General features: G+C 38.6%; 4 protein-coding genes and 2 non-coding genes across 14 annotated transcripts; 3 read left to right on the forward strand and 3 right to left on the reverse strand.

Annotated features, from left to right (window-relative positions):
* The first annotated feature begins 98,325 nt into the window (after positions 1-98,325).
* On the forward strand, positions 98,326-98,431 carry LOC148841279 (U6 spliceosomal RNA). Its single transcript, XR_016093017.1, has one exon. It is a non-coding gene; the product is annotated as a U6 spliceosomal RNA (small nuclear RNA).
* A 63,331-nt stretch (positions 98,432-161,762) lies between these two features.
* fbxw7 (F-box and WD repeat domain containing 7) lies at positions 161,763-373,592 on the reverse strand. 5 transcript variants are annotated; one of them, XM_088910951.1, is made up of 14 exons: positions 373,201-373,592; positions 352,491-352,582; positions 326,746-326,807; positions 263,954-264,703; positions 183,363-183,445; positions 180,789-180,930; positions 178,230-178,364; positions 177,164-177,287; positions 176,354-176,490; positions 175,570-175,683; positions 168,752-168,933; positions 167,882-168,107; positions 166,664-166,874; positions 161,763-163,833 (listed from the first exon to the last, which is right to left on the reverse strand). In XM_088910951.1, the coding sequence occupies exons 4-14, from the start codon at positions 264,632-264,634 to the stop codon at positions 163,565-163,567; spliced, it is 2,304 nt and encodes a 767-aa protein (XP_088767077.1). In that variant the 5' UTR covers positions 264,635-264,703; positions 326,746-326,807; positions 352,491-352,582; positions 373,201-373,592; the 3' UTR covers positions 161,763-163,564. The 5 variants fall into 5 exon arrangements, with proteins under 5 accessions (XP_088767077.1, XP_088767092.1, XP_088767084.1 ...); XM_088910966.1 differs by lacking the exon at positions 352,491-352,582 and adding an exon at positions 371,654-371,713 and having other exon boundaries at positions 373,201-373,577; XM_088910958.1 differs by lacking the exon at positions 352,491-352,582 and having other exon boundaries at positions 373,201-373,577.
* Positions 373,593-387,258: 13,666 nt separating this feature from the next.
* Positions 387,259-414,783, reverse strand: tmem154 (transmembrane protein 154). 2 transcript variants are annotated; one of them, XM_088923766.1, is made up of 8 exons: positions 414,603-414,783; positions 406,365-406,448; positions 405,026-405,109; positions 403,363-403,530; positions 402,830-402,875; positions 400,486-400,565; positions 397,170-397,219; positions 387,259-389,607 (listed from the first exon to the last, which is right to left on the reverse strand). In XM_088923766.1, exons 1-7 carry the CDS (start codon positions 414,694-414,696, stop codon positions 397,182-397,184), a joined length of 594 nt encoding a protein of 197 aa, XP_088779892.1. In that variant the 5' UTR covers positions 414,697-414,783; the 3' UTR covers positions 387,259-389,607; positions 397,170-397,181. The 2 variants fall into 2 exon arrangements, with proteins under 2 accessions (XP_088779892.1, XP_088779899.1); XM_088923773.1 differs by lacking the exon at positions 405,026-405,109.
* On the reverse strand, positions 408,633-408,736 carry LOC148841282 (U6 spliceosomal RNA). The gene has a single exon (XR_016093020.1). It is a non-coding gene; the product is annotated as a U6 spliceosomal RNA (small nuclear RNA).
* Positions 414,784-421,655: 6,872 nt separating the features above from the next.
* On the forward strand, positions 421,656-474,080 carry arfip1 (ARF interacting protein 1). Of its 4 annotated transcripts, XM_088911074.1 has the most exons (10): positions 421,663-421,869; positions 429,195-429,265; positions 439,800-439,901; positions 450,893-451,001; positions 456,787-456,882; positions 459,199-459,311; positions 461,010-461,231; positions 467,245-467,402; positions 471,451-471,625; positions 472,607-474,080. In XM_088911074.1, the coding sequence occupies exons 2-10, from the start codon at positions 429,197-429,199 to the stop codon at positions 472,760-472,762; spliced, it is 1,200 nt and encodes a 399-aa protein (XP_088767200.1). In that variant the 5' UTR covers positions 421,663-421,869; positions 429,195-429,196; the 3' UTR covers positions 472,763-474,080. The 4 variants fall into 4 exon arrangements, with proteins under 4 accessions (XP_088767216.1, XP_088767200.1, XP_088767209.1 ...); XM_088911090.1 differs by lacking the exon at positions 456,787-456,882 and having other exon boundaries at positions 421,656-421,869; XM_088911083.1 differs by lacking the exon at positions 429,195-429,265 and having other exon boundaries at positions 421,686-421,869.
* A 9,751-nt stretch (positions 474,081-483,831) lies between these two features.
* fhdc1 (FH2 domain containing 1) lies at positions 483,832-532,685 on the forward strand. Its single transcript, XM_088923662.1, has 12 exons — positions 483,832-483,962; positions 505,711-506,376; positions 509,947-510,008; positions 514,459-514,561; positions 517,513-517,598; positions 517,697-517,797; positions 521,249-521,319; positions 521,423-521,530; positions 522,406-522,476; positions 522,989-523,106; positions 523,674-523,838; positions 526,262-532,685. The coding sequence occupies exons 2-12, from the start codon at positions 505,915-505,917 to the stop codon at positions 528,386-528,388; spliced, it is 3,474 nt and encodes a 1,157-aa protein (XP_088779788.1). The 5' UTR covers positions 483,832-483,962; positions 505,711-505,914; the 3' UTR covers positions 528,389-532,685.
* Positions 532,686-556,994: the final 24,309 nt, after the last annotated feature.

Below are 556,994 nucleotides of genomic sequence, written 5' to 3' on the forward strand. Positions count from 1 at the left end.
TAAGAAGTTTAAGGCAAAGTGAAAATAAAAAAAAAACATGAAAACATTTTGAATCTGGCAATAGCTCTTGTCTGATTTTCAGAAAAGGTGTGGTGTCTCTCCTCCCTAGGGACAGACAATAGTTTAGTCCCTGGTTATGTGATGCCATTTGGTCCTAGGAATGTAAAAAAGTCCATTCAGCATCTACGTAAGGAATTCTTAACACATGCTGAATTCTAAAAATATTGATCTTTATAACAAAACAAAGAGATATCCAAACTGCTGGACTGGGCAAAAAGGTTCAGATGTGAGGGATGTTCTGCACAATATTCTCATTGGTGGACTGTGCACATTTGTTTAATGTGACCATGAGAATCAGTAAGAAGCTCTCCATATATCTCCAGGGAGCACACATGCCTATTATCCTGTAGCTGGTGCTTGCTAATCCTGTTATTGGTGCCTGCTATAGCTGCAGGTTCATTGCAGTCTTAACATGTTGTTTCTTATAAAAACTTTTCAAATAAAGAAATGATTCAACTCCTTCACAGTCTGCAAATCCTGAGGGAAAATGTTCAAGATTACATAAAATCTTCAATATCAGATATTTCATCTAATTGTAAGTTTTTTTTTTACAGCTCGTAATATCTTCAATGAAGCTGAAGATAAAATGTTTCTTCCAAAGATGACAAAAATTAGTTATGGTCCTCAAATTCCCTAATAGAAATCATTCCATATAATCAGGAGAATCATTTCATCTGAGTACCGTTTACAGTATAGAAACAACAGCCTTTGCTATTTTTAAAGTAAAATTAATACAACATCTGTGTACTTATGTGGTTTGGTACAAGGTTAAGACCATCACAGGTGGTTTTTAATATTATGTAATATTATTTAATATTAAACATATGTAGATGTTTTCTCATTACCACAAAGCAGTAGGGGATTGGTGCTGACAGTATCAGACATCAGACAGATCAGTATCCGCATTATTATAAGATGCAACATGCACACACTTCCAAAATACTGTATCTGTGAATCTGTTACCCATAATACATAATCATGGCAAATAGTGTTCATGCATTATACACACTATACAAAATACAGTTTGTTATTGAATAGAACTCCACAAATATTGTTTCATTACAAATATATACCTAAAAGCTATTTAAACTACTGTTTACTTATAGTGGAAATGGCTTCCTTCAATACTTCTGGAATACAGGCTAAGTTGGTAATGAAGACAGATACAGCTTTTTATAAAATTGCTGTGGTCTTGAGAATCACAAATTCTATTAACAAAACCACATTTTAGTAAGGAAAATAACTGACACATTTTTAAATCCTGTCTCTGCGTATGCTGCTATTAACAACCAGTTGGGTTCTTTTAAATTTGTTATGATACGTGTTTAATAAATATTCTGTATAAACTGAATTACTGTATCCTTCACATAGAGTCATGACCAGATTTCTCATTGAGTTTACCTTTGCTTAGCTGGAATGAATACAGTTATACTATTCTGGGGTGTATATCTATATATTTATGCACACACAAGCCTAAATAAATAGATCAAACAATTACAGGGGAGTATATTTAGAAAAAAGAACAGAAGATACATTTTTATTTAAAAAACTTATAGGAATCTGGAACAAGCTATCCTGCCAACCTGATACAAAAAGCCTGAATCTTCTGAGTAATTATTTAATGTAAATGAAGACGTTTGCCTCCCCTTGTATATTTAATGTAATTAGAATGACGCTCTTGCTATGCTATTAACCTTTTAACTTTAGTTTTAATTTTTACTGCAGAATTAAAAACATAAAACTTTGGTATATAGGAGAGGACTTGGATAAAGGACTTGATCGTTATTATAGTATGTGTTTTAACAAATATTAAAAACTTAGAAAATTCATGCTGGTAAAGCAATTATATATAATGTTAAAATGTGCATCCATTTGGACAGCATATATTAACTTTTACCTGCAAAAAGCATTTGGAAGTATCTTCATATTTTGTGCTTCAGGTCTTAAATATTTCAAAAAGATTTCTGCCTACTTATTATTTCTCTGCTTAGTCAGTGACAAAGATACCTGCTAGTTAGATGATAAAATTATAGTGTGATTCATCTGCAGCTGTTAAGCATATATTAGACTCAAAAGAAAAAGGGTGAGGCTGCTTAGAGCTTTGTGTACTTACAGAAATGACTCCCTTACACATTTTTGGAACAGAACTGCTGGCTATGTCAGCATTTTTGGAACTGAAATAAAAAGCCATGTTTAAAATACAAAGGTGATGTGAAAACATCACAGACAGCAGCAATGTTAGGTCACTGAAATCTTTTAAAAATTACAGTACATTCACTGAAAAATTATTTTTTGCCAAAACAAAATGCAAACATGATTGATAATTTTTTCTTCTTAAGAGAAATGGATAAATACACCTCTTCCGTGAGCAAATTGGCTGAACAATCCACGTAAAGCACAGTGCAGAGCTCATTAAGGAGAAGCCTCTGTTTTGGATCACTTTCACCTCCGCTGTAGTGGGTTATGATTATGTGCCTCTGAATTCTCAGGCAGATTTAATGAATGCGTGTAGCCTTCAGTTTATGGGACTGGGTTTGTTCTAAGTTCAAAGACTTCTCTTTGACCTACTGTACTGTCTCTTCATGATGGCTTTACTCTTTCTACAACTAACATTGCTACCGGGATACGGCTCACTCAGCGTTTCAACTGAAAGGCAATTAGTGCCAGCGACACCACTGGAATACAGTAGCTGCAGTGGTCGGCACCCTACAGCACACAAGCCATTACTGGGACGCAAAGGGCTTTTTAATGGCACAGAATGAAGGCGGCACATGCAATAGAAGTGCAATAAGCACTAAAAAAATAAGTTAAAAAAGATCAAGACTAGGCTTGACTGTTCAATAATTCTCTACAAGCTAATCCATGAAACCTCTTTGGAAATAAACAATTCATTTCAATTTGTACTGCATTAGTTTTAGTGGGGCTAGCCTGTTATTTTCATAGGGAAGCTTGCATTCTGTGCTCCTAATAAAATTTGTCATACTTAAGTGTAAAGTCAAATGTTTTGGACAAAATGGCAGTTGATGAGAAAGCAGTTAGATATGGCGGATGATAAAAAAAGCAGCATCTTGAGGCTACTGAAAGCAACCAAAGCGTCTCTATCATGACCTGTTCAAGTCCCTGCCTGTGAAAATTGACTGTATGAAGATAGTGATATTGTCACTTCTCTCAGTATTTGGATCAGCCTAAGTCTGTCAACAGGTATTTTTACACATGAAGTAAGTTCTTTGTCCTTCCCATAGCCAGGTAACAACCGAGAACTCAGAGGCTTGCATGTGGCTTGAAGTGACTAGATACAAGCCTGAGACTGGAGAGCTCAGCAAGGGAAAGCAAGGGCAAGGATCACAATCTCACTAAATGGTAAAACGTGCATAAAAATGTAGCTAATCAGCCCCAAATCCGGTTTGATGGAAGACAGCAACCGACTAGACAGGATGCAGGTATGTATGGAGCCTATTGCCCTTTAAGGCACAGGAGTGTGCTATTGACTTGGGTGAGATAAGGAGGAGGAGACTAGAGATAGTGTGAGAAAGGGGGAGTGAGGCCTCCTGTAGCTTATCAGGTGGTCAGAAGAGGAATAAAGGTAGTGGCTCTCCTCTTATATAGGGAGCAGTGGGGGAGGGGAAGCTGAAAGGGAGAAAACAATGGGGCAACTGTACAACATCCTACTGCAGTACAGTGTGATGTGGTGCTGTTGATGACCAGGCCAAGGTCCCAGGGGGAAATGTAAGCAGGGCTATTATTGACATTAAACAAGTAACAGTGTCATGCAAACCTGTAAAGACAAGTGCTTGAGCTAACTCTTGGCACATCACTTTGTACGGCTGTGACCCCTTTGAGTAGCACATGACTGCTTCCAAACAGCGTGTGGATTCTGTTCGGCCACTTACACAATTAACCAGGGACAGCCGGCCTGATATTCTGTAATGCGGACGATGAAAGTTTCATGATGAGTCTTTCTATTCTATTGAGTAGCCTGCTCAGACTCAGTAAGAGACACTTCAAAGACACTGTATCTTGCAATCATCATCAGATTCCTGCATTAGTGTGTATGCTGGAGAGGGGGTGGAGTGCACTGGTAGCTGTGCTGTCACTGTGACCTCATCTTACAAATTATGATGCCTCTGGGCTAATATAATCTAATTTCTTCAAAGAGGAAGCACAGCCTCCAGAGCTACACTGTGTAAATGATTTTCCTCTGCCTAGTGTTCAATGATGCACCATATGTGTTTGTCACAGAGTCGTATAGATCCTGCCAGCTGATTCATTTATTTCTTCATTTGAAAAGCAGACGTGCTGCCAAGTGTGATGTTGTGGGAAATCCGCAAAGCAAATTAAGGAACACAAAAAAGCGAGAGAGAGAAAAAAACAGCTCCAAGGCTGACTCCATGGCAACGGAGATCTGATTTTTTCTCTTTTTTTATAACTTTTTCTACCGTCTGATTTGGTAGAAAACAAAATGTCTTGAGGAATTTAAGAGATTAAAACTGGTGTTGAAAAATAAAACCTAACTAGTGTTGACTTTTTCTAATGCCAATCATTATCCCTTAAATTAGCCTCCAATAAACGGCCTGTGGGTTTCTTCAAAATGTCTTTGAAAATGAAAATCTAAAGATGTGTACTTAAAAACCTAATTTAATCTATCCCCTCATTTTCTAACTGCATTATCCAACTCAGGGTCATGGGGAAGCCATAGCCAATCCCAGCAAGCAACAGGCACAAAGCAGGCTACACACTGGGCAGGACCCCAGTCCAGTCCATCACAGGGAACACAGACACAAGCATAGGCACACTCACCCCAGGGCCAGTTTTCCCAGCAGCCAATTGACCTACCCATTTGTTTTTCAACTGTGGGAGGAAACCAGAGTATCTGGAGGAAAGCCACACATACATGGGAAGAACATACAAGCTCCACACAGTTTGCACTTCAGGTCTGGAATTGAACCCATGGCCCCAGTGCTGCAAGGCAGCTGTGCTGCCCACTGCACCACTCTTCCATCCTAGAGTTTAATTGCAATATCCTAGTGATATTTATTTTCATTTTTTTCTCTCCATATACAATACTGTGATCTACAAAAGTGATTTACAGCCTGTCTTTTTCACATCTTTCTTTAATTTCATTTGCAAAACACACTCTTGGCTTTTAGTCATATGTGCATAATATATCAAAATGTGGCCTAAAGTAATCAGATTAATTCTGTTGTTCTGATGCATTCTCTACAAAATTGGATAAATCCAATTACTTTTTTGTTTTCTCTGATTAACCCAAACGTCACTTTAATGTCACAAGTGTCATTTTAATTTCAGATTCTCCTACATAAACACATGGAACAAGCAGCACAAATACAAAATTCTAATATGTGTTGTTGTAGCCATGCATTTAATCATTTACAACAGCAGTTCATGAAAATACGTAAATCATCCTTTAAAAAAATAAACAACTTGAGGTACTGTACATGAGGTTTCTTAAGAAGTAAGGAAACATTTTCATATCAAAGTGTATGAACAATCTAAGTGGCTTTTCGATTCGAAAACTGTGCTGTTTGGACTAAAATCTTAATGAAAATTGTAAAAGACTTTTTAAGACAAACACAAACTTCTCAGTCTGCTTCCAATTTAAAAGTGAATGGACGGTCATGGGGGTGTAAAGCTGTGTGGTGTTTAATCCTGAATGAAATGTACTCTACTGAATGACTGGTATGTATAGGCTGGCACCCAAAAAGAAAGCCCTTTCTTTTAGCAATGTATGCAAAGTGTCTGCATTTGAACCAGAAAATCACCAAAACAGTCCTCAGTCTGGCCCATTGATAATATTGGCACATCTCCCAGAGAGCTCTGAAGATTGGCACCAGGATTGGAATTTAAATATTGGCACTGACACAGTACAAGCCATCCTGAATACAAAAGCAGAAGAAACAAAATCTCAATAGGAGGTGCCCTCCCCTGGGGATCACTGATAAAACTCTACATACTGAACACTTGTTCACACTGAGGCTGTATACATTTCTTCAGCATGCTGCCTGTAAGCCTTTGTGTGATCCAGTGGAATGTGGGTAGGACTTCATTTTTCCATATACTGCAAGACCTCAAACGAATATTTTTAAGTACATACTGTTGTTGGATGTTAGCATCAGGGCAGGCCTTGGTTATTCAGATAAACTATTTGGATCTTGTGGGGGGGGTTTTCAGTTTGTAAGTTGGACAATTATGCTGCAAACAAAATATCTACAATTATGTTGTAATGGTTACTGGCTCAGAAACTAATAATTCAGTAATCAGTTTTTGTTCAGTCGACTGAGATACATTATACTGGGGGTTTAATACAGTGTCTCAGGAAAGGCTCCAGTCTCCAGCAGAAAGAATGGTATTGTACAGAACATATTAATCAGCCAAAGGATCCTTCTATAGAGTATGCCTTGACTTCCGGGTCAGCAAGGATCAGGGTGTTATAGGTCTTATGTAGAGAAATACTGTATGTGCAGCATGTACACAATACATACCCATACTGTATATGTTACAAAGGAACAAGTAATAGGTTTATTCCATGCTGAAAAAAAGAAGAAAGAGAACACAATGTTTCAGCCGTGGAGCCTTCTTCAGGTGTGAGGATATGTTACATACCCATACTGTATAGATTGTTATGACACAACATCTGATGTGTTTTAATTCTTGTTTTTCACTGCCTTCGACAGGGGGTAGAATATAGTTGTACAAAGTATGCTTACCCTAATGCTTGGCCTCAATCAATCAATAATGAAAAAAATTTGACTGATAGTTTTATCCAAAGCAATGCACATTTGTACCCATTAATATATTGCACTATATACAGTATCACAGAATTTCATTTAGGAACATATTTGAAAGAAACTCCAAGTGCTGTACGATTCCTGTGTCTGTACGGAAAGCATTTAAGTAATACAAATAAGAAGAAAAGGAAAGTAGAGCAAACTGTCCTTGGTAAAATTAAGAAATCTTCACAGAAGTCTAAAGTAAAAACTGCACAAGAAACCAAAAATGAGGTGCAAAATAAGTATAATTTTACTAAAGTGCTCCAGTGCAAGAAAATACAAAAAAATAAAAAGCAAATAAAGCCAACTGTAGCTTTTCCAGAAACTGACCAATAACAGATTTAAAACAAACTTAACAAAACCCAAGCTGTGGAACAGCCCACAGACAAGGTTAAATTATAATTACAACCTGGTGTAAACAAAGACAGACAGCTACACCATAAGAGACAGGATAAACACCCTACGCTCTGCCCCCAGCTTCTCCTGATAAATAAACAAGAATCCATTCGAACCAGAGGTGCATCAGAGTCTGCAATATGGTACACAGGAGTGGGACAGACAGGATACAAAAACAGAAAAACAGCAGTGGAAATCATTCTGGCTCCACAACAACCAAAACTAGTAATACATAAGAAATAATGAATATGAATACTCAATACACAATTAAGAGTGACAATAAATGAGCAAACAAAAAAGTAATTTTCCTTCTAATGTACACACTCTAGGATGGTGAATGACAAATCTGGATGCTGACGAAGTGGAACATATGAGTTAACTATGTGTGTACAGTATATAGTGCGAAAATGTCATAGGAGGTCATGCGACCAAAGGCATGGAACAAGACGAGCTTTCAGGGGCTTGGTAATTGGGTTAGTACTAAATGATCAAAGTCCAGAGAAGCTAGCTGAGGAATAGTGCAGAAACAATGTCTAAGGTACTGTATTTTATCTCCAGACTCAGTCACATAGATAACATCAACAGCAGAAAAACTGAAATGAACTCAAACATACAAAAACAGAACAGAAGCAGTTGTCATGACTGCAGAAAGTGAGGTCAGCCACTTCTGGTATTACATATTTTGCCATCAAAGAAATGCATCATTCAGGAGAAGAAGCAAAAGCAGACTCATAAGCTGATATGAGCCTATTATTAATGACATAGAAAAAGACTGTAGGATTACTGTGACCCTTCTCAATAAAACAAGAACCCAAGGACAATCTGGCTTTTGTAAGGGCATCCCTAGAAGCAGCCTCTTGAACATTCAGACCTGTCTTCAGCCACAAATGCTTAAAATATTGTCCTGATGCCTTCATAGAGTTCAGCTAGTCTGCTGACTGGGAAAAGAACAAAAAACTAGGGGTTTCTGTAGAAACTAGACTAGCAATAATTTGTCAATGTAAATCATGGAATCCTCAAGTAAAACAAGGGTTTGTGATCTCCATTCACCAGTTTGGTCTACATTAATATAATGTGCAATATTAATGTGGTCTCTGCTTCCTGGAAAGTGTTTTTTTTACATATTGTACAATTATGTCCTTGTATAGCGTGCCCACTATTTTTTCAGAATAATCTCACAAAGGCTTTGTGCTCATTGATTTTGGCAAGTTGTCATATATACAGTAAAAAAGAATGCATTAAAGAAGGAAAATCAACCAGACCCTCTCAAAGTCCAGGAAATTTATCTACTTTAATTGTAGAAGACCAAAGGAATGATATTTTGACCTAGTGGTTAGATCATTTCCTTTACTCTATAAAAGCTGAAATAGATTAACTTTCTTGAACTTCAAAAGACTGTGCTTAACTTTCATTCTTTGATTCATACAGAATTACCACCACAGAATCCCTTCTTCATTAAAAATTGATTCCATGCCTACAAACATAGTAAATGAAAATGATGGGTTCACTATATTTGCTACATATTTTTATATGACATTCATTTAGTTTGAACATTTTACATTGGATGGCTTATGCATAAAAGAACACTTATTCCTCAATAGACAAGTGTAGGTTCTTTTACGAAAAGAACTATAAAACTAGAGAACTGCAAATGGTTTACTAGTTTGGAAACCTTCAAAAGTGTCCACCCACTTGCTTTAATAATGACTGTTAACTGCACCCTGACTACGGGGAAACTAGAATGATGCCAAGTTTGGAAAAAAAAAGTGCAGGACTGGGTGTGTTCGGCCAAGCAGATCTATATTATTGTGGGCGTAGAAAGTGTCACAGTAACATGAAAAGTTAACCTCCAAAACAGGTTTCAGGGTAAAAACAAGTTTAAAAACAAAAAGGCAAGACACAGTTTTGGTTAAAACAGTATCCTGATTTTCACACATTAATCATACTGTCACTGGGATCCTATTTGCCAAGCCTGAAATTACCTGGTCAGTAGTTTCTGGAGCAGTTTGCAATATGGGATACATAATCAAAAGAAAAAGGAGATTAACAGTCAGTCCTGCTTTAAGTAGGAACTTAAGTCACCAACATGAGATCTAAGTTTGGATTAGCCAGACAGTCCTCTGACAGGAATAGTTCTTCAAAGTGTTGCTACCTGTGGTGAAGGCTGAACCAGGAACCACAAAGTGTAGCTCCAACTCAGTGAACAATAATTGCATGTTGAGTGTGTTTTGTCACTACGTCTTGAATACATACACCCTCCAGGTTTCTAGATGTACCAGTGGTGCCTTTTGGAGAAGCCTGTACAGTCTACTGTTAAATTACTCATCCTTTAGAGCTTTTAAGTAGCACAGTTACTAATCCCTCCTCCATGCTTCAGATCAGCTCTCCCATCTTCAGCCAATCTCTGGAAGACCAGAACAGGAATATCTCTCTCAACCACTCTACGACTCTCCATTATATGAAACATAGACCTGTTCCTTTTCGTCTAAGACTTGTCTTAACCCTTTACACCCAGTCTTCCAACATTACTTTAATCAGTACTCATCACCTTCCCTAATGAGTCACTGGAGGCTTATAAACTAAATACCATACATGAGAATTCTACTTGAATAAATGAGCTACAAATCAGTCTGCATTTTTCTTTCAGTAATCCTCAGAAGCCCTTAATCTTAAACCCTGCAAATTCTTCAGTCACACTCTCACTATCCTATCTACTGTAGACTCACTACATTAAATTCTGAACTCTCATTCCCTTTTATTCCTGCAGGAGCCTAGACACAGATTAGCCCTTGTCCTCCTGTTTGCATATATAACCAGATTTTTAATCCACAGGAGTGGCCAATTACTCACAGAGCCAATCATATTCACCCTTTTCCACCTGTGGAATTTACTACATATTGGATGCCAATAAATCAATCAAGACAGGTGTGCCTGTTTTTTCTCAAATTGGTGGCCTTTAAAAATGCACTGCACCTATATTCACACAATCACACTGCCCTGTGTGTGGAAAATTATCACAACATTTGCATAGTCAGGTGCAAATCGGAAGATTCTTTAATTATTCATGAAATCTGCCAAGGTTCAATGCAACTAATACAGCAGTTCCTAAGGTAGTTTCAGTTGTGAGAAAACATTTAGGTATTGCCACCTTCTTAGTATACACAGGATCAAAAGTGTGTCAGGTGGTCCCTAGAATGATAATTGCATATTTGGAGCAACAAACCAAACAGTTTTTATTTTTCCAGCAGGTCTTAGTGGTAGGAGCTGCAGATGGTCAATAAAGAAAATGAAATGGCAGTCTGTATTTAAAGAGTGACCTCATTTTCACATATATTCATCATATTGGTACTAGGCTTCAATCAATAAATCTATCCTTCTATCCAGTTTCTAACAGTGTAATCTAATTCAGGGTCATGGGAGAGTCAGAGCCTATCCTGGCAAGAAATGGGCCCAAGGCAGGGTACACCTTGGATGGGATACTAGTCCGTTAAAGGGCAGACATACTTGTACAGATACAGTCACATACACCAGGGTCAATTTTCCCAGAATCCAATTAACTAGCATGCCTTTAGGCCTTGAGGACCTCCAGGGAGAATATACAAAAGACATGCAGATAGCACCCGAAGTCTGGGACTGGCCTCAGTATTGCAAAGCAGTAATGCTAACCATTACACCACCACACCACCCTCACCCACTAAGGTCTATACTGTCAAAACAGTTTCTGATCAAAAGCAGTTTGTTTGATAGACAATATTTCCAAAAACAGTTCATGACCTGTTGTGGGCCTAAAAAATATTCGATCAATGTTTCAGGAACCAGCTTGATAAAGCTTTGGGGGCTGATAAAATCTGAGAAAACAGAGATCATAGGAAGATAGGAACAAGTAATAGGTTTATTCCATGTTGAAAAGAAGAAGAAAGAAAACACAACGTTTCGGCCATGGAGCCTTCTTCAGGTGTGAGGGAAGAAGACACCTGAAGAAGGCTCCACGGCCGAAACGTTGTGTTCTCTTTCTTCTTTTTTTCAGCATGGAATAAACCTATTACTTGTTCCTTTGCAGCCTACGCATGCTGACGCAGCTACCCACCTGAACTACCATAGGAAGATGAATAGGATGGTAAATTTGTCACACAGTGTTTGTCACAAATTTAATTTGGGCTTATCTGTCCCAATATATTTGCCTAGTAAAAAGTTTTTTGGCTTCAAAAATAGGAAGAAAAAAACCTTTGCAATTACTCAGGCTTCCACTACGCAGAAGCCTAATACATTATACTGCTGTATCCTAATAAATATTTCAGTACTTTATGATTCATGTAATTGTTTGGAAACTTACTATGGCTTATGTTAGATTGTTTTATGAGGTTATTGAAAAGTTTTACAATCTGCACCAGGGGAGTACTACAGTATGTGCCCTCAGGATGTAGTATTGGTCTATTGTTCAATATTGTGTGATGTTTTATTTGTATCAATGTATGATCAAACAAATCTGTTTGCTTCAGGAGCATCTGCCCTTTTTGTTCAGATTGTGAAGTTAAGGAAGATCACTGTACTGTACATTTCTATCTTACCTCTGAGAAATTATAAAATGACTTTATATCAAACAACCTGTGGTTTTCATAGTCTTTCACAACATCATTATTTTACTTTTTTCTGGTTCTCTCCAATTACTCCAGTTACTGTATGTTTCATTTTGATGAATAATTATGTATTTTGTGTTCTGCTGTTATGGGTCTCATTTTTCACTATGTCCAGAAATATCATTTTATCAGATATGGACAGTCAACACTTGATCTTTGCACTATTTATTTTTGAATATGTGGTTACACATCTGATCCTTTAATGGTGAATTCCGAATATCTGTGGATATTTTGTGGGATATTCCCTTCTGCTGCATCACCATCTTAACATCTAAAAAAAGCTTTTAGTTATAACACTTATTTCTGAAACTTCATCTGGACACAAATAAATGTTGAAATAACTTAAGCTTTAAAGCTATTCCAGAGAATAACAGCTGATTTTCCGTTTTTGTTTTGAAGTGAGATTTTGTTTTTTAAGTCTTTTCTGTATTTGACCAGTAGGGTATAGCACAATACATTACATTTTAAATGTAGAAAACATACATGAATACAGCATGTATCAAATATTAAAGAGAAATGGTATTTTAATAAAGAAAATCCGCAAGCGTGGATTTAGTTTCCTAAAGTAAATTACAGTATATGGACATGTTTTATGAGGACTCAATTTCCTTCACCAGCTTGCCATACAAATACGTAAAGTTTAGTTTCAGCATGCCTTGGTAGAGACATTTGCAATGACAGAAAAAATGAGTAACACTTTCAAACCCTTAATTAATTTAATGAGCTCTGCATATCCATAATCATCCTGGAAAGCACAATAGGAAAACTCAGAATTGAAGTTAGTCAACAAAAAGCCTTGATTAAAATACAATTTGATGCTAATGATCTCACAATAACTGACATCTGTAAAAATGTAAAGATAATCATTTTAGAGTCTCACAGCCAAGCAAACCTTCAACATTGTAAAATATTTAACGTTGTCATACTGAAAGAGTTTGAATGTGCACTTGCTGCTTGATTAAAGTTTTTGTCAGCCATGTTCTTCATGTGTGTTGAAAGATCTCGATGTATTTTTTCATGTTGGGCTCAACAGAACGGTGATTGATCCATCTTGGGTTCCAACTGAAAACAGTAGTTGTAAGCACTGTCTACTGTTCTTTAATTGACTTAGAAGCAGGAGGATTCAACACTGGTTTAATACATAATCAGCTGTTGATTAAGCATAAAAATATTTTATATTTTAGACCAGAAGCATGAATCTACACATGGCAAACATCTCAATTTAATTTAAAATGCTCTGTTAACAGAGTAACGCATCTCCAGGATTAACAGAAGACATCAGGATCTTGTACAAGATAAATCTTTATTTTAAAATACTGTCATGCCAATGCAGGAATCTAAACCACTTCATTAAAATATTAATCTAAATTAATATTTACTAAACTACTATTTTGCCAATGTAATAGAATAAAACTATTCTAGTAGACTAAGCTAATTAAGAACTGAATTATACTTGGATTATCAATTTAATATGACACAGTACTGAATTTGCATTTTTTAAGGAAATAAGGAATTTGGAAACAGTATTTATTTCAATACACCAAAGAGCTGCTTCAGCTGCCAATAGGTTACACCAACAAGTGTTATGTTTGCTCCTTTTTTTATTTTTAAGAAAGAGGTCAGGCTCTGAAGGAGACTGACATAGTTCACACTATACGGAAGCTCTGTAACCATAGTTCATACTGTATTAAGGCAATGACATAAGAAAAGGAAAGTAAAAGGTGTATAATTTTCAAGGAGGTGAAACAAGCCAAAATCAGAATGGGGCCAAGTAATATTCCTGCATTGCTTTTGGGAAAACACATTAATTGTTTGCAATGCAGACTACACCTTAATCAGATTTTTGAGCATTCTATGGCATTTGTGAATGTATCCCACCTCAAAAGGTATTAATTGAAAGGAAATCAAATTCTTATGTCTTGTGTATTTACTGATTCAAATAGCACTTTTAGTGGTAGTAATAAATTAAGTATTTGGAAAACTATGACTACTCACTATCCAAGTACTCATTAACACACTAAACATACTTAAGCATTCCAAATGATTTGTATACCTCAATTGAACTGTGGTCAGGGTCACTGTTCTGGAAATGATAAATAATATCTCCAAGGCTTAGTTTTAGGTTTTGTTTTCCAATTCGATTTTGGAATCAGTATCTTAATGCATGTCTACCAGCCAGACAACCACAGAGAAGGAAAAATAACGCAAAATTTGAAATGTGCAGCAGAAATGAAACACACCCATTGAGACCACTTTGAACTAATGCACACTTTACTTCTAGATATAATTTTAACACCTACAGTATATTTGCAGCTGGGAAGGTCTCCACTGGCTCTTTGTCAATCATGTTAAGAAGATGATGCTAAGAACATTTCCTTAGGTAATTCATTCTTCTGGAGAGACTGGCCTTTCTGCCTCAACAACTTCTATTAATGTACCAACAAGATCTTTATGCATCCCCTCAGACAGACTCTTGCATTAAATTGGACAAGGATTGACCTTGTGTGCAATCTCTCACAGGGAGCTAAAAGTTTGATTTCTGCTTATTTATAGTCTATATTGAAGAAGAATATTGATATCTTCTGTTTTGGGTGTTTGTTACTGGCTTCTTTCAGTTGGCAGACTTAATGACAATTTGACTAAGACTGCAGCTGGACGTGCTGTGTGTAACTAAGTGGGAACTAATGCTTTTCCTCTGACAAATGCCTGAAGACATATTCAAGAATGTTAACAAACGTAACAATGGTTATAAATAAGAGGATGCTGTTTGGCTCATGTAGCTATTTTGGTAGTAGCCCATTGATCCAGCGATCCTATCCAGTTGGTTTTATTACCTGGTAAACCATACTTCAACAGCATGGCTGGGTAACTTGTTCCATACTCCTTACAACTACATGTATACTTACAATTACCCTCTCCTCCTCTTCTAGTTGGGTGTCACAGTTACTAGTGAGACATCAGGGTTACATCAGCTAAGAGATAAATAGAATTTCTTATTGCACTTCTATCTCAGCCGATCAAAAACACATATAGAATTAATCTACAAGTCTTAGTTGTTCTGTGCAACAGGTGGTCAAGTGAAACAGAGTGATTGAAGTAGGAGTAGGTCAGTAGCGTGCAGGCTGTTGATTTGGCATATGTACAGTACAGAAAGACTAATGTTTTTGCTGTGTATTGTGTTTTTATGCTCTTGCGTGTTTCCCTCTCCATTTTATGCATTACTGCCATCTTAACACAAACATTAAAGTAGAAAGCAACCTTTACAGCACTGAGTGACACACTGTTTGCCTAGACATCTGTCAATTACAACACAGTCAGAGGTTCCAGGTGAGGTGTGTGGAGGTGCTGAGCTTAAACAGAAGGACACAGAGGAAACAAAGGAGAAAGGAGGAGAAGACAAAATACCATGACACCTGGCAATCTGCATACAGAATCTGCTTCCCTCCATAATCACCTGGACACGTCTGCCTCTCTTTCAAGTCCTGGAGCTCTGGCCAGAATGCAAATATAAAAGTTGTAGCCACTGGAGTTGCAGGGTTTATGCCCTCTCCCTCTCTTTTTGTGTTGCTGACAGTAGATAGATAAACTTCTGTAGTCAACTATAAGTGCCACTATATTAATACAATGTTGAAGCATTTAGTCTGGCAGCTGTGGAGAATATCCAACCTTTTCTATACTGTAGCAAAACATATAAAGCGATATAACACTTCAGTTACTTCTCCCTGGGAAGGACTTAAATATACTGTACAGTACTTCTTCATATGAGGGCATAACAGGAACCGTCTGGACCCAGTTACAACATTTTTGATTTTTGCTAAATTATGAAGTCCACACATCAACATACAGTAGACCAGTTTAATGGTACCTTTAAAAAACCCTTTATCGCGACAACACAAGTGCTGGAGCCGAGAACAATGTCAGGGGAGGTTAGCTACAACAAGCACTGGTGTGATATGATGACCCTGGGAAAGAAAAAGCAACTGAAAGAAATGATATCTGTTTTAGAATCACTTTCAGATCCCAGCTGATGCAGCATAGTACAGTATTTGAATTATTAATTTTCAGTTCAGCTAGGAAGAAAGTTCCCAAAGGATTCTTGCAAAGCTGGAGCTGAAATCTGCTAGAATTTTAGAAGGCAGGATATTTTCTTGCTTTTATTGTGTTCTGAAGAGTCAAACCAACTTTTCTATTACTGAACCATAAAAATAATACAGTATGTTAGTTTTCCATGATATTGTATAATTTTTTCAAACATTCTTTTTTATTCCTTAAGTTAAAAAAGAAGATATTCTGCACAACAGCATACATTAGACAGCAGCTCCATCACACACAGAGCTCTTATCGAAAACGTCTGGTTGACAGGACTGAATCATTTCAGGGGTTTGCTGCAAGAATTATCTCATTGAGAGAACGAAAGCTGTCTCAAATTACGAGACTCTGTCATCCGTCAGTACCGGCAGAGCTCTTCTCTTTTGTCTTTGAAAATGGGAAGGTTTTACTCTTTCTGGTTCCTTTTATCAGATACAGAGAAATCACTTCCTCATGACAGATTTGTGGCCCCCATCACAGCAAAGCAAAAGCCTTGGTCATTTATTCTCCAATAAAGATGCACACAAAATGAGACTGAATGGAATACTTCCAATACATTCCCTGATGTTCTGTAGGAACATTGGCGCAACAGCATTGGAACATTTCGATTTGAAACTCAACTAATAGTTTGACCCACAAACATCCATCTTAAAGCTCATAGTCTCTACATGTTGAATTGTTATGTCAGCATATTCCATATGTTGCTCTGCTCTAGTGAAAAGATTCAAGGGATACTTCTTATTATTTTCTGCTGAAGTGCTAAGAGCACATTTCCTACAAGCTCAGTGAAAGATCGTATTAACCAAATTATGATAAAGCTACATGAAAATGTTTCAAATAAATGATACTGTTATAGCTGTTCTCAGTCATGTATCATCATAAGTTTTTACTATATCGGGATAAGCAAAGATACAGTGTTTTATTGAAATGCACTGGAAAAATACATTATAGTTACTGTAAATCTGCTTGGTGATGATTAGTGTGCTAGACTTAGAACAAGTATTCATTCACATTTATCACAGAGTGGTTAAAAAATACAACAACTGACTCATGCCTCACCAAGGTATCAGAGCCTTAGAAAAACACTGATCTGTCTCAGAGACATTAGTGATGGCTGGTTGGCAACGTGCTAGGAGTAACTCGCCAATCTCCTTCCCTTGGCCTGGTTTGTACAAGGATTTTAGAAATTCACCAATGCCCATTCATTAGAACCTGAACATCACAACAGGGGATATTTCCTTACTTATTAATCAAGAGCCCACTGAGCACTGCAGAGACTTCAGACAGGCAGATCCAAGAAAAGGGACAGCTGCAGAATTTAATAATTTTCATTGTCTTGGAACTTGGAAGCACAATGAATGGTGAAGTCAATTCAATTACACTAAGATCTCTGTTTTATTCTTATTAACCAACTATTGAGGCTTATTCTTGGTATATTTGGTATATATTTTCTCTACCATTTCCAAATAAATACAATTACATTTAATTTTTTTTTGTCAATGCAACAAGTACTAAGATTTTTTTTACAGTTTTGTACAGCCTTCCTGAGCTTTGTATTGTAAATAGTTGGCACTATAAAAACATTGATCAGTAGGTATTCATGTGTGCCATTTAAGTATTTACATCACAGATGATACTGTGGTGCAATGTTTTCATATGCAGAGTAAAGAAGTATTAACCTGTTCTTCAAAAACACATTCCAGTCAGATGTGATATACCCTTACAGCATGTGATTGTGCTGGGAATAAAAGTGTTTCACAAAGATCACAGATACATTTTTCACTTAAAATAATTTAATTCAGTTTTTCATTTTAGTATTGGATGGACATAACAGAATTTGAAACCTTCATTCATTCATTTCAATTTTTCTTTGCTTAAAGAGATGAAATTCTCAATTACAATGAAGGCCTGGAGACACCATGATACACCAGGATATGTACTGGGACAATCTGACGGATTGCTCAATGCAAGTCTCCTAACCCTAACCATACTCCACACTGCCATCTAATTTGAATTTGTGTGGTAGTTGTTGTGGGTCAACAACAACGATGATGATGATGATGATAGTAATAATAATAATAATAATAATAATAATAATAAGTTATTGACATTGTTGATTGAATTGCCTGAAACTAATACTACAGTAATTCTTCCCTGGATATTTAAGACTCTCTATTTAGATGATCTTTTTAAATAAATTCAACAATCAAGAAAGGCAATTAACTGTGCCTTCATTCTGATAACTGATGACACACTTTATATTTCAGTACAGATAGATCATTATTCCATCTTGTGAAATTCAATTCAATTTGCGTTGTTATATCTTCTTCTGCCTCCATATTTGTAATGCCAGCATCATGTGTAAAGAAAACTTTTCTTTGAAATGTTAAAATAAAAGACTTGGATCATTAGATATAATTTAGAAATTCAATTTAAGTTTCCTATCAGTCAGCAAGAAGAGTATTTGACATATAGGGGAGTCAAAGATAACACCTTCAATTTTAGTTCAGGTGGATCACCACTAATGAAAAAGTAACCAATCTGGTCAGTGATTGTTTAACATGAATCTGTGTCGTACATCAGTGCATTTTTATTTACAGTGACCAGAGGCTTTATGAGAATGAAAGCCTCCCAGTTTATTTCTGCATGAATAGATTCCTTCACAATGCCATTATTTTACATTTTGAAAGAACCCAACATATTATCCTTTAAAGTATGGCTTGGTGAATTAATTATTCAATTCATTCAGAATTTCTCATGTGAATGAATGTATTTTCTAGTACCTGAGTATGACTTTTAACACTCTTCCATTTATTTCCTTTCATTCTGCTTGCTTTGTTGATTTTGAAACAACAATTGAGGTCTGTCTTAATTCCCTTCAAAATCAGAAAACTTTTTTTATAAAAACAGAAGACATGAGAAAAAATCAGAAAAAAACTGAAAATGTTGATTCTCTGAAGTTTTGCCATCTCCTTATTGTGATGTAGAAAGAAGAATAGAATGCAGTATTGCAGATCTAGTCTATTGAGAGACATGAACACAACTTCTCGATAGTAAGCTGTTTGCCTGTTTATTGCTTCTTTGCATAATATGGATACTGAAATTGTTTAATCTTCTGTAACTATTTTTCAGTAGAACACAATAGCTTTCTACTTCTATGATATGGCCAGCAGCCATATCACCCTACAACTCACAACTGGCAACCCACTGAAGCTAAGCAGGTGTGAGCCTGGTCAGTACCTGGCTGAGAGACCTCCTGGGGAAAAACTTAGGTTGCTGCTGGAAGAGGTGTTAGTGGGGCCAGCAGGGGGCACTCACCCTGCGGTCTGTGTGGGTCCTAATGCCCCAGTATAGTGATGGAGACACTATACTGTAAACAGGTGCTGTCCTTCGGATGAGATGTAAAACCGAGGTCCTGACTCTCTGTGGTCATTAAAAATCCCAGGGTGTTTCTCGAAAAGAGTAGGGGTGTAACCCCGGTGTCCTGGCCAAATTTCCCATTGGACCTTACCAATCATGGCCTCCTAATAAACCCCATCTATGAATTGGCTTAATTACTCTGCTCTCCGCAGCATTCTGGTGCTGCCGTCGCATTATCCAGGTGGGGCTGCACATTGGTGGTGGTGGAGGGGAGTCCCCATTACCTGTAAAGTGCTTTGAGTAGAGTGTCCAGAAAAGCGCTATATAAGTATAAGCAATTATTATTATTATTAATTATTATTACTTCTAATCAAGCTATTGCATTAGCTTCAGGCATACTTCTAATTCACTTTGTCTACATAAAGTCAAGTTACAGTAGTATTCAAGGGCAACTATTTTGCTATTTTAGTGCTAATTCAGCATTGGAACAGGTATAAACAGTCCTTTGCAAAAGTATTCAGACCCTTCCTAGGATGCCCTATCTTGTAAAATTAAAAAATGATGCTCGGAAAATTATTTTATTCAAAAGCTCAATGCTCAAACTTAAGACACCTACGGGCAAGACAAATCACAGTAGAAGTCAGCACAAACTAAATAGGAAAAAAGAAAATATTGCATATTCAGACTTGTGAACGCAATATTTGGTGGTAGCAATTACAGCCTTAAGTCTTTTCTGGTAAATCGACTTTGTACAATGACTTGGTGGATTCAGTCAAGCTCTCTCAAGTTGTTTGTTCACTTATGGAGAGCAGTTTTCAAGTCTTTCCACAGATTCTATATAGGATTCTTGGCCCTCCAGAACATTCACTTTCTTATTGGCCTTATGCTTTGCATCATTGTCCTGCTGAAAGATCATTTTTATCCCAGTTTTAAGTCTGCAGCAGACTGAAACCATTTTCCCTGTACTATTTGCCTGTATGTTACTTAGTCCATTTTTCCTTCAGTCCTAACGAGTTAGCTATCCAGTAAGTGTTGAGAAGTCCACATAGTTCCCCACCACCACACTCCATACAACATTAGCTTCTTTGAGTATTACTGACTGTTACACATTTTCTCCATAGCTCTTTAAAGGATGCATTTGGTATCACAATGACATCCCTCACCATTTTCCTCCTTGCCCATCTTCTTAATCTGCAGGTCTGGTCTAGCTCTGGGCGGTGTGATGCATCTTTCATTATATTGTGATTGAGCAGGCTGTGCTCACAGGGATATTTAAAGATTTAAATAATTTTGTGCCCCTTTCCCAATTTCTGCTAATCAATGACTTTATCCCTGACTCGCTTTGAAAGCTCTTTAATTTTCATGGTTGAGTCATAGCTTGAAATTCACTACCTGACAAAGCAATCTCAAAGAGACAGGTGTTTTTATTCTGCAATTATGAGAACCACTATTACTGCACACAGACAGAGGCCACTCAACTAATTGTTAACCTTGTTAAGTTAATTTTATGCAGCTAAATTAATTTATGATTGGAACAAAGGGTTTGAAATGCTTAAGAAATCATTCATTTTTGTTTCATATTACTGATCCATTTACTTTTTTCTGCTTTATTGCTTTGAATGTGTGAAGTAGGTTGTGTATATAACAAAAATACTGTATGTGTCATGACAACAAGCTTTAAAGCAATAAAATATAAATATTGTAAGTATTATTAAGTGTGAATAGTTTTACAATGGACACTATATTCTGTACTGTTTCAGGGCTGTGACATGACTATTGTAAGGGGCAGATAATGGAGGTATTTTACTGAAATAATGAGCATTATACTGTATTTAGTTTAAATAAAGGGAAACTAAAGTACTAAAACAAAACAATTCCTCCCAATTTTCTTTTATTTACAATTATAGTGATCATTTCTCCAATTAGGTGATGAAGGGCAACAGGTCATTCCCCACACCTTTTTAGAGAATGTAATCTGCCATCATCTAAACCTGCCGTACTCTCACACTACTAAAACTGTAGTGTCTGACTTTATCATAAGACATTTTGTTGCTTTGTGGACCTAAACAGAAAAGGAGGCAATGCTATTGTATACAGTATGAGTGAGTACAGAGATGGAAAGCATAATGACGATTTACTTAATTTTGCTATGGATTTCATGTATTTGAAATAATGTGAAAATGTAATAAAAGTGAATCTGTTTCCACATTCTCCTCAACTCCCATGTTGCGCCACACTCAACATCTGCATCAATAGCTTTAAAGTTCCCATTTCCAATAACAGGAAAATATTAAGAACTTCAGTGCTTGTACTTTGTGAAAGACGATGACCCCTGTCTGGGTACCTTAACACTGAGCTAAGCTACACTCAATAATAATCATCTTTAAAAACATATATAATCAGGTGCAGTAAAATTTGAAACAAAAAAAATACTCTTGCTTTGATGTGTCAAATGTCAAAAAACCTGAAAAGGCAACAGCCTTGCCTTCCAATATGCAGGCCTTACATACAGTAGCTTTCTAATTTGCTATCACAAAGGAAAATGTTTTGTCATGCTGTGTTTTATAATAGAATTTCTGCCTTTATATTATGAATCTGCTATATAGTTTTGAAGAACTTTGTCCAAGTGTTACATAATGTATGATTCACAGCCACATTAACTCCTTGTAGCCTGATCTCAGAAGCTAAGCATGACTGGGCCTGGTATGTACAGTACAGTGATGCGAGACCTCCAAGGAAAAGCAGGCTGCTGTGAAAGGTGTTGGTGGATCTTTCGGGTGAGTTCGACTAGTTCCCGATTACTGGGTCATTAAAGATTACATAGCACTGTTGGTAGGAAAAGTGGTTTTAATCATGATGAATCCTGGTTAGCCTCTGTTTTAGGGTTGCATGATCTCTCCTCCCTAAATTTCCTGTGTGCTGGGGCTGCTGATGAATAATAGCTGCCTCTTGTCATCCTTTTCTAAAAACCAGATGATGAAGTTTTCACTTTACTGACAGTGAAATGTCCCGGAAAGGCCATCATGGAAACAACTGATGGAGAGGAACCATATGCCAGTCCCAATTATGTTTGTTTAAAAAGAAAATCAAATTTCAAACGTATTAACATCAAAGTGTGTTTTTTTGTATTATTTTTTATTGAAGCCTGTGACTTAAGAGTTTATGCTCATCCACTGATGTTCTTTTTCAATCTTCGCTTTGTTGTCATTCATTGATTAATTTAGCTGTTATATCTGGCAGCTGGATTAAATATCTTATTAAAATACTCCAGGGTTTGAAAAAGCAGAAACTTTTAAAAACTGGATATGTATCTCTGGATAATAGCTACTCCATTAATAACATGCAGTTAGACAGACAGAAGCTGCTACATTTTCAAAAGCTTCTTCTGTTGTTTACTTCATTGATAGAGGTAAGATTGTTCAGGGAGCACTCACCAGCAAAAGCGACAATGTCATTTATGTACTGAAAACTCCAAGGTAACAGATGTGAGGTGGGAGAACTCTTTGGTCACTAGTATGGATGTCTAAAAACAATCAAAGAGTCATTTTCAGGTGATGAATCATTTGGTACTGCAGAAGATTTTTTTTGGGACTTGAGCCATAGCAGAGTTTAGGAACAAGTGATAGGTTTATTCCATGCTGAAAAGAGAAAATAGAAAACACAATGTTTCGGCTGTGGAGCCTTCTTTGGGTGTGAGCAGAGTTCACAGTGAGCAGGTATAGCACAGTTTATTTAATTTAAAAAATAAACTTGTTAAAATGCAGTTCAGAAAGTATTTTTTCTTGCATAAGGGTTTACTAGCCATAAGCTTCCCAACTCAGTTCAAAACCTTCAAAGACACAGATAAATACATTCCCATGAATATTCATTCCTATGTCTTCAGAATAAACAGTGCAATACAAACTAGAGAGCACAAGTGAAAGTATATTTAAAACCAAGAATAGGAGACACTTTCTCATACAAAGGGTTAGGGGAATATGGAACAAGCTACCCAGCCATGTTATTGAAGCTGATACTCTGACGTCTTTCATGAAATGACTTGCTACTTGCTACTTGCTGGATGAGATCCTGGCATCCTTTAGTTACTTGCTACCAAACAGGCTAGATGGGCAGAATGGACTCCTCTTGTTTGTATCTTTTTCTGTTCTTAAACTGTTTAGTCTTCCCAGCATGAGGGTATGCCCTCCTAATTGGAACTGAATATTCCACTCACTTGTTTGCTGACTAGGAAGACCTCATTCATGCGCTAAGCTTAAATAATTTCTGTAGGTTCTATATGCTATAGGTCTAGCTACAGTACATAGTGAGGACTTTATAGTCATGTCCCACCGAACTCAAAGGCTAGGAAACAATAAGCCTGAGTCTGTTTATTTTGCCAGAACCAAAACTAAAAAAATGAATGAAATAATTAAAAGAATAATTAAAGAATTCAAACAAGACTAAAAAAGTGAAGAACAGATGGTGTGATTCTTTACTGTACTGTGCAAATAAAAGCAAACTTAATAAAAGCAAATATAAATAACTGAGTTCACAGCAACTGTTGACTGTTACTATAATCAAATTTGTCATTTATTTTTGGCTGATAGAATAGATCAACAGGACAATACAACGACATAAAAAACATTTTCTGCTATATTTCTTCTAGATTTCATTCCTATGTGACAACCGATCCCCGAGACTCCACACATTCCATCACCCCATCACAAGTGGCACCCCCTGCCTCCCCAGCAGCGGAGGAGTAGTCATGTGTGTGAAGCAGCAGTTCTGTGATAGCACTGATCACCAGTGGTTTACATAAGAATCTCAAAGCGTGAGAATAGACAGAAAGACCATCCCCAGTGCCCTGCCCCTTACATTCAATATTTTACAGCATACAAGGAAAGAAACAGCAGAAATAGTTAAATACCTCTTGTTTTGTTACTCACATTTAATTTGTTCAGCACAGTGTTCTTTATAATATTCTTTTTGCTCTCTGTTTCTTTCTAATTAATTTCGCTTGGATGGGTCTTGTCGTTAGCCATGTCATGTAATTCTTTCAAATTCGTTTTACCAAGCTTACAGTGTCTTCATACCAGCATGTGTGATTGCACCCTGAAGGGAATGAATAACACAGTAGTAGGGTTATAATGGAGATGATTGTATGTATGGCCATATGTATTGACTAGGAGACATGCATATTGAATGAAATTTTGAGCAATAACCAGGAAGAAACTCATTGCTAATCACCTCACCAATCAGTAGAGGAATCAGTGCTCTAATGCTGTGATTAAGAAGTCTCAAGCTGATTCTAATATCATCTCCCACCAGGAACACACCTCTCACTTTAAAGAAGCCAGTGATAAGCTGAAATACAAAAAATATCACATGCTCAGAGGTTTCATGTCACTACCATCACTCTGCTTTTCCGAAGCACGGTGTCTTCAGACAAACCTATCAACTCTAATATAACAGCATAACCCTTCAACAGTAAGTGACTTGGCGGATGATTCTATTATTGGTTTGAATAAACAAGTGTCATACCTTAACATTCAACTAAATAAAACACCAGAGGCAAGATACAGTATGCACTCTGCATGGTTCTTGGGCATAGACATAAAAAAGTGTGGCAACTTGGAAGTTTTCATAAAGTACTCAGAGAAGATCCACCCTAAATAATTCACAGTAAGAGAAGCACCTCTAACTCTTGGTAAAATTTCTTATGAAAATTCCTCTTCTGAAAAAGAAGATGACAGCTGTTCCAGTATATGGTTAGATTCCAGATATTGATCCCTAACTTGAAACATAAAAGCTGAACATTAGTAAACAATTTTCTCCAAATGAGGAATACGGACATCAGCAGGCAATGGATCCAGGAAGAAATTCCATAATCTTTCTGAAAGATTATTGTTTAAAACTTCGGGACAGCTGTTGGACAAATCCCAGTCCTCAGGTACATTTCCTGTATATATCCTTATTGCTGTAGATGGCAATTTACTCAATTACTACCATCACATTCTAAGATAACATGAGTATTGATTCTTTCAAATGTGTCAAGCTTTTATAGATACTGTTTTTCTCTCTCAGACATTTTAATCACCCTTTGATCAATCAGGGCCTTAGATATAGAATTATAGACAACGTTAAAGACTTGACACTGAGGTAGCATTTAGTATCCAGTTGTTATTCACCTTTCAGACTGACAGATATTCTCTGCTGTTACTTCTTTGTATTTAACATTCTCAGGGCTAGTGACATGAAAAGAAAGAATCAATTTCAATTTCTGTTTTGGCCACATACATTCAATTACTAGACTACAAAAGTAACATTTAATTCTGACCAGACAGATGGCAAAGGTGGTACTGTGGATGTATTATTTTGGACAGGGAGAGAAATAGGGGTTGATCTGGGTTTCCAAACCATCGTTTTTGTAAACGTAGAAAAAATATACTTTTGAAACAGAAACTTTATTACCTTGTCACATTAACAAGAAGGCACAGATAACACTTCCCATTCTCTGTGTGCTGCTACAATTTTATCGTGACAAGCACATTACAGTAAATAAATATTTTCACCTTTTTGTGTAACCTGGAAAGGATTTGTGTAACATTTTTTTAAAACCTTTTTGTTCTCTGGAGGTATATCAATCTCTTTAAGAGACTGAACTGAAAAAAGATACACAAAGTAATTAAAAGATACACAAAGTGCTAGGATTTGTTGTTAAAAGTGTGCAGCTTAAATCAAATCATAGTGCTCCAATGCACTAGTAAGGCCTCATTCAGAATACTGGTCACCACATTATAGAAAATATAACTGCTTCAGTACAGTCCGGCATCAGTACAGATACATTTCAGGACTTAAAGGATGTCCAACACTGACCTTGAAGGAACTGAACTTTTTTAGTCTTGAACAGAGAAGATTATGAGGGGTCCTGATACAACTATTCAAATATACAATCATCAAAGTTACTAACAAAGTCACACCAGCGGGTTTCTTCAGAATGGACAGTAAACACAAAACAAACCGAGCACCCAGAGGACCAAAGTTGAAACTACATGGAAGTGTATTTAAAACTGATAACAGGAGGCATTTCTTTATCCCAAAGAGTTGTGTGAGTCTGGAACAAGCTACCCAGCCATGTTGTTAAAGCTTATGCTCTTCTGAAAAGAATGTTGCTTCCTCCAAGAAAGGGCTGGATGAGATCCTTAGATGAATGAACTACTAACTACCAAATGGGCTAGATGGGTTGAACAGCTCCTCTTGTTTGTAACCTTTATGTTCTTATTATGCCAAACTGCTAGCTACAGTAGTAACCAATTCAAATTAGTTACATCATTATCATTAACAAAAGCTTAGATAAAGTGGATGTGCAAGATTAATATTTCATTTATTTCTACTCTATTAAACAAGATGGATGTTATTCCTCATTGAATCTACTTAAAAGTATTAAGGTAGCAAAAATCACCCAGCATGTCTCAAAGCATTCAATTAGTTTTCCATTTTCTAAAACCATTCATAAAATTTCACATTGCGCCTGCAGCATTAACTGTGCAGTATATTACAGGCTATTGAGACTGGAGTGCTGACAAAGATATTTTTATATTGTATTTTGCCTTAAACAAAATATAAGGTGTAACAAGAACTGGAAACCATGAAGCTGGAAAATATCTTGGTGGTAAAATTGATCTACATTTTACTTTGTTAAGAGTCAGAGGCACAGTTCCAAAACATAACATTCCTGCATGTTTTACAATCTAAATAGTGTTTTCCAAGTTGTGCCCTTGAAGATAACAGCCACAATGCATCTTCAAAGACATTAATAAAGAAATTGTTGTAACTAATAAGCCCATTTCTTTCTACATGTGTAATGTCTTACTCTTTGTCATTTCTTACACAAAGCACAGAGTTCAGAAACATTTTCTACAGGTATGTCTCTGTGACAGGCCCCAGCACAAAACCAAGCTCACAGGGCTTGAGCATAGTAAAACTCACAATTGTCACGGATGTCGGAAGGGCAAGCCATGGAATGACAAGGAGAGGAATAAAGACCCCTTGCGTAGTGGTAAAAGGGGCAACACAGGGGTTAGCCCAGGCTCAGGGGGTTGGACGATGTTGGTATAGAAACCTATGCTCTCAGGCCACGGACAGGAGCGACCTGGTTCTAGGAGAGGTCTCAAGACATCCGTACCCTCAATGATGAGCCAGGAGCAGGGCAGACACAGGAAGTAAATAGGCTACACAACAAGACACACTGGAAAGACATGAATGATCACAGGGAACTAGGAACAGGACAGAAGAACAGCGCCCTCTAGGTGTACAGGGCATGACAACAAAGAAACATACTACGAAGATTCACTCTTTGACTCAAGACTTGAACTTCATAACATCAACTACCAACTACCCCCGTGAAGCCCTTTATACTGTATACCAAACAGACTTGATTGGTGAAGCAGTTAAATGCCACATTCTAACACTATTCTCAAGGATAATTATCAAATTTGCTTTGAATGCGGCAACCTGCATTTGGTACCTTGTGACCAAAAAAAGCATTAACAATCTATTTCAGTGTAAAATAATAGGTTAGGTGTGAGCTAATTAACAGTGCCAGCATACTACCTTGATGCATAGCATCTAGAACATAAGACATTGGAGTGGGGAGCTGCATCAGCATGCATAGGCTGCAAAAGAACAGGTAAAGGTTTTTCAGGGGTGAAGAAGGCTCCACCTGCAGAAGACTCCACAGCCAAAATGTTGGGTCTCTTTTCTTTACCTTTCAGCATAGAATAAACCTTTATCTGCTCCTATCTAGAACATTAGAATTTAATCAAAATTACAAAGGAAAGGAGGCCACTTGGTCTGTTTGCTCATTTGGTTGCTAATAACTCATCTGAAGGGTGTCACCCAAGTAATTGACTTGGGCAGGGGTTTTTTATCCAGTTCCTCAGAGCCCAGAGGTGCAAAACTGACTGAATGTTGAGTGTTTCATTTTTATTGTTCATCTGACCGGTTTTGGTCTACTGACTAAGATGGGCTGCCAACCCCCCCCCAAAAAAATTATATGCTAAAGCAATGCCTTTAACTACTCTGACTGTTGGTTCTTTTGTAGCCTTGTGTACAGGCTGTTAATGGGAATGTTTCTTTTTTTAACACTTATATTTTCTTCCTCAACGGAACACGTGACAGGACTCTAAAATGCAAAAAATCTAGCTCAATGAATTACAGGACACAGAAAATGAAGATCTGGCCAAGCAGTTAATGGGATGCTAAATGTCAATACTTCACAGACTTATCTTTAATTTAACAGACAGAAAAACTTATTTAACAGTAGAATAAAGTATTTTAGTCTGTAAAGAATGTAATTTTGATAGTCTGTTTATTTTAATTTTCACAAATCTGAATTGTTAGATGGTATCCCAGTATGGTGTGAATCCTGTTGCTGCCTCCCAGCTACTGGTTTCCGTGTTCAAACCCAACCTGAGGTGCCTTCTATGTGGCGTTTGTATGTTCTTCCCATGGCTCATGGATTTTCACTAGGTGCTCTACTTTCCTCTCACAATCCAAAGACATGCTGTTTAAGTTAATTGGCATCTCTAAATTGTTGCCTTTAGTATGACTGGTGTCTCATTGAGGGTATATCCTTCCTTACATCATTATCTGGCTCATCACAGCCATGCATTGAACTAAAGCAATATTGAAAATGAATGAATGATCAGAGAGTGATTATGGTGGACAAGACAATTTTCTGCACTGTAATCATTGCTCTTTTGTAAATCAGCATCTTGAGTGATCAGCACTGAATCTCAATATACAAGAAATGCTTGTACTGTATAATATCTTTGATTGGTGCTACTTCTTTAATAACCAGAGAAACACACTCTAAACTGTAACAGCCAACAAGCATGCTGAAGCCTTAACAAAATATTATACCCATACATTTAAGAGTAGTGTCGGAATGTAGCTTGTGATTGTTTCACACAGTTGATCCATTCATGTTCAATTCTCTGACTCTTTATCCAATACAAGGTGGTGGTGGAGCTGCAGTCTATGGCAGCAAGCAACAGGTGCAAGGTACAACCTGAGCAGGGTGCCAGTCCATCACAGGGCACACACAGACACACACATTGTCACGCCCTCTGCAGCCAGAGGGCGCTCCTACTCTGTCCTGTCCCAAGTTTACTGTGCTTTGCTGTCCTTCTTTGCTGTCTCTCTCTCTGGGGCTATATATTTCCTGGTCACTCACTCACCTTCGCTCAGCATTGAGGTTCGGATGTCCTGAGACCCGCCTAGCACCAGGTCGCCCCACATCCACTGCCTGAGGGCATTGGTTTCTATACGACTCCTGAACTGCTGAGCCAGGGCTAATCCCCCTGTTCCGCCGCTACGCATATGGGTCTTTATCCGCTCTCCTGCCTCTCCACGGTTCGTCCCTTCCAACACCCGTGACACACATGCACAGACTCTCACACCAGGGCCAATTTTCCAGATGCTAATTAACCTACTAATATGTCTATGAAATGTGGGAGGAAACTAGAACATGTGAAGTAAACCCACAGGAACACGTGGAGAGCATACAAACTCCACACAGATAGCACCCCAGGGGCTGAACCCAGGGCCCCAGCGCAATGTTGTCCAGATGGTGTCTCGACATATCCCCCAGGCTTCTCCCTTGAACCATCTAGCCCAACCATCCATGTCTTAACCTAACCCATCTTCCCTCTCAGGTATGACAGCTGCTGACCTACAGTCGGAAACTCTGACTGATGGTACAGGTGATTCCAGTTGGTGTGTATTTCTACCTGTGTGTGATTGTCTGCCTGTGTGTCCACTTAGAGAGACCGCCAGTAATGCGTGCAAATGCATGCTCTTGTGCAAGACATGCTGTTTAAGTTAAATGGCATCTCTAAATTGTTCCCTTTAGTGTGACTGGTGTCTCATTGAGGGAATATCCTTCCTTAACCCATTATCTGGTTCATTACAACCAAGCGTGGAACTAAAAGATTATTGAAAATGAATGGATGAATGATCTGAGAGTGATTATGGTGGGCCAGACAATTATCTTACTCTGATTTCTGCACTGTAATCATTGCTGTTTTGTAAAGTAGCTTCTTGAGTGACCAGTATTGTATCTTAATAGATCACATTTGCACACATATGCACTGATCTCTTTTAACCTTAACACAACAAATATACCTTACTATGGTTCTCCTGACAACCCAGCCAACCAAAAATCCCCCCACAATGACAGCTGCCCTATTGAAAGACATTTTGTTTAAATAATTTGCCTGTGGGGTGCTTCTATGTGTGTTTAAGAGATGTTACAACACAGATGATATCGGTATTAGCTTTAAAAATTTTACAGATGTTTTTCTAAATCTGTCAGTAACAATAGGTCACACTCCAAAGTGCAAGTTAATCAATGGCCTAAATTCAAAGCTGTGCAAGCTTCATTTCATACAAAGCATAGACCTTGTTTGTCATTTGTGTCACTGCACAACATATGGTTTGTTGGCATCAAATTGTTTGCTTGATGAATCAGACTTGATTTGAAAAGTTGGTCCTTATCAAGGTGCAGCAATTCTTGGAAAAAGAACTGGCTACCTAATAACAGTCTGTGAGATTGAGAGCAAACAGCATCTTATGAAAACAAAGGCCCGAAAGAAGAAGAGCTGATTGAAGGGCTTGGGTGAAGAGTGTGCTGACTGAGTCAAAATGAAATGAAATTACACCAGTCTAATAGACTTTTATATACCGTTATAAATCTGGAAGAGCAAAAAAAAAATGTCTTGCTCTATAACCCCACATACTATACAAAAAGCTATTTCCTGAAAATGATCAAATGAACATTAAGAAGCTAGAAATTAATATGTATTTTTAAGGGACTGTTTTTACCATTTGTTTTAATAGGTATTATCATACTGTAGTTTGCACATTTCATTCTGCTGTTTACATGAAATATATATGTTGATCATTTACACTATAATATATTTGATTTTTTTTCCATTCTAAATATATGTGACCATCGCAGTTCCACGCAGGCTCATACCCTAGCCGCTCCACCCCACCAGTTCGTCCCGCAACACCTGGGGCGCGAACCCGGGTCTCTAGCATAACGCAACAGGGAACCAGCCGCATGAGCTAAAGGAGACCTCCCCCAGCCCAGGCGGCTGAGGTCCCTGCTATGCGCAGGGAGGGCGATGACGTCACCGTATCCGAACTAGCTCCGCTACATGTACACTTTGCATTTCACCATAATACACTTACTATTTTTTTCACTTCAAAAACAATCACAGTCTTCTTTAAAGCAATTGTTTCATTCAATCATTATCAGAGATCTTCTCATCTTGCTGGTAAGGGTGGCACCACTGCAGCATCCCTAAGCCTGTCCTAGAAACATGGTATTAGAAGCACACCCCCTGTTCATACTGCCCATCCATCACAGGTCACACACGTGCATGGACAATTTAGAGATAGCAATTACCCTGACCAGCATGTTGCTGAAAATCGGAGGAAGCAGGAGAATCCTGAGGAAAAACCATAAAAACGCAGGAAGAACAAGCAAACCCAACATGCATAGGCACCTGTGTCTGAAAATAGAACCCAGGAGCCAAAAGCTGTAAGACAGCAGTACCACATTCGACACTATAGTGCTGTTTCATTTAACTGTTTCATTTATTAATTTCTAACAAAAATATGCCCCTCAAGATAAAAAAAAATCTTTCTAATCACTATGAGGTAAAGCTAAAGTCCATATGTCACGCCTGACATCCCTCCCTAGAGGGCGCTCCACTACTCCTGTTATTGTCCTTGTGATTAAGCTCCCCAGGTGTACCTTCTTATGTGTATTATTTAAAGACTAGCTCCTCCAGTCCTCGGGGCTCATCATTAGGGTAAGGATTTCGCGAGGCCCGCCTGGCACCAGGAAACACTACGTCCGTCTCCTGAGGGCATAGGCCTCATCCCCGACACCTCCCGCTTCCTGAGCCCGGGGTCTGGAGGATCTCGCCCCGTCACCCTTGGACCTCCATGTTTTGTCTGTCCGTGTGTTCCCCCCTCCCGGGGATTTTAACCTTGTCGCGTCCCAGGATGGATTACTCATTGATGGACTCTCGGACTGTGCCCTGACCTGCCTTTGGACCCGTTTGGATTTGGATGCTGTTCTTTGTCTCCCCCGTTCACTGTCTCACGGACTGTCACTATTATTTTGTGCACTATTAAACCCCTGTGTGTTTCATTTTACCACGCCTCCTGTTTTCTCCAGCTCTTACCGCTTCACATAGGGTCTACTACAAGACCTGACACGGATTTCAGTCTGTGTTCGTGACACCATACCAGAGCCACAGAGGCTCATTGACACCAGCTCTCATCCTGGTGTCCATGGCATTAAGCAGACTAGAGAGCATGTGTCTCCTGGTTGATTGGGGCAGTGTTTTAACCAATATTCATGAGATATTTATTGTTTTATAAATATTCATAAGATGTTTATACATATTCTACATGTTGCTATGCATATACTATGTATATACATGGATTTGCAGTGTTTAAGAAACAGGTTCCTTGATGGTAACTTATGTATTTTTTGATTCCATACAGTACATTGGCCCCTTAAGAAAATTGCATATTTATCCTAATGATAACCTTTTTCAGGACAGCATAATGGCATGGTGGCTAGCATGGTGGCTAGGTGGACCTGGAGTGCTTTCTGTGTGGAGTTTGTATATTTTCCCTGTAGTAGTTCAGGTGGGTATCTGCGTCAGCATGCGTAGGCTGCAAAAGAACAAGTAATAGGTTTATTCCATGCTGAAAAAAAGGAGAAAGAAAACACAACGTTTCGGCCATGGAACCTTCTGCAGGTGTCAGCTTCTTCACACCTGAAGAAGGCTCCACGGCCGAAACGTTGTGTTTTCTTTCTTCTTTTTTTCAGCATGGAATAAACCTATTACTTGTTCCTTATTTTCCCTGTATATGTGTGGGTTTCTTCCCACAGTCCAAAGACATACTAACCCACCAGTATGTTAACCCACCAGTATATTGGTTTCTTCGAATTTGGTGTGAGTGTGTATATCAGTGTCTGTGTGTCTTCCCTGTATCCCTAATGGCATCCCATCCAGGTTGTGCTCTGTCTTGTACCTGTTGCTTGCTGGGATAGGCTCTGACTATCCAGAGGTTACAAAAAGCATGGATGATAATATCTTTCATAGGAATTTTAACTACAGTATTTCATCTTACACAGGATTGTGAGTGTGTGGATTAAGCTACCCAGCCACACTGCTGAAGATGATTAACTGGAATTCTTCCATGAAAGTCTGGACGAGATCCTTGAATCTGGAACTTGCTAGGCAACCAACCAAACAAGATGGGCTGAGTACCCTACTCTCGTCTGTAACTCTTCTAACGTTCTTGTGTTCTCATGTTCTCAACTAGGCTCAGCTGTGAAAAAATGATTGTTAGAATTCCCAGTGAGATATTGTTGATGCTGGAAGGCAATATGTGCATTTAGTACTGTATGTTTGTGCCTGAAAATGTAGAAAGGCATATAAATGGCTTGTTTAGTTTTAATATTAAATGTTTAGGGATTATGTAGAATTTTTCCAATGGGTTACCACAAAGTGACACTGTGTTAGCCCAGAATACATTTTTAGCTGGATTTAAATGGGATTGGTATTAAAGATGAAACTGGGTGGTAACTTTATACAGGGCTTCCTGTTCAGTGGCAGTTCTACTAATGTAATGTATTTTAAACTAGACTTTCAGATTTTCAAACTGATAAATGTCAGATTTATCAGTTAACTCAAACTTCTGTTAACGTTAGGCTTGCTGCTTAACTGTGTATGTTATGGTGTGAATGGGGGTCTGAATTCAGCTTTAATGTGAAATGTGGACTAGACTGGATCTAGGGTCTGGGTTATGATTCATCCTAGTTAGAGAGCTGGGATGGAGGTTACAAGATCAGATCCAGGCTTCTAGGGAGTGCCAGGTGTTGCCTGTGCAGTTCTTTCATGGTTGGGATTCAATCTCCCATCTCTCAGGCAGATGCCAGCACCCTGATGCTGCACAATGCACAAGAAGATAAAGACTGTCATCGTCAATCCAGAGGTAGACCGTATAGAGTAGCAGGTGTGAAAAGCCTTTCAGACTCCATCAACATCATTATACCACCATCGCAGACTCGCACCAAATGAGACATGTTACAGTGATAGCATGAAAGGCTTTGATTAATACTGGTAAACTAATTCTTCAGACCTTTATTTAATCAGAAAAGTCAATTGAGATGCAATTTGCATGTTCAAGGGAGTTCAGACAGCAGGCTAATTTGAGTGAATAAACCTTGCTCAAGGGTACAAGAGTAGCATCCCAGCCAGGATCTGAACCTACAATCCTTTAGGTTGGAGTCCTGACCCCGAACTACTACTTCACACTACCACCCACTGTGGAAGGAGTAGGTTTAGATAATAATGTGTTTTTTTATCTGAGGTATTTTAGTTTTCAGTGGGGGCCAAGACAGGGTTTAAAAGGATGAGACCCAATTCCGTCATTCATGTGTGCCAGTTTTAAAATAATCTCTGAACCTTCGCTAATCCTTTATCCCATTGTTGATTTTTCAGCTGGCAGTTTACTCCCATTCCTTAATATAATCGCTTCATTATTGTTCTTCCATTCTTGAAAATTAAACTTCAGCTCTCAAATGTTTAATGTGGCTGTGAAACGGAGACCAAAAATATTTAATATTGCCAAGGCTGACTTTTCGTACTCCATAAATCTTATGGAAATTTACAGATTAACTCATTTTTGTTTCTTTGTTTAACTGGGTTAATAGACTCAATCCTAACTGAATCACATTTTATTTTTAATACAGTCAGTATGCTTGGATGATATTAAGTAATCAAACTCTTCTGTAGTTTGATTTCACAATATCCAACTGAATTTGGAAATATAATCACTATCATTATTTCTATGATGTCTACTACTGCACATAGCAATTGCTCTGTTTATGCAGTTCTAGAGGAATTTATTCACATCAGAAAGGAATTAAATTATATATTTTTTCCTCATATGCATTATTTACCTTTATTATGCAGATGCAATTAGAAGGTAATTTAATTCTTAGAATGCTAATGCTTTTCTGTCTTGGACTGCTACAAACAAGCATGGCAATACAATATTTTAGGCTCCATTATTCTGAACCACAGCTGCTACATTCAATAAATCTTGCTGCAAATTATGGGAAAAGAAAAACAAGCAAAAATAGACATCTAAATAGTTGATAATGTTTCTTCTTGCAGACACTTTGGTATTAAAAAAATCACTCATGTAGAGAATTATTACCTGCAGGTGAGACATCTCTAGATCAAATATAGAGCCGATTCAGTCATTTTTCTGGTCTGGCCAATGTGTACAATGGTACAAAAATGGTACATCATATCTTATATGTCAGGGAGATCAAAACTGAATTGATTGTTTTTAGAATTGGGTTACTGCAAACCCATTTACAGCTAGAAGGAAAAATCTGATTTGGTTTACAGACTTAAGAAGGGTCTGAATGTGGTTACCTTCACCTGAAAGCCCTATTACAGTTAAAGAGAAAAAAATCTAATCCCTAAATCTGTCAGCTTTCTTAGCTGGATTTCCCAATCTCATTTTTCTGTCAGGTGATTTAGCCACAATTCAAAGTGCCCTACAAACTTACTGCATGTGTGAAAAAATCTTGACAAATGTTTCTTTTTATCAATATACAGTAATAGGAAAGCCTAAAGTGTAGAAAACCAGATCATCTACGCTTTCCTGTGAATGTGTATTCGCTCAAAAACGCTTATCCTTCTCCTTAATAGGATACTAAAAAGTTGATGTCAATCCTTCTATGAATGGATTGGCACAGTCACTGCCATTCCAAAATCTATTTTTCCATTTGCCATCTGTGGTTTTTGTTGTGTTCTGTTCAATTTTGTCCATCTGAAAAAATGAGAACCTGAAAATGGAATTTTCTTTTCTTCAAAATCAAGTGCACATCTGCTTATGAAAATGCTCCTAAATAGCATCAAAAATCTTGCACAGATCAGGAACCTATGAGGGCCCAGGCAAACCCTGAAATCTTTGCCAAGACATCGCCTTTTGCAAGACATTCAAGTTCATACAATTATTTGGATCATTTTACCCTTGGACTTTATATCAAAGGTCTATAGCAGCACATGTGGTAAAGGAGGATTCCTTAATGATTTCACATGAAGATCAGTGGAAGATCAGTCCCATCATGAATTCTGAAGGTGATCACATAGTGCTGTACTCCAGCAGAGCAGGAGGGCTTTGCCTGGTAGTCTTATTCTTGTCAGAAAGTACACACAGCACTGCGTTTGGAAACGGGATTGCTCTAATACATTTTATCATGTTTATCACGTAGGCTTTCCCCAACTTGAAGCCTCTTTGATAGAGAAGGTACCTTCCTTGACATTCTCTGGCCCTTTAACAATGCAATTCAAGACTTTTTCAGAAGGCAAGCTCTGCCGAGAGGATTTCCACAGACCAGAAGCAAAATGTAAAAAAAACCCAGAAGCTCGAAAAGTCTCTAGTGAAATACCACTAGCAACGTTCTTCTGAATGGTGTGGGTGCAGAGTTACGAGGAACGGCACAGCAGATGAAGAGGAATAAAGGCTACTCACCCACACAGACGCCTCCATCCTGGGGGAGGAGAGGAAGGAGAGTGAAAGCACAGTGCCTCTCTCCCACACCTTCCTCCTATTCAGTCCAATATTCTCTGAGCCCAGGCCAGGGCAGCTGCACTGTCTGTCTCTGAACGAATGGTAGAACACTGTGCTGGACGTTGTAATGCGACAGAATGATCCTGGTTACAGTTTAAATCAATATATTGTTTCTTTGAGATATACTGTACTGTATATTCTGTAGGTTGAGATTTTTTATCTTTTTTAAATAATTGATAAAAAAGCTGTGCCTGGCACTAATTCTGGCAGTGACAATGTTTGTTTTTTTCAGGGAATGTTTTTTTTAGATGCACCACAAAGATGTTCTACAATAGTACAGTACGTGTTTATAATTTAGTGTATTATTGTTAAGATAGTGATAGTAATACGGCTGTAGTAATGCCATGGTTTAATAGTTCCGTATTAATAGTTTACATATACTGGGTCACAGTAGTGAAACAACATTCAAAATTACTGTTTGCAACACACACCTTATTCCCTTTTTCCATGTTTTACAACTAAATGAGAATTTGGGGGTACATAAGTATACCTCTAAATAAATATTTCAAAAACAACACATTTTATCCTCAAAGGGGTTTCTCATAAATGTACTGACCAGGTTCTGCCTTGCTTAGCTTCTAAAATCTGTGGAGATCAGGCTAGAGGGTGGCAACACAGCTCTTTTTGTATGTTCATAATTTTGTATACTGTCTTGTTGCTTGTGATACATGCATAATGTACAGTACAGTATGTTACTAAGGTTAAAATTATCTTAAAAGGACTAGCATATTCTCCCTCATATTATGTCTTAGTTCCTTCAGATTTACGTCTTCCTATATAAAATGCTGTTCCCTACGTTTCTTGCATGACACTATAGGGAGTATAACTAATTTTTTGACTAGATGATAATTACTTAAGTAAGGTGCAGACTAATTTCCTACTCAGGCATTGCTGATGTTTATGGATGCCCTTGGGAACATATTACTATAAGGAATACTTGGGAGTGTATAGTTATCTACTGTTCTACTCTTTGTATCAGTCCCTCTAAAAACAATGTATTTTAGAATGTACCTGATGTAAAAATCAATTTTGTACATGTAGCATAAAATCTAGGGATATTATCATGTTATAGACCTGATGTAATACATTTTTTCAAACACCCAAGTGTTCCTTAGAATAGGCACATGGCTCAATGGTGTCTATTTTAGAGAGAGGCATGCACTGTTCACATTCTTCTAGGGCTGGTGCAAGAGTCTAGTCTCCTAACAGGACATTGTGCTTAATTTGAAAAGACCTTCACTTTGCATTATATAACATACATACACTTTGTTGTAGTGATCCATCCCCCCCTCCTGAAACTGAATGTTCCCCTCTGGCTCCCCCTTCCAGCCCCTGCTCCCATGAGCAGACTAAGAGGGACTTCTTGCAGAGCAGCACCCTGTGTTTCTCTCCCCCTTCTCTTCCTCTGCCTCCTTGACCTCTGTGACTATCACACCCCAGTTGATAGGCCAATAAACCTTCCCCATGAGCCAGAGCAACAGCCTCCTCGTCTCTTTATTTCCACTGCCTGCGTCAAAAACACCTATGGTCATACAATAATAAATAAAACTAGTATTGTCTGCCAGATATCTTATGCTGGACAAAGGAGCAGCTGAGGGTTCTTGGAAACAGGGTGACTGTGGGCTAATTGCAGCAACCAGAACTGGAACTTTGGACTAATAAAGTCATGTAAATAGTCAGTCTTAGAACTGTTGCTATTTTCTGTGTTCTGCTGTGTTTCTTACTGTGTCAGCAGTAGCTGTGTGCAACAGCAGTGCTTGTGGCTGGTTTTGTTTGTAGGAGCTGCCAATCTAAGCTGGAGAACAGAAGCCTTTGCACAAGCATTGAAATCTATCCTGGACCTCATTGGTAGGATTCTTTCCAGCACTCAGACACACCACGGCATGAACATATTTGGGAGAGTTTCTTTAGTCAGATGTTCCTCCTTACAAATGTAGGAGCTCCATAAACGTCAAAATGTCAGTCTTTTCATAAGTGAGCCTCACTACAGGTTGGCTTTGTCAGCATGGCTAGACAAACGGAAAAGAGCACTGAAGGCCAGGCTTGGCAGTGTGTCAGCTTTACGCCTCAGGCAAGCATTGTTCCAGACTGAGGCCTTACTTCAAGTGAGCTACCGATGGGAATGACTAGTGCTCTTCTTTATGATTCCTGAAGAAACTCAAATGGAGGTTGTGAAGGTGATAGCTGGGTCCCACCCTTTACTGAATAATTTCGATTCGATTCTTCAAAACGCTTTTAAGGTAAGAAAAAGTAAAAAAAAAAGAGTTACAAATTCAAGACCTAAAGTACAGGTTTTAATGTGTGTTCCATGAATTCAGAACCACCTTTTTCACAAAAATAAAATAAATACTTCTGTTCTGGTCAGCATACATGTGGTATACAATGACTTCATCTATTATATTTGAACCCAGATTAGCTACAAGACTATTGATTGGTAAAGTTATTCATTTTGTTTAAAATTGATTGCTTACATTGTAATAATAGTGCTAAATGAAAAATGTGCATGATGTTTCAGGGAATATCAATGAAAACTAATGAATATTAGTTTTATTAATTGGTTTAATTATAAATAAACTAGTATTGTTTTATTATATTGTGAGCTATTTGGGGTATTTTGAAAGCTTCTGCTAATAAAAACCAATGGGGTGAAGCAGTGGCTCTGTGGCTAAGGATCTGCGCCTGTGGCTGGAAGGCTGCTGGTTTAAATCCCTCGGCCGACAGAGGAATCCTACTCTATTGGGCCCCTGCGCAAGGCCCTTAACCCTAACTGCTCCAGGGGCGCTGTACAATGGCTGACCCTGCGCTCTGACCCCAAGCTTCTCTCCCTGTCCGTGTGTCTGTGTCTTATGGAGAGCAAGTTGGGATATGTGAAAAAGACAAATTCCTAATGCAAGAAATTATATAGGGCTAATAAAGTGATCTATTCTATTCATTTATCTATTCTATTCTAAAAACCAATGAGATCATAACGTTAATGGACAAAGCCTCTTACATACAGTATCCTCTATACTGTAGGTATTGGGACAGTGCAATCAAAAATGCTATTGCTATTGTAAACTCAAGCAATTCAGATTTGAGAAGAAAAGATGAATATAAGGCAAAAGTACAGAATGTAATCTTTTATTTTTGGGCATATTATGCATATACTGTATATTTCTTACCTATTTAGAATTATAGCATGTTTTGTGTTCAATCCCCCCATTTCAGCTGAGTGTATTGGGACAATTGGCTGCCAAGTGTTTCATAGTGATCAGGTATTTCTCTTCGCACTGATTGTGGTCACATAAAAGAGCTGTAAGTGTGTAGTGCTGGATTTAGCCTTTGCTCTTCTCTTTGGTGTCTGCCTTTGGAGTCAGTAGGCCTCATACAACATGAAAACTAGAGAACAGTTTGTGGTAGAAAATAAGCCATTTGAATGCTGAAAGAAAACAATTCACTCAGAAAAATCGATCAAGCTCTGCATGGCACTCATTCTGGCAGAGACAATGTTGGGTTTTTTTCAGAGATTGTTTTTAGATGCATCACAAAGAAAATCTGCAATTGTAAGTTTTTATCATTTAGTATATTGTTACACTAATAATTGTTAGTACTCAACTATTATTGTTAGCAAAAAAACTGGGTATAACAAAATCAACAATTTGCAATATTTTGAAAAAGAAGGAAACCAGAAGGAAAAATATCCATTTTTACTTTACTGTCTCAATACTTAAGGAGGGAATAGTATTTATAAGAATTTATCCTGAAATAGCTTAGTGCAGTAACACGTTCTTCAGGAATACAAGCACTTATTAGTAATTTACAGAGCTGGAGTTTCTGCTTAACCTCAGAATAAAGATAATAGTAAACTCTTTGCTTAGCGTGAGTTTCATTGTTATTTTTATTTAACAAATGAAAGCAGAATAATTACCTTTCTATGTTTTCTCTAACATGATTTGTTCTAACATGATTAAAGTAAGAAGACACTCACAGCAATATATTGGTGCTTCTTAAATCTAATTTCACACTTAACATCAGAAAATCGCTGTGCTCAATTCCTCTTATAGCTGCATAGCACCTTGCCTTGCCTAGACATGTTGGCCAGCTTCATGTTGGCATTTGGCTTTTCTCAGAGAGAGATGAAAGCTTTTAATATGCAAGGGGAGGAATTTTAACATCATGGGCTCATACTGTATGGCACATTTTCACCAGTCAAGAGATGTCTTCCCCTGCAGTGTTTTTTCTCCTGATGGTCAAGGGTTACTACAATTATGACAATGAGTGACTAAGATGTCAAAAGTCACAAAGAAAGTGGTGGTAGGAAAAAGGGTGAGATAAATAACCCATAAGTGAATTAAAAACTTGTTTTCAGCTGAATTGTGAACAACAAGAGATTGACAAAAGACAATAAAACCTGAGGTTTTTCTACTTATTTTTTTTTGTTAATCAAACATTAGTAGGATGCACAGATCTCTAAGTCCAAATATTCCATTCTGTCCCATTTTTAGAAGTCTGCATTTCTTTTTTTACCTCATTAGTTCACTTAAGCCATTTTAGTGCAGTTTGGTTACATGAGAAGCTTAAGTTTTCCAGAAAATAATTGGCAAGCAAACATCTTCTATGAAAGTTCAGGGGAGCTACAGCAGGCGGGAGATGGAAAGCATATGGCTTGTTATAAGACAAAAGTTAAATATTTCTCACTTACTGTAAAAAAATAAGTAGAAGTAAAATTATGTCCCGTGGTTAAATGCTTGATAAAATGCAGCATTTTGTCAATGCTTTTGGTGTGATTAATTTAATTGGTGGGAGACAGCGTGACATGGCACTTAGTACTACTATAGTACCTCTCAGCTCCAGGTTCTGAAAGCTTGATTCTAGCCTTAGGCGTCTGTCTTGGTGAAGCTTGAACGTTCTCCACACATTCACATGCGGCTGCTACCTTGTGCTCCAATTTCTTCCCTCCTCCCAGTGACAAACTGGCTTGGTTTAATTGGCCTCTCTAAATTGTCACTTTCATCATGGGCATAAAAGGGGCTAGCGAGCTGTCCAGGGTGAGAGCGCCCACATGTGCTGAGTCCTGTTATGCACCTTGTACCTCTGGAATAGGCTCAATATACCAATGACCCTCACAGGGATATGAGGCTTACGGATAAGATACTGAGCATCAGAAGAATCATATTACTCTGTTTACCCATGTATTTTTTTTGTTGCATAAACACTAAATCACCTCATTAGTGACAGAGTTGATAGGCTATCAAGAGAACAGTGACCTTGAGATATTAATATATTAGAGACTAGATTATGTCACCTCATGTGAACTCACTAGTGACTTAACAATGGAGCCAAGTCCTCTTCATTGTGAAGCCCTCCGGTCCACTTATTCACGTCATAAGGCAGGCCACACTCACCGCCCATAAGGGTGGTTTGGACAGGAGGTCCAAATGTGCTGGTCTGGACAGGTTCCTGGATGTTTACTCACTAGAAACCTCCACTTCTAATGACTGATCACATGCCACTACATTGAGAGACTGTACTCCCCACCCTAATAAATAGAATGCTGCATGTTGTGCTGCTTATACTGTAATGTATAACAATGGTTTTCCAGTACAATAGGAATGTCACAGTCATACTGTACATGTCCTATGCACCAGGACTTGAACCCCACTGAATATCTGTGGACTGAGCTAGGAGATTCTGTATATGCTTGTCGAGGTAGTAAGAGAATATTGGTATAGAATTCCACAAGACTGCATCCTCAGTCTGGTGCAAAGCATTGTAGATGTACAGCTGCTGTTACTTTCAAAACAGTGTCTACACATACTGCAAGCCTTACACAGGAGACCCCTTTGTTGATCAACCAGTGCACGAGATCCCAATGATAACGTTATGAATCTGTTGCAGTTTTAAGTGAATAGTTTCTTCTGAATCTCAGTATAGGCGGATTGACATAATGGATATAGCAGAAAGAAAATCCAAAGCAGGCAGTTTCAGCAAACAACATGCCCTTGAACATTCCAATGATTCAGTAGCCCAGTTTGGAGCTGAAATGGTAATATGATATAATGCAGATACACTATGCATTATTTACTCTATATACTGCCCTCTAAAAATACTCTGACATACAGTAAGTGTTATTTTTGCTTTACAGTCAAGCATTTTTGTATTTGTGATGATGAGCTTAATATGAATGATAAGTACAATATAATACAGTATCTGTTTTATTTTTGAGTAATTCCATTCAAAAAAATTCACAGTGATTTCATACGTATTAGGGCACATTGAGTTCATCAAGGTCTTTGTGTAATCATGTTAAATGCTTTTTCAACCATTTACAGCAGTCAGTTTGAATTCTTGCCTAGTTTCGTGAACTTTCAGCATGTTAAATAGAGGTTCAAATTGTTTTAAATTTAGAAATTGACTTGAGATTGAGATTTTCACTGTTTCCTCTCAAAAAAGTAATTGCTATTAATCTCATTATCACAAATACAAACTGCTAGACTACAGTAAAAAAACAACAACGAATTAACAGTTTTGACTTTGCAGTTCCAAAAACTTTGGACAGCACTGTACACATCCTTGTTAAAATATTACTATGAATTGTTGTATATTATGCGCTGGGCTTTATTTCATGTAATTGTCATCATCCACAATGAAAGTATTTGAGACTTTTGATTTCATCTTTAAAGTAAATGGCATTTAGGACATCTAAGAACATGCATTCTGGGTACCTGTGTGGACTTAAAAATTTGAATCAGATTTACATGCTTGGAATGGGTTAAGTAGCTTTGTCTTACAATTAGTATATCATTATTTTTTCTGTAACATATAGAATACTTGCTGAAACAGGTCTAATAACAAGATCTATATCACTTATTCTTCTTACTAAGAGGCATTTGGCAGAAATGCAGTATGGCCTCAAGATGCCTCCTGGCACCTCATGCTGTCTAGGCATTCTCCATGAAACTATAATAAAGAAAGCCCCATTCAACACACCTCCAAATCACAAAAATACAATCCTACTCATTAACCTTTGTCAAATTAGCATCCGAGCACTAGAGATGACATTCTTCTGCATTTTAAAACATTGTATGGAGAAAAATATTGATCTAAACCATTAAACTGTGAGTCTAAAAACACTGCATTTTCCTTGTGGGGTGCATGTACCGTATGAATGTCGCATTCTAGTTACACATAGCTTACACCTTTGGTTTTTAGAAAACAATACCTAATAAGACATTAAACTAATATACAAGGAAAATGTATATTGGTATTGTGATTGATTATGGATAAATACTGTAGCTTTTGTTTACAAATGAAACGTTACCTACAGCATTACACTGACATACAGTGTAATACTGACAGAAACGAGTTGCATGACAAGCAATAAGTACAATATCATTGCTTGTCATGGAACTCATCAGAAAGTGCCTGAAGCCCTACAAATGTAAAGTGATACCTTTTGGTGTTTTAAGTATGAGGCGAACATATGACCTCTGCGAAGGAAATCTCACCTCTGACCAAAAGGAAATCAAGGTTTTAGCTAATGAATGCTTCAGCTGTCAGCAAGTTGCAGTTCCAATTTCATTTAATAGTTCAGTCAAATCCTAATGAACGTGACATCAAATCAGAAGTAGTGGAAATCTGTTCAACTGAACTCACCTAGTTGATGGGGGTTGTTGAGGGAACAGCATCCCGGCCACAGGAATGGGGCAGACAGAAGGCCCTTTCTCTGTTGTGAGGAATGAGTCTGCTGGCAGGGTGCTCAGCAGGCAGGATATTTACAGCATGTTTAGGAGAGCAGAAGTGGGAGAGATTAGAATTTGACCTTCTCCAGAATTTTTGTGTAAAAATTTCATATTGATAGAACAAAGATTTCCAAGTAGCTACACAGCTATGGAGACCATTTGGTGTTAATTTAATTCTCTTAAATTAATGCTGACAAGGTCTCTAGTGGATCATAATGTAGCTAATGTAATCTCAGGAATCTAACATCACTTTTGGAGACGCTTTCTTTTTCAACCATTTACAGTTGCTGGCAAAAGTATTCACCCACCTTCCAATGTGGCCCCATTTTGTTGGATTACAAATTACATACGCACGTTTTACAAAGCGAGCATTTTTTGAAAATTTGAATGCCCCAACTGAATATTTTTGGGTGAAAGAAGTTCAATAAAGAAATGTCAGCAAAAACTGCAAAGAAAAATTAAAAACTAAAATCTGTTGCTTAGGAATGTTTCCTTACATGTTAAATGTAATGAAAGATTAACAAAACTGATCATCACAAAATATACTACTTTCCCAAATTAAAAGAAGAGTATTCAGTGATGCAGCAGCTGAAACTGAACTGTTATTGTCATCATACAATAAAGATGAGTCATTTACTACATTGACAGTGAAATAAACTACTACACTTACAGTACATTCACAACGAATAATATCATCATTTATAACTAACGAACTTTAACAGCCTAGCTTAGCACAGCAGCAACAGAAAGAGCCACTGGAGGGAATTTTTGGCTCACATTTGAATATGCCAATTAAAAAAACATTGTGCTGCACATTGAGGGGGCCCCCTTGTGGCCCTAGGCAATCATCTACAGTAGCTCGGCTAAGCTAAGGGAAAGCCCTATCCTTCAGGTGGGGAATTTCAAGCAAAGATCCAACCAGGAAGGCTAAGGAGCTTTCAAATCAACTCAGCAATAAATCCGTAGAAAAGTACAGATCAGGAGAAAGGTATAAAACATGAAAAAAACACTGAATATTCGTTTGAACACAGTGAATATGATTCTGAACAAAGTGGAAGGTGTTTTGTGTCATGGGATTGTCATAGCAATGGGAAGGACCAAGTAATAGGTTTATTCCATGAAAAGAGAAGAAAGGAACGTTTCGGCTGTGGAGCCTTCTTTGGGTATTGCTATAGGTTCCACACGGTCTTCTATTCATCAGTTGCCCTGGAGACAAGATCGGGAAGATTATCAATACCACCAATGTGAAATTAAGCCGATACTTAATAGTGCTCCTTCCTGAGTTATTGAGTTTTTCTCACGTCTTTGCATTCTTTTTGTGTACTCTGGATGTGTTATCCCTTGACTTTGAATCAGTTTTATTACAACCTCAGCCTTTGGATTTTCCCTGTGTTTTGCCTGTTTCTCTGTGTTTTCACCCTGCCTATACAACCTCATCTTGGACCGACCTCCGTGCTTAGAACTCTGCCTGATCGTCAACTCCCTTTCTGATCCTCCCTGATGTTATTCTCCATGTCTCCTGGCTTGACCCCTGCCTGCCTGACCTTGTATCTGGAGTGTGTGTGAAACTAGATGGGAGTGAATACTTTTGCAAGGCGCTGTACATTGTACATTGTAACAGATTAAAAAAAAACTCCCTTACACACAGCGTTGGGTGAAATGTGAAGTTGCTTAAAAATCGGCTACATGCTTATATCATATCATAGCTTATGCTTTACAACACTGCATTGCAACAATTTCATTAAACGAGTAGGCTTTGAGGTGGAGTGGCTGTTCCTGATAGACTGCTTGATCACCAATGATACTGAAGAATGTCAATATAGTCCTGAAGTAGGCAAGACTTCATTTTTACACAAAAAAGATTAATTTATAATTCTGAATTTGCATTATATATTCACATATTCCTTTATGTATGTATTTACAATAATGTATATTTGCTTTGTTTCAAAATTGAACAAATGTTGATATTATACACAGGCTGCAGAGTGGCCTTCATTCATATTGCTACATGATCCTTATAATCTTGGGATGTTCAAGACATCAAGACATATTCCACTAGCTGAATACAGCAATTCTGGCAGACAGGTGAGTGTCCAAAAACAAATGTAATTTCTGGTCCTCAGACTGCTGCTCAACATCAGCTGTCTCCAGTCCAGTTTTAGGTGCCAACAGAGGCTGCCAGCCCCACATTATTTCAGAGGTGTGTTTGTGTTCACTTCCCTTAGGCTTGCATAAGACAATAGTGAGACAAGCTGGGCAGCAGTTCAAAATAAGGAACATGACTGCCCATTTCAAACGCATGCATTAAAATGTTATAAAACTAGCTTACTTAGAATATAGACAGATTGTTAATTTAGTCAGGCTCAGAGGACAGTGAAATTAAATGTTTCACAAATTTTGAAGCATTTTTATGTCAGATTTAAAAAGGATCCATGGGACTCCTACATGCCTCAGCCAGTGCTGTAGCTCATTAGCACAGAGGTTCCCAGCCCTGGTCCTGAAGGAACACTGTGTCTGCTGGTGTTCATTCCAGCTGAGCTGCACATCTCCACTGCTAACTGATGACTTAATTGTTGGTCCAGATAGAAAGCTGAAAGCAATTAGCCTGTAATTAAGAGCTCGTCTGCAGCAAAAACTAGAGGACACATTTTTTCCATCCAGGAACAGGTATGGGAACCACTGCATTACAACAATATCATTAAATGAGTCTGCAAGTACAGCAGACAACAGGTTGGGGGATTACTGAGCCAGCTAGTTACATTCAGCTAACTGTACATCAGGAACTTTCTCGAAAAGAGTAGGGGTGTAACCACAGCGTCCTGGCCAAATTTCCCATTGGCCCTTACCAATCATGGCCTCCTAATAATCCCCATCTATGAACTGGCTTCATTACTCTGCTCTCCTCCCCACTGATAGCTGATGTGTGGTGAGTGGTCTAGAGCATTATGGCTGCCGTCGCATCATCCAGGTGGGGCTGCACACTGGTGGTGGTGGAAGGGAGTCCCCATTACCTGTAAAGCGCTTTGAGTGGAGTGTCCAGAAAAGTGCTATATAAGTGTAAGCAATTATTATCATTATTATTACAGTGCTTGCAGTATAAAACAAATTGCATATTGCAAGGTTTGGCAATACATGGAAGGCTTGAATTCACTCCAGCAGAACATCTGACACAAAGGTCATCCTGGATGGAGTATATGGGGGGAGTATAAAGAGACAAAGAGAACTAGCTATTTTAAACTCTGAAAAAAATAAATGCACGATAACTCTGATAAATCTTTTAATTGGCACTTGTACAATTCAATGATTCAATAATATAATAATATCTTTTATTTCTAAAACACCTCTCAAAATCCAAGGATGCTGTACTGTACAGTACAGTACATAGTGATAAAAAGACAAAAAAGTTCAATAAAAATTAAAACTAAATGAGAGGTGGTACAGAGGTGAATTTTGAGTTTGAATTTGAAGAAAAGAGTCAAAGAATTAGTCTCTCTTCGAGTTTGAGGAAGGGTATTCCTTTACAAAGGAGCAGTGACAGAAAAAGCACAGAAACGTGCAGAAAAGGTGACCGGTCGAGATTTAGTCCTGGGTACAGTGAGCAAAGGACCAACCTCAACTAAACAGAGCCTATGGGAGGGAGTGTAAAGCCTACAGGAGGAGTTCAGAAATGTATGATCAAGATTATTTAGAGCCTTGACCTCATAAACAAATCTTATATTGAATATGCAATTTTGATAGGCTACCAATGTAAAAACCTAAATGTAGGAGTGATATGCTGCCAAGATCTAGTGTGAGTTAGAAGTCTAGCTGCAGGTTTGGACATACTGTCACTTGTTGAGAAGAGTGTTAGGGAGCCCATAGAGTGAAGAGTTGCAGAAAACTAGCCTTGATGTTATAAATGCATGAATCAGGCACTTTGCATCTGAAACTGATAGAAATTGCCTAATGCAGGCAATATTTCTAAGGTGAAAAAATGTCTTAATCAATTTTTTCACATGGGGCTCAAAAGAAACATGAATGTCATGAGACTTAGAAAGTGCAAAATGCAAATCAATTCACAGAAATTACAGTTACTTTGAAAATGTTTCTTTAATTCCAGAACATGATGCAAAGTATTGATACCCTAAACACAAATGGTCTCTGCGGCTATTAGATAATCTAGTTCCCTCATCATTTAGCCAAACACAAAATAGCTATGCATTTTATTTTTATGAAAACATTATTACCATTGTGTACAGTAGGTTTGTGAGTCTTTTGCTGTAGCATTCTTTTCCCCTTATACAGGCTATTCACTATTCATTTTCATTGTTCAGTCTGTTCTACTTCAAAAGAAAGAGATTCTACAGTCATAAAAATGTGCAGAATACTCTAAAATACTCTAGAATTTAAGGAATTATAGAAACTTTCCTTATATCAGCTATTTGAAAAACCCCATTAGCTAATCATATTCACTTTTATATATACAGTTAATAGTATACAGTTTGGAAACTCTCTCTGAGGAAGTCCAGAGCTGTATCTACAGTACAGTAGTAAATACAATTCGCAAGTTTCCGTAACAAAGATTAATTATCTTAATATAATGTTTGACAAAACCATGAAAACCACACTCATCATTTAAACCATACCTCATACCTTTCATGAAAATGTTAATTAACTTTTGTTATTTTTCTATGTATTCCTTATGTCCTGTTTCAGTCCTCTTACAGTTCAACTTCCTGCTTTACTGCATATTTCCAAATAACCAACATCAAAGATGATGAAACCTGACAACCATGGGTTTTTACCTTGAGTGTCTTTCATGCAAAAATGTATTATGAAGAAAACTTCAGAAAGATTTTTTTTGTCTGTTTGCGCATACCACCCCCCACCTTTCTCTTAACATACTTGATTGTATGAGGACAAAATGTGTGCTCCTCACAAAATCAAAGCCTTTACAGAGCAAAGCTCCAAGGCACAATGGGTATAAACTAAAACCCACAAGGAAACAAAACCTTTTTCACTTGTTGGCAAAAGTCCCTGCTCCTCAATATTTCTCTGAAGTGTAGACTAGGGTGCATAAAACATGTTCTTTAATCTTTCTGAGTGATTTACCATCTGAGATGTTTTACATCTCATCTGTAACATCTTTTTGATGTTCTGGGTGCTTCTTCTTGATTTTTGTCAGCACTGACTAGAAAAGAATACAAATTTAAACTCCCCCATCACATTCTCATAAACTACCGTGAAACTGTGAGTTACCTTCCGTTCTCAGTATCTTTAATGTGCCCAGGAGGAAGCCCACAGGACAGGAATATGAAAAAACCCACAAGGCAGGTTTTATCAAATGACAGTCTGGGTTTCTCAATCGGTTAAGGTCTCACACTATTATAAATGTTGAACAAATCAAGCTGGGAGGGTGGTGGACGTCTACTTAACATGGGAAGCCAATGTACATTCAGTGAGGAAAGTTACAAAGCACCTACCCTGGGTCCATCATTGCTTTCGGCTCTCTTTTCCTTTTTCTGGGCAGCCCTGTCCAAGCAGGGCTGATCAAGCACACTGGACATTAAAGGCCTGCTCAAAGCCCAAGGGCACCATAAAGGACTGGACTTGATGCTGCTCATAGCAGCGCTCTTGACTGAACCATACAAGTTACCAAGTAAAATATTATCATGTGATGTTAGGGAAACGTTTAAGCTTCGAATCACTTATTCTACAATAAATTACGTGACAAAATTCTTGAAGATTGCCATTTGCGTTGTGAATTCTCAAGGGATATTTCATATAAAAATTATGTTTTCTTTACTCCTTTTGCAGATTCAAAACAAACAGAAGATTCACAAGATTAATCCCAAAGAGAGGAACATTTTTACTAAAATGTTCGCAGTTGACAAAAAACACTCTTTGAAGCTTCAGCGTTTCATTCTAGAGTGTTTTAAAAAAGAACAGACTTTTGTAAAATAACTTGTTTTTTCTCCATTTGTAAAAGAAAATAACTAGACATCATAAAACGGACAAATAATGTAAAAGTCATATTCACCTTTTTTCTGTTAATTGGAAAGAATAATGTATTGACCTGTATTTTTTATATATTTTGCTTCTGGCAAAGTGACATTAAGGCATACATAATGTGTCCTGGCTGGTGGTACCAAATTGTAGGATTCTTTTATGTTTTACACTTTGTAACTGATTGCTCCACATAGGAATTTTAAAGGTACAAATATACCAACAGTATACCTTAAAATACCACATATAAGAGCGCAAATACTGTACCTTTACTATTGCTGTTTTTTCTTTGTCAAGGGCAGGTTAATGACATAAACTGTATGGACACAGGTAGAATATTTTCATTGAGATGATAAGAAAGTTACTGTATCAGTCTAGTATATTTCACCTTTTTCTGACCCTAAGAGCATCCAGTGTCATTTCATTGTTATACAGTGAGTTGTAACAAACAGAAAGGTAGGAAGGAAGAAAACAATCTTTCAAGGCTTTATATAAAAACAAGACAAAGGACAGCATTTTTCTGTTTCTTTACAGAGTTACATGAACACCTACCTGGGTGAATATGAATGTTCCACTTATGTTACCAGGCAATGCTGTCACTATTCTCCTTTGCTCAAGGCAAACATGCCTTAACAACATCGATCACCTGACTGAAAAAAATGGATGGCAACCATTCAGTCATTGAATGGCCTCCCCTACACAGAATAAGAACATCAAAAGAGTTAGACATGATAAAAAACATCATGATATTGTGACAATTCATTACTATGTGTCAAAGTCAGTGATCTTAATGAAAAATCCCCTGTGCTTAATTACACATACTGCACACCACTGCTAGACTTGTCTGTTTGGGTTGGAGGCACACTTGCTCTCTGTCAGACAAAGCTTGATGAGAGACCACAGATATAAAATCATACCGCCCACTTTGAGCTCTAAATGAGATTTAGACACCAGTCATCTTACCTTAAATGCACAAGCACTACCATTCTACCAGAGTTGCCCAGCTTGGCAGGGCTGGACAACATAGGCTGTAGGCAGCATTCTTCACATTATTTAAACCCTTTCTAAAATCATGCTTTTTTCATTCTGTGAATTAGATGACCAGATGAACAAAACAAATGCATATGTCACAAAGTGAAAACGTAGGTGTAGGGCAACGGGTTTGGGGGACTATATTGACTTATGTTTACATAGAATGGTCAGTGCCTCCATAAGGGCTGAGGTGTTCTTGCCTTTTGTTCTTTGAGCTTCCCCCAAAATCAAAGGTCTTCCTAATGCACACAGCGAGGCTCGTGTCCAGGTGAGGTGTGTGGTGTGGTGCCCGTGCAGACAGGTCCCAAGCCAGAGAAGGACTCAAAGACAAGACAGGATAGGTTTTAGGCATCAAAACAGCATTTCTTTATTAATTTTCTTTAAGAAACATACATATACAGTATGTCAGATACTAGACATTTTACAACTTTCAAAAAATGTTTTAACAAAAAAATAAAAAAATGATTTCCACAAAGATTTCCTTCTGCCATGAAAGGAGAACTAAGTAATTTAATGTATTGTGGGTATTGTGGGTAGCATTAGTATACTATAGCTGTGCTTAATGTTCCAATTCTTGGTACAAATTATTTAAATAATATTAACCATCAGTATAATGCATTACATTATAAAGCTGATGTCACAGAATGACGAAAGTGGTTGCAGGATGGAAAGAAAGGAGAGACAGAGCTCCACGACACCTGGCCATTTGCTTACTGTGAATTCATTAATCAGCCCCGAGCGATTAGTTCTGCCTGCACCTTGGACATCACCAGGAGACTCTCACCACTCACAATGAGCCCTGAGTCCTGAGCCCTGGCTAAGAAGGGTTTTTTTAAGCCCCAGTCAAGTGGACTCATAAAAAGTGAATTCACAGAGAAACACAGATGGGGGAACACAGATTACAGTACTGGGCACAGGACTTGGACACCTGAGTGCACTAGAGGAAGACTCCAGCATTGCCCTCTTCCCCTACAATCCGATTTTGGACCACATAATGGAGCACATTGTTTGGGTTCATTGAAGACGATTCTAACTTGAAACTGACTTTGACACTGTGTGACTCTAACTTACGGAATTCTTTATTAGTCATCTACTTTTATAAATCCTTCTGTATAATGTCTATCTTTAAAGTTTGATTAGTGAAAAAGGCTCAGTTCAAGCGTTTTAGCTGTGCTCGAAACCCTTGTTTTGGAAATGTCCTAAATCTATTAGAATTCAAAATTTACAGAGCCAATGTGAACAGAGTCCACCATCTTCCAGAGAGTCAATTGTGAAACTGAATGTTTTCTAACATGTGACCAAGTTACTATTTGATCGATTTCATGTGAGAGGCATTGTGATAAAAGGAAGATAAAATGTATTCCTTTTATCATCCTTCTGCACCAGCTTTGGAAAATTCATTCATATTCGTTAACATTTTGATTAGGAGTCCAGAGTGCATTCCCATACTCAGAATGTCTCATGTGCAAATACAAGATATCGATGCTACTACTGTACGTTAAACAAGGTAGTTTACCAAAAGTGCTCCAACATATTGTTTTATGAATTGGTAAAACTGTTTTATGAATGGTTTAAACCAAATAAATTCCTGATAATAATAGATAGACTCAATTGCCATTCAAACTAGAACAGATATCAAAGCAAATGAGTGCAAAAGCCAACATCACGCGGTCTGTTTTCCAGCATTTTAAATATAACCAAAATTAAAACACATTTTAAGCTGTACTGCTCTTGTCAATGAAAGCTAAAATGCATAAATTGGCTTGACTTAAATAAAGTTAAGTAATACTACACACATACAGTACATTGGCTGTTTACAGTTATCATGCCATCTGTCCAATCTTACTGAAATACACGGGAATAGGAAGGAATAATCAGAATAAACTACTGTGAGTGGTGTTGACAATCTTAAAAGAAAATACTATACAGAATGCGTTTTGTTGGAATTTTGCTGCAAACATTTCATCATAGTAGCACGCACTCCAGACTATCTGTGACACACGGAGAGTATTGTCATGTGTTTTTTCCCATTTGTCCTAAAACAAATGTACCCATTAGCAAGCACACGCTCCTCTCTTCCCAAAGAATTGGTGCCTTTTCTGACTTATGAAGGAAATTTTGTCTGGATGTGTGTTTAGGGTCATTATCATACTAAAAGACTTGTGTGATACGAAAGATATTTTTCTTTTAAAAACATACCTTCTGTTTCTGCTATTACTTAGCGTCTGTGCACTAGCACAGCACTTTCAACACTTCATGCTATCACCTCTTTCTTTTTGACTTTCGACACCACACACCACAGTGGGTCTCTCCCTTAGTTTTCTTCTTGCCCTTGGTTTCTTCTGAAGGTTGGAAGTTAAGATATCCTTTTAAAAAGATCTCAAAGTGCCATACAGAAAGGATAGGATAAAATGCAACATAGGTACAATAAATTATAATCTAAAACAAAAATGTTATCATCAAAATGCCAGTGAAAACAAGGAACTTTTAATGCAGGATTTAAAAACAACAATCTACAGCCATCCACATCAGTAGGCAAATTCCCCATCTGAGCAGCAGCTGCTCATCAGTCCACCACCTCTCCTGGTTTTAGTGATGTTTAGCAGATGAGAGAGCACATTATGCCATCTGAATGGGACACAGCTGCACGGCACAGATAGCCCCAGCAACACTAGTCCCCCATTTATATAGCAGGGTGGATTGGAGCAACTGAGGTGAAGTAGTTCACTCAAAGTACTGTACAGGTATATCAGGTGTATCAGGTTTGCAGCAGGGACTTGAACCCACAACTCACCAGTTATAAGACATAAAACATACTCACTACTCTATGCTGCCCCCATCAATAGAGCATGGCATATACAGTACGTAGGAACTTAATATAACCAGGCACTATCAGTCACAGTTTGGAATTTGGTAGAATAAGTAAAAGATCAGAGTCAGAGGACTGGAGAGTGCAAGACTGGTTGTGTATATATTACATACGAAGTCAGAGAAATTAGGAGAGATATCTTTAAAGGCCAGTTTAGGTATTTTGGATGGCTTTCCTGTCTCAACAAATGGTTTCAAATTGCAGTTTTCCATTCACTCTGGTCTTTTTCCTGGTGTTTTTTGATATGTGAATTCAAACTGAAATCAGCAGGGGCTTCATCATTGGCTGCAAAATGACTAGCCCTGGACTTTGGAACAGTCATTTTTGTTTATTTTTTTTATTAGGGTTGTTTTCTTCGTTCTACCTTAGACACTGTTGTCTTGGTAGTTGTGTGTTTTTCTGCATCTCTCAGTTGTAGTCTGCCCTCTCTGATGCAAAACAAAACATTTCTTGGAATGGAGGGGATAATTAAACTAGTACAGTATGTTCTGTCACTAACTTGTGTAAACTAAGCTGATTCCCCAGCCTGTCTGACCCTGAATTTCTTAAACCTATCTCTAGCATTTTTACATATTTCCATTGTCTCTCAGCTACCTCTAAAGGCAGCCTTCAGCCCAAAACCTAAGAAGGAGCTTCTGTCTTGATTTTGAGTGGTTATAGTTTCAAGGGAATAGCCAGTAACACACTGGCTGCAATTAATCTGCAATTAACTTTCGTTTCATTTCAATTTTTAAAAATTTACATACTGTACTGGTTTAGTATAGTTTTCCCTTTGTGATAAAATGTTGATTAGAGTTCTTGGTAGCTGCATAATTTTGCCTTTGTAAACATCCCTATTCTTTAATTAATTTGACACTCAGGGAACAGTCTTCTAAGGTCTCACAGACACAATTAATTAATCATATTCTAGACCACAGGTAAAAAGACATTACTCATAATTCCTTTCTGTGTCTTCCTGGGTTTCTCTCACACCTTGGCATACCAAAAGAGAACAATTATGTGTGGGTGGATTGTTTGTGTCTCAGCCTAAATGAATGTGGTGGTGATTTAATATTTATTTAAAACTGATTTCAAAGTTTTAGTTTTGCATATTGTATTTGTTTATGTGGTGGCATACCAGGATTTGCCACATCAGCTTCAATGTGGTCAAGGAGGGAAAGTAGAGACACTAATGTGCATCACAGTCTACATAATCCTACCGGATAAAATACGATGCTTCTGATACCTAACATTATTCAAATATGATTCTGTCTGGGGACCTTCCTGGAAAGGCACACCAAGTGTCTCATCAAAAGAAAAATTACTGTACTTTATTTGTACATGATACAAACTGCAGTGGTAATGCCAATGTTATCACTTATTATGCTAATAAATCTGAAGGAAATTAAACGAGTTTAAAGCAGGGAATTTGTATTCTTTCCATGTAGATATCACTGCTGATTGTAATGACTAAATGGAGCTTTCATACTTCAGTCAAGTAATGACACTCATAATAGCTTTACTATTTTTTTTATAACACTATCATGATCAAGCGTCATTCACGTCATTGTCATTTTTAGAAGCCTGGGACTCAACATTTTGAAGGGCTCCTTTTCAAAAAATTCAATTTCAAAAGCCCAGAATCGATGTACATCTTCGTTGAATGTACTTGTTGTACCTTTCTTAAAGGAGGGCCGCCCCCCTTACCGCTCCCCATCGGTAAACGTGAAATGTTTTTAAAGGCCTCACTTAGACCAATGTGTTGCCCTGGAAACCACTTCCACTTTACCACACAGAATGTGTTATGCACTGCTTTTCAGTCTAATTCACAGACTTGTACAAATTATTCCCCTTTCCCCAAAAAAATGATCATCGGCATGTTTAACATCAATTTAAGGGAATTAAACATTTCATTTTATTCATTGTTTCTTTAAAATAATATTGTGTACTTTTACTATTGGTGAAACATCTTGTAGGCCTCATTTGTGATTTCTGGTAAAGGACAACGAGAGTAAGTAGGGTCTGTGGCAACACAAAATATTTAGTTAAAAATAAAATAGTCACATTGAAAACATTTTTTTTATTTTGAGATGACTTAAAGGCTATGAATAAACATTGTAATTACAAATCAATATCCAACGTACAGCAATTGTTCAAAGTGCATTGCAATACATACAGTATAGAAAACAAAATACTGTATGCAGTTTATTCAAGTAAATAAGGATTTAAATATTCCAGTCTTTGTTACAAATAAGATCCAATTAATGTTTTGGAGTCACAAGGTGAAAATCTCCTTACACAGTTTTGGAATCCCACAGAAATGTGCATCTTAGATCGGAGTACTATTGCACAAAATTAAGTAACATGATTTTGTCTACGAATGGGTAAAAATTAAACTGATGATAAAACAAACACAGGAATCTCAAGGGCAGAAAAAGTTAACACATAAATGCTTCTGAGATAATACATACATATTTAAAGACCTTTATATTGAATTTTGTTTATGAACATTTTTGTTTTCATTATTGATTTGTTTGTTGTAGGATGGCATGTTGCACTACAAGACAAAGAGAAAGAAACACATTCTTAATTAAAAGATATTTCAACTTCTATCACATCTCATATTGAATGGAGTGAATTATATATGGCATCATATTCCATCCATCCATTTTCTAACCACTTCTTCCAATTCAGGGTGGAAGGGGGGTTGAGCCTAGCCCAGCAAGCAACAGGTACAAGGCAGGTAGAATGCCAGTCCTTCGCAGGGCACTCACATACACACACACCAGCCCCAATTTTCCCAGAGACCAATTAACCTACCAGTATACAGTATCTTTGGACTGTGGGAGGAGCACCTGGAAGAAACCCATGCAAACACTGGGAGAACATCCAAACTCCACACAGATGGCAGCCCAGGTCCAGAATCAAACCCAGGGCCCCAGCTCTATGAGGCAGCAGATGCTGCCTGGCATCTTATCCCTTCATTACAATTTCACATTGTGAGCTACTGTACAGATACACAAAAGACTTCAGCATTGTGGAAAAACTCATTTGAACAAAAATTGTTATTCTTTCGCAAGCATTAAGAAAGTGTGAATTACAAGCATTTCTGACATTCATGAGGTTTTTCAATGTATGATTAAAGCAGAAATCAAACCAGTCTGCTGTGTGTATGGTAGTCTTTCTAACATTACATACCAGATGTGCATTGATCTTTGTTCTTCATATCTTACAGCCACAAAGAAAGGTAGTGAAGGTATCTGAATGCATACAGTACAAAATCAAAGAAGTGTGAAAACCAAAAACATTCACATTTGACTGTTTTTGCATCAGCAGCATTCTTTCTGAGATTCAGAAACATCATTTCATCAAAGAATTGGCAACACAGTTACAATAGGAGCCTTGTTTTTCATCCTTTTTTCATATTTGTAATAATTTACAATTTAAATTCATTGCAGAGATGTATTTATTCTCTCTCATAATTAGTTTATATTAAAGGTTTTTTGTTATCATGAAGCTTTTTTAATTAATTTCCAAACACAATTCCTGTACTGGAAAGTATGTGATTTATCTTCATTTTGGATGTTACCAGCACAAATTAATTCAAAAACGATATATATTTATTGTCTTAAAGAAAGCTTGAAATGCTTTCATTACTTGTTTTATAAGTGCTTATGCTCTGAATGGGTCAAATTGGAATTTCGTATTTGCACATTACATTTAACAAAAAGAATGCCCTCAAAAAACTGTCTGTTTCAGTCAATGAAACCAATTTAGAAAATATTGTGAAATGTTAGGTACTATTGCTTGGAGGCATTCCTGTTATATGATGGTTTTCCAATGTTTTAAAAACAAAACCAGTGTCCGTGTTTTTTATTACTATCATACACCATAGATTCATTTTCCCTTTTCTGATTTAGAGTTGAACAGAACTTAAAAGGGCCAAGTATTCTAATTATTTATTTTTTTTTACTTTTAAAATGTGCTTCATTGATTTTCTTTTTTGTTTCTTTTTTTTTATGTTTATATAACTATTGCCTGTACGTTTACTGTACATCTCCAGTTTTAACTTGCTTTCCAATTTAACTTGCTATCAAAGAAAATCTTCACATATTTCATAAATATTCCAAACCAAATTGGAAATTGGGGTGTCACAGATACATTTAATTCATTCACAAAAAAAAGACCTGGTAAAATATACAAGTTAATTAGAATAATTAACACGTCTCTTTTAAATATTTACTTCATCTCTCAATTGCCTAAGTTAACTGAAAGTGTGGTACCAGACATGTGAATCATTAAAATCTAATGATATACACAATACTGTAATGTGTATCGCAGAGTTAGACAAAGATTAATCGACATTTTAACATGAGATTAATACAACCTTTTTTGGTTATGCATATAGCAAAATGTTTTATGGCTATAACATACAGTAAATGATGTTTCATTCAAGTGTTACACCTAAAGAGGTTTTAAAAGCCTACTTTTAGCAAAGATATATGCACTAGCTGACTGAATCTTTCAACAGCTTTGAAATTGCCTCACGCAAAAGTATTTTATAGAGAGAGAAAAAAGTATTCTTATGGACTTGTTGGAGGGAACAAAGATTTTCAGCATTTATAAATAAGATGGATAATACATTGTGGAAAGCAGATAGAAGTATGGGGAAGCCAAACAGTCTTAAATACACAGTACACTCTCATGCATAGAGAATACAAATGTTGTCAGCAGCAGGATACCTTTTACAATATTTATCCCTCCAGTTTATCCCTTAGCTGATCAGAATTCAGCCTCTCTGTCCAGGTTTTATTTCTCTTCCTTTCCTTGTCGTTGTGACTGAATTAATATGATTCTTTAGTTACCGTTAATTCTGTCCTCCTCCCACATTTGAAGGAGAACAACTTCATTTAAAGAACAAGATCGTTTAAGCAACAGATGAGTTTACACTACATTTGTTCATTTATTTTCTTATGGGTTCATATCCCTGAACATTTCATCAAAGGAAGGATGCTGAAATGCGGAGCTGAAAATGGCAGTATGTAGTATGAATGCTGCTTGTCTTAAAATTTGCTTTCATTAGATAATTGGCAACAGCAATCAGCTTTATGTACAGAAATGTATTTGTTATCATGTCAGTTTGTGTTTGTGGTTTTGAAGTTGGGTCAATTGCTTCTTGTCTCTTTATTGTCTGCTTTATTTGTCACATTCCCAAGGAGAACTGTTATTATTGAGAAACAAAATGTACTCCAATGTGCAAGGACCTGTTGTCTAATACCAACATGTAAATGTATATTAAATAGGAAAGATGAATTGTGTTTGTGCATCTCAGCATGCATATTTATTTGGATATTTTGGTGGGGTATAATGGAGCAGCTGTTTCTCTGAGCTGTCTGTGTCTTTTTAAGCTGTGGGAGTGCTTCACAGAGATTAATCAAAGAGATAATAAGTGCAGGTATTTGCATTGTTATTTATGCACCTGGTGATCTGCACCCCAAAACCTTGTTCTGCTGCCTATTGTAGAAATAGCACAAACTCCTCAGACTACTTTCTTGTCAACACTATAACATGGATACAGACGAAACTGTGTATTCAAACAAAATATTCAGCTGTACAATACTAATTACTAATACTAATGATACAAATGGATGATACAGTTTGATTAAGGAAATTGCTGTTTAAAGACATTATGTTACTTTCATGTAGCTTATTAAATACTGCATTTCTCACTGTGCACTAACAGTAGATTTGATGATATTCTAGACCATATCTTTTACTGTATAAACGACTGCTGAGGTCATTGAGAATTTTGGACTTCTGCACTTTAACATTTTTACGTTCTCCAATTTTGAAATTATTTTTGAATTTCACTGAAAGCAGATGGGACCTAAGACTTGCTTTACCACCTTATCATAATTTACCTGGTTTGTGAACTTATTAACTAATAAAGCACTTCAGCCACAGGGTTGCAACAGACAGCTCAGGGAATCTAGTAGCAGCTGAGCCTGGCAGCTCCTTTGCAAGCATCCTGTATTTTGGGATGTTGTGGGCGGTTAGGACAATATACAGGGATGACACAATGATGTAAAAAAATATCTACATTTATTTTTTGTAAGAAATTAATGTGAAAAATAACAATTTCACACTTTTATGACCTACTGTCCCTTCTCACTGGTTTACTCAGACACAAAGCTGTATGCTATAGTGCTCTCATGCCAGTTGGAGTATTTCTAGGTACACTTGTCAGGGATGCCCATTTTCACCTATTCACCTGTTAACTTTCTCTTCAGAACTTCTCGCTCAGGTCTTGCATCAACCTACTACTTTTGCCTCCTTCTTGTTAATAATACTGTGCGTTGTTAAGTGCTCTGAGCTGATGATATTTCCCTACATCTGCTTCCTCGGATAACTATTTCTGATCATTTTGTAGCTCTATCAGGGAGCTGCATTACTGCCTTTAACTTTTGTTGTGGAAAAAGCCTGCCAACCTCCCATCCTTCCACTTGTCAAACTCTTCAGATATCTTGCTATTGAGATGTACTTTACTAACATGCCAGGATGGTAAACAACTTTAACAACATTTTAAAAACGGTAGACAGAGACTTGAACAAGTGCATACATTTTTCCAATTCTCTTCACAATCATGGGGCCATGCTAAAAACAAATATGCTTCCTTGTTTTAGTTATTAAATGGGATATATCTCATTCTAGATTTTTGGAATTTAATAAGTAAAGGAAAGCTTTCAGTGCCTCTCATTTATTTTGAGATTGCGCTGTTTGGCTTAATCTTGATAGTCTTATCTTGGCATCCTTTTGATGAAAGTCTGGTCACTCCATACAGATGGTCACATTTTAGCTGATTTTTAATAAAGATGGTCTCCACCTCATTACAGATCTTGCAATGACAACATGAGCCTCCTGGCTTGTTTGTACTTGTGTCTCAGTTCTGCAATGAGTGCCTGTGGCATCTCCTGGGGGAAATGTTTGCCTCCACAACAGTGCATAATCTTTTTGACCTAAGGGACAAAACAAATGGACTGTCTTCCTCTATTTACATTTTTTTATTACAGGCTTCATCCAAAGCCTAAGCAGTGGTTCCTATTGGAATAGGTACTTGGATGGTGTGGATCAAGTTATTTTCTGGAATAATATCATTTTTGTCTCTTAAAATCTTTGCATGATCCACTCACGCTTTCTTAACAAAGTGTATTTGACCCCTTATAGATGATGTATTAAGATAGAAACCATGGAGTGCGTTGTCTAGTAGGACTTTCTTCTAATGTTCTATGTTGGATGAAATTGATTAATTAAAACAAATAAAAGTTTAATTTCTGAATATGTTCAAGATCAGTGTTTATTAATAACAACTGAATGAGCCAGATGGGTTGAATGGCTTCAAGTTTGGTACCTTTATCATTTTCAATATTTAATAGGTTGCGTATTCCTTATTACATAAGAGGTCTTTCACTTTATTAAATAAATTAAGAATATTTTATAGATGTTTCAGAGAACTTCGCTTACTGTAAAGCTGACCTCGCTTATTCATGAGAAAAGATACTTTTAGTTCTTTTAATGTCTTATAGTAATATTACTGTAAATTTACCTGCTGCAAATTTAGGTGTGAGTATTCACTTCAAATGGTGAAAATTAGTTTTGTAGGTTACCTTAGCTTTAGGTGACAGGAGTACCATTTTCATAGTTTAATCCAGTCTGAATCTGTGCATGTACAGTATTTTTTGTACAGTATGTTCTTTCTGCTGACCCCCAGAAACAGGCTGTACTACAGGGAGTGTGGGGTGATGGTAAACATGTCTTCCTGAGAATGTAAAAGCTGCCTCTTCCAAGGATGGAGAAAAAAGGAGAAAGGTTAATAATGCTTCATTGCCAGGTCATACAGGTACAGTATGTGCTCTCCTGCTACTAGAATAAACAGTATGAAGATGGGTTTGGTTGAATAGAGCATTCCCCTTTGTTCTTTTATCTGATTTTCTCTGCAGACTGATTGCTTTTAGATTAAGCCATCAGTTCTGCCTCCAAACAACAGACAAGCGTGTTTTTCCAAGAGGGGAGGCATTGTAAAAACAAAAGTAACACAGTACTGGTGACAATGCCATAGACAAAAAAAAACAAGGAAGAGTGAGATGGGTGATACAGTACAGCTGGTGTTATCATTTGTTTATGTTTTATTCATGATGTCCTATAACAAATTCATAGCTGTCTTCTGACCTTTGCTCTATTGATGGACGTAGGCTTCTATGGAAGATCCATTCATATTGCCAGGTTGCAAGTTTAAAAATTTGTATTGTTACCAATACAGAGCACTTTCAACAGCACATCATCGGTGCCTGTTTTCCTGCTCACTACTGGTGTGCTTTTTTACAGCAGATCTGTCAGTAAGATACCCTTGCTACTCATGCTGTTTGTAGAGCTGGTCTACTATAATCTTTCTTGTTTAGGCCTAGTTCCGATTATGCAATAATTTAACAAGAGTTCCTACAAACTACTGTATGTGAGTGTTTGTTACCTTTCAGAAATTGAGGCAGGGTTTCTTTCCAGATTAAACCCTGATTCTTACTATTTGGAGTGGGAGTTGCCATTTTCAGTGGGCTACTAAACATTGGCATTAACTAAACATTAGGTCATCGTATGAAACAGGGTTAGACATTGCAGATCAGACTGTAAATTTTTTCCTGATCTCAGAAGCTCAGTGAGAGACAGCAAATTGTTGCTGTGAGAGAGGATATGAAATGCCTAGCATGAAAAAATAACCTCAGTCTCAGCCCAGATAAAAGGGCATGCATTCTAAGTTGCTGAATCTTGTGAAATTTCTCTACAGTAATGGAGGTGCACTGCACCTGTTTTTTATTCAGTACCCTATGGAGGCAGATTTCATTCTGTACTTAAGCTCATGACACTCAACAATAAAAGTTTTCACATTACCCCTCCCCAACTAGCTGAAGTGCCTGTGGATGAGTCAACCCAAGCTTTGCTGGTTTGGAGCAGGTGCTATAGGCTGCAACATGTTCTGCAGATGTTCTATTGTTGATGTTAAACACTGTATTTGCATTTCAGGAAAACATGTTCAAGCTTGCACTTGTAACACTGTAGTGAGAAACTACAGCTTTGCTCATTTTTACTCAATTATTTACTCGAAATTATCATATTTTATTATTATAAAGAATAATAATGCGCAATAAACTATCAATAGTCAGAGCTTTCAACCTCATTGCACATCTAATGCTATTTACATTTAAAATATGGAGTGGATAGGCATGTTAATTGAATGTTATTTTACTTTGGCATAAAGTGCTGAGCTCATGTCACGTGATTTCACAAAATCTTGAAGTACTCTACTTCTCATATTTTATCTGAGCTGAGTTCAAATGGTCAAAATTGATTGCAAATAAACAGCTTTTCAAAAAGCTTTGATTTTTTATTAAATTAAAAAAGTCTAAATCATGCTCAGTGCAATTACACATTTTGAAGAAACTTTTTGAGAAGAGCATTATAGTACTGTTTTAGTGGTTTTAAATCTTAACAGAATACAAACCATTTAAATCCCTTTTATCTTTTTTGTTTCAGTTAAAAAAACACACTAAACAGACGAGTATGTAAACAATAAAGATATAGTGGTCCATCTAGATAAGCTTAACTGAGGCAAATTTAATAAAACTGTCATAAATTGTTTATCAGTGTAGACAAATAGCTCCTATTTTAACGGTACTATCTGCAGTAAATCAATGGAAAAATCAGAAGTTTCAGGAAGGAAGAAATGTACAGTGGCTTGCATAAGTATTCAGGCCCTTCCTATGGTGACCCATTATGTAAAAATAGGGAATACTGCTTAAATACTTTAAATATTAACATTAAGCTTTAAATATTATTTTTTATTCAAAAATCAAACTCACACTGAAGACTTCTAAAGGTAAGTTACAGTAAATGTAAGAAAAAAATAAAGAGAAAAAATGAATTAAGTTGATTGCTTAAGTATTCAAACCTGTGAACTCAATATTTGGTGGAAGCAACTTTGGCAGTCATTTACAGCCCTATATGTTTTTGGGTAAGTATCTACCAAGTCTGTGCACTGGCTTTGTGCAATTTGATGCACATTCTTCTTGGCAGATTTGCTTATCGACAGAACTTTTTCCACAGATTTTCAACCATATTCAGGTTGAGACTGAGGACTTTTAGATTCTTATTCTTTAATCATTCCTGTATAGCTTGTGTTTTGCATCATTGTGCTGCTGAGAGGTGAATTTTCTTCCCAGTTTTAAATCTATAGGATGTTTAAAAAGGTATTCCTCTAGTATTTGTCTGTTCTTTACTCCATTCATTTTCTTATAATCCTTACAAAGTTTCCAGTCCCTGCTAAGGACATCATCCCCATAGTACTTTGATGCCAGCATCATGTTTGACTGTAGGGACGGCAATGACTGGGAGATGTGCTGTGTTTGATCTGCATCAAATGTAACAACTGGCATTTAGTTCAGATTAGACAGAAACAGAAAGTTTCTGTTTGGTCTCATCTGACCACAACAATTTTTGCAACCTTTTTTCATGATCACAGTGGTGCTTTGTTGCACAATTCCCCCCATCAAAGCCCTTGAACTCCCTAGCTCTTTCAAGCTGTCATTGGCCTTTCAGTCGTTTCTTTCTAGCTTAGCTGGAACAGCCTTAATTAGGCAGTGTCTGTGTGGTACGATGTAACTTTGGTTTTTGAGGACTAGTATTTTTTTACCCTTCTCCTGATCTGTATTCTTCTTCAATGACTTTTCCCTAACTTACTGTGAAAGCTCCCTAGTCATCATGATCAAGTCTTTGCTTACTTCTATGTACATCAGGGTAACAAATTCCTGGAAAATATTAAGTTTTCATTCCATGTATTCAATAATAATTGATCTAATAATCTGAAGATTTAATAAACTAGCATTATGTAAAAATTTAATATTACTTTGTAAGTCTCGTGTGACGCCACAAGGGGCGGCACTTACTAGGGTCATTGATCCAGACCGGCCCATGCCGACAGACATGCCTATTACAGCCTGTTTGGAAAACTATTTGCACCTTTTTCCCCATTTCTGCATCAGGAAACCTCTAGGAAATGAGGCAAATTGTGCTCTTCTTAGAGAGCCTCCATATAGTAAGACCCAACTGAGGAAATACGATTCCTTCACTTACAGCATCCTAGGCTCAGAGACTTGTGCACACAGTACACCACCTCTGGTGACACGACTTAATCCCCAGTCATATGCCTCTCATGCCTTTGTCCTATCTTTGATGACCTCCACTAAGGTTAAGCTCATGGACGTCGTGTTCTTCTAGGCCCATTTCTGCCCACATATCTAGCCCCTCACTTGCAGACTCTGGGCAGTATGTCATGAACAGCCACCACACACACTACTCCCTTTGGTACCAGTACCTCAACCTCAGACCCCCAGCCTGTCCACTAGCAGCTGCCGGTGCACCTCCCTTGTGCCTGACCACCACTGCCTTCACACTCACATCATTGGCGACCACAATCACCACTGTCTACTGCCTTCCTCTACTGTGTATTTCACACACACTTTCACTTCTACAGAGACCTTTGACTTCACTCAACTATTTCCACTCCCTTGGACATGACAGACAGCTGAGAGGCCTTGCAGCTCAGGCTTGACAGGACGCTCAGGAGAAGCCTTGCAGCACTTGCAGATTCCCCCTGAGTTCCTAGGTCTTACTTTACCCCCCTTCCAGGAGAAGGTGGAGTCTCCTCAGCCTGCTGACCTCCCAAAAAACAACACAATGTAAACCTACTCATACAAGACAGAGAAAGACGGACTGCATTTTTTCCACACACAACAAGATAACTACCGCAGCTGCCAACCTCCTGCTGTATACGCATCTGCAACACATACAGCCATCTGCTCGCTTACATCACAAACCGGATCACTCATCCTACAGACTCGCACACACTGACAAATACATGTCTACCTACCCCTAGCTACAACCCAGCCAGTCTCACTGCCGTGTTTCCACATGTGTCAGCCTAAAACAGATCATGCACACGTCGGCACCATACTCTCTCCAGTTCGGCCAGATCTGATCTAGGATGCAGCTAATCACCCTGCAACTCACAACTGGCAGCCCACTGAAGCTAAGCAGGTGTGAGCCTGGTCAGTACCTGGATGGGAGACCTCCTGGCAAAAACTAAGGTTGCTGCTGGAAGAGGTGTAAGTGGGACTAGTAGGGGGTGCTCACCCTGCGGTCTATGTGGGTCCTAATGCCCCAGTATAGTGACGGGGACACTATACTGTAAACAGGCGCCGTCCTTCGGATGAGATGTATAACCGAGGTCCCGACTCTCTGTGGTCATTAAAAACCCCAGGGCATTTCTTGAAAAAAATAGTAGGGGTGTAACCTCGGTGTCCTGGCCAAATTTACCAATCATGCCCTCCTATGAATTGGCTTCATTACTCTCTTCTCCTCCCCACTGATAGCTGATGTGTGGTGAGCATTCTGGCACGCTATAGCTGCTGTCACATCATCCAGATGGGGCTGCACATTGGTGGTGGTGGAGGGAAGTCCCCATTACCTGTAAAGCACTTTGAGTGGAGTGTCCAGAAAAGCACAATATACTGTAAGTGTAAGCAATTGTGTGAAAATGTGCTGGGTGAACTACTCACAAACACTAACATATTGTTGGGAAATCCACTCTTGCTTCCTCTTTGTTCTGAGTCTGGATCAAACTGACAGCCCTATCTCACTCTCTCCAGGGAAGTAAGCAGTCTGTATAACACCGTCCACTACTGTACCTCATCAGATCACATACTCATGGCAGCTGCAGTCACTTAAAGATCGTCAATCGACAATCGTCATCCCTCCTCTTAAGGGCGCTCTGACCCTTTCGTAATTAGTTGATTATGTGCACCTGCCCCCTGTTTAGTCTGCCACAATTAAGCTGCTCTCGCTATTCCTGGCTCAGCATTGGGAGATGGACGCCCAGAAGCCCACCTACCAGCGGGTCCAGGAGAGACCTGATGACATAGACTTCATCACGGCATCCTGACCATCTGAGTCTGGGGCTCGGAGCGCCTGGCCTTGTTACCTTGGTTTTATTCCGTGTCACTGTTCCGGATCCCCTTCCGGATTTTAACCTTGTTTGTTTCATCTTGGATGGATCACCCAGTTTTGGACTGCGTCCTGGATTTTCCCCTTGGACTGTCTGAACTTGTTTGCCAGTGCCACGCCCCCCAAGCACCGGATCACCGTCAGCACGCCCCCCTGTCAGTCAACCTGTCCTGATCCTCTTTGTCTCCTCCCTGTTGTCATTCTCCACTTACTTCTGATTATACCGTCTGCATAGGGTCCTGAACTACACTTCACGCTAGGGCTGGGCGATATGGCCAAAAACATTATCACGATAAAAAATTTCATATCAGTCGATATCGATAATTATCACGATAAATGTCAAATCATTATTTCTTTCAAGTTTAAAGGCAGATTTTTTCTCCTGAGTGAAAGTTGAATAAACCAGACAGTTAATTGGTAAATTAAACAACTTTTTATTTTAAGAACACAACAATCACTTGCCAAACAGCAGAAACATTAAACAAATCTGTTAGCTGCCCGGTCTGCAACACGCACGCGCACTCGCGCAAAGCATAAACATATATATCGAACATTTATCGAACTTTTGTTAAAATGATATCGAGGAAAATTATATCGCGATTATTATCGTTATCGAATTATCGCACAGCTCTACTTCACGCTTTACAGATATATGTTTCTCAAGGAGAAGCTCTGTCCTTCGGCATTCCTGCCTCAGGCAGCACTGTACTCATGATTCACATTTATTGTTAAAACACTCATCCATTCATTTATTAACCAATTAATCCAATTCAGGGTCACGGGAGAGCCAGAGCCTATCCCAGAAAGCAACAGGTTTAAGGCAGATACAGCCTAGACAGGACATAACAGGACACACACAGACACAAACTCTCATGAACACTCTAAGAACATAGTAACTCCACATAGACAGTACCCCAGGTCTGAAATTGAATGGATCCTCAACAGTGAGAGGAAGCAATGCTATCTGCTGCTCCACCATGGCGCTTCTGTTAAAACATCAGCAGCACAATACCTTAAATATATTGAAATGAGCAAATGTTTCAAACTGAGAACATAATAGAGTGATATTGTGAGTGAAACCAGAGGACCCATCACCCTTGAGGACATTCTTGGTTGAGCCATTTTATTAATATGAAGTTTTTTTTAAAAGGTAACTAATTTTGCATGGTAATTATGGTTTGAACAGAACCTGGAAAGTAATTTTTATCACCTGCTGTGTTAGATTAATGTTATTTTTAAAGCAAATTATTAAATCCTCAGGCAAGAGGGGAAACATTCACAGTCACAAAAAATAGTTTTGCAGAATCCACTGATCTTACATTTAGTTCTGGATCATTTCTAAATGTCCATGTAATGTTATTCCTGAATAACACGATAAGATGACAGATGACTCCCAGGATAAGATTCAGGGGACTTATAGAAAAAAAAATACATTAACAAAACATATTGTTCATTTGTTTCATCTGATGGATGAAATTTACATATGCAGCACATCTTCAAATATTCTAAAAAGCTTTCTAACAAAGATGCTTGTTAGCTTTTGCCTAACATTATGCATTTTCATGATGAAAAGCTTTCTATATGTCAAAAACAGAGACACAGAAGACTGTATTTGTTTAATTTGTGTTAGAAGTGTACTTTTTTCCTTAGTGGCAAATGAGCTACACCTGAGAGAACAGAAAATTGGATTTGATATGCAATGCTCATTTTGATTTACATTTTCCATTAAAGACAGAATAAATGGCAGCAGAAAAAAACACCTTCAAAATGTATTCCCACTTCAGTATTAAATGTACTGTAGAGTATTGCAGTACATTAAGACAGAATGTCAAGTACAAGAAAGTGTGCCGTTATTGGTTATTTTATTCAGCATGAGCAAGATTAGCAAACAGGTGCACAATATAAAGTGAAATGTTGAGGGGTCTCCAGGTTGATTCAACATTGTATGGTGAAGTATACAAACCTTAGGCGTGTGGGGAGACAAGGAGTGCTAAAGTTCAGGCATGGTTTCTCCCTTTTTTGCTTTTTGTCTTTTTTTAGCTTGAAGGTCGAGGAAACGGGGTCTCCATTTATTCTTAAGTCTGTTTATTCTGTTACTATGAGATACCTCAAGACTCTATTCAAACAAGATATATTCCAGTATACTGTACATGTTCTCCAGCAAATGAAGAACCCTGAATTCTATTTGGAGGTCTCAATTGTATCATTTTTTTTCCTCTTTTGTTTCATTCGGGTAGGTCATTCAGACATGGACCTTTTCAAAAGCTACAAACTTCAATAGTTGGGAGAAAATGTCCAGGGGTCACCAACATCCCAGTCACTCCACAAAGGCAGCTTGTACAGAACTGACAAAAACTCCAATCCCATATGGGGTTTGCAACAAAGTACCAGATACAGAAAACATGTGACAAAATGATTTGTGGCCAGACAAGACAAAATGAATTATTTTAGTTTAAATGTAAAATGTTACTTTGGATGCAAACCCAAAATAGTACACTACTCACTAAGGGAACATCATCCCTGCTCAAGCATGATGCTGATGGCATTATGGTAATAGTTCTGCTTCTATCAGCAGGGACTAGAAAGCTCATCAAGACTGATGAGAGGATAGATAGAGCAAAGTAGTGGCTAATCTTAGACAAAGACCTGCTTCAGACCTAAAACAGGGACCAAAAATCAGAAGGACAGTGACCCAAAGCACAAAGCAAAATATGCTCTGGAGTGGCTTAACAATAAGACGGCGAATTTCCTTGAGTGATACAGCCAAACACCCGAGTTGAACCCTATGGAGAGTCTGTGGGAAGATTTGAAAACTGATGTCTACAAGAGATCTCCAAGCATTTTGAGAGAGCTTGAGCAAATTTGCCAAGCTGAAGGGCAAAACATGACCAAGCCAGTGTGCAAAGTTTATAGAGGCTTACCCAAAAAGATTGGCTGCTGTAATTGCTAGCACAGGTGCTTCCTCCAAATACTGGGTTCTTGGGTCAGAATATTTATGCAATCAACATAAATTTCATTTAATTAGTTTTGGGTCCTAATAATTTGGCACCTGACAGCCTACAACTGATGAATGTACAGAGTAAGGATGTTCCCAAACTGATGCTTCCATATGCAGCAATAGTGGTAGCATTGTCAGGTTAATGCAAACCTGTAGCTCCAAGAATAGCAAGGAAATACTTAACCAACTGGGCTAAATGGATACAAACTGGGGGGCTCAGAGATACAAATACAAGCAAAAAGAAAATTTCATATACTGTATAAAGACCCAAAGCCACACTACCTTAAAAACTCACATCTGCAAACAAGCACAATCCTGCCTGATTTTATCTGAGTCTTTGCTGACATTTATTGTAATGTATCTTACCCTTAGAAGTCTTCAGTTTCAACATTGAGGTTTTGAATAACATATGTTCAAAAAACTGTGTGTGTGCATCATTTCTGAATTCCACAAAATGGGATACTAAAGGAAGGGTCTGGATAGTTTGGCCGGGCACTGTATTTTATCATTTATATTTGAAGAAAATATCTGAAGGTACTGTACAGTATGTGAATTTGATTTCATCCAAATATGGGGGGAAAGTAAGGGTGAAATGATCCTAAAAGAAAGGGAAATGAATGAGGAGTGGGGCAGGGCAAGGAATAGGTGTGGATAGAATTTGGGCTCAAATATATCTTATTTCTGGGTTTAGCTGACATTCAAAATGCTTTTATCTTTTGAAGCATCATACTGTGCTTTTTAGTTTTCCAAACTACCATAAAGGTTAGATGAACTGAACGGCTTCTTCCCATTTGTAGCCATTCTTCATTTCTTATGTTCATAAAATCATGATGTCAGAAGGGACGAAAGTTCTCAATCACCATATAGTTATTGGCCATATAGTGTTACCAGAGGATTGGCTTCAACAACATGGCTGTGTAGCTTGTTCCAAACAACCACAACCCTTTGTTCACTAGGAATAACAACAAATAAGAATTAAGCATACTGAAAGGTTAATGGAGTGTTTCCATAAACCAAAAAAAAAGTTGGTTTAACCTGCTTGGCTGAGGGCTAAGCTCCTGGGCATAGGACAAGGAGGCTGAGACCCCCATGCAGAGCGAGGAGTGACCAGGGGACAGCAGCAAAGGTGACGGAGGGGTGCAAAATGACATAGGAGAGGGAGAGAAGGTGATTATGTGTAGTATTTCTATTGTTTTAGGTGACAAATGACATCAAGAGTGATTACAAATTACTGAGCCGAAACTGATTGAACCTGCCTATTGCCATCCCTCCTGAATATGTGTTACAAACTTCATTTTAAAAAATGCCTGAGTTTAAAATGCATTTCCATATAGTTTTATGTTGGTTCATGTTCCTCTGCTGACGTATATTCTATATTATACAAAAATGGAGAATGCAAAAATAAAGAAATGCCACCTGGTGCACTAGACAACAGTTCCCACAGCCACATTAACAGCTGCCTTAAGCAATGGCACAGAAACGCCTTGGCAGAATGCGATAAGGAAAATAACACACATGGAATGCTGGCAAGTAAACATTTCTTCTAGGGTAGGGAAGGAACAGTGCTCAATCTTGTTATTTTATGAGAAGATAAATAACATGACCTAGACCGCAAGAAAGGGAAGGAGTGAGAAAGAGTAACTTGCAGCAGTATGGAAGAACCACCTGAGAGTCTCACAACTGAGGAATGTACAGTACGAATGTGCCCAAACTGACACTTCTGAATGCAGCAACCTTGTCAAGTATTGACAGGTTAATGCAAACCTATAGCTCCAAGAAAAGCAAGAAAATGCTTGACCAACTGGGCTAGAAGGTAGTTCTTATAATGGGGTTTCACTGGGAATAACAACACCCAAGAATAAACTGTCTTGAAAGAATTATGGAGTGTAGTGAAATTTTTGGCTTTACACATTTTGCTGGAGACTAACCTCCTGGCCATACAACAAGGTAGTTGCAAAGGTAGAGATGGAGTGGAGGTCGGATGCAAAAGACACATGTGCGGGAGAGAAAGGGATCACATACTGTACAGTTCTTATAGTGTTTTAGTAGAGGAAATGACATCTGGAGTGGTTGCTAATTACTGACAGACAGCCAAGCCTGATGTCACGAAGCATTTTCAGGACCCTGTGCAGACAGCAGGATCTGGAAGGGAGTGAACCAACACGGGGAGGAGGAACTGGGCTGGTAGACGAAGTAGACGAACAGGGAGGCGTGACGAGTGTGCACTGGTGCCCGGGGGGCGTGGTCCAGCCGAACAAATCCGAGGGAGTCCAGGGGAAAAACCAGGGCGAAGTCCAAAAGTCCAAACACCAGGAAATCCAAGAGGAGACGAAACAAAACACAGTTAAAAAGTCGGAACGAGATCCGGTGCAAGGACGGGGAATAAAGACGATTAACAGGACCAGGCGCTCCAAGTCCAGGACTCGGCTGGTTCGGGACACCGATAGGAGGCCTTTGCCCTCAAGCTGCGGACGTAGGGCGACTCGATGGTAGACGGACCTCCAAGCGTCCATGTTCCAATGCAGAACCCGGAACAGAGTGAGCTTCTGGCTTTTAAGTTGGGCTGGAACAGGGAGCAGGGGCACAAAATTAACTAAAATGTAAAAGAGGCGGAGCGCCCTTAAGGGGGAGGGATTACAATCGTGACACCTGATTGAAGTTGGTTGTAGTTATCCTTCGCGAACTTTCGTTACAAACTCCATTTAGGGATAAAAAAACAGTACAGTCCCCGGAGAGGCATAAAGCAAAGGCAAAAAGAAAATTTCATATAAAAAAGCCTAAAGTCACGCTACGTTAAAAACTCATGTCTTTTACACCACAGTAGGAAAGCATGCACATTCCTGCCTGATTCTGACTTCAGTTCAGCAAATGAGAACATATCCAGGTAAATCTCATGAAATTAAATTTAGGCCATCATGAAATCCTGTAGCCCAATGTCATGTTGTAGTCTGAGCATTACTGAGCCAATTTGACCCAAGACTAAGATATGAACTCTCAAAAGCCCTCATATACATAGACAGAACAGGACCCTAAATAAATTAAGACTGGCAACAAGGTCTCTTCGGTTTATAAGGCAGGGTTATATGTGTCCTCCACGTTTCCATTAAGATACAGATATGAACTACAGTTTCATTAATTAATAGTTTCCATTTAAATTCTGAAATCAGATTAAATGACATAAAGACAGATTCATTTTTTAAATCAGTATCAGTATCTAGCTCATAGCATTGGCACAGCATTTGGACACTGTTCAAAATTTGAAATAAATGGGGTTAATTTGGATTAACCTTTCATTCTTAATTAAGGCCAAATTCCACCAATGCAGTTTTTATAATCAGATTAGTGCTTCCTTATCCACAGTTCGGCTAGCATGCATAATTAATTTGATCTTTGATTTTATAATAATGGAATATGTTCCATCTTATTTCTTTGTTGCTCAAACATGTTCAGTGGAGGAGTTTGCTGGGTGTATGCTTGCAGCTTTAAAGAAAAAGAATGTGTGTTGTATTTCTTCAGAAGTCAAATATCATTTTATGATGACAATAGCTTCCCCATTTATTGCAATATAATATGTGATCCAATAGACCAAATCATTTATCCTTAGAATACTGCTGTTCGGACAAAGAACACAGACATTATTGCCTCATAACTAAGCAGTTAAGATTTCATATTTGCAGTTATTATTCAGTAGCAACAAGGGTGTTAAATTGAACCACACCATTCAAGTTTAACTGTCTAAACTAAATCCCTGTAAGACAGAAATGCATTTTAACAGCTATTGAAAAAACACTTGGATCTGGTGTTTCAGAACGCCTAGTAATTGCAAGATAAATGTTGTTCCAAAGTGCACCAATCTGCAATCCTGCTTACTGTATTGTTAAAAGTCAGTTACCTATAAGAAGTAAACTGTGCTATGATTTATTTTTGTAATTCTGCTTGGATTTGATTCTCAGGAAATACAAACTTGTAAAGTCTAGGATTTCACTGGATGATTGGGGGAAAAAACTGCAAACAAAAAATCTTTCCTTTCTAAGCAGTATAGAAGTTTCTTCCATTAATCATTATTCAATTCTCCAGAATATGCATCTCTGTCCCTCATCAATACTCACACATGAGTTTGGCTTCAGTTCCCACAAGAAGAAACCCTTCCTGTTTTCCACCATCCCCAGGAAGGCCTGAAAACAGGAGGAAGCCCTGCGTGGGCTTGGTGTGGGAGTCTTGTGATGCATGTCTTCCAGTCTGTACACTTGGCTTTCTAGCACTGAAATGAGGCTGAACAACAGGTCCACACAGTTATTGATCTAACACTATGTGTCATTAAAACTAGATTGTATTCCAGTTTCTTACAGTTTGAACTGCTTTTGTCAAAGTCCTCACACGGTGCAAAAAAAAGGAAAAAGAACAAGCTGATAGATTACTCACCATGAAGTGACTAATTTAGAAGACTTCGATTTCTATCTGGAACATTTTATTACCGGTGTAATTTTCTGTTTCTATCCTTACCTTTGATTTTATACAAACACAAAAGATTAGTTTGACAATCCTTAATGCACATTGTCTGCCAAACATGACTTTGTATAATCTATTGGGGGAAAATCTGTCTTAAATTCATTATTTTTAGTTAAACTTGCTGTTAAAAAATCCATTATTCTCATACAAGTTCAATGGGCCTGTGCAAGAAAAAGAGAATTGCTGTTTATTTTCTAAGAGCTTTGTTACTGTTTGTTTACTTCTCTCAGGCAGATGGGTGAGAATACTACAAAGAGGTGTACACATTCTTCCAGCTATTAAAAGAAAAGTTGTAGTGATCAGAACCAATCTGTGAAAAAAAAAATTCCAAGCTTGCAAGAAGAAACCTAAAACAAGCTTTTATGTTTATGTAAATGTGTGTGACATTTACAGTATAAACACTATTTAAGTAGGAAATGCATATACTGTACTGTAATAAGGTGCAGTTTGCTTGGAATGGAAGATTACATAATTCAAAAGTTGTTGTTATTTACACAATCAGCAACAGTTCCTCTAACACAAAGTTCTGTTAAACTACACAGTGGCCTTAATTGAGTTAGGATTTAAAAACTGTTGCAACCCCAAGGAATGGGGGAGGACACAGAGGTGTTGCGGACCCAAGAGCAAGGGCATCACAGTCCAGGGGAGTGGCAGGCTCACTGCACCTCTAGCGTAGAGCAGGCTGGCGTACAGCAGGGCCAGCCTGAGACAAGACTATCTGAGGGGATCAGCAGCCGAGCTCCAAGAGCAGGGTCCACCTGAGGTCCCAGACTCTCCACAGGAACTGTCCTAGCGGCTGGGTTCCAGAAGCAAGGGCCACTCGGAATATCAAACATCCTGGGATCCAGGCAGGAAAGGCAAGTGCAGGAAAGAGAGAGCCGCCAACGGCCGGAGTAGCACAGGGTGGAGGAGTCGCGTGCTGTCAGGGCGGACAGGGGAGTTGCACCAAAGACCAGGCCAAGAGAGTTATCCGTTGAGGTCCGGTTCCAAAGCAAGGTCCCACCTCAGGTCCACACTTACTGTAGCACCCTGAATCCTCTGGATTGCACTGCCGCAGACAGTGCTCCCAGGCAGAGCCCAGGCAAACCTCGGGAACTGGGACCCAGGAACAGAAGGGCTCTGCTGGGAGGCTGTAAGGTGGCTCAGAAGTGAGATGAAGTTCACGTCACCGCTGGATCTCTGAGGAGAGGCAAAACAGGGTGAAAACACCTCAGAGCACTAAGTAGTGTGTGACGTTTCACTGAAGCCAGGTGCTCTGCATATCCTGCTTTCTCAGCAATCACTGCAGAGCAGAGGCATGGCCTCAATACTCCCCACTGTGACTGTGAGTCCTGCTATGATGCAGCTGGGAGACCAGAACAAAAACTAAATCAAATCCAAAGCACTGTGCAGAAATCTGCAAAGAAAAGCCTCTCATATGAATATTTAACTCAGGCACAAGGACAGTAATTTACTTCCAGTAATTTACTTAAGTAATTTACTCTACTTATTACTTTCAGTAATTTACATATAGAAAACATTCCCTTTCTATTTATAGTGTTAACTATTATTTCATGTAGAGTGAAGTGTAAGTACACAAATAAAGGCCACAGACAACCGAATAGATGGATGAAAAGATGGATGGATGAACACGGTACTCCATCGTTTTTTCCTTGGCTGTTTGCCTGTTGTTTCTCCTGGAAACGTGGTTATTCAAAACACTCATATGCCTTGATAAAAAATATTTTTGTCTATCTAATGTTCAAGTCTCGTATTTCAATAGCTTGTTTCCTCTGGTGAAGCGGTTACGTCACAAATGCCATTCAAACAGCAACCTCATCTTTCAATAAAACCAGCCTTTGACAGTTTGCTTTGATGAGCTCTCTCTACCTACGGCCCCTTACAGTGCTCATCAGTAACAGTCATTATGGATTCAATATTTGCCTGCATTTCAAACCTTTCAATACTTTACGCCTTATCTTCCACACACTGCCACTTTGTGGTGATTGTCATGCTCAGCCGTTAGAAACCATTTGGCTTCAATTCAATTTAACTTCTGTTACTTGAATCCTGCCGCTGCAATCGACTCAAATCAGTCAAACTGTACTTCAAAGGATTAAAAGGCTTTCAAATACAAATAACATTGGTGAGGAAGCCTTTAATTATTGACGTAATTCAGAGACGGATATAAGACCAGGATGCTTCCCCACCCCAGTGAATATTTCTTATTTGAAACTTTAATCCTTACTACCGTCTTTGATTTCTACAGCACAGGGAAGTCGCAGCTAAGCCATTAGCTCCAGTCTATCACAAACCCTCTTGCCAGCAGACAAACAACAAGGTCATTCATTCCATTCACAGAACCAATTAACTTCACACATTATTTAGTTTTCAGGGTGATAATCTTCCTCTTCCATTCAATACATACAGTATGTAACACTCACACTTATGGTATTCTTAATTTGGAGAAGAGCTAGAGCAGAAGTCTGGGGTAATATATATTGTAGGTGCAACATGTTCTTCCTGCACCATGCATAGTGTGATCCATGTTAACCAAAACATGTGAGCAAATTGCTAACAAACCAGAGGACACAAGCAGGATAGAGTACTGTATGTAAAACTGAAAACACGAGGTAAATTGTACACAAAGGGTTGTGGAGCTCTATAACAAATCTGTGCAGCCTGTTTTGTAACTCATACCCTGGTTTCTTTCAAGAACAGCTGGGTGAGATCTTCAGATCTAAATAATTAGAACTAGCTTGATAACAAATCTATACTAACAGATGCTTAAGAAATGGTTATAACTATGAACTGGAAAATTGGAAATGTAACATCAATTCGTGAAAAGGATGAAAAGGGCAAACTGAATAATTACAGACCAGTAAGTTCAATTGTATACAGGTTTATGGAATAAATAACTACTGGTATAACTAAACTAGAGGACCACCTGTATGTCATTTAGATTCTAGAGGATAACATGGATTTAGAAACTGTAGGAGTTGCTAACATGTTAGCACTCTTTGAATAAGGACTAGCAGTACTGAATACAAACAGAGCAAAATTTTTTGTTATGTTTAGCTTTCCAGGAGAGTTTTGATAAAGTTCCTCATAAAACATTAATTTTGAAATAGTGGACTGCAGCCATTCAAGATAATGCATGTGCTTGGTTAAAGAAGTGGATATTGCATAGGAAAGAGGGAGTACAGATAAGGAATGAATGCTCAGATTGGGGTGATTAATTAGCAGACATGAGGATCTGCGTTTGCACCTCTGCTCTTCCTAATTTCATGAGGATTAATGGCATCCAAGAATCAGAAGCTTTGTGAATTATAATGAATTTTAAGTATCATATGTTTTGGCTTATCCTGCTTAGTTAAAGAAGTGGCCTCCTGGCCATAGGACAAGGAAGCTTAACCTCCCCTTCAATGCACAAAATGCAAGAAGAGGTGTGTGCACAGAAGTGAGAGTTATATACAGTATACAGTATAGTGAGAGTCGGTAATGACTTGGATTTAAAACAGCTGGGTGAGATTGTCGTTATCCCTCCTGAACCTCAGTTCAGAACTTCCATTTAAAGCAATAATACAAGTGTATTGTGGTAAGTGATTGTAATTCCCATTATGATATCGGGGGTTAAAAAACTTCTTAGAACTGTCAAAGTCATTTTGGAACTAAATCAACTGTATCCTAACCCAACAGTATCAGAATCAAGAGTAAAACACATATCAGAGGACCAACCTGGAAGATAAGTGGAAGTGCATTAAAACTGAGAAAAAGAGACATCTTTTTACATAAAGGGCTGGGGGAGTATGAAACAAACTGCTCAGTCATGGTGTTGGAGGCAATAGTCTGGCTTTTTTCGAGAAACAGCTGGATGAGCTGTTTGGATCAATTAATTACTCAGAAATACACTAGAGGGCCAGAATGGCCTTCGCTTGTTTGTTACTGTTTTGATGTCTTAAAGTTCAATACCTCTTCTTTGCACTGTAAACCAAAACCTGAATTCACCAGTTTCTAGTCATTTGCCAGATGTTGTGAATACCCTTCTATCACTCCCACATGAACTGCAGTCTAAAATATGTACTTGTATAGAGCAAATATGATAATTCTCCTTCAGAGTCTTTTAATCTCTATTAAATATGTTTCTAGGGGGAAAAGAATTGCCGTTCATTAACATGCTGTCTGATGTTGCATTCTCAATGGTGTTTAAGTACCAACATCACAATGCCTGATGTAATGAAAGTCAACTGTTTCAACAAAAATGCAAAAATTAATTTAGATTAAACAATGGGGATTGTCTTTGAGTATACTACAATGAAGGTTTTCTAAAGCAAAATATATTCTATGGATTTTAATATACTGCATTGTTTTCTTGCTGAGTAAGACAGCAAAACTTTTAATGCTACAGCAAGTTCTCTCTTTATGTTACTCTTCCATGTTGGCCATCTTCTTATCTGTTCTTATCTTTTTTTTTCTTAGAAAGCAAAGAAACAAAAGGTGTCTTTTTAGAAAGAGGAGGAAGTACAGTACAATCCCGTGAAGTATAATTGCAATATGGCTCATTCAATAGTCATTCCACAAAAGTTTCACAGTTATTTTAAATTTAAGGGAGATACATTTTTTTTAAAAAATTATTCCTGTTCACAAATTTAATTTCCTTAGTGCATGTTAGCACAATTATGCAAATGGAATCATTATACTCTTTCATTAATACAATTATATTATTCTATTTAAAAAGCAAATACAGTACAATACAGAATAGAGTTGATAACTCCACTGTACAAATCAATGTACAGTGATTACAAATACAGTAATCCAAGTATAGTGTACACTAGACAAAAGATAGACAAAACCGTCTCTCCAAAAGACCTAGAAATCTTAAATACAATCAGAATTTACAATACTGTATTTGCGTAATACAAGATAAAACAATTACAATGTTTGTGAAGTTTAGTTATTTTATTTACTATATTTAATGTTTTTAAAGTCTTTTTAGCTATTTACCTAAAGGTATCTACTGTTTTAACAAATTTGGTGACAAAGCTTAATGTTAAAAACAAGACATTAAGATTGTCATTTAGCAATCTTTAATTCACATTGAGCTGTTGTGATCAAGTTTTTGTTTCTGAATTAAACAAACAAAAAACATATTTAGTATACATACAATGCTTATAGAAAGTCTACACACCCTTTCTAAAGTAACAGACTAACAGCCTGAAATCAAGACACATTAAATCAGAATTTATTTTACTTTTCTTTACACATTGTAGCACACAACTACCAAGTGAAAAACAAGACCTCAAACATTCTGAAAATTACTTACAAATTTAAAGCTTACAAGTAAAGAATTAGCTTGCTTTAAGTATCATGGGATCCAGATGCCATTTTAATAACCTTAGAAGTTCCTGAAATATTTTTGCATGAACAGTTGGCCGCATGTAATACATTATCTGTGCTGTTAATTGTTGAAAGTGTCACTGTGTCACCAGTTGCATTTCCTGCTTGATTGATTTGGCCTTCTCTTCTCTTCAGTTTCATGTTGTACTTTGAGGTATATTAATTATATTATTATTATATATTAATTAATTATACCTAGGATAATTTTAAAAGCATGACTGTTTTCTCCTGTGTCTATGTGTTGTCGTCTTTATAAGACAAATTTATATCTGATTTGTCTCACAGAAGTGTATCAGGCATGGGAATATATGGAGGTAGTTGAAGAAGAGAACAAAAGAGAAGATCTTTACCAACAGTGCACATTTGTAAGGTTTTGCATTGCTGGTCATCTTTTATATTATATAGAATATATTTTCTGACAGAAAAATATTTGGCAATGCCGCAACAAGAACAATTAAAAAATTGGGTTATGCTATGATGTCAGTCAGTCATTGATTGCTAATTTGCAGGTGTATCCTGATTTTCAAATTGTATGTGCTGTATTGGTATTGATTTAGTCCGTTTTGTCATCCATAGTATTATTAGAGTTGCAGTTTTGTTTCTCATCTGTCATTCAAGTGCAGTATCGAGCTACAAGTAACAAAAGATTAGAATCACAATTCCTTCAGCCTGCTTTTACATCACACCAGTTCATTTCTTGACTGCGAGTTTCATATTCATATTTCTTATATCAATCCCTTCTTACCAGAGTTTGGATTCACAATCACCTAGCTACGCCATGCCCAACATACTACCCTTTTCTAAAAGCTATTGCTTTATTGTATAAACTACTGCTTTGAAAATCAAATCCCTTTCACACAGAAGGGAAATTGCAATTCTGCATTGAAATGCTGAAAAGCCTAAATTTAATAACCTAGATCCAGGGATTATCAAAATACAAGCCACATTGTATACAGAATACATGTATATACCATTTGTACATATACAGTACTGTAGAATGTGCAGCAATGTCTCCTGATAGAAATAATTATCTCTTATACTGTACATCAATAATTCTCAACAAATGTATTAATTTCCCAAATTGTTGTAATAGTATTGCACAATTGTTGTTTTATACGTGTTTTTGTAATACTACAAAAAAAACTTTACAGGAAATATTTTCATAATAGCTCATTTCCATTTTATAACTGCTCGGATACTTTTATATTTCAATAGTTTGGTGAAACTGTTGGTTTAGAAAATTACACACCTCACAGATAGTTATGAATTTACCATCAATTAAGTTATACGGGCATTGGGTTTGAAATTAAAGTGCTTGAAATCACTACTGTACTCAGAAGGACCTTCGATGTGCTAGTAATGAAACAAGGGAGGCACAGATCAAGGAGCAAGACCATTAAAAAAAAAGAAAGTACGAGAAACTTGCATTTACTCTTAGGTTTTTGCTTTCTTTTAATGCATTTAGGGTACATTAGAACCACCCACCAAAGAGCAGGCTTTAATAATCACCTTACTGCCTACTCAAAATCCATTTCGGCACAGAATATTAAAAATGCCATAAGCGCACAGTATGAATACTAGCAAATGGAGTGCTGCTGGGAGAAGAGATCCGGTTCAAAGCAATTCTCCTGTCAAACAGTGAAGACAGTTTTTTTCTCCTCTTCTTCAATAGGTAAAAAATTCAGGAGGGGGATAGCCTATGTTTCCTCTGTGACAAAGTACATATAGAATATGACAGGTGGGCTCCAGTCTTTTGCGTGAGCTGAAGTCTTTACGTAACACAGCGGACGCAGTCAATTACGTTGGCTCAAAATGCAGAGGATTCTATTTATAAAGCACGTTAGGGCCATTGAGTAGCGCATTACTGCCAGATGAGTCTTTCTCAGCTGTTACACCTTCTTCCAGTACTGCTTATTTTCTTCATGGCTTAGGGAAATGGCATGGAACATGAAAATTCACACCTGCAAATTATGCAGAGCATCTCTTCCTAGCAGAGACTTATCACTCCCACTTAGTAGCACCCATACCACTCCAGTATTTGTCAGTTTCTTATGCTCCAGCATTTCACTGCTTGGTATGAAATTTCCACCTCTACATTTAGAGGGATGGCATGTGCACTTCTCTTATACCTGACACACTTGATCTGATCGTGTTGTAATTATACTTGATCACGGCACCCAACTTAGCAATGCATCTTGGATTGTTTGAAATTAAATGTAAAAAAGTATCAATTCAATACATACACCGTGAAACATAAATAATGAAATATAAAAGCGTGCAAGATTAAAATTACTTACAGTTCATATACCTCCTAGTTTCTATTACCTAACATCTCTCTTGCCTTTTTCTCCCTGCAAATTACTGATTTGGTTCACCATCTTGAATGGTTGATTCCGTCTAAAATACAAAGTTCAGAATGAAATTGTTAATTACTTAAAAATGAAAGTACAGAGGAGCGATGAATCTGTATAAAAATACATTGATTGTTTTCCACAGAGTTGTAAAAGAAGACTGCTTTATAATGAATGAAAAATTATTGTGATGCCTTAGGGATTGGCCGCTGCATCTGAGAAACCAAATATGTATTTGTTTCATCCACAAAGTTCGTGGAATTACAGGTTTTTATTAGAGTATAAATATTCATTTTTATGTTTTAAATTTGTAAACTCAAAGGCAAAATCTTTTCAGTCATAGATTAAATATGAGAGAAACCACATGACTATCGAAAATAGCCGTGAAAATTACTTCTGTCACACTGTTCACCTTAATTATGTATGTTTTTCACGGGTGAGTTACTGGAAAATGTTATACAGTGCATATCAACATAGACATTCAGATCTTCAATCCAGTATATTGCCCATCCTCAACTGTTGCTCGTAACTCTTTGCCAGTGGAGGGGCAATGGTGTGTCTTTGTAAAGCCCCGATAATGCAACATGACTGGAATTCAAAAGCACACTGTTTATACGCCTTTTATACAGAGGACACAATTCAATTAACTTTCCAGCTGGAAAAGGGCATTTTGGGCAATAGTATGAGTAGTAATATATGATATTTGGTGCGAAGTTATACATTAGTAATGACGTGCTACACCTTACATGATTTGAATTGAATTCTTTGAATTTTTCCATGTTAACTTCTATCATTGCATGATTGTTCAGGTCAATTTCCCAAGCTAACAGGCAGGTGGGATGGCTTCTTTATTTTTTAATAATACCACTTCCTCTTTTACTCTGCTGTGAGAAAAACACTGATGTAAGGGACTTCACAAGAGATATGACTATTGGTGCACATGTCTCATGTCTCACCTGTCTGTTGTGTCATTTCAGATAGATTCATGGGTTTACAAACAGTGATTGGCAGACAAAAAACTAAAAAGCAATCGGAAGTGTAATTCTGGCAGGAATAAGTTAGTTAATCAAACATACAGTTTTCCTGTAATACACGAAATAGGCAGTTCAATCTGATCATACTGGCAGGGACATAACTGTGCCCCTGACAACTCTATGCTGAGAGCTCTGGGAAATACAATGGCATTCAAAGTAGAGTAGCAATCTGCAAAACACTTGAGTCTGAGAAAAAAATGCATAGTCCACTTAGAGGAATGAGTGAATGGAAATGTTAGAGTATTGACCATTGTAAGTGTATTCTGTGGTTGGATGAATCATGTTCAAATCTGTTTATCACTGATGATGAGGATAATCATTACTTGCATATAAATAGCGCTTTTCATCCAGTGAAAAAGTATTTTTCATAAGCATGATCTTCAAGCATAGTGTTTCCTGTTTTGTATATAGTCTAGTTTTTAATACTTGCATGTCATACTCTTCACTTACCTACTGTACCTACTTACTCTACTGACCTATGGCCAGCAGCCATATCACCCAGCAACTCACAACTGGCAGTCAACTGAAGCTTTGAGCCTGGTCAGTACCTGGATGGGAGAGCTCCTGGGAAAAACTATGGTTGCTGCTGGAAGAGGTGTTAGTGGGGCCATCAGGAGGCGCTCACCCTGCGGTCTGTGTGGGTCCTAATGCCCCAGTATAGTGACGGGGACACTATACTGTAAAAAGGTGCTGTCTCATATTTCAGATGAGATATAAAACCAAGGTCCCGACTCTCTGTGGTCATCAAAAATCCCAGGGCATTTCTCGAAAACAGTAGGGGTGTAACCCCAGTGTCCTGGCTTAATTTCCCATTGGACCTTACTAATCATGGCCTCCTAATAATCCCCATCTATGAATTGGCTTCATCACTCTATTCTCCTCCCCACTAATAGCTGATGTGTGGTGAGCGTTCTGGTGCACTATGGCTGCCGTCGCATCATCCAGGTGGGGCTGCACAGTGGTGGTGGTGGGGAGTCCCCATTACCTGTCCAGAAGAGTGCCATATAAGTGTAAGGAATTATTATTATTGTTATTGGTTCAGTATTGTTTCATTTCACCATTTTTGTATGAAGGAGAATACATTTTCCAGTCCATGTTTAGTACCCATGTCTTGAGCAGAAGACGTGTAATACCACCAGACCCTGCAAATTTCTTTTTACTTAAATGTTATTAGTATCTAAAATACTTCTGCTTCTTGTTTGCAATACTGTATATTCTACTGTATATCCTATATTCTACATATAGAAAATGTATATAGAATATACACTATACAGATATACTACACATTCCATATTTAATATACAGTAGAACTTGATCTTCAGCATCCTGAAGTATATGAATGTTTTTTCATTGGTTAAAACCTGATTGGAATACAGATTTTACGCATCAGCCATCTTTAATTGACTAGAAGGCTCCCATTATTATCCTAACTACATTTCATTCTGTACTGTTCTTTATTGTTGGAATGATAAAAGAACCTTTTATTACTTATTTGTGACCTTCATTGCGATATTCAGTTCCATCTCTGCCTTACCAATATCCACTTTCACATGTGTTTCACAACTTTTAAAATAATTTTCTATATATTCATGTTAGGTTTTTTCTAATTTGTTTGTTAAATTATTTGGGTCATAAATCTAGATGCTTCGAGTAGAATCTCTTCAAACTTTTTTACATCCATTCTTTACTGATTCTATATACTGTATATTCTGTACCATTCTTTGTGTCTTAAGATCAGTATCATTCCTTCAAAGTGTGCTTTCCTAAAAGTATAAACTTTTTAGGGTATACGTCAAAGCACAACCTATCAAGATCATTAGTTCTCTAATGCTTCTCTCACCTCAGTTTTCCTTACTGTGACTGTTTGAAAAGAATGAATAAATACAAATATTCTCTGTAAGCAACTAAAAAAAAAACAAGCAGTCATTAACCATTTCAGTTTCTGCTGCTAACACTCCTGTAGTTGTAGTTTTTCCCAATGCAGGGAAAGTTGAAGTATCCAAAGGAAGGTTGAAGTCTTATTGATGACTGCTATTAGCTGAGTGTTCCCAAATGGTACCTCCAAGAAAGCCAGTGTACACATAGTTAAGCTACTGTCATTGAATGTTGCAGCAAAAATCACTACTGGAGGCAGGCTGATGTTTCTTGTTAATGATATATACAGTATTTACACACATGTAGATAAAGTAAAATAGTCATTTACAAAAGACATACAATAAAAATAATGCCATGACATTGTGCTAATTCTAGGCTGTAGATGTAATATCTTTTTACAAGAGGTGGTCAACACATAACTCATTTCCGATACAGTACGACAAGGTAGAATTGTACAGAATTTGTGTTTTAACATGATAATGCAACACAAGAATTATTCAAATGAACTTAACTTAAATCATTCCTTCAGGAATATTGCACAATTCTAATGGTGGTAGAATAGGACTGCAATTTTCTGTTTTTTCTTTTCCAAAAACTGAAATGGTTTTATCACTGTTATGTGGGTGTTTCTAGCAGCTCAGTGTATCTTGTATACTCGAGGCTTCCTTTTATTGTAGAACACAATACATTTCAATGCAGTTTGTTGTAGGATTTCAATATACTGTATAAAAGGAACTATTTTATGTAACTGTTTTTTACAAATACAGCCTACAGTATGTCTTTTATTACTGCATGCACAATTTTTTTTCTTAGCTGTAATCATCGTTCAGACATCCAAACATTTTGAAAATCATGTTTTGCCCTTTAAATAACACTTTTCTGTTGTATTTTCTCTACATTTAAAGGCACTCAAGTGGTTTTAAACTATAATCACGGAATAATGAATTTTATTATACTAGTGCACGTTTATCTAGAACAAAGTGTTGTAACACCCCTTTATAGTGGCATATAGTGCTCTAACACAAGGACAATCCAGGGACACGAGTATCCATTTCCTGCTGCCATTGGGTGTGGCTGTGTAAAGTAGATTGCCATTTCCTTTGACTGCAAAATGAGCAATTGACGAGAGTTATCTGCATTGCTGAGAGATAAAAGAGTGGTCACATTCAGACTCTATTGCTCTGGAGAGTGGCGAGTCCCAGAAATTGAGTTTGAAGGGACCACATATTGGTACTTAAGATCATAAAAACAGAACAAAGTTTCTCATTAATTCTTAACACTAGTGCAAATAATGAAAAATGACATACATTACTCCTTTCAAAAGAATTCAGATTAGTTTAACAGAATGTATTATTAGGGGCATTTGGCTTAATTCAGCATAGCAGAAATGCAAGTGAACAATAATGTACAGTACATCACAAATGACTGGAATAAAACAACTGTTTATTGCTTTTCAAATTGCCTGTTGAACTTTGCTCCTTTGTCTCAAAAAGGCACTAAATTACTTTGTCTGAAACTGCCAACAAATTGAAGAGCTACAGTTTCAGAATTGCTTTCAGAAAAAAAAAACATACAACACCAGACTTAGGAATTTAGAGAACATGAGCCCGAGAGAAGATTCAGTGTTGGGTAACTTCTCTTATCCTTGAGCAAAAGAGGGTGAGTTAAAATGACAAACTAAAAAGACAATATAGTGCTAGAGATATAATCAAAAGTTGAGTACTACAGTAGCCTTCATGTACTACTCTTCCTATGTTTATATTTATGTCAAAATCATTCTTGCATGTCAGGGTCCATAGGACTGGCACAATAGTGCCAGGTCATGTCCAAACTCCATAACAGCTGCTACAAGTGATGACATGTCACTGACCTGGTAAATGCCATAGGTGTGATACAAGACTAAGCAATCCGAACGAGAGGTCCAGGTGAAGGCAAGCAAACAGGTTAAAGCTGGAGATGTGCTGGGCAGACTGTCAGAACAAGGAATGAGCTGGGGAGGCTGGCAGAGCAGGGGATGTGCTGCGCAGAAAAGCAAGTGTGCTGTACACACCATCATTGGCAGTGCAGCATGTTGAATACAGGAGGGGTTCCAGTTCCTGGTCAGGTTTAGGTGTCAAGTTTGAATAATTAAATATAAGGTGATGAATTCATAACTATACTTGCCTGGTGTTTATTCATAACAACAGTACAGAAAGTTTATTGTAGTAATAAATGCAATAAATTTAGTGCCAAACTTTGTATAATCTTGTATGCCTTTACGAAGAAAAAAGATCACTAACTCAAATTCCTTCTCTACATTTTTCGAAAATAGTTCATGTAAATAATGTATAGGAAAAAGTAGAGGTTAATTCCATACTGAAAAGTAGAAAGAAGAAAAAATATATTATTTCAGATAAGATCCCATCTTCAGGTGTGTGAACTTTCTGCGTTTCAAAATGGAACTCAATAATCATACATTTCAATTTCTTCAATAATAAGAATGTAGAAGATCTTAAAAAAAATTGTATATAAACCAAAACCATGAACCTTACCATCCTCGGTGGTTCCATCTCTTTGACATCAGCTCTGAGGGGTTGGGTGAACTGTCCAAGCACAGCCCAGACTCTGTTAATGAATTAATGGTTCTCCAGAGGCTTGTTTGTGACCTGCCCACATCTGACCCCTTCTTGCAGGAAAAGTGAGATGCAAATGATCCACTGGTAAAAAATTATTTGGGTCTTAACTTCACGTCTGACAGCACGAAAGTGGTGGTGTCACCAGCTGATGGTTGCCATTTCAATTATGCTTATGTCTGGACCTCTGCAAGTCCACAACCCTTTGAAACCCACTTGACTTTCCATCTATACCCTATCCTGTTTTATATTTCAAGAGGTGTAGCTGTCAATCGAACCACTTCCTCTTAAGGAGAAATGAGAGCCAGACTCTGTATTAAAGAAAGCCCGCAGGTGAGAAAGTAGAGAAAGGGGAGGTCAGCACTCAATCACTAAATCTCTCGGAGTTCAGCAGCCTGTGTCTCAGCCTTTCTGAAATCCATTAAAGGTGAACATTCTCAATATATGCTACGTGACAGTAGATTTTTTATTTTTTTAGTCTGTCATTGCTCCATCTAATTGCTGCTTATCTTGAGAATTATTCTATTTGTCACTTATTAGTTAAGGTGTTGACAGTTGATAGCTTTTTTTCCCTAACATCAATCAGTACTATTTTTATCTATATCTTCTCCAAGTCTGTGTTGGTATTATCACTAATTTACATTTTGCACCGCATGGCAATTACTTTTATTAATTTTCCAATCATTTTTTTTTCCATTTATGGTAACCAACAGCTTAGCAAAAAAATAAGAACATTAAATATATAATATCTGTTTAAAGGATTATATAGGATTTGGTGCAGCTAAAGACAAGATTAGTTATTTTGAATACAAAACATTTGCTGGGAAACATAGACTATGTCTAAAAAACATGTGCCACTTTTTAAACATTAAATGTTAGTAAATATCTTGGTGCAATGTGTCACTGAGAAATCAATTTAATAGTGAGTAGGTGTTTGTTAACCTCAAGCAGATTCGTAATTGTTGTAAATCTTATAAAGTGTTTTTTTTACAGTATTGCTATTAATCCCGACCACTGGTGAGTATAAAAGAGGTGATAGGTAAGGAGTTAAAGGAAGCATTTGACCCCCCAAAAAGTTATTTTTTAGATAGTTTTTTGTTAACCTCCTGATTTGGAATAGCCAATCTTGTGTTTTTCACACCTTGGCACATGGCTCTGAATCTTGCAACAACACACGATGAAGAATTTGGAAGGGTAAGCAGAAACCTCCAAATTAATTTTAAACACAGCACGGGGCACCACAGCCTGCTTTGACAGCCACACAAAACCAGCCATAGCTTGAGTGCTTTCCCCAAAGGTCACACAAGGCAAAACACATGCAAATAGGCAATGTTGATGTACAGCTGGAGGCTGTGACTTTTGGTGTTCACTATATTCAGCATGTACTGTATGTATAAAGTGTTTTTTACAGTACTGTCACACCATTTTAGATTGACAACCACAAGAGAGACAATGGCAGACATGCACCTATTATTCTTTCTTCTCTTCTGTTGGTTCAAGGAGAAAAACACATTTCTGTAGTACTTGTTGTAGATGGCTGCTTGAGTCCCATTCGTATGTGAATGCAAGCTGTAGAAGTTGTAGATGTTGTAGATTTGTGTTTCCCTTTCATATTTCCATACTGTACCTAAATGTTTTCAGAAGCTGGTGTGTAGGAGTAGTCCGTGTCTACAAAAAACATGATTTACACCTTTTGTTCCCATTTGTTATCTTTTACTTTTTATGGTTCAAGAAATTTGTTAAAGTAACAAAATAAGTATAGGTCTCCAACATTGGAGATTCCTCAAACATTTTTAACTTGTTATCCATGATGAATTACTGGTATCTGTTTTATGGGTACAGACTTTTACTAGAGGTTTCAAGAGCACTAGTTTTGAAAAATCAATAATTAATTTAAAATAATATATACACGGTAAAAGCAGGCAGTTTAAAGCAGAATAATGGAGTGTAAGCACACATTCATCAGCTATTACATTTGAAACATCCTCCAGAAGACAGCTAATTAGTCCAAGATTTACAGTGATTATCATTGTGAAAAATACTGCCCATATTTTACAAAGCAGAATGCTGAGAATATGATAGCAAAATATATGTACGCTTTATTTTGGGGCAAAAGTTTATCACCAATACATGTACCACATTGAATAAATCAGGGGAAATACAGGGAAAATGCATTTCTTAATATAGTTAACTATATAGATTACATATATACTTTATGTTGATGGCAATATATTTTATTTATAGCTGAGAATATTATCTTATACAGTACCCTCCAGGTGAAACAACAGTACCCAGATGAAATACAACATAATATGGCAGAAGGAAATTCTAAAGTTCTAGTTAAACATTCTAGTCATCTTATACTATAATCATAATAACTTTATACACACCTTTATACACATAAACAAGAGTGTCAGATTTATTCACATCTCTAAGTATTACTTCAAATAAAATTCTACAAAAACATGTCCACTGTAATATTCTGCTCTTTGGAAATGCATTGGAATTATATATGCGCCTCCAAAGTTTTCCTGTTTCCCGGGGATATTAAAAGAAAACATTTAGTAGTGGCAAACATCATCATAGTTAAGATTACAGCGCTCTTCAAAGACTACAGGCAAATCGTCTTTCACCTCAGCAAGCTGGGGGATGGCTGTAAAAGAATCAACAAAAAGTTGAATCTCCCACTTTCCAATTGAATATTTGTGATTCTAACTCGAGACGGCAGTTGACTAATGGAAATCAAAGGATCTGAAGAGCTTAGAGGAATTCTACAGTACACGGAGGAATATTCCAAAATTTTCCTTCTGAAGGGACAGAAATTCATAGCTCACTAGAGAAGATGTCTAATTCGTGTAATCCCTGCCATAGGAGAATTTACAAAATACAAGTAATCTAGTAGTTCGGTCAAAGTCTAATTACTGCAACAAGACAAGGGAATATATAGGGAATGCATATTCATTTGTGTAATCCATGCCAAAAGTAACTAGCCTGGCTGAGGAGCTGACAGCCTGATGGATGGTAGGGTTGAGGCTATCAAGACCCCCAAAACGGAACAAAGTATCCTCCTGACAGCAATGCAGAGCTGTTCACTAGCAGAGGTTTTGATGTAGATTTAATTGTGATTTGCAAACTTTTGGCTAATCAGGACAGTTACAGTTTATGCAATACTTTGGAGGAATACCAATCTAAGGTCCGACTGGTAGACACTGGGATTCCATGATGGAAGATGCTAAACCAACCCAGAAGGAGTAACTCGAAGCTATTAGTGTCGCAGTCACCTTCAGTTAGCATGACATGAAAGTGGCGTAGGAGCTGATAATCTCTTGTTCGCGCTTGTGTGCGAGCGAATGGAATAGCAGACTGGGAAAAGCAAAGGGGGTAATAAGAATATAGAGCCTCATAGGGCTAATGGCAGAATCAAGCTTGAAGCACTGAATGTAAGCAACAGCTTAAAGGTCAGATCTGTTTGGTATGAGTGAGTGAATGTGGACGTATTCCAGGCAAAACCCCCAAAACATCGGCTAAAGCAATGGTGCTTGAAGGCAAGTAGGAGTTGAGGTGGTCGGGGACCAACACCAATTGGATGCTAGTATGCCAGTGGTGGGGAGAGGGGGTGGCAGAGGTAACCTGTTTCTACTGCTGCTTGGGCTGCAGATGAGGTGAACAAGGAGTCTGAACTCAGCGCAGAGTGAGCAGCAGCAGCCAGGAGACTCCTATAGGGACAGTAGGAAAGAAGGGAAAAGGACGAACACTGGAGATAAGCTGGGACTGTGAGGATGGGCTGGACATACGATGATGAAATGGGACAGGAAGGGGAGAGAGATGAAGCAAGGATTGCAGAGAGGGAGCAGAGTTGGTCTGGAGATCCAGGAAGGGGTGGATACATCAGAAGGAGCTGGAACAGAAGAACAGACATCATGGTGACTGCTGGGGAGTAGTCGAGTGAGAAGTGAATTGAGAAGACCATTCCCCTGCCTCAGCCTGAAGGAGGCAAACAGTAGTCAGGTCACTGGGTCTGAGATGAAATGCTGGGAGTAAAACGACTGTGCGAAATGTTTGGGAACTAGCAGGAACAATGGAGGATTCGGTGATGGAGAATTGGAAGGTAACATCTGTCTCTGAAGAGCAAAGGCCAAGCATAAGGAAAGATGTGCACAAAGGGTGCTGATGTGGCAAGATATTCATGAGTAAGAGTGCAAAATTGGGTGAGATTAAAAATTTGACCTCCTCCCACAATTCTGTTTACAAACTATATTTACAGGGATTTGAATATGATACTTCTTGGCTGCACTTAAATGATCTATGACAAGTATTAATTGGATCAGTAAACTGTAGATTACTGTATAACATTGTAAATTAGTTAATGCTTACTGTTCCTTTTTCATCAGAGGTACAAAATTGGATGGTAGAGTAAATACTGAACATACTGTAGATCTAAAATGCAAGTTTTACATACACAAATTATTTTACTAATAAAAACAATTTGAGAAGTTATTACAGTAGGTTGTTAAACACTTGAAAGAAAACAGGATAAAAATAAGACACAAATTCAAATGTAACTCTTCAAAATACTTTTAAAATTATGTTTAATGTACAGTATGTTTAATGTAATGTATGATTAATGGATGTAAACTCCTTATATTACTTCAGACTTTATTAAAACTAATGCTACACAGAAAATATGCAGTCTAGTTTAGTCTAGTCTAGTTTGGCGATATTCTCGCCTCCCAATGCTTTCCCTTACCGAAGGCACAGACAGTTTTATTATAATTATTAATAATAATTAATAATTGCTTACACTTATATAGCACTTTTCTGGACACTCCACTCAAAGCACTTTACAGGTAATGGGGACTCCCCTTCACCACCACCAATGTGCAGCCCCACCTGGATGATGCGACGGCTCACCACATATCAGCTATCAGTGGAGAGGAGAGCAGAGTAATGAAGCCAATTCATAGATGGGATTATTAGGAGGCCATGATTGGTAAGGGCCAATGGGAAATTTGGCCAGGATGCCGGGGTTACACCCCTACTCTTTTCGAGAAACACCCTGGGATTTTTAATGACCACAGAGAGTCAGGACCTCGGTTTTACGTCTCATCCGAATGACGGATGAATGTCCCCATCACTATACTGAGGCATTAGGAACCACACAGACCGCAGGGTGAGCGCCCCCTGCTGGCCCCACTAACAGCTCTTCCAGCAGCAACCTTAGCTTTCCCAGGAGGTCTCCCATCCAGGTACTGACCATTATTAGCCCCAGATGATGTGATCCGAGTCCACCAATCAAAGCCTGGGAGCAGGGCCATGATGTATTTGGCATATGTGGTTTTCAGCACATTATTAGGTGTTGAATGCTCAAACAATGGATTAGAAAGCATGAGCAACAATATGATTGGATAAATAGATAAAAAAAAACTAAACACAGTACATGTGAAAAAATCAGTAACTTAAAAAGATTAAAAGTATAAAAATACAAAGAACTGTAGAGAAAATATAATACAAGCATGAAATTAATTATATTTAAGTAAGAAAGATAAATAGAAAGATATTAGAAAATGAAAAAGAAATATTTGTGTTATTAGTATAATTATGTATTAGTAATTCCAAATATTGATTATTGGGATTCAGCAAAAATTCTTACAAAAGATTTGAATTTTTTTTAATTCATTGTCAAAAACTACAGGGGTTCCATTATTCCATTACATTTTTTGCTTGAAGCACAGAACAGATTTATCCCAAGTGTAAGTAGATTAAAGGCTAGAAAGCAGTGGCCCAAATGGTAAGAAAATAAAAAGCATTAAAAAGAAAGGGAAAAGAATGAATTTTTGAATGAATTTCAAACACATGAATTAAAGTTAAGTGAACTAAAAAGTAATACTGAAATGGAGCATAAAACTAACAAAGGATAAAGCAAAATGCGCCAATGATAATGATAACAATGGGAAACCTCTATACGATTAAAGGGAAATGGATGATTTATTAAATTAATGCTTTACTCAGCTTTTCACCAAGAAAGGAATATACTACATGTCTCAGGTTGAGGAAATACACATTTCACAACTGAAGTGCAGTTATGCTACAGGTACTAGAAGGTTTTAATATAAACTAATTACCAGGCGCGAATGGTATATAATTATTTATTCAAAGGCCAGTGACATAACTCTGCTAGGTAAAGAGTACCTGTTTCATTCCACATCCCTCCTCTAGAAAGGTGCTCCTACCCGTTTCTGTTATGATGAGTTTTTATTATTTCCTGGTGCGTGTCGTCTGGTTTTTGGTTAAAAGCCTAGCGTCTCTGCAGTTGCAGGCTCAGTAGTGGAAGATGGATGCCACAAGGCTTGCCTATTTTCCGGGTAACCCGAAGGCAAGCCTTATTCCCAAGCGTCCTGACCTCCTGGGTCCGGGATTCAGAGCGCCTGGTCCTGTTATGTTTTTAGTTCCTGTTCCTGTGCCGGTTCCGACCCGGTTCCCGTTTTTAACTGTTTGTCTTGGATGGATCACCTGGTCCTTGGATTACGGACTGCACCCCGACTTCCCTTTTGGATTTCCTTGGACTTGGTTGCTTCCACATTTCCCCCGTGCACCTGCTCACTACAGTCACCGCCCCCTGTCTTGTCAACCCATCCTAACCCCATTGTACCTTCCTCTGTCGTCTTTTACGGATTCTACTGTCCGCATAGGGTCTTTAATGACTCACTCCATGGGAGTCAGAACGTCTCTAGAGACGAGGGTTTTACCCACTGATTGGAAGATGGCTGATGCCTGTACATAAAAAGAATGATAAAACTGAACCAAATAATGACCAAAAAGTATTTAGCTAGTGACCAATAAGTTTTTGTTACAGTATATGTATATTACATGCAATGTTATGGATACTATAATTAGAAATAAACTACAGGACCAGCTGTTTGTTAGTAGGATTCCAGGTGGTGGCTAACATTGATTCAGAAAAAAAGAAATATTTGAAAAGGAACAGGAATAATGGATCCTCATAAAGTTCCTCATTAAATATTTGATTTAACATTGTAGAATACATGGAGATTAAGAAGTGGATAATGTGAAGGAAACCAGGAGTGCTTAAACTGGGGTGATGTAATAAGGTGAGTGCCACACGTGTCTGTATTAGGACTACTGGTATAGTTAGTAAACTAGATATACTGGCAGATGGCACCAAAATAGGAGGTAGCAAACACTGCAGATGTTGTTAAATACAGTACATTCAAAAAGATTGAGACAGAATTCAAAACTAGGGACAAATCTGGCAGATGACATTTTATACAAGTGGCAAAATATAAACTGTTATTACTGAATAGGAAATGAAACACCAATCTTGAGCAAACAACATTTTAAAAACACTCAAATGATGTGTCCACATAAACTAACATCTTCTAGACAATGTCGGGAAGCAAAGAAAAATGCAAAAAGAATATTAGGATATCTTCCTTAAAAGATTAGAATTTAAATGACGGAATACTATGTGAAAACTTATAAATGCACTACTAAGAACTCAGTTTAGAATACTGTGCACATGTTTTTGTCATCATTCTATAAGATATTACTGCTCTTGAATCACTCTATAGAAGAGGACCCAAATACATTCCTATGTATGAACAAATGTCCTATATCGGCAGACTAAAATAATTAAAAGCTTCATAGTCTTGATCGGTGAAGAAAATGAGGGCATCTGATTTAAGTACTCAATATCCTCAAAGGCACCGACTTTTCCCATTTATCATGAAAGCTTGGTTCTCCTGCATAGTAAACACCTTGTACCATATTTAGCAAATTCTGTATTTGTTTCATGAGTTTTAAATTCATGCTTTCAGCAACCGAAGGTAGTGATTAAAATCTTTAATCTTCTCTACATGCATTCCTTTTTCTGTTTTATGGCAGGGCCTTCCATCTTATTGTAAAATAAATGAATTTTGATCAAGCTCTACTGATGAGAACAAAGGCTATAACCCTTTGGCTAGAACTTTGCTGCAATTTCTGTATTTGCTTCCTTGTGTATTATGAAAATTAATTCAAACCTTCTACAATACTAAACTGCTCCTAATACATTTCTGTGTTCAATTGATACTCACTGTTTCTCTAGCTTTCCTTTGTTGCCTGTTCATTTTTCACAGCACCCTTCTTTTTCTTGGCACATTGTATTCATGCAAAGACTCCTAAATCTGTGTAATTTAAAACAACCTACCTTAAAGGTTAATCTAAGTTTAATGATTTACAGAATAATTTAGCATTCTGCTACCTGCAGTGCTGGACTGTCCCACTTCCCCTTCAAGCTTGACCCTGACTGCGTCTTGTTCCTCCAGCATTACCCTGTTCAACGGGGTTCCCCCATGTTCCCCTTTCTCTTTCAAAACGTCTTGCTACTGCAGACTGTGGCTCCCCCACTCTCAATATTCCCCTTTCTCTCTTCCTCCTAGTGGCCCACTTCTAAACTACAGGGCAATAAACCCCCTGTTGTTGGAACTGAGACTCCTGGCTTCAAACTGCTCACTATGGCCATCCAGTTGTTGAACCTAGGGTGTAGGACCGTTCTCGGCAGTATAATCTAAGTATTTCTTTCCTGGGTTCCTTATAATGATAGTAACACTTCTCTCTCAAAGGTGTTAGAACGCATTAAATTGTTAGATCAATAATGTCATAAGTGAAGTTTCTAGTTTCCTTTAAGTCTTTCAATAGCTTTGCAAATTGTGAAATTCAGTCAAGCTGTCAATCGCCCGACACTAGAAGTCACATACTTCCTGTCCAGTTCTTTGTGATGTGTCAAAGAATCAATGCAGCAGTTTGATTGGGTGAGAGCAAGAACACTGCACATCAGAGCAAGTGATTCAGGTAAAACCTTTGATTTACAAATGAGAGAGGGGAATTTGGACCATTTGGTTATCTTCTTGGTCGTTGATTATTGTTCTGAATATTTCTTATAGCCATTTCTTGATGAATCCCAGGCAATATACTCCAACAGTACGGCTGAGCAGCTTATTCCAGACAGCCGCAACCATTTGTGTAAACAAATAGCTGCCGTTGTCAATTATATATACAGTACACATCTTCTTTAATTTCTGTTTGTGTTCTCCACTCCTTATTTTCATAAATGGCCCTGAAGTGTTCATCGAGCTTTATTTTTGTTAACACTTTTCAATACTCCTCTTGAAATATGTAAATTAGCCAGGCACAGGCTCAGTAAGAAATGAATCATGAAAAAGGAATGGATTTGTATTATACATCTTGCTCCTCATTAAACCAGATGTGCAGAAGATTGCACTGAAAACAAGAAGCATGCAAAAATCGTACAAGCCTTGCACCAAATCTCATAAAGGAAAACAAAATCTCATAAAAAACAAACTGTGATTAATCAGATGACACTTGGACTAAATTCCAGCATATATGGTTGTCATTAGAATACATGCTACATATCTGGCTGTAAAATCCTTGTTTCTGTCATGGTTTCTGAGTACAAAAGAAATCACAAACTCATTTTTTTAGAGATTTACCAACTGTCAAAATGGGACTGCTCATTTACAATTGTAATGAGAAATATGGAGATGAATAAAATCTAATTCCATCTAAATATCCACATAGTTGGACGAGCACAAAAAGTGCAAGGGCCTCTTGACAGTCTAATTTTTGAAGATGACACAGTGCCATCTAATAACACTACCTGATAACTATTGAGATTTGAGCTTATTAAGATCCCACAATTCATTCAAAGATCTTTTGCTAAACAGTTTGACAAAAAAGAAAAAGAATATGAAATCTGGTGAAAATGTAACAGTTCTTGACACAGAGAATCTAAGATTTTCAAGTCACTCTCATGGCAGCACATATACTAAAACTGCAAAGATATAGAGAAGATTAGCATGACCCTGATCAAGGGTGACATGCACATTTGTGAAGCGTTACATATTTGGGGGGTTACAGGTGTCTGGATCACACTACCTAGCAATATTTATGACACTAATACCCTGAGATCCTTCAATCATTTAGCTACTATCTCAAACAGGTTAGATGGGTCGAATGACCTCTCATTGTAACTTTTCTTATGTTGAACTCACACAGCTGACTTCTGACAATTAACATTTTTTTTCAGACTTCAGAAATCAAAGCCTACATGATTGCAGTCTAGATTATTATACCAACCATTATCTGGATTCCTATACCAAAGCCCTTTTCAACAATGCTTGCAGTTATCAGTTACCCAGCTTGTGAGTTACCATTTCTGCTTGTACTGTACTTGTCAGTGAGCCTCTGCAAAGTAGAAGAAAATCCAGTCTCAGTTTTATCTTAGTCTGCATGAATAAAGTATTCATTCTTAGCTTTTATATTTGCCATCTGAATTTTTGACAAATACTTTCAAGGTATTTTTACAATGCAGTTTTATCCTATACATACAGAATAATTTCACATAGACTTTAATACCTACTGTATACTGTACCTTAAAAGTAAGTATATACAGTAATATGTCGTCATTTGGTTATCTTGTATATATGATGCATGCCAAGCTATAGTAATTGATACTATGTTGCAGTTTATATTTGTAGTTCAGATGGTGTAGTTGAGGGTAGCCAATCTCTGAGACTTCAAGTCAGCAAGGTCTCAACCTGAACGGAGCTGTCATTTAAATTCCTCCTGAACATGCCTCACTTACAAGTGAAAAAGCCAAAAATCAGAGTTTGCTTTTTGCACTGGGTAGGGCTGCAGCTTCATGTATATAGTAATTTGAAAAAAAAAGCCCCAACTAATGTCTAGACAGACATTTTCATCAGTGCAGCTATAATCAGGCCAGTTTTCAAACCACGTGATTCCTCTGCATGGCCATGGTTGTTTAAGCATAGAAAACAAAACTGAGGCATCATGGAACTGTAATAATTCCACACATATTTAAGTAACAGGGTCTGTCTTGTAAGCCTTATATTAAAAGGCTGATTTACACGCTAGTGAAAATCAAAGGGGCAGTTTAATGGCAGTGTGTTGCAGCCTAGGCATGTAAATTTAAAGCCTACAATGCCTGTACCTTTTGAAGGATAACAATTTAAGTCTTAATGTTATTTATATTACTGTACAGTATCTTAAAATGCTTTTTTTGCGGAACACTGAATTTTAATCCAGTAACTATTTTTTTAAAAGCTGGATGGAAAAAAAAAGCTGGATGCCCAGGTCTGACGTGGGCAGTGATTACATATTGTACTCCCAGTGTTACAGTATTAAAGGAAGACATTCAAATTAAAATTAACTAACAGTTATTCAAAACCAAACAAGGTGGGCCGAAACCTGTTTCTTACCTACTGTATTACCAATTACCAATCTTCAGCACTGGTTTCAAACAAGTTATTAAATTAATCTTTTAATTAGATACCATCCATCCATCTTCGAACCGCTTTGTCCAATTCAGGGGCGCGGGGGAGCTGAAGCCTACCCCCACCAGCAATGGGCCCAAGGCAGGATACTAATTAGATCCCTCTATATAAAATGTTGTGGTCTTTGGCATTGCTTGTTTCTTTTATCTTCATGTATTTCTTCCATATGGATATGATTCTGATCATATTTTAAATATCTTTATCTTTCAGAGAATCACCCCTTCAACCTCCCTAAGGTTCTCTCCTCAGGAGGCCCTTGCCTCTGTCTGTGTCTCAACAGCAGATGAAATGTTGGCCTTGTGATAGCTCACTGCATCTCAGTCTCCAGGGAAATTAACCCCAAATTGATAGAGCTCAGGCTTCTTTACAGCTTTCATCATGGACTCTTGGGACCACTGTTATCTTGAAGGTGTGGGATTATTTTATATACATGTATTTTATTTAAGATCAGCAATAAACTGTTAATTCCTTGGAGTAATCTAGCACAAAGGATCAATAAAGGTCCTTGAGTCCAGTTTAGCCGTTTCACCCGTGAGGTGTGATCTGCCGTTGAGATCCTTCTGAAACAGTAGGGACACTTGGAACAAAGAGCCTGGATGTAATGCTTAATGGTCCATGCTTGGAATATTTTAAAAAGACTACACACATTCCACCCTTCCAAATATTTCACATCTATTATTCAAACATTCTGTCTTTTACTATATTCAGTAAGAGATTGGGCTCCTGAGTAATTAGCAGCAGGATAGAAAAATGAATAATGAACAAGTGTAAAACACGATCAACATGCAGCAAAAATGTTTGTAATGTGGTAAAAGATCTTTTTTGGAGTGTGTATTTAATGAAAAAATATCAAATGATGTGACTCTAGACAAACAATAAATAATAACTTGAAACAGATGGTTTAATTCTATTTAATTTTCTTTAAAAAACCCAGAATAGTCAATTATACCTCCCAGTTTGGAACAAATAATTCTGAATCACTTCAGCTCACCGCTACAGCCTCTGAACCAGCATGGAGGAAACGAAGACTGTGTGCACAAGCCTCTGATATGGATTTCGGCATTTAGGATTTTATTAGGACTTATAATTCCACCTCCACTGCAGCTCTAAATTCTTCTTTTTAGACTCCATGATCAAAACTAAAAAACACACTGCAAAGTTCTTAATTAACATCCTGTTATTTTCTTCAGAATTTCAAAATCTAATTAAACAGATCACTGATTTTTAATCAGTATGATATTTTTGTTTTGTTAACACAAAGTTATTCAACAGCCCCATCCCAGTATAATCTATTATTATTTCTAATTCTGAGGGATGAACACAAATGATAGTGACAGGCAAAACAAAATCCATATTTTTTAAACTAATTATGGCATATAAACCACATCTTTCACTTTTCCAACATTTGTTCAAATAATAATTTACTTCTGCTATTCAGAATTAATTTTATTATCTGATATTTCTGCTATTGCTATGGAAATGAAAGAAGCCCTAATTATGAGGTCAGAGGTAACCTACTGTAATTGTTCAGGCAATAGTGTTACTCAAGTGGTATCTTTCTTTTATAATGCAGTGGGAGTTTAGTGCTGGAGATCTAGAGTTTGTATAATGTCACAAGAGAACTCAGTCACTATTACCTTATATTTCCATGTATACTTTAAAAAAAACTCTCCAAACAAAGTTTTAAGAAGAAATTGATCAAATCCATATTATACATTTGCTAGATCCTGTAAAAAATCATTAGTAAAGTATGACCAGAGAAAGAAAAAACATTTTTGAATTAATAAAATATAGATTCTCTCTGCCTGTTTTTAAGAAATGATTCTTGAGTGCCTTTTAAAATTCTGTCTTTCATCAGTTCTCTCAGGGCTGGAAATTGAATTGCAAGCCCTCTTGTTTTTCTGCTTGTGACAATGTGAGCTAAATCTCTGGCTTTAAAGTACACAGCACAGGTACTGTCAAAAGGAACAACTGAATATCACCTTGACTTTTCAGGAGGTAGTTAGCAAAAAAAAATCCCATCTTAATATTCATGCAACAGTTGAGGGGGATAAATGGAGAGATTAATTCTGAAAGGCCACCTGCTTTAAGATAGAGATACTTCTCGTCAGACAGGAACACTGTTATGAAGAGGTGATCATAGACAGATAAGATCAAAGGCACTACATTTGGTAATGTTGGCCCAGAGAAACAGACAGCAGAACCTTAATAAATCACATTTTAAATACACAAATACACAAAGCTCTCTCTGTAATGAAAATTGAGACACATATTCAAGAGACACAGTGGTCTTTAAAGGTTATTATAAGTGCACTTAGGGGGAGTGACTCCGGACTTCGTCCAAACCTTTCATTCCAAAAGGAAATGATAATGTTCTCTCATTAAGTAATATTACATTATAATTAGTGACATTTACTATAAATTGCTTCCTCTTAATGCCTTGCTTTTTAATTTAGTATTTGGATATTGGAGAAAGTGTTTTTTCTGTTCCTAGCATGATACTTACTGATATACAGTACAAGTCCTGGGTCTTTGATGCTTGTAAACACTGTCTGCTGGTATTACAGCAATGTAGAAAAATGTCACCATTGATGTCATCAAATCTTAATTTGCTTGAATCTGTTAGGGATGTCGGAAGAGCAAGCCGTGGAATGGCAGGAGAGCAAAAAGACCCTATGCGTAGTGGCAAAACGGGGATTAACCCTGGCTCAGGAGGTCAGACGATGTCGGGTAGAAACCTATGCCCTCAGGCCGCGGAGGAGATGACCTGGTGCTAGGCAGGTCTCGAGACATCCGAGCCCTCAAAGCTGAGCAAGGAGCAGAGCAGACACAGGAAGTAAACAGGCTACACAACAAGACACACCGGAAAGACATGAATGATCACAGGGAACTACTGTAGGAACAGGACAGAAGAGCAGCGCCCTCTAGGTGTACAGGGCACGACAGAATCGAGATGATCCTTCATCATTTCTGCTGCATAAAACTAAATAAAAATAAACAATGCATGTGAAGAACCAGACACGATCAGAAACCTTCCAATCCAAGATAACTGGTTTCATCCACAAGTCTGACATCATTAAGTAAAACTTAGATCCATAGTACATACGCACTATTAGATCTTGTTCCAGCAACACAGAGATTAAATTACAAAAATAAGAGTTTGTATTGTATTGTATTCACGAATTATTTACTCATGAAATTAGAATGTATTAAATTAAGTGAAAGTTGAATTTAACTATGCCTGTAGTGACTTTACACAAAGCTCACTAGCAAATGTTTATTCTTATCAAACCCCAAACACTAACTCTCTTCAGAATTAGGAATCTGAAGTTACTGTGCAGGTGACACATAAGCAAAACTACATTATTTCAGCAATAAACTGAAATGTGATTCATTCAGGCCTTGAAAAAAATGTTCACTGCATACATCAGACTGTATACGTCAGCATAGAATGTGGGAAATAAACATATATACATACTGTACTGTATAGTATATGTATTTAGATCTATTGGGCAGCTATTAAAATACATATATACAGTACATCCACTGAACATCAAATGTCTTAAATCAAAACAAGAAACAAAATTGGTTTGAGTGTTTTTGAAGGATCACGAGTAATTCTAAAGGAAAAACAGCTTTTGTGCCTTAACTGTCTTTGACAAATGTATGCTGTCGGTATTGTTCTCACAAATGGATGCAAAACATGTAGCCTGAATGCATACATATAGTACTGCAGGCAACTCAAAGAAATACAGAACAATGTACTGTATGCCTGGAATATCAAAGAGTAATATCAAAAGAGTGTGTAACATCATTACAACAGTGAAGAGAATAAGATAACAATGGGAGAGACAGACAGTACAGCAGGTCTCAAAGTGTATGATGAGACCGTTTGAGTGTTGTCACTCCCCAGGGCTCTTAAGAGTGTTCAGATGACCCCACAGTGAGGGCAATCTTTTATCACAGCTGGGCTGATGCTTTTCTTGGCTGTGTGTGTCAAGCACTCAAGGACATGTGAAACGGTGTTTAGAATGTAGGTTATGACTGAGCATATTGCCATTGGAAGACAAGCACATCATGGTTGAACCAAGGAAATACTTACTGGGTGCCAATACATGTATATTAGTATAACACAGATAAATACTAGATAGAGAGTCTAGATTTTATTTCAAGAGTCTAGTAGAAACTGACAATAGTGTGAAAAGCCTGGAGAAATCTGTTCTGTTCCAAGGATCACAGACTATGACTTGCATATCAAAAATTCCTTCTTCATTACCAAGTTGAACGCTGTCTGACTTTAATTTGAGTATTTAATTGTTATAACATGATCACATCTCCAGCAAAAGGAATGAAAAGATTAAGAGACGAATTCACTGAAATGTTCAATTTAGATGTATGCAGAGCTGAAACAAAGAACTGTGCCCGATGTCTGTTGAGTTCAATGCCTTTTGTTTATTTGTAAAGGCTTCTTCTAATAATTAAGCTGAAGCAACAGAGGCTCTCCAGTCTCTTTCCCAGCAAGATTAGCAAGGAAATTTACAGCACAATAACCTTCCACAATTGTGTCATGATTTATTTAACAGTTACATCTATATACAGATCATGTACAAATAACAAGCCTTATGTCTGAATGCAGATGGTGTTTCAAAGCCCTCAATAAGATTTGCAATGTACAGAAATCATACTCTACATGCATTTTTGTTTTTTTATAGATGTCTTAAATGCTTCCTTTCGATTGTGTCAGATGCTTATTTTGGATTAAATCCAAATATCTCTTAGAAAGGTTCAGTATTACACAGTGAATGCAGCACCTGAACAAAAGCACTCCAGCTTTTTAAAGTATAGGAAAAACATAAGAAGGGACGGTCAACACAATTAGAAAATCCAATAAGCATTTGCTTAACTCTTTGACTGCTTAATTTAGCTGAGGTGGATCATTTTTAGCGAGAAAATATTAATTTCTTATTTTCTTAGTCTTTGCTCAGTGACGTGTCAGCTGAAAGAGGGTGCAGCTTGCTTTTCTGTCCACATTCTATTTCCCAGACTGACAGTTACAGGGTTAAAAGCATGCAAACAGATACTTCAGATGCTTCTCAGATTCTGTAGACTATCAAGTGTGATAGGGCAGACTTAAGGTTTTAGTTTGCTTATGCATGTTAAATGTGCACATGAGAAAATTAGCCACAGGTTTATGGATCTTTCATGTGCATAAGAGCTGTCTTTTTGGCAAATTTGACTTAAGTCTTCACAAGGTGCTGACTGGTAACTACTGTATGACTGTTCTAGCCAAGGGTTTTCAAGGCCGAAAAAAAATCTTTAAGGGAAGAAGTGTCGGTCACTATCAAAAACACCTCACAATGTGAATAAAGAAAACACCTCACAGTGTCAATAATTCTTTAGATTCAGGATTGCAAAGGGCTTTAAAGCTTGTCATTAAATGCCTCGATTTAAACTGTTGCTGTGGTTTCCCATACCAGTTTTCATGACGTGTAGAATTCACACATACTTACTGTAGGAAAGGAACTTTTATTTCCATTAAGTTTCCTGGAAAATGCTGATGAGCAGCAGTTATCACACTCCAAATGGAACATTCAGGTCACGTTTAGAAAATGCTGATACCCACAGTTCAAAATTAGTGAAACAAGTGAGTTTGGGAACAAACTATAACTAGCCCTTGAGAGGTACAGCTCACATTCCAAGGACATTGTTCTTGAAGTCATGGAGCTGGTACAGCTGGAATGGATAACTTTTATGTTTAATATATTCAGTCCCCTATAGATCAGTGACGCTGTTATGATCTGTCATGCCAAAGCACATTTTGATTCATCACCCTGCCTCGTTCAATATGTTTATAAACACACTCTCTATATTGTATATGTGCACAAGAGCCCCTGATAAAGATCGATATTGCACTCATCTGCTGTGCTGTCTTTTTCCCAAGGCCCTTGATGGAAGTCTGACTTGATGACTTCACCTGAAAGTCAATAACAGGGAATAAAGAACTCTTACACCATTCCTTAATGCATTTTTCATAGGACCCAATATAGACCAAACAATACAATTCCCTTTCACTAAGACACTCAGAAGGTTCAGTGAATCTTGCTTATAATTTTTAAATATATAGCTGCATAAAAAATTGAAAATATAATATCTTAAATTGTTTTGTGTGTCTGCCATGCATCCAGCAAAGCAAAAGGTTAGACATTAACTCTGAGTATACAGCTGTTTGAGCTCTATAGTCTAGAGCAGTGGTTCTCAAACATTATGGACCAAGTACCAACCCTGATCAACCAAAGCATTCAAGTACTGTACCACCTACAGTACAAGTCATCTTCTCATAGGAACCACAGGAAATCTCAAGGACCAACATGAGCACGCATGCCCACAGACCCATATAATAAAAATAGCACTGAGCACTTACCATTTCAGTGAGAGGGGTGAGCCTGTTTAGTTGATAAAAGCCTTGCAATGTCAGTAAATCCCAAACTTAGATGATTTGGTCCTCAACAGGTGTGAGTGATGTATCGGAGCTGGCGTCAGTACTCTTGGCTTCTATTCCTTTCAGCCATGACATAATACTTGATTTTTGAGAGGTATTAATTTTCAATTAATTGTTCTGTTGGTGAATGTGGCACTATTGGAGAAATTGTTTCCTCATTTCCACTTAAAAGGAGTCCATCTCAGAAATTAAAAGAAGTTTTTATTTCATGCGCACGGGTGTATTTTTCTCAAAGTAATTAACCTAGAACAGTACTTAAATATTTTTCTGTTATCTATCATGCTTTCCTGTGCTTACAAGATTGGCATTGTTCCAAAATCACGCACATTCTCCTACCTCCCTATTTGCTAAAGATAACTTCTTTCAATATAATTGGTCACTTAGGTTCGTAGCACACATTCCTATACAATGGTACTGTATATACTGTACATAGTAGCCCTTGTGTCCACGCAAGTATTAGCACGCGCTGTAACAACGTAGCTAAGTACATAGGCTGCGTATTTGACACAAACTAATTTTATTAAAATAGAAAATATGAAAACCCATCTCAAGCTTTCTGAAACCGATCAAATAAATTACAGATGAAAAATTTACATAATTTTAAATTATTTAATTTTTAATTCCCAATTTTTCAGTGCACACAACAAATTTCCAGGATCATCTGGTGTACCACCTGGGGGCACTACTGTGACCGTCACAGTTCCGCGCGGGCTCGTGCCCTCCGCCGCTCCACCCCACCCGTTTCGTCCTGCAACACCTGGGGTGTGAACCTGGGTCTCCGGCATAACGCAACAGGGAGCCAGCCGCATGAGCTAAAGGAGACCTCCCCCAACCTAGGCAGCTGAGGTCCCTGCTACGTGCAGAGAGGGCGATGACATCACTGTGTCCAAACTAGCTCCGCTACACTACCACAGTTTGAGAACCACTGGTCTAGAGTTATGCATTCAATACTGGGTCATGTCGCTAGCAAGCTGTGACCAGGATTCCCGAAGATGCAATGCAAGTACAATATCAGAGAAGTTTCAGGATTAATCAGACAGGGTTCTGTCCGCTTGCGACGATCAAGGACTCCTGTGAGCTACTGGGTCTCTACAGGCTTGCAGTGACTGTGAGGAAACTGCTTCTCTTCCAATCAGTTTTAACTCTCCTGCAATCCACTATGGAGCATGCAGCCTGTCGAAAGATGAATGGCTGTCATAGATTGGTGTGAGAGGAGCATGTATGCTCATTCTCTTTGTTCTATGCAAGACTCGTTACTATGAGCCCAGACAGAAACAACTGGTGTTATCAAACATGATGGGTATAAAATGAGAAAATACACAAAATTTTAAAAATAATGTGCACTGCAGCATTTCTTTGACTAGAAGAAGTGTCATTTTCTACTGTATATGTGCAGTACTGAAGTACTGAATATCTTTGCAAGGGAAAACTACACTATACTATAAAATGTATTGTATTATGAACTGTTAGCAAACACAACTTCTGTTGGTCAATATGTTTGACCAAAATGTAGTGGTCTAGCAGTTGTGGTGTGAAACAATATTGTGTCTAGGAGGGAACTTGAAATCCAGCAAAATATGCCATGCATACAGCAAAAAACAATAATTTTGAACTGTAATTTGTTTATGAAACCTTAGACATTGAAACACTGATTGTACACATTTACAAGTCCTTTTGGCTGCAGGAAAACACAAGAAATTCAGTATCCGATTAACTTTTTATCACTTTCACTTTTATGTTAGTTAATAGAGATACAAAGCCTCATTTTCCCTGTTACCGATTAAATACACTAATAAATACACTTTAATGCCTTTTAAAGATGAAGAGCCATAAAAAGACAATACCATTTTACACAGTAAACAAATCATAGATTGTAAATGCAAAATAATACTTTAAATCACTGTCGTAAACGACTCCAAACATACGTTGCCTATTCATTGTGTTTCATGCACCATACATAGCTTTTTCAATAAACTAATATCCATACACCCCTAAATATGGTACCTTTTTAGAGGACAATTGGGTCTTATAAGCAGTGAGTGGAGTGCTCCTTGCTTCTCAGCTGTCAGTGTGTTCTTCGCTTATCTCTAGAGGCCTCCCATCAGTGTCCGGCCCATACTAAACTTTAGAAGCTAAGATATTGAAAAGGGAAGATTCAGTTAGGGCTTGTGTGTGGGGAGGGCAGTTAATGCTTGTCTGTATTTAAAACACCCTCGGGATAGCTACACTTCCACTTTATTACAAAGCCTAGGTGGTGGGGGAACGCCTTTATAGCTTCATGAACGGATGCAGCTGGAATTTAACTGGATGATCCTCTATGAAGGGTATAATTAGTTGTGTTGTCTTGGTTCCCCTTAGGGTCTTAAAAACAGGCTCCTCATTGTGAGAGAGAGACAACCAGCAGCGTGTGGAAGTCAGGTCTGTTTTCCCTGGAGTGCTGAACTTTAAGAAAGAAAAATGTTTCAACAAGTCTCATCCTGTATCATCCTCAGTCCTAACCCAATTAGTAGCCATTATTGACCTAATTCCAAGATGTCTGGTGCCAGGAAGTGCACTGTTAGACATTTACTGGAAGTGTGCTGTAGAAAAGAGATAATGAGAAGAAAAACTGCATTATGAAGTAGAGGTCTTTTGTTAATTGTCATTAGTCTGTGAACAGTAACCTTGTAGCCTTCCTTCTCCTTTGAAGAGATGTTTCTGGACTTTAAATGCACTGTAGTTTATTTTAATCTGAGACATTAAGTTATATTTGTGGAGCCAGATGCAATATCCATGTAGCACATAAACCATAAAAAAGAAGTCAAGTAAATGACTTGAATCTTCTGCCTTTAAATTTTAGTGATTTCTATACAGAAAATTTAGAATAAACTGCATAATCCTTTCAGAAAACAGATATTGATATAGAAACTGAAAAACAGTGTTCATTATTATTATAGTTTCTGAACTGATCAAATACTATGTTATCAACACAATGTCATTTACCAATGCCTTTGCCTTAGTTTTTCTGCGTTTTGTACAGGTATGTTTGAAATAGTTTCAAACCTGAAGGAACATTGTAAAAGGTTGCAAAAAAGAGTCCAACAAAAATTCGGTCCAACTGGCCCCTTTGGTAATTAGTACGTTGTTCATCGAAACCATTTCTTAAACGAAGCCAACCACATCACTGAGTGGCTTGCTTCATACTACCACAACCCTCTGGGTAAAGGGAAGTCTTGGTTTTAAGTCCATATAGTTTCCACTTCTGTCTTTCACAACATGTTTCACATTAATTTTGTCAATGCATTAGAGGATTTTGGATATTTTCATCATGTCTCCTCATAGTTTTATCTCTTCAGGGCTGAAAACGTTCAGTTCTTTCAGTCTTTCATTTTTCATTTTAGAACATTCCTGTAATGACCACCAGCAGTATCTTTTTTTGTGTGCAAATGGCACACAATGTTCTAAATGAAGCCTAACTAGAGCATTGTACAATTTAAACATTGCATCCATTAATTTGACTTCTATACTTTTGTCTATGTACTGTAGTTGAACATTTTGCTATATTGCTTCCCTACATTTATCTGGAATGTAGCTTTAGTATTTCTCAATTAGTATCTATAGTTTATGTTTTTACTACCTGCATGCAAACCTGCACTTGTCTACATTAAATTTCACCCGCATTTCAAAATCTAAATCAAAATCTTTATCTAAATACATTTGAATTTCATTTTCTACTTATACAGTGTTTGATAATCCTCCTTATGTTGCATCACCTGCAAACTTGACTAGTTTACTAACCATACTAGAATCCAAATTATTGATATTATAATAATAATAATAAACTTTAAAGGTGGCTTCTCAAAGCGCTTTACAGGATGACTGTGTGCATACAGTCTGAATGCACACATTGCCCTGAATACCAAGAACCTATAATTTGAGAATTAATCTTTTCTTGGGAACTTTATAAAAAACCTTCTGGAAATTTAAATATACCGTATCATGAGCTCTGTGTGTGTCATTACATTACAAAATTACAGGTGTTGTTTTGGTCCAAGACCTCTAACAAGATACATAGGCAAGACATGTTTTTTTCCAAATCCATGCTGAGTATTCCCTAGGATGTTTTTTTTTATATATATAGGTGATCCTCTACTTTAGTTCTAATAAATGGTTCCATAACCTTATGTGTAACAGTAGTCAAGACTCATTGCTCTATAATTACTTGGGTCAGTTTTGTCATTCTTCTTACGGATGGGAACTACATTAGTTATTCTCCAGTCTATAAGGAATTCACTGCTACAAATATTTTTAAACTCAAGAGATTCCCATCGAAAAGCAAAGACAATGCTGACTTTTACTGGCACTTCTCTTTATTCTCCTCCCATAGAAAAGAGGTGGGTGGGTTAATTAGTCTCTCTAATTGAGAGTGTCCAACCTGCAATGGACTGTTCTCCTTCATTTCTGTTCGTGGCTCCAGGTTGCCAAGACCCAGGAGTAGGAAGATTTCTGAGAATGGACGGATAAATACTGCTAGCTGGCTCACAATGGGATTAAACTAGTTCTGACAGCTCAAAACATCCTTTGCTAGTATTACCATGGGAAAATAAAAAACCTGTTTATATCAAACTGGAATCCCTAGCTGTGTACCCACGTAGTCTCTACATGGTTCTTTTCAGAATCAAGGTGTACAGTATACAAGAGCCTGGCCAGCTCTTCACTAACAGGATGAAGCAGCTCGCAGGGAGCTGTCTGAAGACCATCTGCACTGCAATTTAATTAGTCAATACCAAGCTAATATGAGGACTGAGATCAAAAGCTTTGCCAAGTTTAGTCAATAAATATGGAGGAAGCACAATGCACCTGCTAAAATGAATTCTAAAGGAACCGAGGTTATTATGGCACACTTTGTGCGAGTTACTTCTGTGGCTGAAGCTGAAGTGTTGTTCAGTGTGAAAAAGAAAGAAGCACATTTCTCAGGCAGGTCATGTACAGTATGCCTGTCTCATGAGAGAGGGGTTGGCCTCAGAGCTGTTAAATTCTACATTTTCAAACTTTCCCAGAATCCTAAGTGGTAGGGATCAAAACAGCATCTGATTGGCATTCCTTTGTCATGCTAGTTCTCATTTCTGTTTACCGTCTCTCCGCCAAATGTGAGTGTCCGTGCAACAACTGTACTGTCTACTTAGGGGAAGGACATTTATAATTATTATCACTCAGATATGTTCAAAGTGACAACTGAATGTAAGGTTTCTTCTCTGAATTATGAAAAAGCAAGAAAAATCACTGACATGTACAATAATAAAAAAGAAAAGCTAATAAAATAGTGCAATCCATATTTTTTCTTGTGCACATTAATTTAGAGTATATTAAATACAGTATCTGAAAAAAGTAAGAAATCCCCCTCTGATGCCGTTATCAACAGAAGACATCTTGATAATCTGCACAAATATAGCTGAAAGGGGTTCAAAGGGTTGAGAAAGCTGATAATTCCAATAAAGGAAAATGAGTGGTGTTATCCCTTAACCTAAGTACTCTTTTCAACTTGTATTAATCGATGATAAAACAAATATTTAATAAACATAAATTAAATATATAAGCAGTAATTTAATAGGGGGGAAATAATATACACTCTGAGCGTCATGCAAAAAATAATTCTTGGTTAAAACCGGATTATAATAAAAGTGACTATGTCTTAATCAAACTTTCTAGGAGTCTCTCTACAGTCACAATAATTTTACCTTAACAGAACAAAACATATTTCACCAGTGGAGGACCTGACAAAGGTTCTTTCCATTTCTAGAAATAAATGGTATTTTCCTCCAGGGCTTTCTTCTTTGGTATCTGCTTTATATCATTACTGCACATTTTGTATCTCTGGTCTTGTCAAGTATGTGCTTATACGTAAAATAACTGTGATGTGTTTGAAAACAATTCTACTAGTTAATGGTCTCTAAAGCACCTTATCAACAGTAACCCAATCAGGTGATATTAAAGTCAGTGAGCTCAATTCATGTGGATACTGCAACCTTTGAAAAAAATCAATTTTACAACAGCCCATACTGAACTGAAGAGACTACAGGCAGCGTGGCAACAGCGTGGTTGTTGTTATTACACAGCAAATCACTGGGGAAATTACAGACTTGTAAGAAGGAAGGGCTGCAGTCTGGGGTGAGTCTGTCACAGACCGTGGATGAAAGAGAGGGGATGAACTGCATCAGGAGAGGCGCAAAAAACTGGCAACTGTGCAGAAAACAAACAGGAAAACAAAGATGGAGAAAAAGAACATTACAGAGACGTGTGATGAGGGTTAACAGCCTGCCTCCTGTCCATCTCCTAATGGGGCTTCATTGATTTGTACCAGCTCAGTGTTACGATTGATCTCAGCCTAGATTCTCTCCCTCCAGAACTTTCTGATTAAGAGGGTTTTTGGCAGTCTCCCCAAAAGAAAACCGCCGAGCACTGCAACTCTGGCTGGCATTGAGTGACCTGTGCCATCCTCTGAGGAGTCTTCTAATACACTGTAGCTCCTCTGCATGTCATGTCATGTCAGTTACACGAACGGGCAAAGGCACTGTGTTTGCTAATCATTAGCTTCATCTTTATTGCTGCTGTTAATTGGACTTCACTGTGTATTCCTGTGACCTCCGCTGGGCACATCTTTGATGGGTTTAAAACAAGCAGGGCATATTGTTTTACGTATTTGTTCTGCATGTCTATATGGATTACATTTTTACAGTCTAAACCTAGATATTTCAATGGAGGGAGAGAGCTATTTTCAGCTTAATCTGTTTTGGGTGTACAGTAGGTGTTTTTTTTTAATTTGGAGATTTATGAACGGCCCGTGTTGCTCTCAGTCACTTTTTACAAAGGGTTGTGGGAGTCCAGAGCAAGCTACCAAGATATGTTGTCAAAGCTGATACCCTGGCTTGTCTCAAGAAAAAACTGTATGGGATCCTCAGATCAATTAGCAACTAACAAACAAAAGGCTTTCTCTTATTTGTAACCTTTCTTAAATACTGACAAAAATGTAGGATTTTTTTAATGAAGGCTTCAAATTCTATACTTCATCAAGAAATGTTAAATATAATGCTATCATTGTTTAAAAAATACGACAAGTATATTAAAAATATTTTACTACAAAATAATCAAACTAATATATTGTTTATCGAGTATGAGGAATAACCCCAAGGGGAAAGCAGCACAACGATGGCAACATGTCTCATGCACCTTTAACTAAAGGAATAATTATAAAACCTAATATTGATGTAACCTAACATGTATTTATCAGCTATAAAATACCTGCAATACCAATTTTAATCCAAAGAACATTGCAGATTAATAGAATACAGGCTGCCCAGAAGCACAGTGTGCTTTTCATGGAAAATTAAACCCACAAAGCCCACATTTGCATTACAATGAAACCCCTTGCATGGCAGGCTACATCCTTGATGCACTTTTATGTTCTTGTAAAAACAGGAGGAAATAAACCTCTGCTTTGCACAAAGCAATTATCATCAGTTTTGACATTGTCAATGCAGAGGTCAGATCTCAATTAATAAAACGGTCTTCTTTTCCTTTCTGTCTCAAACCTGCCACTGAAGTTACCCTTGACTTCATCCAGCTTTGTTTATATCTTGGACACAACATTAAGCTTCACTGCAGCTTTGTTAAAGGGTTGTAATTGTATCTGAAGTCTTTTGTTATATTTTTAAACCAATTTGAATGGAGAGCTTTGTCAATATACTGTACAGCCACACACAGGTGAAGACAACAACAGAAGAATCCTCCACCGTAAAAAAAATCCTATTTTACTTTTCAGCATTAAGTTAGCCTGTAGTGTTTATTGGTAAACCAAAGTACTGAACTCCAGCATGATGTATTGATCAAAGGCAGATATGGTATATTATGATGGGTAACTCGTGATACGAAATAGACATCTGCCTAACTTTTTAACATATTAATTATAATATATTCTGTTTTTGTTTGCCATTGCTAAGTACATACTGGATGCCCACGTCATCAGTCTCATAAAGGTTTGCTGGATTAATACAAACGCTTAGAGTACTGCATTTGAACTCTGGAAAAACATCAAGTGGTCTAGACCAAAGAACTCCCCATCAATACCTTTTTGCAAGCCACAAAACAGATCACAAAAATGATTGATTCACCAAATATCTATTAGATTTACTATGCCTATAGCAACAATGTTTTCTCATAAATAAAAGCTTGCCATCTATGAAATATTTATGCACTGCAGGGTAACACAGATCCGTGTTATGCTTTTAAAAAGAAATTGAAACCCTGAACTGAGGTTTAATTTCCATGACAATGACAGACATCGATTTAGTGGTTAACATCAATGTAAATCTGGGTACTTTAATTTAAAAACAATCGTCTAGCATGAAGATTATTCTTCAGTTTCATCCCCAAAGGTTTACACGGCAGATTGTTTTGTTAACAACACAATCTCTGGTATTTTTGTTTACCCTCACTATTGATTAGTTGACACTGTGTTTTCCTAATTATTACTGGGCACTTGCTGTTTTGGGGGTCGCTAGCACACGACTCAGCCATGTTGAAAAAGCTGACAACCTACTGTAGCTACCTTTGAGAGAAGACTGGCTGAGACCCATGTATCAACTGGCTACTTTGGGAATGGGAATATCATCTGCAAACTTTCTTATGTTGTCATGTTCTAACTGTTTACCCTATCCATTGGAGAAGAGGACACCTACGGGACATTGGCTGAAACGCCTACCTGAAGGTACATGGTGGAAGTGAAACAGGAATGGATTTTATTTAAGTCGTCTATAGCAGCATCTGAGCCAAAGATAAAATTATTCAGGTGTGTTTTGTTTTATTTCTGTCTTTGTTTTTTAAATGTTGGCATTTGAAATAGCAAGCAAAAAACATTCCATCTGGGCTAGTTGAAAAACTGTAAAATAATATTCAAAACTACAAACAATAGTATACTGTATGACTCCCAATATAGCTAAGCTTTACTATATTCAGTCCAAATACTGTTAATATAATATTATTTTAATGCATCATTAAACTGTGTGTTGATAGTTTATTATCATTAAGTATTAAACAATTAACATCAGAGCCTGGTTTGCAATCTTGCTAACCTTTCAAATTCTAAAAGAGTTAAATTTCAGAAGGATTTTATTTTCAAATGTTCAGAATTGTATTTTTTTTCTTTTTGTAATTTAACATGATTTAGCTTTTCCAATAATGACTTTTCCAAACTTGTTCTTTTTACACAGTTTTGTCATGATTACATCATGACTGAGTTATAGCAATTAATTATGTCGTAATATTATGTAACCACAGCATCACATTTAATTATAATTAAATTTTCATTTCAAAATGTGTATTCTATTTATTAGAGCAATCGATAATTAGAGCACTATATTCACTCTTTTTTCTTTACATAATCGGTTGGCAAAAAGGTTTGTTTCAGTAGAATGTATTTATTTCTTATTAAATCAATGTAATTAATTATTACATTTACATTGAAAACTATGAATTAAAGATCATCATCTCATAATCATTCTCAAATCAATTAATATATTAAGAAAATAAAATAACAAAATGTATGTATGAAAACTGAGGAGTTGGCACATAATCTTGCCACCTCTTACTTACTGTATGTAACTATACACTTATGTATGTGTAAACTAAATATTAGTGTTTTGGTTTACTGGTTTTTGTTTTTAAAGTCATCCTGAAACAAAGTTAAATGAAATCAAAATTTATAAAACAGTCAAATGTCCACTTACCCTTGAATTCAAGTTCTTTGAACAAGCATGACAGAACATAATATATTATCTGATTTAAAGATAAGCTGTGCAAATTATGATATAGCAAGGTGTATTTACAGTGCAAAACTGAGAGAAGAGAAAAACATTTACAGACTGAAAAAATGCTTTTGTTTGCTCCTGGGAATGTTTCTGTTTGTAAGTGTATGTGACATGTCTGCCCTATGAAGACATGCTAGTGTGCTGATGAACAAAAACAGCAACAACAAACAATTTATGATCACAGGAAAGTCTGTGAGATTGGTTTGCTCAACCTAAAATACATATTTGAAAAGTTAATATAACAGATACTGAGTAACATTCCCTCCCAAACTGTGACCAGCAAATTAGTGCAATTGTGAAAAGTGTAAATTTGGAACGTGCAACTTTTTCAATTTTACAGCTTTCATCATGTAGAATAATTATTTAATTCTTCTCTGTGATAACAGTATTAGTTGAGATTTAGTATCACACTTTAATTTAATTATTTTTTCTGCAGTGACATTTTTGTATTTAAAGCCAACAATATTAATTGGCCAACATTGTAATTGTGTCCCTATGGCAAATTGTATTCTGGGGGCCAGCTTAGTGAACTGAACAGCAATAAGGCAGAATATTAGCTCTACAGTCGCAGCATGGCTGCTGAAGTAAAACAGATCTTAGCAAGGTTCAAGACTCTAATAGAGCTGAGGTAAAGGAGTTGAGGAATGAAGTGACTCGCTGACAAAGAGACACCATCTTCCACTTGCATCACCTCAGTTAGTCTAAGGGTGTCTAAGAGAAGATCCTGCTGAAAGGAACATTACCAGCATGTCCGAAAGGGCTCCCAGAAGGAATTGTCAGTGAGACAGAGTACAGTCCTGCCAAATGATGTTATAATCTCACCACTCTAGCAAAATGAAGGCATCCCATATTGCATTATGTCAGCATTAAAACAAATCACACCTCTGCTTCAGGAAACCTCTAATGGGTTTCATGAATCTGGTGTTGGTGGGTGTTGTTTTTCTTTCTGTCTACAGGAACAGCTAATGAATCCCTAGAGTTGAGCAGCCTGACATTCTTCAATGTACAGCTGTACAGTACTATTATTAATTAATGGGCTAGAGTACTTGACAAAAGGTGACACACAGCAGACAGGTGATAACAAGCAGCCACTAATTTCAAGAATGGAAATACATACCAAGTCGGATGTTCCAGGTGGCATATATAAAGATTTCTAATTAAAAAGTTTTTTTCCCTTTGTGCCTACTTTGTAATTGCCCAGACGTTCTAGGTATATTATTAATATTACAGCATGCGGCTTTTTAAAAACTTTGAGCACACTGTCATGCAGAGAATAGAACTTTTAATGCCCTTAGCTATTTACATGAAGGGCCAGGGCTAGGATTAGAGAAACTTTTACCTTCTCTTTTCTATATCATTCCATATCTTCAAGAGCTTTCTGCGCAAACCCTCCTCTCTTCATTACTTAAAGTACTTTAGCACTCTGCTGTATCACTTTTCCTGTTAGCACTTGCAGTGAAAACATTCACTTCCTCCCCGGGTTGCCCTCATCTCCCATCTGGTATGAACAGTCACGTCAGACAAGGGTGTCTTCCTGCCAAATGTCCAATGGTGAAATGGCAACCACTACAGTTCAATTAAAAATGCAATTCTTGTATACAATTTCGAGGCTGTTGAAAATCTGCTACTTGTGCATTTTGCTCACTTCCACAGTTTTGCTCATGAGGATATGCTGCACTAGTTGACTTGTTCATATGCTACAGTACCTTCCCCATCTAACATTTGGAATACTTCCTCTTCTATCTTTTTACTGAAAAACGTTGTATTTTTTCAGCACAGTCGTCAAACAGAACTTCCAATCCAACAGGTCTCAATGAACATCTCACTCAGTCATAGAGAAGAATGATGAGCATGAAAGTTTGACTTGACTTACTGCACAGAACTGCTACTTAATGGCAATGTTCTATTTACCCAATTGACGGGTAGAGTAGGGTTTGATTTGAAGCACAAATCAAATTTGTTGGGGATGGCACAGTGGTGATGTGGTTAGCTGGTTCTCTGGGCTGCTATTTGCGTGGAGTTTGTATGGTCTCTATGTGTTCCCGTGGGTTTTTGCTGGGTGCTCCTGTTTCCTCCCATAATCAAAAGACATACTGGTAGGTTAACTGGCTTCTGGGAAAATTGGCCTGGGTGTGAGTGTGTGTGTGTTTGTGCCTGTGTTTGACCTGCAATGGATTAGAATCCCATCCAGGTTGTACTGTATCCTGCCTTGCTCCCTTTTGTCAGGATAAACTCCAGATCCCCCGTGATCCTGTATTGGATAAAGCTGTTAGAAAATAGATGACATTTGTTTTCTGATCATCAGACTCCTACACATTTAATGTACTGTAACGGTCCAAACGTTCCCTGAAGCTATCTGGGCCTACAGTATGTAGAAGGAGGAAGGATTTATTGCAGGTATATTGACAAGCGTTTCAGGTGCTAGTGGCTCAGAGTGGTGGACAGAGCACAGCATCTGCTCGCACCCCATGAGGTAGCGAGAGACAGGTACTGTATACTCCTCCTTTTTTCTGGGGAGAAACGGAAAGAAAGTGAGCCTGCAAAGAGGGGGAAAAGGGGGAAAGGGCAAAGAGCACACCTGGCAATCCACTGTGCACTTTTTAAAATCCCTTGTTTACTGTAAGTAAAATAAAGGAAATGGGGTGAGTAAATAACGTAGACTCTACATACCAGAAAAATACAAGAAGATACACCCACTCCCTGATGAACGAAAAGTTCATCTGTATGTCTGTATTTATCCCAATATGGTGGAGGCTGATGGTGACTGTATTATGCTTACTCTGCATGACTCATCTGTGGACGGACCTGGCTGCACTCCTTACTCTATGCATTTTTTATTGTAAATGTTATATAATGTTACTGAAAGCAAAAAGAGCTCTGCCGACTAATCCCAGATTTCAATCAGCAGCGCTCAGCCAACTGGAGGCATCCCGGTCACAGCCATCTCGGGACACGATCCAGGCTCAAACCATGATTGCAGAGCTCGGCCTTTACTCCTCAAGCACTCGGGAGACCCCTTCAACCCCTTGCCGTTGGCTGAAAGAGAATTCATTTTAGTTGTCAGTCCAAGGAATAAAGTCCATATTTAGAAGACTAATTTAAGTTGAGCACAGAGCCGTGTGTGTTTAAGCTGTCAGTGGAACGCGTGGTGTGTACTGCTTCACTTGGATAAACAAGATAACTTACTTCATGTGTAACATGGCTCATTTGTTGTGAACCTGTTATGATGACATAATCCTCTGGTGTGTCGAAGATAGTAAGTCATTATTACTTGCATTTAGACATCCCTTGTCATCCCAAAGGATAAATAAGGTTTGTATAATAAGGGTACCTACTTTAATTATATATATCCATTATTATCAGTAAATAGTCAGTGTAGTGAAAATTTAATTTGTCATACTTGGAATGGTGACATCCCCAAACATTTGTACAAGGCTTTATTATCCTATATTTGGTCGGCTCTACTTCATTTCATCTTAATTCTCCCCATTATACGTTTTTGTGGTATGTATAATAGGCATCAGTCTCCTGAAAAACTCCAATTTAATCATATCCGAAGTGAATTAGTTACTTCAGCGTTACACATTCTATTCTGATTGCTTGAGAACCCAAAGTCTACAAGAGCTTTTCCTCATTTGTGAACTAATAAACCGTGGTATTTTTTTTTATTATATCCAGCTATTCTTGTGCTATTAATTGAACTGTCTCAGTTCATTTGAATGTTTAAAGTCCCCCCATCATCACAGCAGTCCCATCTGGACAGGCACCTCCAGTGCCCTCGTACTCTATGTGTTCTGTTACAGGTATTGTCAGGGCTATAGCACGTGTACTAACTTCTCTCATGGTTTTCAGTTAAATGAAACCTCCAGAAGGTTTGTGTTTGCTCTAAGTATGTTATCACATAAATTGCATCCACTTAAGAATATGATTTTGGCTTTTTTCCTATGTTCCCTCTTTTTCCTTCTTACAGTATGCAGTCCTCTGTATGACTGTCCTCCTTCTCTCAGATGTAGTCGGGTTACTCTAATGCCAACAATGCTTTTATTCTCTTTGCTTGTAAAGGTCTACAATTCTGACATCTCACTCTTATTGCTTCAGCTCTTTAAATATTTACACCTTGATATTTTTCATAGATTTGGTAACTATGGTAGTCTTGGTGCCTATTAAGTAAAAAATACTTGATAAGTGAAATTCCATTGTTTCTTATGATCATAATTCATCTATGATTTAATGTTTCAAACTGACCTCCAGTGCCACAGCTGCCCAAACCCCCAGTAAAACATTGTATTACACTGATGTCAGTGTATCGAGTATCAGTCCCCCATGTGCTTAACTCTTCCAAATTGGAACTCTATAATCTGAAACATCTCTTGTCTTCATCAGGAAATTCAGCACATATTAAATTTTCTGCACTCTTCTAGGTGGAGGTTTATGATGACATGTGTTGGCCAATAGTATTTCAATGATTCTTCTCCTGATCTTCAACCCTTAAACCTGTCTTGCAGATCCACAAAATATATGTGTGTTTTTTTCAACCTGAAAAGTGTCATGCAGATACAGTGCATCTAAAAAAATGTTTCTTCATACATTCAGGTACCCGAAGGTTTAATTTCTGAAAGGATATTGCAGATGGAGTTACACTTTAGATGTGAAAATGACTCCAATTATGGATCTCTACAGAACTCAGTCATTCTGAAGGTTAGACATTCTGCTGGCAAATATTGCTATTTATAAGCTTCACATTTGCCCTTTGGCGTGGTAATTTGTTTGTTTAGTGTTATGAGAAATAAGATATCAGGATCTACAGTCTTTCCTAAAAATCAATAATGTGGCCCAATGCTAATGCACTGTAATGCAAACATAAAGTCCCTGATGGGACTGAGATCTCTGTTGTTAGAGAAACAAGAATATGGACAAATGCACCTACTGTAAGAAAAGACAACGGAGGACACCTTCAGAGGTAGTGTTCATCAGGGAACTTATAGAAATGAGACGCATAAGTACTGTGTTCTTTGTATTCATAAATGTCTTATGTGGGCACAAATTAATTAACATGCTGTAATTCCAATATGCCATAAGTATATACACCTTAAGATCACTTCCAGTTAAACCTCTCCTAAAACTCTAGCATCCAATGTGTTCTGTTTATCTTTTAATTAAAAGATGACAGATAAGAAGGTAATATTATTCGCACAAATACAGTAGCTGTGCTTCAGAGCTGTCTCAGTTTAATAAAAGCACACTTGTGAAGAACGTTTCAGCTCAAAACCGTGTGATACCCTTGCATCTCTATCTTGGATGTATTTGTGACCAGTGTGACTGTGCAGAAGTAATCTTGTATGAGTATTTGAATATGAGTGCATAAAAGAATATTGAAAGCCTGTTGGAGTATTTCTGCATACTTTTGTGGTAAGCAAGTGCTTATTAGGGTTTTACCGTTTCATGACACATGAGTTTCTATTTTTTTCTGGTGGAAAACAGACATGAATTATTAAGACTTTAACTTTTACATTACCAAGAGCCTTTTAACCCAACTTTAGCCCTGTTTTTCAAAAAACGTATTTTCCTAATAGAGATAACATGGAACAATGCAGATCTATGGCCTCATGCAAATGTAGTTGCATTTATGATTTGTTTGCTTACTCTTTATTCAAACACTGTCCAAATAATATTCTACAAAGTAAGAATGCAATTATATATTTTTCTCTCTTTTCAAAGTGTACTTAAGAATAGTCATTGAAGTTGAAGAGTACCAAGGAGAATGATCCATACCCTAAAAGCAGCATTCAATTGGTTTTCTCAACTGCTTTGAGAAATGGAAGAGATGTACTGCAGAGACCACTGACACAAACAAACACTAGTACATTGTGGAATGTATGCTAATTAATTGGTAGATATAGAGAGACTATAGATGTGCTGAAGAAAGCAAGGTCATCACTGCTTGAATTCAAGATACAAAATGGAAAGGAAGAACTATCAGGACGTTAGGTTAAAAGTTTAAGATACAGTACAAAGGAGATCAATAATTGAGTTGAAAAAACAGAAGATGGAATGATTCTCAATCAGACATTGAATAACAAAGTATAGGAAATCAACATATTTAGTGGTAGATTAATTGCAACAAATGTGCTGATCACTGATGTTATTACTCTGCTATCAGGTTATGTGGCATAAGATGGCAGCAGTAATGAGAGGGAAGAATTTACAGAGAAAATGAATGGCTTGATTACAAGAACTCTGCACAATAAAAGAATATCCACAGGAGCAAATAGAAAGGACCCTCTAAGAGAAAAGAGAAAGTCTGACAAGACCATGCTTCAGGGTTTTAGCATGGATATAAAGAAGCATTTACAGGCATGCCAAGAACCTGAAATGTCTCAGAGCATCCGAAGATTGCCAGCAAGTAATGATGATAGTGTTAACAGGTTTCTCCAGAGTGGACATTAACATTCAATTACAGCCAATATACATTTCAATAGTTTTGTACGGCTCATGTACAGTACAAAATGTATCCCAAGCAGCGATTTTGCAAAGAGAATATATCAGGCGTTTAACCAGAAAAACTGAGAAGTTGTGCATTAACTTCAGCCAGAGCCTGTTACTGGGAGATTAAAGTAAAACAAAACTTCAAAGTGTTACATTTCTCCATGCAATATAAAATATCAACTTTGCCTCTGAAAAGAAAAGCGTATTTTTGAGGTAAACCTGTCCACAATACTATTGAATCTCTTTGTTCTTGGACTTTGTACAGTGAGGTCCATCAAGTGAGCACGATTTGAGGTGAATCAGCTGTGCGAGGGACACCAGAGCTGATTTGCATCCTCATATAAATAGATAATTACTTTGAAACACAAGGCATCAAATCATTCTGAAACTGAAGTTTCACACTGAGATCTGACATGCTTTGCTGAGGTCTGGAGGACAAGCCTCTGCTGCTGTGGGTCAGAGTGTTATGCTGTGTGCAGTTGTTGCACAGCTCTGTGTGACCATGACTGATGTGTGTTGAAAGGGTGTTCTTACAGTACAACATCTGCTCTATCTGATGACATATCTGTGTGAAATCAGTCTCAGATGGGAATGCAATAGTAAGAACAAAACACAATGCTGGTACTGTATGGTGTTTTTGTTGGAGAAATATGTTTCCCTATTTTATGTAATATATGTCAGAAATATTGATAAATGTAGTAAAGTTACATTAATACATTTTAAATATTGATTTGAAATCATATGCAAGACTTTTAGTATCTTGTAAAAGTACTCATCCCCTCCTCTACATAATGTCCAATTTTATTGAATTGCAAATTATTCATACACTGTTTTTTAATCAAAACTTGAATACTCAAACTGAACACTTTTTCTGGGTGAAAGAAGTTAAATGTCAGCAAAAACTGCAGAGTGTAATCTGAAACTAAGTTAGCAAATATTGGTTAACATGGAAAAAATGTATGTCTCCATTAAGACCTGACTTCACTTTCTGAAGTAAAATGAAGTAATATTTCTATGTAGACCTTTTTTTGTTGTTTTTCTGTTCTGACCAATAAAATATAGACTTGAATATGTAAGCATATTTCTGTATTTAAACTCCCATCTCTGCTGGCACAATGTCATTTGTTCTAAAAAAGTGCAACTGTCAACTAAAAAAAACGATGCAAGAAAAAAGCTAAAGATTATATACATATTTTATACGAAAACAATTTCTTCACTACATAAAAAGTTAAAACAAAGCATTGCTGCCTCACAGTGCTGTGGCCCTGGGTTCAATTCTGTACCAGTCTGCTATGTGTGTGGAGTTTCCAAGTGCATAGGGGTTTCCTCCCACAGTCAAAAACCATACTGGTTAAGTGGCTCCTGAGAAAACTGGCCGTGAGTGTGTCTGTGTGTCTGTGTGTCTGCCCTGCAATGGGCTGGAGTCCCAACAAGGGTGCCCACTGCTTGCTCAGGCTCTGGCTCCCCTGTAACTCTGAACTGGAAGAAGCTGTTAAAAATGTATGGATGGTGATTGCCCAATTTTTCACACACTTGAGTCCATAATTGGTGAAAGCAACGTTGGCAAGGACATCTCTGGGTCATTGTCCTACTGAAAGGTGAAGTGCAAGAGCCATTGATAACCCTTCTTACAGTCATTAAGGAAACAAGTAGCCATAGATTGGAAAATTGACAAGAATGGTGACAAAACTGACAAATTATAGACCAATAAGCCTGACTTCCATTACATGTAAGATTATGGAAATAATTATGTTGGAATAAAATATATAGTCAATGTGTATTTAGAAAAGGTACAGTAGGTTTTGCCAAACTAACTTCCTGGAGTTCTTTGAACAAGCAAGAACAACAATGGTATACACAGTGTACGTGATATTTAGATGGTGTGTTTAGATTGTCAGAAGGCTTTTGATATAGATCCTTTTAAAAGATTAGTTTTAAAATTACAGGCAGTATGGATTCAGGTAACACCTGGAGTGAGAACTGCTTAATAGAACACAGACTAGAGATAAGGGGTGAATGATCTAATAGAGGTGATGCAATTAGTGCAGTACCACAAGAATCTATACTAGCACCACTGCACTTTTTAGTTTAGATCAATGATTTAGATTCTGGTAGTTAGTAAACCAATCACATTTGTAATTTATTCCAGAATTGAAGGATCAAGAAATGCTATTAAACATTTTTTGTTGATAAATTAAGATTGGGCTATTGCATGTCGCAAGACATTTAATGTAGACAACTGTCAATAAAACAAACAAGAGTATAGAATTTAAATCAAGGACTGTTATGCTGATATTTTATAATGTATTAGAAACACCTAAAATGGCTGAAAGAACATTAGTCTTTAATAAAGGAAACTACAAGGGGACATGGTACCAACTTTTCAAACTCTCAAAAGCATTTACAAAGTCAACACAGTGGATTTCTTCAAAGAAACAGTGGAAACTATGTGTAAGTGAATTTAAAACTAAAAATACATTGTACATTCAGTTACTTTTCTTTACTATTATTCATCTCTTATTCTTCCACATTCTCTTCTCTAAGTCTGCAGGCTGATCCTGTCTGGACAGGGAGACTTCACTATACGCAACCTTGGAGCCTCTGACACAGCAGCAGCTGTGTTTGCTATTTCCTTCCCTCTATCTCAGATATTGTCCATCCATCTGAAGGTGCTGAACCTGTTGTATCTAAACTCAACTCTTATGTGCAGAAAAAGATACACTGCTACCTTGCCAAGTGATACCCCACTCCTCTAGGTGTTAATACAGTCAGCCTTTGTCCAGTAATGCTAACTCTGTTCCTTGCCAGTGTACTTCTACACCATTGGGCCAGGCAAACAAGCTACAATACAACACAGCCTTGTCTGTATCATCAAGCCTTCCTAGCTTACTGGGTCTCACAGGCATATTAGCCAAACCAATCCAACTCTAGAAAGAACTCCAATCTGAAGAGCTCTCTGTCTCCTCCCTGTCTGACACCTAGACACAAACTGTATTCCTTTCTTCGCAACCCTAATTTTCAAGCCTCCTTAATTATCCTTAGAGGAGTGGTTAATTACATAGAGAGTCTATCCTAACAGCTCCTCTACATCTTTCGGAATTCCATTCATATTAAGTGCTAAGGCCTCAATCAGGCCAGCTGTGTCTTATTCTGCTACAGTGCTCAATTATCGGGTGGCCAACTTAGCTCAAGGCCAGACCATTGCGGCTGCATTTTTAGTCAAGATAGTGGATTCCTCCCAGAGCCACCATTCACTGTATCACAGGGTACAAAAATTATACTGAATTATACTTTTCAGAACAATCCAGCAATTATTGCATTGAGTTAAAGAATTTCACTGTGTTGAGGAGAAATTATTGCATGCAAACCAAGGGTGAACAGCACAGAAAGCCTTTTTTTACCCCAAAGCACTGATTTTTCACTCCGTTTCAAACTTCCTTCAATCAGATTCAAACTCAATCAAGCAAAATGTGACATTAAAATGCAACTGAAATTATGTAGACGTGTTTTCAGCAAAGTAAAAAGCGCAGACTACAAGTTTTCTTTGTAACACATTCCTGCTGCTAGATTACAATTAAGCAGAGCAATACAGGTTTAATTAACACAGGTCATTAAAAGAAAACCAATAACATGTGTTCAAGGACAGTTCAAAAAGAACACAGAGCTTGTAAAGTACCTCATAATGGAAAAGTATAGGTACTGTTAAGCACAAAAGATTAATTATTGAAAGCAAATTTATAGAAACCCATATTTTATTGTGTCATATATAAAGTGTTAATCATATTTTCACTTTATATATAACATAGCCAAAGACAAAACAAATGTAGAGTTATAAATCAAGTGTTAGAGATCTGAACTTTAATAGAACTTCAGCACTGTAATATCTATACTTTCTAAGTAAGGGAGAATCTAAAGGTGTCAACTGAACAGGTAGGCTTTAAAGATGTGTTGCAAGGTGGTCAGAAACGGAACAGTCCTTATCTCTGTTGTATTAAATTGATTTATTTCTGATCATTGTTCAAAGGGGAAATTTCCGCCCCCAAACCACTCTCTTTCTAGAGAACAATAATTTTTCAAAACAAAGAGAACAGGCACCTTCAAGTGAGTGAGAATAGGTGCTATACTGATCTCAGCTTTTCCAGAATTAATGTTTGTTGCAGAACCTCAACATAACAATAATTAAAAGTAAGGGTGAAAAGAATTGGATTTAGAATTTTCAAGCAATAAATCTTGAAAGTCATTCTTTGGCCTGGATTCTTGGATATTATCCAGTTATGAAAGGGATTGCTATTGAAGTGGAAAAGAAAGAGAGAGCAGACGATCATATTTATTCTTTAATAGTATGGCTTTAGGAGAGAACTGGCTCAATTTTTCTGTAGAGATGGCAGGACAACCTTTCCATACCCATGTGGTAGAATTTACCTTTCAAAGAAAGATTTACTACAGGCCATCTGGTCTTGCACTGATAACCTTACGCTCATTAAGTGTCATGCCTGCAGCCACCCGGTTTTATTACTTGAATATGCTTAATGAAATTAAAGTTTAATGAATACATAGCTGCCTCAGTAGTATTAAGGCTGCTTTAGTTAACATTTCTGGTGGCCAGATGGCAGCAATATTCATTACAAGAACACATAAAAAGTCCCCATGTAGAACTGTTCAGGAGTGGACACTGAATGAAGGACACCATGTGAAATAAGCTGGAAACTTTTGCAACACTCAAAATAAAAAAAATTACAAAGCTGTTACAATATGCTGTAGGTGCAACAATGTACTATATTCACATAATTAATTAGTGCCATTTATGCATTATGTGCTGGATAAATGAGTTTTAATTAAGCTGTTGTTTTATTGCTTTGTTGATCGTGCTGCCTGATGCACATTCCTAGTGTAGTTTATGTAAACTGACAGATCGCATTTCATCTGGTATAATGTTTAAAAACCAGAGCTTACATGTACAGTACCTCATGCTGTAGGGATGATTGTGTTGTATATACTTGTAATTGTAAGAATGTTGTGATGTATATACTAAGAATATTATTACACATAGGGGGGAAAAGAAAATCGTGAAATAGTCATTTTTCACTTAAGAATGGGATAATCAATAAGTAAATTAAATAATCATAACCCCCAAAATGTAAAGATATGCCAAGAATATCCTTGAGAGGGTTGTATAATTAAAGGCAATCTAGATCTTTGTTCTCCGGCACAGCTTCGGAGAAAAAAGTAACAAGTTATTATTAAGGATGACAATGACACATTAAACAGCACACAACATAAATATTCAACATACAAGTTACTCTATTTACAAATAAGGCACCACAAAGGCCTACTTCCTAACCAACCAGAAAATTCCCAGACTGCTACCAAGTATTCAAATCCTATATAACACCTACAAAGGTCCAAAAGTTAGATTAACCTGTCTTCAAAACTAAACAGAATATGACCTACATTAAATCTCTATTTCAATAAATCAGGTTGCTACAAATTGAATGGGAAACCTATTTCCCTATTCTAAATGTGCATCCACTAACCAGGAGAGATTCTTTATACAGGAAATCAGTGTTTCCTAAAAATAACAGAATGGCAAGCTCTCTTAACAATGCTTAAATACCAAACAAATACCTCTTGCCTGGCACCCATCACAACCCCCATTCCACCTTAAAATGTTAACTTTCTTTGTATGCAACTACCTTTTATATATCAGGATTTAAATACCTACATATTTTTATTTAATTTTATGCAATACATTCTTTACTTTTATGCAATACTTTAGTACTCTTCTTCTCTCTACTTGTGTCATTCTGTCTATTTGACAGCATTCTTTTTGATTCTCTGTTCCTTGAATTTTGATCATTCTTAAATGTTTTACCAAGAAATAAATCCACAAAGCTAAACCAAACAATTCTTTCCATCAATGTTTCTCAGACCCCCATCGTTCAGCAAACACCTCGTTCATTTTTTGCTTTTAAACTCCCTAGAATTGCAAATGTCGACAATAACTAGGCATTTAACTATTGTCTCTAAATCCTGAGACACCTCAACCATAGCAGTATCCTCAAGGATACATCACTTACACATTATAGTCCCACACAGTTCTGATGCTACCTAAAGTGTTAACTTGTGTTATTTTAATTTTGAGCTAATTCAATTTATTTAAACAAAAGTTTGAAAGTTTTACCCTTTGTTTATATAAATCTAAAAAATGAATATGCCACCACCTGACTTGTGAGTCCCATTGTTTCACTGAATTCCTTTCCACAAAATGAACCGAAAAAGAGTCCAATCTTTACGTGAAGTCTCAATTCTTTGCACAGCAGTACAACAATCCTAACCTTTTGTCACAGAAGAAAGTTACCAGAGAGTCTCAGGATCTTTGGAATCAATCTGATCTTAAATCAGTATTGAGGGAGGTAAAAAAAATCTGTGGTTTATTACAAGCAGCTGTGAAATATGATATTGTCCCTAAACAAACTATTCAAGTTTATAATGATTTATGACTCTTTGACTCTTTGTCTCTTACATAGTACATACTGTAGACCTTATCTTATGTCTCAGCTTGTACGTCCATTGGTCTACTTTTAGAAGCACACAGGATAGGCTAATTAACTAGAGAAATATAGACATAGAAAGAGCAAAATATAAATACAGGTTTAATTTTGTTATACAGCTATATGATATTCATACATCATCCAACACAGATGGCCAGAAAACTAATATAGCATTTCTCCAGCCGATTTGCATGTTTTCCTAAATGCTGATATGCTGTTGCATGTTTTGAAAGTTACTCATGACAATTCTCAGTTAAGGTCACCATGAAGTAATCTGTGAAAAGAGAGCAATCAAATGAGACTGAAGTTTTTGCCACCTAGGTTTTATTTTAAAAAACGTATTAAGTCTATATTAAATGCAAAGAAGAAATAGAAAATGCCAGTCACGATTAACAGAAAGAAGCATCATAAATGATTAATTGAATGTCCAAGCATGATAACATCATACCAAAAGCAAATTCAGTCTTTAAACGGGATACACACAATCTGTACTCTTCTGTGAAAAATGTCCTTTTCTGCAAAGGAGTCTTATGTAAAAATGTGCAGAAATGTTTATTGATTTTTCATTTGAAATGATCACCAGGCTCGTCTGACATGGGATTCAAATCCAAATTCCAGCTAGCTGTATATTGTGTAACATTTGTACAAAGACAATGAATAGAATTTATGACTGAATAAAGTACTGTATATGTGGAGTATAGAACAGCAAAATGTGCTCATCACAATATTAATTTATTCAAATGTAGTGAGTCCTATAGCCTGGAAAGTAAGGCAATATTCCATTCATTAAATTTGACTGGGAAAATGAGCATGGGAATACAAATGGTTGACCACAGTTTGAGGTGGGTGCGAGAAAAGTTGCTCTGGGCATCATTTTCCAAGCATCATTTTTGTCACTAAACAGCGTCGCTGGGTTTGAGCCTGTCATAGCTAAGTATAGTTTCCATCCTTCCATGTATGTGTTCTAGGACATGAATTTAAAAACATGCGCTGGTGACAGACATCTCTGGAGATGCATTCATCTTGTCTTCACCTTGGCTTTGATATTGGTGTCTAAATCAAAATTAACAAAAGATCTGAGAATTGAAAGTTCTGTTGTGGGATTTCAGTAAGACACTGTGCATTATACAGTACATCACGTATACGTACACGTCAGTCAACCAGTGAGTCAGAGGATTTGACAGAGTGATGAAGCTGTACATGTCAAAGGCAAAGGCCAAACAGCTGGCAGTCTTTATTCAGTCCTGTCTTCTTACATAATTTAGCTGTCCATCATAGTTTCTACACTGAAAATGAAAAGGTTTGGAGGAATCATGTCCCGTAATATTTTGTTTGTACTTGTAGAAATGTTGCAAATTGTTTTGAATAGTTTTCTTGTGTTGTTTTCGATATTTCAGAATCTGCCTAGAAGTACAGCATATACATTAGTCGGAAAGTTTCTACACAAAATAAACATAATGTAGAATTCATATAGAATATATCATAAACAGTTGTAATAGATTTTTGATGGGTTTTACTGATTCATGGTTATATGGATGCGTACTTCTATCAGGAGAACTGGATTACCACTGATGTATATTATTCACTTCTTTGAGATGAATATACTGTACAGTGGGTATAGAAAGTCACCACCCCTTTTCAAAATGTTCCCCACAACAAAAGGTACACATTTTGAAAGGGGGTGGTGATTTTCTATACCCACTGTATACATAATATATATTGTAACAACGATGGAGCCCAAAGCTTTTAAAGGACCTGTTCATAAGGATTCACCCTTTGCTGTTGGTGTTGTGTTTTTGGCTTTCCCTGTCTTGTACCTGTTACCCCTGTCCCGAGGCCCAGATTAACCCATGTGCACTCGTCAACTATGCTAAGAACCCCGAAAAAAGCCAGTCCTGTTCCAAGTTCATGTAAATGCCTTCCTGTGGGAGTGCGGGTGAGAAGGAAGTGGCCAACGCCAGGTTCTTGCATGGACTCAGGACTGGTCTGGGCTGTAACTGTCCAACATTCAAACGGGAAAGAGGTAGAACAGAGTGACCCCTCGAGGGCTGAAGGAGCCTCTGCTGTTGGGGGAGATACAGTAAATAGAGGTGGACTCCCCAACTTCAGAGAGACCATGAAAGGAACTAGAGCTGAATGTGTGCACCTGTTTAAGCAATCCTGTTTCACACTTGCTATTTCAACTCTACCCTTTGTTATTACATGCTGTTTAAAACTTAATGCTGGTCATGGACACAAGCTCCTCTGTTCTAAGAAAAACTTGACACAAAAGGAGCATCTCACTTCATCGTTTTACATCACCAAAACTACAAAACCTTTGCAGGAAACATTTTATCAATCGAAAAAGGTTCAACTAGAGCTTCACAAAACCGTTTTCAGAACCGAAAGAAAAAACGTTCATAGAATCTAACGCGTCCCATGCTTGGCGTAGTCGCAAGCGTCCACGGTGTAAATCAATACCTACTTTTGATTCCTGCATCATATTTAATCATTTTTTACCAACAAAACCACAAAAACGAGTTATCAATCGAAAAAGGACAACCGGAGCTTTAAAAAAACGTTTTTTTTAAAAAAACCAAGACGATCGATCACAAAGTCACTTTTTATCTGATGATACAATTCCAAACTTCCAAAATACATCGATAAATGAATCAATAAACCAGCAAAACAAGACGACAAAAGCAAAAACCAGCAATATATATATATCCTATGTTTTTACCTTATTCTGAAGCTCTGAAGCACGATATATATCCACAGAGCCTAGACTAAACCTCCTCCAGACCTGGAGGCTACTGATAGGTTATTGCAAGACCTCCAGAAATAAGGCGATCTGATTAGTAAGAAACGCTGTCATTCATTGTACTTTCAGCCATTCAGAGACCTCAGGGGGTAATACTTCCTCTAGAAGCCTCAGGCAGCATGCCGCTTGCTTTCTAGCTGTCAATCATTGACTCAGAAGGGGTAATCAATCAGTTTCTTATCAGTGCACCTTTTTTTCACACCAGAAGGCAACTCTGAGGTTTTTTTTCAATGCCTAACAGCAGAAAAAGGCTCTCTAGCAGTGTCTAAAGGTTTTTATAGCAATTGCAATTGTTTTTATTGTTATTGCTTTCAATATTTTCAGGATTTATTATATGTGAGAAATTTCATTCCAGGTCCAATCGTCACAAAACATTATGTAGAATTTTTTCAAATTGATCAATTTGTCCCAGATTTTTATCCAAGCTAGTAGACACCTAGGACAATGTCTACCAAGCCTTTCCAGCTACCTGACAGGCCTAGAATTGAACATTCTGACCTCTGAAGACCAAAACAAAATTTCCGCCTGCTGTTTTTTGGGGGTTTTGTTCATATGTTTGTCTGCTGAGTGGACACATTAAGAAATACAAGAAATTTGACTTTCACACTCAAAGCCAAGGGTGGCTTCAATGTAAGACCTGAACCAGACTCCTGCTATGTTCCGCTGCAGAGATATAACAAAATGTTTAAGGGGAGGAAATTCCAGGTGGACATTGGCTAAAAGGGTCTTCGCCACTAACAGATAGTGCTTGCATTTTTTGGTTCATTTACAAAACACTAGTTTCATCACACTGGTGTAGAAGCAGAAAGGATGTGAAAACACTATAATCTGGATACCACATTGGGCACATGAGAGGGCTGGAGTCAAGTACAATCAGAGTCAGGAGTCAGGTACAGAAGGAAGACCATGGAGACGCTGAGAATGGCCTCAAGTAACTGAAGAAAAAACAGCCATGACACTGAGAGAGAGTCTCTTACCAGCAGAACAGCACCTGAAGGGCATGGAGCAGGAGCTTGAGAAGCCTGGTATTGGTGGAAAGGAAAGCCAGCTTGACTGGGAAGTGGAGACAGAACTTGTGCTGCAGAAAATAAAGAATTGAGCAATTCACATCCAAACTGTGGCAGGCCTGATTTATGAAGTGGAATAATTTGTGCAGGAATGCCTGTAGGGCAGGTGGGCTTGAGACATGGACAACCTTTATGACTAAAGATTATCTTTTGTGGTGGCAGGTATTCTAGGCACCGATAGAGATCCTGGACTCAGAAAGCCTTTAGACAGCGCCAAGAATACAGCCAGTGTGGCCAGAGATGATGGAGCAGCCAACACAGCCATTGTTGAGTGAGCATCCAGGACAGAATGTGTCAACAGAGCAGCCAGTGCAGCCACAGGTCACGGACCCAGCATTGCCTGTGAGGAAGAACTCTATGTCACCCAAGGAGTCACCAGCACCACCATTGAGATGCAGCCTAAGGTCCCAGACAAGAAGCAGCAGTACTATAGAAGAGGACTATATACGTATGTCCCCAAAAACAATAGCTGTGGGGTGATACAGTATATATAACAGGGACTGGAGAGACCAGTTAAAACTGAGTGCTCAGCTCCAGTTGATAGCCGGGTTCTATATTCTTGGATCAAGCAGTACCCCAGAAGTGTCATGGGCCTGAGGACTACCTCCTCAAAAAATATAACAGCCTTACCAGTGTGTGAGAATGATTAAACATGTCTGAGTTTTACTTTGTGAGCTTATGACCTCTCAGGATTGAATATCAGAAACAAAAATCACAACTATGCTATGAGAAGTATAAATACATTCCTATTACTCTCTAACATGTTCAAAACTTATTATGATTTAGTAAACACAAATATAAAAAAAATATAGACGCCTGAAAAAATAAAATCTCAGAACTGTAAAATATACTTCTGCTTTTCAGTTTTTTCATGCCTGTAAACTCCTTCCAGTCAAAACGTGTGCATCACTGTTCCTTAAGTTTCGGTAACTATGGTCACAGATGGTGCCTGGTAATTGTCAAGCCCATTACTTTTGTACCTGAGCTTCTTTTATGTCATGTTGTTGTTCATTTTTTAGGGAAAAAAAATTTCATGAGTAACCATTGTATGTTTGATATTCCTTGGTATTTTGTTTTCAGTGCCAGTATGATATGTTACTGTGACATTCTAAAAATTGTACTGAAATGTACTGAACCATATGAATTCTGAGCTGAACAGAAATGGATTTCCTAAGAGCCTAGAAATACTGTTTTCATCCAGTGTTTTTCTAGAACAGCATAGACTGACAAGGACTATGTAATCCTGAACACTCAATTACTTTTTATCCAAAAAACAACTGTATAAGTATTTAAAAAAGAGACAAAGTCTGGATAAAAAAGTCTACTTAATGAGACGAAGTGAGATAGTCCACTTAAAAAGACCGTTTCTGTCTGAAAATCTGTATTGGTACATGAAGGCATCCTTTCCCCCTTTCAGTCTTCATTAAGGTGTATACAATATCCCAGTATTAAAGCACAATTCCTGAAGGTTTGTCTTCCTCTGTTGATGTAACCAGACAACTAGGGCAGTCAAATCCTTCAACAGCTTCAGTCACAGATGAACTCCTGTAAATAACTAAGACTAAGTTGACTACTGCTCCAGAAACTCAATTTTCCTTTCACTTTTCCTTAAAGCTAATAACAGTCATCTGTATTGTGCCTCATATGAACAATCTTCTGTCTATTCTCATGAGAGCTGGTGCATTTGTTTGGCCTGAGAAATTAAGGATTTACCTTGTGGAATGGGAACCCAAATAGAAATTCATAGGAGTAAGCGGATGGAGTGATTTAAGGAACAGGGAATTAGAATAAAACTTCCCACTTAAGCAGAGCACAAAGCAATAAACAAGGTTTGCATAATTGGCCCCAGTGATCTTTTAGCTCTAAAGTGGGGCTGCCTCACCCCTGCTCCAATTATCTGCGTCTCAGTGTCCCAAGGGACAACAGCCAAAACTGAGAATGTAGCAGAAGCAGCAGGTGAGAGAGAAAGGGCTTTTCTGACATAATGAGAGCTCTGAAATTAGGACAGCTGTCAAGGCAGGAAACAAACCTCAGCCAACAGTACGCAAATAGCCTCCCTTCCACCGTTAATGGCTTCATTTTTATTCTCCATCTGTGCTTTTAAGAGGAAATCCTTTATGCTCTTCTTACAAAATATACTGTATCTATTGTGGGAAGTCATCAGAAATCCCATGTACTCTTTGGATTGGTAAATTGGGCAGAACAACAAAGATGACAAGTATGAACATGTCAACAAGACAAATACTCACAGAATACTTGGCTTAAATGTTAATTTCTTTAATTTTATATCAATGAGTCTACTGTTTCTCAGTCATCATCAAAAAGTAATATATCTACATATAATACTTCTGCTTCTACTGTATAGCCTGAAATAGAGACGTGTCTTCTGCTTCTGCTGAGTCACTGAGCATCTATCTTATTCAAGATGACTTGTAAAAATCCTATTAGTGAGAGGTACTGGCATTCTCAGTGTCCTTATATTCTATATTAGAAGTAAGTGATAATGATCATATGCAATCAAACAGGAAGTGATTGCTTAGAAAACCATTAATGATGTATTTATGAACATTCTTTTTGCTGTTCCTGATTTTACACAGATTAAACCATATGGACTGGCATCCCAGCTAGGGCTCGGCTCCTGCTGGGTTGGGCTCTGGTTCACTACAAGCCTCAAAAGATAGAGCAGTTACAGAAACGGATGGATAGGTAAACTGAGTATTAATACAATCTGCCAAACTCAATACATAGCACCCCATGAAAATCCTCTTAGGCAAAGTTAAAGCAGTTTTAGCAAAATCTAAGCAGTTAGATAATATTAGTGTACCCATTCATATTCTACCAAAGGGGGTAAAACGCATGCATGCTGTATTTGTAAGACATTTTTTGCAGTAAACTAAATTATATGCTGAAATAAAGTATCCTTTTTTTACTGCATATACTGAGTACATGCACGTATTGTACTGTATATACAAACCTACAGGTAGTGGACACGGAAGTGAAAACACCAATGTAAGATTACTTAACAGTGTGTTAGGACACCACCTGCGGCCAGTAGAGCCTGTTTGTGCTGTAGCTTTGAGTTTACTAGCAAAATCATTGATATACCACTCTGCCACATGAAAATCAATCATCTCAATGCCTGGTTAATGGAAGTGCAAAAGGCTGATTGAGGAGTCATTTCAGAATATCCCTTAAATCCTTGTTTGGGTCCAGAATATGTGACTGAGAAGGTCATGACATGTGGATCACATCAATGTCAGGCTTATCAAATCGTGATCACATGTGCTCATAGGATGGGGGCACCATCATCCTGGAAGATTCCTCCTCCTGGCAGGGAAGATCTGCTGCAACATGTGTGAAGGTGATCACTCAGGACCATTAAGTAGTGATTAGCATTGATCTTGCCTTCTAACGGAATGAGAGAACCTAAACCTTGCCAGGAAAATGTACCCCTTGCATTACAGAACATTACAAAACCACAGGAACCCATCACTGCTGAACCAGCACTAAGGGCTGTAGAAGTCTTTAGGTTGGTGCTAAACCTGAAAAGGGCTCCAAAAACCGAGTGTGCCAGCTTCATGGTGCAGAGCTTCTACGATTCCAACGTGCTACGTGCATCTACGTGCTAGCTAGAAGGATTAATAGGCTACTTGAAGTACATTGATATTACTGTTGACAAAAAAGTATTATGCTTATTTACCAAAATTGCAAAACCTTTTGCGCTCGTGTTATTAATATAATATATAATTATACAATAATATGTTATATTAATATGGCATTTAAAATGTAATTTAATAATTAAATATACCATGTATAACATAGCTTAAGAACTTGTCAGACCCTGGATTGTTACATTGCTTGAATGCAGATGCACAAAATTGCTTTCAGACACCTTTATATTCATTATAAAATTACTCTATATTCAAGTGTTCACCAATTATATTTCTATTATATATATTTCAATATGGATGCAAAGACTGATATGGAGAGACTTTGGGAAGGTCTCCTTCCAGCAATGAACTTAAAAGCGGTTGACGATGATGATGATTGTAATATACATGTGTCTGCATAGATCTTTAACTTTTCAGTAGGCATAACTAATTAATTGTACTATTTTGAAAGAGTAGCACAACGAATCATTTCGTTGTGTCATAACTGAACTAAAGCAATGTGCTCTGATCCATGATTGAAAATCTCATTATTGAATCTGTTCACATCCACCCCAATGACTCACCACATATTTGACATTTTTTTCTGTGTCCTTGCAGCTTTCATGAAGCAATTACCTGTGGTCAAAAGACACCTAACAAGAGTTTTTCTAAACTCATATTTCTTTGCTGGAGAGCAATTTGGATCCTGTTGAACGACAGCCACATTGCCTTTCTAACAATTTGCTGCATGAAAGCACAGTATAAGCTGTGCATAGTGTAGCAAAGCACAGCAAAACCAGGGTAAAAAGCGTGATAAAGAATACAAAGATTCAGTAAACCCAGTTGCAAACTGGAAAGCTTGGTTAAAGCAAAACACACAGAAAATATAAGCTTGGTAAAAAGACAAAATACTATGCAAATGTGCTGTGTTAGAATATTTCACACAATGCATGTTTTTGGAATGGGTCAAGGATCTGGGATGCAAAGCAACCAAAGACATTGATTACAACAGCATAGTATTGTGTTGTGGGGTGGGAAAATCAGTCTAGTGTGGAGACCCCTATTTCTTTGAGCCTATTCAGTCCTTTCCAAAAAGATTTTATACTCCAGTATACAGAACCTTCTTAATGGATGTCACCTAAATCCTCGTGGTTTCTCAGACGCTTGCCATCTGAAATAACCTCATCTCGACATCACATTATCCCACTGGAAGAAGGATTGCTGTCAGCACAAAAAGGAGCCTGACCTGTGACCTGTTAGCTTAAAGATACAAACACTTCCCAGCAAGTTGACAGGTTTGGATGTTTTTCTAGAACAACTTCCTGTTTATACCCTTTGTCATGAAAAGCACACCGTGGCTGTGACCTGCTGCACTGACAACAAACACAAACAACTCGATAAGACTTGAAAGGAAGGTTTGCCAGTATCGGATTTGCAGGGGGTGAGCTCTGACTCATGATTTTTAAAAGCAGGACACCCAGGGAAGACATTATGCCTTTGATTTTTACTAAACATTCTTATCTTTAATAATATTGCAGTTCGGTCAATTATAAATTATATCAATCGGAATATATCGTGCTTTAAAATGTTGCATATTTTAGAGATTAAAAGGAAAGGGTTTGTACCACGCGGCTATTTGGAGTCGACTTTTTCTGCATAATTATTACGGATTAACGCTAACCTATTTATCGTTACGGAAAGTTGTATTACAAAATACATTGCACCGCCTTTCATTCATGTAAAGTAAAAATAACAAATCAGTTCACGCTCTAGAGATCTGAGTTTCGGTTAATTTAATTGGCTTTGGTAGCCATGACTGCATTTGTGAGTTTAAACAGATGAAATCACGTGGCATAATTTAATTGTATAAAAACAATATACTGTATTTGAGGGCTAAGAAAGTGCGTGATCCTAGCACAAGGCTGGGTCACACTGCTAAGCGACGGCCATGGCTGTACTTAAAAAGTACTTTTTTACACGCCTCGAGAAGTGTGACAGTCTCACCCTGGGAATGGTGTTAACGGATAAAAAGGATTGGATCACGCCACCTTTCATTTTCTTTTTATATTTTTCTGTCATTATAGTTGGTAGTTTTCTCTTTTTCTCGACTGGTACATTAGCAGATCAGAACGTCAGATTGTTAAATAATATTTGCAAATGTAAACGATTAAGATGTGTATTAATTGCTGATAACTGCTTTAAAAGGACTCATCGTTTTTCAGTATTTATATATATTTCCTCAATTTATATTGTGGATTTAAACAGAAGATAAACTTCTTAAATCCCTCCAGAAATAAAAAATTAATAGTTGTGCGGTGTATAAATAAACCCTGCCAATTTGCTCTTCCTCTGGCTTTATATTGTTTCGATTAATCGGTTTTCGCTAAAAAATTAACTATCTGGGTTTAATTTAATCAAAAGCTTATGATTCAGGTAAACGTACGGTAACCCCGTTAAGATGTCACGTTTCTTAAAATTCTTAAAATTACCGAAAAGGGTACTGAATGTCACTTTTACCTCTCCATAAAAGACATCTGAGTTTGTTTTATTTTTAATGCATTACAGTGAAATCAGTTATTTTACCATTTACCGTCACTTCGACTGTGGTAATTTGCGAGGTTTAGATATTTTTCGGACTGTTCACTGAGGCTCTGGGTGTCTCACGACTGCGGTAGGGATTATTTGAACAGACAAGGCTTTCTCAAATCCTCGGAGAAACTGCGTTCTCTGACTGAGATTGGCGATTCCATAATCGTGTGGACATGTAATAAAAGTTGTAAAAATATTTAGTGAAAATCGTGATATGTATGGAACTTTTTTTTTCCATTTCTGACAACAGTGGAAAGGTCAAGTTATTTTTGCTAGGTGTTTCAGAATGTCATCGACAAGTTGAAATGACAATAACTCCTTTTCGAGGGAGGTTTTGCAGTCAGGTGTATTATGTCAGCCTGTCCAAACCATTATTTTAGAACTATCAGTTCAGACAGCATGTTGACTTTGTGGGGTCTGATAGACAAGCTGGTGTTTGTATGAATTAAGCCATGTGTGGAAATTATGTACCTTTGGGCTGCAGACATATAACATTGGAATGTTATTCAAGAGCAGGGATGGTATTTATTAACAAGTTTCAACCTGTGTGGCTGACATCATGAATCAGAGTGGAGCATCAGATCACAGCTGTGTTTGTTTTCAGTTTTAATGTCCACTTGATGTTAAATATGAGTTTGGAAGAATGGTGGGCAATAAATCAATACTTAATTCAAATAAATGCAGAAAGCAACAATAACTGTGTCGTGTATAAATGAAATGAGTAAAAGTCACTAGTACATTTTGTATTCTTTAAAGCATAATAATGTAATACATTGCTTTTAATTAAGTTTGTTTCATAGTTACAGTGTGACATCAGCTGTGGCAAGGAAACCCACTAGTCTGCAAATGATCAGACAGTGTGCTTAACCCCAAACAGTGATAAACATGACTAGAGTCATGGACCATGGGCCAACTGTCAAATATAGTGTTTTTAAAAGAGGCATGAGTGCTGTCTTGGAGAAGACATTTGCCACTTTCCTACAATAAATCATGATGATCAACATGGGGTGTCATCACTAATGAGTGCAGTAGCCGAATGGATCTGTGCCTGGTTTCTGCCATGGCCACAGTATGACTGAGACACAGTGTCTTTTTGCTCATTGCTAGGATGTGTGAGAGTGCAGCCTTGTAAGGACCACATTCCCCAGATTCCTCTGGGGGAACGAGTGGCTGCTCTGTCCAATTGCAGAAAGCCAAATGATCAGATGACTGTAAAAAACAGGAATGGAAGTCAGTGAGTAGAATTATGTCTGTCTTCTGGAGGACAGAAAGGCTGACCAGGAACTGGAGAAACTTTCTGGAATTTCTGGAAAAGACACTAATTTTTGTTTTTTGGAAATTTTGTGAAGAGTCTTGGAGAGAGACCGTGTTTGAGAATTGTTTGTTTTGTTTCCGGTATGCATTTTAGCTCTTCGGCCTGTGTTAGACTGGACCTTCTTGAAGAAGTTTAGGCAGGAGCTCGACGTGGAGCTTAAGCTGGCGTTACACTACACGATTTTTCCTAGGATTTTCAATCGTAGCCTTCATTTACATAATTGTAAGAAAATCACAGTGAGTTGGGGAGAGTCTCAGCGGGCACCCGTTACCGTCAGTTGTGTAGTGTGACACACCCAGCGACTCAGTTATAGCCATTTTAATTGCCCCTACGACTCTCCGCGACTCGCTACGATGATATCAAACAGGTTTGATTTTCTCATAGCGAGTTGCAAGTCATACGGGTGGGCTCTTCTGTCTGCAACAGTCACAGCCAATGAGCGCTTAACCGGAAATATAATGATAACAATGTGGCTGCAAGTAAAGAAGGGAAGCGAGTGTTTTGGACTGTGCAAAGGGGGGAGAAGCTCGTTGAACTCTGGAGCCAGCACAGATGTTTGTTCGATGTTTCGTGTTTGTAGTTTTGTGTTGTTTGTTTACTTGTGTGCGGTGCTCCTCCTCTTATTCCGGTGTGCTCCGTGTTGATTGGCTGCCAAAATGAGGCGACCTTGCGGTACTTTCGCGACGCAATACGAGATTTGGAACTATGATGAAAAGTCGTGAGGGAATCATATAGTCACCCCCTGCCATTCCTAGTCATATAATTTTACACCCCCTAGGACAGAAAAGGCAGCGAGATTCAGCAACTGCAGTCGTTAAATGTGACATGCTCTCCCACTAGAAGTCGTGTCGTTTTGTTGTTTGATTTTGGTGTTTCGAGTTTCCCTTTACTGTAAATAATAACCACGCCATTCTAGGCCAACAATATCCTTGGACCTTTTTGCACTAAAATGTTGGAGAAGTTATCCCAGCTTGTTCCAAACATGTTAGCTGCACCCATTGATATCTCATGTTGTTAAATGAGTTGGGGAGAAGTTCTCAAATTATTACTCGAGTAATAAGTAAAAGAGCGCATTGCTGACAAATGAAAGCAATGCGCATGATTCCATTAAATTCACAGCAGAAGGTTTTAAGCACTATTGCCTTTGCATTTTAAACCTGATCTACATAAATATTGTAAGCTGGGTAATTGCCTGCCATTCTGAGCACTTTCTTTTCTTCATATTTTTGAATTACAAATGTCACCTCCCCCTCTGCACAATGAAAGAATTCAGTCTCTTAATTCTGATCAATACATTTGGTGATGGACTTCTACCCACTGTAATTAAATCTAGGCTGGCCTGTGAAGCACAAAAATAGTCTGGAATATTTGTCCTTCCCCCAGAATATCACACAAGTGATCTGTTGCCACAACTGTTGTCATATAAATTGTGTTTCCAAGTGCAGAGCTTCAGTATGTACCCAGATTGCAACCTTGAATTGTGTTTCTGTGTTTTCATAAAACTTGAGTTGGTGGACAGTTCTGCAGTGAGGACCAGTATTTCAGACACTTGTTTGCATTACAGGCTGGCCCTGATTGATTTGGGCAGAAATACACTCAACATGCCAATGGGATGTCACTGCCAATTGTGCCTTACTAATAGTGTTACAGTTAGTAATGCAATCCATTACTTATGTCATGAGAGAAATGAATTGTCACCCATATGAACACTTTGAAGCTGGAAATGATACTGATGTCTTTGCCAGATATTTTAATGTTTTGAAATGATGCCTGTAATACCTTTTCATAAGTAAATGAAAGTAAGTTACAAAGTTGCTGTGGTTTGATGGATTTTGCTTTATTAGTTGAATATGCTGTAGTTGTAAATGTATTCCTTTTAGTTTATTATAACGTTAAACTGGATGTATTACAAAAAGTCTTAAATGGTTCTTATTATCTGACATCAATTTAAGCTTACATAAATTAATGCAGACCCATAACATCTTACTTAGTACTAAAATTTGCAGAATATTAAAAGAGAAGTGAAATATGTTTCTAAATCAAAAAACTTTCAAAATGAACCGATAAACTTTTTTCATATTTTTGTCAGATGAAGGATATTTCAGTGGCATTTGCCTGATATTTCCATTCATTTTTAACCACTTAATCCAATTCACGGGGGCACAGGGGAGCAATCTTCCCAGAAGCCAATTAACCTACCAACATGTCTTTGGACTGTGGCAGGAAACCAAAGGACCCAGAAGAAACCAGTGCAAACAAGAGAAGATCATAATGTACAAACTCCATGCAGATAGCACTCCTGGAATTGAACCCAGGGCCCCAGCTCTACAATGCAGCAATGCTAATCACTGTGCCACCATGCCACACCTTGCCGAACATTTAGGACTCCAAAATACTTTCAAGTCTGCTTGTGTTTAATATCTATAAAACAACCCATTGAATGCTGTTCTACAACTCAATGTATGCATACAGTAACAATGCAAAGTAGCAGCTATAGCTCTAAATCCTACTCAAAGTTGGCATAGAGCATTGGTTCCTGGTGGCCCACACACCTGTGGGTTTTTCTTCCGGCCAAGCGGAGCAGAGACCATGTCAAATTCAGATAATTTAAAGAATTGAATTTTTATCTGAAATGGTACACCACGCTTTTAAATCTATAAGAGGCATCATCATGGAACAACAGCAGGCTGAATACCGGATATACTCTGAGTCAGAATGGTCAAGCCCCTTGCAGTTCAAACATTAAACTTGTCTTAGAAAAATGCGCTCTTGTGCTTGCTTTGCAATCATTGTTGTGACCTAAAGTCACTTTCCTTCTAAAACCCCGTTAAAATCTAAAATGAAAGCCACTTCAGTCATATTTCCATTTGGAACTAAAACACTCCAAACAAGCAGAAGGCAGAATCCAGTATGGATTTCAGATTTTTACATAATGTTTTGAATCCGATACATAATGAAAGTGATACTACTGCATGCCATTGTAAGTGTGAGATCTGCACCAAATGGTAATGCAGCACATCAAGGCTATAGCATTCACAAGGCCAGATAAATAAGAAAGTTATAGCTGTATCTCTTTTACAGGTAGCTGTTGAGTTTTGATGGATGAATTGCCTATGGCACCTTTAAGAATGTGCCTCATTGTTTCTCATTTCATTTCTAAATTACATTTTAAAAAATGAATAAAATTTGCTCAAGAAATTTACATTATTGTTCCTTTTTTTTCTAAAGTCACTTCAGCCACAAATATGAGGTTGCTGGGCTGAAGAAAGCAAAGGGAACATTTCTTCATTTTCAAAAAGCATATGCTAACTGGCTCTTTATTGTCATTACTTAAAATGAGAAAATCTTTCAGGTAGAATAGAGAAAAAAAACATCTCAAGTTGTCTTATGGCTCCAAGGAATGAAGCAAGAAAGATAATGATATAGCAATCTTTAGAAGCAATCTCAATAACAGATACTAGCTCTTAAGGATATTCTGAATCTATTTTTGTGTTCATATGCCATTGCTTTCATATGCTCCTCTGAGCGCTTTAGATTAAATGTACTGTAAATGGCTGACTGTTGCTCATCCCATCTATTGTGGTACTCTATTTCATAGGTTCTAATAACTGTGTTCAGAACGTTCAACACTGAACTACTGTATCTCTTTGAATTTACTGTGACAAATACTTTTGTTTTCAATTGTCATTTGGAGTGACACAGGGCAATGTTTAGGTACCTCATATTGGAACTTTGATTCTCTGAGATTTATGCTACAGGTTTTGGGGAATGTTTTGCACTACTGGAGCTGATGGATTTATAGAATATACTGTATATATACAGTGTTTATACAACAGATGTGTTCAATGGCAGTTTACTACATAATATGATTTGTTTGATATAAAGCAAGACAAAGTCAGAGGCATGTTACTTACAGTGAAATAAGTGAAGTGTCCTCCTAAACAATGCATAAATATGAACATGTTTTGAAATTATGGTCAAAAACACAAAAACAGGGCATCAGTATCTTAATTGTATATACATTCTCATATAATAGTATATTAGAAGATATAATTCTAAGAATGCTAAAAATGCTAAGAAAATGTCCAGATATATTCTTAGTATTAAATGTATTAACCACAAAATAGATTATAAAAAGTACTAGTTCATAAAACCACATAAAAAACAATATTGTACATGGTCAGAAGTATTCACACATACATTCACAGATGCACGACTCACCACAACAACAGTTACGAAATGGAAAGTTTGTGTTAAAATAAAACTTGTCTGAACAAATGTTTATATGAATGAGATATTTTTAGTTATTGAGTACTTTTTTGGTTTTGCATTATAGGTTTTGTACTGACTCAGTAGTTAGTAAACATGCACTAATGAAACCGTTTCAGGCCTTTGTGTCACAACATGCTGAAGTACACGGCCAAGTCAACAACAGGATTTGTATAACACTGTAAAATCACAACCACCTGACCTGAATCTTATTGAAATCTAAAGCAGTTTCCATTTCATACAAATCCGTTATATATTGTTATAGACCTCAATGCTGCTGGTAACAAAACCAAATAAAAAAGTGTAAAATACTTTTGTTTATGTATAATTCTAGCTTTTGCAAAGTAAGTTGTTATATATTGCTACATTGTCCTATTTTTATAATGAAAAAATGTTTCTCTTTTACTGCATATTCCTGCTTTTATTGTTTATGCAGGAGAATGTTCATTGTTGTCTGCATTCTAAGAGTAAAATTCACTTTTTATTAGGGCCACAAATACAGTATATTCCTTCTCTCAGAGAGCTGAAGAGAGGGAAAACTGCTGGAGTTACTGGAGTCGTATTCATCATATTGCATTCAAGATCTCAAATATAGCCTCTCCACAGCCATTATCTACTGAGGTAAAAAAAGATTAATTTTTCACAATTTTTTTCAAGAATCAAGTGAACATCCTTAAATTTAAAAAAAAATCACAAAAATACTGTATGTCAGTCGTGGTTAACCAAAGATCTGTCTGTAACTCTGAAGAGGAACAGCACACAATAATTCTAGTTTTTCCTTTATGAGCATCAAGTAGGGCTTTAACTCAATTAGGCATGGAATCAGCTGGCACAGTGCAGTGGTTTGTATCGAGGGATGCCTTAATTCGAGAAGACATATTTCTAGTCTTTAGAATAATCTCTCACTATTGTTTCACATTAGTCAATTTGGAACACATAAACAGCAAGAACATACTTCCATATGCCATACATTTCACAGACTGGAAATGACAGAATAGCATTCAACTTTCACTATAGCTGGTCCAAACGTACAGTAGAAATCTGCAGACTTAAATCAGCTGCTGTGACTAACACATCCCTGTCTTGCTGATCTGCACACATTGAAGGATAGATAGACATTTCATGTTATCTGTCAAAAAATAAGAAACCACTTTATTCAAAATAAATACTGCTAATAGTTACAGAACCAAACCAAGTGTCTTTTGGTCTAAAGCATATTTTGTGGTAAATTATTTCACATGAGAGTATTAGAAAGGTTACAAGTGAGAGGAGGCCATTTGGCCCATCTAGCCCATTTGTTTACCAAAACTCTTAAATTGGTAGCCTGCCACTCATCCATTCACCTGTCACTCAGTGCCAGTTACCATGGAAACATGCTCCAACAGGAAACCTGCATCACCTGCTGGCAATTAACCAGCATCGGGGGTGCAAAACATTTAAGGTCTATGCGGACTATACTCGGGGCTGTGGTATGTACTGCAGTTTGAGTCTGCTTGGAGCCTCCTTGTATTCCTAGTATCAAGGTTCTTAGTTTCCTAGTTTTCTTGCTCCCTTCCTTGTGCTCAGTCTTGAATGTTCGACTCCCACTTTGCTCTCTTACTCATCTCTCAGATTAACCCATGTGCTGGTTACTCTCTATGGTGTTTATCTCAGTTTTCAGCATTGCTTCTTTTGACCTCGAACTCTGGACTCACTGGACCATGCTTTGCTGATTTCCCCAGTCTGCTTCAGCACGATGCCACTGCCCTCTGTGTGCACACTGCATTCTCTGCTTCCCTGAGTGCATGCTGTTTCCCTGGTTCTCTCTGCTGTCTGGCCCAGTCTGTGTGCTCACTTTATGTAGGCAGTGGGAGCTGACATGGGGTTATTCAGTTCAATGGCTGGATAGGGATTTTAGGCTTGTTGTTGAGGGTTATGGTTACCATAAGCACTGACAAAATTAAAAGTTTGTTGTAACAAAGCAGTGAATTGGAGCATTGAAATTATTTGCAACCTCATAACATTAGAGTAATCATTTAAACATCCATAGGTCTAGTGCTTACCCTATTCCAGCCAATATGAAAACATTTCTGATTAGAGAAATGCTCTAACAGAATGATTGAAAGCTTTGAAAATACTACTAACAAAAAACGCACCAAGTTCAAATTCATTTTTTAAAAGATCAAAGCCTTCCTCCAGTATGAAGTGTGACAAATTCAGAATAATACTTCCCTGTACTCAGTCTTTCATTGTGAATGTATTACAGTGATGTTTCATAAACTAGATCACTAAAGAATTTGTCAGTTTTATCCATACAACTAGAAATATGCTAAAACATGTTGTACCCCATGTTTCACACATAGAAATAATCTACAGTAATACCAGGAAGGGAAAAAAGTTAATAAATTCCCATGAACATTTTCCATTTTAAATATTTGTATTAAATAGTTACACTTACCTTCCTTACCATACATTAATTATAAACTAGTCAATTATAAACTAGGCATTTCCATACTTCAGTGTACAGTATTTGAGTGCATCTGTAATTGTATTCTAATTTGTGATTTCTAGATTCTACATAATTTTGTTTTAGTATGGAAAATCACCAGGCTTTTCTTTTCAAAAGCAATGTCAGGCCAACCTGGGCTTAAAAGCTGAATGGGTTTAAGTTAGCTTAGCATATAAAACATGTTATATATTCTATAACCTGAAATTATCCTCTTTTCCACTTTCCCTTCTGGATTAGAGTCTGGTAAGTTCCTTTAAGAAGCAGAGGAAGAATTCAATTAAATTCTTTATCACCCACGCTATAATCGCTCAGATCTGTCAGACTACTTACTGCTGGCGTTGTGAGCCCAGCTTTGAGTGCCTCTCAAAGCTGGGGCTCTTGCATGGTCCTGCTGCAGGAAGCACAGTGTTTTACAATTGACAGAAAATGCTGCTGAGACATGGAGTGACTGCGTGGCCCAGTCTGAGGAGCTGAAGACAGAAGGTCTGTTGCACCCTCTGATTTCTTGCACCCGGCTGCTTTTAATAAGCGCTGGTTGTTCTCTTTTTTTACTGTATGGAAAAAGACTTAAAAAACAATTGTAAATACCCTTGCGCTTTTGTCCTTCCATACAAAAAGGTAACTGCTGGTTTATTACTGTACTGTTTTGATAACAGACTTTTAACTTATATTGTCATGCTTATGAGGGAAAGACACATCTCCATGAATCAGGGTTTCGGCAGTTGTTCATGCCTCATTCTCAAAATCTCTTAAAATCTGACATGACAGCAGAATTGCCTCATTAACCTGGTTTTATCAGTTTTCAGGAGCTCTTCAAAGCTGGACTTTATCAATGGTAGGTTGCAAGACCTCTGCGGATAATCAGATTGCTATTGTTATTGATGTTGGTGGACCCGGAGGAGGTTTCTAAAGAAAGTTTAAACCAAAGTCCCAACAATGTTGTTATTGAAGTCTTAAGGCACTTAGCATTTGAATAGGGTTGTTAACCCTGAGGTTTCACTTTTGGCATCAAAACAATTTTCCTTACTTAATTTCCCCACCTTAATTCGACTGGTGAATGCAATCTGTATGGAACAAGCTACGCAGTCATGTTATTGAAGTCAGTGCCCTGGCTTCCTTCAAGAAATGGTTGGACGAGGTTAGCATTAGCATTTTACCAGAAAACCATTAGCAATTACCAGAGAGGTTAGATGTGCTGAACGGCCTCCTCTTGTCTGTACTGTTCCTAATGTTCTCAAATAAAATCCCATAAGAATATGTGATAAAGCAGTACAGCCCCTGAAAAATGATGCAGAACAAAGATGATTTTGATAATGAAAGATTCTGGCATTCTTGGTACTGTAAGTCACAAACATCATTATGTTCAATGCCAGTGTGACAGCTTTAAAAACTCAATTTCCATATTTTGCAAAATTTCAACAGCTATCATGCCCTGTACCTCAATTGCAGAGGCAAATGGTAGACCTGTCAAAGAATGCAATTTGGTGACGGCGATGTTTTCATTAGTTTGAGCATCATTATCTGGGCTAGGGTCTAACTGGCTCAAGCCATCCAGTTGCACAACAAGCTCTTTAAATTAACTGACATTAACACAGTTGCACTTTGATAACTCAGGTAAGGCAATCATTGGGCTGCTGAAGAGAAAATCAATTTACATTTTTAGATGGTTAAAGTAGAGTGCAAGACTTTTCAAATCAGAGCTGAAAAAACTAAATGAAATCATTCTGATTAGAACAAAACGAAAAAAAACTATTACAATATTATGACAAAAATACATTTATCTTACTACAGAAGCTAAGTTGTATTGCACATTTCTGGCTGCATGCAAAAAACAGTTCGCTCATTGTCATGGTCTGTAAGGGTTTTACAATCCTCTACCAATAATTAAAGAACAAAATAACCTTATTTTCTTGCTAAGTTTATAGCAAGTGTATTTGTTGTCTAAAATAATTATTCACAGTATATATAATATATATTAAATTGTTTAAATTATCTATTATCCATCCATTTTCTAGCTGCTTCATCCAATTTAGGGGCACAGGGGAGCTGTAGCCTATCCCAGCAAGTGGGGGTACACCCTGGACTCAATACAGACACAGACACAGACACAAACTCACACACAGTCATACCAGGGTCAGTTTTCACAGAGGCCAATTCAACAACTAGTATGTTTTTGGTCCGTGCAAACCCATGCGAAAGGAGGGGCAATATTAAAAACTCTGCACAGATTCCACCCCAGGTCCAGAAATGTACCCAGGGACCCCAGTATGGTGAGGCAGCAATGCTAACCATCATGCCACCATGGCACCCAAAGTAGACGTGGGATTTAAACTTGTGCTCCTGGAAGCCTTTCAAGACAAGACAGCAGTTTAACCCATGGAGTTATCTGTGCTTCATATACATATATGTTGTATTAAATACCAAAGTAATTATGCGAGTTTGTGCATGTCTGTGTGTTTCAGCCTGCCCTGCAATTGACTGGCACCCCAAACAGAGTGTACCCTGCCTTAAACCCCTTGCTTGCCGAGATATGCTCAGGCTCTCCCATGACCCTGAATCGGTAGAAGTGGTTAGAAAACTGATGGAGGGATAAAGTGACTACTTTATTTATGAAACACAAATACAAAAAATGTATAGTGTATGCTAACATCTTAATATTTAACAGAGCACAAAGTATGTCTCAAGGATTGGTGCAGTTTTCACAATGGCGCTAAATCTGACAGATAAATTGAAACAAAGCCTACCATTCACTCCCTCAGAAAATGTCTATTCAGGTTCAGCACCGTCCATAGCCCCTCTTTTGTCAGAATCACAAAGAAGACATCGGGACAAGATGGACACTTGGCCTCTTTTGATTGTTTGGTTTCTGGGAACCATATCCTGTTGTAAATGAGCAGTTTTGTTCCAGTCCATTCCCTTCTGTAGAGGTGTTTTGCGGGATTATTCTAAACTAGGTCACTGTGACCTAAACCTTAGTGTTCTGGCTGGGACCGGCCATCACATAATTTAGGCATTGTTGATGCAGACAAACAGAAATGCCCCCTTTCCCTGTGTGCCAACAAACCTGCAGTAGATATTGTAGGTTCTTTTTATTCTCTGATAAAATTCTGAGGCTCTGAGGATTGTTAACTTCTGTGATTAGCCATGCTTGGCATTTAAACTTTTGGAATAAGCAGGAGGGGAAACTTGGGATGAATATTAATGAATTCAAGCCGTTTAACACAATTGTTGCCTTAAAACCTGATAACAGGCTCATTCCAAACTAATCCAGAGAAACGAATGGTGAATCCTGTTTTGCAGATAAGATCAAGGTTACCTCCAAGAACAATAAAAACACAGGATTACTCAGAATTCCTGTTATACACCCGGGCATGTGTTTTAGATGTTGTCTCACAATATATATTTTGTTGAAAAGCCAGTAGAAATAATTACGGAGGCCGGCTGGCTGGGTGAGGGGAACCACCCTGGCCGTAATGGCAGGCTAGTCAGACCTCCTCACATGACGTGAGTCAAGGGCAGCTGCGAAGGTTCTGACACAAGAGCAGCAGGGTTGAGAAGGAAGGGCTTCCTGTCTGTATTTAGAAGAGAAAAGAAAATTCCAGACGGTCTATGACACTCTACACTTCTAGGCTGTTTTTACCAATGACTGACAGGTGTTGGATATTTTATGTTGACCAACATAAATCTCCCAAACCCCTTTTGTTTGTACTGTAAGCTGGACAAGGTGGAATCCTTGTCCGTTAACTGCATTATTGATGTAGTATGTAAGCGCTCCCTTTTGTGTGTGTATCTGTACCTGGAACAGTGAACCTCGCTGCTCTGCAGACAATGGTTCCCGAGATGTTTACATGATGCCAGTCCCTTCAGCAATCGCTGTCTGCTTACTTCAGGAGCTTTGTTGCCCTGGTTAACAAATACCATACATAATTTACTGTGTCACCAGCTATTCAGCAGAAGAGCTGGGCACCAGAAAAGCCCCTCAGGACTACTCTGAGCCTGATTTTCAATTAGAATTCAGATACTTTGGATAAGGCAGAGGATTATTTATGATGACCAGCTTGCAGCCCCTTGCATATCCTCTGGCCATGTACCAGCAGAGGAGCACTGCTCCTGGGTAGGATTATAGAACAAAGGAGGAGCATATTGGGATTTCGGCCCAGAGTCTGTGAAATTAACCCTTAAGTGTCTCCCTGTGATAATGACTAGCTGCTTAAGATAACATGTCCATCATTCATATCAGTCCATCACCAGTACTTTCTTATTATTTATTGTAACAGTAATATTAATTTTATTATTTTCTTATATTGTTTTCCAGTGAAACAGTAGTATTACTGTGAACAATGTACATCAATTAACGAAAGCCACAGAAACAAGACGCAAACTGATTTAATAACTCTTAAAATATCTTAGGACAAGGAGAGTGGATGGATTAAACAATTTAGCAGCTTAGTGTAAAGTAATCTAAAGGAACGAGCTGAATAATTCATCAGCAGTAACTCCCAATGGTATTCAAGAATTTTTAACAACACCTGCATCTCTTTCAAAAAAGGAAATTCACATTAAAAAGCAGGACATTACTTTTTTTTTTACTGAAGAGTAGTACACTGAGCCAGCTCTATGTTTCTGTGTTTACACTTTTTTCTGTGTTAACACTTCAGTAGTACAGTAGAACCTTTATCATGTTGTCTGAACCCAGTTATCCAAGTCCTTGTTTTATTCCAGCTGATCCAACGACAATGTTGAAAATCCAGAATTGCTGTATGTTGGCCATTAACACTGCTTTACATGGTCATGTCATGATGGTGTTTCTGCCAGTGCAGAGAAGCAGACATAGCCTGGTTTGTGTGGTCTGCTTCTACAGCAAATAGAAGCAATTGTGTTACCTAAAACTCCATAGGCATCTGATTATATATTTATCTGCTGGAAAGCTGATGTCATATTGTTCCAACACTGACACATCAAACACAAATGGAGAATTTATTGTGTTCCTATGCGGGCTTTTATATCATTTTGGCAGAGCACCTACAAGAGGGAATGACTTTTTCAAATAATCAAGATAGAGTGAAGAAAACAAAGGTGAGAGAAGTTAGGCGACTGTGATCAGAATATAGCAAATATTTCAAATGTATCTGTAAAGTGTCCACAACAAAGCTCTACAATTCCTGGAACCCAACGGACAAAAAGGACAAAAAAGTACAGTTAATAGTAAAAGAAAAAATAAACAAAAACATACAGTACAGGATACAAAGTAGGGCAATCAGACATAGGCCCTAGAGAAAAAGTGAACCTTTTAGTTTAGATTTAAAAAGAGTCAAAGAATTTGTCCCTTAATGAGTTGGAGGAAGGGCATTCTATAGCAAACGAGCTGCGACAGAAAAAACTCAAAACAAATCTTCAAAAGTCTGAGTTTAAGTCATACAGTAGGTATGGTAAGCAAAGGACTGGCCTCAACAAAACTGAGCCTATGGGAGGGAGCATAAAAATGAAGGAGTTCAGAGATATATGATGGAGCCAGATTAGAGCCTTAAAAGTCAGTCAACAAGATCTTATATTGAATATGTGAATTTATAGGAAACCAATGTGGAGACTTACAGTGTAACACTGGTGTGAGTTAGAAGTCTGGTTGCAGAGTTTTGGACATATTGCAACTTACTATAAGAAGGGTGTTATGGAGTCCATAGAGTAAAGAGTTGTATAAATCAAGCTTTGATGTTGTAAATACATACATCAGACACTCAGCATCGGACATTGACAGAAATTCCCAAATGCAGGCAATATTTGTAAGGTGAAAAAATGTTTTAATCAAATTTTCCACCAAGGGTTCAACAGACAGGAGATGATCAAGTGTGAATGAGGAAGCCATTCACCATTACTGTGAAGCTCTCCAGCTTTTCCAGCTGATGTGCTGCCCATCAGCAAAATTTCTGATTTGTTGCAATTTACAGTACCTTCAGGCAATTTGATGTCAAGAAGATCTTGATGTCACGCAAACAAGAAATAAGTGACAGAGGCAGGAGATCAGAGGGAGATGAGGTTTTAACGTAAATCTGAGTATCATCTGCATAACAATGAAATTGAAGACCATGTTTGAGTATAATCTGACTGAGAGGAAGCACACGAATAATAGAAAGTAATAGGTCCAGGACTGAACCCTGAGGCACACCATGATTGACTGGGGACATGGAAGATTTATGAGGACCAAGGGAAACAAAATACTGCCTGCCAGTCAGATAAGAGCAGAAACAGTTCACGACAGTACCACTCATAGAAATAATGTTTGGATTATTGAAGACAATAATGAGAAAATGTATACAATGAAAGGGAAATGGCTTAAATATAACAGGAACAAGTAAAGGTTTATTCCATGCTGAAAAGAGAAGAAAAGAAACAATGTTTCGGCTGTGGAGCCTTCTTCGTGTGTCGAAGATAACATATTTCATCTAGGAAGATATCAGTTCTATATTATCTAGCAAAGATGAGACTGAAATTTTACATGTATAAGAAGTACAATAAGATCCACAAATATCCATGTTCTGATGGTCTTCTACCAATTCTCTTTAAGGAATCAAGAAACATTATTAATAGACCATTAACAAAACTCTTCTAACAGCTTATACGAGGGCTGGGCAATATGACCTCAAAACGATATCATGATAATTTCACACATTTACCTTGATGATGATAAATTAACGTTTTTTTTAAAACATTGAAATTATATGATTACATGATATGCTGAAAGATCATGTTTTAAATATGTGAAACTAATACTACTATTAAAGCTTTGTAAATGTCAGGCACCGCAATTTGAGAAAAATATATCTCTTGTCAAGGGTTTGAACAAGTCTTTTGAAACCACTGTGTTCCAATGTAGCAATGGGGACCATGTCCTTCGCTATGTAGTATGTAATGGCGTTGGTTATTTCGTTACATCTGCGTGAATCTTTTGCGTATTGAGTGGCATTAGTGACGTGTTGGAGACAACTGTTTGGGGGAATCACTTCGGCCACGAGTGCGCTTGTCAGTCTCTCTCTTTTTTTGGCCACGCACTCTTCGTATTCCACGACATGGTTGTGTTTCAAGTGATAATACAAGTTGCTCGTGTTAAATTTGGGCGCAGAAACGGTTTTCAGACAGTTTACATCTGACTTATCTTTGTTCAGTATCCTGTTTGCTGAAGCCAAAATATGACCAAACGATCGACACTGCATTCTTTTAGATACCCCAGCTCATCTTCATTTGTACTTGAGTCATCCCTGCCTGACTGGGGTTCAGCATAAGCGCTCATGTTGTCTCATGCCCAGCACGCTTCTTGGTGTTTTGAATGAAGAACAAAGGTTGGACGAGGTAGAAGCATGTGACTGGATATGATGACTGGGTGTTGTAGTTTTTTAAGGGGGCCGCTCATGAAAGCGCACAGTGGGGAAAGCTTTTACCGAACATACCGTACCGACATAAGCAAAATTAGGTCGGTGAGAGATTCGTAAAGTCGGTATCGATAAAGTTTCGATATATCGCGCAAGGCTAGTTAATACCCAATTGACTGGAAAATTGGTAATACATCACTCACCATAAAAAGGGTGAGAAAATAACCAATGATTCTTATTTGTAATACCTGTAAGAATATGGAAATGAAAAAACTACTGTCACCTGCATGGAAATGTAATTTTATGGGCTAGTCAGAAAAGGCAGGTCTAGCTTGACTAACATGTTACACTTCGAACAGCAACAACACTCATGAATATGAACAGAGCAGTAATAATGGAACTGTATATGTACAGTTGTGAGAAAAAGTTTATGAACCCCTTGGAATTATCTGGATTTCTGCATGCATGGCTCCTAAAATGTGATCTGATCTTCATGTAAGTCATAATAATAAATAAAGACAGTCTTATTTAACAACCAACACACACATTTACATTGTCATATCTTTATTGAACAAATGGTTTAAACAATCAAGGTCATTGATGGAAAAAGTATGTGAACCTCTAGGATAGTGACATCTTGAAAAGAGGGTAACTGGAGTCAGGTGTTCCAATCAATTGGGGTGTGGGTTTGACCTGCCCTGCCATGTAAAAAAATCACAATTTTGGTTACCTGCTTTTCACAACAGAATTCTGTTGAAGTTAAATATGGTCCAATCAAAAGAGATTTCAGAGGACCTCAGAAGACTGGAAAGGGTCACAAAGAATTTCTAAAGGCCTCCATCAGTCCACAGTCAGGCAGATATTTTACAAATGGAAGAAATTCAGCACTGTTGCTACTCTTCCTAGGAATGGGCGTCCTACAAAGATCTGTGCAAGGGTGCACCGTACAATCTTCAAACAGGTGACAAAGAAGGCTCGGCAGGCATCTCTTGCTCTTGATAATGTCTGTGTTCATGAGTCTACCATAAGAAAAACACTGAACAAGAGTGGTGTTCGGGGGAGGTTACCACAGAGGAAAGCAGGCTGTTCAACCGAGACATCTCAAACATATACATGAACTGAAACAGTTTTGTACAGAGGCATGGGCCAAAATACCTCCTAACTGCTGAGCAGCTCTGATCAGCAGATACAGAAAGCATTTGGTTGAGGTTATTGCCAATATAGGAAGTTCCACTAGTTACTAAATATAAGGGTTCACATATTTTTTCCATCAATGACCTTGATTGTTTAAACCAGTCGTTCAATAAAGATAAAGCAATGTGAAATGTTGTGTGTGCTGTTTGTTAAATAAGACTGTCTATTTATTATTACAATTTAGATGAAGATCAGATCACATTTTAGGAGCCATTCATGTAGAAATCCATATAATTCCTAAGGGTCCCCAGCCTTTTTTCACAACTGTACATTTTCAGAAGGCTGTTTGTGTTGGGGATTTTGAGTATCGCATAAAGCCATATTCGAATATATTCAAATGTTATGCTATAAACCTCATTTAAAAAAAGTATTAATCTCTTACAGTAATTCAAAATATCAAATATAAGTATAAAACAACAAATAAAAGTAAGTAAGACAACTGTATAGGCTTGCTTTATATATTTGTTTTGTTTTGTGGAACCAATCCCAAAAAGCTGAGACCGTGTAGGTTGCAAATCATCTGTATAGGCTCAGATTTCGAAGACAATTCTTTTGAAATTAAGAATTAAATGTAAATGTACAACTGCAGTGCAATCAACTCTGAGGAGGAGAGCTCTAATGACTCACCTGATTTACATGAAATTCACAGTCAGATTAAGAAATTGTGAAACAGGAAGGCTACAATGATATATTTCTTAGAGAATAAGGTTTCACGGCATCGTATGTTCAGTACACGAGTCATATCTCATTAATTGTAACCGCCGTAACAGTCAAAAAAGTAAAAAATAAAATAAAATCAAGAAGCGCACAGTTATTTATTAAGTACAGCACTTGCCATTTCAGTAAAGCTGTACTGATGTAATGTAACTCGCTGTTGAGGCTCATGGGGTAAGCAGATGCAACTAAAAAAAATCAATTATACGTTGGGGAATGTAGCACACATGGATTTTAAAATGGAAACCAATCCTACTCATGACTTTTTCCAATTTGTATTTAGAAATGATTATGGAAGACACTAACTGTGAAAGTCTATTGAAAAGAAAAGCTAATGTATGCTAATGTTTTTTTCTGGAGTAATAGTTGTTCTTGTTGGTTTTAGGCATGTAGCACAATCATTTTATTGTTATAATACTTTAAAAAGAACTGCAACATTTAGATTTGACTGATGTTTGTTTCCAGATTCTGACATGTTTGTCTGAAACAATGTAAACTGCTTTGAACTTGCACCAACATAACAGGCCGTACAGTCAGTGACTACATTAATATATTTTTTAGCAAACGAGGAGAGACAGAAAATAGACATTTAAAGTGTCAGGACGCAGCTATGTCCCCTGTCAGCAGGATTTCCAAACAGGATAGCTATTTATCTGTTGTATGACATCTCATTAAGTGGCTGTGGCCTGCTAGTGTGAAACGAACAAGTGTTTCTGAGCAATAGTACTGCACATTGGTAAAGGAGAGAAATCAAAAGGCTTGTTACCCACCTAAGAACCAAATTCAAACTAAATTACCTTACCAACGGTGAATAATGTGCATTAAAAAATAAAAACACAACAAATGACTGTAATAAACATATTAATGTAATTTTTGTACAATTTGACATTGACTTTAAAAAATATATATTTGGGCACATGATGTTTCAAGGCTACAATCTTTAAAGTGGATGGGCAGCAGCTATCTCACTAATTCACTCCCCAGGGGCAGCCATTTCTAGAGCGTTGTTCACTCTGTCAAGCACTGTTCACATTACTTACAATCCTTATGGCAGTACTGAGTAGGCAAGGTAAGCTCTGGCTTTTAAAATTGGTCAACTGTACCATGATTATTGCAGGTCTGGTTGTTTTTTCTGAAGCCCGGCAGCCAAATCTCCAGTTAACAGGCCTGACTCCTATATGTCCTCCTATTTCCTTCTCCTTTCAAACTCTGCTCGTCAAGGTGGAATGTTTCGAAACACGCAGCACTAGAGGAAAGATTCAGAGGAGTCTTCTGCTATCCAGTCTACCCAACAAGTACAATACTGTTACTAATAAAAAACCCACTACTCGTTTAAGATAATTTTTACAATCCCTAATGTAAATGTGGTAAAATGCTTTGCAAACAGATTTAAAAAATGATAAAAACCTATAAATATATAAATATAACCTGCTTTGTCATTCTAAGGATTTTTAGAAAGCCTTCACAATGGAATGTGGCAAATATGAACACACAGTAATGCACTTTGGATGCTATACAAGTTGAACATGGATTTTTAAAGCTCAGTGGATTGGGATAGCATGTTATTTACAAAGCAGTAAGTGACTTCAAAGCTCAAAGTGGATGTACAACATTGTGTTACTGCAAATGGCACAACATCACTCAAAAGACAGTTTTTGAAGGCACAGAACACAGTAAAGGGACAGATGTACTATTTTGTCTTGTTCTAGAGCCAAAAAACCTAGAGACTGGATACAAATGGAATTCATTCTAAATCAAATCAGAACACAAAACCAAATGCAAGTTACCTTACACAAATGTACCTCCTATTTACATTTCTTAACATCTAACACCAAAAACACTAAACCCACGGTACACTCCTACCAAATACTCCCATCTTGTTTCTCATTCTATTCTTTAGTTTCATATCGATACGTAAAACCATATTAAAATATCAATGCTATCTTCTATGGGTCTGGAGCTTTTGGAGCTCTACTTTAAATGTCTTGCGGAAGTCTGTGAACAGCAGCGAGGAGATATACTTTGTTGTGTCAGTGCTTCTTAGAGTGGAATGTAGAATTATATTGTTGAAGCTCTTCAGCAATGCAAAATGTAATGCTCCAGGATATACTCTTAGAAAGCTCAAGAATCTGTTTATATAGCATATTGTAGAATGTTTTAAAAAATGGACATTTAGTTAGGAAAAATTACTGTTTTGAAAGCAGTGGACACATTCCAACAACAGAACAGTTGGATATATTTTATCAGGGGGAAAAAAACACTTTCAATGCTGACACTGTAAACACTGAAGAGATAACCTAATACCTGTTGAGGATTTGGATTTTGTGAAAAAAATTCCTGCTTGTTTCGTTAATGGGTCACTTGTTTACTATACATAGTAAACATCACTAAGCAACGGTTTGATCTTCAACAGCCTTTTCCCACTGCTAGCATGAAATATACAGTAGATTTTAAAATGGCCTTCCTTCAATTTTGTATCAAAGATTAAAACATTATCATTGTTTATATAAGGAATGCTGATACCACAGGTAGGATAAATATAGTGGCTATCAAAAGTATTCACCCCCTTTTTCACATTTAAACTGTTACAATACAGAATCAAAATGCATTTATTTGGGATTTTATGCAATTGATTGAAACAAAACACTATAATGTCAAAGTAAGAACAAAATTCTATAGATCTTCCTAAATTAATTAGAAATATAAAACAAGTGATTGCATACTGTACATATTCACCCCCTTTAATAAGACACACCTAATAGGCCCTGGTGCAACCAAATATTTTTAAAAGTCACAATCTGTTGAATGGAGTCCACCTGTGTGCATTTAGTGTTTCAGATGAGGTCAAGACACTGTACAGTAAATAGTCTGATCTCTGGGAGGTTTCAAAGTTGATTAGTACAGCTCCCAACAAAAACTGCATCATGAAGACAAAGAAACTTTCAAAGCACATCTGGGATAGGGTTATTAAAAAACACCAATCAAGGGAAGGGTATAAGAAAATTCCCAAGGCATTACAAAGCACAAAACGCAGTAAGGTTCATTACAAAGAAATGTAAAAAATATGGCACAACTGTGAAAGTGTGAAGAACAGGTTGTCCTCAAAAACGTTTCAGGTGAGGAAAAAAAAGTATTCAGATGAGAAGAGCACTAGTCAGGGATGCCACCGAGAAGCCTGTGACAACCCTAAAGGAATTAGTGTTCATGAATGAGATGGAAGAAACTGTGTATATGACAATTGTCTGGGTGCTTCACAAATTTGGCCTTCATGGAAGAGTGACACAAAAATCAAATCTCAACTACATTTTGCCAGAAGGTCTGTGGGAGACTCTGAGACCAAGTGGAAGAAGACTATTGTCTGACAAGTCCAAAATTGACCTTTTTGGCTTCAATGGTAAGCATTATGTTATGCTTTCCCCCAACATCACCCTGAGAACACCATCCCTACCTTGAATATGGCATGACAGTATCATGCTGTGGTTCACTGCATCAGGGCCTGGAAGACTCGCAAAGAAAGAAAAACTGATTCAGCATACAGAGTACAGAGAAATCCTAGAGGAAAACCTGCTGGAGTCAGCAAGAGACCTGGGACTTGGGAGAAGATTCATCTTCCAGTTGGACAATAACCCAAAACATACAGCCAAAGCCACACTGGAGTGATTTAAAAAGGAAAACAAGTCAATGTTCTATAGTGTCCAAGTCAAAGCCCATGCCTCAATCCAATCAAGAATCTGTGGCAGGAGTTGAAAATCGTTGTTCACCAATTTTTCCCATCCAACCTGAGGAAATTTGCAAACAGCAACTGAGCACGTTTGCAAAGAATGGGCAAAAATTTCAGTGTCCAAATGTGAAAAGCTGGTAGAACCCTATCATGATCCGTAATTTCTGCAAAACTTGCCTCCACCAAATTTTGACTCAGGGGGTGAATACTTATGCAATCAGTTATTTTCTGTTTTATATTTGTTATTAATTTATGAGGATCTGTAGAATTTTGTTTTGACTTTGACATTATAGAGTGTTTTCTATCAGTCAATGGCAAAAACTCCCAGTTAATACATTGATTCCATATTGTAACACAAAACATAAGAAGTCCATGGCGGGTGAATACTTTTGATAGCCACTGTATGTTAAGAAATTAATGTTTCACATTTATTTATATTTCCTATCACAATACTACCATAAATAACCTTTTAGAAGTCACAACGCTGCAAATGAAGGGTGGAAGCTTTTAATTGTCTATACATTTGTCTTGTCTAGCTACTGTTGCTAAAAATAGGACATACTGTGGACACAGACTGTACACACAACTGCACATGAAGGAGAATGAGGAGTAGGGAAGTGTAGGGTGATTCCTCTGACCCACCTGAAAGCCGGTCGTCTTTCATAATGCGAGTGAAATTTCACAGGGTGTGCAACGCCCTGCAGGACGTTCAGCAGACTGAATGAAAAGTCCAACGCAAATTCGCTGACTGCACCACACCATGGTGTAACTGCAAGTGCCCTGGAACCTGAATGGGGTCACTTGTTATCTGAATTCAGGGAGAGCCAACTATTCCCATCCTACCCTCAGGGGGCACCACCACCTGGAGAATCCTGGTCCCTGTTGGCTAGTGACATGGCCAAGGCATGAACTGGTCATCACACGACCCAGCCTGCTTTTGTGACCATCGCGGTTCCGCGCGGTCTCGTGCCCTCTGCCACTCCACCTGCCGATTCATCCTGCAACACCTGGGCGCGAACCCGGGTCTCCAGTGTAACGCACCCAATCTAGCCCCGCTACACCTTGCTCATTGAGCCATCCAAGGGCCAATATACACACCCAAAACAAACTGAGTGAAGAAGTGTTTCGAGGTGTACCCTAGAGACTAGGATAGTACAGCAGCAATACATAAACAGAGAAGACCTCTATTTCAGAATAGTTAGGACAATGTGCAAGTCAGGGTTAAGATACTGAAGAAGACAAGCTTGCTACAAATCGCTAAGGACTCGTGCAGATGTTTTACTGCAACATTTTGCAGCTAGACCCACTCTGACAAACGCAAGGACAACAGAAATGCTTGAAATGAAAAAAACCCACATTTTATTGCACTTAAGTTATAAGAAAATAAAAATTCTAAGTGAATCAAACGATAGACACAATCCCTTTAAGGTTTTTCAGTCTGTTACGTCAGGCAGTTACATGAACTGAAAAATAAAAACACCTGCAACATCTGATTTCTCAAACCAGACTATAAATTAACAGGAAAAAATAAGAGAGAGAAGAGAAAGAACAAGATTGTTTAATATACAGTGTTATACCACTTTCACAGTTCAGCTTGAGTTGTGTGGCTCTTGGAGAATGAGGCAAATCATTTGGCTACTTTACTTATTTTTGCCTGTGGTGCTTTTCCATTCACAAACTGCAACTGTTTAGCCAAGTCAGTTCACGGCAAAAAACTAATGTTAAAGTCTCAACACTAAGACTGACTCGCACTTATATGCAATTTTCGTCTTCCTATTTTTTGTCAGTTTATAATTTGTAATATATGTATATATACACACATATATACATATATATTCAAATGTGTATATTCTATATGTTCATTCCATTTCACCACAGTCCTCAAAACATATACGTTCCCCACAGAACAGGCTGAAAAGAGCTTTGTCCTAAGGAATGTGTTTACAATTTGCCCAGAAACACACGCACACGAAAAATCTGCTCAACCATTTTTGTTTCTTCCTCGCAGGCAAACCCGTCTTTGTCTGTCCAACACTTTCCTACACTCAGCCTCTCAGAGGCACATTTGGCTCAAGTTTCAGTGGCAAAAAAAAATTAGGTTGTTTTTCATGTTTCTCTTTTAAAAAGTCCAAACTAGAGTAAATTTGGAATTTAGTCTGGGACTAAAACGTCGCAGCAATAAAAGTTCCACCTTTCTTTTCTTTTAGCAGCATAAATATAGTTTGGCCACTGGGAATACAGTACAGGGATGGGACGCTATTCCCATTAGCTCACAGAGACCCCTCCCCCCACATAGCACCAGCATTGAGGAACTAAACCAGCCGGACTTCTTGAAAACTCAGGACAGCTTGCCTTTCCAGAGCAATAAACCCAGATTCAGCTTTAAAAAAGAACACAACAAAAAGTGGAGAGACAAAGAGAGCAAAAGAGAGAGAAACGGAGGTTAATACTGTGACTGATTGTTGTTGGCAACATTAGGCAAAAGTCTTGTTGAATTGATCACATGTACAAAATAACTAAAATTCACAGTACGTTTGCTTTTTTTGTAGTATTCAAACCAGGAAACAACAGACGGAAAAACAACAGCAACAGAAATGGTACAGAACTGAGGCAAGTGCCTCCTGGTTTGAAAGTCGATCAGTTCTTGGCTTAAACTTTTTCCCCCGATAAGAAGCTCTTTTTTTTAGATTTTATGCTTTTTCTTTACACTATTTAACATTTCTTACAAGACAACTTCTCTTTCCTTTTGACTTATGTACACAGCGGTGACTCCATAAATCGGTTGGCTGTTTATGTGGAAAAAAAAGAAACTATACATATATATTTATACATGTTAACGGTTGCATCAGGCTTGAGTGACCAAGTCTGTCTGTGCCGAGCTGCCCCGAGCCGAAAAGGGAGGTCACTCATGCGCTTAGATAGCATGTTTGCCTTCTGTCAGTTAGCGTTCTTCTCCCCTTCCCAGCAGTCTACACCGGTGCTTCTCACTGCCCCGAACCAGGCTTGGTTTCCACCAGCAGCTCAAGGGTGGGGGTGTCTAAGGTCAGAACTGGAGTGGCGGTGATGGTGGAGGGAGGGGTGAAGTGTTTTGACGTAACATGTTCAGACGCGTTGAAACCTTGTCTTGCTCTTCCTCCTTCATTTCATATCCACGTCGAAGTCCAGAACCAGCAGCTTGGTCTCCTCTGTGCCGTTCCGGCTGCCCACGGCACACACCAGCTTGGTGTTGGAGGCCCGGATCCGCCACACAACACCGCCGCTGCCTCCGCTCTCCAGTGTCACCAGGTTGCGGATGAATTCGCCCGTCTTCAGGTCCCACAGTTTCACAGTCCCATCGTCTGAGCTGGTTATTACAAAGTTCTTGTTAAACTGTAGGCAAGTCACGGCGCTCTGGTGTTTATGAGGACCTGGGAAGAGAGAGAGGGGAAAAATGATCAAAACCACGTTGGCAATACATTTGAAAGGCAATGAAATGTATGAGGCGGCCGTGAAGAGAAGATGTAAAGCTCTTCATTCATTTTATTTGATACAGAACCTTTTTTTTCTTTCTCCCATTTAAACTATTCTCCAACAAATTGACCCCTTCTTGCCCTAGCTGTATTCAAAATCATTACAGCTTGAGGGAATGCAAAATGGATTAAACTCAGTGGGTTGAACAGGTTTGTCATTGCATGGTTATCATGCAAGGTATTTCACCTGTGACTAATCTTCTGTGATAGAAGCAGCACTTGGTCCCAGAACATGCATGACAATGCTGTCAGTAAGACCGTTCAGTGCCTGGCAGCCTCATGCTCCTCCTGTGAGTGGAGTGGCTGCCCAGAGCTGGCTGTGCTCTCCAAAGCCTCGCTCATGGGCTGTCCCAGGTTACATTTCACATGGCCACCCTTTATTTCTTCACTTTGCATACCCATAGGAATTCAAGCCTAAGCTTCTAAAAAAAAGGCTTCTTAAAAAATAATTTTGACAATATCAAATGGTTTTCAGTGGGGAAAAAAGGGTATACAGGACACACTTTGATGATATTAAACAGCCTTACCAGAAAGTACCACATCAAAACTGTTTTAGAATTTGAAATAAAATGTATAAAAAGTGAACACTGGTATTCTTACCTAAATATACATAGATATTTACAAGGCAAGAATATGTTCTATGCTGCATTTTTTCCATTACCTCTTATCTAAACGTATTGAGGCTGGAATACTGCACTATGCAAGAAGTAATGCTTCATTAAGATTTCACATTCCTTAAATGACGACTATTTAGAAAAATGAGCTAATGGATCTTAAACCAAGGACACTAAAAGCAGGGGCCAAACAAATGACGTATGGCTTTTTGCTCACAAAGAAGAGAACAGACATGGTTTTAAATAGTTTTCAAATTAAATATGCCAGAAAGGCAGTTCTTTAAGTATAATTAAGTCTTCAACATGACAGAAGACTTGCAAATTAATAACCTTTTAAACAGGTCGAGCAATGTTCCTCAGCATGAAATCGCAGGCACTACCACTGAAGTGACACGCAGGTTAGGTCTTTGTTATTCTTCAAGTGGTCTTTCTAAAGACCATTTCTTTTTTATTAATTAGCACACTACGCTATTCATTATGCTTTAAACACTCGCTTCACAGAGACACAAAACTACTTTGCATACATGTAAGCAAGTTAATCCAAAACAAAGCACAATTTCCACTTCAAAGTGAAAAATCACTTATTGTGGATTAAACATTTAAGCATTGTATATTTCTGCATTTGAAGATGATGTTATTTAAATACTCTTCTAACCCACTGTGCTCCTCTGCTGTTTATTTTCATCATTTTTAATTCAAATGAAGAGGACTGCTTAACGTTCTCAGCTGTAGTCCCCCAATCTCATAGCAGGCATCTCTGGCCTTTTGTTTGTTCTCAGTATGACTAGCATGACTAGCTCTAGTCAGTTCTTCTTCCATTTCCCCATTTATAACGCACCCGAGTGTCTGTCACCATGTTTCCTTGATTTCTGTTAATGAACAGCTGTGATTGCCTACTGACCCAATTAGTTAGCTGACCTCGGGGGAGTCTCCTTACCCCCTTCACCCACTTACAATCCTGTTCCACAGACCTGCTCTCCGAAATGTGCACTGAGACACATCTTTGCTCCACAGATGACAAAGTGCAGTATTAATAGTATGAGCCCATTAAAAAAAGCCTTAATGTTAGTCATGTTTATTGTTTACATCCCTGAAATGTGCACAGTGTAACTGCTTTCAGATATTAGCACCCTTTTGCATAATATTAGTCCCTCCAGGTTTCAGCCATTCCATTATCGCTGTATTTAATGTGATGCATTCTCTTGCAAATGATCATTTTTGTATTTCCATCATGCTGTTAGAGCAGCACATGAACAGTATTAGTCCCATTAAAACTTGGAAGGAGGTTTTAAATGTATTCTTCAGCTTTTCAGATATTCTCAAAACCACTGGTATTCTTATGGTAGCTTGCCTCCTTTACTTCAAGTTCCTTATTTCTTCCATTGCTGTTCAAAGCATACCAACAAAAGCTGTCCTGTCTCAGGGCATTAAAAACTGTTTCAATTCATGGTCTTGGGAAAATAACTTTTTGGCTTTTGCAGTCATTATTACCTCTGTAACTGCAAACATTATAAAATACTTTCTTTCAATTAGTGAACAAACAGAAGCACCTACTGCTCAAGGTAATGCCAACAGTGCAATGCAGGGGATGTAATTAATAGACTTTCAAGACAATTCCACACCCATTTCATTACAGAAAAGAACAGTGCTGAATAAATAATTACACCTGCTCAGTGCAAGTACTGTAGGTCATGTGGCTTTGCAAAAATGATAATTTCTCTAAATAAAAACAATAGTAAAATAATATGGGGAACACTGTATTAGTTTTATTTTCTAAAGTCCAGGATATAAACATTCATTCTCAGTAAAAATCCTTACCTACCATATAAAGCATCTAAAAGCATATATATAAAAAATTCTAGCATTTTTTTGTTTCCAAATGAGGTTTTGAACAGTGAAACTACAAAGCTATGATTTCATTCAGAAAAAGCAACATGTTTTAAAATAAATTTTGTTTTGCTTTGACATTTTATTTCTGTAAAACATGCATGCAGTCAATGAAAAATACTATAAAAAGCATTCCTTTGGTGTGGTACTGTGTAGTAACGTTTTTATCTTACATAGGAAGCTCACAGCGGATGCTTAGTGAAGTGCAGTAAACCTGTAAAGCTCACCTTGCAATGTCTGCAAACACTGTCCTGTTTTGATGTCCCAGATTTTGACAGTCGAGTCAGCATTGCCGGAGACCAGTATGTTGTCTTTGAGTTCCATCCCACTCGTTAATGACTGATGTCCCGTTAACGTATGGATGCAGTTCCCTGTCTCCACATCCCAAACACGAATTGAGGTGTCGAGAGAACCACTGACTACATGGATACCATCAAACTGAAAGGGATACAAGAGTATAGAAACAAACAAAAACGCTTAACAGCTCTGCAAATGTCTCTGTGCCAATGATTTATTACATTTTAAAAGAAATATTTTGTACTTAAGTTAGAATAGTACTGAGATATACCTCCAGGATACCCTGAAAGAAAACCTACTGCTTACAGCCCATAAAAGACACTTTTCTGTTTTTATGCTGGTTTGTGTACTATACTGCACTATTGCAATAGTTTATCACCTTTGTATTACAGTAAAAAAGGAATCAAGACTTTACTCCAATAATGATGCTAGTTCTGCTAGGAGAGGTTTCTTCAGTTGGTTTTACAAAATATGACTGTGAATCTGCATGAGAAAAGTAGGCTGTTATTCTGGGAGTTTATCTCTATTCAGACATTTTGAAGATGTACAGATCTTTACCATTTATAGATCAAATTGTTATTATTCTTGCTTCCTCCTGCAGAGTCACGAACATTGGCAGTTAGAAGTGCAAAAACATTGATGGGTTTGCAAGACAGAGCATGTCTGCGGCATTAGAAGCATTACAAATGTTTTAAAATGGAAATGTAGATTTTAACAACAGCAGGGGCCTAATTCAAAAACGAATCTTCTTACTATAGAAATAATGCCAATTTTGTTAAAAAGTCTTGATTTGTTAGCAGATACACTGTTTAGCTACATTCACTGCAGCTCAATGGCAGATCAGAAATTTGTACTTCATGTTTAAGAAGCTCTAGCAGTTCCGGTCAATGTTACTGTGTGTAGGCAGAGAAGGGGATCAGTGAAGTGCTTCTGCTTCATGTAAAATCCTGGCCGGGGAGTGCCGCTCTAGGGTGTATAGGTGTATACTATATGGGGTATAGAGGCATACCATATAGGGGTACACCGTATAGGGGTACACTGTACAGGGGTATAGGTGTATACAGGTGTACTGTATAGGTATGTATAGGGGTGTACTGTATAGGTGTATTCAGCCGGGAGGACAGAGGGAGACAATCTGCGCTGCCTACCTGTAAAGAGTAGACCCTGTTGGTGTGTCCCTGAAGTGTGTGCAGGCAGGTTTCCGTCTCGGGGTCCCACACTTTCACCATGAAATCGTAGGCTCCGCTCACCACTCTCCTGCCATCGTACTGAACACAGCGCACTGCCGCCACGTGGCCCATGAGGACGTGTAAACACTGGCCTGTCTCAATGTCCCACACGCGCAGCGTGGCGTCCCGAGAGCCGCTCACCACCCTGCCCAGACAGAGACGCGGTCAGGGACTGCTGCTTAGAGCCCAGGCATCCCACAATAGAATCAGTGCAGCTTCATTAACAAAAGGTGTTTATTTGCAAAAAAGAAATTAATCAAAGTATAAAAAAAAAACATTTACTGCTTTCCATTTTCCATCAAGAGTAATTAGTGTTAGCTGCTCTCTTACCTGAACATACTGGATAACCTTTTTACAAATGATACTCTCCCACCTGCCTTCTGGCTAAATGTTTAAATACTATATGTATAATGAAGTCCTCTCTTAATTTGCAGAATGCCTTCCAGCAAAACAAGAATGGATATTACATTGTTATGGAGCGAGGATGTGTTCGCCTCCTTGTCCTCTTTCTGTGTCATTAAATATTAGAACAAAAGTGAAATGTCTGGGGGCAGAAGCAGCACTGCTGCTGTATGCACATGAACAATAGCTTTTCTTTAGACTGGTATTCCAGAGCAGAATGCATTCTCTATTGAGCTAAGAAAACATTCCGGGAAAGAATTTTGTTCTATAATACTAGAAGAGTTTTTTAGCTATTAACATTGCCCCTCTTAACATAAACATTTAAAAAAAATCTTTACCCATTAAATAACACAATAATAGGGAGGAATATATAACTGAAGGGTGTACCTTTTTTCATGAAGGTGCATGCAGCGGACAGTAGACGTATGGCCATACAGCGTGTGAATACATTCCCCGGTCTCTGCATTCCATACTTTGAGAGTCCGGTCTGTTGAACCACTAATGATAATGTTGTCCCTCATTTGAGATGACCAGACACCACCCGTATGCCCGACTAACGTTCTTAAACACTGGGGGAAAAAAAAAGAGGAAAAAGAAGAATTGTAGTGTGCATTCAGTTTTTAAACAGCACTGTAAAGAAAGAGGTCTTTCTAAAGAATTTAAACATTAAGGGGGAGAATGTTAAAACTTGAAAACTAAAAACATTAATAAAAACGTAACACTACAAATCCTTAGTGTTTATTTGCCAATATATAAATATCACTTGCTTTATAAACATGGATTTCGTTCGTGATGCAGAATTTCAGCTGTAGTGCATTTTGGTGATCACCAATTACTTTTTCATTTTTTAATCTTCGTGAACATTACATATTTTGTGACACCCATGAATGAACTATGTTGCCAGATAATTCACCAGTGATTTTTATAGAGGGTAAAATTTATGATCTCACAACTAAAGAAAAACAAGCATAGAACAACACAAAGCCTCATAAAAAGAGAAAAATATGAACCAAGGCTTCAGTAATGGACACTGCTTGTATCTCTCTATTAATACAAGTCTTTCTTTCGTCAACATTTTAAACTAAAATCAAATGACTTTTGGTTCTTTAACTATCCAGAAAATTACTATTTTGTCTGGCCTCGTCTTGACTCTCTCCCTATACAGTATGTTAAACCTGTTCCTTGGCTCACTTGAAAAGGGAGGACTCCTCTGAGACCAGTACCAGGAGCGTGGAGATCCTGCCTCGCCTAGGCGCACGAGCTGAACGTGGAAACCCATGAGCTGCTGAAAGATCCTCCTCACTCCTTCCTCCAGCGGATTTCGCTCAATCATTAAAAACGCTCCGTTATCGTTAGTACAGTGTGCTAATGGCACGACAACCTGCTTCAGGCAAGTGAGACTAACAGCAAAGTACAGCCTCTTCAGCAGCCTGGGAGATTAGAGCTTATTCTGTAGCAAACAATCTTCGTCCCTCACACTGCTATTAATCATCTCATCTCGCTAACTGCACTGATCACATCAATCCACAGGTAGTGCCTTCCAGAATTGCCTTCCCTGAGTATTCTCCTGTATACTACTGATTAAAGCTTATTTACATACTGCCTTGGAAAAGATCGCAGATACACCTTGCAAACAGAGGGGCTTAGGTGTCTGTTTATCTGGTGTTGGAACAGATACAAAAGCTGAACTCCTGGCAGGGATTTCTGTTTTGAAGGATGAAGGGTGTGGACAAATCCCACATTCCCCCTTCATTAAATGCAAATTATTTAAACGTACTCGGATACAAACAGTGAACAGTGATACCGGTAACGATTTCTGAAGAATGTCAATTGCATTCACTATTAAAGATTTTAATTAAACAGGTAGTGTATTTCTTCATTCCTCTACTTCTATACATGTCAGCTACAGCAACATTGCAGCCATCCAAAGTTGGGTTTCTAAAGTCTGTCTTCTAGTTTGCTTAAGAGGTTTAGTGGCACTTGTTATAAATCTTGTATTTGTTTCTATTTTTAAATTAAATTTAGTACTCTCTCCTCCCTTCTCATTTCACAATGTGATGCCTTTGCTTAAAAAAAGAACCCCTCTTATGGTCACCTCAGTGTGTCGCTAGTAACATTGCTCTTGACAGAAGATGTAATACTGCAGTAAATGTAAGTAAAGGCTGCCGGTTCCACAGAAAATAATGGCTCCATTATTTCCTATGAAGGCAGAATACAATTACATGAACCTACTTCAATTTCATCACTGTGAACACTGCCCAGACCACAGCCTCCTCAATAGGTTTTTATCACTGGTCCTGGTCCAGAAAAACATTCGATGTTTAGTTATGAAGAATGCTTTAACCACTTTTGCTGAAGCCTGCGTTTTAAAAGCACCAGTTGCTGCCAAGTTTATTTTAAATGGTAGCAGGAAAAAACAGTCATTACAAGACTGCTGCTGAATCAGTAACCACTTTAAGAGATTATGTCTAAGCTATAGTTACCTGGTAAAGGGTGTACTGTATGTATATTAAGGGGAGTTTACTGTTACGACACACTCCAGTTTCAGGTTTAAAGAGCAGTATTTGACCAGTGTTTTCCATTACAATGAAAAGAAAAATAAATGTTAAATGCAGGTCTGTACAGCAAAGGAAATGGCTCAATTCTAGGGAGTGGTCTTTAAATTCAGTCATATTTCATACCTGAGTAATGGTTCAATCTTGCCAAACTGACAATCTCTAAATTGGATATTAACGTGTAGCATTACAGTTTCTGCTTTCCCCCATAAACATTTTCATAATATTTTTGATAAATACACAATTCACTAGTATCCCTTGCTTAAAAGGCTTTAGTTTCAACTAATCATCAGAAGATCCAAAAAAACAGATTGTCTGACAGGAAATTGGGAACAAAATGGTTTAACCCTTCAAACAATGTACTTGCAGTTAAACACTATCAAAGATCTTAAAGATTTGCAAGCTACAGTACAAATAAACCTTGCCATTACAATCTTATTTTTATGTAATACTGTTAAAACTGCCAAATGTTGAGATTTGGACGTGTACCATATGGACTACTAATTTTGTGATTTAAACATGCTAATAATTAGAACTACTGGCTTTACATTAATTCATCTATCATCCATTTTCCATGAACATTCCTTTGAAAACCAGAGGCTTTCCTTTGAGGTTCTGTCTTATCTTTTCCGCCCTCTTCCCCCCACAGAGAATGTGAAAGAGGGTCAGGGTGTGGCTGCTCTCTGTATATTGCCAATCCAATTCCAAATACTGCCTTTCGTCACAGAAACTCTGGGACATGTCCAGACAAACACAGGTGACTAAACACTGAAACTAGTGTAGTGGTTTCAAATTTTTTTGAGGATTCTTTTAATGATAAAGGAACATAACCTCTTGAGGGAAACAAAACACAGAACATCATGATGGAAGAAAGAACAGACCAAAATCCCAACTCAGGGCTCAATCTATATATAGCAAAAAGAAAATTAAAGGCATCTTCACAGAAACCATCCCCCACCCTGGTCTTAATTCCCAGAATTAGGATGGCATTCTTTTATATCGCAGAATGATTATACATAAGCCGAGTCCTATAATCTTCTTAAACACTCACATCAACAAAATTGCATCCCAATTCAAAGTAGAACAGTGAGTTTCAGAATAAATCTTTTTTGTCATTTCTTCATTACGTAGAGGATGTTTTTTATTCATTAGGCACTGGAAGGATGTCCACGTATCAGATGGGTCTTTAAATATGCAAATAAAAACATTTTAATCTACTTGGGCTGCTTAAAGTGAGGAATACTAATAAAAATCCCATCTATAACAGGTCTCATGGAGAGTGAGTCACTTCAACAGAGAAGCTATAAACACGGGCCACAACAAAACATCGCCTACAAAAGTAAATCTGTAGGTTGTCTGCTGCTTGCTCAAAAGTTCAAGTCTGAACAATCATATAAGTAATATTCTGAAAAGACAAAGAAGCTGCATTTAAAAAAAGAATCCTATTTACTGCATAAAACAAACCGCCTCACTTGTGTCAGTCTCTCCAACTGAACACCATGCTAATATGAACACATGAAGAAATTATAATTTCTAGCCTATACTACAAGGACAAATGCACTGCATGTCTAAATTATGACTATCACCTGCAATCTCAGATTAACCCAAAAAGCTATGGGTTTTAAGGGTGAAATTTTTTTGTGCTCCCATTGTGTGCCCCTAGGTTGAACACCCTGAAAAGTTGTTCAAACTACAGTAAGTGAACTAGTTAAAAGTTTACTGTAGTTAAAATTACAATAACAGTCCTATGCACTGGCAAAACATACAATTCAGACTGTTTCTGTCATTATAGACATCTGTACAGATACAGATGTATGCAGAGAACATCCCCAAACAACCACGTGCCAGATAACTACAGGTTCTAGAGTGGCTCTCTGTCATGATCACAGGGGCTCTAAACTATAGACCCTGGGGTCCAGAATCAGGCAGGTTTCAGCTTCTGTCAAAAAATGAGCCGACCGTTCAATGATTTAAAGAAACAAAAAAACCTGATGGGGTCTGGACTGTTGAGGACAGAAGGTGGGATCTCTGTTATATACATATAGCAACCAGTAGTTCTACGATTCCAATGTGCTTGTAGGGTAAGCCATAATAAAAGTGAAAACATTTAATAAGAGTAACGTAGTATGTTGCTTTTTTGTAAATAAAAAAAATCTCAACATAAAACAACTTCTTAAAAATAGAGAACAGCAAAACAATTTGAAGCACTTATTTACACAACACATCACTTAAAACCAAAAACAATTTCTAAGCAAAATCTAAACCAGCAGAGTGATTATATTACAGAGCGCATCCATCTGCAATCAATTTGTCAAAATTTATTTCAATTTAAAACAACACACATGAACAGATCGTGTCTGGACGTTACCAATTAGCCACATTTTCAAAACCACACAGCTGTCAGTCCCAATTAACATGGTTGCTCAAAGTTAGGCTGCATATTTTTTTTCGATAATCTTTGTTGGATAAACATAAAACCTGGGGGGCACATGGGGGTCACACAGTGGAAAAACGTCTATGATGGGAAGCACCATTTGCCATGCAGGGAGATGTTCAACAAAGTCCATATTTAAACAAAGGCACACAAAAAAAGAAATTCCTGGTAAAATATCTTATTTTCAGTAAAACCCCCATGGTTTTTGTCAAGAGCATTTAGCAAGTCATTGATACCAACGCACCGGAAACTTCTGCAATATATTACCTTTGGTCAGGCCAATCACATTGCTAACTGAGAGCTTTACCTCTCAGTAAAGCTCGAAAAGCTTTAGAGATTTAAAGCATGTTACTACAGAGGCCACAGAAACAGGTTCTTGACTACCACTTGTCCATTGTTGTTTAACAACAGCCCAACCGGAAATCCACCCAGAAGCACACAGAATGTCACTAGTGATGGAAGGATGATTAATGGGACAAGCATGCAGCTACCTGCATTCAGTGGAAAAAATTAGGTCGTTATAAAGCTGGGAGCTTTCCTACACTTTACTGGCCTGTTTCTGTTCTTCACGAATGGTGTTCAGAACAAACAGGTCATGACGATATGCAATAAACTAACATTTTTCTTTTTGACTTTCTTCACAAAATTGCTTTTAGCACTCAAGGAACACTGTTAACATTGCTCACAAGTTGAGGGCTAGGACCAGCTGCATATGCTATGTTTGCTGGATGCTACAGTTTCAGAAGTGCAAACGCTAGAATGTAGGTTGTGATTATTCAAGGTGTTTGATTTGAAAAAAGAACTGTTAAAGAGTCCATGGAAGAGAATGCAGGGACCTCTTGGAGCATTATGTCACATCCGAAATTTGTCACAAAACAGTAAAGAGAAAAACTGCTCGACTTTTAACCTCTCTAGTGTTTACAACACTGACAACATTGCATGCATTTCCTCTGCACAAATTTCTGTATTATTTACATTTACAGTATGTATTAGTGAGGAAAAAATATCTTCCCCTTTGTTACTTTCTTTGGAAACGCTCTACCGAGGACTCAATGGTGCCTATTTATGCTTATAAAGCCTCATCAACACAAATACCATGGCAAGAGGAAGGGACAGTAATTGAATAAATAGGTATACAAACTCATGTGTTAACATCTTGCAAGACAGATTTGAGAGTTCCTGCATTTCTTTGGTGTAGAAAAACTCAGCAACGTCAACTTTCATTAGAGACTACGGGTAAATGGACTTACAGGATTCTTAGAGAAACAGTATTGATTTACAACAGAATCTGCAATCTCATTCAAAAACCAGGGATCAAAAGCCACTTTTAAGAGCTGCCATAAAACATACACACAAGGCTCTTGTCACAGAATTAGCTCAAGACACTAATCCTTAAAAAGCTTAGAAAATATAGGACGGGATGCCAAGATGAAGGTAATGATTTGCTGAATTATTACAACGTTTATATAAAGCCATTAATTTCTGAAAACCACACAATGTATCATTATAGTCACAATTAAGACAAAATTAAAAAGAAAATTAAATTGAAAGATTTTTTTAACTCTGGCACAACAGTGGTATAGCAGTGAGCTCTGCTGCCTCACAACTCTTGGCCCTGGGGTCAGCTCCACTGCTTGGAAGGCTTAGGGTGCCTCCTGTGTGGGTTTCCCATCACCACCAAAACACAAGCTGTCTAGTTTAAATGGTGTCTCCAAATCGTCTTTTCTTTATGATAATAGATGAAGGGATTTTCAAAAGCTTCACTTGCTACTCAAGGTGCACGTTTTTGCATAGGCCAAAAGTTATAACCGTCTCTGCAACAACATACAAAATTCCTGCAAACACGCTGAACTGACAGATCAAACACATTAATTACAGCCAGAACATTTTACAGTCTTGGGTGTGAAGTCCACCACCAACTCTTCAAAACTAAACTGACAAAATATTATTCTTTTTGTGGAGGTGTGCTCATTTAGCAGCATCAATTGCTATTTTCATACTGAAATTAAATCAAGAAGAGTTAAATTTGAGAAGGTAAAACAGACTGAAATGCAGGAATGGAGCAAATACATGTAGCTTTCCCCTACTCACAGCAGAGCATCTCAGAGTCGATCTGGTGGTTACATGTTAAGAAAAATAGTGGTAAATCCTTTGCCTTGACAGGGAAAAGGGGATTTACAAAAGGAAACAAATCTGTAGCTCCTATAATAACCCACCTTTCCTGTGACTGCCGACCAGACCTTAAGCGTGTTGTCATCTGAACCACTAACAATTCGATTGCCACAGAACTGAAGGCAAGTGATCACATGATCATCATGACCTTTAAGCACCTGAGAAGGAACAGAAAAAGTGGTATAAGAACGGGTGTCAACTATTAGCGACTTTAAAACAAGGCCCCTACATACACATTTGCAATCCTAAACAGAAATGTTATGGAACAACCTTATGCTGGCAAACATTAACCTAATAGTCATAGACGTTTGCTTCCAAAATATTTGATCATGAAAGCTGTGATCCATTAAATGACAAACTATTTTTAAACACTGTGTGACTAAATGGTGTTAAGAATATAGAGACTTGTTACACAACTGACAGTCTATAAGAGCTTGCAGGCATTTTTTGAATAACCCGAACCAGCTAATAGGCTTAGAGAATTAAGTTGCTGGTCCTGCGCAGTTCATTTATCAAGAAAAGAAAATAACAAGAGGCGACATAGCATAAGTTTAGGCATCTTCAAAAGTGGGTACAAAAAAAACTGAACAGCAGGACCCCACAAATTAGAAGGCACATTTTAATCACTGTCCTTGATTGATCAGGATCCAGAATTCAGTGAACACTGGAACAGCTTGGCTCTTTCAATCAACTTGACGGTGAAAGGGATAATTTACTCTGAGGGGGTTTTCTATCTCCAAGATGCGTGATGCTCTAATCCAAGCTGCCAGGGATCCGCCTGCACGTAAAACATATTAGGGGATTTCAGCTAGAAAGGAAGATGCATGCCTTGGGTGACTTCAGTTCCCCTCTTCTCCAGTTCGTGTCTATTCTGTGCTGCCTGATGTATGCGCTTTTCCAGGGACTGTGTGTGAAGCCCGGTTTGATCACTTTCCTCCTCTTGACATGCAGGGGTTCATCAATACCTATGAACCAAAATACATTTTTAAATGGTCTGGCAAACAACAAAATTAGCCATATGTCTTCACATTTAAATCCGTTGTTATGTTTTCATTTATTTTCCTGTTGACACGCTTTGAGCCTGCTTTTATCTAGTTTCATTAATTTGTATACAAAGTTTGCATTTCAGTATACGCAAAATGAACAATGTTTTTTAGGGATCACTGCTTTCTTAATGCTGCGCTATCACTCATTAACACTTTGACCTAAAACGTTCTTGTCTATATATAGGTTTGTAAACCTTTAAAAAACCCAACAGAAAACACAGAACCTGAAGTAGTTATTTTTAATTCTTTTTAATGTACTACGAAAAACAGGGTGAACAAAAATGGCCTATTTAAAAAATACTACTCTACTCTTTACTCTAGGAGTAAAGCCATAACTGGATGGTTATTTAATGTCACTCACAAATGGCATTATGGAGGAAAATAAACTGGGCAGCACAAGAGCTTGCTCTCAAAGTATCATGAGCCAACATTATTGAGAAATCAACGCCTACACGTTGATCACAGCTGCAGAGGCACCAGTTGTAAACCCACGGTTAATTGGCGTTTGATTAGTGCAAATCCTTTCCTCATTCCCTTAAACCTCTCTTGGCATTCATGGCACAGGGCTGTGTATCTGGCTTGCAGCCCTCACCTTCCTCCCTGCACTTCTCCCTCCACAGCAGGTTGTCCTCGGCCAGGATTCGCCAGTAGCGGCAGGTCTGCGCCGCCTGCAGCAGGTCCTTGGGTTCCAGGAACGAGAGCACGTAGAGGGCCAGCTGAAAGACACAGAGGGAGACATGGGAGCTGTTAGTTTCTACACACGAAGACAGGTCCAGACATTGTATAGAAGACTATTAATACTGCAGTATTCTATCAGCCTTTCATTGGCTCTTTACTGCTTAGGTAACAGTGTATGTCTGTGAAGATGAAGGGACATTATAGCAGTCAGGAACAGTAGTTCAGGTGGGTAGCTGCGTCAGATCTCCCTTTAGCTCAACTGGCTGGTTCCCTGGTAAGTGACGCCGGAGGCCCGGGTTCGATCCCCCAGCGGTGTTGGGCGCATACCCACGTGAGCCCTAAAGCGCTAGATTATTAATAATATCTTCCGTGTCGCATTAACATTGTCAGGTACAGTATATATGAAAGAAAGAACTGGATTAGCTATTCAGTCATATGGAAAATGTCACCATAGAAGTGTTTGTAAAATGTTTTTATCTTTATGCTAAATAACTACACCACTGTTATAACAGTCAAGAGAAAGAAATCAACTATGCAAAAATAATGCATACATGCTATTACTGAAATACCAATCCATATTTTAACACCTCTTAAAGATTGTGCTTGTATGTTGTGGTGAAGAGAGACATCAATAGCCCAGAAGACAGCTGTGTGATAAGCACATCTCAACACTCCCAAAAGACAAGTCAGGTACAAACCGCCTTCAGTTTATACACAAATACATTCAAAATGTAAAGTTATTTAACAAAAACAAATCTATGAATATTTTGTTTAACTGGGACTTTTTATTCCATCCCAACAGCACACTTTTTTCCCCCACTCAAGGTGCACTGATACTGTTTTGCAATGGCTAACTGTACATTCATCTCTGATGAGGACACTCAAAGCAGAGCTAAGAGGAGGGGGTAAAATAAACAAGAAAATGTGCTAAGGGTTTCCAACAGCAGACACTTCTGCAGCAATGACAGCATAGCCCTCACCTCTTTGGGCAGAAGGGAGATGAAATCTCGCTGGAACTGCGGCTCGATCACTTGCATCATGTGCTTGACCTGCGTCGGCTCGCAGCTGTCTATGAGCTCGTCCAATGCGAGCAGCTTCTCTGGTCCACTCCAGCTCTGCGAGACAAAGAAGGGAATGCCTTTAACACAGCAGGAGGCGGCAGACTAACGTCTAGCCATGCTTATGCATTCAGTGTGTTTGTGACAAGGGACATGCAAAACACTTGTCTGACATACGATAGCAAACTTTTAATAAAGATCAGAAAGGGTCACCCAATTATCTATTTTGTGGGCAGAAAGACTTTCTTAGAAGTTCTTTACAATCTACAAAGCATCCACAGCTTCCAATCTCCTTGGCTTAAGTCTAAAGCTTTTTACAGCCAATGTTTGTTCCGTTATATTCCAAAATTTTAAGAATGTGAGTCAAAACAGGTTATGTATTTTGTAAGACAACACCTCCAATTTGCTGTGCTGTTCTTTAGCTTTAGCGGACTAGAAAATCAGCAGAAGAGTTCGAAGCAACTGCAGCTCTAAACATGCAGCCTAGATTTTTCAGATACTGCACTTTGGATTGCGTTCAAGTTAATTGCCCATGAACATAAAGAGTCTTTAAAACTCTCATCAGAAAGCCCCAGAGAGTCCCCTGGAATGTACAGCCATCTTCTTGGAATAGCGATCAACCTTTGCATTTAAATAAAGAGAATAAAATAATGCTTTCATCTTTTCCCTTGTGTGTTTTTTTTACTTTTAGGGATTTGGACCTTCCCCTCCTACTTCAAATCTCAGTGTTCAATGCAATGCTTAGAAGGAGAGATGCATGGGCTTGGACTAGAAGATTTAAATTAATCTTAAATTCTGAAAGGATGCCTCATTCCCTGTGGATGGGCTGATAAAATGGAGAGAGGTGGAAGTTATTACTCTTACACCATGACTTGGCAATGATACACAAAGGTATTTCTTTATGCTGTATAATAAATAAAAAAAGGCTGTGAATGTGGCGAGAACACACTGTGGACCAAAAATAAAAAAAACAACAGTTTTCAATGTTGTAATTTGTCATGCAGTTGCCTTCATGTTTTACTTTATTGACATCAAATAATGCCATTTCTCCTTTTACACACCAGGCAGCAGGCATGGCTCCGGGAAGCTGATGTCATTAGCGAGAAACCAGTGCCAAAAAGCAAACATGTAAACAATTCTACCTCAGCTAGCAATGCCCAGCAATTGTTAATGGCCAGCTAAAATAGATTCCTGGGCTTTGTCATTAAAGAAATGGATTCAATCCATTCTCCCTAAAAGAGGATATGCAAGGAGAAGACACTATTACTTTGAGGCCAGGGGTGAGCATGGATAGGCATAACTACTGCTTTAAGAGCTGCCTGTTAAAGAATGGCACAGAATTGAAGCAAGTGCACAATAAAAGCCCCTGTTCACAAAACAATGTGCAATGATCTACAGCACCAGGATGAAACTCATTCACTGAACCTTAAATGACTTTGACAAGTTATGGACGACAACAGATCTGGTCATGACAATAAAAGACACCACAATCCACAATAGACTTCCACTTTCACTTGTCTGAGACTGACAGTCTTCACCTGAATCCAATTGTTTTGTAAGAAAAAAAAAATGAAAAGACTTGAAGAATTAATTCCACCCCTTGTTCCTTTTGTGTTCTAACAATAACCCTGACAAATACAGTTTTCAATATAAATATTGGCAACCCCTCTTTATATTACAAATGAATGAAACTGATGAAAAAGAAGTGGCAAATATCAAACTGTTTAAGAAATCAATCCAATACGCAAAACTGGAAACGGACCTTAAAACGCTCTGAGCTGAAGCAAAACACCCCAGGTAATACTAATGTTGGTTAAACAAGACAAAACCTGCTACTACTAGTGTCTAGCTAGAGCCTTTGGGCCTGCTAATAGTAAGGTAACAAAACTACAATGGGTGTGGATTACACAGAGCTGTCATTAACTCTTCCAGACTAGCAAGCACTTAGGACACACCATATACAAACATCCTGCAGCAACCTGTACTTCCTGAAATACCGGAGGCTTCAGCAGATTATGAAACAGAAATCAATAACACTCTTGTGGACAGACATTACAACTCCTCCTGCAAAGCATGATAGGAAATCAACCTGGATACAAACTGTATTCCCGAATCACCTAATTTTACACCCACCGTCAGAGCAGTTCCTTCCATGCATAAACATAATAATTAGGAAGGGCTTGTAACAAACCCACAATTATCACCAGTCTAAGGGAACACTGATTAAATAGAAAATCTAGACTGTGAAGTGTTGATAAACTTTGGGTTCTCACAAAGAGGGAAAAAAGACACGCTGTGGTGTGCAGTTTGAATCTACATGCACCTACAAAACATCCTGAATTAATAAAAAAAACAAAAACAAAAGCTCCCCTGACGTGGGTGAAGAGGCCTGAATGGAGGTGCAAAGAAGCTAGCTCCAGGATGTTGGGAGCCTCTTCCCAAGCTGAACTGAGTGATTTTCCAGGCGGCTGGCTGGCTCACCTGAAACGTCCTGAGCCATTCCTGCAGGCCGGTGGGGGGCTGGATGGATGTAATCCGGCGCCGCTGCTGCCCCTGTCCGTTGGCGGCCCTCAAGTCCCCGAACGTGGTGGGTGTGGCTGGGTATGGAACAAGCCCTGTAGGGCTACAGGAAAACACAGACAAGGCTTTCAGCTGTGACCTTCTTCCTCTTTTCCCCCCCAAAAACTCACTTCCCAAACAAAGACACAGGTTAGCTTCTCATCCTAGAGACTTCAGGCACGGCGAGAAAGAAAAAAAAAGATACGGTAATATTCAAAGGTTATGTTTATCTTCCTACACACTCGGATTGCTCTGCTGATTATTATTAGTGCTTAACAACAAAAGAAAGAAGACATTTAAAAGGAATTTTCTCTGGCGATATTAAAACAAAATGTTCCTGTGAGGCTGATGGGAGGTGCTTCTGCTACATCAGTTTCCCCAGAAATGTCTGCACAGATTACGAGAGAACCATAAGATAGCTTTTCTAGCACATGGGGAGCCATGCAATATTATTAATGAAGTAAACATTGTTTCTGGATCTTCCAGAGACAATGTGACTTTTAAAGCCTATTTTAAAAGATAGAGTGACTTTTAAAGCCTATTTTAAAAGATAGAAGTTCTGTAAAAACCTAAAAGACAAAAAAGTTTTAATGCAGAAAGATCAGGACAGGTCTTGGGCAAGGACTTTTCAAAGAGCAAAAAGATCACGTTAAACCGAATGTCAAGTCTCCTTCCCTGGAGTCAGACCAATGGCTACACAGGAGCTCATCTAACACTCAACCCTAATGCAAAAATGTCCAAAAGACAATTCAGCACCCCTGCAAAGTGAAAGCATCCCCGAGAGTCAAACATTTTCGTGAGCTAAGAGTGAAGACCGCTTCATAATAATAGATGAATTTTTAATAGGATTTAAAGTAGTGCTGAGCCAAGGTACAGCAATTACAATAAAGCGTTGCCAATAAGGCAGCTGTCTTGAAGACTGAGGTATTATTGGTATAAAACACTCAGCACTGCCAAGAACAGCGAAGTGGAAAAAAAGCAAGAATTAAATAACCATATAAATCATGTACCTCAGATATAATTCTATAAATAGTATTTCCTCTGCAACATTAAGATCTTACAATTCGAAGAATGAATTGGTGCTGATTTTAAAATGGGCTATCTGTAGTGGAAAAACTGTAGAGACTGTCTTACAAAAATTAGCACCGAGAAAAGCCGCAAGGAGAGAAAAGAATGGTTTGCGGAGGGCCATTTGTACATTCACTGTGAAGTCCTGTTTTTAACACTGCTCCATATTACACAAAAGCAGACCGGCATATACAGTATCACACACAACTTGGAAACCCATCTAATGGAAAACACACACAGCAACAAATTAGGAGTGGCTCACAATGTACTGTAAGTGGATTCATTTCCAAAAAAGCATACCAGACTGGCTTTATCCATGAGCGCAATTTTCACTTTTATTACAGTAAAACCTGACCCGCCCCTTCCCTGTCTGTGCTGTAATTTTGTTGAAGACATGCTTGGCGAGTGGAATATCACTGCAACAGTATGACTTTTTAAAAATCAGGCTGGAAGGCGATAACCATGGAATACCTTCGAGATACTCGGAAAGTCTGCTGACAGACTTGGCCACGTCACTGGTGGCGCCTCACTCAACCCTCTGGCCTGTGCTGATGAATAACAATTTGGAAAAATTTGTCCAATTTCTATGCCACAGATTCTCTCAGTGCAGAGCTCGCTGCAAAGTGCCTCCGCTGCGAACACCCACGCGAGCGCCAAAACCTGAAACAGAAGGCCCTTTCTCCTTCACATACCAAACAACCACTAAGCTTGCTAGCACAGTGAGAACCTGTCTGCCTCGTGATGGTTATTCCATTGTTTTTAAATATAACCTTTGGTGCCTATGCACAGTTCAGAGATAAAGATATTCAGCTGCACTGCTAACAGATGTGAGATGAATGCAAGATGCAGATACACCCTCCCTTTCAACTGGGAATCATTCACAGCACCTTGTTAGCCATGTATTCTTTAATGTATACAGGATAACCACTGCTGCCCATAATGAATAAATCAGAGCAGCTTATTAAAACTAAAACATCATGACTATGAGGTGATGCTAAATATACGTTTACTGATTTTATTTGTCCTAATATGCTCTTTGTACACAAAAAGTAAAAAATACAGAGGTATGCATTTTTTGAAAGACCATATGGGTGCCATATATTTTGTTCATTATAGAATACACAGAGGATGACTGGTTTTCACACAGTTCTCTTGTACTCTCCTGTGCCCAGAGGGGAAACAGGTCATATCAGCAGTCCAGTAAGCTTAGGTATTGGGGACAAAGATATTATCTCCAAATATCCTGACCAACTCCTACATCACCTGCAGGACCCTTTTAAGAAAAGACAGGTAGCCATAAACACCTTAAGGGTTGGATGGAAAAGCCTATAAAACAGCTCCAGCGTTCAGATTGAAAACAGCTGCTCTCTTGGCACGCGGGCCTGCCGTTCTGAGATCGCGGCCCCAGGGCCAGGGCTCGGTCTTTACCTTGGGTACTCGGAGCCCTTGCAGGGCTTTTTTCCTGAAGGGAAAGATCGGACCTCGGGGCCGTGGTCCAACTTCCTCTTCATCTGCCAGACAAAGGAGAGAAGAAAAAGAGGGCAGGGGTTAGACAAAAATGAACTGAACGTGCCACCACAGAAACTGTCGGGAGATTAACAATCAACCACAGAAGCACAAAAATAACAAGGAGCTCAGCCTGCAAACATTCCACCTCTTCATTAAGCAAATAATGACAAGGCCCGAAACCTGCTTTATACTGTACCACTTAAGGTGAATGACAAGGTCCTGGGAGTTTCAGCTGCAGGTTGCCTTGTACTTAGTAGCGGGATTTTGCAAACGGTGAACAAACCCTAAATATATGCACTAAAGCAGATGTTACAAGTTTATAGTTGCAGAAACCAGAGACATCTTGAGATTCCCCCACAAAAAAGCAATTTGTAAACAAACAAAACATAGCAAAAAGGGGGTCACAAAATACAGAACCTTAACTTTAACCCTTTTATTTTCTGAAGTCTACTTTTGAGATCCTTGTATTATTTCCTTCAGGAAGAAGAAGGATTTTGACTTTTTACCTAAAGCTATATGTTGGACAAGCAGAATAAATACTAAACATAATGAACCTTGAAAACAGGTTATTCTAAGGGTTATTTGAGATTATTTTTCAAAGATCTCAAACAGGGATGAGTAACTAGTTGAACTGGTTCATATTCTTTTTTAAATTAAACCACTGTCTGACCCAGAGTGGACAGGGTGCTTTTCGATTTGAAGTTACGGTTGTCCTCCACTACTCCAATGCTCCTAAATCAGTTGCATTTCTGAGAGAGAAGGTCAAAACAGAAACCTTGTTTTCTTTAGGGGTGCTGTATAAAATGGATGTGTTTTACACTGGCGGTTTGTGGTGGAAAGACTCACAAAGGGCGCGTGAAACACACTAGCTTCGATCTGCTGGTTCCCATCGGGCTGTGAACTGCTTCCCTATCATGACACATTGTCTTGATTTATAATGCCGCCTGAGATGGAAAACAAAACAACCCCATTCCCTTTTTATCATCTCCTCTTTCTTCTCTCTTGCATTCAACTAAACACTCCTGCTTCTGCACACAGTGTGGCCTTGAAACAACACAAATGAGAAAAAAAGAAACAAAAGGCATGCTGTCCAACTTTACAACAGTGCAAACTAAACTCCTGAGATATATTCTCAGTAAGAGGATGGATTGCATATACTTGTACTACAGAGATGAAAAACCATTTCATTTCATTGATTGGATCATAGAAAGTGGGTGGACTAATCTATTTATCCCATCTCCACAGGACACTAGAAACTGGTTTAGAATGAAATAATATACACTACAACCTCAGAAATGTGTTAAGCAAACAACTAATGACAAAAGATGGAACCAAATTCCGGGACCTAAAAATACAAGATTTTCCCATTCCTTTGTTAAGAATCACTGATTTCTTATATTTATTAGGGATTTATATTTTTAATATTGATTGCCGATGGACCACGAATGGCATATACAAAATTACCAATATTTAGAAGTTTCCAACTAAATAAGAGTTTGTGGATATTTTATAATGAAAACCACATTCACATAACACTTTTTTGCTCAACATCAGGGAGCACGGGGCTGAATGCGTGACAAAAAAAAAGGATAAATCAATGAGAAACACGACTGTTTTCAATATTTCAAAAGCTTTTTTTCTTGTTTTTCTTCAAAATGTCTTCTCCAATTAAGGAAGTGGTTTCTGTTTCAAACAGCGGTTTTATTGGTCAGGATCCATCCTCACAAACCCATCCCTGTTCCCAAAGCAATGATCTCACTGCAATGGCAGTTCAAGCTGCAGGGAGAGGGAGAGACCAGAAGACAGACCTTGACTTTAGCCACTGGGAACCTTGGGTTTACCCAGTTTCTCACATTTCGGCCTGGGAAAAGGTAACCTAAGACAAGGGGAAATGGCAATGTTTGTAAACCTTTCCTAATCTGTCACCGTATACTTGCGGGGCCCCCTGCAACTTCCCTCTCAGATGGGAGGGAGCGGGCTGGAATGCAGAGGGGCCGAACCAGGATTCGTCAGGGAATTTCAAAGGCAGGGAGAGGCACTGAGGCAGGGAGCACATCAGGAGAGTGCCACAAGTGAAAGAAGCACTATCAGAACCAATCTGGTCTGTTTGTCATTGGGGTCACAAATCAGTCAGCCCTCTTTCTTCATTTACTGAACAAAGACCAGCTATGTGCTGGATATGTACTAGGAAAAATATATATACACACACAACTTCTGTTTGTGTCAGATAATGGAAGCTAAAGATCCTGATCTACAGAGAGGAAAGCAACTATTACTGGAGATCTCAAAATAAATGGGAAAAACAGTAAAAACAAAAACTAAATGTATGCAGTATACAAATGTATATTCAGTAAAATATTTCCTATTCTTTTACCAGACATAAGCAACATTATCCACTGCAATAAGTTTAAAACGGCAAATACATAGGCTTAAACGTGGTCTAAGAAAGTACCTTAATCAAGGTCTTCTAGCAAGCATAGTACCACCAGCTTAAGCAATAGTATAAAAACAAGCAAAAATAAATGTTAGTTTTTTTAACATGTGTAAAACCTCAATGTGATGCAGGCGCTGTAATGACACAAACAAGACCTTCAGACATCAGGGAAAGGGTTAAGCCTATTCATCTGAGAAAAATATGCCAAGAATGAAAAGAAAAGCAGCCTTTAATCTATGTGTTAATGATGACTTGTGTTTAAGCCTCTTATCAATTCTAAAACAAAGAGGTTTACATTTTTCCTTCAGGTTATCATTTAGTCTGTGCGCTACAGTACAGAAAATAGCAGTTAACTAATGCCTTCAGAGCATGCTTGGTCAGACGCAGTTAAAGGTTTAATCATACTCTGACAATGAAAGGTTCTCTGCTGCCTTCTGAAGTACAGAAGTAAAAACAGAGGGCACATATATGTGTAATTAAACCTGTGTGTACATTTAACATGAATGGCATCAAGGTCACCTGGGTTTTACAAGGTGGGGCTGGACTGCCTGAATCAAAAGATTTTTTTACTGAAGCCTTAAACTACAGGCTTTTAAGAGCCATGTTCTCTCAACGGTGCTACTTTCGTCTGAAAAGGATACCTGTTTCAACTGCTCAGTTTTGTTTCTTGAATATGGGGCTCTGCTAATGAATTGTAAGTGATCATCCAATTTGTTTACATAATAAGATAAACATAATTACTAACAGCTGCAGTCTCGGAAAGGTATTTTGGTCATGGACGTGCAAAAACTACATGAGCACTGAGAAGTAGAGAAGGGCGGGGAGCCCAGTGCTGTTAACTACCTCTCGTTCCTGGTTCCTGCATTCACAGAAGATGGCTGAGCAGTTTTATAGGTTTCACTTCTTTAGAACCAAATGATTAACCTGAATGTGTGGAGCATTTGTCAGTGTCACAGCTGCATTAAAATTTTACAGTGTGCTCACGCTAGATGCAGCAAAAGCCTTTAATCTTTTTACTTGGATATTAAGTCCATTAAATTCTTCCTCAGATTCCATCAATGAGACAGTCTTGAAGAGGTCCGTTTAATTTGTTGTTGCTTAAAAGTCCCTACAAACTTTTAAATGATATAGGAACTATTAAGAGGGCAGATGCCATATCTTCACAGGATTCACACATGGTTGTTCTTGTGCATTTAGGAATAAGACATTTGCAAGACTGTTCATTTGGCAGATCTTTATGGGGCGGCGAAGGGGACGAGTCTCTAAATGGGTTTGCTTAGGCGGTGGACCTGAGCAGTTTCATACTTTAAAAAAACCATTGAAGCAATATAATCAGTTTTTCCAAATGTAGCAGGTGCGGCAGTCTTCTTTAAGGTAAACATATAGAATGAAAAGGACTGGAATTAAAGTACTTCTCGATACCGGCACACACACAATATACACTCTACCTAACATTATTAAACTGATGCCTACAGATAAACACGGACAAACATCAGCGGCAAAACCACAATCAATCAAATCCAGGAAGAAAGCATTGTACCTAATGAATACATAAATATCACAATCGCATCTACACAGCAGGCTTGAAGCTGCCAGGTAGCTTTGATTGACTGGTACTGTACACATCATATAACCATGGAATACAAATGTGCAGCGGCTCCCGGTCGTTTTCCCACTTTGTAAAGGTGTGTTAAATTCACGTTAAACATATAAATTGTTAGAAATCTTCCAAAAGGTCGGAGTCCAGGCATTAAAGCTTACAAGACTACGGTGAAGAATGGGACGCTGCGCACTTTAGTTCATATGCCTTGCAGGTGCAGTTGCATTCAGTACGTTTAACTAGGGATTTGGACTAAAAGCCTTTTATCGTTGCTCTCACGAAGTGCTGAGAAAATTACAGATCTCAATAAAGCTGTAGGAAAATGCACTACAGGTTTACAGCTTAAGTATCTGATGGGAAAAAAAAATGTTTTTTGTGAAGGTGTTTTAGCATCAATCAATACCTTTGATTTACAGGATTCAATTACCTAGAGCCTAGCAGCGTTCTTTACAATACCGGGTACAATAAACGAATCCTAAGCAAAGCAAACTTGTGAATATACGCATATAAAGAAAGCATTTTACGATACGATTCAAATTTAAACGGTATATTTTATTTTGTTTCTCCTGCGGTAAGAGTATAAGGTAGCGCGTCATGTCTGCCATTAAAATTAATACTTGCCGTCATTCATTTCTCGGGCAGTGAAGTAAACACGTCAAAAACGGTTTAAAGTAGAGGAATAATATACAGTACGAGTGGCTGCAAATTGCCAACTACCGATATCCAGCACGAAGAAACCGAAAAAAGAAGAGCAAGCAGGTTACACTAAAAAACGACAAGACACAGAAACACTACTCACTTTATAAAAAATCATCTTTAAAGTGCCGTAGAACCCCATCGTTATAATCCTGTGGTGTTTCTTCACTGCCAGTTGATGAAGCCCCAGTATCCCTGCCTGGTGGGTATTCTCTGACAACGCGCTGGCAGCTCACTCTCAGGTAGATCCGACACTATCTCTGATGTGGACATGCTCAGGCACGTCAGAGAAGGAGCGTGCATGTAGCAGAACCGGCAACGAAACCCTCGCCGTGTCACACCAAACGAGGCTCGCTAACAATTCGGCTCGGCGGTGCTCTCACAACTGCCGGCCCCAGAGGACTGCGAGAGGATAATGAGGGGGAAGAGACGCCGAGAAGAAAAGTGGAGGTGGCTGTAGTGTTTGCGGTGGGAGGAGGGAGGGCTGAGGAGAGAGGGGAGGACCGTGCCCCCTTTTTCCAGCCTGTGCTACACTGGCTCCTGCTCAGGGATCGGATTACATCTTCCCCGGTGGTGAGGAGGCGAATGGTGCAGTCCGGGCTTCAACAGTATGCGCTGCACATCAATTAGATGAGCCGGGCGCCGGGGAGCGATGTACAGGAGAGGGGAAACGGGACAGGGGGGAGGAAGTAAGAATTCTGCAGTCTGATCTTAACCAAACACAGTCTCTCTCTCTCTCACTTGTTGCTTTCCGCCCTCCCCCAACTGATGCACACCCAAGCTACCCCCCCTCGGTTCTCTTTCCTTTCCTCATCACTGGGCAGGTGGAATTTTCACAAGACGGTCTGTCTCCTGTATCCGCTGCGTTATCTAAAGCTTATTCAGTCGTGGCCGGGAAAGACATTTTTAATAATTGTAATAATCCTGAAGTGCAGCTGGGATACGGGGTTAAATGTTTCACATAATAAATTCGTTTCGAGAGGCATCTTTTACGACTCAACTAAGGCAGTTCTCGGTGTGCTTTTAAAAGTCCAATAGCAGCCACCCGCATCCGGCTTCCATAAATGTATTCCATTATCAATAGCTCACGTCAATTAAAATTACCCATTTATTTATTTTACAACACTAACGCGGCGGGAATACAAAATCCAATGCTTTGAAAACAATGCAGCCTACGGATGGATGCTTGTTATCACAGTCATGTATCAATACAAAGGCAGCAGTGTGGCACTTTCTACTCGAAGCTTTCCGCACACTGTCACGGTACAGTATTCAGTTAATCAGCGAGACTGTACAGACTGCATTAGAAATTCGTCTCCGTGAACTTATTTTACAGGTTTTACTTAACTGTCATGAGAGCTGTGGCTGAAAGTCTGTTTAATGCAAATGAGGGTCGAAAAGAGAAAAACAACTCTTAATGGCTGCTGCGCTTTTGCTAGGGGGAACAAAGTTAAAAAAAATCATCTGAAACCTTGCTTAATGGGCAGCGCCTGCAACTCGCTTATTAGTCGTCTCATATTTTTTCAAAGAAATACGGAAAAGACCTGACTTGGATTATTTACTGAAAAACAAACCGGCTGTATCGGGTGACTGTTCATTTACGAAAGCCCAGAAAAAAAAGCTTACCAGACTCTTTCATCTCTATACCAAAACAATGGATCCTGAATTTGGAGAACAGCAGCCCTGCAATAAACAATGATTGCCTCCAGTCAAGCCATTTGCTTGACATGTACAAACTTGTCATTAAGGTTTCGCTTCCAGGCACGCATTGTGATTTTTAACTGATCTAACTGCCAGAGCAGTTGAACTATTGCACATTCATTGTGAAAATGACCAAATGCCATGAACGCTATGCTACCTTTCACAGAGATGAGCCAGATGGTAGGGAAACACTGAGGACAGACCCAAGTCCAGAGTGACACGTACTGTAATAACAGATCACTTCTAGCCCCGATGGCTCTGTCCTTAACTTCATCTCAGATCCAAGGATCCTTAGTACGCAAGCCCTTCCCTTCATTCAGCACATATCATCAAGAATTTCCATTAGTGTTTGTGTTGAGAGAGTATCTGCATGACAAAGAACAACTGATGGAGCAGAGCCAACAACAAAAGCATGAAAGAATCTGGTGGGACAAAACTCTTCTTCAGGTGACATCCTCGGGACATTCATTTCAGAGGGCTTTGTGCCACACTCCAACACTAGCTCTAATTACTCTATTTTGCAATTACCAGTAGATAGCCGAGGTAAACGAACCATGCTGACCGTGAAGCAGTGGGATAAGTGTCCAGATGGACCCTGAGTTGTTTCAGTAATGTTACTCTTACTACATAATGGTTTGCTTTAAAATAAAAGAGTAACTTTATTCAGGCAGCCTTGTGTTATCAGTCTTCATAATTAATGTTTTTTTTTAATTCTAGTGAAGCGTCAACAGACAACACTTCACAGATTCGGTCTCCTATCTATTCTATATACAGCCTTACAAGAAGAAACCAACATTATTTTAATCATTCATTAAAAAAGGAAGGTGATCTTACGTAGTGATGAAAATCTTTAAAATCTGTTGCATCCTTTTGAGCACAAATGCCAAATTGTAAAATTAGTCTATTTTCTACACCATTTTGACCTTTCACATAATACACATGTAAATACTCTCAGCACTTTTTATAAATGTTCAGGCCTGCAGAGCTCAGTAGTGGCATCTTTGTATAATTTCAGACTGTAATTAGTTTGACTAGTGAAGTATCTACAGAACTGCACACAAACATTTTATTAAAATTTGCATGGGTATTCATTAAACTAAATGGCTCCACATATCAACATAGCTATCAGCGATTTTAAATTCCCACAAATCCAACTGCATAAAAACAGCTAGTAGCATCCAGTACTTATTTATTATTATTATTATTATTATTACATTATTATTACTTGGGGAAGGCTGATGGCTGAGGTACTGAAGCCTGAATTGTGAAAATTAGCTGCCAAAATTTTATAAATGTTATATTAACTGCAAATATAATGTCTTTCTCTAAATAACAGCCTCTTAAAATCTATATGCAGAATCTATGGATGGTATCTATTGAAATGGGTGGCTGGATTTCTGCTAATGCAGAAAACAAAAGTACAATCAGTAAATACAAGTAAAGGTTCGGGTCAACTTTCATGAGAGTTTCAGTAGACAGTAAGCCACGATCACACATGGGGTAACAAAGTATTCTTTATAGTGTGGTGGGAGTACACTATAGATTCTATCCAGCCTGTATCCTGGTCTCTTTCAGGAAACAGATGGATGAGACCCTTGGATCAATCAGATGCTATCAAATGTGCTAAACAGGCTGAACAGCATCCTCTTGTTTGTAACCTTTTTTATGTTCTTATCTTAAATAACTGTGCAGCAGCATTTTTACTATACATTTTTAAGTTCCATGCTCATCAAATTTTTTAGATTTACAATAAAATGAATTGAAGAGTTTAAGAATAAATTGAACTTTTCCCCGTTCACACAGAATTGAATAATTCATTGTTTATATTTGAATAGTGCTTTCATCCTAGAGGATTTTAAAGACCTTCACATACAGTAGGGAGCCCACTTCAAACACCGTGGAAGTACAGCCCCAATTTGGTTGACTGGTGGCAGTGATCACATGCTACACAGATCATGTACAAAAGTGAGTAATTACTACACCGACTAGTCTTTGGGGAGGCCAGATTGTGTAAGGCCAAATTTAATTTTGTCAATACACCGGGGTTAACACTCCTACTCTGATAAGCAGTGTCATGGGACCTTGAATGATCAAGTAGTCAGGACCTCCATTTAAAATCTCAATCTCAAAGCACGGCACAGGATCCCTGGTCACCACACTTGGACAATGTTTTGTTTTGGAAACTCTAGTACGGTGGAAAGAGTGCCAACTACAAGTCCATTAACAACACCTTCAGGAGCAACCTGGTTATCCTTAGAGGTCTGGAATCCCAGTCCACTCCAAGCCTACCCTTGCTAAACTTCTGAAATCTGACAAGATCAGGCCACAAGGTGGTAAAGCTTTTGGAAAACTCGCATGAGGGAAACTCAGTTGATACTGTAGCTGTACACAGCTGGCCTCAGGGAATGCACTGCAATGCAACACAGCGAAATACAGCAGCAGTGAGAAGTCCGAAAAAGCAGTTACCAAACATCCCTTCACACAGTCTAAGAATACGTAATGAGTTGCCTTTTCAGGGTGAGCCGGGGATTCCCTGGACAGCTCTCCTCCGCCCAATCCTGACAAACTTCGGGATCATCACCGGTGACTTCCCGATCTTCACAGGTACAAGCTCCATTGCTATGTTTTAAAAATTTTGTTTCAAACCTCTTGCTGATTAAAGTGAAATGTCCTTTCATATCTTTATTTTAATGTTACCCTGGGTTTTGGTTTCCATGGTAATTTTCTGACTTTAAAATGAGCTGAGGTTACTGTAGCATGTTCCGTTTTATGATTTCACTGCCAAATCTTACTACTCCACAAAATCAGAACTCATATCTAGGCTGAGAGGCGTGATCCCAATGGTATAAGTTCAAGCCCAGGTCATGACTGTGACTGGGATTCCCTAAGGTGGCAGCGCATGATAACTGGTTCAGTGCCATTGAGGGTCAGCCAGGGTTGTTTGCGGTTAGCGTTATGGTGACCTGTGTAACTCCCCAGATGATCGTGCGGCGACATCAGCCAGGAGCACACCTCTCTTCTCACGGGCATCGAACCTCCTACGTCACAGCAGATCTCGTGGTGGAGAAAGGCCATCAACGACGGGCATGTCAGGGAGTCTGTTCGCACCTCCTGCTTCTCATGTAGGAACAGGGGTCAGTGCATTGAGCCGAGACACAACTTGCATTTCCATATTGGGTACAGAAAAATCATCTAAAAATGATTTCTGAAACGTGTGGTTTGCTTACCATGGAAAGTGTTCGGTACTTCTTAGAAACACGACGCAGGCACTTCATTAATGAACATACATGGATCCAAGTTTCATTTATTTTTTTTTGTCAATGACATACTTCTGAAGGTCTGGAAGACGGCCACAGCCCTCATAGTAAAGTGAAGTATATATGTAAATCACACACCAGAGCAAACTAGCATGCTCACACGCATGCATAGCCAAGTCAAGATACACTCCAGATTAGTGCTGTATTAATGCTGCTGAATCAATGGTAAGAGGTATGCCTGGTATTTCATAATCTTATCTAAACAGCACAGCCTCGGTGGTAAACAATGTGAGATTAAACTGTCAGTACAGTGTCAAGAAACAACCTGAAAGTAATGGAAATGTAGTCCTACAGTTAAATACAGCTACAACTGCTGGATTGTTAAGTAACAGAAAAAATGCTAAATAAATTTTTCAGAGAATTGTGAACATTTATCAGAAGAATATGGGGAAGTTATATGACAATCTTACAAGGCAACTTAGCACTACAGGATTTACAGATTTTACCGAGATGAAATACTCATTAAGAAAACTCTCAGAGGTCTTGTGGTAGTGCACTGGCAGTTATTGGATTTCTCAAGTAGTTAAAAGCATCTGGATGTTATCAGCTAGGCTGGCTGCTCTGTGTCTCTTTTGACAAGTAAATATTTGTATGGAAAAGAAAAAAAAACACTGGATGCTGTTGGTGTGTCACAAAATCTTGCCCTCCCCCCTTAACGAACACAACAAAAGAGTATGGTGGCAGGTGCTGTTGTATGTAGATGATCTCTAGCTTCTCCATATGCCAGTGATCTTTTCTCTCCTCCATTGCCATGGCAACCAAACTCGGCACAGACACACTGGAGCAGAGCAGAACGGGCCGGCCATCTCCACCAGGACGGGGAGTTCTTTTTTTTTCGGGAGCACTCACGCTGCGCCCCTCCAGAGACGACTCCCAACCTTTACACAGAAGATTGGAATTCTCGGCATGCAGAGGGGTCAAGCTAGACGCTTTGAAGAATCCGTAACCCATTGTCGTTAACCTTCTGTTGCGCACAGTTCCTTATTAACTGAGGCCAAGCCCAGAGCTGGCAGGCTACTAAACCCCGTGAGCCAGACAGGGGCTTTTACAAAACAGGTGTCTGTAGGACCAAATCAATTTCACTCTACGTTTTTTTTACATATAAAAAATATAGGCCAGGAGGTAGTTAAAGACATAAAAAGAGAGTAGAGATGTTAAGTCCTTGATGTGTTACAGTTTTGTGCTGAGGGGTTAAAGATTTTAAATCCAGAAAGGTACAGCTGTCATAAATGGTACTGGGACAATTACAGCCTCTTGAGTACAGGTTACAGTCTTGCACACAAACCATCATTAGGATGCACTCCCAACCCAATGATTTTGAGAGAAACAAAATATCCTGCCAAACCTATAAACCTATGAATAGTTACACTGTGAGAGAAACAGCCTGGGGCCTGAAGGTACAAACTAAAAAGAAAGAGAGACATCTATTACACTGTCAGATGTAATTCTGAAAAAAAAAGATAAAACAAAAGATCTCTCTTCCATTGTGCATTTTTAAATGCAAGAAACACTATTTATTTAAATAAAAGGACATGCCACTTTTACAAAAAGTGCATTTTCCTTTGCATCTGATAACGAGAACAGAACACTGTTAAAAAAGGCAAAAAGTAAGCTAATTTCTTTGTCTAAGCACTCTATACAGTACATATCGTGATTGACACTGGCTGAACTTGGAAAGAAAATGATACAGTTCTCTTATGAGATTAAACTAGCCTTTTGCATCCAACATGATGAGACTGTTTTGTCTGAGGCAAGTGAATGAGGGTGTTCTTAAAAAGTAATTCAGATGTTTTAAAAGGAAACTGTTCAAAGTAGGTTCTGTTATCAGAGGTCTGATCTGCAGTCACAATAGCTGTGGTCAATCTCTAGGCCTGGAGATCCACCATAACTCCTGAGCTCTGTGGGCAGCGACTGCGATGCTGCACTTGGCTGATAAAAACGTGATACAACTAGGCTGAAAAGGGACTTGTAATAATATTGCTATAAATTACTGCTACTATGACAAGAACTAATACTGTTCTGCGTTTGTTGTTTATCTTCCAGTGGAATCAAGATGGTCTCTTTTTTTTCCCCACAATATGAAATTCTGTGAAGGTCAGGGTTTTAAAGATTCATTTTTAGTTTCCTCTTCCCAGAGGATAAACAGAAGGTCCACGAAGTATATAGAAACAGTAGTAAATGTGGCAAGCAAAACTGCTAGTAAACTGGTTGTTTAACAGGGCCTTCAACAGGAATACAATTCTGTACAAAGTTTAGGGAAATTTTTAATGAAGTAAATGGTGAGATCAGTGTGACCTATTTTAATAACTTGGAAATTCTAATAGAAAGGAACGAAGGCAAGAAATTCCACTTACAAGGCTGTAGGATAAGAGCTGGCCACTTTTTATAATCAAACAGATAAACCTGAAGAATTGTAGCAACTGCTTCTTTTCTGCCCCTGTGGGAAAATTCTTGTGTGCTGTTTGCATAGCTGTCAGTGTCCAGCAGTGCAGAAAGGGGTCCAGTGACAGACACTCTGGGACACGGAATGCTCTCTCCCCAGGGGCTTTTTGAGGACAGATACTGGAGCCTGGAAGACCAGGCTGGACAGTGGGTATCTCTCAGAAACCAAAGCCTTCTCAGGATTCTCTTGTGGTGGACAGCCAGAACCCAGCCATTTAATCAGCAAATGACAATTTTCTCTCATAAATAACTAATGACGGCAGTAAAAACCCTCCCCTCACTTGCCGTCTTTCTTTCTTCAATAAGTATTCCTTGGCTTCAAAAGGGACACGGCATAAAGGCTTAATTTTGTATACATTTTAGGGCATAAACCCAGAGGAAAACAATTTAAAAAGAAACCTCGAAAATCGACAAACTTGTCCATGAAGGCTGTTATTATTGGGCACTGCAAATTAACTCATTTTCCTCTTTATTTACATCCAGGCCTAGAGAACTGGTCATGGACGTGGCAGACATTAAAATCCAGCAAGCTGGTTTTCCCTTGACCTTCCCCAGGCAATGAAAGGCTAGATTCTTCAAAGCTGATGACCTTTAGTATAACAAATTCACAGTGAAATCTTTCCTGGTCAATTTCACCAGAGGTTTTTCTGAAAAGTCAATGTGTGTTTACAACAGTTCAATAAACAGGTTTCCTTTCCTGCTCCTTAGTGCAGGAAAAATAAACATCACAGAAGCTGTCAGTTTTACACACATATAAGCCAAACCTGGGCCATGAACAATGTTGGACTGCAGGATGTTGTTTGTATTAAGAGTAATAAAATATGGATATTTGATTATTTATATAAACAATACTATTATATAATGTACAATATATAATTATATAGTCAATAATATTAACTTTTATTAAGGATAGTAATGCTTATACTTTATTATGATAATACTGAACAAATGAAACAGTGATTCTGTTGTGCCCAGTGATTTTAGAGTGCACGCCACTCTGTATAATTGAGCTGGAAACCAAGCTATTTTTTTTTTCAAATTTTGTGTAGAGCTAATGTAAATGTAAAACATAATACTACTGGGAAAAACAGTGAAACCTACTGCCTGAACTTTTTTAACCATTGGAATTACTGGATTCTGTATATGCATAATGCATACAAATGCTAGGAGTGCGCTCAAAATCTTTCTGTAGTAAATTCAGTATTAATGCTCAACTTGGGATGAGTGGATGACCATATCAACTGTAATAACTTTATGATTTCAATCTATACAACATATTGTACTGTACATACTTGCCCAAAACCCAATGTTCAGCGCATACTGTATGTGCAACTTCAAAAGATGAAAAGCACAAAATGCTAATTGTAATATTCTATAACTTACTAAATTCCTCAACCATAATACCAGTTAAATGGGACATCCGTAAATATAAATATTTGGCAAAACATAAAGGAAACTATAGTGATATCCAGATTCTGCACACATCCTTAAGAAATATTCATAGAAAAACCCAAACAGCTGAGTAGCGAATACTGCTGTTTTCAATCAAAGTATTGCAAACAGCGTTAACCTATGATCACTGAAGCTGTGGGAAGTGAATAATGCCAAGCATTACATATATCCCAGAAATGCTCTTTGAAGATGTGCAAAAAAATGAAAATGTGCCAATTATAAGCCGAAAAGGCTCAAGAGCTAAACCCAGCCTTTGCTTGAAGGCTTGTTTTTGTAAAAGGACTGTCAAGGGCCATTTGCTCTGTGCTGAGCTGAAACGGCCCCAGGTCAGCTCAGGAGATGATCGTAAGAATGCTTCACCAAGAAATGACCTCCTATATCAGGGTCACAACTTCTTTCACAAGGGTCTAATGGACTGCTCTGAGGAGCCTTAAGATTGGCAGCTTTGAAAGACCTTCACTTGACAATTCTTGCACTGATTGCAGTCCAACAAACCAACGCTTGTCAAGTCTGGTGTATCAATTTGAGTCCATGGCTTGTGTGTGAATGCTGTCACCCTGCTGTTTCTTGCTGAATAATGTCAAGGCAAACAAGATGCTTCATCTCTGTGGGCTTTACTCTATACATAATTTAAAGAGGGTTTTTAATCCTTATTGGATCAGAAAGCTAGGGTTTCTTGGTTCTCTGCATGAATCAGAATCCTTTTAGCCCTCTGGTTAAAAGCCTTAAGATTGGATAAGCTTGAAAATGCCGAACAACCTGTTTTAGCCCACTGAATTTCGTCAACCTTCAAAGTTAGTTGATATTTCTTTATTATCCTGTTTTAACTTTATACAAAACTCTTGTAATCACCATAACAATCTACACTGTTTTCTTGTATCTCTAATCTGTTTAGGCCCTAATTTTATCTGGGTAATCCATCAATCTAAAAATCGCTTTAACCCATTAACCTTACAGATCATTTGAATTTTGAAAAATGAATAACTTCTAAATACTAAAACTCAGAGAGAAAGTACTTTGGTTTTTTTTTTTAATGCCAACAGACTAAGTAACGTAGCTCATTATAATGTGACATTTTATCCTGTCTGGTATGCACCTTATTAAAATGAGTCACTTTAATTGAGTTTCAACACAAATATGTATATCTTCAGTACATACAGAACACAGTATGTATTTACACACTCCCACACACTTGCACTTGGAGAAGATGAGCTCCAGTTTTCCTTAAAAATAGCACATAATTATAGCTTTTAAATTCTCCACTAGGAAAGCGGTTCTGTAGATTCTCATGGTTTTATGTGCTCCGTGGGATGGAGGGAAGGAGGCATGAAGGATAAACCTAAAAACATGGATCAATAATCTCATCCACTTGGTTTTCAATGCAGTTTTCCTAAAATGTCACTCAGGTTGATCTCTCTGCCCCCTAACTTAAGACTGAGAATGAACAAAGAACCTATTTTAGCCATAGAAGAAAAGCCAGTTTAAAATAAACATTAATAAAAGACATAGAAAGTAACATACATTTTGTAATTTCCACTCATTCGGGACAACACTAAATGCATGAGGTGCCTATTCATCAGGCTGAGATGTTCCGGTCACTGAGAGAGTAACTGTAAGTGGTTTAGGCATAGATGAAGAAGAAGAGTGCCTCATATTTAACTGGACAAACATCAGAAATGCAGTGGTTAGACAATCATTCATTTCAAAATGCAGGGCATGAGGCCGGGGCCAAATTTCTAGCCGAAAAGTGGAAATGTGAACAGGTGGGTTTGAATCATGTCTTGACTTGGACGGAGCAAAGAATGCAGGTGAAAGAACATCTTTTAGCATATTTTGGGATCAAAACCGCTATTGTGCAGCACACCTGCCTTCAAACATCACAATGAAGCCCTCATTCTCTGTTGCTGCACCCCATAACTTTGTTGTAAGCAGAGACTAATAAAGGATGTAGCACAAAAACTGCTTTCACTCTACTGTGGCCGGCATGAGGACCTTGGCTGACCTGGACACAAAGAGGAATGTCTAGAAATGCATGAAAGCTTTGGCCCCATCTCTTTAACAAACAGTGCACATGTCCATTTGTTAAAGCGAAGAGGGTACAGTACGCATTGGTTTTGGTGACTGCTCCAACAGAGGTTTGTTATCTTTGGTTGTCGGAGGTTGAATGGGACAGACTGGGCAGAAACTGCTTTCATGAACAAAGTGTCCACTGGGGTAATAAAAAAGAGCCTCTGCAGAAAAAGTCAGAGCTGAGAATCAAACACCAAAATGCATATCTGGGTGTAGGCCTGCTTCCAGAAATATGAAACATTCACTGATAGCAAAATCCTGCTGAGAGACAGCCTGAATATTGTTAGGAAAAATATAATAAATGTCACAAATGAGGGGAGGCCATTTGGTCAATCAAGACTGGCTATTTGGCTGTAATAGCTAATTGATCTCTAAAGGATGTCACCCACCATTTTCTTGAAATGAGTCTTGGTATCAGCTTCAACAACATGGCTGGTAGCTTGTTCTATATGGAACATACTACCTAGATGCTGGCATGTGTCTTTCTAATGTAGAATATACTGTTCCAAGGTATGTTCCTTTTTGTGAAGGAATTCATTTTAATTTCATGGAGGACACAATTATTGTGCACCCATCAAATACTGTAAGTGTGATGACCGTTTTTCATTCAGTGTTTATTCTACCCCATCAAAAGGTTTGGTGGTAAAACCAGGAAAACCTGATTTGCTCAAGTATTAATTACATGTGCCTCTTCCAGACAGACAGGAAGAACACTGGGCTTATATACTTTGTGTAACAGTTCACAAGTGAGAAAATCAGCCCCCAGGTCTAGAAAAAAAGTCTGCCATCACACTTCTAAAACAACTGAGTCTGCTTGTGCGCAGACAAACTGACAACCCAGCCTTAGGCAATACAGCTTTGAAACTCAGGGAAGATTTAGCAAACAGATTTAAACACCACCACAGATGCAAATAACAATAACAGATGGCATTTTAGTCCAAATATTTCAGAATCCAAAGACCTGAGAGCAAGAAACGAGAATAGCTCTCGATATATTAATGTTAAAATGAATGGATGCAATCAGAGAGGCTTGAGGAGTATCTCAAGAGGGTAGGAGGGGTTGCTCACTGACATCGGAGTGGATTGAACAAACAGGCTCAGGAAATCACATGAGAGCTACAGTGTACAGTACATTCAGTGTCACCTGAATACCATCTCACCAAAATAAGGAAGGTCACTAGACAGTCGTACAATTCACAAAACAGTCTTTACACTATTTAATTGTTGCACTGTGTAATTTTACATTGTTGAGTTGAACACCACACAGTTCCCCTTCTATTTTTCTACCCAGGATATGTTTTTACCCATCTTTTACTTGCAGATAAAGGACAAAGATGGCGTTGCCAAATTACAGTAGAATTCAGTGGTAGATCACAGAGATGTACTGATTGTCAGGATCTACTCTGCTATCCACGGCTATACCTGGCTATATCAATGAAGTGCGTGTCTGAACCAGATTTAAAGCAGAGAATAGCTAGGAAAAACCCTGTTATTTGTTATTTTGCTAGAGAATGTATGATCCTAAAATGCTTACACTAGACAGAATTCAGTCAGCTGAGAATTACAACTTAGAACCAATGGCTCTTTTATGCAAATATGCATAAATGGCATGAAAAAAGATCTTTTCCATTTACTCCAAATACAGCAAACCTCCCCTCTTTATACGCACACTTGAACTGCTCCTAGTTACCAATGTATGCAGCACAGACCACCAAGGAGTTTGTATTTCTTTTGGAGCTGTCAATGGAGCCCTAGAAAGCTGGACAGATCCATTTTTCCTCTGCCATGCAAGACATGCACTTATTGCACTCACAGGAGATGCCAGTCCTAGCACCACAATTAAACACAGAAGGCAATCAGGGAGGCACTTTGCATAAGGACTGGGCTCCTACACTACATCAGCAGCCAGTGCCAAGAGGAAACAGATACACTGAAATGGGAGGGCAGGCTGCACAAGCTTCTTTTAGAGACTAAAGAGCTTGTGAAAGGCTCCACAGTGGCTCCTATTCCCAGATTCACCTGCATAACACATCTTTGAACTCCGTTGGCCTGCACTAGGGGAAAAAGGACAACAGGTGCAGAGCCCTCTTGCATGTGGAGATCAAGATCATGGTGTGTGGTCTGTCTTCGGTAAATTAAAAACCCTCCTCTAACTTCTTCAAAACTCCTTTAAGAAAAGTTTTCAGTGGAAGGCATCTATCTTTGTCAAGTCTGCTGAAAAATAAAAATGTGTTACTCTTACTTCCCCATTATAAAGCAGCTTTTGATATTTCACTAACAAGCAATACATGATGATAATCTTTGATTTATAACAGCTAAATAAATCATATGAATGCTGTCTTATGGTATATAAGGGGGTACTATTTTTGCATCCTCTTTATCTACAGCAACCTTACTGTTAATGGCTTCACTCTCTTTCAGGGAATTACCCAATACTGGTACCTTTCCCTTCATTTTCTCATAACTAGAAATATGGCTATGTAAGTTATGACATGAAAGATAAGGAATTTCTTGCGCATAATTCTCAAGTTATTTGTTAATGTGCTATCAAAGTTCTCCTTGCAATGAAGCCCTAAGGCAAAATTTTCAGCCTGTGTCATGCCAGAAAACCTCTTCTGTCAGCATCTCGTCTTAAAACGTTTGACTTCCACGCTGGGGCTGACTGCACAGCGCCACGCTGCCTTGAGGACAGACCCACAGGGCAACTGGGAACAGGAAACGCTTTGTAATATTTAAAGGGGAAATCTGCTGGGCATCAATAATACATGGGGGCAACAGATTCAGGAAGTTAAGTGCTCATGTATACTTAAAGGAAACGCGGTAAACTACATCGCGCTCTAAACGGGCCTCCTCTGGGACTTGCAGTTGTATGTCCACGTTATCTCGCATGATTTACGCACACTGCAGATGCAACCCATCATCATCTGCTGACGGCAAATCGCCCTTCAAGTCCTCTCTAGACCCATGTGCACTGGGGACAGCTCTGGTGTGGCGTCACGGTGGCCCACACTGGCCCAAGTTTCACCAAAAATAAAAACAACTATTCAAGGCCCTGCGAGATTCCAGCTCTTTCCTCTCCGCTCCATTTTCCTGCTCTGTGTTCTCCTCTCAGCTCTGACAGCTCTCTTAAGCCCCATTGTCCAGAGGACATTTTATTATCTGAAGGGCTGTTGCCATGAACGCCGGTGTCACGAGAAGTGCACCCATGGCAGAGGCACCCCGGTCTCCAGAAGCAGCAGCAAGAAAAAGAAAAACAAAAACAAACAGCAGCCTGAAATGTCCGCATAGAGATTTAATAAAGCTCTTTCAGTTAATTAACTCGTTTCACGATCATAGGACTGTCACCCCCCCAAAATCGTGACTGAAATACAAATGTACAGCCCCCTCTCCTCCTTTCCCCACACTAAAACCACGCTGCTGAGTCCTCTTCACTTCCTGTTTTATTACACATTTAGGCTGGAGCCGCTGCGTTTTTATCACAAGCACCAGAAAGGAGCCACATTCACCAAGCGACAGTTGCCTGGCAAACTTTTAATAACCACTGACAGTCGGCTGTTAAATCTGCTCTAGGTCCGATTGCCCTTTCCCTTCAGATGCAGTGAATGATGCCTCCGAAATGAATCTGCGCCGGTTCTTAATGATCATGACTAATCATGCCCGTACGTGGTGCTTCCTTTGATCGTTCCTGGGATTGGTTTTCATTAACAAAAATGCCCTTTTAAAACAAGACCTAAATATTAAGGTTTGAAGTCAAATTATTTTGCACACTATAAATATGCACTATTGTATTTAATAGGTATACAGACACATTAGGTGGAATAATTGAATAAAATAGAGCTGCTAGTTACTTTGACACTTCCAAGCTCCAATATGAGATTGCAACTCAATCAGACTGGCTACATTCTCTTAAACCCTGTGGACTTTGGAATGACTAAAGGCCTTTTACTTGTATTCTCCAAGTAAAACATGCAGTCATCCCTTGGCACTTAAGAACATAAGACTTACCATTCAGCCTATCTAGCCCATTGGGTGCTTAGTGGTCACTGACTCAAGGATCTCATCCTGCTGTTGTTTGAAAGAAGCTAGGATATTGGATGCTTTCAAGCTTCTGAAAGCTCCAGTCTGGAAGCTCTGTGCAATGCTCATTTTAAATACCTAGCTTTTCTGTACAGTTTTAATTCTAAATGTAAGTTTTGTTGTATTGAAACTAATAATCTAATGATCAATAAGTTTCTCACAATCCCTGTTACAATCTCCCACAAAGACGTTACAGGTAAAAAGTGATAGAACCATGCTCCACAAACCGACAAAATTACATTTGCTGATTGAAATTTAGTGTTTAATGACACTGCCACTTTAACATCTCACAGAGTATGCAGAAAGAAAACTTCCCTAAAAGAGGAAAAAGTAAAGAACAATCTATTCTGTCCCTCCATTAGAATTCATCCAATGACATAGTTGGAATGTTATAGCATAACATTAGCAGCTGAAACATAAACTCCTCTCAAACCCTTCTCATTAATTTATGATAATATGGAGGATAAAATGATGGCACAGGGACAAATAAATAATCTAATACCAATCAATTTACTATTAAGTTTATGACTAACACAGTAGTTGTTATATTCTTGAGTCCTCAGTTCAAAGAAGAGGTTAATAATGTCATTCTTGACAAAACCTCTTGAAAGAGCCTATAGGGGTAAATAAGGTAAATAAAATATGGACAATGTACAAAGTGGCATGCAGCAGGGTAAAAAAAACATCTTTGGACATGCAGCCAAGCAAATTGCTGGAATCTCCCTTGTCTCAGCTCTTACAAAGGGAAGGATTGTCCCTAATGAGCTCTGGAGATACTGTACTGGAAAAAAAGGTACACTTAACAGGAGATAATGAGGAGAGACGCACCTTTCAACTGAACACAAAAAGAGACCTTTTCAGGAAAACAAAAGATGCACTTTGTCTTCTGACAGGAACTTCACAGGGCTGGGAATAAGTGTCGCTCCAGCGCAGTTTGTTAAACTAATCTCTTCTGATTTGCTATCCTAATTGCCATTGAAACAGCAAGTCGTCGTGCTACACCATGTGTGCCAGCTGGCCACAATTCTCCACACAAAACAACTTCCAAAAAAATAAAATAAGGATAGCTAGGATAATCCTGTTGCTGGACTCCAAAACGGACATTCCAAAATGGACATAATTCAAAGAAACACCTAAATATTTTTTTCTCCTTATTGTGTGATTTCTCTTCTGTGAATGCAATCTTTTAACTGCAAAATGGCACTAATTCTTAGTCATTTTTAATTAAAAAAACCTACAGCTTTGTTGACAACACGGGGCCCATCTAAAATCTGTTCCTAAATTCTGTATTTGGAAGTTACACAGAACCTTCCAGAATGTTCTTAGTAAGAGTTTGTGGGGCCCGTTTCATTTTCATTCTGTTTACTGTCGAGTTTACAGATAGTACATATTGACTACAGCTTGGAAAGTACAATGCAAATGGATTCACAGACTGAAATGAAAACGAGTGCAACATCTGCTACACCATGAGGTGTTCAACTTCAGGGTATCTTGTGTACAGATTTTTTGTTCATAAGTTGGCCATGTCTGCGTTGTCATTCTTCTGCTGGTTCACATATGAAGCAAGGAACTGCAGAGACTCTTACCATGTGCTCCAACCTGTGGGCTAGTTTTCTCCTTATTGTATTATTTAACAGAAGAAAAGAAAATCTGCACAGTTCAACAGGTCCAATAAGAACAATAAGAATGTAAAGGCCTGTGGGTGTTTTTTTGTTGTTGATTTTCATGAGTCAACCACCATTCTTGGCTGAGCATTCCTGGGGCTGACCTCTAATTTCTCAAAGGCTGATTTTTAATGCAGTCTGCTATCGGTCTAATCACTTTCAACCACAGAGCCCATCTGCCACTGTCCCAGTATGCATAAAAAAAGCTCCTTATCCAAGGACAGCAAATGCAGCTCCTGCTTGAAACTCATCTCTCTTGCTCCCCCTCTTTCTGTGTCTCTTTGCTCTAGGGGCCAGCTGTATGGAAATGAGCGCCAGCAGCTGAAACAAACTCCACTGTAACAAGCCAGGCCTGCAGTGGCAAGAACAAGGCCTCCACTCAGCGAAGCAGTTGTAGCATGAACTTCGCAGATTAGCCATTCAGGAAGCAAATAAGGGCTCCATACAGGCAGGCCCAAAAGAACAAAACAACAAAATGACCAAGATGAGGGACGAGAAACTGCCACGAAAAGCTGGGCTTTCTAAAGCTCATTGTTTAAATGTGTGAACCCACTGCCTGCCATTCTGTTGTCCGTCTCCTTTTCCATGAAGACCAGACACAGAGATGCATTCTGTGTCCTGCACCAAGTCTGGCAGCTCCTTCTGCGGAAAACCATACCCTCTGTTCATCAGACATTCCGCTCCGCCTGCCAGGAACATCTTCATTTACCCCATCTGGGATATATCTTCATTGATTCCAGCACTGCGTCCCATCCTTTCGCTCTCAATCTGCTTTGGGAGAGGGCTACAGTATGTTCCAATGCAATGCATATGCTGATAAACCCAACACCCCTTTCCAGTGATCCCAAATGGAAACAGTGACAATCTCTTTATGGCATTTCAAAACAAGACTTTTACACTTATATTGTGATTTCATGTGGTGTGAACACATCCTCACTATGCCTTATTACACTGGAGCATGGCACTGCATTCTATTCTTTGCCTATATCTAATCGCACAAGACATTTGGAGCTTGAATGATTCATATTATCTACTTGTGAGCTTTTCCTTTCTCAATGGGGAAAATGTGACACTGACTGCATTCAAAAATGCCCCCAATCAGCTGTTTGCATCTGTCGGTCGCTAGCGGTGTGTAGCATTTTCATCCGTGCTAGCCCAGTACCTTAATTGCTGTAGATGCAAGAATTCAGGCAATAGCAATATTCACTTGGACAACACAAAAAAATGCTGAACATAAAGCATCACACAGAAGTGTTTGTTCTGGCAATGTGAAATACCAAAAGAAGAGGCTTGAGAGGCATCAAAGGCTTGAAGAGCAGGAGATCCATGCTGAACCAGCCTGGCTGAGCCTCTGAGGAGCGGAGGCGGCAACAAAGACATCCCCCCTCCAGCTGTTAATAGTTGCATAGCAACAAAGGAGAGGACAGAAGCTGGCTGGTCTGTGGGCTGCTTTGTAAAGCCACTGGACACAGTGATTATAAGATAACTCTATAGGTTTTTTTTTGTTATTTAACGGTGCCATTGAGTTCTGGCAAGGCTGCAGGTCTTGGCTTATAGTGACGAACTCCACTGTGCAGCTAATGAACGCTTATCCTCAATTTATCACTTTGTTCCCCAAGGTCAATATACCTACTCATTCAAGTAAACACAGATCCGGAAAACTCTTGTTTAAAACGCTCAGTTCTGCAGATCATTGTATTGTGACCAGTTAAACAAAAGTCCTTTTCCTTGATTTGAAATCCGCCTTGCAGTGGCTCTGTCACGTTTTTGTGCGACTCCTTTTCAAGTTAAAGTACAGTTATTAAAGCCCCTCGAACAGCTAGCACTGCTGTCTTCCAAGCACAGGAAGGACTCATTCAGCCATGCTGTGATGGAAAGGCATTTTTCCTTTTACTGAAGCAGAAGCCAAGCTAAAATATTTTTTTTGGGGACTGCCATCTGTCTCTGAGTCAGTCCAGAATATGTTGATTACCAATCAGAACCCTCAGGCCCTGAGCCATTGTGCAGCAAACATAATACCAAATTGATGCTTATTAAATCATATAACCCAGCCTACAAAGCCATCGTGATTTTCTTTTGTGAAGATTGAAAATGCCCCCCCAAAAAAACACCAGCAAACGAAAGCACAGCAGAATGGAGAAAAGCTACAAGAGGCCGAGGCAGAACAACAGGAGGGGGGCCGTTGTGGCTGACAGGAGAATAGATGGTGAACGAGGAGCTGGCTGAGTGCTGGGCCACATAATTGCAGGCCTTGTACTGAAGGGCTGTCACTGCCACATTGCCCTGGAAAAGAGGAGGGAAACTCCCTCACATCAGGATCCGACTGGAACACGGCCCTGTGAGCTCATCCCGACAAGGAAAGTGGGATGCTGCTGCTAAAAATTCCATTACAACAACAGTGCGTCTGTGGAGGCTGCATTCCTGCTGAGCGGGCTCATCGTCTGCATTCCATTCAATCAGCTTTTAGACACCTGGCTGCCCAAAATGGAGAAAACTTTTAGAAGTATAAAGAATAGATGCTTGGCACAATTATTTATATAGTATAATCACATCAAATGTCTGCCTTAGCTTTATTTATTTTTCTTTGCAGAATGGAGGAATGCTGGTGTGCTCTGTTAGTGGGTTCGGCAGTAATCCTTGTTGTTATTCTCAGAATAAGATGGGCAAGCAATAGGCAATGAGTGAAACATTACATTGTGCTGCATGTAAGTGGTATCTTCTAGTTACATGGTCTTTGATTAGTGGTGACGTTTTTTTTTGCCAGGACACTCTTGAAACTTATTATAATTCAGCAGCGTTTTGCTGAAACAGGAGAGTCTCTAGAGGACAAACTGAACCCCCTTTTTAATTAAAACGTATCCTAATCTTCACAGCTCTTAGCTCCAGCTTCAATGCTCTGAACTCTGAAGTTCCAAACATATTAATTGTGCTTTAAGTCACTGCAATGAGCCACTTTATTTAATCCCTTAGTTGTGCACCATCCTACATTAATTAAAAGAAATGTACCACGTACAGTACCACCACTACAACTAATTCACAAAGTTATCGGGAAAAGAACCTATTTAGTAGCAGGTACACTGACATTTTATTTAACAGACTTGAGGTATGTAAATACATTATGCTGGTTAACACATTTGTCATTTACAAGGGGTTTAGTGTCAAACTCACAGGCTCATAGTATGTGTGGCAACTGCTGGAAGGAAACAAGCTGCAAATCTGCAACACAGGCTTTGCACCGGCTTGCAGATGAGGTTTTGTGGGGTTCTGCCCATTAATTCTCATGTAGCCTTTTCATAGGTCCCTGAATTCAAGCAGCCATGTTGTCACAACTCATCACACAAATCACAATCCTCCCAACACTATCATATTTGGACCTTCTTGTGAATTGGTATCTTATACGCAATAACCAATGTACTGTATAGTTCTGCACATCAGTGCCACAGTCAACTCACTGCTACACTTGGCTTTGCCCTACTGCTGGCAAGGTTGCTCACACCATCGCCTTCTGTTGTGATGAACACTGATCTAGTGACATAGCCTAGTTTCGCCTGCTCTCAGCTGAACTGCTCTGCTCAGGCCATTGTGACCTGGTGTCTCTGATGAGGTGGAACTGGCAGTGTACAAATTATCAAAAAGATGGAGCATGTTGATCTTGGCAAAGTGTTATGACCCACTCCCAGTTCGTGGCCTGTAGTGGTTCATGTTTGGCCGGAAGGTCTTGCCAGAAATTGCTGGCTGTGAGAAAAGGCCATATTGTTTTTCTGTATTTTTCTCTTTTATTTTTCACTAGGCTAGGAAATTCAACAGGTTAAAATCAACACATCACCTGTACCCAATGAACTCTCACTGATGTGGTGATTTAGTACATAATAATTTGAGTATATCACAATCATGAATGATCAATGCATCAAAATGATACTGAAAACACAACAAATCTCCAAAACCTGAGTACTTAATTTCTTTGGAAAAAAAAAGTTTAGAACTTTGCATTGAGAGCAAAGTTTCTTTTGACCCTTCTTATATACTGCCTTTATTACAATGTCACTGCCAGGGTACATTATGAGTACAATAAAATTTATTTTTAATATTAATTTAATTTATTTATATTTTAATCAAATGTATAGATGTAGGCACATATTAGCCGATCATACCCAGGATAATCTGAATGCAACTAGCACAAAACTAGTTTTATTACGTATATCTACACTTACAAATCAATAAAACTTCTTAAATTTCTAACTTTAGATTTAAATAAGACAGTTCTCTGTCTTATTTAGTAAAATGTCAGATTAAGGTGCTAAAATCTTTTACCTCCATTCTCAAATCACTCCAACCTCAATGCTGTCATCACCCCAAAGGGCAAGGAATGGCATTGTCCTTTTTGTCCTTTTGAGTGGAACTTTCAGATTACCTTTTTAATAAAAATGGCCACAAAGGCGCAACCTACAGAGGGGTTAAACACACTGAGGTAAAGCAACATTTGGTGCTCATACTGACAATTCTCACTTGGCATTCCTTAATGCACATGAGGTTAGTGCACTAAGCTTGCTTCCACCAGCACACTGGGATCCAGGGTCTGCTTAATTAACAAATATCTCTGTTAGTTTTCTGTGCGTCTTTATCCTTGAGCCGCAGATAGAAAAGGGGGAAAGAATGGCACTCAATAATTCTCCAGCGAAGATCTGGATTTATCAATTTATTTCGGTACCTAGAGCAGCCTAAAACCTGTGCTCGGCAGAATTCAACTTTCCAGAATACTGACTATGGGGAATACACAAAAGAGATTCTGCTGACTCCTGTACGAAAATAAGAAATAAAAATCAAACAAGGACAATGCTCAGGACATTGCATATATGGTGTCTGTTCTATTCCTGTGTCTCTCTTTGTTTGAAGCAACGGGCCTCGGAACAGACTGAAAGCCTACGTGTTCTCAGGGAAAAGTCAGCCTCCAAAGCATAAACATATGAAAATTAAAAGAGCAAAGCTAAGTATAGCTTCCACCCACCTAATTACCCTGGTGCCATGGCAGGTCTGAGGAGAACTACTCTAATTAGCAGAATGGAAATGAATTTCCTCTTTGTGGGTGAAAGCCACGCTACTAGGAAGACTCGTGCAACACTGGGGGGTTTTCTCTGGTGCTTCTGTGGGCAGTCTGAACTGCCCATCAGAGCAACAAACACAATTACCACCAACTGCATCTTTATTTTCCTTCAACCTTTAATGGGTTCATTTATTTCCAATGCCCTGATTCTCGGTTCAAGCAAAAAAGGTTAAAAGGTGCCTGAGAAGTTCTCCATGGTTGCTTTTTGGGACATTCTTTTTCTGTATTAGGGCCAAGAAGGGATAGTCAGAGGCATCCTGCGGTTCACCCTTAAGAACCTTCAAACAAACTCGGACTGCACTAAAGGTCTGCTGCAAAACCGAGGCTCTTAAGTGTGAGTAATCCAACAAGCTGCCCTGTTTTTAATTAGCCTTTTCTGCAGCGGTTGTCCCTGCACGTCTGCTGAGCTGAGCGCGCAGCGGATGCGACGCAGCTGGAGAGGGGATGCAGGGAGCGGGGCCTGAGTGGCTGTGTAAGAGCAGTTGACTCACCGTGTGCATGCCAGAGAGCTGCTTTTAGCTCCTGCCATGACGCGGGGGCACAGACCATAGCTACTGTAGCTACCTCCATTGCCAGAGCAGTATTTCAGAACGCCCCTGCTCATCGTTAATTAAAAAAGGCAATTCTCTGCCATTTATCTCATACCGGCAATTTCTCGGTCTTGCCCCTGCCTACACTTTGTAAAGTTATTGCGGTGCTAAAGGGAGGCGGTACACACAGATGGCTGAGAGTAAGGAGAGAGACACTCTTTGAGGCCAAAGTTCATCATCTGTCAGTCCCAGGCACTTTCACACCCTCTGTCCAGCCTGAAGACTTTTGCAGCGACAAGGCAACCTGGCAACGCATAATATTTACAGCTCCATTCTGCTCTTTTCTCTGTTTGATTTAATTTCTTCTTTCATTACATTCATTGTCAGAGAACAAGCGAGGCTCTGCAGACCTCTTTAAACCACCTGATTGAAACAAAATAAGTGTAGCGCTAAAAAAAAACATGAAATCTCATTATGGAATAATGATAATTAATGCTCAGGCAGTCACAGCACGAAAGAAACTCGGGTATCACCGGATGTCAGGTAGCATTGGGCTTGCCAGCAGGAAAAATGTCAACTTTTCCTCTTAGTGCTGCTGTGTTAGTGTCTCAAAGCCAACTTGTACACAACCTGCTAAAAAAAACCGCAGGTATCCCAAGACAAAACCCAGGTAAATAAAAAGGACCTGAACAATACAGTCATGAAGAAATATTTTGCACCATAGAAAAGCCTAATATTATTATTAACGGGAAACATTAATGTCAAGGTTAAGAAAAAGAAAGGGGACATTAATATGAAACTATAGCACCATGCTTATATTATTTTCTGTGTTTTCTGATAAGGAGAAACGTTTAGAAACTGGGGAAGGATGAGTAAAAGTTTGTCAATAACTTGGTGGTTTAGCTGAGCTTTCTACATTTTTAATCTCAAATTGTAACACCTAAAACACCGTTATAACATTATAGCAAAAAGAGACAATACATTAGATGCTTCAGCTTGGTGTTCAACTGCAAAGGTTTTGAAATACAGTAGCCTTTTTTTTAACTCTAAACCAAAGAATAAATAAGACCATGTGCAGTAATGAGGAGAGTAATGAAGCCCTGATAATCACACTACACCCGAGACTGATGGAGACAGGAAATGAAAGCGTATCTAAACATTGCTCATTTTCCAGCTTGCAGTATCTCCTGTGCCTCAGCTGTGATGGTGGGAGTAAAATTCAGTGTAGTCTTGATTTCCCTCAAATCTTTCTCCATCAAATTAAACCAATACTGCACTTTGTCTCCATATTACCATATTCTCAGGTGGGTGTTAACGATAGTTATTAGCATTATAACCTTAAAAGGAACAATCAGGAATCTTCAACTGTCTGACCTGGTTTTATCTGTGGCGTTTAAGAACAATCCCTCTTCTACCTTCATAAACTCACCCTTCGTAGAATCACATTTCTAAACACTTACGCAGCGATGGATCTATTTATATATCTTCTAAATAAAATCACTGGTACACAATGCTAAAAAAACAGGACTATGATTAGGTATCTGCACCCACAGAGTAAATAGCCAGCATTTGAAATTGCAAGGAAATAGGGCTGCTAAGGCAAAACTGAAGAGCATGTTTACAGCTACTGCAAAATGTACTTAACTTTGTGTCCTCTATTTTAAAGGAATGGTTTCGCCTTTTATCTGAAATCTGTGGTAGAGTATGTGTACAAACACAAATGGAGGAGAAACTCTAGGGAATGACCTATAACTTTTCCTTCTTGCTTGTAAAACCCAGTCTAACACACAGCGCCTACCACTGGATCAGAAGATTTTGGCCACAATTTCCATTTAATTAGTTTGATGTTGCTCAGCACCTCTCTATTGCCCACTCTCTTTTAAATCACCGTTTGAACAAAATAACAAAAAAAGCTCATTAGGAAATCCAAATCTCTTAACGACTGGCAGCCGATCTGAAAACAAAGACCGAACCCACTCATAAAGCGCGTCAAAGAACCATTATTTTTCTTTTTCTCTGTTTAATGATCAGAAAAGGGAATAGCAGTCAGGGCTTTACTGAAGCCTCTGATAGTCCTTTCGAATTCAGCTAAGGTAGGTTAAAGCACCGAGGGAGATTCATCTGCTTTAATGGGTATTGGCAACAAAGAAAAAGAAAGAAAGAGTACCCAGGTCAATCTTCAGAGACAGAGAAGGGGGGTACAGCAGAACACTGTTCATACAAAACAGGAACTAATAAATTTTTCTCTCCTTTTCTGATTAATACTGGACCCCTGACAACTCAAACTGAGATGTCTTTCATCAGCCTTTCACCAAATCTGAAAGAGGCAGTGAGCTGCAGTGGTCTCTCTCTCTCTCCATGCCCCGCAGGCCCTAATTCTGAGCAATAATACTGAGGTGATGAGAATCTGGCAGCACTGTTGTGTTTTTCCTTCCATAAAAGAGTTCCTCTCACAGGAAGTCTCAGATTCAGGTCTTGCTGCTCTTCCCGAGAGCTAAAAGCACAGACTAGAGGTCTAAACGGAAGTAGACAACATACAGATGTGTTGCTCTGGCTCCTGATAAGAGCAAGCGTGGTGCAGGCTTCACCTTTTTATCCCACGGCAAAGCTCTAAATGATGTAGGACATCCCCCTCCTCCCCTCCTCCTCCTTTCCACAGGAGCTGATGACAGTGACAGAACAGCTGAGTCATTGAAGCCTACAGCACAGACTCTGCAGGTCTGCTAGTTGCCGACATTACAGGGATAAATCCCAGGCTGATGTAACTAGAACTGCCTTTTGCCTCCTAACCTAATCGCAACAGGGCGAAACACAGAAAGTGTGATGACAGCTTTTTGCCCAATTTCAAGAAGAAAGTGACAATTGCCATTTTGATTTGTTTCTAAAGCTCTCCCTCTCCTCACACAAAACATCTTGTAATTAAGCAAAGAACTGTGAATTATTTTGACTTTCATAGGTTTTAAATGGATTTGAAACCTCGTGCATGTTTGCAGGTATGTATAAGCTTAATCGCTGCCTTCTTCACTCTGTCCCCATGTTCCTCTTTCGACCCCATCCTGTCCTCTCCACTTCTCTCCTGCCGCTTGCTGGCTTTGTCTTCTCTCCCCTCTCCCACCTCGCGCACTGCTGGACCTCCCTCTCTGTGCCTCGGGAGTGGAACCAGCTCTGGTGACTCACCTGTTCAGACTCTTTACCTTGTGAGATTCATCACTGGGATTTCTGGGCCTTTTCATGTGGTTCTTACACTTTTAAGATTTAGCATTTGTTTTTTTGTCTTCCTGGATTGAGTGTTATTTGAAAATTGTGCTTTCCCTCTTTGCCCCATTCTGCATTATACATTCTGCATTGTACATTTTGCACTGCTAGTATTGCTATATACTCGTTGCTTATAAAGGATTAATAACTTGTGTGATTGCATGTTTACACTGATGCCATTAAAGAATTAATTCTAATTACCTCCTAATTATTATACTGTATTAGGCAAATGCTTTTATCCAAAGTGACTTACATTTGCACCCATTTATACAGCTGGGTATTTTACTGGGAAAGTCTAGACTGACTACCTTGCTCAAGGGTACAACAGCAGTGTCTCCTCTGGGATTCGAACTTACTGCCTTCTCATAGGAGTCCAGAAGCCTAACCAAACTATAATCTGCTTTTTTATGATGCCTTTAATGTCTACGTGTCAGTTTGTGTATTTCAGTTGCTCAAACAATCCCTTGCAATATTTTCAAATGGCACTAATGTAATTGGAAACAGATGTGAATTCTTTTAAGACAGTAAGTGTTCTATAATCTCTATGCATAGCAAGAGAACACTAGTAACTTACTTGGTAAATCAAGTCTGGAACCTTCAAAGAGAGTTTACTTATCAGCATTTTACAACAAACAGTAATGATCAACCACTGTTTTGCTTTCTTCTTTTAAAGCATCTGGCATCACTAGTGGGAGCCTCAGACCAGGATTAACCTCTAGGAACTACGACCTTTTCATGTTTTTTATAGGCACCTGTTTCTCATTGATATTCTTTCCCTCTCTCATTTATTTTAGAAGTTATTTCCTTCATATTCAAAGTAAATGCACTGTAAAGAAGGCTGAAGAACACTATCAAAAGCCAGCAGCACTTAAGTCTGGTAACTTGCAGCTCTTTGACAAGAGGTGTCATTTGAGCCCTGAGCAATTACTTCAGGGCAAGCCAACTGGAGAGTGGAGGTTAAACTTATTATCAGTGAGAAGTTGTGTTGAGCTACATGCCTGGTTTTGCAGTGGTATGAGTACAGGTTTGATATTTAGACATAGGTCAGAGAAGATCGTCTGCTTATTTACAGGGCAGGGGAAAATTCCGTCAGATTTAAACATGCGCTGCTGTAGGGAATGGTTCTCCTCTTTTTATGAGTAAAGTTAAAGCAAGTTATATCAGCAATGCTAAGTCCATCCAGGCCTGTATATATATAGAGTGTACAGTGCTGACAAATATCTGTGAAACCCCTAGGTCCACATCCCTGTATATTTTAGAGCTAAAATGTAATTAGTGTAGATATTCATGAACATCTTAATAAAAGATAATGATACCCTGATTACATGTATAAGAGAAAGACATAAGATCTAGTTGGATTTCTTAATTAACAATCCAACAGTAAATATCCTTGTATGAAAATGAACCTTCAGATTCAGTAACTGATGGCACCTTCTTGAGCAGTAATGACTTCAATTTCTATAACTATGTATCAGTCTCTCAACAGTTTTTAAGAATTCTGTCCCATTCTTCCATACAGAACTGCTTCAGGTTGTGGCGTTTGAGGGTTTCTTTGACTGAACAGCTGGCTTCAGGTCCTGCCATGATATTTTATTTGCTTGGTTTAGGTCCAGACTTTGACTTGGCCAAATTAAAAATGCAAAATCTTTTTTTCAGCCATTCATACGATGCTGAATTCATGGTTTTGTAGATGATGGGAAACCGTCTGGGTTCTGAGGTAGCAAAGCAACCCAAACCATCATAACCCCACCACAATTACTGATGGTCACAATGAGATTCTTCTGACGGAAGACAGTTTGGTTTTTGCCATACAAATCATTTCTCATTGTGGCCAAAAATGATTCTTAGAGCCAAAAGCATTGTACAATTTGTCAAACTCTCAAAAAACCCTTAAAGAAAATTTGCACAAGTGGAAACAATAATACCATGGCAAGAACAGCAGTTCTAATCAAGGTAATCTGCTGATGACTTTAGGAAGAAAAAAATATATACCTGCCCTGAAAACACCTAACGGAGCTTGAAAGATGGCATCGACATTTTCTTACCAGTACAGTACATCCCCCAGAGCAGTCTCCTGCTTTTAATAGATGACTTCTATAAATAACCAGCTCATCATCCATCGCTACAGTGCAATTTTCTTGCCTGGACGTCTGCACTTACATCCTCACACGCATCCACACATTTGACTGTCTAAAATTATTAGGCATGGTGCCCTGACAAAAAGTTTAATTCTGCTTGAGCTATAAAGAGCTTGCAGATGTAACTCAGTTCAAGTAACGGAACTATAAGTCTTTTGCTACAGATGCTGCTGTGTTAAGACAATTAAAATCAGTCTTCTGACGCCCACTTAACATTTGAAACTGTACAGACTTCTAATGTACACTTAGTTAAACAATGTGATTAAAGAAGAACTTCCATCCTGACTACTAATTTAAAGGATATCCCCCAAAATGTAATCTACATTGTATCTTTTTTGAAAATATAATGTACGTGCTTACATAAAATAATCCATATTATTTACAATATCACCAGAGGCATTCTCACAAGAATAATACAAATAAAAACTATATTCTTCAAAACATGCTTTTCTTAGTACCACCCTGTAGACGGTAGTCTCACAAGACTTGAAACACATTCATATTAATTAATTTTAAAGGTTTAGGACAGAGCGACAGGTGGCACAGCGGTATAGAGTTTGTGTTTGCGTGGGTTTCCTCCTGGTGCTCCAGTGTCCTCCCACAATCCAAACACACACTGGTAGTTGAACCTCTGGGTAAACTGTGCCTAGGTGTGAGTATGTGCCCTGCGATGGACTGGCTGGACCCTGCCTCGCGCCCATTTCTTGCTGGATGGGCTCTGGCTCCCCTGCGACACTGAATCGGAAGAAGCGGTTTGAAAATGGATGGGTGGACGTTCAGGACAACCAAAGTGAATGCCAACAACTTAAAACCACAGGTGAGGAATACTTAAATTAAACCAGAACTACTTAGCTGATGTTTTGGCTGAAGAGCTGCTGAACTGAAACTAACACAACGAAAAAGATTTTAGATAATTTACTTCCTCTAAACACTTTGATGTCAGTATAGTAAAGCACTGAACTGATATTTTGAAGGGGATATATGCACCAGAGATCACATGGTGAATGTCAGACAGAAGGCACTCAGTGCCGATACCAGAGCACTCAGGTTAAACACACGCCACTGATTTGGCAACTCGCGTGCAGTTGTACAGTAACAATTTAATATCAGAGTATGACTGAAAACCTTTAACAACCTGGTCCTACTACATTGTGAGAATGAGCAGTTTCTAAAGACTATCCGTGACTCCAGGAAAAACACACTTAAGTGTTCTATGCTGCTCTAATACCTGACATTTTCAAAAGAAAAAAGTACACAGAATCCATTTGTCTGTCTGCAGATGGGATCTTTCAAAAGGCCGGTTACGCGTGCAGCAAAACGCGCCAGTCTGTTACTGCTGTAGCTACAGCAGTGAAGCGTCCAGTCCAATGTCAGCCAGAGTGCTCTGCAGGGGCTGTTTGAACCCAGGCTCACCGCGAAGAGGGCGAGTTAAAGCAGGTCTGTTAAAAAACAGTCTCAGGTTACACGGATCCCTAACAACTGAGCCGATCAGTGCAAACAATGCTCAGCTCAGAGAACTGCTGCTGCAACACACCCCTTCACGGTCTCCCAGAGGAGAGGAGCACGTGGCGTCGCTTGACAGCGAGAAAGGAAGCAGGGGTCTGATCTGGGACTGGCTGCTCCTGCTGCAATGTGCTGGTAGATTTTTTGCAGGGCTGCTGGTCCATTTAAAACTTATTATTCCATCCTGATTGTATCTGTCGGACTCCACACAGGCTGCTCTCAAGTCCTGGCCCATCACAGAAACTCCTAATTTTGGTCTAAACTGTTTTTTTTTTGCTTTCTTTATATCCAAGAACGGGCATTGTTCTGTACTTCTGCCCTAATAAGTTCTTTACAATTACCACCGTCTGCATAACAGAAGAATTCAGTGCAAGCAAGAACCAGCGTTTACCTCTGTGTAGCCACACACCGTGGTTTAGAACTTGAGAAGTGATCCGATCACTATCACACCTATCTCAACACCGTCTCCTGAGGCACAGCCTGTTAAGAGCACAGGATCCATAACGCCATGTCCTTCTGAACAACAGGTACCTTGGTAACTGCTAAGGAAGGTTTCATGTGGCCTCAGAACAACATGGGATTTCTAATTGCTCTCAAAGTCTAAACCCCTCAAATGAAGACAAGAAATTCATACAGACTACACAAGCCAATGATGAAAGACAGCTTTTTGAAGCCATCAGCTCTTATCTTTTCCAGATAGCACAAGGCTTTGTTGAGCAATTTAGACTCGCTGCATGTTACTAAGCCCATTTTTCTGCCCTTCCTCATACGTCTCCCAAAACTTAACAATATGGTAAATACAAAAGTTTGACACAAAAACCAGAACTGAGAAGCAGGTTCTTCTGTGATAATTTGTGATAGTCACTCTGCGAATGGCATGAATGGAATTGTTTTTAAAACAAATTTCCTAGAGCTTGTACTGTAATCTAGGAGAAACTTGAAGAAGCACTGTACAGTACATAGCAGAAAGGGTAACTTCAATGAGAGCTTATCTTAAACAAAAATGAAGGTATTATAATAGGTTACAGGATGACTAACTTTTTAGCATTTTTCATGCAATAAAAAACATCTACTGTCAAAATCACTGAACTTAAGCTTTAAAACAGGGGAAATGCAGCTAAAATGCAGCTTTGTTTTAAGTTTCTTAAAAAGCAGTTGTAAGGAATGCAGCAAATTAATAAGCATTTCTGTATATAATTCACCTTATAATATCAATAGCCATACTTCACAGCTTCTTCATTAAATTGCTTTAATACGTGCAACACCAAATGAGTACTCATGAAAGATTTGTTTAAAATCACTCCACAGCAAAGAAAAAGTATGCACTTCAAAGTCCTCATCAAGGCGCACAGTGTAGAATTAAGCACATGGAGAAAATATTGCTAGATTCTGCCATTTGCTGGAGTGTTCTGCAAACATCTTTAATAAATAAATATTACGCTAGGTTAAATAAAGATTTGAGGAGCAAACGTGTCAGTGTGAGTAATGTTCTCTTCATACTGTTGAAGCGTAAGGATTAATGGCATTAAACTGTACATTTATATTATTAAAACTAACAATAACTCAGAAAAATTAAGCTCAGCCCAGTCAGCTTTGTAATTTTCTATGTAATTAATTACAATTAATCACCATAAATTTCCACTACACTGCAACATACATTGCACATGGAAGCTTCCCAAACTGTGCCTTGATGCAGGATTAATTGCTGCACTTATAGTTGTCATAACAACCATAACATTTTCGAGGCTGTGAGCACCATTCTGCATGAGTGTGTGTTCACTCGCCTGATGGCAAAGCAGCAACCAAATTCTTTTAACAGTATAGTTGAAAAATAAGAAAAACAAGAAAAAACAAATGCAGAAAGGATCCATTCAGTAAGATCACAGCCAGACTTAAGCGAATTGTCTACTGTTATTTTATTTACAGTTATTCAGTTGACCACATTTAAAAGTCAAGCGAATATAGACAACAGCTGCCATTACAGTGATTTATTATGAATAAAAGGCAATCACACACAGGCTTCTGTGGGGTGAGAGGTCCACAGCTGCTCTGTGCCAATGTTGACAGGAGAGACATGCAACTACTTGCTGGCTGCTGCACACATTGCGCATGAGGAGGCACTGCCCCCTGGTGTTGAAACAGGGACACCACCACACTGGAACCCCAAAAGCAGGAACCGCAACTGAACTCACTGCAGAAAGATTTTATCTCCCTGCCTTGTCTGGAACAAATTCACAATAATGTCATAGCCACACTTTGTGATATTTGCTGTAAAATAATCATCATATCATACCGAGAAGAAAAGCATTTCACACAAGCGTGCTCTGTGATAATCAGTGATGTGTCAACAGAATGGCTAGCATCTTGCAATGATGGCACAAAGGCAGCCATTCTATGAATAAAAACATGTCATTCTAGTTTGTTTTGTACTCTAGATAGGCCATTTGCACTGCAGCTAGACTGGATGTCCTAGTTGTAGTGGGGGTGACCGGAACAAGGGACATCAATGAGCCCCAACGTGGGAGTTTTCTGTGTTTTGCATTGGTAAGAGGAAATTGTTTTTAATGCATAACAAAAGGGAGGTGCTGTAATACATTTCCCAAGTGTTTTTTCTGGTGGTTTTCCCAGTGCACCGAAACCCAATTAAACCCACAGGCCCTCAATATAAAAAAGAATGAATAACCTGCACCCCCGGTCTGCTTACTGTTATTACAACGTGGGATAAAAGATTACTCTAATCCCTCTCTTGCTCTCTCTGGAAAGGTGCTGCGTGCATTTTTTCAATGATTTGCAGCTGTTTACATTTATTCTACAGTAGCAATTTAGTTTTTTTTCCCCCTTCGATTTATTATTCATTTGGATTACGCTCCTGGGGTTATAAATCGGATTTTGGGCACAATTGGGATAGGGCTGCTATGTGGGATATTACTCACATGACATGCATGTGCAAATGATTTCAGATGAAAATCGGCACGCAGCAATGAGAAGACTGAGCAGAGAGACGCGAGCGACATCCTGGGATGCCTCAGGGGTCTAATACTGGCTTTATCTCTGACCCATATCTAAAGGGATAACACACCTGGCAGCGGAAATCCGCAATGCTGTAACAGAAGGATTTCCTTTTGCTATGCTGTCATCATCTTGAATGAGAGGAGGGCATGGCAGAAATCAAGACAGCGGAGTTAAAAATACAGCTTCACACACGGATGTTAAACCTCAGAGATAACAGGAAAAACTGTGGGAGCATGACTATGTTGAGAGCATAGTCTGAAAGCAAACTAAACTGAACGTTAAAAACCTGAGTTCTGAAAGTCCTATATTTCTCACACATTTTTTTTACATTGGCATATTAAAAAAGCAATCTTGCTTATTTAACTCAGTTTAACTGGGAACATAATGGAGGATGTGTAGTGGATGCATTTTTCATGGGGAAAGCTGAAGAATAAAACTTAGAGTAGCAATATAGTAGCTGTGTACAGTCAAAGAACACAAACGTCCAAGTTGTTTTCTTCAGCATACTGAGGCCCTGACTGCAAGATGTCCAGCACCTTGAGACGGAGTGAAAGAGGATGGGGTGTGCTGTGGCAGAAAGGCCAGTGTGAGGTCAGGAGTGTGACCCTACAGCTCTCGAGGGATACCTGTCGGTTCAGCCTGCCACTGCTGCTGACTCTACTGGCCAACACCTGCCTGTGGCTGAAGACTGAATGATCCTGATGTCTTTCCAAAAAGCAGGACAGCCAAAACAGAGTTCTTCAGTGCCACTGCTCTCATACTGCATGCATCATTACAGTCTGAATTCCCTCATTGACCTTCTAATGTCTTTAAGAAAACGGATCGGTGAGGATTTCTGATCAGTCTGATTTAGCCACTATATCATTGCCTCTACGTGTATAAATGGCAATATTCAGGCAGTATTTTCACACAAAAATGTATTACGGACATACATCATTTGAAATATATTTATGTTTTCTTACTGTAAAGGAAAACTGTTTGACACTTCACAAAACAGGGAGAAGAATTCTCAGCAGAGACAGACTGAGAATAACGCTTGGCATAGTTTTCTCTTGGAAGAACCACAATGTCTACTAGATTAAATGCATCAACAGTGACCCTTTCCATACAGACTAGATTCACAGACCTCTTTTCTATCAACTTTGACTCACTGTAATAAACTGTTTATTCGCTCTGTGTGAACTTATCTGAAGGAAACCCAGAGGGCACAGAAAAGCCAACACAGTAGCGTCTTTTTATTCATAAGATAAAAGTGCACATAGCTAGGCTCTTCTCCCACTGTTTCAATGTGCCAACTGCCAACTGTTTTCGAATACAAATTGCAAAAAGCTTATTTATGATAATAACTCTTCATTACATCAAATGACAGCATTGGCTTGGTTAATGCGAACCAATTTTTTCATTATCCCATCAGCTCTTCATCTCTTACAAATTCATTTGTTCACTGCATAACCCATTCAGAGGTTGCCTTTCAAACATCCCATTAATAACGATATTCCTTCAGTCTCCCTCTCTGAGCCTCTCTATATAATGCCGCTCTCCCACAGAGCGTGGCTTGCACACTTACTATGTCCTGTTAAGTTTGTTTGATAGGAATCTGTATTTCACTGGTAATGAAGAGGGAAGGTCAGAGGAAGTATTCAATTGACAGACACACACTTCCTGTAAGTTATACTTCATTTTTACAAAAGAAAAATGTTTTTGTTTTATTTTCGAGGTAGTCCATTTAGAAGGCAGAGCATTAAGAAAGCCTTTTAAAAGCAAATGCAGGTGGATGTGATGATTAAAGACTTATGTAACCATTAATATACTCCTAAAAGCTCTCAGAGCGTGTTTGTAAAAGAAAGAAAGGGGTTTTTATATCTTCATTTTCCAGTGCAGACCTGAAAATGGAGGAACGTTGCTAGCAAAAATGATTGGAACAAGCAGTATTAAATAAAAAGCTCAAGCAGAAAAACTACTTAGCCTGCTTTCCCGTCTAACTTTTCTCAGGGGCAAACTGTGGCATTCAGCGCAGAAGTCCTCAATCAAAGGAGCATCCACACTGTCTAAAACTGGTGTGACACGTCCAGATTTACATCACATAACTGTACAGTACCTTTGAGGTGGGACAGGTCACTCTGGATTAGACAAGAGTTTGTGTAATTCTGTCTGACCTTTTCCAACTCCTCTGCACCAAAATCAATCTAACCTTAAAGGTCGAAAAACAGGTTCAACACATTTGGAGACAGCGGGAGCTGAAAGGAGTGAATAAATACAGATATTATGGATAACAGATGCTATGATTAACTGCTCTACTGAGTTTACAGGGAACCTTCACATGTCAAGTATTAATTAATCTCATTTATTAATTGCAACAAACATTGAAAATCTATTTTTTAAAGCTGCTGTTAACTTCTAACACAGACTTCTTAACTGTGTGAAATGGGCCACCTGCGGTTTCAGTATTACAAGGCATGGAGGTAATTGTTAGGACCTGGGCTGAGGATTGCTGAATTTCTGTGAATATCATTGCCTTTCCCAAACAACTGAAGGTCACAATATAAAATCTAAAGGTTTCTTTTTAATATTGTGCAACAGACTCTGCCGTTCAATGCAGCCTATGGAGTCTGAAAGAAAATGGTAGTTTATAAGAGTTTAGTGTAAGGGGAGTGTAGCAGCTGCTGTCACCATTTTACCACATGAACACAAGTACAGTAACTTATCTTGTGGCACCGTAGTTACTCACAGATAACATCCGAAGATCAAAAGACCACAGGTTTTGATCATACGTTGCCAATTTATTTTGTTGCTTTGAAGTTTGCCGTTAAAATTAAAAGCCAAAAAAAGTACATACAGACATTTAAGCATAAAATATGTACAGTGGCATTTAACAGGTCTTGCGTGGCATCATTTCATGTTGGTCAATTAATGTAACAGTACGTTTTCAAGTCCATCATTTCATGTTTAGTTATGCAAAAACCTAAAATACAACTATAAATAATATAAAGCAAATGTGTTCAGTGATTTTAGCTAAACCCACACTGTTGACTGTATTTTCTTTGTATTACTATATGTAGAATTATTGGAGATTTGCATTTGGTGGGTTTAGTTTTGCAATCCAAAAAAAAGTTTTGCAATCAAAGAAAACACTGAACCATTCTTTAGTGTCTCTTTGAGATACACACACTTTGAAATTCGATCGGTTTTACCTAGCCTATAACAGGCTATGTATTGTAAAACTACATAGCCAATTATAGTAAAAAAATTCAAAACATTTGACAGATTCAGACTCAAAGCATGTTGCAAAATGTGTCATTATAGATTCTGGAATATACACAAAACTATCAAAGTGAAAAGCTTTTTTGTTTTCCAAGTCATACAGTATAACCTAAACTGACATTTTCTTAGCGTTTATTTAATTTTTCATAGAATCAGCTGCCTCTAAATCATGCCAAAAGAAAATAACCAAAACTGTTTTATGTGTTGAAGTTTCCTTGTGTTCTAAGACTGCTTTAATAGACAGATAAATATGTCTTGACAGCCAAAAGTGGCTTTTCCCATTGACTTCTTCACACAGTCGCACAATTCTGTCACTATGTATTATGCTACAAGCAGGAAAGACTCAACCCATTTCATAATTAAAATGTTTCTGAGCTTTAATTAAGAATTATTGTTAGACTTAAAGCAATCAGATATGACTTAATGGAGAGGGAAATAATATACACATTTGTTAATGACTACATCAGAAGAAACACCATAGAAAAAGCCTTGTAAGATAACTATACTGTAACAAATGCCATATGATGTATAAGTATTAATGGATACAGTACATATATTTTCTATGTGATCTGCACTCACCCTCCCGAGACCAACAAAGTAAAACAGAAAAGAATACAAATGTATAGATAAAATAATTCACATTTTAATAAGTCTGTTCCATTAAACTTATTGTTCTTTGTAGTTAAGGAGACATACAATTTTTAAACATATATTCCAGGAGAATCCCTTCACAGCATAGCAGATTTTAGAGGTGTGCTCCTAGCTCTATCATTCTGGCAGAGCAGACAGCCTAGGCTGTACAAACGAAGTCACAGGGCTTACAGTACACTTTACACAGCCCAGCTTTACCGACATTCCCTGCAAAATTCAAAGAGAACGAGAAAGTGAATGCATTGTGATGTCAGCTCTATTTTCAACTATACACCTCTTACTGCGACACCCATTGTGTTTCCAACAAACAGAAAAGCACCAAGAGACAGGCCACATGAACACTGAACTTGCAAGATTAAGTCAAAAGAATGAACTGCACTTCATGACCCAGTTTAGTGATAAGTCCAGCTTCTCACTTGGGTGTGTTGCTGGCAGGAAAAAGACAGTTACAGCAGTGTCCAGACTCTGAGATGGACAGCAGAGCACAGCATGGTAAGGATGCAAAAGTATGTGGAGAGGTTTATGAAAAAGCAAATAAACTAAAAACAGTATAATCTTTCTACACACTTTTCTCTGCAATAATGAACATTTTCTCTTAAGACTTTATTAAACGTTTGGAGAACAGGAGAGGCATTTGCGACTGTGGAAATGTGGTAATGCAGTGAAGATTCGTTGAATGCAGTTAGGGCCAGGAAACTGTGTATGGGCCTGGTGTATGAGGATTTTATCACCAATTTTAGCTCAGTGTACTAGATGAACTTGAACAGGAGCATGATCACTTTAACACTTAAGTAACTCTAAATGGTTTTATACACATGACAAATACATACTATAGTCTGTAATATGTGAAAATCTTAAGCCACACCAAAGACTTAAAATCATTGGAAACATGCTACGGGATACAGCTGTGGAATAAGCATTTATGCGATATAAACTGGGCAAACAATTGTAGAATTACTGCAAAGATAGTGAAAATTAATCGTCTTAAGATGACCCCTGATGCTTTTCTCCATCACAGAAAAATCTGAAGTCCTTAAAGGATCCTAAGAAACTTTGAGGATATCATTTAGAAAGACAACTAGATTATAAAGCCCATCATTTTTTAATGAAATCCCCAGAAGAAGAAAAAAAATCAAGAAAAAAAATTCACTTTTGTTGCTGAGGTTTTTCCATTTAACACGCTGGTTAAGCGGAGTTCCCTTCAGGAAAGACCCCAGTGGAAGTGAAGGGAAGATAGCTGGAGCTGACAGCAATGGCTGGGATTACATTTGGAGGCATTATAGTCTGATTACAGAGAGTTATGCTGCCTACTCCCTGATTTATTCATCACCCTGCTGTTGAGAGATGCAAGGCTAAAGCCATTTCCTAACAAATGACACAGAACACAGGAGAAAAAGCACCATGAGAACGATTCTTCGCGATCACTCAATCCGATATGGTTTTCTGAGCCTGCAATCTTTTAGCGAGGCCAGATAAACACACAACACACCCTGGGATTCTGCCTCTTCAAGAGATGTGTGCATCCTGTCCAGAGTTCCTTAATGCATAAGCTCATGTTATGTTGAGATGCATACAATGGGGTTTTGATAATTTATGACTTAATTCATTAAATGTTTTTTTTTTGCTTCAAAACTATATCAAGTGATAGTAATGAACATTTTAGAAAAAAACCCCATAAAAATCGTTTGTACAAGGTGAAATACCTAGGTTTCTCTTCAGATCACACAGGAGTACTCAATCACTGTTCTGAAGTATGAAATGACACAGGAAACTCTCTCCTTCAGTTCTAGCCTCAGTAGATTCTTCATTTAAAAAGGTGTTTTAATGTTGACTAATCTGGGTTGGCTAAAACACAAAACGATCCCTCTACCATGGCAGCTGGAGACATTCTGATTGCTTCCTGTTAAACTGTGGTAGGGAACAGATGTTTAGAATAAATGTCACAAGGAAAAGTAAGAGTAGGAAAGGCAATTCTTATTCCTATACTTGTGCTGCTGTACTACATTAAAAATTATTTCAGCATTACTAATCTGCATTGTAGTTGTTACTGTAAGTAACTGGCACAAAGGTATCCAAAGTTGTTAAAGATTGTTAAAGCCATTCCTTTAATAGAGAAACCACAGAGCTCAGCAGCAGGGCCTACTTCACTAGAACAATTTTACAGAATTGAGTATGCTACGGTTATAGCTCTGTTTGTGCTTTTTACTTCTGTTTATGCTTTGTTTTAGAATACTTATGCATCAATTCTACCTGTATAGTACATGAGCCCATACAATAACAGAGACAGAACAATCACAGCTCAGGAGGAAAAAGATCAATTCTTGTAGAAGTGATGGATCTGTGACATAACAGTTTGTCATAATATTTTCGACTGAGGAGAAAATACTAGCATTCAAAAGATGCACAGCTAATTGCAATGGAAGGGAAAGGAAATGTGCTAAGGATGCACACCATGCTTTGTGAATTCTCAGACCTAGGGACATTTATCAACCTTTTCACCCATCACTCATGTGAAAGGTATAGTTCTGTACACAACTGGCAGTAAGGATGATCTTTACAGGCATCACCATGAGCCATAGAATCAGTTTAATACACGATGCAGGTTGTGGCAGGGGATCAGCTTGTTACCCTCACGACACTTATGCACCATTTAAGTGCACAAAACTGACGGACTGAAAAAGTGACAGGACACTATTAATAGCCAGCTGAGTCACTAAGCTACATTAGCGTACTCTGTTTTACATAAAAAAATGCATCCATCTTTCAACAGCTCAGGGCCTCAACGCCATGTATAATTAAACATGCAATGTAACGGAGTGAAAAGAGCCACAATCGGAGAAAGCCCTCGGCTAACAAGTGCACCCTGGTCCTGAAAGTTCTGAAAAGAAACCGAGTATTTAAGAATTCTTTCAGGACGCCAAAGGGAGGAAAAAGGGTCCACCGGTGCCCATTATTCATAGTGAATGCATTTGATTTCCCCAGCAGGAGAGAAAGTTAACATTCATGTGTTATTTTTCGAGCAGAGAGAAACCGAACAGCAAAACGACTATTTTTGTATGCTGTCGGACCGAATGAGGTTCCTGCTGGTTTATAAATAGGTATGCGCAGGCCTGAAAAGCCTGCATGCCATCTCCACATGACAGCCTTCCAGTCAATCTGAGAACGAAAGAACCAATCAGCTTAGATGCTTTGTAGGGCTTACTCTTAACTCATAAACTGCAAAAAGGAACATGAACCAAAATTTTCTTACTTGCCAATAAGCTAGGAACATTACATTCATTTTTCCTCTTAAACCACAATTAAATAATGTCTGAAAGGTGTATCGGGAGATGTAACAGACAGAAAGGAAAAAAAAGAGAAAATCCATTGGCCTAGAAATGACTTCTCATCATGCATTTTAAGATCTTTATCCATTTTCAGCAAGCACTTTATCCTGAAAGATTCATGGTGACTTGGAGCCAAATGCAGCAGGCACAGGGCACAAGGCAGGTCTATTTTCTGCAGTCCGTCACCGGGCATCCTATTATTTTTAAGTAAACGCCTAATGATCACCTGAATCTGGTCTCTGATGAAACATTACAGCTAACATAAATAGGACATTGTTGCTTTGGAAACTGATGGGAATTTAACTTCAAATAGATCAGTATAAAAAGTTTCCCTAGAAAGGTTCAATAAGTAGATAAGTAGATTTGCATATTGGACTAAAAACTTAAAATCAAAAGCTTAAATTCTTAATGTACAACAAATTAGACTTGTAAATATATAATTGTCTGCTAGATTGGGTTTAATATAATCACCAGAGACAAATTCAGCCAGATAAAGGATGTGTTCCTACCATTTCTGCTTGCTCTGCTAAGCTGGGTGGCCTGTCAGCCACATTGTGCATTTTCCATTTTAGCTAATTTGACAAACATCAAGCCAATTTCTACAAATTGTTTAGGAAAAAATAACCCACAAGAACCAAGAAAAGTAATTTGATTTCTCTGTTCAACTCCATTTCTATTGATCCTCTCCTGTGGGGAAATGGAACTCTCCAGGACAAGGCCGGATGCAGGAAGCAGACTCAAGCAAGCACTGGAGCACCGTGCATGATTAGAAACATCATGACTGAAGCATACAGTATAGATTAACATTAGAACTTTATTCCTTATTAAGGCACACACCGCACTGATGAAGAAAAGGTACCGAATAAACTGAGAGTGTTGGAGTAGACCCAAAGAAATATCTTTCGAAACCAAAGAGCATCTGCTGCTCTTGCCTCTATCATTAATAAGATACAGAGTGAAATGAGTAATAAGAAACTTCAATGTCAGGTCGAGTTAAACTCAGGCATCAGATCATAAGACATGTTAGGAACAAGAAAAAAAAATATTTTGCTTAGGATTTTTTAATGTCCCATGATGAGGTTAAATTGGTACAGCTCCAAAAAGAACCAGTGTTGAGATTATGGAAAGAGAAAAGTTCCTAAAGGCCACATTATCACCACTTCTATACCTATAATAGCAAATTTAGTGAAAACCTCCCTTTGCATAAACACTGCATGTATTTAAACTCTACATAACAGCAAGCACTGCTCCGTGATCTTTTCCAGTTAGCGCACACTGGAGTCAGCGCTTGCTGCTAGCTCCCTGGATCTTATGACCATTATAATACTGCAAAGCATTCCTTGCATCTGAAGCATTTGGCTAAGAAATATCTGTCTCCTTCGAGCAACCTCTGAGCAGTGCCAACAGGACCACACACGTAGCGGCTTCAGGTTTTATCCACAGATTAAACAAACCATGCAGACAGCCGCATCAATTACAGCTATCTATTCAAGGGCTGCCTTGGACTGTGATGACCCAATTAGAAACTGTTGTGAAGAGTGTCTGGGAAAGGACGGAGCACTGATTGGGTTGGAAGGGAAATCAGGCAGTGTGGCAAAGAGTGCAAGCTCAAGACTGGATCCCAGACTAGGGAAAGGAGAAAATAATTATATAAATACATCAATAAAAAAGGGATAATTTAGAGAAGCTCACTCACACAGAGCCATCAAAGTCAACCAAAGGCGCTGGAAATCAATAAACAGGATTGATTCTATTCAGCCTCCCAGTTTAATACTTTAAACTGTGACTGATGGTGTTTAAGGTGCTGTGACGTGCTGAATTAGTTACTGAAGAACCGTCGATTGATAAATAAAAGCTGCTTTTTAGTGGTAATGGAGCAGAAGTGATCTTGGAATTTGAGAATTGGGGAACCTGGAGCCAGCTGGAGAGCACCAGATTGAAATTCAAATGCTGTGTCAAGCAACATAAAATTATTTGTGCACTACCTGCTAGAAAACAGAGCAAAATTTAAGAACAGAAACAGATTTAAAATAAAATATGATGACTTTTAATTGTGATCTCACTTCAAAGAAATGAAAGAGAATATATTTGACCAACACTGAATATGTTTGGTATAAATAAAACCTTCTTTATTTTTGGTCGGGTATGCTTAAACAAATTTAAGAAGAAGATCATCTTAAAATAATTGACATCAGTCTGGCACATATCAAAAAGCGTTCCTGTGAAAAAGTTACTACTTTGAGCCATAGCCTTAACAGAAGAACAGCAAAAACCTGGTTTCTGTCCGATATCTGGCCTGAAGGGCTCAAGCTTGTTTGTGTCTTACAGTATACCACGTCATACTACATTGTCATTCGATGGGAATCTTTGAAATGATAATCCAGGCTTGGCATTCAGGCTACAGGTCATGTTTTTACATCCTCTAGCAACACAATAAGGCATAATTTAAGGCACAACATGTCAGCTGATGGCCAGAAACTGATATACAAGCTGAAAGACACTGATTGTTGATGAGTAAGGCAGAAAGCAGCAGCTTGGCCTGGTAAACTGAAATGACGTTTCTTGGGTCACTCACATGTCGGCTTACAAATTGACAGACTCAGAGATGACAGTAGCTGTGTTTCAGTGTCATTTGCTATTTGAAACATTTTATCCATTCGCTATATATTTAATAAACGATTCCATTTTACTAGTGACTTGTGTCACCATAACTCTTATGCTGTGGAATTATCCTGAAATTCTTCATGCTTTTCCATTAATAACTTTAAATAATGGAACTTGCAAGATGGAGCTAGGGAAAACTTGTGAAATACCTATATCAATATAAAGAGAGAATCCGGTGTAAGCATGTTCTGTGTTTTCTAATTAAACTTAGAAACTGCATATCTCCAAAACCTAAAATAAAGTTGAACATGAGCTGCCACCAGAAACAGAAGGATGAGAGGTTCACCATTGAGGATTAGTGCTCATCTGTGGTTTCCATTGCAATGAATGCTGTAACATTCCAAGCCTATCCCACATTCTTCTAAAAAGAGAAAGTGTTCTTACAAGTCCTGCCAGACTAACAGGCCAGTGAATGTCAATTCTTAACACAGTCATCTTAAAGCAGGTGTGGGCACCTAGTGAGAGTGCCAAACAGCTTTTTATCCAGCTTTAAGGACTGGCTCCTGAGAAACCTTTCCCAGGTTTCTCATATTAGATATGAATACAGGTCTGTTGGGTTTGGCCCGTCAAGGTCTAGAGTCCTAGATTTTATACTTTAATAGACATTTTAATGCAGTAGTGAGGACAAAACATTAAAAAATGCAGGTAACAAAACATTGTTACCAGTACCATGTGACCAATACCAATTTCCAAGGGAAAAACAAAACTACACTGCACCGAAAATTTGTATTACGCCTGAATAAAACAATTTGGTTATTACGATTACATTTTGCAGGTGTTTGGAATAACACTGACAGTTCAGCAGAATGATCCACACTAAAAGCTGAAGCACAGCTATGAGAAACTATATTGACGAATCAGCATGGCGAAAAGAAACAAAAAGAAATATACAAACTGCAATAAAGGAAATACATTTTGCAAAAGACACTCTTTAGGCTTTAAGGCTTTTTTAGGTAAATTAGCACTTTTCGCTTGACAGCATTACTGGAAGAATGAAGAAACCCAATGTATAAACTCTACCCCGATCAAATATTTTTAACCCAATTCAGGCTTTGTTTCTGCAGTATAACACAAGACTGAAATTCAGAATAACCCCAATTCTTACTTTCCTACTGGTTTTTCCATTCACAAAAGTAAATATGGCTTCACCGAGTTATCTGAACTCCTATAGTATCTCTCAAATCTGATTCCTTGACATTTAGGCCCTAGCTTTAAGTGAACCATCTGCTGGAAGGCCTTTCACCCCTATTTATGGAAGATTATTTGTTTGAAATGAAAGGAAATAACGGTTCCTTCAAACATAGAAAACCCATTAACTTCAGGTCCGCTATCAACCTCGGACTCCGCCTCTTCGTTCAAAGAGAAAAACAGATCAACTGCGACTCTCATGGAGCGCGCCTGGGAACGAGATTCGCTCAGAATAGCTCTCGGCAGATGCCTTTCTGTTTATTTGGAGACCAAGGGCAATTGAGTCCTGCCCATCCTAGGAGCAGTGCTGCCCTCATACGGGTAGAGAGGAAAAAAAGTGATCAGCTGTTTGTTCACTCAAATCAGAAGCTGTTCATGCACAGGAAATTAAAAAGTCAAATTAACTGGCTGGGAATTTCCCTGCACCACCAGTCACCAGTACAAGGAGTACAACAAGTGATTTCTAGAGGCAATATACCACAATGAAACAAAACCAGAGCCTTTTTCCCCAGGTTTTGCAATGTTTTGCTTAGCTATGAACATCCAGGCCGGACCGGCAGACTAGCCAGCAGCAAATATTTAAAAATTGTAAGGATTTCTCTCAGCTGCTCAGCTGTATCGTGGGAGATCAGTAATCTCCTAATGTGGTTTATTAATAGAAAGGGCGTATAAGAACAAGAGTGCAGATGGCTTTCGAAATCCACCAGTGTTACACACACAACAGCTTTCCTCATACCACATTACAGCCTACTGTGCAATATTCACATACTCCGCTGCTGCCTGTCCTGCGACATGCCACTCACATTCTGCTGGTGGGCTTCTTCTAACACTGGCTGGGAAGAGAGCAACATATTATAACTGTCAGGTGTACAGCAAAGCTGGCTTTCAGGCAAATCTATTTTTTCGCTGTATTTTTTAGGGCTTTCCACTTCATACTGACAGGAATGTATAGGTTGAATAAATCAAGTATAGTACCTGGATTTGCTCTAAGCCTGCCCAAGCCTTGTGTGGATAACAAAACCACAACAACAGCTCCTTCAAACAGATTTTTTAAAGAAGCCAATTTCGGCCAAGTTAACCAAGGTTTTTTTTTTGTAATCAATTATCTAGTAATATCTCGTCTTCATAATGTTGCTTTTAAATATCCAGAAAGAATAGAAACACACACTAATTACAGGCTTACGAAATGAGTGGGAAAAGAATCTAACGGCGCACACAAGACCATTACAGCCATGAGACATTCCTCCTTTGAGGGCCCTTGATTAGAGAAAGAGGGAGACAGCATCATAAACTGATAAATAACTTCAGTGTTACCTTCAGTACCCAGCCTGTGCCCCTCCGCTGACTGGCCTTATTTACATATTGTCCAGAAATAAACCGCAGGGACAGCATGAGACCAAATAATTGTGACTGACGAACACGGCACGCTGCCGTGAGAACGCATAAAGTCCATCTGCTTTTTATTTTGGTATCAGAAATATCTGGTTCATTTTGGCCTGTTGATAAATATTGTATGAAAGACATATAAATATTCTATGGAGGACACAGGAGCTCATGTTCTCAGCTACAGAAAAACAGTTGCAGAAATCTGGTTTTGAAAATTGATACTGCTTTTATGGGAAGGGAGAAAGCACTCTGAAACTTTTGGGGCGGTGATGGGTGGCAGATGTTTCAGCAGGCTGGCACTGAATGTCCCCCATTAGTGGGTCAGAAACTGATTTTCATTTCTCTTTACTTGAAACCTGTGATGATTTTGTCCAAAAGCACAATGCTGCATGTCGATGAACTTGATATAGTAACAATGTATGTATCTCTGGGGCTTCATACAGCTTGTACGTGAATGGGAAACAGAAGAGCTGCAGTGTCACATATCAAGATGCAGACTTTTCATTTCCGATAATGAGAACCATAGCGGTTCATAACTAATGCTATAGTAGGAGAAATGCCGGTGTGCATTACAAGCTTTCTAGTAGGAGACATGCTGGTGTGCATTGCAGGCTTTACAGTACAGAAGGAGAACTGCTGTTGTGCATTTTGGGTTTTATAGCAGGAGTCATGAAGAAATACAGCATGATTAGGAATCAAAGACAAGCAAAATGAAAAATAGCTGAGAAACAGAGTCTAATAATTTAGAATGGTAACACAATCTAGTTGGAGACCAGTATAGGAATCATCAGGAGCCCACGAGCTGTAGGAACCCTAAAAAAAATAACAATTTTATAATAAACCCAGTTCGATGGCTCTCATCCTCTCGGAAATCAGGATGAAGTGTAAGAAGAGAAGTTGTTTTTGAAATGTGATCGAAGGAGACGCATGACTGTGTACTGCACTCACCTCTTGATCCCTTATAGACCGACTGCTTGTCCAGCAAAACTGCTGACACACATTCAAGAACAAGAGCATTCTGCTTGGAAGCCCAACAACATTACATTTCGACCCCACACTGTGATCTCTAAATAAAATTCACTGACTGCAGCACTGTATGCTACAAGCTTCAGTCTAAATGTGAGCTATGGGTGTACACACACGGCAAAGGTTCATGTAGGACAAGACAACACATTATAAAAAGAGAGACATAAAATAACTGAAATTTTCAGTTTGGGGTTTTCACAATATTGTGAACACGAGTTAGAAATACAGCGAGATCACATTCCAAACAGAACTGAACCCAGAAGGACAGATGCACACTTTCAGACTTTTCTGGTACCTAAATACTAAGCTTATAGAAATTATGATAATCTATATGTTAGTTTTATGAAAAAAGTGGAATTCAAGTTCATATAAATGTGCTGTGCATTGCATTCTGAATTGAGTGTTTTACTAGCAGAAGACCTCACATTGATGGTGTGGGCAAGCCCGCGTTACTTTGCCTAACAGTGAAGAGATGCATCGAGGGAAACCAATATGATCTCTGAAATGCTCTGCTATGAAATGTACACTTTTCTGATAAGTATCTAGAGAACAGCTGGAATGCTATTTGGGCTTGGGAAAGCATGGCTGAAATTATAAGGTTTCTCTATGACAGGTTTTAATTGGAAACCCAACCCAGGTCCTTGCTATTTATATCAAGGCACTGAATGCGCTGCCAAACAAGTGGCACTTTTGCTTGGGTTTGAATTTGTGGAATTTTGAAAATTACAGAGGATTCCTTTCTGGGACGGGCAAAGACAGAGTGTCTTAATGCTCGCTCATTCACAAACGTACAACCAATCACAAAGTAACATATCCAAATGGGGCTACTCTATAATAACAGTAATTTTTAATACCCGCATACTATTCCAGATAATGCTATATAGTTTTTTCTCTGCTTTTTATTTTTTTAGGAAAGAGTGTGTTTCTCCAGCTTTTCCTTCACGTCCAAGAGAAGAACAGTATCAATAACTCATGGAGCAAGAAAGGATTTTGACAAATAACCCACAGAAACTACATTGGCAGTCCTTCTCTTTGAACAATCCTAGCTAGGTTAATAGGAATAATTTACTTAATCCTCCCATCATCTTCGTATGGCATTGGTTTGATTTGCAACAATCAGGTTATGAGTTGGGCAGCACAGTGACGCAGTGGTTAGCATTACTGTTTCGCAACACTGGGGACCTGGATTCAATTCTGGTTTGTTTCTTGGGGGGAATTTGTATGTTCTTCCTACATTCACAAAGGTTTTTCCCAGGTACTCTGGTTTCATCCCACATTCCAAAGTCTCTGTAATACTGTTAGTTCCTTCCCAGAACCCACTTCTGGGAAAGCCCGCCCTGGTGTGAGTTTGTGTGTGTTTGTATCTGTGTGTGCCTTGTGAGGTCCTGGCTTCCTGTCCAGGGTATATCCTGCCTTGTACCTGTTGCTTGCTAGGTGCTTTGGCTCTCATTGACCACAAACTGGACAGTTTATGAGTCAATATCCAGGTCTGAAAGCCAGTTAATTACACTAGGGGGTGTGTTAGACAGCTCAAGGCACCTGCCCACAATAACAATCACTGCTACTCATTTCTCATTGAAAGAGGGTCTGGGCACCTATTCCATGCAATGTTCCTCTGTGGTTAAGTATGTTCCATTCTTTCTGTCATAGGTCAAAGCCTGGCAGCTCTTCAAAAGGGTTGCATTAGGGCTGCTGTTTGGGACCAATAAGATAGGTGTATCAACCTAATCAGGGGGATTCTGGACATTTGGTAGACGATGAAGAGGAAATAAGGTTTGGGAGTTCTTCTATAGTTCTGGCAGGTGAAAAGGGACAGGACAGGGAGTCAGCATATATTTGGAGCTGGAGTTCACAATATTCCTGATATTCTGGATCATAGCGGTGCATTTCACTTGTACTAGTCAGCTATAACCATGAACACAAGCATGAATTAAAAGAACACAACTCCTGAAACGAGGGATTTTCTGTCAGAATTAAGTTTTAAGTATATTTATTTGGAAAGTGATAGTGTGAGGTGGAGTTTATGCCACTTATCAGAAAAAAACCATGAGAATACATGATAAAAGTCAATGCCGCTAAGATGCAAATTTTGGTGGTAATATGTTTGAGAATACTGTTTGGTTTTGCATAAAGCAAAATCCAGAAAAGGGCTTTAACACATCTACCTCAGAGTATTTTACATTTTTAAGAAATACAATTTTACAAGAAATACATTTTTAAGAAAGTAAAGAGCAATTCTAAAGTTTGTTGGAAGATTTTTATTGTGCTGCCTTCTTAGAAGAAGAAAATGCTGAAGGACCTTATGGCAAAGCAATTACATTTGGTGAAAAATATATATGGAAAAAAATGAAGACCCATGTTTCACTCAGCAGAGATGAAGAAAATTTTAACACCACTGAAAGTAAGGATTTAAACTAAAGTGTCCACTCGAATGTAATCCTAAATGCAATTCCTGAGCAAGGTCAAGCCCATTACATCTTGTGGTTTCTAGGAGCAGAAATAATCCCATCCTGAACATTTTGCTGCTTTCTTCAGCCTTCAGCCCCGTGTCACGCCCCACTAACGCCAGCACTGCTCAGCTCAGCAATCCCATACTCGTGTCTGACAAGTAAACAGAAGCAGCGATTTAAAAAGCCCCGACACGACTCCAGGATGTTGTAGCTCTGCTCCTGGTCAGAGGATTTCACCGCTTCCTCTCTGCTGATATGAACTAATACTGCAGTTTCAAGGTGGGCAGAGTGATGAGTCTAAAAACGAGTTTATGCCACCACGCTCTCTGACCCCAATAAAAATCCATCATGCTGGCTCCCAGGAAATACAATCCAGTGCTTAATAACAGCGGAAAGCACAAGGCCATGGCATGGATCTAAATCAGAGAAGGGTCTTGGCTATGCCAAGTCGAAAGCTGTAACAACACTCGTCTTAGAAAAAAACACGAAGCAAGAGAAATTCTACTGCTTTTACTTCAATGCAACCATTTATAATCTTAGGAACTTCTTATGTTTTCTTTAAATGGTTACAATTGACAGTCAACACATGCAGTACAGCTTATTGTATATCACCCCATCCACTTATGATTTTTCAAATTCACGTGCACACATAACAGGACAAAGTATTGGTTAATATAAAAAATACTGTACCTGTTTTCTGTCATATAGCCTAATTTGAAAAAACCAACATGGGGTTTAGACGGAAGCAAAACATTAATCCTTCACTGTACACAGCACTAGTCCCGGTATTTGCTACTTTCCAGCAAGCTAAGCCATGAAACGCTCCACACCCTTAACCCACAACACAACCAGCTCCTTGTCGAGATGAAGGAACAAGCCCTGTGGGCACAGCTCCTTGGTTACATATTTAAATGCTATACATCGTTTAGAAGACTACAGTTTGACGTTCACGGGGCACTGAACATGAAATGTTGGAAGGAGTTTGGTACTTATCAAAAAGACACAAAAAGCCTGTATTTTAGGGACAGTTTTTTTTCTTCCATAACAATTCTGTGATGTGGCCTGAACAACAAACTGTCAATAAAACACACTTAACAAAAATTTACTAACATGTAATAACTGATCAACAATACAAATAGCAACAGATAAGTTAACAGTATTCTGGTTACAAAAACAAAGAAAAACCCAAAGCACTTACAATTACCAAACTATTATAAAATACATTTGGAATTCAGGAACTGCATATTGAATTGTATTACTATAAATGAAGAAAATGATTAGACTAATTAATAACCCAACTACTTTACTGATCACAATAAAAAAGCCAGCAAAATAATTTCACACTCATTAAGAATTGTAAGGACAGGCATGGATTTTAATTCATGGAATCAGGATACAATCCTTCTCAACACTTTTGATTCCTCTCACAATAGTCGCTACCACAGCACTGACCACTTATCAAATCCTCAAGAGTGCGTTGCAAAACCATTTCTGTGCACACCCTCTTGTCTCAGCGTTCTTACACGAGAAACACACCCTGAGCTTCATGAATTACATTCCATTAGTACTTCTACTGCATACTTCTATGAACTTGAAGTGATTTATTTGATGAAAACACTTACTAGAAATAATTATAATAACTCAATTAGCGGGAGGAATACTAATAATTCTGACCTTCATACTGTATGACACTACTAATTATACATCTTCATATGGATATGCACACAGGGTGGGAATCGTGTACTTGAACAACTGGCGTTTTGTGTGACAGATGCAGACGAAGGCAAGTAGACTGAATGGATGGAAAAGGAGGCTCCTGATCAAAGAGGGAGCTGGGGAAATTACAGAGACTCCCTGCAGCTGCTACAACTAGCTCTGAATTTAGGGCCTGCAGTGAAGAATTCCAATCTGCATGACTCTCTCACCCAAATGCATACATTTCCTCCCCTTCCAACACTGAGCATTAGGAATAAGAAGCAAAAACAACAGTGATGAGAAGACTACGCCCTCTGCAACACAATGGCTCTCTGTGAAAGGTAGTTTCCTTTCGTAGACTCCTGCAGTATTTTAGAAGGAACCCTAAAACACACAGAGTGGAGACACTGGCAGGCTCTGATTGTCAATTTTCACTGTTGTGGGCTCTAGACATCACAAGAGGACAGGTAGGTAGGTAGATCCCTTTTCAGGACATAAAGGCCCATGGGGGAATGGGGGGCAAGGGCCACCATTTTTCTTGACCATCCAACACTGGAAGTAGAGGTCATGTGGTCAGCATCACACTCCAGCCGGCCTATTACCCCCGGAAGGATTAACCCCCAGTACTCATGTGGGAGGCAGGCTGAGTGGACCTGGAAGCCGTCTGGAAGGAACCTGGGATTGAACCCAGGACCTTCCGGTCAGAAAGCCAGAGGCCCTTGCCGTCTGAGCTACCACGGCTCCTACATGACTCCTACATAGGCAGCTCCACAATACTGAACACCAGTGCATTAACATTCTGATCTTTTGGCGGTCTTCAGTTTTATCACCCATGCTCTTTTGATCATAAGATTCAGCAAGAGTTTGTGATGCAATTGCTAAGGTCACTTCATTAAGATCTCTCTCCAGCACCCTCCTTTCTCCTGCATTTCTGGTAAACAACCTGATCAATGGCACTTAAAGAGAAGCAGGTGAAAGATGTGGGATCACTTTAAAAACAACCTTGAAAGTAAAAGCAGAGAACTTACCAAGTTATGCAAGTGCCGAAAAAAAAATCTCGTTTCTCTCATACCCTGAAACGATCCTTTTGTCAATAGTTTAAAATAAAGTTGAACTTGTATTCAATCCAAAATGGCATTACCTGTTAAGTTGAGCTAGATATTTCTGCTATTAAAGAATATGTGGGGGAAAAATGGTATCCATTAACAAGTCAGTCTTCAAATTTAGCTAAGTACATTTGTCTCAAGGAACCTTGTATACTTCAGGATCAGTATAGAAGTAAATTACAGTATCAAATAAAAATGACACAGGAAGTATTGTAAAAAGTAAGGTAACTTAGCAGTGAGTCATACAATTTTCACTTCTATTCTGATAAATGGAAATTAGTGTAGAACACTGAAAATGCCTTCACCTTTGTTTTTCAGTTAGTTTTCAAGAACCTTACAAATGACAAGACAAAACAAAAATAAAGCAGGCATTAAGTTTTAAAACTTGCTTAAAGGATTTCTGCAATGTAGTGTAGTGGTTGAAAGACAAAAAAAATATTCCTTGCTGCAATAAGGGAGGATACAAAGACTGCCTTCAGCTCCTTAAAGGGGAATGGCACTGAAAAAGAAACTAAGTACCTAATTTAATCCGGATCAATCTCAGCTCAGGACGGTAAAAGAACATGATTAATCTCCGCCAGAAGTTTCATGAGTGTGCAACTTTTAAACTTGTTGCCGCACTGCACCACAGACTAGACTAAATATAAAGCTTAGCATGCTTGCGATGAGATATTTATACAACCTTATGAACATCCACCATTTTGGATCTAATGCACCACTAGATTCCTCGCTCCAATAGAAAACGTCAATACGAATACACTAGCAATTTGTTATTTTCTCATATCTTGTTAAACGGAGCGTTAAAAAGCCTGATTTAGGTACTGGCTCAATCAAGCCTCAAGCCAGTTGTCGTGGTGTAAAATCACAATGTCCAACACGTACCTCGATGCATATGAATATCGAGATAGCTTAAATACCACTTTAGAAACCTCCACGAACGTTATACTGTATGAGGCAGTATATCTGGGCAAGATATCTCTATGGACTGTAAGTCTCCCAGGAATTGTCCACTCGGACTGATAAATTCTGCCTGGTACCCCTATATGTGCGTTAAAAATAGGCTCGGCAGAGTGAGCCTTTTTAAGGTCAGCTCCGGGGTCCCAGACTGCAGTCTGGGAGGGGCCCTGCACATGCCTTCCTGTGAGCAAACGGAAATCCTTGCCATGGCAATAGCGTTTCACTGGTGGGACCACATGCGCCACATTATAAAAAGTCAGACTGCTACCAGTTCTTTGTGAGGGGTGATATTCACTTTCTACAGTGACAGAATGTACCTCAGGAAGGCAGTAGCAGTTAATGTTACTTTAGAAAAGAGCAGCACATTTTCAGGTATTAAAACAATGTTGCTTACCTATTTTTAGGTATGGAATCATTAAAATGATAAATACATGTAGGGAGAAATCTTCTGAGTCATTTCTTTGACTCTGGACAAAAGGCCATGAGTGGAATTGGTATCAGCGCAGTGTTTTATCAGTTTTGATGAAAACTAGAAATATACTTAATCTCTGCTTGAGTTATCAGTTCAGCACAAGCAATGTTAATTTCAGAGGACTTTATTTCCTACAGAAATAACGATTCAGTGATTTAATTACACAAATAGCCATGTGTAATGAAGAACATATCACAAATAGTGCTAAACAAACAAAGTCTACTAAAGCTGTTGGTCTTCGATTCCCACCTTCCTAGAGAAGCTCTTTTCTTCTGTTTGGAGAATTGAAAAACATTATTTATGGTTACCAAAAGAAATCAACCAACACAAGCACTTCAGAAGCTTTATAAAAGAAGATTTAAGAATGTTCTTAAGCGTTCCTAATTCATTAGAAGCATTTCAGTAACGCAAGACTAAGTAGTCTATTTTAGTCTGATGCACTTGGAAAAATCTAAATACTGAAAAATAGATGAAACTTGATTATTTAACATTGCTAATGCTCTTGAAGAAAAGCATACCTATGGTTGTATTTGGGTACAGCCCATTCAAAATTGACATTTACCTTGAACCATGAAACTGCATGCTAAAAGAACTAATGGAAAAAGACAGACATTCCAAGCATGGTGAAGGACTTACACACTTTAACTTTTTTGTTCTCTTGATCTTTAAGACAGGCCAGATAAAATAGGAAATATTAGCCAAATAATAGCCATATATTAGGATTGGAAAGCACTATCATACACTATATGTCAGCCTACTAGAACGAGCTCTTAAAGTCTAGAGTTTATTAATCCTTATATGCTCTCTTTCTTGCTTGGCTGTTGAGTCAAACAGACTTTTGTTTGCCATAAAATGTCTTCATTTTTTACCTAAACTAAAACAACTTTAAATCCTGAAAAGTAGTACGCTACTATAGACACCGTCAATATTGTTCTTTCAAAGCCAGGACCTGCAGACGAGGACACACACACACTCAGAGCGGCAGTGCCGCAGACCCCGCGGGGGAAAGGCCGGGGGTGACCCTTGACATTTCCAACAGGGCAGGGCGGCTGGAAGAAGCCCCACGGACACTCACCCGCCTGCGGCAGAACGGCAAGCTCTGGGCGATGATGTTGATGCTGAAAATCTTGAGCACGTTCTGGTGCGGCAGGGGCTCCTTGCCCGCCACCTTGGGGTCAGCTAGTACCAAGCCCTGGCCTGCGGGCGCCGTCTCGACTGGCTTGGACATCTTTCTCCGGTAGCCGGCTGTCACAAAGCCAGGGATGGGGCAATGCCGAAGCATCGCCGAGCCGGTCTAGTAGGTCATCTCCCGCACGGAAAACTAGGGGCTGGGCGAGGGCGAGGACGAAGAAGGCAAGTGCACCCAAGGCCTGCTGCGGTTTATTTTCGTCTCCCTCGGCCTCAAACCAACTGCGCTGCTTCTGCTGCTCTGCGCTCTCTGTCCACTCCGAGTTCGGGTTCCAGCTAAATACTTCCCCTCTCTGAACTATCCCTGTCACACGCAGCGCCTGCCAATCTGCACAGCTGGTGCCATGCCTTCCGATGGACCTCCCTCGCCGTGTAATTTTGGAATCCACAAAAGAATGTGTCCCACGTGCCACCCCTTCTAATAGGAGAGATCGCAAAGATAAGCCACAGGCTTCTACACAGTCGCAAAAATGTGCATTTCTTCTCCGCGTCTTGAAAGAATCCACTTGGAATCTTTTAAGAACACCTGTTTAGAATAAACAACTGCCCCAGTAAAATTGGAAGATATCACTGTCAAGTCTAAAAACTGTTGACTGAAGGTCTACATAGAGTACATATAAATTAAAAGCAAACATGACATGTAAAACATAAAAACGTATGGACACTTTAAAATGTCTAGGTTTTAAAAGCATTGTTAAACTGGATTCAAACCGACATCAGGGGTGGGGTTATCCTACAGGATCCTCTAACACAAATATGTCTTTTAATTAATATCAGATAAAATAACCCACACATGACCAATCATTCTCTTATTAGTTATCTAAACCCATAAACAAGGTAACAGCTACACCAAGGACAGCCATGCAGGTATCACTAAGCAGACAGATACATCTGCTCTTAAAAGAGGGTAATGTGGCTGTGAGCATCACTGCTTTGCAGCTCCACAGTCCTGGTTCAATTTCGATTTGAGGAGCCGGTCTGTGGGTTTTTGTCAGCTTGGTCCTGCTCCATCCCACCTCCCATAGGCAATTAGGGCAGGTCTGATTGCTAATTCTGAATTGTCTCATTCCAGGGGCTGCATGGGAGTCTCATTCTACAGGGGTTCACTCTCAGTCCAACCAGAACTGGCAATGTGAGTGTATAGAGAAAGAGCCAAATAGGCACAAAGAGCCAACTCCTGTGACATCATCATACAACACCCAGCAGTAAGGAGAGGTACAGTGTACCTTTATAATAGATGGGTATTTCCAGACAGACGGTCCATAACTTGGGCTTGTCTTGCTAATACACTGTTTACCAGCCTTCATCAAAGGAACCTGTGGTTACAGCAGCACTGTCTCATTACTGCACAGTGAATACATTTTTATAAAAGATGTTTTAAAATTGGTGCCTTACCAAAACAATGTACATCCACAATCTAAAATGTACTTTTTGAGTAAGTCCTTGATCAATCCCAATGAACAGTACTGTGAAATAAAGACTCAAGGAAAACCGTGTCCTATGAGGGTGTTACAGGATACCTAGGGAAAGCACTTATAATGCAGATGCTGTATTGACTTTGTTAGTGCTGTGGATGCTTACTATAGCAGCTTAACCTCACGTCAGCACTCTATTTTATTTGCAAACCCAAGCACTTTGACAGAAGTTACCCCTCACATTAAACTTACACACAGCTTTAAACTGCAATAATTAAGTAATTCATCCCGTCTCCTGCACTACAAACTTTGAAGATTTGGCCAATGTCTTCAAATGCACAGTTTGAAACTCCATGATGAAGATCACTGTCCTGGTTCAATCCATTGAACTACAGTATTGAACAGGGACTCAGATTAGACTATGCTGTGGATAGTAATTTTGTCCTGCAGTCCAGGTATAAGGTAAAAAAACAATTCTGCTTATGAAGTCAAGCTATTCTCTACACTTGTAACAATAAATACTGTAGATAAGTACTGTGCTGGTGTTCAGTTAATAAATTTATCATCCTTTTGCATTTTCCTAAACACTCAGCTGTGTCACCTGAGTCTTTTCCTTGACTCTTAACATCTTAGGTCCATATTTCAGCACAGAGATTTATTGCAGCGCTGTTCAATGTTCAATGTAACATACTATACCTACAAGCACTTCAGTGTCACCTGTTTCATTTCCTTGCTTCGCAGTGCTAAACAGCTGTACATTCAGCACAGTGAACCTGAATGCTCTTTATCATTGTGAGGAATTCTTACCAGAAACATCAGACAGTGTGGAGAGCACTTCGACTCAGTAGCACTTCTAACAGGGCAACTGAGGAAAATTCTTAAAAGCTTACAACGTTTTAAAGAAGGGATAGATTTACAATCCTGACTTACAAACATCTCCCATCACTCTGTTCCTTTTCTTTAGTAACACGAATCTACTTATTAAGTTCTGTAATAAGTACATTTTCCACATATACAGTAAGTAAAGAGAGATTACTGACCTCTCAGGTGCAGACACCCCTGCACAATGGCTTGAATTTTGTTACGACACACAAAAAGAAAAGAAACTTTCAGTCGAAGCACAAGCGTATACACGTCACAAATGATTGCTTGAAGTTGTCCCACCCGATTAGCAAAATTGTTGAAGTTCTGCTGGCTCATTGCTTCATGTTGAAATGAATCTTTTGAAATAACTGTTAAGTTTCATACCAATTTCTCCCACAGAAACTAATAAAAAAAAATTAAATATGGTGCTGAATATTGTGTTCCAATGCTCTGAACAGTATAAAATTTACAAAAAATATTCAATCAAAATACCTTGTTCATATTAGCACATATATGAACAAAATCAAATTCAACTTGAATGACAATTTAAACTTTTGCAGCTAAATACACACCCTTATCTAGGCTGAAAAAGGAACAGCATAGTTAAAAAGTCTCAAAATACAGTATATCACAGCTCAGAAAAGGACAGTTTTTATTGGGAGGGACTTGAAATAAAAAACAAAACACATAAGTCTCCTTCTTATTTTACTATGTTTCTATCAAGTTCTTACTAATCTAAGACTATGAAACAATGTGCCACAGATGCACTAATGAACTCCATATCGCAAACTTGATCTGGCCAAGGTAATTGGTAGGAATGCCAGCAATCTCTGGGATTTAACCTTGTGTCCTGCAGAATTTGATCCAAAGCCTTATGTTTAAAGGAATCTCCTTTTCCAAATACCAAGCGGTTCCAGCCCTCAAATCTTTCTCCAGCCACTCTTTGCACATACAACTACTAACCCAATAGTCTAATCTGGTCATTTTAAATGATATGGAAGTTGCAGGCTTTAATGGTTTTCTTTAAGGAGGACACTGAATATGGACAAAATTCGGTGGGATTCCCAATACATAAATTCTAAATAAAATGAAGCTGAACGCCGGAATAAATAGAAGGACAGGCACCACAACACTACAGTACTGGGTTTTAAAGGACACAAAAGAGCTACAGGGAAGTAACTGCATACAGACATCAACTTAGGAGTAATTCTGAAATTTTAACAGCTGCACACTTGTCTATAATTAGTATGGAGTCTTGGCAGCCATGCTGCAACTGAGGACCCCTTCTTCTGATGAGGTTTGACAGAGAAGCAGCTTTAAATGATCAATAATCATGTGTGCACTTCACCACTATCGGCGTTTGAGAAACTGCTCAAGCAAGATGCGCTTGGCATTCTCTGTCTTCAGGCAATATCAGACATCACTCCAATTCATTACCCAAGTTTCTGGCACACAATATGCTTAAACTGTAAAAACAAACTGTCTTAATTGTACATTATTTTTGTGCGCATACACCAGATGGTGTTATCAAATGAGATAGAGCTCTGCCTTCACTATTACCGAGACAAATCTGCTTTTAACCCCAAGACCAAGATTCAAAGCTGTGCTGATCCAGTAAAAACAGCATGAAGGTTGGTACTGAATCCCTTTTCACTCCCATTCTGCAATTACGTGAATTATGATAAACCTTACAGAGGTTTAAAAATCCCTCACAGAGGCTCCAAAAAGTTCTGATCCTGCACATCCAGATGAACTACCTACCCTCCTGTAGAAAGGGGCAAGCCACTGAAAAACAGATCAGTTTTAGCACACGGGTGAGCCGTCTTTGCTATGTGACATTCCACTCGTACACAGCACAAAGTACCAATGCTTCGGCTCCGATTAATGCCTATCTTTGGAAGTGCATATAAAATAGCAGCTTAGTAACTGGCACCCTCTGCCATATTGGTAGAATAACACCAAGCGCAGCAAAGACACAAATGTAGGGTGTACACAAATACTCCAGGGAAGGAGGTTTATTAGAGCTGGTTTCTGTCCCCTCGTGTTCTGCTGACGGACCTGCTCGGAGCAATCCTTTACCCCAGAAGAAGAATGTATAATTAAAACGCTGTTCCAGAGTTCTGGGAGGCTACTCTCCGACAGAAATAGCTGTAAAGAGAGCAGAACGAAATGCTCCTTGAGGTCATAAAGTTTACTGAGGAGATAAGGTCGGTTTGGCAATTAGCAGCTTATTGATCATAGGATCTCTTCCAGCTGTTTCGTGAAATAAGCCTTGGTGTAAACTATAGGGCTGGGGTCCTCACTCCCACAACCCTTTGCATAAAGATGCACCTGGTTCTCAGTTTTAAATGGCTCTTCCAGCTAGTTTCCTCTTGTGTCCTCTGGCCCGCGTTTCACCGTTCGTTCTGAAGAAGTCCACTGTGCTGACTTTGTCAATGCCTTTGAGAACCTTGAATACTTGGACCGGGTCTCAGTGCATCTTCCTTGTTCAGGACTAAAAAGGCTCAGCTCTTTCAGCCTGTCAGCGTAGGACATTCCTTGAAGCCAAGGAATGTATCTGGTTGCTCTTCTCTGGATTGATTCCAGAGCAGCAGTATCTATTTTTTAATGTGGTGACTAAAATTGTACACAATATTCTAAATTAGGTCTTACTAGTGTATTGTATAATTTTAACATAACATCACTTGATTTTAATTCTATGCTTTTAACTGCAGATCATAACAATGTTTTATTATTGCTTCTCCTCATTGCCTTGATTGCAGTTACATATAGAAAACAAAAATGGAACTGGGAGTGATTAAAAAACAAATAAGCGACATTCTCTGAGTGGCAGAGCTAGTCAATGAAACAGTGGGTAAACCTTCTGCATTCAACTAGAAATGCAGACACAAGGAACAAATCTCTGTTACCATTCACTTAGGCCAATTGAAAAGGTGACAATGACTTGACACAAGGTGTGCAGGATGAAACAGCTACTTCAAAATAAATTCAGAATCACATTTAATCTTTCACTGTACACAATCTCACATTCTACCTTTCATTTTTCTCCTTTGGATAAATGTGTGCAACTCCAAATTCCTGTTTTGTAAAGAAATTCCTTATTTCTGTGAAGACACAAGGCACATACTTGACAGATGAACAGTTAACACTATTAACAATAACAAAATAAAAGAACATAATTAAAGAAATAGATAAACCTCAGAAAGCACAACATCTTCAGACTGCTTGAAAAAAGCCCACAATCTAACCAGCCAGTTGCCTCAGTAGCCTGCTTGTCTTTGTGGGGGACTAGCTGGCCTCTGCAGCACAGCACACCTACAGTACATCACAATGATCTGACACTAGGATTCGGGTACGAGAACTCTACATTCCCCGTGATTGCCTCAGCTTCTAGAAGGACAAGGCTGTTTGAGAGAGTGGACTAGAAGTCCCCAGGTACTTTACCTTCCTGGTCTTAGAAAAGGCCCTGCAGCAAAAACATCAAGCACCCACATCACAGAGCTCTCAACTGCTGCCCACAGACTGCCAAACACTCTCCAGTGCAAAATGAGGGGAGAGTCTCAATGAGCAAAATTGTACAACAAAACTAATCATTCTTTCTCTTTCTGCTGGCACGTTTTAGATCAATGAGGCAGGCAAAGCTGAAACTAACTTACAAGAATAATACCATGGCCTGCTGACAGCTATGAAAAATTCAAGCAGCTATGAATCTTTTATTTTTCTGTATTCAACATAGCTTACTGTAAAGAGGAGGTTTAAAACGCATTTTAAAAGAGACATTTAAAACTTAAAAGTTTAAAAATGCAGATAATGCAACACAAAGTGTGTTCACACAACCACCCTACATAATGCACTACATTACAAGTATAGACTAAATATACCCTATTTGCTCAGCGCTGCTACACCAAAATAACACAGACCTCAAGATCATTTACATAACTCTGAAGCTCAATAATTTTCCTTATACACAGACAAGGCCGACTCCCCAGACAGGGACTCGAGAATACTATGCCAGCTTAATCCCCGGCTGAACATTTGAAAGCTGCAATGTTTGTCTAGGTGATTAAATGAGTCTGCCATGAGGGCAAGAAATACTTAGTCGGAATGGAATCGGCAAAAATCCCAGAGTAAATTTGCTTTGGTTTTGAAAATGGGGAAACAAAACTACATCGAGCCAATTTTACCTCTCCATTACTCTGCCTACTGAGCTGAAACAGAGCAGCTTTATTTTCTCCCTTCCAAACTACTGCATTTGCTGAGATGATAGTAGTGTTTGAAAGATGACAGAAGACGGGGGGGAGAAACAGTCATATCTGCGATGAAGGCAGAGGTTTCTGTATGTGTAGTATGGAGTGTGTAGGCTGTAAGTAGGTAAAACACTGTCACAAGTGATTGCAAAATCCAAACTTTCCTTTGCCTTGGAATACAGCAGCTTTTAGCTTAAACTTTTCTGTTTTATTTCAGTAGCGTATGCACAACACCCTGAACAGTGTTCTATACACTACTGTGCAAAAAAAGAGACAGAGATGGGGTCTTGGGAAAGCCAGACCATCTGGTCTCCAAAACAGCTCTCTGCACTGCTACACACCAGACAGGTTTTCACATACAGCTAATCTGTACAGCTAATCTGTACAAAAGATCGATCAAAAATCAAAAAGGTGCATATTTCAATCACAGAGATACAACCCCTCCTGTACTGTTTTGCTGGTTGCTTTATAGGTAAACAATAAAGCACCATATTCCCATTTCTGGGATACAGTTTCTGGTTTACATTTTTCAAGTTGTCTCACTAAGTGTTACCTTTAAAGGATAGTTCTGGCAAGGCTGATAATTGCAATGGAATGCAGACTGCCAAATTAAAAGAATCCTACCTGCTCCCCTGTGTGATTCTCCATCATCAAGAACCATGTGATCTATTAACCTGATTAGCTCCCAGTGCTTTCTACATCAACCCAGAGGCATGTCCCTTAAGGACATTCACTGCAATAACTTCTAACACTCTTTGCTTTTGAAGGCCTTTTGAGCAGATAACATATTCATTTGATTAAGCTGGCCCAGGCACAGGACAGAAGGGAAATGGGGCGATTAATTAATAATCCTGGGACTCAGGTAGTTTTAAAGAACTGCAGCAGCTGCTGTATGTTTTGACTCAGGGATGGAGGTCACTCAGCTGATGAGATGGTTCCCCCTTGTGGTTGCTTTGGGCTATTACAGGAGAGATCCTGCCATGAGTGCCTGCCATGGTAACCAAGAGAAACCCGCCACACATTCATCTTCCTGCAGAGTAAAAGCAGCAGAAGACACTGGCCACTGACCTCTGGAGAATTGTAATCAGACATTACATTTCTTATGAACTGCCTTTTTAGTCCAGCAGGTGCTGAAAGTCACTGAAACCAGCGTGGAAAGGACAGATATGCACAGAAGGCAGAGAGCACTGCAGCCATCACCATGGAAGATATTTATTTTCCCTGCAATCCTCCCGGCTGCCGATCTGCATAACAAGATCTCCATAAAGGTGATTCATGCAGCCTGCCCCTCCAACCATTCAAGCCTCTGCAACACTCATTTAGGAAGAAAGTCATCAATCAATCAGTTCTGCCGAGTGTCACTGCTGCATTTCTCATTTTAGCTGAAGTGACTGTTAAGAAGTTTATTCACATTGAATTAGCTATTAAACGCATGGCAGGTGATCAAGCATCTTATGTCAAATCTAAATTATGTTTTTAATTAATGAAAAGAAAACAGTGCACATTAATAAGGGTGCCGATGTCTATTATGGCACCTTCCTTTTTAACCCAGAACATGCAACTCTCATTGTATATACGCTGCCATTTAAAAGCCAAGTAAACTTAGATCTGGCCAAAACCCCTCTTGCTAAAGTATCAGCTTGAGTGAGGAACTCGTGGACTAGTCAAGCAGTCACGTGGCCATGCGTAAACCCAGTTTATTTACTGTAAACTGGGCTGAAGTCATTCCAGTAAACTGGACACAGTGAATTCAATGATAAGGGAATGACATCAGGAAGCAGTTTTTTGAAAAGTAAAATTAAACATTGCTTTTCTCAGTCTCCTAAAAATTAATCAGTGCATATTTCACTATTAAATAATAATGGCAGGTTATAGATCTTATAACTGAGGTCTGACTTTTCATTTTAATGCTACAGCTACATTTCTAGCAGGATCAAATACCTAATTTGGATGCATTTTGGACTTACAGTACAGTACTTTCATATTTGAAATTATGTTGGGTATACAGTTTGCATTGTGATTTCCATAGGCATAGAACCAGGATCTAATTAAAACAAAACTTTCCAGCTACACCATCTCTCACTCTCTTATTAACAGAAGGCAACACATATGTAAAAGCAGATGAGATGTAGCACAGAGCTGCTGGGAGGGAGAGGAATACAGACGGCCCATTTAGAGGCTGTACTCAACTGCCCAGTTCAAGGGAAGAGAAGCTGAGCCAACACAAGCAAAGAAACAGACACATAATGTTGCATTGACAAAGGAACCAGCTCCTGTGCTGCACACCAGGACACAGGTGTGAATTTGTGAACAAGGGAAGAGATTGCTTTCGAAGGTCAGACAGGCTCTTAAACAAGCCTCACCAGAAAACAGAGGAAACCCGTCTCCAATTTTCCACCTCATGCTTTTCCATGCAGAGAGTGAAGCAATTTCATCAGTCTCTCGAAATAAAGTGCTTCGCATTGAAGAGGATCCACAGGGACAGGTGATTCAGAGGCAAGCAGAAGTGCATTCTAACACAGGCATCTCAGCCACTGTGTAGCAAAACCTTCAGGGTGTATTGCTATCAATGCAAAACTGTCACTGTGCAGTTTCCAAGTACCATGGAGCCACTGAGCCAACTAATGGAATAACAAGAAAGTACCATGGGATACCCCAACAAATGCTCTGTTTTAGATTAGAGAGAACGGCTGAATTTCTCTGTCGAGATTTAATTTATGTAGCTCCTTCCAGACTGCTGCGATGCAGTGCAAATGATACAGAATTAAAAGGAGAAATTAAACAATGCAATTTAAAAAAACAGATTACTTAAATAGGCATCAAGACATGACATGCCTGAGCATCACAGCTGAAGTGAAGCCTTAATGTTTTAGTACAGGCTTTTTAAAAACAAAATAACACGTTTCACAGTCCTGTGCACTGAGCTCCAATCCCCTCAAGAGGTTTGTGGGGATTAGGGAGAAATACCTGCACAAAGACAAGCTTCAGTAACAGAGTCTCCCTCCAAGCCTACTGGGTGTGATAAGGTGCAGCTGCTGCTGGCTCCCTCGCCTACCCCAGATGCTGGGGGAGCAGTGGAGAGTAGCAGTTCATGTGTTCATGTGGGAAATACAGGCAAGCTGCAGCATGAATGAGTTAATATGAAGAAAGGGTAGAGAAATACAAGTGAACTGTTCATATTTAATTCAACAGTAAGGGAAAGTCATTGGAAAGCAGTTTTCTGAAAGGTAAAGGAGGATTAAAGTAAACATCGCCACCACAGCCTCCTAAAAATTAATCAGTGCATAAGATTTAATTATTAAACAATAATAGCAGATTACAAGGGTATGAAGAGATCCTATATTGGGTGTCTGACTTTTCACTTCAGCTTCAATTACCACTTGAAATGTAGCTCTTGCGTAATCAAATACCTCATTTGGCTTCAGTGACAAACCCTTCATGATAGGGGTTTTGCCACATTAACTGATACATAGGCATCAGAAGGGGGAAGGCCAGTCCAGTGACACCACTGCTATGTTCCATCTGGAATCAGGAGGACTTTTCTCAAAACGAGCAAGAGAAGCACAGTGAATTCACATCGGGCAGAAAAGAAAATCCAAACCCTTACACATTAGGATTAATTTTCACGTAGCAATTACAGCCATCTGCCTGCCTACTGAATCCCATCTTTCACTCCCATCTGCTGTGTGAGTGTAGCTGCTTCTGCTCTGACCGCATCGTACCTCGCTCCTGAGTCGCCTCTCCTGTATCTTTAAAGTCACGCACTCACACGGGAAACAAGCGACAAACCACAGGTCTGGGGAGAGTCGGGCGACAAGTAACATGTTAGAAATTTGAATTCTCAATTTTACTCGACTGGCAGCAACATTTACTGGCATTTTGCTAAGTGTAGAGTCATGACTAAGCAATTAAGTATGAACAGGCCCCAGGCACTAGGACTACAAACCTGGTTCATTACAACAGAGACAGAAGCTAATCATGAGGTTGTTTTCATTCACCCTAATGAGGTGCCTGTTCAACTTTAAATTAATTTGCAAGACAGCAAAACTTTTTATTTCTCCCAGACCTATTACAATACATCGAGCTTCACAATATTAATAATAAATTAGATTAAAACAAAAATTAATATTTCATATGAAAGCCCATCAGGAACCTAAAGGACAGCCTTCAATTAAATATTGCTGCCTAGGATGACAGCACTCCCATTACCAAAACAGGAAACTAAAAAAGCTATTACATTCTTACCAAACAACAGATCAATCACAATGGTATCCACACAAATGAAAAAAAGGGAAACCTATCTAATAGCTTTGATCCTACACACGAATTCCACCCTATAGTTTGACCAATAAAATCAAAACACCACAATCCTACAAAAACAGGGCTTCTTTGGGAAGTTCTTTTTTAACCCAAATCAAGTTAAGAAGCCGTTAGAATTTGGTCAAGATAAAAGGATTTGAAATTCCAGCATTGGAGACCAAACAAAATGCCTGGGACTGGAAATGTGCGAAGTGTAGAAAGAGCTTTGTGAATTGTCTCGTTCAAGAGAGGCCACCAAGTATGTAGGGGCTAGAGAAAATAAACTCCACCCTTAAGATGGGACGATAAGAAATAGGCCATTCTACTCTAGTCACCAAGAACTCGGAAGGACAATGCACTCATCACCAGGAGGAGAAATAAGAAAAACACATGACACACATTTCAGCAATATTGGAAAAAAAGCCACCCATCTACATCGAAGGAGTACAGACACTGCGCTTTTTTGGCGTTCTGTAAAAGAAGGAGCAAACTGGCCGAAGGTCTTGCAATTTGTCGTGCTTTGATGGGACTTGACTGATTCTGAATTCCAGCAGCCCTCGGAAGCTCACTTCTTCAGGTAAGACTCTATAGGCAGGTCAAGGAAATGGCCCTCTCACCCATTTTTATGAAGTATTTCAGCTATGTGCCAAGCAATCTTGAGGCAGGCTGCTGACATTCCTGGGATGTTCAAGTGACCCTTGGCACTCTAAAGAGCAGCAGTGCCTGCCCCATCCCTCCCCCACCTTATAACACCCAGGCCTGGCGCAGCTGTCTCACAGGACGGGCACAAGGCTGGGCTGGGAAGACTGGCCTGCACCCCGCACAAAGACATCTTCTAACTCAGGCAGACATTGCAGCAAATGGGTGTATGTCTAACGAAACACATTAAATCATAAGGCAGGAAAAAACATCAATAACCTAGTTATGAAGATATAAGGAGAACGGCAGGGAGAAGGAACTTCGTGAATTGGTTTGCAGTGTTATTTTGGTTGTGAGATTTACTAGTCTATGGTACTGTTGCCTTTTCATAAATACGATGCCTGAGTCTATACCATTCCGATGAGTCCATCTAATGTCTGATGCTAATTTAAGAATACAGAACACTGACAGACTGAGAAAGATAATGTGCGGTGACGGTTCAACCATTTAAATGTCATGTGTCGTTCAGGGGAAGACAGCCATAGGCTATGATCTTGCACTGTTGTGCCATTTTTACTTCGGACTATGCATTTCATACAGTATATCTTTTAAACACGGGTAATAAGAAACAGACAACAAACACATATTGGAAACCACCTATCTAAAAGAGAAAACCACGTGGCAGAGAGAATTTGCATTTCAAAAGCTACCTAGGCTCACGTCGCCGGTGAAAGGATGCAGCTCTGCCTGCAGTCTTGGCGTTGTCAGGAATGATCAGGACCAGCGGCTGTCACTGCAGTGTACTGTGGGATTGGGATGTGGATTCTCTGAGGATCTTTGCAGTGGCAATAATGTTCAATCAATCAAACACTCAATTATCATCAAAACGAGACCCTTCCTGGCATGAAGCAAAATCAAACGCAACCCAGGCCCTAGAAGTGCTTCTAAGAACTGGTCAACATCTGTATTTCATTTCCCATTTTGTAAAGCAAGCTAAATAAGATGGTATGGAGTAACCATTTCTTACTATAGCGTTTGATCTGCTTGAGCAGTGATATGGCATTTTCACTAGAATAAAACAGAATGTCACAAGATTAATTTAGCAGCAGGGGGCAGGTTTAGATTTTTTTATTTGCTCTCTTCTGTTTCGTAACAAGAGCCAAGAAGCTTTTCAACATGTCACATATACTTCACTTAATCTCAGAAATGCATTAAAGATATTAGGTTTGGCATATTTTAATAGCTGCAAGCCAAAATAGTTTTTTCCATTGTCTTAAACCTACCAGTGTGTTACTATATCATTAAAAGCATGATGGCTAACAAAGAACTGTGGGTAAAACATGCTGCCAACTTTTGATAAAGACCCTTCAAGATCTTTGATAAAAAAAGATACTCGTGAATGCTGCTATATAATAGCAAAAACAGACTGCCTTTTATCTTAACTTCTGAAATTCCAAATTCTGCTGTCAAAAGAAAATAGTTTCATAGAGGGCAGTCACAAACTGTAGAGAATGATGGATTATCTTGCATATTGGATGCTATATTTACAAAATGTGATTAACATGACAATAAGGCTTATTTTTTATATGTATTTCTAACCCTTGGACAGCAGGACCATTTCCAGCACTTTCCAAACAATGATATTAGATAATGGAGAATTCCCACAATAAAATAAGTTTAAACACGGCTTCAGAATCTCCTTTTTCAAATCGAGCTTTTTAAATTGTGGTCTGTTGTAAACTTGATTTTTGTTTTGTTTTCCTTGTGTGTTTTCACATAATAGCACATAAGCACCTCAGCTGTTCTACCTCAATATGAAGTGGATTTTTTATCAATATTTTTGGCTACCTGTTGACTGGTATTCACTGGAGCAGGCAGACAGTGCTGCCATGATTTATAGTGGGATTAGCAATAAATACAACTGAAACGAACTGCCTGACATAGTGTAGGGGGCTACAGCCTAACAGCAATCAACGCAAATGGAGAGCAGCTACTGTTGCTATGCAGTATATCCCTGTAATAGTGCTGGCCCCCGCACAATTGTCATACAGATCACTTCCCTCGCATTCCCTCACATCGGTCAACTTTTACAGAACTGTACCTCCTCACTCTAGCACCACTAACTGTCAAAATAATGCTCAGTTTTTTAAAACAGCAGCACACCGTTTCCTTTTTTCTGCATGAAACACCTACTCCTCAGTCTTCACCAGTATTCCTCTGTACTATTACATATCTATATGCAGGGCTGCTGAATTGCTGCATCAGTGCAGAAAACACACCTTTGCATTTCAATACTTGCACTCTCGACTGGTTTGAGCGGCATCTTTACAATCGACCAAGACTTATTTAGGTCAATAACTCAAATCCATTTCTTCTCGAGAAAGATTTGCCTGCTTTAATGACAACAAACATTAATTCATTATTATTTATCAACCAATTTAAAACCTCAGATATTTAAAACTATATATAATAGGAAGAATAAAAAAGGCCAATTAACCTACAGAAGACATTATGTAACAAATTCCATGAGGGTATGGGCTATACCGTAGTTCATACAGTATTCACTAAAACATACTTCAGAGATATAACGAAAGCCTCTTTAAATTGAGCACACCTGTATCATTCTTTCCTAATGAAGCAAGTGTTTATATAAAGATGTTTGTGAAACGGCATTCTTATACTGTGATTAAATACTGTGATTAAACTGTCAGCGTGTTCACACTCGCACAACACCCAGAATGTATGTGCCTCTGCCTGAAACGTTTACAGGTTCTTTTCAAAACCTTTCCCAGCATGAGAAAAGATGGTTACGCTGCCACACTAGTCTGAAGCACAAGGCCCTAAGGAGCTCTAAAAACAAGCTACTTTTGGAAACACCAGCTCCCAGAAGATGGTACCTTTTTATTTTTATTCTGCATTCCTAAACTCTTGTGTAATATACGTTACCTACTTACACTACATACTATAACAAGAGTTCTTGAAAGGTCACAACTGAAAGCAGGCTGCTCACACCAGTCTGGTGGGTCACCGCTTGGGGAAATAAAGGCTGCTGTAACAGGGCCCAGCAGGCCAGATCCTGCAATCCCAAAATACTACTATAACCCAGCACACACAGTGCAGCCGCAAATCAGAGCGCACACCAACACAACTCACAAAGCTTAATTAAGACAGAGAGAAAATGACAATGGATGCTTCTTGTACTGAGGATTCATAAAAGCAATGGAAAGCCTTGATTTTTCATCTACTTCAAGTGGATCTACGATGGCAGATGGGTACGGATGTGGAAATAACACAGTAATTATGGTAAAAAGCTAAAGCTGTAAGCAGTAACCAGTGTCAAAGCAGGCATTTCTTTTTTTTAATAGTTCTGTGTTTGACCTTTAAAAGCTTGCAAATAAGGACATTTTTTGAAAGAGCACGTATGGTTTGCTAAGTGTGATCTATTCGAGACACGACCCAATTTGCACTCCTTAAGGAGTTGTAGGACTTTGCATATAACCTTTAGGAAAGTTCAGAGGTTTTGCAAGGGTAAATACATGAGCTCTTTTCGGGGGCACATAAGGGTCCTATCTGTGTTTGCTAGTAAACGTATCCCTACCCACACTCACTAGGTACTGTATATAACTATATTTTTGACTGTTATAAAGCAAATATGGGTTGTATTTTATTACTTAATATTTAAAAATGAAATAATCTATTTCAGGTAGTCCAAGAAAATAGTGCAACTTTAGAACCAGCTTATTAAGTTATCCGGTAAGTGGGAAAACAACAGAAATCACCATGTGTGATACACGCTTCTGTAAAACAGACGAAAATGTTATTTGGAATTATATACAATATTTGAAAGGATTCAGAATAATGTTTTGTAATTTTCAGAAAGGTGGTCTAGAGGAAATAGAATCTAAAACTGAGCCCTCAATGATTACGTTGTCAAAAGAGGGCAATGTTCTGTTTCTTCAGGGTCCTTTCGAGGATTCATGTCACACTGAAACGCTGGCATTCTAGCCCGGTGCTAAAGGAAAAGGGCTTGTTCCCTGTACTTTCTACCCCTCGTGAAGGAGATGGGAATTCTTTTGCAAAGAATGGAACACATAAGCTTCCAAGAGAGATACTTTCCCAAAAACACTGGCAGGCTTCAGTGTATGAAGATGAAGACTTGGGTTTCCAGTCTGGCCAAGACAGATACATTAATATCAGTGCAAGGTAATTGCATTGAAAGCACACAATTTTGTTTTGTGGGTTTCCTATCTGCTTTCCTATGGCTTTTCAATTTTGGCGAAGAAAACTGTAAATACTATTTTGCAATTGGGAACCATTTTCCGGTGTGAATCTATACACTGACTAGACGTACAGCAAGAGATTCTGTATTCCCATTAACATGGTTATCTTTTTTTATTCACTTTGGTTTTCTATATTCTTTAACAAAAATCGACACTGTTCCTGAGCAGGCAAATCTGCCATTGTTTTGTACTCAAAAACAGTTTAAGGACCTAGACAAAGTGTACTCTGATATATATATATATCGTGGGCCAAACACTTCACAGTACAAAATGACATAAGTAAATAACTGAGAAACAAGACAACACTAAAACAATCATGTCAGTGTATACCTAAAATACCTACGGGTATTAAAAATGCAACAAATGAGTTTTGAGACCAAATATATTTACTAATAAACGTGTCCATTTACAAATCAAAACATAGGCTTTGTCTGCAGGACAAGGCCTGACCTGGAAAAACAAAACAAAAGGATGGAATTTAAAGCCGGGATCCCACTAGTCTGTAATATTAGTGACTTCCGTAGGCCCATTTGTGCGCAGACTTGTATCAGCCTGCTGGAGCTCTCTCTTCGTATCCAGATGCCCTTTTCTGGGACTAAAAAAAGCCCCACCTCACCTCACCCATGAAGTATCCTGGTGCCAGAAGGACCTTGGCATTCACGGGACTGTAAGCATTGTCTGGAGGGTCTCCAGTTCCAAAATGGAACTCTGACCAACGTGCCTGGCATGAGAGATGACACACAAGGCACTGCTTGGATCTTGCCAGTTTTTACACAATCAGAAAAAAACCCCGCAAAGGATTGTCTGAATCCAAGAGCGTTTATATTTGTGCACATACGCATCACAGAGGCTCAGGGCACTTGCCTGTTGCACCCACAAGGCGATTCCAAGGATTAGAGAAATTAAGACAGACCGACAGCGGACAAGTGAGAGATATCGGGGTCAGCATCAATGAGACGGCCTCAGTAAGCTGCTTAATCCTTCCCAGCTGGTTTATTTGAATTCTTTAGGAGGGCGTGAGGAGACGGATACGAGAGACAATGCGAGGAGAAAATGCATTCCCCACAGGAATAAAAATACACACAAAACAATAAAACAGTTTTTGCTTTGCTTTGAGGACCATATGGTGACTAACAGTGGAAGTCACGTCTGAAGAGCACGAGGGAAGGCGAACTGTGTTGAGTGCTATTTCACGGTCTGTCTCTGGAGACGGACACGTGTCTTTTTGTAAATTGTTCAACAGAGTCGCTGAGGGTGAAAAGTGTAATTGCAACATGAGGCATCAAAAAGCAAAGCTGGAGAAGAGAAACCGAATACTGACTGATTTTTTCAGCTGTCTGATTAACATAAAAATACATCAGCGATACCTTTACTAATCTTTCTTAGCTCTTTTACATGTCCTTAACCTTTCTTTTCCTTTAATGCTATTTGAAAAAGCAAAAGGGAATCTTTCTATTCTTTCCAGCCCTCCTTTTCAAATTTTTTTAAATTGGAAAAACTGGAAACATAAAAACCATTCAACAAGCAGAATTTCACAACTTAACACTAAAGAAGACCTTCTAATTTTTACTGGACATGATCCTGCTGGAAATGTGTAAAAAAGTAGCAGTAGCAGCTCTAAAGGCATCAGAATAACAGTCTTGCATTAGAATGCCCAAAGGTGCAGAATATTTCCCCACAAATTCTTTAATAAGTGAGATTTCAAATCAATGGAAAAACTGACGCTGACTGAAGAAAAGTGATGAAAAGGGGCTGAAGTGATGAAAAGGCAGTGTCCTCAGCTCGGCTGTTGATGATGAATGTCAATGACTGACACAGCTCAGGAAGGACCTGACAGCTGACAACACTGACGCCTCTATTACCAGCACTGCAAGCAATACTGCTAGAATACCTACTGCTACTCTTCTGGGAATCATACATGGATCTTAAGATCTAAGATCACTTTATTAGACATATACAATTTCTTGCATTAAGAATGCCTTGCTCAGGGGCCGAACGGAGTAGGATTCCTCTGCCCACCGCAGGATTTGAACCGGCAACCTTCCAGCCACAGGAGCAGATCCTTAGCCACAGTGCCACCGCTCCACCCCTTACTAAGCGATGGTACTTATATATTTATATATAATATATATATTTGCATTCTTTTCATGAAAAACAAAAATCAGGAAATCAGTGCATCTAGCTTTGCCTGCCATTGTCTAGGATTTATGTTTTCACTATGCGAGTGAAACAGTTTTCAGTTTATAGTCTGAAATGGTCTTTGAAAGGATCCAGTGATGTGTTCAGAAACACAATGCCAGGTAATCTTTTTCACAGCTTGAAGAACAAAACAAGACAAAGCATGTGCATACAAAATGCCTATATTTCTCTGTCTATATGTGTGCCTGTGTATTTTGCTCTTATAAGTAATATTAGGACGTGGCAAAGGTTTTTAAAGAAATGTCAGCATTCATTAGAGTCCATGAAACAAGAACAAGCAGTACTGTAAAAGGGGTAAAATTTTCCCACAGAAATCCAGAGGGAGGCTGCGTGACTGAAGCCGATGGCTGGAGTGTAATGCTGACGGCAGGGAGGAAGTGTCTAATTCAGGCCCTCACCCTGACCCTCCGCCTTCTGCACCTGTAGCTGTGTCTGACAAAGGGGCTCAGGACTCTGGAATTATCTGCCATCTGCCCCAGAGGAATGCACCGGGCCCACCTCCCTTCCTCCCAAAGTATGTTTCACGGCCATCCATCACCCTCTTAACTAGTCGCATTTTCACATTCCTGCCCTGCCTCCACTTCAAAGCTGTGTCTCACAATGGGGTTTAAAATAAAACTCAGTTTGCCTTTTAACACAAACATACACAGGTTTAAAATCACAGTACATGAACACGCACACACAGGTCTATGACTGAAGTAAAAAATTCTTAGCAGAAAACAGTCTATAAAATGGACGTTGGCGATGGACAGAAATCGATACAGAGAACTACAGCTTCAGACAACAGCCTCTTATAGCACACTACCCTCCTCATACAGTCTAACTCCAATAACAGGGCTAATTCATTCGCCACCCTACACAAAGCCATGTGAGAACTCCGGCTGGATTCTGTAATGGGAAGCTCTTTTACAGTCACTCCCCTGAAGGTGAGGTGTGAGAAAAAGCATCAGTGGGAAAGTGGCTTGACCTCAAGGGTCACGCAGTGAGAGTTAAGGGTCAAAGTTGGATGCCAGACAAGAGTTTTGAAGCACTCGCGCCACTTTTAGACAATACCACATTTTCAAAAAATCCGACTATGTATGATGATATCACAACTTTAAAAAAAGACATGGCTTTTGAGACCTGAGTATTAACCAGTCTTGCATGAGATTACATGTTACATGAAAAGCAGAAATCAAGAGGCACTATATTTGTTAAGTTACATTAATTAAGCCAAAAACTAAGTGAAGCACATTACTGGATAATACTCAAGAATGAGAATGTAGTCACTATAAAACCAAGTAGTTTCAAATATTCTGACTTGTCTTTCAGGAACATTTACAGTACATTGAAGTATTTACTTTCTATTAAGTATTTATTATAATACCATCTAGGGTACACAAGAATTTCAACATTTACAAAGTATCCAAATGTTTTCATAAAGAAATAATTTATCGTTCACTTTAAAGATTTACAGGAACGAAAAATATGCCAACTTATGTTTAAATTATTCTACAATCACGGTCCATATCATTATGAAATGTATTATGTCTCGCACATTGTCTACTCTTTCCCCCAGAAGTTTTGAAACAGCTCAGTCCTCTCTGTTTAACTGAACATCTTGGACAGCCTTTTATGAGTCCATCATGAGACATGCATAATCTTCTTTCTCCTGAGTTTCTATGGGGACTGACTACATTTTATACAGGACAGCTAAAAACATCTGTAACAGTCAATTCTGAGCACTGGAATAGCACTTAGGAAAAGGTGAAGTCAAGATCTATACATGAACATTTTGATTTTGTAAATAATTTCACGATTTTCATTTTTTAAAGATAAGAAGAGCCATAATTCAAGATTAGCACATTTGGAAATTCTTCCTTCTGGATTTTTTTAAAGACCAGAACAAACACAGTTCACGCTCTCAAACACATGATATGCCCATCAGCCTAACAGTCCCAATGGGGAGACAGTAACAGCTCCAGCAGCACAGTCACTCAGTGCCACCAAGCAACTGTTAGAATGTCAGACAGAACGGACGTTAACCAGTATTTCAACAGAGGCATTTAAATACTTTCACAGCAGGTTAGAAACCAATTTGTAACACAATGAGGGTATAAAATAACTTTGCTGCCCATCAAAGAGGCAATTTTCATTTTTTAAAATTTGAATAGCACTTAATGGTTGTATTTTAATGCTTTGGAAGTTACATGTAAGAGACAAGTCTAGTGAGAAAATGTTTTCATCGAAATAAACAAAAATCCAGCTGGAAGAAGAAAAGCTTCCAATGTAATAGAAAACATCTGCCTCAGCACACGTTTCTCTGGTGTTACCTATCACAAAAGACCAAAAACACTGTGATCACAATAAAGCCTACCACCTAAAGAAAAACTGGTATATAACAGAGTAAGAATATGAAAAACTGATATACATAGGAGTGCAACTAAATAAAACATCAGCCTGACGAGCTAGCCAAAAATCAGGTATAGCTACAACATAGACTCACCAGTAAGAATGCTACCTTTTTCATTGTTCGATTCCCCATCTTTCTGAGGGGGAGCTGTCCTCCAATACCCAGGATCCACAGAATTACAAAACTTAGACTGCCAGCTGGAGCTCTGAGGACACCCAGCACACTCGCCTTCTTGAACAATGATAATGAAGGAGTCGGGCAGCGGAAGTTCGCTGATCTGAAAGGTATCTGCACTGCCTCGAATGCATCTGCCACTCCAACATGCAGAACAAAAACAAATGGCATATTTCGCATTGGTCACAACTTCCATGTGTTCAGAACACATGCATGCTAAAGTGGGCTGAGGACAGGAGAGACATTACTCAGCACTAAAACCACATTCCAGACTCCCTTCTCCCTGACCAGCAGAGGTCAGTCCAAAGTAAAAACTATTTGCCTGCTCTTTCAAAGTCAGAGCATAGGACATGCTCACACCTACGCCCTGAACTTCAACATACATTTGCTTCACCAGCGAAGACAAAGCCATTAATTTAGGCCACGACACAAGATCCACAACTAACAGCCATCACCCTACATGGCATCTTTCATGAGGCCATCGTGACTTGAAAGCGATGGAACAGAAAATGTTTAGCACCTTCAGACCTGAAATATGTCAAATGTGATCTGAAAACATCAATTCCACTCATTCCTGCCTTTCAGTGATTGGGACCAGAACTCCATACACCAACTGCTAGAAGCTGGCACTGGCTGTCACTGCGTAGAGGCACAGAAGAGAGACGGGTGGAAGACATGCCCTTGACAAAGCACCGACTGCACTCGCCCCTCACCCCCTTTTCAGACTTTTCCCCATAACCGTCACACAGTTATTCTGGACCACTTCCCTTCAAAAAGGGAATGTTCTGTTCTCACGTAATCTGCAAATAGTAACCCACAGTGCACAATAATATATCAGCTCAACTACATGGACACTCCAGCTACTGAGTGTAACTGCTGACAAGGCAGGACACTGTGGAATAAATATACTCTTCTTAAAATGTCAAACACAAGACACAGGACACAGGAAGAGGCTCATGCCAACCCCTCACGTTACTCTCTCTCACAAATTATTTTCCAACTTCATTTCATAGCTTTCTTGTAATGTTCCATGGAGAACCTATAGTGGAAAGACAGCCCCTCGTGCTTAAAATGTATCAAGGCCACACAGAATCCTTTATCAATAGTTGTGGCAAACTTTTGTTTTCCTGTTCGGGTCATTACGTTAAAAAGAATGTTTTATCAAATGACTGCATTGTTGGTAAGTTATATAACCCTAGAACAGAAATGGTATTTTGTACCCTGGGTCAGGGAACATAGTAAGACTGTTGCAGATTTGAAGTGTAATGTCAGAGGAGCTCCAGAAGAGGGTACCAGTTCTCCAGTTTACAGTAAAATTGGTATCCAAGAACAACACTGTGCTTAAAAATAAAACACAAGAACTTTTCACACCCTGTTCATCCTTCTTTAAGCAAGTTTCCATTACTTTTAAAGGCACCAAAATGCCACAACTTCTGCTGGCTCCCAAATGAATTGCGCATTTGCCTCAATGCAAAAGCTGTAAATCCTTAAGTTCTGTGTTGAACAGACATGGCCTGACACTTCACAGATGAGCAAGGTGTCTTTCTAGCCATCAGTGAGCAACTTGGACACTGATACCTTTCAAACAGCAGATAAAAAGCATCCCAGCCATCCTATGGCTTGAAAAGCACGAGCTTACCTGCGTCTTGATGAGAGAGGGCGGCGTTTGGTGCTGCTGCTCTGAGGAGATGTCCATGTTGTCATTGGGGTCTGTAACACTGTTCCTTTGCGCCGGTGAGTGGAGGTGACCCCCCTCCTCCTCCCGCCCGCTGTCCTCTGAGCGCTCAAAGTCATCGCTGTCCTGGTCCATCTCCTCCTCCTCCTCCTCTTCCTCCAGCCCCTCCTCTTCCTCCTCCTCCTCAGCCTCCTCTCCCGCTTCCTCTCTGACCCCGCGGTTTTCCTGTCGCTCCTCGGGATTGGCCGCCTCCTCCTCGCCGGCGTGCTGGCCGCTGTTGTTGTTCTCCTCCTCCTCGTTCTCCTCATTCTCCTCGTTCTCCTCCTCTTCCGGCAGCTCCTGCCGGCCCTCTGCGTTCCACATCCACGCAGGGCGTTTTCCCTCCCCGTTCACCTCGTTCCCCACCGCCGCCTCTTCCTCATCGCGGGCCCCCGACTCCCTGGAAGACCACTGCCCCTCGGCCCCTGCTGGCGCTGGCTGCGGCTGCTGCTGCTGCTGCTCTTCCTCCACCACGCGGTCCATGTGCTCCTCCTCCTCCCCCTCTCCGCCCCCTTCGTGGGGCGCCCTGGCCGAGGAGGCGTTACCTCGCACAGAGCCACCCGGCCGCCGCCTCCTGCTGCCCCCAGACAGCAGATCCTGGTTCATTTCCAAAAGCCAGCTTGCTACCTCCTGGACCTTTGCTAGACTGTCTGAGGAGGAGAAGGGCTTGGCATTCTGAAAAGACAAGAGGGAAAAGAGAGCGAGACCATGAATACTTGGAAACTTCTTTCAAAGTAACCTCCAGCTCGTCCTCCACCGTGCCCCCTGTTCAGACATTGTTCGACGGAAGAGGAATTATGAGCCCTTTTTAATTGGTAATTATGACGCATCTTTTATTCATGTATCTGTAATGTTTTTGAAAAAGGCGTCATTAGCATTTGTGCGAGAAGAGACGCATGATTTAATTATCTCTGAAACAAAAGGGCGTTTTGATGGCGTAGCTGTGGTAACCAGCCACAGCCCATCCTTTGCAAGTGCTCTCATGAAGCAAGGCAAAGGTTCAATATGGAGAATAAGCAACCTGAAACCCATGCAGACGCTCGGATCAGGTTCCTGCTGCCCATCAGGAGGCACTCAGCAAATGTTGAGGGAAAAGTTAAGAAAAGAACAAACTCATCTAATCAGAAGACTCAATTTCTTTCAAGACACCTAGGCCTGTTTAGAAGGATTCAGCTGAAGAAAGATAAAAAAAAAACATTAATATAAAACCACACCCATGAGAGTAGAGAATCGGTAGAATAAAATATTCAACAGAAGATTCCTTTTACCGTCGGTTCCTGAAATTTTGGCAATTACAAAATTACAGGCTTTTTAGATTGTAAATGAAACACTCGGCAGTGATGCATCCGCAGGCTCTTTTTAAATTGATTTTAACCTCCTCTTCTGGCTGTAGGGAACTCTTGAGAATTCTTATGCAGCAACAAAAGTCTTCTGTTTTCCACAATTAAGTGTGCACAGAAAACAAAAGTAAAAAGGTTCTGCTTCTGAATCTATTCCTGTTTGCATTTCATTGTAATGAGATACTGAAAAATCAGTTTCTACCATTGTCTTTTAGTTTCCAAGAGCTTTCACGATCATCTTGTTGACAGTCAATTCGTTACTTTATACGACTCTATATATTTATACCAACATTCTCAAGATCTTAAAGTAGCACCAAACTCACTTTTACATGCTGACTTTACTATGTATTGTATAGACTGTACAAAGACATTCCAGTTACATAATATTCATGACTGCTCCTAACAACAGACACATACTGTACAACTGACAGTGTGGGAATCGAGACCGTGCCTCACATGTTTTATGATGCAAAACCACAGCCACCTCACCTTCTCAGGTGGGGAAATGCATAAACATGATCTCTATGTAACAGTCTGTGAACTCTTAACTAAATTAAATGAAAGGTGATGATTTAAAGATTAAAACCTCATAATAGTGAGCACTATTATATTACTTGCTAGGGAATACCAGGTCAACGTTCCAAATAAGCTCAACACTTTTATGGTAAGGCTTTACACATAGTGTCATCATATTTATTACATAAAGTTCATCTGTACTCATGACAAGTAATTTTCTGCAATAATTCTGGGACTTTTTCATTTATCAACAGCCTCTGTACTGGGCAGAGGTGTCTGAGGATCATACAGGCTGAAAACAGTGGGGGGTGTGTGGAGGGAGGGTGTCAGTATCTTGTGATGGATTTTGTGAAAATTCAAGGTGACAGACAGCAATGTGAATGTCTTCAAGAAGTAGCTCAGCTCAAGCAGTCAGAGAGGAAATGTCTTCGAGATTTGAGGAATACTGTGGGGATCCTAGACTCAGCCTTCCAGAGTATTCTACTCTCCTTCCACGGCCGCACACAAATCTGAGCAGGGCTGAGTGAGGAAACCCCCATCTAGAAGACTGTGTGGAAGATGTCTCTGCTGCCATTATTCTTTATCTACTCTGTCAGGGATCACCTGAAACTTCTAAACTTCAGCCCCAGCTAAATCAATTCAGATTCTTCTCTCTGGGGCACTCTCTTGAGAATTCTGTTCTCTTAGCCTGACTCCTCTGACCCTGCCAGATCAGTTTACCCCTCCCCTTTTATCTCCACTAATCCCCAGCGTTGGGAATCACAAACTGTGTTTCGTCTGCTTTCTGTTCTTTCACATGCTTTACTTGTAAAACAGGTGGCTGAGCCACTGAGCACCTTCGACCTGAATCACACAGACCAGCTCTGCCTTTTTAAAGAGCTGAGTGGTAAAGGAAGATTGCCTGCAGGAGGCAGAGGCAAAACAATGCATTCGGAACTACAGGTGGTTACTCAGGACTGGGCTCTCTTTAGCCAGCCAGTCTGTTTAGGATAGTAAATACTGAAAACAGTTGTTGTGACGTCGATGTTCCAAGAGTTTATTGTACATGTGTAATGAAATGCCTGAAACCCTTTCACAGAACATGTATTTTCCAAATAAATGCAAAAGGACGATTCTCCACTTCCAACATAATTTAGAATTTTTCTCCCCAAGCAGTGTTAAAGTCAAGGAAGCATGGCTCTTACGCCAGCTTTTCATTTCTGGGCCCATGGCAGTATGTCTGCCACGCCACCTCAGTTACAGCAACACAGCTGCCTGGAGCTCTTTACCACAGCTGATTTAGACTTAAAAAAACAACCACACACCTCAGGAACGTATGGCCTTTTATCATACTTTAGTCTTCTTCACACAGGACGATGAGCAACGAACATGCTGAGGCAGATCAAGCTTTTCACTCAGTTTCAAAAATATAAATGATTGCGCAGCTTTCTGCAGAATAATGAAGTCTCAGTTTGTCCAGAAAAATCCATAAATACATTAACCGTATTAAATTAAATAAAACATCCATTTTAACCATCAATACCTACTAAAAACATCATAATTGAGGCGTGTGGTTAAAACTGTCTTTGTGACATTGGACAAAGTGAAGTTTAGATCTTATGTTTTAGATTTTTTTTCCCCCCAAAATGTCTTAGACTACAACACATCCTTAACCCTTGCCTTTTTGTTTGTACTACTTTTGTGGCCAGTGACAGTTTCTTGGTGAGAAACACCTGAAGGATCAGCATTTTCTCTGATTACAAGTAAAAGTAGTAGGGTGTGATATTAAGGAAGCCAAAGAATTCTCAAAGTCAGACATATACTAGATTGTTTTCAAGGCTCAACTTAAGGGAAATATTGATATGTGTTTATTCTTCTAAGTATTTGATTTCAGGTGAATAAGGCCTTTAAAGAGACAGGAGGTTACAAATCTCAAGATCCAGTTCCACACAACAAAAATCAAGAGATACTGTGGATCATACAAAGATTTAGCTTAATGCACCCACTTTAACAAGTTGCCTAATGAAGAATGGCCTTAAACCTCAAGCATAAAAATCCCTATCTTTATAATCTGTGCCGATCAACCACTTCCAAGGGCTCCTGCAAAGCACGAAAAATGCCCCTACAGCCATATGCATAGCCAACCTTACACCACATAGCTAAGATTCACTCCACACGAAGAGATTAACAGACTTCTGTTATCAGTTAAGTGTTGTGAAGCAACTATTACCGTGATCTAATGATTTAAAACACATTACACAGTACAGTCACTGTGATACCCATTGATTCACGTGTAGATGTGAAAATGCACACTGGCTTCTCCAAGGTGTACGGTCTTGACCTTTGCTTATTTAAGGGTGTAACATCAAAAAGCACATTCACCTTAATTTAACTGAACCTTATTTAAGATGCTAGCCAAAAATCTAGTGCACATTAAAATATAAAGTTAAATATGATGGAAAAATATCACATTTTCATTAGCATATAATGGTACACATTGATACACATTTTATGCAAATGTATGCAGATAATGTGGAAAGATAACATTAAGTATGCAAATAACACTGGCATGCTATTTATTAAGCAGAGCAAAGTGTAACTATGGTAGTATGAGCTCACCAGCACTGTGGGAAAGGAGGCATTATAAACTCACATGCCTGCGATATCAAGTGACAGCACGGGCCACAGTATAAACGGGCAGCTTAAGCAAAAATGACAGATGAGAAAAGGTAAAAAAAAATATCAGATCTGGGGAGCAGGCCAAGTGTTTTCAATGCCACACAAGCACTCCTGGGTCTGACAGAGAAAGATATATTAGGTACAGGCTGAGCACAAACACCAGGTTCTTCTGGCAACACTAATTCATTGGTCATGCCAATAAAATTCTTCGAATCTGAATTGGAATCAAAGCAATAATAATGAGTAAAAATATATTAAAATATTAACATTAACTAATTTCTTGAGGGGATGAAACTGTCCTCTCTCTGTAGCCTTTTCTTACAAAGCTAAGAGTAAAGCAAGAAACCAAGATGTTTATCAGCTGACATCAACAACTGAAGGCAGAAAACTACATCACTATGCATGCACCACTTATAAAATACAGAAGCAGATATACAGTATAGTGGATATCAAGAAGTATTCATTCCCCTGGACTTTATCACTTTTTATTGTGTAACAATATGGAATCATAATGTATTTAATTGTGATTTTTGCCACTGAACGACACAAAACACTCGAAGTATTGAAGTGAAAACAAAATTCTACAGATCCTTCTAAATCATGAATATAAAACAGAAAATAACTGACTGCATACTTAAATTAAAGACGAGCATAAAGAAGCTCATAATGTCATCCTCACAGCCAAAGTACCATAAAAATGAAAAACATTCCAGATCTTTAAAAAAAAAGATTTAGAGAAATGATTTAAACACCAGCATTTGAAAAAGAAAAGTTTCTGTCAATGTTAGTATGCTGTGGTCCATTAGTTGCCTCGAGTTAATTGCTTGCAAATGCCCGTGCGTGACTTCAGCTGACGTAAACGTTTATGTATGCGTCACCTGTGACCAGGCAAGCTGGCACCGCGCAGGATTACACACCAGATCTCTCAGCTGCTCAGGCAGAGGACAAGGATGTTGCTCATTGCTGAAACCTTGCCATCGATAAGTGATTCATGGCTCATCCTTAGGGAATCACGATTGTCAGCATCCCGCCGGTGAACGTAAAATGTGAAATAATTATCCGTCTCTCACGGTGCACTAATTGAGCTGCACGAGCCCCTTCCTCCACATGTCCCCCTGCTGTCTGACACACACTACAGGGCAACGGATGGAAATGGCAGAGAGCTGTGCAGCCTGGGAGTGTGGGGGGGGGAGGGATTACACACACAGACACTTTCCACCAGGGCTTTCTCAGCTCGTGCCTGTGACGAGGGCTAGCCGGTGATCCTCAATGAAGACTGAGCTGTCTTGATGGCCCTGGCACATGAGGGAGTTAATTAGAGCTTACTGAGATTATCTGCATCAGTAGATCAGTACAAGTCAGTGGAAATAGAGCCATGTCCCCCCTCACCGAGGTACAGCTCTCATCACAGAGCACACAGAATCCCCCCAGGCTTGTCTTTCACACGTGAAAAGACATATTCTACCTATAGGCAGCGAGGCAGGGTGTTCTGACTTTCCTCCGGCTTCAGAGTTTAATTCTGTCCACCACAAGCACAGGGGCAGATATAGAAGGCAAACCTGGAGCAGACCTCCCAAGGCACTCCACTTCAGGCCACTGCAGTAACCAGCTCCAAAGGTCTTGATTAGTGACGGATTATATGAGTTGGTTGATGGGTGTTTGTGCTGTAATGGAACAGACCGAGGGAAGAGACTACTCCTACAACTGGGGTAAACCAATCATTTCTGTCATTTGTAGCTGTACAATTCTGAAGAAAGTATTTAATACCAACACTACCACATCTTACAAACCCTAACAAGCTTCAACATCTCTAACACAATCATTTACAGATTCAGATCTCTTTTCTACTGTGAGTAGCAAAGCACTGTCCTGCGAACGGAGCACTGTGCCACATATGGTGACTTCATCATGATATATTCTCACTTTTATGGTGTTCCAACTTTTTTTTTTTTACAGTTTTAACATGCACGGTTTACCATACTGGCCCAAAGTAATCCATGGCATATGAAAACAAAATATCCTTGGAAATCTCTGCTATGCCACATCGCAGCACTTCTATGGTGCAGTAAAGCCCACAGTAGGCATTGCAGAAACTTGATATCAGTGCAAACAAAACACAAATCCATGGAAAAGAAGGAAAAATCTCCTAACAAAAAACCACAGAAATCCTTCACATGGGGTACATTGGGTTTTTTGAGCCCAGTGATGAATTTGAAATATGATAAAGGCCCTGAAATGACCACATTAATGCTAAAGAGTGTTCCTTTTCTACTTTCCTCGTCACCAACGAGGTGAACACAAGCAGCAGGAACTGGGTTTATTAGAATGTTAGAAAGCTGCTTTTTTCTTTTGTCCTTTCTAATTAGACGGGTTGGATTATAAGTCTTATTTCTATCAGGGACCCATACTGTGCGCAACAGTTATTCACAGCTAGAAAGACTGAAAAAAAGCAGGCTTTACTCTCTGGGTCCTCATTAACACAAGCACTAAAATTCAGTTTGCAATAAACATAACTGCATAATCTCCAATGGTTATGTAAGGAAAAACTAGGTCCAAAACCTACCCCCAACCCCACTGCCTTTACAGTACATCCTGCTTTTTACCACTTCACAAGAGGCAGGACACATATCATAAAACAAAAACAAAGCAATGAGTTCAAAACCTGGCAAGAGCAAGATATCCTTACATGTCTATTTAACTGTTATGGCAGAGGAATGTGACTTTGTCAGACCTGACTGGCAACCATAGGCAAAAATGCCAATTAACTGATTCAGTTTAATTAAATTTTCTCCTAATCTGGGTCTGCAGGAAGGGAAGACATTCTAGATTATGAGTTCCAGATAGCACTTTTCCGACAGACCCTGATCAAGTCTAGCCTTGTGTGTGTTCAGATGCTTGTGGCATACCTCAGCTTACGAAGAATAATAAAAAAACGTGATAAATATTATTATGGGGTACATTAGTTAAAACTCGATGCTGTTTGATTATCATCAGTGAACTGTAACTCCCTGTACAGCAAAAACAGAAAATAACTATTAGGCATTCATCAACTCAAAACTCCCTTCATCCTGCGGGCAGCAGACATGACCGAAATGACAGGCTTGGCGAGGGTGTTTAAAGAGCACCACCGCTCAACGGTTCTTCATGATGAGGGTCAAAGGCACTCATTCAGCGAACAGACAGAGCTCTGTGGGTCAGACTCTGCTGCTTCGAGACCGGACTGTCAAACGATTAGCTGAATGCTGCCTGGGAACCCTAAGCAGCAGCACACAACTGGCCATGGACCGCCATGAACGTACGACTGTCACATATAGCCCCCTGCCCCCACCACAGCACTCGGCAGCACGGCGGACCTGCTGTAGCCCTGAGTTAGTGTGCCAGGGCATCCTTGGCAGAACAACAGTGCCCGCAAGCCTGCAGCAATGTCAATTCCAGCCACATCACACTCTGTCTATGCTAACTGATCCACAGACAGGGGGGTTCAGTGAGAAATAAGGCAAAAGTCCCTGACAAGCGCACAATTCCTTGTTCAGGCGGGCAGGAGATCACAGCACCCCCGTCAGGCCAAGGAGAATAACGGGTGGGTGGGCCTGGGAGAGCAGATCAGGACACTGCTGATCTACCCATTCATTCACAAGTCCCTCTCTTCAGAGCATTCCTTTCACAGAAAGCTGACCCAGCTTTTAATCTGACCCAGGGACGGGCTCTGGTCCTCCGTGAGCACAAGGTCCTCCAGATTGCATTTGCCTCTGTTAATTAATTCTTTTGGTTTATAAGGCCGAGAACTCACATCCCTTTTTATAGCTCTTCATCAGCTGCTAATTAAAAAGTGCGTGCAAAAGCTGCTCAAAACCCTCGGGTAGTGAAAGTGTTCGGCCCTGATCAGGTCAGGGATGAAGGATATAGCCCAGCGTCCCCAACGTGCAATCCTGATCATCCTCATCATGACAGGTGTGGAATGCCTCTTGGGTTGATACAGAGCACAAGAAGCTGAGTAGGAACTAACTTTACACAGATATTGTGCAGTATTTTGACTAACCAGAACACATATTAAACGAGAAAGGACAACATATTGCCAGAGGAATTCTGCACACCAAAAAACGTGCTTCATTTTAATTTAGCTTGCTGAGCTGAACCACAATTTGAGAGAGTCCACCTGGGAACACTTGAAAATAATAAGAATTTGTTTCTTATTACTAGAAAAACACTGCAGCCTATTAAGTCTGGTTTTAATTTTCTGACTGGTAAAAGAAATGTAGTAGCCTCTTTCACAGCTATAGCTTGTTAAAAGCTTAACTATCAGAAGAATCCTGTTTCAATTCTTTTGTCCAGAAAAGGGGAGACACTAAGCAAAATAATTTTTGTAACTACAAAGGTTATGTGGTAACTTAACTAGTAACAACCCCCCCAGCACTGCTGCTCAGTTAAATTCAGTTCTGAACAATACTTTCAACTAGTCAAGCCAAAGATGTGCTTAAAAAGGTAAAAAGCTGCTTTTCTTTTGTCAGTGACTGTTCAGCACTGTTAAAAAAATCTACATAATGTTAAGTGGCTAAATCAGTAACTGCAAATAATCTGCAGAATCCAAACAAAATCATTTTTATCTTCTCTATATTTTCAAATCAGCAGACATCTTTGCACAATATTTAAACTTCAATAAGAACAGTGTCAATTTCTCTGTTATAAATTTCTATTCCACAATCAACATAAAGCAGAAAGCTTAAGACAAATTGGAAGTTTGTGACCAATATGAGGATGTAAGGAACATCTTTTAATTTCTATACACATATACATACAACGTCTTAGATGTTCATCCTATATTACTGTTGGACTGCTACTATATTAATCATGAGGATGCTCAAATCAGGAAACCTATCTATCTGGATGATTTAAGTCTTACATTAAAGCAGACTGGCATACATACTTCATGACTGTACCCAAAAAGGGAGAAAGGTTTCATCTACAGTAAATAAAGTTGCAAAATATATAGCTTGTTTAGTTTTTACTCACATCTTCATCAGTCTAGGAGTACAGCAAAGTAACAATCAGGAATGGAGAAGCCATCTCCCTCCAAATTCGAGCTTGCAATTTGGGAACACCACCACAAGAGGGCAGCACAGGCACACAAAAAAAACATAACTGCCATCAAAACGGCAAACCACATGGGCTTTAGAACAGATCATCCTTAAAGATAAATTTAAAACCCTTTAAAAAAAGGTTTGGGCAGCTCTGGCAAAATTAGTATAATTTATATGATACTAAAAGTAAAGTCCAAGGCACTTTTCTCAAACCTTTTCCTCCTTTCCTTGTGTAGTTGATATCCATTTTTCTTTTTCAAAAAGTGTTTTTTAAATTTCTGTCTACGTTTGGGGACTACATTTTTCTTCCTTCAGCTGGATAAATACGGGTTTAATTCATATTCTATTAACGGTTACTGTCAATTGATGTCCTGCAGAATGTCAATACGTCATTACGTTTAAGAACCTGAGAAAGGTGTCCAAGAGGAGTCCGTCCGCCCACTGAGCTAGAATCTAACTGACTCAAGGGTGTCAGCTTCAGAGTAGAATGTTTCAGACCGCTTCAGCTGTTACTGTCAAAAAGTGCCTCTTGTTCTCCGTAGAAAAATCACTTCCAGATAGTTTTTACTTGTGTCTCCCTTGGTTTATGTTCCACTGTTTATCCACTGGCTTGATTTTGTCAACAGCTTGGTGGATTCTAAATACTTGGATCAAGTCTCCTGGATAGCTCATAGCCTCAAGACTAAAACGGTGCAGCTTCCTTTAAGCCTGGGAGTGTACCAACAGGTCCACTAACAGCACTTACAGCAGAATCTGGTTTTCCTCAGAGGTCTCCCACCCCAGTGCTGACCAGACCCAGGCCTGCTGAGATCTGAGATCAGGCCACAAGGTGGGAAAGCTGTGGCCTGAGGATGCTCAAATTATAGTAAACAAAAATCCTTACACTTAGTAACAATACAATATGTATTAAATTTCCATTTACCCACCTGAATTTCTAGCACAGTCTTTTTCTTTTACCTGCCATTACTTTCCCACATCAATGCCCGTCAGTGAAGAAGATACACAACATAATGCAGGATGGGTAACACTGAGCTGACAGAAGCTACCTATGAAAAAGGCGTTTGTGTTGATAGTTTCTCCTTCTGGATACAATGGACAGAAGCCAAAAAAGGACCAAAAGGACATTAGAATAAAGGTAAAAAACTTAAGTTATATTAGAATTAGACAATACAATAGGAAGATCTCATTTTGAACATCGAACACTTTCTGAAAGATACTGCTGCTCTGGTATGAACTCAGTGCTCATGGGTGTCAAGGAATGTTCCAAAGCCTGTGAGAGGACCGATTCAAAAATTCAAAGGCACTGAAAAAGTCAAATTTCCCATTTCAATAGTGAAACACCAGAGGACTCAAGTGGAAACTGGGGCACATAAAACTGAAAACAGGAAACATACTCTTTTATACACAAAGGTTATTGGAATCTGGAACAGGCTACCTAGCCATGTGTTCAAAACCAATACCCCTGCTTCTTTCAAGAAACATGACTCCCTCTGATCAATCAGCTACTAGGAACTATACTGGCTCAACAATCTGATTGGCCTCCTCTCAGTCTTATGCTATTAACACTGACTGATAATGTAAAGTCCTGCAAACAAATTTAAAATAAAGAGAAGACATTCTGCAGTCATAAGGGAGGGGTGGGGACGTGAAAAAAAATGCTTTATTTTAATATTAGGACTATATTTATTTCTTGCTATATACACCCAAAAGTTTAAAATAAATTACAAACGCGGGATGAAATTTAATGATCAGTCATAATCAAAGAAAAGGTCAAAGAGGTAAATGGCTCCTTGGAATGAGAGATTCTGGCTCCACAGAAATCAACATTTCGCTGGTGCTCTTCTAAAAGTCCCGTACAGCATCTTGGTCAAGGAAGAGCCAGCTGATGCCCACGTACCAGCCACCGAGAACAGCCTGCAGGCCACTCCTTCCGGTAACACTGGGGTGGCCCCGTGAGGAACAGCGCGCCGCTGAAAACGGACTTTGACAACGGGAAGGATACAGGACGTTTCCGTGATTCTTAATTACTGACCAGGGGAAAAGGCGCAGTTTGTGTCTGAGGAGGAATACTTTTGTTTCCTCAACTTCAAAGCACTGCAGGCAAGCTACAGCTACTGATGGATTTGCTTTCCTAGTGTAACTGAATAACAGTAGTTGAGCTTTGAACTTCCCAAACCCTATTCAATTTAAAACATTTTATTACAAAAACACTCAGATGATCCCAAAATAAAATGTTTCTTCATATGTACTGTATTTGGAACTAGAAATCCATTTTCACTAGTTTTACACCACAAGAGTTGTTACAAATAGTTATTTCCAGGACCTCAAGAGCTTGTTACTAGCAGGTGCTAGTTCCTTATTTATAACAGACCACAGAGAATTAATTCAAAACACAAAAGGTTTATCTAATGACTCCATTCACTTCATTTAAAATGTACATGATGCCTTAAAATCGAAGGAAATGAAGTCCACAAATTGTACGGTAATTTTACAAGTGCTGTTTTCTCATCTAAAGTGCATCTAAATCTACTGTAAATGAGTTACAGGAGGTATAAACATGTCGAGGTTCTCTTCACAGCTTCTAACAAAATACATACCGTACTTTCAACTAAATAAAGGCATATCAGGCCCCACCTTCTGTGAGAGTGCTTTTGAAAACTGCAGTTTCTGAACTGACTGAATTCACTACAATCTCTCTAAATTGATCACTAGTTTAACAATGCTTACAAAACTTGAACACTAACCACTAATTGTGCAGGGATGCCCTCATTTTACAGAGAACTGTTAACCAAAAATTTTTTTAAACGTTTTAATCTTCTCAATACTGCAGTAAAAGGGTTTTTGTTTCTTCAATGCCAGTTTTGGCATTTACCAAAAATGCCAAAACCAATAATATCAAAATAAATTAAAAAATGATTAACATTAGTTTGGATTTCTACCATTTGTACTATTAACTGAGAAGGTAACTGAGAGGTCCATGGAGATACAGTGATATGATGTAATGATGTATGCACATCCATCACTGTTCTGGACTGTGTAACTTATTCCTTCCGTCAGCTTGATCCATTTACCAATCCATATTTGTTCTTGGGATTACCTTTGTACTCAATGTACATTATGCTCCTCCACAGAAATCACTGAAAGTTGTTTTAGTTTTGGCTAGTTATAAAAGCAGGCGTGCATGTGTTATTATAAAATAACCCAAGTCTGGGATTTTTGATTTTCTGTGAAAAATACACAGGCAAAAAAAGTGGTATCAAATGTTTAGTGTTATAGACCCCCCATCTATTACTAATTTAAACTTGCAACAGCAATTACTTACAGAACTTCCTAGAATTTTTCATTTTTTTAATTTTAAAATATTCAAATAAGTAAAATAATAACAGGCTTAACACAGAAAATAACGACAAAATAAAGGCTATTTTACCATCTAAAAATCAATACACACACCTCTCAACTAGGCTTTATACCGTCTGGGTCTATTGTCGGTTTTTGAGCTTATCCAGAACTAAAACTTGAAATGTCTGGAAGTATTTTAATGCTGTAGGGGGGATGATATAAAACGCAAAATTTCAAAAGTATTGGGTAATTAAAATGGTGCTAGGTTTAGTCAAAGGATATCCATGCACTGTGGCATGTGTTAAGACACTTTCCATCTTTAAAGTGCACTGTGTGTGGAAGTACTGTGCTTAAACCTCCCAACACCAGCACGACTGTTGCACCACGGGCAGCATTAAAATAGTGTCGAGCTCTCCCCTGCGAATGCAGCATGCAGCTGCTTTGTGTGCAATTAATTTTTCAGTATGTATCAGGATATGAAGGAGTCACCTCCACGGCTCATTTTTCTCAGCTGTGAATGACCACTGAATTGAAATTGCAGGGCTTTGCAGCTTGAGCCTGCAGTTCCCTCTGTGGCTGAGAAGTAGGACCTAAACCAGATAAATAGACAGCCCCAGCACCGAGGGGATAGGTGTGGACAACATGCTTCTGTTTTCAGGAAGTTCTGATCAGGCTTGAAGAAAGCGTAGACTCTAACAGCCACGCAGAGCACCACTGACAGAGACCCGCACAGAGTCAAAACCTCAGGACCTAGCTCCTGAAACACACGCTCAACACACATTCATCAAGTTCTCTTCCAGTTGCAATTAATCAAGACTAATCTGCCGAAATCAAACAAGTTTGCATGTTAACAATTATTAAAAAAAAGTGCACTTATGTCTCTTGTACAATAAGAGGAACTAGGCAACCACTGGAACAGGGGTTTCCAAAAAAGTAAGAGAAGATCCAAAAAGGTCTTTAAGATTTCTTAGGAAAATCCAGGTAAAATCATTTCTTCATATGTATTCCAACTGATTAAAAAAATACATACCCAATTTTGCCATTCTGATGACAGCAATAAAACATTACTTTAATCTGCGGGGCTTTTCCCCTGCTTAAATACCTAACATCTGCAGATCAGATTGCTGGGAATTAAACCGATTTCGATGTTGAGTCTATTGGGAGCCTGGGCTATATGATTTCACATCCTGTTTCCTACTCAATTTCTTCCATGTGGCTTTCAGCCAGATTCTGTGAAGCCACATGCAGCCCCACTCAACCCCACCAGTCCTTTATAAAGGCATCTTCTCATTAGGGCAGCAGGTCTAATTCCTTTGAACCTAAGTCATAGTTTATGGTAAAGAGTCTTGGTATGTTGTGTCTCACTCAGCTTGTTTTTGTATAACTTTTCACAGATGTCAAAACATCACTGGCCAAGTTCACTTTTACCCAAATTCACAAGCTTACAGCACAAATTTTATTTTTATCTTCAAAAAGACTTTTGAAGCCTACAGAGATCTCAGTACCTCTTCCACTACGTATAAAAGCTCTAACAGCTTGAACCTTTTAAACTCCAGTCTGAACACATTTCGGCCTATGTATTACAAATCTTTTCAAATTCTTCTCGGAAGGCAGCTTGTATCGCAGGAAAGAGAGAAAAAACGGACAGCCGCAAGCAGAGACATGATTGTAGCTAACATCATGCCCGGTAAAAGCTCTAGTGATTTCTTTTTCTCGCAGCAAATGCCAAACTCCTCTTACTTTGCACTTCTGGCCCAGTCAGGTACGACTCAAAGAAAGTGGAACAGAAGGCTAGAAAGTAGACTAAGATTTAAAAAGGACAAGCAATACTATTTGCACAACACGGTTTCTTTGCAACACACTGCAGACATTTCACCCAGATTGTATGCGAGATTAATGGCATATCCACAGATCTCTACAAATGTGACCATGCATTCACAGACATCAATCTGCTAACCAGCTGCTCCCATACTGTGACTGTGTGATGTGCGGTTTATACTGTGGCTGACGATCACCTATGGGGGTTTACAGTCCACTGTGGATTGAAGGGCTGAAGGGAAACAAGACTATCGTGGCTGCTGTTTTGATCATCCGAATCAGGGAAGCCGAAAAAAAAATGAATCAATGGACCAATTAATTTTTTTTTGCTCTCAACTGCTTTTTTAAGAGTCCATGCTGAGCGATTAACACGTCGCTGCGTTAATCAGGACCGCAAAAAAAAATTAGCTCCCAGGGACTAATGTTTTTTTTTTTTGCTTTTAATGTGACTCAACCTGCTAACAGCACTGTGCCCTATGGGACGCTGCACTGCCCAGCTCATTGAACTGGAACAGCTGCTCTCTCTTAGAATACAGACAGGTTGGAAGTAAAAGCTGTGGACGGCCTGTATTTAGAAGCTGACCCCATGTAGGGGACTGTGATGCTTTTTTAAACAGGGAGGGAGGGGTAGTACACACTGATTTCACAGATGGCATTTAACACCAGTGCTGGAATAAATATTTTGGGTTTTTGGATGTTCGACAATTTACATTCGACAGACACTGTACATAGTACTTCATGCTGTCAGAGCAATTTGTTCGCAGAAAACAACATGCGAGATGCACAACTGTATAAACTCCCACCTCTTGCTAGACATGGCTGTCAGCACTGGAGACGTATTACAACTGCATGCATTACATATTGCATCCAAACACCTGAAAATAAAAATGAATGACTGTCTTGCTATGTAATGTACCTCCACTTTATCTACCCCTCCTGGGGTGACCACTCCAAATCCTGGAGGGCCAATGCATTTGCAGTTTTCATTGCAAGTCAGTTCTTAACCTAAATCATAGGACCACTAAAACCATTTTTGTGTCTCTCAGGTGATGGTGATTTAAAGAGATTTAGAAAACTTGCAGACTCACTATCCCTGCTGATTGAAAACCGGACAAGCTAGCATTCACAATGCTTTTATTGTCTGCTCATTTTACCCTCATCTAAAAGAAAACAGTACAACTGAGATCATTTACAGAAGAATTGGGGGAAGTACTGTACATGGAGAGGAGCAGGAACTATATTTCCACACTCATATCTCATGTCTCTTGTCTGTGGGAAGCACAGCTTCTGGGGTCTACAGACTAAAAGCAAAACTCAAAAATTATTTTCTAATGGAAGCATTGCAGCTATTTTAATAAGATAAAAGACTGATAAAGACAGCACAAAACACAGTCTGCACAATTTTCTTTATTCCCTCCATTTGCTGAACACTATTTCTGAACTTTAAAAAAAAGCGTTCATATTTTCTGAAGCAATGATACAACATTAATTTTAAGAATTTTATCTTTTCATTGAACAGAAATGTCTTCCCTGGATAATGGCTTACATCAGCAATTAGATGCTGTTGCTTTTAATAGAAAAGCAACTAAATAAATTCTTGATAACGGAATGATCCAGTGGGACAAATGTAGCCAAACTCAGCTGCCTTCACATGTAGATATTCAAGTATTGTTGTTTTATCTTTCAACAGAAGATCTGTATTGAAAACTGACAACCTTTCATGTACAGTACTAGCAACACTGTGTTTACTTATTCATAAAACCTCACTGCAAAAAAACACAAATTAGCAGTGAAAATTACCAAAGTTTCCCAGTAATCTGAAGGTGACAACAATATGGCTGAATCATCAAAAGAGAAAACACATTTTTTCTCTGTGTGGGTGCCTTGCTTACTTCAGCTGTGAATACAGACATCGTAAGCAGTGTCAGCTCTTGTCAGGAGGTGTGAATGCGTCACCACTCACGGTTCCTCAGTTACCTGGATTTATGTGGGATTTAGATGATCCGTGACTCTGTTACAGTCTCCCAGAGCACATTCTGACCCACTATCCCTAGATCTCAAGAGCCACAATATTTGACACACTTTGCATCCGTTGCAGCACTTCACACTTGGCAACGTCCAGCTTTAGCTGACACCTCTGAAGTGCCTTAAGAACATAAAGGTCACAAACAAGGGGAGGACATTTAGGCCATCTAGCCCCTTTGGTAATTAGTAGTTCACTGATCCAAGTATCTCATCCAACTGTTTCCTAAAAGAAGCCAGTGTATAAGGTATAATTCCATACTCCTCCAACCCTTTGAGTGAAGAAGTGCCTCTTGTTCTCAGTTGTAAATACATGTCCATATACTTTCTGTACGTGTCTTGCAGTGGTGTTGCACTGTTTGTTCTGAAGAAATCTGCTGGGTTGACTATCAGTGCCTTTGAGGATTCTGAATACTTGCATCAGTTCCTCTCAATCGTCTCTGTTCACAACTAAAAAGGTGCAGATCTTTCAGCTTCTCAGTGTAGGACCTTTTTCTTAAATCCCAGAATATATTTGTTAGTTCTTAATCATTTTGACTGATTCCAGAGCAGCAATATCTTTTCAAAAATGTAGTGACCACGATTGTACACAATATTCTAAATGAGGTCTTACTTGTGCATTGCACAATTTCAACATAACATTACTTGATTAACATCCTATGTTTTTACCGTCTATATCTTAGCATTTTGTCTTTTTAATTGTTTCACCACATTATGAAGATAAATAAATGTCATCATAATCATCCAAATATTTTTCTTAAGTAGCAGTGGTCCTAATATAAGTCCCTGTAGCACTCAGCTAATTACATCACTGCTTCAATGACATCAATTTCAACATTCACCACTTATCTGTACCACATTTTCTATTAATAACCGGTTCTCAATCCAAACACAAGTTTCCCAAAAATAACACTGTCTTGTGTGGGTTGATTTCTTCTCAAATTACCCCCAGTATTATAGATCTCTGTAGTTCCAAGTGCCACTTTATGCAGTTCATATACCAGTGCCTCAACAGCAGTGCTTAGGCCTCTGGCCAGACTATATTAGCTACCCTCTTAATGGCGGCCTCCCTCTCCGTCGCTCTTAATTTAGCCCACCATTAAGAGCTGTCTCCATCCCACTGGGTCTTACAATTCAAGCTTTCAGAAACTCCTTTTATTTGATAGACCTGTCTCTAGGTTTTAATTTGCCCTGATAACCTAGATACCAATCTCCTCTGGGATTATTGCCTTCATTCCGACACGCCCACTTTAGGAGGTAAGGAAGCCTCTTCCTCTTCTCCTCCAAATCAATCTGTGAGCCAGGGTTAGGCAAAGCAGACTGGCTTTACCTAACTACATCTTCAGGTAGACTCCTATCTGCTCCTGGGACTCCTTTCCTCTCCTCATAGCACCAGTCTTCCCTCAAAGGCACTGATGAGGAACCAGACACTCCTTCCTACATTCTAAGGTTCATTCTAAGCAGAGGCTTGGAGCTGACAATCAGTCTCTGTTTCATTCACCTCCCCAAGTGGTTATGCTCCTTTGCTCCTTTGCACTGTTTCCAGTGACTATTCTTCCTCCACATAATCACCTCCACATTCTCATATTACATACCACGGTGCTGCTTAAATGACCTGCTCCTCAGGGAGCTGTCACCCCTTGTGGTTCCTCCTGGGACCACTATCTCTCCCCTATGGACCAGCCTGCTACAGTGCATATAAACGTATATAAGAGGGGATCTGCCAGCTGTGTCAGATGAAAAAGCCATGTGCTGTGGAACATTCTCGGAGCCTTCTTGGTCTTCAAGTGTTCTTTCTTCTTCCAGGTTTTCAGCAAGACATTAATTCTCTACTTGCACACATGTAGTTTATAAAAATCAACAAAGCCAAATGTGCAATTTTTGGCACATTCCAACAATAATAGCAGTATTTGGAATTTAACAGCACTTAGATACATTAACATTATCTGATCAATTCCCCCCAGAGTTAGTCTCTGTTGCAGTATCAATGAAGACTTCTCAGCCCTTTCTTTACAAGAAAAACTCTGTCTTGATGACAATCGCTATTCCCAAATCACAGTCAAACATCAAACATCTTTTGTTTAGGGATTTAACTGCAGCCACCAATCTTGGTGGAGATCGCATTTAAATTGCACATGGTTGCATATTACTGCGCCATGTCCTCCTGTGTAAAGATGTATGGCTAGATAACATTTTGCCAGTGTCAACTATGACACAAACAGATGATTTTTGTCATCATTGAGTCTTGCTTAATTCCCTTTCCCCAGGCTCTCGAGCTCAATCTTTGCATTTTTTTGGTAACTACAATTCATCCATTTGAAAATGGCATTAAACTCACATTCATACATTGTGGATTAACCGATTTAACACCAAAGGTACTCTGAAAGGCTGGAGCTGCCAATATTTTAGTTATTGTGACTGCAAGGCTGGCATCCTTAGGCTGCTAAACTGGGCGACTGACCAGCATAAGAATGTAGGTGCCTACTTCGTTTCTCACTGCTTGAGCAGGCAGGCAGGCAGTCTATTTGCTAGTTGCTCAGGGGTTTTAAAGGCCTCAGAAAGTGACGAATGGAGCGTGAGCTGTGGTGATATGTAATTCTGAGATTAAGGAAAAGGCTATTCTTTGTGAAATTTCTGCCTCTTCCCCATTGCATTTCTACTTTCCTGTATTTTTGCTTCTGGACATAAAAACAATCATTTCAAGGACACGTTTGTGCTGACAATATCTAGGGGAAGTGAGATTGAGGGTCAGCCACCAGCTCCATGGAAGAATGATGTCTCCTGGATAATACAGAGCACAAGAGGGAAAAAATATTAAAATTGCACACTTTTATTGTGCACTAACTGGACTGGCCACTTCAACAGATGGTATGTAACTAAATCTTCAAAAAACATACAAAACATCCATAAATGGAACACAACAATGATAGACTACACAATTTGGTAGTGATCCAAAACCTAAAAACATTAAGCAAAAAAGAAACATTGAGTCTGGGCTTAACCCTTTTTCATAGAAAACAATGATCATTTTAATTCAGATAAGGCAACAAATGCTCCTTATGCTTAAACCTAAGCTCAAATCTTCAAGGTGATTAGAGAGTTACTCTGACACAGTTGTACCTTTCTAAAAATGTAGGTCCTCCTAATACACCAAATATAAGGACTTAAATCCCCTAATCCCTCGTGTGGACGATACCTACGTATCCAACACGGAGGAGCTATGGATCCATTCTTGTAACATTCTTTTATTCCCTAATATTTGCATTTGCTGAGAACAGAATACTTTGTTCACACACCAAAAAACAAAGCATTACATATAGAAGTACACTTTAGAGCTGAGAGCTCTGATGTCAAACATAAATGACCCAGGTCATCACTAAAACCCTTTACCTTACGGTATGGCTCAGGCAGTAGCCTCAAAAAAAGCCACATCCATACATGCACAGCTTTTATAAAAAAATATCATGGTGGCCTCATTGCAGAGCATACACGATCACACCACAAGGTAAGAACACAAAATATTTCATGAACTTCAAAAAAAACATATGAAGGAAGCCTTGTCTGGTAGGAGTAAACAATCAGATCCTCAAGAACTATTTTTACCGTCTTGTACACTCCAGCCTAGCCTAGGTTTCTTCAAGGTTTATTGAGTGAAGGTGTAACTCATGTACTCTATTTAACAACATGAGAGAGAACAGGGGTCTTGGCTAAGTAGTCTTGGTTAACTGCCAGCAGCCATATCACCCTGCAATTCACAACTGGCAACCCACTGAAGCTAAGCAGGTGTGAGCCTGGTCAGTACCTGGATGAGAGACCTCCTGGGAAAACCTAAAGTTGCTACTGGAAGAGGTGTTAGTGGGGCCAGCAGGGGGCGCTCACCCTGCGGTCTGTGTAGGTCCTAATGCCCCATTATAGTGACGGGGAGACTATACTGTAAACAGGTGCCGTCCTTCGGATGAGACGTAAAAAACCAAGGTCCTGACTTGGGCGTTCCCAGGGCGTTTCTCAAAAAGAATAGGGGTGTAACCCCAGCATCCTGGCCAAATTTCCCATTGGCCCTTACCAATCATGGCCTCCTAATAATCCCCATCTATGAACTGGCTTCATTACTCTGCTATCCTCCCCACTAATAGCTGATGTGTGGTGAGTGTTCTGGCGCACTATGGCTGCCATCGCATTATCCAGGTGGATGCTGCACATTGGTGGTGGTGGAGGGGAGTCCCCATTACCTGTAAAGCGCTTTCAGTGGAGTGTCCAGAAAAGTGCTATATAAGTGTAAGCAATTATTATTAATACAATCGCCAAAGGGTGACCTAACTGCCTAACTGACCTTGTTTACACCTTATATGGTATGAAACTGCTACTGATCAATCAAAAATGTAAATTTTTGTATGAAAATTGCAGTCATCTTCAAGAATAAAAGCCTGTTGCTGTTCTTAGAACGTGCCCAGCAAAATTCAAATCCCTATTTCAAATATTTTTGCTGTAAAGGGCTCACATGTAACACAGTAAAGACAAACAGAAGTGCCCAATCCCTTTGTTTTACACCCAATATCAAACAGAATATATACTAGGTTTACAGAATACCACAGTCCCTAGGGGACACCACAGGCATTCAATCAGACTTTAGACGTAAGTACAAAAAGAAAAAAGAGCCCAGAAGTTATGAATATTTAAGAAGTTAAGAATATTACAATTGCACACGCTAGAATGAGCAAAGGGCATTCTAATTAAAAATATCTGTAAGAATGGAGATTCCTTTGTCCTTCTAATGTGGAATAGAGAAAGGAGAATTAACCTTTCTCTAGACAAATAAGAAGTTTATGATTGTGAAAAATAGATGAAAGATCATGCCATGATTTCAGTGATTTCAGGAGTCTCTGTTAATTTGAACTTACTAAGAGGTACCCCAATGTACATAAAGATCCAAAACAACAGAACTGAAAAAAGTTTTCAGATTTGGTAAAGCCAGATCCCATGCAGACCTTTTTGCCCCCCAAGAGCGGAAAATTACAAACATTGAACTTCCTGTTCCATTTAAGTGAGATAGCACACCCATGCATACAAAAATAGTGGGAAAAAATATAAGCCAAGGAAACACTAAACACTTTATGAAAAAAATATCTGAAATGCTAAAGGTTTTCTATATAAACATTCTCATAAGCATTTTTTAGATTCACTGTCTAGTCTTTTCTCAAACTATCTACTAGGGATAATAAAAATAATAATCCTAGGGATAACCACGCCCTCCATTTCCCCAGTTTCTGTACAATTTCATCTCGCTGCCTTGGGACTGGCACAGTACACTCCTCTCTGCTCTGGCTATGTCACGGTGCCACATTTCAAAGTGCCATTTGTAAAATGACCAGTTTAACATGATGTCACAGGCCCCTTTCACATTTCCATTTTAAGATTAGCCTAGGGCCATACTTCTCACCTCCTCTTAAACACTTGCTTCTGAAATAAAAGCTCCATGGGCACGCCCATCATATATGTGAATGCCTCAGCCCTCTTTTCTATCATATTACCAGAAATCATATGTAAAGAACAAGCCCCTCTCAAAACACACCAGCAAATAAAACATAAATCGCCTGTGCACTCGGAAGGTAAACAGTGCATTTCTAATAAGAACTAATACTACTACTAGCACTTACGATATATGATGATGGTGAAACCTCTGTAAGTTTGAAAGTAGTCTTGATGTTTTCAATAGTTATGGAAAATAGGCTTTTAGCCCCAAATCTCCAAAAACAACACGTAGCACATACTTGTCAAATTTAGTGGAGAAACAGGTTTTTCTTCTGCCTACTGAGAAGAATATTTCTTAAAGATAACATGAAAAGGAAAGGTCAGAAACAAAGTGACAGGTTCAGGTCCCGGTCTCCCACAACATGACTCCAAACCACTGAGGCCAAAACAGACCGATACATGAAACCTATCTTTCTCAGCATGTTCACCGAATCTCTTTCTTAAACATGTGGACAAACATTTTTGATTTGCTTTCCAGAACTGCCGTCTGACTTTGCAGTGCAAAACAGTCATGACATGCAATCTGGTTAGATTACTGCCGGTTAAACACAATTTGAAAACAACCTCTCCATGAAATAACACCAAAATTGATTTAGGAGAATCAAAGCTCTGAATAATGCTAGTTTTAACTGTAAACAAAATCACAGGAATGAAACACTTTGATCATATAAATAAAACCGTGAATTTGAAGTAAATTTTACAGTTTGCTAATCTTGATTTCCAGCCTTTCAGGTGGTTTCAGAATCATTAGCCTCAGAGAACAAAAACGGAGCTCTTCATGAGCTATAATACAGCATGCAGCAAGAGCTGCGTGACATCCTAGTGATCACGGGCCTTGTGCAGTGAAGCTGCCGTTGTGGTACCAGCAGTGGAACGCGCAGGTTGTCACTCTGTTATTACTGTGGAGAAGGGCTCGATGATTGCCTGAATTATGCATGACCCTGGGACAGCTCTCTCCAGGGCTGCCTACGGATGCTGATTGCAAGCCGCAGTCCTGGCTGGCTTCAGACATGTCACTCTTCTCATCCCCATCATTATACTCCATCGAGCAGCAGCCCCACACCCACCACTGCCACACAGCATACCTTGGTCAATAATGAGGCAGACAACTGGGCCCCTGCAGTGTGTCAGGCTCTGTGCTTTTCCATAAAGCTCAAATGTGCAACACCTATCCAGTGAGGGACGTCTTTTTTCATGGAAGGCATTTGCATTACATGATCGAACTCATTTATAAACATTTGTTAAAAAAGTAATCCTCTAAAATGCAGTGCAAAACAAATATCACACCAATATGTTTGCGATGTTGTATTAGCAATGTCATTCAAGCTAAACACTTCCATGTCTTTTGTCTATTTCTTGCCAAATACCAAAGAAAATAAGCACTGTCTGTGCTGACTAGACTAATGCTTTTCCTCGAGTTTCTTCATGCCTCTCACGCCCTTCTCAACATGATTAATTGATCATGCAGGTTAATGGATATGACCTTTAAACTACTATCCTCAGCAGTTCACCATAGGGCAGCTTCCCCCAGCCATCAAACAGACTTCAAATATGATATCAGTTGTCCTGCTACACAGTGGAATAACTGCTCCTTGATAAGCAGCGATATTCTTAATAGACTGTCTATTACGTGAAACCTATTAAGCTAAAGCAGATATTCCCCACGGACAAGCCCTGAATATCTGACTTTAAAAAGAGAAAGGAGAAGGAAGACAAACTCACCATATGAAGTGGCTGAACTTGACCCATATCTGTGAGCTAACACAGAACAGAGACTCCTGCTGTGCAGAATGCTGTGTTCCTGACCTGAGCCACACCGATCAGCAGCCTCTTGGAGAACATTCAGGGAATTTCAATTAAGCGTTCGCCCATTACTCCGCTCCATGAACTGCACATTCAACAACCATACACATGTACCTCCTCATGAGCTGTGCCACTCAACTCCAGCTGCTTCCAGCATGCACTGACTCCAGACGAAATAACTCCCAGGAGCTCATACAATAGTGAAAATACGATAATTCAAGCTTATCTTTAGAGTCACTTCAAAAGAAAATAGAGAATAGTGAAAATCACTTTCTTTCACTTCTTTGTGTGCAACAGTGCAACCTTTTGGTGAGGCGGTCACTGAAAATTGAATACCTTTCTCAATTTAATATAATTCCAAATGTGGAAAAAAATAGATTAATGTGGAAACGTTCTATGGCAAAATGAGTAGTTTAACAAGTACACCCATCCTTAAATTTAAGAACGAAATTTGTTCCTGTTAAGGTTGAAAGCTCCTAAACCGAAAACAAAAGTCCCATGACTTTTTACGTGTAAGACTTTAAAATTTGGTCCCATGGTCTTGAAAAAAACCTTTTACTTCTTTCTACCCTAACAGAGCACTGAACTGTTAAAGTAAGAGCACTACTGCTTATTTATGATAATTACCCTATTTACCCTAGTACAGTAGTTAACAACATAGACATGATAATTCTGTAAACAATTCTACAAACTCAGACACACTGAGGAACTGTATCGTCAGTGGTCATGCTATGAGAATGGCGTTCTGTGTTCCGTTATAGAGCACGCACCTTTATTGTAGCAAATTGTATTTTACTATTATTGTATCTCTCCTCAACTGCAAACAACAGGTATGAAAATGTTTCTTTACTGTGAAATTGTGCAAATGAGATGGGAGGTGGGTGAAATCCTGAGATTAATGGGCTGCTAACTAAAAAACAGAGAGATGTACTGAATAGCCTCCTCTCATTTGTAATGTTGCCAAAGACCTTATCTGCTGAGCTTATCTCCAGTGATATAAACAAACAAACACTTTTCACTGCAGCTTGTGAACTGTATTGATAAAATAAACTGTAACTACATTTTCAATGTATTTGAGAGGCCATTATCTCCTAAAAATGGTACACAATGACAGATATGAATTAAAAACAAACAGTAAAAAATAACCCTTTTAAATGTCTCTTAGATTATCTTTTTTCTCAATAAACTCTGGTTCAAAAGCAGTCTTCTCTGTGAAACGTATTGGTATTCAATATGAAAGTTACTCAGCTGGAAGACCGTATGGAGACTGTAGCTGGAGGATAAAACTGGAATCAATTCTCAGTACCCAACAAAAACGTCTCTGCTTACTCATAAATATTAGCTAAATCTGCAAGCAGTGCAACAGGCCACGGTTTTCTGAAACCCAACACAGAAATGCTGTAACCTTTGCAATGTCCTATCACAGACTAGCAAAGGGGAAAAATGGCCAACTCCACACAGACAGGCTCTCCAGTTCAAAACTGTTCACCAAACCACCATACGACCCAAGACCCTGTTTTTGTATCTTTTCTTTTTTTATAAAAGAAAGTTACAAATTATTTCAGAATGGGGCTAGTATATTTAAACTTTATTTGTTAATGAAAACAGAAGTTTGACACTTGCCTCTAAAAGCAAGGTTTTTTTTTCTTCATTTCTTTCTCCCTGCTAGACAAATCAGGCCTTTATAAGAAACAGCCACTACCTTGTTAATCATGTGTTTTCAGGCAAGCTCTTTGAAATGTTTGCTGAAGAGCTGAGAGTGTTTTTGCCATCAGTAGGAATTGATCTTGACTGTCTTAAAATAAAGGTTTGGAATGATTTGCTGGTGATGGGAAATACAACTCAGCAGGTCTGCTGGGAAATCCTGCAATGCCATGCGGACAGGAGCAGTCACTGCAACAGTCTGTCTTCTCCTGGGAGTCTCACTGCACGTGACAGAATGTCACAGGTCCAGATCAAGATCACTGCACCTCCACACTGCCACTACTGCATGGGATGTCCTGTCAGTGCTGTTGTCCTCAAGGAAACAGAGGTGCATCAGTGCCTAACTGCCAGGGCTGGATTTGCAAACATTTATGCAGAAAGGCAGCAATTCAGAAAGCTAACTTAACTGCAACACACTACAGAGATTCCCATAACTCAAAAAACCCAGACATTTAAAAAAGGACAATATTCAAAATTTGATAGTGTACTGAATTTAAATAATGCACTAACAAGATTAAAAAACTACTTCAACTACCTGAAAATTCATGAAGTTTTATATTCTATAGGGATTCTGAAATAATTAATTCCTTGAACATTACGATATTCCTTATTTTTAATAGACTTTGCATTGATTATAAAAAACAGACTGCCTTCTCACAAGTAAACCAAGCATGAATTCAACTGAGGATTTATCTGCCCACTGGAAAAATATTCCTTCACAACTTCACAGTCAAGTGTGCTTAAAAATGAATGAATATTAACACAGTCTGACTTAATAAAACAAATAAATAGCGATGTTATTAAAAGTAGAGCTGGGACAAACAGAGTTCCAAAATAATTACTGCAAAAGATTAGAAAATTATGAGAGAAGGGAAATTTTACTTTAAATCAATAGAGGTATTAAACATTTTAAGTGTTAATATAACAGGATTGCAAGTATATGCAGATTGTTAAATGTTCAGTTTAGTGATGATCTTAAACGGACAGTCCAAACTGATCAATGCATTTCATTTTCTTTCCATGGCAGACATTGTATTGATCAGAGCAATGCACTCTACTATTAATGTTGTAATAGGTTGGAACTGCTGATCATGACTTTTAAAAGACCCTCCATCAAAATGGGATGTTTATATGCTGGGACAGGTTACTTTGAGTACGTCTACAGCTGAAATCAGAAGTGACACGCTTATTACACATACGGCCCTTTTACTTTATCAGATAGTGAAAGGATCCTATCCACAGACTGCAGCTTCTAAACAGTGTCCTATCTACAGGCAGATTTATTGGAAAGAAAATCAGGGCTTTTTTCATTAGCTGAATCCAGCACAATCAGCTTTTCTAGGTGCTGAGTGGAGCAGAGCTGTGAAGTGGGGCTTAACGTTATTGGCATGGTTGAATCATGAAAGAGGGGGGTCTGGCCCAGCAGCCTTCACATACTGTACCTCTCCATGTCCATGTTTGCGAGGACCTCTCATCAACCACAAAGCTATTTTTATTATTCTAGACTCCACCAGAACTGGGTGAAAGCAAACAATACAAATAGCTCTGGAACGTTTTGCCATTTTCACATTGTACACAAACAAAAACGTGCTTAAAAATGAACACAGTCTGACTTAATAAAACAAATAGCAATGTTATAAAATGTGGCTGCTGCACTTCAGTGGTGGGTGAAGTGAGTCCCCTTCTATATGTAAAACACTTTTGGACCCTTTGGGATAAAAAGCACTACATAAATGTAATTAAAGATACAGTTTGGTCTCTAAAAAAAGATATCTGTCTTGTGGGGATTTCCTCACAACACCTGTTTCTTTGAAGATATCTTTATGAGGACATTTTTTCAGATTTGGTCTTCACTTATACTGTACAGCACATACACTCAGCCTACTGCAGCTGTCAAACTACAATGTGAACTACTGTAAATGACAGACAAGAGCCTTCACAACACATCTGCCTAAGAAACAAGCACTAAGTTCACTATTAGCACATAAAGATGTGGACTGAATAAATTACCGCTTTATCTGGTACAGGGACATCTGGGACACCAAAGCCAAACCCAGCAAGCAACAGGCGCAAGGCAGGGTGGGAAGGCAACCCATTGCAGGGCACACAGGCACAGACACACACACCAGGGCCAGTTTTCCCAGAATCCAGTTAACATACCAGTACGTCTTTGGTCTGTGGGAGGAAACTGGAGTGCCAGGAGGAAAACCACACATACATGGAGAGAACATACCAACTCCATACAGATAGCACCCCAGGAACTGAACCCAGGACCCCAGCGTTGCGAGACAGCATTAGCTGCACCACCCTGCCACCCTAAAATAAACAGTTTTTCAAAAATAAATTAGGTTTATATGCAGTAAAAAGACTTCACTAAGTGCTCTACATGTGGTCTATCCCCTTTAATGGAAATCCATGTGTGATTACATGTCTACATCTGTTTTTTTCAGGACTCAAAGAATTGCTTTAGAAGAGACTGGTATTTTGTATGGATGTTTAAGTCAAATTTTCTTTACATCCATTTTTCCCCACATATAGGATAACTTTTAATGGTACTGTAGCACTTCCTCTAAATGCTGCACATCTAAAACAATATGGTTACACACTATAATGCATATTACCAACTAGTCTGCCGCATATTAAGAAAGCTATATGACTATTCTATATCCACTATGCAGTGCAATACACATGCTCTTATACAAAACATCAAGAAGTGTAGTATTCTTTAAAAGTATACGGTCTTTAATTAGTCATAAATAACCATCAACTGTATGAAAAACAGGACAGGAGAATAGTGCAGAAGCATTATAATTATATTTTGGTACACGATCTGAAAGGGGTTAGAACGCACAGAGAAATTAACCTTTTTTAAAAACTTCTCCAGTACAGCTCTGAAAGCATTTCCTTAATGCACACAAAAGTTATTGATAAACTACTGGGTTGATAGCATGGAGGCACGCTTTAGAATATAACTTCTAAATCTCCACAGTTTGTCATGTTAGACATAAGAGTGTGTCCTGTAAAAAGAAGTACCTGTAAACGTTTGCTCTTCTTAAATTTCTAAGTAACACTGCAACAGTGACACTTCCTTCATTTTTTTGGACTGAAGCACACAATTCTTAATAATGAAGTACGGGACAAATTATTTCACATCCGGGGCTATGGGTCTTTCAGGGGCACTTGACTCGCATTCCTCAGGGTACACATCCTTCTATTTAAACAGGTCTCCAGGAAATACTGTAGTGTTAGGTTCTTATTCAACATGCTTTGGCTCAGTACAATACATAATATAAGCAGAAATAAGTATTCATGTAGAACATTAAAAACACAGACTGAAATTAAATAAACATATGAACTACTCCCATTAGGGTGTTTTGATATCTAGGGGTTGCATTTTCAAAACAGCATACAAGACTGAAATGTAAAAATAAGTGTTCACAGAGTTCACACAGGACTACGAATACAAAACACATGACAGACCTGAGTTTCCATTAAGACTTGCAACACGTTTTCCAACATCAAAGTCTTCAAATATTCATGAATATCAAGTGCCTATTTCAAGGATTCATTTTAGTACAGACAATTCCACGTAAATCAACACACAATTTATCCCTGCAGAGTATGTGAAAGCTGAGCACATCAGGGCAGACAGATACCTCTATGATACCGTATATATAATTTATCTACTTATCAGGACAGTACAGTTTTGTAGCACCATTTTTTTGTCTACTGCAATGGGGATTGTGAAGCTATATTATGGTTTGTAGATTCACATTCAAGATTCTGTAATAGATTACTGGCAGAGCAGAGTATTCTAAAGGTTCCTCTAAATCAAGTATGTCAAATTCTGGTCTTGGGGGGCTGATGCGTCTGCTGGTTTTCTTACAGATACAGCTGCTTACTGGTTTCACTGGGCCAATTTAATAACATTCCTCCAGTTCTTCACGTGCTGTGGCTTTAACAAGACCTGGAAAACATGGAGACACACTAGCCCTCCAGGACCAGGACTGGACACCCTTGCTGTAATTATTCCCAACATATTTGACAATTTATTTTATCAATCAGTTCCTCAGTTTGGGGCTTTGGTATAAATATCTCCTTTTTAATGGCTTGTAGAACATGGCTGTCTTCATCAGACCTTAGCTCAGTCACATGTTCAGCGATTTCCCATAAATCTCCATTAAGCAGAAAGTATAGCATACCATCCCAAAGCAGAGTTGAAACGAAAATAAATGCAAGTTCACAGTCTTCACAATTCCAGAGAGATCAGGTAAACACAATCTGCGAGCATCCACCACTGTAGTTAATATTCAGCCCACACTGTCACTGCACTCCTTACTGTCACAATCTCGTCTCCTCAAGACCTGGGCTTACAATGCACAGTTGAGAAGAATGGACTGTGCTGCAGCCATCTCGTCAAGCAAATACTAGAAATCTCTCCAAGTGTGTAAGCGGAACAGACTATGTCAAACAATTTCTCTTACATCTTTCAGTATCAGGATGGTCAGCATTACAACTGACCAGACTCCACAGTGTATTCTACAAGTCCAAATTCACACAACACCCAGGAATGCTAAAGCATGAACACACCTGTAACACCCAAAAATTGCATGACGTCATTCACAGGATCATGTTCCTACACAAAAGTGAAAAAACATACTGGTTTGTAAATGCAGTGTGAGGCAGGGAGAAAGGCTTTTGAAACAGACAATGAGAAAGCTTCAAGTCCAGCTGAAAGACTAGCAAAATATTTAGAGGTACATACAGTACACTGTACATTCATGGTAAAACCTCCAATGAAGAACGTTAATACTTTCATAAACTTAGTAGCCTGCTACATTATGATCATTTTAATAAACCAACAAGCTCTGTGCGGTTTTATTTTCCTCTTTTGTGTTTAGCTGACAGAATGCAGGAAAGGAAATGTTAAAAACTTTTGTTTCTGCAAATAATCATAACCTTTCCTCAGAAAGGGAATTAGAATCTATCGCTACATCCGCAATGTAAAAATCCAAGGCTTTAAAACAGGTCTTAATTAATTTTAGTGTAAGGTGTAGATGAATGGATCACACAGTGAAAACAAAAGCAAATGTAACTGATTATACAGCTCTTCTAGGAGTAAGGAACGATGACACAACCTCTTCATTTACTTCAAGAAACTGGCAAACAACACCAGTTTGAGGCCTTGAGGAAATGTACCTTAATAATGCATAAATTACTTCTATTCATATAGAATCAATATCTCACATAAGCATTACAACATATTTCTAATTGCAAGTCTCCTGGAAGGAAACCAGTGTTTCTGGTTAAAAAGCAGCAAACTGCAATAGTTAACTAAGGAGTTAACACACTTTAAACCTAAAAAAACTATGCAAGTTAATACCATCCAGAGTCTAATACACAATCTGACTTCTTTTTGTTTAAACACCAAGAAACACACAGTATATTTGAAGATAAATTTTCAGCATTAAAAACTTTAACACAGGCAGGAGTTTGGCCATAAAACAGACTCCGAAGCCATCTCCTGATAACATAAGAAAACACTGTCCCTCGGGTTCACACTATACACGTCTGATTGGCAGTCCAGCCGATGGGTTTAACCAAGAACAGCACATCACATTTCATTCCATGGAGAATGCTGCACTAGCCATTCTACTGTTTTGTTAAAGATCCCAGGTCTGTTTCAGAGAAGGGAGCTGCAAAAATGCTGCAGCCCTTGTACTGGCCAAAAAAAAAAAAGGATTAGCAGTGTTCGTGTTTTGAATTTGAAGGTGTGAAAGGACAACAACAAAATAGCTGCAGGATGTGAACTGGGCAGGTGTGAGCTAGGGTTTCCTGTAAAATAATGACTCTGCGCCTCAAGGGTATAGTGGTATTCCATTCAGAAGAGTGATGTCATGAAATCATAGAATGGGAAATTTGTTTCAGAAGCTTCCCGAACTGTCAGGGCAAATTGCAGCAAGGTGTGGTTCTGCTAATGGAACAAAAAGATAATTCCACAAGGGAATACACACTACAAGTTCTAGGACAAAAAATACAAAATCTGAGTTTTAAGTTCTATTTTGCACATTTGTATTTTGAATCAATTTTAAGTAGTTTTTCTCTTTGAGGACAGAAAAGTGACAGCTATTCCCCAAGTTAGCCTTTTGAGTCTTTTGTGCTTTTTTTCACCTTTTTTTTGCTCTGTTTTTTTAATACAGAGCCATGTTAGTTTTCTTTTGGAAGACAATCCAAACTGCAGGCACTGCAGTGGCTGATAAGAGGGTTTTGGGGGTTTAGCAGCTGCAGTGCCAGCTCCACACTCCAAACACCGAAAGAGCTCTGCACAGTGAGCAGGCTGAACCTCAGGCCACGCTTAAACCCACAGTAGCGAAGCCAAGGTGTTTCCGACTCCCACAGAGCTCGACAGCAACAGAAACAAACACGATAGGCAGGCAGCCAAATTCCTTCAGCACTGCGTCCCTGCTCTCCTGCTGCAAGGCTCGCTGTTCTTCCTGCAAAACAGTCTTTCAATCTCCTTGCTTCTGATAGAGGCCAATGACAGCTATTTCGTTATTAGTGTGACTGCAACAAAGCCCACGCCTTCAATAGCGCCACTGTTTCTTATCCATTTTGTGTCACACCCTCTGCTGATTTCCTACATAACTGAATAAACAGTGCTATGTTCCTGTTTGTTCTTTCCAAGTTAGGTTGTCATAAAATGCCATTGAGGCTGTTTGTCCTGGCCTCTGTGGTTAAACTATTGGCCACTTTTAATAAGGTCACAACAGTAAATAATATTGGGATAACAGGCATTTGATACACATATTAAGCTTAGAGAGGAAGAAAAAGAACAAACACTTTCACTTGCTGTCTTTATAGGTCAGAGCTGCCAGCTCTGCATACTGTTCGTGGACCTACAGTTCAGGGGGAAAAGTCAGCTCAAGAAAGGTGGCACACTTTTAAACAAAGTGCCATAGAAGCATGGAACAAGCCACTCGCCCATACTTGAAGTTGAAGCCAATATCCTGGCGTCTTCCAAGAAACAGCTGGATAAGAGCTTTGGATCCTATTAAATCCCATCAGTTAGTTACTACCTAACCAAAGAGGATATGGTACTACTTGAATGGCCTCCTCAAGATCATATAGTAACTGTTCTTAACCCCGCTGTAATAAAGCCAGACGTAAATAAAAACAACAACCCCCAAAGCACCTGCTGTCCTTCCTGACACTGTTTCACTGCAATACAGCCAAGTAACAATTATCAGTGGAATGAATCCAGCTACCATGTTAAATTATTTGGCTTCAGTCTCAAAATAAACATGTGATAAGAAACTGACTGATGCAACATCAGATATGAGAAAGTACCCCAAAACTACAAAAGACTAATAGAATTTAAAAGGCAAAAAAATAATTTTGGAGTAGGACTTAACATTTTTTTTGTTCAATTACACCAATGCAAGTAGGTAATTGTGAGCTCTTAAGGACATCTTTCCAACCACCAGCCTCAATAAATCAGAAGGCTGTGGCCTTAATAAAGGAAGGAAGGAGAGAAGCGATGAAGCCATTCCAGTCCTCCCCAGAGAAACAGACTTTCATTTTCAGTGGACGGGAAGGAAAGTACTCAAAAGTAACAAAGGCAGGGCAAAAATAAAATATGAGGTACGCTTAACAAGAGCTTACCATAATAAAACAGCTCCACATCAGCATGCAATGCAAAATAAATGCCAAGTATATTATGGTTACTTTCTTCTAAAAAAATCCTAGAGATTTTAAATCTTCAACTCCTAATTCACTGTGAAATTCCATTATACGTTATATCTAAAGTTCATTTAATAACTGCCTGTAGCCGTTACGCCCGTGTTTCACAGGGAATTGGAGTAAGAAGAGAATAAAGGAGGATCACTGGGTCTGTGTGATTTAAAAAATTAAATACAGATGCCTCCTAAGCCATAAACAAAGAAGCGGATGGGAGTGCAAGCTTTATTCGTAGACCAGCAGATTTGACTCCAATTTACAGAGAGCCATACATGATACAAACTGAAATTCTGGTTCTTTTACTTTATTATTAACATGGTCTCAGTACTGAATCAGCTGCCAGGTTTAATCACTACTGTATGATTTACATTGCTGTGTCACAACAGCCCAGTAACTGGCATTAAAGTGCCATTTGTGTTTACTTCATAAATCTGTACTTGATAAAAGAAATGTGATTTCCTAAGGACAAAGGACACCTGCAAAAAATTATGGTAATCACAAAAATAATTTCAGCTGGTCAGAGCCCCATTCCACACACATCCTAAACACTCAATGGCATGTTACGAGCTCATAATCACAATCCAACAGCAATGTGTGGTAAACTCCTAGCATCTTTTCTGTCAAAAGCCAATATGATCATTATAAATTAGATTAAAGCTATCTCGCAAATGATGGTGTGTCCGAAAAGTAGAAAAAAGTATTTTTTCTCAGATAAATTTAGGAATAATAGTTTAAAAACGTGCACAAGTTTTAAGTGAGGAATGAGCAAAAACCAACTGTAACCGCCACTGACTGGGAGGCGGGCGCGTCTCACTTTCTTTAGGTCTGCTACTGGCTAGCAAACTGCGACCAACAGCAAGGTGGCAGCCTCACAGAAACATCCCGGATTGAAAGAATCCACACAAACATTTGCACTGAACTGTGCAGCATTACTAGAGGCTCAAAAAGCGGCGGCTACAGGAGACTTTTTATCTTCCGGAATAAACATGCGCAGATATGTATCCGTTTTTAGTTCTCTTACAGCGGGATCATTTAATGAAAAAAAGTATAGTTTTAGAAGGGTCTAGATAAATTAGCCAAAATTTGGGTAAGTAGTTTTTAACTTTTTAAAAAGAAATTCTAGAGTGGAATTTGATTTCCTACTTATTTTTTCTACTTCGACAAAGTACTGTAATATGTTTAAAACTTATTCTTGTATTTTTTTCCCCCTCACATAACAGAGTTTGGCGACTATGAACCCGTCACAGAATATGACGTCGCCAACAGAAAACAAGACGCAGTGTTTGTGCGAGGCGGAGCGCTTTGCTGTGGTTGTCGACAGTGATCCAGTCTAGGCAGGGGCACAGCTACACCCGTCACACCAGCACACTGTAATCATTATTCTAGATGCACAAACCCACTTGCAATAGTGACGTAAAAGTAATTTCTCCAACACTTAATATGATTTGTGCATTGTGCGCAGCACTTTCATACCGTATGAAAATAAATACAAAGAAAAGCATTAATAACGCAACCAATGAGCGTTGGAACCAATGCAAGAGCTGCTAACAGTAACATTTTTAATTAAATGATAACATCCTTACACTTAATCCACTACCATTGGTAGCACTGAGCTGTGTTCACCAACGGCAGTGGTGGATCGGACCAACTGTCCAGCCTGGGGAAGTAGAGGGCTTCGGGTTCAAATGGGATACATTTGTACAGTACGCATCAACAAAAACAAAACTAGCATCCAAGACTACAGAATCAGAGAAACAAGTAAGCAGTTCAAAATGTAATTTGTTAATACATTCAGCTTCTTTCTTTCTTTGCTTATTCCAGCAGTCAGGTGAGATTCCTCCCTAACTGCACTGACAGACTCGGGAGTTGATTGGCTGGAGTGACACCACAATGGTAATGTGAATGGACAGACTAACTTTGAAATAATATATTTAATATGTATCACAAAGTGATGTAATCTGATGCACAGTTTTAATACTTAGATGAGTAAACATGACGGGTTCTGTCAAAAAGCCTTTCATAAGAATCAGCTTGTCGTTTTTCATTATTTAAATATTTCTTTCTTCATTCTCTCTGGATGAAGACCTTTTGTCCCATAAAATGTAAGTTTTGTAACACTAAACCCGATTTTCTAAAGGGGCAAAAACAAATTAGTCTACACTTTCTAATTAGAGCTTGCATCATTGAATTATTGGGTATCAATCATTTTCAAACATTGGTCATCCATCTTTAGGACATTTTATAATATAAAAAATAATAAAAATCAGACATAAAATCCACATTTTATTTGAGCCCTTTTGGCTTCATGTTTATGAATAATAAAGAATAAAAAAGAGAGTAGTTTACATTGCCCATTGGATGTATAGTCTTTAACTTTGTGAAATACTATATGCTGAGCTAGAACATCACCAGGAGAATGACTTGAGGCAATGATACATGACTGAACAGACATGACATGAGTACTGTAAATTCATTATGGAAGTTTACGTTTGCCCTCAACAGGGTTGATCAACAGAGGAGTTACAGTCACATGCAAATAGCATGTTGCCACCACACGAAGCAGTACAAAACTGCAACATTTTTAGAGCCAGGTTACAGATGCTGTTTTGTGAAATTGTGTCCCACTCTCACAGAGATTCGACAAGTTCACTGATCGCTTGTTCACTGTTCTCTGAACCCTAGATGCCATGTCACCCCACAAACGTTCAGTGGGGCTACTATATGGCGAGTCGGGTATCCACAATGCAGCAGGCTGCAGATGCTGTTTTCTGTGATTGTGTCCCATTTCTCTTATACCACCTGGACAAGCACGTGCCCCTTCTCTTGTTTCTGAGCCCTAGTTACCACTCACTCTCCCAATTCATCTGAAAAAACATTCAATGGGACTCAAGTCCATCAGGTAGGGCATCCATGCCATCACTGTCACGTTCTTATTTGCACACTAGAAGCATGAGAAGGTGCTTCATCTGGTTACAGTCTTGTCATGTCAGGATGAGCCCACAAGCAGGGCAGCAAGTAAGGAACTTGATCACCACAGCACCGTGCATACACACTGCCAACAATCACTACAAGTGGAGCTCTGTAGTGAACAGTCCTGCTCAGACCATGATCCATCTTGTGTCTTGTGGCCTCGAAGATTAAGGCCTACTGTTGACAGACTGTGCTTGTCTGTGGCATTTTGCCAGGTTATAAATGGCTGGTAGCAAACACCTCAGACGCTAAGGAATAAGCAAAAACTATGTCACAGTCAATTGTGAATAATCAAAGTAACACCAAAACATTTAGGAAATATCAAACACCCATATGCTTTATGTTTCTAAAAAAAAACATAAGTTAATTTCTTTTGGTGCTCAGTATTAATTTTTCGGATGGTAGGGTGAGAGGATTGATTCACTGCCAAAGACCCATGTGCCAAATTTTCAAGATTAACACAATTCACATTTTTAAACTTGAAAAAAAATGAATTCATCTCTTCTGAATTCAGACAGCTAAAGGAAAACTTACAAGTTAAAACACAGTTCTTATGAACCAAGAAATTCAGAATTTCAATCTTGCACTCATTCTAGAACACAAATCCTGGCCACACCCAGGAAGGGGGCAAAAAGTCAATATTCCATATGATAAAACATTTAGAAGTCCTAAACAGAGACTATAAAACCTGATTAGCTTATATGTTACATGTTCACTCCCATATTGCTCTGGTAAGCCCAGAGCTCTCACTGAATCATGAATGGCAAAGTCAAATCTCTGAATATTTACAATAACAATTCAGAAAGATCAACATACATATGCACAAAGACATAAATATATCATTCATGAAGCACAAGGAGCTGAGTATGCAAACCCCAACACTAACAAGAAGAGCAGTTTCCTAGACATCATGGCTGGCTGATAATTGCCCTTTTTCAGGCTGGTGACCCAAAAAGCAGCAGACAATTATCAAACAACCCCGCTACAAATGGACAGCTTGTTTCATTTCGTCTCTCCCTCTGACAAAAGACTCACTCCTTTCTCTCAATGAGTAGCAGCAGAGAGGCGGCAGACCACTAGAAATCTCAAAGCATCCATTAAGAGCGCTCCCCGGTTCAAAGCAAACCTACAGTTGCCAGGACAGCCAGTAAATCACCTGATCCCATTACAAAATCAATTACTGCAGTGCATTTCCATTGCTACGCTGCCTGATGATGGCAAAATGATATTGGATAGTTACTGCAAGGTCAGGCATTAACCGATCATGTATATGTCGTCCCCAATTGCGACCTTATTTTCATATTAGCAGCACAAGGGCGGAATGAACAAATTCATGTCCGAAAACAGCACAACCCCAAAGTTTTTTTTTTAGCGTTACTCGCACGACAAGAGCCCTAAGCAACAGTGGCGGACGCTGGCTTGCTGCGGCTTTACCTTGGGCTGTTTGGGACATCCGGTGGCCAGCCGCTGCAGGTGCTCTGAGGTGTGGCTGCAGGAGAGCAGGTCAGAGCAGCACGTGGAGCGGCCCAGCCTCTTCATCAAGGACGAGATAATGCTGCAGCCACAGCCGCACATTGACTTGCTCATAGGGGCTGTGCTGGTCCAAGGAAAATAGTCAAAGGGATGCTTGCTGCCGAGGCTCCTGCTTCTATTTTTAGTTCTTTTCCTAATTTTTTTTTCTTTCTCCTTTAGCTGCCGATGCCCAGTTCCAAAGCTCGCTTCTCTGCCTCAGCTGCCCCACTTCTGGGAACGGCTCACATCCCCTGCTCCAATCCTCTGGCCCCCAGCCAGCATGCCACACAGCAAGCAAAACACCTGATGCTTCCCAGTGAGAACCTCTCCTTGCCGAGCAGCAGAATTATCCCCTGGGTGAAACTTGGAAGTTCTGAGATCCAGGGTAAGAGGCAGATTTTTTTATTTCATAGGCAGGTACAGCTCTGTGGGTTCCCTGTGAGGCCCAGCACATCTCACCCTACTCCTGGCAATCTTCACTCAGCTGCTACTGTACTCCATCCATTCAACCTGTTTCATCCCCACACCACCCCCCTCCCCACACACTCCGACTTCCCTTCTTCCTTTCCCAGCACCCAGCCACACCCCTTCTCCTTCTACTCCTCCTCCAGGCTACAGATCCCTCTAAGCCCAGCCAGAGGAGCTGCTGATGCTGCTGCTGCTGCCGCCGTTTCCTCTCCTTCCTAGCTGCTGCTGTTTCTGCTGCTACTACATTCTTCTGATGCTGAAAAGCAATAAGGAGCCCCGGATAAATCCTCCGGCTCGCCAATCAAGCCTGCTGCCCTTTTCATGACACTAATGCTCCCACGGACCTGTCAATCACCCAGCAGCCATAATGACATGCGAGGAAACCAAGCCACTTGACTCCCTCCTGGGGCTTCGAAGTGGCAAGCATCAGATGGCTAAAAGCAAGCAGCAAATGAAGAGTTAAATCAAGGCTCTTCTCTGCCGCGGTTTGTCATTATTGCTCGCCACTCTGGCCAAGCGACTCGGCTTGCAGGTGACAAGACAGCAAATGCTACCCCCAATACCGAACTGCCTGTATAGCATCACATGTTCCTTTTCACAGCAAAAGGATTATGCAGCTCAATTTGTAGCCAAAGAAACAATGTCTGCTACTTACAGTAATAACAAGCGCATAACCTCACATCCCAAAGAAAAAGGAAACGGAGTGAACAAGAGCCAGGCTACCCGCAGATCTTAAGCAGAAGCAGATTACTTTAACCACTAAAGTGCTCCGAGCTGCTCCTCCTGCTCCCCATCCTGCTAATTCACCTCAGCAGCCTTGAAAGGCACGGGGCTCACCTTATCAGAGGTCTAACTTGACACTCCAGAGAAAGTCATTTCTTCCAAACAGTGATCTCATGCCCATTTCCATATATTCACACTGAGATCAAGGTCACAAAAACAAATAAAGTGATAAAAAGACTTAAAGCGCCGAAAATAATGACTGGAAATACAGAGAAAATGAGCATCAGCAGGCACAGTAGCTGAAAAATAAGATCGTGGTTCAAGTTGTGGCACTTTGCCAGTGGTCTATAAATAGCTATGTACTCATTCAGCAAGGAGCCTGTTTAAAATAGTTTCATGATAAAAGGACAGATCTAGATGCTGAAGCTAAAAAACACGAGGGCAGCTTTTCACAGGACAGGAGGGCTCACAAGTCTTTCTTTTATCTTTGAATTGAACAGTTGTTCCAACCAGGTAAGCAGTGTTACTACAGACTCCTACAAAGAGGACGTTCTCTCCACACTTGAGGCGTCTGTCTGTCTTTTCCAATTTCAATCTGTCGGAGTTCTTGGTGAAGTCCCAAGAGATTTGCACAGCAGCCTACGCCTCTCGTAGTAAACAGCAGCCGCAGATTGGGATTTGGACTGTAAACAAGTACACAGCTCAGAAAGTCTCCAGCACCCTTTCCCGTTTAAATCCAAGATGCTGTCTCGCAGGCTGCACCGAGTCTGACAGGATCGCGTGGAGACTTGAAGGGAGGTGACTTGCGCCAAGAACGATCACCTCTCTCCGTCTCAATTCCTGCTGTCTTAATTTTCCTCTCCTTAGTCTTAGTAAAGCCAGCACACGTTTGGCTTTACTGCTAAAAGAGGCAACACTATCGCTGAAAGCAAGAACTCTCAGAGTGATTTATTACCATAAAACACAGTGTACAAAAGAAGCTGACGACAGCCTTGTTCAGACATTTAATGAAAAAAGGAAGCCGTATATTAACCATTTGAGCGGACTGACAGAGAAATAAAGGTGCTTTAAAGAGATGCTATAGTCCTTTTTTAAGAAATGCATTGAAATTCCCATCAAAAAATGTAAAACAGGGACTTGAGATGGGGATGCTGCCTTATGTTCCATCCAGTACTGACACAGGTTACTGAAATTAAAGGTACTGTAGCAATACCTCGGACAGCTTCTAAAGGCCTGCCCATCTTATTTAAATTAAGTACTTTGATATAAAATAATGAGGTTTTTCATGCACACAGTATGAATTTTCTCTTCAAGATAATAAGGAATTGTAAGGGTTCCACTTAATCTTTTTTTCAAATCCTAAAGCATGAAGATCAGAATCTTTCCAATTTTTAAGCTACTGTATAGTGCCAGTATGAGTGTGGTTTAGACAATAATTACACGACACACACCACACTCATGCATTTGTGCCCAGTGATGAAATGCATATGTCCATATTACATAAATATGCTTGTACAGATCCCTACCAAACAACCATTTAAACCAAATACAGTAAATAGGTTATGCCAGACCACACTGAGAACAAAACTGATCATACTTGAATATGGCTGTATCCAGTAATCACACACGTCACACATGTTCTTATGAAAGGACTTAGAGACCATTTGTATTGAAGCATTATAATAAAAGTGAATAAATATGCTATGTTGCTGGGTGCATTTAAAACGACAGGGGTCTACACCAAGCAAAAAATGGTAACCAGTTTTTAAGGAATACCTCACAGACACCTTATCCATGATCAATTGGGCATGGGAAATAAAAATCGCTTTAACTGAAAAATCCTTTTAAAAAAATGCCTAATTTTAATTTCAAAATATAGAATGAAAAAGGAATAATTAAAGATAACTGGAAAATGACTGAGACTCTACTGTTACCCTTTTTCACAAAAACATTTGATCACAGATCTGTGAACATGTCACATTATTTCAAATCCTAATTCCCATCCATCTAAGAAGTAGCTGATTGAACAGCATTTCCTATTACTAATGTCTCCAAAGCACAAGAAAAAGCAAGCGGTCACTATTTTAATACACAACGACCCTGAAAAAGTTACCAGTTTCAACCATAGCAGCCTTAAGAAACTGCTGTGTGAAACAGCAATAAATTCTGAATATACAGTTGTGTTCCCACACAGGTCCAAAGAAAGTACAACTTCTCATGCTGTCAACATATTCTGTTTAAACTAGAACACCACTCCAAATTAATCGGAGCACATCACCCATCCTTTAGCAGCTCAATTTTCCCCCCAACTTGTCTATTCCACAGCCTCGAATGAGAAACAAGGTCAAATGGTCCCTTATTCATTATTTAGAAATATTGTTTTTCATGGTGTCAGCTCTCCAATACATTATCGATCAGCACAGGATGTGTGCACAGAGCCCGCTGCCATCGCAGGATTTTAATAGCAGGCTGTCCTGAAAGAGTGAGGAATGCATTTCAGGTCTGTGGCGCGGAGAAGGCCAGGAAGACGGTATTAATATCGCCGCACAACAAAGCTACGAGCTCATCAATCACAGGCAGAGCGCGGCAACTGGATGCCAACCAAGGTGAGGAGAGGCACGGACAGAAGGGCGACCTGCCCCCCGGTCACTCCTGCTTCTTCACAAACGGCTTGATTGATCCAAAACTCCACTGCAGCCGCATCAAATCAGTCTCCAAGGTTAGTCTGTGTTTTATCGAGACCACCGCTAGAAGAGAGGAGATCCGTGCAATAGGCTTACACACAGAAAGGCACCTCTCAAGCTCGCTGACTCATCAGCAGGGTGCAATATTGCACCGGATCACCCCACGTGGCCAGTGACGTTAGGGTCATCATCTCCTAGACCGCTGTTAACAAGCGTGCCTCTGGTATGAAGGTGCTCTTTACATAAGTGTTGAGGTCATGTTACATTACTCAGTTTAGAGATAGCTGCCCAAAAAACATTAACCAAGGTTCATAAATACTGAAATATTTATAGCATGTTGTAATGCAGAAAATAAGAGGATGCAGTGGTGGAAGGTTATAGCAAGAACCCGAGTTTCTCAACCTCAGCAAAATGAGCACAATATTCAGTAAGAATTTATTGCCAGTTCATCTTTCCGGTTTTTGGTCAGCATTCCTCCATCTGTAACGGTTATTTTTAATTTGAAATATTTATCAGTAATCGAACCCGAGAACGTTTCAGCTGAGCCTAACAGAGTCCAAAGCTGAGGCTGAACCTTTTTCGTTTGCCTCCTTGCTATGGACTGTTATGCTGACGAGGTTTTGTCTGCACACACAAACAAATAACTGCTTTATGGATAGTGTTACACTGTGTTCTTATAAGTACATGAAAATGTGTGGGCAGAAAGAAAAGCAACAGGCACAAATTAGTACCAACTGATTAGGATGAGAAGGAAAAGCTTAATGCAGTCAATTTTCAAGAAAGACAGGCCTGGTTATTACTTAGTGATGCTTTGTGCCTCAGCTCATTTAAATGTGAACTTTTGTATATTCTTGCATACTGCACTTAACCAAAATTCAAGAAAATGTGCAAGTCTTTAATTACCATAGAAAATAATAAAACATTTTAACTATGAATACACACATTCTGGATATTCACAGGACAGCCTTGAAACACGAGTGTGACAGTAAAACTTGTAGTTTTACCAACCAACACCAAAGTTTCCAAAGATTTTTTTACAATTTGGAAAAGAGCCCACTACATGTCCAACTGATTCCTCCAAAGACTGTCTACAGGTAAATGAGAAGACAGAAGCAATCTACTATGAACCTTACTCATGTCTTTAGGATGAGAATATTGAAACTTTAAAACACATTAAATGTCTTTTACACATGAGATTATAAAATACATTCCAAAACAAGAAAAATAAGTAAAATATGGACTGGTGAGATGTAAAAAATTAGTAATAAAGGCATTTCAATAACTATGTATTCTCTGATATGAATATGCTTGGTCTGAGTGTTAACCTCTTTGTGCAGCTCATTAACATTGTGTTTGTTAACTTCCTTACCATAACAAAAAATATTAAAAAGGGACTTTTTTAAATGAAAGACTACTCCTTTCAACCTGCTATAATTCCTTAAACTAAAAGAAACCTTATAACAATGAACTTACAAAAGGATTCACTGTCAAACGACAGCACTATAAAAAATGGAGTTGCTTGTAGCTTGAAACACAAATACCATCAATGTGTATTACTGTTTGGCGTGTCTTATTTGCAAATCTCTCTTTATGTAACCATTTCAACCATTCAAAAATGCTTTCATAGTAAACTGTACATGCAGTACTAACACACAGGCTATACAATCCATGTATATGTAACCTTGTGCTCCTTCTGGCTCCAAAAGGTTCCACACTCCACTATGCTACATCTCTGAGTGCACCCATGACTGTCCTATTAATTATGTCATGGCATTGATGAAACACAACAGCCATCTATAACTAGCATTATAGCGTTCATTGTTATACAAGCTTACTAGCCCACCCCATGTGCACTAACCCCACCAGTATGCTACTGTACAATGTTGAATTTTATTTCACACAAGAAAATAGCTACATGCATGGGTGATGTTTATATGCATTGAAATTAAATTCCTCAAGAGGCAATCTGTAGTAACACTACTGAATACTGCAGAGTCATTTCAAGGATCACAGGCTTACTACTATAAACGTTAGGTGTGTCCGTTCACTTTGACGAACAGAAGCATCTCACTTCACTATCCACCATTAAGGAACTGGACTAAAAGAATCACTTCATCTTTCTACAAACCTCATTTAAAATACCAGCAAAAGAGAACTTTATAACCATGAAGGATTAGAATTCTTCAGCCTACAATAAGCTTTAGACTGCCTGTCATATGAAGATGCCAACAGTGTTTATCGTATACGCTTAGCCAGAGTTCTTGCAGCATGCTTGACATTGTTTCCTTTTCAAAAGGCCCACCTGCTTGTTACTTGTCTCTTATTTCCAGCTCATAGCACTGTCTTCGACTATTCCAGAAATTCCGCAATGAACAAAAGAGCATTTTCCAATCAGTATGCCCACAGATCATTATCTTAGGAGTACTAGAAGGGCTTCCCGAAAGCATTCATTTTGTCTTTTATTTGATTTAGATAAAATATCTATTAAAATGCAACTCACTCCAAAATGTTCTTATTTTTATGAAACACATAAATCAAGATATTTAGAACTACAGAAAATACTACTGAATGCTTACCAGTATTAGTTATGTAACTGTCTGAAACTTTAAAACATATCTAATTTTAATGTACAATGTTACTTTATTTAATCAGCATGTGACTGAAGCGGAAGAAGAATTTTCTGATTTTGAAAACACTGACTCCATTCATTAATTCATCTTTGTCAGACCAAACTAATTTAAAACAATGTTTGGAGCACAAAGAAACCGTTTAACTGCTCTGTTAAACAAACCTCCAACACCAAGACAGCCCCCAGCTTACTGTGCAACAGCAGCCACTGGTTTAACAGACACCTGTGAGTTGGCAAAGTCCCAAATGTGAGCTGTGATCCTTTCTACAGTAAATGTCCTTTTGATTCACGGCGTGAAAAAGAAGGCCTGACAGAGCATGTTTCAAGGGAATATGTGCAAGTTGTGTTCATCCCCATCATGCTACGAGAGCCACAATGCTCTGCTAGGCTGAGGGACAACAGACAGTTACAAATTTGTACGTGTATAAAAAAAAAGACTTTAAATGTGAGTTCCAGTACTAAAACTTTTTTTTAGAAAAACCTAGAGATATCCCAATGTGAAATAGGCTAATGGTTTAAAAAATAGCAAGTAATAAAATATCTTGGAAAAAAACTGTCCTGTTAAAATGTCAACTTGAAAAGCAGTGATCATTGGCTCTTGATGCTTTTGTAATAACTTACAGAAGATGAAAGAAGAAACATGTAGAGACAGTCTCCCTCTAAACAACAAAAAGGTCCATTCCAGGGCTCATTCACCTGCCAGGGAGAATAAAGACTGACTCCTTCATCACGGGGACTTGTTTTGTTCAGGACAGGGAAGCAGACATCTTCCATACATCCTGCCTGGCCAGGAGAAAAGCCATCGTTCTCTGGGACAGGACAGATAATCCCATAATGGAGTGGCAAAATAAACAGTCTACATTAAGCACTTTCTGCAAGTTAAACACGTTTTCACCAGAGACCTTTTCCTACTATATATCTCCACAATCGTAAGGAGAATACATTCACAATTTCAGCTTAAGTAGAAAAACATTCTTTTCATAAACTGTTAACCGGTTTCTTGTGAACAACAGAATTTCAGTACATCTGTTCGGTTTATTTTTCGTCTCTGTTGTCTTCCAGATGGAACATAATCTCACAATAGCACAGTAAATATCACATGACCCAGTAAACTCAGAACTCACCAGATATCTTTGAATTCCCTTTGCCTTCCCTCAGGCTAGTTTTTACCCACATACATTTAACAGCAAGTGTTAAAAGAAAAAAGCCCACGTTTTCCTGTTCAAAGACAATAAAACAGTCTTATTATAGACAAAATTTTAGATTTCCCATCTCAGTGTACCTAGAAAGATCACTTAATGCTAGTAAAATACATCCCCATTTAATAAAAAGGCATAATAAAACAAACTTCTAATAAATTGTACTGCCACACAATCAACATCCGGAGCATTAATAACACCAGAAACTTCAATGTCCTGATAATTGCACAATTGGTTTCCTAATGACAACAGGGAACCACAGAAGAGCACTATACTGCTACTAAAGACTTCCAAATAAATATTATTTAAAGACTTCTTTTCTTACTGGAGAGAATAAAAACAGATTAGGATCCTATCAAAGCTTGTGAAACATCTCAGAATTACATTTTAGCCTTGAGCTAAAATAAAATCAAGTTGTCATTAATTTACATCAAGCAGCAGCTACAGACGTGCAGGTGTCAACCTAATGCCCATTTCCCAGTTCACAAAGCCTGCCAGTTAAAATAGTGAAGTACAGCATAATCCTTTCAAGATCACTGCCTACTTCAGCTCAAAGACAGAGGCTGCATGCAGCTAAATATAGACCTTATAGCTTGAAACTAAACTCAATAGGACGTCTTTAGCTATGCTGGAAATCCAATTTTGTACAAGTGCTCATCAAGATTTAATTCTGCATAGAGAAAATTAAATGGCAATTTTTATCAAAAAGAAAAGCAGCAAAAGGAACACGTTCCTGAGCACGCTGTATTGAGCACAGCAGTAGTTAGGCTGAAGCCCGCAGCACGCGGTAGACCCAGTTCAATTACTGGACGACGGCAGACAGACACCTCACCTGGGTAAAAAATGGAGGGTCCACAAGCCTTATTGCCATTGCCAACATCTAATCATCCCTTAAATGCCAAGTTTCAATTTCATCTCCTGTCTTCACTGGCTTCAAGCACAGAGGCACATCTGTGGGGCTGCGCATTGCTGCCAAGCCTAAAGTGAGAAGCATCTACAGCAGCCATATGGTGCCTAAAGCTTTCTGGGTTCATTAGCTCTCATTTACTGGGGAGCCAGTGCACTACTGAACAGAATGATTCGCACACTACCTGGGAAAAAGGATTACCAGTTTTGGAAATGAAAACATTAGCTGAGAGATCGTACGTTCTTCAGTATGAATCAAAAGGTGGTAAGCATTCTTACAGGTGGATGCTGCACATTGGTGGTGGTGGAGAGAAGTCCCTGTTACCTGTAAAGCGCTTTGAGTGGAGTGTGCAGAAAAGCGATATATAAGTGTAAGCAATTATTATTATTCATTCTTACTCCTTATGGTGGTTCAATCCACCACAGAGGGGTGACAGTGAGGAATGAACAGTCTCTGGAAGTGGGAGAAAGGAGAGGAGGTACAGAAAACCCGATGGAAAAGGAGCAGAGAGGCCAAAGGGAGAGATAAACTGAAGACAGGTAGGGGTAGAGTGGTTGGGACAACAGCAGGCGAGAGCTAGGGCTTACAACTGGATGATTGCAGCAATAAGGAGCCAGCAGACAATGGAGACTGAGAAGTGTGGGGAAGAGAAAACCTCCAGGGAATACATACCAGAGTCTGTGTAGAAAACTAAGGGAAAGGGTGGATTCTGCAAGGTCTGCTCAAGAAAAGTGCCAGGAAAGCCAGAGAATAAATGTATTGGGAGGGGAGTGAAGAGGGATCAACTGTGACACCAAGATTCTTGGCACAAAGGAGTGAGAGAGTGGTGGTGAAGTCAACAGGAAAAGAGAGGGAGAGGTCTGCAGAAGGGGAAGAAGGCCAGACTCTGACAGGTGGAGGTTACATTGATGGGACCATATGCAGGAAGGGATGAGAGTGAAAAAGAGAAGACATGAGTATCACAGCAGAAGGACAACAGGCAAAGATTTGAGGGGACCCAGGACAGAACCATGGGGGATACCTGTAGAGAAAACAAAAGGAACTGAGAGCAGGTCTTCACAGAAGTCATGAATCATGCACTGTCATGACAACATCGTAACATGTCATCAGTTATCAACCAAGAGGTAAAGAAAAATAGAGAATTTAGGTAATTTCAAGATTTACATCTAAAATGAAAGTAAAAAAGAAACAGGAAAATTATGCATTTAATTTTTAAGAGTCAGTGCTCACTAACTCTGAAATAAGCAACTGGAAACACTGTGGTACAACAAATGAAAGTGAGCTTTGATGGGAGCAATCTGTTCTTCAGATAATTTAAGTCCAAAAAGAGGGAAAAGGTCAACTTGGCTGAATTAGTTGTGAAAACTTCAAACACTAGCTTTGTTACAGACAAGTCATTTCAACAAGAGAAACGGAAAACAGCAGGGATGATTTCATTTTGGGCGATATTCACAGTGCTAAAATTCACATTAATTTGGTTTAACCATGAAATGAAAATGTTTTACAAAAGGTTTCACCACCTGACTCTGAATACATGCTCCACAGAGAAAATAAAATCTGCCAAGAACTAAAGAACCCAACACCTGTCAGATCAGACATCTTCTATTACACAGCACAGCTGAGTGAAACATGTCAGAGCCAGTGGGTTTATCTGGCTCACTACCTGGGAGTGTTTGTACAAAATGAATGATCCCATTATGGTTGTCAGCTCCCTTGTTTCTCCCTCCTCATTTGAGAATGCCGCAAAGATAAAAAAAAATACACAACGAACTTCAAAGAGGGTCTATTGGAGAATACTTCACTTTAGCATTCCTAACAAATTTCAGGCTGTATTTTTGTAGAGAAGGCCTTTGTTCTACCAATGGTTTGCCATGTCTTTAGGAATATACTGTAGAATGTTTTAACTGGCAACCTATCCATGGTCATTGCACTGTCAAGAAGTGTCTCACGTGTATAACAATCAATAACAATGGATAGTTATAATAAAAATGGTAACTGGCAACAATTATTCCATGAGCACATTATTCCATTTTTATTTTTTGTTTTTGATTTTAAGGGAGCATCTTGTTTCAAACAATCTTGAAAGGGAAACTATCCAATTCTAAGCATACAGAATGTCATTGCAATAAGACAAGCACATTGATACAAAACATTTGAAAGTTTTTGTGGCACACTGTACTGCCATGATGCAATGCAATACAGTACTCCCCAACTTGCATACATCCATCTTTACATAAAAGTTGTGTGTGGCCTCCATCTTGTTCTGCATTGCCTCTTGCATATCTTACATGTGTGCTGTCTGATATAATTTCCTCTGTGTGTTTGCAGTCTTAGGGTTTTAGTCATGGCTGAGCTGAAAAGCAATCTAGTAATGTGAAAGGTGCTAGTGATACCAAAATTACTGTAGAGTACTGTAGAGAAAACTGCAATATTTGAATAGTGTGATTTTGTATTGTGAATTGTAATTAATATTTTTTAAATACAAAACAGTAGCAAAAGAATGCACCCGAAGAAGGTTCCACAGTCAAAACACTGTGCTTCTTTTCCTCTCGTTTCAGCATGGAATAACCCTTTACTCGTTCCTTAAGTACAAGCGTATATGGCATGAGAAGATGTGGGGAAATGTCGGCTTACACAAGATTGTGCAAAATGAAACCCTTATGAAGTCAGGGAGTGTCTTTATATGACGATTATCCAGACATTCATCAGGGCTTGTGGCAGTCATGATTTTGTAAGCACCTTAACAAACACATTACACGTTTTTCTTCGTTGGGCCACAGGGTTTCAGAAAAGTAGTTTGCAGTTTTCGCCTAATCCAAGATGGTGTGACCAATCACCTCGTCCTGAACACAGCATAACATGACCCTTTAAGATTCAGGCCTATATTATGTTAAGAACACAAGAAGGTTACAAGAGGAGGTTATTTGGCCCATTTAACTTCTTTGGTCATTACTAGTTAATTTATCAAATAATCTCATCAAGTTCCTTGTTGCGGGGCCCCCAATGTGCAGCAAAATGGAAAGGTGCCTTTTTGAATGCCTCTCTTTTCACATAAAGCAGAGGATACAAAAGTTGCTCAGGCTATCCTCAGTATCAGATGCTTTTCTGCAGCTTAACATCCATGCAATCCATGCATCTTTGTAATCAAGGTAATCAACACAAAAAGCGACGACAAACGTTTTCTGACTTTTAACTGTTCTGCCCGTCTGCCAGTTACAGCTCCCTGCGATCTTCTATGTATTAAATAAGATCTCACCAGAACCCAGGAAAACGGCAAAACACAAGCTCAATTTCTTTTCATTAGGCAAGTATATCCGAGACATTCAGAAACCAGCATCTGAACATCACAAGCATCTGTCTCCAATTCACCCTCGCATTTTCTATACACCACCTGTAGAGATGTCTTGTAAAGTTAGTCATAAAAGCTTTTCTTTTATTAAAATCTTAGCCACAAAAATGTGGTTAAAACCCAAGAGGCTTTTAGCTGGCTTTTAGATTTGATCTGATTTGAAGTCACTTATTTTCCACATTTTCACTGTGGGCACATGGAAACATATTTTTTTAAACTGGTTTCTAATTCTAAGTTAGGGACCAACTACTGCACTACATAAGGACAATAACTAACTATATAGGTAGTCTGTTTTCGATTGCAGGATTCAAAACAAAGAGTATTTCATGTTATTAAACTACCTTCATTTCAGATGGCCATATGTAGAAACCCCAGCACAAGATGGAGTTTTAAATCACACCAGAGCTTTTCAATTAAAATACTGATTTGTTAGCATATTGTTCAATTACCCTTCCTTCTTTCCACAAGAACAACGTTAGGCAGGCTTTTAATTAAAATGTCTGCAGCCTGGCAAACGTTAATCTCTTGCAACTAATTAATGAAAATAAAACGTCACAGGGTTTTCAGATCGTTACATTTACATTGACAAGTAACCCCTCGCTTTCTCCAATTCTGCGGAGTAAAAAAAATCAACATGGTGGATTTTACACAAGATGTAAAGAAAAAGAAGTGTTATATGAAAAAGAAAAAGCTCTTGCTCATTTGGATACATCTTTCTGTTGATACAAATCTGGTGCATAACTTTGTAAAGTATCTGTAAAGGTACTGGAAGCAAGACTACTGATGTCATTACTGTCTTTAGTCCTTTTCAAAGGTTTTTGCTCACATTTGCTGAAATCAAGAAAACAAAATGTTTATAAAACACATGAATAACTTGTTTCACAACTACTGAAATATCAGAATTGAACACAATTCCCCAAAGAATTTTCATATTTTTCGAAACACTTCAGAAAAGGAATTATGCTTATTCATGTTCACGTTGACAACTCTGTACGTAGGTTAAGTGTTCCGTCAATTGATATATGTATGATATCGAACCACATTTGGCTGTTTGGTTCCCATGAAATACACTGCCCTGTGGTGGCAGTTCTTCTTCTGTCTTTCACTACACTCGATAATGCTCTTAATTCATGGGAAACACTCTGCCTGAATTGGTTATTCCCACTTATAATGCTAAGGATGGGACGGATAAATGGGAATGAAATCAGAAAACAAAGTATAGTTCCAGAGCATTCTACTGGCCACTGTACATTTGCAATTGCATAACTGCCATTAACTCTTAAGGAAATGCTTCCTAACTTTTAAGATTTACAAAGTTGTAGCACACTTTATACAGTGAGTCTCATAATCTCATTGTGATTTACACAATGAGAAATGGCACAATTGTGGTACAAACTACCTGACTACATGTCAGTGTGGTGCAGCTTAACCAATAGAAAGTTATTTTTCCAAGATGTACTGTACAACATATATGTACATAGAAGTCATATGTATGAGAAACACAGGTCTGCATGTGTCAGTCCTTTCAATATTTTGCTCAGAAGTTTAACCTCCCTCTGTAGATAAATGGAAAAAGACAGGGTATGACATGTAAGAGAAAGACAGTAAAAACTAGAACTGCATTAAAAAAAAACTTTCGAAAATTCTCTAACTCACAAAACCTTCTCTGAAAATAAAAATCCCAGCAGCTAACATTCCTACTTTAGGAGCTTTTAGTTCTGATTTATGCCAAGATTCAATACCACAAAAGCATCACAATTAAATTAATGCTTTCAAAATCCTAAATGAGCCAAAATGTTTGGCGGAAACTAAGTTTTAACCATCTACAAAAACAAAGCAATGTTACCAAATTAGATTCAGATGTCATACAGCAGGCTTCAGAGGTACAGTGAACAGAGAAATATTTTGGTTAGCTGTCTTCAAGCCATGCACCTGCTGGGCCTAGACATTATTATATCAAACATGCTGTATTACCAGGAGGTTCTACGAGGTCAGCATATTACTTTTCTTGGAGAGGAAAACAAAATAATCCTCTCAAGAAATTGTTCAAACTGACTAAGCAGAGCTATTGATTCCTTATTAAAACAAAAGTTGAGACAAAAAATCCACAACTACATTAGCAAAGCAATGTGGCTAAAAACCAGAAAGTAGCCAACCGACTTTCCAGCAGTGCTGGAACATAAGGAGATTCATGCTCTAGGAAGATTGGCAGAGTCAGTAATATGGCTTTTTCCAGGAACGTGGTGGTCTATGTAGACCTCGGATATAAAAGCGCGGAATTCTGCTCTGTCTGCCTGGCTAGTTCCAAAAGGACTCGTGCTAATGAAAGAGGAGGCTGCAGCAGGAGAAAGTGAGAAGGCCTCTTCCTCCTTCACCTGCCAATTAGAGAAACCATCTGGTGGAAGCCAGAGGAGCTCCTTTCCCTGGAAGGGGAGAAGTCAGAACAGAGCTGCAGATGGCCTCAGCTGTGACTGGGATTTGGAAAGAGGCCCTGGGTCCTGCATGTTTGCAGCATATTCTTGGAGCAGTATTGCGAAAAATCTTCAACAAAATAACTTTGTTTCATAACCCTTTAATGAGCCAACAACAGACAATTTCCTTAGAAAGCTTATGTTCCCTTTGCATCCCCGTGTCCAACAGCAGCGTTTCCCCTTTCAATCACTGAAGAAGGAAGATGATGCTCTTTGGCTCCCTGAGCCTAATGTTGCACAAGATGGCCTTAAGATTGAATTGTGCAGTTGTTGGGTTTTTATTTGCGTTATGTCTGATAACAGGAAAATCTAAAAGAAATATAAAAAAATAAGACAAATGTGTTTTTATTAAGCAAATCTCACTGTCTGCAGTGACTTTTCTAAACTTTATAAATAAGTCTTACTGCACATTTAATGTTTGCATGTACAATTTAAAGCAAAGTACAAACATTTCAAAATACTGGATAAAACCAAACAATGAAATTGGCAAAATGCAGTAATTGGCCACTATACTATATTGTGTAAAAAAAACTATAGTACACTTGCAAAGAACCGAGAAGGAAAACTGAACGCTGCCGTTGAGGCTGGCCTTTAACAATTCCTCTTCGTTTTTTTCACCCTGGCTACAACGCCCTCTAGTGCACACAGAGGGAAAGAACAAGCTGCTCGGTACAGCAATCTCTTTTCTTCTATAACACTGGACGTTTGCTAAACTAGTTTTAGATTCAATGCAGTACCAGAATCCGTTTTAAACAGTAGAACTGCACATTTTTATAAAGCTCAGCATTCATCCTTGTCAAGTTTGTCACCTTAGTTGAATCTGAATCCTGCTATTTGACTCACATTTAATTTGTGTTCTCTCCTGAACAAACTGCTGAGCAATGAATTTCTGTGGTTCAGGTTCTTTCCCAACAACGCAATTTAGCCCAACAACACTTACAATAGGCATAGGCATAGCTGTAATAAAGTAATACCGTATACACAAATGTACACACACATTTGTGTTGATTAAGCATGCCATTAAGGACGCACATTAATGATTAAATCAGTTCAAGTCTAACCACTCTATCCAATACGGGGTCGACGGGGAGCCAGAGACTGTCCCAGCAAGCAACTGGCAGAAGGCAGGATACACACTGGACAGGCTGCCAATCCACACACGCTAGGGCCAATTTGGATGCCAGGATGTCTTTGGACTGTGGGAGAAAACTGGAGCACCGAGAGGAAGCCCAAGCAAACATGGGGCGAACATACAAACTCCATGCAGATAGCACCCCAGGTTCAGAATTCTACCCAGGGCCCCAGAGCTGTGAGGCAGCAGCGCTCACCACTTTGTCACCCTATTAATTAGAAACTGCAATATTACATTAACTTTTTATTGTGGTAACATTTCTGTAATGTCTGATGACAGACTTATCATACATTTATTGGATCTAACATTTTACAGACTTTTTGTTTTCATGTTGCTGGAATAGGGATGTAGCAGTTCCTTTCTGCAAAGCATTTCATTTCCCCATAACGCAGCCACTACAGTAAAGAGCAACAATAGTTGACAGCCGGAATGTACAGTGGAAACAAATGTTTTGGCAGACAGAAACGTGTGTGGTCACGCTGATGGCGTCACTGCTTCCTGCAACCCAAACAGTACAGGGTGGGTTACAACTTCCTGTTTTGGAGGTGGAGGAGCATGAATGGCTTGCACATTCCACCCAGGCTTTCAATGACCAAATAAAAAAGCACCACATGACCCATCAGCCTTTCAAAGCACAATGATGGCAATAACGAGAAAGAAATTACAACAGCGTTTCAAAATGTAGCCACCCATGTAAATGGGCATTTTCATTAAAAATGCTATTGTGTGTTCTAAAAATATGGGGAAAGGGGTATTAGATTGTATGCTAGCAGGTGAACAATGCATTTTTTCCCCCCAAAATAAACAGGGTGGTATTTTCGATTGGGGATGTACTTAAGTAGCTCTGATGCCAGACTTTCATCACTGGTATTCAAACCACAATCTTAAAAAGCACAGCATAGTTCATCAATTAAATAGTGCAGAGTTGTCTTTACTACCCAAACCGAAACCATTGCACTTCTTAAAGCAGACAGGATGACAGTGTAGCAAACCTGATTTCCATGCTGGGTCCATCTTTCATCTCTTTTCCGAAAAAAACATCTAAAACATCTCAAGAGACAAGCATGCTGGTAATGCAAGACTAATAGAAATTGTATTAACCAATTTCACTTAAAAACTCCATTTAAAGATGGCCTGCACATGGACCAATTTAGTTCAAAATAAGGGTTCTTTGTCAAGAACTGAGAATTTTTTTGTGACGACAGCGAAATCACAGAAATACTATCTATATTCTCTATAACAATATATAAAAGACTGAGCAGAAAAAAAATTGCTTAGCAGTCTCAAAAAGGGTTCAAGTTTGGCTTTATCTGTATCCTGTATCTCGCTTTCAGATTTTTTTTTCTTCCAACATATTTAATGAACAATTCTCCAGAATGACCTCAAATGATCACCCATGACAATGTCAGCAAAATATTCTAACCAAACCAGTATTTTTACACTCAGTAATGTTGAGCATTCCAGTTTACAAACCAAAACTTTAGGCAGGGTTCTTATTACTCAAACAAATGAAGCTCTAAAAACAAAGTGTAAAGTACTGCATCTGTTACATTTTTATTTAAGCATTTTTCCCCAAGCCTATTAACACAATTGCTGCAATTGGTTTAAAATTGATTCTTCATTTTTAAGAGGGGAGATAAATACTTAACCTGGATGGGTCCAGGGGGTCTTCAGCATTTTGTCTCTGTAGTAATCAATATTTTTCTCCAGTATACAGTACAAAAACATTTGGAATTCCATTCCTCTGACTCTTTTTGCCAACAGGAACGAGATGATGCAGGCTCCACTGAAGACGAGAATAAAGTAGAGGTACACACGATAAGAAAGGATAATATTGGGAAGCTGCTCGGCTCATCAACCCTGTTTGGTTTTGAGGATCAGTTCCGGGGATCTCATCCAGCCGTTTCCGAAAGAAGCTAGGGCGTCTGCTTTGATAGCATGGCTAGGTAGCTTATTTCAGATTCCCACAACCCTTTGCCGAGACCTTCTCACACTCAATTAATTGCTTTTAAATCACTAAAAGTGCTACAGTTGGCAACTACATTAATAATTTGCAAATCTCACTCAAGACTCCCTCAGCAAGTAGCCATGGGTTTTAAAGGCAGACCTAAAGAAGATCGAAACAGTGTGGACTCTGTAATACCAATGCACTTTGTCACCTTATTTTCCAAAACTAAACTCCAACTAAAGTCTTTGTCTGTTTAGAGTGTGATCATTATAAAGAGCCGTAACAAGTGCCTGCTGGAGAGCTCAGTACATTGCAAACAGCACTTTTTACAATGTTTAGGCTTAAAAAGCTACGAATGAGTGCAGGAGTTTACAGAGCCAGTATGGAGTAGGCGGTGAGAGTTAGGAAGTCATCAGAAACGCAGGTATACCATTCACCTGTAGTCTACTTATGTGTAAAGTCAACATACTGCAAATGCCGTGGATCTGGTGACCCCCAGTGCTGCATGCAATATTTTACAGTAGCACTGAAAACTTCAGTTGGATTTTACGTGTAATCTGGTGATGCTAACCATGATGATTTCTTCATAAAAGTCCCCCCACCAACAAAATGGCCTACAGAAGTATGAAAGCAAGGTACTCATTAAAAGCACTGAAACCATCCAAGTTGAACTTTCTCGTTCTCATTCCATGCATGTGTACCTAGTAACTCATGATTCCCAGAAATAAATCCACAGGCACAATGCCAATTGTTAAAGTTGGTTACATATTTGTAGGGCTGTAATAAAAAAAAAACATACAAAAGTATGGTGAGATAATTTCTTACATTACAACAAGTAATGTAAGCAATCTATTTATACTCTCCAGATGCATGAAGCCCAAATTGATATGACAGCATGATTTATTAGAGGTCCTTTCCTTTGTGTTCAGGACCACTAGTGTCTCTCCTGTCCTTTCCTCACACAGGAAATCCCCAACCTTATGCACCACTTACCCCAGGAAGATGAAAGCAAAATGCGGCCCTGCCTTGTATGAATATTAACTAATCAGAACATCAAATAACTGCAGAATAACAAATGATCCTGCTCTTTTAAACTACCTACCTGCACATTGTAATTAACATGAAATTCTCATTGGTAATACCCTCTTTCAACCGGATCTCAAAGCTGCCGGGAACATTAAAAATTTACACACCAAACACGCAACCTTTGTGAGGCAAGACTAGATTCATTTGTTGGTATTCTGAGCTGCCCACACACACTTTTCATTTATTTAAAGCAAATTGGCACAAAGCTAAAGTGATTAACTGCCTCTCCATCTTGCAGAAAGCCAGTCACACACAGATCTCTAGCTCTTCCAGATGTGCGGTCCCTAGAAAACGCTCCTGTGAAAGTGAATTACTCTGAATCAATACTTGAAGTGATGTTTTAATGTCAAATAGTGCCGAGATGCTACAATTTGAAATTATAATGTCCATATGAACATATTTAATATTTGCAATATTTAAATGCACAAAGGAAAGGCGTATTACAGATGTACTACTACATGGTCGCCATTATTCAAGTTAAAACTCATGCTTTTTCCAAGTAATTGAACGCAGGATTCACTTCTTATAACAGATCTTTTGTTTTGACACCCTGCATTGCTGCTAACAGGAGATTCAAAGCACCATTTCATCCACATCCACTGATAATGATGAACAGCAGCAGATCAGTTATCAGGCAGCACCAAAGCAGTTTGTTTCCCTATGGGAATTAGACAGGCAGATTTTCTAAGTTGCTCTAGTGCACTAAATTCTGAAATTCCTTTGTAGGGATGTTACAATCACGACTGCGCACATAAACACACCAAAATGTCCTTAACAATTAACAAAATGACAAGGCAAAACATTTTATCCACTGAAGTGTCAGATCTTTAAGAATCCTCGGAGTTCACGAAAGGGCCAAACTGATACAGTATCGCATTACATTTAATTCATAAAAAAAACACTCGCAGGGAGATGAATTTTTCATTAGGCGTATCATCAGATTGAGCAGGAAAGAGGAGGGGAGGACTTCCAGAGACGTGTGCTGGGCCACTGGGAGGGAACTGTAGTCTCCATCAGAGTCTCTGCTGCTGTCTACACACATGAATAATACAAGACAGCAGGCAGGGAGAGCATCACTAACGAAGCGCCGGGTGCTTCAAGGTGAAATGACAAGGACTAGCTCTCAGGGCACTGCCTTACCCCAGGAATCTACTACAGCGGAGGATCACTATGGAAACTCAGGCAGAACGGCGGCACAGAAATGCACATGAAAAGAAGTGCACATCCGTAGTACAGCATTTAGAGTTCAATAAATCAGTACGGAAAATTAGGCAGAATGACTGAAGAGGTGTGCGAGCACGGCGCTGGACTGCATTCTCCCCCAGCCGGCCGCTACACTCCAAGCACCGCTGCACGCATCGACAGCGCTCGGCTCAATGAAAGCACTTTCCCAGTTGCCTGTTCAACACAACAACGACACCTGTCCAGACCCCAGGGCCAGGGAAGAGGAGCAAGCATCGATTTCAGGGCCAAGACGCCAGAAAGGCACAGGGAGGTCTGGAGCCGCAGGACATTTGTCTCCAATCAATAGAAAAAGTGTTATGCAAAATCTAAATATTATTTCTGGCCTTATAAAACAGAACAAATGGTATAATTAAGTTCCATTCAGAATTATGCAAAGTTCATCACAACATTGGCAAAAAGTGTTTGGTTTTAGATATTTCAAAGACCTACAAATGCCATACACCTTTCAAAACATTTTATCTGGGCGATAGTTGTCAGAATGGCACACGTCTACCTACAGTAGCTTGCTAACCACAGACAGCAAAAGATCAGTAGCTGAATAGTAGGAAGGGTGGACAGCAGAACATTGTTTTCTGGGTGCAGTTTGCACAATTCCAACCTGCCCCAAAGCTACTGTATCTTCGCAGCACATACGTGCAACTTGTTTGTGCTGTGAATGACAGTCCACCGTCAGTCAGACTTTGAAAAACACGTGCTGCGTGCAAACCTAAACACACACCCAGTCCTTACCACAAGCACAAGGCCTCCAGCTTCAGAGTAAGCCCGGCTCAAGACTCTGGTGGGCCAGCAAGCATATAAAATTTCACTATAAAACAATCTCCCTTTAAAAATGCTTCAGTGTTTAAACTTCAGATGCCACAAGGGACAGTTTTGGGCTCGTTAAAGAGAAGGCATTAATTAGAATGATCTTTTCTATCCTCTCATCTGGTGTTGCAATTCCCTCTCCTTTTGTCAGAGAAAAACACTAAGCAACTCCGACATTTAGGCTTCAGGATTAATCAACCTTTTTTTAATTAAGCCAAATATTAATCCCATGACACACAGAAATACAAAAAGCATGCAAGACTTTTATAAATACTTATATAGGAATATAATAAGACAACCTTCATGCTTTTTCTACATAAATTGCAGACATTCTTGAGAATTTGGGCAAAACATGTCCTACCAATAAAGTCTACTAAAATGGCTGAAAAATGAATAAATACATGTTATAAACGGTTTTAAATATTAATTAATTTATCCTACTTTATGGGGGTGATTTATTTTTCTGTATTTCAAAATCAAGGAGAACCTGAAATGGCCCTGTCCTATACCAGGGTACACAATTTCAAAATTTGAAACAATGAAAAACCTACACAGACTGATAGAAAGGACATAGGAGTGTTTATATTTAGCCATATTTGATAGAAATGTTTTTTTTCTGTAAATGCTGTCTCTCAAAAGCTCTGTCCCAACTTTAGTGTCAAGACCGTCAGATTTTTACAAAAGTGTTATAAAATCTGGAATAAAAATGGGCCGCTATATCCAAAGGGCCCCTTTTCAACTTCCTGGTTTCGTTGTGTGTGACACATCTCCTCATGGTCTTTAGATTTTATAAATTTAATAAATATTTTTTCAAAAGGTAATGTCACAACCATAAGACATCAACTCCATTGTCTTTTAGATAAAAAAATTAATATGTCATGCATTAAAAATGTTTGTATTTCATTAGTTCGAAGAGACCTTTTCATAAATAGGCTAAAACAAAATGGCTACTCTGTAGATAACATCTGTGAGAAAAACAAACGTAATTTTGTCAACTCCGTACAATGTCAACTCCTTCAGATATTTCGTCTTACGATGTTGACACTTTAATCAACTATAATTGTAATATGTTATTCAAATCAGCTAAGGATCTTAGCTAAAATTGTTTAGGTTTTTTTTACAACATGTATTTGTTGTGGATGAATAAAAACAGCAAATAAGACTAGTCCTACTTTTAATGTACTACACAATGAATGTACTACACAAGCCAAGAGAAGACGGCATTCTGCAGTGTAACTGAATTGAAGTGACAAGATGCTCCAGCAGTTCAGGCCTACATGAAACCAGTGCCGAGAGAGATCTGTGACAAGTATCCGTTAGGTCATACGGTGCACTTTTGGTCCGATGGTCCAAGCAAACAATATAAAAACAAGAAGAACTTTTATCTCCTGTCTGACGTGTCTTTTAAACTGGGATTCAAAAGAACATCATGGAACTTCTTCCCCACTTCAAATGGTAAGGGGGCACCAGATGGGATTGGTGCAGCAGTGAAGAGGGCAGCACATACTCTAGTGCTTAGAGGCCATGATGTCCCAGAGTGTTCCACAACGAAGTGTCTGCAAGCTTGCACAATGTCAAACTACATCTCATTGTAGGAAAAGAGATTGAGACATTTGAGAGGCTACTCTCACCAAGTCTAAAATTTGGTGCTTTCAAGGTTTTTGCAGTGAGCCAAGGCTACGTGAGTGCTTTAGCCCAAGCCCATTTTCTTTGAACTCTGAGGCACGCCACTTAGATGCACAGGGACATCCCTCTAACACAGTGGAAACCACCATGAGCCCTATGTCACAATTAATACAAGAAATGGAAGAAGAACCTATGTCTGGTCTTGAAGGCACATCAACAGAAACTGCTGATAACCTTGGATGTGGAGACTGGATAGCAGTGGTCTATGATGACCACTGGTGGCTGTGCAAAGTCCTTGCTGTGGATTCTGAACACCATGATGTGGAAGTAAAATGTTTACACCCAAATGGGTCCAAATGCCCATTATCAAAAAAGATATGGCAAAGAAGATGTATTTTTCTGGCCGTTTGGTGACATCTTGGTAAAAATGACAGGAAACACCCCTATAAGCAGAACAAGAGAAATGTACACAATTTCTCCAGATGTTATGGACTTTATTGAGGGGGAACATGCCAGTCACCTACTACCCAGTAACTAAAAAAGAAACCACATACTACATGACAATGAAGAAAATTTATGTATTCTGAAACTAAAATCTAGTTCTTGTTAAATCAAGTTCTGTTTGTGATGGTTTCTGTTTTGCTGGAAATTTGGGGGGGGGGGGGGGGACATGTCAGTCACCTACAGTATGACCCAGTAAATAAAAGATAAACCTCATACTACCTGGTAATGAAGAAATTCAGATGTATTCTGAAACTTAAATGGTTTCTGTTTTAGTTGGAAATTTTGCTAGTTTTAGCAAATTAGTCTAGTTTTTGATGTTCTAAGAAGTAAATCAAAATTTTTTAAATCTATTTTTTTAAACTCTGTGACTTACTGGTCAACTCTGTCATTAAACAATCACCTACATCAGAGGTCTTTTTTCCCCAACATTTTCTAGAAAATGAAATTTACTGCAATATAATTTTTATTTTGATGAAAAACTTGCCTTTCACTACTGAAATGTAATCAAAGTCTGTAAAGAAAATAATTGCCACAATATGATTTCTTGCTGATTATTTTTCCTGAAATAAACCTTTACAAATATTATGACAGAATATTTGATAAAAGACGTTTACATTGTGTTACATTTAAGGGCTTCATTCTCTTTAGAAGAAACTATTTTAAAATACTATGCTTTTTATTGCATCTGGTGGAGTTGACAAAAAAGTCAGTGGTCAACTGCAAAAAAGGGATTTTAAGAAAAAATATTTCAAAGAGGAGGTTGTTCCTTTATAAAGTCTGACAGCCAAGACTCTAGTATGTCAAAACAACTTGAACTTGAACTTTGTTGCCATATGTAACCGGTACTGGTACAATGGAATTCTTACTTACAGAAAGTCTCTCGATTTTAAAACAAGTGTAAAAAACAAAACAAAGTGCAAACAGTGCATCAAGACAATATACAAACAGTAGACAATGTGCAAGTAAACATGTAGAAAGTTTGAATGTAACATGTAATAACATTTAGCTTAAACCAAAAAAATCTAAATTAAGAAAAAAACCTTGTTTTGTCCCACATCTCAAGAATGCCTGAGTGGTGACCTGGTCATTTTGTTTTACTCCTAATAAAGACACCAGTTTCCTGTCATATTGTTAAACTCTTCAATTCTAAAGTTTTTTGTAAGATGCTAGAAGACAGACGCTGTGAAAGTCAGTTTGTCCTGTTCTGGCGCTTTTGTGTGTTAGGATACAATACAGTCCATCACTGAATTCTTCACTTTACCTGTGCAATGTTTTACATTCCTTAAATGATTGAGTGGCAGTGGAACTCAGGGTGACTGCAAATCAAAACCTGATTACTTCAAGATACTTCGAACATTCAAGTCTGACGTACCCTAATTAAATCACAAAAAGACCTTAGACCTTTAATTCCCTGCAGATCACAAATGTACACTGCAAGCACATTAAACAGTACTCATCTAGATGTATGAAAATACTATGATGATTCTACAGCTACAACAGTATCTGGAAGAACAGATCTAACAAAGTAAAAAAAAACACTTTTCCACATACCAAACATCTTTCAATAGAATCTATTAAAATAATATCCATTTTATTAGTGCTATTCAATGCCATTCCCAGAATACCACTGTAAATAAAAACTAACACAAACAACTAACCTCTAAATTAAAACTGACTCTTAAATCAACTTGCTAGCTCATTTGCCATTTTGGAACAACTTCAGCAAAAAGGCCAACAGTTGGGTGACTGTGACAAATTCCCAGACTTTGTGCCATTAATCAAATCCAAAACAGGAAAGCTTAATTGAGCATTAACTAACCACAATGAAATTAATGATGGAGAAAGACAGCCTAATTGGACAGCCATTAAATATTTGTTCCCTCCCCCCCCCGCCAGTAAAGAAAACAGATACTCACTACTTTCCCGCTCCCTCTTTCCACAGATAGATGTCCCTCTTGTGCTCCTACTGTAGTGCAATCTGAAAGGAGAAAAAGACGGCATCACATGTGTTCAGAAACCTGGAAGGTCATCGTCATGTAAACATGCAAACAGGGGCAGATGAGAGCCAGACACAGGCAGTGTTAGGAGGCATTTCCACTAAAAGTCTCCTGGGTAAAGTCTACAGGTTGTTTTTTTTATTGCTTCGGCAAAGAAAAGAATTAAAAATACTATTTTCTCGAAGTTTGGACATTGGAAAGAGCTGAGAGCAAAGTCAAATCTTCCTATCCCATCCACTTCATTGGATACACTATTACAACTGTCATGACACACTTCTCTCTCGCTGCTCTCAAGAGTGCAGGGGGAGCTGGGGTAATCAGGCAGATATAGAAACAATATTTTAATAGGCCAGCGTGGAAGAAGGCCACATTAATTAATAACTAAGAATAGCAAATACCACTGGAAATATCGTGCATGCAAGGTACGCCAACAGCTACAATAAAGACAGGCACCTTATCTGTGAATGTGTCACACTATTTTGGGCAAGGAAAACAAGCAAGGATATGTTTGCCTGTCACGGTGTCCTAAGTCACTCTCTTTTTTGTATCATCTCAATATAAAAAAGGTTACAAACAGGGCTGTGAATAGGCCGAATTTGATAGTAGCTAATTGGATTCAAGGATCTCATCTAGCCATTTCTTGAAAGAAGCCAGGGTATCAGTTTGTCCAACATAGCTGGGGAGCTTGTTCCATAAAGAAGTGCCTCCTGTTCTCAAAGTTAAATGCACTTCCACATACTTTCCGTTTGTGCCCTTTGATTTTGTTGCCTCTTGATACTGAAGAAGTCCGCTGGGTTGACTTTGTCAAAGCCTTTGAGGATTTTGAATGCTTGGATCAGGTCCCATCACAGTAAAATAAAAAGGTTCAGTTCCTTTATGCTGTCCTGTGAGTGTAGGGCATTCTATTAAACTCCAGATTGTAACCGGTGGCTCTTCTCCGGATCAAATTCCAGAGTGTAATCTTTTCTGCAATGTAGTCATTAACACTATACATAAGATCTTAGGTTAATATAACAGCACCTTACTTAAATGAAAAAGCTTTTAATTGTATATCCTAACATTTGGCCTTTTTTGCAATCCCATGCTGTATAGAAGATGTAAGTGATGTGACAGCATAAACACCTAAGCTTTCAGAAGAACCCTCTTGTAACAGAGCTTTTCCCATTTAGTGTTTATAGTTCATTTTTTGCTACCAACATGAAAACCTCTGATGGAGGTCAGCAGGCTATGTGCTGTTATTTTGTTCTTTTGTAGAAAAATATCAGATAACAGGAGATCCCCACCATCAGAAAAACAGGCTTCTGAGTCCGTTTTTCCCGGAAAGGCATTTTTATTTTAACTGCAAGACAACCTGGGGTTTCCAGTAATAGGCCTGTGTGGTCTCTACTTGTTCAAGACAAAAGACCATGTCAAGTTAATAATAAGCATTTAATTAAGCTTTTAAGGACACCTACATATAGCACAAGAAACATTTAAGAACCTTTTCTTACTAAAACATATAAAAGCTGCTGGTTAGATATCCCACACGACAGCCTTTCCTCCTTTGTTGTGTGTGAACTGTCAACGTTCATTCCAACAGTACATAGTCATCCCTTGCTGCTTAATTCTGTAACCTGATAATGACCAGTGTTTACTTTTACTGGTAAACATCAGAGAGACTGTCCAAATAATCATGAAACCTTTTTCGCATAAGAAGAGACGCATAACTACATCCAAATTCAAGCTTAAACATAATGACAATCACGTGAATTATAGCCTTTCCCCATTCTTCTTGAACTGATATGACCACACAAGCAATGACGCAGTGAAACTCGAGCTGCAGCAGCAAATACCTAAGCACAAGAAGCCAGGGGCTTCACAACAAAGCATGCCCACCTATATCAAATACTCAAGCAGCACATGCTTTGTAGTAGGAAAGCTCTCTGCTTTGCACTCATTTCCCTGGAATTAACCATTACTATTTTCTTACAGGACATCATATTTATAGCCAAATGCACATTTCTACCCTAGCGTGAAGCCCTTGAGCACATATGCCTGTAGGCTAAAACTTCTTTAGATGAGAAAAGACCGGCTTTCTCACAAGAACTCCACTTTACTTTATTCCCCCCATCTTAATTACCTTTCAAGTCTTACAGAGGGACCTTTGCTCTCTGCCTCACAGGTGTTCTGAGATAGAGCACATAAAAAGCAGCTCACACAAGACTCCCTTGTGGCTTCGTACAGCCACTTGCTAAGCCTGCTAAAGGCTGAACCTGTAATCTTTGGCATTAGCAGCCTGTAGCCAGGTATCACTCAAGCAGCAGCACACGACCGGCCAAGGGGCACCAGAGTTAGACACACTTAACAGAGCCACTGTGATGTCCTGAGCCTTGAGATATGGCAGGGCTGGTTTCCACTCCTCCAGCTCCTGCTTCCTAATGGATGGTGGAACTAGCAGTGTGAAAAATAGCCAACGGCTCAACACCATACGTGTGACGAGAAAACATGCTGCCCTCATCCTCATCCATGTGCCGGTTTGAGGGCTGTTGCAGTAAACTAAATTGACGTGCTAAAAAAATTCCAAATAAGAACATTAAAGGATTTAAAAAAAAAAACGTAGGCCTTCTGAACTTGAGAATGATGGAATATTCATTTAATGTATTTTGCTAAAATAAAAGTTCATGCCACTTTGAAAAAGTCTAAATTGATTAATAAAATGACAGAAAATACCAGCTGGAAGACTGCGCACGATAATAAATTCCCCACTTTTGGAGCAGTTAAAAGGTACATTAACAAAGGTGCTTTTGTAGCACACCAATTTTTCTGGCCTTTAACACATTCTCACAGAGAAGCTGTCGGGAAAGTAGGATTGTTCTTATAAATATGTCAGATCAAGACCTCCCTGAGATTTTGCTTTTTACAGATTTGCACAGAATCAGCATCAGAGAAAGTCTAAATGGAACACCCGTGGCAGCACTTCATGAACTATTCAGGGCCGATTCAAAAGAAACGACTGCACAAGAACTCCCACACAGAGTCAGAAAATTAGCACAATTGAGTCTCCTTTTTCCCTCAATTGCAAATGAACTAAGAATGTACCTGATTACTGAGAAGTCCCCAATACTGCACTCCAAAACAGACAGAATTCCTCTTTGAGGGAAGTAAAAGATGCCCAAAGGAAGCAGAGGTGTCACCAACAGCACCAATAAAAATGGCAAACACAAATTCACGAGCAGGGTTGAAAAATCTAAAGACAAAAGGGCAGGAAGACTAGACTGGCCAGGCGTGTGAAAAATCTCATCCAGATGGATGGGCAGCACAAAGCTTTTCACTCCACTCCACCCAAAGATCACATACCAAAAAACAAGAAAAAAAAACTTTTGAAACAATGTTGCTTAGTTGTTAAAATGATCTATTACTCTTTTACAAATAGCAGAATCACAATATCTTTTTCAACAGGATTGACAGGGGATTTCAGTGGTAGGCAATACAACTTGATCTGATACATTTGTTTCAGAAGCTATTTTTGAATGGAGAATGAATTAATCATGGGGGTGGAAATAATGAAAAATAATACAAACCATACAGCATATCCAAACAACCAAGTAAAACAGCAAGAGAGGAAGAGAAACTGCAGAATAATGATAGATAATACCTACATTATGATTTTCATCACAGGTCAAAACTCAGAAGTGGAAGGAATAAGTCAGTGTACCAACAAGAAGCATATCATTTTGCCTAATATAGAAATTCTTATATGCTGTATGTCGCACATTTTCCTTTTTAGAGCAATGAATGATAATTTACTTGCCAGATCCATGCTCCTACAACATGCTCTCCTTGCAAGACAATTTGCTGACGTTACTTGAACGTTCACATTCCCGTAAACAGGTAGCACATTGAATGTTAAGATCTACAGTTCACGTCAAGCATGCCAGCTTTCCATATACTTCTACTAAGATATAATTTTCTCCTCTTCTCTTGAGCCACACAGCATTCTTTTCTTGATAACTGCAAAGGCTGTTATTACTGTCAAAATATGGAGGAGTTTTGAGAAGGGGTGTTTATTTTACAGGTTTTGCAGTCTCAACTTCTCTTCTTGCTGCTTTCATGCCAACACGCCCCTCTCAGACGAGATCTGTGACAGCACACAGCAGCACCGTGGCTGGATAGTGGGAGAGAACCACAAGGTGGACTGCGTATACAAGACTGTCATGGTAACGTCATGACAGTGTACCTGTTGTGTCATTCAGGCTCAAGCAAGACATTAATTGAATTCCAAGCAACGACTCCGGCCGCAACTGCTACACAGGCCAGACAAAAGGGCTTGGCAGCCATTATGTTTGACTCCAGTGTTTAAAGGCACAATTGAGAAATAATACCCCAAAAAAGTTTTAAAGGAAAATTAAAGAGCAAACTACAGATAACTATGAGATACTTCAAACTAAGAAAGATTCATTTTAAGTACTAGTATTACTACATAGATTATACAGTAGGTGCAACAACACTTGCAAGAAATGAAATAGTCACTTCAGTTCAGGTGCTCTCACCTGTTCCTAACATATCCTTTTACCATTCAATATTTCTACGTTGACATCACACCTGCGATTCCCAAAATGAAATTTGTCAAAACTTAAGACAGCTTTTTAAGCATTAGTGTCAGCACACTATTATTCTTAAAAACTCAAGTGCGAATGGGTCAGGCCTGACAAAGGCTAAAGATCTTAATTTGGGCGGTCAAGGGCCAGCGTAAAGAGCATGAACTGGGCCAAGGCCTCAGTGAGACTTACAACCAGCAGGCTGAACACAGCGAGCATGAGTCTGCAGACAGAAGATCTCAACAGACAGACACGTCACAGAGAGATTTTAAAATTCCTAAATAGCACGATAATTTAAGATAAGCTTTTCTGTTCCTCTCAACAAAATTGGAAGAGGTAATCATAATTGGCTAGGACTGCTGGGAGCATAATATAGTTGTATAAAAAAAACAGTGACACTTTAGCAATCTACCTAAATTGATGAAAAAGTCTTCAAAACGTAATTGGAAAATAAAAGCGTGTTTTGATTTTCAGCCACATCGGGCAAGCAGCAGTAAGGGCATGCATGCTGAAAATGTCTGGCACTGCAGCTGTCTTAAATCTTTTCACACGTGCCCAACATGATAAGCCTCCACCGCAGGGACACTAACTTGGTAATGCGAGTCAACCTGGCGATTACAATTGATGAGCAATGCCCCTAATTGGAGAGGCAAACAGCTCCTACTAATCCAGGTCTTTCTGTGAGCTAGATCCCCCGCTCTCATAATACACTTCCAGATGGCCAGTGCCGGCACAGCAAGGACTGGCAGCCACACAAGCAGCTTCTCACCCAGGGCCACTGGGCGGTTTACCGTTCACAGCAGCCACGGTGCAAGAGTGCAGGCAAGGGGGAGCAGATGGAGAAGAGCGCGGGCAGTCCCGATGACAGCAATGTCTCCTTGATGCATGTCCTTGCAAGATTAACTGTGACTACATGCTCAAAGGCAGGTCCTCTCGGTCTCCCTTCTCATATCTAATCATTACTCACCCAAACCAACTTGTTCACGCATTCAAGCCAGCAGGCCTCCTTCCTTCTCCAGAGCTATTCGGTCGTGAGAACACGCGGAAGAGCATGTCTGCCATGCTTTGGTTGTTTTTTTTTTTTTATAGTTCCACTTCAATCGAGTATTTTTTCCCCAGCTCTTCATTTCTTCATCCTACCACCCGCTGGCTCTTGAGGCTTTACAATCTCTCTTCCTTCTCAGATTCCCAGATTTCCTCACTATCTGCTACAGGCCTGTGTTTCAGAGGGAACAGCCCTGACTTGCTGGGGTTGTCATCTATCTCTGCCCTGCATGCTGCTGGATCCTGATACGGTTTCTGCTGGCTCCGTTCACTGTCTGCCACACCCTTTTTGAGCTGCCTACGGTCCTATGGTCCCCTGTTTGCTTCCACGGTGTACTGCAGCCATCTTCTGGACCTTGGAAACTGGGACCACCATTATTAGGTTGTACTGAAAGATACCGCTGCAGTTTGCTGGATCGGTTCAACCACTGCTTCTCCAGTTTTGCCCTAGGTGCTACAGCTGGCCATGAGCTGGCTGTGGCCACAGTTGTTCAATCCGGATCTGGAGCTGCTGGCTACAAGCCATTCTGCCAGATCAACTTGCAATTGCTTTGGACTGACTGCGCAACTTAACATCATTAGCAATACTTAGAATGTAATCAGTGACAGCTTCAATATTCATGATCTCTTATTCTGTTTTTAGTTCAAAACCAAGACCTCTCACCTCCTTTGTGCCTAAACAGAGCAGGATGCTTAATCCCTGTCGCTATCTGGCAATGTCAGTATCAGGTGGGTTAAGTGCTGCTCAGATCACACAGTATTATTGTTATCCATATCATCCATATTCACCTGAAAGCCATCCTATTGATCATGTCTTTTCTAAATTACAAAATGTGTCTTTTCCAAATCAAAGCTCTCTTTTGTAAGGAGCTCTGCTAGATCCAATCTCTTTAATGCTGTTATTACGTAACATTGCCCTGGTTGTCAATGATTTTATTTGACCTGTAGATTTCTATTGTCTAACTGAACCACAGAAACTACTAAATGATTATTTGCTGTTGAATGAAGTTACTCCCACTGGATACAGCTATATGGAAAAGTTTCAGGGTGGTTATTTAGCAGTCATTCATCCTTTAGAACCTGGTCTAAAAATAATTCCTGTGCTGAATGTTGAATCCCTTGAATACTTGTTTTCTTTTTAAACACAAAATGACTTCAGGCACTGCTGATAGTTCTGATTTACCATCCCCTAATTAGGATTCTACACAGGTTTTCAGAAATACTAACTCTGCTTTGTCCTATGCAAGGGTTTTACTTCTTGGTAATTTGTATATCCATGTGTATTTTATTTTCTGCTTGGCTACTATCAACGTCTAAGCTATTTTACATTGTTTCAGCTTTATTCAGCACGTCAACTTCCCAGCATATTAACATGGATATATATTAGATTAAGCCAATTCTTTTGTGGATATTTTCAACCTACAAGCATTTGAACTTGGCCCCTCTGGTCATAAGGCTATCTTACTGGACCCTGCAGTACCCCAGCCTTGCGTTAATAGTACACAGACAATGACCTGGAAGGAGCTTCATGTAGCTTGGTGAAAGAGATCACAATACTCTTAGTGTAGATCACGCTGTTTTGCTAGAGGATTCTGATGCTCTTACTCTAACACAAGTTATTTAAGGTCTGGCTCGTAAAAACTCCCATCTGGTTTCTTTTGTTCATCTTCCCTGCTACACAAATTAATCACACTCTATGAAAGCAGTAGGATGATGTCTTGAGCATCTGAGGAGGACATTGGGGCTGACTAGTTATAGGTTCATGAACAACATCAGCAAGACTGAAAGGATATCTGATCCTTCTTCTATTCCAGTCGAGAGATCGTAGTAATCCTACAGTTCTTTTCTCTATCTCCACCATCAGTAGAACAGTTGGAGCAACTAATAAGTCTGCTTTGCCTTTATCTACTGAACAAAGTATTCCATTCATGCAAGTCTTTCACAACAAAATACATAATACAAACCAGATGCTGACCTCACCTCCTGCAACCTCTCCTGCTATTATAGGTTTAGTTTTATCATTTTACTGCTGCTGTGACTGAGCTGGTAGCTAAACGCTAAACATGAGATGTTAAAGTGAAGTACTGACTGCGTCATCATTAAACATCCCATGGCACTTTTCAAAACGTTCGTGATGTTAAACCCAGCGTCCAGGCTAAATTCTACTTCGAAATTGTATAGTATGACCTCCTTGAAGTCCCCCCTTAATTAAATTCAGTGCAGCAATTTCTCAGGGATTTAGGAGTATGGAACACTACCTAAGACACGTAGAAGCCCTGGCTTCTTTCAAGAAACTGCTAGATGAGATCCTCAATTAAATTCAATGTAGCAATTTCTCAGTTCCGTAACTCATCTGCTGTGTCGAGCTTGCTAGCACAAAATGCCTGCCATGCATTTGACAGGAGGGTGCTGCACTTTTGAAGTGGATAAACTTCCCTTCTAATAGAAGCACTTCAGGCTCCTTTGAGATAAAAGGCATAATAAAGAAATATATAAAGACACAAAGAACAATTAAAATTAGACCTGGGACTGGGACCCTATTCCTCTGCCCCTACTAAAAGCTAGAGTTGTTGCTCTTTATCGGTTTGTTACTAAACTGATCAATGAGTCCCTGAAATCTGGTGTTGGTCATGTAGGATTAAGCTATAATGCTATCACATCTGTGTTAAGAAAAGCTGGACCTCCATGGCTTGTACTGTCATTTTTTTGCTGAAATTCTGGAATGGACAACTGAAGCTCTGTAATCCTCTTGAGTCAAGGTCTGGGCAGTAGTGAAACCACTATTTTTGCTCACAAGTTAACAATGACTATGCTAAAATCTTTGACAAACAAACTTTTGTGATTTTATTGACCCTGTGTTGTTATTTAAAGTACTTCCGAGGCATTTGCAAACTAAAACTAATCTCTAGCAGCACATAACTCCCCTCTGCCACAGACTGTACCATCTCCTTTGAATCATGAGGTTCTCCTGCTCATAGATAAGGCATAGAACGGTCTAGCTCGAGGTGATCTTAAGGAATCATTGCACATCCGCAAAACAACAATCATTTTAGTCTTGAACAGAGAAGATAAATGAAAACTAGTATTTAAGATCCTCAAAGGCATTGACAAAGTCAATAGTGAAACACAAACCGGAGGACAAAAATGGAATTTATGGGTAAAATTAAAGTTGACAACAGGAAACATCTTTACACAAGGGGTTTGGGGGAGTATGGAATGCTACCTAAGCCAAGTTGTTGGATTCAATACCCTGGCTTCTTTCAAGAAATGGTTAGATGAGATCCTCAGGATCAATGAGCTCCTCTCGTTTGTAGCCTTTCTTACAGTCTTATGATCAAAAGCCAGCAGTTTCTCCATCATCCCCAGTGGATACAGGAAAACATCACAGCACTACATGTTTAGAGTCTAGACACTGTACAAGGGCCAGGTGAGAAAATGTGAAGAACAGTCGCAGTGCGCAAGCAGCCACTATGTGCTTTATATTTTCCAAAACAAAAACCAAAATAGACATATGCACATAAAACACTGTACCAATTCTCAGACATGAGCAAGGAACGCTATCAACTTGGTTTGATCAACATTCATAATGCATTTCATATCCTTTGGCAGTTATGAAACTAAATCACTGTTTTGTCTTCCCTTCTTCCAAAATATAAACATTCTTCAAATTGCACTAATTTTCTGTTAAGCTACATCACTTTCATGGCATTAGATCACGGGTAGCATCTTACTGCAAGGCCAAAAACTAAAAAAAAAACAAACACGGCACCCAGGAGCAACATTATTTCATGTAATAGGGCTCATAAACTAATAGAGTGCCCATGAAAGAAACCCAACACTTACAAATTGGCACACTGTGAAACACAGCTTTGTTTTTATGGGGGGGGTACGATAATACTAGATAAATCTAGAGAGGAATCTAGATGATAATTTACCATAACAGCCTTAGTCACTTTCTTCAAAGGACTTGCACCTTTCCTTATCTAACACAAACCACACTGCACTAAAGGACAACTCACCCAGTCTAACTATTTACTTCTAATTTATACCCAAAGCTTCCATTTATACAGTTGGGTATTTTACTGGAACAATTCCAGTGAAGTGCCTAACTCAAGGGTACAACAGCAGTGTATGACCTGGGATTTGAACCCACAACCTTCCAGATCTACAGCAGTAGTACCACTGCTGAAATACAAGCTACAAGAAGGGGGAGGTGAAACTATATTTTTCTGATTTACTATGTTTTATAATGCAAAAGATCACTGCATTTACTCTAAACTAAGACTCAAATATTTAAAAGGAATACTGTGGTGCAAGGGCAAAGGAACACACTCTCTTGCTTTCTGCAATACTAAGTATGGGCTCTGGAGGTAAGGCAGATCTTCACAAGTAACATTAAGAATTACTTTACAGTGTTCTCTGCCAAGCGAAAACCAATGGTTTGCATTCCAACAATCTGTGGCTTATTGGCAGAGATATTTAAAACATTGAAACACTGGGACAGATTTAATAATTTTTTACTCAAGTGTAAAGTTTACACCATTAAAATAAAACCTGTTAATGTTTCCAGATGTGGAAGAAATAAGACAGGGAATTAAATTCCAGATCTGCTGCTTCATAAAATCAGAAATGAGTATAATTCTGGCCCAACAGTACTTAACATGGACTGGAGAAGACATTTTCTTTACCCATATTGTTCTTTAGAAAGTATCTGATTTTAGTCATAAATCTCAGTCAGTTATTATCCTTTACACAAATGTTCGAGGCATAATCTTTTATTTTCAGACTTTTGTATTTTCAGATTTTGTATTGTTTTCTTTCCACTAAAGAAGTTTTTTCTTTCTACCTGAAAAAATGTCCATTTTAAAATGACTTTCTGCAGGAATAATGTATTGTTGTTATATGTACTATATCTGACATACTGTAATCCTCTGAGAAAAGACTTATAGCCACTCCACATATCTCTAGCACAGAAAGTGATGGTGGATTTTAGAGATCTCAGATAATTCGCTGAAGAGTTCTTCCTGTTTCTTAAAGAGATGTATGCTTGTGAATCAAAGGAAATATATAGAGGTTTGTGCCAAACAAGGTCTGTATTATAGATGAGAAAAAATACATTTTCTCTTAGTCTTTGCCAAGCAACAAAGGATGGTTTATTTTGTTGTGTGAGAATAGCATGTTTTTATTTACCAAAAGCAACTGATTATGAAAAAGAAAGCAGCATATTACCACGCATGCCAAAAACTGCACTGTCGCCTAACACATAAGTCATTTTATAATTGGCTCTAAAAAGTCCTGAACTGTTTTTTTTTTTAAGAAAAATTATATGACCAAGCAACCCTGAGTTCTTGCCAGGTACACAGTTATTATATTCACCAGTGCCTTAGACCTTGGGGAAAAACATGATGGGTGATGCATATCACTTGGTTTTAATTAAGGTCTATATCTAAACTATTCAGCCAGCAAAAAGCCTTTGCTCAGTCCCCAGAGTTTGGAGATGAACCACAGTGAACAACTACATGTTCCAGGGATCTGAACAACACCAGGTAAAAACAAAAAAAAGAGATAGGAAGGCAAAGCAAACGCCATAATTCATTAAAATCCAACATTCCTTTCAACTAATTAACTCATGACGACTAAGTTATTGCAAATAAGACTGGTCTTGCCACTTTAGTCTTAAAGACAATAACAGACCCAAGTCTCCAGACCCGATTCCATGTGGAGACATACCCAGGCTCACCCTCTCCAAGCTCTGAGTCAACAAGGCAGGGGGCTTGCGAAAGGCTTTCGAAAGATTGTCTTCCAACAAACAGCCTGAGCCACTGAGGATTTGCTGTTTGTTTTCTGTTGTTTGTTCGGCTCCATTTGTTTCAGGAAGGTAAGGCAGCCCTGTCCCCTAGGTGTGCTGAGACTGAGCGGCAGGTGTGCCAATGCTGGTTAAACAGAGCAGTCCTGCTGCAGGAGTGCAGCGAGGGGAGAGGCAGAGAGAGAGCACGAGAGACAGTCGCAATAAATCACTGCAGGAATGCGCTTTCATTTCCTCACACACTCAATGGGTTTTCACGCAAAGTGGCAAACCTGATGAGCTCTGTAATAACGCGTTCTCCAGGAAGGGGTGAGAGCTGAAAGCCGAGAGCCAGGGCTCGCGTTTCTCTGAAGGAGGGAAATGAGAATGAATGGGTTGAGTCATCTAAAGTTACAAGGAAAACATACAGCCACAGCCATAAAGAGGATTTTAAAATGGGATGTCATGTGTTTGAGAGGGAAAACCAGGAACCTTACATAAGTACAGCATATTAACCAATTTATTTTACTACAGTAAGAAACAGGAAATGTCCACACAGACCTCAGCTGGTCCACATGTGGGTAGTTAAAGTTTTTTTTTATTGGCTATAAAAAACACTGTCAAATCCCATTAGCTCCAAAAATTAAGGATCAAAAGAAGGTTTGTTCAGTGTGGACGTCTTAGAGACACTGCAGATGCATTTTAATCACGACTGGGGTTCAGTCTGCCATCTCTTAGGCATCCTCCCAATCCCCCAAAGCGACAGCACACAGACAGGCAAACAAATCTGGCAAGGCAAAAGACAGGTCGGGTCCCATTGGGCCTGCAACTCCTTTCAAGCTTCAGAGGGTCACAGCACCATGACCGACTCTTGCTGAATGTGTCCTGTTACAGAGGTACAGTAAAGATTTACGCAGACAGAAGGTATTTCACAACAAGGACTGCTTTAGAAGTCTAATACATCTGGCTTAAACATGACAGAAAACGTACATTTTAGTCTTCTACAGTGTAAAGTATTACTTTGGTTTTGTTTTTATTTTTAAAAATAGAATTCTAGGCCAAACATTCATCTGTTCCAACGGCACACCGTCAGGGTGGTACACAGACTTGCCACCCCTGCTTTGCCTAACTGGGACAACGTCTAACTAAGCTATTCAATTAATAAAAAATAAACCGTGAGGTGGCAATTGGTGGACTTATATAATCTGCCTCGATAGTGTCAGCATCTTACAGGCTTCCCAGCTCCAGAAAGAGGTTTACATGCTTATTCAGATGGTTTTTATACAGCCACTAACAGTTCCTTTTAATCAGAGCTAGCTTCTGCAAAACACATGGCACTGTAACATTTGCTCCCAGTTTCTGTTTAAACTTCACATTCACATGCCAACAATGTACAGCTCTCTCATAAAAAAACAATCACTTCACACATTCTATTCCGAACTTTCCATACAGCAATATGAAGCAGGCCATTATCTGGATTATACTAAATCACTATTTTAGTTTTTACTTGTATACATTTCATATTTGTATATTCTTTTCATTGATGTAGTCCTGCGGTCTTAGTGTAGTTTTCTTCTTCTTTTTAGGAGTGGGTTGCTGTGTGTGTTGTTTTGCACTCGACTCATTTTTAGAGCTGCTGGTTTATCATCATTTATAAAAATAAAGTAAAAACAGAACCAAAATAAAATAAAATGATATGATCTCAGCTATAAAGTTAGCTGGTAAGAGAAAAGGGAGATATTCTCATGTATCCCTGGACAAAAAGTGCCAAAAATGTTCAGCTTTGACAGTGATTAAACCTTCCTTATGCTCAGCCAGTATTAGTTTCTTTGCCACTGCACGCAGCTGACTAAGCTGTGCTAAAGAATCTCTGTTCACACCCCTGAGCTATGCCTGCAGAATTCTTGTACTATAATAAATAAGTCAGTAATTCAATGTTATAATTAGGTGCTTCAATTTATTCACCCAGAAACATAAAATCCATCCATGAACAAACATGTTGCTTAACCACAGTTTAGTTAAATTCCCTAATGCACCTTTGTCAAGCCCTGCAATTGTTACCTGTAACATGCAATTTAGTCTCCCGAAACCACATGAGCTTAGAGATCTATTTAACAGTTCTATATTTTTGTTACAAAACTGCATCAATGTGGTCCGATTAAAGCTTAATGATTACTTAACTGAAGAAAAGGGTAAATGTAGAGTTTCAGATGCTTTGAAAAGTTGTCTTCTAGTTACAACCAATCATCGATGTGTCAAAATAAATTCAGCCCACCTTAACCTGAAAGCAGTGAGTAGAGTTTAACCAATGTGGAAACAACTAGAAGTCAGTTCTGAAGGAGAAGGCACAGTGACTTGTCGTAGCATGTCACAATCATAGGTTGGAAAATAAAACCTTCTGATTCTCAGACCTTCAAAACTAGTCACTGAGTATCTTAGCAACTCAGTTACCAATGATGAACTAGACTGTGTTTTCACAGTCTGTAACAAATAAGGACTAGCTGAGAGAATGTCTCAGGGTGTCCTTTTCAGCTTTAGGGGTGTAATTCCTCTTTATGCTACCCCTGTAAAAATTATTCAGAAGCCACTTAAGAGACCAATAAATAAACACACTGGGTATCTTTGCATGAAAAAGTGCAACTGCTTCTAAAATGTTAACACTTCACAGAATTTGTAGACAAACAGGATACGTGCTTTCAAGATACTCCCGAAAAAAACATCTGTGCAGGCACAAAAGGCTGAATGAGGGCTAACATTTGAGGAGACAGATTCACAAGTGAGGGACAAGCAATCTGAAGGGTCAAGAGAAGAAAAGCAGTGAATGACGGGCAGACACAGGCCTCTTCACTTCAACAGCAGCTGCTCTCAGGAAGGTGGCAAACCTCTCACTCAAAAAGCACTCACTCCAGGGCTCAGTCCCGATACACGACATGAAAACAGCCTGTCAAAACTGGCACCCACCGCATGTCTGCCATTCAAGCATTCGTTTCCTTGGATATATTATATACTTCCGAAATTAATGTTGTGCTCATCATTCTAAGATGACTCCCTCAACTAAAACTACTAGGTCTTCATTTCTATTAAATGATTTTTTACTAATAACTTATATAGCACATTTCATTACAGTGAATCTCAATATACTTCACATATAAGAAAAAGCTATAAGAGAATTCAAGGAACTCAACAATAACTAAGAAGGAAAAAGACAGGAAATTAGTCAATCGTACTGGAAGTTGATAGGCTTACTTGTAGAGAAGGGCTTTAATATCTCTTTTAAAAGTCAGCTGAAACTGCTTGTCTGAGATGACCCAGGAGGCTATTCTATGGGAGCAAGGAGCATAAACAGAGAAACATACCTACAGTATAACCACAGTACTCAGTTTGGCTCTGGTAACCTGCGGCAGATTAAACTAACCTGCGCACTCAGTGAGGTAGGATGGACCTTTGCAATACTTTAAAATCCATTCTGGTGGACGCGAGCCAATGGAGTTTTGCTCAAATAGGAGTGATATGGCCTTACTTCCTTGCTCTGGTGTACCCTGGTAGCATTGATCTGGAGATGCTGTAATTCAATTAATGAGCTTGAGGGCAGATCACAGAGAAGAGTGTTACAATAGTCCAGGCAAGATTAAATGAAGGCATGAATTAACTTTTCAGTGTCTGCAAAATTAAGAGAAGACCTTAGCTGGGAGATATTTTTCAAATGGAAATATGATGACTTACAGATGTTTTTATATGATCTGAAAAACTGAAAGCAGCATCAAACTTTACACCCAAATTTCTGACCACTGAGAGCAGAGGGAATAACATTTTTTCCCCACTCACGGCCAATCGTTCAGAAACTAGTTTGATAGTCACACCAAAAAGTTTTTTTTCTACCAAAACTAATACACATAACTGAGAGAACAAACAAGGCCACACCTAACACTGCACACCCCCAGTTTCACTTGACATTATCTACCGCTTGATGTAGCGGGAAACTCACCATTATCCATTTTTGACCAGATTACAGTACCTACAGAAATACCAGACTTTTATTTATCTGTTATTTATGTAGCTTGTCCCTCCTATTTAAAAACTCCAAGAGTAGCTATACAAGTAGATTTACACTCTTTATGGGCACACCAAGCTCCCCTGTGTGGATGGATACAAGCTACAGATTCAGCACGTTCGTAGAGATCTGAAGGCAGGCTGTTGTTGTGTAGTATGGGTGAGAGAAGTCTGAGATTCCATTCAAATGTCTAGAAGTAACAGTTGTTGCTGAATAGAGACTCTTGTTGTCTGGTAGCACAATGCCCACATTAATGAGGACTAAGCATTGTGATCTCACCAAATTAAGGGAACAACAAAAGCTGGATCACCATACAGAAAACCAACCTGCACAGGATAAAATAAAACAGATCCAGCATGTTTTCATTCTGAGCCCTTTAAGTCTTAATTGTTATAAGGGACATTTAAAACAAAAACACAGCACATTCCTAGGAACTACAATAACCCTGTACAACAATAGAAATATACTTAATAAACATTTTTTAAAAGGGCAACAATGTTGACAGCACAGTACATCTGGGACAGGCTCTTTGAAGGCTCCGTACCTTGACAGAGCACCAGTTGTGCCACTCAGAACATGGCCTCCCAGGCAGCCAGGGAGAAGAAGACCCCCATACACGGTATTCACAGGCAAAGAGATCAGATAGGAACCTCTCCGGAGAACAGCCACTTTCATTCAAGGGAAACACAGAAACACTGGATCAGATCCAGCAACAACAGCCCTCAGTTCACCAAGCCTTCCTTAGACCGGCACACCGTCAGCCAGATGGGCTGCTGGTTTCAAAAGGGCATTTGTCTTCATTAGTCCAGACACAATTAATAAGCAGGCTGCATGGACTCTGCCAGCATTGAGACTTCTGCAGGCCCTTCGGTAGGCACTTAAGTCACTGAAACCTAATTGAGTGCCTCATTCATTTAAGGACTTTAGAAAATCTTCACAAATTCTGAGTCTCAGAAACTTGGTTAATCCTCATTCGAAAATATGCCCAGTATGCTCTGTTATACTTTCTGTGTTGAGGCGTACAATGGGATCATTAGAAACTTAGGCTTATACTTAATTACTTCTGTCACTTGTTTAATTTAATGAGCTAAATATAAATAGTACAGTTACAACAGCAACAGAGAGACAGTGAATTTGGGTTAAAGTACTTTAATACTTATTAAAAGTATTTACAACCTTTCATTTAGTGGCTATCACTCATGGTCCAAAATGACTATCTTCCACGAACAAGAAGTTGACTGATAAGGCCAATATGTGATCAACACACTCTATTGACAGGCTCAACAGGTAACAGAATACACCTTTAGAGACAAAGCTCACCTGGGTTTCCTAAAAAGTGGAGAAAACACTTAGACCTACAACAACCATATCAGACTGGAAAGGAGCTAACTTGTAAATCTTCCCTCAACTTTCCCCAAACAGAAAACTGGGAAAAACAGAAGAAAATGTAGCTGCTATATATTTGTATTTTCAACTGCTGACAAACAGAAAAAGAATGAGACTCAATTCAATCTAAAAACTGTTTTAGCGATTCAATGTTTTTAATAGCAAGTTCCGTACAGCTACATTTCCAACAAGCATTTGGTCAAGTCTTTGGTAAAGAACTGAGCACTGCAGAAGACAGCGCTCCATCCAGCAGGAGAGGATGCTCACCAGACATCAGTTGGACAACCACCTGTGGCGAAATCTGAGCCGCAGACAAATACGTGACCTCAAAATGGTAACCTGTATTCAACACGAGAACACAACGGCCAGTCCCTAACCAGCTCTACCCGGACACACCTGAACATTGCGTCAATTACAGTGGACCACAGTGACTAATGACTAGATCAGAAGAACTCCTTTTTAGCTCCTCTAAAGAGCAGATAAATTTGCTTTTTGTGGACATTCCTTTTCTCCACGTCGGCTGCATCAGCTCACCATCAGACAGGCTGACAGTTAGTCCGTGAAACAATGAGCTTTGGTGTGAAAATGAAGACAAATTGAAAAGCCGACTTCATTTAGCATCTGCTCCTTTTGCCACCCCACGAAATAGGTGAAGACATCAGGGTTCAATCACTCAACCCTCAGTTCCTGCTTTTCAAAATGTTACCGTTTCCATTTAATTGGTTTTCTATTAAACTAGTCTCATACCTTTCGACAGGAAAAAAAACAGTCGATTCTTAAGAGTCCCTCAGTGAAAAATGAAAGAAGGTTAAGTGCAGCGCAGATCTTTGCGGGAAACACATTCAGTCAGCAGGGGTTTAGGAGGATAGCACAGCTGGAGCTTGCTCTTCTGGCATCAGTACTACACATTTCTACAACACCGCAGGCATCTAGAGAAGAAAGAATTCACATAAATCACTTAATTCACTAGAAACCATAGCGACCACGTGGTAGTACTAATTGTCTGCTGCAGAAGATAACCATCATTAATGTATAGAAGCAGCTCGGAAATTAATAAGAATAAGAATCCCCCCACCCCTCGCAGAACAGCAAAGGGACACGGGATGTCACCTCTCGTGGGCCAAGTGCTGAGAGCCACCGTGAACAGCAATTACTGTTGCCCGGTGGGCACCCTGAGAGTCACCGCTGCACTTACTAGATCACGCCGCATGCTGTCAGAAAGGCTGAAACAGGTTCTCTGTAAGACACTGTAAGAGGATGGGTTGCTAAGAGGATGGCTCCTAATTGCTGGTAGCTGAAAGATGCCGTTCTCTTTCCCCTGCTTGCAAATCCTGCTTGTGTTTTGACAGGAATCAATCTGAACGTCGGATAACCCCCCAACACAAGTACACCTCCCCTCTACCTCTTTGCCACCACTCGTTATTTAACAGTCAGCCCTGCTGCACACAGAACGTAACCTTGACTTCAGAAATCCCAGGATATTCGACAAAAAGGGGGACAACAAGAAGCTGGTTTAATTACACGCTGCTTTTGAAAGCAATTCTTGTGGTGAATGAGGTCAGCAATTTCATGTTGGGATTACTATTAATACCTGAGAAGGATGTTGCCTGTCTTTTGGCAGTGAGGAGGTTCTTACAGCACAATACTGCGAACGAGAAGCTAGGGATCTGGGGATTGAGCCTGCTCTTTCACAATGTCTAATCTTCGCAGTGTTCACACACGCTGAAGCCCACTGGGCATGAATATTTTCAAACTACACTGCTCTTCCGCAGTGCACCTTCAAAGAATATTTAGAGGACTAGGGAATTCTTTCAAAATGAACTCAACAGTACTAGGATGGAAGGCAAATGTAAGGTAAATAGCTTTTAAAACCTCAGGGATCCACAGGCAAACAACACTTCACTGTCAAGACAGACACTACACAGAAGTGAGAACTGTGGGATTGAACACAGATGGAGCTCAAATGGACCAGGTCTGTGGGTTAACTCTTCTAGCGATGCCTGAGTTTATTTTAACCCTTGGTACAGATGTCAGGTTTGAATGGATTACAACTTAACACTCACCTGAAACCGCACGATAATAAAGTAATTATCCAACGATCTGTCGTGATCAGAAAACACTTTTATCCTAGAGCTGGCCTCATTATTTTTTGTCACGTTTGTTATAAGCTAATTACAATACAATCGTCAAACATGAAGACATGCCAGACCCTAACCCAATTTTATTCATTAAAATATCAACATTCATTCTGATAAGGCTTTTGTGAAAGAGTTCTTGCTCCTGGTTGTCTGCTGTACCAACTACTGTATTTTGCCAACACTCCTAATTTTACAGACAACGGTTACAATGATTTATACCTAGCTTCATAACGCACAGTAGGTGTTGCCTGTACATGAAGGATATCAGGGCTTTCTTCTCTTAAAGTCACAGCACACGTCACCTGTAAAAAATATTATGTAAGGGGTCCACAAGAGACTTGCACATAATTTCACTTTTGTTTAATCTGTAGAAGGGTCTTATTTCTCCAGAAATAAGATCCATAAGAAAGCAAACAGTCAAAAGATGAGCTGTAGCAATGTACCTAGGAGAGCAATATTTCTTGAGAACCCATTGAGCAGAATAAAAATAAGGCATAACCACTGCATTGTATTCAGAGCTCTCAACTTCCTTTCACTTTCATCTACACTCAGTATAACTGACATAACAACCAGGATCACTTTGTTACTATACCAACAACATGAACACAATTATATTCATTAGCTTAATGTGAAAGAGAGACATCCAAGTTACAGTTCGACTGATTCTTTTAAAACCAGAAACTTACACGTTCTCCATAAATAACAGCTAAAAACGTTCCTAAAAACAGTTCCTAAAAATGTGAAAAGCAACCCTGCCTGATTTCTCTTCCTCCAGCACGTCGCGCTGCAGTAGCGCCTCGATCCAGGGAGCGGGTCAGCCTGCTTGGACCGCGGCCGAAGACCTGGCCGACACCGCCAGCTTTCAGGGCCCGTGCCAGGCCCGAGTCGTCCCCGACAGCGGGCGGCTCGACCAGGTTTAGGCACAGCCACGGCCAAGACATCTCCGTCTGCTGGGAGGAATTTTTCATCCTCATAAGGATCCGCACCACAGTTTCAGGAGCAAACTTCAATAACAGTCATCTCGAGCCATACGAAATACCTCGGGTGAGCCTTTGATCACTGATCAGTGTTAAAATGTAAATACATCTATGAAATTCCTTGCAAAGCGAGACACCTGCTTTTCTATTATGTAAGAGTCAATGATGATTTTAATAAAAACTGCACATACATAACATCTCAATTTTATATTCAATATATCAAAAAACATTTTAGACCTTTTGGTAGTCTTTTTAACTCAGTACAGATTAAATTTGCCTCATACATTTAAAGCATTTAATTCAGTTTTGCATTTTACAATATGTGAAGGCTTGTAAAATCGAGCTTGACAGCCTAGATGCTTATTTAAAATAACCGGCTGCCACTGGTCATTTTTTTTTCAAAACGCATAACTATACACCACATAAAATAGGTTGGCAATGTAGCAGTTTATGCTTTTCTTGCAACACAACATCCTACAGTGGGTTACAGGAGAAAGTACGAATGCATGAGCAAGCCAGCTGCCTTGTCCACCGAGTTCACGCACTAGTGCGCACAATTTCCAGCCCACTTGCTGTAAGTGAAACGAATGAACAGCACTGAAAATAAGCTACAGCTGTAGCAAAAAAGCTACTCAGCATTATTTAAGCTTTGCACCATTCCAGGCACTCTGGGAGACAGAAGACGGGAAAAGTCAGACACGTACAGCGGGCTGAAATGCCCCATCACTCTGATATGCTCAAGCCGGAGAGACCTTCAGTGTGCTGGCATGGCAGGCTTCATTGTTAAGGTCTCCGCTACTTAATCTCTTCAGGTTCAGAGTCAAGACTTTTTTTTTTGTGTTTTACAGAAGTTCCTTTTATTACTGAAATCCCCCAGAAATGTACAATATAACCATGTTCATCTGCTTGATGTGTGGGGTTAAGAGTCTACAGCTACCTGATATTCACAGAAAAACAAAGCGTACAATGCATCACAAATACCACAACAATCAGTTAAGCTAAAGAGCATGTACCGAGCATGCCAGAGAGCGCACAAACCCAGAAGAAAAACTCACTGAAAGCTAAGGTCTCTCCTATTATAAATTTCAAAGCAATCATTTTCTAGATTCATTTTTCAATCTCTTCACTATTTGTATTTTCTGCTCAAAACTATCCATTTTCATTTTGAGCCTGCCATTTCCGCCGATGTTCTGTCCACAATGGCACAATGCATGCCCAGCTATATTTTTAAGATGACTAATTTTAAAATTTTTGCTTGAGTGTGCACAGATAATGGAAGTGTGCAGATAAGGAGGTCCCTGCTGTAAGTCGATAACAGAAAAGCATCCTTAATATTGTAGTGAGAAACAGTAACACACCTTCTATCCATTTTCTAACTGCTTCCAATTCAGGCTCTGCCTCCCCAACGCCCCTATCTCAGCAAGCAGCGGGCACAAAGCAGGATACGCCCAGGACAGGACGCCAGTCCATCATAGCTCAGACACACATGAACGTCCACCTTCTCAGAAGCCAATTAACCTACCAGCAAGTCTTTGGAATGTAAAAGAAAACCAAACACCTGGAGGAAACCCATGCGAACACAGGGAGAACATACAAACTGCATTCAGATAGCACCTCAGGTCTGGAATTGAACCCAGGGCCCCAGTGCTGCAAAGGAAGCCATATTAATCACAGCGCCCCCATGCTGGTGTAACACCATGAGTGACCAAATTAGAAATAGAATTGCCAGTCTCTGTCGAGCCTGGTAACACACTGCTGCATCCCCGACTACAGCTTTTTCTACAAAGAAACCCAATTGGTAAGATACACAAAAAACCCCAACATTTTCTGCCTCTTCTGAGCTATGTACTATGTAAAGGATCATCGGTCCACAGTTTAAGGTTTCTAAATGTTTAACGTTTCATGGTTGTTTTGTTTTTCCATGAAATGCAAGGAAAATTTGAAAAAAAAAACAGTGTTGCAGAGTTTCTGACCCAGACCGACTCAAACTCATTTACTGACAGACAAAACCTACCTGTCAGACTGAATGTGTGACTGACAGAAACACATCAAGGGGAGAAAGCAACAGAAAGTGTAACTGGGTTAGAAAGGCACAGCGCAATGCGAGTTCAATGTGAGCCAGCTTTAAATAGAGGTACCATTGACTGTGTTTATGTTTCACTTAATACTGTTATTCTCTACCTGGGCGACATAAAACATATTCAATACATAAGGACAAAAACAAAATTAACACATAGAAAAGGTGAAAATACAAATGACAAGAATAACAAATCAGCGAGGAAGGCACATTGTAAGTGTGGTATCAGCTGCCAGAGAGAGATCACAGGTGCTGTCTGAACTGATGAGTATCAAGACGAGGAAGGCAGTCAGCTACTTAGCACTTCTTGAGATTTCAATGGGTAGTTCACTCCACACGGGGGAGTCGGAGGTGAGAATCAATGGGCCCTGGAGGTGAGGGATCAGATGGGTCCGGGGGGGTGTAATAGTGAGAGATGTAGATAACTACTCTACCGCAGTGCAAGACAGGTGTAGACAAGAGTATTTGGAAAGGGATGAATGTAGTTACAGGGAGCTAAAGGAGGAGCCGGAGTAACAGGGTGACATGAAAGAAACGAGGTACAAAAACAGGTGAGTAGCAGAATTTTTTCTGGAATGGGGACCTGGGTCAGCACGTGTTGGCCGCAAAGGAATAAGTAAAAGTCAGCTCCATGCTAAAAGGAGAAAGAACAACCAACTTTCTGGCTTTTGAAAAATCTTCACACATCATTTCTAGGAATTCTGAATGAGTCGGAGAGGATTAACAGCGCTAGCTGTGTTAGCCTGTCCAGGAGCAAGCTGCAATGGTCCGGGTCAGAGGACACCAGCGCCTGAAATAGAAGCCAAGCTAACGAGGAAGGGGCAGATCCTGCAGGTGTTGCTCAGGAAGCTGCAGGAGCGGAAATCTGACGGGAATAAGAGAGAGAGCTCACAAATGACACCAAGGTTCTTGGTACAGAAGGGGGAGAGGGTGCGGGCGTCAAGAGGAAAAGAGATGGCGAGGTCTAGAGAAGGGTGTAAATGAAGGTCATTGCCAACAGGGAAGAGTGGTTTCAGAAGAGTGTTGGCGGAAAGCCAGCCTGGAGGGAGTCGTGCAGCGAGTGGCGAAAAAACTTAGGGGATATCAGGCAGTGTGCCCGGCTGCCCAAGAGATAGAGAAGCAGAGAGGCAGGGCAATAGTTCCAGAAAGAAGAGTGATGAGCTGTGGGTTTTTGAAGAGCAGTGTAACGTACGGTTGTTCAAAATTACAGAAAACAGACAAGAAGAAGAGAAGTGCTGTGTAGCAAAGGAGATTGTGGGCAGGAGCCAGGAAGAGGCAGATGAGGGAGAAAAGCAGGTGACTTGCAGGTACATAGGCAACAGGAGAGAAAAGCTCATGTATTTAATTAAGGTCTGAGCAGTAACTTTAAAACCTGTTTAGATATACCATTAACATTATATTAATGAAGCCTTGAAAAGAAAAAGAGGGAGCCAATTGGTAAAACTTGTGTCGATGTTAAGAAATGGATTTAACAAACATTTTGACATCTATAAAATGTGAAAAGATCAATTTCAGGTTTCAAGCAAACAGAAATTTGGGTGTCATCAACTCAGAAATCAAAACGGGTGCCATACTTAAAAAGAATCTGACACAATGATAACGTAGATTCTGAAAAGAATGGGGCCAAAAACGGAACCATGTGGGTCACAGTTGTGACTTTGTTGAGGAGGAAAGTTTGAACAAATTTCTACCAGTTAAATAAGATCTAAACCACAGCAAAATAGTTTCAGCAATTCCGATAAGCATCCTTTCCAATCTATTCAGCAAGATGGTAAGATCAAGAATATAAAAGGCAGCACTGAAGTTCAACAGGACTCAGACAGGTAACATTTCTATACTAAGCACTGATCCCAGGCTGACATAGCACAATTTCTGCAAAGAAGTGAGCTTGTATCTGAACAGCAACAGTGCATTTGAGAAACCTCTGCTATACTTAACCAGTTATTTATGGATGGAGGATGGAGTCCAAGCTCAATTTAAAAAATGTATGTTCAATTAAAATAACACCAAAATACACCGTTTGTATGGTTATTTTCTTTATAAACACACATGAATCAGTTTATGAAAAATTACATTCATTTTGTGTTGGGACAGGTAAAATATATACTATCTAGTCACTTTGACAATACTCGGCCACAGTTTTTCACCCCAAATATGAGATTGGACTGCTGTTTCATTGAAGAAACCCCTTTTCTTCAAAACTGTTAGAATTTTGTTTATAAAAGTAATGAAAACTGTTAGAAGGAAATAAACTTCTGGAGGCCAAAATGAGCAGAGTATGGCAAGTTTCCAAACCTTAAATCAGTCATTTCCAGTTTCATTAGTTTATTGAATGTTCAATCCATTGAAGGAGCAGGTGAAGAGCCCACAAAATTTAAGAGGGGGAAAGTAATGGTTTTGAGAGCTTCGTTTTGTGCGGTGTGCTGCAGGAATCTCACACAACATTACAAGTTTTACTAGGAAATATCCTAGCAGTTGTGACTACATTTTGTATGTTCCTCGCATAGTCCCACACATTTGGAACCAAAGCCATCTCACACGCATGCTTCCACGTTCTTATTCCTGCAACATTCTGACTCCAAACTCAGGGCCCTAAAGGCACTGACGAGACCAAATGTGATAATTACCTCATGACCTTGCAGTGGCTGTACTGTTCGTATTTGAGCTGCATGGACAACAGAGGCGATTTATGTAAGTTAGAAGAAGGGAAATAAAAGAGCAGCTCTCAGTAACAAATCAATGAGTTGCGACTCTATGGGTTCCAGTGAGGCATCATCATAATCATAAACTCTGTGAAAGAGAAGCATTCAGAATTTATTCTGGCCTGGAATATCTGGTCTCTGGGGCAAGATAATAGCTTTATTTAACAGATAAGGTAAAACTTTTAAAGTATTTGGGCGAGCAAAGCCACAGGCAACAAACTGGCTTCTGTGTAGCACACATACTCCTTGGTCTTCACATGAAACAGCTTTTTATTGTCCTAATAGCATGTCAATGGCTATCGATCCCCTCCACAAGAACAATGGTGAATTGAAATGAAAAGTCATACCAGTGTGGTCCACAAAGCTACCAGTATGTCAAAGCCAATAATCCTATTTGTTCATTTAATCTACTGATAAAGGAACTTTTGTGTCTGCAAAATTTAACAAATGTACTCTACATACTGTCCAAAAACTCTAACAGTACAAGTCTTTTTTTCTTCTTCTTTGCTCTGAAGATGCAAAGCAAGAACCCTTGTATGCACCAACCTTTTCAAGCTCTCCAGCTTCATAATGACTTGCAGAAAGAAGAGCCTCTAAGGTAACAGCAAAGCAGCAGCTCAAATCTTTACAGAACCGTTTGGTAATGATTTTATTCCATCTTTCTTGCAATTTATACAGCACATTCCTAAAACAACTCACAACAGACAAACAGATGGTAGTTTTAGGCTGCAGTGAAAAAAACTCAAAGGGCAGAAATGCTTGAGGAATAGGTACTAATCACTCATCCACCATGGCTAACTGACGGAGGAGAATATTTAAAAAGTCAGGAAAAATAGCATAACAGACTACTTATGACTTTGTACAGCTGTGGCTAGGGGGTGTCCTACTGTATGTATCAGAAGAAGCAAACACAGAAGAAATTCTTACCTGTTACATAAGTTGCATATGACTTTCTCCAATTAGAATCTTAACAGATTTAAGATTGTTGCTCCCCATGCAGTCAAACCAAGAATCATGACCTGTGAGACAGACAAGAGGGAAATAGTCCACTCAGCTACGCGAATGGGAGCACAGGCTTCAAGGATTCAATCAAGATATAAATGCAAAAAGGGGAGGAAACGTACCATTTCTTCTCACACTGAAGCTCTAAACACTTTCACAATACCTTTGGGCACTTATTATGAGGAACACTTGTACATCCAGTAAGTATTTTGTCAAACTTTATAATCATATGGCAAAGAAAATCCTAAAATAACATTACTGCTGTCAAAATTTATTTTAAAAATCTGAATTATCAAAAATATGGCTCCCAAGTAAATAGAGCATTTTACTTAAAAACAACCTAAACTTTAAAAAAAGCCCTTATATCTGTGCAACATTTGAAAGCTATCAATATGCACTGTTCATTGTTAAAGATTGAAAGCTTAAACTAATATAGCCTCCTGCTACTTTTATCTTTCCAATATAATAACACAATGTGCTTGCTTACAATTTGTAACTACAATAAAAGGGTGAAATCCTTTAAAGTAACACAAAAAACAGTTGTATGTCTATATGGTGTTCAAGCACAGACAATGCAGTTAGTTAAATCTGCATCTGCCTTCTTTAAGGAGAATTCAAAAGACAAAATAAAATCCAACGTAAAAAACAAACTTTGAAAAAAGAGAAAACTAATCCCTCCTGAAAGGTGAATTAGCAGATTTTGCTAATTACATACAACTGCACACTTAAAATGAATGTAATGATAGTGAAGTAGTACTGCAGATTAATTTGATTGGCATGATTCCCAGTGTTTAGCCAGCAAGTCTGCAAATGTGCTCTGTTCTGTGCACCATGCTTTCCACACAAGATCCACGCTGTTTTTGTTCCACTATCAGATGCATAGCAATGTACTGCACAGTTTGTGTCTGCAACACAGTACTACAGCAGCTCCTATTAACCGATCAGGATGCGTTGGCAGGCTGCACTACACCTGCAATGGCATTTTCTAGGCAATTTCTTTAATTGCCAGAGACTGGAAGCGGCGCTTTGTGCAGCACGTGCTTGTCATAGCTGGACACCCCGATACACCCCGATGATCAGGGACATCCAGTGTTACAACATAAAAAATTGAATTAAGAGGGGACAGCCAAATGCAGTAGCAATAACAGGAACGGCTACTGTTCAACAACAACATATTGGCTCATTTAATTGAGAAAAAAGGGCTCACAATATTGTGCCACGTCTCGGTGTAAAAGGAAATCGTGAGGAAAATGTTCTCCTAGGCTGAGGCTCTGTTACCAAGGCAACTGTGGTAACACTACAGGTTTCACCCATGAAACTCTGCAGGCTGTTCCTCTGGGTGAGACAGGGAAGCAGGCCGACAGGACGCCTGCTAACTAACAGAGATCTCGGAGCTCACTGGAAACGTGAAGCAGATCAAAGAGAATGAGAAGGGGCTGACTTTGAAGAGACAAGCCTGTGGGAAGCAAAGAACACCTATTTTTGAACCACAACCAAAGAATTAGATACAAAACCAAAGAGCTCTAGTCAATATGTGGATACTTTACATAAAGAGGGCAGCACTACAAAATTGTTTCAGTTTAATTACCCTATTCTTTTTCACAAGATGTGTTAAAGAGAGGAAAAATTGTTCAAGATTGAAATTATACCTTCAGGAATACAGGAACAAGAGTCAAGTGCTTTTATAGAACATACATAATAATCAACCATGTATAAGCATAGAAGACAATCACAACGTTGCTAATAAAGCAAAAACTACAGACTGACTGAAATGCAACAGACTCAACAAATAGCACCAGAGGTGGCTGGACACGTTACTGGGACTGTGAAACAGCCCAACATCAGCTGCACAACATATATAATATCTTCTACAGATCGATGCAGCCATCTAATCTTTTTCAGGTATTAATGATATACAGAATAGAAAGAAGACCTAATCAAAATTCTTTTGCCTGCTATACCACGGATTTCTCATTTGAGGTTCGGCTAAAAGAAAAGGCAAAATAAAAAAAGCTCACTGATTTGGAGGACACCACCTCCACCAAAAGTCAAACTGCTTTTCTGCAACTACAAGCAGATGGCCAGCCTGTTCTTTTTAAGCAAGTTAAACAAATTGGGGGAGCAAAACACAAAATGCCAAAAAAACTGGCTCTTTTCCAATAACCATTTTATCCACTCACATCATTTTCCACATCACTTCAGCTGAAAGAGAGTAGGAAGCCCCAGCAGATCAAACGATAACAGGACTGGTTTAACTACAGCTCTGCTCGCCAACAGGCCACAGCCCCTATAGAGATCATCCTTGCTAATAAACTTGAAGGCACTTTCACTGGGGATGCCAGCTGCCAATCCCTTTGCACTTTCTGTGACACTGAAACACTGTAACAAACTAATGTCACCTGCATCTCGCTTACTGCTCACTTCATGCATTCTTCTCTTAATCCTAAACAGGGCCGCACTGTCAAAACTGCTTTCAGAGCAAGAAAGCAATGTCATGGTAGGACATCGAATGGCTTAAGAAGCAACAGGCTAATCAAAAACAGAAAACCCCAGTACCAAGTATGAGATCTCCTAGACAGTAAATAAAAGCTGGTGTGGAAACATGGTCTACTCACCTCTTCCAGTTAAAGAAAGGAACTTCCAGACAAAAAATCAGGAAAGCCATTCAGGATATAAGACTTACCATGTAGCTTGAAGCCAGATAAATCCAGCCTAGGAAAATAGGTTTCCTGTGGCACCTAAAACAACTAACCTTTAGCTGAAGCACACCTCATATACATACAAAACACTAACTACTAGCAGCAAGTACTGTATATGAAGCCAGCAGTAGATGTTAGCAAGACAACACAGTGCAAGGCTTCAGCGTTTCTGGCTTCCCCAGACATAAGCACAACATTCCTCACTGCAGCAGCAGAGAGTGGCAGGAACAGCCCTGTGTGCAGGGAAGTGTCATTCAGAAGGACAGGGCCTCCATGTGAATTACCCGCTGCTGGGGGCCCTCCTTCATCTAGCTGCTGCTCTGTTCGACAGCAGACTCAGGAGTGCTTTGTGTTTGAGCAGGAGGTGGAAAAGAGGGAGGCGAGACAGTGAAAGGCAGAGAAGCTGCACAGAGACAGATCTTTTTTTAATCCTTATCCCAGAAATCGGTGGGAACTTCCCATAAAAACACAGGAGTTCCCAGCGATCTGCAAGGAAAAGAGGGAGCTGGAAGTGCTGATAAGGCAAAAGTACATTTCCTATCCTGATGTGCTCATAATGGCAAGAGGCAGAGCCTGCTCATCTCTGTTAACACTGCTGGACTGGCTTCTCCACAGCCTGCACAAGCAGCACTGCTCAGCAAAGGAAAGAACAAGCCAGAGACAATAAGAAGGCAGGCAGTCCATTCAACTGGTCTCCATTTCTCCCAATTGAATCGACTGGATCAACTGCTGGGCATTCCTGAGGGGCAATCCTTCTGGATAATGTCTAGAAAGAGATTAAAATGTCCCACAGACTCTACAATTCCAAGCCTCAGACACCTCTAGTCTTTCAATAACCACCACAAAAGCAGTTTTCATACATGGAGGAGGTGTATGGATGACAAAAAAGTACATCATTTACCCTTATTTTAGTTCTGACCCTACCTGGAATATTTCACAGTCCTGAGGTTTGGAACATGCAACTATACTGAATTTAAAAAGTAGACAATTACCAAAACAACACTATGTTAAGCCTATATGTTAAATAAAACCATTTCAGGTGCTGAAGTACACCACTAAGTCAGACTTTAAACTGCATAAGTGGAAAAACATACGGCCTATATGTCACATCTACCGAAATACGGTGTGATTTTCATCTCTCTTGCAGGAGTGCTTTTCATCAAGAATGTACGTTTCCCCAGAGAGAAGAAACTCCAGCCAGAGCAGAAAACATCCAAGGTACTTGTCTTTTATTTTTTATATTTTTGGCACTGGGTTCAATTTGTGAATCCAGCTTGTTGCTGGCATTTAGGGTTCATTTCGGAGACTTTCACCTCCCAGATTAATAATAGCTAAGCCTATGCAGAAACCTTACAAGAATCCAGCAGATTTATATACAAAAGAAGGAAAAATACTAGGGGTGATAATCTCATCCATTGCCAATAACCTTTCACAGCACAAAATACCCAGTTTTATATTTCAGGTTCTTTATTCATTCAATGTGAGGAGCCCAAGTTAGAGGGTCTTGGTTATACGGCAAACACGTCTGATTCCTGCAATGGCACATAACACCCAGTGATGTCTTCTCAGGAAAATCCTATATCGCATGCTGTGCCGACTTGAATCAAATCCCTGCTCCCCAGGCCCAGAATCCCACTCGGACAGACAATGCCATTCGCTAGCAATCCATATCGCAGCCAACTGTTTCCCCATCTCCCGCAAATGCTGTGAATTCAGGACTCTGGAACAGCACTGAATTATTTAAGCCCCTTGCTCTCTCTCATTCTCTCCGTTATATCGCAGGAGACGCACGAGTCGGCTTACAATGGGATCTGAAGAGGCTGCAGGCAATGCATGTAGACACAGTTTTATGCAAACAGGGCAAGAAAATAAAACAGCACTGAAGAGCCATATTAGCACGGATTGATGTTCAACACTTATAACACAAGCTGTTCAAGTTCTTTAAGAGAGTAAGTGCTTCGATCATGTCTGCCGCACAATCGTGTTCTTCTCTCCGAAAGGTGCTCCCATCTGCCGGGAAATCTCATTAGACACACACCTGTTCTGCCCACTCCCTCTTTACTCCTGGGACACCTGCAGGTAGTCTCGCTGTGCAGAGCTAACAAGCCACTTCCCAACCAGCAGTGAGAACCTGGAGCTTAGGCTGTCACACGACTAAAGGTTAATGGGACCAGGGCAGGTAGATCTTCTCCCCCTTTTATCTCAAACTCCCCCGGTTCTGTCAACCTAGTCTTCAAAGAGCAGAGGAAAAGCCATCAATAGCTATGCAATGCTCTAACGTTTGGGAAATACAGAACAAACATTGCAACAGCAGTACATGTTAATACGCAGATGACAGGTGGAAATACCTCAGAATTTCTGATCCTCTTCTACTGTGCGAAACAAGACTTTCAGCAGCTTCAGTTTTAGTACTGAAAATGCTCAACAATTCTTTCATATCTCTGCTTAATTGCATTTCTATACCACTTCGTATCCCAAAGGATCCCAAAGTGCTACACATACAGGAGAGGACAGTTCATCCATCCCTGCCCCATTTTAATGGCCCATCAGCCACCCTCAGACACTGCAGAGCAGGTGGAGAAGTGAGGAATGACTTCACCCATACAGTATACAGACGAAAGCCCAGGGCACTAAGGTTAGTGCCAAGGCAGTCTAAATATTTTAAAAATCTGTTTACAGAGCGGAATGTAAAAATCGACAGTTCATATATAAATGCATCTTAAAGTGCATGGAAACCATGCGCGCCCATCAGGTGCATTATCGAAAAAATGGAAACCAGAAGGCTCAATCTAATGCCACAGAGTTTTACAGCTAGACGAGGAATTTAAAACTTGAAGCTCCCAGTGTAGCATTTCGGTGTCCGAAACGAACGAGCTGAATTCCGTCAGCTGCGAACAGTCTGAAGAGACGGAGAGATTCTGTATTACACAGAGAATTCCAGCAAGGTCTCAGATTCATCCACCACCAACCACGTGCTCATCCCTGCGTCCTTTCAACAGCTGTATGTGAAGACAATTTCACAACGTGGCATGTACAGAAACCCATCCAGTCACGGTTTACATCGGATCTGTTACACTCCTGCAACAAAACAACTCCCCTTTCAAGGGAACATGTGTCCACTGGACTTTAACATACTTTACGTCAACCATGTCTCTGTTGTTTTACTTTTTTTTTTGCTACTCATTTCTAGACTATATTATGAAGAATATTTACCAAAAAAACTATGGCTGACTTTTTTTTCCTGTGGTGGTTTACTTATTCATTGAAGAATAAAAGAGTCTGCCATTGTGCAATATCCATCGTCAAACACATCTGCTCCAGGCGGATTTACAATACCATGTAGGATTCCTGCAGGTGTAAGAAAAGTGTACCGTGAAAAAAAAAAGCCAGGAGCCTTTATTTTGAATACTATGTTTGATTTTGGAATACATTAGTATATACACTTATTGAGTTTTGTTGGTTTAAGAAACAGCTGTGTGGCTAGTGGCTAAGGCTCTTTTCTCATAAGGAAAGGGAAGTTGTAGGTTCATATAACACAGTGAGCCACTGTACTATGCTCCTGAGCTAGACACTTCGCTTAGTAAAATCCACAGCTGTATAAATGGTCACAAATTTCAACCCTTTTGGAAAAACACATCAGATAATTAAACAATAATGTATAAAAACACAGTGGTCAATGTATTACTTGTTTTTTTTACATATCAGCTGATCTAGGTTAAGGGGTTTTGTACCACAAATCAAACTGTTAAGACTGAAATGCATGGTCACTTAGGACATTCAAATATGAAACAGGATTACTACAGCCAAGATCTTATACATTTCTATTGGAAATAAAAATCCTAAATCACGCATATTACCAATCATTTTAAAACTAGCATCTCATATTGTAAGGCAAAACAAAAAACTTAAATGGGAACCACAAAGCTATTAGCTATTATTCTGGGTTACAAGGAATCAACATTAATGAGTGCATTTCAAGCTACAACAAAAGCTAAATATCCTATCTAAATATCGCCAGCAGCCATATCACCCTGCAACTCACAACTGGCAACCCACTGAAGCTAAGCAGGTGTGAGCCTGGTCAGTACCTGGATGGGAGACCTCCTGGGAAAAACTAAGGTTGCTGCTGGAAGAGGTGTTAGTGGGGCCAGCAGGGGGCACTCACCCTGCGGTCCATGTGAGTCCTAATGCCCCAGTATAGTGACGGGGACACTGTACTGTAAACAGGCGCCGTCCTTCGGATGAGACGTAAAACCGAGGTCCTGGCTCTCTGTGGTCATTAAAAATCCCAGGGCGTTTCTCGAAAAGAGTAGGGGTGTAGCCCTGGCGTCCTGGTCAAATTTCCCATTGGCTCTTACCAATCATGGCCTCCTAATAATCCCCATCTATGAGATGGCTTCATTACTCTGCTCTCCTCCCCACTGAGAGCTGATGTGTGGTGAGCGTTCTGGCGCACTATGGCTGCCGTCGCATCATCCAGGTGGATGCTGGTGGAGAGGAGTCCCCATTACCTGTAAAGCGCTTTGAGTGGAGTGTCCAGAAAAGCGCTATATAAGTGTAAGCAATTATTATTTATTATTATTATTATTATTAAATATACACAGAAACGTGTAAAACCAGTTTACATCACAAAATAGACTAAAGTTCCAGGTATGTGCAGTGCCATATTCTCCGATTCAGAACGAGGCAACAAAACATCCGGTGACATGAAGAGACCCTATTACATTGTAAAGAAGCATCTTCTTTAATCCAATAGAAATACTGCTCTCGATTTCGAGACAGTTTTGCAGATAAATGGAACCCTGCACGCAGATTACGTTGGAAACTTTCTGCAGTGAAATATCTGCTGCAAAACCTGTACTTCATTCACTCTAACACTGCATTACATTAGTTATTATAGTGACTAGCAAGCAGGAAGGGCCGCATCACGTCGCAATTCGTGGGAACTCTCGCTCATGGCAAGACCAGGGGTTTGCAGTTACATAGCAACTTACAGTACTTTCACAAAGTTCACGGTTTTTGCTTAATTCAGGATTTGCCGTTTTTTTCTAAACGGTCAATGAATTTACTTTGTTATCGAGATTTAATAACCGGTATGAGAAATTGGGACTGCAGTTCCCCTTTAAGGGTGTCGCTCAATTTATGCTGTATGACAGAATAGCCACATGAGGAAGATGACACTAAATGAGTGAGGAACTTCTGACTGGCTGTCCTGACCTGCCTGGCACAAAACTGAGAGCAAAAAATTACAGGGTTTTATGTTAAGGGTGGAGTAAAACTTAAAAGAAAAAGCCAGCCATTATTTTAGGGGAAAAAAAACACATTTCTAGTCTTTAATAGAATCCTGGTGATGAGATAAAGAATAAAAGTGACAAAAGAACAACACATGACCCATAACAAAGAAGGCAAAGGTGCCTAAAACCATGGGAAGGCTAAAGGGAAGTTTAGAGATAAGAGGATTCAGTGTTGGCTTGTGATCAAGCCAATGTTTTTAACAGTGAAATTTGACATCGAAAAGGTCAGCATCATTTGACAATAACCACTCCACACCCTGTCAGTAACCGTCAGCTGGGATGAGCTCTTGAGACTCAGTGTGGCCAGAGTTAACCCTGTCTCATCCTAGAAAACAAAACGAAGTTGTTCTTGATGTTCCACAGAGCAATAAAAGCACTTTCACTCTCCTCAACTGTGTTTATGACAACAAAGATGATACACTTATGTGTGCTGCACAGCTTTAAATGTGCAGTTGTCCTTTACAAGGGCTATTCAAGATACAACCAAGTAAGATCTGTCAACGTAATCCAAATCTGCAACAAATTCAAATACAAAGAGTGTTTTTACATTAATCATGTTAAAGATATAGACAAATGCCTTTTCTCTATTAATCCTGCACTTTTCTCTGGTAGAAACTCGCATTTTCCAATGCCCACATGCAAACAGGCAAACAAAATTAGCTGCAGGGAAACAATAAAACATTTTTTAATTTCCGTATCCACAACCCAGTCTGAATAAAACTCAAACCGACAGCAGGAGCTCACATATTTCCAGTCATTTACAAGGGAAACTTTTATTCGTAGCCTATAGTATCAGGTAGCAGTCTTTAAAGCATGCACAGATCATTAGAAAATTTACTTTAATCCTGGACTGTGTAAACCTGTCTTTTCTTACTAAGCAGAAATTCACCATGTTGCTAGTTTTAAATGGATGACAAAAACAATAACTAAAGAAATAAAAACAGGGAAAATTGTATTACACATCAAAAGTGACTAATTTAAATGGGTTTACCTAAAAGGACTATGATAAAACTTTCAGAGGTATTAACCTCTCTCATTCATGAAAAACGTCTAAAAAAAATAATGCAAGGTCTGAAGGACGGCTTATAATGCCATAAAAAATATTCTCAGCATAAGGAAATCTAGGAGGAATTTTAGGAGTTTATTACAGCTTTCGCTGCAAACCTTAGATTAGTTGAAAGTGTAAAAGAAAAAGGCATTTTGCCTGGGATTCTTTCTGATGCAGCTTTCTTTAAAGATTTGCAGTGCAAACGTCTTGCATGTGACAAATTCAAGACCAGAAAAAAGCCCCATAAATAATATTCTGGCTTTGCAGTGCCGTACGCAGGCTTTCAATATCGCCGTTATATATCCTAGAGTAAGCTGCTTCTGGCGTTACGTTAATACAGCACTATAACTTCCTTATCATATATAGGTCTGCAACTTCATGCAGGTTTTTTAAACATATTGAAGCAACTCTTACTATTTCTAGAAAATAAAAACATTCAGAACATACTCTTCTGTATTTATTCTTCAAATCCTTTTCATGTTTGCGCATGTTTTTTTAAACAAATGTATCACCAAAGTCAACTCAGCTTAAAAGATTCTATGAAATAAGCCTCCCTGCTCCAGCTGAACTCCATTCTCCCAGACTCCCTGAGTGCAGCTGGTACAAGTTAATGCTGCCTGGCGCAGGAAGGAGACTGCAAGCCTATGACATTTCAAGAAAAGCTGCTGACAGTTCGAAGACAAGAGTGTGAAGTTTTCAGCGCTTCATTAAAAATAATTAAAGGACAGCAAACACAGTCACTTTCAAAGGGACCAGGACAGTGATTTAAAAACTTCAAAAGCTTTGGTCTACTTCCAACCTTCTCAGTATGTACTGTATACACATACATATGAGATTTGGAACAAAACATCCAGACAACTATCTTACATCCTGTTATTGCCTGGCACAAGAGTTCAGTGCCCCGACTGACGCAGTTTGAAGCAGAGGATGAAAGCAGCATGCCCAGACTTCTTGTTTTCCTGAGAAGCCGATATAATTAGCATTCCATGTCTACTATACATTTTGAGGACTGTCACTTGACCATGTAATTAAAAGATGACACATATGATGGGCAAGAAAGTCACCTGGCATTTATGGACCAAGCAATATTTCTTAATTGTTCACATTGCACTAAAGCATGGAAAATATATGTACAAAATCCTTTAGCCTACTCTCAAAGTGAAGCCCTTTAACCTTAAATTTAGTGTCTCTAGGGGTCATAAGCAAAAGACTGTTGTCTCTTTAGCTCAGGAGTTCAGACAGAATAAGTCAGGAAGCCAAGAAATGTTCAATATTTTTCTCCACCACAGTTCCAAGGGGCCAGGACTTAGAATGTTTCAACATGCTTGGCTAACAATGACAAATTCAAGAAATTGATTGATTTATTAACAGATGAATCTATTTTTCATTCATCAAAGTGCACTTTACAGTATGATATGTCAAATAAATCCGACTTTGTTTGAAAACTGCTATGTAGCATGCAGATACATTTTTACATCAGGAGATAAAGTGGCCAAGTTAAAATGAGACACCAGTTTCCAAAATACTGCTACACTTTTTTGACCAATTTCGTTTTACACATGATTCATTCATGAGGAAGACATTGATCTAAATACACAGAACACAAAAAATAACTGGTCTCTCCATGGACTTTTGTATATAAGAAGAACTAAGAATAAGGATTTTGAATATTGATTGAATGCTTTTGGCATCAGTTTGATTCACTGGTTATTCATGACTGACAAGCAACACTCGACTGACTTTGACCTTTGCAAAAGCACTAAATCACCTCATTAAAGATAGAGCTGATTGAGCACAAGTGATGAAGTGATTTAAACTGTTGAATGTCAATCCTGGATAAAATCAAGAACAAAAAAAAACTGGAGAGGAGCCAAGCAGGAAATGTTATAAAGAGAAATCCTTTGTGCGATGAGTATGGCAGAGGCTGAATTAAGTCAATGTTCTGTTGCTCTCCGCTTGGGAACAACCTAGAGACAAACATGGTCCATGAATTACGGACCATAATCTGGACCATGAGTTAAAACACCTTTTCCAGGATCAATGAGGAGTTCAAAGTGTAATGATCTGGGTAGGTGTGTCTAGTCTCCACAGAACTCCATTTGTAGTTCTTGTACAGCAACTCGATAGTACGCCGCTACAATGATCATGTCCTGGGATCTTACAGTCCTGTTGATCATGTTGCCATTCCTGAGCTCATCCCGATATTACAACATTCCAGTGGGACAAAGCACATCCTCATCCTACTCATGTAACAATGGCTTTCTTGCAAGATGAGAATGTGACAGTCACACCATGTCACCACCCCCTTTGTGGTCCTAAAGCCCAAAAAGAAGATAAATAAAATCAGACTTTTTCCAGTTTTATTTACAAATTGTACCTTGCAACATCCAAGTGAAAAAAAAAAGAAAAAAGTAGAACAACTGGGTTGGATAAGAGAACACCCCCCTGAGTTAATACTTGGGTGGAAGCACCTTTTTCAATTATCTCTACCTAGTTTGCACACCTAGAGGGAAGAATATTTGCCCATTCCTCCTTACAGAATTGTTCAAGCTCAAACTGCCTGGTGACCGTTGATGGACTACCCTCTTCAAGTCATTCCAAAGATTTTCAATGGGATTTAGGTTGGGGCTCTGACTAGGCCACTCAAGGACATTCACCTTCCTGTCCTCCAGTCACTGTACAGTTGCTTTGGTGGTGTGCTTTGGGTCATTGATATGTTGAAAGGTGAACCATCTCCCCATTTTCAACTTCCTGGCTAAGGGCTGCAGGTTTTCTTCAAGAATGTGCCTGTATTTTGCACCATCCATCTTCCCTTCTATCCTGACAAGTGTCCCAGTCCCAGCTAAAGAGAAACACCCCCACAACAGGATGATGCCACCACCGTGCTTTACTGTAAGAAGGGTGTTCTTTGGATGGTAAGATGTATTGGGCTGTTGCTAGACGTACCATTTTGCATTCCGGCCACAAAGTTCGATTTTGGTCTCATCTGACAACAGTATCTTTAAGGTGCTTTTTAGGAAAACAAACTAGACATGATGTGGCCTTTTTTAAGGAGTGGCTTTTTTCTTGTCACCCTCCCATACAGGCCAGATTTGTGGAGCGCTTGTGATATTGTTGTCACATGCACACAATGACCAGTCTTTGCCATAAAGGCCTGTAGCTCCCTCAAAGTTGCCTTCTTGCTTGGTCATCCAGTTTGGGCAAGGTCTGGGTGGTGCCATACACCTTCCACTTCTTAATGATGGTCTTGACTGTGCTCCACAGGATACTTAAAGCCTTTGAAATCTTTTTATACCCATCTCCTGACTTGTGCCTTTCCACAACTTTATCTCGAAGTTCTTTTGAAATAATCTCACCCATAGTGGACTCTTTGCTTTGAAATGCACTTCCAAGCAGTGGAATCCTCTAGAAATGGCTGGTTTTATTCTGAACTAGTCAAAATCACCACAATTGATCACAGGTGGGAGCCAATTCGTTTGTTGTGTGATCTGTAAGGTAATTGGTTATACCTGAGCACGTTTACAAATACAATTGTAAAGGGGGTATTCACTTACCCAAATAAGGTATTTTACGGTTGTAATAGTAATTTTCAGAATTTTTTTTAAATTTTATTTTCACTTGGCTAATGTGGGTTACTGTGTGTAAATAAAAATGGAACAAGCCTAATTTAATTTGTTTTTATGTTAAGAGTGTCATACAACAAAAGGTACAGATTTTGAAAGGGCATGGTGACTTTTTATACCCACTATATATGTGGGATAAATTAGGATGATTTGTAACATATAGAGCTCAGAGACCATAACTTGTTCAAGTTCAAGAATGAGACAGAATTCCACAAAACAGCATCTGCAACCTGGTGAATAACAAGCATCACAGATCTACAGAAGGTATTCTATCCAAAATGCTACTAGCCTGTGACTTTCACAGTAGATCCCCCATTGAGGATAATGTTAATCTACATAATGAATTTACCTGTGTCATGTCTGCTCAATAACATATCAGTGCACCTACAAAAGGTTGCCATTTTTTGTTAATCTGTTGCAGTTATGAGTGCTGAATTTCTTTTGATGTTCAGTATATTACACTTAACACTCACAAGGCATCTACATTTCCTAAACGTTAACAAAAGCTTCATGCTAACCATCAGTGGACAAAAGCACTTGGCAAATCTCAAAAATAAAACCAAACTATCATCCAAATCTATAGGAAACAACCACGACCGTCAACAGATACGACCTATGGCGTCACACCACCTGCCAGACTCAGTGTAAACAGGTGCTGCCGCATGACAGGAGCATAAAGGCATCATTGCTCTGGTGGGACTTCACAGAATTCATGCTTTTATACGAGCGCAACAGTGCAGTTTCCTACATGTCCTCAGGCAAGGAGCAAACCTATACTGGTGACTTTCTTCTTTAAAGCAACCTTCTACATTCTCCTTCAGTCAGCTTGGCAGGGAGCACATGGTCTGGTCTACACCTGAACATTCATCCAAGAACTTCACAAACAGAACTTAAGATCATTTGGCAGTAAGAAAAATAAACATTAATAAGTACTAAACACCTAATAACATGGACCATGTTTCAAATTTAGGTTTAGACCTGCCTGCAACTGGAGAATGATACCATATTTCATCTCCTTCCTGACATTGAAGAAACAAGATCAATTCTGCGCAAAATGTTTTAAAAAAACTAACACCATTTGGCATTAAGCGTTTTTGTTTCCTTTACAATATGATAGGGTAAAATGTTATTCCACAGTGTTTTCTAATTTTGTTCTTATCTCTTACCCATGACACACATGGGTCTGAAGACCTGTGTAACTACAGGATGTTCTCTTCCAAAGGTTAAATGCCAGGTGAATTTTAATCTACATGGAGAGCCCCCTCCACATTACCTCAAATGAAAAAGGATGTACTGCCATTACCCAAAGCCCAATCATCCTCAAAAATCAGAGCCATGTTTATCACAGGGGAAAAGAACTAAGAGAGAAGGCAGATTTGCAACTTCCAACTTAATTAGGCATCAGTTGTGATGATGGTAAGAATTAACAACTGGGGAGATGTGAGAGAAGAGTTTTAGAACAGCATTTATTTATTCAATTTACAGTGTGTCTACAGTGAAAGAGACAGGAGGCATGTCTGAAGACAGAATGCTGGCATCAAAGATATGCAAAGACAACAGTACAACACAGTACCAAACTTCAAGAAACTCAAAACAATTCTCCTCATCCTGGGCCATAATTAAAATCAAAACTTCCACCCACCTGGAAAACAACAACGACAACTACAATTAAATACCTGATGGTGGATTTCTACCAGTAGAAGAAAAAGTCCACCTTCAAGTCCAGAGTTCAGAAATTTACAATGGGAAGATGAGCAACACTTCTGATTTAATCGAAAGCTGTAAAATCTTCAGCACAGTTTCTCTTTTAACTGAATAAGGTTATATTGTATCAAAACTCTCAACATTTCCAATGCTCAAAACACCATATACTTTAGCTATTTTATATATAGTTGTCATTGTCCCTCTGTATTATATATAACCTCTTCCAGATCTTTTGTCACTTAAATGTTGGAGCAACATTAGGAGGATGTTTTAAACTAATTATCTAGAAACTAAGAACTACGAAACCCACAACATGTTTCTTTTTAACAAGAAGTACCTCTTTTTCATCATTTTCGCTTTTCCAAGCCTGACTTCCAAAAAAAATACTCCCTCAATCTGTAATGAGCCTGACTTCCAAAAGCAATATACAGAGTCTGTTCATTGTAGACGAAGACAGATACTTAACAGAACAGTGTTTAACAAGGAAGCGAGAGATCCCCAAAAGCAGATCCTCGTGTTCAAGGTCAAAGTGAAACAGGTCGTCAAGAGGCAGCCACTGATCGACAACGCCTCCCTGTTCATCAGCAGATCCTGTCTCTCTCCACTGGGACAACCCAGCCTGCTCTGACTCAGTGTGCTTTGCTGTCAGCAGGATTCCTTAAGAAGCTGAAGCTACCATTTCTTACTCCGTTTTCCTCGTTCCACCCCCCTTTCCTCCTCTTTAATTTATCACCAGTTTCCTATGACAGTTGCATCCCAGCCTGTCTTCCCAGGAGGATGGAAACAATGGCAATTTAGCTGAATTTGGAAACCAACGTGCGAGTGGCTATTGGTGATAAATTATAAAAGATGCAAGCTGCTTTGTGATGCAAGTGCCATGAGATTCCCTGACTGGAGGAGCTAAAACAACAAAAACACACACACACAGGATTGGCATGTCAAACATTTAACTACTTGTTGGCCAGAAGAATGGATTGTAGGGCCTGTTCAGATACAGTTTCAATTAGAAAGGACACTTGCTGTTTGCCCAGCTGTGGCTCTGCTGTAGATAAGGACCTGGTATGGGCTCTTCTAAACACTCCACATCATTCACGGGAGATCAGAGCACCAGAACTGGCAGGCCCATTCAAAGTCTTACCTCTTGAAAGCAACCGATAAAGAAGAAAGATTTACAACAGACAATCTTGGTAATAAATTCAAGCACAGAGAACTAGTAACACTTCTCACTTGCTGTGAAATATCCTTTCATATGCATCATGTAGGTCCTAATAAAATCATTTAGTAGGCAAATCCCATTTTTATCTGCCTTAATTTCCATAATTATTATTTTGGAAGGAGTTTACAAGACATTATACAAGGGCATTTATTATAAAGGAAATCATGTAATATTTTGAGGTATATAGTTACTTTGTTGTGTATACTTGTGTTCGCTTTTACTCAGAGTTCGTCTTACCATAATAGCAGTTTTTGCCAATATTTTTGCTGGAAAAGTTTCTGCAAAGACTTCCCTCAGCAGACCACTTGGCAACTTGCAAGGAAAGTGTTGATTAAGATCCACTGGTGCAACATGTTCAACAGTACTCCCTTATTATCATCAACTCATCATTTAAATGTTCAGAAATCTCACTGAACATATTTATGACAGAAAAATACTTTCAACTAAAAGATCGAACGAAGTTATAAACTTGCAATAGGACGTGGCAAAAAACAGAAACAAACAATAGCAGGCAGCACATATATAGGATAGTCTTGACGCATAACAAAATAGCCGGATTAGAGGCCCCATCCAGGTTTTGATCCACAAATGTCCAGAAATGAACTGACCTTCCCATTCAGATGATAACTGATACGCATACCTTTCCTTCTCTTTCCTAGAAGAGCAATTACAAACAAGAGGAGGACACTTGGCCCATTAGTTAGCTAATAAGTAATTGATCCCAGGACCTCATGCAGACATTTCTCAAAACAAGCAAGAGTATCAGCTTTAAAAATATAACTGGGTAGCTTGTTCACACTCCCACAAATCTCTGTGTAAGTGCCTCCTGTTCTCGGTTTTATCTTCAATTCCCCATAGCTACTGCTCGTGCTTTCTGGTTCATGTTTACAAGTTTACAAATACAAGTTTGGAAAATGGCATACTTTGCCCTTCTTCAACAATTCGGAAATGGGTAAATCTGCACACTTTTACCCAATATTTTCTGAAACTGTGTTCACTCTTGAAATATAATGCAAGATGTTCATATGTGTTGTTTAATTTACTAAGAACTTTAAAAGGATCAACTAATTCTATAAATTGCAACATAAAACGTATTTTAAAAACATTTCATATACCAACAGTATGTAGTAGAAGTCCCTTTCATTTTTAATCAGACCCATCCAGTTTCAAAAGCTGGAAATGACCTGTATCGGTTTCCATTAAAAATGAATAATAATGCAAAAACCTGTGGATAGTACTGAAATTCAAATCTTAACTTTGCTACCAGCACACAAAGTAATGTGAAATGTCACCTTTCCAGTGACGGTTATGAGATGCAAAAAAGTGTAGGAAGTAATTATTGTTCAAAATTTAACTTATACACTCAAACAGAAGAGTTGGTATGTATCATAACAAATAAAAAAAGAAGACAGAGGCCTTCTGCTGACTTGACGAAGGCTGTGGAGGCAATAGTATTTTGAACCATAATTACTGAAAGGTCACTTAGTGCCTTGCCTTTTATTACACTGTCACTGTCTGCAACAGCAGTGCGTAATGGAATAGGATTACAAACTACTGAATGCTCTTACCTTTCCAACAGGAATTTATGATACAGCCTATGAGAGTACAGAATTGTGTATGAGAAGGCAGCAGCATATTTGAACATCATGCATCTGTGTTTTAACTGCTTTGTCCAGTTCAGGGTCGGGGGGGGGGGGGGGGGGGGGGGGGGGCTGAAGGCAAGTAACAAGCGCAAGGCGGATATAACCTGGACAGCACCACAGTCTATCACAGTGTGTCTGTGTGTGCCCTAATACCTGGGCCAGTTTTTCCAAAAGCCATGTAGCCTTCCAGTATACATTTGGACTGTGGGAGAAAACCCATGCAAACATGGGGAGAACATACAAACTCCACACAGACAGCACCCCAGGAACTAAACTCCAGGGCCTCAGCTCGGCAAGACAGAAATGCTATCTACTGCGCCACTGTGCAGCCCACTATTAGAACATCAACTTTTCCAAATGAGTATAAATAAGCATGTCTGTTGTGAAACTGGCAATTCAAGAATTACTCTAAGACTGCGGGGCCAACACCACTACACCGCAGAACAGCAATGATCAACTGCTGCATATGACACACCTCATATGCGGAAAGAGAATGTATTTCAACTGATTGAGTTGTTTTTTTACCGGCTCTGGCAGAACACAGGGGTATAAAACCCCACATAAGTCTCATTTCCAAGCAGATAATGATAGTCAGGTGACTGTCAGAACCATAAGCATAGTAAAGGAATGTTTCTCTGTTCAAAAAAGTGAGACACAAGTGCATAAAACAGTGTTATGCAAGTTTTCGTGGCATTTGCAGAAGATGTATATATACACACCAAACCATATTCCAGTCTTTTTAAAACAGAACCTGCCTTTTCTAGAGAAAAAGAAGTGGTGTGTGAGTTGTTACAAAGAAAGCTAGAAAGGACACAAACAGCTTGATGTCAGCGCCTTTTTTTAACTTTCTATCATCTATAAACATCCCTACCTGGATCGTTTTTGTATACAAATTTGGAAGTGATGTACATTACCATCAGTGTAAATATGGGAGACATGTCTAACTAAACACCTGCAACTACTCCTTCAGCGTGAAAGACTCAATTCAAAAGAAATCCAGAAAAATAGGAGCAACATTGTTGGTCAAAGCAAGTAAAGAAGAACAGTTAATTGTGTGCCAATCATGAATGGATTTTTTGCAGCAAAGCATTAACAAACACTTGACTTACAAATATATACGGATTTGAGAGCCTATTTCTATAATTTAATGTAAGCATTCTTGACAAATCCTTCATTATTTCATGACTAACTGGGTTAAATGCAGACAGGTACCTAAAAACCTAAGCATTTCTTAAAAGTGGAAGTTTTTTTTCCTCTCTTCTCACAAGCCTGCTAAAACATCTTAGTTATGAAACAGTTCAACAAATTAAGCGAAGTCAGTGCTTACACAAGGTGCAGAAGCCAGACAGAGACACAGCAGGTCATGAGAACTGCACACACTCAGCGCGACAAAAACATCCCATTCCTGAAGTCGAAGACTCATCCCCGGATATTTGTATGCATTTTGCTTAAGGGCACACCACTGTGACGCTGCTCCTGAAAGTTTATCTTTCACCCTCTCAAGGCGAAAGAAGACTACACCATGAGATATTCTGCTCCAAAAGCCAGACTTTTAAGTCCTGGTGTGTTGAGAAAATTCACCCCAGACACCAAAAACACATCCGCACAATCGTGACGGCGACTGAAGGCGCACAGCAGCATGCACAAAACACACTTACTGTACGTGCCAACGCAAGCGAGGTATAAAGCGGGAGAGAGCTGGTCCAAAAGTTCACACTGCCGAGGAGCGATTCGTTCCGTTTCAAAATAAAGCCGTTACCATGTAACTCGCCTTTAGATTTCGCAAGTGCATTTTCGGTGTCTGTAAATGCTGAAAAAATGCGTTTAACATGTTCAAGCTGTATACATGTCATTTAAATACCTCGTAAATGAACGGTCCGGTAGTGCAGCTCACTCCTAGATTACTTTCCAGAGGGGACACCTAATACAAAACAGACCAACCAGAAAGCTTTGATTTCCAAATTATTGTGCAAGCCGAGGGATCACAAATGCACTGTTTATGGAAAAAGAATCTTTCTGTTTGTTGAGAGCTGATTACAATTGCATACTTCGAGTGAATAATATAAATCCTAAGTCAAAACCATTTCTGGGGTAAAGACAATATAGATATTAACGCTTTTTTAAGATGTACAGCATGCACCCACTGCAGCCAAACTGTTACAATCGTTTACCAATGGCTTCAAATATCTGTGCAGTTAGGGGAAATAAAATTCTGCCTGACGATGGTCATTTTGAAGTGCTTTCAAGATGTTAAAATATTTTGCAGACTCGAACGTTCTTGGAGAACAAACGGGATTCCAATGCAGAATCTTTTTCTGGAAGGTGGATATACACCCCCCAAATAGCGACTGTCTATACTGTAGGTAACGTGAGACAGGGCTATATAATTTATTCATTATTCTCAGGTCACGGTTCTAAACTCCCAGTGACGCTTTAAGAAGGCTACAGAAGTGACTCGTAGTAGCTAATGCTAAAGCTAAATTAGACTCATGAAAAAATATCATTAAGGATTTTCCAGCTAGAAAAAAAGAATCGACGCTTTGTTGACAGAATGCATTAATAATTCGGACTTGAACTGCAAACGGAGCACCGAAATCAGCGTGAACTTTTTTTTTTGTTAGCGTGTAAAACTAAAGAGCGTGTCGTGGGACTCACAACTGCTCCCATTGTGCAGGAGAGTAACTTACTACCGCATGTGCTCCTGTCTGTGCTGGAGCTGCCGCTCCGCATCACTAACGACTCCGCTCTCAGCCCGGCAGTGCCTACAGAGATCCGCGCCGGTTCAATTAGCAATACTGCAAAACCACTCTGTGACAAGGGGGGGGAAGAGTCAAACCTTCCTGGTTCTACTCTGTTACAAAGCCCAACGCAAGCCCACATCCAAACGCTGCAGAACTTGTAAAGGTAATTAGTTGCTGGCGTTGAAATGCCAAAAAGATCACTTTCCAAAGAGCGATTAAATACACGAGTTATTTTTAATCGTAGAGGGATGTAGAAACCACCAAAATGAGAAGTTCTGTCGTGACCACACCGAGGAAAACGTATACCAAAAGCACTTCCAACGTGAATTGAATACTAAATGAGGACTTTTGTACGGGGCGACATGCACACTATTCACTTTTTTTTCGGTAGGTTCCCCACAGGTTAGCACAGAGAAATAGCATGCACCTCCTATAAATGCACACTTCTAGAGCTCTGCTTGTCCTACCTTGACCTTTTCAGGACCCGGACCCGTTTAAATAAGCGGTTTCCCTCCGTCCTTGCTCGTATGGAACTCGGTGGATTAGAACAAGAAGCTCCCAACTGTCCTTTTCCAGAGAGCCCTGGCCCTTTCCTGCTAGCACTGACTTGCGCTAAGGTATTTGCCTTAGATCACCACTTTCATTTTAGAAGAGCATGTTTATTTACCTCCACAGACGGACACGGTCGACCAAGTGGGGCCTCTTCGATTTCTTTAATATCCGAGCCCCGAGGAGGCTCCCCCTGCTTTGGGTGAAACACCGATGATGGCCGGTGAGGCTGCTGGTCTCTCTCCGCTCCTTTTTTCCAGCGGGTTACCCTCCCTTAGTTGTAATACACACTCTCCGTGCTTTTCAACTCTTTCTCTCTTCGAAGAAAGCTTTCTGTGAGTCCTCCGCCTGCCTTGTTCCCCGCGATAGGCGAGACCTACTGTTGCTCTCTACTCCCGGACCGCTGTGACTGTCCGAGTCCGCTGAGAAGTGACGGGGAGTCGGAAGGAAATAAGACACAGAGCTCGCTACTCTCCTCCTCAGCGCTTCTTTTTACACCGACACACTCCAGAGATGTTGAAGGCGCAAAGAGATGATGTCAGCTACACAGCTCGATAGCAACCGCTTCTACCCTCCCTTTTTCTCTCTCTCCTGCTTTCTCCTGGCGCTTGAATGTGACCTCACACTTGTACGACTTCCAGGGCTCCCTTTTTAACCTTAATCAGGGAATCTTGAGTCAGTCAAGAAACATGTCCAGCATATTCAGACGTGTGAGTAGTGTTATTGTTTATCCTGTCAGTTTCGTCGGCTAAACATTGTTTTGATGATGTTCTTTTTGGGTCGAAGATTTTGTTTCCTTAATGTAAGTAATTCTACAATAATTAGCTATATAACTTACGTTGTGAACATTTAATAATTTAGTCTTAGACAATAAATAAATTTAAATTATTTATTTAGACAATAAATAAATCTAACGCATTTCATCTGCCTTTCGTCAGATAGAAAACACACGTTATATTGGTTTTATCTGCTATAACTTTTTTGCATATTATTTTATTCCACTTTTAGAATGGAGTTATTCAGTGTAATATCCTAAACACTACTTAAGCACAAACCGTGATAAAATATACGACAATATGCAGTTTCATCTAACTTTATAAGTTTTAAATTTGTATTTTTAAAATATCTGCATTATTTTTTAGATGATAACAATTAAGTGCTAACAACGCTGTGAATATTATGGTAAATGTCCTGCAGAAAAGAACAACACAAAGAGGCCATTTGTCCCATCTAGTTCATTTGGTTACTAAAGACAAGTGAATTAAATGTGTAGACATTTCCTAAAAGAAGCCAGGTATCAGTGCTGGCAACATGGTTGAGAGTTTGTTCCACAACCCAACAGCCCTGTGGATAAAGAAGTGCCCCTTATTCTCGTTTTTAACACCCTTCCTTTCCCTAGAGCTTCCACTGATGTCCTGTGATTTGTGCATCACTGTTGATTCTGAAGATGTGTGTCGCGTTGGCTTTGTCAGTGCCTGTGAGTATTTTGCATACTTGACCAGATCCCCTCAAAACCGTCTCTGCTGAAGACTTAAAAGATTCAGTTCTTTTAGCCTGTCAGAGTAGGACGTTCCTTTAAGCCCTGCAAGGTAACTGATCGCTATTCTCTGGACTGATTCCAGGCAACATTATTTTTTGTCACAAGGTGAACAAGTTTGTTCAACATTATTGTAAAGGAGGATTTATTAGTGCATTTTTTTAACACAACATTTTTGAACTTTGATTTAAGTTCTACAATTTTGACTATATATCCTAAAATTAAATTAGCCTTTTATTGCTTCTCCAAATTGTCTAGATGTATAATTGACGTGTCAACATAAACACCTACTGTAAGTCTTTCTCCTGGGTAGATTCTTCAAGCTCAGCGTCTCCTGTCTTGTGTTTATAGTTTCTGTTTCTGCTACTTGCTTGTAAAGTAACACTATGTATTAGGCAGACAAGAGAGTCCCCTATAGCAGAGGTGCCCAAAATCTGCTGGTTTTTGTTCCAGCTGAGCTCTCTAATGACTTGAATCCTCAATTGTACTAACAAGGTTGTTTTTTTTTTTTTAAGTTGGAGATTTTGAGGTACATTTGAAATACAGTATTTAAAAATGAATCCTCCAAAATGTTTAAAGAGCTTAAATCAATTAAAACATTCAAAGTAATCCTATGATTAGGTTAATTCATGGTTCTACTGTGTAACTGGGAGCCAAGCTAGAATAAAAACTAACAAGTGGATCTCCATAGGCAAGTCCGGAACCCCTGTCTTACCCCTTGTCGTGATGGCTATATAGTAATTCAATATTCATAATGTACAGCATCTGCATATGATGCCTAGAAATCTCAAGAAGAAAATCAGAATTAGTCTTATTTTTTATTTTATTAATCTTATATTAACAAAACAGAAGAGGAGAATTGTTCTAAAAGCACAGTGTGCCCATTTGGTTTGAGATATTTCATTTCCCTACGTAAATCAGGAACAGTTTACATTTGTATAGTTCTTTGAATGCTTGGCCAATTTTAACTGCTCTGCAGGGGGATCCTTGCACATAACTTCAGAACCAAAAACATTTTTCCATCATTTCCAAATTCTAATGCACGTTTCAGATCTCGTCATCTTTTCTTACTTTTACAGCAGGAATAGCTTTGAAACTAGCCATGCATTTTTTTACTTTGCTAAATATTGCATATTGTTTCTTGCATAGTCTACTCAAGGGCTAAATTACCTTACAAAATCTTTAACTTACTTGCTTATAACTCATTCCCATCGTGTCCCGGAAATGTATGTACATGACATCCTGTCAAATTAGTTTGGTAGAATTCTCAAAGTGAAATTATTTTTTTAATTATGTGCTTTTCACGGTTTAGACAAGATCTTGAATTAAGTTAACATACAGGAGGTAGTCTCTGAACCTGTATAAGGAGACATCTTCCCAGAGACGTGCTATTTTTTGTCTTGTGCCATAACACTACTAACTGTGTTTTTGTCTCTAACAGACACAGCATTTTTTACTCATAGAAGATTTTGATGATAAAATCCTTTTTTTAAAATAGTTCGGGTGGCTAGCTGTGTCAGCATGCGTAGTCTGCAAAGGAACAAGTAATAGGTTTATTCCATGCTGAAAAGAGAAGAGAGAAAACATGTTTCGGCTGTGAGGAAGGCTTCACACACCTGAAGAAGGCTTCACAGCCGAAACGTTCTGTTTTCTCTCTTCTCTTTTCAGCATGGAAGAAACCTATTACTTGTTCCTTTTTTTTTAAATACCAAACAAAGAATAAAGGAAAATTGAGCAACACCTTCAAAGCTGTGCTCAGCAGATTTCTTGGTCCCATTCACTGTGGTGTTATGCAAAAAACTCCTGATATGGTCTGCACTGTTGACCTGCGTATAAGTTATTTTAATGGTACATCTTACTTCCTTTGTAAAGCATTGTTTTGTAACATATGTGAGTATATTTGTACCTTTCAATTTAATTCAGAGCTCGTTTTTGATGAAGTACTCAAAGCATGCCTCAAATTTCAAGGGTCATTCGTATGCATGAGACAGTAAATGTTTGCAGCAAAAAGAGTCTTAGCACTCTCCAGTCTCTGGAAATAAACTGGCTTGTCTGAGAAAAGATGCTCATTTAAAAACAGCTCATGAATTGTCATAGAAAAGTTCTGGCTAAACAAAATGCAAAGTAACATCTTTTTGGGCTTGTGATTTTGTACACTGAGCATCAAAAGACTCTTATCACTTATAGGTGTGGCATATTCCCAAACTTGTTGTTTTTTTTAAGAAGATGAGCAATGAAAAAGCATGTGCATGTTCATGGTTGCTGAGTCCCACAGATTGGCACAGTTCATCTCACAGATGTTAAATTAGGCTCAAGTCAGTCAAGTGGGGCATCCAACCTTGACATATTTTCATCTTGCGAGTACGCAGTTGTTATACTGTATGAGCACCGTGAAGGTGCACATCTGTTACAGGGCTCAGTGTTCAGGAGCCTCTTACACAATGTGATGTCACCTTCTTGAAACGCCAGCACTGTAGAATTCTCCCACAGCACAATACCTGGTCTTATGATGTAGCAGAGTTTGCTGCTGTCTCAGGACTGGTGCTGTATATGTTCTAAACTCACAAGTGTCCATGATCATACCCTGGCAGGGGTAGAGGTGCATCCTTCACACTTGTTCTGCTGGAGCGTGGTCCAGTCAGAAAGAATCTTCAGGATGGGTAACAGCTGAGGTGCCAGCACTCGATCATTATTGTACTGTTCAGCCACATTGTCATCAATTACTGCAAGTGGAGCTCTGTTGCATCTAGACATGGTGATCTTGTGCCAGATCCTGTTTGGTCTGTTGTACAACACAGTTAGCATATCATTCTGCACAACTGTGCCAAACTCACTGACATCTATCAGGGTGGTCAAAACCTTGGTTCATCAATGCAGAGGATGTGGCTCCTGCCTGAGCTGAGTTAGTCTGGCCTTCACCATACCAACATCACTGTGACGTTCTCTTGATAAATATGTTGGTTCCTTCCTTTGTTTTTCTTACTGGATTTTCACCAGACTTGACATTCCGCAGAAACAATCACCTCATCACCTGGGCCCAGTCAATACTGACTAATGTGGTGATTAATGGTTATGCAACATGAGAGCAAACACTTGAGTGTTTCATAGTCAGTCTTGAATAATCAAAACTTACATTAAAAACATTTAATCAATATCCACAAATTTTTTTCAGATTTTCAGAATCTGTATACTTTAACTTTATAAAAACATACATGCATCTTTTTATGCTCAGTATATATATATGGTATTTTAATGTAGTTTCATAATCTGTCAGAGTTTTCCAAGCATGCCATGAGAAAATATGCAAGTTACTGAAAATGGGCCTTGTCACTCACAAACTGTGAATACATTACTTGGAATGTCATTATTTTTTCAATGAGAGAACTAAAAATGACATATTTACAGTAGGCAGCAGCATAAGGTAATACCCTACATCAATAAAATGCAAAATAAAGCAAAGACAAAATACACAGAGAAATATAAAATACAGATTGAACTGTATTTAATAACATCTTCCCTGTTAGGCTTTGTTATTTGGTAATGGAAGAAAATCTGCAATTTGATGTTTTAAATGCTTTTTTGGCTTTTTCGTGTTCTGTGTCTTTGTTAGCCTGCATTTTGGAAGAGAGAGAGTATCAAGCACTCTGCTATCACTAAGCACCGAAGAATGTGATTCTGAGCAGCATTGAATTGACGTTGGCTTGTGGCCAATAAAAGCTGAAAAATATGCCTTACAGTGAAATAGAACCTTTCCAGAAAGACACAAATGGATTGAAAATTTATGGAGACTATAAACCCCAAGAGCCAGGGACTCCCTGCGTGAAAATGATTGTGCAGGCCTCATTTGATTTGCAATTTGAGTTTTTCCTTGTGTCTCGTTATTTATTTTTTTTTCAGATACAATTTCCACAGAAGCTGCATAAAATGTGGGCTTTAGACAATATTCCGATGAAATCACAAACTATATATTTTGCTATCTTCAAGCTGGGTAAAAAAATGTCATCTAACTACAGCAATCATAATAATTAAGGATTTGACCTTCAGATGCTACTAATTTCTAAATGATTTAAGCCATACTTTTCAGAGATTTTAATTGTCAGTTCTCTCAGTGAAGCGTTATTAATATTGTTGTTCATGTAATTGTAGGCATTGTATTTGGACTCATGTCATGTAACCTGTGCAGATTAAGTTCTTCGGGGCTAATTTTGCTTTGGTTTGTAGCTCTGCCCTGGCACAGGTGTTGTGGGCACTCTTTTCCTTTCAGCTATTGCCTCCTGCCAGGAACGCCTTTCACATAATTTCACCAGCAGCTAAAACAGTCAGTCCTGCTGGCAAACAGCAATGACACCTGGCAGAAGACAATATGATGTCAAGTAAGTTTCATTCTCTCTAGGGCGTTACAATTAATTTGAAACTCTAATGATGCATGAAAAGCAAAACAGTCTTTAGCCTGATGCCGAGAGTTCTCTGTTTTCTAAGATTTAGAACAGTGAAAAAACAACTGTTTTGCTCTTCTGCTACATCCACTTGGTTATGTATTACAGGCTTTGTGGTCAAACCTTGTGTGCTCAGGTATTGTAGACTCTGTATAACAACCAGTTCTTTGTTAACATGACTTTACAAAGAGGTGTTCTATTGATCCCTCCTTCTCACTTGTTGTATACAAATCGTTCAAGATTATGCAAAGTACAGAAAAAGCAGGAAGGTTACATCAAGTCAGTTTTAGTTTTCTTTAATTTTCGACTGAAACATGCGTGAGAAAATGAAATGAGGAATAGTAAGTGCACACACGACAGTCTGGTAAACTGCTCGGCTTTCTCCATTTCTTTTTTTCTCACATACTCGCATTGCTATGATTTGCAGAACGTTTCTCTTTCATAGGAAGCCAGACAGACCAGACCATGGCTGGGAAAAAACCAAAATGATTTCCATCTGTTGGTCTGTTTTACAACTATAAGCCAATGCTGCAATTATTTAGCAGAGGTTGGCTGTGAAGATGTTAGCAGATAATTAGCCTGTTTATATTAACTGCAACCTTAGCAGAAATCCTGGACTGTTTTAGCACCACACAGTGTAACACTGAGTTCATTCCAGAATAAATCTGCAAAGGAAATCACTTCTACAAGGTATGGCTGTCATGTCTTTCCTTTATAGAGTTTAATGATATACTGTAATGTTCATCCCCAAAGCAAACTTTTATGCCATCCAAAAAGAAGCCAGCGAAACTACATGGCTGCATAGCTTGTTCGATACTCCCGCAATGCATTGTGTAAAGAAGTGCCTTCTTTTCTCACATTTAAGTACCCATCCCTGTAGTTTCCACTTGTGACCCCTGCTTCATGTTTCACGGTGAAAATGTTCATTGAGTTCAGTTTGTAAAAGCCTTAAAGAATTCTGAAGACTTGTGTCAGGTCCCCTCCCAGTCTTCTCTGTTTCAGACCAAAAAGGTTGAACTCTTTTAGCCTGTCAGAGTAGGACATTTCTTTAAGCCCTGCAAGATATCTGCTTGCTCTTCTGTGGACTGATTCCAGATTAAAAATATCAAAATAAGTAGGCAGAATAAGACACATGTAATTTCAGTTCCATGCTTTTAATGATATACATTTATTTTTCTCATTTTTCTGTTGCTTCTCCACATTGTCTTTCGAAAAATATAATAAAGTTTCAACACAAGTACCTACATCTTCTTCATAAGTAGTCCATTGAAGCTCATCTTTTTCCATTTTATCTTTATTGTTGATGTTACTCTTATCAGCATGTGTATTCTTCACTTGTCTACAATAAAAAACATCTGCCAGGTGTTTGCATAGTCTTGAAGGCGATCTTAATCCATTTTAAAAGTATTTGCTTCTTCTAAAGTTTTTGCTAATCCTGTTTAGGTATTGTCTGTTGCTTGACTTCTTTAATAACTATACTAGAATCTAGATAATTAGCATCGATTTTGGAAATGCTGGGTCCTAATACTGATCCCTGTGGTACTCCACTAATTACATCACCCCAATATGTGCATTCTCTTTTTATCTCTACTCTCTGTACTCCTTATCCATTATCTAATTTTTAATCCAAACACACACCATGTGTTTATGTGTAAAGTCAATTTTTTATACATACTATCTTTTTTCTAGATATAAAAATGTATAAATACATATGCAATTTAAAAATCTTTTGTGATTGTTCATTTGAAATTTACTATCTACCTGTTGATGACCTTAATAAATATTGATAAATCAGTCCAAACTGTTTTTTCATCAGGTAGCTGTAAAATCCAATCACATCTTGTGAGGTTGATGGTTTTCACCGATTGTGTCACTGAAGATGAAGTGTCTCTGAATGTTCCAGCATTGTGTGGAGCCATCTGTAGACTCCCCTTGTTCAGACAATTTGTTTAGTAAATAATTAAAGGAAATATCGGATTTCAGCCAGAAAGTTACAGAGTTAAAATAGAGAGACTCAACCCTTCCTGTGGCCTCAGCTACACCCTGCTTCTGGTAAGAGTTTGAAGTCACACCTCAGATCCCAGTAGAGGCAGGGTTAGGGAGGGTCTTTACACCAGATCTCAGATAAAGAGAAATATCTCTCAAACGTAAAAACTTTAAGAAGGGATTAGTATGCTAAGGCTTTCAGTTCTGCACTCATCCATTATCAGAAAGCTGCTTATTTTTGCTAAGGGGTGTGGCAACCCAAAGCCTGACTTTGAAGGACAGGGTGCAAAGTTAAGCTACTTCCTGAAGACACCAGCAGTCCATCACAGGGTAAACACATACAGAGAGAATTTGGCAACACCAGTTAACCTTACCTCAGGGAAGTGAGTGGAAACCAGAGTACCCTGAGAAACCCAGGCAGTCACAGGGAGAACATGCAAAATTGCAAACACAGGGTGCCCCATTCTTGATCTGGAACCCCAGAACTGTGAGGCAGCAATGCTGACTGTAAAGTCTCTCCTCTGTTTCCTTAAAATTAACAACAGCATTTGTTCATTGATCTTCAGATACTGCTCCCCAGTCTAACCTCATAGATTCTTGTTTGCAAAGCCCATACTCTGCCTGTTCCACAGTCCTGTCAATAAAGACTTTCAACTTCTTTAACTTAGCTTAATTAAAAAAATGTAATATGACAACTGCAGAATTCAAAGGTGTTAATTACAATCTAGATAATATACCCTGTTTTTTATTATGACAATATGTTTAGCGATTTATAATCTATATAAAATATAATCTGTCTTCCCTTCTGTATCCTATGTATGTCTCCTTTTCATGTAGGTAATAGATTTGGCTTTTAACCATGGAATTAAACCTCTACATGTTTCCTAACCTGAAAAGCCAGGAACAGCTTTTTTCCAAACTTTGCATTCCCATGTATATTTTAGAAAAAATAGAATAATCTTTATTTGTATAAGTGGGCCCTTTATAATGAAATAAACATGTTATGCATTAAAAAATGCAAACAAAGTATTCAGTATATAACAGGCAGTATACCACACATATGAGTATAGGAATGGCATTGAGCCTTTGAATTTGGAAACAAACATAGACATAGATGGTAGTAGTTCAGGTGGGGAGCTGCGTCAGCATGCGTAGGCTGCAAAGGAACAAGTAATAGGTTTATTCCATGCTGAAAAAAAGAAGAAAGAGAACACAACGTTTCGGCCGTGGAGCCAAGAAGGCTCCACGGCCGAAACGTTGTGTTCTCTTTCTTCTTTTTTTCAGCATGGAATAAACCTATTACTTGTTCCATAGACATAGATGGTTTCTTCATTAGATCGGTAACATTTTGAATTATCATACATTAGGGTTCAAATTGCGGTTATTCTGTGATATCACTCCTTTGTGTTTTTAAGACTATTATGATTCATCTCCTGTGTCAAACATGCACTTCTACGCCCAAGACTGGTCCCGAGATGCAACAGAGATTTTACGAGGGAGATATCAAAGGAAATAGTGGCACATTTATAGGCTTTTTATATTCTATGAAACAAATAATGCGCACACAAAAAAAATGAGCATATTACTGAAATTAACCCTTTAAAAAAAGAATTTGAAACTGAAACCAGCAGTTTATCACTTCATGTCTTAACTGAAGTACTGTATGTTTGTGGTAAACATCATCTTAGTATGTACGTACTTAAGCTAATCAATGACTCTGTCTGTTCTCAGCAGATGACAACACATTTCAAGTAACTTCCTTATATTTCCTCATTGTAGGCCAAATCTTCTGTTGCTCTTATTTTAGATTGTTTGCATTTGTAACAGATTTTCAGGTTTGACTTCGTACACTTCATAAATCAGGAAAACAGGAGATCAGTTTTGCAGTATGTACAGTATAGAGACTTTAGTGTGATATTGAATTTAGTTAAAGTTTAGTTTTTTTTGTAGTGTCTACAACTATATTTTTCATATAATAAATAAATTATATATTGTTTTTTATATGTAAAACATGTTTTAATATAAATGTATTGTGTCTTTGTTAGTGTATATCAATGTGGTAATAAACATAATAAATCTTTGTTATAATCTTCATCTTTGTTAGAGTGCCTTTTTTAACACAAACGAGTTCCACAGAACCACAGAAAGTTAGGAATAGGCCATATAATGCATAAACATAAAATTAACAATGCTTCTTACAGTATTAAACTAATGGTCAGCTAAATATCAGTGATTAAAAAGAGAATATATATACTCACAATAGGTCTATGAAACAAGACAGTACTACTGAGAGTTGCCTATACCATTAGCTACTTCAATTAGTTTTGCCTTGGAAAAGTTTTTGGAAAATAATCAGTAGATATGGATGACATATTCCCTCATCTTTTCTGGAAGGTATGCAGTGCAATTCCTTCACAAAGCTGAGGGAGTATCTCTCCACCTTTTAAACAGTAGCCTCGACGTCTGGAAGCACAGGGTGACTATACATCTTACAGACAGCCCAGGACCTCATGAAACAGTTATACAATGTGATATCTTGTTTGGTAGCATAGTAGCTTTGAAACTAGTGTCATTATTTATGTTTAAGACCACCATTATGATAGTCAGGCTTGTGCATTTATGTTTCTTATTAAGTAGGTATGTTTCCATTATTATCACTGTTCAGTGTTTTTGTGCGTGTTTTCCAGTCTGTTTTACCATTTGCACTCCTGTATTGACTGGGGGGAAAAGCAGGTCCATCCAAAATATGAGAAAATAAGAATAAAGGAGAATCGGCCATCTGGCCCATCTAACGCATTTGGATTTTTTATTAACTAATTCACCCAGCTGTTTCTTTAAATAGGCCTATGTATGGGCTTCAAAAATACAGCTGGGAGCTTGTCTCATACTCCCAACACCTTTCATGTAAAAAACTGCATCCTGTTCACAGTTTTAAATGCTCCTTCACATGCTTTCTATTAGTGTTCTTGGGTTCGTGTTCCACTATTTGTTCTTGAGAAGCCCATTAGTTTGACTTTGTCAATACGTTTGAAGATTTTGAATAACTGAAATGCTCTTGTACGTTTAAGACTCTATTCAAGTATCTTAGTGCTGTCAGCAGTGCTTTTTCGTTTGGTTTTTGGTAGATTGGAACAAGGAAAATTAGAGCTGCTCTGTGCCAAGTGTGCCCGAGTGAGTTTAAAAAAATCCCGGTTGTGGATCTTGCTTGATGCCCCATATTTGATAGGCTTATGAAAGAAGGTTCTAAAAGTTTAAAGCAAATACCTGAATAGTAATAGTTTGGTGTCTCCCAAGTGTTCAGATGGTAGCAGAGCTTAAATGTACCAATGTTGTTCTTATTTTTATTCTAGTTTCCCACTGCTGCTGTATCCTACCGCTGTACATTATGTACAACATTCATTTGGGATTTGAGATAATACACTGATACTCTTCAGCATGTATTTCTAGTGCTTCTTTTACATCTTTTCTGTGTCACCTGTGCTGAATGACAAACACAGTACATGAACACTCTTCACGGTCTTGGCGAAGAGTAACCCACTGTCAAAATCAACCCACCCTAGAGTCTTTTAGAGTCCTGATTTACATCAGCCATGACTTTAGCTGTGAAATGGTTATAAGAGGCAGTGATCAAACATTGCATAACAGCAAAGAACGGCGCTGTAACTGTCAGATACAATGAGGCATCTAGGTTGAGGAACAAGGTTTTCTTGGGTTACCTCTTTACTTGTCAAAATTCATCAGGCAGAGCACAGTACAAAGGCAGCCCCTGAATTTGCTATGCAGTCTCCGATCGTGCACACAGTGGCTGGTTTTAAATTGTAAAAGATAAAAACAAACATTAACTGAGTTAAAAATGTTGTGAATCCATCCTAGATATAGATATCATGGCTGTTTCTTTTACAAGAGATGACCATTCCTGTATTTTGGCAGACAAAAACTGCCTCAGAGTAGGAATGATCAAATGTAGAAGAGCATTAATTTATCATATGAGTGTGCATCTTTACTTATATATTCACTCCATCATACTTATGTACTTTACTGATATACACCATGCTTATAGGAAGTTTAAACACTCTTTCCAGGGTAACACATTTGGTGGCCCAACAGCTTAAAATCAAGACAGATTAAATCAGAATTTATTTTTCCTTTATTTACACAATGTAACATGCAACCTTCAAGTGAAAAACAAATGCCCAGACATTCCGAAAAGTAATTACAAATGAAAACCTAAAATAATGGATCGAACTGTAAATATTTTCCAGTATTATATCTGGTTGCATTGAAAGCAGTAAGGTTTTATACTTAAATGCTCACAGACGTACAAGTGATAAAGATTATCTTCATTGCGTGCCAATCAAGTTTGAAACATCCGCTATTTGCATGGCAGTGAAATAAATGGTTTTGGATCTTTCAGACTCAGAAAACCTTGACTAAGACCTCCAGAAACATAATTTATATTCAATATAGCAACCTGAGGACAGCTGCAGTAGCTAGGTATTGTTTATCTAAAGTATCAGCTAGAAAAGTGGTTGTGAATGTTTCCATTTAAGAACACACTTAAGACAGCTCCTCTTCTTAACAAAATTCCACGTTGTATTGGGAAATGATCACTTTTCCCAATACGTTAGTATGTTTTCCCAATACAATGTGTACTGTATATTTACTGTTGTGAAAGACGGCAGGCTATTGCTTCACAGGTGAGTGATACCATTTCTTAACATTTCACATGATAAGAAAATATCTTCATCATAACCGTTCAGCACTGGAGAGGCAGCTGATACAAGTGAACTCAGCAGACTAAACAAGAGAACAGTGAACAAACAGAATGGAGGAGCTGTGTCAAAGGTTCACTTAAGTGCTCTGACCTCACGCAACCTATTGAGCATTTTCCTGGTGTGAGTCAATGTCCGGGCAAGAGATTGTATTTTTTCTTTAACATCACCTTCTACTTGTCAACAGAAACCTTTTGTGTAAAATCTCTGAAGAGAAAGAATCTGTCAGCTATTATCATATAAGGAACATATCCTATTTTACAGTCCTTGGTAAGACATTTGGATCATTTTGACACCTCAGATTATTATTATTACTACATCGATCCTTTTACTAACTGCTTTATCCAGGACAGGGTTACGGGGAATCTGGGAATCACCCTGGAAGAGATGCCAGCAAAACAGATACACAGACACACTCATACCAGGGCCCACTTTCCCAGAAGCCAAGTTATATACCAGTATGTCTTTGGACTGCGGGAGGAAACTGGAACACGTAGAGAAAACCCACAAAACACAGGGAGAACATACAGGTACAAGCTCCACGTAAATAAAACACCAGGAATTGAACCCAGGGCCCCAGTGGTGCGAACCTCCACACCACCATCACCACTTCGAAGACTCTGCATTTTAACCTTCGATGGATGTGCACAGAAACCTGTTCTACCTGAATGGCATGCTCACAATGGTAACAACAAGAAGCTTCATACCTAGGGCCTAGCTTTGTACACACAGTGCACTGTTGCTTTGCATAGTGGAAACTCATGCCAGGGTCATTTCATGCACATGCTAAGATGTTTAAAGTCATATCAGACAGGCAGGCGTTGTCCAATGAGATAGTTTGCTTAGTGAATAATGAGCCTTGCTGATGAATGTTGATGCAATTTCACCTATGTTGCCAAACACTGTGTTTTGTATGAAGGAATGCAGTGGTAATATGAAAGTCAACTGGCTTTGTCGAACTGTGCAAGCTAATTAGATTACTTGGGCAGCTCAAATGCATATAAAACATTTTTGCTGATGTCATTACAACTTCCGCATGTAGTTGGATTTTAATGTTTTATTTCGTTTTTTTAAATCTTTACATAATACCTACAAGTATCACATATTCAACTCACCTGTCATAGACATACAGTATTTGCAGTATATTACATGTGATTTGTGGATTTGCAAACAAAGACACCATTAAAATATCTGAAAAATATAGTTCTACTTGAATAAGTCAAATCATTACATGGAAACATGGAAGAGTGAAGTAGAGGAGCTGATGGAAAATCTGCTGTAAAGGGAAAATGTATCCCTGCAGTGCTTGGAAAACAAAGCTACTCATTTCTCCAATACCTGTAATATAGACGATATAGAGTGCTTAAATGTGAATTAACACAATGAAAAAAAATCTAGAATGCAGATGTAAACATTGCAAGACAAAATAGGGTCTGACATTTGTGAAAAAAATGAACCATTTATTTTTTATAAGCAACATTTTACATACAGTAAACTCAAGAGACTTGTTAAATCAGACAACAGGCGAACACTATTCGCAACAGGGACTTAAGGATATAGCATGATACAACACTGTGCATCAGATGTGCAGAAATAATACTTGGGTAGAGCGCTCTTGGAGAAAACAGTTTATGCTTTGCAAATTAAATGAGAAAAAAAGCACGAGTTGTAAGGCCATTTTTCAAAGTAATCCCCATGCTAGCCCCTGGATTGGCAGCATACATGCTTAAAGAGTATTGAGCCTATTTATGCTGTCATATAGTCCTTATCTGTATGCATTGCTTTTCAGACAAACTGATCTTGTTCCTATTCCCCTGCATATGAATTCTATTAATATCCAATGATTCACAGCTCTACAGAGCATGCATTGGAAATTTGGAGCACAGATCTCTAGGTTTATTGTTCAAAGCAGCCAGAAGGCTGCAGGTCTATGGGTATTTCATACATATTGAATGAGACCAGTTGACAACAAGTAGCAGTCATTAAAAACTGCATTATTCTCCAGGAGTGTTCTACAAATAGTAATACAAAGGATATTTTTTGCAAATGCGTAACTTCAATATTTAACATGTCACAACCTTATCACCATCACCTTTGACAAAGGTATCTCAAAAATCCACTAAGACAGGATATTTCTAACATTAACAAGCTCTTTTTTTTCTGTTGATCAGTTAAGAGCACTATAAGTGTATCGTGCAAGCTTCACCTAGTTTTGAAATATAATTTGTCTGACAGTTTCATGCTGTTTTTTCTACAACTCAAATTACACAATATAAAAGTCTTTTAATTCAGCTCACACACAGGGTCCTGTGACAGAATGGTAATATAAGAACACGTAACACAATAAAAATTATTTTATATGTACCGCCTAAAACAACTGAAATATTTCCTATCAATTTGTACATTTTAGTGAAAACATAAAGAAGGATTTCTTATAAGGAAGCTTTAAGTATGAAAGGGTCTGAAGAGTATGGGCTGGTTTAGAGATGTATAAACAGAGTATCAGTTATATGTCCAAGTCTGAGGATGTACTACTAGCAATGTGGAGACAATATTTGAGAAAATATCCCCATAAAGATAGTCAGTCATGAACAATGGAAATGATTTTTCATTAGCCAAATGGCACCTTTTACCTGAAAACAATATATGTTTCAGGTCTTTTAGCCTATTTCAATAAATTCTAGAATAGTAACTTAAAAAAGAATGAAATTCGAGGAGACGTTCCCTGAAAGACCTGAGCAAAAATGTGCGTTTACAAAAAATATGTAGGACTTTTGAAATAATTAAGATGTAGCAACATTGAGATTTCAGGATACAGCATCAAACCTTTTATTTCTTAAGAAATATGCCTCCAGCTGTACCATATAGAAACAAGGAAAAGACAGCTGAAATACAGAAGACTTGGGGTTTTTTAACAGTTCGATGGTGATTTTCTTTATTTTAGTTTAGTTTCTAAGTTAGATTTAGTTGTGCTCAAATGCATTTTTCATGCAATGTTTGTCTCAAATCTGCCTCTTTCTGTTTAACCCAGGCCAGCATCAGCCATGTGTTCCAGTAAAGAAAACATCTCTCTTCATGGAGTTGAATCTACAAATGTCTTCAAACCCAGATTGCTACATTGGTATTTGGAATTTCCAAAACATTTAGAAGCATGATTATTGATGTTGATCCATAAATTAGATCCTGATTCTTTTGTTTAATTAAATCCTGCTACTGTAATTCAAAAACAGTTTCATTACACTATATTTCCCTTAAATCAAACTGGTAATGGAAATAATCTAATGAGGAGTTTCTAACCATTTTTAACAAAAAAACAAAAAGTAGCATTGTGGTATTCTGTTCTATTCTACAAACCACAAATCTCATATTATCCGTGTGAGAGAATGTTCACTGTGTAAACCTTTCCAGTTAAATCATGTTAAATCAATCAAAAACATAATTTTGTAAAACACGCGTAAGCAATGCTATAGTATCTTACAATATTCTTATAATATAAATAACATTCATTTTTAACTAAATTCAATGAACAGAATGACGAATTAAGGACTTGAGAAACAATCTTACATTTTCGTCACCTTTCTACTCCCTCTGATATAGACTGGAGCTCACTGTTTTCAAAAATGTTTGAAAGGGATGAAGTACTCTTTTCTTTTGTACAATCTGTAGTCATCAACAGCACCCAGATCCTAAGGAGTGATGATATATTTTCCAGATGAACTGAGCTGTTGATTGTATGAGAGTTACAGGAAATGGTGAGGGAAACAAAGACAGCTGCCACACCTCTTCATCAATGACTGGAAAACAGACATAAAAAATATTTAGGATTCCACAGGAAAAGCTTTTCATACGTGTTCTATAGCTGGTTACACTCATCTCTGTAATGAAGGGCACAAAGCAGCTGACAATCAAAACATTTGTGCTCAATAAGCAGGTCAGGTAGGTCAGTAGTTTATAAAGTACCTGTCTTGAGAAAATACAAAACAAGGGAATATAGAAATACCACAGTATTAGAACAATGACAATGATTTGTCTTTGATTAATTCCATTCCAAGGTTTGAAGCAGGGAAAAAAAATGAACCTGGACAAGGTGGTTTTCTGTTGCAAGCGTATTGGTAGTCACAGAGAGTCACTGGTGCATGTAAAAAAATAATTATCTGAGTGCCACTAATATTGGTTGTGAAGTCAGCAGAGGGACTAATTCCTGATCACTGAACAGCGCCATCTGCTGTACACAGCAACCAACTTGGAAGACTTGACAGTATCTGTGGCCAGGTTTTCTTATAGACATATCAGAGTTTAATTGCACAGTAACTGAGGAAGCATACAGTATGCATATTTGGGAGACGCAGCTATTTTCTGTAGTCAAAATATACCACCCAAAGCGCTGCATACAAGTGTTAAGCTCAAAACCTCAAAATGTGAAACTGTTCGTTAAGCTGTGCTATTTCCTTGTAAAAGTATATGAGCACTACAAAAGTTGCAAAGCAATACGTAAGCAACTGTCTGTTCTAACTGTGTATTAATATGGGATGGCTCAACACAGGCATGTGTTAAAGGAGGACTTTTGAAAGTTTAATTTCTTAAACACTTAACACTCACTGTTTCTAATCCAACCAGGTCAGCATGTAGGGAAAGAGTACAAATCAATATGTTGTGTCACTGCAGCTATTGTAATCCAAATCAGTTTCTGTATATACCAATGATTTTTCATGTCTTGCAATGAATACATCCTAATATTACTAATTATAATAAAAGCATCCATCCAACAATGACCTTTGGAAATTCAAATAGTTTAAATAGTATTTGAAGTTTAAATAGTAAACAACTAGGCTTCAGACTAACTGTTTTTATGGCTCTTATCAAGTACTATACAACCTGACAATTGTGCTTCTTTGACAGAGTCTGTGGTTTCCTTTCTTTTGCTCAAGAAAACCACACTCACAGGGACTCCTCTGTAACAACAGCAAGTTAATTTGTGACCCTGTTTGTGGGTGAGGTATCTCCTGTATAAAGCTTTCCATTCAATTGCATAATGTTGTGAGAACAGCGCTGGATTCGTGGGGAAAAAGCCTTTTCAGTACAATATAACACAGCAGCGAGTTTAATTTGACCTCACTTAGACATCTGAAGTGAAAATAAAATTTAAATTGAATATAAGACAATCACAGCTGTGCCCACCTCCATTTTAATAGTAATCACTGCTGTTTCTGTGCTGGACCCAAACTACCAAAACCTCTATTCGTTGTTAAATCAGAGCAATGCATCTTTATTAGATGTATTATTAAGAAAATAATGACTTAACTGGAAGCCTCCATTTTTAAATTAATATAATCTCCAGCTTGGTGTCTTCACCATCTGCCTCCTGTTTTAAAAGCCTGTCTAGGGTTCATGTCTGCATCTCAGACTTACTGGCATACAGAAACCTGGGAAAGATGACTGAAGAAGACATGAGCTCATACCCTGGCTAATGGACCTTGACCTCAAAACACAAATTAAAGGCCGACCCATGCTGAGCAGGGCCACACTTCCACGCATGCTTGCATAATGGCTAACAGATGCTACAGTTGTTCTACTGTTCAAACACCATGGCTGAAGAAGAGAGCTGTGGGTCATAGTTCAAAACTCACACAGCCATTCTGTCCTCTGTGAGAGCAATGACAAACAATCAGTGCAACCAGGAGACATTAGCTGGAAAGGCCTGTGAAGGAATTCATACTGCAGTCCATTAAATCTATGATACTTTAACATAATAAGAACTGCCAGAACTCCTATATTGTTGATGATATACCCTTTAAGATTACTTTATTTTGACTAACCTATATAGAACACTGTTAAAATTTTCCCTTGACTTAAGTGGGAAATGATTACAAACGCTTGCTGTGTTCCATCATTAGAAAAACGTTTGTTCCTGGTTTGGAACCCAGAGCCTATCCTGGAAACACAGGGCACAAGGTGGGACTACAGCCTGGTGGGAGGATGGAGAATACTCATGTGAATATGGAGACAACATCCAAACTTCACAATCAATCCCAAAAACTGCAAGGAAGCAGCTTTATCACAACTTTCCCTTGCAGCTCTTTACAAACAAAACTTTGTAAAACAGATACTCCCAATTACGTTTAGTTTTAGTTAATGAATGCATTCAAAATGCTATTTTAACTGCTCCTAGTTGATTTTTGAAAATACAATGTAGTTCAGAGAAATCTACTAAAAATGTGCCTAAATGATATATAACAAATGACTTATGAATCATTGGCCTACAACATTTTTCTATTTTGCCAAACAGGTATATTTAAGTAGTATGTTAACATGAAGGGAATGTATAGTGTGTCCTCAAGAGTCAACTTACAAAGCTCTTGAAAGCACCATTATACTAAGTAACCACAATAACCGGTAATTCATGTACTGTAGAGTTTAGTAGCAGTAAAACAGAGAAGAACCTTTAAACTTTTAATACCTTTCATAACTGCCAGAGAGCACTGTTTCCATTTTTTAACAAATACAGTAATACAAATGCACAGTGTGTTTGAAAGTTACATTGAGCAGCTGTGATTGTTCTCTATGTGATTGTATCTCTGTGATTGGGGCCTTTTCATACATACACAGTGTACCAACAACTGCTTGTGGCCTGCTGTTCTGCCCTTAAAACAAGTACCTGTATTATTGCAAACATCAACATTGTATAGTTTGTGACGTACATGCCCCCATCTATAATTTGTGCTACTGGAAGGAGTATGACAGCTATATATTGCAGTGACATCACTTTTCTTCTTTGAAATCCAGGTCCAAAGTGCTCTAAGGCAACAGGGCCCACTGCTAATACTTGAACGTGTGAATGTATTTTACTGAAAAGGTCTGAAACTGCTGTTCCAATAAAATAAAGCAAATTCTGAGCATGTCATAGCCCCGCATAAAGACAAAGGTTTGTGAAACACAGGTGGCATTTTAATATATAAACATCTCGTTAGTATCATTTCAACCCAGTGTGTCACAGAACCTAGGGTTTCAACACTTCAAAAAATTTAAAAAGAGGACGGTCCTTTGGGGGGGGGGGGGGCAATGATATTTGTATGCAGTAAGTATCTATTGAATCTCGGTCTCCTGTATAGGTTTATAGCAGGGGAGCTGGTGATTTGTTTACCAGTATCAAATCTAAGATTACCATATTTGAAAATTCACTCAGGAGGACACTCTGGCGATGGGGAAGGGGGGCTGCTGATGATATGTGTACCAGCAGATGATTGTACAAGAGTTGTTAGGAATCGCAAAGCCTTTGGGGAAAAAGAATAAGGGAAGAATTGTAGACATTTTAAGATATTTGAAAATTCCTCCCAGAAGGAGATATAAGGAGCAAAAAGGAGGATATGTCTGAGAAAATCCAGTCGTATGATAACCCTACCTGAACCTGTATCCTCTTTATCCCTGGCTTTTTCCCTTCCATATAGGAAATCTTAACACTAGGGGCAGGACAGGTAGCATGTTAAAATGATCTTGGTAGAGATTTATCAAGCCTGGCCTTAATACACCAAAAAGGCAGAGCTGTGAAAACTGTGAAAATGCTGTGAAAATCCCCCTGTGCTTGTTTGCATACCTAAAACGCAACGGGATCTTCAAGAAAGTCTTAATAAAAGATGAAGGTAGCCTAATTAAACATATAATACAAAGGTACAAGATTATTGAAATAACAGAATGATCCAACAGTAAATATTCCCTTATGAATATGGTTGTGAGTTTCCCTTACAGGTAGCACCTCTTTCAGTACCAATGCCCTTAACTAGACATTTCCAGTAACAGTTTTTCTGTCTCTCTTCACTAGCTTTTGGGAATTCAAGCTAATTATTTATAATTATATAATTTATAATAATGATCCAGTTATTTAACCAGCTGATTCTAATTACCCCCTCAATGGTGCTAAGTAAACTAGGGGTTCCCATATTATTTCACATATACCAATTCTTATTCATTTTTTTCTATTTTATACACCATGGAGTCTCAAAACTATTTAGTTGGTAACCAGAAATCCTTTTGGTTATTTAAGGAAATCCAAGTTTTGATTGTTATAGGGGTGTTATGGTAAGGGTTAGAAATGTCCTTAATTGTAGTGGAGTTTTTTTTCTTGGCCCTATGTTGAAGTTTTCAGGCTGTTTTTGTATGTATATTTTTTGTGCTCTGAATAGTTCCATATCAGTGAGTTCCAGAAAACTATGAACTTAAGATCAAATGAATCACCATTGTTTTAATTCACTTCATTTCTTTACACTCCTATACTGTTGCCAATATGATCATGACGATTAATACTAATTACTATATCTAGCAGTATAACTAACTGTAGAATTAGCGCTGATATAATGCTGTAAAATCTACAACATAAGATGCAATTAATAGCATCTGAGGACATTCAGATTAATTATGAACAATTTATTGTGTGGGGCTTACAGTCAGGTTCACTCACTGAACTCAGGAGCATTTTGGAGGAGTTTATCAGTAAAACACAAAATAAGCAAACACAAACTCTTCTAAAAATTTAATCAAAGTTTGTTCCACATACAGTAATCTCTTGGGATTCAGGAGTGAACGTCTCCGCTTGCAGTAATCAGCACACGCGCTAGGTGGCCCTGCTGAATTCCCTATTCCCTCCGGATGTGATGTCGGGCCTCTGTGAGCAGCAGGAGCAGCTTGGATATGGCAGGTATTCCGCAAGCTTCTGAGCCCGTGCAACCCAGTCCCATCCCCTGCATCGAGCCGGATAACCTTGACTTGAGCTTGTGATGAGGGTAATGGTGTGTGGGATTGGACTGCACGTTTCACTGCGCCCATCATTTTTCAGCAGGATTGAGATCTGGGGATTGCTCTGGACAGGGAAGGTGATGGAAGTCTGTCTCATCTCTGCAGCTTGCCCGCCACTGAAACTGTCCATCCATTTGATTCAATCGATCCTCGTATGTCAGCTAGTGTGTGTACTTCAGATATTCAAGGGAAAATATGAGCTTTAATTCCTAAGCCACCATGTATTAAATTCTTAATTCTATAGTGCGAGAACTCGGCAGGCAGCCTAGCGGTGCCAAACTTTAAATTTCATTTCTACTGCTTTGTGCTGCAATCACTGTTGGGTTTAATCCTGACACTCCTGTTTCTTGAAGAAAGCTTGTCCTCCCCATACGCGCTTCAAAGATTTAATTTAATCTAGTGAACACCTTTGACATCAAACACTACAAAAGCGTTAGCACAGCAAAATCAAAACTTATACTGGCTTTACAGTCAGGGAATTTGTAATTACAACGATTCATTAATATGAATATTAATATAAGTATGAAAATACATTTTATTTTCTGGGTCATTTCATGCTCACATAACCATATAAGAACAAAAACATCAGCCAGGGATTTAAAGAGACCTTTAGTACTGGGACACACTCACTTTGATGTGCTTTTCAGGGTGTAAAAGTCAGTATTTTGGGCCATCTTGTCTCACTGAAAGTCAACAACTGCATCAAGTCTTTGTGTAATTATTTGAGATGCTTTGTTGCAGCAGTTTGGGTTTCTTACCTATTATTGGTGTGTTTAGACTTCAGTTTCTTCTTCAGCATGTAAAATGGATCCTCAGCAGGATTCAAATCTTGAGATTGATTATGCTTTATGTCATTATCATGTTACACAATAAAGTCCAATTGGTTTGGAAGCCTTTTCTTTTTACAGTAAGCAGCTAAATTATTTCTTTAAATTTCAGAATTAATTCCTGATGGTAGGTAGGTAGATCCCTTTTCAGGACATAAAGGCCCATGGGGGAATGGGGGGCAAGGGCCACCATTTTTCTTGACCATCCAACACTGGAAGTAGAGGTCATGTGGTCAGCATCACACTCCAGCCGGCCTATTACCCCCGGAAGGATTAACCCCCAGTACACATGTGGGAGGCAGGCTGAGTGGACCTGGGAGCCATCTGGAAGGAATGAGAGCAAGCTACATCGCTTGCCCCTATCTGGGATCGATCCCTTGCCCTTCTGGTCAGATGTCAGAGCTACCCTTGCCGTCTGAGCTACCATGGCTCCAATTCCTGATGCTGCCACAATTATTTAAATGACCAATAAAAATGAGTTAATCATATCCAGAGGCAGCCACTCATACCCAGTCTATGACATTTCCTCCACCATGTTCACAGATGAGGGAGTGTTCTTTGGGGCATCTGCAGTTCCTTTCTTTCTCAACTCTTTAACCTTCCTATTGCTACATTTCAAAAGAATAATCTGGACTTTCTGCTTTAGGGGCTAATGAGAGTTTATATCTTGTTTTGTAGCCTTTAAAATTCTACTGCCTGTGCTGATGATGTTTCCATCATCATCTGCAGATGTCTTTCTTGGTTGATCCAGTCTGAGTTTAGATTTTACTGGTTCAGTTCTTTTGGAAGGCGCTGCAGATTGTGTTTCGGACCCTTAATTACACAATTTATCATATAAGATTCGCAATGCCACAGAAAACATGACATACCCTTTCTCCTATGTTCTCTAATCATGTGCTCCTTAAACGAAATCCTCCTTTCTCTTTTCCACATTGACAAAGCGAGGGGATACACATCCTAGCAGATATTTTATGATAAAGATGGTCTTTGCAATCGGAATGCATAAATACTTCATGGCTCTGCTTTATTTCTACTTACAGTATGTCTCCTATAGTGTGTTTATGGCGCCCCCTGGAGGGCGAACCTGTCTACGCACCCAATACATGTCCTGCTGCATAACACAGGGACAAAACGAAGGGATTGATTTTCTTTTGCTTATAATTTTCTATTAAAGACTTTACAATAGCTGCTTTTACTATTCGGAACAGGGACACGCAGATGAAGCGATTTCCTGTGGCAACACCTGAGATGACATAAATTCTGCTTTTTAAAATCCTAATAATCAAATGACCCACCTAGGTTTCCTTCACAGAGAACACCTGACTCCTTGTAGACGATATTGTATGAAGCTAGTTCTCAGTCCCTTGAGAACACTCTGTTCAGCAGAAGTTGTGGGCACCCTTTTCACCTGCTTTCTGAGTGTCTAGATATGGTTAAGTTTTGGATATGTACATCTTATTCTTTGACCATTATTCTAAATAGTAACAGTGTTCTCACTTGGCACTATACAATTAACTGCAATTCTGGCCTCTAAGTGCAAAGAAATAAATCTGGTTGGTTGGTCTCATCACACCTAAAAAGATGTTGGCGCTGCGTTGGAATCAAATTTGATCAGTTAAAATGAGTTAACCCTTGTTCCCAAAAGAGAGCTTTCACCAGAACCACCTTTATTTGTTCCTAAAAGCCTTATTTCACTTTTCTGCATTAAAGACATTATGAGAGAGTCAGTGATGTATTCCCACCTGAAAGCCAGGTTACGTCTCCTTTCCCGACTCTAACACTTCACCTCCAGCTGTAACGAGAAGATTGAAACGTTTGGTTCATCACTTGAGGGGGGAATGTGCAGTTAAGGGTGAGATTACACGGATATTGAAAAAGATACACAACATTTTTGCTTCAAATAACTCTACTACATACTGCATATACCGTACCTGAGGGCATTTCCAAGTGTGCAGTTTAACCATTTCTACCTAATAATTGCACTTGTTTACCATGTCCGGTTACATTCAGTCTGATTATATTGTATATATCACATTGTATTGAGAGGATAGTTTTCTCAATGCTTGGTTTTCCCTGCTACAATATGCCTGATGGAGAGGCATTAGGGATAAGGTAGTGGTTAGGTCTCTAGACTCCTGACAGGAGTCTCAGGTGACTGTACTGCTTGAGCCTTGAGCCAGGTACAATATCCAGACTGCTCAAGTAAACCCAGCAACATAAATGGTTCTGGTTGAGGGTTTAAATCCCAGGTGCAGCACTAATGATGCCCACTTGAGGGAGGTATTTCAGCCCGATTGCTCCAGTAAAAATGTCTTGCTGTATAAATGGTTACTCCTCGCCACATCAAAGTAAATGAGAATTTTTTAACAACTGACAAATCTAGTTAAATAAAGGAACCTATGAAACAAAAACCTTAAGGAATCATTCTTGGTATTGCTGATTATACAGAGAGGGAGGCCATGCATCAGTAATAACATGAAAGAAAGCGACAAATTAGGCAACGGAGCCCTCTGCTGATACAAAAATGTACTGCAGAGACCCCGAGCTTGGTTTACAATATATATTAGAATTCTATTCCTTTTAAATCCAGTACATAGCAAAAACATGGCAGATGTGTTTGATAACTAAAATGCACTTTAGAAAGAGTCCAAAGAGCAACGAGAATGATCCCTGATCTAAGATGATTGTCTCATACGGACCTAAATTTCTAGAACAGAGGAGATTGAGAGGAGATTTGATCAAGGTACATAAAATTATACAGGGTTAAAGATAAATTAATCCCTGGGGGTTGTTTTACACAACAGAAAGAAGGATATGGGGTCACAACTGGAAATCTTGAGGAACTGACTTCCTAGCGAAGTGGTTGGGTTGCCTAAACTCTGGTCACCTTTAAGAAGGAGCTGGACAAAATTTTAGATTCACTCGCCTACCAAACTACCAGACGAGGAAAAAGGCTCCCTGTCATTTGCAAACCTTTCTTGTTCTTATGTTCTTATATTATCCAAGAGCAACATTCAAATTGCTGTATTAAATATAGCTCTACGTATCTGTAAATAAGATACATCTGAAGCATATAAAAGTTAGAACATTTTGAAGTAGGAAAACGATCATATTACAAGAGGGGAGCTGCTTCAGCGTTCGTGCACAATGGACTCATGACTAGCAGAATGTGGGTTTAAATCCCAGGTGTGGCTCAAGTTAGGTATTTCAAACTGTTTGCTCCGGGGAAAATATTTTGCTTTTCACATGGGTACTCCCCAGCGTGACACCCGAAGAAGGCTCAACAGCCGAAACGTTGTTTCTTCTATTTTTCCGTGTGGATTTAACCTTTGCAGTATCATATTATTCCAGTCAGCTATCAGACGACAGTGATGTAAATAACAGTTACAGAAAATGAGGTATGACGCATTTTCTGCCTGGCACAAACCTACACCAAAATCATAAATGCCTCTGTCTGTGCTTATATGATCTGAATACTTTTACAACAGCAGGTCTGACAAACTTGCTAGTTAACAAATTGGCTTCTTTAGCAATTGGGAGCTTAAACTGATCCAATTTCCACAGTCATCTGTTCTGAAATATCTTAATTTAGTTACTGTAATTATTAGTAGTTAATATAGTTATTTTTATTCTCGTTTGAAACCTTTCTTATGGTTGCACACGATACCTCCTCCAGACATTAGCTGCCTCCAATCGATTAAAGCAATGATGGAACAGATCTTACACAGTAACCTCTGGTACATGTCTATTTTTATACAAGCTTGTTTCTGACGATTGCAGCTCTTCCTGCTCCAGGAAGGATTCGAGCATAGTAGTTATCGTCTTTGGTTTTCTTTTCGTGTCCTAAGACCGAGTTAAATCGCGCATAGCTCCGCCAGGCTAAAAACCTCACACTTTGCTAAATAGGGTTTTGTACAATCTAGATTTCAGAGTGAGTTGTTGAGCGACGTCTGTAACTGGCCAAACGCACAAAGCCCTGTTATATTAGCAGTACAATATTCAGTAATCCTCGCTTTTGTTGCAGTCTTTAACCAGTTTGTCATTTGCCTCCCAGTGAATTTTGTAAACACACCGTCTTTGCAAAATTTGGGGTCCAACAGAAACACCTGAGGTGACCACTGCGTCGCTCATATTTGTCTCAACGTAGTCGACGCAGCCAGCTTGAACTGTACAGAGCTAGAGTCGGTGCTAGCAAGCTCAACAGGATCAAATATCTGCAGCAGCTACTGCTACTGTTTAGAAGTTACAAAACAATAAAATGCCCTGATTTTCCTCATGTTACAAAGAAAGTCACTTCGATGACCTATTAGTTTTAAGTAGACTATACTGAATAAGTGAAACATTTATGTAATTTTTAAAATAACTTCTTGTTAAAATACTTGATTTATTATGGGATACTATGAGCAAATAGTATCTCCTCTCACGTAACTCAAAACGAGACCGCAGAGGGTCGCTATTTCTGTCTGACAGCGAGAGTGATGGCCAGATACCGAAGATGCTCAGCTAGCGGTTTATCGCAGACTACCGATAGCACGTTGAAACTACGGAAGTTTATTAGCGCCACAGGGGGAAAAAAATACCTTGTTTATACGAGAAAATGATTGCGTTTAAACACATTAGTTAATTTGTGACAAAAATTGGCTACTATATTAATACTGTATACTGTATTGCGTTGTACTGTACTGTATATGCAATAATATGTCCCGTGCAAAGTAGTACAAACACAATAATTTTCTCGTATAAACAAGATATTATACTGTCTCGTATAAACAAGTTTTTGTTTCTCAGTGGCGATAATAAGCTTCCGTATGAAACACTAAACACTAAGGATCCCCCGAGATTAATATTCATATTCATATTAAATTATGTTCTACATACATTCAGTCTGAAAACTAAATTAAGTTCCAGCCTGAGTGTAGAGTCGTAAAACAACTGGAGATTTTACATTGGTTGGTATATCATACAATAATACTTGACTAATCCATTTATTTATAAGAAGCACTAGATGAAAATGCCCCCTTAATAGACAAATGTACAGAAGGGTTAAAATAAACTTACAGTCTTTCTTTATCATCCATTTTTCCAGGTCCTCCATTTCTAATTCCAGCACAGAGGGAACATCATCCTCAAACATGGGGCTTAAAAACAAAGGAGAGTTGAAAGTTAATAACACTTTCCTTCTGGGGCTTTCTGACAATTCTGCAATTTCCCTCACGGGATCAATAAAGTATCTATCTATCAATGCCAGTCAGACATTCCAGACTGCTTCAGCATAAACACATCAACTCAAACTCTTTCAAATTCTTCAGAAAAAAGAGTGAATCACGAACCAGAGGTCACAAGTGGAAACTGTGTGGATGTGTATTTACTGTATAACTGAGAACTGGAGACACTTCTGTAGACAAAGTGTTACCTACAGTACATTAATATAAATCATAATTTAAACTACTCAGTCATGCTGTTTAGGCTGATACCCACCCTGGCATCTTTCAAAAAATGGCAGGATCAGATCCTGATTGCAAGTACTAACTACCAAACTGGCTACATACTGTAGGCCGAATGCCTTCTTCTCATTTGTAGCTGCTGAAAATCTGTGTTTTACAGAACATATTCTTTGTGTCACCTGTGTTTTGAACTGCACTTGCTCCTCAAAAGAAATTATGTACAACATTAAAGTCTGAAAAAGGCCACTTTTTGTGCTTTAGTGTATTTCTGCCTTGGCACATTTACAAGCTCACCTCTTGTGAGAGCTTCTGTTTTATTTTTTATTATTAAACATAATCAGACAATGCAACTGGCATGTTTACCCTGAGAAACTGTGTCAGAGTCTGTACTCACTGATGTGATGGAGAAGATTAAAGCAATGCTTTTCTGCAGTTCTACTAAGATGGCTTGCCTCTCTAACTTCCTCCCAGTGAAGCCTGACTGTTTTGAAGTTTAGCCCAGAAGTGAAGAAAGGTTGAGATGTGGATCAGTTTTACACAGTTCTTTAATCTTTTGATACAATGAGGCAATTTCCTTTGACACATTTACTGTAGTATATACTTAGAATTGATGCAATGATTGCACTGAAAATAATTTAATTCAAACTAATTTCTCTTTGTCAGTCTACGAGCAATGGGGTATAGTAAACTAAATTAAACTTTTGAATGTGTTTGCTGTGTAAGTATATTCATAGTAGTATTTAGTAGTATTTTGCCAGTAGCCATACAGTATCTCCCTGCAGCTCACAGCCGGCAGCCCACTGAAGTTCAGCAGGTGTGAGCCTGGTCAGTACCTGGATGGGAGACCTCCTGGGAAAAACTAAGGCTGCTGCTGAAAGAGGTGTAAGTGGTGCCAGTAGGGGGTGTGGGTCCTAATATCCCAGTATAGTAATGGGGTCAGTATATATATATATTTCTTCAGATGAGATGACTCTCTGTGTTCATTAAAAATCCCAGAGTGTTTCTCAGAAAGAGAAGGGGTGTTACCCTGGCATCCTGGCCTAATTTCCCATTGGTCTTTACCTATCATGACCTCCTAATAATCCCCCTCTATGAATTGGCTTCATTACTCTGCTTTCCTCCCCACTGATAGCTGGTGTGTGGTGAGTGTTCTGGTGCACTACGGCTGCCGTCATCATCCAGGTGGGGCTGCACATTGGTGGTGGTGGAGGGGAGTCCCCAAGACCTGTAAAGCGCTTTGAGTGGAGTGTCCAGAAAAGGCTGTATAAGTGTAAGGAATTATTAATTATTAGTAGTATTTAGGTAGTGTTGAAGCAGTTCAAGTAGGTGGCTGTCTCAACGTGCATTGGCTGCAAAGGAACAGGTAAAAGTTTAGTCTGTGCCTTTAAGCAGTTTTACCAGGCAGTGTTTTTGTTTCCTTTTTCTGGGGCAGGACACTCACAGCCCCTCTGCTGTTTGCCCCAGCCACACAGAGGATGTCACCCCAGAGCTGAATTAGAATCTTTCGTGTGGTTCAAGATGAACTTGTTTGACAGACATACTGTACAGACAGGGCCAGTTTGATACATACTGTGTGGTAATTCATCCTACCATGTGACTCATTTTGTATGACCTAAATTACTTTAATTCACTCTACTTCTTCCACCATTTAAAATTCATTCAGAAAAGTCTCATTTTAAAACCTTCACTCAAATAAGAATTTTGCACCTCAGTTTGTAAAATGGAAACCAATTCTAGTAGAATGTAGGTTAAACTGCCTATTTTAATTATCCAGACAAACTCTAGAACTGCAAAGCTTTACTATGACGTACAGTGGTGATGTGGCTGACAAAGGAGAATTAACTGTTTAAGAAACTGATAGGACTTTGTCCTTTTGTTTTGGAGAATGAGAGAGAGTGTATGTTAACATTCATGTTAGGAGGTCTTGTATTGCAGTCACATGACATGTTTCTTCTTACCTAGGTATCTCCCCACCAGTTAAATGTCCATCTTCTTTCTCATAACCTAACGGAGAAAACAATTTGATTAAGAGAACATATAACTCTTAAAATGTCAATAGAAAATCCTCTTTCATGCTGTGTGCTGTTACTTTCTGGGCATTACATTATAAGTGAGCTGGCATCCTCCACTGCGAATTCTGATTTGAGTTTTGTTTTGTGCACCGGAGTCTGTGAGATTTGTTTTAAAAAACCCTATCAAAAAAATACTTTCTTAGCATCTACCAAGAATAACACGGCGTTATCTAAAAATCTATATTCTACCATTGTATGCTGGAATGTCAGTTTGATGATCTCACATATTATACAGTAGATAAAGATTACAATTTAGATATAATACTGAGACAATGTTGAAGGTTTTATAAAAACAATTTGCTCTGTAGAGAGAATTTCATTTCTACATGTTTTCTTTTTCTGTAGCACCTGAGAATGCTGCTTTAATTTAGTTGTGTAATTCAGAAAGAACTAACAAATTGGAAATTTACAGGACTTACCCACATTTTTGTTTTTTTTCCTCTTGCAATAAATCGCTACCAGAACTATTATAACAATTATTGTTAATAGTAGCAGAAGTGTGGCAGTAACAATAATTGGGTACGGTGGGCTTGCGTCATCCGCTGGTTCTTCGTTTTCTTTTCTGCTGCTGGAATTTTTACCACCATCTTCAAAAACATTAGAAATACTATCAATATGTGCATTATATCTTGCGTTTGTGAAAATAATTCATTCTGAACAGTGACATTAATGATCTTTTGTTTAGTTTAGAATCTGCCTTTTTCATAGTTTGCACATAATATGTGGGAACACAGTTGGTTCAAAATCTAACATAGAAAACAAATGAATTAGGCTTCATTCAGGGATTAATTTGTAATAAGGAAAAGGATCCCTTGTTTTTGGTTGTGCTGTGTCTTTTTTTTCAGCATAACGTTACATTTTTGCTGTTTAGCACATACAGTAGAATGAGTCAGAGAGAAACTAAAGCTATTTGTCTGATTAAGAGATTGGCCATTGGCGTTCTCAGTAGCTCAGTGTGCAGGTTGATCTCCAAGGTCCAAGCCAAATGTCTGTTCGAGCCTGGGTCATGTCACCAGCCAGCTGTGACCCTTGTAGGCTAAAGGTTAGTCAGCCAGGATTCTCTTGGCTATCTGGCAAACAGATAGTCAAGCCTGTGTCTTGCGTGGTGGCTGCAGCCTTTCAGTGTCAAGGGAGAGAGGTGTGCTTTTCCTTCAGTTGGCACTAACTTTATTTCAGGCACTGTGGAACTTGCAGCATGTCACAAATGGGCAGTGAGGTGGCTCTGTGGCTAAGGATCTGCGCCTGTGGCAGGAAGGTTGCCAGTTTGTATCCCGCGGCCGGCAGAGGAATCCTACACCGTTGGGCCCCTGAGCAAGGCCCTTAACCCCATCTGCTCCAGGGGTGCCGTATAAATGGCTGACCCTGCGCTCTGACCCCAGGCTTCTCTCTCTGTTTGTGTGTCTCATGGAGTTGGGGTATGCAGAAAGACAAATTTCTAATACAAGAAATTGTATATGTCCAATAAACTGATCTTATAAATGGTTTGGCTAGTTGGAGATATCAGAGAAGCATCTCATTCTCTCCTGAGTCATTGTCAGAGATCTTAAAAAATGATTGGCCATTTACTGTGACACTGTGTAATAAAAATTGTAATAAAAACTCAAACATTTTTGGAAGACATTTTTCAGAGCTACAATTTCTCAGAAACAACAAGGCTTATTTCTGATGGAACACAATTAGTATTAATATTTAAATGGAGCCATCTGACTCAGATCCTGGATGGCTAAATTTACTGTCAGATGGGAGTTCTACCTTCTACCTTCTACCTTATCTCCTAACAACCTACAGTAGTTGGGCAAAATATTTGTTTTAAGGGAACAATTTAACAGTTTTCATAGGTCTTCAGCCTGGTATCGATGATTTAATGAGACTTAAAAAATCTGCTGGACATTTAGTTTGAAGGCCCAAAGCTGTGCAATTTTGATCTCAACAAAAAGATGGAAAAAACAGTAGAAAAGAAAAGTTAGAGAACCTAAAAGTTGCAGAATTTGTGTCACGTTACTAAATGACTATAAATTGAATTCCTTAGGAAAACATTAAAGGAAAAGCTTGTGAGAAGCTATGGATAAGAATTTAACTAACCTTCAACCACTGCACTTGTAGATTGTAGAATGTTTGCTCTCCCAGAGTCTCTGGTGATGGTCGTGCCATTACTTTCAGATGCAACTGGGAAGAAGTACCATAGAAATCATGCCTTCGTATGTTTTACAATACATTCCTCATAGTTGTTTTTAATTAGAATCTTCTATTGTTAGGTATGTTCCTAACTGACAACCCCATGTCAGCAGTAGCTGTGAAAGCCTACTCAACTAATCCTGAACAAATTAATGCCTGAATGAAGCCTAATTCATTTGTTTTCAGTACTAGGCTCAGATATTTTTGTGTCACTGCTCGGAGAATCCTGGTTATAGTTGGGTACGGTTCATTGGTGAGATTATCCAGGCTGTATCACGTAAAACTTGGATCATAGAGCTCAGTCAGTGCTCTGTTGGTCAAATTTACTGGTTGAACTATTCAGGTGCCCATCAAAATTGGTTTATTTACTATTCCTCCTTAAAACGCCTAGCCCCACAAACAATTAATTATCTGAATTTAACTTTGAATGGAAAAGGTTTAATTTCACAATGCAGAGGTATTGTCTTGGCTCAATATGAAGCATAGTGTTATCACTGTAATGCATGAAGTTTAAGATCTCTTAAGGAAATAATCACTTCATAGGACAATCATCTAATGCAGGTATAAAGTAGGAAGTATTCATGCTTACTGTATGTATATATAGGTAACATTGTTTAATAATGTTAATTCCTTACACTTTTACCGACCTTTTCTGGACATTACATTCAAAGCACTTTACAGGTAACGGGATCTCCCCTCCACCACCAATGTGCAGCATCCACCTCAATGAGGCAACAGCATCTATAGTGCACCAGAACGCTCACCACACATCAGCTAGCAATGAGGAGGAGAATAGAGTGATGAAGCCAATTCATAGATGTGGATTATTAGGAGGCCATGATAGGTAAAGACCAGGGGGAAATTTAGCCAGGTCAACACCCATACTCTTTTTGAGAAATGGCTTGGGATTTTTAATGAGTATGGAGAGTCAGGACCTTGGACCTTGCTGGTTCTACTAGCACCTCTTCCAGCAGCAACCTTAGCTTTCCCAAGAGGTCTCCCATCCAGGTACTAGCCAGGCTCACACCTGCTTAGCATCAGGGTTGCTAGTCATGAGTTGCAGGGTGGTATACAGTAGCTGCTGGCATATAGTGGCTGTCTGGTTGTTAGACATTGTTTATCATTTGAAGCATCAGCAAATCTTCAGCTCTATATTGATTGGTTGTTAACCATTTGGATCTATGTAAATATAAAGGATATCCACAAGAAATCAGAATTGTATGAAGCCACATGCTACTTTACTGACTTTCATCATCTAGGGAATCATCTGGAGAATCTTCATTTTCAGGAATGGGCTCACTGGCACTGGAATCACCATCTTCAAAACGTCCTGAGATACAACTTCAGATTAGATTCAGTTCAGATTAGATACTGAGGCAGTTACAAAATCTAACAAAAAGGACCCAATTAAGTTTACTCAATTTAAACTGGTTCACGGGGCTATGAGAACTGTGCATGAGTTCATGAGTTCTGAACTTTCAGATCTATCCAAGATGTCATAAAACAAACTTTGACCCATGAGACACTGTAGGTTCCTACCTAAAGCGCTCAAATGCTTATTAATAAGATTAATAAATTATTAATAGTTTGGTCTTAAAGACTGCTGGTTGTATGCTGCAACAGGGCAAAAATCACAAGGAAGTCTGAGCACTTGGCCTGTTAACCACACGCTCTTGGTAAATTACTCTTTCAGGATGAAGACGTAGTGCACAGAAAGGCTATGCTTTACCACATCTGAGCAGAGAAGAACATAATAAGAGCAAGGGCATGGAGATCTTTTCAATTTGCAAAGGGGATTGAAATTGAATGGCATTTGCTTTTCCAAATGAAAAAAATCCCCAATCAATTGTTTTCTCATCAAAGTGATTTTAATATCTATAAATCACCATTAAACCCTTCAAACAGTGAAATGGAATAGCCGCTTTTCGTGTCTGCTCACATCACTCACATTGTATTAGGGACTTTGACAAGGATGTCTGTAATACTGACCAATACTGAATCTCTCTGAGTGCTAACTGTACATAAACTGGCTAACTGCACTTTGCCTGTTGTACTCTTTATTTCATTAAGAACCACCACTCTCAGACATTTCATATGGATACCAATCTTGTAAAAGAGTGTGCAGAATTAAATAAGGTTTGTAAACATGGCTGTCTTTCAAGAAATTATTTTATTCTCTTTGGAAACACAAACATTTGTTCGCAAAAATAAACAGCATTCCTTAGACAATACGTACAGCTGGATGTGAGCTTGTTAAGTTTGTCAAACTAAACCTGACAAGTCATGTTTAAGATCATGACAGTACTTGTACCAAACAGGGGTAAAATGCTGTGTAGTTTAATTAGAAATGCAATATGAAAAGGGAAAATGTTAGTTTTATATACAGTATATACTGTATATAAATAGATACTGTACTTTACATGATAGACTCTGGCTCCCCCATGACCCTGTATTGGACAAAGTAGTTAGAAAATTGACAGATGGATATCTACATGAATTGAGCTGGTGCTTAACTGATTATGTATCAATAGAAAGTAAACATACAAAATATTGATAACATGGGAAAATACTCATTCCTGCAATGAGCATGTAAACCATAGAGATGATCATTTGTTTTACACACAAGCTATTCCATGCAGTCAAAGCGAAAAACACAAAGAAAGAAGTAAATAGATCATTAATTTGAAATACAATTTTAAAAGTTATGACTACATAAGTATTCAAACCCTTTGCTGTGGAAAACCTACAGTAAATTAATTTAAGGTCATACATTTTTTTTAAGGAGCTGGACAATTAGCTGAGTGGCCTCTGTGACTAATATGACCAGTTCTCATGATTTCAGAATAAATAAACCTCTCTTTGTAAGGCCCCTCAGTCAACTAGTGAATTTCAAGCAAAAATTCAACCATGAATCTATTCTATTTAGAATATCTATTTGAGTATGGTGAGGTTGGGTCTTTAAGAACTGGAAGGTACCCAGACACTACCATCATGCTGTCACTCTAAACTGAGTCAGGAATGTCACCATGAGATCAGTGGCAATTTTCAAAGAATTATAGAGTTCAGTGGCTGAGACGGGGGGAAATGGATCAATACTATCCCAGTCACCCCACAAAAAAGGCCACATAAAATCTCGCATGGATTTTGCAGCAGAGCACTAAAGTGATACTACAGAGGCGTGCCTTTGTGGTCAAATGTTTTGTGCTTAGAAAAGACAAAACTTTTGTCTTTGTAAAGTGTTACATCTGACACAAACCCACCATAGTACATCAGTCAGTCAGCACCATCCCTACTGTTGAGCATGGTGGTGGCAGTGGTACGTTGCAGTACTGTTTGTCATTAACAGAGGCTGGGAAGCTTGTCAGGGCTGAAGGGATCAGAAATGGAGGAAAGTCCTGGCAAATCCTAGGGTAAACTTTGCTTCAAATCTAAAACTGGCTACACTGGAGTGGCTTAAGAAAATGAAAATTAACATCTCAGGCCAGTGTCCTGAGCTGATTCCTGGATGTAGACTAAGAAACCATAGTGCATTTAATGCTTGTGTGTCATGCTTGCACATAGGCTGTGCTAATCTTTTTGTTGTTGTAATTTTAGCATCTGTGTTGCCAAAGCAAACAATTCTATATTTAGCAAGTACTGGTTTTGCCTTTTGATTTCAAGAAACCTTTATGTGCAAGAGGTAATTTTATCTTTTAAGATGACTCTAAAGCTCAGTCATTCCTGAACACGAAGTGATTTTAATATTAGAAAATGTTGGTGGTTTCACACAGTCTGCATAAAATGTGGCTGTTCACCTTCCTACATTAGATATCTCTGAATGATATTTCAGGCATATTTCATCACAAGTCTATAGAACTTCTTCAAAGTGAATTTGGCTCTTGATGTTCAGAGAAAGCATGTAACACATAATAAAGCAGAAATATTATTCTAGCAGAGATACATCTGATCTGTTAGCCATTCGTGTTCAAGGTTTCATTACTGGATGCAAATTCCCACTGTTCAGTGAGGTCAAGCATTGAGTTGGCTATGTGAAAAACAGCCAGCTCACATACTGAAAACAGCACATTTTCTGAAGCCATCAATGTACTAAACTGAATGAATTATGTGTATACTGTATGTGCAATGCACTGTCACTGACATGCTCAGGATTAGTGTGATGATAAATTAAAAACTGTACAAAACAAAGCAAAAACAAAATCTCAAAACCAGTAAATGTTTCCATGACCAAGAGTTGAAAATGCAACTATTATTGTTGTGTCTATTTTTGGAACTATGGGAATTAATCTAAAAAATAACAAAATAATTGATGCAGTTGCCTACATGGAAGGTTATTGATTACTAATTTTCTTATTACTTCATTAATAGGATTCAGCCATAGAAATCCCTGTAAACACTTCTACTGACATATGGTGCTGAAAGTACAGTGATTCTGTGAACAGTTTATTAATGTGTCAGTTAACTTCCCAAATTAGATACTTTCCATCAAAAAAAAGAATCTAATTCTGGATAATTCATTTTCATATATTTAACAATATACAGTAAGATAATAATTTCAGCTTGCTCTTTAAAACACCCTAATTCAAAAAGGTATTTCTTACTATAACTATATTAAAACTCTTCTGACATTTCTGCTTTCTAACCTTGTAATGTCATTGCTACTTAATATATTTATATCCAATAACAGATAAATGGTTAGAATAGCTACCAATAAACAGTTCCCAACTGCAGATTGTCCACATTCAAAGTTTTTGATATTACAAATACATGTTTTTGATGTATTTAAGAACATTAATAAATTCATCTTGAAAGATGTCAGAGAAAGTTCAAAGAAGAGAAAAATAAAATTAGGTTGAATTCAGTAGTTAAATTGTTTTGAAAAATGAAAGACACATTAATTGAATTGACAGACAGGACAACAAACATTTTCAGCACAAAATCAGCCTTGAAAAGAGACCTGAAAAAGTCCCAGTTGTTTTCAAGACAATTAGCAAACACATACAAGAAGATGGCACAATCTCAATATCTTTAACAGAGAACGAGTTTGCGCAATGTTAATTTAAAAGGAAGGAAATAGATGAGGAAACCAAATAGGTCCATAAACATCAAGAACCTCTGAAAGCATCAAATGATGCATCAACCAAAAGTGATAAAAAAGAATCTAGATGCATCAGAAATGTGCAACAGAATCACATCATGGAAATGACAAGAACTCAGAGGAGCTGTGCATTCAGGACAAGAAGAAGCACAGCCTTCCCAGAAGAGCTACTAGAAGACATAGTGTATGCAAGGAAGATGATGACAAATGGAAAACATCTGGTTTTGATGGTTTTAAAGTGGATTTTCTGAAAGAACCTACAGTATATAAGAAATTTTCAATTTTCTAAAAAAAACTCCACCAGGAGATTAACAGATCACCTACCAAAAACCAATAGAATGTGCAAGATTCAGGTGCATGTTCAAATTGTCTTGAACATATTCAGAGAATATAAATCTGTGCCTCCTGCATAGGATTAATCAACCATGAGAAAGAATTTACAGTAAATTAGTGCAGAAATCATCAGTACTCTAAGGACTCAAAACATTGAGATACACATGCATTAAATATATCTACAGTAGATGTACAATATCACCAACAAGACTCCATCAAAACAGACAAGATGAAGATGACTCCTCACTCCCCTGCTGTTGGTGGTACAGTACCTAACTCCACATTCCCTAACAAACAACCCACAAGCAAGAAACAGAAAGCCACAACAGAAGCACTGTGCCATGACAGTTTGACCAAGTAGTCTTCCAAGCCTCCATTGTCCACAACCCCACCTCCTCACCTCACACCACCGAGAGCAGCTCGGTGAACCATATAAACAAAGCACACAGGCCAAGATCCAATTATCCTGGGTGCGGGAATGTGGAGGTTCCCACTTCAGTGTGAGGCTGTTGAGGTCAGCCAACCTTACAGCGGGTTTTTGCTGCTGAAAGAGGCTGAGATCGCTGGTTTCATTTAGTAAGACTGCTAGGGGAGAGCAAATAATATTCTAGTTTAAAATAGAGGACAAAGAATAAAGAAATGTGTATCCATTATGTGAATAGGTACCCATAACACACACCTCTGGACAAGACAAACACAAGGCACTAGGAATTATTTCATATGAAAGGGGGAATTTACAGAAGTCAGACTGTACGAGTTTTGTCAGGACACTGGGGTTAACAACTGTACTCTAACAAACAGTACCACAGGATCTTCAATCATAAAATAATTGTAGAACCTACAATCTATCTGAGAAACCAGTCTTAGCTTCAGAGATCTGGAAAAAAAATGAAGCCATTTCCTTTGCTTAGAACCACATCTTGGGAGCCTCCCCAAACCACAAATTAGAGCATGTTAAATAGGGTGCATTACTCATTTTCCCAGTAACACCGTGTTTAGATTATTCACTGGAGATGGACAGTCTCTCAGCCAGTTGAACTACTTGACTGGTAATAGCAAATTAATATTTTTGCAGTGATAGTGTCAGCTGTTGATAGTGTTAACAGATAAATTTTCAATGTTTACCACTGACCAAGACATGCAGATGACTCACATCCTGTCTTTTCAAACAGATCTTCTTTCATACCATATTGTAGGCATGATTCATAAGGCCTTATAACTGTGCACCTTCCTCCCAGCTTCTTTTCTCATGCTGAAGAGCATCCAGCTTAAACTGTATTAGGAAACATTCTTGTTGAATATTCAGTGCTTTAGCATGTTTAACTTAGTCCCTTATCACCCAATTCTATTTTTCAGTGAGAGTTTATCAAGGGATTACCATATACTGTACCTGATTACCACTCTGATATGTTTCTCTGTCGTTTACTAAAAACAATATTTTCAGACTTCACTTTCATCTGAAAATATTAACACTAATTTGTTAATAGCGGTGGCACTGTGGCTAAGGATCTGTGTCGGTTGCTGGTTCAAATCCCATGGCTGACAGAGAAATCCTAGCCTGTTGGGTCCCTGAGCAAGGTCTGTAATGCCAACAGCTTCAGGGGTGCTGTATAAATGGCTGACCCTGCACTCTGACCCCAAGCTTCTTTGTGTGTCTCCTGGAGAGCAAGCTGGGGTAGGTGAAAAGACAAATTCCTAATGCAAGAAATTGTATATGGCAAATAAAGTGATCTTATCTTATGTCCTTCACTATAATATTGTATGTCTTGAATATTTCACATGGTCCCCTGATCTAAGCGCTTAACCTAATTCTTGTTCTGTACATTTTCCCTTCTCAGCGTACATCACAGTGCATACAAGAACAATATCATTCCATTCAGTTTTGAAGTCAATCTTCACTATAGGGTTTCAGCAAATAGCAGGGTGCAAGGGAGACAATGCCTGTAGCAGCATGCGTATTTTGGAGGGGGGTAAGCAAATTGCGTCAGAGGCACAATACACTTCAGAACACCACTATCATACAGCCTTTATTATTGTGCATACAGGCCTCCAGGCAGCCTGACAGCACCTTAACATAGAGATTGGCATCCCAGCCAATCAAAGAGATGGAATGACAGCTCACAGAATGTGTAGATAGAGTAATCTGTGTTCAGGAGTTAATCTGAACACTAGTACCGGTTTATGGATGTGAAAACTAATCATAAAACATGTAAACTTAACAGTTTACTAACTATTGCAGAATCTGGATCTTTAATTTAAATTAGGAAGAGAAGTGGTCATAAGGCAGATTTTTATGGTACTCTAAATTACAACACCCCCAGTTTAGGCATACACTATCTTCAACAAAGCTGGAATCTTTTTGCTCTGACCTCTAAGGTACAAAAAGCATACCAACACAATGAAGTCTTTTAACCTTTGTGCAGGGTACATTTATTTACACAGAAAAAATATGAAACACAAAAACCCCACAAAAGATACCTCTACATAATTCACTGAGTACCAGACTAAACATAAGACCAGGTAGTTAAGCTGATTACTGGAACCCTCATAAAATACTCTAGTTTTCTCAAAATAAAAAATCAGCTTCCAAATAAAGTCCAACTCCTTATTCCTATAATGTACTTTATCCTTCACCAACTGATCTGCCCCCTTTCTCCAGATCAACACGAGCCTCTGTTTCCTGGGTTTAAAGTTTTTACTTGACTGGGGTTTCTGGGGTTCCAGCTAGGCCCCATTGGATACCAACAAATGTCCTCCTTACCAAATACAGTATATTCAGTCTTCTTTAACCTAAATTCATGCTGTAAATGAAGACAATTCAGATATGTAATTTCTTGACTGTATAACTTCTTCTGTTCTCCATATGAAGGTTTTTAATGGAGGACTCAAGAACATAGAGATTATGTTTAAGTACCCTTTCACACCATTACGATTACAACAAATTAATTAAGTAATTATGAATTAAACTTTTTAAAAGACTTCTTCAAATCAAGTTAAATATAAGAATATGAAGTGTATTGGAAAACAAAAGCCCAAACAGTTCAACACCATTACATTTAAACTATGACAGAGAATTCAGTGCTACATTTAGAATGTTCTCTTTTGATGTGACTCCTACTGAAAACCAAGACTAACTGAACTAGTGACAAAGCAACGTGACAAAGTTTTTCATTGCCCTGTTAGCCCTGACTTGTTTGACTATCTACAGTAAGTGCAAAGAAGAAAAATACTCAAAAGGATGAGTACATTTATTATGATGAACGTACAAGTTTAGTGTTTTCTTTTCATAAAAATACTTTTTACAAACTGGAGTCTAAACAGCACCTCTCTAAGATATTTTCTTTTCTACCTGGCTACTGCCAATGGTTCTGTTCAATAATATTCCTAAAATACTTAATGACTTCACAGGCCATTACCCATGTAAAATATTGTTATGAATTAAAGAACCTCCTGCAACAATATACCTCATTCTCATATTTCAGGAGAAACTTACTTTCTTTTTGTTTTAACTTCCATATTTTACTAAACACAATTAGCATATTATATTATGGCCTGTTTATTTTTCCATCTGAACAATGTAAGGAGAACCATGGTTAATGTCAGACCGTGCATTCAATGTGCAATATGTGGGGCCACTGTTATCACTGGGCTCCACATATTGCACAAAACAAATTAAATGAACTATAACTGTAGGCATTCTAATTTAGTGAATAAAGTGAAGATTTGTAAAGAACTGCTTGTTGGAAATAAAGCCAACATAAAAAATAATTCTACACACCTAGAAGGTGAAGAAATCAGTCATATTTAATAGAAGACACTTTGTGAGGTACAAAACAAACACAGGTTAAACATCTCATGGTCTGTCATTTTCTCAGAAGAAATTTCAAACTCTTTAACCAAGCCCAGGGTAAGACCAAGAATTCTGTTCAAACAGCCTTTAAAAAACAACGGAAGATTCCTACCTGGTTATAAATGAAAAGGTTTTTGTAAAAAGAGGAACCATCAGCTCTGCTATACAGGAAAATGTTCATTGAAATGAATTGTTCTAGTACATACCAGTTCCAGCTAGCCCTGCAATTAGCAACAACAGCAGAAGTAAGGCCATTTCCCAGTCTTTTCGTTGCTTTTTGCCTTGATCATAAGAAGACATAATGCCATTGTGCCCTGATTTCTTCACTTGAGATCATGACATTCTTTATTTCCTGTTTCCTGACTGAGTTTTCTTACCTAGGGTTCTGACTAAAACAGGGTAATTTCTGTCGGATGTGATGCAATCAGCTAAGAGCTTGTAGCCACAAGCCTGGTTGCTGTTTTGCTTGCTGAAAAGTAAATTCCTCCACCTAAGGTATGCAGACTTGCCAGAAGCCCTCACTTCCCAGGAAATAGGGAACGGTGAGGTTTTTGCATTTTCTTTACATCGTTTTATGAGGGATTCAATATTTTCCACTGTTAGATACCTTGTTAACTGGAAAATTCTTCATAACACATGCAGTCTGTGCTTAACTGCTGCTTTAACAGGACATACTTTTGATCTTATCAATAACACGAAGAAACCACCACGGTTCAGTTTTGAAAACAATACAATACAAATGCACTACATTAAAATGGATATTGAACAATAGCTAGGTAGGTCAATCATTTCAGCAGGAAAGGTAAAGCCTACGATAATAATTTTACGACAGGGCAATCAGATGTAGAAAACCATGTCTGGCTGACAGGCTGAGGAATCCAAACCCTTGATCCCAGTCAAACCTTGGGGAATGACTAAAGCTGAAGGAGACAGACGAACCAGATCAGAGTATGAAGGCAGGTAGAGATAGCTGAACAGCAGTGGCACACAGGTTAATCTGAGACCGAGAGCTACTGCAGCTATAGGGGTTTAGCAGGGCCCAGTGGCTGTGCCGACACTCAGGGCTGTCTGGCAGGATCTACAGTTCTTTGTCACTGGTCCGGTGCTCGGCTGGCCGACAGACGGAGCGGGTTTGAGACGGACAAATACTCGGGCTGAAGTCGGGCTTGTTGTCCTTCTTGGAAGCAGGCTTGTTGTGCAGCAGGCACTACCCTATCCAGATGGCAGCTCAATGACAGAGCACTGGACTACAGGCAGGTCAAGGTTGTCTTGGACTGATGGAATAATCACCCTTTAATTGAGGGCGGGTGGTTATGACAAGCGGCCCGAGTGAGACCTCACAGCCCTGGGAGTCTCCTGGGAATGCGGCTGGTTTCCGTGGAGACTGAGAACGATGAGCTGTGGCTCGCCCGGACGTAACAAATAACGTCTTTCCCTATAATATATTTTAATCGGTTATTAAGTCCTGAGAAAATTGTTTTAATGATACTGTAGCAGATTAGCTCTCACCTTTTATAAGACTTTTAACTGTTAAATTGGTAGCGTGCCCAGAGATTAATATGGAAAAATACAATATCAGGACTGGTTCTTGGGATTTATTTTTCTTTGCTTCATTTTTAATTTTGAGACCTAATATTATGGTACCATTATATTATTTTTAGAACTTCTTTTGCTGTCATATTTCTGAGCTCAGGATTAGTCTAGAATAGTCATGTCCTTCATCTTGGAAAATAAGTCTGTTAAACCTGAAACTGGGGAAAAGACAACTGACTGAATTATGATACAATAATGACTCACCGAACACTAATTCTGACTGTTGCAGGTTGTTAGCACAGGACATGCTTTTCCTTCTTTAGAAATCTATTCTGCTACACTACCTTCGTTCTTTTTACTGGTATTTTGAGTTTCTTTGTTTTTCAAGTTGCATTGTTGAGTTAGTGAGTGTTGAGTGCTGGGACTGCATTCATTATTCAGGAAAACTGTGGTTAGTTTTATGGATGGATGATCTCTTTCACAAGAAATATTGGTTTACTATAGTATTTAGTTTAAAGAGGGCTATAATATAATGCAGGTTGGTGAGAGGGTGGGGTAATAAGGGGATCAGAGAGCAGTATCTTTAAAATAGAAGCAAGAGGACTGAACAGAGTAAACAGAAACTTTGAAGAGATAGTGCACTGTAACTACTATATCAGACATCTTGCCTTGTCCATGTAAGATGTCTAGGTGTAAGATGAGACTGTGATGGGAATGTTGTTCCCCAAGAGCATACAGGCTCTCCACAGCAAGCAACTAGCCTAAGAGAATTCAGGGTGTAGCCATAAAATGCATTAACTTATGCTGAGTTTCATCTTGGTTGTTTGTCATAAACCTTACCCAGAAACAAAAGCTTTTGAAGATTAAGTCTAGATGTATCAAGCTTTTTCTTGGATTTAGGGTTCTGTCAAAACATAAGGGGCAGGTATTAAAACATGCCTTCACTTGATTAATTACAAAATCTATACTACATAAGAATAATACATAGTGTTGTAAGGATTCTTCCAAATATAACACACAGAACATTCTGAACCAACACACGAACTCTTTTCTGAAGTCTGTCTCATTGCCTCCATCTTGTGGCACAAATGTGTTCTACAAGCACTGTTATGTTTCCTCCTATTTTACTGTAGTTGTAGCTGTAGCTGTGACGTGTTCGATCACGGCTATTGCCAGTGTAGAGCTAAAGGTACAGCAATCCAGGAAATTAAGCTCAAGGAGGAAATAAGTTAAATTAATACTTGTTTTACTTTCATGTGTAAATTTCTTTGGTACCTTAGTTTTTAAGGTCATCAGTGGATTTAAGTAGAAATAAAAATAATTGGTTACACTTATATAACGCTTTTCTGGACACTCCACTCAAAGTGCTTTACAGGTACTGGGGACTCCCCTCCACCACCACCAATGTGCAGCATCCACCTGGATGATGCGACGGCAGCCATAGTGCGCCAGAACGCTCACCACACATCAGCTATCAGTGGGGAGGAGAGCAGAGTAATGAAGCCAATTCAAGATGGGGATTATTAAGAGGCCATGATTGGTAAGGGCCAATTTGAAATTTGGCCAGGACGCCGGGGTTACACCCCTACTCTTTTCGAGAAAGCCCTGGGATTGTTAATGACCACAGAGAGTCAGGACCTCGGTTTTACGTCTCATCCGAAGGACGGCATCTGTTTACAGTATAGTGTCCCTGTCACTATACTGGGGCATTAGGACCCACATGGACTGCAGGGTGAGCGCCCCCAGCTGGCCCCACTAACACTTCTTCCAGCAGCAACCTTAATAATAATACCTCAAGCAAAAAGAAGCTAATTCACTTCTTGCTGTTACATAAAAACTGGTTTAATTGAAGATTATTCTAAGCATTGGCTGACAGGTAGCACACTAATCAACATACCTGTCCTTCTTTGTAAAAGCGGCATCCAATTTCCTGTCTCGATCATGTACCAATGCATTCAATTCAAGCACTTTGTTCACCATTCTCTTATAGATCATCTGATTGACTACAAGGTTTCAAATAAGCAGACAACTGAGACTTGAGTGTGAATTTAAAGGGATTTTTTTACATTTACAGCAACTTTAAAAAAGAAAACTTTACAAAAGTAAACAAGTCATTATTAGGTGACAGTGAGTGAATTTGAAACACAGCAGGTTTACTGATACAATGCTGAGCTGTAAAAAAAGAAATGACATGTATAGTTTAGATCCTGAAACATACTGAGATGCATGGCTCGCTTAATAATGGTCTGCTTAACAAAATCTTGCAGCAACTGTTTGGAGACAGGGGTGACACCCATTGGCAGGAATACAGCCCCCATCAATGCAGATGGCGTCAAAATGGAATTAGTTTCTATTAATTATTTAAGGCTATGGAAACAATAATTAGAACTTAACTAGAGGATAATCTGTATGGCAAGTGACATAGGTTTTCCCATACACCCAGTGGCTTATTTTTTCAAGTTATGTTTAAGTGCTTCATCTAAAATGGAGCGTTTGTTTTCATGTATTCTTTCTTATGATGTAAAATAAACTCCACATAGAGCATGCTAAGTAATTACCAGTTTTCTTCCTTTTGAAAACAGGAAGCAAATTATTTCACAGTATTTGTCAATGGCAGTGAGAACACATACTGTAAAAGTCACTTGCTGTACATTAGTTGTGCAGCTTACTGTACAACTTAAGGTACATGTCCTGTTTGTATAAGCCTTCATATAATCTGTCATTCTGAGTGAAGTTTAATTTATATTCAGTTGCCTTTTATTACACTTGCCTTCCAGCCGACATATAAAGTGTAATCCATTGACAACACTGTAGGGATTACTAGAGATTACTACATGTCCTGTACAGCTTTTTGTCAACTGAAAAAGGTCAGCTGATTTGTTCATTTTTTGTCATTTTGACAAATATTAAACATTGGAAACTATTTTAAAACTTGAATATTTCAGATGATATGAGACTTCTGAATTCCTCTGCTTTCTTGATTGTGTACAATGTCAGTTAATGTCATTTTTTAGCAGTTAGATTAAACTACCTTATATGGAGATCCATGTGTTTCAAATAATTCGTTATGTGTTTCCCACACACTAGATAATTGTAAAGAAGACTTTGAAGTAATTTTGCTAAACCTCTTGCAAACTCTGCAAGATGCATTTTCAGGGCAATTAACCCCTGAAATACTGTATGAGTATCTCAAGTGATTTCTGTACACTGCACCAGTTCACATTATTGTAAATCCACCGGACAAAACAAAATAATTAAGCCTAACTTTATTCCTTATTGGATTAGACACATTTACTTCTTTACATAAAGAAGTAAATTGAAAATGGGATCGGCATTATTGTCATTAATGGTATGCAACTAAAATTCTGCAGATGTTACATCAAGAATGTACATATTCGCTGTTGTTGTCTTTGGCTATTGTTTCCACACCTGCTGTTTCATTTTGTGGCTTGAATTTGGCCTTTTTTATAACGAGATGAAAATGTTTGCTCAGTCACACTTCTCCAGCTCAGGTGTAACATATCTGCTACCTCCAACGGTGATAAAGTGAACTCCTTGTTTTTCTCCACACACTCAATAAACCACTTGATCAGCAGCTGGAGTCTGTAGTTTATTGTAAAGCTTTTAATGGTTCCATGCTTCATTGGGTGCTCATTAGCTGTCATAGTTAAAAAGCAAAGGCGATAGCTCAATGAACTAGAGATATGGGGGGTACACAGGGCATTGGCTAACAAAGCTATCTGTTGCTTTTGAGCGTTAAATCTTCTATCCAATTTACAAAGACATTTTTCACACTTCTTGGGTCAGGCATCCTGTGCTGGTTGACCTGTAATCCACTGGTAGTGACCTGATGTTTTTTAGGTCTTTATTTGTACCAACTAATAACAAAGGAAGCTTTTCCAACTCATCCATATCATGGCTAAGGATCTGCGCCTGTGGCTGGAAGGTTGCTGGTTCAAATCCCACAATCCTACTCTGTTGGGCCCCTGAGTAAGGCCCTTAACCCCAGCTGCTCCACGGGTGCTGTACAATGGCTGACCCTGCACTCTGACCCCAGGCTTCTCTCTCCCTATGTGTGTGTATGCAAGAAATTGTATAGGGCTAATAAAGTGATCTTATCTTATTTTAAAAAATCCATATTGACTGCTACCATCAGCATCATTATTAAAGGCAGCAGTACTAGAAATTTAACATCCGATACAGCAACTTTGTCTCGCTTGATATTCATTCAAATAATAGGGCAGCACAGTCTGCTACCAAACTGTTGAAGTGCCTGCAGATGCTAAAAGACATTCCACAGATTGAGAGTGAAAAGACCATATTGTGACATCAAATAATCTAGCCAGCCAATACTGCACCCTGAAATCATCCTAGGTTCTAAGTAAAATCATTTAGTCTGACCCAAAGCATGGGTCCCTTAACTGGTACATACACCTTGATTTCTGGAATGATTGACAAGCATTCAAGATCTTTTATTTTTGTACATGGATGAGTGTTTTTTTTTTAATTTCATAACTGGTACCATCTTGTTTGCTTTCTTTTACAAGCTACAGCACTTAAGTTTACTTTCACCTCAATAAAGAGGCTCTTCTTTTTCCATGTTGCAGTTATTGGGGACTGACAGTCCTGAATTTCTGCTATAATATGGGGTGAAGTGGTGGCTCTGTGGGTAAGGATCTGTGCCTATGGCTGCGAGGTTGCTGGCTCAAATCCTGCAGCTGGCAGAGGAACCCTACTCCATTGGGCCCCTGAGCAAGGCCCTTTTCCAACTTTTCCATATCATGGCTAAGGATCTGCGCCTGTGGCTGGAAGGTTGCTGGTTCAAATCCCACAATCCTACTCTGTTGGGCCCCTGAGTAAGGCCCTTAACCCCAGCTGCTCCAGGGGTGCTGTACAATGGCTGACTCTGTGCTCTGACCTCAGGCTCTCTCCCTGTGTGTCTCATGGAGAGCAAGCTGGGGGTATGCAAAAAGACAAATTCCTAATGCAAGAAATTGTATAGGGCTAATAAAGTGATTTATTATATATTCAGAGATGGATACTGGTTTTATTTGGTTCTGTATTATCAAGTTTCAAAAAGTCAAAAATTAGTTGATTTGTCTCTGTTCCAATACAATTTCCTTCACAGAAGATAGTTTCTATATTGTTTAGCTTGAAACAGGCAACAATTGATAGCCGTGTTATTTTTATATATACAAAATACATAAAGACCGACCAAACAGTAACACTATCTTGATGCTCTCTCGAATTGATCATGGGAGGGTTACTGTGTTCAGAGCTTAAAAAAATTACTTGTCTCCTGTCTCTTAAGGTGACCCATCTTTTATAACAACGAATTCAAAGCTGAAACGTCCACTTTTATTTTGCATTTACATTTACATAATAACCCGCAACCGTGCTTTCCTTATCCAACAACAAAGGGGAGTATTTAGGAAGACGTTTGTCCGGTTGTTTTAAACGCTCCTTCAAGCGTGCAGAAAATAAATTAAATAAAATATTTCCACAATGAACAGAAATACATCGATACTGATAAAATAATTTTCAACGTTGGCTATTTTACAGTTACTTTTGCAATGACGGCAAAAAAAAAACAAACTACAGTAGTACGTTCGCGAAAGGACGTTCTAGTAAATACACGCGACCGCAAAGCCTGCCCGCAATACAATTAAGGGATACCCAAGCTGCGCCCCTTCAGCTCGAGAAAGAGCCCGGATGTTGTTGTCCTTTCTTGTTCTTCTCGCCTGGAAACCGTCTCCTTCCGGGTCTCTGCGACTCCACTGTGTGAGTGTGTGCGCACGGGGGGGTGATCCAATGGGTGCTGCAAACCGCTGCTAGTGCTAACACTGTAATTCAACACAACAGGACAACGGCATCGCCAAGACGAAAACCCGCCACCACCCCATTAGCAAGAACAGTAGAGGCCCCGGAAGACATTAGCAGGTAAGAGAGTTTCTTTGCTTTTTCTAGTAGGAGGGCGAAACGGGTTTTTTTTTGTTGTTGTTGAAGATACGGTTTATTTTCCCTACATCGGTCAGCTAGTCGCGACCATAGCTGTTGGTGTCGCAGGGGGGTGTGTGGGAAGTAGTGCCAGTGGCGGAGGCACAGAAAGTTGAGAGAACGGCTCAGTTTGGTTGCAAGTGTAGACGAAGGAACAAGTGGAGCCCTGTTTTTGTGATCGACTTCACGAGGGACTTGTTGCAAGTTTGCTTCTGTGGTTGTGGATCAAGTTGCGTGCTGTGGGCGACGTCGAGGATTAGGCTGACGTCTTGTACGATTCAAGACCCCGAGCGGTGGAGTCATTGACAGAGCCCTCTATAAACATTAGCCTTGCTTGTGTAATTCTGAACAAATCTTCACTTCCCCTTTCTAAAGACGTTACCCTTAAAAATCAAAGTGTAGTGTTACTTGCTTTGTGAAGCCTTAAATGAGTTCGAGTAGAATTTCTCAGGAAGTATTGGATTTCGGTATTAGACCCAGGGCTCAAAAGAAAAAACCATTAGAGTAGCCTGGCATTATTAGAAATCACTTGAAACTAAAGGAGCATACTGTACATATAAACCTAACGTACGTTTTAAAGTTGATGCTGTATTATGAAGGAGTTGTTGGGAGTTTTAAGAGTTGTAGTTGGCTTGTGTAACTACCGTTTACGTGTCTCTAACATCCAGATGGAGCCGTTGATGCGCTTCCTTCTGCATTCTTAAAGGAGCCGTGTTGCATCAGTACTGTGTAGTAAACTGTAATTCTGATGCCTTCGATTCTTAGTTACAATTTATTTTCTTGTATGACCAACATCATTTTTATTTGCTCTTCAGATTACAATTGTCAGAGGTAAACTTGGTATCGTCTAACACCTTCGCTTCCTGATTTTCTGTCTTCCTCATTTGTTCACCGTTTGCCTAGTTTTCTTATAACATTTTAGTATCTGGTAGAAGCGTGAACATAAAGACCTAAGCTATTATAGACATGACAGGCACTGTACTGTGTATTTAAAATTAGCCAGTTTTTTTCCATGATGAAGTATCCTATCATCAGTGTTCTCATTTATTGTGCTGATTCCTTTATCACATCATTTACAGATAAAACATTATTTAAAGCAACACATCTGTACAAGTAAACTATTTAAATCACACTGTGTACGAGTAACATTGATGTATGCATTTTACATGGATTAACAAATACAGCAAGGAATAACAAGAAGTACAGTGTAAAAAAGTATCATGTACTGCATGACCATAGGTGTGCAGTAAAACAATATTACTATTATAGAGTAAGAACCTAGGAAAAGTTAAAATTGGCTCGTCTTTGGTCGATAGTGTAATATTCCTGAGTCTTCACCATTCCAGTTTCTTGAAATATCTTAATCTGCGTTAACAACATGGTTGGGAAGTTCAAGTCACTGTTAACCCTTTTTTGTGAAAAGATCCCCCCCTCTTTGCAGTTCAAATGCACACCCTCTTAGTTTTACTGGTGTCTTCAAGTTCTTAACTTGTCCTGTTTACTTTGCCAGTCAGTACCTTTTAAATATCGAAAGACTTGTATCATGCCAGAACAAGAGGTAATAGTTGTGAAGCTGGAAAAGACTGTAAAATTTAGAATTTCAAGTGAACAGGCGAGGTCTGATGGTGCACCACAAGGTGATTGAGCATTGAGCTTCTATCACGAGTCAGAATTTCAACCACAGTAAGGTAAGGGAGGAGGGAAATACGGAACTAAAGAGCAAACAGGACCAGAGTGTTGGCAGAGATAGGAACAAACAGAGTAAGAGTATGATGGGATATGAGAAGAGACAAGACTATCCAAACCTAGGTTGCTAAAAACAAAATGGACCCTTTTTGAGACCTTACTCCTGGAAGGTCATTAAATACAGACTTCCATGTAATTGTTCTTTTCACTGTTTCCTATTTAAATGTAAGATAAAACTTAGAACTGTGGCTGGATTTCCAGCCGGGATGTTTGTATTTCATCAGAAAAAGAACAAATCTTATTTATGTAGTTCAGGTGGGTAGCTGCATCAGCATGCGTAGGCTGCAAAGGAACAACTTATAGGTTTATTCTGTGCTGAAAAGAGAAGAGAGAAAACACGTTTTGGCCGTGGAGCCTTCTTTGGGTGTGAATCTTCTTCAGCTCACACCTGAAGAAGGCTCCACGGCCGAAATCTTATTTATGCTGCAAGTAGGAATAACGGTGTTCTCAAATGTTGATTTCAGTTTTAAATGCAGGTGCATTCGGAGGAAAATAGGAACAAAACAATCTGGTCAGTAAGCAGTTACCAACAAACTGGAATTTTGTAAAGACAGTGGTCTCCAGCTTAGTCTTAGAAAGCTCTGGCAATATGGTAGCATTGAAGACATAGACCTGTTGAATTTTGATCAGTTAGGCAAGTGATTAATTAAATTAATTAATTTAGAGTTCACTCAGAGCAAATAGCTGTCAGCCAGAGTTCCCTTCATTGAGCAGATTATAAAAAGTCTGTAATTGTTTTGTTTGGTTTTGTCATGCCTTGTATGTTGTGTGTTACTTGGGCAGTTTTCCAATTTTCTAGTCAGTGGGTACTCCTGTGTTGAGTTTTCTTAACGGTCTAGAAGTGCCATCTTCTTTACTGATAGTTAGTAGAAGTGTCATTTACTTAACATGTAAATGAAGTCCTCTGAAAATAGACATTTTCCTTTCAAATTTTAAAAGGCTCCTATTGTCTCTTGAGACAGCTTACTTCATCCTTTACTGGTCTTTTGCTGTTGTAGAACAAAACAACTTTTCATTAAAAAAAAATCCATTGCAATATTTGTTTTAATCATGCAAAGCTTGCAATTTGTTGTTCTGTATTTCATTAAATGAAGAACAGATTTCCATCCATCTGTTTTTGAACAGCTTTTCCAGTTCAGGGTTGTGGGGGAACTGGAGCCGATCTCAGCAAGCAACAGACTCAAGGCATAGCACATCCTGGACAGGACGCTAGTCAATCACAGGGCACACACTCACATCTAGCGACAGTTTTCTCACAAGCCACTTAACCTACCAGTATGACTTTGGACTGTAGGTGAAAACTGGAGCACCCAGGGGAAACCAACACGAACGCAGGGAGAGCATACAAACCCCACACAGATAGCACCCCAAGACCAGAATTGATCCCAGAGCCCCAGCAAGGCAGCGATGCTACCCACTGCGCCACTGTGCTGCCAAGAACAGATTTCTTTCTCCCTAAAGTTTTGTTAATGATTTATTAAACAGCTTGGACTACTGCTTTGTAGCCTTTGATGTAGTTAATTGTGGGCTGAAGATAAGATGAACTTGTATTGTCCCCTAAGGGAAAATGTTATGGACACTTAGCTCTTCTGTACATCTAAATGCATCACAAAACATTACACATTACATTTATTACACATCTAGAACCTGTGACAGTGTGGTTGTGAGATATTACACATAGTTTATTACAACTTAATTGGCTTATACTGACACAATTGCAATTACCCTTGCCGTTTATTTGTATTAATTGCTTTAATAGGTAAGGGAACAAATGAATATTTGTATCTATTTGATCCACAAGATGTTCGCTCTGTGCTTCAAGCAGTATATCTTTAAAGTGTTGCCAACTTTTCTCTACCAATTCTATATCACCACGTTTTTCACGGTACACAATTTGCCCTATTATGATCATAGTTGCTTGATTATTTTCTGACCCTGTTTTCTTGACCCTATTGTCTTTATTTGAAAAGACTAAATGTTTGTATTGATTTAATCTGATAGTTTTTTTTAAACCTAATGATTTTGATATCTTGTTAAAGTGAAATAGAGCTTTGTTTTGTTGAGCATAGCATTGTGGTGTAACCAGTCTTTATTTTTATCCAAACATATCTTACACAGATTAGTGCCCAGAGCAGTGGAGAACAGTTGTGAGTATTCTACAGCCAGGGTGGTACGCTCTTCTGTTCTGATCAGCAGTTATGCATGTGGTTGGATATGAGAATCCATAGTCAGCTTTTTTCCCCAAGGGAAAGTTTGTCAGTGTAGTGTGAAACATTGGCCTTGTGGCACATCATTAGGATGTAAACGTTGATAACATTTGTGTATGTTATCAGCGGCATCATTATTTAATTATTTTCAGTAGGTACCCTTTCTTAGATGGTAGTACTATTTTACAGGTGTTGTCAGTAGAGCCTTTTACTGAATTATTTTATTCATCTTCTACTTCATTGGGCACTTTTTTAGTATTTTTTCTGTATTTCTCTGTACCTGCTGTGCGTTTCCTACTGACTGATGACTAGGCTAATGTTCTGTTTCATCAGGTAGATTGGAAGCAGTGGTCTTTGTTGCAACATGGCTTAATGACTTCCTCCAACATTTTTTATTCCCTATTTTAAGAATAAAATTCCCCTTCTTTGTCAGGTAAGAGGTCTGTAAGTCATCAAAATAATGTTAAACACCTGTGTACCGCAAAAAAGCTATATAAAACGAGCTCTACCTGCTTGACAAGTGAGGTCTAAAACAAAAACCAGCATTCTTTTAACACACAAATACCTTTTTTGTTTTCAATCACAATACCACGTACACCCCCCTCGCTTCTACCTACTAGGCCTCAACGTTATTGAGCAGATAGTGATTGATTTATAACGTCAGGTGTTTCACATTATTTTCATGGCTGATAGACTGCTTTCTCGACAACTATTTTGAAACAATTGTCAGCAGTCTTGCTTAGGTTGTGTTCATATCAAGCACCTGTAACATGTGATGGGGGAAATATCTCCCTTCCAAAACCCGGCCCCTGGTGATCGTACATACCATAAATGTAAAATAAGCACAAAGCAGCTTATCCAATCTGATTAGCTTTACACAGTTTCATGGTGAAAGAGAAGTTCATGTCCTAAATAGCAACATACATATCTAAGGCTTTTTAAAATTTTCATTGATTCAAATCAGTATATTTCAATGGAAAGCAGAGTTTGTAATATGTATTATGTTAGTTAGAGCTCAGTGGTTTTTCTTTTCCCTTCCCGCAAAGTTTGCTGACTGTTAAATTAATTTACCTCTAATTATCTTCAATGTTTTGGATGTTTTCTAGGAATGGCTTTTATTTCTTGATATTTGAACTGTAGAGGTTTAGTGTACCTTTAGTCTTCCTTCCAAAGTCCATTTTGTTGTAGAATATAAAACGCTTGATCCAAGAGTCAGTTCTTTACTGTTAGGCCTTTATTGCCTTTAGACTTAGATTTGTTGTGATTCTACAACAAGCCATTGGAGGTTTCTACAAACCTAAAAATATAAATAAAAATAGCTCACTGAAAATGCATTGTGGATACTAATTTTATTGTAATTACTTTGATTAGAAGGATTATGGGCTAGCTGTGACATCAGCAACAGAGCCATTCAACCTGTTTGGTTGTGGTATGTGTTGTGAGTTTTTTCTGCTCTTTTGTCAGATCTTTGCACTTCCCTTTGTTATTGGGTTGGCATCCTCCTTAGGGTGGGTCTGTACGAAATCACTGAGAATGTGCCTTTTCACTGCACTGCTTGTGAATAGCATACAGAGCCAAGCAGACTTGCCCTGGAGAAAAACAATAGAAAGAACCATCTAATATGGCAATATGAAATATGCGATTGGTATGACTCTAACTGACACTAATTGACACTGTCATAATGTAGGCGTATTTCTTTGTTTTTATATGATCATCTTGCATCTTTTTTGAGTAATTAAAATAGTCTCATTACCATGCAAAAACATTTAGAAAAATGTCATTTGAGATTCAGAACATATTCTTTGTGGTTTTTGGATCCAGGTTTTTATATGTATTATTTGCTTTGTTAACACAGTGAACAACAGTACACATTTCTCTTAAAGCTGTCTAGTGAGAAATGTTATGCTTTTAATTTCTGTCATGAATTGCTAGTATCCTAGTAATAAGAGGGCTTACAATACTAAAATCTTGTTTACTTTTCATTTTTCACTCCTAAAGTGTATATTGTCTATGTTTTTATATACATATATCTTAAGTTCATTTGAAAAACGAATGTGCTGAAGGTACTACAAAACGTTCATTGAATTAGATTTTTGTACTGAGTGGTGTTTTATAGCTGAACAAGGACGTCTACATATTTAATGCCAGACAAAGAAAATTCCGTCTTCAACTTCTTTCTTCTGCTACTGCTGCTTTAAAACAAATAGCCTGCTTGCTCAGACTTGATGTGTCTTGACTTATGTTTTATCTCATAACTCAAGTATCCTCCACATTCCAGGTCTAAGCCTGTGGTGCTTTCACTGACAGGTGAAGACCCTATTACTGCTTCTTCTGCTTATACTCTGTGTTGTAGTTTCTGAGCATGCTTACTGTCTGGACATTGTGAGCATTGTCAGTGGTTAATCACAGTGTTCCATGCTTTTACGCTGCCAGTATTGAGAGGTAAAAAGAGCACAAAACTGCTGACTGTCACAACCAACCATATATTTCCTTCTTATTCCAATATGTAAAAGTAGTTTCCAGTTGTTTCTTTGAAAATGATTGAAATGTAATTAACTTTGCTTTTTGCTCTTAAGTTTAAGTATGCAATTGTGTTTTTTCTTTTCCAAGTGGGTACATAACTTAAAATTATTGAAGGTCCAGCACTTGAAACTAGTCTGTGATGACTTTGTATACTGACAGTATCCAAGTCGTTTTGAGTCCAGTGGTAAGAGTAACAGATAACAATCAAATCTAACTTGAACTTGGCACCTAATGAAGAAAGTTCTAGTACTGCAAAAAAGTTTGTTCCGCTAGGGGAATATGAGCATCAAAATTCACATTACAGGTTGGACAGATTCAGAGAGAGCAGAATAATGCACTATTTCTTGGACATCAGTGCTGTACTGTATGTGGAAAAAGTCCAGCGAGTCTTCAATTAATGTCATTTTGGAAAAATTTAAGACTTTAAAAGTAGCATTGTATTTTGAGTATGCAGGTGAGGAAAAATACAAGTCAATACATGTAGTGTGGTCATTAGACATGGAAATATTTTGACATCTGATATGTATTATTTGTGTGTAAGCTATTCTGTAACTGGTTTACAGATATGCATTTAGAAATAGGGCATTGAAGGAGGATGAAAGCTGTCTCACAATGGTGTAGGTTTGTACTCTAAATTACAGGTACGGTATTTGGTTTTAGAATTAAAGAAAGTACATTTTGGTAGAAAGGATAAAAAAGGGTATGTGTTACTTTAATACATTAGAATTTTGTGTTTTAGGTGGAGAGTGTTCTTGGGGAAACTGTTTTCATGGTTCCATGTCTGTTTTTCAGGAATGTCTGAAGTAAGTATTGAGACTGAAGGTGGAAAGGTTCAAGCTGAGGATCCTCAGAAGGCAAATGAGGTGATGAGAATATTAATTAAGCTTATTCATTTAGATGAAGATAAAAATAAATAGCTGTCATGCTAAGAATGTTTTTCCCAAATAACTCCTGAGAGTTTGATTGAGTTTTATATTGCCACTGTTTTAAATATGCGAAGTGGTTTAATGTGATTTGGGAGTGCATAAAGAAACCTTCCTGGGTTAATATTGTTGTAGCATATGTATAATAAACAACAAATTACTGAAATTAGCAGCATTAAACTGGTATTAAATGATTCCTTATTTCCAAAATGTTTTAATTGCATTGTATTGATTAAAAATAAATATTAACAGGCTCAGTGTATCTGAACATCAAAACAGTACAGGAAGGAGGTAGTTTGGCCCATCAGTGTTACTGTAGTTCCTTGAAGCTGTGACTATTTTAATGTTTTTCTGGTTGTACCTAAAGGTGGAGCAGTAGCTACTCTGTGTCCTCAAAACATTGTTAGGACATGCAGTAGGCCTAAGCCAAAATGTTCCAGGTTTTGTTTTGCTTTAGAACTAAATATTATTGTTGATTCCTTTTCTAAAATCAGTTTTATAAACCAAATATATTATTGTCTGTAACAAATTTCTATCTATATTTACATTCTTAGGAACACATACTTAGGAACATTAATTGTCCACAATGTATTAGGCCTATGTAAGGATGCAATAGCGTTTTATTTCCATTTTTTGTACATTTATAACACAACCCCTGTTTGTTGATAGTGACTCAGAATTCAAGGGGGTAATGTGCATACTACACAGCTCTTGCCTGTTTTACCCCTAAAGTGACTTTACCTTGCTGTCATGTTGATGGAATCAGACTAAAATAAATCCAGGACCCAAGATTTGCTTATGGACCCAAGTAGCTTCTAGATGAAGATGATGTGTTCAGCCTGCCATGTTTGTCACAAAGTGTTCAGTCAGTTGTGTGACAGATGACAAGGATGGCCAAGGAATCACTTACATAAAGTATTGTAAGCAGACCCCAGCTACAAAAGTTGCTGACATTTGCCCTGACAAGAACCCTAGTAAAAGCAGGATGGATTTAGTTCAGTGCCACATAAGTCAAGCTAAAGCATGGAAATAGTTTTGATGAAGGAGGCATGCATCCCAGAACATGAGTGACAACCTATCCCTGGTCTTTTCTGCTTTAACTGTCTAGCAACTATTATGCAGTTGCTGTGTAGTATTTTGACTTTTCACAAGTTTTTGATCTGTCACTCACCATTCCTCGGTGATACTTCATGTCAGCTTTGGCACCCTGTAACTGGATTGCTTACCGACAGAATTGAAATGCAAACAAATGTGTCCTAGTGTGACATCTGATAAAATAATGCTCCCGTGGAATGATCTGTATAAGCACAAAACAGATAAAATTGTATATTGAGTGTGGTAAAGTTATCAGTTGTCTCTATACAGTATATGCTACCATCTACATAAAAAGCCTGGACACTTTTTTTTTTGAACAATGTAATATAGCAGTGTGCAGTATTCTGCAGTATGTACAGTAAATGAATCTGATCATGTTGTACCAATTATAGATTTTGCGTGTTTCTATGTTACAAACGTAGACTTCCCACACAATTTTCTAGTGATTTATACTTCACTGTAGGTTCACATTACTTATGAGTTTATAAGCAGGAAGGCAAATGCTGAACAGTACCAGTTTATGTCCTTCCTATATCTTGACAGTGTAAGCATTCAGTAAATAGCGTACTTACAACAGATGTCCCAGCTGAGTGACAATACAGTATCATTTGATTTGATATTATTCAATATTAAACATCTCCCCTTTTTACTACTATTGCTGTTCAATTGTAGTAATATTTAAATTACAAATACCAGCTACTGTAAAATTAAAATATATGGTAACCTGCTTTGCTGTTCCGAATGTTCATTGTATAATTTTTTTTTTGTCTGTATACACCTGTATAAAGGCAGGCACACTGATGAATAAGCGTCAGCAGTGTGGCCCTTGAAAACTGTCTATTAGTGGACCTCAGAATGATTGAATTGTAAACTTGCAGACTGACTCTTGCCAGCTTGGTCCTGTCATTGTCCTGACTTGAGCCCTATTTAGAGTCTGTGGAAAGACTTGGAAACTGCTGTCCATAAGCGATCCTCAAGCAACCTGAGAGAGTTTGAGCAAATCTGCTAAGAAGAATGAGCAAACATTGCACAGAGTGCAAAACTGTTACTTTACCAAGACGATTTGTGGCTGTAATACGTATCAAAAGTGCTTTTGCCAAATATTGAGTTAATAAATGCAAAAGTATTTGAGAATACTTATGCAATCATCTTTCTTTAGGTTTTGCTGACATTTACTGCAACTTTTTTTTTTACAGTTAGCAGTCTTCAGTTAGAGCATACACAGAGATGTGTATTTCAGTTTCAGTGGCTCAGCAGCATACACACAAGACAGAATTCTCTTTGTATTAAATTTGAGAAAGTTTAATGTTTATTCATTTTAAAATTTTTAAATGTCAATAGTAAATTAGATTTTAATATATTATGGTTATTACATTTAACATAGTTTAATTGGTGTGGATTAAATTAAAGTTTCTATAATAATTCATATAATGTAAATGTTTAGTCTTTTATGTCTGTATAATAATGTTGCACTTTAATTGCATACAATAGACTTTTGTCCCCATGTTCTCTTTTTTTTTGCTGACAGACAAAGTTAAGCCACAATTTGTGCATAATATAAATGTTTCCTTGATCTGATAATAGCAACAACCAGCTGAAATATAATATTGTTGAGCATCATTTAATTGTGAAGACATTTGGTCATGCTTAATAATATTTAATACCAACCAATGACAGAAAATAGCGTGTTGCCGGAACTAGCAATTTACCCCGTAATGTAGACTTAAGCTTTTGAGATTTTTGTTCTGATACAAGGTACAGTAACTGCAACAAAAGTAATATTTTTCTTTCCTGTGTTCTTATTCTGTAATACATTCTAAAGGTCATCATTCATGATTATAAAATGAATGAAATACAATTTTATTAAATTCTATGTGTAGGAAAGCATAAGAAGCTTTTTCTGGTGTTATTACACTTTGAGAGTATGGTTGTTGCCATTGCATGTGTTTTAAATTAAAATAACTGAAATGATTGTCCTTATTATACATGATGATTTTACAAAGTGATTTTTGCTTCAAGTTTAAATGGATTCTTTACAATGAAACATTAGTACTACCTGTAAATAAATACCTTTCCTGTCCGGTACCTGTGCATGTTTGGTCAATGGTGAATAAAAAATTAAATAGCATCTATCTCTTAGTTTATATGCCCCTGAAGTACTCCTGCAATTCTATTAAGATATCTAGAGTGGAATTACTGTACATTACTTTGATGAAGATTTTTCAAACCAAATTATATTTTTCTGTATGATATTCTATGAATATTGTGAGCTACAGAATCACAAAATAGTAGGTTAATAAGCCTTTTTTACGATTTTGTTCAGTAATCATGAATGTTTTTTTGAACAAACTTACATACATACTACACAGTTTTCTGTGTAGTATATGACAAATAGATCATAACTAAATAGTTCTCAAAATAAAGAAAATAAAATAAGAAACGAAAAACAAATTTGAATAAACTTCAGAACTTAAAAAAGCCTCTGTAATTTATGTGCACTCCTCTTAATAAAGTATAATGTATAAAGGAATGCAAGCATTTAAGATTAAGAGGGATCTTGGTCTCCACCCAGCCACACAACATATTTTTTGACTTCAATAAAACCTGTCAGCAAAAGATGTTGTACCCCAAAAATAACCAGATGAAAGCTTGTTGACCAAAACATTTAACAATTGCCAACAAAATGATTTTAGATGATATGTACCCCACTTACTCCATTGTTTTCATTGGAAAGAACCTCTAATTTCAGTGTATGTTAGTTTTTTTGTTTTTCATGAAGCAGCAGTCTGGGGCAATCTGCTCTAATGTTGTATGCTTACATATACATGTATAGCACTTTGTCACAGGGTATTCCTAAAGCATGTGTAAATAGATGTTAGGCATACCCTGAGTACATCTGTGACAGAGGCTCACTGCGGACTTTTCCATCTGGAATCATCCGTGTGGTGTAGCGTTAAGAGCTAATCAATTTCAGACTTATTAAAATACGTCTTGGAAGAAAAAATATTTTCCAGAATTGTGTTTTACCCAAAACCTCAAAGACTGTGATAAGTTAGAGGTTTAGAACCAGTTAAATAAGAGAGATTTTGTGTAAATTGTTGAGATTTGGAAATTTTAGTGTAGTTCCAAGAATAGGTTGACTTCCAGATGTTCAGTTAATTTGCTATAATGGGACCTATTCCAGGAATAAAAGTTTTGCTCTTAAACTCCTGAATTCTAATTTATTTAACTGCTGCCTCAAAAAAGTCTCAGCTGTGAGACTAATGCGCTGAGATCCAATCAGGTCCTATAGACACTTAGTTGAAAAAAAATGTTCTACAATTATTATTTACAGCCAAGCCACTATAATTGTTGGGGTGCTATAATGTTAACTGTTTTAACTTGATTTGTGTACCCCTTTGTATGTACTTAAGTACAGTTTTGGTATTTAAATTACAGATACACTATGTACAATTTGTTCAATAAATAATTTTTCATTTTTTCAAAAAATTGAATTTTATAGAGCAAATGTAAATAGGATTGTGATTGTACTGCACTTAAGCAAAGCAATAAAATGTGTGACCTTCAACTTAAGTCATTTCCACAATTCTAGTTGACTCTTAATGGGTTGAGCCAGTCCCCTGCTGCTAGCTTACAACACAAAGATATCTGCTATCAGGAGCTGTAAAAGAATGAGTGTCATGCTGCTGTGGAGGTCATTGAGCCTCAGCTGGGAAATACAGTACCTAACTTGTCATTCTGAGAGAACTAAGGAATAGCTATAGCAGTTTTGTTATTACAGCAGGAAGTCCACACATGCTATAATGTAAATATATATGAAAAAAATCATTACATTTCTGGTATGGGGGGTTGGATAGTCCAGTTACAACTTTATAACATAAATAGTAAATTATTTATTTATACTTTTTACAAAGGAGGGGTGACTTGCTCCTTATACTTTATGTGGATAAAGTCCAGCACTTGGCTTATTTCTTTCTGTTACCTTATGTATATTGCCCTTCAAAGTTTTTTGGGACAGCAAAGTCAAAAGCTAGAGTTGAGTTTGCTCAGATTTAAATTTTTTCAAATCTATTGGCGAATGATCATTTTGCTACAAGTCTCACATGGTGTAAACAGAACATTTTTATCAGGTTTTTTGTGAGTAGCCATGTGCCTGGTGGTGAAAGAGGATTTGGGAGATATCATTTTGTGGCTTAATAAATGGCTCTGCTTTATTGGTATAGTTATCTTAAGCTGGGATTGTCACATTGTGAGAAAGATATAATAAAAACAGTATACAGTGTGTTACTTAGAAATATAGTTTGGTTTTACACCTTTTTGTTCAACTGGACTAAGACAAAAGTCTTGATTGTGTTGGATGAAATGTGTATTTTTTGTTAAATAACATACCCTGAACAGAGACTGTTTTCATATTGATCTCATATTTCATATTTTAAAAATCTCTTCAGCCTATTTTGCTCCTTTTTATTTATATCTTTGATTTAAATTGTAGAGAATAGAGAACTATAGAACTGAGTTCTTTATCATTGCATGCTATAATGATCTTTTTATGTCTTTCTTATGTTTGTCTATTGTTTTGTCCAGAAGGTAAAATTATTTATTTTCTATCACATGACACTGTTTTACAGATTCTATTAAACAATTTGATTTGCTAATTAAAAATACAAAACTCTGTAATATTGAATTTAACTGCCGATTATCTATCCTTTTTTTGTAACTGTAAAATGGCTGACAGGTGACAGTCATCACTTTTTCCCAAATACATCTCACTTTTCATTCTTCCTACAACTTCTAATTTATAAGCTTATTTCAGAGGTCTCCAGTGGGCCTTTATTCTTTTGGTCATTTTTGTCGTGTGTTGTATTATAAGTCTTCTGACATATTATTTATCATATTATGAAAAATCCTTTTACTTCTCCACTGTGTGAAACACAATTGCAGTGTTTACTTTTTAACGATTTGTGAAAGTATATAAAACAAAGGTCTTCCATGCTCTTCTCTTATTGAGGAGACACAAAACCCTTCAAAAGTAATTACAGTTTAAACGAAGCTGGATTCCTTGAATAATCTTAAATAAATACTGAAGACTTCATATTCTATGTATGTTAATACAGAATGTTTTACAATTCAAGTCACCTGAATTGCTTTGTAGTGACTGGTCTTTGTAGTTGTATATGACCTCACTGACAAGTCACATTCCATGGTGGGTGAATTCGTTTTTAGTCTAGGTATGCTGTCTGTTTCTCCTTCCAACTCTCCCAAACATACAGTAAATAAAATGCTATTTAAAAAAAAAAAGCGATCTCATGTTTAATATGTTTTTGTACTTTAACCAGCACAGGTTACCTCAGGAGCAAAGCTTACATCCTCCTGTTTTAAATAGTGTTTTCCTGACCAGATATTTTAGTGATATGTTATAAATCATGAATATTAGATCAGATTTCAGTAAATTACTTTTTTTGAATGATCATTATTTTTGGTAATATTCAGCATATTCAGATATTGGTTTATTCAACAATGAATAAAAAGATATGCAACCTGTAGTGCAGGCTACATCCAAGATGGCAGCCAGCCACTATCCTGTCATTGGCATTTCTTAAATGAGTATGAACAAACACTGAGAAACTAAGGTACTTTAGGGTAGTCAGTGAGTATGAGCTCATAGACACATGGTAGAAGGGAAATTCTCAGGTGTGGCTGATTCACACAGGATTAAGTTTTGATCTACATTACTATAAACAAAAATGTATTCTTAGCTCAAATTGCTTAAAATGCTATCAGAAATTCCAAATTTCTTATCACAGGACATTGCAATTTTTGAGAACAATTATTATCACTCATTTATAATAAGCATAAAAAATATATATAATTTAAAAAATATAAGTATAATTTAAAGATTTTAATTGACTGTAGCTCTGGACACATTCGATTATTCACTGTTTACACTGTCATATTTTTGAAAATCTGTTACAAAATTAAAGTAAAATCTTAGTCTTAACACATATAATTTTCACTAAGATGAAAGTTGTTTTGCTGTGATACAGACTGCTGGGTGAGTGGAGGGGAGGTATGATTGAGAACAAAGTCAGCTCACTGTACTTTTCTAGTGATCCTCCAGTTGAAGAAAAGTTAAAGAAAATGGTTAGTTTCTTTAGTTTGTTTTTTAACTTTGTTTCATATATTTATTTTGCCTTTAACATTACCAGCTTCTTTCAAGTGAACCCAGCTGTACAATTTCCAGTTCAGTTACTTGAAGGATGTTTTTTGTCTTGTAAAGTATACAGTAGCACTGTTTTGTTATTCAGTATCATTCTAGTATTTGAAAGTTTATGTAGTGGACCATTAAATTATTGTCCTAACATTGTAATTTTTTTAGTTTAATAAACTGGCATGCATTTCTTCACCTAGAAGGAATCTAGTACCCAAGTTTCAAAAAGCTATCATGGCAGATAGTCATAAATATGGTTCTCTTTAGGCCTACTGAATTTTTAATTTTAGTTTCTGACTGTCCATTAGATGGCAGCATGTAACTTAGAAGAGAGCTTATTGATAATTCTTAGTATTACTGTTTTGTAATACAGTAGATACATTTTATTTTTCTGGATCTCCTGGCATTGTAAGCAGTGTGATAAAATGGGTAATACTTGAAAACTACTCCAGAAAAAGAAAGGCACTCCAGAAACACACCTTTCCCTTCTGCACAACATCACCTGTACATTGAGGGGTATAGTCTTGGTGTTCTAAATGAAATTCTTGTAAATTCACATTTGTTAAATAGGTGTTATTGCTTATTAGTATTTTTATTTTAAAAACATGCATGTACCATTTTTAGTTGGTGGGAAAAGAGGCAAGCTAAGGATTTTCACATTTCTGATTGGGTGTTTTGGCAAATTAAAGATTTTTGTCATTATAATTTATACTGTTCTTCTGTAATAACATAGGATTTTCTTTAATTCAATTTCCCTCATTTCTTTCCTTCATTTGCTTTACTTGTGACACTCGTACCCCAGTGGTGTGAGCATGAGTCAGAAGAAGAGAGGAAGCCATTTGACCTGACAAGCCTGTTCGGTAGTTAGTAGCTGATTGATCCATTGGATCTCATCCAGCCATTTCTTGAAAGAAGCCAGGGTATCAGCTTCAACAACTGGGTGACTTGTAGTCTTTTAACTCATTCATACCTGACCTCATTACACAGGAGGAAAACTATCAGCTTTCAATTCAATGGCTTATTACTCTTGATTCATCTAATTAGAATTTGTGGAGCAGAGCTTCCAGCAGGTGATGTCTTCCTTATCTATTTACCGGTGGAAAAGGGTGGACATCTCCTTTTTCATAAGGGTTTTCTTTGGTTTTTCTTCCTGCTGCTTCCAGACTACTTATACGCTATGGCGTGCACTCCTGTGGTTTGAATTCCCAGCATGTGGTTGCCCATAGTAATGGCACATGCATGGTGTGTGTGTGCTTCTGAAAGGGTACTTGGCAGGGAAAGAGGCCACTAATAGTTTTGAACCGGCAGAAGAAGAGACTGTGGGAGGGGTGGTCATGTTGTCTTTGCAAACCCCCCTGCCCTGTTTGCCGAGATCGAAAGGCTACATTCAGGAACAAAGATTAATTTCTTCCAAATCTGCTCATCTCACTTTCCTATCATCAGATGGACTGTTTTCTTTTCATTTTTATGTGGCTTGTTTGCTTAAATGGGAACATGGGGGATATTTTAGTCAAATGAGTATTTAATAGTGGCAACACTTTATTTGAATATTGCTCGGTTATGGCTTCATAATCCCTTAATTAGTGCTACACAAGACATTCAAATCAACTGCATTATGCTTTATAAGTGCAAGTGACATAACATGCATAGGAGGTCATGGCATTTGTTTTAGGATCAAAAGCAATAAACCATGCTAAAACAAAGGTCATGACCTCTTACTCACGTTAAGTCATTTGCATATGTCCCTAATGAAGTATGTAGCTTGTGCTTGTGTAGCAGTTATGAAGGGATGATGAAGAATTTATGCAGCAACAATCAAATAAACCGTTTTCTAAATGTTTTTTACACAGGCACATCTTTATATTATTTGATTCTAAAATGAATTTAAAGTGCATTCATTTCCAGTATCAGTATTTTTATAGCTGGTAGGTTTCCAACTTTTGTACTGTTCGAAAAGGAAGGCAAAAGTGAGTAAGCAACATTTTTATTCATGTATTTAAATGGCGATTACATAACTGAACACAGAATGTAGAGCTGTTGTGCTCCACCTCTACCTCAAACAAGGGGAGGTTAATTCTTGTGCTGTGAATGTATAATTAACGCCTTTAGGCAACACAGTTATTACACAAACTAAAGCTTTTATTGAGAAAGGTTTCCAAGTCCTTACTGGGCAAATATATAGAGTAAATGTATGCTGTATTTTATTTTGTAATCTTTATTTATGCATTTTTTTGTGAAAAAGTGTGCATTTGCAGTGAAACAAAAGGTTTTTTTGTCATATATTTTAAAACTAACACTCTCACATACAATGTGTATCCCAAGAATGGTCCCAGACAAGTAAATACATTGATGTTTAGCATATTTGTCCAAAATGACGAGGTAAGCACCGCAAGATATGATTAGAATATGGTAACATTACTAATGTGTACAAATAATTTGACACTTATTCTAAATACTGCATCTCTAAAACATTTTTCAATAAAATGGTAAAGGGTGTCATGTCATCATATAATAGTCATTTTACATTTCTTTTATTTCAGTTATTTTAAACTACATTTAAATGGAATAAAGATTATTTAAGGAAATTAAAGACAGGATATTAAGTAATGTATTGAAATGGTAAATTTGCATTTCTCCTTTTAATGTCGTGAAAGGAGAACAACCTGTTAATTTCCAGCTTCCCCAGTGTGTGAAATCTGTGTTTTCAAAATGCAAACAATTATTAGTCTTAGTAGTCAGTTATAAGTTCAAACCGCAGTTTCATTGTGTTGAAGCATCTTAAGGTTTTAGGAACAAGCAGAGGTTTCAGGTCTTGTGCTGTTATTATTAAAGTAAATAATAGTTGAGTATTATAATGTGTATTTTACTCATATTTTGGCTGTCTTCAGTTATTGTAATTAAAAGATCATTTTCAAACGTCAGAATCATTGTGCATTTTCCTTTCTTTTCCCCCCCCAGAGTGGAATGAACCTCTGCTGGTTCCTTGTGCAGTTGGACACTGCGCAGCTCCTCTTTAGAACCTTCTTAAGATTTCATGTCAGAAAAGCTGCGATCATTTTCGAGTCATTCACAGTACCATAGAAAGTACCTTTGCGTGTTGCTAGTGTGAGTTTCTCTTTAAAAAAATAGGCAGATGGCTTTCAACTTTGTTATTGTTGTGTGTTATTGTAGGAGATTGCAATGGCTGAGGAATCCCCAAGAAATACTGCAGCTGAAATTTCAGTGACCAGTAATGGTGACGCTGACGAAATGCATGAAGATATTTTCCAAAGGGTAAGACCATCTGTGTGTGCAGACAATTCAGTTTCATTCCTCGTCATTCCTTTCTGTTCCTCCATGGTAAGGCCTCACAGCTCTGATGATGCTCTGAAGCCTTGTCCTTCCAGTGCATTTATAAGTGTTGGCATTAATGACCTTTTCCACCAGATATAGCAGAGCTTCAGTAGCTCATCTAGAACATCCTTTACTGAATGCACTACTTTACATGCCTGCACCTTGATATAATGAAGAATATTTCCAACTCTATAATATTGATGAGCAAAGTAAATGTTCTGGTCAGTGTGTTTTATTAATTTCCTTACAGAAGATGTGAGATCTTAAATTCCAGCGTAATTCTGTTGAGTCTTGCAGAGATGTGTATATGTGAAATGTCAGGATTCTGAAATGCATTCCTTTTTGTCAAAAAATGCTTTTTATCAAAGTATTTTTGGCAAAAGCAATTATTTTGTTGATAAACACTTCCAGCATCATTAAAAGATGAAAACTCACCACTACAGATTATTTTGTTTTATTCCTGTCATTATTTTGGTAATGATTTTATAGGTCTTTTACATTGCAGTTTTATACACTGTACTAGAAGTATTTCATACTGTGAGAAGATTTAGAATTTCTGAAAACCATCGGGGAGAATTGCTTTTCTGACTTTTGTTAAATTCTTATCATATTTGTTGTTTCAAATTATATGCTTATGTGAGTTTTCTTCAGAGTAAGGAAAATTGAAGTGCCATTTTGCATTTTGGAACATGACTGAATATGCTCTGCTCTACAAGAGGTGTTCAAACTAATTTTCAAAACTGTGAAGGATGGGAAAAGCATTTTTTTTTCCCATCCTTCACAGAATGAACTTTTAAATTATGATGTATTGTTAATCGCTTCTTTCAGTTTCTTTAACAAGTATTGTATCACAGATAAGTTTTATTATTAGCAAGGATTCAGCTTTACTTATAGTGCCACAATGATGCCTCTTATAATTCTTTTCCTTCAATGAAAAAACTCTGCAGGGTAAGACAAGGAATCAGCTGGAAAACTCTAAAAACAGAACTTTTAAGGCATTTCCAATTCCTTTAATGAAAGTCCGAATTGCTTTCCCCAGCAGTGGAGGAGTATGGTTTAAAAAATAAAATAAATATTGACTTCTGATATTTTTTCACCTGTCCCTAATTATCTGCTATAGAAAGAGGACTGAAATTATATTTCTACCCACAGAACTACTTGTGCAGAAGCCTGTCATTATTTTCTTTGATTAATGAACTGTGAACAATTGGCAGGAGTGAAACAGAATGAATGAAAATGCTTATGCCAGCAATTTAAATGACAGAAGATTAGTTTATCTTGGAATGCAGTACAAGTTGTACTTGTTGTAAATTTGACACTTTCACAGAAGCAGAATAGTGAAATGTTTACCCAGAATATTTCTTGAGCTTAAAAGGTATTTCTGTTAGAACATAAAACTCCAAGCACATAAATGGTGTTGAGTACAATTTAAAAAGGTAGTGGAATATGTAAAAGGCCTCCAAACCTAACCCCCCCAACAAAATAGTAATGACAGAACATGCATTGCCTTAGTATCACAATAAGTGATGATTCTGCTTCCTATGTTAAATCAGGAGTGTAGTTAATATGTATTATAGTCAGCGAACAGGTTTAGTGCTACCTTGCATCCCATTAACAGTTCCTTTTTGGCATGAGAAAATCTGTTAATGGGTGTGATGCAGCTAATGTGTAACTGTATCAGGCAGTAGGTATCGGAATACTAAATATAGAGAAATCTCTGTATAAGTTCAGGCTTAAATCAACTCACATCTGGCAACCCACTGAAGCTAAGCAGGTGTGAGCCTGGTCAGTACCTGGATGGAAGACCTCCTGGGGACAACTAAGGTTGCTGGTGGAAGAGGTGTTAGTAGGACCAGCAGGGGGCGCTCATCCTGCAGTCTATGTGGGTCCTAATGCCCTGGTATAGTGATGGGGACACTAAAAAGGCGCCGTCCTTCGGATGAGATGTAAAACCGAAGTCCTATCTCCCTGTGGTCATTCAAAATCCCAGGATATTTCTCAAAAAAGAGTAGGGGTGTAACCCCGGCATCCTGGCCAAATTTCCCATTGGCCCTTACCAATCATGGCTCCCCACTAATAGCTGATGTATGGTGAGCATTCTGGCGCACTATGGCTACCGTTGCATCATCCAGATGGATGTTGCACATTGGTGGTGGTGGAGGGGAGTCCCTATTACCTGTAAACAGCTTTGAATGGAGTGTCCAGAAAAGTGCTATATTAATGTAAGGAAATATTATTATTAAATATTTTAGAAAAAGGCAATAGCCTTGCCTTAGAAAGATCAAGATGCATCATCGTGTAATAACATTGTGTTTAAAATCTGCTTTGCACTCTGTAATGACCTGTTTAAGACCATGAGAATGATAAAAACAAGAGGCTACCATTCAGCCCATCTAGTCTGTTCGGTAGTTAGTACATTGATCAAAGAATCTCATTCCACCATTTCTTGAAAGCCAAGGTAGCCTTTAAAGCAACATGGCTGGGTAGCTTGTCCCAGACTCCCACAACCCTTTGAGGTCAAGAAGCGCCTCCTGCTCTTACTTTTAAATACACTGCCACATAGTTTCCACTTCTGTCCTCTGGCTGGTGTTTCTCTGTTTATTCTGAAGAAATCCTCATGATGAACCTTTTCAGTGCTTTGGAGGATTTTGAATGATTGTATCAGGTCCTTGACTTGCAGTCTTTCTTATTTACTTAGTCTTTCTCCTTTAAAAGGAAATGGTCCACACCTAAAAGGTAAAGGTCTAAGTTTTCAATCCCAGGGTAAATCTCTGCCTCCTTTATAGTGTACACAGTGACTGATTTTTAATTGAATGTGTGGTTTCCTCCTTTTTATTATTTAGGGGTTATTTGCCATTTCTTGATGTTTTGGAAATGGATATGGATATTGATAGGGATAATATGAAAGTCATGTCTAGAATGTAGAACAGACTGATTCAAAGCTGCATAACTGTGTATCAGAGTTTATCATGAAGGAAAAATACAGTTTATAAAATAAGTGAATGCTGGAGTAGATAAAGATTTTCTAAAAGTATACCTTTTGTTGCTTTTTACATTTGGTCTTAAGACCAAATCTTTGTAGAGCAAAATCTCACAATCAAGCCATTATCATGGTGAAAAATATCATGTATAGTTTAACGCTATGTTTTGAAATCTAAAATTCTTGAGTATACAGCTATCAGAATTACTTTTAAATGCGACATTTTCTATTACCATAAGAAAGCACATGAGTAGGCTGACCTTGCAACTTATAATCCTTTTACTTTCAGTTTTATTTAAAAAAAATTGGTCTACTCCATCAATTGCATGTGGCAGAGTTGGCCAGACCTAGTCTTAGAGAACAGTATTTATAGATCAAGACTTAAAGCAAATCTCAGCGTCTGATCATATAAGTAAGTAAAATTGGTTCCAGTGGTTTACAAGGTGTTCAAAATGTTATTCTAAATGGTGTCTTAATTACCACATTAAGCAAGTTCCAGGTCTTTACAGAGTGTTTTTGGTGATTTAGCTGTTGCCTATAATACCTGCAGAATTGAATCCCTCCAGGACCATGATGTTACCCTTAACATTTGCTATGTTAGCTAAAGAAACGGTTCTGGAATATCATCTTCAGTATTCATATGTGGTCAAGATGTTTCCATTTCAATTTCACATCCATTTCAGGTTAAACAGGACGTTTTTCACTTTGGCTTGAAAAGTGCCTTTACACATCCGATGCATAAAAGTCCATGCAAACAGTCTGATTCTCACAATTTGAAATTAATAACCAATCCAGAGGACTAGTCCAATGCCAGAACACATGCCAGGTGGTTTTAACTCGGCAGTGAAGCACTAATCTGAACATGATTTGCATAAGAAATCATGTCTTAAAAGATCACTTGTGGTTTCTTTCATGACTATGAAATCTGATCACATGAGAAATTAATTAAATGAGAACAAAATCTTGTATTATTCTTTAAAAAAATGCTCACATTTAAAGCATGTATTAAAGAAGAGAATTATATTCAGTTAAGTTATAAAATGCAGTTGTGTGTGATGACAAAAACTCTTGTGGTATGAGAGGGCACACCTTAAAGGCATTATTTCTTTGTACGTTAATGCAGGGCCCTTACAGTTGTGCGCATATAAAAGATATGGTTCTTTTTGGCTATTTTGTGGGATCTTTTTTATAACAATTTCAAAGGCTGTTTTACAAGGTACAGAAATAACACTATAACTTTCTTGCAATGACATCTGATTTGAGAATAAGACCACAGCTGAAATATGGTAGAAATAAGAGAGTTGTCTACTATGTCTCTCTCTTGAACCTTTTTTAATACCGTTTCCAACACAGTTCAGCCATTAAGTGGTGTTTTAATATACCCTGTACTTTTTTAAATTGAGACATGGTGATGAAAAGCTGTTTCTGATTAAGCTGTACCCACACATTTAGAATAGTATCTTATTCTCTACATTCACGGTGTCTGCTGGAATAATCAAATGAAAATAATATTGTTTTTTGGAGTGGAAATTAATAAGATATGATCAGAATGTTTTGAACAGTTGCTTAGAAAATGATGTATGTATTTACACATGTACTGTTGCAAGCTCATGATCCAGACTTTGTCTGACAATAATGATGTAGGGTTTTCTGTTTGAACAGTACAGTTGGTAATCAGTGCCTTTAAAGGTACATGGAAGAAACGAAATTAGCACATGAGCTAGTCTGAAAAACATTTTGTTTTGAGTTTATACTCCATATAAAATCATATTTCAGTAACCATGAGACAGGTGACGGCTTAAGCACCTTAGCAATGTCAGAATCTAGACAGGTTGATAAGATTTTCACAGCTCGGTTATGAGCCTACATTTCTAACAAAAACCTGACCAACTTCAGAATAAAGAAGAATAATCAATTTAATTGACCAACAAGGTGAATTTTAGTTTATTAAAGTACTTTAGATTAGTACTCATTAGTCAAGCTTTTTTCCTGAGAAATGTTTATTAAAAAAACAAAATGAAGTTTATTGGGACTTCACTGTCCCAATACTTGCGGGGGTAGTTCTAGGTTTGAGTGTTCAGCTGACTGTCAGCATATTTAAGGTATTGTATTCTGGCCAGACATTGCCAGATAAATCCATGTGCGTTGGAGAAAGAAAAGAAAAACATACTCCATTATTAGTATTGATTCATTTGTCTGATGCCTTCATATGGGGTGACTTACAGGTCTTACGGTTTTTATATAGTATGTGAAAGTGTTTCCTGAAGGAGATGTAAACAACGTGTATTTTTCCCTATAACAGTGACGCAGTACAGCAGCGGTTTAGTGTGCTTCCTCTTTCAGCTGAAGTTTATCCAGTCAAACAGTTGAAGATTTACAATGTTTTTAGGTAGATATTCACTCAGAAGGTTGCGGATGCAGATCATGAATCTCCAAAGGTGCCTGTGAAGTGCCTGGGGTAGCGATCAATGGAAGTCTATCTGATAACAGATATCTGATAGCTGTTATTGAGCAACTGCAAAACATGACCATTTCTTGGTTTGCAGCACAAGAATAGATTAACTTATTATGCACAAGTATATATTTAGCTATGTATTTCAATTTAACAAGTAAAAATGTCAACTGAAACATTTTGGATTCAGAGATGCACATTCTCAGGGAAACATTTCTTAGAAAAAGAGAAGATTAAAAAAGGAAATATATACCTGGTTTAATGTAAGAACCCAAAAGAAAAGCATACATTTGATGCTCACAGACTTATGATGAAGATTATGAAAGGTATACATCATTTACAGTATTATAGGTTGCTGTGACTTTAAACAACTGTACTGTTGGAACGGTCTTTCGTCCAATATGAAGAGATGTGGAACAGAACCAACTGCAACTGACAAGGCTTGCAAACATGAGCCTTCATAAGCCACATAAAGTAGGAGCCTCTGTGACACTTGAAACGTGTGGATGAAACCATGATGTTCAGCTAGAACAGATGCTGCAGAGGGATGCCATACATAACAAATATTAGAAGGAAAAGATAGGAAGCATCTTGAATGCTTCATGGATTCTGTCATTGATTTTAGAAAACAGGAAATGGCATTTAGCAAAAACAATGAAGACACATGTTTCTTAAGTAGAAGTAATTATTATAAGCCTCAGGCTCTGGATGATGTTTTAAAATGATCAGTACACTAAGCCATGTGCATAGCTGTAATGGCTGATGAAACATAGTAGACTTTCCAACATCTGTTTATTTTTAACAGGTAACATCAGATATGTTGCTTTTTCAGTTATATGACAGACAGCTATGCAAAAGAACGGTTCCTGAATTTTGTATACGTGACAGAAAACAGTCATCTTACAGCTTGGATACAGAGCTTTGTTTACTGGAACATTCTGACATGTTAGTTCGAACTAATTCCAATGTGGAATCACCATACTTTTCATTCAATGATATGTTTATCCAATGAATGCAGGGTTGTCACAAAGCTATGCAAGAAAAGGCTGAATGAAACTTTTGGATCTATCAGTAATCACATGAAAGAGATGGGTTGAATGGCATCTTCTGGTTTAAAAAATTCAAAAGTTAGAGAATGCATGAAAGTTTTTCTTAGTCTTGGAGAACTGGTATTATGGTGTATTTAGATTTTCAGAAAGCTATGTAGAAAGCTACATAGGGCCCAGTAGAACCAGCCAGATGTGTATATATATACACAAGGCTGTTATTCATGCTGAGGTGGTCTGAGAAAACTGTCCAGCTCCACTAATTCAGGAGATCTCATGTTGCAGTTGTTTTCTCTGATTTGGTCATTTTGTGCAGTTGTTTAAACAAAAAATCGTATTTCACTCTCACTTTCTCTATTTATTACCACATGTAGGACATTTTAGCTGAACAATGAACCTGAAATTCCTTTGCATGATGTTAAACTGTGGTGAAAATGTTAGTCAAAGGAGGAGGATTTTTAAAATAATACGTCGTGGTCATAATACATACTGAGTGTTGGGCAATAACATTGATACAAATTGCTTTAATTAATTCATTTTGCTAGGTAGTTAAATGTTCTCTGACTTTTAATGGAGGTTAAGCTGGCTGGGTATTCAGCAGATACTTTGAAATTGAAAAGCTGACTGTATTAAGTGCTACAAGGGTAATAGATTTTGTCAGTGAAATGATGAAGGTGTAGCTTAATGACTGGAAATTACTTCAAAGCACTTTCATATTGCAGAGAGCAGGGAAAAGGGGCTTGACTGTTTCTCATGCACTGCTCACACAGCCTTTACTTCATCTGGTATTTACAGACCTGGCACTTAATTTTTTGTATCTAGACCAAAAAGAATTTACAATGCTTGTCAAATTATTCTGAGGGCAATGTTTTTTTATATATTGGTCAACTTCAAGAAAAATATTTTTCAGTTATATGGCTTTTGGTAAAACGTTTTGGAGTTTCCTCCAAGTATGGCAAGAGAGCACTGTTTATCGAATTAAGGAAACTATTGTAAAGGGTAGAAGGTCTTGTTCAGCGTGAACAAAATGGTGTTGCTGTTAAATATTGCGTGACAATATGCACATCTATGGGTTTCTGAGTTTTGCCTAGGCTGTATGACTATGCAATACTTAGCACTGATTGCAACAGTCTGTGCAAAGGATTATTTTCTAATCTGAAGGTAATATTGTAGATTTCCAGTACTTCAGTATAAGGAAAAGGTGAGTGTGCTTTTGAAATTTCATTCTGATGTTATCAGAAGGAAATCTGAATAAAATATTTATGAACAATTGTGCTTGTGCAATTCCACATCTTCCCAAGCTTTAAAACAGGGAAATATGAAACCGTGGCTTGCATATCTTGAAACCATACAGGAAACTGAATGTGCTCATATCTTAGGTGTTAATATTGCTGTGTTTGCAGCCTGTCACCTTTTCTTATTGTCAGGTTCTGGCAGAAGTGCCAGACACCCAGGCAAGGCAACCAGCCAGCTAAAGACTGTGAGGGTGAAAAAAAGGAATGCAAACTGCAGATAGCCTGACTTCATTCAAGTTGAAATTTATGTTAAATACATTTGATTTTTATACAATACATATTTTTTCATAATTAATAAAATGGTTTGAGATGTATTTCCCTGTAGTTTTTCGTTAATCAATCAGATTTAAGTAACTGCCTATTTTCTGTGCTTACCTATATCCTTAGCTTTCTGAAAAATGACTCAGTTGTTGTGTTAAGTGAAGTATTTCCTGGTTGCTGTTACTATAGTCAATGGTTTTAGTAATGGGATCCATTTCTCTTGATATGTTAATGGTGCTGTAACTTCTGTGGCTGTCTTAATGTCTGGTTTTCTGATTCCGTGCTCATTTAATTTTTATCATTTAACTTTGTCTTTCCATGCTGCTGATGCCCTGGTTTCTTTCAAGAAAGACCGGATAAGATCCTCAGATCAATAGGCTCCTACCAACCAAACAAGCTAGATAGGCAGAATGGCCTCCTATTAGTAACCTTTTCATGTTTGTGTTATTAAATATTACATTTTGGCCTCATTTCTTGTTAAGTTGCTTAACTGCTATTTTGTACATTTTAAGCTTTATATGAAGCATAAATATGATTTAGTATTATTTCTGGATTATTTGAATCATGAATAATAATAACAATTATATGGCAGAAAGGGTATAATTTCTTGCTAGAAATATTATATTCTCTGAGAGCAATTTTTTGCCTTTTCTGTTTCATTAATGCAGTTTGAAAACTATAGTTACAGAATTTAGTTACAGTGTCTGCTTTCTGTGAAGGTTTGTGATGAATAATTCAGCTGTGTCTGTATTTATTACACCCGAAGAGTGGTGTAATTCCTTAACTTTTCTGAATTGTGAGGTTAATTGACTGATGAAAATGGAAGAATATACTGTATGTGCTGTACACTACAACAGCAACAGATCAGTGGTTTTGTTGATCTTGTTTCCATAAAAAGTTCCCTTTTTAAAAAGATAATCTACAGTAAATCCTTGGTTTCATCGGGGCGAAGGGGTGTCCATTACTGTGGTATGTTCGTTAAGTCATGCATGCCTTTTTTTCATGCCAAAAACACACTTATTATATGAGGAATATATATGCTGGACTGTATATATACTTTTTTGATCTTTCGACTTATTGTTTTAACAATTACATTCATCATTGTGAAAATTGTTCCTGTGCCTTTTTATCATAAGCTCTTTATTTCATGTGTCGTACATACATGCTTTAGCGAAGTTCATATAGTATGAAAGACAAGCAACATCTCTTCTAAGCAATTGACCTACCCCTCTAGGGTACCATTGATATTCCTGATTTTTAAACCTACGTAGTATTTATTTCCTTATTTTATTATTTGTGAATTGCAGTGTTATTGTGAGAAAAGTATGATATTTCTGATTTTACAGACAATATTACCACTTCGGTCTTCACCAAGGCAGAAATCAACAGCATGGGAGGATAAAGTTCTATATTAAATTGAACAGAAGAAACAGAAGTGTTATGGATACTAGAAGTACTTAATATCATCATATTACCAGGGCCTTGTGGTGTTTTACCAGTTTACTTAAGGAAACAAGCAACCCTATTCATAGGTCATTAATATAACACTTCCAACAGTTGCTCAGTTGCTCAAGACAGGGATAGAACCCATCCATTCATTTTCTTACCACTTTATCCAGTACAGAATTGTGGGAGGGATAATACCCAAGGACTAGAAAAATGCTGATGTAGTGTCCTTACATAAAAGGAGAGATAAGCTGAGCCATGTAATTTTAGACATCTATTATTTGGTTATGAAAACAATAATTAGAACTAAACCTGTCGGTCATCTATGGAAATATGATCCTAGTTAATACAAGCAAGCTTCTAAAATATGTAGGTCTTGCTTAACTTGATATCAGTCTTGGAACATGCTGGTATTCACAGTTAGAATGAATGAACAAGAGAGTACTGTTGTAATGTTCTAATTGGGGTGATGTAGTGAATTATTAGAGGTATTTACATTTGGATCATAGCTTTTCCTAATTTACATTGATGATCAAATTCTGTAATTAGTAAACTAGTCATGTAAGCCACCAATAACAAAATAGGAGGATTAGTGCAGCACATTAGTGCAGAATTAGCAGCCAAGGTAACTTGAAATGTTTAAATTCGGAACTGGGCAAACACCTTGTAATGACATAATTTAGACAAGTGTATTATATTTATTATGAGGTACTATATGCAGTATGTACTCCCTGGACAGGACACCAGTCCATTGCAGGACACACACACACACCAGAGCTAATTTTCCCAGAAGCCAATTAACCTACCAGTATGTTTTTAGACTGTGGGAATAAACTGGTGCATCTGGAGGAAACATAAACTCCATGCAGATAGCAACCTAGATCTAGAATTGAACCCTGGGGCCTATCGCTATGAGGAAGCAATGCTAACCACTGCACCACCATGCTGCCCTACAGCAGATGTTTAATTTATAAAACTCTTCTCCTTTTGACATTTAACCACTGTGAGTCCGTGACTAACATTTCTGTTTGGCTAACTGCAATTCAGATCAGATCCTAACTGTAGGCTCAGTCAAGTGTGTACCTTGCTTAAATTTCATGTTTAACATCACTGTCTTCTAAAATGGGAAGATAAAAGACAAATAAAAATACTATTCTTTGATATTTACATCAAATCTCAGTGGTATCTGTAGATTAAACTGATATCCACAGTAAAGGTTGGTGAGTGGAAAGCAACATGTAGCAGTTTAGTTATACTTATATTTATTTGTAAAATATAATTGCAAAATCTGGCCTCAAAATCAGATGAGATTAATGAGATTAAAGAAAGTCATATGTAGTTTTCATGATGCTTGATACAATGCCAAGAACATGCTAGCATTTTACAATATAGGGTTTTGTAATAGTAGTTCTTTATACAATATATCTAACATATTTGATTTTTTTTTGTAGGATTTGACTCACAGCGTGCCCGGAGGCTTGAATTTGTCAGAAACGCACATCACTTCCAGTAACTATGGAGCGACAACAGAGGGAATCATAGAATCAGGACCATATAAAGGTATTTTGTTTTACAGGCCTTAACAATTAGTGTATTGCATAGCAGTTTGGTGATACTTTATCCATTGTACAGAAATGACATTTCAGTTGCAGTAAGTCTATCATTGTAATCTATACCTCCATAGTAAGTCCTGTATATTTTGCTGTTATAGTTGTATGTGTGAGATTACGTATAAATGCAGCCTGTAGTGTCGGTCTTATTCCTTGGCAGCTGGATTACTACCTTTTTAACCACGTCTCATAATCTAAGCAAGGCTGGGCCTGGTCAATGTTGGAATAAATGGAAGACTTCCAAGGAAAACAAAGAGCTGCCACTACAAGAGGTGTTGGTGGACCACTAGGTTGTACTCTTCCCTTTTGTCTGACCAGAATTTCAAAACTAGCGCATCAGTAAGTTTTAAAGGACCAGTAAGTCCTTCAAAAAAGTCCTGACTGGTCATTAAAGTTGGTGGTTGTCCTGGGTAAATTATACATACCAGGCTTTCTGAAATTCCCCCTTAATTCACTTGGTAAAGCAGTTCCTGACTGCTTCCTCTGTGTAGTGGGGCTGCTGGTGATCAATGGCTGCCTAAAAGAAAAGATAAGAATGCACACCCCCAAACTGCAGTGGTGATGATAAGAAAAGAAAACAATATACAAGTAGAGTCGGCTCTACGTCTTAAAGGAAAATACCATTGGTTAAAAATTGGTTACAATAGGTTAGTGGTTTAGTATAAATAACAAGTTTCATATGTGAAAAGCCAATTAACTACATATTTAAACATATAATAGCTGCCACATGTCACCCAGGTGTGTGCTGCATTTCTTTGGTGGATGAAATGGGTCCCCTCCTGTTTGTGGTGCTGTTGTGTCCTTTGGGATGAAAGTGGCTGTACTGTATATGTAGTGATATTTCTTATTAGCTTACTACTTTTTATGGTGAAACATAATATTGAGAGACCTACAGTATAGATCAGAGGAATCTGGTTTTGGGGTTTTCCCTTCATTTGTAATTGATATCTTAATTCAGTGGTATGCAAATTCCACAGAATCATATGTTCCACACACTACAATGCTTCTGTAATGTGCAGGCACTTCTGAAAGCAAAGCCATTGGTTTTCGTATATTCTCTAAAGAGCTGTCCTTTACTAGAGGCATCAAGAGGTGATGTTTGAATTTGAAAAGGAGGCACACAAATGACTGCTAATTTTCATTTATTGCTTATTCCTTTCATTAACACTTGCTCATCTCACATGAATAAATTGGCTCAGTCTACTCTTGGTAACAGCTGCATAAGCACTCTTTAAAGCACATAAGCACACCAGGTGCAGCCTGTCTACAAATAGCATACAGTTTATGTTTCTCTTTTAGTTGGTCCCGTGAAAAGCAACATATGTTATAATCATTCTGGGGATTTGTTGGAGAGGTACTCTGTCTTTGTAGTAAAATTACAAATGGAGTTTTGTTTAAAATTACTATAACATAAGCGTTAATGACACTGATTGAAATAAGCAGAAGTAGTTTTGGCAATTATACTCCAGTTTTTTAAACAAATCTTCAGGGAAATCTCAGCCATTTCTGCAGATGTTATACTCCAAATAAAGGGTCACGGTGTCATGGATAAAAAGAAATGGAATATCTTTTATAAAAGTTATTTGAACTGTATTTGTAATTCTGACATCTTTAAGATTAAAAGCATCTCAAGTTGTTGTTTTAGTGTGGCTCTATACAACTTTATAGTTGGTTGGTTAGACATGATAGTATCTTGAAAATTACTGACTTATCGTAATGGAAGAACAATTATATACAGTTCCCATTTGTAAAAATTATCGTAGGTTACAGTATGTTGGCCTTTGAAGACATCTATAAATAATTTTTTGAAAGGTCACATATAAATGTTCAATTAGAGGTGTTAGTGGGGCCAGCAGGGGGCGCTCACCCTGAGGTCCATGTGGGTCCTAATGCCCCAGTGTAGTGATGGGGACACTATACTGTAAATAGGCGCCGTCCTTCGGATGAGACGTAAAACTGAGGTCCTGACTCTCTGTGGTCGTTAAAAATCCCATGGCGTTTCTCGAAAAGAGCAGGGGTGTAACCCTGGTGTCCAGGCCACATTTCCCATTGGCCCTTACCAATCATGGCCTCCTAATAATCACCCTCTATGAGTTGGCTTCATTACTCTGCTCTCCTCCCCACTGATAGCTGATGTGTGGTGAGCGTTCTGGCGCACTATGGCTGCCGTCGCATCATCCAGGTGGGGCTGCACATTGGTGGTGGTGGAGGGGAGTCCCCATGACCTGTAAAGCGCTTTGAGTGGAGTGTCCAGAAAAAGCGCTATATAAGTGTAAGCAATTAATTAATTAAATAAAATTAGCCATCAGCAGGATTCTTGTTGTTTAAATAATCAGATCTTAAAACATTCCAAAGCTCTCCGGTCAGGCACGATTTTAGTTTGCGAGATGTCGGTTTATCATGGCTGGGACAATGTTTCCTGTGGTACTGAAAGGTTTCTTGATAGCCACTTGTCCTTGCTCTCAAGATCTGTGCCATTATTCAACTCAAATTTACCCCCCATATGTCTGCAATATGTCAAGCCTAAGCATGTGGCAATATTGCTAACTGCAATCTGGTGGAGTCTTTGCAGAGCCTGGAAAAGGGCACATTGGTATGTGCAATGGGCAATTTCAACCTCTTAGACACTGATTCATGCTTAGTGAGAATGGGTACGTTTGCATTTAAGGGAAGATAATGATGGCACAAGTAAAAATCCTTTTATTTCCTTGTGCCAATAGAGTCAAGTTGTGAAGCAACACTAGCATGTTATTACGAAGAGAGCCCGTAAGTGAAGAATAAAAAGATAACCACTCGCTAAGATTGATTTGCTGTTATTTGGCATATTTTCTGTTTCAGCACAGGTCAGGTCCCAAGGGTACCTGACTAGAGATGTTCATCTCGTACTAATTCATAGAATTCAGTGTAATTGCGTTTATTGCAGGAGTATGTCCGTTTCCCAGAACAATACCTTCCCAGATACTTGCCATGGTGGAATTTGGGTGCCATAGTAAAATGGTATTAAAACCATGAAATGCTTTGTAAATGCAGAGCAGTTATGAAAAGGACGATCTAGCTTGTTTTGTTGCTTGTATTCATCGATCTGGGGACCACATTCAGCCATTTCCTTGTAATAAATGCAGGCTCTTAGTTTTGACGATTGCTTCAGTTCAGAGTTGCACGGTTGTGCAGCGGTTTGCATTGCTGCATTCCTTGCAGTGCTGTGGCCCTAGGTTCAGTTCTTGGAGTTTGTATGTTCTCCACATGTTTGGCCCATGCTTGCTTGGTTTGGCTTCGGTGTCCTCAGTGACCCTGTATTGGATAAAGCGGTTAGAAAATGGAAGGATGGCTCAGTTAAGCCAGTAACTGGCTGCTTTATGTCATTATGCTGTGAGCTGGATTGAAAATCGACAGAAACACTGGCCTTCCACAGCCAGCACTGGCAGCCCTGTTTTAACCTGTCAGAGCAAGACATTCCTTTAAATCCAGGAATGTATCTGTTGTTCTTCTCTGGACAATATTCTAAATAAGACCTTACTACTGCATTATGTAATTTCAGCATAGCAGTGTTTTATTGGAAGTCTACATTTTTTATTATATAGGTTGCACTCACACTTTGGGTTTTTTGTTGCTTTCCCGCATTGTCTCGAAGGTCTAAATGGTCTTAGTCTTTTTTTATCAATGGCCTTTTATCTGCACGCAAAAACCCGATTCCAACATTTTATTGTTCGGTGTTGCCCAAAAGTGCTCATATTCTAAATTAGATTTTGCTAGTTCACTGTACAATTCTACCATGTCATACTTTATATAGATCCTACACTTTTACTAGATTTCTTACCGTTCTGTTTGCTTTTTCTGTTGCGTTGCATTGTCTAGATGCAATGAGTTTCAACATAAACACCTGGGATTTTTCAATATAGTACCACAGTACTGTATGTATATGGTACTTATTCATAGTACCATCTTAGCTCAGTGTATTTAGTTTGTATTTAGTTTTTCATTCTATTTCATGTTACATCTGTTTCATTCTATCCTTTTCATTGTTATTTTCCAGATGTTTTTGATTTAACTATTTTAGAATTTTTCTTTTTAGCTTCTACTATTTTCAGTAATTCTCCTATTTGGTTTCTCATAAAAAAAACTTGACTTGTTATTAACGATACCAGAATCCATATCATTGATTTAAAATAAGAAGAGCAGACATGCTCATATAGATTGTTACTCTGTGTCCTGGCTCTTGTATAACTATATAAAAAGATTATTCAGAACCATTTAAGACATGAAAACATTTAACTCCATTATGTTATGTCTATAGACTAAAGGAGGATGAAATTAATCTGACACTGAGCGGATGAGTATCATTATATTAAATATGTAAGTCAATGCCAGTGCAGAAGGGATTGCATTTCCTTGATTAGGAGAGGATGTATCCAATGATTATTGGTTTGAAGAACTGAGTCACTGTCATGGTTTGGTTGCAAGACAGTAATACTATAGAAATAAAAAGGATAAAGACAATTGTAGATTGTTTTTATAAGGTTTTGAAATTGTCTTCAATCCAAATCCTATGGATCTATTTAGTAGTATTGATCATCTTTAAATACATGTAGCAAAACCACCTGTATGTTTTACCTCCAGCACCACAGGCCTGAAAACATCAGATTTTTAGATAGAAAAAAAGCAAAAGCCTAACAACCTGTATTTCAAATTTTTTGTTTACCATTAAGAAACGTGTCACTTTACTGGAACAAAAATATCAAATGCCAGTAAACCGATTCCTAAAGAGTTCTATTAAGTGAAATTGGAGCGTCCATTCTACACAACTCTTTGGATCTGTGCCAGGACCTCAGCCTGGGTATCGGTTTCTGCACTACACCTTTAAAGAGCCATGTTTTCTAACTACCTACCTTATTTTTCCTGAGGAGCTGACCTGAATTGTCTTCTTTCTCCACACTGTACATCAACGGCTCCCCTGTGGAGACAGTTAGAAGCACCAGGTTTCTTGGTGCACACATTACAGATGACCCCACTGGTCCCTCAATACCACCTCCCTAGCCAAGAAAGCACAGCAGCGTCTCTATTTCCCGCGGCAACTGAGGAGGCCAAACCTTCCCCTGTCCATTCTTACCACTTTCTACAGAAGCACCATTGAGAGCACCTTGACCAGCTGGATCACTGTTGGGTTTGGGAATTGCAACGCTTCTGACCGCAAGACCCTGTAACGATTGTGGAAACAGCTGAAAAGATCATTGGAGCCTCCCTCCCTTCCATTCCTGTCACCTATCACAAACGCTGCTTACACAGGGCCTCCAGTAGAGTAGATAACCCCTCCCACCCCTCCCATAAACTCTTTGCCCTCCTACCATCTGGAAAAAGATATCACAGTGTACGGGCTAGCTCCACCAGACTCTGGAACAGCTTCTTCCCGCAGGCTGTCAGGCCCACTCCAATTCCAGAAACAGGGTTTAAACCCCCCCAGTTTGTTGTGTATATTGTATTATGTATTGTCTTGTAATCTGCACTTTGCACTACGTGTATCCTGTCTACACTATGTCAGTGTCCTGTCTGTCCTGTCTTTATTTGCTCCGTGGACCAGGAGGAACGATATTTTGTTCCACTGTATACTTGTATATGGCTGGAATGACAAATAAACATGAACTTGAAGTAGCAGCAGCCATGCAGATTGCGTTTTTGGGGCATTCATTTTTGCAGGGCTAACCAGTGCTTTCTAATTATCCAATATTCACTGTTTCCAGGATCTACAAGTCAGCCCCAGTCACCTGTTGTCTCTCCCAGCAGTATTGTGGCTAGCAGACTGGCCAGATCAGCCTCCGATATTCCTAGTGAGAAAGGTACACCATGCACTAGCTGGGTGATCCAAGAACTTTCTCTTGCTATATCTGTACTAAAATATTCCTTTAAAAAATTGGCTTCCTTTGTGGGACTGTGCATTCTGCTAAAGCGATCACCTACTACCAGTTTGTTCCAGATTTCCAATAATACCACTTTTTTCTTCCATCTCATCATCTTTCTGACTGGCCCTGCAAGTAAATCCTTGAAAATCGGACAAATAGATGGCTACTGTATGTTTACAATACTGTGAGATGCTTTTTTTTCCTTAACCCAAGGTTAAAAGGAAGTTTCATTTCAGCTTTCTCCATAATTCTTTCTAAACCCCCCTGTCCTGTTATAGCTTTATACTTACAGGTCATGCAAAAGCAGACACTGCTGTAGCTTTCACACATGAGATTTATGTGCGAATGTTTTGCTTACCTTCTGCTCTTTGGGTGTTTTTCCCTGCTGCTAATAGGTGTTTCATAGTGTTTCAGGGGATTTTCCTTTATTTCATGCTCTGGTATGATTAAAGCTTTTCTTTTTTGCTAAATGGTGATTTTGGTCCTTTTGCATAGGATTTGGCTTGGGTTTTGGACTATTGTTCTGTTCTTTTTTGTTTTCATTTGGTTTTGGTTCATAACTTTTTTTTTAAATATTCGACAGCTTGTTTTTCAAGGCATAAAAAAACAAAACGTATTAGGAAATGCTAATATGTAGAGAGGGCTGGAGCACAAGAAAATATTGTTAAATTCTCCTCACCATGATGCTTGGCTTGCTCATATGTTTGTGCCCCTGAAGAAATACTTGTATGTATGCAGTATTTATTGTATTAACAAGGTTTAAAACGGGGGACATTTTAAAGGGGTATTGAAGGTGAGGTGAAGGTGTATTGCCTGATAAATGAGCTTAGAGTACTTATACAAATTCATTTTTTTAAACCTTTACCTTTAAACATTAAATACCTAATATTGTTTATAATTTATTTAAATAAAATATAGACATTTACGCAAACTTGAGCAGGACATTGATCCTTATTTTCACTTTGAAGAGCTGTTTCCTGCCAGAAATATGCTGCAAGAAGGGCTGGAAAACTGACTGTTCTTTTTCCTATGTCGGTACTTGTCAAGCATCGACAGTAATTGTTTGCATATAATGGGTTTTGGCATGTTTTTACATTCAGAGAACAGCATTCCCAGTATAAAGACAATACATAAGATTGTACTGTAATACCTGTTCCATGATTAGGTGAAAAGCACAATATCATAAAACATTATCATATACGTTGTGCAAGTATTGCCTATTTCATTATCGGGGGGGCACCCTCCTCAGCATTCCTAGTAAAAGGAGAACAAAACTAGCAGCTATCAGACTGCTCCGACTTCAAAGTTTAGAATACAGCTGCCTGAAACTATTGTGCCATTATTCTTATTCATTTAATACAAGGAATGTATAGTGATTTACTGTGAATTTTGTTCATTTGTTAGTTTTCTAGTAATTCAACTTATATAACCATGTCAATATTATTTTAATTAAAAAGCAGTATAGAAATAGGCCAAATGCAAACGTGGTTTTGTTTTAAATCTTTCTCACAGAGAGTTCATTCTTGTATCTGTTCTTCAGTTTTTAGTTTTTATCTACAGTGTATCACTAACAGGAGCTGAATCAGGTTAGTCATGCTAACCTGCTCCCAGAAAAACCCTGAAATAACTGAATAATTGTCATCATGCAGTTCTAGTCTAGTCTCTGTGCTTAAATCTGTTCAGGGATGCAGGTATTAAAGCTCATAGGTGTTAAAGGCCTTGTGTGGAATCCTGTGTGCCTGGATTCTTTATCTGGGAAGAATCTCCAATCTAAAGAGAGAGCAGTGAATCCTCCATCCCAAAGAGCGGATACAAGGCCTGGCCATGTCACTCACTCTGGCTTAGTGTCTCCTTTGCTTACATTGCTATGATTGTGTTTGTTAAATCTTGTTTTTTTAGGAATTCCAGCAACCACCCCTATTGATGCTTTAAATTACTCTGTGATTGTTGTAAACATTCTGTGGAAAAGAAGCAATTTAATGTGACAGCACTGCCTCATCAATCATGGGAAAGATGGGAGGAGTACCAATTAAAAGTTTTTATGTTACCTGTATTTATTAAATGGCCAAGGAAGTTAGTACACATTAAACACATAATTTAGAACCACAAGCCAATGTAATGTGGCCCATGGGTTTGTTGGGAATTTCCAGTTTGCAGTAATTTGATTAATAATGGTTGAGTTTATATAAAGGAAGGCCGAGCCAATTTTGTATCATTCCTTTAGTAATGAATGAGTTCAACTGTCCTCTCCAGGCATGATGAAAGTGCAGCCTAAAAGTGGACCCATGGTTGTCTCAGATGAGATCAAGAATCCTGCCATTGAGAAGCTGGATCTGGTGCGAAAATGGAGCATCAACACTTACAAAGTAGGTAGACCCTTCATCTGTGAAAATGTTCTAGTGCCAAGCCTGCTGTTGTTTGTGGCACGTTGCATTAGGAGCACTTACAGAAATTAAATAGGATGGCTAGAAAATAGAATTGCTTGTGCCTGAGCGGTGTATGTTTGTATTTGCAGAGTGCAAATTTATCAGCTACAGCACCCTGGGACTAAAGGGTAAAGAGCAAAGCTGTGTCAGGCATTGCAAGCTCACTTCGTGTACTAGAAAACAACTGAATTATTATAAATGTTCTGTTCATTCCCGATTCTCTGTGTATATTAAAATATAAAATCAATGGTGACAACATCATCTGGAATTTGCATTGTTTCAAACTCTTGTTTATGCCAGCTTTTCTTAGTAGTCCTTTGCAATCACCTCACACCGCCTTGAGCACAGCGATGTTCACCGGGAGAGCAGGCCTGGATTAGGGCTCGGTTCAGTAGCGTGTCCTCACTTTCCCATCTCTCCTTGGTCAGGCTGATGGCTGTAACAGTCTAAATCTCTGGGGTAGTATGTAGGTAAATTACAGCTAATCACGAACTACATAACTAGATTTGTTTATTATTCCCTCCCATTACCTTCTAAAGTATTGTCAGTGATGTATATTTTAGTGTTTTTAAAGCTGACTATTACAGTAGAAAGTCTGCTAATTTGATAGCTTCAGTGAAAAGAACTGTTTACGGTTCTTGTGTGCTTTGTTCTTTTGTTATTAAGGTTGCTTTTACAGATTTGATAAAAATAAATGCTTTTTGGTATCTTTAACACAAGTATGGTTTGTGTGTCTTGTAAAATCGTTTAATTGTGTTGATCAACTAAATGATTGCTTGGCAAAAAACATGCACATCACACAATTGAGAAAACTAAGGAAACCGCAGTCAATTGTGGTAAGTGCTGACCCTCTGCTGTGTTTCAAAAAAACATAATACAATTAATAAAAATGACAATTTAAATATGTGATGTTTTTATAAGCATTATATTCTTTAATAGTAAATTAACATTTTCTGTTGCACAGTAGTCATTCATCAGTTTGCCATAGACAAGGTCAAAGATATATAATTATTCTCTCTTTATACTGGCAAAGCTTAAAGATGAATTAATTGTTAATTTGCTATTAATATTGTTGTTCTCTTATCCATTATCTTTCCTTGCCCTGAGACCACAGATTTTGAATTGTTGTCTTGTCTTCCTGTGGGTATTGTGACACAGTGACTGAAACCTGTGCAGTTACGTTTAAGAGTCTGTAATGATTGTTTTAAAATAAATATATTTAGGCAAAACATATTACCAGTTTATTACTAATAAGTAATATAATACTTATTATTTTTAATGAGGTAAAATTAGTTTTTGTTATAGAAAATGTTGACTTCAACAACAATGTTCAATTTTGTGGTCCTCTGAGAATGTCAGCGGCCTATCTAATGATACTGCCTCTGTTATAGGAATGGTTGGTTCCAGTCTTCCAGAGACAGAATATTCCAGGATTTACCAGTATTTTTCAATTATCACAACCAATTACAGACCTGAAAAACATGTGATTTGTGCTTTTAAATTAATTAATTAATTTAATTTAACATTTAAGAGCTGCAATGAAAATCAGATGACTCTCTGATGCCCTCAAGCACTGGAGTTGTTCTTTCCTGTCCTAGTAGGTCATCGATTATCTTTTCACCTTTGTGCTTGTTGCAGTGTACGAGGCAGATCCTGTCGGAGAAGCTGGGCCGAGGGTCTAAGACTGTGGACTTGGAACTAGAGGCTCAGATAGAAATTCTCCGGGATAACAAGAGGAAGTATGAGCAGGTCATAAAGCTGGCACAGACACTGGCAACACAGCTCTTCCAAATAGTGCAGACTCAGAGGCAACTGGGAGATGCTTTCGCAGACCTCAGCTTAAAATCTCCAGAGCTCCACGTAAGTGTACATCCCCACAAAAGCTTTGCAAACACCCATTTGATATGAATTAAAAAAATATAAAATATTAATATTTTAGTTCGTTTTCATGGTCGTAACAATCTCTGAGGCTTCCAAAGATTCATGATAGCATGAATGGTATTGTACAAGTACCTTTGAAGACTACAGTTTGGTATTTATTACAGTTCTTGAAAAAAGGATTTTAAAAAACTGTCAGGTAACTCATCATTATTGCTGCTACTATACTATTTCTATGATTTAATACAGAGGTTTTATGGCTTTCATCTGAAGTTATGCAACTGGTTGCCTTCACGTTATTTGAAAGGCTACTTGATTGAAATCTTTATGAACTGATGTGCCTTTTTATGGCATAAGGTGAGTCTCAAAGGAAATAGTTTCCAGCATACAGTAGCATTTCATGATTTAGTTAAGAACATTTTGAAGCTTAATTTGAGGAAAAGTAAAGATAAGGCAATAGTGCAACCAACATGCAGTGTTCCCCTCTCTGACTTACAGCATTTTGAGAGTCCCACATAAAAGGCACCTCTCTCACACCAGTAAATAATGTTTCTCCAGTGGGTAGAAGCATGGATGTGGTGCTGAATACTCTGCTTCTTTAAATACTGCTCAGATATTGATGAAACATCAGAGACACAAAGCTGAGATGCAGGACAGAATGGCCTATATTGGGACCATTTTCAGTTATTTTACTAAGGATAACTTCATATGTGTGTATGCTTTCTTTCCTGAGGCAAGACGTTGTGTATTTTAGTGACAGCTACCAACAGCTACTACCTATCTTGTCTTTGTCCGTTTCATCATGCTGATGAGAATTTGTGTCGGGGTAGGAGAAAAGTATGCTACATATATAGGTAGAATGACAGGCTTTGTGTTACTGTTTTCTGCCTGATAGTAAAAGACAGGGAATTTGCTTTGCTTTCTGTGACTAGAAAAATATTGGAAACTTGAGAAGTGAGCTTAACACCTTTCATCCTGGTAAAGTGTCATTCCAGTCAGATTTCTCTGTATTTTCCGGCACAAGTGCAGTGGCGTTTTCATTATCCTGGAATCTAGTCTGTTATAGTTGTACAGTATGTTTGCATCAGTGCAATGTTACTGGAGTTCTGTTCCCATGTGTGTTTTTTAGGGATCAAGATGCTAAGAAATCTAGACTTTTAATGATTGATCCTTTTATTGTCAAAAATACTACCTTAATCAATTGTTTATTGTTGATATGTCATCTGTAAGGTTTGAGACCAGTTTCTACCAATAGGTTATTAAGAATTTGTCAATCTAGTAAGACCTATGGAAAAATTGTCAGTTTAAATATGTAGTTATTTGTTTTGATGTTAAAGAAAAGGAAAGGTATCATGTTTAGAACCATATATTTCAAAAAATATATTTTTCTTGTCCAGAATAACTTAACCACAAAAAATGAAACAGTAATTATTAAGCGAAATGTTGCTTTTGGCTATCTATCATATGAATTAATTTTAATAGTATTTAAATAGTTTGCAAATAATGTGTACACTGTTTTCATCAGCCTACTGTTCTGTTTTGATTGAGTTAATGGCATGATGGCCTGGCACTGCAAAAAAAAGCTTTTATCTCGACTTTTTAAAAAGATTTATTTCAATACAAATAAATTAGATGAATTTTATTTTGGTTATATTTTATCAGAGACTCAAATTTTAGAGTGTTGAGAAACTTATCTATTTAGATTTAAGCTACACAGGCCAATATAATTTATTTTCTGCCAACAGACTGAAAATCACAAGATTTAATCAGGTTGCAGCATGCTGTGAGCTCTTCATTTTCAGTAGTGTTCAATACAACCTGTTTTTTCTTGTTTCTGGCAAGCAGACAATATAAATGGGCTAAATAAGGATGTTCTTTGCTTGGTTCATTTGTTTGATTATGTAACTTTATTATATTGTTGCTTTTGTATGAGGACATGTGAAGCATACCTTATGTGCCTGCTTTTGAATAAAATTGGAAGCTTCACATTATTTTCCTGCTGAAACATAAATGATGGCACTTCTTAGCTCATTATGAAATATACACGTTTTAAACTTGAATAATATATAATAATGAACTTTATTTTATATAGTGCCTTTAAAGGTGGCTTTTCAAAGTGCCTTGCAGAACAGCAACAACAACAATTAAAAATAATAACAAATACACAAGATAAACATGATGAGAATACACAGAGGAGACAGTAGATGGTGGTACTAAATACAGTAGGAGCAGAGGGGTAAAGAATGGAACCAGTTAAGTAAAGGCTCTTCTGAAGACGAAGGTTTTGAGTCTAGATTTGAAGGAGTTTAGAGAAGGTGACTCTGATATCCTTGGGGAGAGAGTTCCAGAGCTTAGGGCATAACGGGAGAAGGTCCTGTCACACATAGAGTCTAGATGGGCTTGGGGGACAGTTAGGAGACCAGAATTAGAGGAGCGAAGGTTGCCAGATGGGGAGTAGGGTGATAATAGCTCAGACAGGTACCGAGGTGCCAAGCCATGCAGAGCCTTATAGGTGAGCATGAGGATTTTGAAGTCGATACGAAACTTGACAGGAAGCCCGTGCAAGAACTCCAGGATAGGAGTAATGTGATCACTTGTTCTGGAACTGGTCAGGATTCTGGCTGCCGAATTTTGGACATATTGGAGTTTGTTCAGTGTGGATTTAGATACCCCTGCGAGTAGAGCATTACGCTAGTCAATTTGGGAGAAGACAAATGTGTTGATCAGCTTTTCAGCCACAGTTAGTGATAACATAGGGCATAGTCTAGCAATATTTCTGAGGTGAAAGAAAGATGTTTTAACAATACGCTGCACATGTGAGTTGAATGTTAAGCCAGAATTGAAAATAACCCCAAGGTTTCTCAATTTAGACTGAAGCTCATGTACAGAACCATCTACAGATAAGGTTACAGGATTGGCTTTACAAAGTTGGTGGGGAGTGCCAATAAGTATAATTTCAGTCTTGTCACAGTTAAGATGAAGGAAATTTTGAGTCATCCAAGTTTTTGTCAGAGATGCAATAATATAGAATAGAGACAGACACATCAGTGTCAGGTTTGGTATGGATGTATATTTGAGTATCATCAGCATAGAGATTATATTTGAGGCCATGTGATCTTAAAAGCTGACTAAGTGGAAACATGTAAATGCTGAAAAGTAGGGGACGCAGTATCAAGCTCTGAGGAACACCAAACCTAAATCTGCCAAAAGAGACAAAGTGACAACGATCAGTGAAGTAAGACTTGAACCATTTGAGAGCAGTGTCTGAAACTCCAAACACAGTCTCAAGACAAGAAAGTAAGATGTAATGGTTAACAGTGTTGAAAGTAGCACTGAGATCAGGAAGAATGAGGATAGAAAGAGATCCAGAATCCGAAGCTATTAGGAGATCATTAGTAACTTTGACCAGGGCAGATTCTGTGCTATGAAGTTGACGGAAGCCAGATTGGAGGGGTTCAAAAAGGTTATTTACAATGCGGTGGTTATGTAACTGAAATGTGACAGCACGTTCTAGAATTTTTGCAAGAAAGGGTAAGTTGAAGGGCGAAAATTGTTAAGATTGTCCAGAGCCTCCTTTGAACATTCTTTTTTATTTTTTTCAAGACCTGTAAGTAAATTAAGCATGACTAAACTTGGCAGGGCACATTTCTTCCTACTTCTTCAGTATTCCAACTGTTTCTCCTTTGAAGTTTGACAGAAGCAATTTTCTCTGTTTTAAGTCTTGTTTCAGTTTGTGCATCCTTAGTCTTGAATGTCTCTGGGGGGTGGGGCATCACTCAAGATGTGTAAACTTTACCCTTCCACCCATTTTCTAACTGCTTTATCCAATACAGGGTCGCGGGGAGGCCGGAGTGAATCCCGGCAAGCAACAGGCGCATACCAGGGTATACCTTCACAGGGCACACACAAACTCAAACACACACACTGACACCAGGGCCAGTTTTCCCAGAAGTCAGAGCCAGAGCACCTGGAGGAAACCCATGCAAACCTGGGCAGAACACACAAACTCCACACAGATATTAGTATGGAAATTGAACCCTGGGCCCCAGCACTGTGAGGCAGCAATGTTAATCACTGCACCACCGTGCCTCCCATGTAAACCCATGTATTATAGAAATCATGTCTAGTGAAAGACACATTCTCCACCGTTTACTTTTAATTTCTTACAGTTTTTGTCCTCACGGCTTTCTGGGGTGTGACAAAAGAAGCTTTTGAAATGCATCAGATCAGGGACTTGTTCAACAATCAGATTTTACATTAATTTTTTTTATATTATGTTGCTAACAAATCCCAAAACGTTGACAAAGCAAAGCTCTTCAGCTTCTGTGAAGAATGAGAACTGATTTCATTGTATTGCCTACAAGACGAGACATGTCCCTTCCTATCTTTTAAGTAAGCACACATGCAAGGGGTTTTTGGCTCTTTAAAAAAAGTGATTAAGTTGCTTTTCAGAAACCCAATTTAGTGGATGATACCTTTTTAAAATATACATACCCTTGACTGTAGTAAATAGACTTTGAAATTCGAAATATCACTTAATAACCTTGTGTTGGGCAAGCAGCTAATTTCACTCACGTAACGTGCTAGGCAGTTTTGTAAGATGCTTTCACAGGGTTTTGCAACTAAAACCCCAAATGTGCTCATTGGATATAATGGTGTTTGTGAGAGGTTTGTTGCCCTAAGACTTTGCCTTTTCTTTGTACTGTGAGTTGGGCCTTTATCTTCAATAAAAATGTTGTCCCTTTTTGACATGACTATTGGGATGTACAACCAGAAGTGCACACCCTCAACTGTGACCTCCCAGTGTCCAAAATCATTCTTTGCAGCTTGACAGTTAAAATAGCATATTGCCATAATATAGAGGTTGTATAGTGGAATGTTCTCTCCTGTACATGACTGCTGTGTGAGAATGATAAAAACCCAGAATCACTTAAGAAAATTAGTATTTCGCTTGCATATTTCAGAACACCACTGAAATGACCTGCCCTGAGGAGTGATTTACATATAGCTTTTCTTCCACGATATCCCATGCTGTGGACATACAGTAACATCTGTTCTTCTATCCAAACATTCTGCAACACTTCCCAATAGTCTGGGTTCTGTTTCAGAACAGACCATAGCATGAAATGTCCATTTTAAGGATTTGGGTACCTGGGGTGTACAGCAATTACTGGTTTTCTTTTTGCCTGTCTTGGAGTGACCAACTCACCCAGTCAAAATGTATTTCTAAAGGTACAGCCATGAGCATTTTTATTATAATTTAAAGCCTCTTATTTTGTTTTGTTTATCATTAGTTACAAGTGAACTTTTTTAAAGATACAAAAGTATTACAGCAGCTTACATCATTCCTTCAGATTTTCTGTTTTATTATTTGATTTTAAGTATTTTTTATGATAATTATTTACTTTAAACGGCTATCTTTTGAATCCCTGACAGCAGCCAGTGGTTCTAATTCATCCTTTAAAGTTGATATGGTTCCATTGAAGAAAAGCAGTATAAACAGGCCTTGAATCCTGAACCTTTCAAGTAAATGCTGTTAAGAAAATCCTCTTAAAAATTAGTGTGATGATATTTTATGTCACTTATGCAAGTTATGTAATGTTTGTTTTTTCAAGCACTACATTTTACTGCATAATTAAAAGTAATCTAAAACTTAGGTTTGCATCTGTGACAGCAGAGGGCCCGATATTCAGATATGTGAATATCAGATATTGCTAGGTAGACCTGGGATTTGTCAAACAATGTACAGGTATGTCAAGCTGAGCTGATAGGCTCACTTTATTAATTAAGCTAGTTTTGATTTAGTTCATAATGATGTCTTCAGTTCCTTTTTCCTGTTCTTACTTTTTTAATTTGCTATTTGCCTCAGTTTTGTGTTGGAAAAATTTAGACTAAAACCAATTCAGTCTTTTTTATCTATGTTTTGGGTTAAATGCAAGCCCTTTTCTATTCTCTAAAACATAAGTTGAATGCATTTTCATTCTTTGTGTTTCAGGAGGAATTTGGTTTCAACGCTGACACTCAAAAACTATTGTCCAAAAATGGAGAGACGCTATTGGGGGCCATTAACTTCTTCATTTCCAGTGTGAACACCCTGGTAAACAAAACCATTGAAGACACCTTGATCAACATAAAACAATACGAAAATGCCAGGTATGCGAGATGACCAGTGTCAGTGGATGGCTACAAAAAGTCTATATAAAACTTCAGTGTTTTCAAAGATAATTTGAAATTTTGTATTGAATTGAAACATGGCTGTGCGAGGAAATGCAAGTCTGTCTGGCATTTTACTGTAACGTTGTTAAAATTAAGAAGCATTTTCTCTATGCTAAGAAAAAGAAAAAAAACATTTTATATCTGAGTGAATTGATGTGCAATTTTTAAAAACGCTTACATTTGTATTTAACACTTCAGGCCGGTGTCTTCATTATAATTCTGTTCATGTTTGTTCCTCATGGTGTTTTGCTTCTTATTAATGCTACTGACCTTCTCTTTTCTGGATTTGGCTTCTTGCTAAATTTCTCTCCAAACCTTACCCAATCTGAATTCTAGTCTTATCTTATGACCTTGATCAAATGGTACAGCCTGAATTCTTAGCCTGTGTTTTGCAGAATTCTGTGCATCCTCATTACCTGAAAGAATTACATTGTTTGGTTCATGTGGCATCACCCCGATATCGATTTCATGACATACCTGGTTCTAACATGTTAATTAAACCCTTTTTTATTTGATTTGTTGGCATGATAGTGATCTCATGAAGAGAACACGATGAGAAACAAATGCTGTCAAATGCTACTAAAGCATGCATGTTGCATTGCCTTTTGATGTATGCTGTAGAATTATGAATACGCGTTCATTTATTTCAATGGTACTGTATTTTCAAATGATGGTGTTTTAGTGAAACCAACCTTGTGTCCCCATGATTTTAACCACCAGTTTACATTAAGAATGTAAGGGTTCTGTGTTCAGAACATTTAGGTGATTAAATACCTTTTGTTTCCTTTGCAGGTTTAGGTGCTTGAGTGTTTTCAATATAGGGTCGGACAAGTTTAGCTGGGGATAAAATGTATCTTTTAAAATATTCCTGTATACACACATGTATATCTTACTAAATTTACTTTTCTGTAGTAATCAAGTATAGGCTTTGCTAACTGTATGTCTTTTCATGAAGCTAGAGGTATATTATGCTCCTATAAGACAGAACTGTAAGGTTAAATGTTAATGGCACTTGAAAAAAATCTTAATTTGAGTTTAGATGTGAACAAAAAATGAAAAGGGAAGTTAGGTTTACAACAGAAAACTATAAATCCTCCATATTTTAAATTTAGGGTGTAGTACTTTATTCATGGATTGAAACTGGATTAAAAGCAGAACATTTTCTTGCTTTAAATATACATTTCTGCACTGGCTTTGTTATTCATTTCTTGCAAGGGGGGAATTTTGTATTTGTTTGAAGGTGCAAATTAAGATTGCCAACTTTTGAGATATAGATTACATGACTGTTTCCTATTGAAAGCAAATTGAGCAGACACAATGGCATTTGCTTCTGTTGGTGCTTAGTTGAATTTGTGAGGACCCTCATTATGAATGCCTTCGGAGATGCTACACTGTGCATCTCATATTAAATTCTGTCTTGCCACAAAGTGGCAGGAGGGATTTATAAATTTACTAGCTTGTGCTAAGACCATTGCTCATAAGAATGTCCTCATTCACTACAGAGGACAAAAAACATGTCTACCAGTATCTCTGTGTTAATAGAAACACTGTCCACATTATTCATTTAATAAGTATGATCCACTCATCGTTGTTAATTCATGTTCATACTCAGTTAAGTCATATTCTTGCCAGAGTCGCTCGACAGAGCTGGCACAGGCTAAAAGAGACAAAATAGTATCAGCCTCAATCCCATTGAGACAGAGGTCCAAACATCTAATTTCACTCTATGGTGATGAAAATGTTCTTTTCCTCTCCGATATGCCTTCTTCAATTCCCCATATCTTCCCTGCTTGATGCCTTTGCCTGACTCCGTGGCTGTGAAATAAACTGGTCAAAGGCATCCTTATGTCTTTGAATCCCACTTCAATGATAATGATAAGAAAAGATAATTATTATGGTTACAATTCAGTTGTAGATTTTGGATTTTACTTACCTTGGTATAAAAATCTTTCTCAAAATCCTTAAATAAATTCATAAAGAAAAAGATATTTGAGGCCCCAAGCAAAACTAAAGCAGATTTGAATAGATAATCTCCTTATCAGGCCACATTACATGATAGGATTTCTATTATAAAAATTAAGAAATTTCCTCACATTCATTTCTTAAAAGGAACAAGTAATAGGTTTATTCCATGCTGAAAAGAGAAGAAAGAAAACACAACATTTTGGCTGTGGAGCCTATAACTAATTTATTCTATTATAATTAATATAATTTGTAGGGGAAAGTGGCTTAAGAATCTCATTTATGACCCTGCAGTACTCCAGAGGTTTGGGGAACTAATTGTAAAATGTCTATTTTAAATGTTGCTGTTGGGCTTTTTGGTTGAGGGTGTTTAAGCCATGGCTAAATTCCAGGGTGCCACCTCATGCCATCTAATATAGAAGGCTTTAAGTAAGCCAGTTTAAATTTCTACCCCCAGGAGCTGAACTGTTTTCCTTTCAAGGGGCCTAATCATTGCACTCACTGTAAATTGGGACCAAGGCTAACCACTTTCTTAGTAGCTCCCTGATATTTAATAAGCTTTCACTAAGTTAAAAAATTTTTTTACTAAATGGTTCTTGACTTTTTACTTAACCATCATTGTCTGCAAGCAATGCTTTTTTATTTTTTGACGTCTTTGATGACAGTGGCCTGTGCACAATTTAAGGATGTGAAGGAGGCTTACTCACTCCCAGGGGTGTTCTGTTTTGTGCATCTGGGACTTGAGTTAATGGTTTCAGTGGTCACCACAACAAGGTGTTTAGGCTGTTCTCTATATGACGTTCTCACATCTAAAATGAAACCCTTCCCAGGTACCCCTTTTCTTTGGAAAGCGAACGGGACCCGTTGGATCATAGTCCTAGCTGGGATGCAGTCCTGACACACCAGCTAATCCATTTTATACTTCAGTCTAGAATGTATGCAACACCATGCTGATGGATGCAGATAAAAATTGTGCTTGACCCTCTCTGTCACCAGTGCACACAGGATAAAGCCAGTACTTACCTGCAAATATTTTGGGAGTGTCCTGTGATAGAATACTTTTGGGTGAATGGCTGTAGGTTACAAATCAGACTGAAGTGATTGTCGCTAAGCCTTTTACTCCATCTTTTTGAAGGTGATGCCCAGGTTACTGCCAATCTACTTTTCAATGTTGGGCCAAGATCTTAAATCGAAGAAGTTGTTACTCCTATTATTATGTGCTTATATTTGTTGTAAATTTGTTCATTTGGATTCAGAACAATTTAAATGAATGATAAATGAAGTAGTGTGCACATTTTGCATTGTAGAGCTATTGCTAGGATATTGAGGCTATATAGAGCCACAGCAATAAAAAAAAATTCAGACCTTGAATTATGTCTTTCAACTTCCCTAACTTCTCTTCTGTGCAACATAAAAAAAATAAATATCAAGAAGATGGAGGTGATATACTTTCCTTGAAATTTTGAAAAACGGATAACAAGGGCAGCATCCAGGTTATCAAAGTACCATTGTACCAAACCTCCAGAGCAAGACAAGATAGGAAGTGCAGATGGTGTTAAACTTTTCTGAAACTCCACTGCCTTCCCAGATACAAACGTATATAACCAGCATTGATAGCTGTATACCTGTAAAACAGAAGTATGCACCTTCATTACTTTTTGCTTGAAGTGATGGATTTCCAGACAGTAAGCTTTTTCTGTACTTTATCTCCTGTTCTGTTATGAAGTGGTCCATCCACTAACAGCTGATAACGCACGTCATCAAATGTGGATTCCCTTAGGAGTGGTGTGAAATAAATATGTATCGCTTGATGTGTGTTATGTAATGTTATATTTAGGTTTTAATGTAATGTTTACTTGTGATGTGTGTATGTTTTGTTAATGACTTCCTGCTTTGATGCTAGATGCATTTCTGAGAAGTCAGACAAAGTATTATTGAATTGCAGCAAAGACCACAGCAAATATGTTTTAAACATCAAAAGTCACAACTTCTGTGCTGAAGTAAAAATGGATTTTTCTTACAGGGTTGAGTATGACGCCTATCGCACAGACTTAGAAGAGTTGAACCTGGGCCCCCGGGATTCCACTACCGTTCCAAAGATCGAGCAATCTCAGCAGCTGTTCCAGATCCACAGGGAGAAATACGAAAAGATGCGCAATGATGTTGCGGTCAAACTAAAATTCCTGGAGGAAAATAAGGTAAAGCAGGGGTTCAGTGTGCTGTAATAACCAATTGAAAATGTGTGATTCGTACACTGACATTTTCCAGTCTGGAGAAAGCTGATGTTAAAAGGGAGTTTTTTTAATTGCTTCTACTTCCATAACAGATGTAAAGGAGTCTATTCATCAAGTAGAAAAGGACTGCAGCTTCATTCAAGTAATGTTCTGCACACCGCTGCTCAAATTTAAATGGGTCTTTATAACTCTTTAGAAAAACTTGACAAAATATAAGGAGTGCACTGTATGAATTGAGTCTAGTGCTTCTTGTTTAAGCTTCCTACGAGAACAAGAAATGACACGTCGGACAGATGAGGTTAACTGTAGGATTTACCTAGAAAAAAGAAGCAGATCTTCTTTCATCTGTAATATAGCTATTGTTAATGCAAACACGAAAACGGCAAAAGCACGGACAAAGTTTTAAATGAAAATGTTAACCGGTAAGAAATGAGTAGTCAGGTTTTGTATGGGACAATACATTTTAAAGTTTCCACATAAAAAGTCTAGTATATTTTGTACGAGCCAAGTACTTACTCATGCCACATTTGATTCTTATTTTCTTTAGGCCTCTTTTAGTCACTAATAATTAAAATTTTGATATCCATTCACCTATGTTCTAATGGCATTATCCAATACAAGGTTGCGGGGGAGACGGAGCCTATTCCAGCAAGAGACAGGCACAAGGCGGGATACATTCTGGATGGGACGCCAGTCCATAGCGGGGCACACGCAGACATGCACACACTCACTCCATGCAGATACTCCCCAGGTTCAGAATTGAACCCAGTGCCCCAGCGCTGTGAAACCGCAATACTAACCACTGCTCTGCCCTCTGAATATGTAGAAAATATATAATTATATATATTAGGCAAACAGTTTGCCTCCCTGAAATGTCAAAGTGTTTTTTTATATTGGGATTTGCTGTGGTTTGATTCTCCATCTTTTCTCTGTCTCTCTCTCCAGGTTAAGGTATTACACAACCAACTTGTCCTCTTCCACAATGCTATAGCTGCCTACTATGCAGGAAACCAGCAACAGCTTGAACAGACGCTCAAACAGTTCCACATTAAGTTGAAAAGTCCTGGTGCAGACTCTCCATCCTGGCTAGAGCAGCATTAATCCCATGGGAGTAGTACAATGCCCAATGCCAGGGAGCATCCAGGAACAGTCCAAAAAAGGCATTAACATATTGATTCTGAATAATAAATATATGGTGATTTTCCCTTTTCTTTTGTAGGATTTCAAACTTTAAGACAAAAAATATTTATAAAATCAAACCTTTTTCTGTGCACTTCCATTTTTATATCTTGTGAGTTTAATCTCAGCTGAGGAGACACATATCCCATTTTTGGTTTTCTGATGACTGAAGTTTGCACTCAAATTTTTATTTCAGGAATTAGATAAATCACTTGGTGCTGATAAAGACAAATGTGTTTTTTAACTTACCACATGATGATAGATAACAGATGATAATATTCAACAGGTATTATAAAAATCTTTATCAAATATAGTACGGTGGAGTTTGTACTTTTCAGCAGATGAACTGACTTAAGTTCATATCAAAAGACAGCACAACTATCATGTTTGTGTCTCCTCTGATGAGGGTCCAACTTGCAGCTACTACTATGCTTTGTCAGAAGAGTATTTTGTTGGTTATCTCATTCTTATTCTTTTTGTGAGAAAGTACTTATAAAAACACAAAATACATTTCTTGGAATTTTTGAATGGAAGAAGGACTAGCCTTAATGTGCAACTGCGTGCCTTTTTTATACAAGTACCTTCACTTCCATTGTTAGAAAAACTAGCAGGTAATTTGCACTGCCACTGTTTTTAATCACTTTCCTTAAGGACACCCTGGACAGTGGAAGGACCAAAAAAAACAAAGACCAGCATTTACTATTATAACATTAACAATCAGTTTTCGACTTTAACGGTCTCCTGTTTTCCATATCACACTTCATGCACATTGAGACTAATTAAGATAAACTTTGTTAAATATTGTAAACCAAAATGCATTGCGTTCAAAACTGTATTTGTATTTAGGAAAGATAATATCCCTTGCCTGTGCTGCTCATGTGTGGGGTTTGTTCTGTTGTTTTTGAAGCAAAACAGTGTACAGATATGTACAAACTTCTGAAAAGTTTTTCATTTTGTCAGATTTGTGTTCCTTATGGCAGTGTATAAGCAACTTGTGTACATTTACCTAATGTTTACTAACAGAACTATATAAATATATATTTGTAATTTCCCACATTTGTGACAGATATATTTCGACACATTTACTCTTGGGCGTTTTGTTTTCTCATTCCATTACTTGCTGAGTGTATCTGTGTAATTAAGAAAAATTGCTAATTAAACGAGTTGACTGCAGCATGGGCTTCTGAATGTCGTGTAACATCTTGAAAAACAAAAAATTAAAAACCATTGTTTCTTCTAATTGTCGTGTTATGACGTGTGTTTTCTTTCAATTGGCAGTATTAATTGCTGCAGCAGTGTTCCCACCTTATAACCTGATCTTGTCAGATCTCAGGAGCTGATCAAAGCTGGGCCTGGTCAGGACTGGGTTGGACAGACTTCCATGGAAATCTAAGTGCTGCTGCAATGAGTTTTGGTAAAATAGTTGGTGGTTCTCTTCTCCGTGAATGAGGATTTCCGAACCAGTGACTTAATTTGGTGACTGAGGACACTTGAGAGGGTGGTGCTGTCCTTTGGATGATACATTAAACTGAATAAATTCAAATCTTAGTTCATAAAGACCATTTCAATTCCACCATCTATGCCATTTGGTAGTTACTAGCTAATTGATGAGATGATCTCTTTTGGTCATTCCTCGAAAGAAACCATGGTATCATCTTCAGCAACTTTATGGCTAGGTAGCTTGTTCTATATTCTCACATCCCCTAAATGAGAATACTAGTAGTGGAAATAACAAACACCTATATACTTTACTTGTTTCTTATTTAATGAAAAGGCTTTCTATTTGTTCTGGCCAGTAGCATTTTCTTCATTCCACACCTTAATATATTAATTCATGAATTAATTTATGTATATTCATTAATGTATTCATTAATTCATGAATACTTTAAGTGTTTGGTAAATAAGTGTGTTTTTCACATTTTGCATTGTAGGTGCTGAAATTAAAATGCTAAAAGAACCCTAACTAAATACACAGGAGTTTGTTTATTGGAGGAGTCCGAGTAAGACAGTACTGCAGACTCTACAGGACACCTGAATCAAAACTGGCTATCCCTCGCCTTGAGTACTTAGGTTGGCTGCATTAAGTAATCTAAATGTAAACGCTTTCATTTTGTATTGTATTCAACATTCAACAGGTAATAGAGCTGGAAGTGTGCTCATTCAGGGCAAAGGAGTAACTTACTGTTCAAGTCAAAACTAAAGTCCGTCCTAACTTTTCTAATTGGTTCATCTAAGCTTTGTGTAGCTGTTTCAACCCGAAAGTGTTCTTGGCCTTTGCTAATTGCAGTATTTCCTGGTGAAAGAAATACAGTGAAAATACAGCCTGTGTGATTCACTGTACATTTCAGCAAGAACTAGAGATACTTTTGTGTGTTATGTTTATCTTCACAAATGACAAAAGGGGGGTGTTATTCTTAATGCAAATTGTTGGTACTTTTCAGGAGTTACAGAATTAATTTCCTCTTTTCTGTGCAGTGCACACAGTTCTGTGTTCTTCACGTTTTATTTGGTTGGGTGCAATTCAGAACAGACACCTACAGAGTCCTAGGGGTGAATTTAATCTGAGATCTAAGCTTTCCGAAAATCTTAAATCAATAAAAAAAATGTATGTTGAATGAATCTTCAGAAACACTTTTAAATACTTCCATGCGTTTTAAAGGCTCTAATTCATGGCCAGCAGCCATATCACCCTGCAACTCACAACTGGCAGCCCACTGAAGCTAAGCAGGTGTGAGCCTGGTCAGTACCTGGATGGGAGATCTCCTGGGAAAAACTAAGGTTGCTGCTGGAAGAGGTGTTAGTGGGGCCAGCAGGGGGTGCTCACCCTGCGGTCTGTGTGGGTCCTAATGCCCCAGGATAGTGACGGGGACACTATAGTGTAAACAGGCGCCGTCCTTCGGATGAGACGTAAAGGTCCGAGGTCCTGACAAAGCAAAGTCATGTCAGAACGATTGTAAGTAATCTTTGATAATGCTACCAGCTACAGCGTATTGGCTTAATTATTATGAAAGGTCATAAAGTATTCATGTCAACTTTAAGATCATGGCTTTGCAGTTATGTCATCAGTACTATTGAGTCCTGACTCTCTGTGGTCATTAAAAATCCCAGGGCGTTTCTCGAAAAGAGTAGGGGTCCAAATTTCCCATTGGCCCTTACCAATCATAGCCTCCTAATAATCCCCATCTATGAATTGGCTTCATTACTCTGCTCTCCTACCCACGGATAGCTGATGCGTGGTAAGCGTTCTGGTGTACTATGGCTGCCGTCCCATCATCCAGGTGGGGCTGCACGTTGGTGGTGGTGGCGGGGAGTCCCCATTACCTGTAAAGTGCTTTGAGTGGAGTATCCAGAAAAGTGCTATATAAGTTTAATTAATTCATTTTCTTTTTTATGGGTGATGCCACAGTCATCTTTTTATTGCAGTTCAGAACCACATAGTCTGTCTTGTGCTTCAGAGATTTTTGCAAAATTTAAATTAGATTTTTATTGGATGGAAATATTTTTTAACTTAAATTTTCTCCACTTAAAGGTTGATTCAAAGACACTCCCTTCTGAAGACATTACTCTTCTGCCTTTCAATATAGAAGTGGATAAGCCCATCATTTTTGATAATGAATTGCTGATCTTTGCTAAAATACGGAGTCCTCCACAATTAAAAGAAGAGTGACTAAAAATACATTTGGGAGGCATTGAAAACACATTAGTCTTTGAGGTGCCTTTATTCTTTTGAGACGGCAGGCAGTGCTGTTTGTTCAGTGACTTCACCTGTCTGCCTCAACAGCTTTCACAAACAAAGCACTTTGTTTACTCGGCCTCTGTCCCTTGACCAAATAAGACCCCTTTGAAGCTTCTACTAATAAATAAAGCCTGTTCGGTTTCTGAGGCTACAAAAGTGTTTGAATTTTGGTGAAAAATAATATACTGTATTTTCTAAGTATTCACTGTTTGCACATTACCTTACACTAGTATGCTGCAAGCAGCTCCTTCTAGCATGATTTTTCTGATGTGTTATTTTACTGCAGCTGCTGATAATCAAGCCTGTCTTTTTAGAATGTTTGCTAAAAAAGCCGAGGGACATATTTATGAAATGTAATTATAATTTATTCTAATATTGTTACAGTTGTTGTTGTTTCTGTTATTTCCAATTATCAAAGCATAAGCTACAAAATCCTCGATATATTTGAAGACTTCACTATACATTAAATACTTATAGAGTATCTTCTTTATTCTGAAATCGATTTCACACTTCAGAATACATTTCAGCTGCTATGCACTATCATCCTGGATGGTGGACACCTGGATCTGTGCTGGTTTGACAGGAATTTTGTCTTTTCATGTTAATAAAAGAACTTGCTCAGATTTTTGTCTTCTTTGCAACCTTTGGTAAATAAATAGCAACATCATTTCTTCAAGGTACATTATAGGTAATTCAAGATACATTATAACCCATTTTTAGCCTGTTTTATGGGGGAGGACTTCCTTGTGTTCATGTGGAACGTAAATTGGTGACTATAAAAGTCACAGTCTTCATCCCTAACAGCCTCCTTTGGAGTAGCAGTAGGTCCACATTCACTGCTACTCCAAAACTCTTCAGACATGGGAGGCATGGGAAATTGTATCTTTCCCCTGCAGGGGTAATGTATTGGACTGGCTCTAGCAAAGTCATGTCAGAACGATTGTAAGTAATCTTTGATAATGCTACCAGCTACAGCGTATTGGCTTAATTATTATGAAAGGTCATAAAATATTCATGTCAACTTTAAGATCATGGCTTTGCAGTTATGTCATCAGTACTATTGAGTAAAACTACAATGTATTTGCTTGTAGTGGTTAGTGCTGAGTTACACAGGAAGGCTATCATCAGAAATATTACTAAAATCTAAATTAACAAAAATCTAGCCACACCAGAAGCACATAAAATTATTTCCAGCAGTAAATTACTTAGGCGGCACCTGTTTGTTTTTTGGAAGCTAGAAATGAAATCTGTCTTGGAATTTTAGAAACTCAGCAGTAACCCTTATTAAATCTAAAAGTGAATACTGGAACTATAATGATTCCTACTGCTCCTACAACTTACCAGCTCAGGAATTTCAGTCTAATGACTGATAGATATATACAGTAGTATTTCTGGTGTGCTTCTTAATTGGTGCATATCCTGACATCCATATACCACACTCTTCTTTGTGGTTTTCCTACAGTACAGGTCCTATGTGCTGTCAAGCCATGTTAACTTCAGAAAACATTGCACTAAGACAACTATCAGGATGGGCGGAGAACAGGGTAATTAGCACATTTAATGGGCCATTGTTTTTATTTGATCTCCTCCAGCCAACTTAAATTCGAATTCTGGACTCTTCCGCTGTAGTACAACCAGTCGATTCACATCAGGATGGACTGGTGGGTCTGATGACAGCAGCAGAGCTCTACCCACCCCTCTTCAGTATCTGTCACTCTGACCATGCTCACAGTTTCTTATTTCAAGCATTTGACTTAGTACATCTGTATTTGTTTGTAAAACCCAATATTTTCTATGCATGGTAAGTAATTAGGTATTAAGTATCTTATTTTTAAGATATGTTTCCAAATATAAATTATTATATTAAATATTTTTCATACTTTGATGTCAGTGCATAAATAGCTGCTGTGTATTTTAATGATCTGAACTTTTCAAACAGCTTAAAGTATGCACCTTATGTAGTAACAGATAAACTGGCTCAGAATGCTACAGAAGAAAGGAGTTGTATAAAATTATTTTACAATATTTCTGTCTGGGTAAAGTAGAAAACCTCAACGGTTAATACAAGCAGAGATCAGTGAATTGTAAGTCTTTTGATGTTGGTCCATTTCTATTCAAACTGCTTTCGAAGTTTCAAACTGTAGGACATCTGAAGACACTTTGGTCATAGCAGCCTATACCATAAATTGTAAAATTTCTCACAAAAGTTCCTCAGTCTATGAACAGGAATTTTAATGCTGTGCAGAATTTGTACTCCAGTGAGCAGGTTAAGACTGAGAGAAGACTTGCATGCACATCAAATGCCTCACGGGATTATTTTTAAATAAATCATGAAAGCAGAAAAGCTGGAGCTGAGAGTGTTATACAGTAATGCCACTTCAGAGAGAGAGAGATCAGTTCTTATTGTAGAGGTTAAGAGTGAAAGTGAGCTTTGGGCACTGTGTGTCTAGAAGTTGTTACTGCCATTTAATTCCAATCAGTCAACCCTCAACACACATGCCAGAGAACTGACCAGAACCTTTGACTCAATCAAGAGCAAAAGAAGTATTTACTAAGATCATTACAGTATGACTACAGTGAAGACAGTTATGTAGGAAACTTTTTTGAAGGTTGTTCTATATACAGTAAATAGAAAATAAAATTGTTTTAAACATATTCACAATGCATAATATTTAGGAACCCACAATGTTTTTGTGAACCCATAGATTGTATTTTAAAAATGAAATTTGATTTTAAAATATCAGATTTGCTGAGGCAAACACAGAACAGCAATTATCAGTAAGAATTACTGGTCTTTCCTCTATAAACCAAAATGTCCTTGATAAAAGGTAATTAAAAGTACACCAGTCCATGGAAGGGGGACAAACATGCACACACTCACAGCAAGGCCAGGTTACCCAGAAGCCTATATTTTTGGACTGTGGAAGGAAAACACACTCATTTAGAAATCCTAACACATTACTAGTGTCACAACTCACTAATTGATCTTCATCACTGTAACAACTCACTAATTGATCCTCATTATCTCACCATGCCCCTTCTTCCTCTATTTAAACCTTCACCCACACTGCACCGGTGCTTGATGTTAGAAGAACCTCCAACCGTGAGCTCACAGCCCCCTCGCATAGCTTACAGTAGTTTAATCTCCTCAAGACTTCCCGGCTTTTTGACCTCGACCTGCTCCTACTTGACCACGCGTTTGTCTCTAGTCCCTCGGATCTGTTTGCCTTGACACACAACCCGACCTCTAACCTGCATAGGGTCCTGTAACCACCTGCTCGTAACAACAAGTGCATTAATTATGAGTGTCTACAATATCCTAGACTCTATGGTAAAGAAACAAGTAATAGGTTTTTCCATGCTGAAAAGAGAAGAAAGAAAACACAATGTTTCGGGTGTGGAGCCTTCTTCGGGTGTGAGAGTCTGTTCTATTAAACTTTCTAATTTAAAAGGTCACCATATTAATGAAGCTAATGTTTAATATTGAGTATGTGTTAATGGATATACAGTAGCTTAAGTATGGATTTCTTATGTTACTGCTGCAGGCTTTTCTTGCTCACTTGCCTTTCATAACATTTTCCCGGTCAGTTTTTCCAAAGCATGATGAATGATTAGAGCAGAATCCGGAGATTCTTTTAAATTTTACAATGATTCTTGATAACGGGATCTGTCTTGCAAGAAATCGTAATTTCTACCAGTTAAGTTTCATGTGCATCACATTTTAAAACACCAGTGTCAGAGATACATTATTTTTATGCAGTGAAGGGATTCTGTATTAATTCTTACATTTGTTAGATTTAACTTGCAGAACTCAAAATCAAGCAACCTAAAAACGACCGAAGATAAGTGATTAAACACTGGAGTCTTATTCAACTAAAGATTGAACTAGGCTCAGTTTAAACCCTTTTATGGATGTGGAAGAGAACATCTGATCTCTTGCTCTTTTCTTCAAAAAGGAGATTTTTACTTACCAAGGTAAGGGATTTGCAAACATATTTTGAATTAAATTCTATAGTTTTACCTCTATATTTCTTGTGCTTCTCCACATTGTCCAGAGAAGGAAAATCCTGTGTCATCACCAACGCCCAAGTCTTTTTCATGTGCAGCTTCTTCAAACTCTCTTATGTGATGTTCTTTAAAGGAGAAGCAGAATGAACAGCACAATCAATAATGAAAATTAAACCTTACTTAAAGTTCAGGTTGCTACATACATGGCCAAAGTTAAAAAATATATACAGTACAGTGTTCAGTGTTCAGCATCTGAGAAGAGCATGACACGGTGATTAAAAAACAATTATTTAATGTACCAAATGTCTGTGCAATAAGTCCAAATGCTGATTGCAAACACCAGTGGCATGTTATGCTTCACGGATGAATTCAGTTCAAGGTAGATCAATTAAACTTTGACACTGGGAGTGCTGTGATAGGTACCGGAACACATTTATTCAGGGGAGACAATTTTAAGAGAAATACTTTATATTGTTAAATAAGCGATGAATAAGAAAAAAAAGTTCATTTGTATGTAGAAATTGAGGTTAAGACCTAAGGAATAAATCTGACTCCCATCTGCTTGTTGACTTCACAATTACATTTTTTGCCTGCATATTTTTACAAGCGATCACCACGTTTGTGTGCAATGTTTAAAACCGCCACTAGGTGGCTTAAATGCCTTGAACTAAGAGGTTAAAAACTAAGATGTTAAATGCGCTTAACTTGGTATCCAAATGTGTAAATTTTCTATGAAGAACAATGCTTTCACCATCATCTGGACTAACAACGTTCCTTTAGTAATTTTTAATTGTGCTATTACTCAATCAATAAAGCTACCAATAAGGGGTGCCGATAGCTCCACCCTTAATATACTTTTCGAAGTGCTTCCTTATTTTGCCAATTTATAGTGTGACTAAACTTGCACAGGCTTGGGTTCAATAGATTTACTGTAGAAATCGGAATACAGAACAAAAGAGCTTGAATGCAGAAACTCAGGACATATATACAATTACACCTGCACTCATCCCAGAACACCCCGAAGCGGGAAACACATTATGGCATGGCACTGGGGTGAAAGGTACCCATTTTCGCGTGCTCTGTTATCCAGTCTGGGGTCCCTGCACACGTCGCTTCTCTCGCCCTTGGGTACTGCACCCCACATTACCACAGGCACATCTTCAAAATAATAAGACTAGTGGAACCAAAAACACAGGTGTTACAAACGTACAGTAGGTCATTTAACGTCTTCAGCTTGCGTCACCTTTAAAATCTTGCACGATGTTTCTGTATAAAACTACTCTGTAAAGTCTACTAAAACCCTTTATAAAGCTGTACACATTCAGTCTGGCCTACACAGTGCTCGGTCGATAAACCGTAAACTGAGGTCATAGCGTCATGGCACTGTCTGGTAAGCCCAACCTTACATACTGTAACGCAACGGGGGCTCAGGCGGGCGCCCTTGCCGCATCAGGTCAGCCCCACACCGTCCGGGGCTCGAACCCGGGACTTCCGCGTCTCTCTGCAGCGACCCAGCCCCGTGAGCTAAAGAGAGATCTCTCTTTAGCTCACGGGGCTAGGTCGCTGCAGAGAGACGCGGAAGTCCCGGGTTCGAGCCTCAGTCGGGATGGGGCCGACCAGATGCGGCAAGGGCGCCCGCCGGAGCCCCCGTTGCGTTACATTGGTGTCAGAAGCGGGGTGGGATAGCCCTTCGCCGGGGACGGCGATTTAAGCGGGGGAGAGTGTAACGCTTACGGCCGACAGACACTGTGTAAGAGCCGGCGTACCAGAGCAGGTGACGTCACCGCCCTTCCCTATGATAGCAGGACTACAGCTACTGGGCTGGATAGAGATCTCTCTTTAGCTCACGGGGCTGGGTCGCTGCAGAGAGACGCGGAAGTCCCGGGTTCGAGCCTCAGTCGGGATGGGGCCGACCAGATGCGGCAAGGGCGCCCGCCGGAGCCCCCGTTGCGTTACAATACCATCTCTGCCTCATCAGCAAAACGTCAGATTTGAGAAATCCTGCTTTCGTATTGTGCTTTCTCTGTGGAGAAAGATTTTAATTGCCTTCCAAAAGAGTCCCCTGTGTCTCTTAACGACGAAGCGATAGTGCTGTCTTCACGGCTGGCTGCTGCTCAGCGCTGTGTGTACTGTGAGAAGAAAGCCTGCAGTCACGGTTTCAGCCCGACACTAGAGACCATTTCTTGGTTGTGCAGCTCAGTGTAAATGAAAGCTTTGCCAGACGGGCATCAACATGATCATTTTCAGCACTGCTGTTACGTACACTAGAAAAGGCCTGCCGATGAAAAGCAGCTGAAGCGTGGATTGCATTTGACTAACCTGGACTGAGTGTGTGCTCTGTAAATCAAGATGAAAATGTAGACATATCTTCCTTCAGCTGAATGAAATTCTGTCAAAAGCCTAGGTGCAGCCTGCGCACAGGAAACCCGGGGAATGCAAAGTAGAGTGTTTCTACAAATAGAAAAATGCAAAAACGTCCACTGTTATAGTTAAAGAAACACAGAATTGCTATTGTTTACCTTTTAAAATGGAAAGTCTTATAAAGAGGTTCTGTAGTCTTTTTAATATTTAAATTGACATTACAAAGGAGTATTAACAGAGTAAAAGTCCTACTGTACCTATTAACATGAGATTTGTGAGGTACATTACATAGTTAAAGCTTTGAAAGATTTTTAAATTCATAGTTTGATTAATAGTGCCCTAATTATTCTGTGGGGTGATACCCATTATGTGTTTGATATGAAGCTGTGGTCCAATAAACGTAAAATTATTTTTAATTGAAGAATGTACGATATGGGATTTTTTTTATCAAGTTTTAAATGGAGTAAACTGTCGACTACATGTTTATGCATAAAATAAATGCTGGACAGCTCCAATGCGAATTAGTACTATACAGTAGGTACATCACGATTAAACTGGCCTGTCTAGCCGAGCACAATAAGACATATTATTCACGAACCGAGGCGTCGTGTTGGAGGTAAATTATGAACAATCCCCGGATAGTAAATAAAGACACTGTATTAGAGGTGGCTTGTCGCTGTCTCTTTAAAGAGTAACCTCTGAACACTGCGCACTAGGAAAGCAGGCGCTGGCGCTGGCGCTGTCGCTGTCGCTGCTGGGTGGGGACAGCACTCTTGCCACCTGAACCAATCATTTCCAGAGTCTGCGCAGGCGTGGATGCTGCTTGCCTGCTGCTGGTTTTCCAGAATCCCTACAGGTTTGAAGGAGCCGCAGCGATCGGGAGTTTACCAGCTGCTGACGGAGCCTAAGGATTGTACTCCAACACTGAAGTGGGCTGAATTCACCTTGCTTTACCTCGAAGAAAAACATCCAAATTGGGGATATCTATTATTTTCGTTTGCCCTAATCTCTTTAATGGTATGTTGCTCCTTTAACATCAAATATTATATGTAGACATGTACTGTGCAGTGAACACGGGCAATGCAGACGAGCAAGGCTGTAGTTCATGTGACATCATCTGGGTCATCGGACCTGCTGTGCTCGACTGATGTTAGGTATTCCGAGGTTTCCGGACCAGCGTGTCCTGTCATTGCTGAAGTGCAGGTCAATGCGGTATACTGAATGTAACGTCAACCGCACCTTGTACACTTATGGTTCTGTGGTAAACTGGTGTAATTTCATTTTACATTGACAAATACTATAGAAGAAAACAAGACACCGAAAAAGGTAAGATCTCAGGTTAATTTAACCTTTTTGGGAAAGGTTAAATTAACCTGAGATCCATATGAATGATATCTTTAAGGTACTGTGAATTAATTTCTTTGTAATAACCCCTGAAGTTCAAATCAGATTTTATTATGGATTGGTTAGGATTATGACCTTATTTCAATTGTTAAGTATTTTCTTACATTATCTCCTAGAGATAGAGCGTAGGTGCTTTATTCGCTGTGTTTTATACTCGACTACCGTACAATTAGTGAGGTTTTCATTTTTTTTCATAGTGGTATGAAGAACAATAACTTTAAAAGGTGTCTGCTGTCACCTTAATTGAACATAAAATATTTACTCTTAAGTTTGCCGCTTGTGTTTTTGAATGCAAGTGTGAGTATCTGTAGAAATGGATAACTGGATTGTATCAATTCAGGGCTATGGTGTAACCGGTGGTTTTCGCTTTGTTGGTGTTCGTCAGTGGCGTCTTATTTAATAGTATGCTTTCCTGTATGTTACCGATTTCATTTTACTCCTGATAGTACTCATGTTCTTTTCTCACAAGCGCCGTTGGTGCAGCTGTGCACCTCGGTTCCTCAGTTAAACGCTTTTAAGTGATGTTCTTGTCTTATAACTCATTGGTTAGCAAAGAAACGCGAGTTACTGGAGAAATTGTATCGCAGTGTTAAAGTAGGCACCCCCTCCCTTCTTTCGGACTGTGGAGACAAGTAATTACAAGCTCTTATTCAAACCGAATTTGCTTTTGTGATCCGGCATCGCAACCTGTGGCGTCTCCGGGAGTCCGGACCCGTTGCAGCATTGGCATAGAAACGGCTGCCAGGCGGTGAAGGCGTCGCTTCACATTTGTTTGCAAAAAGTAAAATTAAGGATTAAAACTGATAACACGTTTTAATTTTATCGCAGCGAAGGGCGGCTTAAAGGCTATCCCTTAAAATCTTAAAGCAAGGACCTGCTCGAGTGTGTGCGTGACTAAGCATGCAGTGCCACCATCCAGCAGGTATTCGCACTACAGTTTCAGAGGGGCTGGCTAGGAGTAGTCCTTGATGGGCATAAAAAGAATAGCAGGTCCCCCCTTCCCGCAATCTAGAAACCGTAATGTTGGTATAAGTATTTATTGGAATCAGTTTATTAGTTTAACGCTAGGTAAAAGTAACAGAATTGAGAAAGCTTGTTTCTGGAGACCGCCACTCTAAAGACAGAAATTTGCCTCACTTTTTCGCGGATTTATTCTTTTGCCTTGAGGAAAAAAAAAACTGAGAGAAAAACTATGCAGAGAAGGTCTCAAAATTCGTTTCAGGAACATTAAAAAATAATTGGGAAACAAACTATGTATATATATTTAATCTCAACTCAAGGTACCACACCGTACACGATTAAAAAAGCACACCCATATTATAGTGCTCGATATTACGGATTAAATTTGCTGTGTTTTGAAACTAACCCAATTAAAATGGGATACGGTGGAGTTATTTGGGTATTTTGTTTCAGCAACCATTAAAAAAGAGCTGGGACTACAGTACCAGCAAAAATCAAAACGTCAGTTTAGGGCAACAGGTGGTAGCGGCCCAAATTCGAACACTGGTTGAAATTTATTTAGAAATGTTTTGAAGTGGATTACCACGGATTTTACTACGTGACTGCACTATTAACAAGTACGGTGGCCGAAAAAAGCCCCCTGGCATCTCTGTTGTTTCCATAGTTTTTAGGATGGCTTAATGAATGGAATGAGCATCATAATAACGACTGCGTTAACAAATTTAATACGGTGCTCCCAAAACGTCCATTTTCTTTACAATTATGTTGCTGACTGTCCCAATTTTCAAAATATTTGATATATAACACTTAAAACATATAATTGAGTTTACACATTTTTCTAAAAAAAAAACTCACGATGTTTTAATTGTGTCACAAGATTATGCGTCTTTTGTGTGTGTGCAAAGCCAAACTGGTTGTTTTCTGCTCTGTATTTCCTATGTCTTCATATCAAGCAGGACCCCTCTGACCTACTCGTGAAGCTGATGCTTTTTATCCCTGTGTGCCCTGGCTTGTTCTGGTTGCTGAAAGCAGCGCTTCCTGTGCCTGGTTATGCTATTTCACTTGCTACAAGGAATTGTAAGCCATGCATTCAAGTGTCAGGAACAAAGCTCAGTGAAAAGTTGTTTTCAGGTCAGGTCAGAGGGGAGGGTGGTCTCTTCATTACCATGGAAACTCAAACTAACAGAAAAAATGCAGAATTTCAGACACCATCTTTAGCAATTAGACATACTTGATGGATTACGTGTGAAAGGACTGAAAAAAAACCCTAAAGATTGTCTGAAAAGAAAATATGGGAAGTCATCCATAACTTGACTTTATTGACTTTACTCCAAAAATGTTAACGTTAAATGTTAAAGAAATCACAATGTTGTTGCAAGTCAGAGAAACTTTCCCTAAATTTCCACTTCCATTTCTCTTTACTGTCAGAAATCGTCCAAGGTCTGAGCATATTTGATCTGTTGAGGTTTAATTCAAAATTCTCTCCCTGAATTAAAATATGAATGTAAAGCTGACAGTATTTTTAAGTGGATAAAGAAAAGTGTCACATACTATAGGTCTGAATACGATATTGGGATAAAAGCATTATGTACTGTATTTTTGTGGTGGAAAAAATGTTATCTGTATAAAGTATCTGTGTACACACTCCTTTAGGGCAGAAAAACACCAAGAACTGTTAGTACTCACTCAGGACGATGAAATATAATAATCATAAATCTCAGTGTAAATCTTGTATTTTCATAAAACAAGCTAAACAAGCTTTGGTTTCTGCTTTGAACCTGAACAACACTCTTTACAATAAAATTGCTCTTGAGGGCAGGTAGAAATGACCTTTGTAGTTCTGAGACCCAGCATTGAAAAAATATGGAAGCTCAGAGTATGTTATTACATACAGTACACATGAAACTGACATACCTTTGTTGACATATAATGGCATTATTTTTGGCAAACTCTTTATGTCTTATCAGATAACTGTTGTCATAGAGTATATATACAGTAGCATGAGCATATAAGTGTGATGACTTGTGTACATGTTTCTCCCTGAAACAGATGGAGCTCTGAATGCTTGGTTTCACATGGATAGAAACATTAGGTGTTAGAATAGAGGTTGATGTGTCATAGAGTTTCCCTCAGCAAGCTAGGTGAAAAAAGACTACTTCTGGTTACATAAGCAAACTTTAATATTTGAGGATCTAATGATATACAGCACGTCTCTGAATGTATGACAAAGGTTAGAGCATTTTAAAATATAAAAGATAATAGACCAGCCTTAGAGGCAGCAGGATACAGTACATGACCACTGATAGGAGAGCATTCATCTGCTATTTAAAAGTCAACGAAGGGCAATAAATAAGACTTTGTTCTTCCTAAACAGTTTCTGTTTAACATAAATATATCTTGATTTATGTCATTCATGCTTCTTCTAGCTTTTGGTTTTCCTCAAGGTCATCCTAATTCGAGTAAGTGCAGGGAAGACGGATTGGGTGGTTGCTTTTTCTGTGTGTGGGCCTCTTTGCCATTCCGAATAAATATTGCACATCTCAACTGCTTCTCCACTTACCACCTGTTATTCACTATGGAAACTCCAGTAACACTCTGCCATCATCTCCCCTAGAAGCAGCTCAAACATTAAAGAATGGGCTAACATATTTGTCTGTTCTCCAATAAAGTGACATTTTAAGACTTTGCCTATTAGTTTTGTCTGTTGACACTGTTATGTGGAATTCAGAATTGAGTATCTGTGAATTAATAGCGTTTAAGGGTAATTAATCAGACCCTTAGAATTTCAAATGTTTTTTAACCTAATTATGTACAATAAAGAATGAGGAAATTAATCATTATGTTTGTAATATTTGTAATGTAATCCCTTTCCTCCCAAAGGATTTGAAAGCACTTCACATGCAGGGGAACTTGCTTCATCCACTTTTTCAGGGCAGCACCCACTTTGGTAATGCATAGTAGCCAGTCTGCGCTAACAGCCTCACTGCATAGCAGATCATGGGACTAGTGAGAATCAGAATCTATTTTATTGTCCACATACAGTACAGTAGAAGATCCATAAACAGCATGTTATGTTTTTAACCATCCATCCGTTCATTCATTCATCCATCCATCCATCAGAAAGTCGCTTATTCCTGGTTTAAGGATTGTTCCAGCCCAGAGACTATCCTGGTTGCATAGGGCACAAGGCAGGACTACACCTGGATGAAATGCCAGTTCATTCTAGTGCACACACCCTCACAAAAACACAGAGGGAAAATTTAGAGACACAAATTAGCCTAGACAGCATCCAAAGAAAATACACACAAGTATAGAAAGATCATGCATACTCCGCACAGAGTGTGCCACAGGCTGGAACCAGCATGCTCTTGGGAAAAGGTGTACCCAGGAGGCCAAGTTACATTGTCTACTTTAACTTGTACATCTTGTTAGTAAGATACAGAAGGGTCTGCGGGAGTTCTTTTGAATGTCGGCTCCTTTTTCACTCTGCCATTTTATTTGTTTTTTCTTTTTTGTCTGGATTGGTACTGCAGCGAAGGTGGAATCTGACCACTTACTGTTCTTTTATGACCTAAATCGATCTATCTCTGTCTGCAATCAAAGCAAATAGTTTAACAACAGATATTGGAAAGTTTTACAGTGACATAAAATGCTTCATTTTGTTCTTTTAGCACTTCCGGAAATACAGTGATAAAATTTCTTTGAGGTCCCATAGCACAAATCTAGAAATCCTCAGATCTAATAAAAGATGAACTGGAAAACCATACTGCTGGTAAAGAAGGGTTCATAATTCTGTCTTTTGTGCTGATGGTTGCAGAGGGGCTAAAGTGTAGAACAGACTGTTCTCCTAACTCAGTCTTTTACTAATGTCAATAGATTATTTCAAAAGCATTCATGGTCTCTGTTGTCACACATCAAAGCAAAGGAACAAGATGTGTAAAAAAGTTATTTTTGTGATACTTTGTTTTCAGAATTATATAACTGAACAATGTGCTTTTTAGAAATTGCTGTCTGTTATTTAGGTTCTAGATTAATTCTAATATTAATAATAAAATTATAAATAGAAAAATCATTAGACATTTTTCCCCCAGTGTATTTCATTTAGACAGAAGAAATCTGTATTTACAGTTCCCCTCTGTATAAGTTCGATGACCAAAGACCTCCAGTTAAAAAAACAGTGACCATACAAGGATGCAATCAAAACGTAGGAGTATTAAGACAATAGCATAACTCCTTACATAATGTGAAGAAAAAAATGTGGAACTATACTTGAAACCAATTATTCTTGTATACTTGTTGGCTCAATGGCATCTGACTGGGTAATTGAAAATAGCTAGAGAAAAATTGAAAGTGATTTTTTTCCACCCTTGTTGGCAATATTTTACTATTTTGTTTTTAAAAAGCACCTGGATCAGCAAAAACAGTCTTGGCTGTGTTCTGTAACAGGTGCACGGAGCTGCAAACCTGTGGCTGAAAAGTAGGGTGTTTTGGAATATACGTAGAATACTGAGAACATCCTCATGAGATTACATAACCTGTAAGCAAGGAAGTGGATTCGTTGTCAAGGTGCTGTATTGCCTCAGAAGTCCTACACAATATGGCTGAGCTGTGACACTCATGTTCTCAAGGTACTGAACATCCAGATTCTCAGCAGGCTTCCTCTTACAGAGCCTCTCTGTTAATGGTCCCTCTCTCGGCAGGAGAATGTCGGAGTGCAGGGATGCCTAGGACACCCGGAAGGGATTTTGCTTTTTGTTGTGCTGTTGATCTTATTCAAATAGGCTGGGAGCAAATTCCAAAGAACCCTGCTGTGCTCTTGAAGTTTGACGTATTAAGACTCATTTGTGCAGGCTCAAACCACCCCTGTGTTTCACTTGGGTATTAAAAACAAACTGCTTTTCTATTAGGAATCAGCAAGGCCGCTGGCCCCACACAGTGTATCGCTGAAAGTTTTAGTGTTCTTTCTGTCTTCAGCTGATCTGGGACACCAAAAAAGGGTATCTTGTGATCAGTGCAACATTCATTTGCTTCGTTGTGTGAACAAGGTAAAAGCTGCAGGCTTCTGTAATTTGCAAAGAATGGTTAAACCTGCAATCATCTAGCAAACTTGAAATATTCTTTAATTCTTTAAAATATATCCTTTAACGGAGTCTACCACACATTTATACCCCTTCCAGAAGGACCAACAGCACGTCAACATGAGATACAATGTCAGAAATAACCATATTTATTGCTTTATTAACTATTGCGTGCAGATATCTGTTTCTCAATCTCTTACTTTCATTTATGTTTGTATCTTCACTGAGGTAGAAATAACAGTTCTTTGATTTTCATAAACTGAAAATGTTGTAACTTGGCATTCAAAAACCTCCTGAAATAAAAAAATAGTAATTTAATTTAAATAGTAATTTTTCCTTTAAGTGATCTTGAAACATGTTTTCTAACAAGAAAAGATAAAAGATGCTCTTGAGATTACCTAATCCCTCAGACCCCAGTTTCTTCAAGGCTTTTGATGTAAAGCAAAGTTTTCAGCTAGAAGAAGGATTTGATTGAGTAAGAAAAGTCCTTACTTCAAAGATTTAAAGAAGAAGTTCTAGAGACAGACAGGATTAAGAAATGAAAAGCAGTTGTCGTGGGATAATAGCCAATGAAAAGTATGAGATTAAATTTAAGAAGGATTGTGAGGAATTGTGTTTTAAGAAGAAGTAAGTGTAAAACAGAATAAAAGCTCATTTTAAAAACATTGTGGGGAAAAATTAAAAAAGTCCAAATAATCAGTGAATCTGTGCTCAATTTTAAAATGCTCTCACCTAATGATTTTTCTAAAAGTAACAAATCCTATTCATAAGAGTTGATTTGAGTCCTAACCTAATAACATCCACAAAAAGCATTTGGTCCTATACTGTACGTATTTTCAATTTCAAATTAAACTTAATGTACTATAAAGTCAATCAGCTGCTGCTAATTGAGTTTATTGTTTTATAAAAGAAAATTAATATTTTAATAATCTATAAAATATATGTTTTTTTTATCATTTGTTTGCCCATGGTCCCTATCTTCTCTATGAGAAGATTTCATGTTTATTTAGTTTGGGCCCAGCTATCCTGCACATCAGTCTGTCTGACAAAACCAGCAGGCATGTGCCTGTGCCACACTCCAGTTGCAGCCTGGGAAATGGGGTTTGATTGTCAGCTCAGGCTGAATCCTGCTGTCACCCCCCTCCAGCACAAGGCACTGATTCACCTGCTGCTGCCCATCGCAAGTCAGCACGCACTTTCTTTTCGTTTCATTCCTCAGGAAATTCTTGTCAACATGCTGATGTGCTCTTCAAGTGTCAAAACAGGAAAGTGTTAAAAGTAACCTGAAGAAAAATGGGGTCAGTAGGAAGTGGGATGACGGATCCAGCTATAATTGTGTAGAGTGTCTCTGTTGGTTATTAAAGGAATGAAACTACATGGGAATCCCAAGACAGCCTGAACAAAATTCAGCTCATTTTTCAAATCAGAAGAAAACTCACTGAAATGCCCTTATAATTGAGGAACTGTCCCTGTCTTTTTAGTGATTTTTAGTCCTTTAACCCTTTACTTTTTTCCTCACTTCCAATGTATGTGTAAAACTGATTGTAAATAAATACCGTTCCTCCTTTTTCTGAAGCATTCTGACAATACTTCTACCATCCTGGAAAAATGTATCAACTCCATCTACAGTATGTATGCTTGAACCTACAGGAATTTTGGTTATTTTGTTGTGAATGGACCTGCTCTATTACAGTATATATCAATCACAATTTTGTAAAGAAAACTGCCCCTACATCCTGCATCAGTGCTGATTATTATCAAAACATTAGAATCATTCTACAAAGTTCTCATTTAGTATAGTTTTGTCGATAACTCAGTGAATGTTGCCGTTGCTGACTTTTCAGGAAGGCAATACGTGTCACGAAGCGTAGTACTGGACCCTGTGCAGACGGTATATTCCGGAATTGAGGGGAGTAGGACGACGGGGAGGAGACGACGAGGATCAGGAGGGGTTGACAGACAGGGGGGCGTGACGATGGTGAACTGGTGCTCGGGGGGCGTAGCCAGGGCGAACAAGTCCAAGGAGTCCAGGGGCGGAAATTCGGGGCGAAGTCCAAAAGTCCAGCTGTTTTCAGAATGTGAAGTTTTATCTTTTTCTTAGAAAGAGCTGACTCGCATGATATCCTGCCATTGTTTCAGAGAGTGGTGTGCAATAAATGTGCATAGAGATGTATTTTAACTTGGCAATAACTTGGTGAAAAATGCCAATATGATGTTACTGAAAGCCATTATACAGACATACAGTACCTATATATGAACCTCTGGGCTGAAGTTCACAAGTGTAGTTAAAATCACACAACAAAGCCTCAGGTACAATTTTGGATACAAAATTGTACAAAAATACAAGGTTGGATATTGACCAGATTATCTTCTGTAAACCTTGCTCCATGCTGAGCTGCTCAGTAATAATTAGCCATGCATTCAAATACAAGTTTCCCAGTGTTTATAAATTCAATATGACTCCATTCTAACCTGTCTCTAAACGTCATCCCTTAGTCTAAAAGTGCAGCAAAGTCTTAATAAGCAAGCTGAGAACACAATGGATGGAATTTTGATTGGTGACTTTGTTCTCAGAAACACTAGTATAGGAGAGTATGGTTAAAAGCAAGACTGAGTGCAGGAACTAAAGGCAAGTAAAAAAAAAAGTTAAATCACAGGAGTCAGTCTGGCTCTAGCAGTTAAGAGCTCATGAATATCAAAATGAAAGGAAAAAAAAACAATTTGGCCCTCTGAAATGACTGCACTACTCTAGAATATGTGTTTTCTATCAGTAACCTTGTACTATACATAATCTGTGGATTACCTAATTTATAAACCTCATAGTGTTGCCCTTTCACCAAATATTTGTATGCATCACATGTATAGTGAAAAAAGTGTACTTTAAGTTAAATGCTGTTGCCCTTAAGCAATTCTATTTTAAGAGTTTCACCTTTAAATTAAGCTTACAATGTTATTGGGAAGAAAATAAAAACAAGACAAGCTTCATTAAAAAATAAATATTGAACCAGACTGGTTGAAGTATTTCACTGCTGTGCTGTGGTGACTGGTCGACAGTAGATCAAACTGACTTTGAACCATCTTGTTTAGGAAATTAATTCTGTTCTCTCTGTCTTCATTGTGATTCAGTGTGTTTATCCCATGCTAGCTGCTGTGAGGGTGTTATTTTAGGCAGTTCAGTACTGTTTGCTAACAAAATATGAGAATTGAACAGGGATGTCCCCTAATAAAATTTGTTTACAACACTGTCAGTAACATTCATAAATCCATTGTCTGTTCTTCCTATTGCTGCTAACTATTTCATTGCCAGCAGCAGGCTGTCAGTGATTGGTAGTTATTTTTATTTCGCTTTATTCTTGCCCCTACTTTATGTCTTTGTATTTACCCTTAAACACGTTTTTCCCCCTCAAAAGGATCTGCAATTTTCATGAGAGCACGTGGAGTAACTTGAACCATATAAAATATATTATGCATGACTGTGAAAACTTTTATGTTCTAGTAATAAGAGCACTTTGTATGAAACCGGAGCTATTCAGTTTCTCCACAGGACCTTTATTGAAAAAAGCACTTTCCTTTTCAGGTTTTACTTGCTCAAGGGTTATTTTTTGAGCAGTTTTGAAAGGTACGGTGTGTATTTTGTGTATTGAAAATGGACTGAAAGTAATGTTCTTTGTACCATTGTACAAGACGTGGTAAAGAGAAAATTGACTGGAGTGGAGAGTGAGGAAAACTTGAACTATACAAAGTGTTCTCTCCAAGTATTGGAAGAGCAAAGTCAAAACATTTATTATAATTTTTTTGCCAAATAATTAGTATTTGTAATTATGAGAAAAATATGAATAATAAATACAGTGTAGTAAATATTTTATTTTTGGTAATCCCATTGGAACATATTATAACAAATCCATACTTTTTGTTCAAAACAGTGATTTCAAATAGCCATACAATACATATTGGAACACATACGCTAAGTAAAGGTAAAGGTGAAGGTCAGTATTTAGTTGCTTATCCCCCTGACATCATAAAAGCATGGAGTCTTTAACCTGTGTAGCCACCATACTCTTTGTATAATCATTTTAGCTGCTTTGCTGCAACCACGTTAATTTCTTGTCTTACCAAATTAGTTTTGAATTCTGTTTTATTTTATTCAGCATGTACAATTCATGTTCGATTGGATTTACATCTGGTGATTGGTTTGGGCAGTCTTGTACAGGGTGCATTCTGACTTGCGCCTGTTGCTTGCCAGAATTGGCTCCAGCTCTCCCGCGACCCTGAATTACATGAAGCTCTTAGAAAACGGGTGAATGAATGGTGGCATAGGCAGCTTGTTTGAGTCATTGTCATGCTGCATGATGTAGCATCTCCCAATAAGTATTAAGCTACCCAGCCATGTTGTTAAAACCATGTTGTTACTCTTGTTTCTTTCAAGAAACAGCTGGATGAGATCAACAGCTACTGAAATGGGTAGAATGGCCTCCTCTCATCTGTAACCTTTCTTATGTTCTTTTAAGAAGAATCATAAGCAGGAAGTTTTTTTAATGAACTTCAGAATTCATTTTCCTGTTGCTAAATCATCAGTAAAGATGAGAGAGTCAAACACAGAGGTGACATGAATAGCCAGTCCATGATATTTCCTCCAGCAGGCTTCACAGATTAGTGTTCTTTTAGAATAATTTTTACTTTTAGAATTTATATCACTGTTTGTGTTCCATCCTCCCATTTTAGATGAGCTTACGTTTTGGGACAAATGAACTTGAAGTAAATTAAATTAATACAACTTAATTGTACTTAACAAAAAAATAAAAATAACTTAGTGATTAGTTGCAAATCCTTTGCACGCAATAAATGCATCAAGTCTGTGACCTACAGTACTGACATCACTAAACTCTTATTTTGGTTGTTTGAGCTGCTTTGTCAAGCCTTTGCTGCAGCCATTGTCAGTTTTCAGTTGCTGTTTGTTTTGGGGGGTTTCTGACTTCAGTCTCCTTTTCAGCAAGTAAAATACTTGATCAATTGGAATTAAATCAGGAGAATGACTTGGTCAGTCTAGGATTTTCCACTTTTTTCTCCTTGGGTCATTGTCTTCCTGAATGATGAAGCGCCAGCCAGTTTCTTGTACATAGGCAGACAAGATATTTCTGTACACTTCACCTGAAATATGGGGATTAAACACAAAACAAGTAAATGGCAAAACATATAAGCATAGAAATACCCAGAAATAAAAGGTGAGGTCCTGCACTTATGCCTCATAATCACATTTTCATCTCAAATCCAGATTGCTTGAGTTTACAGCAAAAATAGGAATTTCGACTTCACTGTCCTGATACCTATGGTGGGCACTGTATAGTACATGCATTGCTTCTAGTGCTTCCAGAACACATAAAAGAAACAATACAGTAAATGTTCTGTCCAAACTTAAATTTTCTTATGACCTTTGAGGTGTTATAACCTAAAATACATAACTGTCTTGTAGCTCCTTGTGGACTGTAGATGGGCTCATGATTATTGTAGAACTCTCTCTAAAGCCACCTTTGTCAGCTACCACTGGTGAGTGCTGCAGCTTTATTTTAGTACTTTGAAAGAACTGGATTGTATTCCAATGATTTCATAGAAAAATGTGTCCAGTATTATATGCGATATATTGGTCCAAAATGTACCGAAAATAAAACCCCTTTCAGTTTCGGCAAACAAATATACAGTACCATCTATAATGAAGTTACTAAGACCTCTCAAAGTTTCTGTATGACCTTTTTTTAAGCATGGTCAAAAGCAATAGTAATGCGTTTCAATATTTGTTTTTTTATCTGTGAATTCTGTAGATGCAAATTGCCTGCTTATACTGCACACTAAGTACATGTGCATTAAATGTGAGTTTTTATAGAATGAAGAGAATCAATTTGCATCTACAAATCTTAGATACAAATTAGCAGAGCTCTTCCTCGTGTTTCTGAGAGTTCAGTTGCATCAGGGAATGACTGACGTTGTTTGCTCACGATCACCATGCAGGACATGTCTTTTGCTCGATCCATGAACCTGAAGCAAGTGTGTCTGATTAGAATATGCTGCCTGAAACATCCAGATTCTGGAACCCAGAACATTATAGGGACGCTATGTCTGTTATGTTCAGTGTGTTACTGAAACAGAGACCACTGTTTAAACAAGACATTAGTGTAAAGGTTAATTCCATGCTGAAAAGGAGGAAGAATGAACACAGCATTTTGGTTGCTTCTTCGGGTGTAGTGATCTCATTTTAGTGAGGGCTTCTTAGTTACACACCTTTCAAATACTGTAAGGTTTAAAGAAATAATAAAAATACGTTGTTCACAATAGTGGTTACCTGTTTTCAAACCATTTTGAAATAAGATAAAGAGCTCACTTCATGCATTTTCATTATCATTCTCATCAACATTAACCTTGTTGTGGAATGGTTTAGTGACAACTTATTGGAGATGCAGAATGAGAATGAGAAACTGATCGTAAAAAAATATAAATATAAAATAAAAAAATCAAAGACTTTACAGAAGTATATTGTGAGGATTATTATTTTTAATTGTACTAAGGTGCAAGGTGCAGGAGTACGTCCATCCTGGGGAAATGTAAATTACCCCTCAATTCAACCCTTATAAGGAAAACTGAATATAAGAGACTTCAAACCACAGACATATTGTATATCATAATAAAGGTGTGAGAACAGTCAAAATCCTATCATGCATGACTGTAGCAAGTGAGCAAATATACCCTTATGGCCTATACATTGACAGGTTTGGGATTTATTGTGCAAATTGTCAGCATCTGTAGGTTTTGTTCTGTTCAATACAGCTTTCAAGTTGCTTTTGGGAAACTCAGTGTATTGAACCATTCTGCCGAAAAGATTTATCACTTGTGACCTTAATCACACACATCATTGTGATCTTAATTCTTTAATTAATTGGTCCTTTCTGCATACTAGAAGATATGTCAATGGTTCGGATTAATTTACAGATCTTTAATTGGAAAAACACCTTTCTGTTTTAAGAATTTATTGCAGTTCTCTACACTTTGTATCAGCCTGACCTCACAAGAGCAGCTACTGATTTTAGAAACTACACTAGTTACAAACAGGCTTTATTGCTAAAAAGTGACTGGAACAATTTGAAGAGTGAGCTGAAACTATCCTCCTTCATCTCCATTTTTTATTTCTTATTTTTAAAACTGTTGTAAGCATCTCGTCCAGGTTGTAAATAACAATTTGTTCTCAGCAAGCTTGTCAGGTTAAAACCTTTATTGAGTGGATATTATTATATCCTGCATCAGGGTCCGAGTTTTTTTAACATACCTTTGTTAACCATCTGCTCTCTGAAGAGATAGGTCTTGCTTTTTGCCTTTGAATCTGGTTTCGGGCTCTGAAGGAAAAGTCTTCCGGAAGATGAAAAGATTTCATTATCAGCTCTGATTGTCAGCCTGTTTAGCTCAGTCATCTTTTTGTCATGCAACCCTGAAACAATAGGTGACTGTTACAGTACAGCACAGATCACTTTTGCAGACAGCTGAAACAATACTGCAAGGCTGTAGGATTTTCAAAATCTTTGTAGAATTTTGTAGCTCTGGAGCATTGTCAGCTATGTTGGATGGCATGCATGTGTGCTGAAATACATACTGTATATACAATTGTTATCCATGTATTAAATAGGACTAACAGCACCTACCTGTAGGAAATACAGTATGTTTATCGAGTGTCATGGTAAACTTGGCTTAACCCACTTGGCTGAGGGTTTGATATGAGTGAGGAGTGACCCTAAACTCTATCAAATTTATGTATGTACTGTATATAGGTTTGTAACTTTATAAAGAAAATCATAAAAAGGCACCAGTGGGCTTTTGCAGCCCTGCACATAGTTGCAGCAGTCAGATGCAGCTCTTGAGTTTGCAATGTCACCCCTTCACTTAGGATTCCCTCAGCTCTAAACAATTACGCTGCTCCTGCTCATTTTTAGATGGTGTACGAAATACGTATTCACTGCGCGTTTGAGATTTGTTTTTCTCTTAGAGCAGCACAAAACAAAGTTCTCCAGTACCTAATTTGTTTTCACTGATCTGAAAAATTGCTTTATATATTGACCCAGCACCCTAAACAGTGGTTTCTGTTAATAGTTAAAAGAGGTTTCAGAGACAGGTGGATATAATGGGCCTTTTTCAGTGTCAGGATTTTTTTATTCCATGCACACTTGGCATAAAGACATGGCTGTGATTTATTTGAAGAAATGTGGATATGTGAAACACAGAAGTTAACTCAATAAGAAATAAATCCAGTTGCCTGTTTGTCTGGGTGGTTGTAGAGCTGTATAATTTAAGTTCTTAAATGATTTGCCCTGTTGAACCTGAAAATGCAGCAGTGTGCCAGATGGCCATGTTCCAGCCGTAACTGCTTGCTCTAGTGTGTATAAATGAGCTGATCTTTAGCATCTGGTGTTTGTATTGGAATATAGTTTGTGTGCAATATTGAAACCCTTTATTGCGCCACAGTAAAAATGAACTTCCCCTTCTTGCTCACTGAACCTGTGCTGCTGCAGTTGGACGCTGTCAGTACTGTAAGGGGAGGGAGCTGCTTCAGTGAAGAACATGGACTGTGATAAGGACCTGTGCCTGGAGCCAGATAGTTGCAGGTATAAGCAAATAAAACAGTATCGTTAGAAATTTATGTGACCTGAATCGACAAAGCAGAATGTTTCTCCAGAGGTTTCTTTTTTAAATGTGGGATGTTAATCAGCTGCTGTATTAAAATAACCAGGGATTCTGAAGACTACAGGTTTCTTTGTTTAACTACCATGCAGTAATGCTCTCCCAATTTGTCTTTATGTTAGATTTTTATACACCTGACTTGCTCCAGGAATCAAGTAGATGCCTGGATGTGAAACATTTAGTGAAGGAGATTAGCCCTAGACTAATGTGCAAATGTCTAGGCTATTATTGAATATTGTACCAATTAACTTTAATTGCTACTATTTGCATATAACCTGTATAAATAGACTTTCAGAACACTCAAGGTTAAATGGAAATTTTCTCAACAATGTATCTGTTTAAATAGGATAGTTTTGACACACTCATTGAGCCTAAATGTGTTGTGTCAAAAACAGTTACAGCCTTAGAGCCTAAAAGCTTGGGCTTAAGTTTATAATATGTTTGAATTTTGATTTCTGATCTCCAATGTTCACAGTGCATGAGAAAAAAAATGATTCTGTAAACTGATAATCTGATGATCTTACAAAGTATGTAATAAGCCTTTTCCTCAGAATATAAAAGCACTTTTGTCCTTAAAGCTTCTTAATTCTTAATTAAGATTAATTCTTAAATCATTTTTTATGGAATTTTCCCAGCTCTAAAACTGCATACTAGTTCAGTATTTACTGTTTCTATTGTAGCAGAGAACACATTGTGCTAGATGAAGAATTAGTATTTTTAGGTTATTAAATTGATCCAGGAAGTAATTTATTCAATACCAATATGATTGAAATTCTAGGTCTCTGGTTGTGTTTTCTCACACATTCACTTTTTAAGTGGGAGTCTTTCAGAGCATAAACTTCTGTGTGCAGAACATACAGAATGCACAGGGCTGATACATCTGCTGTGAAAACTGTGTTTACTATACTTTTTATTATGTGAGTACTGTACAATTACTTTAGCCTGTTACTTCTTGTAAATGCATTTAACGTTTGTCACCTGCAGGACTTGTTAATCAAGTATAGCTTTGAGTAAGTTAATACATTTATTACGTGATATAAACTACAGATCAGCTTCAGGGTTTTCATGGAATGTCAGAATTACATTATGATTTCTAGCACCAAGGTGGGGACAGAAAGTCCTGACTTCAGTTATCAAAGATAAGTCATTTTATAGGTTGAATTGGACTGTAGTATGAGAACTGCAGTGCTTACAATAACACCAGGAAGTAAAAGGAGCAAACGAATGGAAAGTACTGTATGTAGACCAAGTACATGAGTGCTTGCAGAGCAATTTCTCGTGGACAGTCTCATTCCATTTGTATGAGCTCTCCATCATGCTTCTTCTACAGTATATCACACTATATCCAGTTCACATTTAATTGCTATGGCTTGTATAGAGGGGGAATTGCAAAATATAACTGGTAACACTCAGTATTCATTTTATTTGGTTTTCAGAACTGGTTGTAAAAGCAACAGAAACAATATCTAAGGTACTCATATTGGATTATACAGCTGGACATTTTGCCTGAATGAAAGTGTACTTATGAAAATTTTATATTACAACATTGGTATGCCCACATCACACAAATAATTGTCTTCCATGAACCACTATGGGATCTACAGATGTTGAGCAGGTGTTGTCTTGAAAGGTACAGTGTCTGGTTTTGTACTGCAATATCCAGTCATACAAAGCTCTCTTCATTTCCACATTCTGACACCTTAAGCTTCAAAGTGACAGGCTGTTTTCCAGATATTCCTTGTCTACCTGGTTTGGTCAAACATCTTAAAGTTCAATTAACACGAGTTGGAATCGATCTTACATTTCTTCATATTTGCTTTTACAGTGTGTTCCACTCTGGTGAGATTGCATTGGCTAAAGTGGGAGAAGAGAACCTTCTCTGGAGGCCTGGGGTCTGACATCCATACTACATGACTAAACCAACTGAGCTGGTGGTGGATGATCATTGCTTGTAGTTTTTGGTGCCTTCGTGGGAGAGAAAATTCATGTTGGTGCATCCTGACACTTAATTGTTGACAAAACCTCTGAAAACAACAGTCGGAGGTGATTCATCTCCTGTCCTTTTATGTATCAATCGTTTGTTGTCCACTTTTCAGCCCTGTACAGTAAAGTTAGGAAAGATGACTGAATGTTAGCCCATGAGTATGCTGTTGGACGTCACAATCTTCAAATTCCCACTAACTCAGGTGACCAAAGCCTGCCCTTTCAGTCTTTGTTTATTAATCTTCCTGTTTTAGAATATGCAAATCTGGCTAACTTAATAATTTATACAAGAATGCAGGTAGTGGATTTAAATGTGTTGGGACTTAGATATGTCATAAAGGCATTGCATCAAAACCATAAATGCATAGCACAAAGTTCTTTTCTCTTCTGGATAGTAGCACAAGGGAAGGTAATAAGGAAAATTATATACCATTGTATATTAAAGGAAGTTTTAGAGAAAGTATCTTGTTATTTTTAGACTTTGGTGTAATAATTGAAGCAGATTTCTATTATCCTGCATAACTGGTGTTTGTGGTAGATGCATGCTTGTTCTAATGTATGCTCAGGCCTTTTGCTGCTGAACTTTTTTCTTATTCATTTCAATGTGTGCTTTAAAACCTGCATTTCCTTTGTTGTATAAATACAGAGCAGTGAAAAACACAGATCTAATTCTCTGGGCAGGAGTAGCATAGCATAATGTTCTTTTGTTTTCAAGTTTCTGGGATGAAGTCAGGCATTTTTTAATTGAATTAATTTACTTTCTTTTCTTGTCTGTTTGAATATTCTCATTCATATTTTTCATGCATTTTTTCCATTCCTGCCTGTACTGTCAGGTTGAGTAAGAGTGTTGCAGATGTTTTTGATAAGATATTAATTCAGTCTTCATATCCACCAGTAAAAGAAGCAACACAGGAAATTCATACACTTCTGTTTATTTGCAGAAGATGACACTGGGCTCTGTAAAGGCTGCTTGATGTTAGTTGCAATAACATAGCACTGATTATAGAAAGTCTTGATAAAAAAGGTTTTCTGAGAACCGTACTCAGTTCTTGTATTTGCATTTTCAAGAAAATTGTGTTAGGGTAAACAAATTTTGATTTTCTGTTAATAAAAAATAAACAAATGTAAGCAGTGTCCCACCTTACCATTCATAATTTAACACTCTTTGCATTAAAATACATTTAATTATTTTGAAGTAAAAATTTAAAAAGCACAGGCTCCAATGATGTCATGTACAGCAGACAAAAATTGCTGCTTGTAGCTTAGAACATTGAATGTCTCAAACATTTAGCGGTGTTTATTTCAGAATCACTGAATATACTGTGTATTTTGGGTTTCTGTTTTCTCGGATTGGAATGTAAGACTTTGTTACAGTGTATTGCAGCTGCTGTTCTTGCAGTGAAGAGTCTGAGTCTAAAATACAACAGAAAACATCTAGAAGAAAAAAGTAAAATTTAACCTGAAGCTTTGTTTGACAAGATTATGCTTGATATATTTTTATACTGTAAGACCCTGTAGGGCTGACAAATGTGAAATAATGTGAGCTTCCTGCAATACCAAATATCTGTGGTTTAAAACGTTCAAAGGCCAACATTTACATTTCCTCCGCTTTTACACAGCTCATACACTGCTGTAATTATAGTAACAACAATGGTAACTACGTTATAGGATGAAAGGATCAGAGCTTGTTTTATGAAAAACAAGCTGTGGAACAGAAAAGTCACCTTGCAGAACAATAGCAAGAATGATCTCTCCGTACATAAGAGATAAAAGTTTCCCACAGCACAATGAAAAACTTCAGCTGGCTTAATCCCTGAGAGTAGAGTCTTGAGCCGCCTGTGAATGGATATCCAGACATCTTGAAGTTAACAAGCACTGAAACACCCCGGGATATGAGCGTGACGGGGGGCACTACCTATGGATTACAGTGCTGCTTGTAATCCTGTCACAGGAAGTAGCCTGATGAGCCCATCGTGTGAGGAAGGCAGCAGGATCATTAATTAGATAGAGGGAGATGTGTCCAGAAACAGGCATTCATGGGAGAGAGATCAAACACAGAGCACCTGCAGTTATGCTCATTGAAACAGCGCAATTTACACACATATGAACCATAGAGAATAAACTGAGAGGCAGAGCACCTTATCAAAGGGAGGGATTTAGAAAAGGTTACTAATGCGTGTAACTAAAGTTGGTAACATGAGTGCAGTAAAGCATCCTGGGAAGCCATATGGAGAGCCACAGAGGGAGATGAGAGATTTCCCCCAGTTTAGAAAAACAACTATTTTAACAGTGATCATTACATCTGTAGAAAACTGTGCAATTGATGTTTGTACATAATTGTTGCAGTTAATATGCAACATGTTCAGACTCTTGCTGCACAGTTTTCTAATAAACTTGAACTAATATGTTATAGCCTTCAACTCTGATGGCCTTTTTGTATATGTATCTAACTCATCTAGAAATGATGTGTTAAGAATGGTTTGTGCTGAGTTCTTAATAAAGTGCATCTGGGTAGATTTGAAAAAAAAATTGTGAAGTCAAAATTCCCCAAGTTTCTCAATAACAAGCATGTGGCAGTCCCCTAGCCTGCTCATATTTCTTATCTCTATGCCTGAGATTTCTTTGAAAAGCTGAAAATATCTATATTTAATTGAATGTTGGCATAGAGGAATTTCTCAATGTTCAGTTAAACTCCACGAGCTCCGCATCTCTGGACAGACCAGGTCCCTACTGGGAAGAACATCTGATGCTCTAGGTATGTGTGACCTAGTTCCTTTTTAGAATGATATATTTTTTAATAACTCTGTCACTATAGAATTCATTAACCTGTTCATTGTAATTACTTCATTGTTATATGGAATAGCGCAGTATTCTACACATGTAATACTTTATAGAAACGTACAGTGCTTTACAGAACTTTTTGAAATTTAAAACACCTATTGGGGAATTAACATATATATTTAAACCACTCTGATTAAGTCCTCTTAGACTTAATCACAATTTTTCCTTCCTCTTCCTTGACAGCTTTAAAAAGCTGCACATATATCTGAACCAAACTGAAGCTAATTCTGTGTGTGCTTTTGTAGTAAAAATGTTAGAATGTATGCACAGAGCTGAGGTGCAGATATAATTCTAGGTATACAGTATATGTGGATATCTGCAGATTCAACATTGACAAGTCTTTTCTAGAAAATAAGGATACAAAGTGATGTAGAAGACAAGGATAGTATTGAGTTAAAAAGGTAACTGAAGATTTTAACTCTTTTCATTTTGGGGTGTTTAACCGGAGCTGTCTTCCCTTCTGGTGCCGAATTTCAGCCGCAACAGACTAACAGTGGCATTCTTCTTTATAGAGAAGTGTAACTGCAGATTCTGGAGTCCAGAATGAAAAGCTGTTTTCATGAGCAGTCATTAAAAATTAAGTGCGATGGGGGTGACAGTTGAGGGCTCCTGGCCACCCGCAGTGGGGTTGTACATGTAAAGCCTATCATGGTGTATTCTGCTTTAAATAAATAAAAGGCTGTGGGATCAGGTGAATTGGAAGCTAACGTACAGTAAGTAATGTGATTGCCATGGAAGTCTTCAGTGAGCCGGTCTCTGTAGGGTGTGTCCAGGACCTGCTAGCTATTTAATCCTTTGTTTGAACAACAAAGGACTATCATCTGACAAGGTCCATGGTAGCATTTTCAAAACAGACTTTTTTGTTTCTAACCTAAAAAAGTTAGTCTTTTAATATTAAAAAAATAAATAAAATGATACTTTTTATATTTATAATATGCCCCCCATCACAAAGTAGCAAACAAAATCACATTTTAGCATCTCACAGCCTTTTTTAAACCTTGCCCAATGAAAAGGTCAGTTAAGACGTCTGTATTCGGTGTCACAGGAGTAATATTGATTTAAAAAAATAACTGTTGTTCAGTTTGCTCGAGGTATGGAAAGACTGCTGAAGGATTGCTGCTTAAAGGTCCTTTAAAGATGCACAAATGAGAGGATACAGGCATAAAAATAATTTCTTGCACAGAGACAAGTCCTTCATTGTGAGGCTCAGGAGATCCATTATTGTCAAATGTAAAAGATAATCTTGCTTTTTAGTAAAAATCCAAATTATTGTACCTCAGAAGACTACTGTCTCTAGTTATGGACTGCCCAGGCTCTGATTTAAGTACCTAAAAATGATGTCCTTCGGTGGACATAGAAATACATCTGAAAAAATACATACTGTATAAGCCTGATAGCAGAGAAGCAAATATATTATCTGTGATATAATTTTTTGCCTGTACTGTTGCCTACCTAAAAAGGCAGTAGCATAGACTGCTTCTTTCTGAATTGAATAACAATATTGTTTGAGCCTGAGTTAACCTGAGTGACCTAGAAATTGTGAAAATTTCAAAACAGAATCAGGTTGTTATACCTGATTAATTAATTAATGAGGTTGATGTCTCATTACATCAATGCAGTTTCTTGGAAAATGTAATTAAAAAAATACATGATTTTTGTACAGTATAATTTATACGTATATGTATGTAGATGTATGCTTTGATCAAAATGTGCCAAGAGAAACATTAGGAATGTATTTATGTATTTTTGTAATACATGTATTTTTTTTTCATCTTTTTCTGCAGCTCAAATGGTGCAGGCCAATACCAAAGGGGAGCTGGTTACAAGACTCCTTCTGTGAGCAGTGCTCGTAATGTGGAGATGAAGAAGCACTTATTTGTTGAATACCATGATCACGTTGTAAAGACGGTTTCGAGTGCCTTCACCCCCTTCCCCTTTCCTCTCACCCCTGACCCTGTTCCCTCCCCACTGCAGTAGTGGCTGATGTAATGCATGTTATGAATAGCTTGTTCCTGGTCAATGAGAAAGAAGGCCACCATGGTGACACCCCTGATGTTGGATTAATGCCTGGACACCCTCCTGTGACCACATCTATCTCCGAGTCTACCCCTGGAGCGCCACCGCCACCCCCTCCCCCTGCGCCACCCCCCCCGCCTCCACCCGGCAACCTCCCCCCCCCACCACCACCTCCACCCCACGAGGGGAGCCCTGCTCATGGCCTGCGCAAGAAGAGACGCGTGCGGAGCTTCTTCTGGAAGACCATCCCCGAAGAGAAGGTGCGCGGCAAACCCAACATCTGGACTTTGGCGGCCCGGCAGCAGCAGTACCAGATCGACGTCAGGACCATCGAGGAGCTGTTTGGGCAGCAGGAGGAGGCCCGGTCAACAGCGGCCAGGGATGGCCACACCGCAGGCAGCTCCAGGACGGCCTTCATGCAGCCCAAGGAGGAGGTGAGAAACGAGGCAGGCAGTGCAGAGGGCACTCATGGAAGTGAAGCCAGTGCAAGACAAGAAGACTTTCTGTGACAGTAAGGCAGTTCAGGTATTAGGTTTTTAGCTTGTGTTTGGCAGGTTCTCTGATAGTGTAGCCTTTTTTGAAGTATGGGAGATCATACTTCTTTAAATATTTCAGTGTACACAAAAATAAAAGCCCTTTCAACACCTACAATGGTGTGAAAAAGTGTTTGCCCCCTTCCTGATTTCTTATTTTTTTGCATGTTTGTCACACTGAAATGTTTCAGATCCTCAAACAAATTGAGATATTAGACAAAGATAACACAAGTAAACACAAAATGCAGTTTTTAAATGAAGGTTTTTATTTTAAGGGGAAAAAAAAATCCAAGCCTACATGGCCCTGTGTGAAAAAGTGATTGCCCCCTAAACCTAATAACTGTTTGGGCCACCCTAAGCACCAACAACTGCAATCAAGCGTTTGCGATAACTGCCAATGAGTCTTTTACAGCGCTATGGAGGAATTTTGGCCCACTCATCTTTGCAGAAGTGTTGTAATTCAGCCACATTAGAGGGTTTTCGAGCCTTAACCGCTTTTTTAAGGTCATGCCACAACATCTCAATCGGATTCAGGTCAGGACTTTGACAAGGCCACTCCAAAGTCTTCATTTTGTTTTTCTTAAGCCATTCACAGGTGGACTTGCTGGTGTGTTTTGGATAATTGTCCTGCTGCAAAACCCAAGTGCGCTTCAGCTTGAGGTCACGAACAGATGGCCGGACATTCTCCTTCAGGATTTTTTGGTAGACAGCAGAATTCATGGTTCCATTTACCACAGCAAGTCTTCCAGGTCCTGAAGCAGCAAAACAGCCCCAGACCATCACACTACCACCACCATGTTTTACTGTTGGTATGATGTCCCTTTTCTGAAATGCTGTGTTACTTTTACACCAGATGTAATGGGACACACACCTTCCAAAAAGTTCAACTTTTGTCTCGTCAGTCCACAGAGTATTTTCCCAAAAGTCTTGGGGATCATCAAGATGTTTTCTGGCAAAACTGAGATGAGCCTTTATGTTCTTTTTGCCCAGCAGTGGTTTTCGTCTTGGAACTCTGCCATGCAGGCCATTTTTGCCCAGTCTCTTTCTTATGGTGGAGTCACGAACACTGACCTTAACTGAGGCAAGTGAAGCCTGCAGTTCTTTGGATGTTGTTGTGGGATTTTTTGTGACCTCTTGGATGAGTCGTCGCTGCGCTCTTGGGGTAATTTTGGTCGGCCAGCCACTCCTGGGAAGGTTCACCACTGTTCCATGTTTTCGCCATTTGTGGATAATGGCTCTCACTGTGGTTCGCTGGAGTCCCAAAGCTTTAGAAATGGCTTTATAACCTTTTCCAGACTGATAAATCTCAATTACTCTGTTTCTCATTTGTTCCTGAATTTGTTTGGATCGCAGCATGATGTCTAGCTTTTGAGGATCTTTTGGTCTACTTCACTTTGTCAGGCAGGTCCTATTTAAGTGATTTCTTGATTGAGAACAGGTGTGGCAGTAATCAGGCCTGGGTGTGGCTAGAGAAATTGAACTCAGCTTTCCAAAGATGTGATAAACCACAGTTGATTTATGTTTTAACAGGGGGGGCAATCACTTTTTCACACAGGGCCATGTAGGTTTGGATTTTTTTTCCCTTAATAATAAAAACCTTCATTTAAAAACTGCATTTTGTGTTTACTTGTGTTATCTTTGTCCAATATCTCAATTTGTTTGATGATCTGAAACATTTCAGTGTGACAAACATGCAAAAAAATAAGAAATCAGGAAGGGGGCAAACACTTTTTCACACCACTGTATTTCAAGGAAAATGTACTTGGCTAAATTTAAGGACGCTCTTACTCAAATATTCCAATGTAAACAAAAACAAAACCCCCTTTTTTATTCCTATTGCAAGCACAGTATGATGGGCTCGGCTGGATTTTGTTTGTTCCTAGCCTGCTATTTAGCATATGTTTGCATCAGAACAACCTCCTTTGATTGTGCAGCTATCGTCTGACTGGTAGAGGCAAGGTGAAGCTGGTATCATTTTATGACTCTCCAGCTTCCTGAAAGGACATTCTAATGAGTCACCCTTTAACGTCATCCTAAAGCTCTCCTGAGTATACAAGGCTGCCATGGCTGTGAATTAGCAGGGATGGAAAATAACTCTTAATTCTGCTGTGATTCAGCAGGCTTTTTTCTTACCACTTCTGATGCCTTGATATTTTCTAATTATATTACTGAGGAAACAAATTATGGTTGACAAACAAAAAAATGTGTTGAATCGGTGTGTGTTGTGGAAGGCTGTGTCACTTGTCCCCTACCTTTCTGTTCGGTTCACAGTGGGGACTAGAAATGATAGTGGTGTTTGCATGATATTTACATAGACTCGTAAGGTTTGTAGAACAGGTAAGAAGCCCACATAGGCCTGTTATGACATCCACTATCATTGAAGATTTTAATAATGACAATAGATTTCCTTTTGCCTTTATTTTGGTTTTTCTTGTGTCAGAAGATGCTTTCCTTGGTGCTTATAGACATTCTTTCCTATTCTAATCCGTATTCAAATATAGGATAGAAAATCTGTCTTTAATAATAAGAATTCCTTACACTTATATAGGGCTTTTCTGGACACTCCACTCATAGCAATTTACAGGTAATGGGGTCTCCCCATGACCACCACCAGTGTGCAACATCCATCTGGATGATGCAACAGCAGCCATAGTGCACCAGAACGCTCACCACACATCAGCTATCAATGGGGAGGAGAACAGAGTGATGAAGCCAGTCCATAGATGGGGATTACTGGGAGGCCATGATAAATAAAGGCCTTATCAAGAAACGCCCTGGGATTTTTAATGACCACAGAGAGTCAGGACCTCGGTTTTATGTTTTATCCAAAGGACAGCTTCTTTTTACAGTATAGTGTCGCCATTTGTGTTGGGGCATTAGGACCCACATAGACCACAGGATGAGTGCCCCCCTGCTGGCCCCACTAACCCCACTTTCAGCAGCAACCTTAGTTTTTCCTAGGAGGTCTCACATCCAGGTACTGACCAGGCTCACACCTGCTTAGCTTCAGTGGGTTAACAGTTGTGAGTTTCAGGGTGATATTGTATTCGGACTTTCTTTTGTCTGCACCACATGAAAACTTTCAACTTTTAAAGCAAGACAGGTCCTCTCTTGGACATTGCAATTGTTCATGATGTATCACGTGTGTGTGCCCCTTATATAATTCCATCTCATTCTCTGACACAGTACAACATCAATAAAACCTGTCCTGCATTCACAAATGTAGGAATGGCCATGATCCAGTTTCACTGAATACTGACTATTGACTCTCTGTCAGAAAAGGAAAAACTGTTTAATTAACCCTATCAAAATCCCTTAAATCTGTCTAGATAGTCTGCATGGCTGTTAGCCACACTGTTGACAATAAATTCTTTCTGAAAAAAAGTGCTGCAGAAAACACTTCTTTACTGAAACAGGAAGGTAAAACAATTAATATCTCTGTTTTAAACATAAACAAAATTCTCTTTTTAGGTCAGTATTCTGGACTCCAAGAGAAGCATGAATGTGGGCATTTTCCTCAAACAGTTAAAAAAGTAAGTTTTCCTATGCACATTCCAATGAGCATATAAAATCAAAACAAGATCAAAAGAATAAAAGCACACAACATGGCTGTAAAACATTAGTGCAAATTACTCTTGCAGAGTGGTCTGAATTGATATACTGTACATGGAAAGATGCACTGCAGACTCAGCTCATGAATAGTTTGCATGATGGTTCAACAGTGAGAATACTCTGGAGTACCTTTGTGTAGTGGCTTTCAAAAGAAATATTATTGTTTTGCACGACTCCACCCTTGTTCAGTTAACTTGAAAAACACTGGTAGTAGTATCTCTTTTATTCTGGTCTGTCTTCTTTTGGTTGGCCTAAGAATTGTGTAACATTGTAACAATGACTGTTGGACATTAGGTGTGCTTTCTGGTGTGTCTATCTTTGAAATATCTATTTGTTGATTGGAGAATTGTGTGAATTGGGGTTTACTGTGAGTTAGGAATGTACAGTATCTTAACAGCAGAAATAAAATGTTAATCAGTCCCAAAGCGGCCTACTTTCAAATTTACAATTCTTTTATAGGGCTCTAGCTGGATAAAAAGTCAGGCAACCGAAATAAAAGACAAAGTGTTTTCCAGTGTATACATTTATAAATTCACAACAACTAGCAGCAATATTTCAGTTCAATTGCAAGAAAAAATGATCAAGTTGATGTATGTTTTTTGCTGATGTTAAAGTATTTCTGTTGAAGCTTGGCTTATTTAATTTCATTTTCTCTGTTTCCAGCTATTTTGTATTCATGTGATAAATTACTTACTGGCTTTTCAGAATTCAGATTGTCAACTAATAAAGTTACTCTATTGATATTTGAGGGCAGTCATACAAAACTATCTTAGCGTAGGAGCTGTGACAGGCTTCTTTTCTTGGCAGATGTGCCTAACTCATTTATAAAATTGTGGATCAGACAGATCCATGACCAGCAAGGCAGAGGTGTGGAGTAGCTCTTAGCACTCCAGACTTGAGACTGGAGCACCATGAGCTCACGTCCTAGACAAGAAGGTGCTGTTGTACAGTATATAGACATGCAGCTTATATATACAAATGTGTATTCTATAGAATAGATAATCACATTATAAATGACTGCTTTTAATTGACTGAGCTTATTGAATAATTAAATTAACAAAACAAAATGCACTTTTTCACTACATTCTGGTATCTGTGTCTCAGGGTTTTTTTGCTGAAGAAAACCTGAAACAATGTCTTCTTAGCTGGGAGTTGTTAATCCTGTCTGCGGAAAGGATCACTGGGTGACAGCTCTTGTGACAAATTGGTCTGTTAAACATTGATCAGCGTAGGAGTGGTGTGAACCTGTCTCATTCTCCATTACTCAGCAGTATTCAGTCAGAAAGGATTTTATGATATATTGGTATCATAACTGAGGTTTAGCTCATCCATAGCCATGTTTATACCATGATCTTTATTCAGGGCATTAAAGATAAAAAACAATGTACGTAATCAATAATAAGCAAAACAGTATCAAAACGGGAATGAAGTGTCTCCTGGTGAAGACAAGGTGGATAAAATTGGGTTTATTCTCACCTGACTGACACAAGAAACCTTTATTATACACCTTCCAAAAAAAGCTGCAGATTCTGCCGATAGAGAATATTAACTCCTAACTAAAAAATCAGCACAGTAGCTGACATCCTAACATAAGTTCAAATAGGAATGTCAGCTTGTGTAGGCTGCAAAGGAACAAGTAAAGGTTTGTTCCATGCTGTAAAGAAAAGAGACATAACCTGAAGAGGGCTCCACAGCCGAAAAGGTTGTGTCTCTTTTCTTTTCAACATGGAATAAACCTTTACTTGTTGCTTTGTATCCTAACATAAGCCCACAATACTGTACCGATGCAGTGTCATTGTCTCACCTCTGATGTTCTCAGTGGACGGAGAGGTGATGGATGGACCAATGAGATTTTTCAATGCATGCAGTTATAGCCCGTATGGTACAGGTTCCTTTTTCTCACAGAGAAAGAACATTGTGTGCTTTTGCTTTGTGTGCTGTATGTGTGCGTTCTGACACAGGTTTGCTTAGGATTCTTTCACTTCTCTGATAGGGACAAAGGATCATTTGTAATTAGTCTAGTCTTGGACTTTTGTTGGGCTCCTATTTCTCTTTTTTGATTTGAATAGATAGTAAATGTATGGGCACAGAAAATGTAATCGCTTATGGCGATGTTTGTCAAATGGGCTGTTTGTACTGGGTGGAACTCCCAGCCTCACAACGGTACATAAGCTTTGTGATAATAAAGTTTTGTAATCACTTGCATAATACAAACTAAACACGAATAGTATCTTACTTAAATACTGTAATAAGAACTTGCAAAAAATACATGTTTTACATTAAATACAGTGACATAATGTACAACGTACTACTTCTTGCAAATTGATTATACTTGAAACACTCAACAGTAGTCACATGGTCACTGTGAGTTTTGGATCAACAATGTAGCATAAAAAACACCCAATCAGATCAGTGTTGCTCCTTTCTTCCCTGTTTGATCTGAGGCATGATTTAAGTCCTATTTCTTTATAAAGGCTTCACTCATTAACTGTTTTCACATTGGTCCTCAATGAAACAAAAATTAGCGTGCATGTATTTTAATACAGTATAAGACAGTCGAGTTCACTGTAGTGCAGTTTGTCATTGGACATTTGCATTTTGACTGGAGGTGGGTATTATCCTGGTCTCAGAGCAGGTTTGCGTAGTAATCAACTATTTACATAACATTCACATGAGGTTCTTTACAAACATGCACTGTAGCTGGAATATTGTTTCATGAGCCTTGGGTGTAAGTGCAAAGAGCAGATTTTCTTTCCATATCTAACTTTGTTAGTCCTTAATAGTCAGGACTGCCATTATCAGCAACAGAAACTCCTCCTAGAAATATTTCAGATAGTTATGGATTTAAGGAACAGCTACAATTGTCAATTAGCAGTATTCTTAGTACTCATTCTAAGATATTCTAATTCTAACACTACTGTTGTACTATGATGAGCTGGTAATAGGAGCTATTAAGCCTAGTTTTGACATAACACTGTATTATTTGTTATTTTTCTTAACTGATTAACTCTACCAAATTATCTGATGCATTTTTTTATTTAGGGGGCAAACAACAGATTTGTTGGAACCCTATCATTATTTGGCTAATTATTTTGCTCTGGTGCATTTTTCTAACACCTATGAAATCCAGCCCACATGTGATTTGTCAGGTTTGTAAAAAGCTTCTGGGAAATTGTATTAGAGTGAAAATGAAGCCTGCAGGTCACATGCTTTTGCCTCTATATTGAAATTTACACAAATTTTCAAGACTTTTCTGAAAATTAACATTATAAAGGTTTGAAACTTAGTGGGCCATGCCGTGTCATGTCCATGACACATTTTTATTCATGTCAAGGTGCCATCCCAGAACTGGTGACAAACACTTGAACGTTTCTGAAGAAACTGTTATTTAGAGTGAATTGAAACATGGTATATACAGTGAAGATTGTGTCATCAGATAATTTTTTTACACAGTGTGGGTCTCATAACGTAGGATTTAAGGAATTTCAGAGTTTTAAAATTTTCACTGAAACCAGTGAAAGCAAAGCGCTGATGCTCAGTGTTAACTCATCTCCAAGATTTAGTCTTGTCCAGGACAGATTGGTTGGTCACATGGTTTATTCGATTGGAATGAATCTATTTCATATACTGTACATCAACTAGAACAGTTCTGTTGCGAAGTCTTTTCACTTGCGTTGCACATATCTGTACAAATGTTGTGACATATCTACAGTAGAATTTTATAAGCTTGTGAATGATCCCAGAGATATAGTAGCCTGTGGGAATTATAGTCCACAACTGAATACAGTTTATTGGTCACATGATTTGCGAACCATATAAGACCTTTGACCTTTTCTTCTGGGCAAGTGAAGAATCAGCTAAGGACTCTATAATGAGTCCAGACAGTTTCATGGTTACAACAGAACACACATAAGAATCCTTATATACTCTTGAGAAACAAACACCACCTGGCGTATAGCAGTTCTCACATCTTGTGCTTCTTTGGGACGTGTCTAAGTGTCATTAAAAGATCATTTGGCAAATATCTAGATAAATAGTCTGTATCCAGATATGCCTTTTTCAGCCTGTATCAATCTGAGGAGGTTCTGCAAAATATAAACTCTTCTTCCCAATTATTGGGAGATAATTATAACTGATCCACACAACAGAAGCATTTATGCAGAAAGTTCTCTTCACTCTGTGAACTCATGTGTCTGCCACTTAATGCTGACATTTTGTTTTTATAGTCAGTCATAGTCAGTCAGCAGCAGATATAAATGATAGAATATGGGCAAAGCCTTGTGAAAAGTCATTTGATTCACAGTCTGGAAGGAGATTGAATGTGCGGTTAGGTAATGTCTAATGTATGCTACTGAACTTTCTGATTTATAGGTCTAATGAGTCAATCATTGAAGACATTCGACTTGGCAGCAGCAAGCTGTATGGGTCTGAAAAATTGAAAGAGTTGCTGAAACTGTTGCCTGAGTCAGAAGAGGTGAGTGCAAAGCAGACAATTCAGGATAAATAGTTTAAAGAAATTTCATGAGATAGAAAATAGTACAATTGTAAAGATTTTAAGGTTTTACAGCACGTCCACTTAAAACAAATGGCAAAGATATACATTTAAATGCACTTGAATATAAAGGTGGTTTTCGTATACTCCAAATAAAAATGGTTTCAAAATATTGGAAATGCATTCTAAGTTAAATTGTAGTTACAGAAAAAATAGATACAATTTGGCAGCACACCAGTACATTTAGTTGGAAGCTCACTGAAGATTAACCACCACCGTCTTTCCTTCACTCCTCCAGCAAAGGGAGACTTGAATTCTTCTTGATGAGTGATTAACAAATGGAACTGGCTGTACAGTAAATGGAGTTCTACTGAAAGTTTGGTAGGGATTAAGGCAGTCAAACTAGATATCCTCAGCCGACGCAACTCGCACCTAAATCCTGATGTAATCGGCCCTGTTCAGATATATACCACACGTCACCCTCTCCTCTTCCTCGCTCGTTTTTGCATCCCTCCTCCACTCCATCTCTTCCTTTGCAGCTGTCCCTTGGTCCATTTCACCAAGCACGGGCCGAGAGGTTGGCCCTCAGCCGAGCAGCTCAAGCCGAAGGTTTCATTAAATTCAATAAATTATTGTACCGTCACACAAACTTCAGCTGCTCGTGAAACATACGTATCACACCACACTCTTATTGGTTATGCGCTTGCACACCATTTTCATTGCAATTTTCCTTTAGCACAAATAGCAGCGGGATGTGTAACTACAGCCTGCAGCACTGAGTGTGCTGGAAGGATCTCTGCTTGGCCTGTGTGCAAGTCACAGACAGACAGTCAAACATTCTGCATTTAAATAGGTATATCTGGAGTAATTAAAATAATGGCCGGGGCAAAGAATACTATGGGAAGCAGCACTAATAGGAGCAGCACTAAGCAAAAGTACTTTCTGTACCTTACTTTCTGGGCTGGCTAGTTTTTTTAATTATAAAATAAAAAGACAATAATGAAAAAGCCCACTGAGTCAGACAACTATTGATGTTACAATAATTGGATAGTTTGCTGGAGAACTGGACTTTATTTGCATACTCATTCATTTTTCCTTTAAATCTGTGTGTCGACTGGAAGAGGAATGAATTATTGCACAACCTGTGTGGCCAGTAGGAAAAATGATGCTGAACATGCCTGTGTACTTGTCTCAGAGCCCAAGGTCCTGCACATTTTCCCAGCTCATCTCATATTTTCAGTGGTTCAAGTCTGGTGATTAAGGGCATCCACAACATAAATGTCACATTTGCGTTTTGCAAAGAAAGCCGGTCTTACACAAGCAGCATGAGGACACTTGTTGTCCTGCTTAACTTTTTTTACATCAGGACAAGTCCACAAGAAGTGCAAACGTTGGGGCCAAGGACAAATGTATCACCATGTGGATAGGTAGAAAGAGAACACAACATTTCGGCCGTGGAGCCTTTTTCAGGTGTGAAACGTTGTGTTCTCTTTCTTCTTCTTTTTTTCAGCATGGAATAAACCTATTACTTGTTCCTTTGCAGCCTACGCATGCTGACGCAGCTACCCACCTGAACTACTATGTGGATAGGTAGCCATCAATCACTACAAATTTAGGTCCGTGATGACTAAACATCACAGACTAGAATGTCACTTGTAGACCTCCTTATCGATTGGTCTGTTCAGCACAAAAATTGACATATTCTGCAGATCTGTGCCACACAGACTGATGTCTGTCAGTGTAGTCTACATCAAACCGTGATTCTTCTCTAAAGAGGACTTGGTTCCACTTCTGAGGTTATTTAGACCAGGTTATTTAGTCCAGGCTCCAGCATAATGATGACATGAAGGTTTTGTTCTTCTAACAAGCAGGGCTTATTGCTTCCCTTCTATGTTTTTTTTCCTTGATCACCAACTCTTCTCAACACCTGAACCCAATTCACTTCCTTACTATTAAAGGGATTTAGCGCTTATGCAGCAGAGTCACTTAATGGTATCACGGTTAGTCATGAATGATCAGTTAATAAAAGTGATGCCAAAAACATTCGACTAAAATCCAAAATACAGATATTTTTTTCGAAACATGTACATGCATAAATAACAGAGCTACGTTTTATATGCTTACTGCTTTACACTGTTATACACACATGGCTTGATATTTAAAATACCTACTGCAGTCGAGAGGCAAAGTCGTGATGAAAAATGGGTGGTCTTACACGGGGGAAGTTGGGAATTAGCGCTTCTCTGTTTCAATTGAATACTGACTATTAGTTCCACAACAGAAATTGCTTCTGAGCTGAAAGATGGCTTTGGTATCTTATACAGGGCTTTGCACAGCTCCAGCTGCATTTGTAAATATCAATGTGATGCTCTAGGGGTGCTTTTTGCAAATAGAATTAAAGTGTGCATCTTGAATTTATAATGGAAGTATAATTTATACAGTAGCATCACTTCTCAGTAAAAGAGTTGCTCTTTAATAAATACTGACTAATATTGCTGACAAAGTTGTGTGTATCCTGGCAGTTTTTGCTTCCTTGAGTTTTTTAAGCCCTCCGTGGATTGTGTGATACTAAATTAATTGGTAAAGAACAACAAGATCACTTCATGTTACAGTGACATGAGAATAAGGGAGTGGTAATAACAGATGGATGGATAAAGATAGATAGAAGTCTGTAATTGCTTAAAATTTTTTGAGCTGGTGAAATGTACTGCATGTAAGCTCTGATTGAAGCTGTAGTCTCCTGGAAATTGAGTTAGACTTATAACAATCATTGGCATTGCTGTTGTGATTTTGATATTGAATTTAAGATTGCTTTCTGTGCAGCACATTTCTGCTTGGAACAGTGATGTGCCTTAGAAGCTGCCAGGAAAGTGTGCAGCTGTGGTCACTGAATGTGACAGTATTGATTTTCATATTTACTCTGTGCTTGACAGGCAAAGAAACTCAAAGCATTCAAGGGGGACACAAGTAAACTGACCCTGGTGGATTCATTTATGTACCTTTTATTACAGGTGCCAAGGTAAGATGCACAATGAATTTCAGATATTTTTCTCATTAATGTACAGTAGGCTTAAACTTAATTAATTATGTTAATTTGATTTTGCTTGTATTGTTTAGTTTTGATCTTCGAATTGAAGCCATGGTGCTAAAGGAAGAGTTCTTTCCAACCTGCTCTGTGTTGAACAATGATATTGATGTCATTCGTATGGCCACAAAAGGTAATTAAATCCCTCATCCTGGAAGAGTCTCAAACATGTTTATCTACAGGAGAGGATCTGGTAATATCCTAACATTGACATGTATGGTCCGGGGCAAGTGGTCCAGTGCTTTTGTTAAACATTACACACAATTCAGGGTGTGGAGTTGATTATAGCTCCCTGTTCAAAAAACACAGTTTGAGTTTAAGAAGACTATGCTATGTGAATTAGACATTGTCATTTCCTGTATTTCACACTATAATATAAGGCTATTTAAGGCCACAATGAGACTGGTATTTCAGCATTCTAAAGTGTCTTGTGTTTTTTGACTACCTGTTACCCCAAATAGAACAGAGACTAATGAATGACTATGGTTTGTCCATTAGACTGTAGAAGAGGAAGGCCACAACTTATATGACATCATTTGAGTCATGCTAATTTGGTTTTACTTCCCTGACGTCCCATAGCTAGTATGGGTCACACTAATCTCACCTTGAACCCCGCCACACTATGAAGGGACAATTCAGAGCAGCCAATCAAATTTCTCCTGTACAGTATGTCTTGGGAGGGGAGAGGAACCCAGAGAGACACACACAAATACAGGGATCCCAAGCTCCCTGGATTGGATCCTTGGATTGGATCAAATCCAGGATCCAATGGACGAGTGATCACAAATTCAACAAACCACCAAACAATGTAAACTTAATTAAACAATGTAAAAAATCTTGAAATGAAATTCAGTGCAAGGCATGTGTAAATAAATAATTTTAAGTCATTTTAAAAAACAATGAAAATCAAAATTGTCACCCTGAACATTCAATTAATAAAATGATTAAACAAAACAATCCATGATTAATAATTGGCTAAAAACAATTTCTAATGTTACTTATGAGACTTTTTTATAAGTATCATTTAAAAGGCTCTCAGTAAAAGGACCAGAAATAACTGTGCAATATAGTTGCTTCCTTGGACATGTGATTCACTACCCATCACTAACAGCAATCTTCCCTTCACATCTTGCATAAAATTGATAAACTTTAACAAGCATCTATTTTAAAAGGTGAATTTAAATACCACTGTATAAACTTGTTTTACATGAATTAATTAATACAGTATATGTAAATGTTTCCGCTCAGGATTTTAACCCACTGTTTGAGTGAGGACCGAGAAAACATTCCCCTTATTTACATATTTTCTGTGGAGAAATAGTTTGTAATTTGCACAGCATTTTTCAGGGACACGCATGTTGTATAAATCGAGAACTACCTGTACCGGGATGTAGATCTACACAATAAGTCATTCAGCCTTGTGGAGCACCAAATAGAAAAACAAAAATGTGTAACACTCTCGGCTGGAAAGGTTATGTTGTTTGGACTGTTTTTGAGCACAACCCATGTTTTACAGTTGCAAGAAAATGTTTGTGAACCCTTTAGAATTATCTGGATTTCTGCAATAATTACTCATAAAAATAAAGTCACAATAATAGACAAACACAATCTTTTTAAACTAATAACACAAACAATTGTACTTCTTGTCAATATTGAACACATCCTTTAAACTTTCACAGTCCAGGCTGGAAAAAGTATGTGAACCCTTGTATTTAGTAACTGGTAGAACCTCCTTTAGCAGCAATAACCTCTACCAAACATTTCCTGCAGCTGCTGATGAGACTTGCACAATGGCTAGGAGGAATTTTAGACCATTCCTCCTTACAAAACTGTTCCAGTTCACTGAGATTTCTGGGATTCCTTTCATGAAAAGCTCTCTTCAGGTCATGCCACAGCATCTCAATTGGGTTGAGATCTGGAACATCCAGGTGGTCTTTTGCAAACATGAGACATGCAGCAATGTTTTTTTTGGAGAGCAGTGGTTTCCTCCGTGGTGTCCTTCCATTAACACCATCCTTGTTCAGTGTTTTTCTTATAGTGGACACATGAACAGAGACTTTGGCAAGTTCAAGAGATTTCTGCAGGTCCTTTGCTGTTAGCCTAGGGTTCTTTTTCGCCTCCTTTAGCATTGCATGCTGTGCTCTTGCCATGATCTTTGCAGGATGCCCACTCCTAGGGAGAGTAGCAACAGTACTGAATTTCCTCCATTTGTAGACAATTTGTGTTACTGTGGCTTGATGAACACCCAGGCCTTTAGAAATGCTTTTTTAGCTTTTTCCATCTTTATGCATCTCTACAATTCTTCTTCTAAGGTCATCTGATATTTCTTTTGATCAGGGCATGGTTCATATGAACAGCTCTTTCTTGAGAAGAGCAGACTCTGTCAGTAACCAACCTTTGTGTGCCTTTTTCCTAGGGCAGGGCATCTCCAATCTCATCTCATTGATTGGAACACCTGACTCCAATTAGCTTTTGGAGAAGTCATTAGCCTAGAGGTTCACATACTTTTTCCAACCTAGACAGAATGTTTAAATGATGTGTTCAGTACAATTGTTTGTGTGTTATTAGTTTAAGCAGATTGTGTTCGTCTATTATTGTGACTTAGTTGAAGATCAGACCACATTTTTATGAGTAATTAATGCAGAAATCTAGGTAATTCCAAAGGGTTCACAAACGTTTTCTTGCAACTGTATGTTTAATTACAGAAAGATGTATCACAATCATTAAGCATTTTTAATATGCCTACATATTAATTTTTTACATATATATCAAATTAAAACTCGAAAGAAGCTTGCAATGTTAATAACTTCATGTAGTCCAGTATCTCATCCAAGGTGCTGAACGTTCTATTCGAAACCAGACTTATCCTGTTATAATCCAAGTAATAAATTCCAAACTGTGAATTTAAGTGTGATTTCCTTTACGTCATGTTTAGAGCTGTTTCACATGCGAAATGAATAAACTGCTAACACCTTTAAATACCATCCTATTTCTACCTTGGTGCCACCATTTCACCATACTGTACCTAAGGTATTATTTACCATGTCAGTTATTAGCTTCTTCACAGAAATGGCTGCTGCCAGACCTGATAACACCCTCATATTGAGGTTTATATCTGTGGGGCTTCAATATATTCAACAAATTACAAACATATTGTATATCACAGCACTGGTTATGTGAATAGGAAGGACATTGACTGCTTTACAAATATTTTATGAATAAGTATTTTAGATTTTTCAAAATGTTCCCTAATTAATACTTGCTATATTTCCTGTACATTTGTGGATAATAACACAATATTCTTTTCTTTTAAAGAATTTAAGTTGAAGTTCTTTAGTCCAACAAACATGTGGCGCTAGATTTATCAGTAATACTTTCAAAAAATGGTCTGTTTTTCTCAAAATCCTACTCCCAGTGTTCTTACAGTTATTGTGTTTTTCAATGAGTCACTTATCCAAGACCCACCTCAGAAATTGAAGCAGAAATTGACCATTTGTAAATAAAACATCACATTAGCTTTAAATCTAATGTGCTGTATATTATTACTTTTATAACCCAACCCCACTTTAAATGACTTTTTGCAGAACTCATGACATGTGAAGAGCTACATGCTATTCTACACTTAGTGCTCCAGGCTGGAAACATCATGAATGCAGTAAGTGGCAACTGACATACTGCACTTTAAATTTAAACTCAGAATTGTTTGTTTTGTACTGTAACTGTGTGTCCGGTGTAATTTACCCTCAATGTCTCTTTAGGGAGGCTATGCTGGCAATGCAGTAGGCTTCAAGCTCTCATCCTTACTCAAGCTTGCAGACACAAGGGCCAACAAGCCAGGGATGAACCTTCTACACTTTGTCGCGCTGGTATGTAACCTTTCTGGGCTGAAACAAGCCTTCATCTAGTGTCCCATGAGGTCAGTTTTAGGTTACTTTTAGAGTTTATAACAGTTGTGCAGGAAGAAAGTTAGATCATCATCTCGTGCATTTCTGCTTGCCTGTGTATACAAGTCTCACACCCAGGTCTTCCCTTCGCAAATTGCTCTCTCGTCCCCCCTCCCCAACACCCCATCTACATCCATGGAGCAGCTCCTTAGCTCAACCATCGCAGCACTGAGAGGGGGTTTGTGCAGACTGTCCTGCCTCAGATAGGCTGCCTTTCCCTCAGCTAGATGAGTCACACCATGTATATCCCATCTCTCTCTATCTCATTCATTGAAATATAACCAAATTCATAGTATGCGCAGTCAAGTTTGAAATATTTTGTATTTTTTTACAACATACTCAAGCTAACTTGAAATTGGTTAACCACAAAGGCTGGAGCCAGCAAGTTGAAGAAGACTATTTGTTGAAAATAATTTTAATTCTTTTGACTTTGAGATTCAGGTGTCTGTCCCTTTTCTAAATTTCATGCTACAAAAACTGAAATGTGTTAAGAAATATAAACTCTAAATTTGTAGTTATGCATTTTATTTCCATTGTGTAAGCATATTATTTCATAATATGCATCTGGACTAAAACCTCTAAAATATTTTTGCGCACGGCATATACAACAGTGAAGAACTGCAGATGCCTGACTAGTTTGTCTTAACATTGCTCTGCTTTTGAGGATTTGGATGTACAAATAAGAAATTGTGTAGGTGGGGAAAAAAACACGCCTGAGAGCAAAGCTGTTTCCCACACATGCAAATGAAGTGTTTTTCTTCTGCACTCAGTAATTGTTTTCTGTCTTGTACAAACAGGAAGCCCAGAAGAAAGATGAGACCCTGCTGAAATTCCCAGAAAAGCTGCAGCATGTTCAGAGTGCAGCCCGGTAAAGCCAACTCCCTTCCTTACTGGATTAATATGAGAAAGACACTGCAAATAGGGTGACTTAAAGTAGAGCTGAGATAGAGACCTTTATTACCACAGATGCTGGCTACTCTCTACTGTACTTCAGAGATGTTTTTTTTCTGCAACAATCTTTGTTTTGCAAGGCCATTACTGCAAAACAAGAATCCTCATAATTTGATGATCTTTCACTGGATACACAAGGGCTTAACATTTTATGTTGGTTATGCAATATACAGTAAATAATAACTCCCTTTTTAGTACTGGCCTCTAAGCTTGCATTTTCTAGCATCCGTAAGTCAAATGCAAAAATAACCCCCCCTGGCTATATCCTTTTTAAACAAAGTCCCGTAGGTGTTAAATAGATTCTACGAATAGATGTTTAGTTCTAGAGCTTAAGTTTTGTATTATATGAGATTACTAAGATCATTCAAAATACTGTCATTTAAATGTTTAATGTACCTGAATAATTGTTGTATTTTGACTGATTTACAGAATATCAGTGGAAAACATTGAAGTGGAGTTGCAGTCATTGTCCACAAGAACTAAATCACTTGAAGAAAATATTCAACAGGATACAGAGCTGCTGCAGCAGTTGGATGAGTTTCTACAGGTGAGTACAAAACACACAACCACACTGGGTTCCACCTATAAACATTGGCACCACTGAGAAAGCGAACAATGCATTAATTTTGTTATCTCAAAAATTAATGTAATGGATAAAAGTAATAAATAACCATCTTCCTTATCTTTAATCTGCCTTGTAAGTCTTCTTGTTTGCCTCACAATCTTATGTTTGAACTTCATACCATCAACTACCCTATTTGTTTGGGATAATTATAGTAATTCAATGATGATATTTTTCTCTTGACTGGAATTGTGTTGTGCTGTGGCCGAAAGATGTTAGCATGAAATTCAGTTTGAATCTTTGCACCTGTCAAACCCTTAAAATTGAAAACAAATCCTTTATTGTGTGAAGGTGTAATGGGTTCCTTAAAAGGATACGAATATACCCCTCTTTCGATCCATATGAGTTGCACAAGTGCCTACCCATGCATCGTCTCCAGTTCTTCTACAGATGTTGGTAACAATGGCTTGATGAGAGGTGTGTGAGTTGTGTTTGCTTCATAGCTCATTGTGCTGTCTTGCTGAAGAAGCTATGCCATTGTTTTTGCTCCAGAGTTCAGAGCAAACCCTGCAGGACCTGAAGAGGCACCAGCTCGAACTGCGCAAGGAAGGCAATGCTCTCATCGATTTCTTCTGTGAAGACAAAGAGACTTTTAAACTGGACGAGTGCTTCAAGATATTCCAGGATTTCTGTCTCAAATTCAAAAAGGCTGTTAAGGTAGATAGCTGGGAAGCTGTTTTCTCCTTTCTTGTGTTTTGACAGGCAAAAAATAATTGCATTTTTTAGTTTGTTTTTTTCATTAATATTACTATTAATGTGTAGGAATATACAGCATATAGATGTTATGCTTCCAACAGGTTGACTTGGTTAGGAATACATTGTGTTGATAAAAAGTGTCAAAGCCCTGAACTTAAACTAATTGTTTTTTTAAACATACTTAATTACGCATGGGTTTTTTAGCATTTCACAAGAAATAACAGCATCCAAGAATCAGGTTTGATAATAATTATTGAGCATTTTAAGTGGAATATATTTTTTATCTTAACCTGTTTTGTACAGGGGTAGCCGCCTGGCCATAGGACAAAAATTTTCTTGTTTGTCATTATCCCTCCATTCTTCCATTGAACTCCATAGGTTCAGTTAAAATAAAACTTCTGTTGACAGTGTGACACTAATAAAATAAAAAGTAAGAATATCGAACCATTTGACAGGATCATGCAGGTGCCAAGACGAGTATTCTATATAGTACAAAATAAACACAGGGGCTGGTTTTACTTCTCATGCAGGAAAAGAGTCTGAGGATCTGAGGAAGGTCATAAATGGATCCTAAAAACAGTTTAACATGTAGGAGGGGATCCACTTCATCCACCACAGGCGTGCCCCAATGATTCGCCTCTCACTCTGTGCATACCAGTGAATCTTTACACCTCCTCCTCCAGCAGTCTGTGTCTTCTGTACACCTCTCTCTATATTGTGTACTTTGTACTCTTCTTTATATAGTGTGTGCCATCATGCATCTTTCTATATATTCAGTACTTTGTTTATCTGTAAATCTGTTTATTTGTACCTTTGTGTATCTGTACATATATTATGTATGTCATTTCACCCTTTTGTATTGTGCTGACTTATACACACCTCCATGCTCCGTATTGTCTACTGCCTAGGACTTCAGGTCTTTTTTATCACCTAGAGGATGCCATAAAAATGAGCAGCCCCCCCTTTGCTATGTGATCTACTCTGAGGTCCTTATTACTTATCGTACTGCCATAAAGAGGCAAGAAGAAGGAAGTTATACATTATGTGCTGTGGATGTGGCAGTCTGGTTATTATTATTTTTATTACATGGAGCACCTATTCCAAAACATGTCAAAGGACTCAAGGGCTTTTAACTTTGATTATATCGCAAGTTTTTTTTTTATGACCTTATAATATAAGGAATATAAAAAAGATGGGAGATTATAAGAGCCGTATTTCAGTTGCTTATCTGCCTGAAGCTTACATTGTGATGTTGTGGCCAGTATTCACAGTTGTAACACCTGTGGGAAGAAGCTTCTCCTGCAGGATGGCCATGATCCTTGTGTTACAGTATGTATTTGGGTCCAGTGACCATGCCGTGAATGTGCTAGTGGACAATATGTAACATGACAAGTTTCTGGCTAAGTGACAGCACAGCATTCCTGGCTCTTAGGCTTGGGCATCCAGGTTCTGGTTACACTTATGCCAGCATTTTCCAGAAGGCCACGCAACAGTTCTTGAGAGAGCCACCCTATATTTATAATAATAATAATAATAATAATAATAGCTTACACTTATATAGCACTTTTCTGGACACTCCACTCAAAGCGCTTTATAGGTAATGGGGACTCCCCTCCAACACCACCAATGTGCAGCCCCACCTGGATGATGCGACGGCAGCCATAGTGCGCCAGAACGCTCACCACACATCAGCTATTAGTGGGGAGGAGAGCAGAGTAATGAAGCCAATTCATAGATGGGGATTTTTAGGAGGCCATTATTGGTAAGGGCCAATGGGAAATTTGGCCAGGACGCCGGGGTTACACCCCTACTCTTTTCGAGAAACACCCTGGGATTTTTAATGACCACAGTGAGTCAGGACCTCAGTTTTATGTCTCATCCGAAGGATGGCGCCTTTTTTATAGTATAGTGTCCCCGTCACTATACTGGGGCGTTAGGACCCACATGGACCGCAGGGTGAGGAGTGCCCCCTGCTGGCCCCACTAACACCTCTTCTAGCAGCAATCTTAGTTTTTCCCAGGAGGTCTCCCATCCAGGTACTGACCAGGCTCACACCTGCTATTTCAAGCCTCTTCATCCAATTCCAGCTGGGGGGCCCCGGAGCCTATCCTTGCTTGCTAGGGCCTATTTTCCCCGAAGCCAGTTAGTCTGCGAGTCTTTGGACTGTGGGAGGAAACCCGAGCTTTATCTCGCCTCGTGGTTGTATTTGCTATCACCTGTAACTGTTCTCTTGGCAGCGTTGGTATAAACACTCAGTCTCCTGCCCCTGAGGGTAGAGATCTTCCATTAGGTGGTGGCGGCTTTGTTCTTTCAGGGGACCAGGGTACAAGGAGTAGCTTGTGCACTATGGTCCTGTGCACTCACATGTCTCCCTCTCCCTGCAGGATAACCTCGAGCGGGACCTGAAGGAGGCTGCCAGACAGAGGAGGCTGCGGGAGCTGGAGGAGAAGCGTCACTCGTGGGCAGGCGGGGAACGTGGCGGAGGTTTCGGTCGCAGCAGCAGTGAGAATGATGTGGAAATGCTGACCAAGGAAGGCCTGCTGGACTTCCTGCAGCAGCGGCCTTACAGCCCGCTGGCCCGCTCCTCTAGCGTCAAGCGCTCCAGGCACTCTCTGGCGGTCATGGCCGACCGGGAGCTCCGCAGCTTCCTGGAGGGGTCCAGCGCAGAGGATCCCACTAAGTTCAACAGCCTTCCCAGAGCCTCCAGTCGCCTTGCTAGGAAGAGCACAGCCTGGATGGATTCCCAGGATGACAATCGCGAACTGGGTGTGAAAAGCCAGCACTTACATGGGAAGGAAGTTACAACCCCATGTGCAGACAAGGAATCTACCCCCCAGATTCCTGCTGTTGCATTTAATGGGAATATCAATGAAGATCCGATTTTGAACAGTAACAATAATTATGCTACTGTTTCAGAAAGTCTTGGTGTGAACAGAAATGGCCTAAACATGAATGTATTTCAGAAAACAAAAGGCATCAGTTGTGGGCAAATTAATGTCAGCGTGACCAAGCACACTTTGGTCCAAGGACTTCAAGCATTTGACCTTGTCACTCCAAACAACAATAATATTCACTTTGTAAATCAAGGAGATGTTGTTGTGACTGATTTAGAAATAGACAAAGATGCGTCAAAGATTCCTGATGATGCCTCTCCTTCTACTAAGAGCTCCCCCAGAACAGAGTCTGATTGGAAAATGGAATCTTCCCAGTTTACAGCCTCTTCTAAAAAAGAAGAGGAGGACAATAGCACTGTTTCCTCAACCACATGTGATACACCTCTGCCTTTAGATAATTCGGTATCCAACAAGAGACCAATTTTTTACATTGTTGATCGCACAGAAACAGACTGTTCTGTAACCTTTGACTACTCTGAAATCTGTGATGATTCTCTTGCTTTTAAGGAAGGCAATGAGTATGACTGCCAGGCCCTGGGTCCTGGTAAGGATAATCTGAAAGATCAGAGTTCACTTTCTCTCAACCTGGAATCAGAATCTACAAATGATCCGTCAATTTCTATCACACACTCTGCCACCACTGAAGAGGGAGCATCTGACAGCTGTGAGGCAGGTGAAGAAAAGAAAGATGAGAAAACTGTAGACGTTAGCAGCACCAAAACAGGACCTTTGAAAACAAAGCCAACGTCAAAACTGCCAGCTACTCGAAGCAGCGGAACCGGACGATCTGTAAGAATGCTAACTGCTTCAGAGAGCCAAAATTTGCGGAAAGTGGTGCCGATTTCACGAGTGAGCAGGTTAGGTAGTTCTGTTAAGAAAACTGAGAAGCTGTCAGCCCGTGAGAGCAGCAGTTCTGAAACAAGGCACCCACAGCGGGACCAGAGCACCCCAGTTAGAAAATTGGAGCACACCCCCAGGACTCTTCGGCGTTCCAGCCTTCCTGCTGAGGACCCCAAAGTTCAGAGAGGGACCCCAGCCACAGCCAGCATCGGTAGAGCCCGGGAACAAACACGCACCCCCTCAGTGAAAAAGCCCAGTGCCAAACCTGTAAGGAACATTCCCAAGCCCAAGCCTGAGGAGAAAATGTGTCGTTCTACCATGAGAGCCCTGGCCCAGGCACAGGCAGCCTCTGCAGGAAGTGCGCCTCAGACTCCCACTCACAATGGCAAGGCCCTGGCTAGCACCCCCAGCTTCGCACGGAACACAGTGGCCTCCTCCTCCAGGAGGATGAAAAAGGACCTGGCCCCAAATTCAAACCCCACAACACCTTCCAAAACTGCCACTCCCACCAGGACGGGGTCTCAGAGGCAACCTGTGAGCAAGGCCATGACTGGAAATACCCCCCTCACACCAAGGGATGAAGAAAACACCCAGGGCACACTGAGGAGAGTACAGAGTGTCCGAGTGTCCAACAGGAACCCCCATCGCAGTGAGACGCCACCTCCCAAAAGAGAGCAGTCCCGCAAAGGTAGCAGCTTTTCCGAGAAGTCGGTGGTCCAGTCTAAAGACTTGAGCAGGATATCCACAGGCAAATCTCTAAAACCTACATGGAAGTAGAATGTGAACTCTTTCTTTTTTTGTAGAGCTTGTTTATGTTTTTTTAATTCACTTTTCTGCTTCTTGCCATAATATTACATAGTTTTACTTGATCATGGCCTTAACAGGAAAGAACTTTAGAGTGGCATTGTCCTTAGATAGCTAATTAGCCCAGCTTTTTTTAATACTGTTTAATTATTGCTGCAGCCATGATAAGTGCAAAACTGATGTTGCAGGACAATTAAAAATGATAAACCATGGCTTAGAACTGTGTGTAATGTTTGAGAATCTGTGTTAGAACATCAAAGATTTTTCCAGTGAATATCGTGAAATACCCCAGTCTTTCCAAGGAAAGGAACAGGCAAATGACAAGTCTTTTCCAAGGAACCTTTACACTTGCTTTAACATTGTTTTTATTAATTTAACAAAGTGTAAATACTACTGAACATGTCATGATGCTGCTGATCTGCTCACTTGGATGAAATAAGCTGTATGAAAGGAGTTCATTCATCTTAGGAGCTCTTGAAATGTTGTTATGCTGCTCTGTCTTTGTGGCTTCCTCTGTTCTTACAGTGGTTTTAGCGCTAAAGATAAATACTTTGCAAAGCCATATATCCTTCAGTGGCATCATTCTCTCTGAAGATCACATATTATGGCTGTCTTACTTTGGGCTTTGTATAACTGCTGCTTGAAGAGGGTCAGGCAATTTTAAGTTTAGGGACGCATCCATTTTAAAGTGGATAAGACAGACACATTATAGTAGATATTTTCTGGAATATGCTTGTGCTACATATTTAAAAAGGACTGTATAAATCTGCATTGAAGTAACATTTTTGTGTTGTTTCCATATAAAAAATACTCCTTATAATTTCAACTTAATTGCCTGATATAAAAGTTTGATTAGCATAGTATTCCCCTTTTCTTTCCAGACTAATGCTTGTCAGAACTTTGTTAGCTGTTTGATTACATTCAATTTGCCCAGAGGTTTTTTGGAATACTGATCAAAATACTGAATTGTAATGTTTGTGACACCACTGGCCTTTTTAACACGCCTGTGCCAAACAGAAAAAGCACTTTGTTAGTGAGGAGAAAAGTCCACCATTCTCTGCATTACACCCTCTCTAGAAGACCAAAGCAGATGGTGGGTTAGATATTTTTAGCACATGGGGAACATCTTCCTATTATTCCATTGCATCTGAACCAGGCTTGAATGACTACTGCAGCGTCACCTGAAGTACACAGAGATGACATAAGTAAATAGATTAGGCTTGCAAGAGTATGTATTTATTTTGTTAAGTGTGCGTAGCTTTGATAAAGTATGAGTGGGTATAATATGCTTACATATTGTGAAAATAAGGTCGGTTGGTTTCTAGCCTTGAAGGCCCAGTATGAAGAATGTACAGGAGGGGGACCCAAGCAATTGGTTTAATTAGGCCGGTTCCAAGGATATCCATTTCAGATAGCCAACACAATGAGAATCCACAACAGTGGATTAGTGTGTGGGACTAACCCAGCCATGGCAGACGTCTTCCTCCTTTTCCCTTTTAGACTTGCAGTCACCTTATTAGCAGTCAACAATGGGTTATCCTTTGCCTTAGAGATTTTATCTGTTTAATTTGACCAATGTCCCATTAGCTAACTATGCACCCCTTTCATCATTTTTCCTAGACCTGCTGTTTATGGCATGGCTGTTCGAGAACTAATGTATTATCCTCTGGTCTGTATGCGTATTTTGTGGCAATATACTGTTATTATTCCTAGAAATTGTCACTATAATAGCCAACATGAAATCTCAGGTGGTGTCTGTTCACTTATATCAAGTACAGTTTAAGCCTTATTGCTGTAACCTATTTCCAAATAATTTTTTCTAAGATTCAGAACTTCTGCAACTGAATGGCTTTATTTATAGTAAGGTAACCTTAAAGATTCCCATTTGTAATAGTCTAGCCTGCTAACAATATTGGTTGTACTGTGGTATACTGTATTTATATTAAATCCATTTATTTAAAATGCATTTTGCATTATAAACTGATTATGTACTCTTTATATGAAATGTTTTCTTTCTAAGTTTCTGGAAATGTTTATTTTTGGAAACCTGAAAAGGTTTATATTTGGAAACAAATGTCCCAATTTATTGAACCTGTTCTAAGTGTGCTAACCATTGTGTAATTTACTCCATACCATCAAAACTTTTTTACTGATAATTTTGTGAATCTTCCGTACCTGTCAATACTATTAAATGTGTGAGAATTAATTGATCACTGTCAGGCTTGCCTGCATTACTCTGAGACAGCAGTGGCATTGAATATCAATAATGATCATTCTGTATGTGAATAATCTTGAATGATTAGTGTACCGTGCAATTATTAAATCAAAATGCATGATACAGTTACAACCTTTATTGATACTGTACTCTTTTCTTCCTCTGTTTCTTCTAATATTTAAAAGTAACTCCAGTAGCATTTGATACTTTTTCCCCTGGACAATTACACTTCATTTTGTTCTAGTATTGCAGATTGTAATCTCTTGATGACTTGATTGTAGAAAATGGGAAACCTGAGACGTGCCTGAAGGAAGTATAGTATATTCCAGTGCTCTAAATGTATGATGTCAGAAAACATGAAAATGAATTATGAGAAGTTGAACTGTTCTGCCCTTCGTACAGTAGTATTGTAGGGTATGTCCTTGAGCTCTGAGAGGACTACTGTTTCTGGCTCTTCATAATTAAATCTGAGGTTCTTATCAGGTATTTTGCTGTTTCATCATAAATGAAACCTCACTAGTACAGCGGTGCCCTATATTCTCTTGATCAACTGTCAAGAATCATTCAAGCTCTAATGAAAAGAAAATCCCTTGTTTAAAATTCAAGGTGAATACAGACATACAAAGCTCTGCATACCTTCTACTAAATTAGAGGCTGCAGCTTGCTGTTGAGGCATTTTTGTAGCGGATGCCTTCTCCTTTTTTTCAGTCTGTGTGCTGTGCTCTGCTAAGCAAATGAAACTTGTGCAAAATAAGCCAAGCTAATGTGAAAGGAAATTCGTAAATGGTTATAAAAAGGGTTATAAATTATAGCCACTTACTGTGAACTCTAGTTTTATCTTGGCTGTATTCATTAGGCTAACACTAATATAATTTGCAACAAGATGACCATATTTGGAAGCAATTGCAGAAATGTATGCTTCCTTTTGGGGTTTATTTCTAATATTCTTTCTAATTCTCAAATGTTTCAGTTCCAGGAGGACCCCAGTAATAAATCAGCCTCTTATGAGACTGACCTGATAAAAGCAGTGGGCCTTTTGTGGAATCCCCATTCCCACACACCCCCATATCACTCCAGCTTCCATGACAACCTCTTCTACCAGTATGACATTCCCAGCTCAGTTAGGTCGCTTTCAGACAGATCCTAGCAATTTCAGTGACTGATGGTCGTTTGATCTGGCCTGAAGGCTGGGAGATTCTGCTGTCTTGTCTCAGTTATTAATAGTAGAAATTCTCTCAGAATATGATTTGGTAGTTGAAAATGCTTATACCCCCCATTGCTCATGTTCAGTTGCTTGATTTCTGGATTAAGAAAAAGTAATACAAATGAACAATAATCTTCCTAATTCATGGTACATAAATTTGAATGTTATTTTATTTTCAGGAGATCTGTACAGTGAGCTTCTAGGTGTTGGCATTTGACAAGATAAATATTTTAATAACCAAGACAATTGTATCAGACAAAGAAATACATTTAAAATTGAAAAACAATGTGGCTGTAAGGGGTCTTATAAATTGACAATGTATTATCATGTCTCAGACATAATTCTGAGGATTAGATATTTGGCTACAAGGTGTTCTTTTCTTCAGCTGGAGAAAAGAGTGATAAAGCCCTCACTGGGATGATTTAGGTATTATGGCAATCCAAATATTGTTCAGATCTGTACTTCATCAAGGGGATAGACAATCAGTCCTGTGATTGTTAAACATATACCATGTTATAGTCTTTGATTGTGAAGTAGGTTAAGGAAATACCAGTACTGGACATTTATATTTAATCAGCAAATTGTTACCTATTAAAGCTTTTCTGAACATATCAAGTCCTTTTTCTGTGAATGAACATCACTGTGTATTTTCAAGGTGTGTGTGACCTGCTTTTAATCTCCATTTTTGTATGCAGTTGAAGATCAGATTTAAATGGCATTGTCACAATGTTTTCTTCCTACGAGTGAGAGGTGTCCTTATGAAACAGAAACTCTGTGTATGGCATGTAGATGTTTGCACGCAGCAGAATAACTTGTGTGGATAATAAAATGTTACAACAGCTGGGGAAGCATTAGATTGTGGCTATGGTTTATTGACGGCAAGTGGTACATTAACAGCTTTGTGCTAAATTGATCTCTCGGATCATTTTTTAAATTGATTTTGTTCTGTTTTCTAGGAACAGCGTCCATCAGCTTTCATGTTTTTACTGCAAATAAATGAAATCAATAAATCACAGCAAAGAGAGAGAAAATCTAGATTTACACATTGGTATAGGAAAAAGCAGGTAAAAATGACCCAAATGTAAATGCCTTTTATCACTGCATTTCTAGTGGAATTTTTAAAAAATTCTATATTGTAAGTTGCAATTAAACACAATATTTCCAACAACATTAAAGGAAGAAGGAGGATGTTGTCTAATGTATAAGATGTACATAATTTGTGCTATTTAATAAGAAATGGCACTGAGCATCAAGGATGATGAACACTGTTGTGTTCTGCAAAACATTGTAACATATAGTGTCCTTCAAATGTATAGAGACAGTGAAAACTATTTTTGCTTTATAGGCAAGCAATTTGTATGTGATCATGAGATTTATTTTAATGATAATAACTCTCTAAAATGCACTTTTAGTAATTCCATTTATACACTTGATCATATTAAAACAAAAATATAATTTGTTCTCTATCCTGTGTTTTCAAGTGACCCTAATATTAGCACATTCACTAAGTAAATTTTAGTGGTAAAATTCAGTCTTTGATTTTGCCTTTTTTTAACTATTTTTGAGGTGTGCTGACTATTTTTTTCTTCAGCATTTAAAATATATCCTGTATTTGAAGATTAACCAGTCTAAGATTTTCTTTTTCTCCTGTTCACCTCATTAGTTGCATTAGCCGTTTGTCATTGCGATGCTGCATGGTGTATGAAAGCATTTGCTTTTACATAAGCAGGCTGCATATTTAGGTACACTTCATGATTCACTCTGCTAATGTCACCATTATTTACATTGTCAATAAAGAGTGAGCCACTCCTGAGGTCATGACATCACCTCCACCATGCCTCACAGAGGAGGTGGTATTCTTTGAGGCAACTGCAGTTCCGTTCTAATGACCCAACAACAAACACCTGACCAACAAGAGACAACTTTGGCATTGTCATTTTCCCTAATAGAAAATGAAGAGGTTCAACACTATCAGTTTGGTTGACCCAAGAGGTATAACTGAAGTAACTTTGTAACTATTCATTTCATAGTGAAAGTAAGTAGTTTTGACTTCACTATCTTGTCACGATCGTAAACCCCTCCTCTTAAGGACGCTCCAGCCCTGCCTTGTTTATGCTTATCTCCCGCACCTGCCTCCAGTTCCAGCCCCCTGTGCTATATAAGCCAGACGTTCCTGCCTATCGGGGCTCAGCTTTGGAAGATGGACCCCCGGAAGCCCGCCTACCCCCGAGTCCAGGAGCGACTCGACGGGATAGGCTTCACAACGGCGTCCTGACCATCTGGGTCTAGGATTAGGGAGCGTCTGGTCCCGTTACCCCCTTTATTCCCCCGACCCTCCGCCAGATCCCGCTCCAGTTTTTAACTCTGTTTGTCTGTCAGGATGGATTACCCGGTCTTGGACATTTGCTACACTCTCGGATTTGCCTCGGACTCCCTTGCACTGTTTGCCTCGGCCACACCTCCCCCGAACACCAGCGCACCATGGACACGCCCCCTGTTTTCCTTCCAGCCCCTTGCATGCCTCTTTCCCCGTGTTTTCTTCACTTCCTTCCGGATCGTGTTGTCTGCATAGGGCCCTGAAAGAACACTTCGTGACATATCTCAATACTTCTGGCAAGAGTAATACTGTACTGTACAGCCTACATATGCATTACTCACTGTAATACATATGTAGGCTGGTAATTTCACATCCAAGCCACATCAGCTCATCAGACCAGAGCTTAGGGACTTGAACTCACAACCCACCACTATTGAGTGCAGAAACATACCCACTACCAAGTTGCCATGTAGTATACTGTAAATGTATTATTAAAATGATTCCAAAATTGCTTCTGTTATGTCGATGTACTCACCAACTAGGATGTTTGCGAGAAAATCCACTCTGTGAGTGAGTGCAGGATGTAAAGTCAGTGCAGTCCAAAATCATAGTCGAGAAAGCAGAGGTCAAAGCTAGTTTATCATAAACAGTAATGTGGTCTTTCCAAAGAGTGGTCTAGAGCCCAGGCAAGTTTCTAAGTACATAAAGCTATTCAGGGAAAAGCACCAGGAAGGGAAAAAAATCAGAAGTTGAGGTCAAATGAAACATTCAGAGCTGGAAGATCAAATACTGAGAGAACAAAAATGCTGAGACTCAAGTGGAAAGAATGACTATGCATTCAACAGCCAGGATTTGATACCTGATGGAATGAGATGAGTTAATTGGCAACAGGCTTAGATAATCTGCCTTTACTTGTGCGCATTTCAGTATTACGGCTGCTTCAGACCGTGTAGTGACGTAGTTGGTGTGCAAGGGGAATGCAGGTTAAGGAGCCTGCATTCCCCTTGGCATCCCAGCTACAAGGCATTTAAAACCATTTTGTCTATAAATTAACATTTTTCATTTTCAAAGACTGAAATTGTTGATTGAAATTCATTTAGATGTTTTAAACTTACCTACTTACTAAAGTCTGAAATGGAATGTCAAAACTTACATTTAATTTAAAATTATAGGTAATTACAGTGAAAATACTGTGTTACTTCTGTGTTACATACACTTAAATAAAATTTCAATATTTAAATGTAGTGTCACATACTGTATACAAAGAAATAAGTATACTTTATGCAAAAATTCTGATTTCTTTGAAATCACAACTTTTATTCAATGGTTTTTGAAAAGCAGAAAAGTCCTCACTATGGAACCAGAGCAATGAGTAAGAACAGAACAGGACGAACTTACTCAGTACTGCAGCCACTTTGATTACCATAAAGGACAGTTAAGTTTCTTGCATCCTGGACACTCAGCAAACCGAACCCTGGCAACCAAATCCTCCTGGAATATCTCAATGGCTGCAGCAGAATGAGGTGTCCAATAGTCGTCTTCATGTCATTGGATCAAAGATTCCCTCTGTAATGGTATGTGAGGGAGCTGGCATTCAATGGTTTCTCCACAAAGAAAATTTCACAAACAGGTCTTTTCTCCCCAGCATCCAAGTGATCCAAGTCCATTGATATCCATTTAATAGTGACAGAAGCAAAATAGTGATCGTCACCAACGCAATTAACTCTGTTTCCTGTAATGTTCCTGTTGCTGCAGAGCTTATATTCATGATTTACCAAATGGATGGTAATTTATTTAATCTCCAAAGACAAAAACCACACTGACTTCAATCACTGAACCCTAGTATACTGACCATGCTGCGGTACATGCATGGTACAGGATTTTCCATACTTTCAAAGTTATCTTTCACTGGGGAAGAACATCCAACACCACCTGAAATGTGCAAGTGCAGGTGATCTAGACATTAAAACACAAGCTAAACTAAAGGTTAACCATGTAGTTATCATTCATACCTTATACTGTATAATATAGAGCTGACTAGAGACCAGGGTCTCTGACATGAGAATTACTAGTCTGTTCAACACCTAGCTTTGCATAAAAACAAAACATACAGTATATGAGATCATACTACTGTAGTTTTGATTCTGGCTAGAAGCCCACAGCTGGAAGCTCATCACCAGTACAAAGGTTAGATCTCCACAAAGAATCTATAATCATGTATACAGTATGTAACTATAATGCAATGTACTGTAGCTTAATTTTGTTTTTCACAAAGGCCTGGTCAATTAAGATTTTTTTAAAGGATGACATTATATAGTCAAGTAGCAGATGTGAGACATCCAAACTGTATTTCTCTATAGTGGTGTATGTGAAACAGTAGTCACATATCAAGTATAGGTATGGAATACCTAATCTACAAAACCTGAACTCAATATGAACCATATGCGAAAGGTATGGTATGGTGTGGTATTATACCTTACAAGTGATATACATTAAATTTGTTCAAATCTGTAATGAGTTGTCCTTACTGTGCTAGATCAAATACTGTATAATATATCCCAAATATAGAATCTTCCAATGCAGCCACCTGTGCCTTGTACTTTTATTTTTATGGCCACAAAATTTGTGGCAGATTTGTATATACAGCTTGTGCAGTATATTAGAATAGAGATCACAAGAAGTAAAATCTTGTAACACTGTGGTCTTTTATTAGAGTTTGATTTGTCAGCCTTGCAGTTAATATTAATAGTCTGATCATTTACTCTCCATTCCTATCTTTTTAACATATGAAATTTAATGTGAAAGTGTTTTTATATCTGTTTTATTGAAGAAATACAGATATTTATTTTATTTAATATTTTACAGAAAACTTATAATAATAAAATGACATGTTATTAAACAAATACAGCAGCTATTAGTGTCCGATACCTTGTATAACAATAAAGTACAGTATATGCCACATAATGGATATCAGTTTTCTCTTTAGGAAAGTCACATTCATGCTTTGATGCAGCAAACTGAAATGTCACATAATACAAAACCTTCAGTTTTAATCTGTTCCTGGTGCCCAGTCTATGATGATGTATTTCAAATAACTTTTGTAGGCCTTTTATGGAAATGTGGCAGCAAAGTGATTGTAAGCACTGTTTGGGTGCCTTATATAGGAAATCTGCAGTCATATTTCTTGGTGCACACCACGATGTAACACTCTGAATTTGAATTTAAATTTAGTGTAGTGCCATGATATAGAATTTACAATTCTCATCATTTCACATTTCATCCCATCACTTTCAACAACCGCTTATCCAATTCAGGGTTATGGGGGAGCCAGAGTCTAACCCAGGAAGCGTTGGGCGCAAGGCAGGGTACACCCTGGATATGAGCCAGTCCATCGCAGGGCATACACAGATACAGACACAGACTGGCACGCACTCACACCAGGGCCAGTTTTCTCAGAAACCAATTAACCTACCAGTATGTCTTTGGACTATGGGAGGAAACCAGAGCAACCAGAGGAAACCCTGGGAGAACTTACATACTCCACACAGATAGCACTCCAGGTCTGGAATTGAAGGCCCCAGTTCCACAAAGCAGCAATGCCAAGCACTGCACCATCATTCACCCTCTTCTTGACATGAAGATGAATTTATGAATGACAGCGTTTCCATAAGGTTAAGTTAAAATGTGGTCATTAACTGTTCAGCAAGTGTTCAGTAATTGGTCATTAAGTGTTCAGTATATAGATAAAGGTCTTTCTACATATTAGAAATATCCCAAGACACCAACATTATGCTTAAGGCACTATCATTTAATCGTCTGACCACGCGTTCAACTGCCAGCAGAGATACTTACAGAAATATCAGGGTGTCATTATTCTGAACGAGAAGTGATGAAATTATGTAACCATTATTTTCTCACATTTTTGTCAGTGAGGAGTGAGGAGCTGGACTCTGGAGCGAGTTTGTGTATCTGAATTTCACTTGCATGAATAACAGGTAAAGGGTTAAGGAACCAAATGAAAAAAGGAAACAGGAGAAAAAAATCCATTGTATCTTAACACAAACATGCAAACACTGTCTCCATTGATTATTGAGCTGGCACAATAAAACAGCCTTTCAAAGGCTAATGACTGCAGACAAGCCTATGCACTCTGTACCTATCATACAGTACTTTTTGCTATCCTCACTCTGTTTCCATGCATTCCAAGAATGGTACAGAATTGCAAATTCGGCACCATGTTTTGTCCCATCTGCTTTTTACAGACAAGAAAGACATCAACATTTGTAAGAAACCCATTCTGACAGTCTTGTGTGTGTTGCCGACTTGGCTTAAATTATTTTTAATTTGCAAATAACATCACGTCTAATGTTGGTGAGTGCAATTATTGAGAAGAATTTGCTAAGCGGATGTCTTTAACAAATGGCACCCTACACAAAATTTACGATAAGTGTAAATACAATTAGATGTACCATTCATGACTTTGTATTTTTGAGAGTGCAATCCTGTTCCTCTCTTTAATGTAGATATTACGCCACAAGTGTAAAAAGCCCGAAAGCTGGAATTGTACAAGTCATTAAAAATCTTTATGTCATTCGGCTGCCACAGAGAGGGAATGTCACGTTCGTAACCCCTCCTCTTAAGGACGCTCCAGCCCTTCCTAGTTTGTTACTCATCCACCGCACCTGCTCCTTGTTCCAGCCTCCTTCCCGTCCCCCTTAAAACTAAAAGCCAGACACTCAGGCAGTTCGGGGATCTGCATCTGATTTCCATATCGTGCGAGCCCGGGACCTGTATTTTCCTGGCTCTGTTATGTTTTTGAGTTTGTTTCTGTTTCTGTTTCCGTTCCCCCCCCCCCCGCCGGTTCTGACCCGGTTCCTGTTTTTAACCTGTCTGTTCTCGGATGGACCGCCCGGCTTTGGACTTTGCCCATCTTTGGATTACCTCTGGATTGTTTGCCCCGGACTCACCCCCCTGGACACCTGCGCACCTTGGACACGCCCCTTCGTATTCGTTCCCGATTCCTGCATGGCTTTTTCCCCTGTGTTTCTCCCTCAACCCCAGATTGTGTCGTCCGTATAAGGTCTGGAGAGAACTGTTCGTTACAGGGAACTTGTGTTTTTTTTTTTCAGTCACAAAACATCTCCTCTGTTAGTAGCTATAAATAGACCTTCATTTACGTCCAGCAACTAACCTGCATTACTAGATTTGGGTTTCTTTCTAAGTAACTTGTCCAAAATGTTTATCCAAATCTGATACTGCAGTGCTGTACTTAGAATAACAACTGAAACCCAGTTTATGAAGTATTTTGCACTCCACATTTATGGAACCTATTTCAGGGATATATGCTGTAATTATTTCTAAATTGCACGATTTCCCTGTGTAGGCATGTTATTTCTGGTTTCCTCCAACCTTCCATTGATAGAGTGGCTGTGTTAATTGTTGTCCTTGAGTGTTTGTACCCCGCGATGGGTGTAATCCTGCCTTATGTCCTGTGCTTCCTGGATTGGCTCCAGGTTACCACAAACCTGACTAGGTATAAGGGACTTCCTGATAACTGATGGTTGAGGCAACAACAAATTCCCAAATAATTACAAGCAGGGGTTTGGCGCCCCCTGTAGTTTGTATTTTATTACTTCAAATTTTCCGTGTAAAACTGTTCTCTACAGAATTTCTACTAAGGATACCCGTTTCTAATTATTTCAGTCTTTCTGGCACACAGTGTGTAAAGGGTGGTGACATGACTCTTAACTTTGTTTATTTAGGGTGTTGAAAGGTTTCTTGTTCAGGAATGTCTTTTTCAATGTTTGTTTTAAAACTGGGGAACTTTGTTGTATTGGGTGTTTGTTGATCACTACAGTGAATAATACTACAAATATAGTAACAGGTACTCATGTTTATTTTAAGTCTAAAGTATACATTTTTCATATGTGACAGTGCCTATTACAGTAGCTGCTTAAATACTATGATCTGCTTTAAAAAACATACTGCACATTTTAAGTTACCTGTTGCACCTGTAGTAGAATTTAAATAATTATGAGACCATGTACAGTACATTGTCACATTTATTCTATATTATGTTGTCAAGTGTTCAATTTGGCTTCATAATGCTAACTTAATTGATCAAAGTATATCAATGTACAGTGTATATATATACTGTAAATGTTTATACTTCATATTTATATACTATATTTATATGCCTGATGTTGTCTGGAAAAGAACAGAACAACATAAGAAAGGTAACTGTACTAATGACAGCAAGCCTTTCAGCCCTTTATGTTAATTTGAGTTAACATGTTACTGCAAAGCTGGTAAAACCATACTAATACTATATGCTCTTAGCTATATTTTGTTGAAAATAATACTTGAAATATGACTATCTGTGACTAAGCCATCTGAACAAAAAACCATCTAGAGGCTTTTATTAATAAATGTTTGTTGTTACCCATGTCAGAGCTCAATTATATACTGTAATAATGATGATGATGATAATAAACTTGATTTTATATAGCACCTTTAAAGGTGGCTTCTCAAAGCACTTTATAGAATGACAATAGCAACAACAATTAAAAATAAACAAAAAATACACAAGATAAACATGATGAGAATACGAAGAGGAGACAGTAGATGGTGGTACTAAATACAGTAGGAGCAGAGGGGTAAAGAATGGAACTTGTTAAGTAAAGGCTCTTCTAAAGAAGAAGGTTTTCAGTCTGGATTTGAAGGAGTTTAGAGAAGGTGACTCTCTGATATCCTTGGGGAGAGAGTTCTAGGGCTTAGGGCATAACAGGAGAAGGCCCTCTCACCCATAGAGTCTAGATGGGCTCTGGGGACAGTTAGGAGATCAGAATTAGAGGAGAGAAGGTTGCAAGATGGGGAGTAGGGTGATAATAGCTCAGACAGGTACTGAGGTGCCAAGCCATGCAGAGCCTTTTAGGTGAGCATAAGGATTTTGAAGTTGACAAGAAATTTGACAGGAAGCCAGTACAAGAACTCCAGGATAGGAGTAATGTGATCACTTGCACTAGACCTGGTCAGGATTCTGGCTGCCGAATTTTGGACATACTGGAGTTTGTTCAATATGGATTTAGATACCCCAGAGAGTAGAGCATTACAGTAGTCAATTTGGGAGAAGACACATGCGTTGATCAGCTTTTCAGCCACAGTTAGTGATAACATAGGACGTAGTCTAGCAATATTTCTGAGGTGAAAGAAAGATGTTTTAACAATATGCTGCACATGTGAATTGAATGTTAACACTGAATCAAATATCACGAGGTTTCTCAATTTAGACTGAAGCTCACATACAGTACCATCCACAGACAGGGCTACAGGATGGGCTTTACAAAGTTAATGGGGGGTGCCAATAAGCATGACTTCAGTCTTGTCACAGTTAAGATGAAGGAAATTGAGTCATCCAAGTTTTTATGTCAGAGATTAGATAGAATAGAGACAGCCACATCAGTGTCAGGTTTGGTATGGATGTATATTTATCATCAGCTTAGAAATTATAGTTGAGGCCATGTAATCTAAAGTGGAAACATGTAAATGTTGAAAAGTAGAGAACCCAGTATTGAGCCCTGAGGATCACCAGACTTAACGAGACCAATTTCAGATCTAAATCCGCCAAGAGAGACAAAGTGACAGCAATCAGTGAGGTAAGACTTGAACCATTTGAGAGCAGTGTCTGAAACTCCAAACACAGTCTCAAGATGAGAAAGTAAGATGTCATGGTTAACAGTGTTGAAAGTAGCACTGAGATCAGGAAGAATGAGGATATATAGAGAACCAGAATCCGAAGCTATTAGAAGATCATTAGTTACTTTGACCAGGGCAGTTTCTGTGCTGTGAAGTTGAAGGAAGCCAGATTGAAGGGGTTCGAAAAAGTTATTTACAATGAGGTGGTTATGTTATTGAAATGTGACAGCACATTCTAGAATTTTTGCAAGAAATGGTAAGCTGGAGATGGGGCGAAAATTGTTTAGATTGTCCATAGCCATGTTAGGCTTTTTTGACACGGGGGAAATAGAGGCAGTTTTGAGGACCGTTGGTACAATGCCAGTGCTCAAGGATTCATTTATTATACTGAGGACAACGGGGCAGAGAGAAGTTAAACAGGACTGAAATAAAGTGGTGAGAACAGGATATAATATAGAGGTGGTGGATTTCATGTGTGAAACTAGTTTATTGAGGGATGCAGAGTCGATAATGGAGAAGTTGGAGAGAAGGGAAAAGTTCGACAAGCAGGGAGGAAGTGTGGGAATGATATGTGTTGTGGAGAGAATGTGATGCCAGATGTTGTCGATCTTGGAGCTAAAGAAATCTAAAAAGTTGCAATGAGGGAGGTAATGTGGTGGGGCAGTTAGCCTTTAGCAGTCTGTTGATGGTGGAGAAAAGATGTCTGGGGTCGTTATGGTTATTTTCAGTGATGTGAGAGAAGTAGGTGGATCTAGCAGACTATTGTATCCTTATATTCAGACAAGTAATCTTTCCAAGCCTGATAATGCATGTTTAGGCCAGAAAGAGGTCACCTATGCTCACATTTCCAGGAGACTGCCTTCATAGATTGCAGATGGTCATTGTACCAGGGGGCAGAGCAAGAAAAAGAGATGGTGCAGGTTTTTAGAGGAGCAAAGGTGTCAACTGTAGATAAAAAAGCACTATTAAGAAAATGTATTTTGTTCTCTAGAGAATCAGTGCTAAAGAAACAAGATAAAAAGGATAGAACAGAAGGCCTAGGCTGATCAATTGAGTGTGAGGGGGAAGTGTAGAAACAGGTAATTCCAGATTGAAAAGAATACCTAAGTGGTCAGAGAGGCCTAGATCAAGGGAAGAGGAGTGGGAAACAGTCGTTTGCAACGATTAAGTCTAGGGTGTATCCTTTGTTGTGTGTAGGGCTACGAACAAACTTGAGTTAGATCAAAGCATCCCAACAGGGCTAGAAAATCATTAGCCAAACTGGAAGACCTTGAGTCAATGTGTATATTAAGTACCCAAGAATAAGGTTCCTCTTAAATCTGAGGCATAAAAATGAAAGTAAATCAGCAAACTCACTTAAAAAGGCTTTGTTAGGTTTGGGTGGCCTATAATCAGTGGCAATGATAGTAGAGTGGGGAACAGAGACATTTAAAACAAGGTACTCAAAAGAAGAGAGAAGAGGTACAGGAACAGGACTTAAATTGTAAAGAAGACTGTAAATAATGATGCCCCCACCTGAGAGACGGGATAGGTCAAACAACCCGTACCCAGGAGGGACTAGCTGGTTAAACGGGAGACCATCGTTTTGTCTGTGCCAGGTTTCGGTTAAGCACAGAAAGTCCAGTTTTTTTATCTGTAATAAAGTCACATATAAAAAGAGCCTTATTGTTCACTGAATGGGTGTTTAGTAGTGCTGATCTGGCTAGTCTCGGGGATCCAGGGGGATGCGGAGTGGGTTCCAAGCCCGGTAGTGAGAGTAGATTTTTGAGGTTGGCGCCGGTGCAGGATGGACTTGCAGTCTTGTGCCGAGAGGCAGGGATAGAGACTCAGAAGGTAGACGAAGCAAAGAAATGGCGTCCTGTGCCGTGATGGATGTAAAGTATCGGTCATAGGATCCCAATATTACAGCACTCATCAAATGTCTCTTTTACCAGGAAATAATTCAGTTTCAGTTGCAGTGAGGTGTACCTTAGAAGCATGTTCGATGAATCTGCGACAATGCAACAAGATGGGAAGGAAATCTTGAATCAATGCAGTAGCAGGTGGTTAAAAGTCCTCGGTTGAACAATTTCATCAGGGAGTAGTCGGCAGTAGAAGCAGCAGTCACAATGCAAGTGGAAGTCGCGTTTGTAAATTGCAACTTGAAGTGGATTAAAATAATTAGAAACCAGGGCGGGAGAGAAAGAAAAAAATAATAAAAAGTCGATAAATGTTTTTTAAAACTGAAAAACTGGTGAGAGGAGCGGCAGCCAAACGCGCTAACGTTCCTTATTAACTGAAACCGGAAATTAAATACTGTAGTTCGGGATAAGTCACATGTGATGTGTATAAAGCGGTAACTGAATTGTTCAAGGACTAAAAACTTAATTTCAACGAACCGTCTGAATATGGTGCTTTGAAGGCAGATACGGTAGTGAGAGTCAGTGTCATTTCCACTATTATGTACAGTATTTGAATATTTCACACATATTCCAATTCGTCTAATAATTAACATATATGTATCATTTTATGTGCCAGGGTACATAGACATGGTTTCTGTGCTTTTAAATACACCTTGAATGAAATTAAGTACAATGCTTGAATCCATTGATCAAGGCCGACTTCATGGTTTATTTTCTGGGTGGATCATCCACAGTGAGCAACCTGATACATTTATTGACTGGGGAAATGAAAGCCCAGTGTTAACTTCATCTTAGTCATACTGTATCTTACAGAGTAACACCCAAATGCCTAAAGCTGTCACTAATTAATAGGCTTATTCCCTTTCCTTTCCTTTCAGCAAGGAATAAAGCTTTACCTGTTCCTTTATTCCCTGCTTTATGAGTAAGGATAAAACTAAAATAAAGGTTTAATGATCCAATATTTTAGGAAAAACCTCCCAAAACACAACAATAGGCAAATCAGGCTAAACTACATGATGGATGTTATTATTGTAAAGTGTGGCCACGATCACAAGTACAGTATAAATCCCTTCATAATATATGTAACATGATCCAAACATACTTATATCAGTAATCATTTGTTGGAAACAGTTATCTTATAAGACAATACAAGGAGAGGCTAGTAATTGTATTTTTGTTAGTACATTTTCCTATTCAAGATTTTGTTTTCCCCAGAAAGGGCTACTTTACAGTAACTACTTAGAGTAAAGACACAACTGTGCCTTCCTGTTTCTTTTACGTCCAACCAGGATTATATACCATTGAAATGATGGGAAACCGATTGGTTAGATTGAGTAAATAACTAAGTCTAATGGCATATATCAAAACTACTCAACCACAAGCCCTTTGATTCCACTCCATTGCATACACATCCATCCATTTTATAACCACTTCATCCAATTCAGGGTCGCAGGGGAGCTGGAGTCTACCCCAGCAAGCAATGGGCACAAGGCAGGATACACCCTGGATGGGATGCCAGTCCATTGCAGGGCACACACAGATACACAGACATAGACAAGCACACACTCCAACCAGGGCCAATTCTACCAGAAGCCAATTAACCTAACCAGTACATTTTTGGACTGTAAAAGGTCAGCAAATCACTTAGCTAAAAATTAAACAACATACCATTTTTTGTGTGTTAGTTGTTATGCATTGTAAACAAAGAGCCCTGATTTGTACGTTATGGCTTTGTTGTGTCTTCCTGGGTCTGCCTATTTTAAAAATGCCACTGACACACGTTCAATCCTGGGGTTACCCAAAGAACAGACAGGTAATCCTAGCCAGATGTCTGTTAAGGATGTTAAAAAATAATGAAGTTTGTGAAGGGTAACCTGCGAAGTAGGGACAGCTGGGAAGTAATGTTAACATAATGATTGAAGACAGTCATGATTCTAGTAGTTGCGTTTTGTGTCAGTTGTAATCCATTGAAAAGCAAATGGATTTATTCCACTTACTGTATTCCAGAGATTCAAGAGTGCTTTAAGTACAGACTTGAAATCTTAATTTTTTAAATGATACCCAAGAGGAGCTGAGAATAAAAAGGTTCAATACAAATGCAACTCACATTCTTTTCAAATGAAGTTCAATAATTGAATAAAGGGCTCTTAATTAAACACAATTCTAATACTATTAAAACTAAGACTGGAATTTAAACAGCAATTAATTAAATTGTAGTACAGGAACAATCTTGATAAGCATTAGTTTGGATACATTTACATTAATACAAGATTTACATTACTAGGATTGTTCCATACCATTGATTTTTAAATCTTAAACTGCAGAACAATTTGTTCACATTTAAAAATCTTATCAGTTTACTACTATAGAATATCATACATATACAACTAAATTGAAAAGGCTGGATTGATTAGTTTTTGAAATATTTAAGGGGAATGTGCACAATTATGGGGTTCTTACAATCATTTCGTTCTGCAATAAAAGGAAGCAAGACTATGAATCTGTAATATTTTGGACTGCCTTTTAAGGGTTTACATTATTTTTGAAATTTAGAATTTCTCACTGACCAGTAGAGGGCAGAAAATCATTTAAAATGTGGTCTTACTAATGCATTGAAGAATTTTAACAGCATACACTTATTTCCATGCTTGTTAATCTGAATGCACCATACAGAAAACATATGAGTCCATTAATGTTTTTGCTTGTTCAAAACTCCAAGTTTAGCATGACCTATTATTTTAAAATCCATGCTGACTATTTCCCAGCATCTGACTTCCAGGTAATTCTCCAATTTTGTTCTAATAGTTTCCTTAACCTTACGTGTAATAGACTTATGGTCTATAATTACTTGGTCTAATTGTCACCCTATCTTCATTGTGGATGTGCTCTACATTAACAATTCTTCAGTTCATGGGTCAGTCCAGTCCTGAACAACTGTTGCACCAGTGATTTCTGAATAACATTGGTTCTCTTTAATAATGTCGGTAGGAAAGCATCAGGCCCCAATGTTACAGCATGCTGAAGCCTATTCTGAAAGCACAGGGTGCAACGCAACACTACACACTTGATAGGAGATCAGCATACTGCAGATATGGGTATACACACCTGCAAGGGAAATTTAAAGACCCAAATTAACTTGCCAGCATGTTTTGGAAGGTATGAGGAAAGCAAACCAAAAAGAAAACATACTGATTCACACAGAATTTGCATTAAGCTAGAAATGAACCCAGGATATGTTCTCTACTCTAGCACTGTAGGCAGCGCTATTCACCAACAACGCTGCTGCCTACCAGTCCTGAAATATGTTTTTTTGGGTCATGCATGCCTCTGCTGGGTGCCCTGTGGGGCATGCTAGTATTGACATGGCAGCCGACCACACCTACACTCACCTGCCATTCAGCACCAGTTACTGTGGATACTAATCGACAGAAGACCTGTACCACCTGGAGGCAATGTACTACCACCTCAGGTACAGTAGTTCATGTTATTTAACCTGTGATCTAGCAGTGCTCTGGTACTCTGTCATAGACTTTGCTATGTTTCTAGCTTATCCCCGAGTTCCCTGTTTCTCTAGTTCCTGCTGTTTGTTTCCTGGATTTTGAATCTTTTGTTTTATGATGCTTGTGTCCCCTCAACTCTTAGTGTGGATTTCCCTTTGTGCTGCACTTCTGTTTACCCAACTTTAAGCCTCACCTGTTTGGATTATGACCCTGAGCTGTGTTTTGCCTGCTTGCTTCTTACACCGCATTCCCCGCTCATGATACTCCGCTTAATCTTACTGCACAGCTTGGCTCTTTCCTGTTCTTGGGTTCATCTTATGAAAACAGACTCCTGCATATATTCCCTGAACAGCAAACATCACACTTTTCTGATTGTTACCTTGCTTACATCCATTTCCATGTTTGAATTCATTCTTTATCTTCAATAATAAGCTTTATATTTTATAGTGGCTATAAAAGTAGCATTTTAAAACACTTTAAAGTAGGTGTAAAAACACTTAGCAATACCAAATTACAAAATAATCACAAAGAAACACAAGCAGTTAGAAGTGTAGCAGAAGATACATGATCATTAGAAAGTGGACCAGAAACAGACCAATTAAATAAATGTCTGCGGCATTTAAGTAGGCCAAGTTTTTGTGATCGGTATAAATGAGAAATGGGCCCCCTCCAGCAAGTGTCTCCATTCCTCCAGAGCTAGTTTTATCGCCAGGAGTTCACGATTTCATACATTGTAATTCATCTCAGTTGATAATTTCCTTGAGAAAAAAAGCACAAGGATGTAAAATTAGTTTTTCTCCATGGCGCTGTGATAGGATGGCACCTGCCCCATGACCAGATGCATCCACTTCAAGCACAAAGGGTAAAGAAGGGTCTGGATGTTTCAGAATTGGTGCTGTGGAGAACAAATGTTTCAGCCGCTGAAAAGCTTCTGCAGCCTGGGGGTTCCATCTGCCCTGAGCAGGTCCCTTCCGAGTTAGGGTGGTAATGGGAGCGACGATACAGCTAAAATTGAAAATCTACGATAAAGTTAGCAAAGCCAAGAAACCGTTGAATTTGTTTCGATTTCAGGGGTGTTGGCCAGTCTTTTATGGCAGCTACCTTACTGGAATCTATTTGAATTCCTTCTGGGGAGATCACATCCTAGAAAGTGAGCTTCGGTTACATGAAAAACACTCTTTTCAAGTTTAACATAAAGCTTGTTTATCAACCGGGCGAGAACTTCTCCGACATGGGATATGTGTTCCTGAAAATTGTCAGAGAAGATCAAAATGTCGTCCAAATAGACGTAATACACATTTCTGTATGACATCTCGAAAAATATCATTGATGAAAGCCGGTATGTTAACTTTGTGCAAGAATTCAATAGCATAGTCTGCTGTTATTCATCTGCCTTGTTGAAGAGAGGAAAGGCGACTGGCAAGATCTTGACCCGTAGAAGGATGGTGGAATATTTCCTTTAATTTCTGCTGAAAGAGGTCGAAATCCTGAACCTTGGGTGCCCCTCTTTTCAGTAAAGCAGTACCACGGCCAGTCAACAAAGGGATCCCAAAAGCTAATTTTTCTTCCGAGGTGGGAAAGTTAGCTGAATGCAGTTTAAAGATTTGCGAGCATTGTGCTAGGAAGGCTCTGTACTTAGTGGGGTTGCCATCGAAGCTTTCAGGGGTCGCCATGGAAACATATAACAGGGCGGGTCTTACCGGTGGCGAAGGTGTTGCAGAAGGGGTTGGTTTTGGAGTGGGAGGAGTGACCGACATGCTCGACAGGTGGGCCGAGATTTGTTGAATTGAGACCTGCAACTGTGTCAGAGTTTGGGAATGTTGTGTGAGAACCGTATGGATTTCCACCCGTTCCATGGGATCCGTGTTAATCGGCTCAGTGTTCTGTTACGGTGAGTCTTGCTAAACCGAAGAAGGGTAGGGTCCTCTGCAGGTTCAGGAGACGGGGCAGTAACCAGGGAGTTACTTACTTAGTAGATTCACAATCCAAAGACGTAGTCGAAGCCAGAAACTAGAAGTCCTTTAACCCAGACAGAGTCTGAAAGCCAAGCAAAGCCGTAATCCAAGAAGCAAGGTCCAAAACACGAAGGAGTCTGAAACCAAGGAGACAATCAGGATGAATAGCCAAGGAAATGTTGAGCTTGAATGGTAAGTGCAATACTGAGCGCGGAGGAACAGGTAAGTAGTGCTTAAATACATTGGGAGGAGAGGGTGTGTCGGGAAAAGAGCAAAGCAGTAGGTTGGGTGATTATCGAAGTCTCCACCTACGTCTTGATCGGAACGCCTAGGTTGTAACAGTAATAAATTCTAGAAATATGATTGTGCTGACCAACTTTAATGCTACTGTACAGTGAAACACAACTTTGGATGTAGTCTGGTGGTATTTTTGAGATGGAAGAATGACGTTTTTACAATATTCTGCACTTAAGGTTTAAATGTCAAGCCAAGATCCAATATAGGTTTATTCCATGCTGAAAAGAGAAGAAAGAAAACACAACGTTTCGGCCATGGAGCCTTCTTCAGGTGTGAAGAAGGCTCCACGGCCAAAACGTTGTGTTTTCTTTCTTCTCTTTTCAGCATGGAATAAACCTATTACTTGTTCCTTTGCAGCCTACGCATGCTGACGCAGCTACCCACCTGAACTACAAGATCCAATATCACCCCTAAATTCCTCATATGTGATGGACATTGACAGCATGCAAACACCATGCACTGCATGCAAGATGGAACCACAGTTAAACGTTTTTAATTTGTTAAGATAATTTTTCATCTTTATCTCTGCAATGGGGAATATAAGAATAATTGGACAAAATGTAGACTATTCCTGTACAGACATGACAAGTGCAGATTTTATAGTGCCGAGATTTGATCACACTCCCTCATAGGCTCTGAGCTTGCATAGTGCCACTACTTAAATGTAACACCCTGTAAAATTGACTCTGTGTTAGAGCAGGCATGATACTTTATACACATGTATGCTCCTGTACACACAATTTAGAGACACAAGTTAGCTTTGGCAGCATGTCTCAGAGAGGTGGAAGAAAACCAGATTATCTGGAGAAAACCCATGCAAGCCCCATGCAAGCTCCACACAGAAGTTACACCAGTGTAGAATTGAAACCAAGACCCAGGCCCAATGAGGCAGCAGCACCATCCCTGAGTTAATTCAGGTGATCCTATTTGGAGTGGTAATGAAGTAAGAGAAACTGGCCTTGTATGCTCTGACATGTTGTACTGTGATCTGTTGGTAAGCTTCCTGCCTTTATAATTAGGATTAAACGAAAACTCAGACAAACCTCAAAATCCACAAATGACTGCTGTGATTGGCACCTATTGATAGGAAACTGGATGTTAGCAAAAATGAAGAAACAGTTTCACACTGACATGATGCTGCTTTTTTATTTTCTGTCCTTAGATATACAGGAAACAGAAACCATTAAGCCAACAGAAGATGACTTTAACTGACAGCTCCAGAGAACTAGGCCAGACATGTCATGATTTATCAGCACCGACAGTGGTCTGATAGAGAGTCACAGCGGGAGGCTTGCATTAGACAGCCTAAATAAGGCACTACAGACCTGAAGAGGAAATAGTTGGTAAGTGCCATTGATTTTTAATGAATATCTGGTTACCAAAAGCTCTTGGGCTACTTTGTGCACTTCACTGCACAATGCTTTCTACTGTCATCTGAAATGGCTTCTGTGATTAAAAAACGGAAGATCAGTATGTTTTCTAAAAACACTGGAATGTTTTATAGATGAATCTATTATAAGAAACAATCTCAGTTGTAATTAACTGTTGTTAATTTCTCAATAAACACATTTTATGCTTTTTCTTTAATTAATGTGTTGTTAAACTTCCTAAATATGCTAATTAATGCTCTTTAATTGTCAGTGGATTATCTCTTATGCATTAATATATTTTAAGAAAAAATAGTATAACACTTGCTCATAAAGATAAATCAATGTTACTCAAGAACGGTTGTCCCAACACAGAGCTTTGTTTTTGGTTGTTTTTGCCTTCTGAGCAAGTGTTGTGCTCTGCTTTTTTTTGGTTTGGCTTTTGGGCCGTGAGCCAGCTAGTTTTGTTTTCAGAGCACTCTAAATAAAGTGTTATTTCTGATGCTTTTGATCAAAATCAAGTGTTTAAATAGTGTTGCCACTAACCATGGCCTTTGAGATTAATATTTATTTCAGAACAGGAAAAAAAATAAAAAGTAGAGCAAAGCGAGGGAGGTCAGGGGCTCCCAATGTCTGAAACAATAATGAGGCTTGTCTGAAAAGCACATTGAGCTCTATTGTCCAGACCCCAAGTGTCACAACCTTTGCAGCAAAGAATTCCAATGTCATAAATTCTTTCAGAAATTCTTTTGTAAGTGTTCAAAAAGCCACCTCAACTTTATATTACACATAAAAACAACAAAGGAAGGAAACGTTCATAATAGAAGTTACATGTTGAAATGGATTTTTCTCGATTGTAATTCATTGTCAGTTGCATAAATAGTATCGACAGCTTTGTTATTCCACAAAGAGTTTTAGAGTAGCTCTCTCTGAGCCCAGGAGTACTCAGCAGGCTGTGAAGAAGTATTACTGGCTACTCATTAAACATGAATGAGATTTGCTTTAATCTAGGCTCTTAGTTTAATTGCTTTGGATATCAGCATTAATCATCCTGCTTTTAAAATGATTTGATAGAAAGAATAGAACTCAGTGTTGTCATTCCTCCATTGAGCCATTCCTCCTTTCAGTTTTATTTACTAGTCTTTTCTGAGTGCAAGTGGAGTTGATTTAATTTGATTATCATGAGTTAGTAAGAGTCACATTGTATTCTACAGCTTGGATGCAAAAGAGGTATACAGAGTGATGAACTCTTTCTGTTATGGAGGATTTATTTTTCCTACAGATTAGGTTAATTTCCTTTGAAAAGCATCATCCCTTAAAAATGATGTTCCCCACTCTCTTTGTAAAATTAGCAGCTGTGTAAAATCTTGAACCAGAGGACACAACAGGAAACTATGTGGAAGTGCATTTCAAAACAAGCAAAGCCTGCACTTATTTACCCTAAGTGTTGTGGGAGTGTGGAACAATCTGATGATGATACCCTGACTTCTTCAAGAAACAGCACGATAAGATCCTTGAATCAATTAACTACTAACTACCAAATGCGCTGAATACTTAATTTAACAGATATCAGTAGAGTAAATTGTCATTTGATTATGAGCTGTTCCTGGAAAAGCGAGAGCATTGATGTGAAGTGATTGATTTTCTCATGTGTCAAAACATGTTTTGGTTTATATCTTGTATATATATGTAAAACATTTTTTTGTCTATGAATACATAAGTTTATACGTAGGTATACTGTATATGTGTTCATGCATATGCAAAACATTAAACCTAGAGATGTGAATGGTGATAATACAACTGTTGTAACTATATACAACAGTAGAATGCCATTTTTATCTGTATAGTTTTTGATTCAAAAGAACTCTGTTTACTAGAGGTTGTATCATTAAGGACTATATCTAGCTATGAGCCTTATGCTATGGTTACTTATTACTATATATGATATATATGCAGTATATGTATGCAGTATATGTACAAAATGTATTTGCACAAAGTGGCATTGCAGTAATTGGGAACTAACTAGAGGTTATTGAAAAATCCTGAGTACTTCATCTGTTTCTCAATGAGCTGGCAGGAAACATGGTACTGTACATGACAGCCTTATCATATTCATAATCACAGTCATGGTGACCTTTCTGATACAATGCTTTTTCTGCATTAAGATGCTGTATGTTTTATGTTGGTGGTGATCTCTACACATTGTCATTGCATTGACCTACACAAATCAGGACTTATCAGGGCTGAGGACATGAATTCAGTCTTTGGGAAGGAGAAGGACATTAATGGAGTCACTCTCATCTCCTCTAATGCCTAACATGAGTGAGGGCTACTGGAGCAGGTTCACATTAATCAGATGATAAGTGTCTGACAAAGTTGAAGGCAAGAAAATATTGTGCTGTACTGGACTGAAATTGTCTCAATGATGTCATGCAGAAAACATATGAGAGCCAAGGAAAATCTCCTAGGGTGTGTGCATTAAAACTATACAGGAGCACGGACTGTAGCCTTGCGGAACAGGTCTAGCTGCAGTGTCATTTACATAAAGATGTTTCTGACCTCATGTTTCTTTGGTTTGTTTTTTATAGTCCACAGGGAACACATGAAAGATTGTTGGCCTGAACAACTTCATCTTTATTTTCATACAATGCAATTCTTTTACATCACACAACTGGCAAAGTTCCTTATGAAATCAACTGAACTTGTAAAGCCCGAGCATATCCTGGACTTACAGACCAGTGGCAGCACCTGTGACCTGGGCAGCTGCAATTGCATTGGTGACATCTGCTTCAGTCCTTTATCTGTGGCTACCTTGGCTGTGGTATCTTTGGGACTTGATGAACCTGTGAGATTATGGAATGGCTTGACAGTTAATGGACTTCTAAGTGGTGGATGTACATGGTATTTGTTCCTCTTAAGCTGATATAATGGTGAGCTGAATTGATTAGGAATTTGCCATTTTAAATTATACAAAATACATTTTACAAGATTTAATCTAACTCTTTGTACTTGGTGAAATATGTGCTGTATTATGAATTGAGAGTACATAATAGAGTATTCGAACAACACCATAAATTGCAAAGGCTGACAAGAAAACACTCTTTCTATTCAATTCCAGATAACACTCCAAGTACAGCACATGTCTCTTTCAAAGCAGAACAGGAAAGAATAGTCCTGAGCTCAAACTGAGCATGATTTCTTTTCATGGATTGACTGGGTGATTCTTTTTTATGGATTCTTCTTCAAAGGAGATAAAAAGGCAGAAACCTAAAAAGACAGATTCTTCATAGGATCATAAAGCACTCAGAAGTTCATAGTCAGCATTTTGACCTTTCTTTCAATAGCCATAGAAGTAGCTATGCTGTTGTAAAATTTTCTGGCAAAAGTATAAAACAATGCAAAAAATTCAATAGCATTCAGTGTCACTTTAAATTCTTAAGGGGATACATTTAAATATTTGACACTATGGAAAACATGCTGTGATTTTAAGAACATACTGTATTTAAGCCTTGGTTTTATTTTATAGTACATTGAAAACATATATAGTTTTGTATTGGACCATAATCAAGTGTTTAAAACATACATATACAGTATAGATTTTCAAATTCATTTTGAATTTAGCATGTTCTTTCCTTCTTCATATTAGCACAGGTTTATGGAGTTTTTAAGCAGAAGTTCAGAAAGAGGTTAAACTTATCTTACCCATTTCCTCTCTTGTATGCATAATTATCTCACTTCTTGAGCTCCTTTTTGTCTACTTTTCTTGCACTTGTTGTGTGCTCTTGACCATGACAAACCTTACCTCCCAGTTCCCCATCTGTGACTTTTATCCTTTGTCATTCCTGTTTAACCTCTGTGTTTGTCTCTCAGGTTCCAGCCCATCATCTCCTTTAGCTGGATCCAGAAATCTGACCACAATCCACCTCCTCCAAGTTGGGGTGGGGATTTGCCTTCTCACACTACCTGGCCCAAGCAGCTCTTTGACCTCTTTTGCTATACACTTCCAGAGAAGCAACCAGCTCACTACTGTCACCATGATATCTGCTCTTCTTCTGGCTCTTTCTGATGCCGTCACCCCTCCCAGGAGCTCTGGCACAACCACTTCCTGTTCCCTCTTATCTTACCTTCTTTCTTCCCTTTCCTCTGCCCAGTTTTTGTCTGTTATCTTCCTGCTTCTGCCGTGTTTCATCGTTGGGGTGTACAATGCACCACACCATCTGCCCCAGCATCAGTCTGCAAAGAGGTTTGGCTCCTCTTTCAGCAGCTTAAACTAGTTTCAAACTCACAGAGCCAAAAGGTTCTGTGGCTCGTTGGTGGTCTGAATGCTTTTGATAACACAGCAGGGTGATACGTGACCAATAGGCTTATTGCTCACATTCATATCTACTGTGTTGAAGTATGTAGTAGTAGTTAGTGTCCTGACTTCAAATCCCAGGTGGGGACAGTATTGTGTAAAATAGATAACTGTTACTTCCATCAATCATTTTCACAAGGAATAATGACATCCAGGAATCAGATGCTTTGTGAATGTGTATTGGGTTAGGTTACTATAGGTTTTGGCTTAACCCACTTGGTTAAGAGGTAGCCTCCTGGCCATAAGATGAGGAGGCTTGTCACCCAAAATGAAACAAGTGAACTTCAAAACAAGACCAATACAGGCTGAGAGGGAGGAACCCAGTGCCACTCAAACCCCAAAAGAAACAAGAGAACCCCAAAACCACCAATGCAGAAGCAGAAACAAGGTACATAGAAATATGAGCATTATTTTGAAGAAAAGGGCAGACGCTAAAAGCTGTTTGTTGTCTTCTGGCTGAGCCAAAAGCAGGACACCAGACAGACTTTGGGCCGAGGAGCTGGCATCAGGAGCAGCAGGAGCTGAGCAGAAGAAAGATGGGGCAAAATTGGAAGCCAGGGATCGTGTAACCTGTAGGATGCCTACTGACCGAGCCAGAGGTAAGACGCCAGAAAGACCCAGTGTTGAAGAAGTGGCATCTGGGGCAGCAGGGGGCAAGATGTGCCAAATTGGATGCTGGGAACAGAAGCAGAAGAGAACCTAGAAGAATGAGTAAAGTGTGTGAAAGAATGAAGAAGGCATATGGCTTGAAATTCTGAGGAGTATGGTCCACATGTAGAAAATAATTGTTTTGTCTTGTTTTCACTTTTCTGCTTGTAGTTTGAAGCATTGTCCATGTATAGAATGACTGCAAAAAAAATAAATCTCAAGAGACATGCATAAAAGAAACATAAAATAGTAGTGTAATCCAGCATAATAATCTTTCAATAATAATCATTGTATGGATGTAAGATTCACTATGATTGAAGTGGCTTTATTATATATTTATTTCATGTTTCATTTCCCTCTTAAAAACCCCATTGTAAACCCCATTTTATTCTTAAATAAGTGTAGCTCTCGAAAAATAGAAATTTTGTGTTCTGTAGTTTTACCTATTTATCATTGCCTGCCATGAACCAAACTTTAAAGATCTTTGAAGTATAAATTTGTTTTTGCAAAGTCATTTTATCTTAAATCAGCAATAAACAATAAAAAAAAGTTTGTAACATTTAATAAACTTCAGTTGCAATCTTGGCTGACATGGTGATGTTAAATGTCTGGCATTTTTGAAGGTCGTGATTTTAATTCTAAGGATGTACAAAGGTATTTCAATGTCAATGTCAGGATTGTCATTCAGCGAATTGTAAAGTTTACACTGTATTACTTTCGACAAAAGTTCATCTTAGGTTTTCTTTTAGATGTACTTCACTTAGGAATGACTTAAGTCTGGTTGATAGGATTTTCAGCACTTCACACATGCTTAGCATTACTCTGAACAACTCAACACTTTAATTAAGTGTAAATCTGGAGATTAGGGCTTGGTCTTAAGCCATGACATTGAAGATCTCTGACATTGTCACCTACAGATGATGATTTCAAACGTTTAAACCTTGGCTGACTCAGATGATCTTTTAAAATAAAGTACCGTATTTGGTCAACCTGCACATGGTACAAACTACATCCTGAGCATTTAATGTTTTTAATCAAGTTCATTTTATCAACTAAACAGATATTCTTGTGTCTAGCCACAGGTAATCCATCCATCCATTTTCTAACCACTTACTCTTGGTGATAG

Source organism: Atractosteus spatula, chromosome 1, assembly GCF_055471065.1.
Source record: "Atractosteus spatula isolate fAtrSpa1 chromosome 1, fAtrSpa1.hap1, whole genome shotgun sequence".
Lineage (NCBI taxonomy): Eukaryota > Metazoa > Chordata > Actinopteri > Semionotiformes > Lepisosteidae > Atractosteus > Atractosteus spatula.

What these genes read in the sequence shown, in the direction of transcription:
- fbxw7 (XM_088910951.1), bottom strand. Translation starts at nt 264,634, where the DNA reads ATGAACCAGGATCTGCTGTCTGGGGGCAGCAGGAGGCGGCGGCCGGGT. An exon ending in AAGGGCTCCGAGTACCCAAG is followed by an intron (nt 180,931 to 183,362) that starts GTAAAGACCGAG and finishes GTTTTCCTGTAG; the next exon opens with CCCTACAGGGCTTGTTCCAT. An exon ending in GGGAACTGAAGTCACCCAAG is followed by an intron (nt 175,684 to 176,353) that starts GCATGCATCTTC and finishes GTTCCTTCTCAG; the next exon opens with GTGCTTAAAGGTCATGATGA.
- fhdc1 (XM_088923662.1), top strand. Translation starts at nt 505,915, where the DNA reads ATGCATGTTATGAATAGCTTGTTCCTGGTCAATGAGAAAGAAGGCCAC. An exon ending in AGTTGGATGAGTTTCTACAG is followed by an intron (nt 523,107 to 523,673) that starts GTGAGTACAAAA and finishes TTTTTGCTCCAG; the next exon opens with AGTTCAGAGCAAACCCTGCA. An exon ending in AATTCAAAAAGGCTGTTAAG is followed by an intron (nt 523,839 to 526,261) that starts GTAGATAGCTGG and finishes CTCTCCCTGCAG; the next exon opens with GATAACCTCGAGCGGGACCT.
- tmem154 (XM_088923766.1), bottom strand. Translation starts at nt 414,696, where the DNA reads ATGTCTTCTTATGATCAAGGCAAAAAGCAACGAAAAGACTGGGAAATG. An exon ending in TGATTCCCTAGATGATGAAA is followed by an intron (nt 405,110 to 406,364) that starts GTCAGTAAAGTA and finishes ACTTCTTCCCAG; the next exon opens with TTGCATCTGAAAGTAATGGC. An exon ending in ACTGGTGGGGAGATACCTAG is followed by an intron (nt 400,566 to 402,829) that starts GTAAGAAGAAAC and finishes TTTGTTTTTAAG; the next exon opens with CCCCATGTTTGAGGATGATG.
- arfip1 (XM_088911074.1), top strand. Translation starts at nt 429,197, where the DNA reads ATGTCTGAAGTAAGTATTGAGACTGAAGGTGGAAAGGTTCAAGCTGAG. An exon ending in AGAATCAGGACCATATAAAG is followed by an intron (nt 451,002 to 456,786) that starts GTATTTTGTTTT and finishes CACTGTTTCCAG; the next exon opens with GATCTACAAGTCAGCCCCAG. An exon ending in CGATATTCCTAGTGAGAAAG is followed by an intron (nt 456,883 to 459,198) that starts GTACACCATGCA and finishes TGTCCTCTCCAG; the next exon opens with GCATGATGAAAGTGCAGCCT.